The 510249-nt window shown below is 36.8% G+C and overlaps 15 protein-coding genes, 3 long non-coding RNA genes, 1 other non-coding gene and 1 pseudogene across 29 annotated transcripts; 13 read left to right on the top strand and 7 right to left on the bottom strand.

The window, feature by feature from the left end:
* The first annotated feature begins 45214 nt into the window (after window positions 1–45214).
* LOC121426679 (vascular endothelial growth factor receptor 1-like) lies at window positions 45215–87788 on the top strand. The gene is made up of 27 exons (XM_041623053.1): window positions 45215–45230; window positions 45811–46200; window positions 55454–55621; window positions 60774–60911; window positions 62335–62613; window positions 63647–63946; window positions 66849–67175; window positions 69209–69399; window positions 70467–70632; window positions 71380–71667; window positions 71926–72052; window positions 72796–73034; window positions 73579–73881; window positions 74424–74726; window positions 75681–75935; window positions 77597–77694; window positions 78211–78373; window positions 79237–79341; window positions 79979–80089; window positions 80318–80517; window positions 81435–81548; window positions 82820–82942; window positions 83841–83914; window positions 84539–84679; window positions 85803–85908; window positions 86189–86570; window positions 87718–87788. The coding sequence occupies exons 1-27, from the start codon at window positions 45215–45217 to the stop codon at window positions 87750–87752; spliced, it is 5142 nt and encodes a 1713-aa protein (XP_041478987.1). The 3' UTR covers window positions 87753–87788.
* A 10960-nt stretch (window positions 87789–98748) lies between these two features.
* LOC121426801 (probable tRNA N6-adenosine threonylcarbamoyltransferase, mitochondrial) lies at window positions 98749–110126 on the bottom strand. 3 transcript variants are annotated; one of them, XM_041623200.1, is made up of 9 exons: window positions 110019–110126; window positions 107178–107423; window positions 106361–106460; window positions 105379–105539; window positions 104054–104183; window positions 103355–103562; window positions 102491–102645; window positions 101100–101302; window positions 98749–99125 (listed from the first exon to the last, which is right to left on the bottom strand). In XM_041623200.1, the coding sequence occupies exons 2-9, from the start codon at window positions 107402–107404 to the stop codon at window positions 99050–99052; spliced, it is 1260 nt and encodes a 419-aa protein (XP_041479134.1). In that variant the 5' UTR covers window positions 107405–107423; window positions 110019–110126; the 3' UTR covers window positions 98749–99049. The 3 variants fall into 3 exon arrangements, with proteins under 3 accessions (XP_041479134.1, XP_041479133.1, XP_041479135.1); XM_041623199.1 differs by having other exon boundaries at window positions 109897–110123; XM_041623201.1 differs by having other exon boundaries at window positions 110051–110111.
* Window positions 110127–112567: 2441 nt separating this feature from the next.
* LOC121426056 (ankyrin and armadillo repeat-containing protein-like) lies at window positions 112568–147730 on the top strand. The gene is given in 23 exon segments (XM_041622199.1): window positions 112568–112692; window positions 116179–116358; window positions 116876–117052; window positions 118004–118256; window positions 119501–119775; window positions 120226–120385; window positions 121088–121364; window positions 121687–121870; window positions 122359–122581; window positions 129590–129791; window positions 130319–130527; window positions 131014–131118; window positions 131568–131981; window positions 132541–132782; window positions 133597–133747; window positions 134281–134442; window positions 137248–137376; window positions 137379–137476; window positions 137922–138080; window positions 141541–141658; window positions 142291–142597; window positions 143608–143657; window positions 144141–147730. Coding segments are annotated over 23 exon segments (4347 nt in total). The 5' UTR covers window positions 112568–112671; the 3' UTR covers window positions 144392–147730.
* A 1928-nt stretch (window positions 147731–149658) lies between these two features.
* On the bottom strand, window positions 149659–230088 carry LOC121426122 (sushi, von Willebrand factor type A, EGF and pentraxin domain-containing protein 1-like). Its single transcript, XM_041622289.1, is given in 35 exon segments — window positions 149659–150466; window positions 151392–151550; window positions 152677–152838; window positions 154325–154766; window positions 155574–155845; window positions 156330–156533; window positions 158009–158254; window positions 159257–159508; window positions 160219–160428; window positions 160818–161009; window positions 161503–161742; window positions 179951–180151; window positions 180925–181113; window positions 182325–182513; window positions 183281–183399; window positions 184274–184409; window positions 185050–185247; window positions 186115–186303; window positions 186737–186961; window positions 188188–188356; window positions 189891–189994; window positions 191573–191782; window positions 192079–192285; window positions 192684–192878; window positions 193718–193906; window positions 195065–195250; window positions 195576–195830; window positions 196878–197054; window positions 201045–201233; window positions 209002–209120; window positions 210954–211080; window positions 213065–213092; window positions 213095–213126; window positions 226802–226870; window positions 229761–230088. Coding segments are annotated over 35 exon segments (6204 nt in total). The 5' UTR covers window positions 229771–230088; the 3' UTR covers window positions 149659–150353.
* Window positions 168223–169609, top strand: LOC121426125. Its single transcript, XM_041622293.1, has one exon. The coding sequence runs from the start codon at window positions 168960–168962 to the stop codon at window positions 169506–169508; it is 549 nt and encodes a 182-aa protein (XP_041478227.1). The 5' UTR covers window positions 168223–168959; the 3' UTR covers window positions 169509–169609.
* On the top strand, window positions 198342–226870 carry LOC121426123 (cytochrome P450 2U1-like). 3 transcript variants are annotated; one of them, XM_041622291.1, is made up of 7 exons: window positions 198342–198472; window positions 207629–207726; window positions 218724–218898; window positions 220024–220111; window positions 221857–222265; window positions 222655–223117; window positions 223856–226870. In XM_041622291.1, the coding sequence occupies exons 2-7, from the start codon at window positions 207679–207681 to the stop codon at window positions 224038–224040; spliced, it is 1368 nt and encodes a 455-aa protein (XP_041478225.1). In that variant the 5' UTR covers window positions 198342–198472; window positions 207629–207678; the 3' UTR covers window positions 224041–226870. The 3 variants fall into 3 exon arrangements, with proteins under 3 accessions (XP_041478225.1, XP_041478226.1, XP_041478224.1); XM_041622292.1 differs by lacking the exon at window positions 207629–207726 and having other exon boundaries at window positions 198343–198472; XM_041622290.1 differs by lacking the exons at window positions 198342–198472; window positions 207629–207726 and adding an exon at window positions 215766–216224.
* A 445-nt stretch (window positions 230089–230533) lies between the features above and the next one.
* Window positions 230534–264696, top strand: LOC121426678 (P-selectin-like; the record flags this gene model as incomplete). Its single annotated transcript, XM_041623051.1, has 21 exons — window positions 230534–230739; window positions 237495–237551; window positions 240155–240284; window positions 241087–241201; window positions 242629–242823; window positions 245704–245939; window positions 246745–246927; window positions 247840–247930; window positions 248375–248569; window positions 251193–251390; window positions 252107–252313; window positions 252897–253103; window positions 254859–254962; window positions 255450–255615; window positions 256796–257023; window positions 258076–258264; window positions 260096–260296; window positions 262150–262285; window positions 263537–263655; window positions 264108–264299; window positions 264611–264696. Coding segments are annotated over exons 4-21 (2949 nt in total), but the record flags the coding sequence as incomplete, so codon positions are not given.
* LOC121426121 lies at window positions 264665–305024 on the top strand (annotated as a pseudogene).
* A 2142-nt stretch (window positions 305025–307166) lies between these two features.
* On the bottom strand, window positions 307167–333423 carry LOC121426888 (adhesion G-protein coupled receptor G6-like). Its single transcript, XM_041623294.1, has 11 exons — window positions 333246–333423; window positions 331280–331396; window positions 330236–330336; window positions 329573–329698; window positions 312661–313006; window positions 311957–312147; window positions 311326–311502; window positions 310327–310436; window positions 309546–309808; window positions 308834–308900; window positions 307167–308269 (listed from the first exon to the last, which is right to left on the bottom strand). The coding sequence occupies exons 1-11, from the start codon at window positions 333289–333291 to the stop codon at window positions 307705–307707; spliced, it is 2109 nt and encodes a 702-aa protein (XP_041479228.1). The 5' UTR covers window positions 333292–333423; the 3' UTR covers window positions 307167–307704.
* On the top strand, window positions 314574–319538 carry LOC121426890 (echinoidin-like). Its single transcript, XM_041623296.1, has 3 exons — window positions 314574–314866; window positions 318520–318673; window positions 319299–319538. Exons 1-3 carry the CDS (start codon window positions 314727–314729, stop codon window positions 319536–319538), a joined length of 534 nt encoding a protein of 177 aa, XP_041479230.1. The 5' UTR covers window positions 314574–314726.
* On the top strand, window positions 320989–328342 carry LOC121426889 (echinoidin-like). Its single transcript, XM_041623295.1, has 3 exons — window positions 320989–321624; window positions 327027–327201; window positions 328061–328342. Exons 1-3 carry the CDS (start codon window positions 321485–321487, stop codon window positions 328298–328300), a joined length of 555 nt encoding a protein of 184 aa, XP_041479229.1. The 5' UTR covers window positions 320989–321484; the 3' UTR covers window positions 328301–328342.
* Window positions 333424–335063: 1640 nt separating the features above from the next.
* Window positions 335064–337758, bottom strand: LOC121426067. The gene is made up of 3 exons (XR_005971555.1): window positions 337507–337758; window positions 336080–336198; window positions 335064–335242 (listed from the first exon to the last, which is right to left on the bottom strand). It is a non-coding gene; the product is annotated as an uncharacterized LOC121426067 (long non-coding RNA).
* A 10381-nt stretch (window positions 337759–348139) lies between these two features.
* On the bottom strand, window positions 348140–397510 carry LOC121426677 (probable C-mannosyltransferase DPY19L1). The gene is made up of 22 exons (XM_041623050.1): window positions 397504–397510; window positions 395309–395512; window positions 392105–392129; window positions 389328–389415; window positions 387942–388079; window positions 386511–386631; window positions 385356–385507; window positions 384298–384389; window positions 383718–383817; window positions 380123–380200; window positions 379451–379537; window positions 376649–376705; window positions 376029–376109; window positions 374948–375049; window positions 373883–373954; window positions 373450–373562; window positions 371850–371877; window positions 371042–371161; window positions 353579–353753; window positions 352185–352284; window positions 350406–350531; window positions 348140–348838 (listed from the first exon to the last, which is right to left on the bottom strand). Exons 1-22 carry the CDS (start codon window positions 397508–397510, stop codon window positions 348691–348693), a joined length of 2214 nt encoding a protein of 737 aa, XP_041478984.1. The 3' UTR covers window positions 348140–348690.
* LOC121426281 lies at window positions 362741–369857 on the top strand. The gene is made up of 4 exons (XR_005971586.1): window positions 362741–362930; window positions 367224–367600; window positions 368949–369064; window positions 369753–369857. It is a non-coding gene; the product is annotated as an uncharacterized LOC121426281 (long non-coding RNA).
* On the top strand, window positions 379731–379802 carry TRNAL-UAA. Its single transcript has one exon. It is a non-coding gene; the product is annotated as a tRNA-Leu (tRNA).
* A 3641-nt stretch (window positions 397511–401151) lies between the features above and the next one.
* LOC121426102 (ATP-citrate synthase-like) lies at window positions 401152–463909 on the top strand. 5 transcript variants are annotated; one of them, XM_041622256.1, is made up of 29 exons: window positions 401152–401256; window positions 408964–409180; window positions 414684–414806; window positions 415480–415641; window positions 418038–418129; window positions 420108–420187; window positions 420914–421041; window positions 421529–421647; window positions 422170–422368; window positions 423097–423214; window positions 424280–424425; window positions 427533–427562; window positions 429603–429653; window positions 432566–432700; window positions 433589–433695; window positions 434501–434669; window positions 435857–435961; window positions 436845–437041; window positions 437507–437588; window positions 438746–438856; window positions 439695–439822; window positions 441610–441703; window positions 442666–442820; window positions 443631–443781; window positions 444251–444394; window positions 447495–447608; window positions 458786–458868; window positions 460795–460871; window positions 462737–463909. In XM_041622256.1, the coding sequence occupies exons 2-29, from the start codon at window positions 409028–409030 to the stop codon at window positions 462823–462825; spliced, it is 3342 nt and encodes a 1113-aa protein (XP_041478190.1). In that variant the 5' UTR covers window positions 401152–401256; window positions 408964–409027; the 3' UTR covers window positions 462826–463909. The 5 variants fall into 5 exon arrangements, with proteins under 5 accessions (XP_041478190.1, XP_041478192.1, XP_041478194.1 ...); XM_041622257.1 differs by having other exon boundaries at window positions 401154–401252; XM_041622258.1 differs by lacking the exon at window positions 427533–427562.
* Window positions 463910–471953: 8044 nt separating this feature from the next.
* LOC121426957 lies at window positions 471954–477146 on the top strand. The gene is made up of 2 exons (XR_005971647.1): window positions 471954–472108; window positions 476523–477146. It is a non-coding gene; the product is annotated as an uncharacterized LOC121426957 (long non-coding RNA).
* A 141-nt stretch (window positions 477147–477287) lies between these two features.
* On the bottom strand, window positions 477288–479488 carry LOC121426956. Its single transcript, XM_041623374.1, has one exon. It carries the CDS (start codon window positions 479417–479419, stop codon window positions 477767–477769), a length of 1653 nt encoding a protein of 550 aa, XP_041479308.1. The 5' UTR covers window positions 479420–479488; the 3' UTR covers window positions 477288–477766.
* Window positions 479489–487242: 7754 nt separating this feature from the next.
* Window positions 487243–504117, top strand: LOC121426784 (oxidoreductase NAD-binding domain-containing protein 1-like). Of its 3 annotated transcripts, none has more exons than XM_041623185.1 (7): window positions 487243–487396; window positions 489280–489338; window positions 490215–490321; window positions 496076–496217; window positions 496784–497029; window positions 499609–499702; window positions 502619–504117. In XM_041623185.1, exons 2-7 carry the CDS (start codon window positions 489294–489296, stop codon window positions 502783–502785), a joined length of 801 nt encoding a protein of 266 aa, XP_041479119.1. In that variant the 5' UTR covers window positions 487243–487396; window positions 489280–489293; the 3' UTR covers window positions 502786–504117. The 3 variants fall into 3 exon arrangements, with proteins under 3 accessions (XP_041479119.1, XP_041479118.1, XP_041479117.1); XM_041623184.1 differs by having other exon boundaries at window positions 489275–489338; XM_041623183.1 differs by lacking the exon at window positions 496076–496217 and adding an exon at window positions 493576–493717 and having other exon boundaries at window positions 489275–489338.
* A 4190-nt stretch (window positions 504118–508307) lies between these two features.
* Window positions 508308–509939, bottom strand: LOC121426165. The gene is made up of 3 exons (XM_041622356.1): window positions 509591–509939; window positions 508937–508988; window positions 508308–508466 (listed from the first exon to the last, which is right to left on the bottom strand). Exons 1-3 carry the CDS (start codon window positions 509922–509924, stop codon window positions 508313–508315), a joined length of 540 nt encoding a protein of 179 aa, XP_041478290.1. The 5' UTR covers window positions 509925–509939; the 3' UTR covers window positions 508308–508312.
* Window positions 509940–510249: the final 310 nt, after the last annotated feature.

Genomic DNA, 510249 nt, shown 5'->3' with positions numbered 1-510249 from the left:
GAAACGGATTATTTCAAGTACGGTGTTAGTGCGTTTGGTGTTTTGGGAAAACAAACACCTGCCCCAAACTAGCTTTAAATAGGTAGCTGCATGATGTTCATAAATACCATTCAGTGCTTGCTCCAACAGTACAGCCCGATTCACTTTTTCAATAATAACACCAACACCTTAACACCCGACACGTAACGTGCTTGAAATTATCCATTTATTCAAGTATTATAATCTTACACGCACACTACACAACTCAATAAAAATACTAAGGTGTTACCTCCGAGCGGTACAAGGATAAATTATGTTGATAGAGTTGAGACGGCCTAAAAGTGATTTCCTTTTTTCCGTTCAATAATAATTACACGTCTCAGACTTCTCTTTATAAACTTTTTCGCTCATTTATTAATTTTGCTTAAACCCTTTTCCACCCCCTTCTTCTCATTCTTTCTAAACAATAAGCTACAGTTTTATATCAAGTAGCTTTCTATACATCAATTACTAAGTTGATGATGTTACCAAATTGTGTGTCTTTGATTCTATCAAAAGAGCGAGAAAATGGTTTTGCTCTTATTGAAATGTCAAATATAACTATGCTATAAGCACAGATATAAGAATAAATAGAAGCAATATAGTGAATATCATACGACTTGTGCTTTATTTCATTTCATTTGTCGTTTTTTTCTCAAATTTTGTAGTATAGAATTTTTTTGTTGTTTCAAGAGTCATAATGGTGATAGAAATGTCCAGCGAAATTTATGATTATGTTTCTATGTTTTATTCTCACCAATGAAATAATTTGTATTGAACAATAGCATATACTTAAACATTGGGAGGATTTCATAAATCAAATATTTTTCAGTGAAAATTATTGTTACAATCTACTGAAATCTATACGCATCTGATTGGCGAAGAATACATTCATTGTTTCACGACACCATGGCTGTGGGTTGCTTGCTCCGGATTGAGAATGAACAGCGCCATCTTCACGAACTAAACATGTTTACTGGTGTCACGCGCGTAAAACATTCCCCCAAAGACTTGTGTGTTAAAATGGCACTTTTGAAGAATTCATAAAAAATAAATGTGAAATTAGAGGGTGGAATGTTTACTACCATTGGATAGAATATATATCTGACATTCCAGGAAAGGGTACTGTAGCCAGCTCATTTTAAAAATAAATCGCCATTTATGAAGATAACTATGAATGGATCAAATTCATCAAATGAAACAGTAAAATAGCCCTAATTAGTCCGCCAGTCAAAAAAATAGTTCCAAGTCACTTATTTATCTTCCCAATTCGGGCGAAGGAAGTTCAGTAGTTACCATTTCTAGAATCAGTGTTAGATTTTGAATCATATTCATACATTTTTGTCAATCAGCAACATCAAATTGAAAAAATCGAATATCTTTAGCCCTCCTGATGTAATTAGGCTCGTGGCACCTACATACAAATATAGAATTTTATATTTATGTGAGAGCCGAAACCCACGTTCACCCTTTCCACCCCCCTCCATTTGTTTTGTTATCCCCTCTCTTCCTCTCTTTACATCCGCACTTTAGCTTACTATTATTTTCTCTCATCTCTTAATGTAGCATTGGACTCGGGATGGGGATAATAATATACCTCCACCAAGGCCCCCATGAGCATAGTCATTTTAAAAGACCGCTCGATCGGAAAGCAGACGACATGATCACTGTTTTATCGACTCTGTAAATTAATCTACCTCTACATTGCTTCGCATAGAGGTAGAGCTAGAGATGTACAAGTAGATTACCTTTCTCGGTCAGTGCTCCAAGAGACTCATCAATTATTCAAATACCCCGGGATGCAGTGATCATGGTTGGGCTTTAACACCTTAAGCCAAAGTAAAGGATGTTGTCTCCTCGATCGGCAGGTCCTTTGGGAGTATAATGTATGAACAGGGAATACTGTGGTATGAGCAGGGAGTTATTAGTCACCATTATCTTCACGATTTGAGTATATGGTCTGGTGTGCATTTGTTTTACCAACTGAAGTAAAAAGGATTTTTTTTCTTTTTTTTTCTTTTTTTTTATACAATTCCATAAATCATTAGGGACCTAAATTTTCCTTTTTTTCCAAAATGACAAAAATATATTACCATTTATTTCTTTTTTATTGTGTGTGTTCCAAACACATACCGTGATCTTCGCTAAAAAAATATGTATAAAATATATGATAAAGTAATATGAATAGGGGAACTCTTGTTAAACGTAAGATTCCATGCAGTTAAAGCCATAAAGCTGACAAACTCATGCAACACGATTGTATTGGATTTTGCTTTGATTTGGTTTATCACAATATACACACCGTGAAAATGTTATGTTTTTCTTTAAAAGTCGCAAAAAACTCTGGACTATATAAACAATAACATACTCCATGACTTGTGCTAAACTTGATTGTTTCATTATTTTGACTCGTAGTATCACAGTTCGGAGACAATCTGAAATTATATAAGTCTATAACAATAGAACAAATAAAGTATTGCGTTCGCATATTTTTTTCTCGATTCCCTGTCTCGTTCTTTTAATCTTCCACCCTCTCATTCTCTTCTTTTTCGACTACTACTACTACTACTACTACTACTACTACTACTACTACTACTACTACTACTACTACTATTACTACTTCTTCTTCTCCTCCTTTTTCTTCTTATTCTTCTTCTCCTCCTATACCCTCGCTCCTCCTTCTCCTCTTCTTCTTCCGTATGTCTCCCTCTCCCGTTCATCTCCCATCCATCCTCTTCCCCCCTCCCCTCCACACACTCTCTCTCTATCTCGTCTTATTGCATCGATTACCCTTTATCTTGGCGTCATTCTTCTCTCCAATTGGTGTGCTGGGATGGTAACCTCACAGTTCAATCGATTAGACCAGTTTAATATCATCTTGATATATGGATGGGTGTGACTGGCTAATAGATGGAGGGGGGGGGGACTGGGGCACTGGTCCTGAACTGTTTCCGGGCCAAAACAAAATAGAAAAAAGTGGAAAGCGTGTATAAAAGGGTGAAATATGATAACATCTTTTGAATATCGTATCCATTGAATTCTGAATCAGGTTTTATTTTAAGAAGTTGAAAATATGTGTTCGGTCCTATGATTCCACTTTTAGCATTCTTCGTACATGTCGTAAGGCGTTATACCAATTTTAGTGTTAATACCCCCCTCCACCTTCCCAGCGCCTGCTTGGAAAGGTGGCCCGCCCCCATCCTGACAGCATGGAGCTCCCGACAGTAATGATAAAGCAACGCCTCATTATCATCCCATGTCCGACGAGTCCGTTCTCTTGGTCGATTTCCGTTGCAATCTCCTCGGCACCTTCATTCCCCAACGTTCACATCCTAGCTGGCTTCATCAGCAAATTGAGAATGTGGTATTCTGGGGAGCTTGTCATTAAAGGACTTTTCGGAAGTTTTATCCAACAAATCCATCCCCCCAAAGAAAAAAAATATATAAAGTAACCATAGTAAAAAAAAAATGCTAGTCATCCAATCAAATTCAAGTAAAGTTGTGAAATCTATAACATCCTTTCAGACAAAAATGTTGATAAAATGCTCTCCTGGTTTGGGGGGGGGGGGTAAAAGGAACGTCCTTGGCTTACCTCGGCAGGGGCGCCGCCTCAGGGGAAGGGGCGATCACCCCTTGTGATTTTTCATAGTGAATGAAGAAAAATAAATAACAAAATATAAAGAAAAATAAAAAGAAAGGATAGAATAAAATAGAGGGGTGTGGGTCGTGTTGGTTTGACCATGGAGGAGAAAGACGTGGTTTGAAGTGATCATAATAAGCGATAGGCTTCCCAGAATATTTGAAAGGGGCCTCTGCGTCCGTGAATATTTTTATTACGATTGCGACGAGCCGGGCTTGAAGGTGAGCGATTCCTCACTCATCTTTGTGACATTAAAGGTATTGTTTAACTTTGTGAGCAGCCGATTTAAAAAATTCTCAAACCAAGATGAAACATGTGTACAAGTCCATGTATTAGAACTAATAAACCCTGAAACAACCATTATTGAGAATGAAAAGCTAAACTACAAGGCAAACCCTGATTTTGTAAATAGGCGTCTTATAGACACCTGAATAGTACACATAAGTGTACGGGATGAAATTAAGATGGTGTTTCCGGTCACTTTATATTTCAATTTTGAAGCAGTAAATAATAATTTTCGAACGCAATTTTTTCTGGGCTTCATTTTTGTAACATATCACAGACACACGTGACAAGTGTGACCTTCTAGCTCAGATTTTTTAAAGTCAAACCAATGTTAACCAATCACTTTAATGGGTAGTAAAATCAAGGAGACATATCTCCTTGGTAAAATTCCCGGGGGGGGCACTTCCATTGACGAGTGGATACCATGCGCGACCACGGGGTCTCATTGCAGGAAAAGCACCCTAAACGCGTATTTTCCATATTCTGAAAATGCACCCCTTAACAAGTATTGGCGTGTGAAACCCTACCCTTAACAAGTACTGGTACTATTGGTAAGTATTCTCAGAACTGAGCCCCTAAACAAGTACAGCAATGTTTTTTCCATATTCTGAAAATGCACCCCTTCACAATAACAAGTATTGGCGTGTGAAACCCTACCCTTAACAAGTACTGGAAACAAATACTATTGGCAAGTATTCTCAGAACTGAGCCCCTAAACAAGTACAGCGATGTATTTTCCATATTCTGAAAATGCACCCCTTAAACAAGCATTGGAAACAAATCAATAGCAAGTAATCCCTGAAATGAACCCCTAAACAAGTACAGAGATATTTTAATTGTTATGTCACGGGTCAGTCGGTCGTCAGTTTTACCTTTACACATCATTTGGTTTAGCTACGGTCCCACCATGGAGCTAGCTCTATGGTCCCACCTTCCACAACTCGCGAAAATTGGACTCCAAACACGTAGTGTTGGGGCAAAAGGACATCCTTTATAAAACATTTTGATTTTGTTTTATCATCCCCGCATATTTGACCCTAAACACGTGTATTTTTCCTGACGAAATGGATACCATTTTTTCAATATTTTTGTGTTTGACACCCTTATCACGTTACGTACGTAACGTGCCCTATCTTGAAAAAGACATCATTTTACGTTGTTTTTTTGGTCGCGCATGGTATCCACTCGTCAATGTAGGTGCCTCCCCCCCCCCGCGGGGGGTAAAATTAAGCATTATATCCTGACGGTTTATCAAAATTGCGTAAGACTATTATAAGTAGTATCTCACTTGACATGCTTTAGAAATCACGCAAAAAATCTCCAAAACAACTTATAAAGAAAAAAAGAGGTGTTGAAAATATTTTCCTTACCTTGTCCGAATTGAAGCGCACTTGACTGACCTTGCACATGTTGCAGGGATATCAACAACACGCTCTTCAAAGAAAGTGGTCCTTGCTGACATTCTCATTCACCTGTTCAATGAAATATGACAAAGGGGAAACCCCAAACTCAACAGGATTCGGGCAGACAGAATAATTTCACAAAAATAAATCTACAAGAAAATCATGCCCCATCCACCCAACCCTCTCTCTCTCTCTTCCTCACTTTCTCTATCTACCCCCTATACGTGCGTCTTACAATAATAAAACAATATACATGTATATATTTCTGTCTTATAGAAACCCCACCCTCAGAAAACAGTAAAAATGCCTTTGCGCACGTGCGTGGAGGGGGGGGGGGGGCATTTTTGTCAGTAATGTCCGTCGTTTTTAGATCTGAGTGGCAGCAATAATTAGCCTTGGGCAATATCGAATGACCCCAATCCAGTGAATCTACCACCGGGGGAATAATACATCATTTGGATAATGGACGAAGAGCGTCTGATATCGCTGGCGGATATGCCGAAAAGCCGTTATTTAATAGGGAAATCCAAAATCCGTGAATGGATGGATGGATGGATGCGCTTTTCACTTCCATTCCCTGGAGAATAGATATTGGAGTCCTTGTAATGGTCATAGATGTATGTAAGAGCATCGACAGCAAAGGAGGGGGCAGGGGACTTGCCCCCTTGAATTTTTATTTTTTGTCGGAGAGGGCAACGGCGTATGCTATTATGGGGGTATTGGAGGCCCAGCCCCCCGCCCCCCCCCAAAAAAAAAAGGAGAAAAAAATCTAGCCTGCGTTAGTTTAGTCTGCAGGCACAGACCCTGATTGAAACTTTGATCAACAAGTGTGTCTCCACGCAAAGACTAGCACATCCAGAACTTGGAGCGAGAGGGCCTTCAGTACACAAGGCATGAGCAGGCTGCACAGTCACACCCTATAAACTCGAGTGAAGGGTTTGCACAGGAGACTAGCGTCAGTTGGTGTTTGCATGAGTTTTTTTTCTTTTCTTGTTCATCATTACCAAATTAATTTTCATTTCTTGTAATTGTGCCTGTATGAGTATGTTTTTTTAAAGAAAATGAATGATATATAGGCCTACTGATGATTGATTAAAAATAACAAATCCACTCACAGTTCCGCAATACTGCATAAGTGGGGGATCTAAAATAGCGTGAAAATCAAAGTGATAAGTTTTAAGCAGTGATTTAAATGTTTTGTGTTTTTTAAAATATAGTAAAAACTAATTCTTCGAATATTATGCAACCAGGTAATGGTGGATTGAATAAATCATTATAGAAACATAAGATATATATGTTGTTTGTTTTATTTGTTTTTACTCTATTGCTACTTGCCGCATCCATATATTACAATTATTTTAAGAATTTATTTATTTTGGGTGTGTGCGTTTTAACAAGCCTTCTCCTGGCTTTTTAGTACACTCCTGTTTCCATTCATTTATCTTTCTTATTTTTATACTGTTTCAATGATTTGGCAATAATACTTCGATTATCACTTTCGTCTGTATTTATTCATGTTTCAATGATATGTTTTTATTTTTATTGTCTCTTTGTTTGTACATGATCATGCCTTGTATTTTTAATGAATTGGAAATAAATGCTGAATTGAATGTATATATATATTTGGAATTTGAACGCATCAATCTATTGAACCAAATGGATTGACTTGCATTTGAAAAAAAAAAACTTTATGGCGATAAAAAATGACAAATTATATAATGGCTTCTACTCTACACAATTGCCACGAGCGTGAAGATCAAGCTCGTTGAGTATTACCAATAAAAACGAATTCATGTTCTCATCCATCAAATAAGGTATAGTACAGCGTTATGATAGACAGATGGGGCCTGTGTTGAGGTATTTTACCTGTCCAATAAAAGTTGCACATTTTTAATCGCTCGCTACGATCTCTCGCAAATCGCGAAGAAACTATAGTAGCGCATGCAGTGAAAACCAAGCACAATGTTTTGTCGAGTGGAGTAGCCAAATGTGTTGTATTTCCATGAGATATTTCATGGGACTGAGGACAACGCCAACGGGGGGGGGGTGATCGCCCCATATCTTTAGCTAAATAGTAATAATTAAAAGGAGGAGGACATTTTATAAGGCAAGAAAGGAAGAGGAAAAGTATAAAAACGGAGGTTTGGACTGTGAAACTCCATAACCCCCCTATTATTCAATGAAGTATGAAATATATATGACGTCAGAGTTAGGTCCTCTTGCCACCCCCCCCCCCCCTTCCTGAAACATTCTGGTGCCGTCCCTGCATCGCCAGTGTATATGGTGGACTGAAAAAAAAATAATAAATAATCATATTCCGTATGATTTTGATAAAGAAGTGAATTTTTGTACCAGGTATACATAGAGATGAAAGAGAAACTAAGTCAAAGTTGAAAATATTTCAACGCGTACCTGCATTGTAATTAAAAAAATATGTATCTCTCAGCCATAAACTAGAAGGGGATATACCTCGTTACGTGAGTTCTTCGAAAACATTATCGTACTCTTCTCTTCAATGTCCGTAATGATAGTTATGTGATGGTATACTCAAATTTCCAATTTTAGATTAAATTACAACTACTTGTCACGATTTGGAAACAAAAATCCGATTTAAAAAGGGGGGTATGTGATTTCAGTTTTATGTTTTAAGACATATCGTCATTAAACCGTCTGCAACATCCCAACGTTATCGTATATCGCATCCTGCACAGTGCAATTTGTAATTATCAATCTATACTCCGCAAAAATGACGGATGTAGGCTAATTAAAAATGCAATCAGTGTATAATCTAAAGTTCATGGCATTATGTACATGGTTTAACCAGCCAAACATTTAAAAGGGATGTCCATGAAATATGAAGATAATTTCAAATATATATGTCCGTAATAATAAATGAGAAAAGAGTTTGATTCGTCCTGAACTTGTAAAATTGCAATTGTTGTGTCGTTTATTGTGATTAATCTTGATGAAGAGTTTCCAAACAGTCAAATCTCAAAATTATAAATATCTATACATTCATATAATAAAATACAAAAGAAATAGTGGGTGGCTGACACGATCGACTCTCTTATCGCATATCACTGTGAATTGTCAAGAGTGGGTAAAAATCAGCGAAATGCTAAAATTTTATGAAATTGGCTTATTTTGACACCCGACTTTTGCTCATAATAATAATAATAATAATGATAATAATAATAATAATGATAAAATAATAATAATAATGATAATGATAATAATATAATTGTAAGAAAGGTTTTATTGCGCACATAATTATTTACCTTCTTAGGAGCACAAGGCGCTCCTTTATTACCCCCAGCTAGGCTTAGTTATAGATTCAGGTGCAAACAGGTGCAGCGCATTGTGGATCAATTTCTAGCAGATGGAAATTAGCCCATGGCTGAGATTTGAACCCACGACCCTCTGTTTCAGAGTCCGGAGTAATACCCCTGGGTCACAACGCTCCATATCAACGCTTATCTAATTGTTCTATTTATATTAAAATAATTTCTGTTGTGGTGAACTTGACCTTGAACAATTTGAATTGCTTTAGAAAACATAAAATTAAAGAGGGGCGCAGTCGATTTGTAAAGAGCTTTGGTACGATCGTACTAGTAGGTTCATTTCCTTCAATTAAATATTTTATGTTCGGAGGGGTATCACGGGTTCTGATTATTAGAATTCCCCGCGTTTTCGCTTTTCATTTCTCATAATACTTGCTTCAAAAACTCCAGGACCGCTTGACTTGATCCACTTGACTGACGAGCGTGAATGTGAAGATGATGCCATTATTTTGATTAACTAAATGGGGGAGGGGTTAATACTATACGTGGCACGGCTTTGAAATTATCCATAAAGGCTCTGTCACGCTCTAAATCTCATGTATGTGAAATAAACCCAGATCTGCTGCGAATAGTGGCCAGCCGAATGTTATGTTTTTTAATAATGAAAAAATCTTGAGATTAAAAAAGTTAATCTTTGAGATTAATAATGAATCCAAAATTCGTCTGGTCACAAGTCACGGCTAATCTGGATTCAAATCTTTGAAAATTAGAGTACACATAATTCATTGCATGTACTCTTAAAACAAATCCGTCAAATATGAAAGGGGGAGCTGGCTGCAACGAAAATTAGGCCTATTTTACCATGCTAATGGCTCCATGATTTAACTAGGAGACAATTATTTCTAACTGGAATACATCAAGAAATGTGACTAGACAACCTGTTACACGTAGCTTGTCACTGATACAATTTGAATTCTGCACTTCCGTAAGGCGTATAATGCCTATAAATGGCTAAATGCTCTTGAAGCGCACCCAAATCCGGTTCGGGAGACGGCAAGGTCGGACTTCATACGATTAAAGGCGATCGCACACCTTGGTCTGCGACTCTATTTTGGAATAAAACGTAATAGAATTTGATGCTGATATTGAGACTTGGAATATCTTACTGTGTAATGTTCGAAATCATCGTAAAAATACCCATCAAATCTGTGACTATGCTATACCATCCTTCCTATAATAAAAGCAAATTTGATATCTAGTCGTAATGACGTCATAGCAGTCGTACGATTGACTACGATTTGAAATGAATTTGGCATTTACTCCAAAATAAAGGCTTACAATCTATGATTATATTAGTATTCTTTCAATTAATTGTAACCTAAAATAAAATGATATGTTCCATTCAAATTTTCAGAAAATTAGCAAAATGCGATTTGTTCCAAAATCTGATCACGAACAGTCGTAAGGTGTGCGGTGACTTCAAGAAATGAAAGCGGGGCCGCAGAGGGGGGGGGGGGGGGGGGGTGTTAACGTCAAGGTAAAGACGGACAAGGCCAATTTCGAAGTGTGATAGGTACTGTGTTGCCATGGTAAAATCACAAGTTTTTCCCCAATTGCTGACTGGTGTAGGAGTGAAGACGATCATGTAAGACACGTTTTTATGTGTGATGGATACTGCGGGGTCGCGGTGAAGACATATATAAGAAAAACATGTTGAGTTAACGTTTTTATGGAATTAAATTTCGTTCATCATGATCATCACACGACGCTTTCGTTACAAGACATGGGTACTAATCATCACCTGTGATATATTCTGTTGGTGTATAGAATTATATAATGGTTCGATCGATTAGTGATTGCATGGGGGCAGAACCTGTGATCTTTCCATTCCAGTGGTTAACTGGCCACCGAGCAATGATGAAAATGGAAGGAGGCATGCAATATTAATTCAAAGGATGTAAGCATATCTGACGACGGTCGTGGTTTATATTTTGTTTTGTATATATAAAATTTATTTCTCGTTTGTCATATTTTGAGGAGCCCTCAAGCTTTGCTTTGTTAGTTGATTCTCCATTTTCACAAATCGTAAATCACAAATCCTTTACACAGTCATGATTATTTTGTATGAAACTTTTTTATAACATGTTTTTTTCAAGTTGATACAATGAACTTGGTATATGTCTTATGATGTTGACTTGTTATGATTGTATTCATTTGATTTATATTTTTATATCTTTATATTCTCGGCGTTAATGTATATGTGTATTGTATGCTTTCATATTATATACATATACATGTATAATTTGTTATTGCTTTTTTCTTTTTTTAAATCGCAATTAGCCAAAGTACCTGCTCCTGCTACCCGCTTTCTTTCTACGTCATGTGCACTGCACTTCTCTATCCCTCCCCTCTTTTTCCCCTAACCCCCCCTTCCACCTTAATGCTGTTTGTATTTATTTGTAAACAAAAGCTCTACATATCATTACGACCCAGTGTTTTTGGTGTGTAATGAAATTAAGTTTATTTAGGGTCTTGCCTTTTGTACAAGCTTGGCTTTTTTCGGCAAGACCCTCCGTTTTACTTTCAAATACAAATGTCATATCGGTTTTTTTTTATTTGTTAAATCATGTTCCTTAAGTCTAAGATTATGTATATATATTTATTATGTTTTGCAGTATTTTCGACCTATGTTATATTAATCATTCTTATGTTGTGAAACGGAAAATCAATAAAATCAAATCAATTTATATTTTGTTGTAAATGAAATAAATGAATGAAAATGAATATCTATATTTAAAAGAAATAATGCTATACTGTACATATCTTATTTCTAGACATGGTCCTTGTCAATGTATTTATTTCAGCGGTCTTGTGAGCAATCAACATGTCGTGAAAAATGTAAATATGTATTTAGAAATTATTGTTATCAGTCTTGATTGATAATCATTCTCTTGCTTTTCATATTTGGTAATTTCTTTTTAGTTCTAATTTACTGTTAGGTTATTTTATGCTCTACCTTCAAATCTAAATCCACAAATTTGATTAAAATTATCAAAGTTGATTATCAAATTAACATAATTTCAAAGTATACCGATATTGTTTTTTAATAACATGTTAACATATATTTTTCCTGTACATATTATTTATTACTGTATAATATCTTGTTCATTACTTCCCTAACATCATCATTATTAATATTATTTGTTGTTCTTTGTTAAACGGGCCACGTGGAAGACCACCAAATTGGTGATATCGTAACAATAATGTATGAATATAATGAATAAATAAATGAATAAATAAATAAATAGATAAATAAATAAAAATAAATAAATAAAATTCACTGCTCGCGATATATTACGAATCCCCTTTTTCGGGGAGGGGGTAATAAGTATCGATTATAAGTGTCAAGATTTTTTTTTCTCTCTGATCATGTCATATATTTTGTTAATATTTCATTTTGTAATTGCTGAAACGCATTAGTATTAATTTCTAGTATTTTTGAAGTTTGATGTATAAGTTGTATAATTATATTGTAATGGATTTATTGTATAATTTATAATTATGTTTCAAATAGTTTGTACAAATTGTTTATAGAATCTGATTATGTATGTTGATTTGAGAGAATATAATAAAACATCCTTAAAAAAAAAAAGATTACGACGGAATGGGTCACCGTGTTTGCCAGTTAATTCAGATTTACACATTTTATCTGAACTTGACGAGATATTTCATTTAGCGTTGTGGCCCACGGTGGATTAGTCTTCGGACTTTGAAACAGAGGGTCGTGGGTTCGAATCCCAGCCCTGGCGTAATTTCCTTCAGCAAGAAACTGATCCACACTGTGCTGTGCGCCTGGCTATACATGGAAAGTCCGGGGTTCGATCCCGGCCGCGGCACATGCCCGTGAGCAAGGCATTTAATCTACACTGCTCTTTTATCCTGCTTTCAAATAAATGGAAATGCTATATGCATTATTGGTAACTAGGTGTGCACTTTAACATTTCTAGAAATCGAATTGGCAAGATACCTTGATTCGGCATGACGACATGTAACTTTTTAGAAATCGACATTGCAACATACCTTACATACTTGGCAAAATAAAACATCTGAGTCTGAGTAAAATGAATATCCAGCGCGGGAGATTCATCATCCCCCGTAAACCAATGTTGTTTTATCCACTCATAATACTAAAAACAATTGCAACAACCCACACTTTTTGAAATGACAAACTTGACAAATTAATGATAGAATATTGTTCTCGATTATCATTTTGTTCTGTCAATTCTCAAGTTATTGATCTGGAAATGCTATGACGACAGAGGGCGGTATAGCTCTGTAGAGATCATCAGAAATTGTATTACCGTATTACCCACGTTTTAGTTGGGAGTGACTGATCCGATTATCTCACGGATGACAGACCTAGAGAGAGAAGGAGAGAGAGAAGTGTGTCACACTGCTCGCGATCAATACAAGCACCTTTACATCCGCATTTGCACACACAAGGTGCGAGGAACACTAAACAGAAAGCTGCAAAAAGAAAAAAAAGGCGACAAAAGCAAAGAGTCGAATCGAAACATGCCGTGCAGACGACGGCGAAGTCATAAATCATAAAGCGCGAAAATGAGTTCGGAATATGATCGCCCTTACTGCTGCCACAGACACTTAAATAACACATTTCGGATTATAAGGATTAATAATGCAGTACTAGACGTAACTCTTAGGCCATTTCATAAAGTAAACTGTTGCACCCAAGGACACGGGACTTGTAAATCCAGACAAATGCGGAAGAAACGATATAAACACAACACAGAAATAGATAACTCCGGATATGGAGCACGGACTACCAGTGGTACCACTGAGGTACGGGGGGAGTTGCGGGGGATCACTCCGGTGTATCGGTGGTGGAAGTGGATTTACTCTTTCGTGTTCTGGGGAGCAGAGGAATATATCACGTTTATTGGGACGGTCGGGTGTTGCCATGGTGAATTTATTATGGAGTTTGCTACTTCTTGCCAGTTTTGCCTTTGGTAAGTGATTTGTATATTTTCAACTTTATGAAAAAAGTTTTCATTTTAGAGTGAAGTGTACGCGTGTCACAGTGTTTGAATTGCTCTATGGATTGAGTGTTAAAAAAGTTTGGTTGCTGTATAGTCCAAACTATATATTTTTCAATAATACCTGGGCATATACTTTTTCTCTGAGTGATGGGCCTAAGTGAGAATTGGGAAATAACGAACAGATAATTAAGCCGATGATATACATAATTTATTCCATCCACATGAATTTGTACTACATGTAATCCTCGTTTCATGTTCTCAAGAGGTCCTTTCTACATGATTATCAAGGTCGTACGCAGGTTTTTCTCTTCGGAAGGCGGGGGGGGGGGGCAGGACGCGTAAAAATTTCCGAAAGAAAAACCTCGAAAGTGATTTTTCTTTAATTACCAACGTCATACATGTACATGGATATCTATCTCCTAAGCCCCGCCCCCCCAAAAAAAAAGAAAGGGGGGAGGGGGGAGAGAACAACAGCATAGGGTCTAGAAGAAGTGCGCCGGAATTGTTTTATTTTATGGTACAAATTCTTCGTCCACCACATCATGAGACCATGGACCTACTAGTAGGTCCATGATGAGACCATGCAGGGGAGCTGCGTTTCATGAAGGGACGTGTCGGACGTTTTATCTGACAGATACTAACAGTACATGTAACTTTTCAGCCAATCAAAATCAGGGAAAGTTGTCAGATCTGACAACTTGTCGGACGAGAATGCTGATGAAACGCTTCCCTGTGATATAGATTTAACAAAAGATACAGTTCAAGCATAGAGCTATTATGGTTCAAGCAACAAACTTTACATCTTTGGCGCATTGTCATTCGGAGGGTTTTCACGACAATAGCAATAGTGATATCAACATTCAATTGCTCAATTTATTGTTTTTTTTATTTTTTTTCTCGAACTATCAATGATCTCATATTTTGAATTGTGTGTTTTATACAAGTCAACCGGTATTAATGGTTCCATTTTCCTATATCATTCGTCATAAATACATGTGCTATCTTGTAAGTCAGACATTGGTTAACCTTTCATTTTTACATAAATATTTTCATGTATCTTAATTTGTAATAAAGATCACTAACCTACGCGACGTGCACTCTTTCCCCAGGCCCAAAAGGGGGTTTTCGTGACGAAAATTAGAAATGGTTGTTTGAGAGGTGACCGGTTTCCCCGAGTTGTATAAATCCCAGAGGAGTTTAAAGGACATCGATAATTCATGACCAACTCTGCTTAAGTTAATTGGATAACGGGTTCGGAATACATGGACCGTTAAATCATTCATTAAAAAGGCAATGGAATGCAAATGAAGTGTCAGTTATATTATAAATACATCGTGAAGTAGATTTCGTGGGTTTGGCATTGCACTGTACTTGTACCCTGACTCACAAAACAAACAAAAATTATGACTGAACACAAAACAAACTTTAAATCAGGAGAGTATTGTTGTGAGATAGTTTGTTGTAAAAGCAGAAATGTGCATTGGTGTCTGGCCCTATTGCACCTCAACCCACATTGATATTATGTATATACCATCATGTACATGTATGTACCCCTATACTTGTACAGTATACATGTACGTGATCTGAAGAGCTCAGTTGCAAAAGGGGTTTGGTCCATTTTTTATAAAATTTGATTTTTTTTTTGTCTCAATTCCCCTAACCTGTACAGTACGTGATCTGAAGAACTCAGTTGCAAAGGGGGTTTGGTCCATTATCTTATCAAATTTGATTTTTTTTTGTCTCAATGTATAGATTTTTAGTAGCTCATTATGAGATAGTACCAAAGAAAAGTAAAAATTCCCATTAAGAAGTGAACAAAAATGGCAAAGAAAAATCACCCTTTTAAAAAAAAGGGTTAGGTCTGTTTCAGTTTGGTTGCAAATGGGGTTACATGTAGGTTCACAAAGAATTTTTTGGAAAAGAATATTTAAAAAGATATGAAGACAGGTAGATTTTTTTATACCCGATTTCATGTTCACGTGGTACACAAGGGTATCACGGAAATTTAGTTCCGCATAAGAATATTGCAATATGGGAGAATAAAAGTATCCCATTTTGCAACCAAACTCTTCTGAAGAGCTCATTTGTCATAACGGATTAGATCCATTTTTCGTATATTTTATTATTTTCAATCTCAAAACCTATAGATTTTAGTCGCTCTATAATGATATCACAGAAAATTTTTAATTCACAATTAAACGTGAATAAAAGTGGCAAAGAAAAACCACTTTTTATTCAAAAAGATTGGATTCATTACAGTTTGCTTGCATAAGGGGTTAGGTCCACAATGATGATTTTTGAAAAATATATAGAAAAAAAATTCAAGACAGGTAGATTTCTTTTGTACCCAATTTTACATGTATGTTATTGTTCACATGATAGAGTAGTACATCATGACAATTTAGTTTCTCATAAGAATATTGCAATAAGTGAGAATAAACAACATGATTTTTCTCGGAATGGTCCTAAGTGGACCTAAGCCCTGTTGCAACCAAACTCTTCATGTATATGTGATGAATTAGGCTAAAATTGTAAAAAGTGTAAAAATTATAGCAGCTTCTATGATTACATAAAACATACATTTAGCTGTTTATTTCAAATTCGTCTTATATCAATTCGTCCAATTGCCAACTCTTATACTATCATGACTTGTTGTGGTCTACCATCAGTTAGACCACTAGACATTGCATGCAAGTCTAAAAACCATTTCGTCTACATGTACTCACCATTTCGTATAACAACCAGTTGGTCCAATAGCCATTTAGTCCATACATTTCGTCTAGGCCTATATTAATTGGACTACAATGTACATTTAGGTGTTAATTGTGCAAAATGAATGAAATAAAATGGATATTAGACCAACTGGTTATCAGACGAAATAGTCATAGACGAAATGGTGATGGACAGAATGGCATTACGAGTGGACGAATTGGCAATTTACCCATGTACATGTAGCATGTTGATACATGTACATGTATAGAGGGTACGCGGAACGGAAAGACAGAAGCAAAAATAGTAAAATAAGGAGCTGCCTACAATGTAAATGTAAGTCGTGTAACTCTATAGGCCCTATGTGTATATTCAGCTGAGAAAAAATATGACGTCGTACATGTACCGTGTATTTAGGTCGTCTTCATCCCCCCCCCCCCAATCAAAAACAATCTCGCGCCGCCCACGTGTTTCTAAAATTCTGACCTTCGTAAATGCTCATTTGTAAATGTAATTTGACTCCATCGGAACTCGGAAATACGTTAAATGCAAATAAGGTTTCTGGCCGGGTGTTTAGGAATGGGTGGACTTTGATTAATGACATAATGATGTTCATGTACAGTACCATAGCCTCCTCCATCATTGATAAAAAATGGTAATGATGTTTATAATGAAAATGATAAATAATGAAATTCATCATTATTTTATTGTGTTCCAGGTGGTAATTATAGCCTGCAAGCCAGTAATAAATCATTAATGTTCTGAGCATCGAATGAATGATGCAATGTTTACAATACTTTGATTTATGAAGGACTTTCTATTTATATATTTTAAACAAAAGGAAAATAAAAAGTAGGCCTACATCGCATTTTCATGATGTTCATCAAGAGATATTTAATCATGGTTTATTCATGAAACCTTTTGTTTCATGAATATCACAACCACAAAAATCACAATCACAAGTGGATATTTCCAAAGAGTTACTTCTGAAATGCTGTATCTAAGATTGTGATTTATGAGTGCATGTGCATGCACCTTTTTATTAAGAATATGAAAACATTATCAACTCAAAATCACAAATAAATCAAGAAAATTACCACCGTACAAAACGATGTTTACATTATACCCTAAGCTACATCTCTTCCTATACGCGTGCATGTGACCGTTGTCCTGCGTTTAATAATTAGTGTCCTTTTTAAAGTTTTATCCCATGAATCACAGACTTGGGGGTTCTTTCGCTTCGATTATTACTGCATACTGAATATTTTTTTCATTTACATGTTGATTTCAATGAAAAGAGAAAAAATAAATATGGCTGAAATTTTCTCATCAATATCGGACATTATACATGTAAGCTACATCATACACTGTAAAAAAATGAAGTGCTAATTTATACCTTGGTCACATTTGCTCTACGGCGGCCGTACGGCGAGTCGAAAACAGCCGTTTATTACTTTTGATTCAAACCACCTATATGTAGTTGGACAAAAAATGCTAAAACGGCTGTTTTCGACTCGCCGTACGGCCGCCGTAGAACAAATGTGACCATGGCATTAGCATTTACAGTGCTTGTATACATGTAGTGACACTACAAGTGCTGATTTCCTAGTTCATGTAAACTAGAACTTTGGCTTAATGCTCAGATGCCATTTCAGAATGGCTGTTTGATAAGTATATAAAATATAACCAAACAAAACTGACGTTTTTAGAATTAAAATCGTTCGAGCTCAATATAGCTGAATAGGCCGACATGTTTATGGTTTACTACTCCCAGAGAGTGGAATGTGCTATATCCAGTACACTTGGTCATTGGTTAAAGGACAAGTCCACCCCAACACAAACTTGATTTGAATAAAAAGAGAAAAATTCAACAAGCAAAACACTGAAGATTTCATCAAAATCGGATGTAAAATAAGAAAATTACAACAATGTATGGCATTATAAAATTTCGCAACATTTCACAAAACAGTTATATGCACATCTTGGTCGGTATGCAAATGAGGAACTGATGACATCACTCACTCACTATTTCTTTTGTATTTTATAATATGAAATATGAAATATTTTTATTTTCTCGTCATTGTCATGTGAAATGAAGTTTCATTCCTCCCTGAACACACGGAATTCCATTATTTTAACATTTTGTGCTTCAGGCAAGGAGGTCCTAATCGTCAAATTTGTAAAAATTTAAATATTGCATAATTCAAACAATAAAAAACAAAAGAAATAGTGAGTGAGTGACATCATCGACTCTCTCATTTGGATGTAACTGGCTCGTTCATATAACTATTTTGTTAAAAATAAGAGAAATTTTGAAATGTCATAACACTCTTATTTTACATCGGATTTTGATGAAATTTTCAGCATTGTGCTTGTCTGATTTTTCTCTGTTGATTCAAATCAACATTTTTCTGAGGTGGACTTGATCTTTAAGATGATATAGTATTGCTGCTTGCATGCAATAGGGAAAAAAAGTTTCAGGATGCACTGCTAACCTTGATGAAGACACAGTTCAGGAAACATGGCGGCTGGATATTTCATAGTTGATTTTCTTTGTGGTAATGAGTGACAAACGAAAATAATTTAATGCAACATTAACATTAACGTGTTTTATACATGTACGACCTTAAAAGTACATAAAATTCTGATGTAAAATAAGGAAGTTATTTTAGATATCCGCTTGCATTTAATTTCACGAAATAATACATGTAGGTCTTTAAATTCTGATGTCAAGAGCGAGGTCACTTTTCAATAAAACTTATAGGGGATGATCATATGACTATTATTATTCCATTAAACTCCATCGCACCACTTTTATATGTAGAAGTTCGTATGGGGAGGATACATGTATGTACATGCATATATTGTCCCTATTAAATATTTAATGGCAAATAAACTGACCTATGTATACCCATTCACTAACACTTTAGAGTCTATTGTACATCTGCACTTTATACATGTAGTCATTAATTAGATATGCGATGCGATTAACAAGTAAGGACAAAATCCATAGTAAAACTCCGTGTCCATTATTCATGGGTAAAGTATCTCACTGGCACAGTTTATATGGTGGGGTGTTACTGTATCCTCATTATAGATAATCTAGATATCATTACTTTTGAGCGGATTATTTTTATCATTTCGATACATTTTATAATCAAACTCGACTCTTCACCGTGCGCGACGCGCGCATCAACACTCATGGTAGGAGGTCTGCAGGCACAAACCCTTGGTTTTCGCAGTTCGTGTAGTGCACATTGCAGAGTCTGAAAAGTGAGACTAGATTTACTTTGTACTGTGGCTAGCACAGAAAGAGAGTTTGGTGTCTAGTCTTCACTCTAGACGTGGTATTGGTTAAAGTGTCAAATACACTGTAAAAGATGAAGTGCTAATTAAGCACTTACAGTGCTTGTATAGTGACTGCACTACGAGTGCTGATTTTCTAGTTCGAATTTAAACTAGAAAATCAGCACTCGTAGTGCAGTCACTATACAAGCACTGTACATGTAAGTGCTAAATTAGCACTTCAATTTTTACAGTGTCGTAGTCTGTGTTGCAGACCGGGGGGGAGGGGGGGGCAGACATCTCTCAATTTTCCATCCCCCACATCCATTATTTACTAGATGTATTACTAAAACTAGAAGGTACGTTTCCCCCTCTTATTTCCGAATTGCATTATTTCAAGCTAAAATTACATAAAGCTTCACCCCCTGTTCGTTTCCCCCATTTTCAGCACCGATGAAAGCACTTGAAGTGGGCGCAATCATGTGAGACCTTCTTTGTTCTTATGGGGGAGGGGGGGGGGGGGGGTCGAGGCGATCCTCTCCCATGGGGTTCTACACGAAATTCGAAAATATTCCCCTGGGGTCGTCGCCGCACAAAGAAATCCCTGCGACATGATATTACATCATATAGACTTACATGTAAGGCGATCACACGCCTTACGATTGGTCTGCGGCCCGATTCCAGAATAAAATGGGGTAGAATTTGATGCTAATATCGAGACATTGAATATTTTTACTGTGTAATGTTCTAAATAATCGTACGAACACCTATGTTCAAATCTGTGGCTACGTGTACAGTGTATGCTGTCATCCTTCTTTGAATAATAGCGAATTTGATATTGAGTCGTAATGACGTCATACATGTAGCAGTCGTATACAATTGGCCACGATTTGAAACTAATTTGGCCTTTACTCCAGAATAAAGGCTTGCAATCTTTCAAAAATGGTTAAATCGGTATTCTTGCAATTGATTTTAACCTCAAATAAAATAATATGTTCCATTCACATTTTTCAGAAAATGAGTAAAATGCGATTTGTTCCAAACTCGGATCGCGAACAGTCGTATAGGGGTGCGGTGGCCTTTACATTGCAGGGCTCGGGAACGGTTTTCAAAGTGTGTGTGTGAGGGGGGGGGGGGGGGGGGGCTGACAATGCAAAGAATCACAATCATATGGTTATTTGTACGTTTTTTTACACGGTTTTGGAAACATTTTTTTTGGTGGGGGGGGGGGCTGAAGCCCCCATTTCAGCACCCTGCTTCCGCGGCCCCTTCGTTGCAGATGTACTCGGATTATACACTTACATACTGGATATGTAGTATCTCGGGAAGTTTAATCACCTTACATATTAGTATTACATATAAATCCATTAATGATTAATGTATACGTGAAATACAGTAACAGTATAGGGCTGCAGCAATGGCGTAATGGGCCCAAAAATTGAGGAGGGGGGCAGATATGGTGTATCGGGCAAAATCTATAAAAAGTTGCGAGCGAGCGAAGCAAAGATTTTGACAAGATATTCATAAGTAATATCGTATTTTACTCCTGTCTCTTTCACTTTGTTTCTTTTTTTTTCTTTTATATTTTTTTCTTGGTCATCAGTGAATCTGTAACCCTCTGGGCTGCAGAGATTATGTTCAGGGGCCCGTTGCAGAAAGAGTTGCGTTTAAACGCAAGTCAAAAAATCAATCGCAAGTCCCAAATGCGCGCTGTTGATTGGTTGAAAATCAAGTTGCGAATGATTTTTAGAGTTGCGATTGATTGCAACTCTTTCAGCAAAAACACATGTGGGCTGTGTATGATTCCTATTCAATCTCCATGAAATTTATATTCGCATTCAGTTCATGGTCCAGTATTTAGGAGATATTTAATATAACTAAAAATAAGTACTTCTTCTTGTATGATAATTTGGAATAAGACAAACGAACAAACAAAACGAACCAATGAATATATAAGTACATGTAACATAGTGGAATAATTATGCATGTAAATAAAGACGCATAAATTTGACCTACAATATTATGTTTGTAGTGATGTACATCCATCCACATACACTCCCATTTTCACGCCTAGCCTTCGTTGTCATTGGCGTGTAACGTACATAAACAAGCGTCAATGCTTACGTAATGCCTCGCTCTATTATCAAGTACATGTACTTAGTCACCCATTGTCATGGTAGACCGTTATTGATTCAAGGTCCTTTGGTCGCCGGATAAACCTTTATTTAGACAACACACTTAATACTGCATTGTAGTCGCAGACAAAATACAAACACGTGAGGTTGATGCAAAAGTACTGGTAGGACAGGTACGGCTGTATACATGTAGGTGCCTCATAAAGCTGGACGTAAGTTTATACAAATGCCTTTGCGTGCGTACGACTGTGGACTGGTGACCCATTCTTTTGTTATACATGTACCATAGAGCTATTTCTGTAATAGCTCCATGGTTATACGATACATAATAGAGAGATTTCGATTGTCTGCGACTGCAACGTATTCCTAGTTCACCGGAAGTGGTGACACCGCTCGTTCAGTATCACGTTCGTACATTGATGAAAACAGTTTCGATTTAAGTCGACGTACCCGTACCACGCCACAGCATATACCAGCGTGATAGCGAGCGGGCCGTGGGCCGATGCTTGGCCGGAGAATCAGGCGTAGCATCACGCTACGAACCAGTGGGGCGACTGTGGGTGCAACATTTGCACTCTTGCGCAAAAAGCCGAAAAACACGGTTGTTTGGAAATAAAACATCAATTACCTATCGGATATATGTAGTGTCTGAAAACAGGACACGCTAAATGTAATGGAAAAGCTGGTAACAAGCAGTAATTTGCAGTTTACCAGCCCTGCTGAATCAACGAAACTCGAGTGTTGATGCGGCTTCATTCATTTTTGCCAAGCTGGGATGACGTCATCATGTACGAACTAGCGCTCGTTCGAGCACTATGACACCGAACGTCAAAACCCTCAAATACGAGTCACAAATTTGGTCAGTGGACGAGAAGGCTCGTCACAGATTACTTCGCGCATGCGCAGTGCTCCCAAAATTCCTTAATCTCGTACGTCCACATGGCACGTCACAGAAAACGAAAGGTCTCAAATGTGTATCTGACTTAGCACCAAAGAACATGTTCCAGTCATGCGTAACTTTACGGACAGCTTTTTAAAACACCGACCTGGGCCCCGTCTGCATACAAGTTACCATTATGGTAGCTTTGCCACCCACCCAATGGTAACTTGCATAGAATCCTTGATTCTGATTGGTTGTTGATGGCAAGGTTACCATGATAATAACTTTTGTGCAACGGGGCCCAGGTAATTCGTTAGTTTGTCTTTAATATAGAGCGTGATTACTTCTTTGAGCAATCTTATCGTGAAGATCAGGTTTCATTCTATCGAATACACACACGTAAATAAATCATTTATTTAATGTATGTAACAAACAATTATCCAAAGAAATATAAAGGCAAATAAAGAAAATGGAAAAATCATGATACATGTAGGCATACATGTATATCACTACAGACAATAAACATTACATGGCGATTATGCATCTGTTCAATACTTTCCAGACGGACCAGACCTCGCCGCGACGCCACGAGCCTTTGCGGATACTGCATGCATGCACACAATATTGGCGCCACTTGCGATACCAAGTTCGTCTACATTTGGGAGCCATGTGATTTCATGCTAACTTAGTATTATTATAGAGCTACTATGGTATTATTCTTAAAACGTCAAAGAAAACAAGATCATCAAAATCAACTAAGTGTCCAGTGACGCCAGACAGTTTCTTGTGATGAGAGGTACATGTTTATTTCAAAAGTTTTTTTTTTTTTAAATTATAACAGACTCTGCTATAGTGTCCATGATCAAATGAAATCAGTGAAATTCAATTTTACCTGCGTAACTACACTGTATAATACTCATATTTAATATTTACGTGCGGCTTAAACTTTTATAAAAGTATATAAGCTGGTTGTATTTGTATAAAGCTTGGAATCTGGTCAACTTCTTTATTGGTCAAATCGGGGAAAATAGGATTTTCCCTTACAAATTTGCTGGTCAATTACAAGGACTTGGCTGTATGTGTTAGCATGTACTAGTGCAGTGTATGTATTCAATCATTAGTGACAGAGGCCAAGGTTTATCACCTCCCTTATTTAGTTCTCTTTTTCTCGGAAATCATTACATGATCATGATGTCGATAGCTACATGTAGTTCTAAACAGGACCCGTTAAAACCAAACTGATATCAGGACTTATTTTTACGATTATGTCGTCCGTTATACAAAGGTAAAGGAAAGTAGTAGTGGTTGCAAACGATGATTTTATTGTTAGAAAGTCTTTTAAAATCGAGGTTTTTATACATAAGAATGAAATTAAGAAATAGTGGGGGGGGGGGGGAGGGGTAGAGTGTATACATATTCTTAATTTCTTATATTCATTTAGTCTCCAATGGTCTCCATGTATAGAGTATAAGCTGTCGTTACATTTTAAAACCATTTCCAGCTTATAATTCAATTTCCCGAACCTACTTTCACATACGAATTATGTACCCCAATAATATTTTTCAGTCGACATGCAATCGAAATCCTCTTCCGCTTTTGAAGACTCGTCTTGTCCTAGACAAGTGCCATGTCCCAGCAATGCAATCTCTCAAATATCTATCTCTTTCGCATTTAGGCCCAGTGAACATGGTATACTCGTACTGATTTGTACTCAATTGATCAATAAACCCTCCAAATGAAGAGTAATTTGTGTCTCCGGTACGGATATGGCATTTCCATTTATGTCGGCATTTTGATCTAAATGGCTCGCAATATTACGATGCCCTGAGACTCAAATGGCACCAAGAATGATCAAAGTACTCGTGTACCTGTATATTGTATAGAATTGATGTACATGTATATGGTGCAGCCACAATCCTTCATTAGTTTGCAGTCGCAGACCCTGATTGAAAATTGGATCAGCAAGTATGCCTCCACGCAAAGACTAGTACATACAAAACTTGCTGAGCAAGAGGGCCTTCATTACCATGATTACACAAGGCGTGAGCAGGCTGCACATTCAGACCCTTAACTCGAGTGAAGGGTTTGCACAGCAGACTAAACCCCCATTATGGCATGATGTTTATGCACAGTGTGTTTATGTGCTTGTAATTGTGTGGACTGCACACTGTGGACTTGAGATGCTACAGTTCTTGGTTCAATACCCTGGTGGCGATTCCTCCGGAAACGGCCGGGGGCCCCAAAATCCGTGTTGAACTGAAGAGTTTTGTATAGAGCTGCAAATCTTTGATTAAAAAAACCTTTAATATCCCCCCCCAATTTTACACAAGAAAAAAAAATAGCTGCAAATGAAACTTACGTGTTTGATCACAGTGAGTTTCGAACCCACAGCAGCACGGGGACAAGGTGACGAGGTGTTCGATATTTCCAAATGACTTTCCTGTTCCAAGGTGCGAAGTCTTTTGCGGATTTGACAACCTAGCTAGTACGTTAATGTAGATCATATCATAGAGCCGTACACGGACATGTAGGTCAAATTAACAATTTTTTTTTCTTTTATTTACAATTATGTTTATACATGTACTTTATCGCTTATTTGGTAGGGATATTATTTTGTAGGGTCGTTATCGTTTATCACACAATCATAAATTATCAGGTATCACAATCAATATTATCAACACCACCACCGCCACGCCCATTATCATCACCATTATGTCGTCAACGACATCATCATCATCATCGTCATCATCACCATCATCATCATCATCAGTACCATCATTATATTATTTTCATTCATCACAATCATCATTGTCATCACGTCATTACCACCACCCGGGATCACCACCATCTTCAGAAGTTACAGCCAACATCACCATTAACTACCCACACCACCATCACCACTATGGCATCATCACCATGATCGCCATCCTCACCATATTCATCATTAGATTTAGATTTATTCATTTTCCGTTCACAAAGCACAACAAAATCAAAGTCACAATACATACTGTAGTCAAATATAAAGTACAACATCAATCGGAATAATGCATAAGAATTAAAAGGTTTAAACAATAAGAACTAGTGCGAAGTAAAGTAACTTTGACTAATACATGTAACTATATAAAACGGAACGGAGGGGCTTGCCAAGAAAAACAAAGCTTGTATGGGAGGCAAGCCCCTGTAACTTAGTTTCAATACGTATATTACAAAACTATAGTATCAAGGAGAGACGGAAGACAGTTTAAAAGGAGGCTGTACAAAATATCGAAGGTAACAAGGAAATAGTGACACAAATTAGAATAAATGATAATAGTAATAATGATAAATAATAATAATAAAATGGTAACAAAAATGTGATAATGAGGGAGGAACAGAGAGGCAAATGTAGGGAGAGAGGGGGTGCAGGTACAATTTTAGGTGCAAAGAGGAGCATGTCAAGGGCGGGAACAGGTCGGCAGGCAAGTTTTTTAGTAGTCCTTTGTCAGGACTGTTGTGTGTGTGTTTTTTGTACTCTGGCCCCTACTACACCAACGAATCGACCTCTACACGCCCTAAATATAAACAACCCCTCGAATTATCCTTCCCCCACGTGAAAAATAGGTAATATCGCGATCAATGGGGTTTGGTACATGGTGGAGAATGAAGAGAGGGGGAGAGAAATGAACTACCAACGGATAGAATCTAGACTAGTTTTTTAGTAGTTCTTGTAGTTTTGGTTATATGGTAGATTGACTTGTTTGTGTAAAGTATTGGCAAATAAGCATCAATGCCGCCACCATCAGCTTCACCATCATCAAAATCGCTTTCATTAATCAATTTTCATGTATGTTATGATGAAGTGCCCATCAAGCCAGCATTTACATGTATTCCGTATACTCGGTTTCAAATACGAAGCTTAGGACCCACTCCGCAAACCCATTTCGTTCAATCCCGGGATTTCCGTTCGGTTCCCTTGGTATTCGAGTTAAATCAAAGAAAACATGTAGATGACACACGCGCACAAAAGTTTATTAACCTCCTTGTATCATGTTACAGAATATCCGATATTCTCGCGTCATGTCTTATTTTTCTTGATCGATGAGCCACGCGAACGCGTGCATTATATGGGCGGCTCCACGGAGGGGGGGGGGGGGGGGGGATGCAGGGGATGACCACCCCATATGATTTTTCAAGTAGTGAAAAAAAAGTTGGAAAAAAAGAGATAACGGAAGAGAGAATAAATAGAACATTATAAAGAGATGCATGCATAGGCCGTTTAACTATATTATATAACATTGTCACAGAGTTGAGAAAAATGGGTCGTCTTGGTCCCCCTATCACGATGCATTCTGGCACCGCCCCCTACGTGCAGAGACGATCAAAATATGTGCAGGACATATGACATGCACGATCATCATCACAATTGTGTAATTTGTATCTGATAATACTAAATGCTGAATTTGTTCTCAAACACAGGGTCGGCGCCAAAGGGGGCAGGGGCGGTCGTCCATGTGTATGTTTGAAGAAGTAAAAAGTACGAAAAAAGAGAAAACAAAACGAGGGAGGAAAAAGGAAGAAAGAAGAAAAAAATACGAAGAGGAGGGTTTCTCCCGTGTAGCTATATGATACACATGTACAGTGGCTGATCTAAGGGAGGGAGGGGGGGGGCACACCTGGGCCCCTGATTGAGAGCCATAATCCATATTTTTAATGTAAATATGCCGTTGATACACATGTGTGCCCCCTACCGTGACAAATACTTTAATAGGATTATGTCGTTCATACAGAAGTGAGGTTCTTTTTTGGCTTGTCAAATTTTGCGTGGAAAAATGACCTTTTTTCTTTGCTTGTCAAATTTTCCTAGAGAAAATATGCCAATTTTTGGAAAATCTTGGATCCGCCCCTGCCCCTGTACAGTCTTTTGAAAAAAATAATGTGACTTTTTGGTCGACTTGTCCCCACCCCCTTATCAAAATCTCCTGGGGAGCGTTTCATGGACGGACTTTCATCGGAAGTTTTCGGAAGTTTCATCCGACAAGTCCCATTTTATCCGACAGTTACCATAGTAACAGACTAACAGTACCTATCAGCCAATCAACATCAGAGAAAGATGTCAGATCTGACAACTTGTCGGATGAAACTGTTGATGAAACACTCCCCAGGTGTCGCCCCTGTGCAATTATGTTGTTTAGCTGATTCGATATCAACGAGCATGATTATTCAAAAGTAATAGCATATATTTAATTACAAAACATTCTTCTCGTATTCATTTTTGTCTCACCTGCGAAGCAAAGTGAGACTATAGGCGCCGCTTTTCCGACGGCGGCGGCGACGGGCGGCGGCGGCGGCGGCGTCAACATCAAATCTTAACCTGAGGTTAAGTTTTTGAAATGACATCATAACTTAGAAAGTATATGGACCTAGTTCATGAAACTTGGCCATAAGGTTAATCAAGTATTACTGAACATCCTATTAGAGTTTCATGTCACATGACCAAGGTCAAAGGTCATTTAGGGTCAATGAACTTAGACCATGTTGGAGGAATCAACATCGAAATCTTAACCTGTGGTTAAGTTTTTGAAATGTCATCATAACTTAGAAAATATATGGACCTAGTTCATGAAACTTGGACATAAGGTTAATCAAGTATCACTGAACATCCTGCATGAGTTTCACGTCACATGACCAAGGTCAAAGGTCATTTAGGGTCAATGAACTTTGGCCGAATTGGGGATATCTGTTGAATTCCCATCATAACTTTGAAAGTTTATGGATCTGATTCATGAAACTTGGACATAATAGTAATCAAGCATCACTGAAAATTTTGTGCAAGTTTCAGGTCTCATGATTAAGGTCAAAGGTCATTTAGGGTCAATGAACTTTGGCCGAATCAGGGGTATCTGTTGAATTACCATCATAACTTTGATAGTTTATTGGTCTAGTTCATTAAACTTGGACATTAGAGTAATCAAGTATCACTGAACATCCTGTGCACGTTTCAGGTCACATGACCAAGGTCAAAGGTCAATGAACTTTGGCCGAATTGGGTGTATCTGTTGAATTACCATCATAACTTTGAAAGTTTATGGATCTGATTCATGAAACTTGTACATAAGAGAAATCAGGTATCACTGAATATCCTGTTTGAGTTTCAGGTCACATGATCAAGGTCAAAGGTCATGTAAGGTCAATGAACTTTGGCCATGTTGGGTTTTTTTGGTGAATCTCTGTAAGTTTATTGGTCTAGTTCATAAAAAGTGGACATAAGAGTAACCATGTATCACTGAACATCTTGTGCGAGTTAGAGTAGTATTCAAAGTCAGCACTGCTGCTATATTGAACTGCGTGATGCAGGTGAGACGGCCAGAGGCATTCCACTTGTTTGAAATGCTGATCATGAAGTATGTTACATGTCCATTTATACTCCTTGTACATGTTGTTTATACATGTACATGTACATGTAAAGGCAAAATGTCTTCTTGTCGCTACATCGTGTACTCAGAAAGTACATCCTTGCTCAGATGAGTTCCTGTGGTCTAACTGGATATTAATAGGTTTATAATGATGAATGATTCACATTTGTTTCGCCCTGCGTAAAATTTTCCTTTCCATAGGCCTACCCTAGTCTGCAGGCGCAGACCCTCATTGGAACTTTGATCAACAAGTGTGCCTCCACGCGGAGACTAGCACAGAAAGCCTTCAGTACACAAGGCATGAGTACATGGAGGCTGCACATTCAGACGCTTGTTTCGAGTGAAGGGTTTGCCCAGCAGACTAGGCCAACCCCTTCACAAAAAGAGAAGCCATCTTTGGTTCTCGTTAAAAGTAATTACTCCATTCTTAGTGTTACGTAACTCCTGACGTAAAACATAACGAACGACGCCAATTACCAGCAATCATGCTAGTAAAGTAGAGAGACTTACTGCTGCCTATATTTGGATTGGATGGGATGATATGAATTAATGGCATATTGAAAAAAAATGATCTGGATAACTTATGAAAGATAGGAACTTAGGACGGAAGTAGTGTAATCTTTTAATGCTCAGACGTAAGTTTTTTTCACTTCTGGTAAATTATGTAGGCTTTTATAGGCCTGTATTCTGAATGATGACATTCACATGTACGTGTACGACCTGTTCCTTTTCTAGGTTTTGTACAATGTATTATGACTAGGGTCTATGGACGATGTAAATACACACACAGTATTACATTGGTGGTATCGGGGTAATGTCACCCCCCTCCCCCTCTGTCAACTTGATGTAGCGTTGCGCGAATTTGATGGCCTCTGAGTTTTGAACTTCTTCATGTTCTTTCTACTCTCTTCCCTCCTCCTCCTCCGCACTTTCTCATTTCACTCCTTGAAGGCCTTATAGGGGCGGTAGCCCCCTGCCCCCGTACATGTATGACCCTTCATGCTCTGTATGCATTACTGGTACATGTATATATCCGACGGAATCGATTTGAGAGATATCAAGAATTTATTGATAACCAATGGCAATATATTAGTATTGATTATTGCAATATAAAGGTAACGTGTAGAAGGTCTCTGAGGAAGTAGATCGATAAATAATTAAATATATTGCAAGAATGGGGAAGTAATTATATTATACATACATAAATACATACATACATACATACATCCATCCATATATTATAAATATATATATAATATCATTAACAAATGAGTACTTTATCATTCATAATGGTGATGACCGTGGAGCGTGGGTGTATAATTATTTCTTAAAAGTTAAATCTCAGTAAATGGGAGCGTGGGAGTTCAACACCTTCCGTTTCCCAGGTGCATCGCATTCGTTCATAATGCATCGTATTACCTTGATTTATTGAGACGCAAAGACAGAAAGAGTTGTTATTTTTAGATAATTATGATTACCGCACATCACTTTCGTCGAAACAGAAATCGGGGATATTCTGGCAATCGTAGTACAGTTAATAAAGAGATTAGTTGAATGAAACAAACGAACTGGGTTGGTTGGAGTAAAGGTTATACAAACAAATTAAATTACTCTATTGTCAAACTTGTCAAATGAGATACGTGTACAAAATCATAGCACATAGCAAACTACTGTTACCCAAAGTTACATGTATGCATTTCATAAACGTTTACATGTAAAGGGGGAAATTTTGAAGAAAAAAATGAAAGTGAGCTTTTAGTGTATGAATTTGTTCATAAATATTCAGTAGTGATTGTGAAATTGTCATTATTATTAGGGTTGTTGCTGTGTGTCAGGACAGATTTGACCTCGAATAAGCCAACGTTTATTTGTTACATTGTACGTAATGAATTTGTTTAAATTGACCCTTTCACCATGTGCTGCTTGTCAATTCTGATTATGTATAAATATGAATAGATAACTAAAAAATAAAAACCCTTATCAACAATCGATTGAATCCTGCATGCTTGTAAAATTCTTCAAACTTTTGATAAATTATCTGTCTGGACACTCAACGTCTGGGTAGATAATCTACCCAAAGGTTGCCATGTTCCCCATGACTTGACGATGACAATGCTGTACCCAGATGAGAAATGAGGTAGATACCACACATTGTCTTGATGTGAATAGCAGCCAACTACATGTAGGTTGATTTCACACCGCGCGCGATTCTAAAGTAAAACGCATCCAAGAACATAGAAAATGTATTGAAAATGCAAGTCAAATTGCAATGAACAACCGGGAGGTCTTTGTCGAAAATTGGAGAACCAAAACAGCAGTTTCTTCCAAAGTTTCAGAGCTGAGGGGAAAATGCAAATATGTCGTTTTTCCAGAGTCCAGGACGAAAAGTGCCGTTTTGTTCCACCCGTTTCGACAAAGATGATGGCCATTTGACAATACATTTTTCATGTTGATGAAACCGTTCTGCGTCGGAGTGCGAATTGCGAAAACTTTCTGAGATATATATACTTGAGTAAAAACCTCACAAGTACTGTCTCGTTTTCATTCGGTATACGACATCGTATAGGGTGATCTTATAAAGTGATCGTATTCCTTGTGTTGACGATAGTACGTAATCGCTATGGATGTTGACGATGGTATACGATTCTCGTACGGATTCGCGATCTCCGTAGCCTTAAAGATTTTGTTTAGCGTAAAGCGTGTACAAATTTCCACAAATCGTAAGATTGTATACATTCTAAAAACACAGTAAAATTTTACCCAATATTGGGTAGAAAGGGAACATGTATTTTTACGTCATTGTGATTAATGCGCGTAGCTGTACCATAACATAATTATCGTATATTTTAAATGTACTGCGGCACAGCTTTGCAAGACGGCCGGTGGCCGCCCACCGTCTTTCGCTGCTCACATACAAAGAAGACGGAGTCAAGAAATGACAAGTTCGAACGAAGAGATGAAGTAGAGTTGTACATAATGTGTTTATTTCAAATCAATATCAAATCAACAAGCTAGTATAGTATAATACAATCGTATCTCTTGATATCAAGAATATAATTCTTGATATCAAGAAATAAATTCTTGATATCAAGAAATTTAATTCTTGATATAAGAAAATGTGAATAAATGTAAAAACGGCTTGCCATACGTACGATTAATCGCTTACTTTTGTGTTATGTGACTTTGGAATTAGGTCCGATATGAGACGGAAAGTGTCATAATGTATCCCAGAAAATTAATGGTTACACCATGGAGCTTATAGCTCCAGGGTTACACATACACGCACAGCAAAAACTGTGGTGTTAACCGTTGTACATAGAGGACCACACCAGTTATTTTGCACCGGTGTTAAATTGGTGGTGTTAGTTTTACACCTATAGGTGTTATTACAACACCCTTGGTTGTTACATTTACACTCTTTGGTGTTATGTTCAATCTTTAGGGTGTAATTTTAACACATCGGGGTGTGGTCCTCTATTAACACCAGTTGGTGTCAGTTTTAACACCACAGTTTTTACAGTGCGTTGGAACTCATTCCGGCTAACCCTCCCCCCCCCCCCCGGAACGGAGTGTGGGCCAATTACCAGACCCGATTTCCGGATCAACTCTTTAGCGTGCAGATCATGTACGATTAGTTGGTTGGCTGATGAGTGACTTTTATTTTGATCAATGATGGATGGATTGATTTAATGTAAATTACATGTAATTTGATTACTTCTTTGATTGAATTTAAAAGTATATGTAGGGCCTAACCGTATTTTTTTTTTGCGTTTGAATTTGAATATTTCTTGTTGTTATTCTACATGTAGCTTAAGAAATTCAATCAAACGTGTATAAATTTTAGAAACTGCGAAGATGAGTCTTGACTTGATAATTAGAGGAAACACGATATCACATTATTCTTAGGGGCACAAATAAATTGATGCGGCCGAGATGGAGACAGTGCGCCCACTGCTCGTAGAGAAATCACCCCTCAATTTCATATTCAGTGAAATTTAATGACATAGCTAGAGTTTTCCCATCCGTATCTGTGAACAAGCTTCATATATATTTTGATTATAACATGCTATGTTTCCGTTGATATACGGACATCCTACACTGTAAAAACTGTGGTGTTAAAACTGACACCAATTGATGTTAATAGAGGACCACACCCTGAGGTGTTAAAATTACACCCTAAAGATTGAACGTAACACCAAAGAGTGTAAATGTAACAACCAAAGGTGTTGTAATAACACCTATAGGTTTAAAACAACATGTAACACCACCAATTTAACACCGGTGTAAAATAACTGGTGTGGTCGTCTATGTACACTGGTTAACACCACAGTTTTTGCTGTGTAGATGCTTTTAAAATCGTCTTTCGATGTCCAATAACTCAGTTTGGCGTCATTGGCAGAGGAAGCCCTATTTTGAGTCATCCGTTACGTAATCAGTCCATGGAATTCCCTCACCTGCACTGTAATGCGCCGAATTTGCCCTAACCCCATGCAATGTGCACTGTCTGACGCATCAGCAATCTCTTGAATCGCGGATCACATTTCTTTCATCTGAATATATATATATTCTTTCATTTATGTTACTCTTGATTTTATTTTGCTACGAAGTTCGAGCCAATGTTAAAAAACCCAGGACAATGCATTTATTTGCATTTATATCTGCAATACAAGTACATAGACGATTTTCAATAATTCATTTGAATATATTCATTCTGCATGAAATATGATTATAATTATTTATAGATTGTACCTTGATTGATCACTAGGCTTCCGTCCTCCTGTTTGCATGATGGTGTCGATCTTTATAACTGCTTCCCGGGTTGTGTGGCTGTCCAATCCGTAGTAACAATTTATCTCCCAGTTCTGAAATTGATTTACATGTAGCTGTACTTGTAAAGTTGTATGCAAGATGCAGGCCTACTCATTTGAACATTACTGTAGGGCACAACGTTCTATAAAGGGAACCGTTAGTACATCAATCGTTCATTAGATGACCATTTATACTAATTTATACGCAAGCGGCAACCGTAGTTAATGTATACGCGTCAACAGTAATGTATTACTGTTGAAATATATACATTCCTCCTATTTCCTATTAAAATCTATATTGCTATTATTGATACCAAATTCACGTTACATTCTAAATTTTGAAGTGTAATGTGAATTTAATACCATTCGATCTTAATCGGAAACAGGAATGTTACTTTGAAAGCGTTGTAATCCCTATGTTCCTGAAAATGGATTTGCGAATGCTATAAAAGAGTTTAAAAATGATTTAGGAGACAGTACATGGTCCAGGGAGAGGAAAAAGGGGAAGATAGGAAGAAAATGAAAGAAAGAAAACTATGTAGAAAGAGAGGTCTTGGTCTTGTAACTCTTAATTACCTCTGTTATTCTATTAAAACAATACATTTGTTGCTACCTTGAGGTCGCCTTATCCTTATGATCAATGTTATGATCGCTCCCCTGCCATAATAAAATAGATAATACCTCAATATAATAAATAACGGCACCTTTAATATGACGTCACATTGTCAACCTGTCAAAAAACCCTGGCGATGCCCCTTGGGCAATACATATTTCATGAGTTAAAAAATATAAAGTTCATCTTCGAGGGCGAACATTTAAATTAGGGCCTATGAAATCAATACCATTTATTTCAAATTTAATTCGTTGTTGATGTCGGTTGCTCACGTTCGTACCGCCCTCGAATGAGAATAGGCGCGCTTGAGCTTATTCGAGGGGCTTCTTCCGTAAACAGCAATGTAAATACATGTGCAAGTGAGCTTCTGTCTGAAGCTCTTTGAAGTGAGGTAATCGTCAACATGGCAAATAAAGTCAAATTGACCTGGTCAATAATTGGTTAAATGGTCAGCAGTAACTTTGTCAATATGAAAGGGGTCTCTTACGGTAGTTTTTCATGACCTCTTGAAATTCCGTTTTCATTTTTGTATTCCCCCTATAAGCGGCCTACTTTGGTAAACTAAGAAACAAAATCTCAAATCTAGGTTAATCGAAAATATGACCAGAGTTTTCCTTCTTTCTGCACAATTAGAACATTAGAGTGATCATGAAAGTTCATCTGTGTCAGTTGAAAATACCAAATGATAGGGAACACCTTTGATCTCAAGATGAGAAAAAAAATCGCAATCGGGTAACATCGCTGAGGAAGGCTATAATCAGTAGCCGAAAATTTTTGAGGTATCTTTTCGAGATTTTTTTCTTGTATTGAGAACAAAAGTTTGATCATCGGTAATAATACTAGTGATTCTTCCTCCGGATCACCCCCCATCCTCATCGCTATTTCATCCTCCCCCTCCCCCCCTCCTCTGGTCCACTCCTCCCCCCTCTTCCCTCTCCTTCACCCCATTTTTTCCCCTTATCTTCTATCTCTCTACCCCTCCATCCTTCCCCCTCATTCTCCTCCACATCTTCATGCTCATAACCGCAATATCTCCAACCCTTTTACCCCACCTTCATGTCCTTCTTCCTCTCCCTCTACCCCCTCCCTAGTCTGCAGGCACAGACCCTGACTGAAAATTTGTGATCAGCAAGCGTGCCTCCACGCAAAGACTAGCACATACAAAACTTGCTGAGCGAAAGGGCCTTCAGTACATACGAGTCATGGGTAGGCTGCACATTCAGACCCTTACTTTAACTCGAGTGAGGGGTTTGCACAGCAGCACTAACCCCTCCCCATCTCCTACTCCTACCTAGTCTGCTATGCAGACTCTGAATGGCTCGTGAGGTGGGATCTGCTACTGGTTTGAGCAAACCAGCCTGAAAGGGCGAGCGAAGCGAGCCATTTCTGCAGCCTCAGTAGACCTAGTCTGCTATGCAGACTCGTTGAATCAGCTGAGGTACACACACTGCAGATGTGGGTCTACATTTGTAGACTAACTCCTACCATAGGTGCATGGTCCTACCCTCCATCCAATCTCTTTCTTCCTCTAGCCCCCCCCCCCTCTTCCTCTGTTCTGCTCTCCCTCTCTTATTCACTCTCTATCTTCATTCACACATGTACGTAATGTTTATCATTAATTCGCTTATGTAAACCAATAATTGTCAGTAGATCCTTGCATGCGGTTTCTCAATCACGTCACTTTTAGTCATTCAGAAACGCATCGAAATTTCCCAGTGCAGTCCGCATTGTCATTTAATTGCTCATCCCAGGAGAGTATATAGACGTCACAATATATGATGACGGTCATTAACATCATCATTAAATCACATGACATAGGTGCACGATGTGTCGGCTGTCTCATAACCACTATAAAGTCCATTTATCATGATTGCTTGCTGTGATTCATTTCTCTATACGCTTGGAGTGTAAGGTAGATGTCAAGAAACAAACATGAAAATAAAATAAACTTGTCCGCTTTTTAATGAGAAATTCATACTGGGAGGGGAGGCGAGATGGTAGTTAAATTCTCAATTGAAATGATATTTTGTTCAAAAGTTTTGGAGTCGCATTATTTTGTTTGCAACTTTTTTTTGCAGCGGACCTTCAATAGCACTGTGTTTGCATTGACCATTTTGTTCGTCAGGTATGATGGGGAGGTCCTATTCAAGGCTACATGAACAGAACCAATACATTACATGATTATGATATATACAGGTAAAGGGATCAACAATGATGACTTGTGTTTACATTTATAATTAATATTCAAGGGAAATTTCATTGATATTATGAGGCCTATATTCATTTTTATATGATATCAAATACATGTGAGCTCAGCGAACGATATCAATGGACTGCATGCCATAGAGCTATTACAGACAGTACATGCATATCAACCTGTGGTATCAATCAAAAGCCTACATTCTTTTTCTGTCAAACGCCCGAATAGCTCTATGGTATTGGTAAGGAAATCCGACAATATATCGACCTGTTTTCCGGGGCTGTTTTTCCTCCTTTGAGAACGAGACGGGGTATATTTCCCAATCTCAGAGAGTACATGGTGCATGGGGTATTCTAGTAAATCTCTGCATCAATTCAGGTTTACTGTTTTCTCCTCATGCCACAGTTACACCGGCGGGGAACGATCCGATCCGACCAAATCTATATACGGTATTCCCAATTACATATCGGTCGGTTTGGAGGTGATTTCGTTGTTGTGACTGAAACATCGACCGTCTTTGAAAACATCAATCTCAGAGGAGAGTAATACGTGATTATAGGTCGACCATCATTATTCATTTCTGACCTCCTACACGTAAGAAACAAGCTAAACTCATCGGTTTCGTGTTGTCGAAGTCTACGTTCATAATTTTGGCTTTAATAGACCACGTTCGCACATGTATTTCACACATTTCATTTATGGATAAAAGTGATGAATATACGACAGGAAAATTAGGCCTTTGGCATCTGATCTTTGACAATATCGTCCCAAACAGGTCAAAATTCCGGCTGTAAAATTGTGAATTCACACATAATTCACCCAAGGATTCATTCAAATCATCCTGCAATAAACTAATAGGTCTAATAATAAAGTTTAGAAAAAGCTTAAATCAGATTTAAGGTTAGTGGTTATAAGCCTACTACAATTATGACAATAAACTGACCAACTTTTGGTTTTGAAATATCATCATGAAATCTTGTTTTTAATCAACAGTTACATGTAGTTATACGGTGGTTAATGTTTTGATAAATTTTGGTTATGTCGGTCAAGCTCATGGGAATTCTGTGGCTACTCATCATCGGTTAGGGTATGTTTGTAGGTCAGCAATGACTGTCATATTTTATGGGCAACCAAAAGGGCCAAAATTAATAATCTAAAAAAGAAACTCTTAGAAATAAATGTAGTACATGTATCTCAGAAATGCATGTAGTCTTTCAGAAACAAATGCAGTCTCTCAGAAATTAATTGCCGTTTCTTAGAAATGAATTAACCTCCTTAGAAATAAAAGTAGTATCTCACAAATATAACATTCAGAAATGAATACATTACTCTGGACGAAGTCAGAGTTAAATATATTTACAGTAACCAGAAATTGATATAATTGAGAAATAAGGCAGCTCAGAAATAAATCTTGTCAATCATAGATAAAAGATTTTAGAAATATAAGACTCATTCAGAAAAAAACACATCGTAATTGAAATAGCAGTATATTTTTACAAATGAATGCCATCATTCAGAAATAGATAACCTCGCAAATAAAACATTTAAAAAAAATGAGAAAACTATAGAAATAAAGATAACTACAGAAATAAAAGCAACCACAGAAATAAAGACAACCGCAGAATCATAAGTTTATGCGGAATTAAAACAATTCTTGGAAAAAACATAATCACAGATTTGTATTTTATAATTTATTTTCGAGAAAGTCAGAGAGACTGCATTTATTTCTGAAAGACTACATGTATTTCTGAGATACTAGTAATTTCTGAGTTTCTTTATATTTGAGATTGTTAATTTTGTCCCTTTTGGCTGCCCATAATATTTGCATTTATTTCCAAATATAAAGCCTAAAACGATATTAAACAAAAATACCATGTAGCAGGGAATTCGATGCAAAAAGCGTTTATGATGTAATCACAAAGAAGAACAGTTTGGCGAACGATATTTTGAATATTTTTTTATTACTATTCAAAGTGAAAACAATTCGTGGATTAGTTAAGTTCATGTTATGCCCTTGCATGCATTACAGCAACACTCCGATTGCATTTGACTCTTTGGAGTCAGTGATGACGTCATCATAATCAGTCGGGGAAACAGGCCACCATGACCATTTAGGCGTCGACCTGTCGGATTATTTTCATCGGCGGATCCTAATGAGGTCGCCAATAAGGGGGCAGAAAATGTCTTTAATCCCCCCCCCCCCCCGAATATTCCACAAGCAAGAAAAACAGGGCATCACCTTTGAAAAGGTGCAAGGGGGAGGTGCTTTCTCTTGTAAAGTACATGTAAATACATTTACCGGTCTTCAAGACGGGAGGGGGGGGGGGGTTCCGACACTGGATATTATCATAAGATTATCACTTAAACGTAAAGTCCACCTCAGAAAAATGTTCTTTTGAATCAATAGAGAAATTAAAACAAGTATTATGCTGAAAAGTTCGTCAAAATCGGATGTAAATGAAGAAAGTTATGACATTTTAAATTTCCACTTATTTTCACAAAATAGTTATGTGCACAATTTAGTCACATGCAAATGGAGAATCGATGATGTCCCTCACTCACTATTTCTTTTGTTTTTTATTGTTTGAATTATAATACAATATTTCAATTTTACAGCTTCGACAATTAAGGACCAACTTGACTGAACCATGAAATGTTAAACAATGGTAATTCCACATGTTCAGGAGAAATAAAACTTTGTCTCACAGGATAATTTGGAGAAAATTTGAATATTTCATATACTGAAATACAAAAGAAATAGTGAGTGAATGATGTCTTCAGTTCCCTCATTTCCCTCATTAAGCGAAACTTTAAATGTCGTAACTTTCTTATTTTACATCCAATATGGATGAAATTTTGATTGTTATGCTTGTTGGATTTTTCTCTATTCAAATCAACTTTTTTTGTTGGGGTGGACTTGTCCTTTAAGAAGAACCTAGTTTCAAGATCTCTCCTCCCTTCATGCCCTTTGACGCAGAATATGGTGGTATTTCTGCAGCTTGTGCGCTGTAATATGAATACGACAGGCACGCCGGAACACTTTCAGTTTTGGGGGGGCAAAATCCCGAAGGGGCACACAATATTTTTGACAGCTTGAGATACCGAAGCGATCGAGCGGGAGAGGCTATGGGACCCCCCCACGGTAAGGATTTTGTGCAAAAATGGAGTATAAAAGTTGCGTTTCTAAATGCATTTGAAAATAAATTTCTTGAGAATTAAACAATCTTGGAGTTCTTTTTGCTCCTTCTGTTTCCTCCCTTCTGACCAAGCCTGGTGTTTCTTCATGACCAGGGTCGCAGTTCCAGCAAACTTACGAGCCTTATTGCAAAGAAATTGTTTCAAACCAAATAATATAGGCCTTTTAAAGACTTTAAGATGACAAACATGACCGTACGCAGCCGGGGGCCGCCGATCGAGAGGGCAAAATTCACAAAATTCACCAAAAGTGTGCACGAAATCCTTCAATTTTATTCTAGAAAATGCAAAAGCTCCCCCATCACAAATCCCCTCGCTCTTACGTTTCTTCGAAAATTTAGGTCTTGCAGCCCCACCCAATCCCGGGTTGTTTTTTTTTTTTTTTTTTTTGCAAACGTCCATGAATAACGAAAGCTGGGATGAACCAGAGAACATAGCTGCCATCTCGATCTGATTACTAACAGGTAATGGGAAGAAGTTTTGGAACCTAAAATTCATAAGTGCTATCTATATGAGCTGAAATAGTATCAGACAAAACGCCTTCCAATCATGCCAATGAAAAGAAATAGAGGAAAATACGGGGCTGTGAAAATTGAATATTTTTTTTTATAGTAGAGCAATACTGTAACGCTTATTTTTTTTCTTTTACATTCTTTACAGTTTTATTCATATCTCGGATAATATGAGTCCGGTCAAGAAGACACTTTCACAGATGATTTTATTTTTTTCATGTCTAAACATTATCTCTAAGTTTCTTTCGAGTGGGATTCACCATTTTTACAAATTATAAATTATAATCCTCTACACATGATTATTCTGAGTGTAATTTTCTGATAACAAGTCTATACTGAGTTTCTGTTTGTGGTAACTCCCGTAGGAACTCGGCAGGACAGCATTTTGCTGGTAAACGCCAAGCTGGTATATGACCAATTACCAATGAAACATTTTACGTCTAGGTTAATCAGTCATAGTGGCTGACGTTATAGACGACAGAAATTACTCTCGGGCCTTTTTATCAAAGTGGAGACAATGGCAGAGTTGGGATTCGAACTCACAACCTTGCGATTATGAGTCCAATGCTCTAACCACTGGACCACACGACCCGTGTTGAAATGACCTTGGTATTTTCTTTAGGGCACTGAATTATTATTATTTGTTGGCCTCACGTGTGCCTTGGAGGCGAAAAGCGAACTGAATCACTATAGATCCACAGGTCTCTCGTCCCGATATAACTGATTGGGGGATGCAGGTGGACCTCGACACCGGGGTTTCCCCCTACTCTTTACGAATATAGTACAGCGGGTTCTTAACGTGCAAAGGTAGTGACTCTCCTCTACACGGGGCCTCCATTTAACAGCCTATCCGGGGGACGAAGTGTTTTCCATTGTATAGCCTGCATCTATGAAACATGGGAGAGACGTTTACACACAAAGCACTGACTTCAGTCATTCGCCCAGGGTGGACTCGAACCTACGATCTTTGGTTCGACTTCGACGGGCAGACGCGTTACCGACTGAGCCAACACCGCTCTCTTGTTATCACTGTATTAACTCAATTTATATTTAGTTGAAAATGAAATAATTGAAACAAGTTTCTCGAGATATCTTGCTCGAGTAACTAGTGTTCACGCGCTTTAGTGATATCGGGTCCGGTCTGAGCGTTTCTGGGCGATCGACCGCGCGTTTGTTAGACGACACAACCAGCATCATAGAATTATAAACCTATCATTGGTGGACCACTATCAATTTGCCATTCGCTTTTAGTCTGAAATGTATTCATTAAAAGGTTAAACGTTATTACACTGTAATAAGATGGAAAAGGGGCTTATCAAAGCTATGTTTCACAGAGGAACTGTTCATTAAAAGACGCGAGGCTAACTATGATAATGTATTTGCCCCGTCAGGGGCAAAAATTTTTTCATTTATTGACAAGGAAATGACAATTTTCAGGCAGAAAAGTGCCTTCATTTACTTTTGTCCTTAAATAATTTATCATTTTTCATCTTTCAGGGGGGCACGTTGGGGGGCAAAATCTCGTTTTGCCCCCCCAAAATTTTATTTGGGGGGGCAAGTGCCCCCCCCTGCCCCCCCCCCGCTTCCGGCGCCCTTGGAATACGATGGATATGTGTTTGTTTTTGTCTGCTTGCGTCAGATAAATTGAAACAAATGGTACTTTGACACTGTTTAGTCGTAAATCCTGCGTTTTATTTTTTTAGAGGTCATGACCCGGATCGGAGGTCAGAGAATCAGCCGCCATTTCCATAACAACGTTCTCACTAACTCGATATAGTTTCCAAAATAATAGACATGGTAAACATAGTAAAGCGTGTTTCTATAGGTACATGTGCGTCAGGCCTACATTACATGTCACGCATGGCAAATGATAAGCTCCACATTCAAGTTCACGAGTTATCCTTTGAAAGTTTCCACCATTACCCATCCGCGACGTCATGCAAAATGCATTTGCAGAAATCAAGACAACGTGTTCAATAAGATCTAGGAATCGTACAGATAGTTTTTGTCGTTTGATTGTCATTATTATAAGATTCTCGTAATTGAGTTTATAAAATGTAAAACAATTAGAGTAGGAGTCGTTTTTTTATTTTCATTTATTTATTTATTTATGCATGTATGTATTTATTTATTCATTTATGATTATTATTATTATTTATTTTTTTATTTTTTTATTTTATTTTTTTTGTGGGGGGGGGGGCGCTCGCCCGCTCTGCCCACCCCCTTTATCGCCGCCCTTTACACGCATATGATTTTGGTCATGTAGAACGGAACGTCATTCATGTAATAATCAAATTGGACTGAATCCGCATTTTGTGGCAAATATAATCGGAAATGAAGTGATGTTACCGAGGGCAAAGGAGCAGGAAAAGAGCGGGATGACGTCATCATGTCGCACTAAAGGACAAGTCGACCTCATGCAAATAGAATTTAGCTCGAACAAATGAATTACATGTAGATCTACAGTGATCTATGTCAACTCGAACTGTTACAGAAATGTATTGTGTTAGCAAACCATAATTCAATTCTGGATGGCTTACTTGAAATCTATCTAGATCCATAAAAGTGTTAAAAAAATCAAGTAGGCCTACATACTAAAATCCAATCAATCATTTTACTAGTCATCTTGACATTGTTATTAAAAAATATAGATATTGCTAAGCCATATATTTGCAATGTCAGTCGTGCTGGTAGGCTATTAAAGTTAATGAGACTCTGTCTTTAGCGTGGTTATGAATAGGCTTTCTCAGTAGGTTTTACGCATGCACTTGAAATTTAAAAATCATCTTGTTTTTTTTGTTCTTGCTCTGTGTTTTAGATGCTGTATACATTGACCTATTCATTGCATTGCTTTGAAGAACAAGTATGACAAACGATACTTCTTCCTTCAAAAGGATTACATTTAAAAAAAGTTGATTTCTCGGCATAATTAGAATGTGGTTAGTAAGTTTCAATAGCGATTAAGGAGTTCAAAATCTGAATTTTTTAAGCTCTTCATAGTCATGATAGTTACATGTATTCGTGAAATGTTTGCACTGGTAGGACCCTTCTACTTACGTGTCTTCTCCGATTCATTCTCTTGCACATTTCTATTTTGCAGAACTGAATAATTGCATGTAATATTCAGAGCTCAAATTCAAATATATTCGCATAATGAGAACGACTGTGGTTTGGGGAGTTAAAAATCTGTTTAAGAGTCAAGTCCACTTAAGAAAGATTTATGATTTGAATAAACAGAGAGAAGTCAAATAAGCATTATGTTGAAAATTTCATCAAAATTGGATGTAAAATAATGAAGTTATGACATTTTATAAAGTTTCGATCGTTTTTCCACAACACAGTTATATGCACAACTCAGTCGATGATGTCCCTCACGCACAATTTTTTTTAAATTGGAATATATCAATTTTTACAGATTTGAAAATAAGGACCAACTTGACTGAACCGTAAACTTGTAACACAATGGTAATTCCACATGTTCAGTGAGGAGAAAACTCTGTTTCACAGGACAATGAGGAGCAAAAGTTAGAATATTTCATATAATAAAAATACAAAAGAAATAGTGAGTGGGTGATGTCATTAGTCCTCTCATTTGCATACCGACCACAATGTGCAAATAACTGTTGTTTTAATTAAACGAAACTTAAAAATATCATAACTTTCTTATTTTACGTCCGATTTTGATGAAATTTTGAGTTCTATGCTTGTTGGATTTTTCTCTTTTTCAATTTAAAACAACTTTTTGTTGGGTGGACTTGTCGTGCAATGTTTACTTCGGAATCATAACCTCTTCACAGTTTGTACGGTTTGTTCTTATTCTAATAGAATAAAATTATATACAAGGTCCATTTTGCCGAACAGAACCGTATATAGACATGACATATTTTCTTTGATATATTACGTGATATTTGCCGACCAAGATTGAAACTTCGACATGCCCCAGACGATTATTCATTCATGATTGGTCATTATTTCTATAGAAGGGTCGTATAATAAAATTTATAGTCTGATATTCTCTCAGTAAACACAAGGTACTGTTTAGAATTAAAAAAAGTTCCCGAACGTGTAGGCCATATTACTACACTGTATGGCAATATTTAAACTTTACTGATCCAAATGCAATTGTACAAATGTATCTTAAAAAATCCCGATGTAAATCACTGTCATTCATATAGTCGATTTGAATATGAAAATTTTTAATTGAAAAAATACAAATATTTTCGAAACTTTGTAACAGTGAGTAGTTATTTCCAGTTTTTCGATGAAAGGTGCCATATCTTTGAAAATGTTGTTAAAATTTTGAATTTTGATTATTGGTCTCGTTTTTCACATTATAATGAATTTATTGTATGATTGATGTTTGTTTAAATACAATTTTTTTTATTTTTCTCAAGAATCTACATTTAGGCCTATAACTGAGCTTAACATATATATCATGTGTCAAAATTTAAAACTAAACATGGGGTTACGGCAACTCTATGAATACGTGCTTCGCAGTTCATTTCAGCTCTGCTGTTGTCAACTTGGTCATTTACCCTTTAATAATAGAAACGTTGGAATGTAACATTTGTCACGTTTCTCGGCTGGTCATTGATCACCATGGTAACTCGATTCCTCGATCACTGTGATGACTGGTTGTCTCTTGGCGCTTATTTAATTCGCCTTCTGCGAAACCCAAAGGTTTAATCTGTGTTACGTCCATAACCTACTTCGTCTATCTTATTACTGTAGGTGTGCCTTTTCGCTCATCGCCGTGATTTAGTGTTCAGTTGAATTGAATCTTCAGAAAAATGATTGAAAGATGATACACGAAGAAGGTACAGGAGGTCGCGTTTTACTTAGTTTGTATGATAATGAGTTCCATCGGCGAGATAACTCCCCATTTTTTTTTGGGGGGGGGAGGGGGAGGGCAGACAAACGTGTAGCATATTCGGAAAAAATCTTACAATGCTGCAGCGAGCCAGAGAATTGAGCGAACAATTGTTTTGGCCGTTTAAATACAACAATCAGATTTTGTAATATATAGATTTGACTTAATTGCTTTATATCCAGAAAAGAATGTATTATATTTCTCCCTTTTCGTTTCATTTTCTTTACTTATTCTCATTTCTTCTTGGTCGTGGAAATTTTGGAGGTCCGTGGCCACAAAGTCGCCCTCACCTGTACGCTAGTCAGTGTAAAATGTGTTCTGAAACTGTCCTACATTGTACTTACAACCCATGTTCGGCGTACTATTAGGTGAATCATTTATATTTCATCTTAAACTGAAGAAATTTTCAGTGTGTGCTTTTTAGAACTATTATAGAGGCCCTAATACTCGATTTTGCTGTGTTTGCTTTGTTTACTTTTAGTTCCGGCTCTTAATTCTATCACTTATCTTTTATTCCATATGTCCAGTGCCAGTGACATGCCAGAGCATAATGGTGACGGTCTACCCAGAAACTGTCCAGGTAACTGAGGGATCCAGTGCAACTCTCCATTGTAATTATACCATGCCCTCCATTGCCTCAAGCCTAGACCAGGCTCTAAACCAGGACCTAGACCAGGAGCTAGAACCAGAACAGTCTAACCAGGAACAAACGGTCACATGGTTAAAAGATGGCGTCGTCCTTAGGACTTATACCGGTGACCTTGCCATAGTTTCCCAGAGTGGTGGTAGGGTGAGCTTGGTGGCCCCAGCATCGCTGAGGATATCGAGTGTTGTTGATGAGGACAGTGGATCGTACACCTGCATGATTGAGCAACGAGGTCTGATGGGGTCGGCAGCAGCTACTCTTCATGTTCAAGGTAAATACTTCGGAATTCATGTGGTTTTGGATAGTACACTGTGTCACACAGTGTGTTTACAGTGTAGTGGATTATTTGAAGATGTGATTCACACTGTAATAATGTTCAAATTTTAATAGTGTGAAGCTAATTCATGCTGTGTTCCACATGGTGAACACTCTGTGAACACTGTGGGTGACTGGGATTCACAACAGGATTACACTGGGTGACTTGGTTTCACATTGTAAAGTGTAAACACACTGTAGGAGCCTGTTCCACACTGTTGACACACTGTGGGTGACTGGGATTCACAATGGGATCACACCATGGGTGACTGTGTTCCACATTGTGGACACACTGTGGGAGACTGTTCCAAACTTTATGACTGTGTTTTACACTGTGAATACACTGTGGGTCAGTGGGTGTCACAGTGGGATTACATTGAGTGACTGTGTTCCATATTGTAAGCACGCTGTGGTAGCCTGTTCCACACTGTTGATACACTGGAATCACACTACGGAAGACTGTGTTGTACACTGGGTGACTGGGTTCCACATTGTGAACACCCTGTGGGGGACTGTTCCAAACTGGGCAATTTGTTCCACACTGTGAATACACTTTGGGCTAGTGGGTGTCACAGTTGGATTAACACTTAGTGACTGTGTTCCATATTGTAAACACACTGTGGGAGCCTGTTCCACAATGTTGACCCACTGTGGGTGACTGGGATACTGTGTTCCACACTGAACACACTGGGTGACTGTGTTCTACACTGTGAATACACTGTGGGTCAGTGGGTGTCACACTGGGATTACACTGGGCGACTGTGTTCCATATTGTAAGCATGCTGTGGTAGCCTGTTCCACACTGTTGATACACTGGAGTCACACTACGGGAGACTGTGTTTCACACTGTGAACACACTGGGTGACTGTTCCACATTGTGGACACACTGTGGGAGATTGTTTCAAACTGAATGACTGTTCCACACTGTGGACACACTTTGGGTCAGTGGGTTTCACAGTGGAATTACATTGGATGACTGGGACTCACATTGTGGGTTAGTGGGTGTCACAGTGGGATTACACTGGGCGACTGTTCCACATTGTAAACACACTGTGGGAGACTGTTTCAAACTGGACAACTGTGTTCCACACTGTGAACACACTTTTTGTGTCTGTGTTCCACATTGTGAACACCTTGTGTGTCACTGTTCTTTGCAGCAAGGGTAGGGAATGCTAAGCTAAAGGTCCTATTTCATGAGAACTACCAGGGGCATGTGGTATAAACTACTATGGTAACTTTTGATGACTGCATTGTTACCAAAGATACCACAAATAATAATAATAATAATAATAAGGCATTTAGGAACGCTATACATAGTACACTATATCATAGCGTTTACACTGTAGATCAATTTACAAATACTTAAAAAGCTACATCTATCCTGGATACAAGTACGTTTTCAACTGTTTCTTAAATCTATGAAGAGAAGTTTCAGATCTTAATGTCATGGGAAGCTTATTCCATTCTTTTGCCGCAGCAACAGTAAAACTACGTTCACCAGCCTTACTCCGGGTTGTCTGATAGGTTAGTCGAAGATGATCTCCACTAGACCGCAAACCTTCTCGTTTAGGATAATGAACCTGAAGTGCCCCCTTGATATACATTGGTACATGATCATGAAATGATTTATATACATACAAAAGAATCTTAAATAATATTCTTTGTTTAACTGGTAGCCAGTGTAATGCCCTTATTAATGGAATAGCATCATGTCTACGGTCAACTTTGTGAATAATACGTGCTGCCCAGTTTTGCAGACTCTGTAGTCGCCTTACATGAATTTGGGGAACTTCTGCAAGGAGTGCATTACAATAATCGATCCGAGATAGTACATGACTACGTACCGCATGATGACATGCATCTACTGTTATGTACTTTCGTATGCGACATATATTTCTTAATTGAAACCTAACAGATTTACATAAAAAATCAATTTGCTGTGTCATAGACATGTTACTATCCAAATATACACCAAGACTCTTAATTGAAGTGATGGTAAGACTTGGGATGTACCAATATCAATAGAAATATTATCTAACCCACGAAGGTTATATGGTGAACCTACTACCAGAAATTCAGTTTTTGCTTCATTCAGCTTTAGTCTGTTACGATTCATCCATGTGCTGATGTCTGCAACACATACCGAAAGGGTTCTCAATGCAATCTCCAAGCCATGTGCTGCCCTGGGGTCAAAAGATACATAAAGTTGCGTATCATCAGCACATAGATGATAAGACACATTATGAGTTTTGGCAATGTCTGCGATAGGTAGGGTGTATACAGTGTAACCTATCGGTCCAAACACAGAACCTTGGGGAAGGCCGATTGAATTAACAGAAACTAGTGAATGCTTTCCATTTATTTCCACACATGTAGACCAATCATCCAAATAGGTCTGGAACCAGTTTAAAGCTGTGCCCTGGACTCTTATCCGTTTCGAAAGCCGGGTTATCAAAATCTGACGATCTATCGTGTCAAACGCTGCTGATAAGTCTAACGACAGAAGCAAAGTTACTTGACCCTTGTCCATAGCAGACATAATGTCATTCTTCACCTTGATAAGAGCGCTCTCTGTACTATGGTGAGATCTATAGGCAGACTGATGAGGATCCCACAAACTATTTTCCGACATATGATCCGTGAGCCTACGACAAGCAATCTTCTCCAATACCTTCCCAATAAAACTGAGGTTGGATACTGGCCGGTAGTTGGACAGGCAATTCTTGTCATGGCTTGGTTTCTTGAGTAGTGGCCGAATAACTGCTGACCTCAATGAACTTGGAAAGTCGCCAGACTGAAGGGACGAATTTATGATATTCGTCAAAATAGGAAGAAGGTGTGGTAAGTTCTCTTTGAGGAACCATGTGGGTAACGGATCCAGACTGCATGACTTGCTGGTGATCCTAAAATGATCTTCTTCACTTCATCTTCTGTAGCGAGATCAAAGCGTGACAGTGGCTCAAAATCACTTTGACAAATGTCAGTAGCTGGATCCGAATAGGAATGAGGCTGCACATCATCTAGGCTCCTTTGAATCTTTCTTATCTTTTCTTCAAAGAACGAAGAGAATTTATTGGACAGTGCTTCAAGAGAGTCGTAAAAAGGAAGAGCTGGCAACTTCCTGTTCATTAGATAGTCTAAAGTTTTATACAGCTCCTTAACATTACAAGAAGATAAAGCACTCCGATAATAGGCAATTTTCTTTTGACAAATGACATTGGATGACTCACGTTTCATTGCCAGAAAAACTTCACGATCAGCATCAGAACCGGATTTCTTCCACCTTCTCTCAGCTTGTCGTTTTCGTCGGCGTGCTCGATGAATGTCCTCATCATACCATGGCATTCTTCGTCGTACCTGCCGTTCTTTCACAGTAGGCGGAGCAAATGAATCAAGAAGTGACTGAAGAGTGTCCTTATACCATCTGAAACTGGATTCAGCATTCCCATGGTGTGTAAAGTTATATATAGATTCACGCAAGGCTTTTACAAATGATTCCCTGTCAATTATCCTATAGTTCCGCATTGTTTGGAATATCTTCTCTGATTTGGGCATCGGTACGTCAATAAGCAAAGTTATTATAAAATGGTCTGACATTTGTTCATCGGCGACTATACAACTTCGCACAACTGATTCCAACTCAGATGTAAACACTAAATCGAGTGTGTGTCCATGTGAATGAGTTGGACCTGTTACATGTTGTTGAAATCCGGCAGCAGAAGTAGCTCGAAGAAAAGCACTAACATCAGCTTTTGTTGGTAAATCTACATGGAAATTGAAGTCTCCCAACATGAGCACTTTCCCTGGAAGGACAGATATATCAGTTAGGAAACTGTCAAATTCATTCATAAAGTTAGGAAGAGTAAGACCGTTTGAAGCTGAGGGTGGAGGACGATATATCACGATGAGATGTAAGGTTGATGACCCACTGACGATGTGGACATGTTCAAAGGTATCAAACTCAAAAGCTGGTTTTGTGGAGAGTTTCAGTTCCGACCTGGCTATCACTGCGATGCCCCCTCCATTACCAACCTTCCGTGGTGCATTTATGAATATGTACCCAGGTGGAGTACACTCCCCAATTATGACTTGATCATCGTTTTTTAACCACGACTCTGTAATGATAAAAATGTCAATATGATTCTCTAAAATATAGTCGCAAGTATCTTGAGATTTTGATCTCAGTGAACGAGCATTCCACAGACAGACCTTAGCTCCGGAGTTAATGTCAGTGTTTGATCTTGGAACAACAGTAAGATTACTATAATTGATTCCACGCTTCATTCTGTCATTATGGTCTGGTCTATTGGTGATGCGTGTTGGAATGCTTGTAGGTATAAGCTTTTTCCTACCTCCTCTTTTTCCTCTACGAGTTGGTCGCTTATTCCTTATACCTAGAAAACAGACATTCTCCCAAACGTCTAAAGGAAGTTTCTTATATGGAGCCTCAGTGTTCACTCGAAGGAGCTCTTGCCTGCTATAGCTTATCCTATTGTTTGAGGTCTTATCCCGTTCATGACCTTGAATCTTTAAAGAGTTAGATGATTCTTGAGAATTAGGCCCTGGATTGGGGTTAACATCTCCTGCTAATAATATCTCCAGCTGAAGTGTCGCTGTAGTATTCGCATAATATGCAAGACGGATGCCATGGAACTTGGATAGCTTGGGTCTATACTGTATATTATAGATCAAGCCATGTCCAGGCAAAAGCATACAGGGACCAGTGTATGCCTTCAGTCCATTGCCTCCAAGGGTAGACACAATAAGAACAAAAGTGATCAGCCCGGCTGATTCCATTGTCGAGGTGTGGAGTCACTTGCCAAGACAATAAGGATTTGGTCGAGCGCACAAGAATGTCACATACATGCACTATGGTGGATATATGTCCAAGATGTACAAGTTCCTTGCATCCAAGTGCAAAACCTATGTCAGTTCACGATTCCTCAATTCAACATCAAAAACAGTCCAAACTGATCCTAGTTGATCCAGAACCCTTAGTAAGCACAATAGTAACTACCATATAGAACCTTTACTCAAATTAAAATGAATTTGTGACAAAAAGTTACACAGCTAAGGAGAGGGTCTGCCTGCAGAGCGACCACTCGTATTTACAAATGCAGTCATAGGTCCCAGAATGACATCCACATCCCCATTGCATGATTTTTTTTTCTTTTTACATCTACGTAGGCCTACAGTAAAGGCCTACAAATTTCGTAAGGCTCTTTAGTTCATTATACCAATAGAGTATAGAGTTTCAATATTATATGAGACATGCAAACTTTGCTCATCCATAATTGATTCACATCTTTGACTGCCTTACAGGGTATCACTTGTAAGCTGTGCAGGTTTGTACTTGTAATGTCAAATGAATTTACTGAACATTAAATGAATAGGGACTGGGGTACAAACATGACCAATAAGATGGTCTTGACATTTAAAAGGTGTAATTTATAGAAATAGGGGAGTTATTTTTGCTGTGCATATTATATGAGCTGAAGTATCATGCATATCTGCTTTTCATCTGTAGTACCGTTATTATTCAAATAATCTCTTTTGTGTTCATATCCATTATATTCACTTGTCCTTTAGTCAGTGCATTTCATATTTAGGTAGTATTCTGTATGTGTATCTGTCTCTTTTTCATCCACAGAAATTGATAAATGTAAAATCTTTATTTAATTCTTGCATCAAATATATTATTTAACGCTGGGATGGTGCCAGGGCCTTTTACTTTGTATAAGGGGGGAGGGGGGGGGGCAAGATGACAGGAAATTTATGTCTTATTTATTTCTCCATTGAATTATATTAGAGTTTTCTAGAATTACATGTACACTCCCACACCCCTCTCTCTCATATACCCTTCTTCTTGTTTCATTGTTTTTCTACCTTTTCATGTTTCTTCTATTTCAATAGTTGAAAAATCATAGGGAAATGCGAGGTCACCTCCTGCCCCCTTCTCTGGTACTGCCCCTGTACACATGATAATTCTCAAGGGCGTAGGCTGGGGGGTGCACTGGGTGCACGTGCACCCTCCTGCTGGGGCAGAGGAGTTCCGACACTGGCAAGCAAAATGAAATTTGTACCCCTTCTTGTGCTGTCAACGTCTGATTTTCCAAACTTAAGTTCCACCTCCCCAAGATGTGCATCTCCATACCACTTTAGTTTCACCTCCCCATAATGTGCACCTCCCCATGCTCAAACCAGCCTATGCTCCTTGATTCTGTGCATGTAACTCCATGACTATATGGCTATGATGTATAAAATGTAGAAAGGGAAGTCATGCAACATGTATTTAAATGTTCTTAGTAATTCATATATCATATGGCTATTTTTTATATAGAGAGAGTAGAGTCATGCAACATGTATTTAAATGCTTCTTATTAATTCATATCAGACACACTTTATGGAACAGGGAAAGGTAAGATCATCGTTGTCTGTGTTTTCATTTTCCTTATAAGTGTCTGTTATATATGATTTGCAGGAAAAAAATAACCCCATGCTTTCTAGATAAGTTTCTTATCATTTTTTACTGACTTTCACTACATAGTTCTGAAGAATTTTTTTTTGATTGGCTATTTTCAGTGTCCCCATGCATTATCTGTACATTACACGTAATAACACTGTAAACTAAGCTGAAAAACACACACCCAAGTCCCAAAACTAGCCTGGCTGTCATAGAATCTAATTAATTTTATATCATGGGAGAAAGGATTAGCCTTTGATTTCACCTAGTTGCAAAGCAGTCATGCACAAATGATTACGACTCATTAAATGCGATCATTAAAGAATACATGTTACTCGAAGAGTTGTAATACTTGTGATCATAATTTCTTATTTTTATTTTTCCAGAGATGAGATGATATCCCCTTATTTGATGTACAATTGTGATGCTTCTCGATGGGTTTTATCCATTTTGACAGGAAATGTTAGATGAGCCAAGCCATGTCCAAAAGTCAATTAAATTCAATGCAGCGATTAGTCGGGCATTCATTCATCCAAAACATTTGAAGAATAAGTAATAACAATCGTAATACTAAGAATTATATCAAATGACATGATGCCATCTCATCTCCCAAAATAACCCCAAAGAAATAAGTTTTGGGCACGGAAGCATTATGCTTTATAGATTCAATTCATTGGCACATACATTTATATGATATAGATTGTTTATGTTGTAAGGTTTTGGAAAACTTAATTTCTAATTTTCTTATCTAGGGTGACTCTTAGGACTCTTGAATTTAAATTCTTAAAGCAGTTTAGGACGTATACTTTCAATCTAGACACATTTCTAACTGACCAAGGGGTATTTTATGTATATTTCAAATTATCCAGCAATATTTCATTTTATGCTATGCCATTTGATTATTATTTTTTAAATTTCAATCTAAATTATGATTTGGCAAAGATTCTCTTTCTTCGATCCTCTCCCTCTATAATCCATCTTTCTCACCCTTTCTCTCTCCTTTCCTCTTTGTCTATTTTATTCTTTTTTTTCTCTCTCTATCTCCGTCTCCTTAATTCCCCCCTCTCTCTCTCCATATCTCCCTCCATCTCTCTCTCTTCACGACTCGTTATTTTCGTTTACTCATTCACGAAACTGGTGATTTTTTTAAGTCACAAATCATCTTTACTATATCTATTTTGTGTTTTTGTTGCATTTGAAACTTTCTGAATATTTTTTTTTATTTTTATCAATGTTATTTTTTATATATTTCCTTTGTTGCTTGCACACAGGCAAACAATTATAATTTGCATTTTTTAAAATTTTGTATCGTTGCAATTGTTAAGACAAGCTGGGTGTACAGACTTTAATCCGAAGAATGGCCATACAAGCTGTAAAGAAATTCTTCTCCAATAACAAATTGATTTGAATTAACAGAGAAGAATCAAGAGAAGTATGACAATGAAAATATTTTCAAGAAGGGTTGATCATTACTTGATATTTAATTTTTTTTCACTCAATAATAACTTTTATCTAAAACACTTTATTATTGAGATTGGATTTGAGTGGCCTCATATAATTTCAAAAGAAATGATCCATATTATTACATATGAAATGGTATACTAATATTATTCATGATCACAAATTACTATGGGACTTTGACAGATATACATGCACATGGGATCTACATGTACACAGTATGCACTGCTACCTTTTTATGATTAGACATTCGTTGTATTTGAATAAAAGCCTTATTAAAGACAATTAGAATTATGATTTTAGATGAAAGGTGTTATTCTACTTGCATTGTTTATCATTGTTTTTTAATTTTATGTGTACATGTATGTACTTTCAATGAAATTTTTCCTTTGTTTTTGTATTTCTGTTGTCTTTGCCTTAATAATATTTAGTCAACGAAGTTGGTAGCAACAACAAACACTTCACAGCAAATATGTTTAATTTGATATACATTGTGTATATGTATAGGGTGTGTTGTCAACAGTATGTTTTATTTACATATCAGATTTTATTTTCTCATACAATTATGTGATGCTGATTTTGACAGGTGAAATTCAATATAAATGTAAATACTTTTTTTTTTTTGGGGGGGGTTATGTACATTTCCAACATACCAATTATCTATTCATCTTGTGATATTCTGTCAATGATTCGTTATTTTAATCATTAGACTTTAATCGATTTCAGTTTTAGAGAAACTAGGATTGATTGTTGAATCTTGTGGATGACTTGGACAAAATTCAATGGCGCAAATATACTCTTGAATTTTGTTTGTCAAAACACATTCCAGATTAGGCATATTGAATGAAAATACTTTTGATATCATGTATCATGTCCTCAATCCAAAACCTAAGTGAATAAGTCAGGTTCATCAAAGCATTGAAGGTATGCACCAAATATTAATTTGCTTAATAGACCAGACCTGTCCATGTAAGAATGAATAAAGTTTCTAATGTTGATTACATGACAAGCTTACCTTGAATTGAATTTGATATCATACCATGGCAGTGAAAGCATTGTCCATAGCCAAGTCCGACGACTTTGAACAAAATACAGTTTGATTTTAATAAATACTCATGCAAATTCGGCTGGGGAAGCCCCATTACACATGGATTTCTGTTATTCATTGATAATAAGAAAAGGTAAATTCCTGTACGTTTTTAATTTTGTATCTTCTTTGCAATAGACTGACATGTACACTTTGATTTCAGGAAATAATTGGAAGAATTGTCTTATCTTTCCCCTGTAGGGAGACTTCCTGTTCTCTTGGGTCACAAAGGCCGTTCTGAGGCAAGTTTCCTGGCAGGAGAAACACTACGGTTACAGTGTAAAGGGTCATATCCACTTCACTGGACCTATCATACAGGAATTGATCACAGTAAAATCTCCATCAGGTCTAAGCTTACCCCTATACCAGGTACGCCTACACCAGGAAAATTTATTCCTGTACTCAGTAAACTTACTTGATACCAAGTAATCTCACTGTTATCACAAGTCTCCTTTACCAGGTGAGCTTATGTGTAATATTATACCAGGTAAAAGCCAGCTTACCTCGCTCCTTTGCCAGCTTACCTGACACTCTTATGCAGGGTAACAACATCTCCAGACAAGATAGCCTAACCCCCAGCTGTATACTGAGAGATTTTACTCCTGTAACAGGTAATCCTACCTCTATACCAAGTAACCCTACTCCTATACCAGTTAATCCTACCAATATACCAGGTACTCTTACCCCTATACCAATTTATCCTTCCCATATATCCAATATCCTGCCCTATATCACATAACCCTATCTCAATACCAGGTAACCCTACTCCTATAACAGGCAATCCTACCCCTATACCAGGTAATCCTGCTCCTATACCAGGTAACCCTACCCCTATACCAGGTAATCCCATATATCAGATAATCCTGCCCTATACCACATAACCATACCCTTATACCAGGTAATCCTACTCCCTATACTAGGTAACCCAACTCCTGTACCAGGTAATCCTGCCCCTATACCAGGTACTCTTTCCCCTATACCAAGTAATCCTTTCCATATATCAGGTGATCCTGCCTTATACCACATAGCCCTATCTCTTGACCAGGTAACCCTACCCCTATACCAGGTAACCCTACCCCTATACCAGGTAATCCTTCCCATATATCAGATAATCCTGCCCTATACCACATAGCCCTACCCTTATTCCAGGTAATCCTACTCCCTATACTAGGTAACTCTACCCATATATCTGGTAATCCTTCCCCTATACCAGGTAATCTTACCCCTATACCAGGTAATCCTACCCCTATACTTGGTAATGCTTCCCCAATACCAGATAATCCTACCCCTATACCAGGTAATCCTTCCCCTATACCAGATAATGCTTCCCCTATACCAGGTAATCCTACCCCTATACTAGGTAATGCTTCCCAATACCAGATAATCCTACCCTTTACCAGGTAATCCTTCCCCTATATCAGGAAATCCTTCCCCTATGCCACTTAGCCCTAACCCTATATCCGGAACCATACTCCTTTCAGGAAACCCTACTCCTATAACAGGTAATCCTACCCTTATATCAGGTAATCCTTCCCATATATCAAGTAATCCTACCCTTATACCAGGTAATCCTACCCCTATACCAAGTAATCCTACCCCTATACCAGGAATCCCTACTCCTATATCAGGTAATCCTACCCCTATACCAGGTAATCCTACTCCTATATTAGTTAATCCTACCCCTATACCAGGTAATCCTACCCCTATGCTAAGTATTCCTACCCCTATACCAGGAATGCCCACTCCTATACCTCATACCCCTTCTCCTATATCAGGAATCCCTACTCCTTTATCAGGTAATCTTTTTTCTTTGTCTCACATCATGCAATACTTATGTTGATTACATAATACGAGCATCAACATTTTTAAAATCAGCCTTGAAAAATCTTATTAATTGGTCTATATCATTTTTTTTCTTGGTGGCACAGATACCATTGTTTCTTGATATAAGAAAAAGAAAGTTTTGGTTGAATTGGTAATATTTGCATTTTGTCAATATTATTCAAAGTTTATATGAAAGGTTAGGCAAACAGTATTTGAGATACAATCAGTCCAAAGCATGGACACTAGCCCGGGGGGGGGGGCACTCAGTATATAATGCATAGTGGGTATGTGCCGCGGAGGGACCCCCATTTTCACACTCAAATTTCCGTTCCAAGGCATAGCATTTTTGGCTTGTTGAGAAAAAGAACAAAGAAAGCCGCTCCAAGGCATAGCATTTTCTTTTTATCGAGAAAAAAGAAGAGAGAAATCCGCTCCAAAGCTTCGCATATTTTTCGTTACGCCGCTCCGATCGCATTGAATGAGCCGCAATTTTGGTGAAAAGCGGCCGCAGAGCCCCCCCCGGCGGAGGCACTGATCTCTCCCTAGGGGAGAGATCAGTGGGCGGAGGCCGCGCTAGCTGCATCATGCACACATGACCGTATTAACTCTATGATGCATACGCACTCACGCGCTGGCGATCCGTTCCAAGGACCCCCGTTTTCACAAACATTTGTAGTTCCGAAGCCCGTTCCGAGGACCCTCCTTTTTACAATAAGCCCGCTCCAAGGCCCCCGTTTTTTGTCTCGCCTGCGGCACACCCCCACCACTTTTTTGGTCGAGTGCCCCCCCGGGGACACTAGACAGTATTCCAAACCATGGACCTACTAGTAGGTCCATGTCCAAACTCCAAATAACCTTTTCAATACTTGCTGTTATTATGTGACTTTGGGAGGTAGAATGACATTGGTAGCTTCATTTCATTTGGAAAGTGAGTGTCCTTGGAGAATGACAGCAATTCCCAAATGGCCATCTTAATAATCATAAACGCAAGAGAGGTTGGATTTATAGCTAGTTATTGCAACTCGTTTGTCTGTAACCTGACCCCCTGCTAACCCTTATTGGGTTTGACACAGCCGCTCAACAGCTGACGGTAGTACACAGCATGCTGTTAATGAAAGCGATATGTTGGAGCATTTAATGGATGTGACGGCTGTCCCTTCTGTTAAAAGTTCTGATCTTCCCAACTGCCATTTGTACACGTCTTTCTGAGAAATATGATGAGTGGGAGCTAACTAGGTCAAATAGATGAAAACAAGCTTATCCCATGATGAAGTTGTGGAGCCAGGATATTAACAGGAGGGGTAGCGACACAGAAGGGACAGGAGCCCAGGGGTGGGGTAATCAACCCCTGCAATTTTTAAACTAGTGAAATATGGAGACAAAAGGGAAAAAGGAGGGAGGAAGGGAAGAAAGAAGGGATAAGTTTATAAACAGGAGATGTCAGTCTTGGCAATTAATGTACATGCAACTCTATGATACACCTATAAATTCAATTGGGAGGTATATGACATCACCATCAGGCCATTTTCCCCCACCCCATTAAAATATCCTGGCGCCGCCCCTTACTAGGGGACTGATATTAATGTTGTGCATCATTGGTTACAGAATTGGACCTTTGGGATTAGTGGACTTCTTCGATGTGTCATATTTCAATTTCCTCTTTATAGTAATCCCTTTTCTCCATGGTTACTTACTGAACAAATTGAGTGAATACTAAAAAGGGATAGGTTCAGGTGCACATAACTGTTTTCATCAGATGTATGATTTCCGGAATATTCCTTTGGCATCTTACTTCTTCATTTCCAGATACGTATGAAATCACAATACTCCTGATATAATAATAATTATAGCGCTTTATCAATCTACTACTGTTCAAAGCGCTTCACAATTATTATTACCCGGTCACTGGATTCATAGCATTCCAAGCAGCCTGTTAGGCGCAAACTTGCTAAACCAACCACAATGACGGTTGTTTCCTACCGGTACCCAATTAGCACCTGGGTGAGAGTGGGAAAGTGTGGATTGACGCCTTGCCAAAGGGCGCTAGGCCATGGTGGGATTTGAACACACGACCCTCTGATTACAAGGCGAGAGTCAGAAACGCTACACCACGGCGCTTCCACCATGATATGTATATAGGATATGATTTTTTTTTAATTGATTCATTGTTCCAGCTTTTGATGATAATAAAAACATGTGAAACTACATAGTTGAATTGTATATTGAAAAAAGATACATGGAAAACCCAAGATTAATGAAACTTTGAGGAAGAAAATAACAAGTAAGAAATTTATGAGCATTTGAGTAATGAGATCACTTAAGCTGTGGAGATCATACCATTGGCAATGTGACCAAGATGTGCAATGCCATTAAAAAAATCCCATCAGTACTTTTGTACATATTTCACTTAAATGTTATCATGTAATAAATCTTTTGCAATAGGCTTACTATTGTTTTTTTATGGGAGGACGTGTTTAATGAGAGATCACCTCTACACCATTTCACAATGATGTCAATATAACACATGTTTAGAGGACTCAGACCATGTCTTACATCAAGTGAAATAACAATATAGGCCTAATAAGCAGTTTTCTATTTGAGATCACCAACATTCTTGTACACTTGTGTTGTGCAAATTTTTAAGTTATGTGACTTTAGTTTCTACCCATAATTCCGCTAGAAAGAATAAAGTGCCACTCCATGTGTTCACAGTGTAGACTTTGTGAAGGTTGTGGTTCACATTGTTAAAATTGCGTAAGTGTGGGTTTTCACACCACTGTTTGAAGAGTGGACTCATTGATTCAAAACAGTGGACTCATTAATAAAATAGCATATTTAGCCATGGCAACCATGGCTATCTCTACAGTGTGAGATTTCACACTGTGGATGCCTCTACAGTGTGAGTTTTCACACTGGATACCTCTCATGTGTGGGTTTTCACACTGTGGATACGTCTACAGTGTGGATTTGCACACTTTTTCACACCTCTTCAGTGTAAATGTTTGCATTGTAAACACCTGTAAAGTGAGATTTCACAGTGTATTCACATCATAGTGGACTATTTATGTGAAGAGATTCGAAGATGTAATTCTCATTTGTTAAATTCTCTAATTCAACCGTGTGAAGACAATTTTACACTTTGGAAATGCACCTTTGCAGTGTGAGTTTTCACACTTTGGAAACCTCTACAGTGTGAGATTTCACAGTGTATTCACAACATAGTGGATTATGTGTATGTGAAGATATAATCCACATTGTTGAATGCTTCAATTCAACAGTGTGAAGACAATTTTGCACTGTGGACATGCACCTCATGAATGTTTACACTGTGGCCACTTCGTGAGTGTGAATTTTCACACTGTGGATGCCTCTACAGTGCAATTTTCACACTGGATACCTCTCAAGTGTGGGTCTTCACAATGTGGATACCTACACAGTTTGAGTTTTCTCACTGTGGACACCTTTTTAAGTGTAAATGTTTACCTCTACAGTGCGCGATTTCACAGTTTATTAATTTATATCACAGTGGACTATGTGAAGATGCAGTTCACATTGTTAAAATCTCAAATTCAACAGTGTAAATATAATTTTGCACTGTGTTCCACATTGTTCCTTTCATCAGTGCATGCTCGCTTTAAGATTATATCTTGGGTCAAATTTTTCTCTATCTAATCTGGATTTTTCATCACTCGTTTAGAATCATCCTCTTGGAACGAGAGTAGTGTGCTGGTAATCATCAATGCAACAGCCTCGGACTCCGGATATTTCACCTGCTCGCATACCCATGACAGTCAAGACTTTTCCAGGGAAATATATGTATATATTAATGCCACCGGTAAGTTTGAACGTTAAGCCCTTTCATGCATGGACACATTTAACTGAATTGAATGTGTGTCAACTCATTTTATCAGTTATTATTTTATCGTTTACATCAAGCATTCACTTCTATAAAGATTTGCATGTTTTATCAATACAAAATATCTTGAATTCAACTTCTTTATATGAAGATTATGAAGAATATTGTTAAAACAAAATACGATTTTTGATATCATCAGTGATTTAACGAATCGGCATAAACCTCAGCTGGTCTCAAAAACACATGATAATCACGTTCAAAGTTAGGATGTTTTTCAAATGATCATAACTTTGTGCTTTGAAAGAAACCAGAATGTTCAATTATTTGTACCTATTTAGAGCATACAATCTATCCATTTAACCATGTTTTGTGCCAAATCGTGAAATCATTCAATGCATACGCACAACATATAGGTCAGGTTATTGACCTCTGTGCACCATTCTAGAGACTTTATAGTACAGAATGAATAATTTAAGCCATTTTGTAAAATCAAAGTAGAGGCTTGTTCTGGTTTCGTGCAAAAATTAGATATGCTCTTATTCTTTGAACAATAACAAGTTTGATCTTAAATTGTATAACTATATAGAGTTAGTGACAGGCTTTCAGAATATGAAAAAAACTCAATTTTGAAAATTTGACTAAAAGTTAGTTTTCTGCCGGTTCGTAGAATCACTGACGATATAAAGAAATGGGATTACCGGTCAGACAACAGGTTGTTATAGCCTACATATGTAGACATGTGCTTGCGAAACATTTGGATGTGAAGTTCTCCTTAATAAAATCTATTAACTTGCATTAAAGACAAATTTACAATATATGTGATGTTCAAACTATTGCCCATTAGGAGTTTTTAATGAAGAATATGGCACTTAAATCATTCAGAACTTTCTTGGGAATTTGACTCAAACAGTATAAAACCATCATTTAATGAAGAAAGTAAGCATAAGGAGCATACACTTGCAAGCCTTGCGGGAGAGTTATGGGTGATTGCCCGCAAGTCACCCGCAACTAAGTTTTGAGCATGTTCAAACTTTTCTGCATGCAAATCAGACTTGCATGTGCTTCTACAGGCAACTGCGTGTGAGATACTGTCATTGCGGGTGACCTGCGGCAACTTGCAGGTAACAAATATAGTTGCCCGCAACTCACCTGCAAGGCTTGCACGTAACAATGAGACAGACCCTCAAACAGAGACGTGACAATTTTTGTTTGCCATATTTTTTTTTAGCACAGCCAAACCTTTGCCTAAATTAAGCCTGACTTCTGAATATGGGCCTACATGTATGTCACTAAATAAAAATGCAAAGATTTATCTTCAACTCAGACCAGAACAGAAGATCCTCTCTCTGGGATCAAGTCCTCATTTAATCAATTTCTTACTAAAACTTCTCTTTGTTAACAGATGCCAACAGTTTATTCTTGCCAAGTGACATCACCAATATCACCCTGTACGCCCTGGACCCCTTTGTTCTGCCATGTCGCGTCTCAATACCCTCATTTGATGTGAATATTATCCTGGCGAATGGTGATGCGGTACCGCAGGATGAATTACCTCCTTACAGTGATAGGGTGGGGTTTAGCGTGAGTGGCGAGGATGCATACAAGTATGAAGGTAGCGTGGCCTGCGTAGCCGTATTCGATGGATCGCAAGTGGAGCAGACATACCTCGTGCAGATAATAAGTAAGTTGAAACACAAGACACTTCACTGATAGTGGCGTATCTAGGGAGAGGTAGAGGGGCATAGTCCCAGAAGTGAGAAAAAAGCAAAACTTAAAGAAAAGTATTAAAAATGTAAATAAAAATGTTTAACAAAAGACAAGATAAGAACGAAAGAGAGGATTTTTTAAAGTTTTGATTTGATAAACAACTAAAGAACCTACCAACGTCGAATCTTGGAAGGAAGTGCTCAACTGGGCAGAACTTTTCCTGTTTTCAAAGGTTTTATAAGAGTTGTGTTCCATTACATGAAATAATCTGTGACTAACACAGGAAATTTGTTCCAATTTCATTACTAATATCCATATATTTTTTGGCAATAAAGTCTCCATAGTTACATTTATGTTGAAATATAACGAGTGATCCATAAGGCAAGCTTGCATTAGTGGCTCTACTCACAATAATTATTGATCACCAATAAAAATTTTCCTTTAATCTGTTTCAATAAAAGTTTTTATCCTTTGGAATGATCTACCCCATGAATTTAAACAGGGCAAATCACTTAATATCTTTAATTACAAACTTAAATCCCAACTCCCAAAGAACTTTCTGTATTCAGTTTAATCACCTATGGCTTGTTCTAGTTTTTTTTTCTTCTCTATTTTAATTATTCATATCTCATATGTTAATGTATTTTCTACCACTTCAATTTGCTAAGAATAGGGTAAATCTTTTAACTTCTTTTGACCCACCACATTTTTATTTTGTATTCTCTATATTTGTCCTTTGTTTATCTGCTGTACATGTATATAGATTATATTTCGTTTTATGGCAATGTGGAAAATAAACTGTAAACTTTGAACAATAAGCTTTTCCAAAGGCAAATCACAACTTAATGGGATTTACTTTATTTGGTGCCAATTAGTGAGAGTGGGCTGAAAGGTTTAATGGACTCAATTGCATGTTAGCAGTATATTCCTGAGTGAATACTGTCCGAAATGCATTTGTACATGTAATGTGATTATAAATGGAGTTCTTCCCGCCATCCTCCCTTTAGGAAAACCCATCATTGTGAATTCAACTCAAGACGTCACAATCCCAGAATACACTACACTCACCCTGGTGTGTGAGGGCGCCCTCCCACTTATATGGGTCCACGAGCTCCCTGACATGGAAATAGATATCCTCATCTCCACATTAAGGCGACCAAATGGAGACTTGTATTACAGGAGTATCTTGAATATAGAAAGCGCGACGTACGGGAACACAGGGTATTTTTCCTGCTTCTACCTGCGATACATCAATGTAAATGATCTTTCTCTAAGAACATCTGTCTACGTCTTTGTCAGCAGTTATGGTTAGTACTTTTTTTTCTCACCCTTTTCTCAGGGAAGTTAACTCTTACCATGCAAAGGGTGTCTCTTTTCAAGATTGTTATAAATCGTGAGAAAGGCTTGCTTTTTGTAGAACGTTTGGTAAGTGGCTTACTCAGGACCATTATAGGCGGTTTCAAACCGCCTCGATCACAAGAATCCCCGTTAAATTACGAGAACTTTTTAAGGCTAAAAAATACCCGTTAATTATTCCTGCATTCAGACCGCCCCGAAACACATCCTTCGGGATAAGTTCCCGAAGTTACAAGCATGCGCAGTGTGGTCTGATAAGCAGGCAAGGCGGGAGATTCAAAATCACTAGCCCAGCAGCCACCCACGCCGCCGCGCCCAACGACACGCTGGGCTAAAAGTTCCCGTAATTTGCTTTCACATCGCCAAAATACCTACGACCTTGGAAAAATCCCCACGAAAGTTCTCGTAATTTCGCCAAGTACCTACTATTTAGCGGGTATTTTCTTTCGGGGAAATTACGCGTAGTTTGCTTTCACATTACCAAAATACCTGGTATTTTCTGATCGGGGTAAATTTCCCGATCAGAGAATACCTGGAACTGGCGAACTTCGAGGCGGTCTGAAACCACCTAATGTGATTACATTAGGTCAAGGAATTGCAAAACCTCATCCTTTGTGAAAAGAGCCTTGGTGAAACCGGAGTCTGCCTTTTGGGAATTTAGCCCTTTAATCTACCGATGTTCAGGTCAACTTACCAGGCACTTCATGACAAGCGTCCTTCATAAGCCTGAGTCGAATCGATTTTAAAATCGGTGTTCGATCGATGTCATCGAACACCGGTGCAGATTTTGCAAAATCGGTGCATCGAAAAAAAAAAAAAAGGCCGGCCGATTCGTTTGGTTTACACAATCAATCATCAAAATATCAGCAATGTCCAACTTTACTACTACTTACTTGATTTCTATTGCCCCCAAAATGAAACTGATTGAGTAATTATGATGCTATTCACCATTAATTTGAAGTTTATTTCGATCATAGTTCGAGTCTTACTCGTCTGCTCGTGCCGAGATAATTTATGCACGATGAATTCATGAATGGAATTAGTCATGGCCATCGATCGTGCATGCGCAGTACTGTTCTTTAATCAAACCAGAAAATGGCCGGAAATTTACGCGATCAACGTAAAATAAATCTTGCTTTCATGAACAATATTAATATCATGACCATAGAACATTATTTAATCGTAATATTTAACAATAATTTGCATTTATATGATAATCATTAATAGAAATTTAGAGCTTGATGTGAAACGTTTGTATTTCGTTTCAATTTTCAATGGCGGACATCTCATGACGATCGACTTGACTTCTTGAGTCGAGCTAGTGCACTTGTCTAAAAAAATAATCATCACGTCAGGATTGATTCTCGAACACTGTACATGCAAAAACTCTGTTCAAGTTCGTAATATCACCATATAATAACATTTTACATGACAAAACAGAGAAAATTGCGTTTGATTTTTTTTCCCATCAATTTGAAGCTAGTTTGTGCCCAACTTTGGGCTCTGATTTCATGAATGGGAAAATGTCATACGTCATCGAACACGCATGCGTATTGTACTTATTTTCTCGGAGCTTGGAGGAGACATCCAGAAATGGAATCATAGAAATAATCCCAGTATTAATTCTTCCATATGAACATAACATACTTTGCTGACATCGTCAATATTCTTAGTATGACCATAAAATCTTGTTAAATCGTAATAATTTAGATGAATTTAGGGCTCGATTCGAACCATTCATATTTATTTTGATCGCATTGAATAGCAATTCAAATAACCATCCAGAGAAAATTACGTATTTATTCCCATAAATTTATTTGGAGCTCATTTTGGATCCAACTACACAATCTCAGGCAAGTTACAGCGCTCTCCGTTGATTGCACTTGTTTGCTGTCGCTGACGTCATGCACGCCTGTCGTTTCGGGAGCTGAGTAGTGTACGGAGCTGCGGACGGGGCTGGTGAATGGACTGCGAATGCTAGTTGACCGAAAATCATTCGGATCGACTCTGCGTGATTCATGTCTTTATTATTGTTTCATTTTAAACTTATATGTTGTCATCTGCAAATATCATTGTTGAAGATATTTTGGGAAGAATTCTGCTTTGGTCCCCAGCCTTTTTTGTGTGTTTTGTGATCATGGAAAATACAAACGAACTTTGCTCTGTCATCTGCTTGTGCAACGCTCACCCAGCCAACGCCAGCGCATACCGTCAGTGCGTATATAGTGCACATGCAAAGCGCATCGCATCGACGCAAAAAAACAAGACTAAATTTTCCCCGCCTTCAATATTCGATGCATCGATGTTCGATCGAATTAGAGCTGTCGAACACCGGTTTTCAAAATAATCGATATGACTCAGGTTTAGTCCTTAACATTGGGTTATTGCATTGGGTTGGGTTGTAGTGAAAGCAGATTTTTTCCAAGAAAAAGCCCCCCAAAATTTTCGAGAAGGTCAGATGATAAAATCAGACTTGTTGAAATTTACTTGACCTATTTTAAAAAACAGTCAGTTCATGACCAATAGGTAATTGCCTGATTGTTCAGAGTCAGGATTTTAAACATTGTATACCTATACATCTTTGGGGGCAAAATAGACCTCGGCCACAAAGGGGCTAAATTAGTGTACAATATAGGTATCTTATCCCAAGTCCACTTATTCTCATCTGTCCCCAATATACGTGTATTCTGGAAATGGGACCTTAAAACATATATGCTTTTCCCCAAATATTTAGAATCCCTCTCTGCTTCCAGATGACCATCTAAAGGGTTTGGGCATAGCTTTATTGCCACAACTTCATAACGATACTTTATCTTTCTATTCTCTACCTGTATTTTCATCTTCTGTGAACAGATGAAGATCGCATCTTCCTTCCAAAGTATGCTATTGAGTCTATTGATTACAACAAGGCAACTCCGATGACCGTGCCCTGTCGGATATCCAACCCGAATCTGGATGTGACATTTGAAGTATACTTCAAGGACACCGGCGCGGAATTCACAAACTTCTACTGGACGCCTTCTTATGATAAAAAGGTTGGATTCACACTCACACCGACCGGTGAAACCATAGATGGCATAGCTCTCATCTTCACCTGCTATTCAACTGTTGTCAATGGCAATCAATCTGATACCAACGGTGGCATTAACGTGGCATCAATTTCCATGTTCTTGGGTGATTGTAAGTCTTGATGAAAGGGGTCAGGGTCCTGTTTCGTAAATCCTTGTTACAACAACAAATAATGCACAGTTTCTATGACAAGTTGACTATCAGCCAATCAGATTGGAGGATTTCATTCGCTTGTAACTGTTATTCCAAATTTGGTTTAGTAACAAGTCTTTATGAAACGGGTCCCAGGGTGGGTGTTTCATAAAGGTATTTCATAAGTTACGACTGTTGATTTTTTTTCTAAAGTTAAATTACGCGCGCCAAATTTTCAGTAGTGTGGATTCAGCTTATCCAAAAATTAAGATGAAACTTATTAAAGGTCAAGTCCACCTCAGAAAAATGTTGATTTGAATCAATAGAGAAAGAAAAATCAGACAAGCACAATGCTTAAAATTTCATCAAAATCGGATACGAAATAAAAAAGTTATGACATTTCAAAGTTTCGCTTATTTTCAACAAAATAGTTATATGAACGAGCCAGTTACATCCAAATGAGAGAATCAATGATGTCACTCACTCACTATTTCTTTTGTTTTTTATTGTTTGAATTATACAATATTTCAATTTTTACGAATTTGACGATTAGGACCTCCTTGCCTGAAGCACAAAATGTTAAAATAATGGAATTCCACATGTTCAGGGAGGAATGAAACTTCATTTCACATGACAATGACGAGAAAATGAAAATATTTCATATAATAAAATACAAAAGAAATAGTGAGTGAGTGATGTCATTGGTTCCCTCATTTGCATACCGACCAAGATGTGCATATAACTGTTTTGTGAAATGAAGCGAAATTTTAACATGCCATAACTTTCTTATTTTACATCCGATTTTGATGAAATTTTCAGCGTTATGCTTGTTGATTTTTTCTCTTTTTATTCAAATCAAGTTTTTGTTGGGGTGGACTTGTCCTTTAACTAATATTACTTTGTTGTCTCTCCAACCAGAGGTGAAGGCGAGACTTAGGGATCCAAATGTTGTCCGTCCGTCACAAACCTTATGACACATAACTCCACAACCGTACGTCGCTTTTCAACCAAACTTAGATGGTAGATGGATTTGGGGGATTTGCATGTTAGGCTGCAGTCGGAGGTCACATGGTAAGGTCAAAGGTCATTCTCAGGTCAATGTTAAAGTTTACATGCAAGACTCGCTTATGATACCTAACTCCGCAACCGTAAGTGAATTTTCATTAGAACTTTTATGGTAAATGGACTTGGGGGACCAGGATGTTACACTGCAGTCAGAGGTCACATGGTAAGGTTAAAGGTCATTTTCAGGTCAATGTTAACGTTTACATGCAAGACTCTTACGACACCTAACTCCGCAACCGCAAGTCACTTTTTAACCAAACTTGGATGTATATGGTCTAGGGGGCCCTGCATTTTATGCTGCTAACGCCTCGTTGAATAGAGCATCTTTATTTCACCTCATGTGAAATCTTGCACCATTGCACTCATGCCTATTCGCTATTTGTATATAATTTTCCATCCCAGTCATTTCACAGTGAAGTTTCGATACAATTCTGTTGCATGCCCTCACAAATCACAATATTTCTGGTTATTTTTATAAGTGGGCAAGATACAAATCACTTTTGCCTTGCTTTTTCTTATTTCATTTGATGAGGAATGCTACAGATGTAAGGGATATAAAACAAATATATATTCAGAACAAGCTTAAACCATTCACAATGAAGAATATCAATAGTACCCTTAGAGTGAACAGTATTGGGTCTGTGGATAAATCATTGGAAATTTATTTACTGACCATTTGATCACAGTCATAAGCAGGCAATAATGTATTTAAGTTGCCCTACTCAGATGTCTGATACAGTTGATTATCATTAACTTCATCATCATCATATATCTTTGTCCTCATAGTCATCATGATCATCATCCTCCAAATCATCATTATCTTAATTTTTTTAATAGTCATTATTATCATTGTTTTGGTTATTGTTATATATCTGCTTCATTGTTTGATAATATAATTAGAAATATGCAATTTTTTTGTTTATCATTTATTATCTTCCTTACCACAGCTGAAAAACCAATATTAAACTTGGAACTGGGACAAGATAAAGAAGAGGTAATAGCCAACAAGGAGGGTTTTGAACTGACGTGTCGTGCGTTTATACAATTCTCTCTGCTCTTTCTTCCCAACGCTCAGGATTACATACCCAGATTTGCATGGGTGGGACCAGGGGAAACGAGACCAGAGAATGTACTAGAGGTAAAATCTTAATTTTTGCATATTTTCTTGGAAATACCATGTGTTATATTGACGGACACCCATGCGTACAAGCAGGAGGAAGCCAAATAAGCATGACACTTCCTTTTTCCATGCAATAATATTACATTTTCCCACATGTGCCTATCTGTGTTGGCGATTTAGGGTGTGATCTTTTTTCATCTTGGATATCCTGATTGCACACACTTCAGGTTATATACCTGTATCTGTACCAAATCTAAATCTAACATGATATATGGTGACAATTAACCTTGATTTACAGATGTTCTCATGAAATAAGTAGCTATAAGTAGCTGCTTTCACTTATCTTTGAACAGGCAGATTACATATTCAATAATAATAATAACAGTATATTTACCCAGGGTAGCCACTTTAGTTTCAAAAACTGTTCTCTCAGTGGGCCCTGCTATTATTACCCAGCTAAGCTAGGATACCGATTCTGGTGCACACAGCTTTTTGAGGAATTATGTCCTGCCGGTACCCATTCACCTCACCTGGATTGAGTGCAGCACAGTGTGGACAAATTTCTTTTGCTGAGCAAAAAACAAGCCACGGCTAGGATTTAAACCCACGACCCTCTCTTTGAAAGGCGAGTGTCAGAACCACTAGACCGCGACGCGCCCACATATTTAGGATAATACCAGAGAAAACCATACATTTTGCACTAATGAAATCAAATCATTGGCGTTACGGAGAACACAGTTACAGTGAAGACACAACTGTTCTTCGTAATTTTTAGTGCGTTACTCCACATGCTGTGAGTAGAATGTCTATGCTGCGGTTTGGAATTCTTTGCAAAAAACGTCACCTCACTGAGAGCCTTCCCATAGCAACAAGGCCACTTTACATGAAGTTGTTTTGAAAACCACTTTCTGCTGATCAGATGGGAACGCTAGCAAAGCGGTCTTCCGAACTGGTTTCCTTAACCAATTTCCAGTAAACTAGTTTCAGAAAGTATAATGATAACGGTGTCACAGTGTCCTATTGTATTTGATATTTCATGTCAGTAATATCCTTATATAATTTTGATTCCCAACTTCTTTCAACAGCTTGAACCTGACCCTAACAGCTATGTAACAGATTACATAGCTGGATTTACGTACTACAAAAACAAATTTGTTGAGAATGCCTCTGTGGATGACAATGGGATCTACACATGTTATGCAGCAAATATTGGGGCTGAGGCAGAGGAAACCATATCCGTTCAAGTGCATGGTAAGAAGAGATTTAACCCTATCTAGGCCGGGGGGGGGGGGGGGGCTTCAAATTTGTGCATAAAGCTTGCGCTGCAATGTTTCAGGATTTTTTTTTCCTTCAAGTCTCCTGCATCTCTTAATTTTTGACGCCCTGGTTCGCAGTTTCGAAATCATGCAACATTCTGTAAGTGCATGTCAGGCCAAAAATTGCTCCAAAATGTGATTTTGTGTAATAACTTATGTTATCATGCAATATATGATGGGCTGGGACATAAAGCTACACACATTGTTTGCAAACGATGCAAACTATGCCAATTTTGATATTTTCACAAATTATCTTTCACTAACTTGTGATAAATATTCTTGACCAAGAAGAAAATATCACAAGACTCACTAATACGAAAACCCTGCCATGTTTTCCGACCACCTCTTGATTTCTCCGCCCCATGCAAAGAAAAAGTATTTTGTGTGCCTCGATTTCTAAAATATATTCATAATACAATAGGAAAATATGCAACTGAAGTGAACACAATTCCAAAGAGTTGCTGGTTTTCTCTGCATTTAGTGGTTTATTGCAGCCTCTGTAGAAAAATATGAATAGAAATCGTTCGTCACACAGCAGTCACAGCTCCACAGAGTGCACTCTTTGTTTTAATGGAATGAGAGTGTGCATCTTGTTTTAATGGAATGAGAAATATGAAAGCTTTCATGTTATCATTCCATTAAAAAGTTCACCTATTATTTGTATAATGTACTGTTCTTCCAGCGAGAGGATATGCTGACATCAGTCACCGATTCAATGTCTCCGACCCGACCACGAACCTGACGGCCATCGTTAATCACGACAAGTGCATCTGGTTCGATGTACCCGCTTACCCTCCACCCAAATTCAGGGTTTTTCCTCCAAGGAATTGGGTCCTGACGATGGATGAGAGCTCCAAGGTCCTCACCATGTGCAGTTCAAACGTCTCGGAAGCTCACGAAGGAGACTATACTGTGTATGTGTGGAATGACTACCAGAATGCCAGTATTACCTTCTTCTTTACAGTGCAAGGTATGACCAATACCAAGGATTGTTGATTGATGATGATTGATGATGATGATGATGATGGTGATGATGATGACAACGATGACAATGATGATGATGACGATGACGACGACGATGTTGGTGGTGGTATTGGTGATGATGGTGATGATGAAAATGAAGATAGTTTTGTGATGATTATGATGAATGTGATGACGATAATGATGATTGTGATTATTGATACATTGGATTTTAACATATTTTCCTCATGCCTTGTTGTATATGTAGTACCGCCGAGGTCTTCCATTGCAATTAATCCTGCACCGGTCACGCTGTTCAATTCATCAATAAAAGGCTTTGTTATGGGAACGACATATAACTTGGAGTGCAAATCTACAGGAAAGCCAAAACCAATGTAAGTTTGAAGGATTTCAAAGTACATCCCTACATGAATTTGTTCTGAAGAGAGGGGGAGAGAGAGAGAGAGAGAGAGAGAACAATCAAATAAGCATATTCTAAACATTTCATAAAAATCGATGTGAAAATAGAAAAGCTACAACATTTAAAAATGAATTTTTCACAATGCAATATACAAAACACCATAATGTGGAGAGGAGTTGCTAACGTTTAGTCACTCACATTTCTTTGGCTTCATTTCGTGGCAGGTCAGATCAAAGAAGGGTTCATTTAAGGAGAATACTCTAATTATTTCTGTCCCTATGGGCACGTGGGCTGTTGCAGAGATGTCTGACTAATCCGACCATACATGTAGATCCAGAATGTACAGCCATATTTTGTTATTTTTTACTTCATAGTGACTGTTCAAGGCCCCATCTCACACAAAGTTGCAATTGATCCAATCAATCGTACCTCTTTGGAAATCCATAAGTGTCATAATTTCTTCTACAGGGAATTTGCAGAATGTCCATTGTAAACAAAGGTGTCCACACCAAATTGTCAAGAAAACAATTAATTTGTGAATATGCATCATCATATCCAGAAAACAGTTTGAACTATCATACATTTTAGATCTTGATGTTGCTGGCCGTCCATAGGTGTGGTTGATTGGATCGATTGCAACTCTTTGTAAGATGGGGCCCAGATGAATGAAAGGAAGAGTTTACAAAAGCAGAATATTCTTATTAATTTTGTCCCAAGGGTGTATTGGTTGTTTCAAAGATGTCCAACGGACCCAAGTGTAGATCCAGATTGTGTAGCCAGTGATCGCTGGGAGAAAGTACAGGTAACTGCAATGTCAAGTGTGGAGTATTCCAGTGATGACAGCATTGCTACTCTGATCGTTGAGGCTCAGGAGTGGACATTGTACCGCTGCACAGTGTGGTCTCCGTCGGAGTTCTTTCAAGATGTCCACCAAGACGTCGATTTCAAAATCCTTGGTAGGTCTTAAAATCCATGACCTGTGTTGTTAACTTTAATTGCAACCCTGGTTTAAATTAATTATAGAGAGCCGATCTCCTCTGGCGGTTGTACATATTTGTTCACAATGCTTGAAATGTTAATGGAAAGAGAAATGGGAACAGAATGGTACTTACTGAAGTTAAATTTTTATCCCTGTTTTAGTAACTTAGAAGCTGTAAAGCAGCAGTGACACTGACATAATTTCTTAAGATTTTTAAACTGAAGCTCCTCTCCATATTCTTACAGATGTAAATGATATTGGGTATTTATGTTGCAGATAGTTGTCCACCTTGTTAGGTGCTCATGGTGCTTTTAGATCAACTTGGCAGAGCTTGGCTACTGATTCAGGCGCTCACAGCTTTTTTTAGGAATTCCTTCCTTCTGGTGTCCATTCACCTCACCTTGGTCTACCGCAGCATGTTGCGCATGAATTTCTTCCTGAAGAAAATGAATATTGTAGCAGAGATTTGAACCCACAGCTCTATTATTAGCACATGCCATATATCCTCCTCATTTTTGTAGATTCTGAGACAGGTGTGCGCATATCATCAGACTCCGACGTGGCCTTCATCGGTGACGATCTCACTCTGGAGTGCCATGCGACTGCGTTCTTCTTCACCGAGATCAAATGGTTCTTCGTCAACCCCAATGGCACTGATCGTTGGTTGAACAGCTCCACGCCAAAGTACAGCTCCTATTCTCTTGTTTCAACTCTGCGTGTCAGCAACATCACGAGTAATGATGCGGGATCTTACGTGTGTGTTGCAATCAGTGGTGATAATCCAGGTTGGGAGAAAAACACAACGCAGGTCATCGATGTCAGAGGTAGGGTGAGGAGTTTTCCTCAAGTATTCAAAATGAATATTTGGGTTATCAGAACAATTTAGCATTTTAGTTATGTTTGTTTCTTCATTCTGAGGTAAATTATGTTATTATTATTATTATTATTGTTAGAATTATTATTATTGTTATTATTATTATTACTACTATTATTGTTGTTATCATTATCTTAGCTTTTACTGTTTTTATGTATCATTGTTATTATATTTTAGAAATTAAAAAAAAAAAATTTGTTGTTAACCATTATTGTTATAATTACATGCAATATCATTATTTTGATTTTTTTTATTATCATTAGCATTACTATAAATCCATTATTATAATTAATATTCATATCATTATTATTATTATCATTATTATTATTAGTGGTAGTAGTGGTAGTGGTGGTAGTAGTTGTAGTAGTAGTAGTAGTAGTAGTAGTAGTAGTAGTAGTAGTAGTAGTAGTACCATTGTTATTATTATAATAATCATTATCATTACCATTATTATTGATATTATTTCTAATATATTTTTGGTTTTCCTTGTAGAGGTAAGCGAGCCAGAGATAATCAGATCATCTGATGATCCTACAGCTATCAGCCTGGATCGCATGAAAGAGAACCTCCACATCCAATGCCTTGCCAGAGGGCTCCCTCGTCCAAGCCTGAGCTTATACTTCACCCAAGCAGACCCCATTCTGCTTGAGGATGCTGTCGTCGGGGGCAACGCATCTGTGGTGTGGCTGAACTATGAGGTGGTACGGCCGCCCTTAGCCATGGGTGGGAGTTATGAATGCGTTGCAGAGAGCAGAGGTGGAGAGGTCCGACAGACATATCAAGTGTCTATAACAGGTTAGTCTGGCATCAGAGGGGTGGTGGAGTATGCTGTACGGGGAGGGGGAAGGGTGTAATTCAATTCATTTCCATTATGTTATTGTTATTTGACAAAGAAGTGCAAAAATGTGTGGTTTTTTAATGTGTTCAATGTGTTGTGCCCACAATGCTGTGTATGTCCACAGCACTTGTGCGGAGACATTCCTGTGCGGACTCTTATGATATAATTAGAGTTTTTGTAGAGACTTTTGGATCTTTGATCAATTGTAAAGTCATTGCAACTGTTCCCACTGTTTTATATTCACTTACATGTAGTCTAAAAGCATGTGGCCTACTTCTCAAAATAGTCTATATCCACATGGGCTCAACTCATTTGGTGTTGATCCTTCACTTGATCAAATGCTCTATTAGTATATATCTCATTGGCCCGTATTCTGAAGACGGGCTTAACTTAAACTCAGGTTTAAAGTTGTGGTTTAAGTATGGGAAGCCAAAAGTATCAAAATGTTTATTTAGTTGTATGTTTCTTTACTTTGCTCTTTCCTGGTTTAAGTATGGATAGCCCATTGTTAAATAAATCACTAACAGTATAGATCTCATACTTCAGCTCATTTGGCTCTCAAATCATTCATAGTTGTCTAGGAAGAATGAATATATGATTGTATTCAACGTCGATGAATCAAGAAAGAGCACTGTAAACATAAGAAACATACAACTCCATAAAAATTTTGATACTTATGGCTTTCCATACTTAAACTATAACTTTAAACCTGAGTTTAAGTAAAACCTGACTTCAGAATATGGGCCAATGGCAATGAGTCCAAATGGTTAAAGGAGGAACTGATGTAGCCATACTAGGATTAGACCATGTGGGATGATACAGAACAGATAGTAGGCAAAATAGGTGTAGCCTTATCGGCAATTTACCTTACCTTCCCAACTAACTTCAGAATTTATGGTTTATAATTACAGAATCTCCTGAATTAAAGATTGGAATACTGAGCTCTGCAGTCAAAGTAGGAGACAATGTCACTATCAGTTGTTTGGTAGTGAGAGGGTTCCCTATTCCAATGGTTCAGTTGAAGAAAGAGAATGTTCCAGTATCCCTCTCGCAAGGCATCGGTAATATCTCCTACACGCTCACAGCTCAAGCCAGTGATGGAGGAAAATACTATTGTAAAGCACTTGATGCCAACGCTACCTCTGATTCCATTGAGCTAGTAATTGGTAAGTACACTCATAATAATGATAAAAATAAAGGCATGGGCTGCAGAAGCGGGGGGGCTGGGGAGGCTTCAGCCCCCCCCCCCACTTTTTTCCAAAACCATGTACAAAAATGTAAAAATGACCATATGATTGTGATTTTTGACATGGTCAGCCCCCCCCCCACTTTGAAAACCGTTCTGCGACCTCTGAAAGGGTAGATACAGTGTATTGTGCACATGCCCATCTTGTTAGATGCTCAAGACACTCGTAATTACTGCCTAATTTGCTAGACTACCCATCTTGGTGCTTGCAGCTCTTTGAGGAATTACTTCCGGCAGGGTCCCATTTACCTCCCCTGGGTCGAATGCCACAGCAGAGTCTGGATGAACATCTTGATGAAAGGAGTAATGCCATGGTTATATAATACATGCCCAGTCTCTTAAATTTCTTTTCTCTCCTCTTCATTTTCTTCAATTTCTTATCTTCCTCTTCTTCATGGCTTCTTCTTTTTCCTGTTCTTTCTTTGGTTTCATCTTTCTTAGCAGCTTATCATAAACCTAATTTTTGGTCAAATTTTCAAAAATTGCATATGTTCCGTGTGATTCACTCCTTTGATTTGCCAAATTTCAGATCAAAATTTGTATTATTTAAAGAGTAAGAGGAAACCAGCTCAACCCCCTCCTTTGATTTTACAAACTGGCTCAAACCATTCTTTTTGTACGGTAAGATCTCTGGAATGGTGCGCTCAGGTCAAAGACCTGACTTCGATGCTGCGCGTACAGAGCTACCAAGTCTCACGCATTATGCGTGAGACTCAAGCATTTTGGACTCTTGTTCATCCCCTCAAATCTCTGTCTCACGCAACTATCACAGCCTATCCCCATATACATTGTACACAATGTCTGTGATCTCACTCAGATTCACAGAAAATCTCACGCATAGCTGGTCTTTGAACTTGGCATCTCTGCGCGTAGGTGGTGCATATGTGGTTCATGCCTATATAAAACAAGTGTATGGTATGTGTGATTTTACGAACTGGCTTAAACCGCGGTTCGTGCTGCTTAAAAACAGTGCACATGGTATCCATGATGATTTTACGAAGTGACTCAAACCCACTGTTTTTGGTAACAATTAGCAGCTTCTGAAATGCATACATGTGCTTCAGTTCAAACATTGAAAGAATAAATACGAATTGCAGACATATTTTTGTATATTTTAAAAGAAGGTATGTTTTAATTGGTATAAATGATTGATCTGGTTTCTTTCAAAAGTGCAAAGTTATGAGTGTCTAAAAATCATCAAAATTTTGAACGCAATTATCTCAAAGTCATGTTTTGGAGACAAGCCGAGGTGTGAGCCAGTTTGTAAAATCACTGACAGTGTTCTTATTATCTAAATACTGCTTCGTATTATTGCGATTATATTTATTGTTATTGTGGGCAGGACCATTGTTGCCATGATAATTGTATTTATTTGTCAAATTTCTGTGTGAGCTCTATATATCACAATGATGGATGATGCTGTGGGTTCGGGGATACATGTGCTCAGTCGTGCAACCCGCCGAGCCTTTCTAGTTATTATCATTGTTTTTGTTGTTGTTTTTGTTATGATTATCATATTATGTTCATCATAGTAATAAATTTTTTTGTGATTTGCCTCTTTGATATTTGTTGCTACTACAGATAAAGCACCACCAGGCACTTTGCAGAAGATCATGCCTTACCTCCTCTCCTCTTTATGTTTGATAATTCTCATCATATTACTTTACTTCGTATGGAAGGTAAGCAAAACAAAGAATCTAGGGTGGAAATCCTAGGGGGGACAGGGGGATGTGTCCCCCTACCCAAAATAGTAGGGGAACACAATATCAAACGTCCCCCAACTAGTTTTGGTTTTTTATGATGGAAAGAAATACATCATTCAAAATCGAAATATAACATGTATTTTGGTCGAAATGACCTTACATTTGGGGTGATAACCTTTGGGGGGGGGGCTTGCCAAATTTTCCAGCCCCTGGTCCCCCTACCTTTGGGGAGAAATTTCCGCGCTTGGGATTTAAGTTTTGACAAACCTTACATTAGACCTTAGTTCATTCCATAACAATGTGGGAGTAAATAATCATTTTTCCAATTTCATACAATTCCATTTTCCCATAATCTGTAATTTTTCAACCAGTTTACTGTTTTTCTCCAACATTGTATGTTTAATGATTTGTTATATCTATTCAGGTCATTTAATATTTCACTTGTACAATGATGACCTTGTAAGATCAATGCTCTGTTTTGCTGTAACACAGTGTCGGCGGAGACCTAAAGTCCGTCGAGCATCGCGACTACCTCCTATGGAGATGCCACGCCTTGGTAGTAACAGGCGATCGATTTATTCAGTGAGCGATGATCCATATGAGAACATGGCATACAATCAACGATGGGAGTTTCCCAGAGAAAGATTAAAACTTGGTAAGTGTGGGCGAGATGAAGTCACTATTTCCTCCAAATTTTCCCTCAGGCCGGAATGTAGGTGCTTTGTAATGACTTAAGTTAAGAGATTCCTAGTAACTTACCTTTCAATGTGCAGTCTTATGAACTATAAAACTATACATCTAGTTTGTGCAGAATTTTCAATCAGTATATTTCAGAGACAAAGAATGTATTTTCCCGTGGTATGGCATTTGTCTAAATGGTGACACAATTTTGAGGCAGTTTTTGTTGGATCTCTAAGGGTTTTAGGGTGTTAAATAGTATTTTATTAGTGATAATGAAGTGGTAATCAATGCTACATGTAGCAGTAGTAGAAGTTGTAGTAGTAGTAGTAGTAGTAGTAGTAGTAGTAGTAGTAGTAGGAGTAGTAGTAGTATGAGTAGTAGTAGTAGTAGTAGCAGCAGTAGCAGCAGCAGCAGCAGCAGTAGTAGTAGTAGTAGTAGTAGTAGTAGTAGTAGTAGTAGTAGTAGTAGTAGTAGTAGTAGTAGTAGTAGTAGTAGTAGTAGTAGTAGTAGTAGTAGTAGTAGTAGTAGTAGTACCTGCATTAGATACAATGATTCTGAGAAATCGACTATTGTGCTAATAAAATATGGCCCATGATATTGTGTTCATTCTGGCTAGATCAATTAGTAGTAGAAGTTGTAGTAGTAGTAGTGATAGAGGCAGTAGTGGTGATAGTGGTTGTAGAAGGTGGCGATTACAGTGAAGTAGTAGGCCTCAAATAAGCCTTCATACTATCCAAAATTTCAGTCATTATCATCACAAACAACCATTATCATCATCTAAATAGTGTGATTATTTTTCTGTTGATATTGATTTTATTTTGTCCTATTTTTTCACAGGCGGTATCATAGGGAAAGGAGCGTTTGGTCTGGTCATCAAAGCTGTTGCTGTAGGCATCGATGGTACTGAGAAGAACATAACCGTTGCAGTCAAGAGACTCAAAAGTATGTCGAGGGCGAAATGTGAATTATCAGTATCAATCTACTGGCTTAGTCACAGAATTTCAGCTGTTCCATGAGGATGAAATTATGCTTTAGATTAGATTATTATAACAAAACCTGAAATTTCATACAATGAAATACAAACCAAATAATGACAGTAAAACGTTGGCATACTGTCACTGGCGTACCTACGGGGGGGGGGGGGGGGGGGGGGGGCAGACCTGTCAAGTCACAATCCATGCAAGGAATGTATCCCTGCCCCCCCCTGACGAGTCACACACAACTGATAACTGATCCCCGACGAGCCACCAGTGGCCCCCTCCTTTGAAGTTGAAGACCTTTTTTTTTTTTTTGTGGTGCGAAATGTCTTTTATATCCTGCTGAGGACTTTTTTTTGTCAATTTATTTTCTGGTACGAAATCCTTCATTTATGGCGGAATGTCTTCCCCCCCCTGTGGAAATTCCTAGGTACGCTACTGCATACTGTCCATCAATATTTTGTAGACTGTTGCTCATAGTTTTGCTAAAAGGAACTACATGTTTGAATATGCTGATCAATATCAACTGTTTTGCAATAATACCTGTACTCCCTTGATCATCCTCAGATTACCCTTAATCTCTTGATTTCTTTTATTTTCAGGCGGAGCCTCATCCCAGGAGAAGAAAGCTTTGTGGGCGGAACTCAAGATGCTCGGTCACATTGGGAAACATCTCAATGTCGTTAACTTTCTTGGTGCTTGTACTCAAAATGGTGAGAAATTCCACTTATTCTTGACTCTGCTTTCATCTTTACAGTGACACTGTTCTTTCCATAAAATGGCACATTTCATATGCATTTGAAGTTATGATGGAGTGATGTGGATGAATTTTAGTCACCTTGCTTCTACTTGCATTTACTGTTCCAAATTCACGTTGATCATGTGTATCTTTATGAAAGAAGGCGATTCATGAAGGTTTTCCATGATCGTGTTTCTTACAGGCCCTGTCTTGGCAATTGTGGAATACTGTTGTCGTGGAAACCTATTGGACTTTCTTCGTTCTAAGAGGAAATACTTCACAGAGACCCCTGAAGGCACCGGTAGTCAGAGTCACACGGGCCATTCTAGCAGTACCGGGACTAGCAGTAATTTCCAGACCTCGTCAGGAAGTGAGAGGAGGATGAAGGCTGTCTATGATCAGGTGAGGCACCTTACGGCAAGTCAGAGCCTCATCTCTCGCCGCAGGAATCATGCGAACATCTTTTTATCGCTAATGCTCATATTTAGTCATAGACAAAGCAACGAGCCAGCACTGCACGGAAAGGCATGGCGGAAACTTTTTTGCAGGAATCCATTGCAGGAAGCCCCAAGGTTTTGTATATACTAAACAATAGAGATTAGTGTTGAAAAGATGCTTACAGGACTCCTGTGGGAAAGATTGCCAACCGGTGTGTTGGTTCAGTTGGTAGAGCATCTGTCTCACAATCGTGAGGTCGGGGTTCAAACCCCGGCCGCATCAGACCAAAAGACGTTAAAAGATGGGAGTTGCTGCTACCCTGTTTGGCATTCAATGATTAAAGGGATAGAGCCTCGTCGATCTGGGCTGCACAGTGGCTGCCGGGCCCACAATCAATTGGGCAAAGCAAATTTTTGGAGTAATTCATTTCATGTCTATTTCGAACAATAAATGATAGATTTATCTTTTTTTTTATTGTACAGTGCTTCTATTTTAAGTCTACATGATTGTGTTATGTGGACTTAAATTGTAAGCTCATGCTGTTCATCTGCTGATTTCTTGTTGGGTATTGAAATAGAACCCTAATGGATTATGAATTGAACTACCGGTATGAATTAGGACTTTTGCTACCAATGTTGTTATATCCGCCCTTATATGCCAGTATCATTTTTGTGGATGGAAGACCAACTTCACCCTAAGCTGAACTTCGGTTTAATAGGTCAATGCACTTTGGGCTTTGATCCCGATTGACGGCTTCACCTTTTAAAGCCAGAGATACTCAAAAAAGGTTGTCCTTTGCCAATTATCCATACTCCTTAAATACTTCCTATAGCATAATCATTATATAATTGTCAATGGAATTGTTTGTTTTTATATTGCAGGTGATTCCAGAGGAGCTTGTGTCGCCTCTTCAAGATGATCCTATTGATAGCCAAGATCTCCTTTGTTACAGCTTCCAAGTAGCAAGGGGCATGGAGTTCCTAGCTTCTAAAAAAGTAAGATGATTTGGCTGTTAAAAAAAGATTCAATGATAATAATATTGAAAATAATAATAGGCATTTGTATTTTAAAAAATGTCGTTTTCTGAGACACACAAGAAAAAGGAAGGAATAAGAGAGTTTGAAGTGTCTTAGGGCTAGGAACTGATACTGTTAGAAAAGATAAGAATTCAGTTTAGATTTAAAAGTCTCTAATGATGATATAACTCTTAAATTTAGTGGTTAATTATTCCAAAGAAAAGATGCTGCAGCAGAGGAGCTTGCTCACAATAGGCTACTCATGCGTCGGGGGTGTTTAGAAAGAAGCTGGTGTGATGAGCTCACTGGCTACAAGCTGGTGTATGAGACATGGCAAGGTCTTGTAAATATATTGGTGCCATGCAATTTAAAGCTTTTAAGGTGAGAAGAAGTGGTTTGAAATATGTATTACCACACAAAGTAATTGTATCACAAGGTCTCAGTCTCTAGAAAAGTCCCATTTTATAAACCTGAATTTTTATTTATTAATCAATAACAAATTTGGCATTAGAAAGGACCTTGTAAGGAGGGGAACTATTGTCAGCTTGACCATTGCTTGTACAAGTTGAGGCACCATAAAGGTTTTTTTCAATTTCTAGTGAATCATTATGAGTATATGTAATATATTGATTTTATCTGTTCATGCATTTCACACTTTGAATAGTTGTATTAATGTCTAGTTAAGCCAATGATATTGTTTTTCCCCATCATGATGCATAAATGGTGAAACTTGTCATCATTGATATGTTTCCTGGAATTAGTGAATCTTCAAGGGCAAAGTTTGCAACAAAGATTCTGATACAAATTATTGAATTTGTTTTGCAAAGCACTGGAACAATTTTTTATTAAAGTTTATCGCCTAGAGATTATGCATCCATTTCATATCAAAGTTCTGAATTTTCAACCGTCAATCACCCATCATTTCTACATATGAACCCTGCAAGATATCGCACTTTCGGTTTATAGATATTGGAAGTGTTGAAGTTCTTGACCCACAATCGGTGAGCTGTTTTCTTATAAAGGAGAAATATATTTGAAAATTGCATTGGCTTTAAAATTTCATGGGACTTTCTTCCACTGTGCTGATTTTAGAACAAATAATGGCCCAGGACAGGTACGATGAATGGGTTGATCTTATTCTCTTTATCCTGTACATACATGTAGTAATAATACAAGAAGTTTTGTATTCAATAAGTCAAGAAGATTGTAGTATGTATTTATCTTTCACTAAATGTGTTTATTCTTGAAAGGTAATTCATCGTGATCTGGCAGCCAGGAATGTACTAGTGACAGAAAACTACACGGTCAAGATATGTGACTTTGGACTCGCCAAACACCTGTACGATGACCCAGACTATGTTGCTAGTGGAAAGGTATCCAGTAACATTATATCTTTACAGTATTGAGGTTTTTTACCTTAATTATGTTAATTTCCTAACTATAATTCATTTCTGAATCTAGGAGTTGTTGGCTGGAAGTCGATTCTATGTCAAATACTAATTTGACATATCTTTTTATAATTGAATTTGGGTGTAATTCTCTTACAACAGGTGTATTGACCTATACTGAAATGAAAATGCTAAAAATTAATAATTAATTACAAATTGGTGATTGATATTTTCAGTTGATCAATAAGCCAATTTAGTTAGGGTACATGCCAGGAATGCACTTTTCAACTAGCAATAGACATTTCCGTGTTGCAATTACATATTTGAAATATCTAAAAGTGGACAAAAAGAGTAGTAGGATACATAGAGATATATGCACTCATAAATGTATGTAAGCATTTCAAATTCAAGGAGGAGACAATGGTGATTATATCACCTTTGAATAAATGCACTCATAAATGTATATCCGCATTTCAAATTTATAGATGGTAATTATAGTATGTTTGAATAATTCCTCTTGAGAATAAGTTATATATTGTTGTTCGGCTAGTAAAAGGGGAATATGAGACTTTGCACAAAATAATACAATTTTTTAATCGGTAGTCAAGGACATGATCAATATTGCTCTTCCTGTAGCAAAAATTGGCGTTTGAGGCCAATTTACTTGTTCTTTATTATCAAATTTCTGCAAAATGAAGTGATTTTGGTAATTTTGATGAAATAGCCAGAATGGGCTTTCAATACTTTATCAGAAAATGTAAAAATAAAAGGATAAAAGATTTTGATAATATTGGCCAATATTGCCGTTTCATTATCCAAACAACAATATAATGAAAGCCATGTAATTACAAGTTCTGTTTCCATATCCTTCTCTCCATTGCAGCAAGGTCGTCTACCAATCAAATGGATGGCTCCAGAATCGATATTTGATAAAGTATTCACAACATACAGCGATGTGTAAGTCTTCAAATGATAATTTAATGCATATGAAAATAATAATCCTTCCACTTACTGTTGATGCCTGATAGCCAAGTCACTACAGCAATGGTTTTGCAATCTGATCACCTGGGTTTTATGTGTCCTTGTGCCCTTTGGTAAGGCATTTATCATCAAGTCTTCAGTCTTCAAGTTGCTTGCCTAAAACATTTATGGTTTCATTACGATCTGTTTTAAAAAATTGCTATCAAATATTTACAATTTCAAATGAAAGCAATACTTTCCAGCATTTTTGCTCGTAAGTTATACATTTTTAAAAAATTGATTTTTGTTGATTTAACTTTTATGTTATCCTCCTTGTAATTTTGGGAGTTGACATTGATGTTCTTCATGTATACCCACAAAGCTACAACAATGTACAGTTCACATCTGATGGTACATGCAATAATAAAAATATTGACTGGCATTAATTTTTTAGGAGTTAACAATATCTTTAAATACATGTAGACTGACATTGCCCTCATCACTACATGAGCTGACATGGGACTTTTTCTGGATCAATATCTGTAATCCAAGGCCAGTCAATTGTTTTACTTTAATTAAAACTGTCATAAAACTGATTGTTTCCTGTCATTTTTTTATCAGATGGGCATATGCTGTTTTCCTTTGGGAAGTATTTTCTCTTGGTGGTTCGCCCTATCCTGGTATTCAGATCGATGAGCAGTTCTACAACAAGATAAAGAATGGATATCGCATGAACGCACCCGATTACGCGCCGGCAGGAGTGTGAGTTTGTGGGACTAATAGTCATTGAAACAGAATATCCAGTTATATATCCTGCATTAAGTAGTAAATCATGTCTTTGAATGGTTCAAATAGTATCATGTGACCAAACACATTCTGCAGTCTACTGTGAACTATACAGTTACTTTAGTTTTTTTTTGCTGAAATTCCTTCCCTCGTTCTACTTTTTCCTAAGCACTTACAGACGTGTTTTGCTTTACAGCGAAACTGCCCGGGGGGCCACTTCCATTGACGAGTGGATACTATGCGCAACCATGAGGTCTCAAAAAGCACCCTAAACACATATTTTCCATACTCTGAAAATGCACCCCTTAAGAAGTATTGGCGTGTGAAACCCTACCCTTAACAAGTATTAGAAACAAAATGATACTAATGGCAAGTAGCTGAATTGAACCCCTATACAAGTACAATTGTTATGTCATGGTGGTCAGTTTTACCTTTACCTACATCATTGGGTAATTCAGTACAGCCCCACTCTAAACATGTAGTGTTGAGTCTTGGGGCAAAAAGTACCTTTATAAGACATTTTAGTCTCGATTTGTTATACCCTCGCAAAGTTGACCCTAAACATGTATCTTTCCTATCGAAAATAGATACCCTTTTTTCATTATTGAAGTGTTTTGACACCCTTATTACGTAACGTACGTAACATGCCCTATCTTGAAAACGATATCCTTTTTACGTGTTTTTTTGGTCGCGCATGGTATCCACTCGTCAAAGTAAGTGAACGTTGGATGTAAAACATATTTACCAGGCATTTCTTTGCAAAATTTAGAGGAAATAATTCCGTCTCACTCAGATTAGTGATATTACAATTTTTCCCCCTAAAGTATTGTTTTTTTTTTCTTTTATAACTTGTTGTTCTCCTCCTTTTTTTTCTTCATTTTTATCTTCATCTTTTTCTCCTCCTTATTCTCCCCCTTCCTCTTCTTCCCTCTTCCTCTCCTGTTCCTCGTTACTTGATTTACTACTAAAGGTCCTTGCATAATTTATGGGGGTGTGAGATGCAACCTAAGAATCTTTAGGCACGCAAGTGAAATGTATATATTTTCAAAGTGTATATAACACTGATACTTTAACAAAATTTACAAATGTTCAATTTCAGTTATGACACAATGTTGGAATGTTGGACCCCAGATCCTGAAGCAAGACCTTCGTTCAGTATCCTGGCTGTAAGATTAGGGGATATGTTAGAAGCAAATGTAAGATCAGTAAGTATCCAGTTATTAATTAACCCTCAGGCCTTAATACAATGATGTAAAAAGTCTACAAGCCCCTTTATTTTGAGTTGCATTTTCTGTATGTTGATTTTAGCATGTTGCCATTCAAATTGATCATTTCTAATTTTCTTTGCTTTTCTCTTGCAATGAGGGCCATTTGACATTATTTTAGTTCATATTCTAATAAATCTGATTGAAAATTGTTTCATCTAGAACCATGTATTGATGTTTCATTTTTTTTCTCTCTCTCTCTCATTCATTGTCTCTCTAGGAATATATAGAGCTGAATATGCCATATGAACAAGTTAACCACACAGCATCCAATGAGCTTCCGTCTCCACATGAGGACACGACCCTTTTGGGACCCAATCCGCCTCCTGCTTTCAAACCCACACCAGTGAACAGCGCCCCCAATACTCCCCCTCCTCCAACCCGCATGGTACGGAGTGACGCAAGTGACTCCTCGCCAGACGTTTCCCGTCTCCCCGACCTATCGCCTCCTGTCAGAGGACTCGAGGCTCGGCCATTTTTGCCAAAGGACGATGCCCAGAAGAAAACGACTGTTCAGGAGGTTAATGAACTAGAAGAGGGGAGGAATACCCCGGAAGATGATGTCTTTCTCACCACGGAAGTTACAACTAATGGATTAAAAGGTACAAGTACTGAAGCACATCTACCAGTATGATATTGATATTGAATACTGCTTATCTGTTTTAGTGCATAATGATATGCACAAGAAATTTTGTTGGGCATGTCGCATGATTTTGGAAAGGCATTCATGATGGTTCTGAATTAAATTCAGATTGTAATGCTGCATCTCTGATTTATGATTACAGTATGTTTTAAAGTGCCTAATTATTTTAATGTATATTTAGCTGGAAACAAACTTATTTTAATCTTAGTATCATATGATACTAAACCTTTTCTGAAAGTTTTAAAGTTGTCACATGATGTTATGTGAATTTATTCTTTAAAGTACTAACATTTGTCATCGATGATCAATCTTGATGGAGCAAACATAGATTTTTAACTAGTATTGTACTTAAGCTCTGGTCATGAGAAAATGCTGTTTTTATCATTGTAAAATCATACTACATTTATTGATTGTCAAATAATGAAAGTTTGTGATATTTATCTGTTTTCTGTGAGTTTTTATAACTTATTCACTTTTATCACGATTCAATGCAGCCATTCTTGCATTTTACGTTTAGGTTTGCAAGTTTTGACTTTAAAAAAATTCTGGAGCTCATAAAGAATATTTTTGTTTTTTCTTTTATGATTCTTTTTTTCTTCCCAAGTGCCTTGTGTTTAGTTTCATTGATTTCTCTTTCGAACCCAAGTTCTTTCCTTGATATATAAATGCAGTGTACCGTTTCTGGCTCCGATGTATATCAGGTAGAAGAGTACAGACCATTTGTGTTTCATTATTGAATGAACAATTCTAGGTTTTGTTTGATCCTTTTCTTTTGTTCATTGAAATTGCTGTACAAGTTAATTTGACTGAAGATAAAAAAATACAGGGTACAAAACTATTCCACCTATTCTTCCAGGTTTTTGTTAATTTTGAATTTAAGTTTGTAATCATTATTTGTCAGCACAAAAGCCAGGGGAGTGGTATACAAAGAATATATCAATGGTTTTCACAGGCTTACCTGTTCTAAGCCAATCAGATGCAAGGATTTCAGTAGCCTATAAAAGTCGTCAGTGAAAATCACTATTCGTTTCATGAAAGGCTCCCGTTTTTCATTTTTCTATCCTCTCACTCTAATATTTCTAATATTGTTCTCGTTAATAATGCAGGTTTCACTGTAAATGCACAAAACACATGGTTATGACGTATGACCTATCCCCGCTTCGCTTGCACCTCTGTTTTGTTTGCACTCATCACCACGACCTCACATCCTCTCTATCGCTTTCAACGTTCTCTTCAAAACGTGTCATCTTGTTTTGCTTGTGTGGTACTTCAAACCCCATCCGGCATTCTTTTCTTTCCGAAAAGCTCCCGTTTTGCATGTCATATTAATGTTTTGCATCTCATTGTGTTCTGTTGTGCCACTTTTGTAGCTTGTGCTTGCATGTTGAATTCTGTTGTCGATCCCGAAGATAAATTTTCTTTTGATTTTACACTTTGTTTTACAAAAAGAAACTGCTCCCTTTCTATTATTTCAATCAATGTTAGTATATTTCTACTTTTGTATTGTTATTTATTTCTATGTGCAGTCTATACCCACTCTCTTCATCTTATTCTAGTATTCATTTAATTTTATTTATTTATATTTTTCTTTAGATCAGACTCAAATCATGAGGGAACAGTATCACAGAAAAAGTCATATTTATATTCTTTTCATTCAGATTTAATAGAATATATCCCTGATTATTTTTTTTCCTTGATTCAAGAAGCTTATCTTGTTTCTTGTTTTCTTTTTAGCTAGTCCTTGATTTTTTATTACGGAAATGTTTCTTTTAATAAGGCACGATCATTTATGTTTTTAGATTTTCTTACTGAAATTTTACTTTGTTTTTTTAATGTAGCACAATCATGTGTTACATTGTAAGTTCATCATATCCCCAAATTATTTATTAAGTCTTCTTAATGTCGCAATATTCCATGTTTCATTTTTCTGTTTTTATATTATATTTTCTTTACACCTTGTGATATTTCTTTAGAGAAGGAAGAAATCAATGAATGATAATGTTCTGCTCATCGTACTTACACTAAATTGAGTCAAATTTAGTAAAACTTAAACCTGAAAAATGTCAGGTTTTATATTTTTAATATGAATAAGCTTTTAGAAGTTTGTTTCACTTCAGCTATGTAAGAAGAATGTGCAATAGCTTAGGGGTAAATATAGTATACAAATAATTTTTTTGTAGGATTTTTACCAGTACATCTTTGCCACAAGTACGATAGTAGCGTAATATTTCTTTTTGATATTTATGTATACATGTAATATACAATGTACATGTGATGATTCAGGGAATTTATATGTTTTTACCATTTGCCAAAGGGCCATGAAAATAAATTCATGTTCAATGCAAACTTGAAGGATAAGTTTGGTAAAAATACTTTCATCTTAACACATTAATCATTCCTGGATGAAATGGAGTAAGTAAGTATGGGTGCATTTAAGTGTGTGATACACTGGGAAAATCATTGGTGTCAAAACTACACCGCTAGTGCTTAGAGGTCTGAATCATGCATATACACCAGATTTTTACTTAGTGTTACATGTTGTTCAACATGCACCCATTTGTGTTGACACATTCTGGTTGTTCTATTAACCAGGGGTGTGAGTTCTTTTTTTTTTAAGCTGATTTCACTTTTTTTTTGTTAATTTTCAGCTAATTGTTTTCAGCTTTTTGTGTACTTTGTCTGTACAAAAGTATGTGAGCTTGTGCAATTCCAGCTTTTTTCAGTTGTGGTTACTTACACCCCAGATTAAAATTATTTGGTGTTATGTTCAAACTCATTGGTGCAGTTTTAATGAATGCTCGAGGGTGGATTCATCTCAGAACACTGACTAATGTTCTAAATACCAAAGTATTTACAGTGTAGGTATATGTGTATAGGTGTGAATGCACTGTTTGATTGGTGGATTCTGTATCATTTATGAAAAATGTAAGTACTTAGAGGCTGTTGACATTCATACTGCAACAAAAATAAAGGTTTAAATAAAAAAACAGTAATTCTTGCAAGATGACACTAGGCTGCATACCAAATTTTAGTATGCATCATTAAGAGAATATCAACAGATCTTCTGACTGTAACCCCAAATAAGCTTAGAAATGTTTCCAGGGGGGTGTTTCACAAAGATTTAAGTATGACTTAGATCGCACTTAAAGGCCGATGCATACATGATACATGCAACGCGCAATCTTATTGATCAATACGCAGTAATGCGCGTTGTCTTGGCATGATCTGACCAATACTGTCATGCCTTTTGTACATCGCGCAACTAGACATTTAAGTGCGACTCTAAATCATACTTAAATCTTTGTGAAACACCCCCCTGTACATCTCCGAGAAAAATCCTGAAGTATATACATCTGTTTGTAACATACATTTGATTACAACTGATTATTTTTAAATCAATTTATATTCAAAGATGTTTTTATTTCACATGGAAATCTTAATGGGTACTACATGTAGAATTACGAGAGTATTTTTTTAATGTATGAACCCAGTCTCCATTTGTTGCTTTGTGTGGCAAACCTCTTACAAATCATTGATGACATGGGATGAGTTCTTTATTTGCAAGATAGAATTGTCTTAAATGTTCATATATTCAGGAGATTTATTCATCAAGATGCCACTTGGCATTCATTCTTCTTGAACAGTTAAAATAATTTGAAGACTGCTGCATCCATTTTGGGGGATTACATTCTTTTCAATTTCTTTTTCCTGAAAGCTAGCAATCATACATGAAATATGATTTGAAAGAGAAGGGAAATATACTTAATTGTAAGGCACATCTTTTGAATGTGTAGGTTGCTTGTACAGGTAATTTAAGAGAAAAATATATGTATATCTTTGAATTTTGAAGTAGTTTGTAATTTATTAATCAGTATGTATTGTGTAAATAGTAATATTTCAAATTAGTGTAATGCATTCTTGCCTTGACAAAGACTCACTTACAGATTTATTGTATAAATGAGAATGGGACACTTGAAGTTGGCTGAATTATATAAAATAGACAAATCAAAGAATGACATCAAAAGAAAGTTTGAGAATAATTGAATATTACAAAGTTGTGAGCAGTTATTATTAACCCTAAAAGGGGGAGGGATTCTGTCCCCCTCTACATTTTTCATGATAAATTTGTCTTGCAAAATTTTTCAACCACTCCGCTCACTGACTTTACTTTCAAATCTGGTGCAACTTTTGAGACCAAATTTGCGATGCCCGGGTACGCAATTAAGAAATTACGCAGCATTATGTAAGAGTATGTCAGACCCAAAACTGCTTAAAAACATGAATTCATGTACAAATCCAATGCAAAGCGTGTTTAGCCAAAACTCATAAATGTATCATTTCTACTTGTACTTATTGAATTGAATTAATTTTGTCTTGTTTATGATCAAAATCAAGTCTGCAACAACTTCATTTAAAAACAATAAGGGGGCGTCCTTTTCAAGTCTTTGTGCTTATGACTGTCCCCAGTCATGCAATGATTGTTATTTTACCATGAAATATTGTCAATATATTTTCTATTGTATGATTTATTTTTTGCATGGAGATGAAGAATCAATCAATCAAAACAAAGAGATAAATAAGAAATTAAAAAAACAATAAAATACATATGAAAAAAAATTGCGATACCAAATTTTTCTGAAGTACATTTGATAAGGATCCTATAAAGAGTCTGTGAATAAAATATTAGCAGTTTTGAGGCAGTATAATAGTTGATAATTATTATTTATTTATCATAATTACGAAAATTCTTATTAAAAAAAAATTAACCATACAGCCTTATAGATTATATCACACACTACCGCTGTGCAAATTTTCGTGGTACTCGTGCGATCGAAAGGGGGGGGGGGGCAGAATCCGCGTCTCCCCGGCTGTGAGATGGGTCCAAATAACTTGGGGGGGGGGCAGAATCCACGTCTCCCTGGCTGTGAGATACATGTAGGTCCAAATAACCTGGCTCTTTTATGATTAAAATCAGTAATTCTCTGTAGATTCTCCAATTGACAATTCTAACAAGACTACTGATGTCACACCAGAACAAAGTGCCCATATTTTCTGTACATGTTTTACTCTCACGCTTCTAAATATTGGTAGATCATATTTTGATGGGAGGACATTAAATACAGGTTTCACAAAGTATGTAATGGGCGAAGAAGTTGCACCGTCATTATAATGAGCAAAATATGATGGTTCTTTGTATTTTTCTCTGCCCAAGTGGCTAGTTGTTAATGTTTGATAACACACACCATCACATTGCAACACTCCAATGGTCATAACAGGATGTCTTATATTTATCAAACTTTGATTTTATGCCTTGATTTGTCAGATTTCAGAAGCTGACTTTTTACAAGAATTTCATTCTCCTTATAATAAGAAAATACAGTTAGCACATTCAGGTAACAAAAGTGTACAGTACTGGTACTTGTATATGATATTTCTTATATATAGTTTCCGTTGCATTTGTGTAGAAGGATATAATGTAGATAGTTTCAAGGATGGTTATATTTCAGAAATATATTAAGATAGATTATTATGTACTGATCTTTATTATATCCTGAATACAAAATGCATGTCCATATTTGCCTCATTTTTGAAGAGCGGCTGATGTCTGAATTCTTCCATTTTCCCCATCCTACAAATAAAATTAATGCTTAACACATACCGCTCTTTTTACCCATGTTAATTGTTAAATTAAATTTTCATGAATTTCAAAGTCAAATAACAGTAGATGTTCCGTGTACAGGAAATGCACTCTGTATTTTTTTCCCGATTTTCATTAGCTCATGGTTTTAAACTGTTTTTAATAGGCCAATTGTTTACCTTTAACATGTATAGAAACTTTTTAATAGTAGTTTGCATTTGTAAGAAATTATCATGAGGCTTAGCTTGTCAGATCAATCCAATAAGTACATACTAAATTTATGATTATGGGACACTCATTGCATCATGGTGCTTTTAATCTTGAATATCAAATGAGGAAGTGTGTAAAATTAATATTTTATATTTATTTGTAATTGAATTGAGCATTCTTGAAATTTGTATAGCTAGTTTGGTGTATTTGCAAGAACAAAGTGACGGGGGGGGGGGGGGTAGGTAGGGGGTGTTTCATGAGTTCAGTGTGACATTAAGTCATGCAAACGTGCGCACGATACATGTACGTACATCTAATCTTGTTGATTAATATTGATTGATTGGCTAAATTTCACATCCCCTGACCAATGCAGTCATTCATTTCATACTGTACACAATCAGGAATTTAAGTGCGACTTCTATATAGTCACACCTAAATCTTCTTGAAGCATCCCCCAATATTTCAGGGGCTCAGACCGCTCTTCTACACAAGTTAGATGTGTATTCATACATGTATCTTGCTGCAGGGCCAATGCTCACATGACATCCCAACTGCATGCAGTTGGGATTTTGCATGGAGTGCAATTTTAAGACACACTTGAAATCTTTGGGAAACAGTGCCCCTGGAGTCTATTATGTACTTGTGAGGTAAGAGCATCTTCTATGTTTAAATGCAGTACAAATGAGGAAGAATGATATTGTTAAACCCTGGAAAAAATGTATACATTGTACACCAAATAAACCATTTGGTACAATTTATAGGACATTTTCAAACACATGTACATAGATAGAAAGTTTATGGAGTACCCTCCCGACTTCCTTCTTCGAGATCTAGGTCAGTGTAGGTAATTTGTAAAATTTATGAATAACCAAAGTATCTGAAAAAATCTCAATTATTAATGTTGATTGCCACCTCCCATTGTACTTTGTTTACTATCCAATTCTAACTTAGAAAATTGTAATCAGATATTTCATTTTATATAACATTATGAAATGCAATGTTGAATCAGTACATTTGTGAGTTGTTTTAATGTATCAGTACATCGTGCGCAGTTGATAACTTTCTCATAAGATAAAGTGTTAATGATTATTTTGTACAGAAAACTAAGGACTACATTCCAAAACTATATTGTACATGTACATGTATATGTTTGTCTATATTTGAAATCAAAAGGCATAGAATAAAATGAAAAATTTATGCACTCTACATTTGTTTGTCTTGCTATTTTGTTCCAGAAGTCACAAGTACATGTATTTTATATCAATATCAATAAACATCATAGAGTGAAAGCTTTCCAAAATATGGAAGAATGGATTGACTATACAGTGCTACACTTTTTCATCAAATTTTGATTTGTTACCCCAATTCAAAATAGCACACAACTACATGTAGTTGAGATGGTATTGGTAAATACATGTATAGCTGGTTAGTAAATAATATGCTCACTACTGAGCAATTCCATAAACTATGTCCGTCCAGCCCCCTTTAAGTGGGACCTTCAGGACATTGGTCAGTTTAAGAAGTGAAGTCTTGAGAAAAATGGGTGTCAGGACATACAAAGAGGTTGATTATTTTATGGAATAGCCCTACTGTGAGCATTCTGAATAACTGGCAGGAACTGGCAATTAAAGGGAATCCAACCCAAATAAAAACTTGTTTTTATAAGAAAAAGAAAAATCAGACAAGTTGATAGGTGAAAGTTTGAACAATATTGGACAAATAACAAGAAAGTTATGAATTTTTTAAAGTTGTAAATATTGGTAATCTCTATACCTATGGAGACTTCAAATTGGCCGCTTATGTGATGTCATAGTGATGTAAGGCAAGGACTACTCTTCCATGTACTTCAATACATATTATGGCTAAAATGTCATTTTCCCCAAAAGTTTTATTTTAAATTGTATTTTTCTTTCATGAGGACATTAAACAATATACTACCTGGGTTATATTTAGATTACTGCCCCAGGGGAATGGGTAATTAGGAGAAAACCACAAATCCCTGATAATAAAGTACATGGCCTATGGGAAAGTTGTCCTTGCCCCTTGTCATAATTTACTTACCCAGTTGCCAATTTGATATCTACATGGTATTAGTGATCTCAATTTTAAAGCAGCTATAACTTTCTTATTGCTTGTCCGATTTCTTTCAAACTTTCACCATTCTGTTTAATTCATTTTTCTCCTTCCCAACACAACATTCTATGGCCAAGGCTGGATTCCCCTTTAAGGATTTACACATATGTTATGTCTTTTCCCATTCCCGTTTGTCAGGCGAAAGAACGTTAACTCTATATCTTGCATAGTGCGCACTAGGACCGACACCCTTGTGCTTTCCGCACAGAAATTGAAAATCGCCACACATGCGCATCCTTCTTGCACGGTGCATTGCTCGGACTCCGTTTATGCCAGTCATGCAGGAATTGAATTCTCCATTCTCCTTTGCTTCCACTTTTCCTGGATTCCAGGAAATTCAAGGAAGTCTTGCTATTTCCAAGATCATTCCAGGAAGTTACCATTTTCAGGAATGATATTATTTTCTGAATTATTATGTCAAAATCTATCACAAATTTGATCTTTTTAATTAAATGTCAAAAATTTTTGCTGCTTGTTTTGCTCGCAGCTTTTAAAGGTCAAGTCCACCTCAGAAAATGTTGAATTAAATCAATAGAGAAAAATCAGACATGCACAATGCTGAAAATTTCATCAAAATCGGATGTAAAATAAGAAAGTTATGACATTTCAAAGTTTTGCTTATTTTCTACAAAATAGTTATATGAACGAGCCAGTTACATCCAAATGAGAGAGTCCATGACGTCACTCACTCACTATTTCTTTTGTTTTTTATTGTTTGAATTATACAATATTTCAATTTTTACGAATTTGACGATTAGGACCTCCTTGCCTGAAGCACAAAATGTTAAATAATGGAATCACATGTGTTCAGGGAGGAATAAAACTTCATTTCATATGACAATTTATGAGAAAATAAAATATTTTATATTTCATATAATAAAATACAAAAGAAATAGTGAGTGAGTGATGTCATCAGCTCTCCATTTGGATGTAACTGGCTCGTTCACATAACTATTTTGTTGAAAATAAGCGAAACTTTAAATGCCATAACTTTCTTATTTTACATCCGATTTTGATGAAATTTTCAGTGTTATGCTCGTTGAATTTTTTCTCTTTTTATTCAAATCAAGTTATTGTTGGGGTGGACTTGTCCTTTAATAAACTTTGCCTGTTACTTCATGTTTCGCCCTCTCAAAATTTTTGGCTGGCTCAATTACAGCACTGGGGCCTATATTTCATTTGTGTGTGTGTATATAAGAGAATTATAACTTTTCAGAGACTGGAGAACATTCAGAAAATTCCAGGAACTCTCAGATTAAATTCCAGGAAGTTCCGTTTTGAAAAGTGGCAGCACTGAATTTCTCCATGTACACTCATCGTACCATCCTCCTGTCATCCAGGTGACAAACTTCTGAAATATGTTACCTTTTTTTTCTTCTTCATTTCTGGAAAATAGTTTTCACTTTTTTTTTGCTGGATATACATGTCATGCCTGGGATTAAAACTCACAATTCTCTGATAGAAAGACAAGAGCCGGAACCACTAGACCATGACATTCCCATAATGGTATTTGATTTCACGTTGTATACAATTTATGTTCGTAATTTTCTTTGTTGCAATGTACGAAAGTTATTGAAATTTGGCTATTTGCATCAATAAAATTTAAATCCCTCTGCATATTTTTTTTTTTTCTCTCAAAATAAATTTCCCAGTAACAAGCTGTCAAAGTTAGTAATTGCAGCCTATTTTTGATATTTTTAACTGGTAAAGTTTACTTTCTTTGACAACCTACAAATTAAACTTGCTGCATTTGTTTGAAGTATGTGACAAATCAGGACCCCTTTACATAAATGGTAACTTTGTTATTACCATGGTAACAGGGCTCAAAAGCCAATTACAATAAAGGTTTCTATGGTAATACAATAATCACAAATTACCATCGTTGTAAGTCTTTATTACGTGGGGCCAGGCAAGTGTAATTAATGGAAACACACAAAAAGCCATTCAGATTTCATTCTCTTTTTATATTGCAATATAAAAGGATGTTCTCAATAATCAAATACTTTACAAGTCCAATGTCATTTCAAAGACGTATTTTCATAGATCTTGACTTATCAGCATATTCACAACTTTCACAATTTTCCATGGAAATTCAATAAAATATTGAATTATCAAATCCTCTTTTATTTTGACATCATTGTTCAGATGCAATGTCATTGGCCTACATAATATGCAACAAACAGTTCTTGGAATGAGCAACATGAGTAGCTGACTTTGCACTTTTCCCAGTCCTGCTGGAGATTTCCTTAAATAAACTTGATGTTAAAACAAACTTTGGTGATTAGGATAATGGTCAGTTCTCTGCATTACTAAGGGTTATCTTGACTTCGCACCAGTCCAAGTTCTGCAGGAAGATTCCATGTATTTCCACACCTTAACTTGAAATCAAAGCAAGCTTTATCAAGTCAGGCAATGAACAATCCTTAGAATCCGCAACATCAGTAGCATGACTTGGTACAACCCTTCACTCAGCTGTACATTCCACACATACATAAACTTGATCTTAAGGCAGTGGCGGCACCAAGGGGGGGCATGGGGGGGCATTTGCCCCCCCACTCAGAAGCTTTGCCCCCCCAGTTGCCCCCCCAGAAATTTTGAGGACTTAAAAGAAAATTTATACAGTAATTTGTAATAAGTAGATGCTGTCGTACTACATATTCAAGCTCAGCTGTGAAGTGCTCTAAAATTACCATTTTCTGCTCTTCAAAACTTGAAAATTTTCTCACTTAGTCGTGTTGGCTTCCTCGCACACTATTAGTTTGTAATAAGTTTATATCGCTTGTTATATCTTGCATTAAGGCAGACATTTCAATGTGTGATACACAAGCTAATGTAAGTGTTAAACTACAGTACATGGCGTGTATTCTGTCGTCAGCAATGTTTATTCTTTGGGGGGGGGGGGGCGTGGAGGACAAATACTCAAAGTCTGCCCCCTTCCTTGAAATAAATATGCATCTACTCATGTAAAATTTGGATTAAACTCATCGATTTGCTTCATTAACAAATAAGAATGCTTGAACTCTTCGTTCATAATTTGTCACCGTCATGGTTTTTAGTGAAAAAGTAAATAGGCTATGTAAAGATGTGCAATCTGCGATGGGTGTTCTGTCCCTCCCTCTTAAATTTTCGACCTTTCCACGAGGGGAATGTCTGTATCTATTAGGCTATATTCTCATAACAAGACACCCAACTATAGTATATTTGAAAATAAACTTTACCCTGTGTATTAAAAACTTTCGGAAGAAAATTATTAGGCCTATGTATGAAAAAAATAAGATATGAAAAAGAGAACAGAAAATTAAATATTGAAGTCTTTTACAATGCGATCATGCATTTTTTCTGATGTGATACAAAAATGTAAAAGTAGAATAGGTCTACGCCTTAAGATTACATATATGTAAATGTTCAGTCATGATCTAGTTTTGATCAATAACTTTGCTCCATTAAGCATTACCTGATTTTACAAAAATTTCTGTTTATATCAAGTGTAACAAAAAATGTTTATTGGGGGCCACTAAAACTCGCGCTTTCGCGCTCGATTTTTCCACACATGCAAAAATTTTTTTTGACTGCCCTTGCCCCCCAATATTTTCTTTTGCCCCCCCACTTTGAAAATCTGGTGCCGCCACTGCTTAAAGGAAAGTACACCCCAACAAAAACTTGATTTAAATAAAAAGAGAAAAATTCAACAAGCATAACACTGAAAATTTCATCAAAATCGGATGTAAAATAAGAAAGTTATGACATTTTAAAGTTTCGTTTAAATTCACAAAACAGTTACATGCACATCCTGGTCGGTATGCAAATGAAGAAACTGATGACGTCACTCACTATTTCTTTTGTATTTTATTATATGAAATATGAATATTTTGATTTTCTCGACATTGTCATGTGAAACGAAGTTTCATTCCTCCCTGAACACTTGGAATTCCATTATTTTAACATTTTGTGCTTCAGGCAAGGAGGTCCTAATCATCAAATTCGTAAAAATTGAAAAATTGTAATAATTCAAACAATAAAAAACAAAAGAAACAGTGAGTGGGTGACATCATCAACTCTCTCCTTTGGATGTAACTGGCTCGTTCATATAACTATTTTGTTAAAAATAAGCAAAACTTTGAAATGTCATAGCTTTCTTATTTTACATCCGATTTTGATGAAATTTTCAGCATTGTGCTTGTCTGATTTTTCTCTATTGATTCAAATCAACATTTTTCTGAGGGGGACTTGACCTTTTCAGCAAGTTTTCGCATACAGGGCCTTGGACAGTTCTTAGAATTAGCAGCATCGGCAGCCTTAACTTGTCACTATTTCCTGTTCTGCTGGAGATTGCACACATTTTTTCACCTAAACTTGAAACCAAAGCAAGCTTTAGCGAGTAAGGCCGTGACAATTCTTTGAATTAGAAGCCTTGACTTGGCTCTATTCCAGTCTTGATGTAGATCCTTCCATTCTCTTCACCAAAACTTAATTCTTTTTACTTTGATGTTTGCTTCCCTCACCTGGTCTGAAATATCTTCACCAAGGGGCATCCTAGGAGAAGAAATTGATAAAACACAAGAAATTGATAAAACTGTATTTATGGGCATGGGCGGAAATCAGTCCCCAAAGTAAGGGGGGACCAGGGGCTGGAAAATTTGACAGCAAAAAAAAGAGGTTATTGCTCAAAATGTAAGGCCAATTTAACAAAACAAAATTGACAACAACAACAAAAAATGAAAGAAAAAAAAGATTTCACCCAAAATGTAAGGTCAAAATATGTGTATTATTTCGATTGTGAATGATGTTTTTCCCTCCATCATAAAAGACCAAAAATAGTAGGGGGGACATTTGATATTGTGGCCCCCCAACTAATTTGGTAGGGGAGACACGTCCCCCCTGGGATTTCCGCATATGTTTATGGGCTATGCTATGAAATAAAGTATCAAACCTTTTTTTATCTCACTAGAGTATGGCATAATCATTATTTTTAGGAGCTACTTCTTTCAATTCAAGGATAAATATTTTGTGCAACAAGTTGTTATACAGTAAATTTATAATCAGCTATATGCAGAATACTGGTTTTCTAAATTTTGTAGTATTGTTTGTGGCATATCTCAGAGCATCTCTTAAAAAAGTTGGTTACACGACAGCATTCAATTCATATCTAAAATGTAATTTGGGATGGGATGAAGGCAAATGCTTGATTCCCATGTATTTCTTTCCTTGTATCTTTCTAAATACTTCATTTAAAAAAAAACTTTGTGAACCAAAATAATTTTAAAGCAATATAACGTTTTTATATGAAACTTCAAAGCAGAAGTTGAAATACATTTTTACACATGAATAATCAACTTTAAAAATGAATATCAATTGATCCACTTTTTCAGTTTATAACCATGGTAGATTGAAAACGGTATACATTATTAAATGAGACTAGAATTCATAGCAACCACTGTAAATGTGACTAAGGCATTTTTATTAGTTCTATTGCATTTTACTCTGACTTGTAGCTTGGGCCCGGGGCGGGGGGGCCACTTACATTGACTAGTGAATACCATGCGCAACCAAAAAAACACGTAAAAAGGATGTCCTTTTCACGATAGGGCACGTTATGTACGTAACATGATAAGGGTGTCAAAAACACAAAAAATTATGAAAAAAGGGTATCTATTTCGCTCGGAAAATTAAGTGTTTAGGGTCGAATTTGCGGGGATGATAAAACAAAATTAGAATGTTTTATAAAGGATGTCCTTTTTGCCCCAACACTTGGTGTTTAGAGTCCGATTTGCGCGAGGTGTAGAAGGTGGGGTCGTATTAAACAAATAAGGACCCGTAACAATAAATCATTCCTGTACTTGTTTAGGGGTTCATTTCACGGAATATTTGCCAAGAGTATCATTTTGTTTCCAATACTTGTTAAGGGTAGGGTTTCACACGCCAATACTTGTTAAGGGGTGCATTTTCAGAACATGGAAATTACGTATTTAGGGTGCTTTTCGAGACCCCATGGTCGCGCATGGTATCCACTAGTGAATGGAAGTGCCCCCCCCCCCCCCCCCCCGGGAGCTTGGGCAGGGACTTGGTTTTACAATTATGAGGGGAGAAATAGAAAGCTCTCCTAAAACTTTTAAGGGGAGCACTACAAAAGCTCTTGCTGAACATACCAGGGGGAGCTCTTTTGTCCGATTACAACAAAATGGATGGAGGAACGTACACTAAGTTACACCCCACAACCAAAAGAGGCAATTAATCAGATATATGCAATATGTATATCAATGAACTTTTTAGTGTGATTCTTGTAATTTGCATTATTGCTTACAATATAATTGTGTGTTCTTATCTGACTGATAATGAGGTTTTCAAGGTTGGCTCTTAACATTTTGATCATTGACTGACACTTGTTAAGCGATCGCTGAGGCGAGTGATAAATCACTCTACCTGAAATGGATTAAGGCGAGCGGTAAAACGGTAGTCTTAATCCGAGTCCATGCTTGGGTTGGAATGTTTTGTTTTTTTTTCACTTACTTTGGTTGGAATCTGACAGACTGAGGATCATCAGCAAAGCCCATGCCTAGTCTTAGTCTTTCTACCCCAGCCCAAGCAATCATGACTCCATTGTCTGTGCACAGGTGCGGAGGAGGGCAGATCAGTTTGTACTTGAAGTGACTGGCGGTGAAGTCTAGGGCCTTGCGAATGTACTTGTTGCTAGCAACTCCTCCCGAAACAACCTGTGAAGGAAAGGTTGTGGGTTATTTGGTGTAAGCTCTGCATAAAATATCTTAAGCACTGATTTGAAATGAAAAAGAGTTACAGATAAAAAGTATGTATTGGTAAGAAAAATAACTGACTGCCATCCAATTTATTTCATAATAATCAAGAAGAAATACTTCCCCAGTGTTCAGCCAGTGCTCTTAAAAGCTGCCACAGATATTCATCTTGGGGTAAAGACATGCAAGATTCATTTCCTAAATGTGTTGGAAACTGAATTACCAAGGTAATGGCATACAGCAAGATCTGGGTAATCACCTTCAATGTTACTTCTAATCTACTGAAAAGGCAAAGGACCTCTTTTCTTCATATATCAAATATGGTGATAAAAAATGAAGTTGGGCTATCCATCTGTATGTTGTCTGACTTGTCTCATACAGTAATTTCGATGTAATAATTAGGCCTATAATAATCATTTTTTACAGTGCAAATTACAATGAAGTTTATAAGAGCATGTTTACAAGTGGAAAATTATTCAAAGGAAACAAAACTTGTGGCTTTTAGATGGGTGGTGCTTTTACAGAGTGCCAGACATTGATTGAATTCACGCAAAAAAAGCTAACCTGTAATATGCAGATTCCATGTATAATCCTATTTGATTTACTGTCCTTTGGCAAAATATTAGACCTTAAAGATAAATGCCAGTTGTGGTAATGATCTCAAAATGAGTTTGTACAGAATCCAATTAAATGACCACCAAAGTGTCTGTATAAATAAAAAACATGTGCCAAATGATTCTGGAAGAAATTGTGTAATTGCTGAGAAATTAGCAAACAAGCACAGGATTCGTGTTAAGCATCGGGCCGACATTCAAAACAGTAATAATACACTGCCCCATGTGCGCTTATCTGTGTTGGTGATCTTCAGTGTGGACATTTTTTCAGCGTAGATTTCAAGTTTCACAAAGTTCAGTTTATGTAACTGTCCCCGATCTAGATCCTCGATGATATAGTGACAATTAAGCCTGGTTTTACAGACTTTCTGGTGATATCAGTGTTTACTGCAACTACTTCCATTTATCTTTAAGGTCATAAGCAGTGTACACCTTAAGTCTGCATAGTCCATGGTTTAACCCCCCTCCCCCCCCCCCTCCTTCTGGATGATCCTCCTTTGTGAATTCGGAACGGTGAGATTTTTTATGAACCTACCAGTGTCTGGTTCTCTTCTGGGATGAGACCGGTCTGCTGGGAATAGAGCATGGCCCGAGCGATCCGTATGATCAGGTGCTGCGTTAACTTGTGCTGAAAGGATGCCGCTATGTCATGAACGGTGTCGAGATGATCGTCTTCAGAGACGGACAGACCTTGATGCAGGAGAAAAAGGGAGGGATTCAGTATCATCCCTTACCATCTTCATCATCATCCTCCTCATCATCATTGTCAATATCATCATTACAATCTTCTTCAGTATAACCAACATCATTATTTTCACCATTATCATTCTTCATCATCATCATCATCATCATCAATCATGAATTTGTGTGCATTTAAATTCGCACTTGCTGATCTTGCCGTGAAAATGTACCACAAATATTTCAGAATTTATAGTATTTGCTTATTCAATGGTGATTTGGTTATAGCAGCAGCTGCTACATGAGGCAATCGGTGCATTCAAGAAATTAATCCTGCTGGGTACCCATTCACCTCCCTCCCCTGGGTCGGGTAATGCACTTTGTGGATGCATTTCTTGCTGAAGGACATTCAGCCATGGCTGGGATTCATACCAACAGTGCTCAATTTCAAAGGTGAGAGTCAGAACCACACAACCACAATGCTCTACAAGTTATGTAAGACTATTGGGAATTTGCAAGAATTTTTCTTTTCCAATGTACAATCGACATATCAATTGTAAATTAGGTAAAATTGATGTTTCACTGCCTGATGCAAAAAGGAGACCAGTAAATCAAATACAAATTTGCCATCAATTGCCAGAGTTATGATAGATTTGGGGACCTAAATTTGACTTTCAATTTCTTGCAAGTTTCTTGCAATGACCCATTTACATATACCTACCTTGTCTAACCTCATGATGCTGTATAAGCCAGTTTGCCATGTTCTTGAGACCGGCAAAGGAGAAGTTACAATTTCTATGATGGCTCATGGGGACCCCTCGTTCCATCAATAGCCTGATGTTGCCGTTCTCGGCCATCTTCTCTATCGCTTGTCCTCCGCTCAATCCGAGGCAGTCTGGGTGGTGCTGAAGCTTCAGGCGTCTAGCAACCTGACAGAAATAAACAATGAGATAAGCAGAGGCACAAGAGGTGCTTGTCAGTGTAATACAAATATGGAGATCTAAACTTTCAGCTTAATCAGTTTGATGGAATGAAAAAAAAATGAAAATCCATATTTTGTTGTTCGAAATTGACATGAAATGAAATACTCTGAAAATCTGCTTTGCCCAATCGATCGTGGGCCCGGCAGCAGCTGTGCAGCGCCAGATCGACGAGGCTCTATCCCTTTAATCGTTGAACGCCAAACAGGGTAGCAGCAACTCCCATCTTTGAACGTCTTTTGGTCTGACGCTGCCGGGGTTTGAACCCCCGACCTCCCGGTTGTGAGTCCGATGCTCTACCAACTGAGCCAACACACCAGTTCATGGGGAGTTAAAAACAATGAACCTCTTGAATATACTGACAGATTCATTCACATAATGTCTGATTTAGGCACTTGGAAGATTTAGAAAAGTCTCTAAAACTAAAACTCAATCCTTACCTTATCAAATGCCTCTCCTGGAGCGTCATCCAGTGTCACACCAAGAACCTTGAAGTCTCCTACTCCTTGAGCTACAGCCAGGATGCAGTTACCACCAGAAACAAGTAGCACCAAAAAGGGAAAGTCTACTCTGGAAAAAATAATAGTAATAGGCATTTATATAGCGCCATCTATCTAGAAATATTCTATTCCGAGGCGTGTTGTTATAATTATTACCCTGGCTTTAGCTAGAGCTGCCTTTCAGCGCTCATACATTCAAGGAATTCATCCTGCTGGGTACCCATTCACCTCACCTGGGTTGAGTGCAACACAATGTGGATAAATTTCTTGCTGAAGGAAATTACGCCATGGCTGGGATTCGAACCCTTGACCCTCTGTTTCAAAGTCAGAAGACTAATCCACTGGGACACAATGCTCCAGATGAAATGAAAAAAAAAAACATATTGAGTTGGTATATATCTATCATTGTTATCCTCATGATGGACAGCAGGGTTCTACATGTATCTAGAGACTTCACAGTGGCTGTCACAATCTGACATTAGCAAATCTTTGAAAATAAAATAATTCTTATCAACTTATCAAATATATAAATGCTTATTGAAATTTATACAAATATAAGATTAAAGTTCAAAATTAATGCAACAATTCTTCTTTGCAATGAAATTAGTAGCTGTGGGGAGCAGTGCTAGTTCCAACTTCTCTCTCATTCTCGGTTTAAGAGCATGAGCCTCCATATGATAGATGGAAATAAGTATAAGATAAGAGAAAGATAACTATACTTCTCACCTTTCTATAATTCTCACTGTAAGGCAAGGACCTCCAAATGATTAATAGGAATAAGTGTAAGATAAGAGAAAGATATGCATAGATTTTGTCTAATATTCTCACAGTTAAGGGCATGAGCTTCCATTTCGTATTTGGGAATAAGTGTAAGATAAGAGGAAGATAATATGTAGAGGTCTCATCTCTCTATTCTCACTGTGAGGGCATGAACCTCCAAATGATTGATAGTAATAAGTGTAAGATGAAAGAAAGATAAGTAGAGGTCTCACCTTTCTATCATTCTCACTGTAAGGGTAAGGACCTCCACATGATTAATAGGCATAAGTGTCAGATAAGAGAAAGATATGCATAGATTTTGTCTAATATTCTCACTGTTAAATGGCATGAGCGTCCATTTGATAGTTGGGAATAAGTATAGAATACGAGAACAATAAGTAGAGGTCTCACCTCTCTATCATTCTCACTTTGACGGCAGGGGCCATCGGGCCTCCACATTTATTGGAATAAGTGTAAGATAAGAGAAAGATAAGAAGAGGTCTCACCTTTCTATCATTCTCACTGTAAGGGCGTGAGCCTCCATATGATTGATTGGGATAAGTGGAAGATGGGGATGACGAAGCAGCATATCCTTAGTGTACTGTAAACCAACCCACAATGAGAGAGGCATGCCAGGCATGGTACTTAAGGCTACTGCTGATAAGTCCTGGATAGAAAGGTAAATAGATTTAGTCAGCTTGGACGCTTAATAATAAATACTTTATTAAGATGATATTAACAAACCAGGTGGGTGTTTCATAAAGCTGTTCGTAAGATAAGAACGACTTTAAGAACGGCTGGTGATCCTTTCTTGTGGTAAATGGTAAATTCATTGGCGATGGTTTATCACGTAAGAAAGGATCACCAGTCGTTCTTAAAGTCGCTCTTATCTTACGAACAGCTTTATGAAACGGCCCCCAAGTGACTTTCCATACATCTGACTACGAATCAGGGGATTCTATGATCTTGACAGATTGTTCAATGTTAGAGTTCACAGGATAAGATATCTGTCATTAGTTGTGGTGTTCTCTATAACAAGAAGGTAATATGGAAAGCCATCTGTTTCTTAAACATTGAATTGATAATTCATTCAATATTTCTGTGCTGTAGTAGAAAATGACCTGTATTGGTATAATTGTGTACTATGTATTCTAAACAGAAACACAATTCTAAACTTCTGCTGCACTAAAATGTGCTCTTAATATCTCAATATTTCTTCAGAATTAAATACAAGTTTACCATTCTATTGCAAAACATCTAACAATTGAAACCGAGTTCCCTGAACAAGTCTCAATCATTTCAATTTTAGTTTCTACAATTGTGGAATATATACAAGTCATGGACAGCAGCCTGTTATCCATTCTGTGCCCATGTTATTGCAATTCATGATATAATAAAATCAGAAATGATGGTATAATAAATGATCTAGTAATATCTATCATAATATAAAGTAACAGAACTTAAGAAAAAAAAACATTGACCTTTTACCTTAGCCTCTATCCCAGCATCCTTGATAGTACCTTGAACAACGGGGTCAATGAACTGTCGGTGAAGATCCTGAGCCAGAGGAGGGATGATACCCCCATTTCTATAAAAAGATTAACAAATTTAATTTCTGAATAATGAATGACCTCTATGAAAAAAAATAAATAGGAAATAGGAAAATCAAGAAATAGATTCTAATATAATTACGATGATTTGATCATCTGAAGAAAATAGGCATGGTTATCTCAAGGGAATTCTTTCATGAAAGTCAATTGAACTAGAAGTTTTCATTATCCATGAGAATTATTTCATGAAAGTCAACAGTTCATTATCAAATAGTTACTAATGTGTGGCTGATGACAATTTAAAATCAAGGCATAGATTTTTCCTTTGGATAAGAAATTTTTAAAGCATAATCTGTGTATTTTAGCAGACCCGACATGAACACTTTTTTCTGCGACCAGCACCTTTATCTTAAATACTCCGTAGGAAATGTAGCACAAAATTGATGGTTCCTCATATAGAACCATGTGTCATGATTGATTGCAATATCTAACAAAATACATTCAATAATATCAATCAAACTTATGATCGATTGTAAATCTCACACAGAACCCACAAATCAATCAAGATGCCCTACAATTGATTGCAAATTCACGATCGGTTGGCGATCTGCTTCCTGCAATAGGGAGTGTAACCTGATTTTCTCAGTTAACATTGATCTATGAATTGTAAACTTGCAACAGAAATCTGCATTTGATGGCAAATATTTTCTTGAACCCTCACCCCCGAAGCTAGTGTTACAGGCCTCATAGCTTACTTGGCATGAATCCTCTTCTGAGTATGAAGTCTTTCTGCAAGTATCTTTCCCGAATCATCCATGACTGCAGCTCCAGTGTCATCACACGTCGTCTCAATACCGAGCACTAACCTACCATAGAACCGTCGATGGTATCTACACAGTGGAGCGGTCACGATGGATGATGGAGTACGACTTCGAAGCAGGTGCATGATGGGAGCTCGGGATGCCGATATGGGTGGTGCCATTTCATTCAATCTTCCACTTCTAAAAACGATATGACATGAACTTGAAAGTATCATTCATAAACACATGTAAGCCTATAGGCCCGAGTTGCCATATGGCCCTGCCGACTCACACTAGTGCGAGGTATTCATGGTATTGTTTGATACCAGAATATAGTAACCGGTCTGTGTATACAAGGCCGAGTGTAGCCGTGCCCTGGGGGGAGTCAAATATATGATTTTGAGTTTATTCATTTACTTTAATTAAAAAAAATAATATTTTTTGAAAAAATCCAATTATTGGCTGTAAAAATGAAGAATGAAATTAGGTCAATTTTCAGCATTTACCTGCCATAGACTGTATAGTTAAGATGCCGCGATGTTTCATCTAATTTCTAAGTTTGACAATGTTTCACTTTGAAATTATATTCATTTCTAAAACATTTTACATTTTGAAATTTTTTAAATACATTAAAAAAACAACAAATATAATGAATTTCATTAGAGGATTGGATTTTTGTAGTTTGCCTGAATTTTGATCTTTTTCATTTTTCTTTCTTTTCTACCCTATCCTTCCTGCTTGCCGTTTTTTTGTTCCATCTATCTTTATTTCTTATCTTTCTTTCCTGAACATTTTTTTCCACTCTCTCTGTTCATTTTTCTTTCTTTACTTCTTTCTCTTACTTTCCTTCTTTATCAAATTTCCTTTTTTATTTCCTTCATTCTTTCTTTCTTTAAAATCACCTTGGCTTCCTTTTCTCTTCCTCTCCTGTTTCTTTTCGCTTTTTCTTTCCTTCCATTATTTTCTTTTTTTCGTTCTTTCCTCCCTTCATTCTTCCCTCACTCTTTCTTCCTTTCTTTATTTTTTCCTTCTAATTCTTTTCCCTTATTCTTTCTTTCCCTTCATTCCTTCCTCCCTCCCTTCCTGTTTTCTTCTTTCTTTCAAAGAATGAAGGAAACATATTTCTTTCCTCCTCTTTTTCCCTTTAATTCTCTTTTTTGTCTTTCACACATTTATTCATCTTCCCTTCCTTTCTTTCTTTCTATATTCATTTCAAAGAATGACGGAAACCTTTTCTTATCTCTTTTATTCTTTCTTTCATCCTTCTTTTCTTTTTTTTTTTCTAATCTCGCTTTCATCCTTCTTCTTTTCTTTCTCTTCTTCATTCTTTCGTTCACCGGCCTCCCTTCCAAATCTTTATAGGCCTAGGCCTATGTTTTTCACAAGTTTAACACTGTCTGTGTATGGGATTCTTGGCCAAATCGTGGTTTTGGGAACCACTCGTAGATTTGTGTACGCGCACTTGTGTACAAAGTGAATGGAGGTGGAAATAGGCATACATGTTTAATGTTTGGACCTCATTGGTACTAGGAGTGGAAATAGGGAACCGTGTGTGTGACTGAATAAAGCACTGCTGTATGAAGTGAACGGTGGTTCCCTATATCACAATAATGCCAGATTCTTTGTTGATCTTTGTTTGTCAATTGTCCTGTAGGCCTAGGCCTATTTCATTTTGTGAAATCTGTAGAGCGTTTCATGAAAGGACTTGTCGGACGTTTTATCCGACAAGTCCCATTTTATTCGACTGTTACCATAGGTAGGGTGTCTGGAGAAAAAAATTATTTTTCTTATTTCAAGAAAATATCACATTTTCTTTGTGAATTTGAAGAGAAATGACCTTCAGACTTACAGAAATGTAACATTTTTGAAAAAAATCCAATTATTGGCTGCAAAAAAGAAGAATGAAATTAGGTAAATTTTCAGCATTTTTCTGCCATAGACTGTGTAGTTAAGAAATGGACACACACAAATCCAAATTTTTAGCTTCCGAGAGCTGTTATAAATTTAGTATTAATGCCAAAAACTTGTCCATAAAGAGTCAAATAGGATTTTTTATGCTCTTTCTGATGGTATGATTTTTATAAAGATTTGGAAACCAGATCACAATGAAAACTTGCGACAAAGTGAAAAAATTGTGCAAAACAGAAATTTCATTTTCCCATAGAAAACGCATGGGGAAATGGCAATCTCAACACACACAAAAATAAGGGTTTGCAATTTATCTCTAAATCCTTATTTAGAATGATCATATAAACTTGTCCTTACTGTCAAAAGAAGCCCCTGAATTTTCTCTTTCCATACATGCCAAACACAAGTTAATAATCAATTCAGATCACATTTTTCTAGTAGCCTGAACATCCCGAAAAATATGTGCCATATTTTCCCCTAAATCAGCCTGTTTTATGCTGACACTTTTCAGTGTGGCTTCAGACACCCTACCATAGGAACAGTGCCTCTCAGCCAATCAAAATCATGGAAAGATGTCAGATCTGACAACTTGTCGGATGAAAATATTGATGAAACGCTCCCCAGGTCACCCTGCCCCTGCTGGCAATGTACTAGGCCTACGGCCTAGGCCTGGCGCACATGGGCATGGCGCTGCGGCCTGCGGCAGCTGCGGCCTGCGGCAGCTGCGCGCTGCGCTGGCTTACGACTTTCGTTTAGGTTTACTCACAGTTTTCTCTGCAGTCCTGGCTTAAACTCAATTTATGTGACGTTGTTTTTTGGTAAGAAGTCCGTGATCAAGAGTTACTTTAAAAGTCATGGAATAATCTGTTTCATGAACTGCGATTTTACTTGGGGCTGGGTCCCTTCCACTGTCCACATACCTCCCTTTGCAACTTTCTTTAGGTAGCCCTCCCCCGCCACGGCTTTACTTTACATATGGGCGCATCCATTTTGTTTTTCATAGTCTTATTTTTACAGACCAAAGTGGATTATATTCGAAATTAAAGTTAGATTTATATCCTCAAAATGCAAAAATTAGACAAAATGATATAACATTCTTAAAAAATGAAAAGTGTCAATAAACACTGACTTCAGTATATTTTCTAATGTTTTTTTTTTATCTTATTGGCATACATGTAATACCCGCATAATATTTGGAGAAGTCTGGATTGAAATCTAATAATTGATTGCCGAAATTTGACCTTTGACTCTGATGACCTATTTCGCCTTGACGCCGTATCAACAACCTCCATCCGAGTTTAAGCTAGTATTTGGGAGAGAGTTCTAAAATCTAAAATTTATCAGTTGGGCAATCAGTTGTTTGAGTGCTAAGTAGGGCGCTTTTATTGATGTTTCTCACTAATATGGCGAGATGACAGGATTATCAGAGATAACCACAAACATTTGAATGCCGGCAGCAGAGCGCAGAGCCAGAGTCAGAGAGAAGTAACGGCAACGGTAAGCTACGGACGGTTACTTCGGAACAGGCCAGGCCAGGCGAAGTTCGTGCACGGCCAACTCCACTTCACTAGCTACCGCTACACTACGCTCCACCTACCCAAACTTCGTCTTCGAGACCGTGAACTCGATCAGATATTCTAAGTGACAAAGGTGGGATTTTATGGGGGAAAATATAAAATTCATGCAACATCACGATCTTTTGAAAAATAAGTACCGGTACCATGGGTACCGTACAAGTATAACTAATATTCTTTCTGTATGATGGGGTGTCCAAACTTCGCGCACTTTTCAAAAATATTCATCAGGCTTAAATTTGTCCACAAATTATTCATAATTTATACAAAACCAATTCAAGAAATAGTTACCACATTGACGGCAAGATTGTAAACTATAAAATCATGGACGAAAATGTAAAGTAGGTCACGGGGTTTCGCCGGTATCGCGATCTCAAAATTCTATTCCGATCGGCGAATGCGGGCTGTGCTGGAAAACCGTTCAGAAAAAGTGTGACCTAACTTCGCGCACCAAAGCTTTTGTGGAGATTTAAACAAAGACTCAAGCTCAAAAAGTGAAATATTTGTATCAGATTGATGGCAAAATGCTATGGAATCGGTTAGTACCACATTTAACTCACATTTTTTATGATTTCTGCTTGTAAAATGGTGATATCGTGATGCTTGTTGCTTTCTTCAAAACGGGCGCTACGGGTGACAAATTTGCCGATCTTTTGCCAATATTTTCATGACTACTGGACTAATCCTAAAGAAACTTTCAGCGAAGGGTAATTTTAGGTCGCTTTTCACATTGATGATGTCAGATTTTAAGGATATTGGCTAGTTTTGGAGATAATGACCGTCCGCGAAGTTTGGACACGCGCGAAGTTTGGACTCACTGCCATACACAAAGTTTCACTTCTTTTCCATGCTTCTATCACTCTAAAAATTGGTGATTCAGACCAGCTAGCCTAGAGCCAACTTGATTCTTGAAGTTCCTCACACGCATAAATGCGCCGCCGATTTAAAAAAAAAATTGGATGCGGGAGGTACCGGGTCCGGTCCGAGCTCGGAGTCCTCGCGCATGCAATGTTTTGAAATTGGAAACAAATTATTTATACGTGTGAGGAACTTCATGTTGGCTCTAAAATCACCAATTTTGAGACTGATAGAACATTAGAAGCATGGAAAAGAAGTGAAACTTTGTGTAAGGTTACAGGTAAGAATTATTAGTTGTAGGCCTAGACCCTACTTGTTTTTAAAGATAGTGATGTTGCATGAATTTTATATTTTCCCCCCATAAAATCCCATATTTTGTCACTCGGAATATCCGATCGAATTCATGGTCTCGAAGTTCGGGTAGGTGGAGCATAGTCCCGGGGGGGCCACTTCCATTCACGAGTGGATACCATGCGCGACCATGGGGTCTCGAACAGCACCCTAAACACGTAATTTCCATATTCTGAAAATGCACCCCTTAACAAGTCATGAAGTGTGAAATCCTACCCTTAACAAGTGTTGAAAACAACACGATACTCTTGGCAATATTCCCTGAAATGAACCCCTAAACAAGTATAGGAATGTTTTATTGTTACGGGTCCTTCGGTCGTCGGCTTTACCTATTTGGTTTAGTACGACCCCACCTTCTACACTTCGCGCAAATCAGATCAGACTCTAAACACGAAGTCTTGAGGCAAAAAGGACATCCTTTATAAAACATTTTAATTTTGTTATATCATCCTCGCAAATTCGACCCTAAACGCGTAATTTTCCTAGTGAAATGGATACCCTTTTTTTATTTTTTTGTGTTTTTGACACCCTTATCACGTTACGTACGTAACGTGCCCTATCGTGAAAAAGACATCCTTTTTACGTGTTTTTTGGTCGCGCATGGTATCCACTCGTCAATGTAAGTGGCCCCCCCGGGAGCATAGTGTAGCGGAAGTGGAGTGGAGTGGAGCCTGCATGAATTCGCTCGAGGTATGTGGATCCCAGCAATCAGGCTTCCATGCTTCTATCAGTCTCAAAATTGGTGATTTAGAACCAACATGAAGTTCCTCACAAATATGGTATATAAATTCAGACCTTCATTTTTGAGGAGCTGGATCGCGCTGGCGCTCCTACCGTGCTCCTAAAAAAATATAAGGAGAGCAAATAATCGCGCTCCTAAAAAAAAAAAAATGAAAAAAAATTGCTAAAATTTCACATTTCACATCTTTAAATCCATGAAATTGCCTTCTTTTCCATAATTCCTTGAAATTACTTTGATTTAGTGGAAAGATATCAGAAAAATGAAGAATATTCATCTCTTTCCCGACTCTGAATTTGATTTAAACTCGGTCAATATTTCAGTCCCATTGTATTATAAACAGTAAAATGTGAAATTCTAGCAATTCTTTTTTCATTTTTTTTTTTTTTTTTTAGCAGGAGCGCGTACGACATCTTGTAAACTTATGTGACCCAGGCCTAGTTTCACCACAGATTAATTAATAGCTAACACAGCTATTGTATATATACAATGTTAAGAAAAATCTACAATTTATCATACATGCTGGGGCGGATCAAGCTTTTTATAAAGGGGGAGGGGTTGGGGTGGTATGTGAGGGAGCGTAGCTACATGTACCGAGTCCAAGCGAGCGAGTGGGAGGGGGGTGTCCCCCCTCCCACAGTAGGGAAAATTTTTGAAAATCTTTTTGTGAAAAGTTTTAAAAAAAGATAAGATTTAAAAAAATGGTCCCCAGATTTTTTTTGGGGGGTTGCAACCCCCCCTCTAGATCCGCTTCTTTACATGTAATGAATTGATTTGAGCTCCTCATGGACATGGAGAGCGATTCTGAGGAGCTCAATTGAGGTAAAAAAAATAAGGAGAGCGATTTATTGAGCTCCACGAAAGTATAAACGTGAAGGACTGTAAATTCGCTGCCGATTTTCAAAACATCGGATGCGTGAGGTACCAGGTCCGGTCCGAGCTCGGACCCGAGATCGAGTTCATGGTCTCGAAGTTCGGGCCCGAGTTCGGGTAGCTGGAGCGTAGTGTAACTTTAGCGGTAGTGAGGTAGAGTGGAGCTTGCACGAACTTTGCTCGAGGTAGTGTTATATCTGACAAATTAGATTTTTCACATGCATCCTCTCATATTTTCCTTTTTAGTTGATCGTACAATCAGACACATTGATTTTGTTTACTCCATTCGAACCCTATTTTTACCTCAACAAATAGCACACATAATTTGCAAAATTATCATAAATTGGTCTAAGTATTGATAAAAAAAATCAGAATATTGAACCAATCAAGGGATCATTACATGCCGCCTCGCTCAGAAAAATCAAGCCATAGAGGTTGTGTACACCAGAAGTGGGATCGCAGCATGCACGACCCACTAGTTCGAAATCCACTGCCAAACGCGGTTCATGCCATGGTGCGAGCCTGCGAGGTTAGTATACCAATACTAACTTCGAAATATGTGTGAGTGTATTGAACTAATTAATACAATGTCGAAATTACTTAATTCAATTTTTATGTCGGACAAGGGTCTCTTTCATTGAAATATCACTGAAAGGTGTCCCTGTGTTACAGTACATGTAAAAAAGGGAAATAATGAAAATTTTGATTTTTCCAGTTATGTTTCTGAATCTTTAATTCTTTTCTCATCTCACTTCATAAAATAAGCTCCATACATCAATTCTACAATCAGTAATAAATGAAACATTACATGTATTTGATCTCCATTTAATATTGAAATATGATTTTATGAAAAGTCGTCGTTCGAAAATAAAAGGTTCAGGTGACGATGAAGACTAAATATTTTTCTGATACTATCGATATCAAACGATGTCGCGAAATCAGAGGTCACATGGTAAGGTCAAAGGTCATTTTCAGGTCAACGTTAAAGTTTACATGCAAGACTCTCTTATGACACCTAATTCTGCAACCGTAAGTCACTTTTCAACCTGGTACATGTAGATAAACTGGTAGATGGACATCTCACAATGAAGTCACAATGATTTCACAATGAAGTTTTGATACAATTGTATTTTGCTGCCCTCGCAAATCACAATATTTCGGGTTATTTTCAGAAGTGGGCTAGACACAAAATCACTTTTGCCTTGTTTTACATCCAATTTTTATGAAATTTTTAGTGTTATGCTTGTTGGATTTTTTTTTTTTAAATTCAAATCATCTTTTTGTAGGGGTGGACTTGTCCTTTAAAGAACTGAAATGAAGGTATCCGGCAAGGGGATACGCTGCCATACTTTTTCATCACGGAGCCATGAAATGGTTGCCATATGCATCAGCGAGACTTGTCAACAAGGATGGATTTCCCTAGGAAATCCATATTTAGAGGGTGAAATTGATTTGGTTTCATCTACAGTGTAGATCTAATATTGTTCAGGTCCAGCCTTATTATTTGTGTGTACTAGGTCTAATGTTGTTTGTCCTCTCTATATCATGTTTTTCATTTGTTTTTTTTTATTCCATAAATGCAAGCGCTCTCATAACAGTATCTGGTGCCCCCTCCCGAATCATTTTATGTATTGATTAATTAATTCTTTAAATTGTACATTTTACCAGGCTGTTCTCCATAACTGGTACTCAATGTAATCCAATTTTTTACTTTCCATTGTTTTATATTGCACTATTATTGCCATTTAAAAAAATTTCCTCAGTATATGTCTCCTTTTGTGTTCCCGTAATTTCCCTTTTTAGTCATATGGTGCACTGATACATATTAGGAAGAGATTAAAATCATGGAACAATAATCAATAGAAATCAATAACCATTATTGTTACTTCTAGATGAAGTGGAGATAAGACCATCTGCGCATGAGCCTAAATGAGAATTGTTAAAATCAGATGCTTGGTCCATAATGTGATTTTCTAAGTCCATTATCATGGTTTCATCCACTTCAACATGCTTCATGAATCCTATTAAAGATAAATTCCAGTTTTGGTAACGATCTCAAAATGACTTTTTACAGAATATAATAAAATGACCACCCAAGTGTCTGTTTGTATAAATAAAAAATATGTGCCAAAGGATTCTGGGAGAAATTGTGTAATTGCTGAGAAATGAGCAAAATAAGCGCGGATTCGGTCACTTCCGTCGGGTCTTTTATTCCAGCAATAATAATACGCTGTCCCACGTGTGCCTATCTGTACGTACGTGTTAGTGATCTTCAGTGTGAACGTTTTTCAGCGTAGATTTCAAGATTTCACAAAGTTCAGTTTATGTAACTGTACCAGATCTAGATCCTCGATGATATACTGACAATTAAGCCTGGTTTTACAGACCCTCATGAAATCAGTGTTTACTGCAACTACTGGCATTTCTCTTTAATGTGGGTTTTACTCTTAGATCAAGTGTAATGTCGACCAAACAGAAATTAGGCCAAATCAATAGACCAAATGGGTTTTAATAAAGCCCATGTGGTATTAGAAAATCTGGGAAGCAGACAAGCTGCATATTGACTATTGTAAACCACTCACCCTATCGCATGCTATGAAACCACTTACTGTAGCTCCCAATGTTTGATATTTTTGTCTTTTCTGAAACTCAGCTAACTGTTACGATGTCAGGCAAGGGAGCAGACACCAATCTTCATGCTGGGGAAGTCGACCCCACCCTGGTGGCAAACGCTACAGCCAATCGCATGGCAGCTCAGTTCTTTGAAAAGTATGACCGCTTCGAGGTGCAAGAAATGCTGGCTCAGACTTCATATCACTGGTTCTTATCTCAGGTAAATTCTGAAAAAAAAGAACCTCTGCCATCTAACTAAGCCGACCCAAGTACATTCCACAGATGATTTCATTTCTTGTATATGATTTTGAAGAAAAATATGATTAGCCCTGACCTACTCCAATTTTCATTTTATTTACCAAAAAAGTCAGTAGAACTAACAAATCTCAGGGTCTAGATAACCCTTGATCTCTATTATATGTGTACTGTGCGAACAACTCTATGATGTATGCAAGGAGTTCCTCCTGCATGCACAACGGAAGAAAAAATAGCTTCCATAAAGATCCTTTTAATATGTGGAGTTATGCCTAGCTGGTAGCTGCGCAAGGGTTTATGATCTAGTCAACCATAATGGTCGAAACCTGAGATTTGTTGAGAGACATGGTTTGTCCGTAATTAAATAGCCGAAATCATTATTTAAGGATTCAGGGAAAATGCTCTTTTAGTTGTTCCTCAAATGTTTTGTGATAGGGCAGGAAACCAACGTATGATTTTTTTTTTTTCATTATTGTGAACAGGATGAGCACAAGCTACAAGCAGAGCCACCCAATGGTATCATCATGTCGAGTAAACCCTTCCTTAATAATAACTGCTTGATTCTAATGCCCTTTGACCCAACGGTGGAACCTATTGACTTTCGGCTCATTCACCAAATCCTTAGAGAACTTGTGATGGGCATTTACGGCCTTAATCAGGTACGGTATGGTAGACAAATTATTTTACAATTTTTTTGTTTACTTCTTAAAACAGTTTTTTTCAATGTCACTTGCTTTGTCAGGATATTGGCATCTCTTTCACCTTTCTTTTCTCTATAAGATGAGTTTTCCCCCTTTTTGTGAAAAGAAAGCAACAGAGAATGATAATTTTTTTTCTATATTCAAGCTTCCATATAATATCATATATAAGATATGATGTGAGGAAGTATATTAATATTATCTTTATTGGTTTTAGCAAACAATGTTTTTATCAGAAAGTCTTTATCACCATATTATAAATCTATATATCTTGTTTATTTATAAACCTAGCTTTAGGGAGTCATATACTGGTAAGCTGAGCTGAAAAATGATCACACTGTAGATCATTAACACAGCACATGGGAGACAGACACAGTGTATATTAATTGCTCATGAAAAAAAATCTGACACCAGGATGAAATACCATACCTTCAGTGTATTTGTCCACTTCTCAGCGATTACACACTTCTTACCAGAATCATTTGGCACAAGTACATACAGACACTTGGGTGGCCATTTTTTTTTATCATTCTGGTCAAACTTATTTTTAGATGCATTGGGTCATTTCAAGCTTGGTGTTGAACTTTTGATGTAAGTGTTGGATCAATTTTTATGTCAGCATATGTAGCACCAAACCTGAAATGCTGCTGGTCCAGGAATGAATTTCACAAGGTGTTGAGCTGTCAATAATGGGATCTGGATAATTTCTATAAACTCACATTAGTTTTTGGAGCTTACTTAAGCAGTCTCTATTGTGCTTGTACAAGCAACTCATAACCTACTTGAACCGAGTGGTCCCTGTCCAAAGCCTATTGGAATCACACATGTATTCAACTGGTTAACACTCGCACTACACTGAAGTTGAAATTACCCATTGTTACAACTGCCATTTATGTTTTAACCTGAATACAGGTACCGTCAATAACCCTAGAAGCTAACTTTGATCAGAGTACCTCCTGCCAGTTACCGCCGGCCTACAACGATACGTACGTCGGCCAGCTCCTCACCAACGTGGACTACATGATGAAAGCGTTGTGGCACGGGGCCTACTTCCCCAGAGATAAACGCACCAAGTTTTCCGAGCGCTGGCGCTCAAGCCTCGACGTCAACGCGGAAGGGGTACCTGAATCTAAGAAGATCGTCCTTACAGAATTTACATTGGCAGGTAAGTTTGTTGGACCAGGGGAGCGTTTCATGAAAAGATTTTATCCGACAATTACTGTAGTAACAGTACCTCTCAGCCAATCAGAATCAAGGAAAGTTGTCAGATCTGACAACTTATCGGACAAAAATGTTGATGAAATGCTCCCCTGGGCATCGTTACGTAAATGTTATAATTATAGTAACTTTGCCATCCAATAGTAAATTCCTGAAATCCTATATTCTCATGCCAACTAGTACTGATTTTCAGTATTTGGTAACTGGTAAAAGAGAGGAATAATGATGGTTTCATTAAAGGACAAGTCCACCCCAGCAAAAACATGATTTGAATAAAAAGAGGAATATTCAACAAGCATAACACTGAAAATTTCATCAAAATCAGATGTAAAATAAGAAAGTTATGGCATTTTAAAGTTTCAATTATTTTCAACAAAATAGTTACATGAACGAGCCAGTTACATCCAAATGAGAGAGTCGATGACATCGCTCACTCACTATTTCTTTTGTATTCTCATCATTGTCATGTGAAATGAAGTTTCATTCCTCCCTGAACACGTGGAATTCCATTATTTTAACATTTGTGCTTCAGGCAAGGAGGTCCTAATCGTCAAATTCGTAAAAATTGAAATATTCTATAATTCAAACAATAAAAAACAAAAGGAATAGTGAGTGAGTGACATCATCGACTCTCTCATTTGGATGTAACTGTCTCGTTCATATAACTATTTTGTTGAAAATAAGCGAAACTTTGAAATGTCTTAACTTTCTTATTTTACATCCGATTTTGATAAAACTTTCAGCATTGTGCTTGTCTGATTTTTCTCTATTGATTAAAATCATCATTTTTCTGAGGTGGACTTGACCTTTAAATTTCAGTTTTATGTGTCATCCTATGGTAATTGTTTGAAAATACTGATTTGCTCACCAAAATACATGTACTGTTTTTCAGCTTTATTAATATACTGAAATGTTCTTGTTCAAGGTGGTTGCTCTGAGTCATGTGGAACAGATTTCCAATGACTACTGGGAATGTAAAAAGTCTATTAGACTGTGCAATCAAGTATTACCAATTCTTGCAGGCATGCTAGAAAAGTCATATTTTCCAAATTTGTTATGTTTATGAATATGATTTAATACAGTTATGTCCCTTGTTTTGTTTATTGTAAAGCACATATAGTAATGATTTCATCTGAAAGTGCGCATCAGAAATACTTATTATTATCTTATTATCTCTCTCTTTCTCTTCAGGAATGATTGATGTCACCAAAGATCCTGACTACGCGACCATCTATGACAACATGAGGCTCTTCCCAATGAGCAAGCATGATGCTAACATAGACAAACGTCTCTTCATGCAGTACGTCAACGACATGTCGGTGCAGTTGACATGGAGACAGAAGACTGTCCAGCAGCACAATAACTTGTTTGTAATTGACGCAGCTTACGAGGTTTCCGGAGTCTTGAGGCTTCACGAGGATAGGACTGACCGTGACATATACGAGAGACTGCAGACAAGATTACAGGTATATTCACTGGATTTTACTTGGAGGTAGAGATTTTGCTCATCATGGTGGATAGTCTTTTATCAGTGGAAAACTTTTTTTTTCCAGCACCTTCAACATCCGATTTTGACCAAGTTAACATTACATGTATGTAGATGCAGTATAATCTGGTGAAAAAGCATTCCAAATCTGTTGCCTCTTATGAAAAGGAAATTTGCACTCGAGTATTTTTTTTTATTTTCACACTATGACCTCTGGTTCAGCCACCAACATGGATCTAATATATGTAGTGTACTATCTTTATCCAATCAAGTCTCTTGAAAATATATTCAGATTTACATCTCTCCTGGGATCAGTTCATATCTTTGTCTTGTATATGGTAGAGAAGGTAGTCTCAAAGCTTTTAATATTTCAAGATAAGCAGACACCCGATAAAAGCACACTATCATTTTTGCTTCCCTTCATGGTCAGGCCCATGTTGATGTAATCGAGAAACATTTGTGCAACAAGGCCGAGGTACGGCGCCAGATGTCTCTCTTGAGGCTGATCAGTTTCCTCGTTCCATTCTTGATGGGACTAAGGAGAAAGAACAAAGTCCCAGACATGTCCAGACTTCTACCTCAACTTACAGGTGAGTGCTGTACCAACAGAGGGACTTATAAATTATCTTGTCATTTTGTAGAATTTGAGAATCAAAGTCCCTTGCCCCTGCAAACTAAGATAAATGATTCCAAAGAAGTTATTTTAAAGATAGTGTTAAAATGATAATAATGATGATAAATAATGGTAATATTAGTAAGTACTTTGAACTACAAGGTCCAGGATCCAAATTCCATTGCTGCTCTTGCATCCTTCGCAAGGCATTTACCTTCTTTCGCCACTCCCCACCCAGGTGTAGTAAATGGGTGTTCAGTAGGAAGGAATTTATTGCTTACACACCTGATCAGGATATCCATGCTAAATTCAACTCGGAGTTAATGCTATACATTGCTGAGAAACATTATTTTGAGCATTTCATATATGTTTATTGATATTATTACTAATGCTAACACTTTATAGGCCTTTTACCTAAAAAAGCGCAGTACAAAGAAAGAACAAGTGGTCATGAGGAATGGAAATTGAAAAAAAAACGTGAAAACCCACATTGTACATCTGGAGATCATTTTGATGAAAGAAATAGTGATTTTTTAGTGACTCGACTCGTAGCAATATTGTCAATGAAATTCACTCAATAATTGTTTCATGAAATACTCCCCTATTCTGCTTTTTAAGCCTATGCTCGAGTTTGCAGTCTTCTGTTATAAATTCTATTTTTAACCCTTTTTTCTCAAAGCTGATGAATGCAAGACAGAAAGGGAACTCCCACCCTTGATGCTGTCCCCGGAGTTCCGCTGCCCAAACTTTGACTTTGGTAACAAGTATTTCCACCTCCATGGAGGCATCCAGATTGACATCGAAGGCGATGACGTGGTCCTCGACCCCCCTGAGGTCATCCTCAACCACTACAACAAGATCCAGTTGGAGGCCACGGAGAGACTGGCGAAGCTGACGGAACCTGACACGTTCCAGGAGTCTTATCCTATGGTTGTCATTGAGCTTGGAGGAAAGAAGTGAGTGCTGTGTTTTACCATTTTCTATTGCTTGGAAAATCCTTAGAGGATGTACATGTACATGTAGAGGGGGAAGGGAGAAATGACAGTATTTTGGGGGATGGGAATGTTCAAGATGGCTATGAGGATGATGATGATGAGTGTGATAATGGTGATGATGACGTTGAAGACAATTACGCTAAAGACAACGGCTGTGACGATAATAATGACGATTTTGATGATGATCTTGGTGATAATGATAATGGTTGTTATATAACGTAAAAGACATTTTGTTAATAAAGAGATGCTTCAATTTTAATTTACCAATCCATTCTCCCTGTAGATACTACGCATTCTCGATGGACCTTGAGACCTACTACCCTGTGTCTCCGCCACGCCCCCTTTGGTGTCATTCATTCTACGAGAAGATCAAGGATTTGAAGCCAAAGAGATTACCCTTGACGGATATCCACATGCACGAACAATTCAAGCGGAGATACGGATACCACCAAGCCATCAAGTTTAAGGTCTGTAAAGTATTCCTTGCCTAAATTCACAAAAAAAAATTCTACAGAGCTGCCAAAATCACCATTGTTACAAATATATGAGAGGAATACAAAAGTATTTGGAGATGAAAAGTGGAAAAGGAGACACACATAGCAGCATCGTAAGGTCAATTTCAATGAGCGAGTAAGAAATGGAATGCTTGATATTGGTGGTTATTTGATTTAGCAGAGGTTCATACAAAACCTCCCTGGGAGTTTTGAAAAATAAAGATACGGTAAAATGTTGTGCAAAAGCGATTGGAATTTCATGTAGTGCTTCATGCTTGTCCCATGACTGTAAATATCCTTGAATGTAGTTAACTGCCATTAAACACATTAACTTGTGCATTATTTGTTTTATATATTTCTTTTTGACTCTGTATAAACACTTTGCACATTATTGCATGCCCACCTAAGGAAAATGAGTCACTCTTCTAGTTATTTATCTATCATAATTTTGTACATTTCAGTCCTTACAAGCTGGTCTCAGGCAAGCGGCAATCAGAGGCCTAGTCTCCGTATTTCAGACCCTCGCTCGTAAATGTCCCGCATCTCGTCTTGGCAACCAAGACGAGGATGGCTACTCCCTGGTTCACTACGCTGCCCTTCACAACCGCGCTCAGATCCTTCAACTGCTTATGATACAAGGCCAAGATATCAGTGTAAGAAGGCATCATCTCACTACACAAGTCGGTAAGAAAAAAATTGCATTTTGGAACCAAAGGGCAGTACATGGCAATTACTTGATGTTTACTGGCAGTGACACTATATGCTTCTTATTCGAGAAGGGTTGTCAATTATGCATTTCCATTCTCACTTTATATGTGCCACACAACATTGCTTATTCTGTGCCATTTCTATTCATTTCTCAAATCATTTAGTCTCTGCTGGTTCATGATGCATAGCTGCTATCAATTTAATTTTAAGCATCATCTTCCCTTATCTTATTTGACATGGGGTGTTTCACAAGGATTTAAAATCACATTTAAACAGGAAAAAAATATTATTATGGTAATGAAATAAATGTGTGGGAGAAGAAAATTAAGGCAGTCAGAATAGTGCAAGTTTGACGTATTTCAGACACGGAATGAGAAAGTTATGAATGTTTGAAAAATGAGATTTCTAAGATACGACTCTAGCCATTTCCAATGACAATTATAATAATTTTAAAGTTACCATTCTTGTAAGTCTCTTTGAAACAAGGCCCTGGTGTAGTATAATTTGCTGGCACATGACTGACTTCCTCAAGTGATTTTTGTGTAGGCTCCACTCCACTTCACTACCGCTACACTATGCTTCACCTACCCGTACATGAAGGTCCAAAACTCACACTGATATTCCGAGTGACAAAGGTAGGATTTTATGGGGGGGGGAATTAATGAAATTCATGCAACATCATGATCTTAAAAAACAATAAAATCTAATGTTCTTTTACTTTTCACAAAGTTTCACTTTTTTCCATGCTTCTATTAGCCTCAAAGTAGGTGATTTAGAGCCAGCAACATTTTCCACACGTATTATTTCACTGCCGATTCCAAAACATCGCAAACACAAATTGGGCGACAATCGCAGCTCAATTCATGAATATTCATGAGTAGGACTATACATCGAGATCTGATGCAAATGCTAAACGATCAGAATAGGAATCAGGAACTTTGAGACTGATGGAAGCATGGAAGAGAATTGAAACTTTGTGAAAAGGAAGAATATTAGTTTTTATTCTTTTTTAAGAACTGTGTTTTTGCATGAATTTTAATTTCCCCCCATAAAATCTGACCTGTGTCACTCACAGTATCAGAGCGAGTTCACCCCTTGATGTTCGGGTAGGTGAAGCTTATTGTAGCGGTAGTGAAGTGGAGTGGAGCCTACACGAACATCACTTGAGGTAATGACTGACATAAAACTCTCCATTAGTTCAAGCTGTTTCACATATACTGTTGATGCATATTTTACAATTCAGCATTTCACCTGTATTATGTTGTTTTGTACCTGTCATTATCTTCTTTCATCATATTTCATTCTTACATGATATATCTGTTCATTTTAACTATTCAACTGACTTATAGCAAGTATTTGTGGAGGTAAGTCCATTGCGTTGAAGATCCCTGTTACTTGCTAGCTGCTAGCCTTGTAGTATTGAAACCCAATCCTGTTTTCTCCCTCCCAATGACCTCAGTCTGCTTTTGCTACTTAAAATATTTTTGTTGTGGATAGCCGCCTTTAGCTGGTTTGTAGCCCCTTCCCCTTTCCATACCCTTTTGAATGATTTAATTTTTCAAATGACCCCTGCCTTTACCAATTTATATATTTTGATGTGGAAATTTGTTTTTTAGCTTTTTGGTAGCCCTTTTCCATACCCCTTTGAGTGACTTTTTTTCCTTTCCAAATGATGATAACAATTTATGAGTATTTAGATGTAATTTGTAGTTGTTTTTTTTTTCTTCAAATTACTTTTTTAGCAACTGACATATGTTGTTGTCAAGTCATGAAAAGTTGTGTCTGTGTTAAAGTCCCTCCCAACTCCCCAACAATTCAATTGAGTACATCTTCCTCTGAAAGTTGTAGACTTTAGTCAGTTTTCCTAATCCCTCCCTCCAAATTTATTCCTTTGTAGTAAATTTTTTGTCATTGTCTTTACAGAGAGTTGTAATTTCAGTGAAATTCTGATGTAGCTTTAACCCTTAGATATACACAGGAAATTATTAATCTACTTATATTGATCCTCAAATTGACAACAATATTTTAGAAAAATGTAACTTTTCTTTCATAGTTTGAAAAAAAAGTGGAATATGGATTTAGCATTAGTCAAACATATGATAATATTGATTGATAGATTCTAACACTTATCAATTTATTATTTTTAAGGGGGTGCATCCTGTTACCATTTTTGAGTGTATGAGGATTAGCCTATTTTAAATTTATATTTTTAGGTCATTGTCTACATGTATACAGAGCTTAATAATGCTGCATTCAAACCAACAAAACTAACTCCTAACTGACTGATGCTAAGTCATTAGAAATGACATAATCAATGTCGTTGTAATGGGGTTGGTTTTGCTGGTACATGAAATAATAATAATGATGATAATATATACTGTCATATTTTACCCAGGGTAGCCATTTCAGTTCTGAATACTGTTCTCCCAGCGGGCCCTGCTTATTAAACATAATACTGTTATAATTAAACCAGGCTTTAGCATGGCTTCCTTGTGGGGGTTTTATAAAACTGTTCGTAAAGTTATGCACAACTTTACACACGACTGGAACCTGTTCTTAGGTCATAAATCTATTACATAGGGATATCACATAGCACAAGAAAGGATCACCAGTCGTGCTAAACTTAAAGTCATTCGTATCTTACAAACAGCTTTATGGAACACCCACCTGGTTTGACTTTCGCTTTAAAGGAAACCAAAACCCAAGATGAGAAGCAATCTTATTGGAAAGAGTAAAATAAGAAAAGCAATTTAAAACAAGTTTCATCAAAATCGGTTGTAAAATAAGCAAGTTATGGATGTTTAAAAAGTCTTGTACTTTCTATGGGGATCCTCAAATTGGCAAACATGCCTTAAAATGGCTGATTTTGTGGACAACTCTCCAATTGTTTTGTGCACAATTTTTCAGATTTTCCCTATTATCTTTAAAATTGCATATTGCCTCATTCTGAGCATAACATATGTTATGAAAAAATATTATTCACACCACATATCGTCGCACGCACCACGAACCGTCCTCTCTGCACACTTCAGTGCGAAAGTTAGTTTTGCTGAGAACGCATTTAAAAAATACATTTTTTTAACCAGCAATAAGTGCACAGGTACAAGGAGAGCAAATTATTTACCGGTGTCTTTGTTCGATAGCTCAGTTTCCAAAGTTTCATCCCGTATCTTTACATTTTCTTGAAGTGAATTATTTACGCCACAGTGGGCAATGCGACAGAGAGGACGGTTCATGGTGAAATCGCGAGGCGCGATAGCGCACTGTATCTGCGCAGAGAGGACAGTTCGTGGTGCGTACGACGATATGTCAAGGTCAGGAGGAGGTGACGTGAAATATGTAAAATAAAGGGCAAAATCTGAAAATATGTGTACATAACAAATGGAGAGTTGTCCACACAATCAGTCATTTTGAAGCACGTTTGCCAATTTTGAGAATCCCCATAGAAAGTACAACAAGACTTTTCAGACTAAACTCGCTTATTCTTTAACTGATTTTGATGAAACTTGTTTTAAATTGTTCCTCTTATTTTACTCTTTTGAATAATATTGCTTCTCTTCTGGGTTTTGGTTTCCTTTAATAACTCTCTTGTCAAACTTTAATGTAGATTTAACCTGCAATAACCAATCAATCCAGTAGAATATGAAAGCTTATGGAGTATGTTTAACTATTGAGATTTAAAATTCCCAGCCTGTCAGGGGAATCCGCGAAAATTATTTTACTTTTTCCAGTCAGGGAAAAATCAGGGAATTTGATAAAAATACCTCAAATCAGGGTAAAATGCCTCAAATGAAGCATGTTAGTTAGTCAGACTGTTATATTTTGTTGCATATCAAAACAACATCCATTGAATGACTGGTTATTGTGGTACTAATTAGTTTTTCTTTATTGTTAAAATACATGTAATTCACTGCTACAACTTCGAAAACATGCGAAACTGGGATTGGGTTTAAATGATTATTAGGGAAATTTTAAACTTCATCAGGGAAAAATCAGGGAATTCCGTTTTCTTGAAAAGCTTGGAACCCTGTGCATGCTCCTGAGAATGTGAAATTGCATTGTGTGCAGGCAAGTCAGTCTCAGGTGATATCTCGCTTAGAGACATTTTGATGTGTCAAGGTCTGTATAAAAGAGGACTAGATTACTATTAATCACCGTAATCTGTACATGTACATCTACAGTATGTAGCTTTGAAAGATCATTTTCTTTAGTTTTGGGGATTAAAAATGAAGGTAATTCCTTGAATATGTCTGTCTCTATTCACAGAAGCAGATATTTGCCGAAATTGACGTAAAATTATGTAGTCTGTACCGTTAAATGTATTGCCAAAAGTCTGTATAGAAAGAAAACATACCGTTTTCCCAAATGCATTAATGTTGAATATGTGTTTATTTATTGTAACCTCTTTGTATTATGCATGTTAATTAATAATCATCAAGTATAAGTAAATTGTAATTAGAAGACATTTATATAACTTGTTTCCATTCCTTTGAAAATGGCTGTTGCATGATAGGGAGAAGGCGACTCCGTGGGGGTAAACGATTTGCTTTCATTACTTGGTGAAAAGTTTCTTCTTGGTGAAAAGTTTATTCTTCATTTTTATTTCCTTTTTTTTAATGCCAAAGTCCAATATTGTTACACATTGTCTTTTCGGATGTCTCAACTGGAAAGTTTGTTGTTCCCACCATCTATATTGTTTATCCTTTTAATTTGATTTGTGTGCATCCTGTGAATTTTCTTTCTTCTTTGGGATTTTCTCTCTCTTTCATTTGTGAATTTCTTATCAGGCATCTGATATCTAAAAGTGAAACAGACACAAGGGGGGAAAATATTGATTTCAATTTTCAGAAAACACAACTGGAATTAATTACAATATGAAGAGTTCTGGTATATAGAGCTTTTCAATAAAAAGCAACACACTTTGTTTGTAGGCTGTCGATTTGGGGTCTTTTTTGTGTGTCTATTTCTCCTTGGCTTCCTGATCTGTAGCTCCATTGCACCTTGTAGCCCCAATTCACAAAGGTGGTTTTAAATATGTGGTTTGAAACAATGGTTTATTCAGATTTCTTGTATTGATTTTGCCTAATTAGTGAATGTATGTTTTTGGTATAGTATGCTGAATTTAACTTGTTACTAAAGGCTAGTACAGCACAAACGAGCCCACTATTTTGAAGTGATGATCCCAATGTTTATTTGTTCATCATTTACATAAAACATGAGGCTTATTAATGCAGTAACATTTAGTAAAAAGCATCCATTTGTCACCTTATGATATTTATCATTGGATAATTTCTAATTATGTGCATAGAAATAGGTAAATGAAATCTGCATAGATCAGGGTTTCCAGCCCATCGGGGAAATCAGGGAAAATTATTTTACTTTTTTCCAGTCAGGGAAAAATCAGGGAATTTGATAGCAAACTACCTCAAATCAGGGAATTTCAATCACGGTATCAGTCTGACTATGTTATATTTTGTTGCATATCAATCTCTTTCTGTATAAGGTGAGGAAGGGGTGGCTGGGTGGGGAGAAGGGAGGCCATTACATGCCTGTGTAATAGTACTAATTAATTTTACATTATTGCTTTAATAATGAAAATACATGTCATTCACAGCAACAACTTAGAATACATGCGAACCTAGGAATGGGTTTAAATAATTATCAGGGAATTTTTAAACTTAAACTGGAAGAGCCGTGGTGAAATGGTTCTGACTCTCGCCTTGTAAACAGAGGGTCGTGTGTTCGAATCCCACCGCGGTCTAGCGTCCTTTGGCAAGGCGTTAATCCACACTGTGCCACTCTCGACCCAGGTGCTAAATGGGTACCCGGTAGGATGCGAAAGATATTGTATGTTTGATTTTGCCAGCACCATAATGTGGCTGCGATGAATGCAAGGAATGCTCCCCAGGGAGTGGAAATTGTGCACTTTTCGTGCTTGATTGAAATGAATCCAATGACCGGGGTAATAATATGCTGTAACGCGCTTTGGGCCATTCTGGGAAAAGCGCTTTATAAAAATTGGGTATTATTATTACTATTATTATTATTACTTCATCAGGAAAAAATAAGGGAATTTTGTTTTCTCGAAAAACTGGAACCCTGATAGATGGACTGTGGTTTCAAACCACCTAATTTCAGCAGTGGAGTTTGGACTGACTCTACATTTTTTCTTAATTTTAAGTGCACCTTATATGATGATAAAAGAATCCACAATTTGGTGAATGCGAGTTGGTACTGTATCTCCTTTTTTATTTTATTTTGTTATGGTTGATTGATTTGTTGAGGAATTTGAAAGTGTTTGGTTTATTAATAGCTTTCTGGAGGAAGTTTTTAATAGTTGCACAAGGATCTTCCTTTAAACTATTATATGATATTGAGTGTGTTTTTTAAATGATTTCATATTATGAATTTAAGAACAACACATGTACATACAGGGAGACTGTACTAGTCACATACCTCCCTCGACTACATGCAATATTTACAGAAATGTTTCATCAGTAGGCCTATGCACTTTTTGTATTTATTAAAGTGTTGACAATATTTATCTAGTAGGGTGGCCCCATCAGAAATTTTTAAACTGTTTTTTTTTTCGTTGAATCTTGACATTGTGTATTCTTACTTTTCAGGTAAAATTAACAAAACCCAGAATATCTCACTTTCTTAAGAGATAAATTTGAGACAAATACTTTTTTCAAACAATTTTTTGACTTTTATCAATTTTCTGTATCACTTTTCTTTCTAAAAGCACTTTTTTTCAAATACTTTTTACATACGTTTTTTTTCAGATGAAACTATAAACAAATATTTTTTTAAACACTCTTTACAAAAGTATTGTATCAATTTTCTTTCAGCCAATACTTTTTTCAAACACATTTTGTACAAAGGTGCTTTATCAATTTTTTTTTTACCTGTGAACCTCGTTTTAGCAAGTTCATTAGCCATCAAGCACAATATCCAATTTTCCTGCTCTCTCTATTTCCCCAGGCACCACTCCCCTTCATCTTGCAGCCAAGAGTGGAAGCTTGGATGCCGCCCTGTTGATGGTGAGTAACCATGGCGATATGGTGAGTGCTGACAATGCTGGCTGGGCAGCGATACACCATGCATCCTTCTACAACCACGCTCCCATCGTTAGGATGTTCATTAGGAAGTTTGAAGATCAGATGGAACTGGAAACGTGGGATAAGTAAGTGAAATTCAGCTCCTTTATGTAGCTCTGACCTAAATCATTTCCTTTGGTTGCAGCAGACCCAAATATTCCTAGCTGCCAGCAGCGGGGCCCTAGAGAGTCGGTCACGATCCTGAAATTAAAATTACTTTATTCCAAACGATGGATCAACCTAACGCCTTTCTTTGCCAGTTGATGGCAAACCCGCAGCTCCTAGCTGCCTGCAGTGGGAAGTTCAAAGATCCTGAGATAACTGTGCAAAGATCCTGAAATGAAACTAAGTTCTAAGAGAAATAAATCCTTATTCTTAAAGATCAACCTGGTCAAGATCCTGAGATGATGAAACTATAAAAAAAAGCCTTGATATTACCCCAATCTTTCCCCTGTGAAAGGTTTCGGCAGACCCCACTGCTCCTATCAACCACCAGTCAAGACTCGGTCAAGATCGTGATTGAACTTGGTGCAAATGTCCTGAGATTCAAATAAACTCTTAAAGAAAGAAGTTCATATTCTCAAAGATCAACCTACATCTTTCCCCTTGACAGGTTGCGACAGACCCCTCTGCTACTAGCTGCCAGCAGCGGGGCCTTAGAGTCGGTCAAGATCCTGATAGAGCTAGGTGCGAAGATCCTCAAGACGGACATGGAGAAGAACAACATGGTTCACCTGGCTGCTCTAAGGTTCCACACTTATGTCCTAGAGTTCTTCATTGAATGGAATCACAAGGATGCACCAGTCTGGAAGACTCTCGTTGGTAAGTGGTCATTCTTGATTCTGTGGGCGTGCCCTGGGTCTCGTAACACAAAGGTTAGCAATTAATCGTACGCCTGATTTTTACACTTCATTGTAAATTGTAATATGTGCAATCAGTCGTTAAGTTGTACGATGATTGCTAAGCTTTGTACTATGGGCCTGTGGTCTGGCTGTACTGGTTCTTGTCTTCTAATCCGATGGTCAAGGGTTCAAATCTTAGCCATGGCATCTATGTCCAGGGTCTCAAATGAGTCACATTGTCAATTTTCTTGCATAATACATAAATCATTGGATATTGTTACATGAGCATATCTTGTGTGTAATTTATCCCAGAATTTTTCAAAAATGACTAAGAAATGACCGAAATCCTTATTCGATACATGCAAAATCATCCTGTTTCTTGAGTACCTCAATATGGGATAACATAAACTTGGGTTTTCCATGTATTCATGTATGCAATTTTATTTTCTTGTGTCCTATAAAACAGAGATGTTGAATTCAACAGATTTCCGGAAGAAAGACAGTGCTGTTCGATCTCTAGAGGTACTTACAACATCTGGAAAACATCACTGGAAGGCTATATTGGAAGCTAGTAAGTCAGACATTTTTAAAGTTGCCAAGCTAACATTGTGGGAAAAATAATGGAATATTTTACCTCTTTTTTTTAACCCTACACATCAATTTTAATTTGAATTCATTCTCATTCTAAAGAAAAACTTCCTGCAAAAGAGACATTATTTATAAGCATGGGTAGAAACAAAAATGAATTTATAGGAACTTTATAAAGCTGACAGGCCTTGGCAAACACAGTTCTTACAACATTGATTATGTGGTAAGTAAAGGGTAACAGGAAAAATAGTCTTCGTTGGCTAATTGGTCCTCCAGTTGCTATTGTCCATGATTTATTTGTTTGATCAGGAGAGCATTTCATGAAGTATGTTTCTTCTCAATGATTTACCCCTCACCCAATGAAATCCAAGGGTTTTAGTAGCTTATAACAGATGTCGATCTTAAGAAATTTCTTCTTGAAATACTTCCCAGATGGTATCCCAGCCTTGGTGAAGATCCTTCAGATGAAATCCCCCGAGATGCAGTCCCTTGGAGCCGCAGTCCTGTGCAATATGTCCTGCAACGAACCAATCTGCCATGCCATCGCCGAAGCAGGGGGAATCCCCACCCTCATCAAGCTCCTGGCCTCCAACCGAGACGACATCCAGTCCCGGACGGCCATCATCGTAGCCGACATGGGCGCCTACGACGACCACCAGACGGAGTTCAGTCGGGAGGGCGGTGTCCCGCCCCTCATCCATCTCCTGGATTCAGAACTTGAGGATGTCCTCAAGCAAGCAGTCAACGCTGTCCGGGTGCTCTGTCTCGATCATCACGAGAATCAGACACTGGTGTCCAAGCATGGTGGAATTGCACCTTTGGTGGAGTTTCTTACAGTCAATTCTGGTAAGAATCATCTTCGGAAAAAAATCTTCTTTTTTCTGCTACAGCCACACCAACAAAACTGAATAAGGGCATGTCATTGGTAAAGTCTTAATAGCTTTGTTTGTTTGGAGTCAGTATTGCTTGTGTGACTGGAGTATCAAGAGTCATTTTGGACCTTCATTACCCCTACTATTTTTTAATCATAGAGTTAAGAAGGATTTGCAGTATCTATTCAGTGCTTGATAAAATGTTTCTCATCACTGCATATTTAAGTTAGCATATTTACTACACCCAGATAGATAATGAACTCCAGCTGTAGCGGTTTAAAGTCTTTAAAGACTTATCCACTTAGCCAAAATACCCATGAATCTTACTTATGCTTTAAAAAGTATAAAAAAAACATCCAATATGCTTTTACTTTCATATATTATATTCTTGAGTAGTTTCATGCCCATTCATGATCATTCTCATTTACTATCCAGTGTTTATTTCCTTCAATCTGGTGCCCATTCTCTTGTTTATATCTATCCTAACATATTCTGTCCCCCTTTTCAACTTTTACGTTCTTCTGCCATTTCAGATGAACTGAAGGAGGCTTCGGCTGCTGCCCTCGCTGCCCTTACTTACGGTCACCATGACAACCAGAATGCTGTCATCGCGGAGGGAGCAGTTGAGCCGCTGGTCAAGCTCATCAAGTGTCATAACATCAAGGTGCAGGTCAAAGCCGCTGCAGCCTTAGAGTCTCTCGGCGAGAGCAATCCCGATTCTCAGAGGGCCATACTTGATCTACATGCTCCAGGAGCTCTCATCAAACTTCTAACGGTGAGTCAGCTTATTTTATTGCATGGCCCAGAATCTGATATCAAGAATATTCCATGACTTCAGGAATATTGCATGAATCAAGATGGGTGCATTATTGGCTGTAGGGATTAGACTCGTTCTGGTATCCCATGAACAAAAGCCATGATTAAATCATTGTTTTTAAGTGACCATTAAATCCATGTGATATAGCACATTATTACCCGTATCAGACATCATAAGGATCCACGCACCAACAATATACGTCATAATAAAGACATCTGAGCGCTTGCAAGTACGTCATAATGGTAAAGTGCAAAGCCTAAACCGATATTAACATGACACAATAGAACTCTATTGTAAAAGAAATATCCCCATTATCATGATTTTTGCTCTAGATATCTGATTTGGATGATAATAAAAATATTGACTAGCTCTTCTTTCGGGGAACATCAAATATATTGCCATTAAATGACCCATATTGCCCTCATCTAAAGACTCGAGCCAATATGATTCTTTTGCTGGCAATATATTTGATGTTCCCCTCAAGGCCAGTCAATATTATATAAATATTGCATAGCAATTTTTTGCATAAGCCTATAGGAAATAGGGCAGATTTCCGTACATCTTGCAATGCACACTGATATTGCACAGGCAAATGATGAAGAGCAAAATATCTCTATAAGCCCTATGTTGATGATAATTCTATTTGTTCATGCATTTCTTTACAAATTGATGATATTGTTATGTAATAATAATGATATTAAATGATATTATCATGTATATAACGCTTTTATAGTATAAGATCTTCATCAAATTTTTTTTTTTTTTTATGTAGTTCTGGGCTTTAGATGTGAAGGAGCAGGCTGCTTGCTCCTTGTGGGCTTTGGCAGGAAACACAAGGAGACAACAGAAGGAAATAGCTCAATACATTGGTATCAGTGGTATCATCGATCTGATCGTCAAGTCAGAAAGATTACAGTATGTGGGTAAGTGAAATGAAATTGATTGCATATGCGATTTAAAACCAGCTTATTAATCACTACATCTGCTTATTATCTCTTATATTCAACTCAGTTCAATTTATGTATTTATTTTCAGATGTTGCTATATGAATTGTATAGTCGAGCAAGTTGATCCTCACAGAAAATAAACTTATGAGTTTCCATGTTTATTGGATTCCATCTTGCCTGCATAAGTTGCTGGCACATTTTCCAGTCAGTATAGTATATCCTGTAATGAGCAGAGTCAATTTGCTCATGAGGCTAAGGCATTAAAATGTCTGTAGTATGCTACTCGAGCTACATGTACTCAAATGACCTTTGATAATTATCTTGAGATGTCAGTTTAATGGTTCAGTTAAATCTTTCACCCCTGCCATATACATCAGTTAAGTGATTTGTTATAAATTGTATCATTAAAACTTATTTATAGGGTAATGAACCAACAAACCTTACAGAGTGTATTTATATACAGACTTTATTCTTAATTCTCTGCCTATTTCTTTTTCTGTTTCTTTCAGCCTGCAAGGCAATGATTGCATTGACGAGAGAAAGTTTTGACAATCAGAATGAAATCAAGAAGGAGAATGGAATTCTTCCCCTGGTTCGTATCTTACGCTCCACTAAAACGATAGAAAGGGTTCTCATGACGGTAATCAAGGCTCTTGGGACACTCTGTATAGGTAAGACCTAGATGATGTAATTTTCCTGTAATGGGGCCCTTATTTCGTGTTACAGGTTTTTTGCTTTTTGCATTGGTATTTTTATTTCATTTCATTTGATTTCATTTCCATTTTCAACAATTACAGTTTGTTTTGTACATTTTGACATATAAATATCAAAACATATTTCAAGTATCCCTGTACAAAAATTATATTCAAGATTATTACATATTGGGTTGGAAATGGAGGAGGCTGCTAAAAAGCATAGCTTGTAGAGTGCAGCCTCCTAATAAATATTCTTGTAGTTACATTATATTGTGTAAATGCATTACTTGTAGTTGTAGCATAGTATACAAATAAAAATAATGATATTAACTTGAGCATAAACGATTAACCCTATCTAGGCCGGGGGAGGCCTCGGAGGCCCCCCTCAACAAATCCCGCGAAATTTTTCTACCGCGCCGCTCGCTGACTCTTTACTTTCAAGTCTTGCGCAACTTTTGAGACCAATTTTGCGTCACCCGGGTACGTGGTTCCGAAATTACGCAACATTATGTAAGTGCATGTCAGACCAAAAATTGCTCAAAAACGTGATTTCGTGTACAAAGTCAATGCAAATTGTGTTTTCAACCAAAATTCATAGATGCATGATTATTTTTAGTTTTGGTGGTCTGAATGTATTCATTTTATGCTTTTTATGATCACAGAAGAGTCCCCAACAAATTTCATTGAAAAAACAATGAAAAACAAAAGGTCAAAAAAACAAAGAAATACATAAGAAATTGCAAAAAACAATATAATACATAAGAAAATGATTTGATATCGCAATTTTTTTCATGTACACTTGCTAAGAACAACACAAAGAGTTTCTATACCAAGAATTAGTATATTTGGAGCTTTATTTAGGGAGTTAGAGGAAAAGGTATGATGTCGCATACTAAATTACGCATAAATTAGCATATTCACTTATAGCAATTCGCATGAAATAAATGATAATACAATCTTGTACATTATGTCCCAGGCAACCCGCTTGCCAATTTTCGGCGCGATCGCGCAGTCGACAGCCGAGATCTTAGGGGGGGCCTGGGAGACCCAGGAAACAAGAAATATGTAATGGAGTTCTCAAGATAGTAGTCAATGCTCTTAGGACAGTCTGTATAGGTATGAACTAGCTAATCTGAATTTCATGTAGTGGGGATCTCATTTTATGTAATTGGATTTTTTTTCAATTGATATTGCAATATTTTGTGTAATGGGAGTCGCATGATGGTAATCAATGCTATTGGGACACTTTGTATAGGTAAGATGTAGGGATGTAATGGGATTGTCGCTTTTTTGCATTGGGATTTTCATTTTATGGAATGGGGTTTTCTTAACGGTCTTCAATGCTCTTGGGATACTCTGTATAGGTAAGGTCTAGGTGATGTCAGTTTTATGTAATGGGGCTCTCATTTTACATCATGGTTTTTTTGTCTCACCTGCGAAGCAAAGTGAGACTATAGGCGCCGCTTTTCCGACGGCGGCGGCGTCAACATCAAATCTTAACCTGAGGTTAAGTTTTTGAAATGACATCATAACTTAGAAAGTATATGGACCTAGTTCATGAAACTTGGCCATAAGGTTAATCAAGTATTACTGAACATCCTATTAGAGTTTCATGTCACATGACCAAGGTCAAAGGTCATTTAGGGTCAATGAACTTAGACCATGTTGGAGGAATCAACATCGAAATCTTAACCTGTGGTTAAGTTTTTGAAATGTCATCATAACTTAGAAAATATATGGACCTAGTTCATGAAACTTGGACATAAGGTTAATCAAGTATCACTGAACATCCTGCATGAGTTTCACGTCACATGACCAAGGTCAAAGGTCATGTAGGGTCAATGAACTTTGGCCGAATTGGGGATATCTGTTGAATTCCCATCATAACTTTGAAAGTTTATGGATCTGATTCATGAAACTTGGACATAATAGTAATCAAGCATCACTGAAAATTTTGTGCAAGTTTCAGGTCTCATGATTAGGGTCAAAGGTCATTTAGGGTCAATGAACTTTGGCCGAATCGAGGGTATCTGTTGAATTACCATCATAACTTTGAAAGTTTATTGGTCTAGTTCATTAAACTTGGACATTAGAGTAATCAAGTAACACTGAACATCCTGTGCACGTTTCAGGTCACATGACCAAGGTCAAAGGTCAATGAACTTTGGCCGAATTGGGTGTATCTGTTGAATTACCATCATAACTTTGAAAGTTTATGGATCTGATTCATGAAACTTGTACATAAGAGTAATCAAGTATCACTGAATATCCTGTTTGAGTTTCAGGTCACATGATCAAGGTCAAAGGTCATGTAAGGTCAATGAACTTTGGCCATGTTGGGTTTTTTTGTTGAATAACCATCATATCTCTGTAAGTTTATTGGTCTAGTTCATAAAAAGTGGACATAAGAGTAACCATGTATCACTGAACATCTTGTGCGAGTTAGAGTAGTATTCAAAGTCAGCACTGCTGCTATATTGAACCGCGTGATGCAGGTGAGACGGCCAGAGGCATTCCACTTGTTTCTATAAGTAATGGGAATTTCATTTTATGACATGGGGTTTTCCTGGCAGTCGTTATTAGTATTTGAATGACAAGTCTTTGCAACAGGGAACAAAAGAATATCTCTCACCTCTGTAATGTTTTTTTTTTGTAGTTTCGTATCCCATTGACTTTTTAAACAAAATTGTTGGCAATGATACACAGAGCTCTTTCAATCACACAATATTTTAATTGTGTACTTTCTATGAGTGAATGTTGGTTTGGGCTTCCTTCAACCAGGTGTGGCCAACCGGAACAACCCTGTCACCCAGAACAAGATCGCTGAAGAGGGGGCCATCGGTACCCTCGTGGGTCTCCTGCGCTCCTCCTCAAACCCTCACATCAAGGTGGAGATCGCCGTCACCCTCGGGCTATCATCCTTGGTAACCGTAGCAACCAGAAGCTTCTCGAAGAGGAACCGATGTTCAGCATCCATCTGCTGCTCCAGCTGATGAATGAAAAGGATGAGGTGAGAAGCTGGGTAAAGAAAACAGTGGCCTCGTCTTACAAAGAGCTGCAATTGATCCATCAAGCTCAACTCTGGAAATCCATCGTTGTCATAACTCTGCATATATAGCAACTGTATACAATATTCTTTTGGGAACAAGGAGCACACTTGTTGACACAATGATGCATGCAAGATATGTTATGATTGAAAAATTCATTTCTTGAACACTAAATCTATAATTAATGTCATAAAATGATTGTATTTATGTTGTTTAACAAAATTTGTATTTAAATGAAGTACCGGTAAATGGAGAAGAAAACAATAAAATCTGATCAGATCAAGTCCAATCAAATGGTCTTCTCATATACTTAAAAGCCATTTCCCAATAAACGTCACGGCTTCCTTTGAACAGTGTAGCATTTACAGATTTTATTTTTCTTTTTCAATATTTTTCTCACCAACCCAGAGTGTTCGTCTGAAAGCAGGAACAGCCCTGTCCACCTTTGCCTTCAACAACACCAGCCAGCAGTACAACATACGGGAAGCAGGAGGGATCAGGATGTCAAACTTCCAGAGATTCTTGGAGTCTGAGGATGATAGTCATCAAGCCCATGCTGCTTTTCAGGTCAGTGATGTCATAGGTCAAAGAGAGGTCATTAAAGTGTGTGTGTGTGTGTGTGTATGCAATTCTTGCTATTCATAAGCTAAATGTATAGGTCCTAATTAACATATGGGAATCGGGAGGGATCAGGACTTCAAGCTTCCAATGTTTCTTGGAGTCTGAGGATGATAGTCATCAAGCCCATGCTGCTTTTCAGGTCAGTCAGGTCAAAGGTGAAAGTGAGGCCATTGAACCATGTGTATGTGTGTGTGTGTGTGTGTATGCAATAGTTGATATGTATCAGCTATAAATACGAGTCCTAATTAACATACTGATATCGGGAGGGATCAGGACTTCAAGCTTCCAATGTTTCTTGGAGTCTTGAGGATGATGTCATCAAGCTCATGCTGCCTTTCAGGTCGGTCAGGTCATAGGTCAAAGAGAGGTCATTGAATTGTATGTGTGTGGGGTGTGTATGAGTGATGCCATTTATCAGCTCAACTTTGAATCCAATTCACAAAAGAGGTTTAAACTTGCATGGGGTAGAAAATCATGGACTATGCAGATTTCTTTGATAATTCAAGCATGAATTTAGCACCCTTTGCAGGAAGTGCATTCATTATTGACCTTTCTTCATTTTGTCATCTTCTGATTGTCATTATTACCCTGGCTGTAAACAACTACCTTTTTATGAATGAATATCAGAGCTGCCAAGTAGTACGATTTTTCCGTATTTCATACGGAAATCAATTTAAAATACGGCAGTACGCTTTTTCATGATAAAATACGGGAAAAAACAAATTAGAGAAGAAAAGGTATTGTTCACCCCACTATAGCATCTGGGAGCTTTCGGGCGGAGATGAAAAAATGGCAGCCGTGTGTTGCTGCCCTCTACGTTCAATGAGTTGTGCTTTCATCAAGGCTTTCCGATTAGAATTTTCGATATCCTGGCGAATCAATGCGGGTGACAAGTTCCGAGCGCACGCACATAGTTTACAAGCGCAAAGCAGCAGCTCAAATCGCGATATTTTGCGACTGGTAAATACGTCTGTAAGGATGATGACGTCATCCAAGATGGCAACTTACGTTGACCGACGGAAGGATCGAAGATGACGATGTTTCGATCATCATTTGAAAGGAATTAGCGGTAACTGCGGTCTAAGGTACGATATTTCTGAATTTCATACATTTTTCCGTAAATATGGATGCTCTCAATTTCTTTTTCATAATGTGACATTTTATGATTTTATGTGCAAAAAACGATCGGAAAAAAATCAGGGGCGGTATTCTGAAAACGTTCTTATCTTTTGTTCTTATCTTTTCCTTATCTTGCTTTCCATCCTATGCTGAGCACATAAATCTACTACTCGCGCATATAATACAAAAGTGCGCTAAAAAGATAAGAACAAAATGAAGATAGTGGTATTCTAAAAACGTTCTTATATTTTCTCTTTCTTAGCTTTCACGGTATTTAAGATAATATTTAAGATAGCTAGAGGGTTATCACATCTCACGATGTCCGCGTTTTTCTTGCTCAAAATCGATGGCCACTCGTAGTAACAAGTACCAATAAGTATTCCTCCCACCATTTCTTTCATTCACCCTTTATTTTGCCAGTCTCTTTTTCTATCCCTTCTTTCTTTCTTTTTTTCTTTCTTTTATTTATTTTCTTTCTTTCTTCTTTTCTAACTGTCTGTCTTTCTTCTTTTCTTTCATTCTTCATTTATATCTTTTCTTTTGTTCTGTTTCCGTGAATCTTTTAATTTTTTTTTCCTTTGCTTTGTTTCATTTGTACTTCATCTTTCTTCCTTTTTTTTATTTCCCTTTTCGTTTTATCCCTTTCTTTTTTTTCTTTACTGAGTCTTTATTTCTGACTTTTCCCCTTTTCTCTTCCTTTTCTTTCTTTTTCCTTTTTCTTTCTTTCTTTCTTCCTTCCCTTTTTCTAATTTTTTTTCTTCCTTATTTTTCTTCCATTCTTTCGTTTTAATACATGCTTTTCCTTTTTTAATCATTCATTTTATTTTCCCCCCTTTTTCTTCCTTCCCCCGGCCCTTTAATAATTCTTAATTTTTCTTTCTTAATTTTTTTTATTTCTGCTTTCTGACACTTTTGTGTCTTTTTTTACTTTCTTTATTTTCTTTATTTCGCTCATTCTTTTTTCGTTCGTTCTTTTATTTACTCTTTTTCTTTACTTTCTTTCTTCTCTCTGTCTTTCTTCTATTAACTTTTTTCTTTATTCTTTCCATTGATTTTTTGTTTCGTTTTATTTTACCTTTTCGTTTTTCTTTTTTTTTTTCTTTCTTTCTTTGTTTCATTTTCCTTTTTTTCTCCTTCACTTTTTACATTTTTATTCCCTTTTTCTTTCTTTTTTTCTTTCTAACTTTCTTTCATTCATTTTTTCAGACTTTTTTCTTTTTCGGTTCCTTGTTACTTTATTTTATCTTTTTAGTTTGACCTTTTTCTTTTTTGTGTGTGTGTTCCTTTTAGTTCCTTTCTTTTCTTTCTTTTTTTTCTTCATTTTTGTTCCTTCACTTTATCATTGATAATTGTTCTATTTCTTTCTTCCTTTTCCTTTTTTTATTCATTCTATTTTTCTTTTTTTTTTTTAAGTTCTTTTTGCTTGCTTTCTTTCGTTTACTCTTTTTTTTCTTTCATTTTCTGCTTTGTTCCTCTTGTCTTTTTTTTCTGCTTCATTCTTTTCTTTTCTGTCTTCTTACTTTAATACCTACTTACTTTCTTTCTTCAGTTTATTCGTGCCTGCTTTATTTTCTTGTCTTTCTTTATTTTGTGCACGTGGACGTCTCGAAATAATAAAATCAGTCATTGCATATAAAATGCCTATTTCGCGCAATGCGCCAGAAACAGTGTATGCGCAGCGCCCATGATATTTTCTTCACATAAGGAACGCTTCTATTGGTTAAACTGCCATATAAAGCGCATTTTGATTGGTAAAATCTTAAAAATGGGCATGTTTGAGATAAGAAGGGGCAGTCCTTACAGAGATAAGATCGCGTTAAGAAGATTTTCAGAATACCGATTTGCAATGATTTTAGCGTCTTCTTATCTCAATGAGATAAGATAAAAGATAAGAACAAAGATAAGAACGTTTTCAGAATACCACCCCAGGTTTCCGTCGAATGTTAGATCTAACGTTACGTTGTCTGTACGTATGGGCCTCCAAATTCTTCAGTCTATGTATTGGTGAGTGAGCCAACGCAGTTCAGCGGAACAACCAAAATACAGAGACTGAAGCTTTGTTTTGGTCTCGTGTGCGACGGTGTGGGGCGCAAAATAATGTAAGAAGTGATCGAACTTTGCCATTATGCGTGCATATTTATCTCACGGTAAAAATACTGATTTTGGGGGATAAGAATACTGAAAATGCAAAATACAACTTGGCAGCTCTGGAATATGCTTGCTGGGGACCCATGTATCAGAGATTCTTTTTCATGGATTAATGTAAAATTGACTTGAAATCTTTCAGATTGTGGTTCTAGCCCGTGTAATCGTTGACAGGGATCAGGTATCATTGTCAGCGGAAGGAGTAACAAGGCTGGTAGGATTACTCAAGTCTGAGAATCAAAACACTGTTATTCTTGCAGGTAACATTTTCTAGTTCTTTAATTGAAAATCAATATTGTTCACTTTCTTAATGCCAGAGGACCATTTAATTCCTGCTGGTTTGTAAAAACAAAGAAAATCTGACACCTTCAGATCAGTCATGTAATCTTATTTATTCGATGCAAGCCAAGTATTAGAAATTTGTGTTTGAATTTATTTTGATTGATTATTGACCAATTAACTTCAGAACAAAGTTCATGTAATGTATGCATTGGATTGATAACTGGCTTTTAAGGTTATTAAACAGAATTGAAATGTGTGATACAGGTATATTCCTGATCTTCAAAATGATGGAAGCATTAAATTGAAATGTGTAGAATGTAGAGTTGAAAAACCACCAAGTCCTTATATTGCTCAAACATGTAATACAAGTGTAAACCAAGAGATTTTTAAACACTTGAGATACGTTATTTGTTAAACTAATTGGGCAATGCAAAAGTGGTATTTGAATACAAATCAACTACCAGTTTTCACTTGATATTTCTTTACTTTCGCTTCATTTGGAATTGAACAAGTTTCTTGCAACGCCCTATAAGTTTCCACTGTATGGTCGAATATCATCACCAAGCCAAGTCAACATATTTCCTTTCCTACTGGAACTTTCCTCATTCAGGGAGCCTCCTTGCCAGTCTTGCCCACACCAGGGCGGGTATACCCGATGCCATGATCACATCCGGTGCTGTCGACATCCTCATCAACCACCTCAACTCCGACAACATCGAAGTCCGTAGCTCCTCGGCAGTGGCCCTTGGCTATCTGACATTCAACAGGACGGCGACGCGGCTTTTGCTGATCGCCACCAGGAACACACCGGGTCTCTTCCAGAAGCTGATGGACAACCTGGATAAAGATGGCAAGATCTCTGAAGACTTCACTGAGGAGTTCAGAAGACAACAGGTTGTTGGACTACCAGCTCTAAGGTATGGTGGATAAACTTGGAGAGTGATTCTTTGTGCATATTTTATTAATTGGGGTGTGCACAGTTCATTGATACTTGATCTACACCCTCTTCATCTTCTCTCCATGGGGCGACCTTGGACTTCTAATTTTAATTCATCTACAACCAGTCATCAACTACTCATTTGGTCTTCTTGCCGTTCAGACCATTCACCAAACTTTGTCTAGCGTCCACACTGCAAAAACTGTGGTGTTGATTTAACACCAGCCCGGAATCTCTATATGTCCACACCAGAGAAGTGTTAAACAACACCGGTTTTGGTATTAGTCTAACACCAGGTAGGTGTTAATACAACACCAATCTATTGAAACAGCATCGGTTTGATTCAGACTGGTGTTGTTTTAATACTTCTCTGGTGTGGACATATATAGATTCCAAGCTGGTGTAAAATCAACACCGGAATTTTTGCAGTGCAGTTAGGCTAGTTAAGCCATACCCATTTCTAATATCCACTCATTGTAATGCCATTCAGTGTATTTGGTTAGATGAACTTTTTATGAATAAAATTTTTATATGACAAATAAATGCCAGGTCTTAAAGAATCGACCAATGCTCTGGTATATTTGACCGTCTCAGTGATGCTCTCACTAGTGACGTTCCATCTGGGGTCCGTTTCATAAAACTTGTTGCAATACCAAATCTACAGTAATAGTTTAAAGCTACTCAAATCCTTCAATCTGATTGGCTGACAGTAAATTTGTTTAGAAATTGTGCATTTGTTATTATAACAAGTCTCAGTGAAATGGGACCCTGACTTAGGGGTGGTAGGATGTTATATTTTTTATAATTCCCCTGAAAAGATGGTTGTTCCTTTTTAGTAATCTGTCATAATACCCTCTATAAATGTTATTCCAAATTTTTCCTTAAATTACAATTTTTCTGTTCACAAGCATCCCTCACAAGCATCAACTTTCCTCTTTTGTTGATATTTTTCTTTTTCATGCCTGTCTATTAATTCTCTTTTTTTATCAGCTTGGAGAAGCATGGAGGCCCATCAGCTATACCTCCACCAAGACCAAGAGGTAAGAACTACCAAGTGGCTATTACAAACCCAAACATTATTTGAAATACAGCGAAGCCTGCACTATATATAAAGACCACCCAGGAGGCAAATACATCAGTCTTTATGGACAGTATGCTCCCCTAGATGTGTTATTGGGGAAAATTATTCAAGGGATACCTTGGTCTGTAGAGATGGGTGGCCCTCCTACGCAGGTCGTTGCTAGAGGTTTGACTGTTATAATATTCCACTTATAAATGTTCTTGCAGTATTATTGTGAGGTTGATGATCACGTTGAAAGAGAAACACCGATTAGTGGATAGTATTGAGAACACTTTGGCCAACCAATTACTCGAAATTAACACATACATGTGAGTGAATTTACAATAAGAAGGGCTCAACTTGCAGCATGTGTTATGAAATTCACAAATTTATCATGACACTGAACAAGAAAAGCTAATCTCCACCCTTTCTTAATCCTTGTATTTGTGTATTTTCATTAAAGGCTCAAGCAGGCAACAGAGTCGACCAAACACGACCATGGGTTTCAACAGCCGTCCCACCACAGCAGCTTCCTCCAAATCGGGTAAACCGCCCCCAAGGTCAACCTCGGCACCGGTTCGCTCCCGTCAGGTCCGAACTCCAAAGGTCATCACCCCTAAGGTCATCGCCCAGGGCAACGGACGCAGGGTCAAGATAGAGGAGGGTAACGTGTCGTCAGCTAAGTCGACAAATACAAAGGTAGCTTGGGACTGAGCGAGAGAAGAATTCTCCGCTTGTTTTTTGAAGTCATTTGTGTGTCATCACTTCAACCTGTCTCTTAACCTGCCTGTATTTTGAAATCTTGTGCTCAAATAGCACATTTAGTAATACTGGTGGGTGTTTCGTAAAGCTGTTCGTAAGTTAAGAGCCACTTTAAGAACGACTGGTGATCATTTCTTGTGGTAAATGGTATATACCAAAATGTTAATTGGAGATGGTTTTGTGCGTAAGAAAGGATCATCAGTCATTCTTAAAGTCGTTCTTAACTTACGAACAGCTTTATGAAACAGCCCCCTGGTAATAATGTGTTATACTATGCATTGTTTGTGCAGTGTAATGCCTGTTTATATTTGTTTTGCCTTATTGTATTTTTTGTTTTGCAATTGCCTTGTGTGTGAACAATACTTAATTAATGCCATGTGGAAGCATTAAGCTTTTGCTCCACGACACATGACAGGTGAAAGAACATTATACAAATGATGCATGCAGCCGAGTGCGTTAGTGGAAATGCAGAGCACGCAAGGTTTCTTTAGATAGATGCCGCACTTTGCACAAGCCGCTTGCGGCAGTTGCCCAGTATGTATCATCTGAAGAAACAGAGCTTTCTCTGCATTTACTTTTACGCACAACAGAGCGAGTGCATTATTTGTGTTATAAAATAGCAACACAGAAACAAATTTTTAAAAAGTTACAGTAGTTTTGTTGGACTTCTCCCGGGACTTCTACAGCACTGGTTTGCTCGAGCCGGGGCTCGAGCGTGCAATATAAATTTTCGTTGCGCACCTTTTGCACTGCCGTGCAGTGCACCAAAAAAGTTGTGTCATGTGACACGTATTGGCCAATTGCTATGCTTGAAAATATAGAGCTATTTTATAAAATAAAATGTACTGTCAAATGCCCTTCATGACAGTTAAAAACCAAGAAGTCTTTGACGAAAATTTGTGAATCGAACAGCAGTTCTGTCCTGGACTCTGGACAAATACAGTCCGACCTCTCTTATCCGGCCTCCCCTTATCCGGATCTCTCTACTATCCGGATGCACACTTGCCGAGATTTTTTTTTTTTATTCAATCTACTGCATGGAGAAATGAGATTTCAATCTAAATTCAATCCTACGCAAACTCGCTTTCATTATATAGTCTACCAACACCAAAATTATTTTTCATGAAAAAAATCTCACCCAAATCACCGAAAGAACCTAGACAAGGTATTTTCCAGTAAATCAGGGCGCAGCACAAACATTTCATCACTTATCCCGATTGGTGCTGGTCCTAACGTGTCCGGATAAGAGAGGTCGAACTGTATTTACAGATGTTGGTAATCTCTAAGACTGAGGACGAAACTGCTGTTCCGGTTCTCCAATATTTTGACAAAGACCTCCCACAGCTGTTCATTTTCATTTGACACGCATCTTCACTACATTAACCATGTTCTTGAATCCCATCTGCGTCGCGGAGCGAAAACTCCCTATTGAAATGTGATGTCAGAGAGTATTATGAACATTTTTTTTTATCCCGCATAGACTAGTCTTTTAATAAGTATGTGTATTCAGCCATTGGCTAGCACACACATGAAATTCATAAAGAAGAGATCCATCCAATTGTATATTTTATATATCTAGCAGCATCATATTTGTGCAATGGAATTTTAAGTATAGTTTAGAATTGTATTAAAGAGAACATATTAAGTATAAACTACATATTAAGTAAATTTAATAGATGCAAATAAAAGTGTATTTGAGGAAGAGATGAAAAAAGAAAATATGAATTGAAGTTTGATGACTGACTAGTTATCATGTTAATATAACACCAAGATTCTTGTAACATTTGGTTGTCAGGTTATTTTAAGTCATATTTTTTATATTGATTTATTGGATGGAATTCATGTTTATACCGTACTTGTACCTTTATAACATGAACTCAACCCAGCCATGTATTTAGATCATATTATGCATCATTTCTTTAAGTGCACATGTGGGGTCATGCATTTATTGTGCATTCGGGTCATTTGTTTTTTATACACAGAAGTGATTTGTTGCTGTATAGTACTTGCATTGGTTTGTGCCTTACAAATGTTATTTTTGCATGCAGGATTAGGTACATGTATGTATTTTGATCTTGATACGAGTCACATCTTTTACCATTCTTCAACTAGCCACTTTGTCTGAATCGGTGGTTCTGATCTGATCAAGTTATGACTTTCATGTCGTGAACTGTAATATTATGCAATGTTATCAAAATGTAATCCATTCTAGCTATTGAATTACACATGACTTTGAACTATCACACCTTGATAAATTCCAAACTTTGATGGTCCTAATTTTTTATTCGAGTATCCGTCCAATGCTTTTATATAAATGGAAGCAGCATATACAAAATGTACGTATGTATAACATGATGAAATCTTTGATATCATAACTGAATATTTTTATGTTTGATACAATTTGTGCATTCCATAATACACATGCTCCCAAGGTTTGTCTTCAAGAGGTTTTCTTTTCCTTGGGGTTCAACAATAATTCCTACATAGCATGTGCTGTGAGTCAGAATGTGGAGTGTCATGGCCCTGTGGATTAGTCTTTGGACTTTGAAACAAAAGGTTGTGAGTTTGAATCCCAGCGATGGTTGTTTCCTTCAGCAAGGAATTCATCCACAGTGTGCTGCACTCGACCAAGGTGAGGTAAATGGGTTCCGGCAGGAAGTAATTCCTCAAAAAGCTGTGTGCACCTGAATAGGTAGCCTAGCTTTAGCCGGGGTAATACGGTAACAATAGCAGGGCCCGCTGGGAGAACAGTTTTCGGAACTGAACTGGCTACCCTGGGTAAATATACCGTTATTAGAATTGAAAAAAGAGGGATATTTTACTGAACAATGAATCCTAAATTCAGGGAATATTACAAATTAATAAAGTAGAACTACAAGTGACATCCCAGGAAAACTTTAGTGTTTAAAAAAAGGTTTGTAATTAGTTTTAAAGAGACAGACTTTCATTAATACTTGTATACTGTATGGTGTTGAGTACACATAATCTCTTATGATTATTACAAAGGGGCGATGTTACAATATGAATGCAAAATGTGCACAAGTTATCATGAAATGCACAAATTGCAAATGATTGTAATATAATGTATATGCATTAAGATATATTTGCCTTTGCTGCCATTAAATAGATTTTATAATTATTAATGAATGAATATCACCTAATTACTGTCTTGTAATAATGTATCATAGTTCTATCAGAAATTCCCTTCTATACAAAGAAAATGTGTAAATATATATGCCTGCAAAGCAAGTATTTCCTTTTTTTTAAACATTTTGATGGACACAATGTAAGTTTTTTATAAATATATTTGTATATTACAGAATATGGATTTTCTTTTCTATTGCAAATGAAATAAACTTGAATAAGCGACATGAAAGGGGTTTCTGTTTCTTTTATTGATCAATGTCATTGTTGTAGAGTACATTGCAAAATGAATGATACATGTTTATTGCAAATTTTTATTTTTGTTTGAAACATTGAAATATAAAAACAAAAGCCATAAAAAAATTGACCATCTGTTAAAATGGTGCATTCTATTTATTCCTAGCAACTCATACAGCTTCATGTATTTACACTATGACAACAACTACTACATGTACTACTACTACTACTACATGTACTACTACTACTACTACTACTACATGTACTACTGCTACTACCACTGCTGCTGCAGCTAATACTTCAGGGGTTTTTTACAAATAAGATATTTACAGTATACATGACAACAAATTATAAAATTGGATGACAGATAATATGGTTATCAACTATTAATTATGAATAATCATACTTCAAGTGTGGACAATGGCATTCTAGCATTGTACAGCAAAGAAGAGATGCATTGTACATTATTAATAATCATACTTCAAACAAAGTGTGGACAATATCATTTGAACATTGTACAGCAAAGATAGTATGCATTGTACATTATCTACACTGCATGGTGGAGCATGCATTTGCTTTGAAATAAAGGGAAAGTACATGTAATTAACATCCTGGGTACTGTAACACAAAGGTTAGCAATCAATCGTACGCTTGATTTTCACGATTGATTGTACATTGTAGTCAATGCAATCAATTGTAAAAAAAATGTTCTACGATCATTGCTTAACTTTGTGTTAAGGGCTCCAGATAGATGTCTAGTTCATTTAGAATATGAAGAGAAATTATGAGACAAACATGACTAAGATTTATTACCTGTCCACAAATCATTAATTTGACCAAAGTGTGGACAACTTCATTCAAACATTGTACAACAGAGATACAATTTATCTGTGAAATGCACGATAGGGTAATCATTTGCTTGAAACGCTTTTTCAAGAGGAAACTTTATGGATTCTACAAATCACATTGAGAAATCTTTTATTGAAAAATAATACATGTTATGTTTGCCACAAAGGGAAAGTAATATATTATATCCTGATGTCTGATTAATTTTGAGTATGAGCAGAAATGTGACACAAACACAATAGTGAAGATTTGACATAAATCAATCAATTAATACCCGGGGGGCCACTTCCATTCACGAGTGGATACCATCCGCGACCATGGGGTCTCGAAAAGCACCCTAAACACGTAATTTCCATATTCTGAAAATGCACCCCTTAACAAGTATTGGCGTGTGAAACCCTACCCTTAACAAGTATTGGAAACAAAATGGTACTCTTGGCAAATATTCCCTGAAATGAACCCCTAAACAAGTACAGGGGGCCGTTTCATAAAGCTGTTCGTAAGTTAAGAGCGACTTTAAGAACGACTGGTGAACCTTTCATACGCGCTAAACCATCACCAATAATATACTATTCACCACAAGAAGGGATCACCAGTCGTTCTTAAAGTCGCTCTTAACTTACGAACAGCTTTATGAAACACCCACCAGGAATGTTTTATTGTTATGGGTCCTTTGGTCGTCGGCTTACCTCATTTGGTTTAGTACGACCCCAACTTCTACACCTTGCGCAAATTGGACTCTAAACACGAAGTGTTGGGGCAAAAAGGACATCCTTAATAAAATATTTTATTTTTGTTTCATCAACCCCGCAAATTCGTCCCTAAACACGTAATTTTCCTAGTGAAATAGATACCCTTTTTTAATTATTTTTGTGTTTTGACACCCTTATCACGTTACTTACGTAACATGCCCTATTGTGAAAAAGACATCCTTTTTACGTGTTTTTTGGGTCGCGCATGCTATCCACTCGTCAATGTAAGTGGCCCCAGGAATTAATAAGAGTTGTGGATCTGTCAAATACATGTATGTGATACCACCCATCCACATGTCATGTGACAATCATTTTCAAATGCCATTTTCACTAAAAATATGAAAATATTCTACTACATGTAGTGCATCATTCATGAGACACATTCATTCATACATGTACAGTACATGTTTTTTTAAGAGGAAAATTGCTGTATCATACAAGTCACATTGTAATATCTTTAAATGAAAAATAACATGTTAGCCACTGTTAGCTCTTTAGACATGAACTGAACCAGTATCAGTTCCATTCCCATATTGTAAATTGACATTTGTAAGCCAATGGGGGTCCTCTACAACTTTCATAGCTTATCGTTCCCTTGTCATTTCCTGTTCCTTTGTTTGCTCTCATGATTATAAACTTGATTTCTGGTTGATAGATTACTATTTCTTAATTTGTGGAAGCACCCCGCTCGTATGTCAGACTTTAAAACTGTGTCCATTCCAATGCTGATGTGTAGCTCTCCACTTGAGGATAGGCGCAAGCCTTACAAACCAAAGTTCATGTGTTTGCTCCATGACCTCCCCTTTAAAATTTCATTTAAAAAGGAGTGTTTTATTGTAAAACAACAATACAGGTAGATTGCTTCCCCTAATTACTCCTGCATCGTGCATTCTATGGTATACTTTGAACCTTAGGTACCATGTCCGTCTTGTATCTTACAGTCCGACCTTGCAATGTGTCTGTTTTCTGAATGGTTGGTATGAGCCTGGCGGACAAGGTAAGCACGGTTGATATCCTGATGCCGAATAGTGACCCGATGAACACGGCTCTGAAATATGAAATAAAACATTATTAGATGATAAGGGGAAACATTCCACTTCCCTTTATCAGAGGTGCCAATCCTTTGTGGACAAAAATAATTACTTTTCTTTAAAATTTCAATTAAAAAAAAAAAAAAATCTGCATTCTTACAAGTTTCAAAAATCCTATTTCAACTGGAAAATCATATTTACTGTCACTTTTCCCTTAAAAATCCTACTTAATAGGATACAATTATTTGGCAAAGCTGCTTTATAATAAACATGTAGTAAAGGAATCTCTCCATAAAGGCCACCTGCTCATAGAGACTTTTTCTCAACTCCCCGAAGTGGTCTTTATAATACAGGTTTAAGTAGTAGTAGCAGTAATGATAATGATTGATGATGACAATGATAAAATATCAGATATCTATGGACTGCTTTTTAGGCCCCTACAGTTTTGTGGTTAAATCAGGGCACCATTTCAAGGAGCTCATCAGCACCAATAATTTATCATTTCCATATTGTAACAAAAGACCTGTGCTTCTTAGCCCATCAATCCAAGGATTTCCCTGTAATGATCAGAGCTGACAATAAACACTTTTCACATCACTACACAGAACGCTTTAAAGAACATAGAAAGTGTACCGTCAGATATGCCCTTCATGGCAGTGAATAACCAAGAAGTCTTTGTCGAAGAGTCAGGACTCTGGACAAACGACATATTTGGCAATTATTCGTCAGCTCCGAAACTTAGGACGAATGAACTGCTGTTCCGATTCACCAACCTTCAACAAAGTCCCTCAGCTGTTCATTGCCATTTGCCAAGCATTTTCAACACATACATGTTTGCTGCATTCTAGAATTCATTTTGCATGGCTGTGCGAAAACTGGCTAATTTAATCCTTGCTGACAATTTTCATGAAACACCTAGCAAAAACAAAGTATGCATGTTACCTTGACAGTCCTGAAGTGACGTTGATCCACTTGGAGACGACAGTCCGTTCGGGCACTGAAAACATTCGGAGTGACCTCTCAGGGGTAAGAACCAGTCCTCTTCACAAGGGATGCAGGGAGAAAAACCAGATGAGGAATGGTACCCAGGCTGACATTGCACTGTCAATGCAGAAGGAAATTAGAATGAGTTACACTGTGCTGCACTCAACCCAGGTGACTGGGTATCTTGTAGGATAAGTGCCTTGAAAGCATGGTAGTGCACTGAGATTAGTCTAAACACTGTGACATACTCAACTCAGGTGAGATCACTGGGTATCTGATAGGATTAGTGATTTTACTGCACTGAAGACTGCTGATGAAGAGGTAGCGCGAGCTAAAACCGGGCTAACAGTAGTTGCTCTTTGTATCCTCTGGCAAAAAAACCCACCTTTATAACAAATCCAGATATTGTTACTCAGGTTATATCACCGCTACAAGCCTACAAAAGAAATCTGATGAAATCCCAGAATATATTCTCATTACTCAAACACTCATTTTCTATCATTGATATTTCAGAGATTAGGAAATACGGTATTCGCTTATTTATGCTAGAATCAAAGAGGAACGTTCTATTTATTTAGATAGGCATTCTAAATGTGCAGATGGAGCCAATTTAAAAATATGTAGTGATATTGACTTACTGAGCAGATGAAGAAGAAGGTTGTTGAGACATTGCAATGTCAAAATAGGAGAGTCAGATTTTTTTTAAAATATAGAAAGTTACTCTGGAATTTATCATTCATTCTAATAAATGAGAACCACAAGATTTAAAAAAAAATGTCAAGTGGTAAAAATGGAGACTTCAAATTGGCCGCATATGTGATGTGCTAGTGTTGTAAGGCAAGGACTACTCTTCCACATACTCCAATACATAAAATGGCTAAAATGTCTTTTTTTTTAGAAACTTTTACTTCAAATAATAATATACTACTGGTGTTATATTTAGATTACTGCCCTAGGGGAATGGGTACTTAGGAGAAAACAACAAATCCCTGATAATTGAGTACATGGCCTATGGGAAAGTTGTCCTTGCCCCTTGTCATAATATACTTACCAAGTTGCCAATATGAAATCTACATATTCTTAGTTTGAAGCAGCTATAACTTTCTTATTGTTTGTCCGATTTCTTTCAAACTTTCACCATTCTTTTTTTATTTATTTTCTCCTTTCCAACACAACATTTTATGACCAAGGCTGGATTCCTTTTAAACCAAGTTGAAAATAATCCAAGTATTTTTTAACAAACCTTCACAATCGGCAGCACTCCTTGCTCCCGGCTCCCTGGTAAAGGTTCCCTCCGCACATGGCTTGCATTGACTTTGAGCTTGTTCATCTTGATAAAAGCCCCTTTCACATTCAACACAATCTCCAGATGAGTGAAGGAAGTAGTGCCCAGTGGGACAGGCAACTGGTAGAAGATAGAAAAATAGCCTAAATGTATAAGTCATGATTCTATGAAAAAGAACCTGTATGGCAAGTAATAAAGAGGTAAGAGAGTAGATACTAAGGGAAATTATTTCACACAAGTTTTATTGATTCTGTATTATTTTTTTCAGCGCAGCAATCGAGGATGACACTGACATGAAATTCTGCTAAAGGCTGCCATGAAATCAAGCTCTGATTTGTGCTCAGAGGCCTAACAGGTCTTTATACATAACACTCTCCACAAGATATAAATACTGATATAGAGATTCATACAATGAGATTCAACAAAAAGACTAGAACTTTAAATAACTGCTATGGAACATGTAGTGGTTTTCAATCTAGAGTAACTGAGAATTAGTCTGTAGGCACAGAACTTTGGTTTTCGAAGCAACAGCACAAAGAAGTGAGACTAGATACATGTACTATATGTAATGCGGCTGCCTGTACCTAATGCCAATATGTTATAATGTTTGATGTTTGATATTGTGAAATGTCGCCCTCTGCGAGGGATGATGTCTTATCGCCCCTTACGAAATGAGGTTTGCCTTAAAGTTGGTGTAATAAAATTGCTATTACTGTAACTGGTTTCCCATCTCCTTTATTTCCTTAATGTCGTGGTGACAGCTGGGATTCGAACCTTGCCTGCTCCGCACAGTGATGGGATTCATGCTATCCGAGCAACCAGTTGGTCGGCAAGAATGTGTCGTGATAGGTGTAACAATTTTTTACTACCTCAGTGCCGTAGTCCCACATACAGTCCTTTGAATGGCTGTTCCCTCACCGAGGTCAAGACCTCGCCCCCAGGCCCGAGAGCGAGGCCGCCCCAGTCAAGTTGGTTCTTGTACTTTTCTGTCAGACTTTTCCAACTTTTCTAGTGATATAATGGTTAAAGGTACATTATGCCTTTTAATTTGTTTTATGTAGTAACCATGGTAATGGCCAATACTTTGTATTGATACTGATCTGTTAACTTACTTTGATTAATATTTAATATGTGATACCTTCCAGGAATGCAGGTCTACCGGTGTGTTCTCCGGAATCCATTGTTTGACGAGATAACTACATATATAGTTTTGTTGTACCTTTTAAAAGAGTGATTTGATTTTGTTGTTTAGATAGTAATTGTCCCCCAGCCCAATTGGTTAGAGGTTGACTTAATTACAATGGAAAGAAAGAGACAAGTGGTTGCGCCAATATATTATGTTTGATGTGTATTGTGAAATGTCGCCCTCTGCGAGGGATGATGTCTTATCGCCCCTTACGATGGCCGCGCACGTTAAATGAGGTTTGCCTTAAAGTTGGTGTAATAAAATTGCTATTACTGTAACTGGTTTCCCCATCTCCTTTATTTCCTTAATGTCGTAAGACACAGGCAAAGTAAAAATGTCATATATGAGTTCATGCTAGCAGACTAACTGAGAACAGGAAGAATTTGGATTGTTTTTGTTTTGTTTCATCAGCACACTTACTGCAGAAGTGATGACGATGATCTGGAATGTATCCAGGGTCACATTCAGAGGTGATCTCATCAAACCACAGATCAAGGTCTCTGCCTGCAGACACCAGTGAGTTTCTTCTAATCCCACTCCTGACACCATAAATAGGACCAGCTTGAGTATCTTCATCTGAAATCCCACTCCTGACACCATAAATAGGACCAGCTTGAGTCTCTGCATGTGAAATCCCACTCCAGACACCATATGATGGACCAGCTTGAGTATCTTCGTCTGAAATCCCACTCCTGACACCATGCAATGGACCAGCTTGAGTCTCTTCATCTGATATCCCACCGCTGCCACCAAATAAAGCATCTTGGGTGTGGTCATGGATGTGTTGTGCTAACTGGTACATGAACTCTGTCTGGTTTTGCTTATTCTCAGATAGATCATCACCCAACACCATACTCAGAACCTTGGGAATGAAAAAGATGATGGTAACGCTAGGAATGAGTCAACGTGATAATCTTCAGGTCAGCATTGCTGACACTGAAAAATTGATGTGAGAGCCTTATTTGTAAGGGGGTGTGGATACAAATGTCTGGACTTTGAACCATAAGGTTGGGGGTTTGCATCCCAGTGCAACACTAAACTTTCTTTGACAAGCTATTTATCAACATTTACCACTCTTCAACCACATGAAATAAATGGGTGTACTGTATGAAGAAATCTCATTGATCAGGTGACGTTTTACATTAGTTGTGCTACTACAATGGTCAACTTTAAGTAGTAAATATATTCCTTTGTATTAAGGGCTATACAATGTAATCCTACATGTATCAAGAGGATATTTTACATAATACATACATACCACTTTTTTCTTGTAGTTACAATGTACTGCATAAACTACTCTGGAAAAAATGTTGGATGTTATCATCATGATTACCATTATTCATTAAATATTACTATTCATTAACTAATCATTATCCTCATTATCTGCATCGATATTATCATTAATATCATTCTCATTGTCAATATCATTCATATTATTATTATTGTTAATATCTTTTTAAATATTATAATTGCCATCATCATCATTATCATATATCATATTATTATTGTTATCATTATAGTTAATATGTATGTTTCGATGTTGCTATTTTCTCCATTTCATTGAAAGGAAATGACATTTGAACTGGACGATCCGCATATCACATCATACATGGCTTTTAGTGCAGTTACGATAATATCTTGAACAATTCCTCCAAGCAACATGTATTACCATTGATACAGCAGCAATGCCAGACGCCTCTCCCAACCTCTCTGTACTGGCATCACGTTTCTGACGATCGTTCCCTCGTCCGCACGTGACCCTGACATGGTCGACCTTGCAAAGCAGGTTCAGGGTGCAGATCTCAGCAAAGTCTGTCTGGGTGATGATGCTCACAAACTTCTCTGAGATGGCATTCACCGACTGGTTGTCACCACTGCCACATAATCCTTCGAAGTACATCATGCTCAGAGGAAGGTTCATACGCCTTGGGTTACGTCGTCCTGGAAAACAATATTACGGTAATTTCTCTGAAATCTATCATAAGATATCTGTATAGAGGGTTTTAGCGATGGTTTACACATGCATATTTTTGTCTGCATCAATTGCCTGTCACATTCTCTAATCTTAGTTTATCTACAACCAGTTAGTCTAATAACAATTTGGTCTAAGTACCATATAGCCCATTAACCATTTTTTCTAATTTCCAGTTAAGATATACCCATTTTGTCTAATAGCCACTTGGTCTAAGTGATTAGATGACTTGTTAATGAAACAATAAGAAAAAATAGATTAGATAGAATGGACATTGAATCATCTGGAAAATTAACAGAATGACATTAGAAAAAAGGAGTATTAAGAAATGATGTCTGGACTGAATGGAATTTAGACAAAACTGATAAGTGGTTATAGCCACGACCATGCTAGATGATCTGAGAAATGGACATTACACACAAGGGGATACAAACCTTTGTAATGTTAACTTACGTGAGCAATCTGGTACATTGGAGTGAGGGGACCAAACTCCGGAGGAGCCACAAATGAAGAGTGTCTGGGGCGAGTCGGAGGACCTCAGACGAGGGATGTCATAACCCTTGTTACAAACCATTGTACAGTAGCGTCCGTATGCAAAGCCATCATCGCAGGCCAATGCACCGTTTGCAGGGATGTGGAGATTATGACAGGGTACAGCTAGTACAAAGAAATTCATTAATAATAATCTTAACACCATGTTGCATGAGATGAATTTGCGAACTTGACTATTTTTTCTATTTTGCACTCAATATCACATGTAATATGAACAACTAAAATGTGTAATAACAGACTTAAAAATATCTATTTCTACTTATTCTGCTCTTGATCATCAGATATAATGAATGAATGAATGAATGATTGAATGAATGAACAAACAAACGAACGAACGAATGAATGCAGACTTATATGTGGCACACCATTTTAAAAGGGAATGCAGGTCAAGCACCTTGGGGGTAATTGAATCATACTTTATATGCAAAAGGCTTACACTATTTATAATGTTCTGTCCGTTATTTGTCGACGATAAAAAATTTGCACAGTACAAATTCAGCCACACGCAATTTTAATAGCGTCCTTTACCTCAGGTTATTTTTAATATCAATAAGCCTGATTCCCAGACTTTTACCAGGTCTCATGATTCTTGTAACAACACCAACACTCGGCACCATGAGTTTATATTTTGAAGTAACTTCTGGTTCCTTAGTCTATACCGATTTCCCTTTCTTTCTCCTCTCAGACATTCTGGCACTGATTACGTGACACACCCCGGGCCCTGTCTTACAAAGAATTACGATTGATCTGATCAATCACAACTATGGAAAGCCAGTGACATCAACATCTAAAATGCATGTTTGTTAAAAATATATTCTGGATAAGACGTATAATCATGCATCCATTGTTTTCTTGGAAATTCAGTGTGCTTCTCTTTGTTTACAAAGGACATTGTTCAAATTTCCAGGAGAAAAAAATTACGGCATTGTTGGATTTTCATATATTTTAGTTAGTTTGGATCAATCGTAACTCTTCGTGAGACGGGGCCCAGGTCTGCTAGCAGTGCTTGTAAATGTGTTTCCATATGATAAGCTTCTTGACTGATTTCTCATCCTGCAGAGATTAAACAATAAATCATGGCCCTTGGCATGATATTATTCTTGCAGGAAACCCAAACTGAGCAAGTTCAAAATTATGACTACGTACTTTCCCCGATAGCTTTGTCAATAAAGTGCGGCGTTGACATTTAAACACATTTTGCTCTCAGTAAATTATATCAGTCTTGATATCAAAATGAAATATGCAGTTTTTGATATTAATGATTAATTCCTTGATGTCATGAGAACCAACTTTTCGTCACTATTTCTCTTTTCAAAGTGAATATAAACCCTTAATATAAATTTAAACACTACAATCTTCCTACGATCTTACTTTCACTACTACTGCTTGATCCTTATTTCTCCTCTCTTTTTGGATTCATTGTTCAGCTGAATTTTTTTTTTCTTAAATTTTCACTGTTATCTAGGAAACAGTGGTCAACCTAAATGGAAATTAAAGTAAGCCTCGTATAGATGTTGGTTCTTGCAAATGTATCATGAACGCATGAATTGTGCGTGGATATTATCACATCCAATACTTACGTTCAATGTCCACGTTGATACGACATTCTGCCTTCAATCCATTCATGCCGTCACTGGCCTGATACAAGATGGCATGGTGACCCCACGGAAGCAGAGCAGAATTTTGGTTATGGTTACAGTTCTCAATGATGTCAATTCCCGGAGGAGCTAGGAACACAGGATCGTCCCATTTAACCGCTGTCATCTTCGTCAAAGTGGTGATGTTCTGGTCTGGTGGGCAGAATCGCACGACTGGCCGAACATTATCTGAAATGTCCAAATAATACGGTACATGGTCTCATCCTATCAGTCTGATGTACATGTTATATAAACAAAGCAATACAACAGGTTTAAGGATGCAACCAACTGTGAGGGCATATGGAAATCACATACAATGTATAATGCTTTAATTCTATGGAACCATCTTGGCATGCATTTTTGACAGCTTCTGATGCAGAACACAGATGCAATGATATACATGTAGGCAGGGAGTCTGCATATTTGAAAAGAGTACTAAGCAATAGACATGGAAATGTAACGGAAATTGTGAGATGCATATACTAACTCGAGCATGTATTTAGCTGGTTGTGATGTCAGTTCCGAAAGCAGACGTGGCCTCTTCATCTATACAATATGTGGCAATTAGAAGGGCTTTATAATTTCCCACTACAAAGTCACATTGCCAGCCCATTTTATAAAACAAATAATGCATAGGTCTCATTGTGTTGATAAAGGCATCTTGTGTTTTCACTTTGTCATGCAAAAGCACAAAGTACTTGAACTGCATTGCCATGAACACATTCACAACTGAGCATTCTTTGGATATTATTTAAGATTTCCATGGATTCACCATTAGCATTAGTTACAGGGGCGGATCCAGGGTTTTTCGAAAGGGGAGGGGCACATTTTCCCCAAAGTAAAATTTGACAGGCCCCAAAAAAGAAGAAAAGAGCTTCACTTTCAAAGGGGGCACACTTCTGTTCTTTAACAACATTTGTACATTAAAAATTTTCATTGTGCCTCTCAAAAGGGGTGGGGGCATGAGCCGGCTGTGCCTCCTCCCCCCCCCCCTCTATCCACCAGTGATAAGTTATACGCACACACCTACATTTCATTATAATTGCTTCTCAATAGATGACAATTATTAGATATTTGAAGTTATTCGTATCTTAGAATTCAGAAAAATACAATAGATTACAGAGAGATCACCTTGGACAAGTGACCACTAAAGAAGAAATGATTGGTGATATAATTTGTCACTTTACTTACTGGTCACATAAACTTGGAAGACACAAGTAGCTGTATTGTTTGAATGGTCACTAAAGGAGAAACTACACGTGGTGTCGGTCGTGAAGTTGTAGGGCGACGTTAGGTCAATGGGATCTGTTATCATGGTAAGATCACTGTCGATGTTGTCTGCTGCATTAGGGAGGTCAAAGGTCACTTCCACTCCCCAGAATTCAGTGCGCATGGCCGTGATAGGTTCAACTGGACAGGATGTGAGTGTCGGAGCTGTGAGATCTGTAATCCATTACAAAAAAACATTGACTTATGAATAATCTATTACTTACTTAAAGATCATGTTTACCCCAACAAAACAATGATTTGAATAAAAAGCAAAAGATTAATCGTACCTAACATTAAACTCAAATTCATATGAAAAATTAGAGTGTTATTATTTGCTTATTTTAACAAATCAGTGATATGCATATCATCAGTAATTTACAAATGATTACTACAAATACAACAAAAATCACACACAAAAAAGATAATGTAAGGTTTTTAAAGTTTTTAATACACTGTTTTACTCACTATGGTTTTTACATCAGGTTTTTACTTGCCATGGCTTTTATAGAAGGTCTTTTCTCACTATGGTTTTTATGTGAGGTTTTTTATCATTATGGCTGTCACATAATCTTTTTATATAATTTTTTTACTCACTATAGATTTTAAACAAGGTGTTTTTACTCACTATGCCTTTTATTTTGAGTTTTTTTAGTCATTATACATTTTATATAAGGTTTTTACTCACTAAGGCTTTTACATCAGGATTTTAATAACTCTCGCTTTTATATTTTTACTCACTATGGCTTATATACCAGGTTTTTACTCACTACAGCTTTTAAGCAAGGTTTTTACTCAGTATGCCTTTTATATGAGGTTTTTATTCACTATGACTTCTAATACTAAATTTTTACTCACTTATACTTTCATATAAGGATTTTACTCACCAAGGCATCTTAGTTGACCGACAGTACCCAAATCAGAGCTCCAGTGACCAGATTCTAAGCAGGTCACTGATTCAAGTGCCCCATCAAGTGTGAGATCAAGATCACAATGAAGTGTGCAAGTTGTCCCAGAATGCACTTTGTCTGATGATATACATGATGACGGAGAAACAGAAAGGCTGGAATCTACGACCAATGGGTCACAACCAATAACTGAAATAAAAAATAAAAGATACTGTCATTTTAGTTGAATGGAATACATACATATAACAGTGGAGTTTCCTAATGCACTTAACATAGCTACACAATAATGGTGGTAATTTTTTCTTTTTAGATTATAATGAGAGTTTGCTGGAATCACTGGAATCTATAACCAAGGTGTCCCATATCTAACAAGGAAACTTGAATAGACAAGATATTGGATTGTGATACACAAAGCATGTACCGGTAAAACATAGGAGAGGATTTTCCAAGGTAATTTTCGCTTAAGAGTTACATAGTAAAGTTAATTTCTAGTTTATACAAAAATGACATTTTTTAAAGTAATGGGTCACTTTTAGATTTATAAAACAACCACCAGGTGTGCGATTTCCTATAATTACCTTGACAGTATGGATCTTCCTCTGTGTTCCAGTACATGTCTGTTCCATTAAACTCGCAGCTTGCTTCAGATGAACCAACCAATGAATAACCAACCAGACAGGTCAGGTGACACACAGAACCATGTGACCTGTCACATGACCCGACCAGGGTTCCAAACAAAGGAGGCTCATATGGTTCTTGACATTTACGTACTGAAAGAAAGAAATGAAACAGAAAAAGAATAAAAGAAATTAAGTAGAACAGAAAGTTAGAAAGACAAAAGGAAAAAAAAAGAGAAAATAGATAAATGAAAGAATAAAAAAAGTAAGCAATCCTATAAAATCATCAATCTAGACATTTGTACTTTACTGGCAGATCTGGAGAGTTAGGGAAGTTTAAGTGAACTGAATTTGAATTTATTGCATCTATTTCATTCATCATAATAGAAGATAGAATAACCTAGAAAGACTAAAGCCTTGTTAATTATTACTACCACCCTAACAAAACTGGAAACCAATCGATTTAAATAATAAGATAAGGTGCGAATCGCTTTTCCAGTCTTGAACAATGATCATAAAATACATTAATTTAAGCAACAAGAATTAACAATAATGAGGACCTGACAACTTTAAAAAACTGAGGTTGATTTAAAATAAAGTAGTAAACTCAGTTTAGCGGTATGAGTACCAACCCCAAAGTACTCACCAATGACATCTAATGAAAACCTGCAGATGTTTTCATTCCCGGTCTCATCTCTTGCTATACAGGTGACTGCATATGTGCCCGCAGTCATGACCCCAGCGTAGAGGTCACAGGTCACTTGAGGGTCACTGCCACTGTTATCTGATGCTTGGACAGACCACCGGACATTGGTCTCATTCATACCCCTCTCAGTGTAAACTACAATGTCAGCAGGGCATTCATCAAAAGTAGGGGCCTCCACATCTGGATGGAAAGAAAACCAAAAGTGGTCAATTCAAAATAATTTTCTTGACTAATGGATTCTATGATTCACATAGACTTTACATTATACGGGTCACTTACATAAAGCTATTGGGCTAAAGTTAGTCTTATTTGAGTAAAGGAGTGAAAGTTGAGCAGACAGAAGTACATGTACTGAGTCTCTCAAAGACTTAAAGACTAAAGACTAAATTTTAACCCATTAAAAACAAAAGATATTCATTCTGCTCACAAAACTTTGGACTTTGACACTTGGATTATTCTTGTCTTAATGTTTTCTTACCTACATATCCACAAATTCCTAGTTATCATTGGTATATTGTGGCAGCAGTGGGATATAACCCCCAAAACTAATTATTACCATTGATGTTGTGAAAGCAGAGGGATATAACCCCAACTACTTACAACTACTGGTCGCATGTCATAAGGTGGTCCAATTTCGCGAACAGGGTAAAAATGGTCAAAAAATTTATTTTTTGATATGTTATAGCTATTACCATTCTCTAAATAATGAAAAAGTTTTAAGTCTCGAATACCTTTATTTTTCCTTAAAATGACTAATTAACAGCTAATTATTACATAGACGTCAATGTAAATGTGAATTTTGAAATGTGTTTTTCTCAAATTGGACCTGCTGCACATAAAATGGTGTCAAAAGTTAATGCAACGTTGGATCACCTTAGTATTTTGCAGTTATAATCTTTAAACATCAATAATTAAATCTGTACCAAAAATCAAATAATTATCTGTTATTATATGCATATTAATTATACTAATTAATTAACAGTATTAAATTTCACATTTTTGCCCCCAAAATACCTGTCACTGTATTTATATGCTTGGCAAAATGACAATATCATGGGTAGAAATGTTTGTTGCAATGATACACAACATTTGTACTAAAAATTAAGATTACAAATTAGATAATTAACCAAATCTCTCCGGTTTACTAATTTATTAGGTTGCAGATCAGAGCTGACATACACATGTATTCCATTGCTGCATATTTTCAAAATTGTAAAATTTTTATGACATTTAGTTGTTCCCTGCTTTAAAACGCCCAGAAATATGAGGATAACAGTCATATTACATATTATAGTAAGTTGTTAATTAGGTTTAATTAATATTTTATCATTTACCACATCCACCGGCTCCGCCACCCCTGTTACTTCAAACTTAATGTGCTATAGTTTTTGTTCCTGATATTGTATTGATTTAATTCATAGTAATATATTTAGCCTATAGTTCTAGCTTCAAAATGAGATATTACTCAATAAATTTGGTCAAGATGCTGTGATGTAGCAACAATTTATCCATGGCACCGTGTGGAAAATTGTTCATACGCCACCCTTTTTGCATACCCAACTTATGAAATGCGACCTACTAACAATTATTGATACGGTGGCAGCCATGGGACAAAACCCCATACAACTATTTGTTATCAGTGACATTGTGGCAGCAGTGGGATATAACCCCATACAACTATTTATCATCATTGATTTTGTGGCAGCAGTGGAATATAAAACCATACAACTACTTATTACCATTGCTATGGTGGCAGCAGTGGGATATAACCCCATACTACTTATTACCATTGATATGATGGCAGCAGTGGGATATAACCCCATACAACTACTTATTACCATTGATATGGTCATTATGGTGGCAGCAGTGGGATAAACCCCATATTATCATTGATATATTGTGGCAGCAGTGGGATATAACCCCATACAACTTCTTAATATCATTGATATGGTGGTAGCAGTGAGATATAACCACATAAAACTACTTATCTCTACTTATATTATGGTGGCAGCAGTATACAACTACTAAAATATATATCATTGATATTGCAGCAGCAGTTTACAACTACAGTCCGACCTCTCTCATCCGCCTCCCCTTATCCGGATCTCTCTATTATCCAGACGCACACTTGCCGAGATTTTTTTTATTTTTTATCTTGTACCGGTACGTGAGGAAATGAGATTTCAATCTAAACTCAATCCTATTTGTAAACTCTCTTTGATTAAATATATTTCCCAACATTCACCCTACACCAAACATATTTTTCATGAAAATATCTCACCCAAATCACCAAAAGAACTTTAGGAATGATAATTTCCAGTAAATCAGGGTGCAGCACAAACATTTCATCACGTTTCTCTTTTGCTTCGCGGGAAAAACAACACATGTCTTGCTAGCTAACTTTAGGCCTCAATACGGACAGCGCCATCTATCATGTTTGAGCCTACAGTCAGTGTAACAATGGCTGACATTGCGAAGCTGCGATACCGGTCGCGATGATCTTATTTTAAAACTTGGTTTCATCGAGTCATTCTCTTTCTTTTGAGGTATGCTCGATGTATACCTCAGTCATTTTAGCAGGTAAATTATCCAAGAGTTTTGGCCATCGATCGATTTAATTTCCATAAAAACAATGCCTATAATTTGCACTGACTCTGCAGTGAATATTGTCTTTACCGTAGGCCCACTTAGTGTAGCTACCGCCGGTGGCCTGGGGAGGCAGTCGGCAGCGCAGCTGCGTGTATTTAATATTGGGTCTCGCAGATCCGGATAAATCCCTTATCCGGATTGGTGCTGGTCCCAACGTGTCCGGATAAGAGAGGTCGGACTGTACCTATTATCATTTATATAGTGGCAGAGTGGGACATAACCCCATACAACAACTAACTTTTATTATTGTTAGAATGGCAGCAGTGGGATATAACCCCACAAAACTATTTACTACCATTGATATGGTGGCAGCAGTGGAATATAAACCCAAAAAGTACTTATTACGATTGATATGGTGGCGGTAGTGGGACATAACCCCATACAGCTACCTATTATAATTGATTTGGTGGCAGAAGAGTGGGATATAGCTCCATACAACAACAACTACTCATTGATTTGGTGGCAGCAGTGGGATATAACCCCATGTAACTATGGGGCATAACCGCATACAACTACTTATCATCATTGATTTGGTGGCAGCAGAGTGGGATATAGCTCCATACAACAACTACTCATTGATTTGGTGGCAGCAGTGGGATAAACCCCATGTAACTCTTGGGCATAACCACATACAACTAATATCATCATTGATATGGTGGCAGCAGTGGGATATACCCAATACACTAACTACTAATCACAATTGATATGGTGGCAGCATTGCCCAATACTGATTACAATCGATATGGTGGCAGCAGTGGGGCATAACCCCATACAACTACTTAATATCATTGACATAATGGCAGCAGTTTTACAGTTGCAAGTGAAAGGTCACAAACATATTGCTCGCCCCACAAAAAGTACATCAAGGCCTAAAAGAAAACAGAGAGAATTTTTCAAGCATTAAGATGACTTATTTATATCAAATAAACCATTCATTTTTCTATATTTTACCTCACTATCTATTCAACTATCTAGAGTGATGGATATTTGTATCATTAAATTCATTGTATGTAGGTGCAGCATACATATTTACTCCCACAGCCATACTAATATTACAAAAGAGTTGACCCAAGATATGCCAGGGGCGGGGACACCACCCTCAACCTGTGGTGTTTCACAATTTTTTTCTTCTGTTATTACTGCATATTTCCTGATACAAAATTTGCAACATTTAAGTATGTGGTTCTAAATTATGCAACATTTCGTATGTATACAAAAATTGCTCAAAGAATGCGTTTATGGAGGTGCAAACAAAATTATACAGCCAATCAATATATATGCATATTTTTTATTACTTTGAATGATTAAAATCAATCAATTTTATACTGGTTATGATCAAAGTAGTGTTGCTAACAGATTTCTATTGAATAAACAATTTTTGAGTAAGTTGTAAGAAATTATTAAAAAATCATTAAACTCTTAGCTACCATATACCAAATTCTTTTTTGACAAATTCTATTACAATGCCACAATACCTACATGTACTTTATTTAATGATATTAGAGCCACCCCCCCCCCCCTTAATTCATCTGCAAAAATGCAATAGTGAAGGAAGCACATCATTCAAAAGATGAACAATATTTATGATTTCATACATATCAAGCATGAATTTATACTCGTTTTTTTTTTTTTTGGGGGGGCAATCTATTAAAATTTCAAATTAAATAATAGATGATACGGGTGACAATATGGGGACAATGTGATGGATCCCCCAAAGCTGTGGTAAGCCAAGGGTCCAAGAACCCAAGCTATAGCAGAACTAAATAAGAAAGTATTAATACAGATTTCTTTTTTTAATTCTATTTTTGTTGACTTTCAAGAAAATGAAATATAAAAAACAACATTTATAGCCATATTTAACATTTCTAAATACATTAAACAAGGCACAAAGACAACACAAGATTACACAAACCACCGCAATTACATTTGTCAGAGAGAATATGATCTGGGTAAAATGGTGTGTGAAATGGGATAGGAAGATTGAGATGGGAAAAGAGATTAAGATAGGGAGAGCGATGAATATAATTAGTTGAGGTCAAGATAAGATTTTTTTACTTGCAAAACAATACCGCAATACACCCCCAAAAATGATTATACTATATCAAATGGAACTTAGTTATGAAAAGAAATTACAAAGATGGTAAAAGTATGAATTCAATTAAAGGAACAGATATTAAAGAGCACTACATGAATAATTATATCAGAGAATACTTCAACTTTGTACATGTTAAATGCAAAAATAAATTTAGTAAACATAATATACACATATTGTAGAGTGGCCAGAGCTGTAAAGGGCGTGGTTCTAAAAACTTATAAAGATATCAGACAACCACACTCAAGGATTGCCTGTGATGAACTGCCCTGGGCTGAATAACTTTAAACCTCAGGGATTTATTTGGCATAAAATATGAACATGCATGATTTATATATAACAAAGGTAAATAATGAATATTCAAATATCAAAGATAGCAAATAAAAGAAAAACATGAATATACATGGCAAAGAAATACATGAATATACATGGCAAATGAATATTAATGAACCTAAGTCAGAGGGAAAGAACCAATCAGAGAATAAGAACTTAGCAAGAATCAAGTATGAGTGAACATGAGCATGAACAAAAGAAAGGGATGGCAGAGTGAATCTAGTATGTTGAAAGGAATGTAAAGAAGGTTATGGAAGAAAAGACAGAATTTTGATGACTAACAAGAGAAGAGAGGATGATCAAGAATAATGAAGAACACATCTATAAAACCCTGTTCACACTACAGCTATACAAACAATATCTCCTCTTACAAATAAAATGTCCCCATTTCAAAATTGCAGTAATCTTCATGTATGAGGAAAAAAAATATTTGACAACATAAAATGTATGTTTTCAACTATGATATTCATGATATTACGATATCTGAATAAAGTATATCAAGTTTTTATTTCATATCAATCATGGTGACTATGAAGTTTTAAAAAAAAATACATGTATTACAGGCCTATATGTATTCCACCACTGTCACCAATTTGAAGAGTGGCCAGCTCTGCAATATGAACATTTCTAAGGAACCAAATATATAAGCAATGCATTGTATGATAACAGAAAAGCTGATATACATAAAGCATATAAAAAATGTACATAAAAACACAAAATACTGAAATGTGTTCTCCAGAATGGAAATAAAGCAACACAAACAATGATGAAAAAAGAAAAAGTGGAAAAAAGCGAAAAATTTTCATATATATATATATATATACATATACATACATATACATATATATATAGGCATATAGTAGAATAACCATGTCTCAAAAATAAAAGGTAAATTTCCATTCTTTGCAGTGCCCATGATGCAACCCCCCCCCCCTCAAAAAAAAAAAAGAAATAAATAAAATAAAAATCTGTCAAAGTCGTGAAAAATATGTCTATTCAGAATGAATGCATAGTATACGTATATACATTCATTCTGAAAGACATGTTAATAAACTAAAAAATAATATGAAAAGGTCATAAAAAAATAAGAATCCAAAACATTGAAGAAAACTGGCTCAAATATTTCACTTTAATATGTTTTCTTCATTTCTTCAGATATATAAAATCAGGGCACATTGTATTCCAGTCACTTTTTCTAATATCTTTCTTATTTATTCTCCTGTATGCCAAGCTAAAGTCTCCCATATCAATGATATGATACAGTGGCAGCAGCTGGTAAAGCAACATTAGTTGTAGGCTGTAACAGTGAAATCCATTTCAATATATCCTTCCCTTTAACTCTGTCTCCCAATGACCTTTTGTAGTAAGGCCACCTGTCTGTCTAGGGCCATTATTAAACATCTATTCATAGCTACACACTCAAGAACTACTTGTACACCCAATCGGATACAATACCTACCATACCACCCCAGGCCGGCCACACACATATTCATACATCACACACACAAGAAAGAAACAAAACTGATTGAGCACACACACACAACTAATACACGCAAACCACACACAGAGAAGTTAACACACTGCATCCAAACCATACACACAGGCAAGGTCTTTATGCAGAGGGGATTTGTATGCATACAGTGCCTATATACACAATCCCAGTATACAGATCTAATAGAGCATGCCATTCAGTGCACTGGCTGTACATATACTTCAAGCTGTCTGGCAGAGTTTTGTGGTTTTTCTTCCAGCAATATCCATTGAGGCATTTTAGAACTTTTGTTTCATTTTATCTGCCCAAACATTTTGTATACTTTTTAGCTGACATCATTTGACCAGGCAATGATCTTCATGAATGTAATTTACTAAGTTTTGATCAAGGCCAGAGACTGCAGTTCTACAAAATGTTATTGCTTACTCAGACATACATGTAATGAGACACTGTGACAATTAAGCAAGGATATCACTTTGGGATTAGTATATCTCAACCACCAGCAACCAGCGATCATAGCATCCCGGTAACACCTGCAACTTCGCCAACACTACAAGCAACACCTACAACTCTCAGGTTGCTAACGTACAAACTTACAGTCTACCCCTGCAGGCAACAACACAGCATCATCTTGCATCATGTATCATATTAGCATCACTGACAACAGTTAGGTAGCGCTTCAGCAACATTGCCTACCACTTCCGCACTGCAGTTTCATACCACTCCTACAACACGCAAACGGACTTATCATCGGCTGATAAAAAGTCAGACGTGATTCATTCAAGTGGAAATGAGCTATCACAACTCTCTTCCACATCTTTAACGTCAGCAATGGCATCAAAGACCACATCAGCAATACCATCAACCACATCATCTGACCGTGAAGGTAATATTATTCAATCAAAATCAAGCTTTGCGGAGGTATTGAATCTACAAACCACAAGCACACTGACAGCATCATCCTGCAATGAGAAAACAACTAGTTTCGCCACCATGCAACCTACAACCCCAGTTGGCAACACAGACAATGCATTCCCAAAGATTCTTCAATCTCAGGCAGTGGTTAATGCAAAGAGAAGTTGCCCACAGAATGGGCAAACTCCTGAACATGCAACATCTCTCACAACACCAACCACACCGACGGTCAAGCAGCCACACCTACCACTACCAACAGTCAAACAGGAACTTGTTCAGAGCAGAAATGTGCAAGCGGATCGGTGTCAGGTTCAGAACCTTATTCATCAACAATCTCACCTTCAGCAACTGCAACAACAACTCTACCATCAAACCGAATACGACCTGCTTCTTCACCCCATCCCAATGTGTCACAGCCATTTCATCCAGGCAAGCTTTCTCGCAACCAGTTACCCCTCGATATGAAGATTGAAGCTATACGTCTGAGGGAGGAGGAGGGGCTAAGTGCGCGGAGCATCATGGAGATCATGAATATGCATGGGTTTAAATGTGGAAAGACACAAGTGCAAAACATCTTGAAGCGTAAAGATGAATGGATTGACCAATATGCACAAAATGTACCGCTTTCTCGCAAACGGAAGCTGCGTAAGACAGGCAATGAGGAGATCAACCACAAGGTTTACGAGTGGTTTGAAGGCGCTATAGACCGTATGATACCAGTAAATGGACCGATGTTGCAACAAAAAGCAGTGGAGATAGCGAGGGAGCTTGGTATAGCGGAGTTCAAGGGATCAAACGGATGGTTGGAATCGTTCCGAAGGCGGCATAGTATCTCCTTCGGGAAAGCAAAGGGATTGGAAGGAGACAGCCCGGCCAGTGCCTTAATGATTCCAAAGAAATCTTCGCTTTTGGAAAAAGGTTCCCTTGGAAGCAATGGAGAAACTTTGTCAAAAGAGCTCCCACAAATGATAGTTGGGGAATATATGAAGAAGGATACATGTACGTCTGAAAGTTCTCTGCAAGCAGGGGCGATAGACGGAAATGATAGCCCTAAACTTTTGGCGATGTTACTGAAGAAGAAGGGAAATGATTGGTGTAAAATCAAACAGGACGACACTGCCGGGCCAGAGAAAGGTCAGAATGAGAAGAATGAAGAAGAGAAGAAAGACAATGAGGACAAGAAAGACAAGGAGGAAAAGGAGACTTCGAGCAATCTCAAGTTTAAGTCCATCCATCACGTTGCTGAAGCACTGAGGGAAATGAAAATCTTCTTTGCTACCAACAACTATTCTCATCTTCTCGATAGCTGTTTGGATCTTGAGGAGCAGGTTACGCTGGAAAGCATTGCAAGGAAAGAGGCAGAGGAGAAGGCTACGGTCCTTGATCACCTACACCCCTTGGACACCCGCCCCTCGTCCAACATGGATCCCACTTAACATTTGGAGCTACATACAGGGCATGGACCTGGCCATGGAGGACTATCTATTATTACTGGGGATGCTGTGACAATGCTCAGCACCCCAGTAACAATACAATAATCCTCCATGGACTGGTCCCTGATGCAGGGGCTGTGGAATGGTTTTGAAAGTCAGGTGGGGGTGACTATGCAAAGTATTACAATTAGTCATTTTTAGATTTATGTGCATTGATTTTATGAACATTTGGGGGCACCCCCCCCCCCTTCCACGGCCCCTGACTTGTACATGTATGCAGAGGGATATTGACACTCAACCTTCAATTCATTCTTAATTTCAGCTGATTTACAAGTATAATTGTCAAAGGGAAAGTTCACCCTGATGTCGATTGGTTAAAATTTATACAAGTTGAAAATAAAATATATATTGGTGAGATTTGGTGAAAATCTATTAAAGAATATAGCGATTAATTTTTTCATAGGTTTTACCTTGTGATGTCACATTCATTTTCTAAGAATTGAAAATGATTATATCATATCATCAGACCTATCATCTCTTTATCTCCTTAGAAAGATGAACTTGTTGGTTAACAAAATCTATTAAAATGGGAATTCATGGAATTCAGCACCTGCTTGCAGATGGTGTCACTAATTCAAAACTAAGAAAAATCATACATTAACTTTATTTTCTTTTATGGATTTTCCTCACACCTTCACTAGCATTTTTCACAATTTTGTCAACTTTTTGTTAAAACATCTGTATTGGTCAGAGTGAACTTCCCCTTTAAATCCTTGGTTAGCATTTCAAACAATTATCTCTGTGCATATATTTAATATATCTTTCTTATATACATGAGGGGCACTAACGTAAATGTTTTTGACTTATTTTGATAATTCTGATTAATTATCAAAGTAAACAGCTTGGCATACACCATAAAAGAGCTTTAAAGAGTTTAATACATAAAATTTGATGCTAAACACTTAGACCAAATTTCCAGAAGAAGCAAAATGATGGATGTTAACCTTTGCCCTAAAAAAGGGAGTTCACACAAAAAGGTTAATTTGCAAAAATACCATAAAAATAATTAAAAATATTGATGAAGAATTGAGAAAAATTCATCCACTTAGATTAAGAATTTTATTTTTATTCTAGGTTTTTGATTTGTGACGTCATATACGCCCCATATATTATGTAATATATAATATTCCTAAGTTTCAATTTGTAATGGTTCATGATGTCTTTTCTTTCTTTCAAGAGTGGGTGTGAAATAATTTTTTGATATACTGAAGGTAAAATAAATAAAAATATATCTTTTGGAGAAAATTACATCTGGTTGTTCTTTATAATACATGGTATATGGCGAAGCTGCTCGCATATGAAATTGTGAATAAATAAAATAGAATTCTAAAGGCCTTTTACATCTTTGATGGATTTTCTTAACTCTTCAATGAAATTTTAAAATATATTTTTCTGCTAATCGTCTGCTATTTACAATATAGAATTTTTGTCAGGGTAAACTTTCATTTTTTCAATAAACAAAATGCTAAAAAGAAAAGAATGATACCAAGATCTTTAAACTTGAGAGAAAACATTTCATGAAATCCATTCAAATGTGAGCAGCAGCTGAGAATAGAATTGTGTTGAGAATGTTCCATCATACATGCTGTTTGGGCAAAGTCTGTTGATGTGTGCAAATTATGCAAAACAGTGGAAACAGATAGGCTTTTAAAAAATCATTTATGGCCATTTGAAAGGCCAGTTTAGGCAAAATCTGTTTCATTTGTTTGCAAAGCTTGACATTTTTAAATGAATAGACTTTTTAATGCAAAATTCATTGATATTAGTATTACTCTCATTAATCAATGCTTTAAAAAAATACTGCAATAAATCATCAAATTTTGGCAAGTGATTTTATAAAACATCAAAATTTAACCAACGGTTTTGTAAAACACCAAGTTAATATTCATCATTATCCATTTTTAACACCAGTGACATTTTATTGAGCATAAGAAGCCTGGAATTGTATGTTAAATGCAATAATACCACAGCAATTCTTCTAAATTTGTTGGGGGATAATGCTTGTAATTACTACTTCACAACAGTTCTACTGATATATCATTCATGGGATGGGTTTGTTGTTCCAATCCAACTGTTTCATTATGTTGTTTATACAGTAATGCATCTCTCATTCAAGAATACCACATGAGTCTACACTTTTTCCTAAAATTGGAAGTACTAGTTGATGTAGACGTAGATGTACAACAAAATGCACTAAAATGTGAAGACCAACCTTAGGAGTCATTATTAAATAAAAAAAGAAACAATATTATAGAGAATTCATGCCTGGATTTGTTTTAATATACACAGTGGTTTATAAAAACAAAAGCCAAGTCACATTTATGAGAGAGCTAATGATAAGAATACTGAAATAATTCAATTAATGCAGATTAGGCAATAAGGACCCTCTTGGCATAATCACAATAACTTGCAACACTGGCAATTTGAAATGTTTTGGCGGAAGAAACAAACTTGTATTATGAGGAAAAAACAAAATATTTAGTAAGATATCTAGCAAATGCAAAAGAATAGCAAAACTGTGAATTCATCAACTCACTTTTTTTGCATATCATCCCTGTTGTGCATATAAATAATGTTTTATGGAAATACATGAAAGCAAAAACTGTAATGTCACACCTTTTTTATTTAACATCCAATTTTTCATGTAAAATTTTCAGCAATATAAATCATATGGTTTGATTTTTTTCTTTTTATTTCATTCGACTTTTTTATTCTAATTAAAAGTGACTGAGAATACTGGCTAGCACATGCTACATGTATATCCAAGACATTTGTAATGTTGATTGTAACTGTAAGAAGAGGTTTATTAAAAATCTTCTTGAAACTCAAGATGTGCAATAAAGAAAGAGAAAGAAAATTGGGCAAGGGAAAATATGACAAAGTGGACTTGCGGGAGAGGAATAGAAGAAATGGGAGGAAGAGAATAGAGAGTATTGAAAGGTCCAAGGTCCCATCTTACAAAGAGTTATGTTGATCTGATCAACCTCTCTTCTATGGAAATCCACAATGGTCATAATATTTTCTACAACAAATAAAAAATGTCCTTTGCAAACAAAGAGAAACACACTGAATTTCCAAGAAAACAATGCATGATTATACATCATAGTTTAACAAACATGCATAATAGATATTGACGTTGTTGGCTTTCCATAGTTGTGATTGATCTGATCAATCGCAACTCTTTGCACGACGGGGCCCTGATGGAAAGGAGTGATGTGGAAGAAGGGAAAAGGAGTGAAAAAAGTATAATATTAAAGAAAAGGAGGGAGAGGGGTGAATACAGCAGATGAGGGGAAAAGAAGCAAAGGAAGGGAAAGAAATAGAGGACAAAGAAAGGTAGAGATAAAAACAAGTGAATACGAAAAATTGTGCAAAGGAGCATTAATATAAAAGAGAAGGAAGTAGAGAAATGTAGAGGGAAGGTAAAGATATGGATAGCGGAAGAAGTATGATGAGAGAATAGTGAAATAGGATAGACAGAAAACTGGATGGAGAGAATGGAAAAGAAAGGAAGGTATAGAATAGTCTAATAGAGGATAAAGGTAAAGATGGAAATGAGTGCAGAAGTTTCTCCTTCCCACCATCCCCCCCCTCACTGTCTCTCCTTTTCTATCTGTCCCTTCATCTCTGCAATATATTCCACTTCCAATGCTATCTCTCTTTCCTCAATGCTCTAAATTCATATCCTCCCTCTCTCTCCCGCATCTGCCTTGCCCTATAAATCTCATGTCCTTTTCTCTTAACCCTATCTAGGCCGGGCTATTTTGGGAGTTCATATGGCCAGGGGGGCCAAGCCCCCCCTTGAGATCTCAGCCGTCGACCACGTGATCGTGCCAAAATCTGGCACGCGAGTTGCCTAGGACATAATCTACAAGATTGTATAGTAATTTATTTCATGTGAATCGCTATTTAGTGATTATGCTAATTAATGCATAATTAGTATCGAAATCATACTTTTTCCTCTAACTCCCTAAATAAAGCTCCAAATGTACTCATTTTTGGTAGAGAAACTCTTTGTGATGTACTTAGCAAGTGTACATGACAAAAATTGTGATATCAAGTAATTTTCTTATGTATTATATTGTTTTTTGCAATTTCTAATGTATTTCTTTATTTTCTTGACCTTTTGTTTTCATTGTTTTTTTCAATGAAATTTGTTGAGGACTCTTCCTTGATCACAAAATACATAAAATAAATACATTTAGACCAGCAAAACTTGAAATAATCATACACTTATGAATTTTTGTTGAAAACACAATTTGCATTGACTTTGTACATGAAATCACGTTTTAGAGCAATTTTTGGTCTGACATGCACTTACATAATGTTGCGTAATTTCGGAACCACATACCCGGAAGACGCAAAATTTGTCTCAAAAGTTGCGCAAGACTTAAAAGGAAAAAGTCAGCGAGCAACGCCGTCAAAAAAATTCGCACGGCGAAAATATCTGGCGATTCGTTGAGCAGCCTAGAAAGGGTTAAGTATAAAGCTCAAGCTCCTTCAATACCCTGCTTTCTCTCCTTAAAGGACAAGTCCACCCCAACAAAAACTTGATTTGAATAAAAAGAGAAAAATTCAACAAGCATAACACTAAAAATTTCATCAAAATCGGATGTAAAATAAGAAAGTTATGGCATTTTAAAGTTTCGCTTATTTTCAACAAAATAGTTATATGAACGAGCCAGTTACATCCAAATGAGAGAGTTGATGACATCACTCACTCACTATTTCTTTGGTATTTTATTATATAAAATATTAAATATTTTTATTTTCTCGTCATTGTCATGTGAAATGAAAATTCATTCCTCCCTGAACATGTGGAATTCCATTATTTTAACATTTTGTGCTTTAGGCAATGAAGTCTTAATCATCAAATTCGTAAAAATTGAAATATTGTATAATTCAAACAATAAAAAACAAAAGAAATAGTGAGTGAGTGACGTCATCGACTCTCTCATTTGGATGTAACTGGCTCGTTCATATAACTCATCATCATCATCATATCAGCCATGTTCAGCCCACTGCAGGGCGAAGGCCTCCTCAAGTTGGTGCCAAAGGTGCTTGTCTTGTGCTGACGCAATCCAATTTATACCAATGAATTTTGTGAGCTCGTCACTCCATCTCAATTTCTGTCTACCCCGATTTCGTGATCCTAGCCATGGTCTCCATTCTGTGATGCGCTTGGTCCACCTATTATCATGTGATCTTGCAAGGTGGCCAGCCCATCTCCATTTCATTGATTTAATTGCTTTGATTATGTCTATTACTTTAGTCTGGTTCCTAATCCATTGTATGGTTTTCCTATCGCGTTTTGATATCCCTAGCATTATACGTTCCATACTGTGTTGAGTGGTTTTTAATTTCTGTTCCATTTTCTTTGTTACAGACCAGGTTTCGGAACCATAGGTCATTGCCGGTATAACACATTGATTAAAGACTTTTCTTTTAAGGCAAATTGGCATATTGCTCTTCATAATGTCATTGAAATTCCCAAAAGCGATCCATCCAGCTCTTGTCCTCCTTTTAACTTCTTCCAGTTGTTCATGATCCATTCTGACATGTTGCCCAAGGTAGATATAATGATCTACTCTCTCGATTTCAGAATTATCCATTATGATTCTTTGCTCCGTAGCAAATTTGTTGAACATTACTTTTGTCTTTTTCATGTTGATCTTCAGCCCTACTTTGTTACTTTCAGTGTTGAGATCGTTAAGCATATTTTCTAGCTTGAGGCCATCATCAGTGATTAGAATGATATCATCGGCAAACCTTAGGTGATGGAGACACTCGCCATCAATGTTTAGCCCTGTACTTTCCCAGTCTATTTTACGTATTATTTCCTCCAGTTCATATAACTATTTCCTCCAGTTCATATAACTATTTTGTTGAAAATAAGCGAAACTTTGAAATGTCGTAACTTTCTTATTTTACATCCGATTTTGATGAAATTTTCAGCATTGTGCTTGTCTGATTTTTCTCTCTTGATTCAAATCAACATTTTTCTGAGGTGGACTTGACTTTTAACAATATAAAAATGATGCATAGTGCATCGGTAGGTTTTGTGAGCATAAGGTAACTATGGAACTGTTAAACCCACGATGTGCAGCTGAGTGGGTTTAGACTAGTTTTCATAGCTACCGCATTGCTCACTAGTCAAACCGATGCACAAACAAACCTGTGTATCATTTGCTTTATAGAATGGTGGAATTCTTTGGTGAAAAATCAATGTTTTTTACAACCATACATAATTAAGTAATTACCGACGCATGGCTAGCCATGCATTGGTAATTACTTATGCATGGTTGCCATTCTATAACAATCCCTTAACCTTCACCTATCCTGTTGAATGTGATTTAATTTGAATTGCTTGGTTAAGATTTTTTTAAACACATGGCAGCTAAAAAGCTTATATCGATGGAATTTATGTACCCTAATATTATATTAAATGAAGTATAATAAAAAAAATGTAATGATATTGTACAAAGTTTCATCATATACATTGACATAAAACAAAAAAGAGTGATTACAAATAATAATAAAGGAGATCTACATTTTAAAGAAAGAGAATAACTGACAAGAAAAGGCAAGGAGTGAATGGATATAGAGCACTAAGAAAACAGAGAATAAAATATATTGTAGGAAGAACCAAGACTAAGTAGAACAGTAAGACACCGTTCTCAATATACTTTTTGAAACTAATTTACTAGAAATCGGTTCAGGAAACCACTTTGGAACATCGCTTTGCTAGCATTCCCATTTGATCAGGGCAAAGTGATTTTTAAAACCACTTCATGAAAAGTGACCTTTTGCTATAGGAACCAGTTTAACAAGGAAAAGCGAGCGAGGTGGTTTTCAGAACTTGTTTGGAAGATTGCTTCCTAGACCACTTCGACTGTCCTCATTACAAGTTAAACAAGTTCCCACTAAAATAGTTTTAGGGTGTTAATGAGAACGGGGTTCAAAAAAATAACAAAATGATAGGCTAAGACAATGAGAAAATCATGGCATAGGTATAATTAAATATCAAATACATTAAAAGCAATTTCACCTCAAATAAAATAGGATTAATTCAAACATCATTCTTGGACTTGGAATAAAAAGAGCTGGCAAATACAAAGAAAATATCTTACCCTTATTCATGGAAGGAACAAGAGATAAGCAGATCCACTCTTTTCAACTCAATAAGAAACAGTTGGCTTGGGAAATACATGTAGTACATACGTGTCCCACACGCTTTAAAGAAATCTTACACCAGCTCAAACAATCAAATAGGTTATAATAAGGATGCCATACCTACATGTGAATTTTACAATTTGGCATCTACTCCAAAATAAAGGCTTTCAATCATTCATTGTTTTTAGTACTCGTTTAGTAAATTCAAAACTCCAATAAAAAGATACCTACATGTATCAATCACATTTTCAGGAAATTAGCAAAATGCGATTTGCTCCAAATCGGATCACTGATCAATTGTAAGGTGTGCAGTGGCCTTAACAATAAATCTACTTCTCAGACAGTCTAATACCACATGGACTAAACCCATTGCTGCTTGGTCTACACTTCACATGATCTCATATCCACTTAGTCTAATCATCATTGGTCTAATGTCCAGATGGTCTAGTATCATTTTCATATTTCGTATACTTTGTCAAATGAAATCATATAGACTAAGTGGTGTAAGACAAGAGATACTAAACAAAATTGGTATAGCCCAACTGATAACTAGACAAAACGGCAAATGGGATAAATGGTAATTAGACTAAATAGTAAGTAGACAGACTGGCTGTACATGGACAAACTAGGATTACACCAAATAGGAATACCGGTACAAAAATGGTCTGAAGATCAACCAACTGGCAATTCACCCTCTAGATGGGATACTTTCCATGTGCTTGGTCCAAGTGCTTTTTAAATATCTTTGTTGGTTCCTCAAGGTTCTCTACTGCCACCATCTTGTGTATTGATAATGATGTCATGATTTACATTCATTTTGCCTTAATTAGCACAAAATTATGATTAATTAAACTCAAATTCTTCTGATTCAAAACTACACATTTTTGTTTATTTCAACAAGATCCATTTCACAAGGGTTGCATACATAAACAATATCAACTAATATACTTGTACATGTTAATGCCACACATTCCATATTGACAGCAAATATCATAACAAGTGAAATGCCTCTGGCCGTCTCACCTGCATCACGCAGTTCAACATAGTGCTGACTTTGAAAACTACTATAACTCGCACAAGATGTTCAGTGATACTTGGTTACTCTTATTTGCACGTTTTATGAACTAGACCAATACACTTACAGAGATACGATGGTAATTCAACAAATACCCCCAATGTGGCCAAAGTTCATTGACCTCACATGACCTTCGACCTTGATCATGTGACCTGAAACTTGCACAGGACATTCAGTGATACTTGATTACTCTTATGTCCAAGTTTCAAAAGTCAGATCAATAAACTTGCAAAGTTATGATGGTAATTCAACAGATACCCCCATTATGGCCAAAGTTCATTGACCTTTGACCTTGGTCATGTGACCTAAAATGCGCACAGGATGTTCAGTGATACTTGATTACTCTTATGTCCAAGTTTTATGAACTAGACCAACATACTTTCAAAGTTATGATGGTAATTCAACAAATACCCCCAATTCGGCCAAAGTTCATTGACCCTAAATGACCTTTGACCTTGATCATGTGACCTGAAACTTGCACAGGATGTTCAGTGATACTTGATTACTATTATGTCCAAGTTTCATGAATCAGATCCAAAAACTTTTAAAGTTTTGATAGTAATTCAACAGATACACCCAAATCGGCCAAAGTTCATTGACCCTAAATGACCTTTGACCTTGGTCATGTGACGTGAAACTCATGCAGGATGATTGGTGATACTTGATTAAGCTTATGTCCAAGTTTAATGAACCACTCCATATATTTTCTAAGTTATGATGACATTTCAAAAACTTAACCTCAGGTTAAGATTTCGATGTTGATTCCCCTAACATGGTCTAAGTTCATTGACCCTAAATGACCTTTGACCTTGGTCATGTGACATGAAACTCTTATAGGATGTTCAGTAATACTTCATTAACCTTATGGCCAAGTTTCATGAACTAGGTCCATATACTTTCTAAGTTATGATGTCATTTCAAAAACTTAACCTCAGGTTAAGATTTGATGTTGACGCCGCCGCCGTCGGAAAAGCGGCGCCTATAGTCTCACTCTGCTATGCAGGTGAGACAAAAAGCACATCTTCAAGGTACGTTTCTTATCATCATCATTTTTCAAGATCAAAACAGTGGATTGACTAGTAAATTCTACAATTGCATTAGGCTTTTCTGAGGTACCTCATGGTTTCAGTAAGCAATGGATTAAGTGTAAAAAAGCAATGTCTTACCTATACACTGGGCCTCGCCTATGTCTTTAGTCCAGGTTTGGTTCCCAGAGCACATGATCTCTCTAAGACTGGAAGGGCTTATCTCAAACCCTGTAGTCCTGCATGCAAGGTTACATGTATCCTCAAAGCATGGGTCCGATAGACAAGATTCAGGTTCGATCGATATCTTTGACGTCTCCACAAGAGCTGGACAGGATTTACCTTCAATAAACAGGTAACAAGGAAGAGTGAGTGTATATTATTCAGGATTGTAGATATTTAAGTTAGAATGTGCTTGTTTCATTTTTGTAATTCAGCTAATATGCTTTCATAATCAAGAAAATTAACCTCGAACAACAACTTCATCATCATTCACATCATAATCATAGTCAACACCATCATCACTATCATCATTATCACAATCATCATCATCAACAACAGAATCTTCATGATGATTATCGTGATCATCATCATCATTTGAGACGAGAGATAAAAGAACAGATGTAGATGCAGAAGTATAGAGGGAAATAGAGAGATTGAAAGAGGAAGATATGAGGAGAGTTAAACTAGAAAGACAGACAAGGCAGATAGTGGACTTACGACTGTGTGTGAAAGAGAGAAAGATATTAGAGAGACACCGAGGAAGAAACAGGCATAGAGACATATGAAGAGAATCAAAAAGATAGAGAGAGAGATGGAAAGTGAAAGATATGAGCCGAGAAAAAAACAGATAGATAGAGGACTTACAACTGTATGTGAGAGACACGAGGTTTAAGGAGAGAGACTAATATACAAATAAGACATGAAGACAGATGGAGAGAAGTAGAAAACAGCAAGAGATATACAGAGATGGGAATTAAAACTCTGTTTGAGAGCTAGAGGGTCACATACAAAATTGAAGAGAGACTGGGAAAGATTGAAAAAGATATACCAAGAGGAGAAAAGGACAAAGATAGAAAGACAGAGAGAGAGAGAGATAAAGAGAGAAGACTTACGATTGCAGGTAAAATCAGTGCTGCTCCATGTTCTATCGGCCTGACACCTCTTCGCTCTATCCCCTTCCCCATCGTAACCAAATGGACAGTGGAATGTACACACTGACCCGTAAGGAACACTCTCCCCTAGTTGACCACACCCGGTCAGTGTGGCCGGATCATCAACGACCAGCACTGGACATGTCCGTACTTGAAATGGAGAAAATAAAGAAAAAAAAAAATATTTCATTCAAATATTTTTCCACGGATTGGAAGGCAAATCTCTCTGAAACAAAACCCAAAGAACTTGGAAATGTCTTTCATGTGCATAAACTTCATAGTACATGTAACTGAAGTTACTATTGAACTTCAGTTATGACAGAAAATGAAATATTCTGGTGGACCAGTCTGCTACAAGTTGATACCTCAGTTGGTAGAGAAGTAGTTTCACAATCTGGTGACACAAAACCCAAAGAACTTTTAAATTTCTTTCACGTGCATAAACTTTATAGTAACTGAAGTTACTATTGAACTTCAGTTATGACAGAAAATGAAATATTCTGGCAGACCAGTCTGCTACAAATTGATAGCTCAACTGGTAGAGAAGTAGTTTCAAAATCTTGTGACACAAGTCAAATTCCCACTTAGTGAGCTTAATCCATCTGGTAAGGCATTTATCCTCACTGCTAGGTCACTGCCAGACAAAATCTCAAGCCTTTGGTCCTCTAATTGCTTGCTTACAATTATTTTTGCTTTATTAAGGCGACCGCACACCTTACGACTGGTATGCAACTCAATTTTTGAATAAAACGTAATATAAATTGATGCTGATATTGAGACTTGGAATATCTTACTTTGTAATGTTCTTAACCATCGTACAAATACCCATGTTCAAATCTGTGACTATGCTATCATCCTTAGAATAAAAACAAAAAATTAATATCTAGTCATAATGACGTCATAGCAGTTGTACGGTAGGCTACGATTTGAAATCAATTTGGCATTTACTCCACAATAAAGGCTTACAATCTTACAAAAAGGTTATATTAGTATTCTTTGAATTAGTTGTAATCAAATAAAATGATATGTTCCATTCACATTTTCAGAATATGAGCAAAATGTGATTTGTTCCAAAATCGGATCATTAACAGACGCAAGGTGTGCGGTATCCTTTAGCAATCAGGTATACAATAATAAGCACCACCACAAAGAAAAACTTTCAACTCAATTACAAAATATCTTAAATAAGAAATACATGTACCACACTGGAATGAGAAAAAAAGAGGAAAAATAGCCAATTATAACCTCCCTACATCTGTATAAACCTAAATCTCAATTCAATCAGACAGACATGCAAGTTTCTAACTCCTCTATTTTCACTGATCACACAAGATACATGTATGATACTAAATGATACTCACTCTGACAAACTGGTCTGTCATGATTCCATACTGGGACAGTGTCAGGTGACAGATCACATGACAGAGTATCTTGCCCAATCAAGTCATAACCTACGTCGCAAGAGAAATGACATTCAGAGCCATGGAAGGGATCAGGACATCCTGCTACACTCCCATGGAGAGGAGGTTGTTGAGGGGCACATCTGTACACTGAAGGAATGATAAAATTTAGCCTGTACTGTGAAAATTCTAATTTAAGCTAAATACATACATGTATACATGTGGTTAAAGCAACAATGCTTTCATGAGAAATTAAGTCTTCAAATTCAGGGTTAATTGTCAACATATCATTAAAGATCTGTGTCTTGTTCGTCTACATCTACATAAACCTGACCATGTGAAACCATGCCGTCTTAAGCTGAAAAATGACTACACTAAAGATCACGGATACAGATCTGGCACATGTAAGAGATTGTATTTATTGCATTGAAAAAGACATGACACTTGGCCTTAATGCCATGCTTATTTTGTCACATTCCCAGCAATTACACATTTTATACCAGAATTATTTGGCAGATTTTTGTCCATATAGGCAAAAGACGACTTGGGTGGCCATTTCATTGGATTGCGCTTTGAGCTCATTTTCAGATTGTTACCACAGCTGGCATTTATCTTCATATATTCTAAACTTAAATTTTAACTCATACTCATTCTGTATCAACTATCTAGAAGAATAATTTCAGTCATTATACACCACTAAAAACAATGGACATTTAATGAATTTATTTAATCACTGGAACTATGGCACAGCTGTACATATATAACAAAGTCAAATCTTAAAAAAGTACTATTTTTCTTCTTCTTTGATGGATTCTCATCAAATCTTACCATTTACATTTTTTTATTATTATTGAAACACTTATATCAAGAGGGTGAACTTCCCTTTAAAACTTTTGAAAAGTGATAAACTGACTGACCTTGAACTGTTATGACTACATCACATCTGGACGATAATCCACTGGAGTCTGTTGCTAGGTAACCAATAGTTGTATCACCTTCTTCAAAGGTGCTCCCTGGGCCATGATCAGGAACTAGCCTGTCAGGAGAAAGGAATATAAATTCCAAACATTATTTGTATGTCCCTAGAAGGGTGGAATGAGTTCAAGGTGGCAACCGAAGAAGACATGGAAGAAGCAAGTGGTGGAGGAGAGTAGGAGGGTTAATAATAATAATAATAAAAGCTGGATTTATAAAGCGCTTTTTGCCCGAGGATACAAAGCGCTGCTATTATTACCCCAGCTTTACCTCGAGCTACCATCACCGGCACTTGGTGCATTCAAGGAAATAATCCTGCTGGGTACCCATTCACCGTACCTGGGTTGAGTGCAGCACAGTGTGGATAAATTTCTTGCTGAAGGAAAATACGCCATGGCTAGGATTCAACCCACGACCCTCTGTTTGAAAGGCGAGGGTCAGAACCACTAGACCATGGCGCGCCCACACCTCTCTGTGAGGGTGAGGTAGGGTTGAGGGAGGAGGATGCATGGAATAGAGTAAAATGATGGAAGGAGTGGTGAGGGTGATCTCAGTTGATTCCATGACAATTGCTCCAGCGACGAGTGGAAACTCTGCACGATAAGCCGATAAAATCTAACCTACAAAATCAAATAAACCGTTAAAGCCTTATCTTTACATTATTCCAAACCAAGAACTCTAATAGAATCTTAACTCCCATCTTTTATGCCCTCTGAGATATTAAGACCAGAGAAAATGCCGCAGGAGCATATGTCGTGTCACCTCTCTGTGAGGGTAGGGTAAATCCGTAGAAAGTACAGTTTTCTATTGATGTCCTTTTTAATGCCCTCTCATGCACCATTAAATTGCCCTATCAAAAATGGCCTTGCCCTGTTAAAAAATGGCTGTGCCCCTTTGAATTCTTAATACAAGCCCTGTCAGGGTCGTATTATTACCTTGTGAGATTGACTAGGCCAGAATTATCGATTGGAATTGGTTCCTCAAAGTCTACCATAGCCTCCAGAGTCCCTGGTTGAGCAGTTAGTGTGACCTCATGAGGGCAAGGTCCCCTGAATGATGGGGGCTGGATGTCTGATGAATGCACAAAAAACAATATGTTGTAATTTCAAAAATTCAGGAGGTTGTGCATGCATGTGTGTTGGCGATTTAGTCAAACAATTTTTCTATAAAGCTCCCAGGGGGCCGTTTCACAAAGCTGTTCGTAAGTTAGGAGCGACTTGAAGAGCGACTGGTGATCCTTTCTTATGTGCTAACACATCGCCAATGAACATTTTGGTGTATACCATTTACAAATAAAATGATCACCAGTCGTTCTTAAAGTCGCTCTTAACTTACATGTACGAACAGCTTTATGAAATACCCACCTGGTCTCTTTCAAGGCTATGGACCCCTTACCACATAGCAAGGCAAGAAACAGCATTTGCTGATAGGGTGTTCGGTCCTAAGAGTGGTAAATAAATAAATAGATAAATACAATTTAAAAAGATAAGTTAATAAATACATGTACCTGTAAGTAAAACATGGTATTCTGGCTAGCTTGTTGAAGGAATGTTTTACATAAATAAAAAAAAATACATGCTCCCAAATGTGCTTATCTATGTAGAAGACTGTTCATGCTGTAGCTAGAAGAAAAACAAAGAAGAGGAATACATAGACGAAAAAGAAAAAGAGGAAGAAGGAAGAAGAAGAGACTGAGACTACAAGAACTTACCTTTGCAGTATGGTACGACATCATGATTCCACACCCCATCGGTGCTACAGGCAAGAGCACTCGGACCCTGTATCTGGTAACCCGCATCACACGCGAATTCACACCTGGTATTAAATCGTACAGTATCCGATGACTCGCACTCGGGTGGGTTCACACTCCCATGGTCAATATCAAATGATGCAGGACAGGTCTTTGTAACTGCATTTTCAACAAATATGAACGAGGCCTGGAGTTTCTTTAATCACATACATAATCACCATTTAATTTTTTTATTCAGTGATATTGCAGGCCAAATCAGGCAAATAATCATTTTTGTCATTTCGGAGGGAGGGGGAATTTTCACAACATACAGCCTAAATCTGCTTCTTTTGATAAGCTCTAACATTGCAGTAAATGGGGATTTTCCAGGGCTATTTAATATTATTCCCAGGGCTCTCTTATTAAAGCATTTCAGCGACAAAATCACCGCGAGTCCCCACATATCCTTTTTTCCCCTGGGCCTTTATGCAAAAGAGTCTTGACTTCTTTCCTACATGTACATATTCTGAAGTTCTGTTTGACCCAGGCTATGATGAAGCAGTGTGTGAAAATAATGGGAAGCTAAAAGTGTCCGTAATTTTGTTTACAGTATATGTTTCTGATGCTTATTATGCCTCTTTCAACTCTTACCACATGGTCTAACAGGGCATAGAGAACAATGAGCAACATACAAACGGAAGTTGTGTGTTTCAGAGATAATTTCACAAATCTTAATTTGCTTGCTGATGATCTCAGCAAGTACATGAATAAAAGCGATGTATCTATCACGCAGAAATCATAAAAAGGCTTCATTGCAGAGGCTCATATTTATCACATACAATCAAAACAGTGGATGACTGTGAAAGCAGGAAAACTACTACTGACTAAGACACATTGCATGTAGAACTAACTATAAAGGCACTACAAAGCCACTGTGAATCTTGAATGGCGCAATAAAGGCGCTAGCGCATCCTTCACACTGTCTTTCCTTCCTGCAGAATTCTGCTCCGATCAGGAATAGAGTTTGATAAATGTGGCTACACCAACCTGTGCATTGAAGATCTTGTCCACTCCATGTCTCATCAGCCTGGCAGGTCCGAGTGACAGACTCAACTCCAGAGGGCGTGCTATACCCAGGTTGACAGTGAAAATGACAGGTTGTTTGATAAGAGACCTTGGGCCTGGAGCAGTCTTCAGTGAATCCATTGATGACAGCAGGAACTGTGCAGTTTTTCACTGTGAAAATTACCATTCAAATAAAATTGCTATTTTTACATGATGCAGATAATCTAAAGTCTGGTTTACATATCTTACAGGGAAAGCCATCATTTATGTAGCCTATGTGTAACTCAATCAGCAATAGATCGCCAGCAGTGGCCATTTGACAAGAAAGTTGGTATTCAAAGTCTTTGGAACGTAGGATTTGATGGTATGGTAAGAGATATTTTTATAGGCCATGTAATAGAAGTAAAGAACTCTAAACATACTGTAAGGAGTATAAAAAAAATATTATTATTCATGACATGTTTGTTGATGCTTAGTCCAAACCATTTTGAGCCTGACCAAAATGTTTTTCACTCAAGTACTATAAAACCATTTGCAGTTATGTATCAGTAAATGAGTAAAGGTGAAATAAAATAATAATGCTGTACAATAACTATACCCTCACCATTGCATATCTCATTCTGCCCTGTCCAGTAGCCGATTGGTGATGTGTCAGTGAGCCTCTGGCAAACTCTGTCAATATGATCCGTGTCTGATGAGAGTCGGTAACCTGCCTCACATGACACTCGACAGTCTGCTCCAAAGATGGGTCCATCTTCACATCGACCATTCCCGGACAGGAGAGCTACTGAACCATGCTCAGGGAGCGGAACGGGTGCACATCTTGACACTGGTTATTAACAGAGTAGGGAGATAAGGTTTGTACGGTGCATCAAAAAAAAAGGAAACCAAGACTCCAAAGTCTTTTTTCTTCAAAGACAAATGAATTATGAAATTTCATTTACATAATCATTTAATTCAATCATTTCTCTTTATTTTGAGCTAATAGAAGGCAAACACTTCACACATTGATGAGCAAGATGAGATTGAAATTTTATTGTCAAAATCATGTTGAGCAGAAAAATTGGACATGATTGGTTCGTGATACGACGAACGGGCTTATTCGACGGTTGGCTCATTAGCATTTCTTTGTGTATTTTTTGTTAAGATTCTCACACTGATCCCTGAAATGAGAAAGGAGTCAGATTCACATGTGAGTTTCTGATATGCCTCAATATTTATTGTTTGTAATCTGCCATGCGTGAATGATTTGCTAAGCTGTTGATTTCCAATTAGTGATGAGATTCCACTCTCGCAATTAGTATCAAATTTATAATAAACACATATTTAATAACTGTGAAATCTATCTTTGAAAACGGGTTTCCTTTTTTGTGGGATGCACTGTATTTTTTATTTAGAAAACACATCTCTGCAGCAGTATCAAACCCAAGATAGGAAATATTTTATTTTAACCACAAACTTTTCTTCAGGGTGAACATCCCCTTTAATGCTTTTTTATGCATATATAAAACAGATCTGTTGCTCGGATAGCACCAAGAACGTCTTTGGACAATATATGCACTCTAAAAATCTACCATGTTTTCATTTATGAGTAGAAATTTTCATTGGCGCAATTTTAGTTCCCAAAACAAAGGCCACTAGTCGTCGTAGCATCACAAGCAACTTACAAACAGCCTATTGACACACACACACACACCAGTGCTTATTAAACTCGAAACTTGATAATATTGATAATGTAAAAAGCCTTAAATTTCAATATTGAGGGGGGGGCAATTCTTTTTTAGCGCACATTTCTAGAGGAATTACTCCCTGCCAGTAACCAATAAACTCACCTGGGTTGATTTCAGCACATTGTGGATCAATTCCTGTTGGATGAAATGATGCCATGGCTGGAATTCAATCCAACGACCCTCTGTTTCAAAGTCCGGAGACTAATCCACTGAGTCATATCGCTACACTTTGTCAACAACCAGTTTGTCTAGTAAACCATTTTCGTGTAAATGTCATTTAGCCCTCATTCCATGGCCCCACCCCCTCGCCTATTCCATATCTCACCTGCTATTTCAATGTCAAAGGAGCATGTAGCAGAGTGTCCCGCAAGGTCCGTCCCTCTGTATGTAACCCTGTGAGTTCCTTCCACAAGGACGTTTGGTTTGGAAGACCCTACCTCTACCGAGTCTATTGCGTATAGGGTAGCAGGTAAAGGGGCACCTCGATCAGTACCCTGGATAGGATTACAGAAATTACAACCCAGCTTACATGGTGAATTACTCATCGGTATACAACTACCGAGACAAAAAAACAACATTTGGACCAGGTAAATGTGAAATAGCCCCTCTTATACAACTCCAAAGAATGTTCTGTGATCTGATTGGCCCAAATTGGGTCACATGATATTCAGCGAATTGCACTATTGCATCCAAAATGCACTATCCTGCACTCTGACGTCATACCAAAAGTACTATCCTGCACTCTGATGTCAGAGTGCAGGATAGTGCGAGGTATGGAATTATCTATAATTATCTAGAATTTAGATGAAATATAGCATTCGCGGCAACTCAGTAACATGGGGGAGGAGGGGGTTGTATAAAACAAACAATGCACGCATTCTTGTGCATAGAGGACTTAAATAATGAACTCGGTGCTCGACTCGCCAAATGGATATACATGTACCGTACTCGGTCCTGCGGACCTCGGTGCGGTATATATCAATTGGCTCTTCTCGCACATCGTTTATCGTGCTTACGTGCATTATTTGTATATTAAGGGTACATTGCAAGTTAGTCTTCCCCCCTCTTCTTCCACTTTCCGCTAGGTCTTCTCCCACACAGTCTAATCACACATGTACTTCATCTACAAGTAGCTTGTCTACTATCATCATTTAAACCATTTACCATTCAGTCTACTTCCTAATTTAGTATATGTTTTCCAACATCTACTTGGTCAAACACCATATAATTTGTTTTTTCTTCTTGCCGAAATCATATATGTATGTTTGCTAGTGTTTGTTGATACTGTGTCTACATTTTTACTCAATGTTGTTATCATACACTGAATTTTAATTTTATTTATTGGGAACTACTATTCTCAAGTTTTTTTATACACTTTTCTGTAGTTGCCATTTTTCTTTAATATAATTTGCCATTCCTGTACACATTGAATAGACATCATTTTTTATGCTGAGAGAAAATGAATAAAATTAAACTGAACTGTAGTTTATACAATGTATGATTAATTGCAATGTTTATCAACAATATTTTCATTCTAAAAGTGAAAAGTAATAAGTAGACAAAATGGAAACTAGACCAACTGGGCTTTAGACTAAAAGGGTTAGCCTAAGTGGTTACTATACCAAGTGTACAGTACATGTATATCAAGTTGAAATTAGACCAAACTGATATAAGACCAAGTGGGTGTAGCCCAAGTGCTATCATACTATCTGAGGTGGACGCCAACCGTTTGTAGACCAAAAAACTATAAATCTATGGGTGACTGAATAAAAATAACCAGCATTCAAATATGAAAATCATACCAGCAGTCAGAATAATAAAAAAATGCCAATCTAAAACAAATATATGCATTATATATATATGTATTTCATCTTCCATCATAGAACCATTTTTGTACATTTATACATGTAGGAAGATTTATATAGACATCCATATATACATGTATTTTTGTTCATTAATTCACAGTTATTCTCATTGTCACAAAAGTGAGTTATGTTGTTCTGTTTGTAACATTCAACATACTCTTACCATGACTGGTTCCCATTCACTCCACAGTATTGGAGCACTAGAACTGTCTTCCCCGGCAAAAAGACGCTTGTTGAATGGGCACACAAAAACAGGAGGTGTGGTGTCTGAGGATTGGATACACATAATATTATATTGATAGTGTGAGGAGAACTTATGTACATGTAATATCCAATGTTACATAATGAGGAAATATTGATGATGCTGATGATGTTGATGGTGGTGGTGAAAATGTTGGTAGTGGTGATGACTATAGTGATGATGGTCATGAGGATGATGATGATGACGATGATTATGATGATGATGGTCATGGTGATGATGGTGATGATGATGGTGGTTATGATGATGATCATCATCATGATCATGTTGGCGATATTGGTGATGATAGTGTTGGTGACGATGACGACGATGATAATGGTGACAATGATGATGGGTATGATGATAATGATGATGATGATGATTATAATGATGGTCATGATGATGATGGTCATGATGACGACTATGATAACAGTGATGGCGGTGATGACGATGATGATGTCAGTAACGATGATGACAATGATCATGATCATGTTGGTGATAGTGGTGATGATTTTGTTGTGATGATGATGATGATGATAATGGTGATAAGGATGATGATAATGACGACATGAAGCTCATGTAATAATAATGACGATGATGATGAACTATGATTGATGAAGATGCTGTGTCAGTGATGATGAATTGTTTAGAAGGAGTGGAGGTCTCTGTGTGTCATTACAGTCTAAAGATTACCCCCTTTTTCCTTGAAATAATCTACAATGTACACTTACACAGAGAGTTGTTTACAAACTCAACAAAATAATAATCATAATGATATACACCATTCACATCTAGCACTTTCTGTAATGTTTTCACTTCTAGGTGCTGCTTACTTTTACAACAGCTTTAGCAAGGCTACCCTGATCAGGTGATCAAGCATTCAAGGAATTCCTTTCTACTGGGTACCAATTTACTACACCTGGGGCCAATTTTCATAAAGCTATTTGTAAGTTCTTTACGAGAAACTTAAAGAACGACTGGTGATACTTTCTTATGCACTAAACCATTGTCAATGATGTATACCATTAGCGCATAAGAAAGGATCACCAGTCGTTCTAAAAGTCGCTCTTAATTTACGAACAGCATTATGAGACGGCTCCCTGGGTGGTGAGTGGCAATATAGATAAACCTTTCCAAATCAAATGAGTACTGCTGTGGGGTTCGAACCAGTGACCTTACATTTTATTCCCCAAATCACATTTGACAAAGAATCTGTTGGCCATATTATCTGTCGGTCATCTCATTGTTAATATATGGTATTTACAAAAGTAACAAACTGAAGAGAAATAGTGACCATTACAAAGAATATGTTGGCCATTGCCCTGTCTGACTATGGTATTTACAAAAAGAAACAACAGAAAAAGTGACATTGACAAAGAGTCTGTTAGCAATCTGATTGTCCATCTATGGTATTTACAAAACGAATCATACTTAACAGAAACAGTCACTGTGACAAAGATCTGTTGGCAATTGTCTGTCTATGGTATTTACAGACAGAAACAAACTCAAGAGAAATCATCATCTTAACAAAACATCGGTTGACCATTCCACTGTCCACCTATGGTATGTACAGAAGGAACAAAATAAAAAGAAAGAAATACAGTCACCTTGACAAATGATCTGTTGCCCATCCCACTGTCCATCTGCCTGACAGACTGTGGTAGATGACCCTCCGGTCTGACTGAAACCTTGAGAACACACCATGCTACAGGTTGAGCTGTACTTCTGTCTCTCGTCTACTCCCTGCGATGAACCTTGGTACAGGCATCCAGTCACTCGACCGTTGCTGGGTGTGGCAGGGGCGGGGCAGGTCACAACTGAAAGGATAATATGATTTTCGTGATTTTTATTTTATTACTGAGGGGTCTAGGGCATGGTGGGAATATGGTTCATGACACTGCAGGGGCATAGAAATATTGTAATGAGAGGTACGAAGGCAAGACATTAACACTGTCATTGTTACAATTATTGTCGTTACCATCATTATCATAATCATATTTGGTATTATCATGCAAAATTATTATGAATATTGCCCTCATCAATCCTATAGTTTCCGTAATCATCCAACAATTTAATACCAGCCTTATAGTTTTCATCATTATTAATCACTCACTTATGCAGGTGAGATCAGGTCCCGTCCAGACCCCGTCCCCATCACCGTTACCGTCATCTGAACAGGTTCTTTGAACGGGCGTGGCCGGTAGGTACCCCGTACCGCAGGCCAGGGTGCATACTGTTCCATAATTCTCCCGGGAGGAGGAGCATCCGCGCTTCTCACCGTTGACTGGAGGAGACAGATCACTCCCGGCACAGGTAATCACTGGCAAAAATCAGATATCAAAGATGAATAATTTTTTCTCTCACTCTTATTCTAAATCTGCATGATTCAATCCAGTTAATTTGTACCTACTTAGAAACATTTCGATCCAAACAGATTTGTATGTATGCATGCATGCTATATATATATGCCATACAATTATGCCCCACTGTAATATACCATAAGTTTAAGTAATCCACCCCCCCCCCCCATATAAAAGAGAAAAAATGGTCACTGGTCCACATTCTTACTAGATAACATGTATTTCAATGGTTGATCAATTCAAGGTTTTATTTAAACCATCCTCTCTCTTAGTCCATAGGATTGATATTTGAATAAAGATAAAATTAAAGAAAATAAAATGTATTAGGGACAACCGGTCTGATAGTACATGTACGTACAGTGACACGTTGGTGCTGCTTGACTCCAGGTTCGATCATGTTGACAAGTGAGGGCAGCATTTCCTGAGAGATAGTACCCTTCACTGCAGGAGAACCGACACTGATTGCCAGAAGGGACCTGATCACCAGTGGGGCAGGCCTGGCTGGTTATGATCTGAAGAGCGGTGGTAAGCACTGGCTTCCTGCAGTATATCCCTTGATGAACGAATCAAGAAAGTTTGAAATTAGCCATACATTTTAATCAAACTTTAACATTAAAATGCTTATTTCTATTGAATAAGTAGGTTTGCTACAAACATTTAATAAAAATAAATAATAATAACTGGATGTATATAGTGCTTTTTGCCTGAGGATACAAACTGCTTGTTATTATTACCCCCTGCTTTAGCTTGAGCTACCCTTACCGGCATTCAGTGCATGCAAGGAATGAATCTGACCAGGTACCCATTCACCTCACCTGGGTCGAGTGCAGCACAGTGTGCTGACCCTCTGTTTGAAAGGCGAGAGTCAGAACCACTAGACCGAAACTAGACCACGACGCACCCACACATTGCGATACATAAGATGATTGAATTGGGTCATATAATAAACAGATTTTAAATAATGCATATCACATTCCTTATTCATGTAATATTTCTATGATTCATAACACACAAAACCTCTATTAGTGTTTCAATGCCCATCACAGTGTATAACTACATAGAATGTTCAGAATTCATCAGAAGAAGTAAAGGATGCCAACATCTGGTAGGAAAGCAGCAAATATAATACTGATAACAGTATTAATATTTTTATAAAACAAACTGAATTTTTCTAAGGCAGCAAAGGAAAGAAATGCCATTCCATAACAGACACATCTCTCGTCATCAAATGAAGCAGTATCATCAAAGACCATATAACTTATTTGACATGACCATTGGGCTGGAGCATAATTATCCCCCACTCCCTGTTACTTTATGAAAGTAACCTGTTAAATTATTTCATATATAAATCATTACTTACCTCAACGAGGAAAAATAAATCATAGTACTCACTTGTGCAAGTGGGTGTTGAGCCGACCCAGAATGCATCAGTACTTCCTGCTTGGGCACTGCACTGCTGAGCACCGTTGCTTATCTCGTAGCCGATGTCACACGCAACGTTGCACCTGGAGCCATAGTTCCTCGAGCAATCTCCTACAATTCTGCCATGACTAGGTGCAACCAAGGTAGGGCATTGAAGAACTAGGAAGCAAGAAAGAATGAAATGTGTCATAGGGATATTGAATCTTGTGGGCAATATCCTACATTCCTACCATGGCTAGGAGCAACCTAGCCAGGAACATTGAAGGACTACATGTATGAAGTGAAACAGAATCTGGATATTACACTACGTGGGCAATGTCCCGCCATGACTAGGTGCAACCTAGCCAGGGGCATTGAAGAACAAGGAAGCGAGAAAGAATGAAATGTGTATTAGATGTACAACCTTGTGGGCAATCTCCTACGATTCCTACCAAAACTAGGAGCAACCAAGCAAGGGACATTGAAGGACTACAAAGCGAAATAGAATATGGATATTACACTTTGTGGGCAATGTCACGCCATGACTAGGTACAACCAAGCTAGGGCATTGAAGAACTAGGAAGAGAGATAGAATGAAACGTTTCATATAGATGTACAACCTTCTGGGCCACCTCCTACGATTCTACCATGACTATAGGTGCAACCAAGCTAGGTCACTGAAGAGGTCGGAAGGGAGAAAGAATTAAAGGTGTCAAAGGATGTTAATCTTGGTGGGCAATCTCCTACGACCCTACCATGTCTACAAGCAGCAAAGCTAGGAATTGAAGAGCTAGGAAGTGAAATAGAATGGAATGTGTCATATGGATGTTAGACCGAGAGCAATCTCCTACAATTCTACCATGACTAGGTGCAACCAAGCTAGGACATTTTAAGAGCTAGGAAGGGAGAAACAATTAAAGGTGTCAAAGGATGTTAATCCTGGTGGGCAATCTCCTACAACCCTACCATTTCTAGAAGCAGCCAAGCTATAGAAATGAAGAGCTACATGTAGGAAGTGAAATAGAATGAAATGTGTCATATGAATGTTAGACCTGGAGCAATCTCCTACAACCCCTACCATGCACTAAGGTAATGTCAAAACCTAGAATATAACAAATGCGATCCTCGCAGGTATGGTCATGTTTTGGCATACTGACCTATCATGGATTCAAAACTACATAACCTATGTAATATATAAGTATATCACTATATAATGAAATAATATAACAGAGGTGCAAGTGAATTGAACCTCCTACTGAAAACCAAACCCTCCCTATAAAAAGTCTACAGTAAATACAGAATTCAATCCTCAATGGGTTGAGCAAAAATAAGACATACTCTGGCAGGTTGGCGAGGGCTGGTCCCATGACCCCGCTGACCCCGTCTTCTGACATTCCGTGGACCTTTGACCCTGAAGTCTGTATCCCACACTGCAGTCAAAAGTACAGACCGAGCCTCGTATCGCTCCATTCGGACAGGTCACTTGGAGTGGGGCAGATGCAGAGAGACTGCTGCAATGTATGACTAGAAAGTAAAAGAGAATAGGGGAATGTATTACAACATCAGGATTGATTATCAAAGACCCATCTTTTATGATGAATACTGGCACATTACAAATGTCCATATTTTTATTATTATCTAAAGATTTACTAAGGGGTAAATAATGTGACTCATACAAGAATATCATTCCGATTGTTACCAAAATGTAGTCAGCTATTGATTTTTTTAATGTTTGATTGTTTGAGAAGGATTGAAATTGAAGTATTAATCTAGCACCCTCTCTTGATGCTTCTTTATGAATAGTACTCTTTAATTCAAAAAATGACAAAACTTACAGTGTTCTACTGACCTGTAACAGTAACCGAGAACCGGCAAGTGGCTTCGTTTCCAGAACTATCCACAGCACTGTAAGTTACAGAATACGTGCCTGCTGCATGAGAACTTCCAGATCTGATTGAGCTACTTGACGGGCTCGGGGTAATAGATTCCCCGGAGTTGTCGGAAACTGAAGGTGATGCCCAGCTGACCGTAGCGCGGGAGGAGAGCGACGGAGCATAGACGGTCTGAGATGAAGGGCAGCGGGTGAAGGCTGGTGCAGCAGTATCTGAATTCAAATCAACATTAGATTTATTTATTTTTTATCTATTTTTTTCATATTTCTCATTTGACATTTGATTCACATTAATATAAAAGCAGCAACAATAATGCATAACAATGAAATTATAGACAACTGAGAACACATAACATAATGATACAAGTTATAAGGATAAAGCGTCATTAAGTCAAATAAATATGATTAGATACATAAAAGCATCCACATCAACAAACAAACTGTTGCAAATCATCAACTTGCAACTATTGCAACCACCAGTCTACTTACCGTCTCATACTTGCTATATCACTGTATTATGTTGCTCTATGATTAGATATTTTATTACCATATTAAGTTGTATGCTGTTAGTGCTACCCCTTTAATAGTATTTTGTATCATACATTAGTGATAAGTTCTTAGTGTTCTTAATAGTATGCTCTTTTTTACTCTGTTTATTATTATGTTTTCTATACTTACCAGTTAAGTTATAAAGCACTAAGAAATATTATTGCATTAAAGCTATAGAAAATCCTCATTATTATTGGTTACAAAGGCAATCTCAATTAGAGTTGCAAACTTGCAGTTCAAAATTTCTAGTGGTTGAATTTAAACAGTCATTTTTGGTTGGTTTTCAATTTCCATTTGCACCTATGATTATGAGGCTAAGAGGTATTGGGCTCTAAAAATTTGTATTCTGAAGTCAGGTTTATCTTAAACTCAGGGTTTAAGTACGGATAGCCAATGGTTCCATAAATCACTGACAGTAGGGAAATCATAATTCAGCTCAGTTGACTCTCAAATCATTCATAATTGTCTATGAAGTATAAATAGATAATTGGATTCACCATTGAATAATCAAGAAAGAGCACAGTAAATATAACATACTGTACATACAACTTAATAAAAAAAAAAATTGACACTTTTGGCTTCCCATAATTTTAGCACGGAGTTAGACTATGGTCTAATTAAACCTGACTTCAGAATACGGGCCAATAGCTGCGACTCAAGGCTAGATCACAGGCCAGGCTTGGATCAGATCAGATAAGTGTTCCTATATACCTGCACAGGATGGGACTCCAGCTGACCAACTTCCAGACTGTCCACACAAGAGGGAAGAGCTGCCTTGCAATGTATATCCATTGTTGCAAGATATGCTGCATCGACTGCTGTAGAAACTGCCATCAGTACAGGTGAGTTGGCCACTGGATGGACTGGAGAGGGCGCTACACGTTACACCTAATAAATATATCATGAAAAGTTTGATTTACGGTTTATCCCTTACAGACAGAAAAATACAAAAAATTTATAAAAAAACAAATAAAGAACAAGTATAGTTATAAGTACAAAACTTTTAAAACAAAGAACAAGTATAGTTAGGAGTACAAAACTTTAACATCTATTCCAAATCAAACGCAGCCTCATTTTCTTGTTTGTTTTTTCTTAATGGTTCACTTAGTGACCAGCTGGCATGTCGTCAGTGTTTTGGTTTGAAAGAAAGTACTGACGACATGCCCGCCGATCATCGCAATCAAACTCTAATGTTACTGTTGTGGCAACGCATTCCGGTACTCTGTTCTATTTGTAAATCATTTTCTATAATCATCTTATGTTTTATTCTGGTTTCCATTTTTAAAGCCTTCGAGGCTTTTTGGGGATACCTTTTTCTTTCATTATTTTTTTTCTTCAAATCTCATCTTAATGTTTCATGATAATATTTGTATATTTATGTTCAAAATAATGTATGATATTTGTATGTATTTAAAGGTATATGTTATTGAAAGAAATAAATGAGAGTATTTTCACTCTCCCTCAATATACAATATACTAAAAATCTAAATGAAAACAGTAGTTTGAAGTACTCTTTAAAAAGGGTTGTTTGTTGGTTCCAGTAATTTGAATACTGATAACATCGTCCATTCATGTAGTGCAGCTACTATAATTGCATATACTCTACTGCGCTTGAAACTCGTTATCATATTATTACATCGGCTGTAGTTGAGGCAACATTATAGGTGCTAAAGCGTTCAAGGAATAAATCCTACTGGGTACCCATTCACCTCACCCGGGTTGAGTGCAGCACAATGTGGTTAAATCTCTTGCTGAAGGAAAATAAACGACATGACTGGGATTGGAAACCACATCCCTCTGATTGAAGACAAGAGTTGTAACCACTATTACAATTTATCAACATTTTATTAGGATAAATTAGATTCAGTCCCATTATTCTAATGTTGTAAATTGGATTTTCCTTGTATAATTCTTTAAAAATCTAGACAAAAGGATACTACATTTTATTATTTCATTTCAGTAAATATTAGCATTTGAATATGAATCTATATTTCACATTATATCTGCCAACATTATCTTTAGTACTCCTTCTCCCTCTCTGTAGTTATACCAACTTTGCCTTTGCTCTTTCCCTCTCTGCTCATTGGCTAATTCTTTCCAGCCTTTTTAGGAGTAGCAGTAATGCCAATTCATGTACCCCTTTGGGGATTCTTTTGTACTTGGATGTGCATCATCGCACTTTTATTGTTAGCTAGGGAGAGAGTCCAGTGACTCATGACACTGGCAGTAGCAAGGGATTCCTACTGTTTGTTGGTGGATGAGGATACTTGTACCTGCAAAAGAAAGTTTGAGTTTGAAGTATAGAAGTAAGTTGATTTATATATATATATACATATATTATACTCTTATTTAGTAAATTGAATGTTTATTTCATTGATATGTTACACTATTACTGTGATATATATATATTATATGCATGTTATTGTAATAACTCAATTTTGGAATGATATTTCACTGGACAGAAAGCTTACCTGATAGTGATCTGTTATGTGCCTGACTTTACTTTAATTATTATATATTCTATATTTACATTGGATTAGCAATTGCTACAGGTATAATAGTTATGTTGTGAATTTGTGTTGTCTCTTCGGTATCCATCCTCTTTGGGCTGACGGGTCTCACTTACGTGTGCGTGTGCACACGTTTGCACACGCGCGTATTATGTGCGTCCCCTGCAGCCCGTAAGGTGTATCGGCCAAGATCCGCCATTCTCGGATCTGGGCAGCATCGGTGAAGACCTCCATCAACACTTGCTGCTCCGGGTTCGGGGATTCTCAACCACGCGCTCATCCAAGTTCACCCAACTAATCCCGAGTGATACTGATACTGGTACTGATACTTTTACTGACTGTTTTCTGTGATGTTCGCCGGCGATGTCCCGTGTGTCGTCGACGTATTTGTAAGTATATCTAAGTTTCCTCCTTTTCCTGTCCTGACTCTTGCTTTCACTTTGTCTATCTTCTAATTGTGTGTGTGTGACTTTCTTGACTTCAGAAAGTCTACATTTTGCACTCTCCCCCTTTCATGAACAGCCCCAAACTCTTCAGTTATGTATGGGGAACTTGGTCGCGGCACGAAGTGCGCCCATTACATCTATCGCTCTAGTGCGTCAATATACCTTTCGCTCTAGGGCTACGCATGACCGTGCATGCGAACATGCCCCCCAGAAACCCTCTATACGCACAGATCAACCCGCTATGAGATGCCATTCTTCCGTTCAACACTTGTACACTTCACTACTCTCACACCAGTGATTCAGTCAAGTTCACACGAAGACCCGAAGAGACCAAGTTCAAACTCCAAGTACTCCAAGTTCTGTAACTTAGAGCTGAGTTCAACCTATATAGACAGGTAACCTGAGTCTTAAACCCGTTCACTTTAAGGACTGACCCAGGATTAAGGTGAGTATATAATTATCGGTAATCCAGCTAATCCTTACAGTTAGGTTACTACCTATGTATCGCGTAATATGGTTGCGTATATTTGTATAAAGTGACATGCATCAATTTTTTCTGTTATAGGACTTCTGCAAGGACTTCCATTCATGTTAAACATATAGTAGGCTAAAGATGTTGAAGCAAATGCTGAATTAGTGTCCTGACTGCAGTGAGTGCATGGTCTAGGGAAAGGTTTTTAATCTATATCATATGTATATTATTGTGGTTTTTCTGAATACAAAAATATTATCGATACGATTTTATTTCTAACAAGTGGAATGCCTCTGCGGTTCAATATAGCAGCAGTGCTGACTTTGAATACTACTCTAACTCGCACAAGATGTTCAGTGATACACGGTTACTCTTATGTCCACTTTTTATGAACTAGACCAATAAACTTACAGAGATATGATGGTTATTCAACAAAAAAAACCCCAACATGGCCAAAGTTCATTGACCTTACATGACCTTTGACCTTGATCATGTGACCTGAAACTCGAACAGGATGTTCAGTGATACTTGATTACTCTTATGTACAAGTTTCATGAATCAGATCCATAAACTTTCAAAGTTATGATGGTAATTCAACAGATACACCCAATTCGGCCAAAGTTCATTAACCTTTGACCTTGGTCATGTGACCTGAAACGCGCACAGGATGTTCAGTGATACTTGATTACTCTAATGTCCAAGTTTAATGAACTAGACCAATAAACTTTCAAAGTTATGATGGTAATTCAACAGATACCCCCGATTCGGCCAAAGTTCATTGACCCTAAATGACCTTTGACCTTGGTCATGTGACATGAAACTCTAATAGGATGTTCAGTAATACTTGATTAACCTTATGGCCAAGTTTTATTAACTAGGTCCATATACTTTCTAAGTTATGATGTCATTTCAAAAACTTAACCTCAGGTTAAGATTTGATGTTGACGCCGCCGCCGTCGCCGGAAAAGCGGCGCCTATAGTCTCACACTGCTACGCAGGTGAGACAATAATGAAAGAGATATAATTCTTGATTTACTTTGTCTTTGTTAATGAAGAAAATGTAGAATATTGCCTTGATTGATAGTATAAATTTGTTATGTTATGTTTAGATTTAAATTCGTTATTTGTTATGTTTAGAATTGTATTACTTTTGATACCACTATTGTATTATGTAATGTCTGGTAATTATATTAATCATGTGCTTGTTTATATTTTGTTATCATACAGAGGCTGATTTTTCTTTGGTCAATAAAAGAACTCAAGAAACCTCAACCTTTGTGTCTGTGTTGTGTGGTCATCAGCGCAAACCCTTTCATTTAATAAAATGTCAGAGAAAACATTTAGGGCATCTCTATTTATCTCAAGGAAATATTCAAGTCAAACATAACTTTACAAATGTCAGCTCATAAAACAGCTTGAACACCCCCCCCCCCCTCCCCCACCAACTTACGGATGCATTCCGAACCAGATCCAGTCCAGAGGCCTGAATTCCCTGAACGTGAACAAGATCTTGCCACCGATCCGCCTGAAAGCTTATAGCCTGTTGTACAGGAATAGGTACAGATGGATCCAACATTGATGGAGTTCGTACAGGAGATGGCACCGTGGGCAGGGCTACTCAGCGATAAACATCTAATAACTGCATTGGGAAGAAGGAATAATGAAAATAATAACAATAATAGTAGGCATTTATGTAGTGCCATCTATCTAGAAATATTCTACTCCGAGGTGCGTTGTTGTTTTTATTACCCCAGCTTTGGCTCAAGCTGCCTTTCAGTGCTCATGCATTCAAGGAATTAATCCTGGCGGGTACCCATTCACTTCACCTGGGTCGAGTGCAGCACAATGTGGATAAATTTCTTGCTGAAGGAAATTACGCCATGGCTGGGATTCGAACCCACGACCCTCTGTTTCAAAGTCAGAATCCTCTGGGCCACAATGCTCCACAAGGAATGACAGAGATTGTTAAAGGCTTTACCTTGGACATATTGTGTTTGCCTGCATCAAAATTTAAATTCAAGGTTGTTTTCATCATTCCAGGATCTGGGGGGGGGGGGGAGGTACTTAAATTAGAAAACCTATGTGTCACATCAAAGTTGAAAATAGGGAGCTCTGGAACATCTTGGTCTTAAAGGTAAATGCTAGTTTTGGTAACGATATCAAAATGAGTTCGTACAGAATCCAATGAAATGACCATCTAAGTGTCTGCTTTATAAAAACGCATGTGCCAAAGGATTCTGGAAGAAACTGTGTAATTGCTGAGAAATCAGCAAATAAGCACAGGATTCGGGTAGTCCCACGTGCACTTATCTGTGTTGGGGATCTTCGGTGTGAACATTTTTCAGCGTAGATTTCAAGATTTCACAAAGTTCAGTTAATGTAACTGTACCAGATCTAGATCCTCGATGATATACCATGACAATTAAGCCTTGTTTTACAGACTTTCCCACGAAATCAGTGTTTACTGCAACTACTGGAATTTCTCTTTAAAACAGGGGTCTCCACAACGACTCTTCAATCAACAATTGCTAAAAATGCAATGCTCTAGAACTGACCCGGCTATGTAAAAACGTGTGAGCATCTTGCTAGATTCATATCGGACTCGTATCAGGCCAGCGCTTGCTAGCTGCGGGCGGTTTGGAGCTTCGGCGGCTCAGCTTATGGCTCCGCGTTTATCAAGCTTGCCGCTCCGACTGGCTGAGTAATTCATGATGGGCGCACACTGGAACAAGAAACCACAAATTTGAGGGTCTCTAGAATGGGGAAAAATAGGAATTTCTATGGCTTTCTGAATTGGTGATGCTCAACCATGAAACATACCTATCATACACATATTAATATTAAGTGGGGCCAAGTTATTAATAAAAAATGAAAAGCTAAAATGAAAAGCTGTAATGGAAACTGACAGTGTAAAAAAAATCAGGCATTTGTCCAAAAGATAATCATAAAGAGAAAATAATCCAAACATTGTCAACCTTATTTTGCCACACATGATAGAGATGTAACTGAGAATAAGGTTATATCATAACCTTGTTCATTGAATGAGTGGGCCTGGGAGAAAATCATGAAAACCATATAATTTATTAGTGTCGTATCAATACCATGTCCATCATGTCCATAGGCATAATCCCCTTAAAAATTCTAGGATAAAACCCTTTAATGGCAGCCAGTCTAGTATCTAGTCCTATAAAAAGGGCTGTTTGTAATGATTGACCAACAACATTTCGCAATTAATTCTCAAGCTTCAGCTGGAACAACACCTGAGCAAGAATGTACCGCGCCAACTCAGGAAGCTCCGCCGCTGCTGAGGGCCGAGCCCGGCTCTGGAAATCTGTCTAAGTATGATCAGTTGCCAGTGCAGTAGTAGGGAGAGAGAGAGTGCCGCGCGTGCGCGAAGTGACAAGTACTAAGAAGTACCGAAATCAAGACCCAGGAATCAAGATTCATATTGAATGACGGATAATCAAGTTAGCTAGAGACTATACAGTCTAGAGCTATGACAAATACTACGATATTTCTTTCTTAAATCCCTCGGAAACTCTCAATTCCTTACCAAGAAAACACGTAAATAACCCTCAGCTTCTTCATCGAATAGCGGGTGGTGTTAACTTCGCAGATTATAATTTAGTCTTTTTTTCAGTTATATTGTATTAACATTTCTCTTATAAAAACATGTTTTCAAAAAAAATTGTCACGATTCTTGTATTGTCAATCTAACCTTTCGAAAATAATGTGCATGCAAAAACAAGATATTACTTTGGTGATATCTGATGATGAAGTATCGATTTAAATACGATTTTAAATGTTTCATTTTGCTTTTCGTCAAGACTATTAGGGAATTTCCCTAATAAAAGGGCGTGGCATTGGGTGGGAGATGCCCGGAGAGGATGACATCATGGAGGGAGGGTTTTATTGCTAAGATTACGCTCTATTCTCTATGGAAGCTTAAAAGTGCCACCGAGATGTTGAGATAATTATCTCGGGAAGTCGACATCTTGATAGCAAAAGATAAGATGACGAGATCCTGGATCTCATCATGTCGACATCTTTTAGAAGAGATGATGAGATGACAAGATCCTGGATCTCATCATGTCAACATCTTTTAGAAGAGATGATGAGATGACAAGATCCCGGATCTAATCATGTCAACATCTTTTAGAAGAGATGTTGAGATGACAAGATCCCGGATCTCATCATGTTGACATCTTTTAGAAGAGATGATGAGATGACAAGATCCTGGATCTCATCATGTTGACATCTTTTGGAAGAGATGATGAGATGACAAGATCCCGGATCTCATCATGTTGACATCTTGTAGAAGAGATGATGAGATGACAAGATCCTGGATCTCATCATGTCAACATCTTTAGAAGAGATGTTGAGATGACAAGATCATCTCATCATCTCATCATCTCTTCTACAAGATGTCAACATGATGAGATCCAGGATCTTGTCATCTCATCATCTCTTCTACAAGATGTCAACATGATGAGATCCGGGATCTCATCTCATCATCTCTTCCAAAAGATGTCAACATGATGAGATCCAGGATCTTGTCATCTCATCATCTCTTCTAAACGATGTCAACATGATGAGATCCGGGATCTTGTCATCTCAACATCTCTTCTAAAAGATGTTGACATGATGAGATCCGGGATCTTGTCATCTCATCATCTCTTCTAAAAGATGTTGACATGATGAGATCCAGGATCTCGTCATCTCAACATCTCTTCTAAAAGATGTTGACATGATGAGATCCAGGATCTTGTCATCTCATCATCTCTTCTAAAAGATGTCGACATGATGAGATCCAGGATCTCGTCATCTTATCTTTTGCTATCAAGATGTCGACTTCCGAGATAATTATCTCAACATCTCGGTGGCACTTTTAAGCTTCCATAATTCTCTGGTACCTTAGTTTAATACCGATGAGCCATGTGTGAAGTAACATTTCCAACATTTTATCGTTAAATTTACCATTGTTGTTCTCATTCATCTGATAACGCCCTCTCTTATAATCTCCCTGACACTGTCAGGGATCTTGGAGGTGCACACACACTTGCTCTTGTGTGTGTGTCTTTGAGTTTTTTTAGACGCGTATCAATCAGATATGATTATTTACGTCTGGGACTGACCTTATATAAACGTCACTATCCGAAAGACGTGACCGGGGCTCGAACCTCGAATCTCTGCATCAATTTATAACCTCCCCACACAGTTTACAGGCGCACGCCACAACGCCCAGTTGTGAACAATAATTGCTCCGATCTGAGATTAGTCTGCTATGCAGACTCTGAATGGCTCGTAAGGTTAGGATCTCACTGCGCGAAGCGCGCTACTGAAGTGAGCAACAGTAGACCTAGTCTGCTATCCAGACTCCTTGAAATGTAGGTCTACATTTGCTAGTCTTAGAGGGCATAGGGTTAGTGTTAGGATTGTAATTGAGTTTTTGGTTCAGAACAATGTTAATATAAGGATTAGGGTTTGTTGTGGAAGTTAGCTTTATTGTTTGGCTTTATGCAGATTTTCCATCGGAGCAAATATCATGGAACCAGCTTGGAATGACATTAACAATTATATTGGTTTATATGTGCTTACTTTTATCTAGAGTGTGATTAGTCCAAAGGAATACCATTCTTATTCATAGGCAAGAAAAATCAAATTGAAAACTTTCGGTGGATTACATGATCCAAAATAAATAAGAGGTATACAGGCCAGTATAGATGAAGAGGAAAAGGTCATACGCCTTTCATTTCTGTATGAAAACAAACAAGTGAACTTAAAAGATTAAAAAAAAAGGATTTCCAATCCTCCGGTTTCTATTATTTTTCTGTTCAATCACTTTCACTTCATCGGCGACAACAATCGATTTATTCAATTCCTGTTCCTCTTTTTATTGTTCCGATCCTAGGCCTATATACCTCAGTCTATTGGGGCGTCTAGGAGCTCTGTTTGTGTTCCTGAAACTTTAAGCTATATTTCCGGAGCAGAGATTTCCTGAATGCGAATGCTTTTTCCCCAACAATTGCACAATATCAGAACACAATGAAAAGTTAGTGGACAGGTTGTTAGTGTCATTTTACAGTTAATGGAATATAATCGTTGTGGTATCGGATAAATCGGTCAAGGAGAGGCGGAACACACCAACCACCCCCCCCCCCCCTCTCATTGATTTTAAAGCGATGAAGATAACGGGATCGAAGGAAAAGAAATAGGAAGGAATGGTTTAAATAAATTGGAAGAGAGACAGATTGGTTGTGTCTGTATAACCAAGGTCTTTATTACAAATATTATCAGCATCAATTGCGACATCTCACACTCACCACCACCCCCCTCCCCCAAAAAAAAATAATAATAAAAATGGACAAATGTATAATAGCGCAACACTTATTAAGACGGAAAAATATCATTTGCTAACCTTCCCCACTCCTCATTTTGGTAAGGCTGCCACAAAACAAGATTTCACTACACTCTAAAAACAGTTTACCGAATATTCTGTTTAGAGTGAATATTAAACAGATGCAAAGTTACACCCTCATTCAACCGATTTACCAAAATGGATTTGCGCGTCTATCAGCGATGTGATAAAATAATGACATGACATTTTTGCATTCTTTCACATTCTTTACAATCTCTCGTTGCCTTAGCAAATAATAAAAATTTGTTGATATTACAAGCCTCGGCTAACCCATCTGGGGCCTTGTGGCTTCAAGCATGTTAAGTGCTATACTAGAGCTTCTGTGAATGATGTGCTGACCGGGGTTGTCCCTTAAATTGTTGGTGAACGAAGCAGCAAGCAACAGGCCACCAGGGCTCCGTAACACAAAGGTTTGCGATGAATTGCAAATACGAAAGAACCGCACAGATTGGTCCCTGGTCAGTATTTCAAACCTAATGCGCGTGTAACATTGATAGTGATTGGTCAGTTCATTTAGCGATTGATCGCTAATCTTTGTGTTACGGAACCCTGGCCTCATCTGGCGCAGTTGAGAACACCAATTGTTGATGTACTTTAATGTAGGGGAAGGCGGGGTAAGTTGTGACAGTTTTTACTTTTTGCATGTTAGAATTGATATGATTAATAATCTTGTCGAAATAAGTACCTTGCTTCGAAATTTCATTCTTCTGAAATATTTTCCACCTATATATAAATATCTACCCCAACACTGAAAGTCATCGTGACCTTTGAAAAAAACTGATGTCAAATGGCTCAACTTGCCCCATATATGGGGTAAGTTTGAGCCACCTTCTGGGGTAAGTTGAGCCACAAAAACTATGTACAAAATGTATGGGGGAGAACCAGCATGTCAATTTTTTGTTTAAAGTCTTTTCACTTGCTAATTCTCTATAATACTAACATCCTGTAAAAGGAAAAGAGCAGTCATGTAAATTTGCTCCTTTCAGCCTGCATTTCAATCGATTTTTATGGTTTGTTTGTTTTTTAAGATACTTTACCATAGGAATTACCATGGCTCAACTAACCCCATGCTGTTTGGCTCGACTTACCCCAGTCCGAACTTAGTGCGATAATTTTGTATCCACACATTTATTATGCATCCATCATATAAAAGACTATGACAAGAATGAAGATCCATACCTGGACTAATAATGTTGTTATCATGTCTTTATTATATTTAAAGACGTGTGTGTGTTTATAAAGCACTTATCTATTTCACACTCTTTTTTACTTTTTTGGCTGAAATTCACATTTTTCCCTCTAAAAAAACTACTTTTTGTTTCAAAGTTGGAAACAATGTGGTGGGTTAGGGGTTATGCTATGGTCATCAATACATGACACCACCACAATGTCTGACTCATTCATTATTGGCCTGCGGCTGGTGGCTCAACTTGCCCCTATGCTCAACTTACCCCGCCTTCCCCTATACAATTCTATACTTTTTTGTTACTTAAGATTTATATTTTATTTTCGACAATTGTAAGCGCTGTGATACTTTTTGCGTATATAGCGCATATAAATAACCGTTATTATTATTATTATTATTATTATTATCGCTTATTTCCATTTTTCCCCAGATATACTGTAGCAAATACGTGAGGAGTGGGAGATTGAAGGATAGATAGAGATGTGTCGGGGTGTTCAACTTGACAAGATCGAAGACAGATTTGAAAAGGTGAAAATACATGTAGATAATATAGGTCCTAATTGAAGTGGAAAAGGGGGTTATTTCAATAAAATGAAATGATGCCAAAACCCAAATGGATCGGATTTTTTTCTATCGTTTTCTCCCTTTCATTCATTATTCATTTTCTTTTTTTTCTTTCTTTAATTCCTCTTTTTTCTGTTTTTCTTTCTTTTTTTCTTTCTTTTTTTCTTTCTTTTTTTTCTTTCTTGTTTTTCTTTCTTTCCCTCTTTTTTTTTCTTTCTAAATCACATTCATTGCCTCTCTACTTATTTTTCTTTTTTCTTTCTCTATTTATCTTTATACTTTCTCTTTTTTTCTTCCAATATTATTATTTCTTCATTTCCTCATCTTTTCTTTCTTTTTTCTGTTTGTTTGTTTCTTTCTTTCATTCTTCCCTTCTGTCTCTATTTCTTTGTTTCTCTTGCTTGCATTCCTTCGCTGTGCACTGTTAGAAAAAATAGAAGAAGTTCCTGCAGCAGAGTCTCGAGAACACCTGTAATCTTACCGAATTGCGTAATAATCATTCTGTAAATTCATAAAACAAGAATTTTTCTGCAATTTAACAGAACAGGTCTGTTTAAAAAGGGGGAAAAGGGTGTTTTATTCAAGGACATTTGTAAGATTCCATACATCAAATACCAATTTCCTGTAAGATTACGCAATTCGGTAAGATTACAGGTGTTCTCGAGACTCTGCTGCAGGACCTTCTTTTATTTTTTCTAACAGTGTGATCTGCACTTGGGAATTCCCAGGTTATCGAGTCTGTTTTTTTATATAAAAACTTCCTTTTAAAAAAAGAAAATCACCTTGACCTTTTCCTGTAAAATTCCCCTGATCTTTAAGCATCATTAGATCATGAAAGAAAAACGGAAAAATGACACCGAGAAGAAACAGTATTGGATAGAAAATGAAATCAAATAAAATGGAAAAGAATGATGATGATGATCATGATGATAATGATGACGATGGTTGTGGTGGTGGTGATGGTGATGATGGTCTTGATGGTTGTGGTGGTGATGGTTATGACATAACGATAGTGATAATGATGATGATCATTATTGTAATGGTGATGACTATTATTGAGATGATTACGATGAAAATGATTTTGATGATTATGATGACAATGATGATATAGGGAATTCATGTTCACTGACAACAATAATGAAAACAACGTCTATCATTGCAACATCACAATATCCCCATGCCCCCACCTCCCCCCCCCCCTCTCTCTCTCCCTCTGCATACCAATCGATCCATTCTTACCAATGACCGTAAAGCTGACGGTACAAGTTGCTTGATTCCCGGCACTGTCCCTGGCTGTATATCTTATCGAATGAGAACCAGGCGAGAAGGTAGATCCAGGACCAGAACCAGATGTTAGTCTAAGGAAAGACAGCATTTATTTGTTTCGTGAACTTCAAGAAAACTTGGGCGAACAAAACAAAACCACGCAGTTTATAATATTTTGATGACTACACATCCATTGGGATTAACAATGGCGTGATGACCCAAACATTTTTTTTGGGGGGGCAGACATCGGGTTTTTTTAACCCCAAATGTTGATTTTTCAATTAAAAAAAATCATTTTGTGATAGATGTTGACATAATATTCAGAAATTAATACAATATTTTACCCATTTTACTATTCTTTTTATTTCTTTTCCTTTATTTCCCTTGATCGTGTTGTTTTTCTTTTTTTTTGTTAGGGGAGGGTCCATAGCCCCTAAGCGCCCCCATCTGTGTGTCAATGGTGTTCTTCCTTTTAACACTGAACCAATCATTTCCTGATTGACTTGTTTATTGAGTTTGATTTCAAAAGGTTATGAATAATAAAACAAATATCCAATAGATCGAATTGAAAAATGTTTTCTAACAACATTTCTTTTTAATTATTGTATACCAAAACTCTTCTACTCCCGATCGGGAATAGATAGAATTTGATCATTTTCTTCATCATCGTCATCATCATCAGTGTACGGAAGAAGAAGGCAAAAACCTGTCGTGACTTCCAGCCGTTCCTTCTGATAGTACTTGTTCTAACACGACTATTATAAATGTCTTGTAAATTGCATACATGCATGTTGTGTGGAGGGTGGACGGGTATTTTTTAAGGGAGAATTTGATGATGGCAAGACGAATGTTTGTCCAGCCTGTGTTTGAAAGAGTCAGTAGAGAGTGCCGACACAACAGATGGAGGAAGATTATTCCATAGGTCTACAACCCTCTGACTAAAACTGTTCCTCCTTAAAGCAGTATTAGACCTCTGTTTAAACAGTTTCAGATGATGTCCTCTTGTTGTGTCTTGAATGGCGGGGATGAAATATACAGAGGAGTCAACATTGACAACTCTATTCAAAATCTTAAAAACCTCGATCATTTACATATAAGACAAAGAGATAAGGCCCGAGAATATTTCCTTCACTGTAAAACATGTAGTGTTAAAACTTGGTGTTAATAGAGGACCACACCCTGAGGTGTTAAAATTACACCCTAAAGATTGAACATAACACCAAAGAGTGTAAATGTAACAACCAAAGGTGTTGTAATAACACCTATAGATGTAAAACTAACACAACCAATTTAACACCGGTGTAAAATAACTGGTGTGGTCCTCCGTATGTACACCGGTTATTAACACCACAGTTTTTGCTGTGTTGAGGCACGCCACTAATTACAGGGGTCCATTCCTACTAGAAAGGCTTTGATCCACTCAAAAAAATTGTGCTCGATGCCTTATGCTTGTATTTTATTCGCTAATGAGGTACAGTATAAAGGCCTTGTTAACATCAAGATACATTACATCTACAGGTCTCCCTTTATCCAGAAGGTATGTCCAGTCCTCCATTTGCCTCATAAGTTGCGAAATACATGACCTTCCTGAGGTAAATCCATGCTGGGCATTATGTAACAGTTTATTACTGTGAATATGGTCTATTAAAACGTTGCGAATAATGGCCTATTATACTGAAGTTAAACTTATGGGCCTGTAGTTACCAGCAAGCTGTCCAGACCCCTTCTTATGTACTGGAGTTACATTTGCCATCTTGGCTTCCACTCCTCTGGTAAAGACTCCTTCGTTTAGAGATCTTTGAAAGATAATCGCTAATGGGAGACTTATCTCACACGATAACTCCTTCAGAACGCTTGGATGAAAATCATCATTTTCTTTTTAATTCAAAGTAAATATTTTTTTGGAAAACTGGGCATATACTTACGAAACAGAGGCATGACCTCTATTATCAGTCGCCGTAGGCGTTCTCCACGAGACGGTCATCGATGTCGTTGTGGTATACTGATTGCCGAGACCATTCGGACAATATGTGAATGTCGGTGCTGTTCGATCTGTAAACAAATTATTTTAAAAAGGTAGTGTAAATGGCGGTGAAATCATGCTCAAAGTAAGATTACTCATGCATGCATAAAAAGATGTGTCCGTGGTTGTGGTGTGAGGGTGAGGGAGTGTGTGTATGTGTGTGATATTTTTTTGGAAAACTGGCGCATCTATTACGGTTTTTATTCTTCGAAATGAATGCAATATAATACTAGTGTTATTCAGTGATATAGGCTAAAATGAATTCACGTCAACAAGCTCGGGGTAAAATGACACAAGGTTTGTGTAATTCATGGGGGATAATGAAATCATTAGTTATTCTCTGGTAATTAGGACATTTTAGAAATCGCTCCGAACATGCTTTTTATAACGCAGAGAATCTTTTGTAAAACGCGCCCTCCATAACAAAGCAACCTTTATCGAAAATCGGCGGATCAAAACAGCCGTGTCGTTCTGGATTCTGAACAGAACGACATTTGGGTCCGATCCGAATCTTAAGATGATGTGCTTGCCCGGTTCACAAACTTTCGACAATGACCTCTAATCTGTCCATTGTGACTTGACTGGCATTTCCAAAAGATTCTAGAAATTCTGCGAAGTGGATGCTAAAATACGCTATTGAACTAAGAATGAACTACGCTGTCATCAAGAGAGTGTACTTTGGGATTTTATTTGGTTTTTGTTTTACATTTCAGTCATTTCTTGGCACCAATTCAATAAAATCAAGATATCACGTAAGCTTGCCTTACATAGCAGGATGGAGAAATTGAATAGACCAGGTGACTAGAATAGCACACCTGTCCAATGAACACTTTATGAAGGCATTTGTTGCATTCCTACAGCATGTGGCACGTACAATGTACTTGGCAAACTGTGCAATAGACCAGTTCGTAGTTACTTCATGGACAATTTTGGTCAAATGACCATTCATTTCTTTCATTATGATAGGCAGATTTCAAAGCAAGATATTACGTAAGCTTGCCTTACATAGCAGGATGAAGAAATTGGATAGACCAGGTGACTAGAAAGCACACAAATGAACACTTAATGAAGGCATTTGTTGCATCCCTTCTTTGAATGCATATCTTAGCATGTTGCACAATGTACTTTGCAAACTGTGAAATACCAGTCGTTCGTGGAAGTATTGTTGTTTTTGTGGATGTAACTGAAAACGACAATTCAAAAGAAAATATGAATAATCAAGACATCAAAGTTGGTGCTTATCTCATTAGATTTTAAAGCGCCATGTCCCTTTAGTACAAATGACCTTCTTCTGATCATGCGTAGAATCTTTTGATCATGCGCAGAAAGGAACTACGAATTATACCTGTCGTTCGTGGACGCATTGTTGTTGTTTTTTGTGGATGTATAAACATGGTAAATGAATACCGCTATTCAAAAGAATATATCAATAATAAAGACATCACAGTTAGTTTTTATCTCATTATATTTTAAACCACCCTGTCCCTTTATTACAAATGACCTTCCTCTGATCACGCGTAGAATCTTTTGATCATGCGCAGAAAGGAACTACGAACTGGCTTATGTTATTCTGGCACTTTGAGAGTAGACGTGCATTGGCATGGTCTGTTTAAAAATACCAGTGCATTGATTTAATTTCATTTCGCCAAGGAGTTACCAGCACTCACAACACCCTAAAAAGTATTTTGTCATGTTTTTCCTATCCTAAATGATACGTGAAATAGTTAATTTCATGCAACAACATGCATGATAGGCTTGAAAGGGCTTGAAATGCAATTTGATACATTTTGACTGAATATAATACGTGTACATCACCGGATCATGCATAAGACTTTTGTACGTGCGTTTATAAACGAGCACTATAATGTTGTACCATGGGATTGTGCCCCCCCCCCCCGCGCGCTTGCGGCCGTATAAGGGTTATAAACCAAAGGCCTTGAATAAACGATGATTGCTACACATTTCAGTTTAAGAAAATATAGAAAACTACATGAAAATTGACATTCTACTTACCAGGAGGTGGTGGAGGAGGGGGTGGTGGGGAGCACGGCGTCTTCTTCTTCTTCTCCATGCATCTGAAGACAGAAAGAAAGAAAGAAAGAAAGAGAGAGAGAGAGAGAGAGGAGGAAAGACGGAAGGAAGAAAGATATAAGGTAACAAGAAAGAAAAAAGAGAAAGGAAAGCAGGAAGGGTGGAAGCAAGCGAGGTAGTGAGAAAGAAAGAAAGAAAGAAAGAAAAGAAGAGAAAGAAATAACAAACAAAAATAAAGGAATGAGGAATGAAGAAAAAAAGAAAGTAAAGTGTTTATTGTATCTGCCAAAAAGAGTTATATTTAACGTAACGTAACATTTAACGTGACACCGTCCAGTTTCAACATAGGATTACACTATACACTCTGATCATGTTCGAGAGTAATGACCTACACGTACAGGCGCAATTAAGCACTTTTTGGCGTTGATATGACACCGCATCTGTTTGGTAATAAATTGACACTGCATTATGTATATAGACAACGGCCTGGGGCTCGTTTCATAAAGATCAGTTACAACTACTGTAATTCTACCATTAAGGTAACAGGGCACAATGAATCAAAATCAAAGTTACAATGGTAATGATAATAATATAGGTATATTTACCCACACTGCAAAAATTCCGGTGTTGATTTAACACCAGCCCGGAATCTATGTATGTCCACATCAGAGATGCATTAAAACCACACGTACTAGTTTGGAATCAAACCAATGCTGTTTTAGTACTAATTGGTGTTGTATAAACACATATCTGGTGGGCTGGTGTCAGGCCAAAACGAAACCGGTGTTATTTAACACTTCTCTGGTGTGGACATATATAAACCCCTCAAAAAAGGTTTGGAAATCTGTGTTTGGCCATTAATTTCTCCCAACTCCCAATTTTACAAAGTGCATGTTTTATATCATTCAAAGGATAATTTAATTCTCTTTAAAGTAATACCATGCTTGTTATGATCATGGCATCATAAAAGGAGCAGGCTTCAAAAGTGTTGGATGAGGTCTGAATTGAAAAGCTGCAAAATGAGCAAAAAATGTTTAGAAATCTGAGTTTGGCCATTAATTTCTCCCAACTTCCAATTTAACTCAATGCATATTTGATATCATTCAAAAGATCATTTAATTCTCTTTAAAATGATACCATGCTTGTTATAATCATGCCATCATGGAAAAAATCAGGATTCAAGTGTTGGATGAGGTCTGAATTGAAAAGCTGTAAAACGAGCAGAAACAGTCATGAAGGCTCAATACAGAACATGGTTCTTTTGTCTGTGCCAATCATTGTCAATAGAGATGAAAATCCATTCAAATCAAGCCCCCGCTTCTGTCGTGATGGTTCTGTGAGATAACATGGTAACAGATTTCCAAACTTTTCTTGAGGAGTTCAGATTCCAGGCTGGTGTTAAATCAACACCGAGGTTTTTGCAGTGCAGGGAAGCCACTTAAGTTCTGAAAACTGTTCTCCCAGTGGGCCCTGCTGTCAATATTACCCCGGCTTTAGCTGGACTGCCTACGCGCTCAAACATTCAAGAAATGTCTTCCTACCGGGTATCCACTTACATCACCTAGGTTGAGTGCAGCACAATGTCGATAAATTTTTTGCTGAAGAAATTACGCCATGGCTGGGATTCGAACCCACGGCCATCTGTTTCAAAGTAAGAAGACTAATCCACTGGGCCACAACGCTCCATGGTAACTGGCCATGCTGCTATAATGGCTAAATTACAATAGATGTATATAGTAGCGTACCTAGGATTTTCCAGAGGGGGGCAAATTCGTCCGCCCAAAAATTTGAGAAGCCCCCCCCCCCAAAAAAGGGGGTCTTCAACCACATGTAACGGATATTTCGCACCAGAAAAAAAATGACAATAAACAAAATGGTCTTTAGCCGCAGGTAAAGGACATTTCGCACCAGAAAAAAAATTGACAAGCCAAAAAAAAAGTCTTCAAGTTCATAGTACGGGGCCACTTGTGGCTCGTCAGGGATTAGTTATGACTCCTCAGGGGGGCAGTGTGCCCCTGCAGCCCCCCCCCCCGCCATCGGTACGCTAGTGGATGTATATCTTTATAAAACGGGTCCCAAGTTCTTCTTTTGAATAGCACACTGTGGTGTATAGGCCCTATGCAACGGCATTTTTTTCTATCATCAAGTCATTCAAGTGTGCATAGCTAAACAGGTTTTCTTTTTGTTGTTCTCTAACCGAATTTATAATGAACTTTGAATTTACAGTTTCGACCGGCCTTCAGTGTATAGGGGAAATGAAAATGCAAACGAATGCAAAAAGGCACAAATAATTAACGCAAAGTCGTAGTGCTATATACTGTACGGACAAAACCGGATATCATAATCATCTTACCAAAATCATAACAATATTAATTATCATTATTTGTACAGCGCTTATCACAAAATAATACGAAGTAATGGCAGTATAAACTGTAAAGACGAAACCTGATATCAAAATTATCTTCAGATCACCTTATATAGGGAACATGTGAGGTGATCTAAATACGTATACGTATTTTTCTTGGTATACCATGACCCCCCCCCCCCCCTCCATGACGCTACTGGTCGTCTTGCATTCCAACTTTCTGTGTACATGACCAAGCTTTGAAGAGTGACTCTCTTCAGAGACTAAACATTCAGCCCATTAAAGCACGTTTCAGCAAAGTAGAAGGGCGTTTTATGATCGAAGCAATGACTAAAATGACAACTCTGACCGCTGACAATAACTTTATTAACATTCGTGATCAATGCCTCTCAGCGTTTCAAAGTGCTGATAACTTGATTCAAATGGCACGGATGAATAATCTTTGTGAACAATAGTCACAGAAATATCCATGTTGCAAACCAAAAGAAAAATTGGCATCAGTCCAAACTCCAATCGTTTCCCCCGGGTCCCTAGCCTAATTTGCACCATTGAACTTGGCTGTTTAGCGAGGGTATGGCAAAGGAATTATTTTCAAACATGGCAGAATATTTACCTGATAGCGCAATATTCACGGTATTATCTGCCTTTCTTTTGTGTTATTTCATCTACTATATCATCACCAGTCGACGCCAAGTTCGCCACCCACCAGGACCAATCGGGTTACCTTTTCTTGGGAGTGTATTTGCTCTTTCTTTCACGAAGAAGCGACAATATGAGGTACACATAATTTTTACATTACATATTATTTTCGGGAATGTATGGCTACATTTTACCGGTACAATAATGTTATGTCGTGAAATTTGGTAATTGACGCAAACCCCCGGCGCAAACCCAACGCTTGTATATCAAGGGCCTATTAAAGATATATGTTTTTACAGCAAGGAGCGTAAATAGTTGGTATGCCCTGCCACATTAGAAGTCATTAACTCCTACCCTACCCGGCCGACTCCTACCCTGACACATGCGCCGGGTTTGAAGCCCACTCCGATCGGAGCCGGCTTTATTTTTTGGAGCCGGCTTCATATCACGCCCGCAATTTGAAGCCGCATCGAGATCAATATACCTCCTGATGCACAAGGTCATAGGCTACTAGTATACTTAAAGCCCGTACGACCATTTGCGACATTTTGGTCGTGCGACAGGCTGCAACAGGCATCTGTCCCTGGTCATCTCATATGATCGCACAGAGGCTTTCACAAATGCACCAGCCGCTGTCGTACAACAAAACCAACCAGTAAACCCCGTTGCACGAGTAAGTCGCAAATGCTCTTATTGCGCTCGTGCGTTCGCATGCGAGTGTGGCACGAGGGATTGCGAGTGGAACGGTCGCATATATGCGAATGCAACGGTAGTGCAATGTTGCAAGCCGCTGCGATCAGTCTTGCAACAGTCCTATATGATGGCCTATATGTTATCGCATCCAGTCGCAAGACTGGTCTCCGTACCTGTAGGTCGCTAGCACGTGTGCAAGTGCTGTACGACCTCCAGTCGAGTAAACACGGTAAGTGCGACTACTTAGTTGTACCAACTCTCGCACGAAGTTGTACAACGTTAACACTCACACGATGATCGCCCGATCGATGGTACGACCTGATGCGAGTGAATTGATCGTATTTGATCACGTTTGGATTTTGAAAATTTTCAAAGTTCAAATGCGACCAGTCACGAACACCTCTAGTTAGTGCGATCGTGCTCGCAAGACACCAAGAGATCGGTCATGCAACAACAGGAAAAAAGACTAATCTCTATAGGTCGCTAGCACATGTGCAAGTGTTGAACGACCATAAGTCGACATGCGACTAGTTAGTTGTGCCACCTCTCGCATCAAGTCGTACAACGTTGAACAACACTCACACGATCATCTCCAGACCGATGATACAATCTGATGCGAGTGAATCGATCGTATTTGATCACATTTTGATTTTGAACTGAACATCTTCAAAGTTCAGATGAGACTAATCACGACCACCTCGAGTTCGTGCGATCGTCTACAACGACTGCGAGTGCTCGCAAGATATCAAGAGATTGATCGTGCAACAACGAGAAAAAACAGTTGCAGGCGGTCGTAAAGAAGGTCGTAAGTCAATTGTGAAAGGGGCTTAAAACGACTTCACGTCGCCGCGACACGACTCACCTGACTTTTCATGTAACCATTGTTATTGCTAGCTATATAACTTTTGTTCGCTATTTCTAGAGCAGTGGTAAAGCGGGTCTGAGTCCAATTGGGAATGTTACGCGGATATGCCAATTGCAGGACTGTTCAAAGCTGACTTGACGCCTAGTTACTTCAAACTACAGAATCCAAGTGCCCAATGGTGCAATTGGGCACTCGGTCCTAGCAGGTGTAAGTTCCGGTGTTACACACATTAGTCGAGCAGCCTCCGACGCCGGCCTCAGTCCACTTTCGATATGTATCACCACGCTAAGTAATCCGTATGAAAAGTATTGGAGAAAAAAAGTAAATCAAGTTTGACCCTTACTTGATATGGGATTGAACATATACATGGTCCAGAGGGTCAGATAATTATGCTACAATCCAGTCTGTACTTCCAAATATATACCCAAGAAAGATTCATGCATGCGCAAGTCAATATTTCCATCCTAACTTTCCGGTCTGGGAACTGAATGTTATCGGAATGTGTTTTCATTTGCCTACTATGGGAAAGAAATCTTCTTTTCAAAAATTTGAGAATCGGTTGTTTAGTCCTTGTTTCTGAACAAGCGAAAAATTTATTTGCAATTTTTCTTCAGCTCGGAAATTTAGGACGGAACTGTTATTCCGGTTCACCAATTTTCGACAAAGACCTCCCAGCTGTTCCATATCATTTACTGTGTTCTTAGATACTCCGTATATCTGAGCAGATACTCGATATTTCTATTAGGCCTAATTGATATTTGTATCACCATAAAAAATCCGTATCGACAGAAAGTGCTATTCTGTATATATTTGTCTAATTTCACATTCTTTTCATACGCATTTTGTTTTATGTAATATCATTTATCATGTGTTATTTTTGACAAACTTCATGTACTTTTAATGTGTTATTTCTCTAAATACTTGATTTTCATATTATTTGCTTTATGTAAATTTAATATGTTTTTAATGTTTAATTTGTTTATTTTTCGTGTGCTGTATGTCAAATTTGATATTTTCGTATCTTAACTGTCGACAATTTATTTTTTTCATGAATTGTTTGTTTAATTCAATTTCCTCAGGTGATAAATGATTGGACAAAAAAGTATGGTTCTGTGTTTTCCTTCAAGCTTTTGAACACCCGGGTCTACGTCGTTAGTGATTTCCGCATGGCACGGGATATCCTAGCAAGCACCCACGTGACCGCAAAGTTGCCATTTCCAGTGCTAAAGACGCTTCATGGAACGCACAACGCTGGTAAGCCTGACGCCCTGTACAACTACACTGAAAAAAAAATTGCCGGTGTAACCAGTCCGATTTCTATACATATAGGAAAATGCCAGTGAGAGAGGAGTTGAAACATCACCACTTCGGCTTTTTTTAGGCTAACGCAAGATATGCATTGAAACGACACTTATCAATTAATCTATCAGTGTTCAACCAATATCGGTTGGATTCTTAACCGGTGTTGTTCCAACACTTTCCCGGTGGATGTTTCATAAAGCTATTTGTAAGATAAGAACGACAGGCGATGGTTTAGTGCGTAAGAAAGGAACACCAGTCGTTCTTACAGTCGCTCTTAACTTACGAACAGCTTTATGAAACAGCCTCCTGGTGTTTTCGATATAGATGCCGTGCCGGCGTTAAATTAACACCAGTGTTTTGGCACTGAGGTTGAAATTCTGGCCTGTTTTATTTGAAATTGACCGACCCTCTTCATCACCAAGCAATATTGTTCTCTTTTTATATATTATATATGTACCAAAAGATCTTATATATCGCCATGATGAACGTTCCAGTTATGTTTGTGCGCATCATGATCTGCGCATATGCGCATATTTTACGACTTTGAAGACCCGGGTAGAAAAAAAAATAAGCACATGAACCATAATACCTCCATGCATGAACCTATGTTATTTTTTTTTGCATTTTCACAATACATAGATACAAAAGTAACTCTCGGCAAAACTTAGTGAAAATGACAGGGACTTCTTCTTAACTGTGGAACGTCCTAATTGTCATCATTCCGTGCACAAGGCCATTTTTCAACCAAGTGATTGATGATGATGTGGTGATGCAGATGAATAATAATGATGATGATTAGAAGAATTGAAAAAAGTAACAGCAGATGAAGAAGAAAAGTAGATGATGTTGAAGAAGGAAAAGAGGGGGAGGAGGAGAAGATGGTTTTACTTTGGGCCATGTATGACATAAAATAAAACACACTACAAGCACAAATGGGAAACTGCATAAGATAATTTCCAAGGTTTTTTTGGGGGGGCGTCCATATGTTTTATCTGTTTATAACGTACAGAAATTATTCCTAAACTATAACCACCAGCACTTTTTAAACTCTCATAACTTTTATCATTCCTTCAATAGGCATAGCGTTCTGTAGCGGAGAAGTATGGCAGGAACAGCGTCGTTTATTTGTATCTTTCCTCAAGAATGCTACTTTAGGCGGGGTCAGGTATACGATTTTCTTTTCTTAAAAGTCAGGTCCACCCCTCGAAATACTATTTGAGATGAATCTACAGAAGGGAAAAATCAAACTAGCATGATAGCCCCATTTCACATATAGCTACAAGGTAATTTTGGGACGTGCCCACAGTGATACTGTTTTCTCAAACTGTTTATTCCCTTTTTCCACAAAGCCAACATTTTAAAATTAAACAAATTTAATGTAAAATAAGAAATCAATGAAATTTAGAGTTTCACTTATGTGACATGCACATAATTATGCCCAAATGTCCGTTTGTAACGCTCTACTGCAGCAGCCACCCCTACAAAGTCATGGTCTCACCTCTCTTCATCAATCTATGTATATACCAAGGACGGCTCGGATATTGAGTCCACTTCCTGTCAACACATTCCCTTAATAGCTCTCAACATGGACAGATTAAAGAATAGTATTGATTTATATTCAATTAGCATGGTGTAAAACTTTGTACTAGTGCTTTAATTATGGTTTAATATGTGGCAGTCATGGGCCACTTTTCATCATTTTATGATGGCAACATCAGGCCCAAAGAGAGCATTCTATATAAAAAAAAATTTAAAAAAATATGACAGTTTGTGAAATGGGAAGTCGATTTAACGCACCCACTGTGTGTGTGTGTTTTTCACCATTTGATATAGAAAACAATAATTGTAGGCTCCATTAACCTATAGTCTGATTCTTTATAAAAACACAATGAATCTATGAATAAGTTAAGACCCTCATTGTCACCAGAGGTATAGTAATTGGAAATTGAGTATAATAAATACAAAAAAAGAGGATAGTGATTGGATGGCATCATCGGATCACTCGCCTGTATTCTGATTTCAGGCCAGAATGCAAAACTTTCTTCATTGCTTTGTCATGGCCCTTTCCTCCCTGTTCAATGAAGCTGTCAAATGTGGTGGGATATGCAGGGGCAGCGGAATGGTTTTGAAAGTAGGTGAGGACTCTGACCATGGCAAAATTAACACGAATTTGTAATTTATTACTCAATACCAAATGTAATTCTTCTCGATTGTAACGGTATTCATCTATACCTCTAAATCCTCCCAAATATGACGATGTCTGTAAATAGTTTTACTGACCTTGTTTTCACTTCATGTCAATGATGTCAACCTGCATTAATCGCATTGATTTCATTAATTATTTCTTTCACATATCTAAATCTGGTTGAATCATCATTATATTCATGTTTTATTTAACAAAAATCGATAAAAAAGAACAGTGGAGGGTAGTCCGGTTCAGTTAAAAACTGTTTTACAACGGAGCCCTCCACGAATAAAAAGAAAACATAAACATGATAAATCAAAAGCAGAACACACCATCGTAACTCATGGAGGAATTGATCCGATAATTTCCCAGCTGGGTGTTTCTCTGTTCGTAGATTACGAACGTCTTTACGTACGATTTGTGAATCTTTCTTGTACGAGATAAATGTGCTACGGGTGAAATCCGATCTTATACGATTAAAATTGTTATTGTTAGCAATTCTTCGAATGCAAAGTTTGCTTTTTGTTAAGATTTAATAAGAATCATAGAAAGTTTCCCCCCACCTGTGTTAAAACAGAGCAAAATAAGGTCTATGGGGGTCTAGCCTATCAAGGAGCTACTATCTTATTCAGCAAAAGAGCTTGTCATCATCGTGCGTAAAGCCAATTGTAACTCACGAATTGCTTTATGAAATGCCCCCACCCTTGTTTTCTTTATCTTCAAAGGTTTGAAAAACTCGTTGAGGAGCAAGCACAACGCGTTCTTTTGGAAATGGAGAAGATGGACAAGAAGAGCTTTGATCCCAGATACATGATCCATGCTGCGCTAAACAACGTGGTCCTAAGAATCATGACTGGGGTGAATTATGATCATGGAGATCCTGAATTCATCCTATTCATGAAACTCTCATCACGCCTCTTCAGTTTGTTAGGTCCGGGAGGACTGCTAGCAGTGCTCCCGGTACTCGCAGCTGGCACTTCTAAAACGGGACAAGATTTGACAGAAACATGGAAAGACATCCTGATCTTCCTCAAGAAACGAATTGCAGAGCACAAAATAAATTTCGATCCGAATCAGGAGACTACCGATTTTATGCACCTGTATCTCCAGGAAATGGCAAGAAGGGAGTCGCAGGTAGGATGTGGTGAAAATGATTCTTTACCTTTTAAATTGTTTCTACAAAACAAACCCACCTGTCCATAGCTGTTATCCCTGAAGCGAGAAATGCATTTTGCTTAACCTATCTCGAAGAGCAAGATTATGCCGAAGGACCCAGCCCCAATTTCTGATTATTCAGAGGTTTGACCGAACCAAAATAGACGAAGAATGGTAAAATTGTATAATAATGGCACTTATGGCAGGCCTTATTTGTCAATGCTTTGGACTTTTTTTCTGTGTTCTGAGTTGAAAAAAAAATATCATCTAGGTGTGTTCAAAAGTATATTGTAAACCTATTTTAAAGAGATGGCATCATGCCGAATACACATTGTAATGAACCTGTTCAACTTGCTTTTACTATCCAGAATGATCAGCGATCTTTCAATGACACCAACATGCTGGCGAGCACCTTTGATGGGGTTATAGGTGGAACAGACCCAACAGTCCTAAATATCTTATGGATCTTGCATACATTTGCTTGTTATCCCGAGGCCCAACGCCGAGTTCGTCGAGAGATATCCGAGGTTATCGGCAACGACAACTTTCCAAGATTCTCTGATCGACTACGAATGCCTTTGACAATGTCAACGATCACAGAATGTCGCCGTTTCCGACCAGTGGTTGATATTCTTATTCCCCATGTGGCCACAAAGGATTGCAAGATTGGCGAGTATGACGTCACAAAGGGAGGCGTGGTTACGGTCAATTTATTTCATTTTTCCAAAAGTCCTGACCTTTGGGACAAGCCTGAGGAATTCCAGCCAGATCGATTCTTGACAGAAACCGGGGAGTTTGATATGAAGAAAGAGCCTCTCTTCTTTGGAATAGGTAGGTGGAACAGAACTATATGACCGTAAATATTCCAATATAACATACAGACGTTCATTTCTTTTACAGTAACATAAGGAGTTCTCATATATAAAAGCATGATTGCAAGATATTAAGTAATACGTCGAGGTTCGTTAGCGTGTTTTCTAACCTGAATAACCTAAATGCGGTTGTTTATTAATAATTGTTGAATGCCATAGACCCTTGGCCTACTTTATTAGTAAGAATTGTCCAGATCATGATTCTGTCAAGAAAAGACCCCAGTTGCGTAATAAATACCAGCCATTTCAAGGAGTCCCCCGCAACCATAGTGCAAGTGGCATTATTGAGTTTCATCGTATAATTGACATGTACATACTTCTTATTAAAAGTTCTTGCTACAAATGTAATTTTTTCTACAAAAGGGACCATTGGTGTGTAGATTTCATGCCATCGAAACTAATGCCAAAACGACGATTGATATGTCATGGGAAGTAACATAAAAGCTGTATATCGTGGTGCGGTTGCCGAGTGGCCTATAAGGCGCCCAAATAAACGTTTGCAAGTCTAGGGTTCGACTCCCGGCGAAGGCACCTATCATGCCTATGCCCACGAGCAAGACATTTAATCGACAGTCACATTTATCCTGCATTCAAATAAATGGAAATGCCATGTGCATTCTTGGGAACAAAGTGTGACTTTAAACCAGAATGCTGACCGTGAACTTCTTTACATATTGCGTTCTCTTTATGTATATAGGTCGGAGAGTTTGCCCGGGAGAGCAACTGGCGCGAATGAACATCTTTATTTTCATCACTCACATCCTGAAGAGATTTGCCATCAGTCTTCCAGAAGGTGCTCCGATGGACCTACCTGCTCTCCATGGTTTAACTACCAATCCAGATCATTTCGAGATTCATGCTGTAAAGATTGATGACGACTAGATCGAAGGACGGAGGGGTACTCGTCACCTGACACATGGGAAGCGTTTCATGACAGGACTTGTCGGACAAGTCCTTACAAGTCCTGTTCTATCCCACAGTTACCATATAGTATAACATTGCCTCTCAGCTAGCTAAAATCCAGGCGAGTTGGCAGATCTGGCAAATTGTCGACAATGTTGATGAAATGCTCCCCAAGGCGCCCTGGTTCTGTTGTAATAAAATGGACGGCAGGCAACGGTATTCTATCTTGGATGCATGCCATTTAAATCTGGGGTACCTCAGGAATTAGTGATCGGGCCACCTTATTTCTGCTGTATATCTATGGCATCTAACTCAATATGCATCACTTTACCGATAACTGGTGTGATCTATGTAGATATCAACATAAAATATGTTTCATATTACAATACGACCACCAAAACGGCCACCAAACCATTTCTGATCGGTCTAGTGTCCTTTGGTACTTACAGAGTCAAGAAGACTGGGGAAGGTCCTTCCCCATGATGGAAGTGAGCCCCTGTACAACCATGGACCTACAACGAACATGGTATAGCACAGCTTCGCATTTTCAAACGGGCCAATATCCAAGGTCGATGCAAGTATCTCGGATTTACCATATCAAAAGACCTCGGATAAAATACGAACTGTCAACTTGTTGTCAGCATGGCCGGCAACAATCTTCAGTTGCTGAGGAGAACTCGTTCACCTTAGTGTTCTTAAATAGAACTGCACATAAAACCCGGTTTCGACCACAGCTTGAATGGTGCTGATTCAGGAAGCCTAAACTTTTTAAAGAAATCCGTTTGAAGGTTATCTCTCTTTGTGGCCTCCTTGGAAAAAATATGAAAAGATACGATGTCAAATTTCATATACTGATTCCATATAGTGATTTATGTGTTTCGCTGATTTTCAACTTTTGTTTTCTCATTGTTTTCCAATAAAAATTTTGTTGCATCATCATTTTTATTGAGCATTTAGTTAATCGATTTTAGCTGTAGTAAGATTCTTTCCATGGTTAAAAAATTCTTTTTAATCTGCTTCTTTTTATGTGTAATTATCATTTATATCAATTGTAAATATATGAAATTAAATTTGTATAATAATTTGTGCCTTGTTGGAAATTAATCGAATTTTATATTTGTTTATGGGATAATTATTGATTGCATCAATCACACTCATTTGGAAGACGGATACTAGATAAGCGCTTCGCGTAAGGATTTGTTGGATGTTTCATGATGTGAGGTTCGTTGGTCACCATCGACGCTTCTCAGCCAACATGGCCAATCATAATCGAGGAAAGTTTTCATAAAACCCTTCCTGACTTCCGTTTCATGAAGATTTACGAATACACTCTTAAATGTTGGGCAACATATAGTGTCCATACAATAATTGGTTAAATATCCAACCCTGGGTAGTTTTCAACCCATACTGTGTAGTTCTCACCTGAAGCCCACATTATTGGTTTAAAACTACCCAGAATTTGATAAAGATTTGACTAATTGTTGTATGGACAGTATGTTGCCAATCATATTTAAGAGTGTATACATGGCCCTGGAAAGTGGGAACTTTTAATATCTAGGGTTGCAGGAGGGTTGTCCAGAAAAAAATAGATAAAACAAATTGTCAAGCCAAAGTAACAGAGTTATGACTTAAAAATGAAGGAGATTTGGTCGGATGAAATAAACTGAAGAGTTTAATAAAAAGGGGGGGTGGTCAAATCACGACATCTTAGCATACCAACCGGCCCCACGGGGTGCTGCCAATCGTAAATAACATACACACCCCTCTTTCCATGTCCATGCAAATACGGCAACTTTGTCATTATTGTCATAACTACGGCCATGTAAACATTATTTGTATTTGGCCGCGCCGTTGCCATGGTAGTTGCTATAATACATCCTGGTCAACAGTGAAAGGACCTTCCAGGGGTCGTTGACCGTTCCCTGGGGCAGACATGTTGCAGGGCAAATAGTGAACACTTGTACATCAAACCATCATAAATCATCGTATTTATGGCCTGATGCTTACGTTTTTCACATTGCCCTATACTGTGACGTCATCTGAGAACGCTCTACAGTTGTATCTCTTTACGAGATTAATTAAACCTGAAGTTGGTACGAAGGGGCAATCCTACACAGCACTGAAAATTTCATTAAAATCGGATGAACAATAAGAAAGTTATGACATTTTAAAGTTTCGCTTAACAGTTATGCACTTCTTGGTCGGTATGATGCAAATGAGGGACGGATAAGGTCATCCACTCACTATTTCTTATACATTTCTTATGTTTTATTCCTCCTTGAATGTGTGGAATTACCATTAACATTTTTTTTAATTTTTCATGGTTCAGACACTTTGACCCCTGTCAGTTCTGTACAAACAGAAAATTGTATGGTTCGAACAATGAAAATCAAAGGAAATAATGAGCGAGGGACTTCGTTGATTCTCTCATTTGCATATCACTGAGCTGTGCATAATAACTGTTGTGTGAAAAATAAGCCGAAACTCTAAAATGTCACAGCTTTCTTATTATTTTGCATCGATTGTGCTGAAATTCAGTGTAATTCTTGTTATATTTCTTCTCTATTGATTCGAATCAACATGCACTGGGACGGACTTGACCTTTAATAACGTTATGATATTACATCATCTTGCAAATGGCACTTTGCCTTTAAATCATCCCCATTCGACCCCGCATTTATATACAGAAAGTGATCGAATCCGGGAAAGACGGAAGATGTTATCACATAGGTTATCTTACCACTGTTTCCTGCCAGCATAAGGATGATAAAACACGCCAGAAAACAACCAGTAAGAGTTCTTCCAGCCACTGAAAAAATAAATTATAAATTTATGTAGGAAAGAGTCTCGAATGATCTTGGAATGTCTGTCGGGGGGGGGGGGGGTAGAAATCTGCAAGCACAGACTCAGTACCATGTCTACGTTACAGATTTATTTTGATGTAAGGCAGACAAGACATACACACTTTGAAATAATTATAATTTCATGTAATAGCCTATTAAAACACGCCAGAAAACAACCAGTAAGAGTTTTTCCAGCCACTGACAAAATAAATTATAAATATCATGTAGGAAAGAGTCTCGAATGATCTTGGAATTATAATTTCATGTAATAGCCTATTTAAAAAAAGGAAAAGTAGGGGCATGACATATCCCATCCATGGCGTTATATCCTTCGACAAGAAATGTATCCACTTTTTGCTGCACTCAACCCAGGAGAGGTAGATGGGTACCAGGCAGGGTAACCCTGGCTTCTCTCTACAACGCAACAATTCCTTTGAAATTTCAAGTCAAATCACAGTGGAGAGCTGAGAGGCTTTTGTCAAAAGTTGGTGGAACAGGACAGCATCGGAATTTCTCGACTCTGGACAACGACATATTTGCATCTGTTCGTCCGGTACAAATCTTCGACTGATCTGCAGTCCCAGTCAACCAACTTTCGACTAAAGCCTCTCAGCTCTCCATTGTGATTTTAATCGCATTGTCAAAGGAATCGATGCGTTGTAGAGAGTGTCTCCGTAGTAATTGCGAAAACCTCCTATTACTATCCAATCGAGCGCATATAGGGACGCAATTGGCAGTGATATTACACTGTAAAAAATATTGGGCAAAATTTTAACCAGCAAGAGGGTAGTTATGTATCCAACCAATTTTGGGCGGTATTTTACCCAATGCGGGAAGCATGTTGTCCAGTAAGGTTAAAAAATAATCAGAAATTACTTAAGAATGAGCAAAATTTCATCACACTGGATAAATAATAATGCCCAAAAGAATTGCCCAATGTTGGTTGGATACATAATTACCATCATGGAGCATTTTTACCCAATATTTTTAAGAGTGTAGCATGTTGGTATTATTATTATGACATCATCGGTTTGCCCAACGGATATTCATGACGACGTGCATAAACTGTTTTTTTGGAAACAAAGACAACATTACTTTATTATTTGTTTTCAGACTTGGATGAAATCTGATGCATTTTGCTCAGTATATATATTTACATCATTCTCACCCTGGAGTTGCATACTTAACAGCCATGTTTCATATTCTCTACGTATAACGACTACATTTTTCATGTTATCATACATGCACGCCTATCATGCCTATTGCATTCAAGTGCAAAGATATCTTACACATGTATCTGTTCTACTATTTGAGTGTAGAAGTCAAAGCCAATAAATAAAATAAAATGAATAGATTCTTGACCTATCCACTCAACGGTTTGATACATGTTTGGTTTAAATATTGCTATTCTTCGGTATATAAATTCATTGTTTGGTATAAGCTGATTGGATTGCTCAGCTGTGATGTTATGCGCTACAAAAACCTAATATTATTCATTGTTATTATTATCATCATTGTTTTTAGTTAATATTATTAGTAGTATAATAATGGTATAATAGAAGTAGTAGTAGTAGTAGTAGTAGTAGTAGTAGTAGTAGTAGTAGTAGGTTAGTTAGTTTCATCATCATGATGATAATTATTACCATCATTATTGGTTTATTACGATCATCATCACAGTTATTCCCAAATATTTTTTTTAAGATTCCATTCTGTATATGGGAGCTGTCAAAGATTATATTAACACCCGACCATCCAGTGGTGTCATGAGCCAAAGAATTTGAGGGGGCTAAGTATGGAGCATCTGGAAAAAATTACTAAAAAGCTGCGAGCGATCGAAGTGAGCAAGCAAAAAATTCGACATTTCTATTACAAATATCCAATTTTGTGACAGAGTTTGACATTATATTCAGAAAATGATATTTCACCCTTCTCTCTTTCCTTTCCCGTTTTTTCTTGGTCGTTAAAAACTGGGGGCAAGCGCCCCATGCCCCCTCCCTTATCTTTACGCCACTGTCATGAATGTGACAATGTTTAAGTTTTTTCCGGTCATGCTTCTACCTTATAGAGATAATAGCTCTATGCTTCTACTATCACTATAAAGCCTGACAACATGGGGACGAGGTTGCATCTTTTATATTCTGAGCATGTATGCGAAATGATTTTTGTTATCAGTATATGGGGCTATAACAGATAGGCCTAAGCAGTTGTGCTTCCTATCATGCCAATGATGTGTAGGAATATTTTTTAATTGTGGAAATAAAGTTTAATCTGAATTTGACTTTAAATGTACGTGGCCTTTTGGAGATACAAGTAGCAACAGAGCGAGAGTATACCACATCTAATATATGTAAATATCACAACGAAAGGCACGGACCCTGGATATGTAGGCTACTTCTCACTATTATCATGATTATTAGCACTAGTCATATCATGGCCGCATACAGGTTTTCTGGTGGTGGCGCATGGTGGTGGTGGTGTGCTGCTGCTGGTCGGATGCCCGGGTCGGATGTGATGATGATGGTGATGATGATGGTGATGATGATGACGTCGACGACGACGACGATGGTGATGGTAGCGGTGGTGTTGCTGATATGATGATAATGATGATGATGGATGAAGAAGATTGTTATGATGATGATCATGACGACGACAGTGATGGTGATGGTGGTTGATGAGGATGATACACTTGCGCGGTATGTTTGCAAAGTGTGGGCTATAACAATCATGCAATGTAAGTCTGATCACCTACGGACCTCGTTAGCATGTGATTACTAAATATCAGATAATTCTATGAAAAAAACGATACATGTCTTTAAGCATATGCGAAAGAAATGAAAAAATATATATTATTCTTACCAGCAAACATCTCTTAAATTGAAAACGTGAAGCTCGCTGATTTGAAGAAAAATAGGTAGTATATTATACCTCTACTTATTCTGCAGAAGCTTTAGTTTCGAATCTTGGCTTTAAATTTTTGGCGACCAATCCGTACTACTGATTTACATAAACAATCTCCCGCCCACAGTTAGTTCCCTATCCCATAGACATTGCCTGTGAGTACTCCGACTGTTTCAAGCTTGAATGTCCTATTGAACGCTGCTTAATATGGTCGAAAAGTCTGACAGCAATATCCAAAGGGCCAGGTAGAAGATGATGGAAGCAAGAACGGTAATGGATTTTTTTTTTCTCCAGGGAATTCCCAGACTGAGTACGAAAGATGAGACGACCGAAGTCACCGAACATAAACCAGTTAGCCACTCGCGTTTATTTTCTTCTCTTGGATGAGCATGTTGTCGGAAAGCGGAACCATGTATCAAGAAACGACCGACGTGATAGGCTAAACAAGTTCGTGCATACTTTCTTTCAACCAATCAGCGTGAAGTCACCGCCCATCCATCGAGCGACCAGTCTCGCAGGAAAGCCTCGCCGAAGGGTGATTGTATACACTCAGGTTTTAAACAACTGCCTCTTATTTCACTCGTTCGGTGACTTTAATGTAAACATATCTGAAGGATAATACCTGAGCAACGTGATATGAGTAAGAGGTCAACAAAAGCTTTTGCTGGAAATTTTCAGATTTGAGTAGTCCAAAGGAGCTTCACTGTGAACAGGATCCGAACTCCCTGATTGAAACGAGGAGACTAGATCTCTTCTGTGGAGAGTTCTACACGTTGCTATACGTTTGATATTCAAGAAAATCTTCTGGATCAGTTCTCTGTTGATATCTGTTTACTTTGGAATCCTGTCAAAGACTTCAGCACCAGGATGAAACTTCCTCTGGTGAGGGGGTTGTGCATATTGGCGATTACAGCGCTTCTGCATCACCATGGAACAGGTAGTGTAAAATGGAACATTAAATTTTCTGAATATGACTGCATATATTACGGAGCTTCCATTCATATAGCTCCATGGACAAGTCATGATGGCTGTATGTTTGACATTATTTTGAATATTGTGGTTTGTGTTTTCGCATAAATCGTACAGAGGTTTTCGAACATGGTGGTGGTAATGATGATGCATTTGATGATGATGATGATGATGATGATGATGATAATGATGGTCGTTGAAGATGTTGATGACGATGAAGGTAATGAATGTTTTCATTACCGTTATGTAATGATTTTTATTATATATTATTAGTAGTATTTTAATAGTTTGTATTATCATCACATCATCATCATTATCATCATTATTTTCATTATTATTATCATTGCTGCTGTTGTTGTTATCATCATCATCATAGAATTAGTATAATTTTCATGATCATTATCAGTATATAAGCAACGTAAAGATATTTATCACATTTTTTACTGTTTTCATAATTAGGAATAAAGACAATACATAAGAATTGCCCATAAATTTAGAGTTGTTTTGAAGAGGAATATAGTATAGTGGGTTGAAGAAGTAGTAGTAGCTGTTAACATTGTTGTAAAATTTGTTAACAAATTTATCAGCATTACTCCTATTTGTTTATGATCAGTATGCTCGATCTGTAATGAAAATCATAAGGTCAGTATGCTCGATCTGTAATGAAAATCATAAGATCATAAGTCAGAAAAATTAGAAGATATTGCGTATTAATACGTGTAATTACGCTTAGAGTTGTCAATAGGAATTGTGTCGCGCCACATGAGCGCATAATTTGGCAGTCAGTGATCGCCGGGGGGGGGGGGAGTAAACGGGCAGCGGCGCGGCCCTTTGATGGAGGATGCCAAGTCAACCTTGGTTTTTTCCGGGGGTTTTCGAAATTGAAATACGAGGCTAATTAATACACGACCCAGACCTCTCTTTGCATACTCTTTTTCCTTCTTTCAAATTTCTAACTCCCCCTCATTTTTTCGCTACTTATACAGCCATAGGGGCGACTATGCCCCCCCCCCCCCCCGTATGGCAGTCCCTGCCCCCAATCGTCCATAGGCGAGATACAAGCCCGTTGCCTGTGAGTGGTTTCAAAACTTACTAATTGTGAAAGCCAATATGATGTTTTGCCGGAAGAATATGAATGAATTGTATGGTGGATATTTTCACCCAATCCTACATGTTTATTTTTAAGTCAATACCCTATCTTTTGCATATGCGTCATCACGTTGACAATGTATAGATGATGTCACCGATAGATATGATTAACCTCCATAGATAAAACTGTTTAGCAATGACTATTGTCAAGTTTGACTAATTAAGCATTATTATAACATACACCATGGATCTTACTAATTATCTATACAAGGAATAAGCTCTGCATGTAAAACCTATAGCTGTACTGTTTTACGCTCGAGTGAGTTTGACTAGAGTACACCTGCTACTTCTGAATTGACATCTGTCTGATTCTTTAGGATATAATGATATTACACTTGCTTATGGTTTCTAACATTTTGATCAGAAGTTCGTAAGTGTTTTTATAATAACTTCAATGCAACTACCCTGGCTGCTAGTTACGCGGGCTCAGCGTTCCGTGGAATACATCTCTGCCAGGTCCCTACTTTCCTCACCTGGGGTGAGTGCAGCACAATATGGACGAATTTCTTGCTGAAGGAAATAATTCCTAGGGTAGGATTTAGACCCACGACCCTCTCAATGAGATACGGGAGTCAGAACCACTAGGCCTACACCTTGACGTCTCCGCCATTTGTTGCAAATTTTTCACTTTTTGTTTTTCATATGGGGTTCACGATAGCATCCTAAAGGGGTTCTAGTATTGTGGTATTGAGCCGACCGTCTGGAATCTTCCATTATCCCCCCCCCCCCACACACACACCTTTGATTCCTGGTCTTTATCGTTTTATTACGGAAGTCTGACTGATAGTGATCAGATCAATTTCTTCAATCTCTCCCTCTCTCTCTTTCTCTCTGTGTTTTTCTCTTCCATTTCTTTGCAAGTAAACGTCACTACTTCCTGATTGCACTATAGGATTACCCGGTACCGTTTTACCGTTGAGTTTAATGTAAGCCTCTGTAACTCAATTTATACAATCGCTTTAAAGCCAGCAACTGGTAAAGAACCGATAATACAGTTTAAAGTGATGCTTTAGGCTGAAGACATTTATATCGCAATAAATAGAGTAAAAATTCTCAGAGCAAAATGCTGAAACTTTGATCAAAATAGGATAACAAATAACGAAGTTTTTGAATTTTAAAGATTTGCATTATTCCCGTGAAACATCTCTAAGCATGTTTCGAGAGAGGGGCCCCAAGCCCCCATTTGCAAGCCAATGATTGTCGGCTATTTCATTATGCCATTTTGAGGTTACACTTTCATAATACCTTAATCGCATACGGAGTGGGAACACATAACACCGACATAACAGTATAAATATAATATAATATTCATATGGTATAGGTCTACGCCATTATGTTTCTGTACCAAAATAGTTTTACAAAGTCAATAATCACCTTTTTACTCCAGGTGAAGAAATGCATGCTCACGAGATGCAATTCTGGATTGAGCTGGACGGGGGGGGGGCATCCCAAGAGGCTTAACTTTAAAGAGAAAAGGGCCTCTTTGCAAAGATTTCTAGTGACACACATAATTTTCGAGGGGAGGGGTAGAGGGAGATGTGTAATACTTACAAAAAACAATGCTGCAAGGTGATCAAACTTATTTTTCTTTAATTTCGTTGAATTTGGAAATAAAAAAAATCTGCCAAAATGTAAGCTCCACGTTTTGTTCTGTGGAGAGGGGGAGGGATGGTGAGACAACCCTTCCCCTACCTTACAGGGCTAGGCTATGGAGTTGACCATACCTTTGCATAAAGTAGATCTAATGCATAGATCCTAAGTAATTTCTGTTAATAGCATTTTTGTCTCACCTGCATAGCAGAGTGAGACTATAGGCGCCGCTTTTCCGACGGCGGCGGCGGCGTCAACATCAAATCTTAACCTGAGGTTAAGTTTTTGAAATGACATCATAACTTAGAAAGTATATGGACCTAGTTCATGAAACTTGGCCATAAGGTAATCAAGTATTACTGAACATCCTATTAGAGTTTCATGTCACATGACCAAGGTCAAAGGTCATTTAGGGTCAATGAACTTAGACCATGTTGGGGGAATCAACATCAAAATCTTAACCTGAGGTTAAGTTTTTGAAATGTCATCATAACTTAGAAAATATATGGACCTAGTTCATGAAACTTGGACATAAGGTTAATCAAGTATCATCAAACATCCTGCATGAGTGTCACGTCACATGACCAAGGTCAAAGGTCATTTAGGGTCAATGAACTTTGGCCGATTTGGGGGTATCTGTTGAATTACAATCAAAACTTTGAAAGTTTTTGGATCTCATTCATGAAACTTGGACATAATAGTAATCAAGTATCACTGAACATCCTGTGCAAGTTTCAGGTCACATGATCAAGGTCAAAGGTCATTTAGGGTCAATAAACTTTGGCCGAATTGGGGGTATTTGTTGAATTACCATCATAACTTTGAAAGTATGTTGGTCTAGTTCATAAAACTTGGACATAAGTGTAATCAAGTATCACTGAACATCCTGTGCGCATTTTAGGTCACATGACCAAGGTCAAAGGTCAATGAACTTTGGCCATAATGGGGGTATCTGTTGAATTACCATCATAACTTCGCAAGTTTATTGATCTGACTTTTGAAACTTGGACATAAGAGTAATCAAGTATCACTTAAAGGTCAAGTCCACCTCAGAAAAATGTTAATTTGAATCAATAGAGAAAAATCAGATAAGCACAATTCTGAAAATTTCATCAAAATCGGATGTAAACTAAGAAAGTTATGACATTTCAAAGTTTCGCTTATTTTGAACAAAATAGTTATATGAACGAGCCAGTTACATCCAAATGAGAGAGTCGATGATGTCACTCACTCACTATTTCTTTTGTTTTTTATTGTTTGAAATAGGCCTATACAATATTTCAATTTTTACGAATTTGAACGATTAGGACCTCCTTGCCTGAAGCACAAAATGTTAAAATAATGGAATTCCACATGTTCAGGGAGGAATGAAATTTCATTTCACATGACAATGACAAGAAAATAAAAATATTTCATATAATAAAATACAAAAGAAATAGTGAGTGAGAAATTTCATCAGTTCCTCATTTGCATACCGACCGAGATGTGCATATAACTGTTTTGTGAAATGAAGCGAAACTTTAGAATGCCATAACTTTCTTATTTTACATCCGATTTTGATGAAATTTTCAGTGTTATGCTTGTTGAATTTTTCTCTTTTTATTCAAATAAAGTTTTTGTTGGGGTGGACTTGTCCTTTAATATCTTGTGCAAGTTTCAGGTCACATGATCAAGGTCAAAGGTCATGTGAGGTCAATGAACTTTGACCACATTGGGGTATTCGTTGAATTACCATCCTATCTCTGTAAAGTGTATTGGTCTAGTTCATAAAATGTGGAAATAAGAGTAACCAAGAATCACTGAACATCTTGTGCGAGTTATAGTAGTTTTTCAAAGTCAGCACTGCTGCTATGTTGAATCGCGTGATGCAGGTGAGACGGCCAGAGGCATTCCACTTGTATTATTTCTATACCCCCCCCCCCTACACAGTACACACACACAAATACACCTTTCTATGGCAATTACCCCCCCCCCCCCCTTCTTCCCGTATGTTGCTTTGATGTCCGCTCCTGGTTCCTTCCCCATTATTGCCCCCCCCCTTCCGTCATTATCTTGGGTGCATAGTATGTTCACCTTTGTTCATGTGGGTGCAAGATCGAAATCGCCCAAAAGGTGATGTGATTGTGGTATTTAAGATGAGACTTTAGGGCGGTCTTTTTTTTAATCTTCCAACACGTGCAGACCTATATCAAGTCTGCATATACAGTATTGAATTTTATTTTTGCATTCCATCTGAACGCAGGATAAAGAGCACTGTATAGTAAATTCCTGGCTCACGTGCATAGGTGCCGTGGCCGGGAATAGAACCACGGATTTTCAAACGTCTAGTCAGGCACCTTAGACCACACTGCACCAGGGGGGGTGTTGACATCCCCAATTTCGCCCTCACCCCACCTCATGCATCCGACACCACTGATCAGATGTATGATCACTTCCTCGGCGAAATCATTTACAAGTAGATATCATCAGACGTGATAATGTGTTTGCCCCCGGATTTACCGTTGGTACTTACTAAGGACCGCGGAACGGTTTTGAAAGTGGGAGGGGTCTGAGCCAAGAGTGTGTGAGGGGCTGACCGTGCAAAAATATCACAATCAGATGATAATTTATATGTGTTTGTACGAGGTTTTGGAAAGAAAGGGGGCTGAGCCGCTGAAGCCTACCCAATCCATCTCCCCGTTTCCGCGGCCCCTCTTTATTTGACTTTTTTCTACTTTGCTTTAAAATTTTTGTTCTCACAGGGGGTAACTACTGTCAGATCTTCATTTGATTTAGATTCATTTCATTCTTATTGCATTTCATGACGGTTTCGTTTTGTACATGTATCCTTTAATTCGGATCAACTAGCTGCAGAAAGTTCCATCCATCGTCTTGAATGTTGCATGGTTGATGTTCACAATTAGCTGACTTCTTACTTTCTTATAAGTTGAATCCAGCCAAATGTGGAATTCTTCTTTTTTGCTCCAAAGTACAGCTTAGTAAAATCCACATCGACTCCATCTCATTTTCTGGCCTCACTGTAAATTTGTCAAATTCTTGTCGCAATCTCGGTATAGTTTTTGATTCTCACATGACAATGTCGAGTCACATTTCTTTTATTCGTAGATCAGTTCGCTACCAATTGCGAAATATTGGTTTTATTATGAAATACTTGTCTCGACTGGCCACATAAAAATTGGTTCACGCTTTAATTTCGTTACGTCTCGATTTTGGAAACTCCCTTTTGTTCAATCTACCACAGATTCAGTTAGTTAAAGTTCAGAAACTTCAAAATGCTGCCGCTCGCATCGTTTCTCTATCCACCAGGCGCACTCACATTACTCTTATTTTAAGATCCTTACATTGGCTCCCTGTAAAACAGCGTATTATGTTCAAGATTGTGTTGATTTAACTTTCCATTGTGCTCATGGCTCATCTCCCCAGTACCTTATCTCACTGATCAAAAGTTATACCCCTTCAAGATCCTTACGTTCCTACTTTTCCAATTCTCTTGTTACCCCCCAAAGTTCCCAAAACCTGGGGTGAAAGATCATTTGTTTACTCATCGTCTAAGTTATGGAATAGCCTCCCTCAAAACATCAAACAGTGCTTGACTTCTGAAACTTTCAAAAATTACCTTAAAACATTTCTGTTCAATTCTTAATTACTTTCATAATTTCCTAAAATCGCCTTGAGCACTCTACAGATTCGATTTGGCGCGATATAAGTCTAATTATTATTATTATTCATTTGTTTCTTTCTGATTTGGTATCGTAGTTGATTTCGTTTTATTTTTAACTTGTGTAATTTCCTTTTTATTTGTAATTTTCAAAATTATATCTTTGTGTACTGTGTGCGTGCATTGCATGTATCACTAATATACCACAAACATAAACATAATGTTTTCAAATCGTACTGTCATCCTCGCTAAATGTGTTATATAAGCGCTACTTTTTATTAGTATGATATCATAATATAATTTATTGTTTTATTCCATTGTTTTAGATGCATTTTGGAGGAGAAGAAGAAGAAGACGAAGAGCAACGCCTATAGTAGAACAGGGTATGTCACTTTCCTTGTTCATTTTTTAAGTCCCTTTTGGCCCACTATTCTCAACGCTTTCTCACGCTTTCTCTCCTCTAAAATTCTCTCTCTTCTTCTTTTTATTCTTCTTTAACATATATATATATATATATATATATATATATATACATTATGAGAAAGAAAATTCTCAATAAAAATCGCTGTTATCTGATTAGAAATCAGAAAAGGGACAATCTAACGAAAGTGGGGGCTGAAACCTACCCACTCTTAGAGAATTTCTACTGCAAACCCCCCTCCCCCCCGAACAAAAAAAATCCTGCAGCAGAGTCTCGAGAACGCCTGTAATCTTACTGCACTGTCATGACTGTGTAATCTTACATACATTTGTGAAAAAATACAGATAATTGGTTTTTGGTGTATGCAAACTTACAAATTTATTGTAAGAAAACTGCCCCCAGATTTTTTAAACAGACCTGTTCTGTACATTTTTAGAAAAGTTGTATAAAGAAATCTTTCCTGTTATAACAGTTTACAGAATGATTTGGTTACTTTCTGTAAAATCTGTTTTTTTTTTCTTCTGTAAAATCTTTTCTAACAGTGTACTGTATGTTAATGGGAATGATTAACATCAACGAAAACTAACAGATTGCTTGTTTTATCGACCCCGATATACCAACAACATGATCAACCTTTACCAATGGGAAAACATAATTCAAGCCACAGGAGAATTTTCAATGTTGTACCTTGCAATTCGTCCGATTCATCTAATAATAATGATAATGACTTCGAGGAATAATTTTAGAGATAAAAAATAAAAATCTATAGATTATCTTCTCCTATCAATCATCCTTCCATATGGAGGTTGGGATGACACTTTCTATTTTTTTTCTTGGGGGGGGCACACAAAAAGCAAAACAAGAAAACAGTCATCATTTAAACATCGGAAATTATCGCTCTCAATACTCACTTCTAGGAGGGTACAAATTCAAACTGGTTATGTTTATGTATCAGATTTGGCCTGGGAAGGGGGGGGGGGTGGTTGCGTGCTCCCTGTACCCCCATCCTTGGATGTACACATGGATGAAAGCAAACTTTCTATTTTTCCGGTTTCACCAGCTCGTTTTTTATGGCGAAAAAAGTAAAATTGAAAATACCCTAATCCTGACAGACTATTATGGAGACGGATGTGTGAGATGAGCTCCGGAAACCAGTCCAGGTTGTTTAAAGATCAATAAAAAATTTCGTTCTTTGTTGTCGAATGCATCTGATAAATGTGCGATTTGAATATAGTAGCACAATGATAATAATCAGGAAATGATATCAAAATCTAACTGCCACGTAAATCACATTATAACCCTCAACGCTTAAAGTGATGGTCCGGGCCGAAAGTTTTTATGACTTAATATATAGAGTAGAATTCACTTAGCAAAATGCCGAAAATTTCATCAAAATCGGATAAGAAATAACAAAGTTATTGAATTCTAAAGATTAGCAATATTTTGTGAAAACAGTCGTCATGAATATTCATTAGGTTGGCTGATGATGTCACATCCCCACTTTCCGTTTTTTCGTATGTTATTGCATAATTTTTTTTTTCATTATTTCATACTTCTGTGAATAAGTCTCCCTTATAATGAAAAAAATTTCAGCAAGTCATTTCTAATACACTTACTCAGTTGTCAACCCAATTTTTCTAGTTCTTGGAGGAAAAAATTTGAAAAACCTAATTTTATATGATAAAATGCAAAAGAACAAGCGGGGATGTGACATCATCAGCCCACCTACTGAATATTTATGACGACTGTTTTTAAGCTATAAATACTTTCAGCCCGGGCAATCCCTTTAAGTTTGGTTAAAGGGCTGTTTGGTGTATTTTAATCTACTTGATCTCATGATCATTCATGTGACAAAATTACTGACTTTCTGTGAAAAAAGCAAGCAACTCTGTAGATTTTTTTTCTTTGTAAATGAGAAAAACATGTAATGGTTTTATGTGGAAAAAAAGAGTTACTTTAGAAATTCGGGGGGGGGGGGGGGTATGTGACACCGATTCATTTAGCATCATGTAGAGCACAAGGAAATTACCTCAAATTAAGAAGAAATTCAGCTGTCCTCTCCTTCCCCTCCCAAGTAATTCATAACTAGCAAGATAAAAAATAACACATTTTTACTCAGTTCTTAGATGAGAATCATCCTTGAAATTGAATGGCATCATAATAAACAGGTCTAATGGAGGAACCTAAAACATACTCTGAAGAAGGACCAACGACTATGTTTGGTCTCTCATTTAGCGTTATAAATAGGAGGCCTTAAAATAGACTTTTGGGGTGCAGAGACTTGTAATACAGAAAATAAAACATTCTATAATTATATTAAGAGAAAGTAATATGTTCTGATTTTTTAAGTAATCCTTGTGCTAACTTTGTGATACGACTGTGTATTGAGCTCTCAGTGTATTTCATTCAAGTGGGCCTATAATACAAAACTACACTGCTTAGAATATTGCATTATGGGATAGGAACCTGGCTAGATTTATTTAAGGACTAGAGCTGGTGCCATACAAGCAAGGCTATTGGTTCGTATTTGCTTTAAATAATATTTTTTTCTTCTCTCGAAAACAGACACAACGCCACCAGTGTTCAACGTCGCATGCCCGGTATCCCTTGGGACATTTCGCACGGCCTCTGTTCCCTTTCGTGTCACGTGGTCTGAACCTACTGCCCTCGATGGCTCTATAGCAGCAACGGTTGAGTAAGAACTCTCAAATCTAAACTTGTACAAAAACGTACCAATGGGGCTGATAGCGCGATGGGGGGGGGGGCTCATAGCAAGGCATTTTATTTAATTTCGCACACACTTAAAAAATAACTATGCAAATAAACTAAAGAAATAATAATATCGAATAAATCTCGGTTTCCGTTTTATTTCTTTTTAATTACAAAGTGTAACAGGGAGTACTATGGTCAACATATCCGCCACAACGTTTTTAAAATGTGTACCAAAATGTCGAAAATGATTGTCTGCGTTTGTTTTCTGATCTTTTTTATTTCGTCTTTTTTAATGGTAAGAGCATCTTAATTTAGTGGCCGCGGAACCGAGGATTCAGCACACCCAACACTTTTTTTTTCTAAAAAAACAAAAACAGAGAACACACACACATACAAATGACTGTCTGAATTCATTTTGTATGGTCAACCCATTTCATCTCAACAATTACTACATCTTTTTTCTCTTCTCCTCCGGCCCTCTCCCCATTCTCCTCTCTCCTTCTCTGTTTCTCCCTCTCGCTTCCTCTCCCTTTCACTCTCTTTCTTCTACCTTCACTCTCACCCATTTGTCTCCCACTTTCCATATTCCTGGGGTGTGTCTCATGAAAGTTGTCAGCACTGACTGAATTGTCGGTGCTGGCAATTTCAGTGTTATCCTTGGTTTTGATTGGCTGTGAGGCACTTTCCTCTGACTGTTACTATGGTAACTGTCGGAGAAAGCCAACTTGTCAGTGCTGACAACTTTCATGAAACGCTCCCCTGATTTTTTTTCTCCCTGGTTACAGCCGTCTTGGTAGTGCACCGGGACTTCATTTTCAGAAGGTCATCATACGATCACGTACCAGGCACGGGACAATGTACCTAACTATAGCCAGTGTGCAGTCATGTTTGAAGTCACTTGTAAGTTCACATTGTCATAAGTTATTCATTCATTTCTTATACAAATTCAATAGTCTGACGAATAATATTTTGATCATTATTCATATTTCTGTGAGTAAATATTTTGTTTTTACCTCAAATGATCAAAATCAAATAATTTCACGCTTGTTATTATGGAAACATTGTCATAAGCAGGCAAAAGGTAGAAAACAAAGGAATGTAGGCCTAATCAGAATTTAAGAAAACAAATAATTATAATATCGTACTTGTTTTTGTGATATACATTCGACTGGAATATTGCAGTGTAGGCCTATCAACCAATAGCAAGTTGAGTTTGAGGGCCTTTCTTAATTAACGAGATAATATCAATAAATTTATTTTTCGAAATATAATCCTTGATTACTTCTTAGACGTGATGCTATAGGTGGCTTGCGTCCCGATTTTCGTAGAAAACCTGTCGGTCGATGGCCTAGCTAGATCGAGGGAGGGGGTCGTTTGGATGGAATGACATAACCAACTTTCAAATAATAAATGCCGACCCATCCAAACCCTTGTATTGATGTATAATTTATATTCCTAAATCTGTTATCAAAAGGGCTAGCTCATAGAGATATTCTGTTCCATTTTCCTGATCCCATTTGATGTATTCCTGATATGAATTAATCAAAAATATTATAGTTTTTTTATTAGGCCAGCACATATTATTTTATTAAATATTAGCATTACCATATTGACAGAATGTTTATCTGAACATGTTATCCTGTATAATGATATTGTATTGACTATGCATGTATAAAAATATTATATATTCAGGCACTTGATCGTAGAGTTATCTGTGTGTGACTTTTATGTAATCTTTGGTAGATGATAAGTTCCCGATACTGTAGGGCCTACATTATGATCAAAACTCGGAAAAAACAACATTTTCCCTTATTTAAGGCAGTGGGAGAATGACAGGAATTTTGAGTGGGCGATCATGTTGCGTATCGGGCAAAATTTATTTCAAGACAAGTCGCAAGCGAGCAAAAATTTTGACATGTTTATAATACAAAAAAATCAAATATTGTGATAAATTTTGACATGATATTCAGAAAATAATATAACATTTCATTATCAGTTCTTTTTTCTTTTCTTTCCTTAATCTCCTTTTTTCTTGTTCGTGATTTGTATGCCACAAATTTCAGGACTGATATATATATATAAACAATTATATGACCTACATCTCACAAATTACACGGGGACACTGCGAGCGCCATCGCAATGACGTGGCCAGCGGCCAAAGTTAAAGGGCCTACGCCGGATTCTGGGATATTTTCTGCCAAAATGGAGGCCTTCTAATATCTGTCATGTGATGTCACGGTTACGGTCAACAGTCTTTCTTCTTTCATTCTAAACTGAATGATGAATCTACAGTGATAATTTGATACTGATATTTCTTTATTCCGCAGTGATCAAATGTAGCGCCATCGGCCATTTGGACCGCGGGTACGTTTCTTGTACAGAGGGTAATCTGGTTGGATCCACCTGTCGCTATGCGTGTTTTCAAGGGTACACTCGCGTTGATGGTGGGGCCGATAGAGTGTGTTCTGAAAATAGACGATCCCAAACAGCGGACTGGAGCGGGTCCCAACCAAGATGTGTTGGTGAGTTTCATGATGCAGTCTCACCACCATAACTTACGTATGGTCACTCATTCAATGAACAAGGCTTTAACCTTGTTCTCAGTTACATTTCATTGTGGCAAACTAAAGACGTTGACAAAGTCACAATGTTTGACTTTATATTTTTCTTTTTCTATGGGACAAATGCTTGATTTTCTTACACTATCATTTTTCAATACAACTATTCTTCATATAACTTGGCTCTTCTGTAAATTTGATTTCTTTAAATTATTTTTTCTTAATTAAAAATAGAGATTGAAAAAATTAAAATTTTCTTGCCATATTTCCACCAATAGAGGGTGTTGTACACAAAAATATGCCCCAAAATTCAAGTTTTTGAGCGCTCTGGTGAATAAAAAAATTATTCCCAGGTTACTAATGAAAAATAAATTGCAACTGTATGGAAATCAGTAATTTTGGTCACAAAAGTGATATTTTAATGATTTTATGAAGTGTGTGCTCAATACAGCACTGGCATACCATACTATCCATAGTCCTACCCAGGCGCGTACGCAAGGAGGGTTTAGGGGGTTCAAACCCCCCCCCCCTTTTCGTTTCCTTTTTTTTTTTTTTTCTCGCTTGTCTCCCCAGAGGTCGGTCTGGTCAAGGAGTTATCAGGCAAGCGCCTGATAACTCCTTGGTCTGGTTACGGACAGTTCCCCTACCCAATAATGTATATGACAGCAATAATGAACAGAATCTCATGTTTCCGACGAAAAACACAGAAAAAAATTTCCGCTCGCTTCGCTCACTCCATTTTATTATATCTTTTATTTCCGCATGTCGCCGACATGATCACGGTATCGCCATTAACAAGGCCATACATGATTATCATGATGTATACTTATGAATACAAGTGAACCAAGACAAAGACATACGTTTTCTTACAAAATATGTTTTACCAATATGAAAACCAAAATGACGGAAAACGCTAAAATGTCGGTTTGCTCGCTCCGCTCGCTCGTAATAATTTATGAAATTCCATAAGTATCTAGTCTCCTGTTCAAGGCCGTATTATGAGTGTTACGAATAGAAGGACATGTAGCATCGACTAATACTTGATTTACTAACAAAGTATGTTTTGACGGGAAAACGCAAAAATTTCGGCTCGCTCACTCCGCTCGCTCGTAATCATTTATGAAATTTCTTAAGTTTCTAGTCTCTTGATCAAGGCCATATCATGAGACTTACGAGCAGAAGGACATGTATCATCAACTAATATGTAATCATTACCAACAAGCTATTGAGAAGAATTGTATGTTTTGACGGAAAAACGCAAAAGATTTCGGCTCACTCGCTCCGCTCGCTCGTAATTATGACATATCTCAAGTTTCTAGTGTTCTGATCAAGGCCATATCATGAGTGCTACGATCCGAAGGACATGTAGCATCGACTATGATACCAACAAACTATTGACAAAAAGGTTATGTTTTCAACGCAAAAACGAGAACATTTCTGCTTGCTCGCGGGTCATGACCGCACTGTTACATACCCCATCCCCACTTAAATGTTAATGTCTTATTTGCAGCGCTGAAAAAAAAATTTAAAAAATCATCACCTCCCCCCCCCCCCACCCCCCCCCCCCCCCCCCGCTCATCACTTTTTATAGACTGGGCAGATTAAAAAAAAAAAAAATCAGCTCGAAAACCCCCCTTTCAAAAATCCTGCGTACGCGCCTGGTCCTACCTGTAGATTCCCCACAGGTAGGATGGTTGCAGTGAACAAGGATGTATGGTTATAAAAAAGAAGATATTTTAAGAAAACGGGATGTATAAACGTATATCCATAGAGACTAAGTAACCATCTGATAATTACCTTTACTAAAACAAAAGGTGCGTGTGGTAAGAATATAAATACTTGATGATGCAGGAGATGCAGAACAATTTCATAAGTGTTTGTGTGGGGGGGGAATTTTTTTTAAGCCGTTTGAAGACATAGGCACGCACATTTCTCTTTTGTATGTAGAGAAAAAAATCAGAAACTACCTGCAATTTTGTGGTACTTTTTTTCAAACACGGATGTTCAGTAGTGCATATGGTAATACGAGCTGAATCAGACCTGTAACGCTGTAATTTAGTGGTAGTGTTTAATGTCATCACTATTTATTTAATAACTTAATCTAAAATGAATACGATATGATGGATGGATTGATGGGCTTCTTTTTACATTGCTCTTGGAAAAGTCTAAGAAAATATGTAGGGGAAACCAGGGTTAGTTGGAAAATGGGGTAAGTTGACACATCGTAATTTTCTTTAACGCCTGTAAAATATATTTATGCGATACTGCATTCAATTTATTGCAATAATAATTCAACACTGTTGTATTGTTAATAGCAATAAATTGAGGGCAGTATTGCATAAATTCATTTTACAGCTATAGGCGTTAAAGAAAATTACAATGTTTCAACTAACCCATGTTCCAACTAACACCGGTCTCCCCTATTGTTGTTGACCTGATATTTAATTAACCTAACTGGTCTTGGTACCTTCCAAACCTCTGTTCTAAATCTTCAATCTAAAAATATTCTTTGTAAATGCTAATAATTAACAGAATACATAGATAGGCCCGCATCAAACAATGTATGTATGATAATGTACATCAAATGGATTAAAGTGAGTAAGTTGTTGAAAAAGTAAGAAAAGAGGCCATCCCATAACAAAACTAAACACGTAACAAAATATGTGGTCAAATTGTCAGGGGGTCAATGGGAATCTATTACACTCGTTCATATGTGCCTATTTATTTCTTTGTCACCATTCATGCTGGTCTGCTTTTTCATAGGACTTTCATTTTGTCATCTTTCGTAGATGATATTAGCAGCATCTTTTTTATTATTTTCTTTTCTTCTTTTTTATGATTCAGAAATGACTTGCTCTGATGATGTTGTTTCCTCTCCGCCTGAGAAAGGTAGCATCTCCTGTACTCAGAGTAATCTGTTCCAGAGTGTGTGCTCCTATTCCTGTGATGATGGCTATACCATACCACCGGGTCAGACCAGGGACAGAGTCTGTACCTCGTCGGGCTGGACTGGGTCTAAGCCAGAATGTCAAGGTAGTTATGATGAGGACAAAGTGGATGACCACATCGGCCCAAAGTGTGTTCATATTGAGAAGAGGCTGATAATACCACCAGTTTTTTTGTGATATTTGTTTTTTTTATTTTCTTCTCTTGTTAAGATACTTTTTGTCTTTTGTGTACACGATTTACTTATTTTCTTCTCATTGTGGGAACATTTCAATCCACAAGATTTGCTTTTTTAGTTTCCCCTTATCTCATTTACCGTACTGTACCTGAATGAATTCCACAATACATCTATACAATGCATGTATCTATGTGATATCAATTGCATTTATATGTTCTTATATGCTGTAAATTTGTAATATTTTTCAATGATTTGGAAATAAAGACATCAAATTAAATTAAATTGAATTGACGAAGTCTGTACCTTATCAGGCTGGTCTTAGTGGGCGTTCACATTTAGTAATTTTTAGCTACTTTATGAACAGCTGGTGATCCTTTCTAATGAACTAAATCAATGCTAATGAAAATCTAATGCATGTAATTTTTCACAAGAAAGGGTCACCAGTCTCTTGTAAAGTTACTTGTAATTTCTAAACACCCTTATGAAAACCCATCCGGTCTAAACCAAAGTGTTATTGCATGGCATATATTCTAAGAACAAATTTAAGGTCCGAGATTTTAGGTATGTCCCGATGTATGCTGCTATTTCTGTGATAAGGTTTATATAATATATCACAGGGTAAAATAAGAGACAAGGGTTTGTACCTTGTCAGGCTTGTTTAGATATAAACGTTTTGGATTACATAACATAAATATTTTCAGTCTTTCATTTGTCAACGTAGGCTATATTTCTAATTGTATATGCATTTTTGTATTTTGCAGACACAACAGGGCCTAGCTTTGAAGACTGCCCTCTGTCTCAGAACATTTACGCAGAGGACCGGCAGGAGAGTGGGAGAGCATCATGGTCCATTCCCACAGCCATTGATAAACTCTGGTGCGACCATTACAGATCTCACTCATGACGGCCCCACCCCAGGGTCAGACCTCCCCCAAGGTCATTATGTAATCACCTATACAGCACGAGATCAGGATGGAAATGAGGGGACCTGTGTATTTACCGTGACAGTCCAAGGTTAGTAAAAAGAAATTGTGAACCATATTAGAGTAAAATACCACTTGGTCTGCACCCACTTTGTATACTTTCCAATTGGTCTCAACCCCAATGGTCTAATCCTAATTATCTACAACTTCTTTATCTACCTGGTAGAAGTGTTGTGGCTCAGTGGATAAGTCTCCAGACATTGCACCACAAGGTCCGGGGTTCAAATCCCACCACAGTGCTCGCTTCCTTTGGCAAGGCGTCTATCTACATTTGCAACTCTTCACCCAGATGTAGTAAATGGGTACTTGGTTGGAACGAATTCCTTGAATGCTGGAGTGCCCGATCCGGGTAGCCTTGCCAAAGCTGGGTATTAGTATTTAGCACTTAGAAACATTTGTAGCTTTATAAATGTTGCATATTGATTATTTTTACCTTGAATTTGGTCTAATTGCCATTTAGCCCATTCTACCATTTGTCTAATTTCTAGTTAAGCTATACCCATTTTGTCTAATACTGAACTATTATCCAATTTAGTCTAACAACACTAGTCTTTGTGAACTATTTATAAACCAAATTTTTATTTGACAAAATGGAAAGTGATAGATCTAAGTAGAATGAAGTTGAAGTTAAGCCACCTAGGCATTAAATTAAAACTGATACTTACAACAAGTGCAGACCACACTTGTTTTGCAATTCTTGATTTCAATCAATGTTCATTGAAAGTAATTCTTCAACGATAAGCTTTTAAATGATTATTTAATTTCATCTTTTCATAAAGTCATACGTTGCTCCACCATGCCAATCACTCCCGGTCTTATTGTTGATTGTAACCACGGTAATCTCCGAGGCTCAACCTGTCAGTTCACCTGTAGTCATGGTTACAGTCTCCAAGGCCTGGGTCATCATCATGTCAAAAAGATCGTTTCTCAGGAGTGTGGACATCCCAGCCTCCAACGTGTGAAGGTTCGTTTTTAGTTCAAAGCCAACTGTACATCAAATGAACCTCATGAGATGCAGTTTTTTGATGAATCACATTTTGAATTAAATATGAAAGTTGCAAGAAGTAAAATTACTTGATTTAAAGTTCGGCATAATGCTGGGAATTATTAAGTCTGAATTTTGCTTAGAATAAACAACAACCAAAAGTATATTTTCCTTTAGATGAAAAAGTCCTTTGATATAAAACTTCTAAGTATGGTACACATTGAATACCTATTATAGTTTTAGGAGAATCTTTTTAATTGTAATATTTTTTTAATTAAGAAATCATTGTATTCACCTTTTACATTATCCTGATGTCATGCAATTTATTTTGATTTCAAACACCTAGCTAGTCACAGAATAATTATACCCACTGCAAATAATCAAATTTTGGTTTTGATGTGAAATTTTTTCTACATATTCTAGAGCTCCAATGCCCTTCACTGGATCCCCCAGAGAATGGTGTATTTCTCAACGGTAGAGATTGCCTTACATCCTATGGCTCGTCCTGTTACTTTGACTGCCTTCCTGGCTTCAGTATCACTAACAATGTGCTTCGGTGTTCTGCACATGCAGGAAGTGATGAGGCATTCTGGGAAGGAAACATTCCAGTGTGTGAAGGTACATAATGATAATAATAATAACGTTTTATTAGCCACTTCAATCATAAGACTGCTCTTCCAACATAATATGGTATTATTACCCTTCTCCAGTCTAAATGCTGAGCGTCAAGCAAGAAGTCAGAAGGTCCCATTTTATAAGTCTTTGGTATGACTCGGCGGGGATAGAACCCACGACCTCCAGTTCATGAGGCGGCCGCTCTACCAATGAGCCAACATAGATGTTTATTTCTCTGTTTTGTTCAATATCCAACATAGGTAAGAATGTACACTTGAAACCCTCTGAATAATTTTTGTCTCACCTGCATAGCAGAGTGAGACTATAGGCGCCGCTTTTCCGACAGCGGCGGCGGCCGTCATCATCAAATCTTAAAGGGGAATCCAGCCTTGGTCATAGAATGTTGTGTTGGGAAGGAGAAAAATGAATTAAACAGAATGGTGAAAGTTTGAAAGAAATCGGACAAGCAATAAGAAAAATATAGCTGCTTTAAAATTGAGATCACTAATAGCATGTAGATTTCAAATTGGCAACTGGGTAAGTAAATTATGACAAGGGGCAAGGACAACTTTCCCATAGGCCATGTACTTTATTATCAGGGATTTGTGGTTTTCTCCTAAGTACCCATTCCCCTGGGGCAGTAATCTAAATATAACCCAGGTAGTATATTGTTTAATGTCCTCATGAAAGAAAAATATAATTTGAAATAAAACTTTTGGGAAAAATGACATTTTAGCCATAATATGTATTGGAGTACATGGAAGAGTAGTCCTTGCCTTACATCACTATGACATCACATAAGCGGCCAATTTGAAGTCTCCATGGGTATAGTGATTACCAATATTTACAACTTCAAAAAATTCATAACTTTCTTGTTATTTGTCCAATGTTGTTCAAACTTTCACCTATCAACTTGTCTGATTTTTTTTTCTTATCAAAGCAAGGTTTCATTTGGGTTGGATTCCCCTTTAACCTGAGGTTAAGTTTTTGAAATGACATCATAACTTAGAAAGTCTATGGACCTAGTTCATGAAACTTGGCCATAAGGTTAATCAAGTATTACTGAACATCCTATTAGAGTTTCATGTCACATGACCAAGGTCAAAGGTCATTTAGGGTCAATGAACTTAGACCATGTTGGGGGAATCAACATCAAAATCTTAACCTGAGGTTAAGTTTTTGAAATGTCATCATAACTTAGAAAATATATGGACCTAGTTCATTAAACTTGGACATAAGGTTAATCAAGTATCATCAAACATCCTGCATGAGTTTCACGTCACATGACCAAGGTCAAAGGTCATTTAGGGTCAATGAACTTTGGCCGATTTGGGGGTATCTGTTGAATTACAATCAAAACTTTAAAAGTTTTTGGATCTGATTCATGAAACTTGGACATAATAGTAATCAAGTATCACTGAACATCATGTGCAAGTTTCAGGTCACATGACCAAGGTCAAAGGTCATTTAGGGTCAATGAACTTTGGCCGATTTGGGGGTATCTGTTGAATTACAATCAAAACTTTAAAAGTTTTTGGATCTAGTTCATAAAACTTGGACATAATAGTAATCAAGTATCACTGAACATCTTGTGCGCATTTTAGGTCACATGACCAATGTCAAAGGTCAATGAACTTTGGCCATAATGGGGGTATCTGTTGAATTACCATCATAACTTCGCAAGTTTATTGATCTGACTTTTGAAACTTGGACATAAGAGTAATCAAGTATCACTGAATATCCTGTGCAAGATTCAGGTCACATGATCAAGGTCAAAGGTCATGTGAGGTCAATGAACTTTGGCCACATTGGGGGTATTTGTTGAATTACCATCCTATCTCTGTAAAGTGTATCGGTCTAGTTCATAAAACATGGAAATAAGAGTAATCAAGTATCACTGAACATCTTGTGCGAGTTATAGTAGTTTTCAAAGTCAGCACTGCTGCTTTGTTGAATTGCGTGATGCAGGTGAGACGGCCAGAGGCATTCCACTTGTTAGATGTAGCAGCCATGTCCAAAGTCCCTTCGGAAGTGCATTGAGATGTTAATGTAGATAATGATGTGATACCTGCTATTATCATGATTATTCCCAACTTCAACACTTAGTATTTGAAACTTATTGATCATATTTTATCTTTTAATCATCGTGAGCAAGTTGGCTCATTCTGTAATTCATCTGCCTCTTAAAACAGAGATTTTATGCTCAAGTTCATCCTGGAAAAAATGACTGAAGACTCATCAGTGGTGTGTTAGACTGCCTCTTGCTTGTTTCATAGAGACAGGATATGATATGTGATGGGGGAAAAAAACACCATCCCTTGGATGGGATGTGGAAGTGGAGTCCCAGTGCAAAGGAAAGTTCCCATCTTGCCCATCAAGAACCCTCTGAACTATTGGTAGGAGAGTATATTGAGAAAATCCTGAATAAGTGGTCCACCTGCACACTCTCAATGAGTTACCTCAAGCCTATATCAGGAGATACCTGCAGAACATAGTGATTAAGTTCAATTCTCTCCTCCCAGCCATAGATGAGTGCAAACAAATCATAACAATAACAACTTTTCCGTATCGATGTCAGTCATATAAATGTTTAAAATTGGGAGGTTTTTTTTTAATATCATTACAGTTGAAACATGTGACAGGCCAAGCATTGAGGGACCACTGGAAGTGCCTGATAATTCCTCGCTATGTGGAACAGAGGTTCAAATCCCTGCTGGAATGGAATGTGAATTTGAGTGTAGCCAAGGATACTTTATTCAGGGAGAAGCTCTGTCAACGTGTGGCCTCACTGGATCGTGGCAAAACCCTCTCCCAACCTGCAAAGGCAAGTTATTCTTTCGGCGCTTAAACCGCTGTGAACTGAACCCTAATTTTATGTTGGCAGGAGTGTATTGAAAGTATATCTTCACTAGAATGGGTAAATGGGTGTTGTAAGAAAATATATGCAATCAATTTTAAATTTCTGATTCAATTTTATAATGATTGATCAATTCTAGCTGTAGCTAATCACATTGCAATTCTTGTTGCAAGGACCAGATCACCAATCAGTCACAAATTTGAAATTTATTGCAAGATGTGTGTTTGTGGAATCAGGAAAGCCAAATAAACTGGCATACGATCTTAAGTTTTCTTGCAATTAACAAATTAGTTCACTGAGAAATTTTGAACCAAGCTGCAAGCAAAAGTCATTCTTTATAGGATGCCATTCTTCAGATATAAATTTTCTTATATGATTTATCTATGATTGATAATGAATTACCTTTTGCCGTAATTTATGACATAAATTTAATTTCACAATTTTTTACTATTCAAAATATCAATAAATAAATTTTAGGGGTCTATTCATGTAAAAGTAGGCTTTATCTTGGGGTCTTTGTAAGTAATAGTACAATTCATTCAGAAATTGTATCCCAGTGGATTGCAAGATGAAAGGAAGTTTCCTCAATGCCTCAGCTTTGCTTTGCTTTTTTTAAAATAGTCATGACTACTTTTTGGCCTATAGATCTAATCATCTTTATCATTTTGTTTTCCATCTGGCAGCTGTCACTTGCCAATCAAGTAATTTACCGGCTCCTCTGCATGGGGGTAAGAGTGGGTGCCCCCATGATCGAGAGCTGTTCGGTTCTGTATGCTCTCTCTACTGTGATGTTGGCTATGAGGCAAGTGAACCGACACCTGTTAGGAGGGTGTGTGAGGATGATGGCCAAGGAGCTGGGGTCTGGAGTGGAGGTCCTATATCTTGTTCAGGTTAGTTTGTATACTAGTAATTCACAACAGGGTGAACTTGGATTACTCTCTTTGTGGTGATGTTGAGATGATGGGTATGATGATGATGATGATGATGATTGTGATGTGATGATGATTACGGTGATGATGGTGATGTTTTGATGATGATTATGATGATGATAATGATGGTGGTTGTGGTGGTAATGATGATGATGGTGGTGATGATGATAGTGGTGATGATAGTGATGATGATGATTATAATGGTGATAATTATGAGGACAAGGATGGTGATGATAATAATGATGATTTTGGTGTTGTGATGATGATGAAGATGATGATAAAATGGTGGTGTTATGATGACTATCATGTTGATGTTTCTAATAGTAAAGGCAGTGATGATAATGATGACAATGTTTATGATGATGATGATCATGGTGATTATAATGATGATGATGAATACAATGTTAACGTGATTGTAACAAATTACATAAAAGGGGACAGATTTTTCCAATTACACCAGTGAACAAATGCAAATCCTAACAATTTATTAATGGCACTGGTTTAAACATCTCTTACAATTTTTCTTATGACATTCTCCATCTAGTTGTCCAGTGCCTTCCGTTGGACGTCCCATCCCATGGCTACGTGGAGAGCTGCCAGCTCGCAGACCAAGCTGAGGATCCTACCCAGAGACAGTCCTATGGCACTACCTGCGTTACCCTCTGTAGTCCGGGATACACCCCTATCGGAACTACTACAAGACGCTGTATGGCTAATGGACAGTGGGATGGTGTGCCTCAGACTTGTGTTGGTATGTTGGTCCTTTTCAGTTGCTCCGGCGACAATTGCTCTGATGGAAAATCTGCATGGTAACCAAACATAAAACCTAACCCCCAAAACTAAATAAACCCTAATCCTTATCTTTACATTATTCTGAACCGGGGAACTATATTACAATCCTCCATGACCCTATCCCTATTCCCTCTGAGCTATTGAGACAGGAGCAAATGTTGCAGGAGAATAAGTCATGTTACCTGGTTTGTACATCATTTTACGTCATGGCCTGTAACATATGAACATGTAGGATGAATTGCAAATATGGAATAACCACCCTGACTGGTCCCTGACAGGATTTTTGACAGCACTTTTGCAACGATGATCTTGATAGATCATTGACCTTCTGTGATTAGCCACAGACTCTTATGTAATGGACACTAATTAAGCTGGGTCCTGTAACACAAAGTTTAGCGATTAATCATACACTTGATTTTCATAATTGCACATTCTAGTCAATGCAATCAATCGTTGAAAAAAATGTTTTGCAATGATTGCGAAGCTGTGCGTTACGGAACACCAGGGCTCCGTAACACAAAGGTCAGCTATAAATCGCTAATGACCAATGACCAATCAAGATCATTGTTGCATGTGCATTTTGCTCATTAGGCTGACTTGGAACCAATCACAATTTTCCTGCCATATTTGATAGCGATTAATCAAGTTAATGAAACCTGTCTATCAAGACCCCCAAAGAAGTTGTCTTTGTGAACAAGCAGAGTTTTCATCTGTTTAATTCTTTTTTCAGTGGAGACTGCTGTTTATTGACAAGCGGTCTTCCCATACAGTTGATGTACATGTGTAGAAACATCTCCTACAGTACACCCTTCCATAGAAATTAAAAATATACAATGGAAATAAAATTGTAATAAAATACACGTTTGTAATTATGATTGTATTTGCAAACCCGCAACTTTAAGGTATTATGTGTTCCTCGACAAGGGCAATAGATGTTAGTGAATAGTTTTCCATTTAGAAAGTATGAGATTTACATAGGGTTAGAAATTATCACTTCTACTGTATATTTCTTTGCTTGTTTTACTTTTCACCATGCAAAATAGTATTCAAACTGATGGGAAAGAGCGTGGTATATTTGCAGATATTAGGAACAATTTTTTTTAGTGTATAGTCCCCTGAATAGCACGGTTTAAAGGGCCCAGCAACTGACAAATCATGGGGAATTGAATCAATACAAAATATGCAAAGGCCAATTGACTTGCATAGTATAATCCGTCCGTCATGAGCACCCTTCAGACTAATGAGGTAAAAGTTCAGACAACACCAATTTGACCAAAATCATGATGATTATTTACGTCGGATCATGGCAGTTCCAGTTTTTAACAATCCCAATTCCTCGACTCATAGCAGGTCTCTTGATAATGAACCAAAAGAAATAACCTCTGTTAAGTTACATGTTTCAAAGTGAAAATATGCACTTTACTTCTGGTTGGTACTAACTATTGCTCTCCTATAGACCTCCCAGACATGCCGGCATCTATTATATAACATCCCCAGGCATGCAGCCGAGTGAAAGATCTGAATCCCTTCTTTTTTCTGAGATTAGCCTTTATTTCCCCATGATTTGTCAATGAAAGGTCACTTTAAGTAGAACAGGGCTTGAAGTAATGCATTCAAAATTTTGTTTTGAGCACAGAAACAAAACTATATAGCTACCTGTAGATTAGACATAAATACAAATTTACTTATTGATTGATTTTATTACTTGGTATAGATGTGACAGCTCCAAACCTCCTCTGTCCTCCTGATACTGTCATTTATGCTGACCCTGGCCGGACAGTGGGCACAGTCAACTGGGATCAATTTGAACCTATTCAGGTACGTTACAAAGGAGAGTGATTGGTCCAATTGGTATCAAATTTCGATACCCAGTCGCACCATAATGGTATGTCTACAAGCATTTGCACTCATGTCCGTGTACCCTAATCCAATTGAAGGTTTATTGAAACAGGAGTTGAAGTTTACCCAATTGTCAAATTTGTCAAAAGACTAAAAAAATGTATATTTGACGAAACTGAAATACACAAAAGGTCTTTCACATCAAAACCAATGAAGTGTGAAATGAGTTGATGCAAAAACATGGGGCATAATTTATTTGTTCATTATGAAAATGTTTTTATGTAAATAAAACAAATTTTCAGCTTTTCACAATCACTTTTGTTTTTACCTTGTGCGCTTTCACCTACAATTTGACAGTCTCCATCAAAACAAAATTGATTGCGGAAAGATGAAAATTTGTTTTATTTGAGTTCTACCAAACAGATGAATCTCTTTATGGATATTCTTTATGATTTTAACCACACAGGCCACTGATGCTGGGCTAACGATAACAGCCCAGCTGGAGAGCATTGATTCTAATCCTGTTGGATCCAAACCAACCTCTCTCACAGAAGGGGAACATTCCCTTATCTACAGAGCTACGGATGCTGCAGGAAATACAGATACATGCTCTTTTGACCTCCAGGTCAAAGGTAAATATTCATTGACCAATAGTTTTTGCACCAGAGCCCTTGGTCGGCCATTTACTCTCTCTGTACTCATAATAATAATAATAATAGCGGCATATTTACCCAGGGTAGCCACTTCAGTTCCGAAAACTGTTCTCCCATCGGACCCTGCTATTATTACCCCGGCTTTAGCACGGCTACCTTGATCGGGCGCTCGAGCATTCGAGGAATTTCTTCCTACCGGGTACCCATTCACCTCACCTTGGTCAAGTGCAGCTCAAAGTGGGTAAATTTCTTGTTGAAGGAAATTATGCCATGGCTGGGATTCCAACCCATGACCCTCTGTTTCAAAGTCCGAAGACTAATCCACTGGGCCACAACGCTCCACTCATTCATCACACACATTATACTCTTACTGTATCTGCTTCAAAATACTGGAATGATATGCCACTTTCAATTGGGCATTCAATTCTTTATTTCATTTCCATTCAATCATAATACAAAGAACATGCAATATTAATCATATACAAATTAATAGATTGACAGATTAACAGATTTTTAAAATAAAAGCAGTATAAAATAGGGCACATGGAAGTGACTCTATGTTTCCATTAATATCCATTTTTCAGAAAATTACATCAAGTTTGAATTAAAGCTGCAATTCTTTATTGTCTAGCCTGAACAAAGTTTGGCCAAGACCTAGTTGCCACTTTTAGTGCTAGTCTGTGTGAATAAATAAATAATGAATAAATGTTAGTTGACTGATTGATGGTTGATTTCAGCAATTACCAATGTGCATTTTATTTAAAAAGTATGTTCACATCTAATATAGATCAAACAAATATGCATTTTCCGGGGATCTTTTTTTATTTTTCCATGGCTCTTTTGGGCATTTTTGGACAAACGCATCTCAAACCCCTGAATAATTTTTCTCCTGTTCTGAATGCATTCATTATATGAATTAATCATCCAGTGAGATTAATGGGAAATAAATAATGAGATTAGGGGAGCTATGTGGTCCAGTGGTTCTGACTCCCGCTTTTCAATCAGTAGGTTACAGGTTTGAATCCCAGTCATGGGGTTATTTTCTATAAGCAAGCATGATTATAATTACTATTATAAAAATGGTTTATTCACATTTTGATTTTATTTTCTGTAAGCAAGTATAATTAAAATTGTTTTCATGAAAAAAATCATATTTCAGTGGTAAGGTGCCCACCTGTTTATGCTCCATCGAATGGTCAAGTGACCCTCTCCCTTGGACAGGGGTCATGCGAGGGTGGAGCTGTGTTGGGGTCAACATGCCGAGTGACCTGCGACCTTGGTTATGACCTCCCAGATCAAGTGGAGAATGTGGAGATGCTATGTGGGCAGATTGAAGGAGGAAGCAGCACTATCGGAACGTGGAACGAAAGCGTACCAGTTTGTGAAGGTGAGAGTGGACATTGGCTGGTTGTTGGTCTTCAATGGTGGTCATTGAAAAAAAAAATCATACAACAGTCAAGGAATATCTAGGTATTTCTAAGAAACAATCTTTTCTCCTTATTCAAATCATATTATGAAGAATAGTATATGGACATTTGTAATGTGCCGGTATCCATCATGAAAAGATGCTCATGGCACAGGAATGAAAAGAAGAAAAAAAGGAAACATAGTTAAATAGGGGGATGCAATATAATTACTAAAAGCTTGTCTGAATAACCAGTTTTTCTGTGAATTTTTACAAAAAATATTCCAGATTTTGTTTGGAAGTTTATTCCATAGGAATGGACCAGCATATTGAAATGATCGATCCCCCCATGAATTATGAGATTGTGGTACAGCAAGTAAAAATAAGCTAGCAGACATGAGGTTACGAGATATGATAGCTACCAGAAATTACAATAAGTGAAATGGATGTATTATGTATATAAGATTTTTATTACATGAATTTCATGAATTGTTTCTTATTGGGAATCTCTATATAGTACAGGTTTGAAGTTAGTAAGGACTGTTTTTTTTCTCTGATTATCGGTGCAGCCATTCAGATAGGGACTTAGATCAGAAAAGGAACAATGATATTAGGACCCCCTCACATGTCTACCCCAAAATATATGAAGTGGCCCAGTTGTATATTATTAAAGATGAAATCACATTGTACTGCTTTAAAAAATTTTTTTTAAGTTTGCTGGATGTCAATCCAAGGCCACCATTAACATAAGCAGCCTGCTCATGTCTGTCTCATACGCTCACAATTTATGTATTTTTTTATTGATTATAGAAAGTTATTTTCACGTATATTTTATTGTATTTGAATATTATTATTTGATATATGAAATTGTCTGCATGGATTTTTTCTGTAATATTCATGTTTTTGTGTAATATTGTTTTGCATTATTTGTTTCCTCAGAAATTAATTCAAGCTGAAAATAAAAAAATAACCCAGTCCTTTTTTTAGTCAAAGACAAAATCACTTACTTTTATTTCAAACAATTTTTTTTTAAGTTGCCCGATGTGAGATCATGCCATCTGCTAATAGCTCAGTGCGAGGATGTCCCTTTGAGGATGCCTCATATGGTGACCAGTGTGAGTTTGCCTGCGATGATGGATACCTGACTGAGAATGGACTCAAGAGGGCGACACGCACCTGCACTGAAGACGGAACCTTCTCAGGAGATGACTTTGTTTGCAATGGTAAGTTACTTCAAAGCAGATGTAATATGTAACAATGAATTTGTATACATGTAGATCGATTTATATCTTTGAGTGCCCGATCAGGGTAGCTGCACTAAAGCCAGGGTAATAGTATGCAACGCTTAGAGACAAATGTCATTTGTATTAAGCGCTATATATAAATGTCGCATATTATCATCATTATTATATGTTAAGATTAATCTAGAGAGCATTAGAAATTGATCTCTATACCTTAAACAATAACACATGACGAAAATCTCCGTTTGAGAACACGTATACCCCAGTTTTTCCATGGACCTACTCCATGGTTTTTCTCAATCAATTACTGCCCCAAGTAAGTATCAAAACACCTGTTTCTTGACCTCGGTCCGAAGATAACACTATAGCCCGAGCGCGGTCCCTGGCAAAGCATGCCGCCATTTTTTATTCACTTACTTTCCTTATTTCAAGGTCGATTTTCTTCGTTCGAAATTGAAAATGGACTAACATTGAATTTCTGAATACAATATGCCTTTGAAAACGTGATTAAATACCAAATAGAATAATTTCATTCGAAGGTCCTATTACAGGCAGAGAAGTGTTACGTAATAGCACAGCTGTTGTTTATCATTTCGTCCCTGGCCCAACGCTCATAATCTGGCCTGTGGAAACAGCGGGGATTACCTGGCAAAGCGGGGTTGATCAGGCGGGTGTTTCATAAAGCTGTTCGTAAGTTAAGAGCGACTGGTGATCCTGTCTTGCGGTAAATGGTACACACCATTGGGGATGATCACCAGTCTTTTTTAAAGTCGCTCTTAACTTATGAACAGCTTTATGAAACAGCCCCATGATCTCAAACACGATTTGGGGTCTAATACTGCAGTTTGCAGTCTGAACTGCGGTCTTCAAACGGGGGTTTGACGTAATGAGCTGCTTTCTTGAATCACACACCCACGTAAACCTGTTTAGGCATGGCTAATCTGCCCTGAGTGATATTGTGCATACACTTCGGAACTGTGCATCATTTCAGTCTACAGCACATTTTGTGATCTAAAATTGAAAATGCTTTTCACCTAAAGCAAAGCCAGAAACGTATATCAAATAACACTGAAGCAGGCCAACAAAAACAAGCAAACTAGAATTCATGTACAGAAGTGATATCTAAAACAGTCTTTTTCAGTTTTTTTAAGATCAAATTGACCGATCAATGAAAATTGCTCAGTCTTTTTAATGGGATCATTGAAGGGATTTCTCCACCCATGATGTTTGCGAACGGCTTTCCCCCATACCTTCATTTTCCATTGCAATTATTGCTTTTTAATGTTTCACTTTTACAACTGTTATCAGTTAAAGCTTTGGGCATTGCAAGAACATTGTGATCCATTCTAAATAAATTTTGTATTCAAGTTCCAAATCTTTTGTTCCTTATAGATTTTTTTTTCCATTTGTGCTTTAATATGAATAAGCACCTAATGGACTTGCCCTACAAATATTGATAGTTATTGGCTCGTCTGACAAAAAAAGTTTAAACCGATTACTGTAGTTAACATTGATCTGGAAATTGTAAGATTTGCAATTACAAGATTCTCGCAACTCCCCTGGGAATGTGTTAGGGGTGATAGCGCTGATTTTCTTCTTATCTCATTGCTACGAAAGCATGATTGCTTGAAAGCAAGCAACCAGAGGATGAAAGGCTAAATAAGGTCCTCTCGTAGTAATAACCTGATAAATGCCTTTGACACCGAAGGGCACTTGCACACCAAGTTTAAATCTTACCTGGGTTACCAAATTGCTCACCACTACTCTACAGAGTTGTCATGCCTCCTTTTTACATTTAATCTTTGTATTTTAGCTTCTGTAACCTGTCCCTCCGGTTTTAACCTGCGGCATGGTACCGTATCGCCACCAGAGTGTTCCGAAGCGGATTCCAGGATTCCCTATGACACAGCCTGCAGCTTCCTCTGCAACAACGGCTTCCTACAGCATGGTCCTTTTGTGAAAACCTGTACAGCAGATGGCACCTGGAGCGATACCAGGATCACTTACTGTGAAGGTTTGTGTGATGAATCAATAGACTAGGGAGTGTTTCACAAACGTACAGAATGGTTAAGACCCTGTTTAGATCTACCAAAAATTTGGAGTGCCCCCAGAAGTTGCTAGATCTAAACGATCATGGCACGAAAGGACAAAGCACAAATCTGAGGTAATCGCAAGGGAAAATACACCCTGGACAGTCTAGCAAAATTGCGAGATCATGCAGCGTGATCCACTGTTGAACTGTAGATCTAAACGGTCTTGGCATGAACTTGGCATAGAAGGCCTTTGTCTGAGCGCATAGTATCAATCTTTGTGGAGCTTGCGCTTTCCCCTTTGATTGACCTGTTGCCATGACAATGCAATTTGCGAATCTAAGGCGAGGCAATGTACCTTGCAATTACCGCAGATGGTTTAAACGACTTCCCATGTTTTGATAAGGAATTTCAGGATGTGTTCACTCCAGCAGAGATGCCAACCCTCCTGATGAAATTGGGAGGCTCCTGAAAATTCTTCCCAACTCCCGCCCTTACGATTACCATCCTTATCCTCCCGAAATTACGATTTTTTTTGCATTGATCAAATTGGATTGGAAGTACATGTATCGTCTGCTAACTTTAGCATGTATTAACTCCATTACGTTCGCTGCTACTAAATTCTGTGTGAAAGGCAGACAAATAAGGAGCAGCGAAAAGCTGCTGCATGTGCCGGTAGGCCCGACTAGCTTCGTGAGCCGTGTGCGCTTGCGGCCGCTGGATTTGCCGAGTCGTGCGGTGGAATATCAGTGTGTGATTTCGGCGTGTTGATGGGTTGATATTGACCCGAAATGGCGGAAAATCAACAAAAGAAGACCAAGAAATGGTCTCAGAAGTATAAGACTGAATACAGTCTCTAGTACCCGTGTATTCGGAAAGAGGAATTTACCATGCATTTTGCACAATTTGCAGCGTGGACATTTCAGTTGAGCACGGAGGTCGTGATGATATTCGGAAGCACTTTGGGAGCAAACGGCATACGGACATTGCGAAGACAAGATCTTTACAGGTAGACGTTACCCGCGCTGAGCTTTTCTTTACTGGATTTATAGTGGAACATAACCTGCCTATAGCTGATAATTCCTCATCATTATTGTTGAACGGGTACTTTTCTTCTATTGTCCCCTCATTTTTTTTTACATGTAAAAATGCATATTTGATATTTTTTATGTTAAAAAATTGGGAACAATGATTTTTTAAAAACATGTGAAATGCTCCAAAATAAGGGTCAGATTGCACCAGAGAGCATCTAGAAACCCAGAGCTTCCAGGGCCCTAAGGCGGGCCCTGGACCCCGGCTGCAAGGGTCGAGCGCTACGCGCACTTTTGGTGTCGGTTGCAAATCCTCCCTAATTCTGATTTTCAAAAGTTGGCATCTCTGCTCCAGATTATTGTCAAGTTTGGCACCTGAGCGATATAGATTGGATATCAGTGAGAAGTAGACCATGTAGATCTTGGAGACCAAGTGAATATGACCCTTAGCTTCCACCACTTCACACTCGGTTCACTTATTGATCACATCATTTCAAACACTGTGTTCACATCTACTATAGATCTACTAGTTTCAAATCAGTCATTACAAACATTAGTTAGTGTTCATGATTCACTGAATGCATTAAATATGCAAATGAATCCATTTATGGGACTAATCAACCAGTTTAAGTTTCATTCCCTCTAGATTTGTTTTATGTGTGCAGCTAACTGATTCAATCAACATAAGTTTCTTTTAGGAGAGTCTGAATACATGCCATATGCAAATAAATCTCTCAGTGGGATAAATCAACCATTTCAAGGACCGTTCACACTGTATATATATTTTATGTTTGTATCTAATTCAGATCATCAGGAGCCTACGTTTGATGAACCCTGTCCAAGGTATATCAATGTCAATGCAGACAGAGGATCAATTCATACAACAGTCGAGTTTACTATTCCAACTGCTTCAGATAATTCTGGGAATGTTACAGTGAAAAAGTAAGTTAAAAGAACAACTGGACAATGGGAATAACCTCTCATTAAGACAAAAGTATGATCAATCATTGTAATTTTTAAATAAAGACTATATCTTTAATGTCTGTGAATATTATGAATAAGTTCCTTTAAAAAGGATTATTTTACCTGAAACAAGTACTAAGACTGATCTACAATTATTGAGATTTAGTTGTGTTAAACGATGGCAATGACATACTTTTTTTCTTTGGCCAATCTCAATTAGCATGTTGCTATGGTGTTAGCTCCAATTAATACCAGCAACTGTCTTTTATGAGATGTAGATATATTTGGAAGTGAGATTTTGTTTTTGAAAAATCAATTTAAGTCAATTCACTTAAGTTCTTCGAGGTCAGTTACAGTTCTCTTGCAGTTCTGCTGTGAAATTTTATTATTTGTTTAATAAAGTGGCACAACTCCGCTGATAAGAGCACATGGCAGCATTCCTATCCATTAACATCATTTAAATTATATATTTCTAATTATGCAACTTATCTTGTGTTGAAAGTTGAATATAAATGTTAGGTTATAGCTGTAATGATATATGAATCTTCTGCAACAATTATATTTATGTTGACGATCTCTTATTCCTGTAACTTTGGTGTTTTGACAAAATATTTGTATCACTCATTCGAGTAAGAACCTTTGATATTATTATAGAAAGTTTGGTCTAATATGCATATTATTTTTGTATTGGTGTGGTTTATCATAAGCTATCCGATCATTTCTTATCTTCTTATAGTTTGATTTGAAATATCCTTAAATTGATGTTGATATACTATTCTATTTTTTCAAAAACATTTCTTTTATCACAATTATGTTTTGCAGTATGCTTAATTGCCTGTATTCTCAAAAGAGGTTTCAGTTCAATCATGGTACAAAACAATGGTTTACACCTCAGTTACATTTGCTCTACAGTGGTCATATGGCGAGTTGAAAACAGCGGTTTTAACATTTTGTGAATAGTTACAGATAGTTGGCTTGAATAAAATTTCATAAAACAGTACTGTATATAGGTATAATGCAGATTACTCATTTTGTTGGGCTTCCCTTTTAGTGCCTTTTGCCAAACGCATGCAATTTGATTTTCTTAGTGTACACAAAAATCTGCATAGTCCGTGATTTCGTGCCATTGTGCAATTGAAACCTGTTTCAAGAATACAGGTTCATATGTTTGTATGATATTATATTCTTCCATGATGGAAATAAAACAAAGAAGTAAACTCTTTTACCCAGAGTCACAGGTCTACCAGGACCCAATGCTACTTTTTCTGAAGGCGCTTCAATGAGTGCCTACATCGCTACTGATCAAAGCGGAAATGCAGCACGCTGTCAGATAGAAGTCAACGTTAATGGTGAGATTTAAAAAATAAATGTTGATTTTTTTTTGTTCTTCATGACAGTGATATAAAAAAGAGCATTGGGTAAACACCTCAAAATTTTCCGAACTTGCACTTAATATAAAAAAAACACAAGGATGAGCAGACGACAAAACCAAATAAAACAAGATGGAAGCTAAAATGGACAAATCTTGTGAAAAACTGATGAGCTCTTTAAAGATAACTGTTAATCTCACCTTACTGCTATGTATCTGTATTTTAGCATTTTCTCCTTATATAAATAACTGGGACTAAGCCCTCAGTGTTTATTGTTATTGTCTCTTAGCCAATCAGATATCAAATTCTGTCAAATGCACCATTAGTATTCTTTATTTGAATTTATAGTGTAACAGTTGTAGACATTGCACTAAGATTCACTTTTAAATTTTAAGTAAACAACTTTCTGTTTAATTCCCTTTTTCATCAAGTTTTCCGATGCCCTCGACCCCATGCACCTGCCAGAGGTTCGCTTGTCAACTGTACAGATCCTATATATGGCTCAGAATGTTCTTACACATGCAATCAAGGGTACGAGCTTGATGGTCCGCCAACTCGAACCTGTGAACTGACTGAGGGCCAGGCTCCAGCATCTTGGGATGGGGAACAGCCTTCATGTAGACGTAAGATACATGTATACAATTGAGAATGCATGGTGATTTCACGTTTTGTTGATGCTGGTGTCAGAAATATTATTCAGCTTGCCTTCCCTACATGTAGCTCAAACGCCTGGGGAAATTTGTCCCAGGGTCGTCTTCGTTTCATGTTTGTTGCTATTCTGCATTTAACATTGACCCGACCAAATTGTCAACAATGAATCTGAAATCTCCTTATGATTCTGATTGAAAATTTTGTAAAAGACAATGAAAGTGAAAGTAATCGACCATTCCATAGAGTACATCTCATTATTTCTTTGTGTCAATTGCTCTTATAGCGAGGACCTGTGCATCCCTGCCGACCCCAGCACTAGCAGTCAGATCAGGATGTCACCTTCAGCCACCTGAAGAAGAGACCTTTGGAACTCTTTGTACCTTCTACTGTCCTTATGGCTTCCGAGGCATTGGAGATCATCAGAAGCGCTGCCAAGCAGATGGGATGTGGAGTGGTTCTGACTTCAGTTGTGAAGGTTTTTTTAGCCTCATGTTTTTTTTTCCATAAACTTGCATTACATCTTACATTATAACAATACATGTATATCATTAAATAATAACAATGATGATATGGACATTTATATTGCACCAGTATCCACCATGAAAAGATGCTTATGGCGCATTAAGGAAGGCATTAAAGAATAATGGAGCGTGCCCCCAAATTTCCATTACCAAAAAATAAGCCTAGGGAAAATAGAAAATAACTTTAGTAAAGAAACGCAAGGGAAGAGGGTAAACTATGGAATAATTCTTTTAATATTTAAATTTTCTTTTGAGAAAGGTCAACATTTTTGCTTGCTTACTCTTTCAAGACAAGAAGTATGCAATGTTCAACCCCCTCAAAAACTTTTGACTCAAGTAGGCTTAATTTTAAGATAGTATAGTGGTAGAATTCAATGTTAGACTTCATGTTGGCAATTTGAATATGTAAAAAAAAATTGTTTTCCACCCTTGCCATATCCAGAGACTGAGTTCTTAGGGTCTAAGGGCAATTGGGAAAGGGATCTAACGCTCACTTTGATATTTTGTGAGTAAGAAGATAAAGTTTGCAAATCAATTTGGGAACTGAATCTGTTCTTGAAATTAAGTATAAAACATATGGATGGGATATTATAATAAGTAATAATGATGATAAAAGTTATTGTAATATATGTAATAACTTGATGATAATGTTAGCAATAATAATATGTCCAATTCTTTATTAGCAAATTACACCAAGTAAAGCAATTCTCTATGCACTAAGATGAAACGAGAAATAAAAATTAAGAAATGCCATATAAAAGTTAGTATCTGAGAATACAATAAACTTACCAAATGACTGTTCATCATTAAAGACAAGATATATGCCAATTATCAATAAAATACACTGTCTCCCATCTGTGTTGATGACATTCAGTGTGATCATTTACAGCAGTAGATTTCATGATTTCAGATTTAGGTATATGCAAATGGTTTAGATCTAGATCTATGATGATTTGATGGCAATTAACCTTGATTTTAAATACTTCCTTATGAACTCATTGTGTGCTTCAACTGCATGTACAAGGATGAACCATATTTGTGTGTTCAAATCCCACCATGGCCTAGCGCCCTCTGGCAAGGTGTCATTCTACTCATTGATACTCTCACCCAGGTGCTAATTGGGTACCGGTAGGAAGCAACCGTCATTGTGGTTGGTTAAGCAAGTTTGTGCCTAACAGGCTGCTTGAAATGCTAAGAATCCAGTGACCGGGTAATAATAATTGTGAAGTGTTTTGAACAGTCGTAGATTGATAAAGTGCTGTATAAACGCCAGTTATTATTATTTTTTTGAAATTGAAATTTTCTTTTTGTCAGCCATCGCTTGTTCTCCTCTAGAGGTGGTTGATGGAGCAACCATCACACCTCCTGACTGCCAGACAGACCCAAGGTTTGGGGAGACGTGCCTGCTACGATGTAACACACCAGGTTTCCAGATCCAGCCTAGGATCCTGACTGACACTGTCTGCCTGGGTACAGGGTTCTGGTCCAGGAACATCACTAAAGCATCATGTGTAGGTCAGTATTGTTCAATCTTATCCTGATACTGCAGTTATCAATATTGTTATATTTATCATCATTATTACTGTTTATTATTATTATTATGATTGTTATAATTAATAGTGAAATTTTTATCATTATTATTGTCATTATTATTTTCATGACTGTCATCATAATTATCATTGTTTTCATTGATATTCCCGAATTATTATTTGAATTACTATATGTAGAAGCGATAGCATCAGGAGAAGTTGAAGTTCATGTTTGAAAAGACTGTCCGATATCTCTTTAGGAAAATGATGGTAGTATATGGACAAAAGAAATTTAAATGACACTTCTAAGAGTTATAATCATGAAAAATGTTATGAAAGATGTATTCATTCATGAGCTTCCAATTTAATAGTTTTTACATTCAATTGATTCCTTTTCAGATATTGAAGAGCCAGTGTTCACCACCTGCCCCAATGACTTCATTGTGTACGCTCCCCAAGGAGAACTGCTTGCCGATGTCACCTGGAATGTCCAGGCCACTGATAACGATCCCACCGCTGCCGTCGATATTGTGTGTAACATGGAACAAGGATTGAAGCCTGAAGGGGACTATGCCGTGACGTGTACTGCTTCAGACGCCCAAGGAAACACCCAGACCTGCAACTTTGAGGTCTCTGTCAGAGGTTAGTAGATTGAATCAAAGGAATGAATTAAATGAGAAAGTAGGAAAATTTGTGTCTGATCAAATGATATTTATTTATGTTTATTGTGTGTGCTTGCTGGTGTATGTATTGAAACCCGTAGCAACCAATATCACTGTATATCACTGTGTAAACATACTTCCTTATTTTATTATTAATCATACATTTTAGTATGTATTCCCATTGGGCCTCGTCCACAAACTTAAGCTCATATCATTAGGTGCTGGCTCATTACTGTGCAATCTTTGTGATTGTAAATTATTTCGATGTTGTTTTGCCAAATGCCAAAAGTATTGAATTTATTAACTTCAAATTCAATTCAATAGTTATACTGTATCTCTTCTTAATATATAATAACTTAATTCCAAAACTTTTGCATGATGGAATAGTCATTGACTAACTTGACTTATAGTATAGTTGGACATTGAGTAGGGTTTGCCATACTTTGTCTGAAAACACTTAGAGGACCTGAATTGTCTACAAAGAAAGTATTTTTATAGTATTGTGTATCTTCCTGATATTTAATCACTAATAACTGAACTTGTAAGAAGATATCTACACATCCACCAAGCATCTTTGGATATAGAAGCAATTAATTAGCTACAAAGTTGAGCAAGATTTCAGGATTACCATACACTGTTTCTGAAAGCTTTTAGAGGGCTTGATCCTACAAATATATTATCTAGATCATTTCCTTTGGTATCAATTTGACTTGTGAGAAGATATCTAACCCTCCACCAAGCGTCTTTGGCTATAGAAGCCATTAATTATATACTAAGTTCAGCAATGTTTCAGGATTACCATACACTATTTCCAAAAACGTTTAGAGAGCTTGATTCTACATATATATCATTTTTAATAATTCTCTTGTTATTTATTTGACTTCCAGTGAGGAGATGTCAGCCTCTCCATCCACCTGTCTTTGGTAATATCGTTGGATCGTGTGACAATGTTTGGGGAAGTGAGTGTGAGGTAGAATGCGCTCTTGGATACTCCCTCGTAGGACCGAGCCTGACACAGTGCAACTACACAGGACAGCGGATGCACTGGCAGAGAGAAACGGCACCCTATTGTGATAGTAGGTATCCAGCAGCTTGTGCCCGTGCCACAGGCAGGGTGGTGGAGAGGGAAAGAATTTTCAAAGGAGAGAGTTGAAGATGTGTGCTTGGATTTGAACCTGTGCAATGATGGATTAATTTGGCAATTAAGCCCCGCGATTCTCAAATTGGCAAGAACCCTAGCTAGGATATTGCAAAAATACATAGTGAAGAGGAGGCCAGTATGTCTTTAGAACACTCAATTTTGCTGTCATGTATTATTGGTTGAATGGCAAAAGTGACGGGTCAAAGGTCTATGATACACTTAATGCTTGCATGAGTTGGAGTCTCGATCTTGATATGGTAAATATTGATGTTTAGATGAACTGTAAGTCCAAGTGAATTAGCACAATGTTTTATCTGGCAATTTTTTTTTACCTGACAGTTACCATAATAATAATATATCTCAGCAAATTAAAATCTAGGAAATCAAATCTGGCAACTTGTGAGACGAAAATTATTGATGAAGCACTCTACATTTTATTGATGAAATTTTGTTATGATTCCATGGATTTGCTGTTTCCTCCTTTACTTTTATCCTTTTAAATCTTTCTCTCCTGCTATTGTTTCTTTCCTTTTCCAACCAATTTTTTTCTCTCTCTTGGTAGTTGTTGGATGCGATCCCCTGGACCTTCCACTCAACATCAGTGTATACCCTGCTACATGCACGGATATAGAGAAACTCTATTATGGGACGGAGTGTACCTTCTTTTGCCGCAATGGACTTACGTTAGAGGGCGCTGTTCACTCTGTTTCTTGTGGTGCAGATGGAGAGTGGGATGCAAATGTCTCAGAAATTGAAGTCACATGTATTGGTATGGCTGGCAGAATAAGATACATTAAATTTAGATGCTTGATATTTTAAAGAAATATTGTAGTGGACAAGCTAAAGATATTTCAGTCAGTAAAGAAAAGCGTTTTTATAATCCCTTTCTTAAGAAATGTTGGCCTTGTCATCCACTCTGGGTTCAGAATCAAATTGATTCACATTCGCTCTTTTGTCTTATTAGAAGCTCATGTGTGGAATTACATATAGGTATTCTATATAAAAACTTTCGTAGAGGTTGAAAACTATAAAAAAATGGAGGTAAATCTGCTTTCCTCAGTGAATATAAATTTAGCATAAATGTTGCCACAATTACTTAAACCATACAACCATATACTACGGCTAGACAAGGCAGGACAAAAGAGCACTAAATATTAAAATAAATGTTTTCTCTTACTCTCGTTATCATCCAGATAAAGTAGCTCCAACACTCACATTCTGTCCCGGACCGATTTCTGTCATTCGTACTGAAATCTGGGGCGTGGAAATAACCTTCGACCTGCCCAGAGCACAGGACAACACCGATGAAGTTCTTTCAGTGATGACTGTCCCAGAAAATTTGACATCCCCCTATAACTTCACAGAAGATGCTGTGGCTAGCTATACATTTATAGATTCATCGGGAAACTCTGTGGTGTGTTCGTTCTCTGTGTATGTTCAAGGTAATGAATGCATATTCTAATTTTGCCATGTTGAGATTGTAGTATCATTATCTTATGTTACCTGGCTTGAAAGTTGCAATTGCTAGTAAGATAGGCGTGGCCAATTAATTTCCTGATGAAACCTTTACATCAAGTTTGCTCCCCTTAAAGAAGTTTCTATTTCAAATATTTTCAACGTTTTTCATAAATGATAGCTCCCAAGTAAGCTGATACCAGGTGAATCTATTGTCTGTTTCAGATGAGATCCCTCCAGTAGTAGTCTTCTGTCCTGATGATATCCATGTCAACACCAGTGAGGTCTTGACCGAAGTCACCTGGGAAGCACCAATCTTTGAGGAGGTCACCGGCGATGACCTGCTCATCACCAGTAACCATGAAAACCACATGGCAACATTTCCCTGGGGAGAACATGTTGTTAGCTATCTAGCCTCAAACACAGACAATGGAAAAACTGTTGGATGTGAATTTTCTGTTGAAGTGAAACGTAAGTTGCAGATTGAGGTATTTTTCCATCAAACAATCAATATTTAGATCTAGATTCTAATTCAATTTCTGATTAAAAGCAAATCAAACATCACATGAAAAATTGAAATATAGTCCAAAGGTAGGTTAGTATCCTAGTTTATATGATAAATTAAATATTTTGGAAAAAATAAACAAACACAATACAAATAACCTTTGTTGAGTTTTAGAAAAGATTATCAAGATGAATTCATTTATTTAAAAAAAAGTCCTTCAAAAATTAGTTTCTCTGCAGCCTATGCATACCACAGTATAACACCAACTTTGCATTTTCAGCTGTTACGTGCAATGACCTGAGAGCCCCTGGGAACGGAGCAATTTCCTGTGACCAGTGGGCGTATGGAAGGTTCTGCAGCATCTTCTGTAACAATAACTTTGACATCCCAAGACTTCCATCATCCCGCAAGCCCCCTGAACATTACGTCTGCGGAGGCAGTGGGCTCTGGAGTCCTCATGCCTATGTACCAGATTGTTCAGGTGAGTATTAGAAAGTACCTTACCAGAAGTTTGAAGTTTTCCCCTATGAATAACACAAGCATCTTTTCATCACCGATTTTATTTTTTTTTCATAAAGAAAACAATTGGGAAGAAGATTTCTTTCTGGAGTCCAGCTTATAATGCCAATGATGAGATGTTAGGCAAGGCTCCACACTAACTTTTTTCTTGGTGGCCCAATTGGTCCACCAAAATCATCAATTTCACAGTTTTGGTGGCCAGCAAAGCAAATTTGGTGGCCCTTAAACAATAGAAAACATTACAATTTATCCAAACGTTAGTATCCCGTCTGGGCCACCAAGTGTGGGCTTTTATAGAATTTTGGTGGTCCGACTTTCAATTTAGGTTGCCCCGGGCCACCAGGCTGCTGCTAATGTCGAGCCCTGTCAGGAACAGCAATTCAAAGACACTTTGAGGTTTCTGTAGGAGGCACATGATGCTGGTTGTTGCCTATATAATTCAATTTTTTCTTGTTTGGAGGATAATGCCACCATCACCTTTTCTTATTAAATCTATCTTCTGACATTCGCTTACACTGTTGCAGTTATAGTCCATTCCAGTTCTTGAAATTCTCTATCCAGCTGATTCTGGTTCCTACTCTTGGTGTAGTTCTACACTTCCCTCAGACATATTTTCCTACAAGCTGTAGACCCAAATGCTGTTAAATTTAAAATCACCAAATCATTTAATACTTTACATTATCCTTCCTGTCTATTTTGATTTTGCCACATGCTATGCTATGGCTATAATTCTTTATTGCTTTTATTTCACTTTCAAGATATTTGTTGTCATTTTTTGAATTTTTTTTTAGTTGTCCTGTTCTGTGATTTTATTAGTACTCTAGTATCTTGTTATAATCATATGTCATAAACATTTGCTTCCACTCCTTATAGCAATCAAGAGACCGGGCCGATGCAACCTTCCCAATGAACTTCTGTACTTCTCTGGAGATTGTGGCACGCAGGAAACTCTGAATCAAATCGCCGAATCCTTCCTAGCAATCCTCCAGGGAACAGACTTCAGTGATATCTGCACCCAGTCAGACCAGTGCACTGCAGATAATGTCAGGGTTACATGTGGACCAAATATTGAGGCTAGCCGAAGAGGTCGCAGAGAGATTCCTCGACGACGGGCTATCCTTAGAAGCAAAGAGGAAACAGACATGGTCTTGCAAATGGACAGGAGGACTGAACATCGCCTGAAACGACAAGTGGCCAGCCCATTTGTGGTTTCCGTAGAGTGGGACTTTGAGGTTAACATCAATCAAGACCCAAGCCTTGATAACTTCGCTGCTGCCACAGATGCTGAGGACATTATGATATCTATGAATGATATCATCTATGACCAGATCTTGGACGGTACCTTCCCCGACATCACAGATGTTCCTGGAGCAGACATCATCCTGGATGTGGATTCATTGACGTACGACTATGCAGAAGTTATGTGCGATGATGGATTCACTGCCGACAATGAAGATTTGCAATGTGGTATGAAATTTTGAAACTCCAGTATCATTATTCTTCAATTAATACACTGACTATTAAATTCCAGGGTTTTTCAAACCTGTCATTGATGAATCAATATCCTGTCTTTCAGTTTCTTGCATCGTGGGTACATTTATTGATGATGTGAACAGGGTTTGTCAAGCTCTAACTAGATGAATCCTTAACTTGTCTTTCAGTTCCTTGTATTATGATGGCATTCTTTAACACTGTGACCAGGAATTGTCAGGCTTTTCCAAGATTAATTCTTGTCTTTCAGTATCTTGCATTGTGGGGACATTCAATGTGTCCTCTGTCTTTCAGGTTTGACATAGACAAATTCCATATCCTTTTTCTCCAGTTCCTTGCATAGTGGGGACATTCTTTGACAATGTGACCAGGATTTGCCAGGCCTGTCCTAGAGGAACCTATCAAGACTCTGAAGCACAGTCATCATGTATCCCATGCGAAGAGGGACAATGGACAGAGGAGGATGCATCTACTAATCATACTCAGTGCTTGGGTGAGTAGAAAAGTAGATTAAAGTAATGTCAATGCAATTCAATTCAGCATTTATTTCATATTTCACTAAGAAGCAAACTGATAACCGAATCATGTACAGACAAAGAGACAGCAAAAAAATATTGTTACAACATCAACAAAACCAACAAAAGTGAGAAAGTATAGTGGGCACATTATTATGATATATAAGAAATTAAAAGATAAATGATTTCAATACAGGAATACACTAAAAGGCCAGGAGAAGGTTAAATGCACACACCCAAAGTAACTTTGCCCTTAAGGTAATTTTTATGTATAGATGCAGCAAGTGACAAGTAGCAAAGAAACAAAATAAAAGATAAAAAAGAGAATAAAACAACATCAGTTGTACAAAGAACTAATGCACAATTTCCTGTAATAATCAACCTTCTATATGTGCAGACTTCATTGTTTTCTCTATTCTTACTTCAGAAACTGGCCAAGTAATGATAGTTTGAGAGCATTACAACTAATTATATAAACTAGAAAAAAGAGACAAAGTCTTACTTATAGGGAGCCAGACGTACATGTTTTATGGTATTGCCCTGACATGAACAATACTATTGGTACCTATTAGTGTTCAAAGTTCGGTAATGACAATATTTTTATTCTTATAATTATCATTATTATCATCATCATTATAATTTCACATCTGCAGATATATGTGATGCAGGTCACTTCTCACCTACTGGTGTAGCCCCCTGTGAGCTTTGTCCTATTGGAACTTACCAACCTGAAACCCTCAGCACCTCATGCCTTCAGTGCCCTAATGGAACAAACACAATGGCTAGCGGCAGCAATCATATTCAACAATGCATAGGTAAGTCAAAATGTGACAAGCCACCCCAAAACTAACAATAAGTGACAGGGAATAAAACCGACACAAAAATGTGGTATTCAAAATGATAATAATCATCATGATAATGATAATTGATATTTATGAAGCGCTTTACACAAAGGTTTCAAAGTGCTGTGTACATAAAATAAATATTCAAATAAAATTGTATAATACATAAATGAATAATCTACAGAATGACAATTAAGAAAACAAAATTAAAAACATAACTTTTTTGTGCTGGGTCTTGAAAATGTGCATCTTGAGTCTCTTCTTGTAGGTGTCAGTATTGGGTGCATCGTGAAGGGAGAGAGGTCCAAGTAGAGGTGCACGAACAGAAGAAACCCCAGTGCCGTAGCAGTTGTGGGTGCAAGGTCCAAGTGCGAGCTGGGGTCTTATCAGAAAGCAATAATAACCAAATTTGATTATCTGAAAAAATAGTAATTCTTTTTTTATTACACTGTCAAAAGTTCAGTTAGTGTACATTACCTAGTAAAGAAATAGGCATGAGTGTTAATGAGTGTTAATTAATAATCAAATTACCTCATGCTAAACAATTGGCGAAAGTTTTAATGATTAGATAAGGGTATCAATCTTGCTAGTTTGGAGAATTACAGATAATAAAAAAAAAGGTTTTGATGATGCAATTATCTTGAATGGTACTGTATATTTTTCCACTTTCACCTTACAGAGCCATGTCAGCCTGGCTCCTTCTCTCCGTCTGGTTTTGTTCCTTGCGATCTATGTCCGTTGGGTTCGTATCAAAATCACGTGCAACGGACATCCTGTGACCTTTGCCCTGGACATCTTTCAACCCAATAACACTGGAGCACTATCGGTGCAGGAATGCACAGGTAAGAAGTAAAAATAAATCATGATTGTTTGATAAAACTAACTAAATCTGTTTTAAGTGTATATGAAATATGTAACATAAATATGGTTTTGATTTGTTTCTAAATTCGGTCAATATTTCATACTTCTCACACTTATAATACTTTTGTACAGTAGAGTATATTTTTGGTTCTTGCTGGAAATGCACTAGCACGCCACCACTTGCAAATGTTCAGATTCTTATATTTTGTCCAAAATAATTGTTATTTATTAGGTGGTCTGTCTTTGACAGATCACCTCTTAATTTCGTCAGAATTTTCTTATTTTTATTTGTTTATTTATTTTTACGGATTTTCTTGTCGCCAAGTTATCTCAAAATGACTTGGTCAATTTAATTGAATTTCGTGTCATCTATAGGATCTGTCATGGACACGTCAAAATAAGCTTTTCAAGGTCATCAGGTCATGATGACGTCATCTAGGCGCCATTTTGTAAAATCACATTATCAATCATATCTCCATTATCAATTATCAAAAATCAATCAAATTACCATCACATCAACTTCAGGTCAAGGGTCATCAGGTCATGTCATCAAAGGTCACCTGGAGGTCACGACGCACGCGTCAAAATTTCAAAATGCCCAAAATCACTTTTTGACCAAAGTAGAGTATGTTTCAGGTCATTTTAAGCATTTTGAAATTTTGTGCGTAACGCCTTACCGCAACGCAGAAACACCGTTTTTTTTACATCTTTGCATTGATGATAAAATTCTGAACAATTTGATACCTTGATCAACCTTCTACGACCATTTATGACGAAATTAACACCCGCTGAAGTTTGCAGCACGTGTGCGCGCGAGCTCTCACTATAGGCCATATATGGGCAAAAATATGCCTATCGAAAATTCACTGTAGCTCTTTAAATAGTCCATTGACCCCCAATTTTTTTTTCATATATCGATAGAGTATGAGTTGTAGATTTGATTTCATGTCATCAATGTCCCTAAATTATATCATGACGTCATCAAGATGGCGCCTAAACTAAAAATTTCATTTTTTCAAAAATGACATCAAATTTATGCGAATTTGGTTGTAACTTCTCGAACATAGATCGTTTTTCGCCCAGATTTTGATAAGCAGTAGATTAGAATGTACTCTTTCTTGTCAGTTGACATGAATTTTCGTTTTGAGAAATGCATCATTGCGTAAAACAGCGATGAAAAGAGGCATGTCATTTTTCCTTATTTTGTGTGTAATGTCTATGGGAATTGACTTTTTGTCAAAACTAGATTCGACATTCCTCTATTTCATGAGCCATATCTCCAATGTTTCTTGTCAGTTTTCCCCGAGCTGTTAGTAGGTTGTAGCTGAGATTCTGAGCTTTTGGAAGTGTGCTCTTCATTTTTTGATCAGATGCCGGGATCATGCCCGTTTTTCACTTGCAAAATTGGATTTGTAATTCTCAAAATTGCTTACGTGTATTCTCTATGGGGAATATCGTGGCTCAATGGATAACGCATTTGACTTGCTTTCTGAAGGGCGCAGGTTCGAGTCCTGGGGTAAACAAGATTTTTTTTCCATTTTTTTTTCTTTTTTCCTGCTCGTACATGATCCTTCATGATAATTTAATGGTATAAAAGTTAAAATTCAGCAAGATAAAACAGATTTTTATCACTTTCATATCACATGTATTGTCGTACATCAAAGAGACCCTTTTCACAGTGCTTTATCATCTCCCGTCTTTCACAAGTATTCCATCCATAATGAGCATTCCGTTGTCATCATGAAGATCATATTGATATGCATGAACATGGTAATAGTAATCATGATTCCGAGAATAAAGACAGACCACCTAATTCGTCTGCATGACAAATTAAATTCTAGTTATTATTATTGTTGTTTTCCAAAATTTATTTATAATTACAGATTTGGGAATTAATGTATTTACCCTTTGTTTTTATTATTATTGCTTTTCTGTTATTTTTATTATCATTGTGATTTTCATTGTCATTATTACTATTATTATTTTGGGGGTGGGGGTTAATAGCTCCAAAATGCCCCAATTGTAGGTCAGAAAATAAGCTTAGCTTGATAAATATGCATGCTTGTGTGAACACATGATGATGATATTTTTTGCTTGTATACACTAGTACATAATACAATGGTAAGATCAAGTCAGGTTTAAGAAAGGAATGAAGAAATGTTGTTTACAAACTACAAACATGCAATCAGCAACAAAATCATTAGTGTGATTATTCGTGAAGTTACATCACCTTAGTGTGAAAAGTAATTAATGTCATCCTATTGATACTACTGAGATTCAAATGAATTGTATTTCATTCTTAGATATTAATGAGTGTGTATCTGAGCCTTGCCAGAATGGAGCGACCTGTGTGGACTTACGAGGCAACTTTCAATGCATATGCGCTCCAGGCTTCACTGGCAGCAATTGTGAGATTGATGTCGATGAGTGCGCCCTCTATAGACCATGTCTTCACAGTGGGACATGTCTTGATCGTGTCAATGGCTATTCTTGTATTTGTTTACCTGGATATACAGGTTAGTGTTGTACCGGTATAGAGTGGAAAATGTGTTTTTTTTCATTTGATCAAAGTAGTCAATTGTGTACTACTGTGTTCCAATAAATATGAAAATGTCCCAGGATGCACTCTGATACAAGAACCATAAAGACAAATAGTTACAGAGAAATTATTGAGTGAATTAAGGGTTAGGGTTAAGTGAAATTCATAAAAAGCTGTAATATACATGTAGCTTTGCATGATATGATTCTCTCTCATTTGTTAATTCTCCCAGCTTAGATTGACAGATTGATACATATTCTGTTTAAATTGGTAGTGCCATTGCTCACAAGCATTTTGATGCAAGTTGTATTTTTGGTCAAAATAACACTTGAAAGATGCAGTCTTACTTTTGTAAAAATTAAAGAATACTTGTGGTCTCTCGTTTGCCACTTAATATCCTAGTCAAGTATACAATTATGCATACATTTTAAAATCACTGTATGACACATCCCCCATATCATAACAATATGATCATGGGATGTAAATTAAAGAGATAGATTACAATGATCACAAATTTTCTGTATATGCTTTCCAAGTTTACACCTAATCATAAAATGGTTTGCATCTTTTTTGTTACATGACCATAATGAAATAGATATCATCATGCTTTATTTTGTTTTAGGGGTGGAATGTGAAAAACCCTTTGATCTCTGCCAGTCTCTGCCATGTCAGAACAACGCAACATGCTTCAGCTCGCCGACCCACTATGAATGCCTGTGCACCCCGGGGTATCATGGTGATGATTGCCAATGGGTGCAACACCCCTGCTCACCGAACCCTTGCCCCCATGCCGATGTATGCAGGGTGGTGGAGGGAGAGTACGGTCCCGATTACGAGTGTGAATATCGCAGAGTCATCAACGAATGTTACAACCAGCCATGCTTCCATGGTGGTTTGTGTGTGGATACATATGGCGGATTCCTGTGTTTGTGTACATCTGGTTAGTATAATACAATAATTGATGCACGTCATCGAGGGCTTTAGTGAGAATTATACTCACGAGGTACTTTTACAACAGTTCTGTTATGTCTGAGGCATAGCTGTGGGTGTTTTTGTTGTTTTAATTAAAGGTAGCAAGTGTGGAAAATTATTCTAATGCCCATGGAAAATGATGTGTATTATCTGTTTTATGAAATGAAGATGTGGATCCTTGTTATTTGATTAACCATCCCCATCTTAAAAGTATGACCGGTCATAGACCTCGTAATTAGTACCCATCAATGGTAAAATTTTCCTGTTGGCTTGAATAGCTGACAGTCACATGATTTCAGCCATCCATTTCATTAGATCCTTATCGTCATTATATTATCAATCTTTAAGTCCTTCACTAGCTTTGGTAAATCCCATCATATGTGTCTATCACTTTATTATTGTATGCAGTGTATTAGAGTACAGGCTGGGAGATGGAAATTTAAGGAGATGAGCAACAGTCCCTGTCAGACATACGACACATCAGGTCTGTTGTCTGAAGCTTGGTATGTGTGGAACACTTTTGAAGTCACACCTTGCATTTTTCTATTCATTCCCAAAATGTAGGTTATGAGGGTCGTCTGTGTCAAATTGATATTGACCTTTGCTTGAGTGACCCCTGCATGAACAATGGGACCTGCTTTGACCTGGATGACACCTTTGAGTGCCTCTGCAAAGAAGGCTACGCAGGAGAGCTCTGTGAGAGACACAGAAACGCATGTGATGATGCACCCTGTCTTCATGGAGGATCATGTCAACCTATAGAGGGTGCTTCTCATCTCTATACGTGTGAATGCCTTCCAGGGTTCATAGGTCGCAACTGTGAGGTCAATAGAGACGACTGTGCATCCATTCCTTGCTCCAATGGAGCGACCTGCATGGATGATGTTGATGGATTTACCTGCGCTTGTACTGAAGAATTTACAGGTTTGTAAATCTAGTAAAATTCCAAGTAACTCACAGTGCAAGCCATATGGCACACCTTTTCCAGCTTATTTTCAATACCATAATTTTTTTTAATTTGTCTTATACTTCATTAGAACTTTAGTTGATTTTTTTTCATAATAAAATTGGCAATCAACAAGCATGATGATATTAAGAAGGAAAATAAATATTGACAGTAATAATTAAACAAGAGTAAAAATAATTGCACTGATATTACTAATGCTATTTATTATAGCATGATAATATTAATATCAATTCACAAGAATAATGTTGATAATCATAATAATAATAATAATAATGATCAATAACAATGATGACATTAATGATACTAATAAAGTTTGAGAATGATGACCAAAGAAATGATAAAGGTTGTAATATGAGGAGAACAAGGACAATATTGGATGACAAAGAGCACATGTTTACAAAACAAGGGCTAATACTTGAACAGGAAGATTCTTCTATATTTCCAGCAGAGCTTAGCTAGGATTTCTGTTTTCATAATAGGTCCAACATGTGATGTGAGTATCGACCTGTGTACCCAGAAGCCTTGTGGTCCCAATGCTACTTGTTTGGACCAGGTTGGTGGTTACCAATGCCTGTGCCCTCCTGGTAGGACCGGGGAGGTTTGCCAAGATGCTGTAGATTTCTGTCAGGGTGACGATCAGTGTTTGAATGGAGGTAGCTGTATCAGCCATCAGGAGACCTTCTCATGCCTCTGTGTTCCTGGATATCAAGGTAAGCGAGATGAAAGCAGAGTAACGTTTCATCAACATTTTTTCTGGAAGATATGACTTTATACCTTTATATGAATCTATATTACTTGAAGTATAAATAAAATATTTTTTCATAAAAGTAAAGTGATTGAATATGGGGTTGGGAAAATAAAAACATTGAACAGTACTAATCAGGAATACAGGCAATTATTTTCTCGTTTTAATCTTGAAATCTTGGAATTATGAAAAGAATGTGACCTTTCATATCTTAAAAAAATAGCAGTAGGAATGATATTTCCTACAATATTTGATGAATTATATCTGGAGATTCAAAATGCATGCGCTTCATGTGATTTTCCAATCTGTTTATGACTTTTATTTAATTTTTCCATCTGCATTAGAGGACGTGAGTAATATGTTTATATGTCATGCATGTTCATTACTTTGATATGTGTATAAACCAGGGTCCCAGTGTGAAATAGACATTGATGAGTGTGCAAGCGAACCCTGCTTTCACGGATCAGCGTGCCTGGATTTGATAGGGAACTTTTCATGTGTATGTGCATCTGGATTTTCTGGCCCTACTTGTGAAGAAAACATTGATGATTGTTTGTCAAGGTGAGACAGTCTTTTTTTTTGGAAGATAGGACCAAGAATAATTTGCATTTTTGTTCCATAATCTTGTAAAAATTGGAATTTTTCTATATTTCTCCCCAAAGAATTCTTGATTTCATATATTTTTGTGAGTTGCTTTTTTCACCTCAATGAACCCTATTTCATATTTAGTTGCATTGTCCTTTACACAACCATTGTTGTTAAAATCTTGTACAAGTGCTTTAGTTGAATGTACGTTAATTAATGATGATAATGCAATTATTGATATGTAAGAATGTACTTTTTGTTTGATTGCATTTGGCATAATATGTAGCAGTCTTGTGGCATATTTATACCCTCAAATTTCATACCATATTTTGTTCCACAGTCCCTGCATTAATGGAACATGTCATGATGGAATTAACTCTTGGTCATGTGACTGTTTCAATGGATACCATGGTGAGGTGTGTGATGTTCCCATTGATTTCTGCCAGGACGCACCATGTTCGAATAATGGCATCTGCCTTAGTCTCCAAACTGGTTTCAGGTAAGTACAGTTCAAGGGTTGATTACCAAGCTTTAAAGGAAGTAGAATCATCTTTTTGTGCAATGAATGTTAGTTCAAGCATTGTGTTTCATAAAAGTGATGACATGACATTCAATTTTTTTCTTGCTTTGAAATGGAGTACAAAAAGTTTTGCTTGGAATTTGCAAGCAAAATCACGGTTTCAAAATAAACATTTTGAATAAACACTTTTGAAGTTATAAAACAATGTATTTCTATTCTCTCTGTCTCTCTCCAAAAGTTGCACATGTTTATCAGGTTTCACTGGACCCACATGTGAAGTGAACATAGATGAGTGTTCTAGTTTCCCCTGTATCCAAGGATCATGCCTGGATGATGTTGATAGCTACACCTGCCAATGTGATGAAGGCTTCACTGGAATCCGCTGTGAGACAGACCAGGACGAGTGCCGTAGTGCTCCATGTCTGAATAATGGGACTTGTACCGACAGACCAAGGGGATATACCTGTCAGTGTCCTGTAGGGTTTGAAGGAACAAATTGCGAGGTAAATGGATTTTCTGATTATTCATAGGGGTTGTACAAGTATTGTGACGCAGATGATAAGTCTCTGGATTTTGAACCTGTAGGTTCAGGGTTCATCTCCCATGGCAACACATGTGTCCTTTGGCAAGGTAACTATCTACATGTGCCACTCTCTACCCAGGTGTCATAATTGATTAGCCAGTAGGTAGGAATTCATTGAATGATTAGAGGCCTAATCAGAGTAGCCATGCTAAAGTAATGTGTATAGTTCGCAGTGTGTTGAAACATTCTATTGAGTACTATATACAGCTTCCATAGTGATATTATTGTGATTGAGATATTACTATTTGACATTTTAGCATTGTTCTTATGAATTGTCGCAAGATAATTTCAGGGTACAAAACAAAATTTGAGATAGGTACTAAGCACATTCCAAGGTTAGGGTTAAACATAATTATTTAAATATATTTCATACCATAATAGTAACATATCTAACAAATAGAGGCTGCTAAAATTTGTAAAGATTGTACTCATTTATCTGTTTTATTGCCTCCCTCCTTCCTCATGAACAGATCAATGTGGACGATTGTTTTAGCAATGAGTGTGAAAACAATGCCACCTGTGTTGATGAAGTGGCTGGCTTCCGTTGCCGATGTCCCCAGGGTTACACTGGTCTGCTGTGTCAGCTCCCGGTGACCCCTGCCTGCTCATCGTACCCCTGTGCTAATGGAGGCTCCTGTCTGGAGGATGATGTTGGGTTCAGGTGTGAATGTCTGGAAGGCTTTAATGGCACTACATGTGAGATTGATGTCGATGACTGTGTCAACAATGGCTGTGAGAATGGGGCTACTTGTATAGATCAGGTAGATTGAACATGGCCCACAATTAATGAAGATGGTCCTGGCTGTATGGATATTTGTTTTGAAATCAACATTTGTTTAAAAACAAATTCCAGGGACCTTTGTTCCAGGGATTTTTTTTTTGCTGATATTTTTAAGTTCTTTTTAAACATACACTCAATCATTCATATTTGATTTTAATAATGGTATGATTTTTTATATGTATCTCCATTTACCATTTACAACTGTAAGTTCATTTTTTTTTCTCATTAATTTGTATATCTGTATAGTGAAAATTGAAAAAGTGAAATAAACCAATAAATCAAACAAGGAGTAATTAAAGTAAACGAAATTTGGAAATATAGGCGTGCATATTGTTGAGTGCTCATCCAACCATTGTTTGACAAAATAAACAGATATTTTTTAGAATACTACAGAAATATAGGAACACATATAAGATTGCGTAGATGTAAGCCATGAAACTGGATGTTCGAATGTAAAGAAAGATAGAAAGGAATCAACCTAGAAGCAGAATGCCTCCAATCATTAGCGGTGAGCAGAGAAGCAATGTGGTTGTCCTACAGATGAGAATGCACTGTTGTGATTTTGTCCATTTGTTCACCAGGTCCTTGGCTACATCTGCCAGTGCCCACCAGGTTACAACGGGACGTACTGTGAGATGAATATTGATGAGTGTTTGTTGCAACCATGTTTGAACGATGCTACTTGCATTGATCAGGTATCTGGCTTCCAATGTGTGTGCAAAAATGGTAAGTTAATAGTATGTTGCTATTTATTAGTTTACATGTTTAAGATAAGAAAAAATAAAAAAAAACAGGGAATTATATAAAATATAAAGTATTTGTCATCTTTTTTGAGCAGTGCGGTCTAACAAGTTTTAATTTTTGACTTGTGATCATGAGGTTGTTTAATCTGATATTAGCCTTGTGAACTTTGGAAAGACATCAATGTACACTTTTGCACCCTTATTATATAGGTGTTCAATGGGAACAAAATAGGACGTCATTGTTAATATTTCTGGATATGCAATTTGCTGTACTTATAATAGCTGCAATACTCCCTAGGAAGTGGAGATTGTGCATACATTGTGTGCATTCAAGCTAGAATCTGTAGACCCAGGTAATAATGTCAATGCTGTTGAATTTTTGATTAGCTTCACTACTTATCAATATATTATTACTCAGGGAGTGAAGATTGTTCTTGTATCATGTGCATTTGAACCATAATCTGATGACAAGGTTAATGTCAATTTTGTTAGATTCTTGATTTGCTTTACTACTCCTTTATATGATATCCCATAGGGAGTAGAGATTGTACGTACATCGTATACAGTCAAGCAAAAATGTGATAGTCAATGTGAAAATATTTGTGTAAAACACTTAAATATTCTGATGTGGGTGGTAAAAAATCAGGATATTATCATAACTAGTAGTAGTAGTAGTAGTAGTAGTAGTAGTAGTAGCATTATTATTACTAGTATTATTCATTTTCATATATTTTGTTATATGAATTAAATATCTTTTTAATTAATAAATTCATTGGCATTTCTTATTATGCAGGATACACAGGGCATGTTTGTGATACTGACATAGATGAATGCGGCTCAAATCCCTGTATGAATCGTGGTTCTTGTGAAGATGCCATTGGTGGATACATCTGTAACTGCACTGTTGGATTCAGGTAAAAAAAACAAAAACAAATATGTTAGAATACATGTACATAGAAGTGTTGTGGTGCAGCGGATTAGCCTTCAGACCTTGAACTATTTGGTCCAGAATTCAATTCCCATCCAGCACTCACACCCTTTTGCAAAGATTTCATCTACATTTGCCACTCTCCATCGAGGTGAGGTAAATAATGATCAGAATAGCTGTTGTAAAATCGGGATGATATTATGCAGCATGTAGAAACGTAGTATTAAGTACTGTTAATGTTGAATATCATTATTCAAATTATATTTGCTTTTAAGAGTGAAGTAGTCATAAAGCATGTAACCAATGTCAATATATTGATGTGGCAAACTATTACATCTGCAGCAAATTGCTTGTAAGTTCGTACCATATCAAGTCCTTTTACGCCTTTTGGACCCCTTGCGCGCGCCAATGCTCAGCGGCGCGCGCACAGTCGCACAAGCGCAGCCCGGCTGCGAGTCCGGCTAGCGCTAGGGCTGTATGTACGCTAGGGCACGGCGGCCGTGGCCCCTACCTGCTGCGCTGCATGCACTGCGCTGTCTTTTCTACTCTCCGTGGGAATGCTCTATTTAACAGGGGTCAAGAGTGTATTTGTGTTGGGATGTGTGTGTGTTGTGTGCATGTATTTATGCCTATATATGGTTTGTGTATCGAGTGGAACCTGCTTATGAGACACACACAAACACACATCATCTTCATCATTTATTTTTAAACAAGTGCACACATAGTTACCAAGAATTCTTATAGCATTTCCAATTATTTGAATGTAGGATAAAAGAGCACAGTTGATTAAATGCCTTGCATCATGAGGTACCGTGGCCGGCGATCGAACCCCGGACTTTCATATGTGGCCGGCGATCGAACCCCGGACTTTCATATGTGTCCAGTGAGGTGCCCTAGGCTTAGACCACTCGGCCACGGCACCTCCACCTCACAAAATTGCACACACATGACAACCACACACACTCAAAACACTTTTTACTCTTGTTTTCTTTTATTAAACAAGTGCACACATATATAGTTACCAAGAATGCGTATAACATTTCCATTTATTTGAATGTAGGATATAAGAGCACTGATGATTAAATGCCTTGCTCACGTGCATATATACATGCCATGGCCGGGGATCGAACCCCAGACTTTCATGAGTCTAGTCAGTTGCCTTACATCACTCGGCCACGGCACCTCCTCACATAAACATACATACGCAGACCCACATACGCACACAACACAAACGCAAAAAGAGAGAGGCACACACCTAAAATTATTAACATTTAAGCAATGCTTTAATAAGGTACAAAAGCACCTACATCACTTCATTTTAGAGCCTAAATGCAGGCCTAGTAAAATTACAAAATAAGTTCCATTAATGATCATGTAACACATAGAAAAAGTTCCCAAGGGGAAACTATGGGAACAATTTGGCATCTAAATACACAACACTTATTTTTTTCTTCCAGAGGCAAACTGAATTAATCGCAATACATGTCACTTCCTATTCCTGACCTAGCAAAACTGCCAGAACACCTGACTACCATGAATAAACAACGTATTTTCTAAGAATATCACATACACAACACAATAGTATTGCCAAGTGGTATTGCAGATAAATGCTATACTTAAGCAAAAGTAAAAGACATTTTTAAGTATCAGTAGTTCATGTACTCCATGCAATCTATAAGATGAAGCTTAAAAAAATGTATACATATACAGGTGCAGATCGGGGGGGGGGGGGGGGGCGGAAAGATGCAACCTACAAAATGCCTGAATTTGGAAGCGTCACCCCCCCCCCCCCGCCACTTTTTTTTTTGCTTGTCAGCAGTTTCTTGAGGCAATTTTGTTTTCTTTGCTTGTAAACTTTTATGGATAATTCGCACCCCCTTAAAAAAATTGAGGATTCGCAGGTGCATATATGATACGTTTATTGAAAGGTCTGTATGGTATGCATACCTAAAAAGCTTGTGCAGTTTTCAGAGTTCCATGTTAATTTAGATTAAATGGTACTGAATATTTAATTGTCACTATTAATGTTTCCAACTGTACACATTTCTATAAACATTAATATCCTTTAACATAAATGTAAAATTGTAAAACATATAATTCACCCATCCACCCAGAGTTGAAAATTTGCAAGTTCCAAAATTTCTATTTGTATTACTGCACAAATAATACCAAGGTTGTGGGGTAGAAATTCAAATTGTTCCATTCAGTTTTATAGTAACTTTATATAACATTTCAAACACATAACTCTTAAAGGGGAAGTTCACCCTGACAAAAAGTTTATTGTAAAAATACAGCAGAAAAAATAATAAAAAATATTGTCGAAGGTTTGAGAAAAATTCATCAAATAATTAAAAAGTTATTAGAATTTCAATTATTTGATTTGTGACGTCATATGCGAGCAGCATTCCTACATAGCGAATGGTAAAAAATCAATGAAATGTCATTTTCTCAGAAAATTGAAAATGGTTTTCACTGTACCTTTTGTATATCAATAGACAAATCATTTCACACCTGATGATGAATAGAAAACAAAATTAAGTCATCAGGAACCAAGCATAATTTGAAATTCATGCCTTTTATGTTACAGAACACATGGGGCAGCTGCTCGTTTATGACGTCACAAATCCAAAACTTTGAACTCTAATAACTTTCTTACTCTTTAACGGATTTTCCTCAAACCTTCACCAATATTTTTTACTATTTTTTTTGCAATTTTTACAACAAAGTTTTCTTCAGGGTGAACTTCCCCTTTAAAAACATAACCAATGGTGGCTCCTGAAGTAAAAAATTGGGGGGGGAGCAAGAATGGGCAAGTGATAACAAAAATAAAAAAACAATCAAGCATACAATTCTGGCAGGGGGGAGGAGGGGGCAAAGCATCTAACACCCCCCTTCTCCCCCCCCCCCAGTGCTGCTAATACATTATGTTCACACAAAATTTAGCTGCACTTTCGGGGATCACCTAAAGGGATCCATTACCTACCTTTAAGCATCAGACTTCAAGTGACATGAACGCCTATTATGACCTTCTTGCCCACATTCTGAGCAATGTACATGATAAGTAAGGCACTCTTTACATGTTTGGCCTAGGAAAGAAATTCTATTTTGTTTTTGAATGACCTGTACACATGCTTCAGTATTTCTATGGTTGGTACACCTAAAGAAAAGAGAAGTAATTTTATCATTCAATTTTTCCATCGACTGCTGGCTAAAGTTTGTAAGGTTACTATGCAGATACACAGACTCTGAAAGATGATTCATAAAGATGTGCATGTACTGAGTAACATCTTTAGCCTGAAATGTTGTGGCATACTTTGATACCCATGACCTTGTTCTGGATTCTAGTGACAGAATATCAACACAATCTGTCTTAAGGAGCTCCATAATGTCTTTGAACTCTTTCCAAAGCCACTTTATATTATCTAATTTAGGGTGCCATGGAATAAGGCTGTTGAAATCGATATGCGTCTGAATCTTATGGTGTTCAGGGCCTGTAAAATCTCGATATTGCAACTGAACCGATTCTTTGCTGATGTAAAATGCCCATGGAATTGAAAGGTCACTAACAAATTTTTCAAAAGCACACATATTCTGGCACTTGGACAGATCAACATGCTTAGAGTTTTTTCCAATATTGTCCCTGTGCCTCAGTATCTGAATCAGCTGTGCCACTAACTGATCTGAAATCCTTAAAAATAGATGCAATACATCAGGAACAACATTGGTTACTGGAATGAACGGTAAAAGTGGTGGTGCAACGCAGCTCATATTTTTTCCCTTTGGTAAAGAACTGTGTTCAGTAATTTCTTCACAAGTACGAGCTCCGTATTTGTTATCAATCATAGACCACTTTTTATCTGTGATATAACGTTCATCACTTGGACATTTGCACCACAAGCAACTGTATTTACTATTGCATGCTCCAATGCCCCATGACTTCATTTAGGAACTTGAGATCTGCACCCCAAAAATATTGCAATTGAACAAGTTTTCCATTCACTGAAATATAATTTGGAAAATTGACAACAATAGGGTTCAAAAATTTTGCAGAGAAATTTGTATTTTTCAGGCTTTCGAACCATGGCCAGTATATATTCTTCACTTAAATAAAGTCCATAAATAACCCTGAATGTGATATTTACACAATGAATTCTTTTTCCAATCCGTGTACCGTCACCACTAATCTTTACACCAAGTTGATCAGGAACTGGTTCGTCACTGTATGAACAAGACATACGATCGACAACAATTTGTAGTTTTGTTGATAAAGGCTCCCATGCCCCTATCATATCAACATATGTGTGAACAGGGAACATCTGGTCAATTTCCTTTGATCGCTGTTTCACTCTTTCAAACTGGGAAGGTTATTGAGGCATTTCGAAAGTTTTTGATAATTCCTGTCAGAGATACACAGTTCATCTTTAATGTAAAGTGCCTTATCTATAGAGAGTTTTTGCATTGTCTCCGTTTTACATTTTAGTTCTACTCTGTTCCCAAACTTATCACATAATGTCATATTTTTTACATCAATTTCTAAAGATTCAAGTAAGGAAATAGTTGCTTGCCCCGTTTCTCTGAGGTCACGCTTTACCTTCTTCATGTAAGACTTTGTGTATTTTCTCTTTTGCTGTCCACTTTTTTGTGAAATTTTGATGGCCTTTTTGATAAGCTTTTTAACAAGTCTATTTTTATCCCTTTCCAAACCTTTAATCATTTCTTTGCTTTTCTCAATCTCTGACTCACAAATTTTCCTCCTTTTTCTCTCACTGTTCAGTTCATGTTCAAGTTTTCTTTTTTGTGACCCTAATTTAACATTAAAATAAGAATCTTTCCACTTTGATGATAAAAATTTTGGGCAAAATATCCACCTTTTCTTCTGTTTGACTTCATTTTGCTCAACATTACCCTGATGCATTTTTGTAATTCATGAACAAAATAACCAAGGTCTACATCAGTGTCTGAAATATAATGAGACTGTAAAATCTGTCTGGCAATGTGCTCAGAAATAGTAGGATCAAAGAATCCATTTTCATCAGTACATTCTGTCAAAACTGTATTGTAAAAATAATTTCGATTTAATGGAAGAAACCATTCCTCTTGATGAACTGAAGCTACCAAGGAAGAAAAAAGACAAAGAAAAAGAACCGAAACAAAAACTGATGAAAGAATAAGCATAGTTATACCTGCTACAAATGAGTTTACATTTATCAGTTCAAAGGTCTAATATGTTACCATTATCTTTCACAAACCGTATGGTCAATTATACCCTCTGTGAATTTGTCTCCTTCTTAATGTGATATTGTAAGACACAAGTGGCCTTCGCTCCTGGAGCCATACGCTGAAGGTGTCATAGTTCACTTTTGCATGGTCACCTGCTTTGTTACATATACGTGTATGCCAATCCTTTCCAAGCAGTAGTTCAAGTTTGGTGAGCTCGCCAATGTGATAGCGAGATCCACGCGAAGACTTGATAAGCCCACCTTCCTTGATGAATCTATGAAATGAAGCTTTTTGAGTAGGAATGCGCAAAGTGACTTCACTGTCTGAGCCTCGTCTGATGTTTAACTGCTCCTGGATCTAAAAAAAGAATAAGGCAGAAAAGGGAAATAAAGAAATGGAAAGTGAACAGACATCTGGTCAAGGAGTGATCATACTCAAAGGGCATTATTCTTTTTTATAAGTAAAATGATGTTAACTAGTTAAAAAATGGAACAATAACATTTTTTTTTTAAATGCAGCAGTCTATTAATTATTATACACATGTATGATGGTATAGACTACTACTGTCACAGCTTCTTTGATATCAATATTTTTGTTATAGAGCTACTTTTCTTATAGAAGCTAGCTGTCAATTTCTGTAAAATTTGCTGCAGCTCAATTATTCCTGCCACCCCCCTCCCCATTGCTTTTTTCCAGACTCCGACTACATGTTTACACGAGAATTAAATTTTACTTGTAGATAGCTTATACCTTAAGGACATTTATGTTGATAGGTCCAAATAAAATGTTTACCTGTATGTAGGTCTGGTGCAGTAAGTGAAGATAGATGCTGTTTTCCTCTTCACTGTCAACACAGAATGGTATTACTATGTCCACTGCACTTTCTTTTGCAATCCATTGATCATACTTTGTGTGCCACCCTGTCCAGTGTACTTTTATCTGATCTTCCGTCTCTTCAAGGACTTCAAATGGCCACAGCTTAGAAGTTGACCATTTCTCAGCATTCCCCACTCGAATGTTAAGCTGTTTGCCTTCATGAAGACGACGATAATCCGTTCGCGGGACTTTGCGCAGCTTCATTCCTGATTCAAAGAAATAATAAAATAGAATGTAATAACTAGATAACAGATCTACGTCAGTAGGTACTCATATAGACTGCAAAAAATCATACGCTGGAGTCTGGCTCTCTTACTGTGATAACCTGAACCTGCAGCAAACTTCATGTGGACATGGCTAGCCCTTACTGCGGCAGCCCGAACACGTACTGAAGACGTCGAGGTCCCCGGGGCAACCCGGCCCCCATACATGTAGGATGGGGGGTCGGGTGTCCGGACACTTTATCTTTTTAAAGCCTTCTTTTTTGTCTGTGGATTACACTAAAAATATGAATTCATTACTTGTAATCATTATCTATTTTTGTTCTTTATAATATTTCCCAACATTTTGTAGTAAAAATTGATGAAACTTCGCTTAAATTTTTCCAAATGACATTCTAAAATTGATCGTCTGGACACACAATCCGTCCGGATACACAACAACTATACTTAGTAGAGCCGTGAAGTGAAACGTACCGGTACCGTACTGTAATTTAACTTTAAGCGTTTGGGAATCCGGGTTCAATGAATCAGAATTTTGATTTACTTTTTAATAAATACCTGAATAACCTTAAAAACATAACCCTAAATATGTACATATTATCACAGAATACCCATAGCTATACTCACTACTTATTCAGGGGGAAGAACTTACAGTAGAAAAGAAACTTGCTAACAGGCTTCGACAAACAGTCAGCTCAGCTCGACAGACGACAGCAACATACGGTACATAGGCTAGCGCGCCTAGGCATAGTGCACTGCATTTTGCAGCTAGGCGCTAGGCAGGCAAGCGCAGCATAGTGGGCCGGCGCCCGGGCCCGGTCGCCGCGCCATGCAAGTGATGCATAGGGTGATATGTATATTAGGTACAGTACGCGCCCGGACCGAATATGACAACTCTTGCCATTGGCTTGTGGTCTGACACATGTTTATTTAAAGCTAAAACGCGAACGCAAAGTTTGACCAATGAACATCATTCTTACATCATCGTAAAGCTTAGAAAAAACTGCACAATGACTCATGGGAACTAAGCTGTACGATACCATCAAGCGAAATTGGAAGAGTGGGAAATCGCTTGTGGTGACATAAAGTAGGATTTTACGTTGAATTTCATCCTATTTTTGATATGAAAGGGATGTTTTGACCCCAAAACGCGAATGCAGTTAACATCTTTGCAAACATTTCAATTATTTAATGGAAATGATATGATATCATCAGCATTATATCATGGGAACTAAGGATAAAATTGGGAACTTTTTTCAGGAATGACAAAATTGTTAAAAAAACATGACATTTCCAATGGTATTTCCATAGAGTGGTAGACACGCGCGGAAAGCACGCGCAGTTAGTGTCCCATAGGATTCGATATGTGATAGCAGCATGGTCATACCTCCGGTCATCACCACCTCGAAAATAACCCAGTCCTTTGAAATGGATATAATATGTCTTGCCATTGGAATTTCAATTTCATCTGTTTGATTGGCTGTTACAGGGGGATTCACTGTGAAGAAGCCAGCATGGAATGTGAAAGCAACCCCTGTCTAAATCAAGCAACTTGCATGGAAGGATATACTCAGTTTGTTTGTCAGTGTGCCCCTGGTTACACTGGACTTCTTTGTGAAACAGGTAATCTTGAGCATTCAAACCTCTTATAGCAAACACCTGTATAGAAAGACCACCTGACTATTACGACCACATGATTGGTTACCCTTTTATTAGCATGCATTTCTGCAAGAATCGTCAGAAGGAGGCTGGTTATTCTGAAAAAAAGAGGAATAATTTTACCCACTAAAACCTCTACTACAGGAGCCAGTCCAATAAAACTGTTTCCAATTTTCTGTTCTTGCCCCTTCCCCAAAGGTGATTCTTAAAGATATGTCTTGCCTTTACTGTCTTAACCATTTACAGTTTATTTTGTGTATTACCCAGCTGGCATAAAATCAGTGTTCAGTTTCAAGATAAATAAATGCAGTAGTAGGAAACGCTGATTTTTTTTTATCATGAGAAAGTTTGTCATACCAAGGATGTCACTGTCAGCGTAGATCTAGATTTCTTACAGTTAAATAAACTGAGCTTGGTAAGATCATGAAATGTAAGGTGGAAATATTATAGAAATGCATTATTGTTTTGATTTTGCAGCATTACCCTCCGATTTTGATGTCATCTTTTAACTCTGGGTCTGAAGTAGTCCACCTTGCTGATATTCAGTCAGGTCATAGCAGTCATATGACTGTCTCATCCTGGATGCGAGTTTTGGCGGCACCACAAGATTTCCTTATCTTTGGTTACATTGTTAATGATGAGGCGTACTCACTTTTCAATCCCTGCAGTCTCAAAGTCTTTAGTAAAAGGTAAGCTTAATATGCATCATCATTCCTTTTAAAGTACTTAGGGAATTGTAAAAATAAAGATATCAAGGGAAAATATAATATTTAATATAGTGATGTGTATTTTTTTGTGCTCATTGACAATGTTTAATCTCATTATTGTGACACTTATATTTTGATAAGCAGTTTGGGAGCAAAGTGTCTCTGTCCTGAAGAGTATGGTATTACTTAAAATACATAATTAATTTATATCATTTCTTTTATTATTTCATCATACAAAGCTAAATTAGAGAAACACAATACAATGAGCAAGAACAATAAACTTACAGAAGTAAATGTGTTACATTGATACAAACAAAACACAGCGATTCACATTATCACTATTTCATAATTCTTTTTTTTTTAATTCAACTCATTTATTTAAAGAATTTAATGCTAAGAATAAATGTGCATGGGGGTTACATAAACAATTGACAGCTTTGTTATTGATTGATTATTCATTTGTCATTTTCAAGAACTCATACAACAGAGAAATGATATAACAAATAATTAAAATGATTTCGATTGGCCGTTGAGCTGCCTTACCATGGTAGTTGCCATAATGGTAAAGTTACCATAGTTCCAAGTCTATATGAAATGGCCCTATTGGCCCAACCAACCGATGTACTCTGGATGCTGTACAAGATATAACATTATAAGCATAAATGAAATGGGTTAATAAATTAGTTAATCATTAATTTATGTTTCTTTCTAGGGTGAATGCCTATAGCTTTTAGAAATGAATGAACTTGATGATGGGTTAAAATGATTTATTCACTACAAAGTAAAGTCCAAATAACAGCCCAAAAGTAGAAATCAATCCATTTGTAGGTGCACACTAATTCAACTGCAGTGGAGTATTTGTATGTTTTTTGTGGTAAATTGTCTGAGGTAATTGCTAAATATAGAAAAAAAACATACTACATAACATCTGATAATTTTTTGTATAATAAAATCATGTTTTAATGCTAAAATCATTGATTTTTTTCATTGTTTCTCATTCAGTACATCGTTCAGCATAGGTTCGTCATTGTGTGACAATGCCTGGCATCACATTAGCCTTCAATGGTCATTTGAACCTGATATTAGCTGGATCCTCTCCGTCGACCAAGGCCGAACGGTATTCAGGAACAGGACCTTGTCTTCTGCCCGAGGCATTGGACAGGGATCAATAGTAATGGGCTCGGATAGCATGGGGCAGAAAGGTGAGCTTCTGGAAGAGTGATCTTGTTGACTGGTCAGTCTTGGTACAAAGATTTCTGGCCTGCCCCCCCCCCCCCATTTAACCCCCCAAAAATGCCTTGTGCCCCTGATCTTAAGTTAGCCCCCCCCCCAGAAAAAAAAATTTAATTATAGATTATTTTCTCACAGAGATTTGCAAAATTTCCTAATATAAACCTCTTCTTTTTTCCTTGTCATAAAATTGTGTAAAAGAATGTGAATGTAACAGATTTTGGGTTGCTCCAGTACAAACATGTAGTATGCCTTGTACCAAGTTTCTATGCATCAGTTAAAATAGTGCTGCCATGGAAATGACTGAATGTTAAACGATCAGTGTATCAAAACTGAGTTATCGCATAATGAGAAATTAAATTCATGCTATTTGTTTGAACCACATGCTCGACAATCAATATTTTTTCATTCAAGTAGGCTTATACTGACTGTATTTGAGTCAAGTTTTATGTATTTATATCTTACTCTAGATTACGTGGTGATGAGTGGTGTCAATGTATGGGCTTCTCACCTTAACGAGCAAGCATTGGATGAAATATCATCGACTTGTCAGCCCGCCCTCTTTGGTGATGTCGTGTCGTGGACAGATGTCCTGTCTTCAAAAAACATTACTTCTTCTCAAATAGAATCTCCATCAATGTGTGATGGTAAGTTAATTTTCTTGCTATCAGTATTTACAGCATTTTAAAGAGAGTGGAACCCTTGATAGCAGTAAATTATTTTAAAAATATATATATACATATATAAAAACGTGAAAATCAAAGAAAGAAGTGTGTAAAAGTGCATACTTTTATTGCTTCAGATACACACACATTTTGAAGTCCAGGGCTCCGTAACACAAAGGTTTGCGATGAATTGCAAATATGAAAGAACCGCACTGATTGGTCCCTGGTCAGTATTTTAAACAGAATGCACTTGTAACATTGATATTGATTGGTCAGTCGATTTAGCGATTGATCGCTAATCTTTGTGTTACGGAGCACAGATTATATTAACTTCTCTTTCCTTCTTCGACATGATTATGTATAATGCTGATGTTTGCGTTCAAGTTGCAGATTTTTTTTACTTTTATTATTACACTATCACTAATACATGACGAAAACCTCCATTTGAGAACACCATACCCCAATTTTCCTAAATCAATTATCTTCTCCAATTACGACAAACCCACTGCCCCAAGTTTAAGTATCAAAACACCTGTTTCTTGACCTCGGTCCGAAGATAACACAACAGCCCGAGCGCAAAGCTTGCCGCCATTTCATTTACTTACTTTTATGATTTCGAGGTCGATTTTCTTCGTTCGAAATTGAAAATGGACTAACATTGGATTTCTGAATACAAACTTCTCCAAACAGGGTAGACTAATGAATTCATCCCTACAATTTACTAATTCATGTATCTCTTTATTTACCCCAAATTTCTCCAGCTGTGAATGAGTGCGCATCAAACCCATGCATCCGTGGAGCTTGTGAAAACAAACTAGATGGTTTCCATTGCGAGTGTGAAAGTGGTTACAAAGGAGAACTATGTGCAGACACGCAAGACCTGTGCAGCGATGAACTGTGTAAGAACGCTGCATCATGTCAAACAATAGAAGGGGAACCTATTTGCCTCTGCAGGGATGGGTTCTCCGGCAGTTCTGCGAAACGAGGAAAGGTAAATGCATCGAAAAAGCAGGCTGTAATTCACTAAAATACACATTTATTAAATTTTTTTGTTCATGGTTTTGCATTTATTAGAAAATGTCATTATGATTTTTTTTCTCCTGACAGACTGTTTACATATTGGTTTAGGATTGGGTACAATACCCGTTACTTGTTTCCTTCAGTACTCTAAATATATGCATATACAGGCACACATTGCCCGAGTGTGCACCTACATCTAATACATAATGGGATCTTATATTCACAATTAGCTAATTCACAGTTCTTTGTGAGGGGGCTTTCACACATAAGCCTTTTAGTCAGCTGGCTATGATAAGTTATTTTCATCATCATTTTTTTCAATAACAAGAGTTGCCCCAAGTGGTTCATCAATTCAAAAATTGAATTTGTGATATTTGTGTTGTTAACAAAATGTAATTGTTGTTATCAAGTAATGGAATGAAAGGAGAATTTAAAAAAGTGCTGGCGTGTAGCAGGTTGCAAGCACTTTTTCCGGTCTGTATTTATGTGCTTTATTATGTTCTCTGCATTACTTGAATATCAACTTTGAACTATCATTTGAGTATGCTATCAGGATTGAGCCGGATAATTTTCTTTCTAAAACTTATTAACCTTTGCACTATTTTTTATTATACCATAATATCTAGAATTGCAGCTGTTGTTGTAATTTATTGATTCTTTTGTAATATTTTTTGTTAATTTCATGTGTATTTGTTTATTCTGTTCTGTAAAACATTTGTCAATTCAGCTGTCATCAGCTGTGATCATCTTTTAATAAATCTTCAGTCTTGAGTCTTGAAATTGGCTTTCCATAGCGTACATGGCCCCCAGGGGGGGGGTGCGGGCAGTCAAATATATTGCTGTACACACGCCTGACCAAAAAACATGTTTAAAGAGGTTTTTTACAGTTTTGGACATGGTCCACGCGTGAACTCATTAAGGGTATCAAAACAGTGATTTTCAAGAAAAGGGGTGGTTTTGAAAGACTGGTCAATGGTCAATCGCAGGGTCAAATGTATTTAGGGTATGTTTTTTTCCACCAAAATTTTTTTTTTAAAGACTAGCCAAACGTGTTAAGGTTATGTTTTTTTTCCCAAGCTTTTTCCCAGAGGTCATATTTTTGATACATCTTGTTTAGGGGCCAAAATGTGTAAATAAAGCCAGTGAAAAACTTGATTAGGGTTTTTTTTGCACACAGAGAAAAACTTGTTTAGGGGGTGTTTGGAAATTTCTTGGTCACACATGTGTACAGCAGTATATTTAACTGCTTCCCTCCCCCCCATGGGACATTGGCATAGGCTTGTTGAAACTTTCAGGTGTTACAGCCATTTAAACATACCCCTTTGATGGTAGATTCCCATTTTGATTGTCATCCTTGTTATTGCAGTTGATGGAGCCTGGTCCCACTGGTCCTTGTGGTCAGAGTGCAGTACTACCTGCGGAGGTGGTACCAGATCAAGGTCCAGGGCCTGTACCAACCCAGCCCCACAGGGAGGAGGTCTAAACTGCTCAGGGAAGGCCGAGCAAGTTGGAATGTGCAACGAGTTTGAATGCCCAGGTATCAATCATAAGTTGTTTAATTAGGAACAATCAGAGCATAGAATGTCAGATTAACAATTATATTGTATGAATGTTTGGTTGGCTATAAAAGCCTCAATCGTAGCTTACCTGGGCTTTTTTCTGAGCTTAAAGATTTTGGTCGCGGATTGCAAAATCATGAAAAAAATCGGTAAAGAATGACATAATCTATGCTGTTGCATAGTTACATTGCACAGAATTCATATATATTTCTTATGTGAATTAATTTTGCTTATTTATTCATGAAATCATACTTAGTACTCTAATTCACTGAATAAAGCTCCTTAATATCTATTTGTGCTGAAAATATGTCGATCATCATATTTTAACCAATGTTTTTTAATTTGATTTTGAAAGGGCATATGTAATATATGGCCCTATGGAAAGCGATTCACAAAGTGACAAAACCTTGGAATGTTAATTCCTTTAGATGTGACAGTTCAATGCATGATTATTGGTGATTATTTTATCTTCCATTCTAAAGGATGTTTGAGGCTACGAAGACCCCTCCGAGGCTACCTCAATTGTGATGAACAACCGGAGATGACAAACTGTACCATCAGCTGTCGTCATGGTTACGGCTTTGCCGAGAGGGTCATGAACAGCTACTACTGTGGGAAGGATACAAACTATCGATGGAATCACCAAACTTCCAAAAATAGAAGGGCTGTTTTTCCTTCATGTACAGGTAATAATTATAATAACATATATATCAGTACATAAAACACAATGCATATATAATTTAACAAAACGTTCAAGATTTACTCAATATTTGACATGAGATGCAGGATGTAAAAAACTGTGTTATGTTATCCTTAAAGGCATATGATATGAAACAGAATAATAGCTTTATGTGCTACATGGAAAGCATGACAGCATATATATGCTGCACATGTGCACTTTAATTGATGCAAATGTATTCAATTTGTATGAATTCTTCCTTTATCTTGTCACTCATATTGAAGGAAGTAAATTTAATCAATTGGACTAAATTTAATTTTAAAAATTTAAAGTAAGTAGAAAATGTTTACTTTTTGATTGACTTCTTTCCAAGGATGTCATATACGTGTTAATTAATGTTTCATAAAGAAATAGGTGTATTTATTATTAAAGTGGAACAATTAACATTCAAATTTGATTCAAATTTCAGAACTTTCTAAGAGTCATGGATCCACGGGGGTAGTAGAAGTTGGCTTCCCTGGCGCTGTTTGTTCTTCGGCCAGTGATAAGGAGAGTTTAAAGCAAGCTGCGTATCAGTCACTCAATGCACATTCTGACGATATAGATTGCCTCAAAGACAAATCATGCAAGATTCTTCGTATCCAGGTGAGCATTTCATGATGGTTACCATAGTAACAGTGCTTCTCAGCCAATCCAAATCAAGGAAAGTTGTCAGATCTGACAACTTGTCTGTCAGATGAAAAATGATGATGAATTTCTCCCCAGGTAAACTAAGGTTTTGTGAGTTCATGTTGCTACTTGGTCTATGCCTGCTTTGTCTTCATTTGGTTTCAGCTATTATTGTCTAATCCTTCCCTATTGGAAAGGACACAGCGTTCCACAGTGTTTGCCACAGTGTGTTCACATTGCAGAACATGATTTGAAATCACCTTCACACTGTGAAAATTTGAGCATTTCAAAAGTGTGAATCACAATATTCACAAAGCCGACCATGTGAGCAGTCTCACTGTCGAGGTGTCCACAGTGTGAAAAAAATCTCCACACTCTTGAATTTGACAATTTCAACTGTGTGAATAATATTTTCACATAGTCCAGTATGTGAACACACTGTGATCACACTGTGTGATACTTTATTCTTCCAGCATAGGTCACTGCCAACCAGATAGTCTAACAGCCATTTGACCTAGAAGCCATATAGCTATTCACAATTTTGTCTATTTCAAGTTAGTCTACATTGCATCTACATATCATGTAGATATAATATCCACATAGTCTAACTAGATATTGTCTTTGTGGTTGATGAACTGTCCATGAATCAAATTTTCATTTCACAAAGTGTACAAAAATTAGTAGGCAAAGTAGAAATTAGACTAGCTTGCCATTAGCCTAAATTAAATGTGCATTTAATTAAAAACCTAATTCTGTGACAGTGTGGAATATGTATATTGTCCCTTTTGGAAATTGGTTGCCATGTCATTATACACTTTTGCATGTTCATGGAAAATAATAAGAAACAAAAACACCTCTTTTCATTGTATTTTCTCTGGTCTGTTTCTGTGAGTAGGTGTTGAACTGTCAGCTCGAAACCAACAAGCGTAGGTCGATCCATCCACAAGGAGAGGTCAGAATAAGTATCACAGTCTCTGAGAACGATACCTACGAGCAATATTACCCGGAAGCTGGTGAGTAATGTATAAATGTCAGTGTAGTGGGGTGTTTCATAAAGCTGTTCGTGATTTACGAATGACCTTACAAATGACTTGGGATACCTTTTTTGATGCTATAATCTGTTTGTCGTTCATTGCATATAAAGGTATCACCAGTTTTTCATAAGGCCGTTTGTAACTCATCTTGATGAAACACCCACCAGGGGGCCCAAAACACAAAGCTTAGCAATGATCTACGATGGATTCTATTGACTACAATGTACAATCAGTCGTAAAAATGAAGTGTACGATTAATCGCTGACCTTTGTGTCACAGGACCCTGATTCTTTTACATTCATCATAACTGTTTTTTGAATAAACAGTATTCCTTTTTCTTTATTTCATAATGAATTCTAAAAAAAATCAAGAATTCTGTTGTAAAGAATGTGCGCTTCAAATTTTGGCATGATCACGCAAACGATGGCTGATTTCATCAGGAGAGTTATGATGACCAAGTTCTAAATACATCTGAAATAGCCTTCTATCTGTATCTGTATCGTTCAGTCAGGAAAATACCAGGATTGGAACATTATGCTAACTTGAAACTTGAAAAGCATGTTACGTGTGGAGTGGCTCGAAGTATTAATTCTGCATTAGTCCTGCATGTTGCACAAATTTTCAATATTTGTATAATGTTCTTGTCCTGTCATGTCATGTATAACCTGTGCACTAAAGATTTTGTCTTGTATCTGTGTTTAAGTAAAATTTCATTTATAGCATCAGTGAAATTCATTATTATGATTATTAACAGACCATTTTCAAGCAATGATTACAAAATTTGTAAACAATACCTTTGGGCAGAAATGCTGCAGAATAAAAAATAACAATATTTTGAAACTAATAAATGTATTAATATATGTAACAATAATCTTTCTTGCAGATAACATTACAGACTTGGAGATTTCAGAGCCACTGGACCTATTCTATTATGATGTGTCTTCACTACTGACGAATGACTCATTGACGCTTGAGATCAATGATGAAATCTTACACAGTGATCCATCTTCCTTCACAGGAGATGTCTGGGAAAACTGTCCGCCTGGGATACATAGAGGGCAGTCTTGATGGATATTGCGGTGAGAAAATCATGTGCAATTCGTGAAAGAAAATCATCCTCCATCTGTTTTCTTTTTCATATACACTTGTGTGTAAAAATAAAATTCATTTGGTATTTCAAGAATGGTATGCATTTCTATTCCTTTTCAAGAAGATATTTTGAAATATATTGTTATATTGATTTGAGATAATTCTGACATTTATTTATGATGTTATAAATATCGACCTAATATAATTGTGCTCTTAATTGTTTGTTTGTTTTACATTCAGTACTTTCTCAAACATGACTGTATGTCTTCGTATTTGAGACAGTGTTCCTGGAAATAGGAAGAAATAAAGTATATTTTTAGTAGCTAAGCATATAAACTAAAAGTGTTGTTTCATTCTACTTTTCTGCAGTGCCATGTGGGATAGGAACTTACTATGGAATGGAAGGCAATGCCACTGATTACGAGTGCTACTCGTGTCCTTTGAATACATATCAAGATGAGGAAGGTCAAGATGAATGCATTCTTTGCCCCCCAAATACATTCACCGATGATTTCCATACATCTAACATCACTGATTGTAAAGGTAACATCACTGTAATTCATAGACACTCAATTGTGTATCTTACTTATTATGAATGTTAACTATGTCAGTTGAATACTTGCCTTGATGAATGCATTCTTTGTAATCCAGAAAAACTCACGTAATATCACTTATTGTATTGTAAAGAAAATGTCATTGGCTATGAATGTTATCAAAATCCTTAGAATACGTACCGAGGTGAACGCATTATCTGTTTTACAAAGACTCTCCCCTAACATCTCTAGCTATAAATCAAATGTCACTATGAATATTTTGAATGTCCTCTGAATACTTTTAAATATGAAGAAGGACAAGATGGGTGCATTGTCACCTCATTATTGCATTCACCGATTGCATTCTCACCCCTAACAGAACTGATTTTAAATGTTGCCAGTATTTGCTTTGAAGAAGACAGCCAAGATATATGCATTCTATGTATTATTTTGACACAGTCACACGACACTGATTTTTTGTGTAACCCAGAGGCACTTGCATAACATTGCTAATTGTAAAGTAAATATCTGTGATTATGAATATTGTCAAAATCCTTTGAATACCTACCAAAAATGAATGAATTCTCGGTTATCTAGATACATTTACCTAACATCACTAATTATTATACAGCAGATGTCACTTACTATGAATATTATTGATGTCTTTTGAATACTTTCTAAAGATGGAAAAAAAGGAAAGATGAATGCATTCTTTGCCCTCTAAAACATCCACTGATTGCTTTCACACCCTACCAGAATTGATGTTACCCATATCTTTACTTTGATGAAGACAGTCATGATGAATGCATTCATTGTCCTTTCAAACCTTCACTGATGATTTCCATGCATCTCCTATCGCTGATTGAAATTATGAAGATATAGTTCCAAATAACTGCTAATCATGATCAATAATATTGTAATACAAATTCAAAATTAATTGAATAACTTTCACCGGTTTCATTTACATGTTATTTAGGTCTATATTGTGATCACAGATTTGGTATTCGACTTTGTAGCAAGTTAGAAGGAAAATTTGTTCTTGCAATGTCTTCATTTTCTTTGCTATAGCTCCTCCACCTATTCCTGTTATCATCACTCTGCCTCCTACTCAACCACCAGATCATTTCCCCCTTCCTCTCATCTTGTCGGTGACGACAGGGGCCATTGTTCTCCTGGTCCTCGTTCTCCTCCTCGTCGCTTGGTGTAAACGCAGACATCGGTATGTAACTGGCAAGGGCCCAATTAATAAAGACTTAGAATCATTATTGTGTCATTATGGTAGTAACCTGAAAATCCTTGTCTTAATTCTTTACTAAGTTACCATGATATAGCAGCCAACTTATCCTTATCAGTGGCGGATCCAAGAGGGGGAATTTTTGGCCTGTGCCCCCCCCCCCTTTTTTTGAGAGTCAGCAAATATTTTTAATGGGAATATGTCGTTCATACACAAGTCAGGACCTTATTTTTGTCAATTTTTACATGGAACAGAATGATCTGCATTTTTAGTGACCACCTTTTTTTTTGCTTGTCAAATTTCCCTTGGAAAAAGTGCCCCCCCCCTGGATGCGCCCCTGATTCTTATCATTGGTTCTTGATGGATGGGCATGATTCGTATTGATCTTGGTACCTTTGCAATATCATAATTGTATTGACCATGAAAAGTTCGATATTAAATAAATGCTCCTTGCACAATGATATATAGCTTAACAAAGAAGCTACAATATCAATTTGTAAAATTATCAGTATAATTGTCTACAACTAGACATTGTTTTTTTATTTATACGTGTATATAGGGGAATAATTGTTCATGTACCTGGCATAATTTTCAGTGATGGCACAATGGTTGATTGCCCCTCTTGATATATATTTATAGTGTCAGATTCATAGGAAAATAATTTATAAATAAAATTATATGAATCTTAATCAGATATTTGGCCGTGTCATGACCAGCCATATATTCATTTTAGCAGGAAACTTTGCTGACTGTAATAATGATTGGAAATAATAACTTGATCTATTGACCAGTGGTGGCTTTACATGACCTTGCTTTATCAAAAAACAAGAATCCACATCAATATCTTATCAAGTATGGTATATATGGTACACATCATTTGCTTGGGCATTATAATAATTGCACACACGTTTTATCTTTGAAATTGTCCAAACACTCTCGGCTATGCCTTGGGCATGCAAGAGCTACTCTAAAGGTACTTTATAGTTGTAGTTCTTAATGCATAGATGACAGAATTAAGAATCATAACTCATACTGTTTGATTCCTCAAAGAGTGATGGTACGCAAGTTGAAATTTATATCCCACTGTCCATTCCATCTTCCAGAAACAAGACAGGATCATTTCCCACCCAAGATATCCAGATGTTAAACGCAGCTACAGCCGGGAACCAAAGGAACCTATAAATCCTCTGAGGAACAAAGTCCAGGGATAACAAACCATGCATTCGTCTTTGGAGGCGATGATAGCTCCTCTTCTAAGGAGAAGATGTCCACCATGGACAGTGGGAGACACCAACTTTACCTTCAGAGAATCATCTTCAGATTACCCGACGCTTAGAGTTGGCACAACACCGCAAGACGACTTGCAGGTTTACTTACCACCGAAAACGCCAACTACATTTGGAACAAAATAACAACTGGAGCAAGAGATATAAGCGATCAAAATCAATCTCTGTGTTGACTGTGCACCGTGTGTAATCCAAATAGAAAAAGTATTTAATAAGTATAATATTCTGTTTTGCATGGAGCTTAATACATTGGAACATCTCTCTGCACTTTACATGTAGTGACCCCAGTTATCGGATCCTGGTCCGCCTGCATGTATGCTCACTCTCCACTACCTTTGGAGTATTCCAACAAGAGTTTCTGAATTCATCTAGGCATAAAACTTCCAAGTTGACGGGTAGAAAGTAAAAAATGTGGATTTACTATGATTATTATGGCACGAGGCCTACATGTTTAATAGTCGCTGTGTGTTTCAAGAGTTTAAAAGCGTGTGCTTTTCATGATTTAGCCATTTCCAGTTTTCATGCAAGTATTTTTTCTTGAACTCTTCGAAAATGAAGAAGTGCTCATACAAGCTGACACTTTTGTTGCCTGTAATATTGTCATTCGCTTAAAAAGACTTGTATCAATATATAATTTTGCAACAAAGCCTCAGGATAATACAGAAATGTAATTTTACAGGATTTATAAATTTATACCTTTCTGAAAAACTGTATATAATTTTTTTTATATTGATTGTAATTGTATATTTTTCAAAATGAATTAATTTGTAGTAATCACAATATCAAGATTTGTATAAAATAATGATACGAGTCCTGATGAGATGATTGGCTGAAATCTACTATGTGACCAGTAATTTATAGCTTAGCATGATTTTCTAGAGACAGCTACTTATGACTAGTTCTGTTGTCTGGACACGGTTTGAGTTAAAAAATTAAAAATTAAAAAATTAAAAATTACTTGATGTATATTATACAAATATACTAGGCTTTGAGTAAGTGTAGCGGGAATTATTCATCTGAGGTTGGACTGTCATTACTCTTTTTTCCTGAGGGGAAAAATAGTGATTTTCCAGTACAACTGAGGATCAATAATTCAGTCTATACTTTCGAAATAAAGGCCTGGTATATTTGTTTTATATCCTACTTTAATAAGTTAGACCAATAGATTCTGATAATCTAGTTCTTGTACTCTTAGTTCATCCTTTTTTTAATTTGAACTAAACCAGCCACGCTGACTGACCTACTTTTCCTCAAGTGCTTAGCTACACGCTCAGTGCGCGGAACGCGTATTAGTGCTTGCACCGTCATGATCATGGAATAGCACATTTTTTTTCGGTGGGCATTTCATTTTTGACATCATTGCAAAGTAGTGAGAATGTTTGGTCACATGATGCTATTTAAACCAATTAGCATACAGGAATTAATTTATGTAGGATATAATCTGAGTTACACCCTACATCCTGCTTGTTCACTTAATAGGGAAATACCTACGTTCTGGGTCTATATTCCATGAGGCCCGAGGATGGTGGGGTTAAAGGTCATCTAGGTGTCAAAAGGTCAAGTTTTGTTCAAATTGCTCTCATTTTTTAAATTTCTGCATCAATTATGGTCACACTTGATGCAAATGATCCTTGAGTAATACCACATGTGTGTTAATGAGAATGGTGGGGTCAAAGGTCATCTAGGGGTCAATTGATATGAGGTCATGTCCATTTTTTAAGTTTTTGTTCAACTTGCTCTCATTTCTTTATATCTGCATCAGTTGTGTTTATATATATTCAGTACAAGTGATTTTGGGGTATTACCACACGTGTGTTCTTGAGGATGATAAGGTCAAAGGTCATCTAGAGGTCAAAAGATCATATTCCATATTTCATTGATCACAAAATCAGGCGAGACTCATGGTTGGTAAACCACTTTGTTGAAAGGAAATCATTTTACGTCACAATCATCACAGTAAAAATGTGATTTTGTCACTGAAATTGATGGGCAAATAGTAGTGTGGAGTATTATGCATGAATACGCACGTCATACGGCCTCATACATGTATTACATGGTTGAAATCAGCACTGGGCATGTGCATAAGAATAAAAACAACAACAGCTGTTACTTGTTTGATCTTTGTATATATATATATATTGTGAAGAGAAGAAAAAGAATTAACAAAATAGAGAGGAAATGAGTTTTATTAAATTATATAAATACACTAAAATCTTTCAAAAAGCTGATTGTGCTTTCATTTAAACTTTGTTCGTCATTAATTGAAGCTCAATATATCACCAAAAGAGGAGTTTCCTAATATGGCCCTTATAACAACAACAAACATCTAGCATAAGAAAACATTAATAATACAAAAAATAAGAAAATTAAAAAGCTCAATTTAATATTAATATTTGACAGTTTGCACTTATTTTAAAGTGTTACTTTAATTTGACAAATAAAGACTTTATTCAATGTTTCTCTACAAATCGTATATAATCTATTACAAAATGCGCATGTGATACATATCATACAATGTTTTGCATGTATAGGAAAACAAAGTTTAACCCTAAATCTCCCGGGGTATTTTGATTCTTGTCATTCCCGGGGGGGGCCATTATGGCCCCCCCCCTTAAGATCTCGGCCGCCGATCGCGCGAGCGACGCAAAAATTTGCACGCTGGTAGTGTGCGATGTAATCTACAAGGCTGTATGGTAAAATTTTCCAAAATAATGAGATTTTATTTTATATGAATTAATTATGCTAATTTATGCATAAATCATACTTTTTGCTCTAATTCACTAAATAAAGCTCCTAGAATGCTAATTTTTGGTAAAAATTTTCCTTGTAGCATTCTTAACAATCATAATTCAAAAAAACTTTGGTTTGGAAATAAATTTCTTATGTATTTTATTGTTTTATGAATTTCTTATGTATTTCTCTGTTTTTTTACTTTTTGTTTTTTATTGTTTTTTCAATGGAAATTGTTCCAGACATAATTCTGATCATAAACAAGGCAAAATTAATTAAGTTTAATCAGTAAAAGTAGAAATAATGATACATTTATGAATTTTGGCGAAATACGCAATTTGCATTGGATTTGTACATGAAATCACGTTTATGAGCAATTTTGGGTCTGACATGCACTTGCATAATGTTGCGTAATGTCGTAACCACGTACCCGGGCTTCACAACTTTGGTCTCAAAATTTGCGCGAGACTTGAATGTAAAAAGTCAGTGAGCTGCGAGGTGAAAAAATTTTGCGCAGCAGATATATCGCGAAAATTGTTGAGGGGGGGCCATTATGGCCCCCCCCCCGGGAGAATTAGGGTTAAACATTGAGGCAAATTCGATTTGCCTCAATCCATCAAAGCCTACCATAAATGTAATCTTTGCATACTCATAGTGCGTTTTAACTGGTGCTGATATTTAAAAAATTGAAATGATGAAAACGAAAAATGGCCTCTTAAACATCTACTTGAAAATAGATAATATATTCAGCATACAAAATTTCAAAATAAAAAGAATAATTTCCATCCGGTATGCCCAATACAAAGTCGTTAAGTTGATATGACTATCGGGCCTATGCTTTTTTGCTTCTGTTTCAACTTTGACTAGATTCATATCTACTGCAGATAGCTTCTATAAGATGATTTTTTTCAGAAACGGGTCCTGTTTGCTACCTCCTAGCTGAAGATGCAATTATTCTTAGGGACATGGGCCTTGGGAATTCGAAGCGGGGGTTCTGAAGCACCCATAAGATTTTCCTTGGGACTGCTGCGTATATTATTTCCCATAGGAAGCACCCCCTAGAATTCTGGAAGGTGTGGGTTTGATAAATATAGCCAAAATGACCTTCATCTTGTATTGAAACCCTTTTTTAATTGCTTTTCAAAGTTCTCGGAACCTAAAGTACCTCCATTTTGTAGTAAATAAACCCCATTTTTTATCAATTTACATCAGCACCCCCACTAGAAAAAAGTTCGCAGGGCCCTAGACTAGGGGCTCTGCTCCCCTCCCAGGAAGGTTAGAAAATACGGAGGCCCGAGACATGTATTATATATATAAATATTATATATATAAATAAATATATATATATATAGGCATATCCCTAATATTCAAATGGAAAAATGACGTCAGCTTCAGTCAGATCGCCTTGTATCTGCTTTGTTCAGATTTAATCATATTTTGCTGTAGGTAAAGTTACTCTTTAAGGCTAGTCAAATTCTCTTGTTTTTAAGTAATCAATAAACTAATTATTTGTCCTATTGCAATTTTTTCTTGTACTTTATTGTGGACTCTGTGCTGATCGGTCACTTTTTAGTATGGAAAGATGTGTAAGCATTTGGGATCGCAGCACTCTTGGCATCAAAGACGGTATCTTGCGTTCCAGTAGAGTACGAAATGGTGGCATTTGATGGTCGTGAAGACGTGGAGCTTGTGCTCTTTCCACGTGATCCACCCAATCTTCTGCCCGTCAGTAGCCGGATGACACGGGATGATATACGGATCAACTGTTGCCGAACCTCCGGAAGACGAATGCAGAAAAGAATGAAGATGAAAACGCCTTGCAGAGAGGTGAAAATGACGAAGAGAACGGCGAAGAAGAACCGAGCGCCACCGATCGCCATGAATCCACACACCCAGCTCAGACCAACCAACGTCCCGATGGCTACCGCGTTCTGCAGGCTGCGAAGTAGCTCAGCACGCCGACCCGCGGCATTCGAATCTTCCATCGTGTTGGTAAGCGACGCCATTTTCCTTCCACATGTCACTTTGTAGATGACGATGGTGAAGATGATTGTGTTGATGGTGAGGATAAGGGCGATGGGAAGCAACTGAGCAAAATAGAATGACTCCAATGTAATCATGAAGCAGCTGAAAAGACATAACAAAATTATGACTAAATACAATCGCACGGTTTGGATTCGTTTCATCGGTGTGACTAATCATCCTCTTAATTACTAAAATGCTGGTTTTATGCAGATGTTTGTTTTCATTTTTTTTTATGTCTCAGATCACTAGTCTCTGATTTCTTTAAGGCCAAAAATTTATCAACGAGGGAACAATACTGCCTTTTTTACTTACATGGAACGCAAACATTTTTTTGGCGGCAATCGATCGCTAATTCCAATGGACATAATGGAGGTGCCTTATCCGTGTTCGATACCCGACACGGTACATAATCCATTTCTATAACATTGCATAAAAAATGCTATGTGTGTTATTAGTGACGTAAAAGGCTCTTCTTATACGGGGGGGGCATATAATGGGCCAACTGTATGAAGTATACTTTTACGGTGTGTGTGTGTTTTAGTGTAGTGACGTAATAAGCAAAAAAATGTATTACGGGTGCATAACATAATAAGCCTATATTGGGAGCAATATCCTACTTTGAAAAAGGTCGAGTATCGGACTCACATGGTTATCTAATTAACTTACTAGTCTGGATTTCTGTAAGCTTTCAGGTCTACTGCGACGGTAATACAAACAATAACCAGTGGACAACCTAAGAAAAATATTCAAAATGATAGTTAAATGAATTAAAGCACAGGATAACTGGGAGAGGAAGCAGTTAGATATATTTGGCTGAAAAATACTAAGTTCGAGCTTTAAAGAGGTGACCTGTACCCATGAATATCCTACAATCATGATAATGCGGCCTTCCTCTTTTCACGTCATGTCCTCATAGTCGACCAGGTAGACAGGTCTTACTCCTTACTTGATGAATATTTAAGTGTCATTTTTCAGCGATCTATGTATATTCATTCTTTATACATGTTACTAGAGTTCCCTTAACTTTCACTTTATTTCACAATCAATAACAGTCTCGCCTTGAATTTCCTCCATTTGATTCTATTGCATGAGATTCAGAGTTCCATGGGAAGATATATACAGTAGTTCAGATATTTTATACTTTATATTTTATACTTATTTTAGTAAAGTTAGTCTGCTTTAAACGTTCATGACGAGGAAAATATTTATTCACTCATCAAAAAATGTAATGCTTACAAGTGATATCTCGAGAATGTTCACGTGCTGAAACGTAAATAATTCCCTTTTGTCTGTAATCACTGAAATGCCCATCTTCTTCTTTTTTATCCAATGATTACATTTTTACTTGAATTGAATGGTACAAGGAGTTCATTCTTACCCCATGCAAATAAACAGGATTTCAAAAGCATCTTGGGCATGTACGTGTTCACCACTCTAACGAACATGAGATACATGCTAAATGCCTCGACACCCATCCACGCTACTGCTGCTAGACTGAAATAATGCAGCATGATTGCAATCACTGTGCAACCTAGTCCCCAGGACGGCTTGTCCACGCCAACGACGAAGACCAAGTAAAGACCGAGTAATGCGGAGCTGAGGTTGATCATTATCTGTTGAGGAAGCCTTCGACGTAAACTCCTGAGAATTTGAAAGAACTCTCATTAGAATTAATAAGAACGAGAATCAATGGATATAAGTTTCATCAAGCTTCTGCCCCCACCCCCGCGATGTCCAAGTAGTACCAAATAAGACAGAAGAAAAATGATTTTTTTTTTGGAGAGAAAGAGAATTATGCGCAGTGTAGATATAATTTTCACCACTGTCATTTTTAAGGTAGTTTTTTTCTAAAGCATCAATATTAAGTGTATGATCAAGATTATTTATATTGCTTGAACATTGTACCGACGATGAGTTCATAGGCTTTTCGGTTTGCACGTCAACTATTGGACTAGTAATTCTTACGCCACGTAAGCAGACGATATGTATTTACTTGCGCATGCGCTATGTATCGCTGAACTTAGTTCATTCTACCGAGTTCTTATCCATGCAAACAATGTAGACTATTAAGGCTTAACTACGTATTAGTGAAGAAGTAAACGTCTAAGTCGAGAAACTAGACATAGATGCTGGAAAGATTTTAATTTTTTCAATCTCACCTTATGCCAGCAAGGACTCCGATCGTAATGATCAAACAGAAAATAGAAATACTGCATCCTAGTATACTAATGATATCCAGGGTCGTCGAACTGAATCCTCCTTTTGTATCCTTCAATAACAAATTAACAATAACAAATTCCGTTAATTATCACCATTCACATATTTCAATGTACTGCAGTGGCGTACAGATGGGGGGGGGGCTTGGATGCGCTTGCCCTCCCCTAATACTTTCATGACCAAGAAAAAAAGACAGAAATGGAAAGAGAAGGGTGAGTTATATTATTTTCTATATATGAAGTCAAAATCTATTACAAAATTGCATTTTTGTAATTATAATGTCGATATTTTTTTTTATCTATCGCCTCGCTTTCTCTCATTTTTTTTTTTATAAACTTTGCCCGATACGCCACATCTGGTCCCCTGAAGATTTTTTGGCTCATTACACCATTTATGTACTTTGAAACAAAGGTAATTGCCACTTGGTTTACAAAAGCTTCAGAGACTGCACGCGGAACGATTTTGAAAGTGGAGTGGTGGGTTGAGCCAAGGTGTTGAGGGCTGAATATGCTAAAAATCGCAATTCGATGCAATTTCACATTTTTGTGCATGGTTGCTGAAAACGATGGGGGTACCTCCCTCCCCCACCTGGTTCCGCGGCCTCTGAGGTCGTCTTGTTTTCTCTAGGTCACATCCTATATGTTGTTATCTTATTCATTTACAACCAATTCGTCAGAAATTTGGTCTAATTCGCCATTTTGCCAATTTACGAAATCGTCTAGTTTCCTTTTAGGCTTTATCCAATCCGTCTAATATCAACTTGGTCAAACGCCAATTAGTAGATAAGATTACATGGGTTATTTAATGGCATGAAACAAAATTTCATTTATAAAGGTCCAATTTGACAAGAAAATTAAAACAAGACAAAATGGGGGTAATTATTGTAATGTAGACAATCATTCTTCAATAGTTCTTGGTAATACTGAACAAGGGACACAAACCAATAATACGGCAAAACTTGTTAGATGGGTACACTGGCATGATAACGATCCTCTATGAGAAAGTTGGCCAGTTTGGCACCCCTCTTGAGACCACACCCCTCCTGACACACCCCTATAGCTTTTCCAGAAGACACATCGGGGGACAATCTCATCTTTTGTTCTGTCCGGTATAAGATCCTAATTTAAAAAAAATATGAAAAAGGCTTTGTGAGAGGGCCGGTATGTGTATAGATATGTTTGTACAAATACTAAACAAAATTGAGCTAATTGGGCATAGTAATATATTCGGAGATTCATAAAATCATCTTTCTCTACGAGTTTAGAGGGGGTTTTCCCCTTCAAAATCTAGAAATGACACTTCTTTTGATTTGAAGGATGTGTCAAGAAAAATGTAAAATTTACATGCAAAATTCCTGTTTCCATGGTGAAAGAGTTCGTGACAATAGTGAGCGAAAATACGTATCATTTGCACAATATAGATGTTTGAAATAGAATACAATACAAAACAGAATACAGCCGTTCACTGCTCGATTTGTCTCTAATTGTAAATTCTGATCAGTACAAAGATATTCTGCTTCTTATAGCTCTAAAAAATTAATGCCTTAACAAGAATAAAAGCTGAAATTATTACCCTTTTGAGTTTGAAATTCAAAACCACTGGATCAGAGAGATTTTTAACATCAACTCCCTCTACGGTAATAGATAAGACGGATGAGGCTAAGATGGCGTCCTCCTTCAATCCCTCGTTGGTTGACGAGTTCGAATCAAATAATTTGAGAGAATCTAATACAAATACACTGACTGCTACGTGATTATTCTCATCTGAAGTTGAAGAAGAAAACAAATTCATGCACACTACAGCACGAAAAAAATCTCTGGGGGTTTTACAACATATATCATTTAAAAATTTGAATATTATTGTTTCTTCATGGTTTACCATCTAATACACCTACAATTACTTTTCTTTCGATTGATCAATTGATGCAGATCTTAATCAGATATTCTTTCTTAATCGACATTTAATTTTATCTCTAAAACACCGAGTACATATATATCAAACGTTAAGGTGAAAAACATTGCCTCACAGGCCATTTATCCCCAAGGTTGATCTTATTTCGCATTTATATTAAAACTAATCAGCAAATATTGAAACGTAAGGAAAAATTCTCACAATATTACCTGGTGGGTGTTTCATAAAGCTGTTCGTAAAGTTACGTACAACTATACGCACGACTTCAACAAGTTCTTAGGCCATAGGTCACTCAGCACGAGAAAGGAGCACCAGTCGTGCGTAAAGTCATTCGTATCTTACGAACGGCTTTATGAAACACCCACCTGGTAAGAAATCCAGGATCTCTTCTGGCAAGAATACCGATGATAATCCCTCTTCTTTTCCGGTCTCCTCGCTCTCCTCATTGGATGAAAATGTGATGACGTCATCGTCCTCATTGCGACTAGGAGCACTAATACTTGCCGTAAGGGGGAACGATGTTCTCTGTACCTTTACCGCCGCTACAACGACGTTCTCGCCGCGGAAAGTTAAGTTGCTGCTGACATTTGTTGCCTGCAATCGACCAATGAAAGCATTGACGGACGACAAGATCGAGTCCGCCGCTCCTTGGCTGTCTTCAAAGGTATTACTGTCTTTGTCAAGTATCGTATCTACCAGGGCCAAAACTTTCTGGAGGTCAATAAACAAGTTTTAAAAAATGATAATAATGACTCTTTAAAAAATTCAAGCATCGAAACACTGCTAATTACTGTCTATCAATGGCGTAAGGAGTCTAAGATTAAGAGGGAGTAGAACGTTAGTATACGGGGGTACTATCAGTAGGCGTAAGGAGTTCAGCAGTGGGCGTAATGAGTACACCTTTTTGATGGGCAGAACATTCGCATACGATGGTCGATTAGAAATACTACTTAAAACCAATTAAAAATGTAAAATATCGCAAATATTAGTTTTCAGTAGTGTAATGAGTCAAACATGTGAGGAGGGCAGAATTGAATACGTGGGCAGGGGATTTTCTAAATAGTCACTCGCAAAGCGCAAACAAGCGAGAAATAAATTATAATCTTTACATTTTTGTTTCACCTGCATAGCAGAGTGAGACTACAAGCGCCGCTTTTCCGACGGCGGCGTCAACATCAAATCTTAACAGAAGGTTAAGTCTTTGCAATGATAGCATAACTTAGAAAGTATATGGACCTAGTTCATGAAACTTAATCAAGAATCATTAAACATCCTGCCTGAGTTTCAGGTCACATTACTGAGGTCAAAGGTCATTTAGGGTCAATGAACTTAGACCATGTTCGGAGAATCAACATCAAAATCTTAGCCTAAGTTTAAGTTTTGAAGATTTTATCATATCTTCAAAATTATGTAGACCTAGTTCATGAAACGTGGCCATAAGGGTATCAGGTAGTACTTAACATCCTGCCTAACTTTCAAGTCACATTATCAAGGTTAAAGGTATTTAGGGTCAATGAACTTTGACCAAGTTTGGGGTATTTGTTGAATTACCATCATATCCTCCAAAGTTTGTGGATCTGATTCATAAAACTTAGACATAAGAGTAATCATTTAAGTATCACTGAACATCTCGTGCGAGTTTCAGGTCACATGACAAAAGTCAAAGGTCATTTAAGGTCAATGAACTTTGGCCATGTTGGAGGTAATAATTAAATTGCTGTCATAACTTTCAAAGTTTTTGGATATAGTTTATGAAATGTGGACGTAAGGGTAATCAAGTATCACTGACAAGTCTTAGGTCACATGATCAAGGTCAAATATCATTTCGGGTCAACGAACGTAGTATTGTATCATTATGCGAATGGGGTTTTCTTTGAATAATTACTTTATAGTAGTTTTCAAAGGCAGCACTGCTGCTATATTGAATCGAGTAATGCAGATGAGACTGCTAGAGGTGTTCCACTTTTCTTTATAACCGGATCTTGAAAAACAAATTTGTAACCGGATCTTGAAAAACAAAATACTTGAACATGAAAATTAATTGGATCCACTGAAGAAAATCTAATCTCTTAGGAAATGTAAAACTTTATAAACAGAAAGAGTAGCTACTGCCCTCGCCTTGAATTAAAATTTTAGGCCCCCCCCCAAAAAAAAAAGTGTTATTTTGGATATGATATTCATCGCGTCAGCTTAGTTTTCCCTCGGCTCAAACTAATCTGAGCCAATTAGGGATGGTGTTAAATTTCGTTGGTAAAGTGTATTCCTCCCTGGTGTCACAGAGATATTGCGGATGCAATTGATGATAATTTCCATGATATCAAGTATAAATAACACAATCATAACGCCGCGACAATTTTAAATAAGTTTCGCCAACGGCCTTCATCGAGTTATTCCCTCCAATAATCAGATAGTTATCGTCTGCGGTATCATCATGGAAGGACGCGGTAAGTTCGTCTCGGTTTGGGCGTTGATTCTCTTCGTCGGTCCGTCCGTCGTCAGGTTTTCTGGAGTGGATGCAACGATGTGTGGATGCCCACCGCTATGGACTGGCTTTGATAGCAATTGTTACCGGTTAGTTATTTTTCATTTTTCTCGACAGCGTATTTTCGCAATCTCTGCGTAGACGCTTAATTCAATTAACGCACTAAATAATGGACGGCCGAGAGGTTTTTGTCGAAAGTTGGTGGACCGGGACCAGGGGCGTCGATCCATTTTGGATAGGGGGGGGGGGCAAAATCATGAATCAACGTTGCAAAGGCGCTCGAACACACAACACATCCACGCACACACGCACACAGGCCTTATATATATATATATATATATATATATATATATATATATATATAATATGTATATATATATATATATATATATGACTCATGAGAAAGAGACACATATCTCGCCAACAAATTATAATGCGAGCGCGAAGCGCGAGTTTAAATTTGATATTGACCTGAAAACATGAAAAGGAATATACCTGTTTAGGACTGTTTGTGGTAACTCATGAGGAGGATACATATCTCACTACCGTACCCAAATAGTCCGAGTGCGAGCTGAAATTTCTTTATATTCTGACATTAAAGCTTGATATTCTAAGCATTTTTCGTAACAATGATTAAGATGGGCAACTAAGACAACAATAGACGCAAGCGCGCGAGCTGAAAAATTTGATATTTCGATCTGAAGAAAATTGAGTTTGATAAAAAAAACAAGATGTATATCCAACCAAATATCATTGCAAGTCGAAGCGGGAGTTCTTTTGAGGTATACCTAAAAACGAGACATTCTATTCACCAGGGGCGTCGATCCATTTTTCAGATGGGGGGGGGGGCAAAATCACGAACCAACTTTCCAAAGGCACTCGATCACACACACATATCATATATATATATATATATATATATATAATATATAATATATATATTATATATATATATTACATCCTCAGCCAGTCATCATAACAACATCTGTCTGAGGATGCGCTCTCTGATTGATACCACACATTATATTTACTCCTGAAGAAGACGGAGGTCCGTCGAAAATTCGAGGAAATAAAAACTATATTGGCTTTGAAAGCATTACCATTATCTTCAGCATATTTTGTTAATATAGTATTAGAGAAGCCAATACGTGAAACTTTAAGATATATATATATGTATATATATATATATACATATGCCTATATATATATTATATATATATATTTTATGTGTGTGTGTGTATACATATATATGACTCACGAAATAGAGACGCTTATCTCAACAACAAATTAATGCGAGCGCGAAGCGCGAGCTGAAAATTTTTTGTATTCCAATCTGAAAAGCGGACCTTTGGAGCACGATTTTAGATAAAGAACGAGTTGTGTATCTCAATCTCACTTGCTGATTTCTGTGTAACATTACAATCTTATTTTATTTTTTGCACATGCAGAATTATTGGGGGCAAAACGATGTGTTTTGCCCCCAAATATTTTCATTGGTGGGGCGATCGCTCCCCCCCCCAGGATCGACGCCTCTGCTATTCACCTATTTAATCATGAAAAGTACTGGTTTATTGCTAAAGAAGTGATGCGAAGCGCGAGCTGAAAATTTTTATATTTTACTCTGAAAAACGGACATTTTGAGCACGATTTAAATAAAGAACGAGTTGTGCATATCAATTTCGCTTGCGGATTTCTGTGTAACATTACAATCTTATTTTATTTTTACACATCCGGAATTATTGGTGGGGCAAAACGATATGTTTGCCCCACTAAAATTTTCATTGGTGGGGCGATCTAATTTTTTTGACATTCCGACCTTTAAAAAATGGTCATTCTAATTTCTAAGCACTTTTTGTATTAATCAATGTTATAGGTATGTAACTGATGCGAGGTATGTAATCAATGTTATAGGTATGTAATTGATGCGAGCGCGAAGTGCGAGAGGAAGAAAATTTAGATTTTAGACCTAAAAGCGGGACACTCTATTCATATTTTGTAAGTCATAAATATGATATAGACAATTGGGTATCATTAATTATGCAATCGTGAAGCGTGAGCAGACAATTATTGATATTCTGATGTAAAACTGGATAATTTAAGTACATTTTAAATAAAGAACATGCACGCTATCGCGCATGTTAAATATTTAGACCTAAAATCTGGGCATTCTGAATACATTTGTTTAATGGAACATTATGGAATACACGTAGACAATATGAACTTGGCAAACCAAACAATGTGACCACGCAGCGTGAGCTTAAAAAGCTGATATGTAGACCATAAAACGGACATTTTACAGAGCACTTAAATTTGTAAATGAAAAAAAAAATAATGAAAGCTCGATGTCCGAGCTAAAATATGTTTTGCATATTGACTTCAAAACTTGCTCCACATCAGCCTATTGAGCAAGATATGAATCCCATCGAACAGGCAATTATGGCGCGAAGCGCCAGCAAAAAATTTATATAGTAATGAAAAGATGAAAACATGAAAAATTTTTTTTTTGAATTGCAAGTCTTCCCCTCACATTATTTCATTCAGTCGTCTTCCTCCTCTTATTTTCCTCTTCTTTTTTCTTCTGTCTTTCTACTTCTTTTCCTTTTTCTTTCTCCTTTTTTTTCTTTTCTTATTTTGCTCTGCCAATTTTTTCTGGGGGGCACGCCAAATCTCAGGGGGGGCACGTGCCCCCCCAGGCCCCCCGTAGCTACGCCACTGGTGCACATCTAGTTACCAATAATGCGTAAAGCATTTATTCAAAAGCAGGATAAAAGAGCATACATGTAGAGGTGCCGTGGCCGGGAACCCGGAACCCCTGACTTTTCATGTATAGCCAGGCGCCTTCGACCACTCGGTCACGGTTGTTGGTTAATGCACTACTATTCGACATACCCATATTCGACATACGGCATTTTAGTATCGGTATGTGTACGGGAGGGTGTGTGAGAGGATGTGTGTGTGTGTGTCAGAGGCGGCACTATGGGGACAGGGGAGACTTCCCTCTCCCCCATTATTAGTTATGTAGTGGAAAAGAGAGATGTGTTATAAAAAAAATACCCGAGTCACTTTTGATACTATGTGTTGTGCGTTGGTGTGTGAGAGGCGTGTGAATGGAAATATGTAATAATAATGTATGATTTATGTAATAATTATCATGTGTGTAGAAAAATAAATAACATGCCATTTACACAAAAGGGAAAAGTTCGACCCATAGACTATAGCATTTGACAGTTTTACCCCCATAAATGACACAAAAAGTGTTGTTTCTCGTTAAATCAGTGCATTATTGTCCTACTATAGGCCCAGTTCCGGTTGCGTTTATTAGCTTGGAATCACTCCGCTTTATCCTGTTTCATTAGGTTTTTTTTTAGCTTTTAAAGCTTTTTTTCTATTTTGAAGCCATTGCCAGTCCTCTGTAAAAAAAAAATCGAAAGCATAATGACAATTTGAAAACAAATCATTAATTTTCATTCGATTGCTTCACTCGCACGCTTCTGTTTATTTATTCATTTGTTTTAATCATGTAAGCCTATAGAGTCAAGTCCCCGAAAGTATTCGGCTCACTTTTGCCACTATGCTAACAAAAAACTAGGAGTTTACAATTGAAATCTGACATACTTTAATATCCATAATGATCTGTAAAAAAAGGAATACAAAAAAAACAAGACCCTGCAATTATACTCGTTATACGTTAATAATGGGTTGCTATATATTTTCATTATATACCACCGTATCTTATTTTTAGATACTTTTCTTCAGAGAACATGACCCAGTTTGATGCCGAGCAAGCCTGCCAAACTTTCACTTCACCAGGTTTTATTGGTCATCTTGTTTCTATTCATTCCCAAGACGAGATGGACCTTATCTCTGTCATGTACGAGACACTAAGATCCAAAAGGGTATGTATCACTATTCAGCGTTCAGTAGCATAGCGGGTCAGACATGGCGCATGGGGTAAAATTATTTAAAACTGCGAGCGAGCAAAACTTTTGGTCTCTTTGATAAATAAATTACTTTTGTGATAAATTTATACATAATATTGATAAAAGCATATATATTACACCCTTTTCCTATTCTTTTCTCCTTATTTTCTTGGTCACGAACTTTTTGAATGCTACCTATGACCCCAACCCCTTCCCGCCTGCACGCTACATCAAAGAATGCTTCCCAAAATACAGATGACCTTTGGCCTTTGTTCTTCAGGGAAAATGCTTCCAGAAATGACAGTCGTATATATTTTTAGCAGGAAGGCAGCATTCTTTGATTAATGAAACATTTTGCAAAAGTGGGGCATAACAATGTAATTTACATAAGAAAAAAAAAACTTATTGACTTGTGATAATAGAAAGATAAATGGATAAGTGGAGGCTTGCAAGGTGGGGGGGGGGGGCTCAGGCGAACCTTAGCACCCTATACGCCAGTGTCATTAATCGCAGAAAAGAGCCCCAATCTTTATGTTACGTGGCACACTTTTTTTGACAGCAAGATCGAAAAATTTCGTTTCTTTTAATTTCTTTTACACAGCCGGGGCGAGACACATGGGTGTGGATCGGCCTGCACAATCGCGCTCTGGAAGATTCTACCTATTGGACAGATGGAACGCAATTCGATTATTCAAACTGGAAACCTGGCCAGCCTAGCGATCGAGGTGGAGCAAGTAATTGTGTCTTCTTTTCTAAAGATCAACTTTACAAGTGGAATGACATTGGATGCGGCGTTTCTAGCCTTGTCGAAGCTTATATCTGTAAAATTCGACAGTGGTAAATTTGTGTACCAACATACGCGCCGAGGGGGGGGGCATGCTGGATGACAACTAAATTTTGAAAATTTGTACCGAAATATTTCACAAGATTCACAAAAAAAGTGTACAAGGAATCCTTCAATTTCTCTTTAAGAAATGCAAAAGTGCCCCGAAAACAAATGCGGTCACTTTGCTCTCTCGCTTTTGATTTTGTAAAAAATGATGCACGTACGTTCTGCACCCCCCCCCCCCTTGAAAAAGATATGTGTATGACCATTATGTAACTGTATGGTTTATAGGCTTACTGGGGATTATACACTGACTGTTGGTTAAGAATGGCTACATGTATATGAATTTTATCAGCAACTTGTAATTGATATTCTAGTAATTTAGGCCCTATTGTTTTCTAGTCACATCTCACTGGATACAATAATGTAAAATGAACTGATCTAGTCAGTTTGGCATATTATGTTTTAAAGTGTTTTAATGTCATAAGACGTGCAATGTAGATTAAAAGTAGGCGTTTCAATTTTCCGGAATAAGGCATCCGAATGTCCCGAAACCAGTAGGCATACATGATATTTTTATGACATTTCCAAAAGGCTCAGAATCCTTAAAGATGTTCTAATACGTATAGTGATTCATTTCAATTGAGGAGGGCAGAATGGCATAAGGGGACAGCAGAGAGGTTTTCTAAATAGCCGCAAAGCGAAAACGAGCGAAAAAAATTAGTATAACCTTCACAAAGCGGAAATCTATTTTATGTAAGAGATTCTGTCCTCATAATGTCGACTTGCGCATAGTTAAGCCTTTTCCCTTATTTCTTCTTCTTTTTTCATTTATATTCTAGGCGTGTTTATGGGGGGGGTGGAGACTTCCCCAAGCTTGCCAAACCATCTATCTGTGTGCTGGTGTTAGCTATAGTATACTTAGTTGTTCTTGCCTATATAGACCTCACAGTTTATTATCATCATTATCCATAATCATCCTCAAAATAAATAGGATAGTGATAACAGTAACAATGATATTCAACGTCCTCATGTTCTGTGTGTGTGTGAGGGTGTGTGCGTGTGTGTCAATGAATAAAATGAAGCGGTGGGACCTTTATAGCAAACGAGTTCATTCTCACGTGTTGCCAAGCTTTCGACCGTTTACACGCTGTTGCCAAGGTTTGATTATGGCAGGGGGAGGGGGTAATGTGGATTTGGTGGTATATGGTCGTGTCTAGCGTAATGTGTAGCGAGTGTGCTCTTTAATATCGATGTTACCATTAATTCATGGTGGCTTATATCATGTAGTAATTTATATCTTAATCTAAAGTTCGACCGGTCACTATTTGCATTAGTTTAATCCATGAAGTTAGAGTGTTGAATGTCTGTTAACTAAACTGAAATGACAACTATATAGGCCATCTTCCTGGAAATGTTTTCTAAGTGTTCGATTTCAAATAATATTTATGTTTCAAAAAGTGCATTGTCAGAGACTGAAACCGGATCTTGACAAACAAAATACACGAACATGGAAACTAGAATCGGATCCACTGAAGGAAATCTAAAATTTACTTAATAAACAGAAAGGGTAGCTACTGCCCTCGACTTAAATGACAATTTTAGGCAGAAAACTGGTTGGTATTTGGGATATGATTTTCATCACGTCAGCTTAGTTTTCTTTCTTCAATTGAGGACTGTGAACTCGCACAGCCACATTGCAACCCAAATATAGCAACAAGATAACAAAAAAATGACGCAAATTATTCCGAGCCAATTTAAGGCGTTGTTAAATTCCGTTCGGGAAAGTACATTCCTCCCTGGTGTGGCAAAGATCCCGCAGATGCAACGGATGATAATTTCCATGATATCAGTTATAAATAACACAATCACAATAACGCAGTGGCAATTTACGTTTCACTGACGGTCTTCATCGAGTTATTCCCGCAAACAGTCAGTTAACTATCGTCTGAGGTATCATCATGGAAGGACGCGGTAAGTTCGTCTCGGTTTTGGCGTTGATTCTCTTCGTCGGTCCGTCCGTCGTCAGGTTTTCTGGAGTGGATGCAGCGATGTGTGGATGCCCGCCGCTATGGACGGGCTTTAATGACAATTGTTACAGGTTAGTGCTTCTGTCTTCGTGATTAGACCTTTCTCCATGTTGAGTTACTTCTAAGTTAATAATAATTATTTTATACGGCGACGCACAGTGAGCCAGAATGAGTTGAAGGTGCGCCAAAATTATATTCCGTGTTATATTTTTACTTTAACATGTTGATTATGGGTAATTTGGGGCGTAGAAGCGACTGAACATAATTTAAAGCCGATATGACGTCACCTTAATTCCTAATTTTGATTGGCTACTTAAAACCTATCTGTGGAAAGACAAATTACACTAAACCATGTGTAGTATATAACCGTTGTGTTTTGTGTTTCTTTAAGATCGACCTGAGTGAATGTGATCCTGGCATCAGAATGGTCATTATATATTTTTTTTTAAATACTTAAAAATCTGAAAAATATTAACCGTGCTTTATCAAGTGGTGTAGACTTGGGTAAAACGCAGAGTATATAACACCACGAATGTTTTTACTATGAGGAGGGTTTTCGGCTGAAATTATTCTACAAGTAACTTTCATCTCTGGGAGAGGGGCGGGTAGACCTTATATGCGTTATCAACCTTTATTTTGTTTGCATTATGCCCGGAATTCATGTCATTTGTATGGAATGGAAGGGAATTGTACACGGTATGTACACCCCACGCGGTGCGCTGCGATGACTGTGCGGTATAAAAATGACCGTTTTGAATAGGTTTTTGGGGGTGTTGTGTCAAGTAAAATCGGCTCTAACATGAAAACGGGCAGCTAAATTTGGTATTGACTTAGAGCTTTGACATCGGGCAAAATGATGGTGATAGAATTTAAACGGAAATCTAAACGTTTCTAATGTAAATGCAAAAAACATGGATTATCAGCCTATTTCGAGGAATCCTATAAACCTCCTGAAATGTGTCTTGTATCTACTTTGAACTCTTTCACACGAAATAAAAAAGAATATATCCGAATCATGTGGGTGTCATTTCAGATTCCTACATGAAAACCTCCTGTGAAATTGCTTGTTTTACAACTAAGTTGCCATATACGCGGCATTTCGCAAAATGTCACATTTTACGATTTGGGGTAGGAAATTAACAACCTTTATGCAAATTCCCGAATTAAATATTTTGCTGAAGTATTCTTCAAAGTTTTGTCTTTCAGCTGGGCATGACAAAAGCTAAAAATCTGAAATTGCCCAAAATGACTTTTGGCGCACGTTTGTTTCGCCCCGACCCACTGTGCGACGTTTACTACATGTGCTTCTATACAGTGCGTATCAAAAAAAATTTACACTTTGAAAAAACTCTTAATTAAAAAATATACAACATGTGGGTAAGTTTCCCACATATATTCTTGGATTTGGGTCTCGTATCCAATGAAAAATTTTGACAGAATGTTACACTTGAGTGTGCACTTTCCATTATTGTAAAGCTCGCAGAAATGCTCGTTTTCACGCTGTGTCAAAGGGAAATCCTTTAGGGCAAAATCAAACTTGCCTTGCGAAACATTTCTCATACATTTCTCTTGCACTTTAAGTCAATAAAATAAAACGGGTACATGCAAGCATTTTGTAACAATTTGCCACCAAAATTAAAATTTAACATTTAGTGAGCACAACCTTTACCCTTTTTGCGCCAGCTGGATCTGAGGACATAACTAAATCTAAACAAAAGCTTATATCAGACATCTTCAACATTTTTCATGATTTTTCTCTCACTAAAAGTGGATTTTTATTTCATTTTTTCTCTCACTAAAAGTGGATTTTTATTTCATTTTTCATTTAATACTTGTTTCTCCACACTTTTCCCAAGCTTGACAATGAAAATCAAGCCTAAGCCATTTCATGAAATTCACAGCTCAGTGTAAAGCAAATATCGTCACGGTGGCCTAGGTGTGTGTGGGAGTGCGGTGGGGCACAATGGCACTCTTCGAAGTGTTTTGGGCAAGGAAACAAGTTTAGAAAGCTAAAAAAAATATCTTCAAATCAATTTTATTATCTAAATTCCATTTGTTCTTCATGATTAATGTCTATTTTTATTTGCATAACTATTTCAAAGTTCTGCACAAATCATTTTTCACTAACTTTTCAAAAGTAAGTGGTGCTCACCCAAGCGGAATACTTTTCGACAGTTTATATCGTCATTTGCTTTAATGGATCTGTTACAATGTTAAAATGCGGAAATCTTCGGATATTACAAATGTACGATGATTTACAGGACTTTTTCTAAGTGTAAATTTTTGATACGCATTGTATAAGCGCACTGTGTTCTGTTATGGATTAAAGGCCTACTTGGCATGCTTGGAGAAAAATTGTATATAGATTTTTGTCGGCTTGTGCACTAAACACCGCTGTATTTCATTGGGGGTACCCCTTGTTACAACCGATAATGTCGCACCAACGCATAATGTCGCAGCAACGCATAATGTCGCAGTTTGCGACATTATGCCAAGAGCGTCCGACGCATAATGTCGTAGTTTTCTAACGCATAATGTCACATGTCGCAACGCATAATGTCGCAGCAAATTGTCAACGCATAATGTCGCAGCAAATTGTCAACGCATAATGTCGCAACGCATAATGTCACAGCGGTATTTTCTTTAGGACTCGAGCTACAGATAAGATATAAAATATGCTTTCACTTAGTATTTTGAGACACGAGAAAGAGAAAGGAATTATTTGGAAATCAGGATTACTCTTTGTATGGATATTTATCGGTTTATTGCCATTTCGTCTACTGCCTTTTCCCCCACTATCGCATGGACTACTATTAGTTAGTCAACTATCAACATAGTCCAATAACCATTTCGTCTAATTACCATCTCGTCTAATAGCCAGTTGGTCTAATAGCCGTTTTGTTTATTATCATTTAGTCTGATTGTAGTTTTTCAATTGGTCCGATATCCACTTTGTCCATTATCATTACGTCTATTACCTTTTGGTCTAATAACCACTTTGTGTACTCTCATTTTCGTCCATGTTCCATTTGGTCTAACTTCAGTTGGTTCGCTATCACTTCGTCTAAATCCATTTCTGCTAACAATCATTTGGCATCGTTGCCATGGGTCCAATCACCAATAGGTCCGATCACCTGTTCTAGGACAATTACCCCCCCCCCCCCCAGACAATCACCTTCCGACAACTACCCCCTGACAATTAGCCCCCGAGGACAATTACCCCCTGAGAAAAACAATACCCCATCAGACAATTATCCCCGAACATTACCCCCCCCCCCCTAGCAATTGCTCCCGAGGACAATGATTCCCCAGACAGTTACCCCCGGACAATTACCCCCCCCCAAAAAAAAAAATCCCTTAATGTGGGGACAATTTCCCCGGAAAATCCCCCCCACCTTCTCTCCGGCATCGATGTTAGAATCAAGCGTGACCACCCGGGGGGGGGGGGGCACTCGACAAAAAAGTGGTAGGGGTGTGCCGCGGGCGAGACAAAAAAACGGGGTCCTTGGAACGGATCGCCAGCGTGTGAGTGCGTATGCATCCCTATGGAACGGGCATGCGTGCATGATGCAGCTAGCCCGGCGGCACGGCCACCGGGTGCGCTCGCGCAGAATCGATGGTCGGACAGCGCTCTGCGGCCGCATTTCACCAAAATTGCAGCTCATTGTAGCAGATCAATGCGACCGGAACGGCGTAACGAAAAATATGCCAAGTTTTGGAGCGGATTTCTTTTTTCTCGATAAGAAGAAAATGCTTTGCTATGGAGCGGCTTTCTTGGTTCTTTTTCTCAACCAGATAAAGATGCTATGCCTTTGAACTGAAATTTGAGTGTAAAAATGGGGGTACCCTCCGCGGCACATACCCGCCACTATGCATTATATACTGAGTGCCCCCCCCCCCCCGGGCGTGAACCATTCGTGAGTCTTAGTCGGTGGCACAGGTTTCAATATATTTAGAATAGTTGTCCAGGAGGTAATTAATTGTCCGGCGGGTAGTTGTCCGGGGGGTAATTGTTCTAGGGGGTAGTTGTCCGGGGCTAATTGTCCTCAGGGGATAATTGTTCTCGGGGGTAGTTGTCTGGGGAAAATTGTTCTCGATGATAATTTTTCGGGGGTAATTTTCCGGGGTTAATTGTCCTTGGGGGAAATTGTCCTCAGGGGGTAATTGTCCAGGGGGTAATTGTCCTCAGGGGGTAAAATTGTCAGGGGGTAGTTGTCCGGAAGGGTGATCGTCCGGGGGGGTAATTGTCCTAGAACGGGTAATTGGACCTATTGGTGATTGGACCCATGGCAATGATACCAAATGCTTGTTAGCCGAAATGGGTTAAGACAAAGTGATAGCGAACTAACTGAAGTTAGACCAAATGGAACATAGACGAAAATGAGAGTACACCAAGTGGTTATTAGACCAATTGGCTATTAGACCAAAAGGTAATAGTCGTAATGATATTGGACAAGGTGGATATTGGACCAACTGAAAAAATGCAATTAGACGAAATAATAATAAAAAAAACGGCTATTAGACCAACTGGATATTAGACGAGATGGTAATTAGACGAAATGGTTATTGGACTATGTTGATAGTTGACTAACTAATAGTAGTCGAAATGATATCAGACCATGCGATAGTGGGGGAAAAGGCAGTAGACGAAATGGCAATAAACCGATAAATATCCATACAAAGAGTAATCCTGATTTCCAAATAATTCCTTTCTCTTTCTCGTGTCTCAAAATACTAAGTGAAAGCATATTTTATATCTTATCTGTAGCTCGAGTCCTAAAGAAAATACCGCTGTGACATTATGCGTTGCGACATGTGACATTATGCGTTGACAATTTGCTGCGACATTATGCGTTGCGACATGTGACATTATGCGTTAGAAAACTACGACATTATGCGTTGACTGCGACATTATGCGTCGGACGCTCTTGGCATAATGTCGCAAACTGCGACATTATGCGTTGCTGCGACATTATGCGTCGGTGCGACATTATCGGTTGTAACACCCCCTTGCCCTTTATACACAATTCATGGCATATGTAAGTGAGGTTTTATTTACTTGATTTGAGTACACCCTCCCTTTTACACCGAATCAGGTTCAGGCCGCTTTGCAATGATTCGGAACAAAACGTCGCTACAGAGAAAGTTAATTTACAAGAAATACAGTGAATGGGATTATGCGTGGGCATGATTGCACGCGAGGGTGGGTGTCTGTGTCGGAGTGCCGCTTCAGGGGAGGGGGGGGGCAGAGCGACTGTCCCCTTCCCCATGTTTTGGCAAGTAGTGGAAAAATCTGAGGGGTAAGTGGAAAAAAAGAATAAAGAAGAACATTTGCCGACCAAATTAAGTTTATTATTGAAATCGGACAAATTACACTTTTATAGACATTGTGATCTGTAAAAATGTATATACTTGTTGTATATTACACTGGGCTTCTATATATTCGTTATATGCCACCGTATCTTATGTTTAGATACTTTTCTTCAGAGAACATGACCCATTTTGATGCCGAGCTAGCCTGCCAAACTTTCACTACACCATGTGGCGAGGAAACCTCTTCAAGTTCTGTGGGTCACCTTGTTTCTATCCATTCCCAAGACGAGATGGACTTCATCTCTGTCATGTACGAGACACTAAGATCCAAAAGGGTATGTATCGCTAGCGTACCGTGATTTTGTTTTGGTCTATTTTTTTTTAGTTGGGTGAACGGTAAACATGATAAATAGGCAATTGCTTTCGGAGATAGAGATGAGCTTTACCAGTGTCATAATAAGACAAAAAATTAGGGGTCAGACACATTGGCAGCGGAAGCCAAAAATTTTAGGCGGGAACACCAAAAATGTGTTGACAAGCAAAAAAAAGGGAGGCTATCAAGCAAAAAATTTAGGGGGACGCAGGAAACAAAACTGAAACGAAAAAAAAAGGTTTTCAACTAGATATTTAGGGGGGACACGTCCTCCCCGCTTCCGCCGCCTATGGTCAGACATGGCGTATAAGGCAAAAATATCTTAAAGCTGCGAGCGAGCAAAAATTTAAGCCTTTAAATAGCTTTATACATAATATTGATAAAATAATTATATATTTCACCCCATTTCTTTCATTTTCTAATTTTTTTCTTAGTCACGAAACTTTTCGACGTTTACGATCCAAACCCCCCCTCTTTTAGTTGTCAAAAAGTAATGGGAAAGTGCTTCCGGAAATGAAGGTCACCCTTTTTCGTTTTAGTTAGAAGGCATTCTTCGTTTATAAAAACATTTTGCAAGAATTTGGGCACAACAATGTGATTTACATAAAAATGTACAATTTATTTACTTATGATAATAGAAAGATAAATGGATAAGTGGAGGTTTGCAAGGTGGGGGTGTCAGGCGAACCTTGGGCCCCTACACGCCAGTGTGACTAATCGTAGAAAATAGCCCCAATCTTTATGTTACGGGGGCACACATCCACATCTGACAGCAAGATCGAACAATTTTATTTTCTCTTTATTTCATTTCCTTTGCGAAGCCGGGGCTAGGCACACGGGTGTGGATCGGCCTACACGATCGCGCTCTGGAAGATTCTCCGGATTGGACGGATGGAACGCAATACGATTATTCAAACTGGGCACCTGGCCAGCCTAACGATCAAAATGGAGCAAGTGATTGCGTCTTCTTTTCTAAACATCAACTTTACAAGTGGAATGACATTGCATGCGGCGTTTCTAGCCGTATCGAAGCTTATATCTGTAAGATTCGACAGTGGTAATTTGTGTACCACAATGGCAGTAGACAGCGGGGGGGGGGGGGGGCATACGCGGTGACAACTACACTTTGAAAAACTTTGAAAAATTTTTTACAGAATATTTGACAAGATTCACCGAGAGAGTTCACGGAATCATTCAGTTTCTCTTTATAATATTCGAAAGTGCCCCAATAAAAAACGCGGTCGCCTTGCTCCCTCGCTTTTGAGTTTCGTCAATAACATGATACGGGTACATTCTGCCCTCCCCCCCCCCGACCAAAAAAATGTGTGTACGGCCATATGTAGCAGTTTGGTTTATAGCTTTACTGAGGATTATACCCTGACTGTTGGTTAAAAGTGAGAAGGCCTACATGGAGATGAATTCATCACCTAGGTGTAATTGATATTCTAGTCATATTTTAATGTTTTCTTATATCGCATTTCTCAAAGAATACAATACATTAAAAAATGTGATTGATTTGGTCAATGTGACATATTTGTGTTTTAGAGTGTTTTTGTGATGGTGACTGTCATAGGACGTGCTAAATGTGGATTAGAAGTAGACGTAATATTATTCTGGAATCGGGAATCCGAATGTACAGAAACCTAGTAGGACTACATGTTTTATAACCTTTCCAATGGGCTCAGAATTCTTGCAAATGTCATGTAATAATACATTTCATTCCTCATGAAACATTTTTTATATCATGTTTGTTTCTTGATATTTTTGTAAGAAAAGAAATGTTTGATTTTGAATAAAATATTTCTATGGAAGAAAAAAATAACATTTTAAAAGGCATTTTCTTGTTTTAAATGTTTTCAACTCTCAATACAAAACACCCACTTTGACTTTTACAAGATATAGTAAGACGTCCCCCAACAAAAAAACCCATACAAACAACATCTAAAAATATAATTGCTATGTATTATCTTTTAAAAGGCTCTTACAGTATCATCGGGGGAACGCCTGACGAAAGCATGAACATATGAGAGGAGAGCATCATACCTCTTAAATCTGATTTTTGCTCTAAGAAATTATTCAATAGAAATGCTTAAATCTCACTAAACTAATTTGTGCTAATTTATGAAAGAAATCGTTCTTTTTATTTAAGTCCGTAAGTAATGATCAAGGACATCATAACAATTTCACCAAAGCATCATATTATCAATGATTATATTATATTTTTCTCTATCCTCTTTTTCAAGTAAAACAATAGAAAAGAACAATTAAAATATTTTTTTTAAATATTTAGGCCTTTTTCGTGGAAAGGAATTATTCCGTTATTTTTGTTTTACCTTTGGCGTGAGACTGGTATCTTCAAGGAGTGAGGGAACGAAGTCGAGTTGGATGTTGTCGGGGTTCGAAATGAGAGCATCGATGGTAGAAGGCCGAGTTTTGTTGGAGTTGGCGTTAGATCCATTCTGGAATGTGCAAAATATCAACAACATGTCTAATGGAACTACCCTTGTGAAAGAGTTCATGATCGTATGAAACTTAATAGGAAAAATCACTCTGTGTGAATTCACACTAAGAACAAAATCGTTCAAGTTCGCCCCCTGAATGCCACACTACATGGCCGCACAAGTACATGCAATCTTGGATTGCGATACTTCCTGCGATGATCGCGTTACAACATCTACGATGAATGATTCTACGGGATTACAACTTCTTGTTTTTTTTCCAAATTCCACACTAATCAAAATCGTAGGGACTGCGATGCACGTAAAGGGGCTTTCACAATTGCTCGTGCGATCGTTTGCGATCATTTGGTCACAATATATGTTGCACACAATCGCAACGGTTATAAGCGTCGCGCCACCAATTGTGAAAGGGGCTTAAGAGAGCCCGTAAAATCGTACGATTATCGCACGGCAAAAGCTTGTCCCTTGTGAGCTTACGGGGACCGAAGGTCATCGGGATCACCGAAAGGCAAATAAGACCGAATCTAAACTACTTACAGTTGGATTGTTGGTCAAGCATTGCTGATATAAAGGATCCCGCCATGAAGCCCCTGCTGTCTCGTTGTAATAACACAGACGGCTTACAGTGTGAAAGTGATCTGTTTGGAGAGTTTGAAAAGATCTATTGATTAAAAACCATTCACATCACGTTTTTAATGTAGACAAAAAAATAAGGCGGGAAAAATTCAAGACCCCTAACCTTTCGATTGATAATGGACGGCAGGTATCTTTACATTGCCGTGATCGTACAGGGTCTTGTTTCATACTTGCCCCTCCCACTGAAATATTATGGGATGTATCATGAGGAGTACGTGGAGTTAATATCAGTTACGTGGCCTGCCTGCCCCTAAATTAAATAGGCTTTCCTATCTCATTCTTCATGAGGTTTATTGTCATCTTTCATGTGTTTGGACACAGAAGAAAAATACTTCATGATTTATTTTTATTCATTTGGATTATATATGTTATGGCTGTCTTCACAAAATATTTAGACCTGGAGCTAAAAGTGCTGAAGGGCGTTGTATCGTGCTAGGCGCTAGTCCTTTGCCAGGACTGTTCTACTTTTCAGTTATGTTGTTGATCAATAACACAATCTTCGACCTCTACGCCTGAAAAGAAAACAGCCGCACGATTTCCTCCCAAGGGCGTGAAAGAGGGGATAGCGCGATCACAGGGGAAGGCGCGCAGGGGATGGAGAGAAATACAAGTACACCGACGTCTAGAATCTAGACTAGCTAGGCACCTGTATTCAAGGCATCTTTGGGAAGTTGATGCATGTAATTATAGATTCGAGGTTCGAGCACCGGTCAAGTCTTTCCCGCGATGGTGACGTTTTGATAAGGTCGGTCAAGATGCATATCTGACTAATTACACGTCAATCTGTAAAAACTCGACCATACACACACACACACGCACACAGAACTCACCCTCGTACACGTGATCACACACCCTTCTACCCATCCTCTTAAACGAACGCACACGCATCCACATACCCACACACGCATGCACCCTCGCACAAATCTCTTTCATCATCTCACCAACCTGCGTTGCTTGTTGCACAGATGATCGGGGCATTGGCGTGCTTTCCTACTTCCGTTTGGTTGAATATCAGCGTTTGACCGTTCGGGAGAAGCACTTCATCTTTTTCGCATTGTAAACCTAAAGACACCATTATATAAAATTTATAAAAATGATAATGGCAGGGGAAAAAAATACTGATTGCTTGCCTGAAAAAATATTGAAATATGCGTGTATCCCTTTGATCATCTCTCGATCCAAATCTCGAAAAAGGCATAAAAAGTTTTGTCAAGGGTATAGAAGTTTATTGCGAAATACTAAATCTTGCCAAATCATCTTGATTCCTTATTATTATGTAGACTATTTAAGTCGACATGGCAAACCAATATCTCGTCACGTACACTCTCAAAACAAATCAGTCAAAATTACTAGATAGTCGGGTCCGCTGGATGCAACTGTTAGTCTAGTCATATTTGACTAACCTTTAGTCGTATTTTACGAGAAAAAAACTTATTTCTGACGAGAATATACGTCAGAAAAAAGACTAGATTTATCAGTTGCACCAAGCTGACTACAGATCTAATCAATTTGACTGATTGTTTTAAGAGTTTAGATGGCACTTTAAACTTCCTTACATGTCGACTAAAACATGTAATTATGTAGTTATATGGCCAGTGTCGTTTTACTACGTAGGCCCATTTCGAAAGAAAATAAGATCTAATATCTCGTCACGTAAATGGCACTTTAGAGCTTCCGTACATAGAGGATATAAAACACTGTTTAATTTGTTTAAATAAATTTCTGTTTAATGTATGAATCTTATTGTAGTTGTGTGAAGGTTTAAATGGTTTGAAATCTGAAACAAAAAGTTTAAATATGTATTTCTGAATAAAGCATATTTATAACTGTTGAATAACTACTGTTGGGTTCATGTATACTAAACGGTGTTAGTATAGAATTTCAAACAGTGTTTTTACTGCTTACACAATCTTTATTTCTCTAAAGTTGTGTGCAAAGTAACCCGGCTGTATTCCTGTATATACTCTTTTAATTTTGTCCACTTTCTCCCCGTTTTCATCACACCAAATGTCAATGACTAGTAATTGCCCCACCCTGAGGCGAGTTCAGGGTATTTTGATAGGATCAGGGCAAGAATGCCAAATTTATTTGAAATTATTTTATATTTTGTTTGTAATCATTATCATGATCATTGTGTTCTGATTTTTTTATGTACGCTGGATTTCTTCAGTCTTGGGAATGTTTTTCTGGGCGGTTATTTCTCTCGATTCAATAAATACCAAATACTACTAGTACTACGAAACAAAACTACAGCAATGTCAATTTCCAGACCACTCTTTTTTATAATCTTCTATATTTTTCCTTTCTTTATTTCTTCCCCTTTTCTTTTCTCTCTCTTCTCTTCGGAAAAAATGGTCTTTCCCTGCCACCATGAGTTGCCGCCCCATCAAGGCTATCAATTTTATACACCTGGGCCTGATACCTGGAATAATATACCCATAACAATACGTTACGCTTCTACATTGAATAAATTTAAGTTCGATTTCAAACATTTTATTATTAACAGCTATTCGATCTAAGTCATTGTTTTTTTGTTTTTGTTTTTTTTGTTTAATACTTACAAAAAATAAACAAATTACTATCTTTCGATACACGGCTGACATATCATCATTATAATTATGTAATATTATTTATTTTTATATCTTTGTGGCATGCTTGATGTTTCTCATTTTGGCCCTGCTGCGTATATGGAGAATGTAAATGTTATTTTATTTTTATTAAAAAAAAAGACGCATTCAGGGCCGTATAGTCATTTCTTGAGGGGTGTCCTTTTCAAGCCTCTGTGCTTATGACTGTCCCTCCCATGTAATGATTGTTCTGATATTTAAATATTGTTAACTCGTTTTATGTTGTATGTTCAATTGTTGCATGGAAATAAAATAATCAATCAATCAATACTAATTATCAGTACCTATACATGAAGGAACAGGTCCATCCCATGATGCATCTGAATTCATGACAATGCAGAGTGGGGCATTGTGGGTAAGATTGAAACCTTGATCGCACTCAAAATCACATCTAGAATCCTTGAGTCTCGAGCAAGTCCCTTTAATTCTACCGTTGTTAGGAGGAGTTAGAAGTGGGCATCGCAGAACTAGATTAAAAGAAAAAAAAATTATATATATATATATATATATATATATATATATATATATATATAAGAATAAATGCTTGTTAATATGGCTCTTAAATATGACGGGCCCAGTCAAATCTAATAAATTCAGATGAGTAATCCATGATACGTATGGATAATTGGTTAATGGGTCGTATCTCCTTCTGATTCACACTACATCACCTAATTGATGGTTTCACAAATTCCAATGAAACATAATAAAATCTCAACCAAAGTCTTGTAGCCTATAATCCTAGATAATTTTGGTTTTCATCCAAAACGTGAATTCGAAATTGATAAAAGAGAATTACCACTTTCTAGTATCAAATATTACAGATGACGTTTTGAACTTAAAATTTACTATCTCGTAAATTGATTATTCTTTCGATTTCGAAAGGCAGGCAATCAATCGAAACGAAAAAACAACGAGGGTGCCTCACTGGTGGACCAGAAGGTGGGGGGGGTGGTGAAAAACCCAGGATATGCCTTCAAACATTTACCGGATGACCCTTGACCTCGGGTTACCAATTTACTCACCGCTTACCCACCGCAACTGTTATTCTTATTTTTAGTCGTATTTTACCAGAACAAACTTATTTCTGACGAGAATATACGTTAGAAATGTGACTAGATTTATCAGTTACACCCAGCTGACTACAGATCTAATCAATTTGACTGATTGTTTTAAGAGTTTAGATGGCACTTTAAACTTCCTTACATGTCGACTAAAAACATGTAATTATGTAGTTATATGGCCAGTGTCGTTTATACTACGTAGTCGTAGGCCTATTTCGAAAAGAAAATAGCAAGATCAAATATCTCGTCACGTAAATGGCCCTTTAAATCCTCCGTACAAAGAGGATGTAAAACACTATTTTTTTCAATAAATTTATGTTTAATATATGAATCTTATTGTAGTTGTGTGAAGGTTGAAAGGGTTCGAAATCTTAAACAAAAAGTTTTAATATGTATTTCTGAATAAATCAAGCATATTTTATTGTTTATAACTGTTAAACAAATACTGTTGGGTTCATGTATATTAAACGGTGTTGTATAGAATTTCAAACAGTGTTTTTGCTGCTTACAAATATCTTTATTTCTCGAGAGTTGTGTGCAAAGTAACCCAGCTGTATCCCTTTATACACTCTTTTAATTTTGTCCCCATTTTCATCACACTAAATGTCAATGAGTATAGTGATCGCCCCACCCTGAGGTGATGTCAGGGTATTTTAATAAGGGTGAGGGCAAGAATACAAATTTATTTGAATTTATTTTATATTTTGTTTGTAATTATTATAATGATCATTGTGTTCTGATTTTTTTTTTATGTACACTGGATTTCTTCAGTCTTGGGACTGTTTTTCTGGGCGGTTATTTCTCTCGATTCAATAAATACCAAATACTACTGGTACTACGAAACAAAAACTACAGCAATGTCAATTTCCAGACCACTCTTTTTTATACTCTTCTATATTTCCTCTCTATATTTCTTCCCCTTTTCTTTTCTTTTCTCCTATTTCTCTCTCTCTTCTCTTCGAAAAAAAATGGTCTTTCCCTGCCACCATGAGTTGCCGCCCCATCAAGGCTATCAAATTAATACTAATTATCAATACCTATACATGAAGGAACAGGTCCATCCCATGATGCATCTGAATTCATGACAATACAAAGTGGGGCATTGTGGGTAAGATTGAAACCTTGATCGCACTCAAAATCACATCTAGAATCCTTGAGTCTCGAGCAAGTCCCTTTAATTCTACCGTTGTTAGGAGGAGTTAGAAGTGGGCATCGCAGAACTAGATTAAAAGAAAATAAACAAAAAAAACTTATATATATATATATATATATATAATAAGAATAAATGCTTCTTAATATGGCTCTTAAATATGACGGGCCAGTCAAATCTAATAAATTCAGATGAGTAATCCATGATACGTATGTGCAATTGGTTAATGGGTCGTATCTCCTTCTGATTCAGCCACTACATCACTAAATTGATGGTTTCACAAATTCCAATGAAACATAATAAAATCTCAAACAAAGTCTTGTAGCCTATAATCCTAGATAATTTTGGTTTTCATCCAAGATGTGAATTCGAAATTAATAAAAGGGTATTACCACTTCTAGTATCAAATATTACAGATGACATTTTTAACTTTCGCTCTGAAATTTGGAAAATTTACTATCTCGTAAATTGATTAGTCTTCTTTCGATTTCCAAAGGCAGGCAATCAATCGAAACGAAAAAAAAAACTTAAACTTAAGCACTAGGAGATTAGAAATAATAAAATAATATAGGATATCTATATTGCGCACATATCCACCTTGTAAGGTGCTCAAGGCGCTCCTATATTACCCGGCTAAGCTAGGCGTTCATAGCGCACACAGCTTCTTAAGGAATTACTTCCTACCGGTACCCATTTACCTCACCTGGGTTGCGTGCAGCACATTGTGGATCAGTTTCTTGCTGAAGGAAATTACGCCATGGCTGGGATTCGAACCCACGACCCTCTGTTTCAAAGTCCGAAGACTAATCCACTGGGCCACAACGCTCCACGAGGGGGTTGAAAACCCAGGAAATGTTTGCAAACATTTACCCGATGACCCTTGACCTCAGATTTCTAATTTACTCACCGCTTATAGTAAAGGTAACGATACATTCTGCCGTATTTCCCGATTCATCAGTGGCTGTATATACGATAGTGTGATTTCCTTCTGAAAATAGTGATCCGGACGAACCGCCCGATACTCCGCTAATAAAAATTAAATAAAACATATTGTATTCGTTGTAGCAACAGGATAACCGCAATAAAATAGGCCTACATACAGTTCCTTACCAATATTATGCATGATCAGACTCGAGAATCTCCCCCCCCCCCCTCTTCTCTCCCTCCCCCCCCCCCACACACCCCCCCCCCTCTCTCTCTCATCCCCTCTTTATTTCCTCCCTTCTCTATCCATAAAGAGTGAAAAATAAAAATATGGTAGGGACACATCATGGCGTATGTGAGAAAATTTCTGAATAGTCGCGAGCTAGCGAAATTTTTTCTAATAGAATATTACATAAATGTAGCACAAACCAGAAGCGAAGTAACAAAAGGTTCGCCCCTGTGATTTTGAATAATTGAAATATATATTATAGAGGAAGAAAAACATAGTTTTGAAATAAGAAAAGAGGAATAACAGGAAGAAAGAAGAATAGGTGTATAAAAAGAGATGCAGGGCTTGGTTGCATAAAAGTAAATATATGGTAACTTTGCCATCCAATGGTAACTACGATGGTAACGCTAATCAACAGCCAATCAAAATCAAGGATTACATTCAAGTTACCATTGTGTCGCAAATTTACCATATTGGTAACTTTTACGCAACGGGGCCCAGATCTGGTTATCATGTATATATGACCCTTAAGTTTTATTCAATTTAGAAAAAATGTATTGCCACCCATCTACTGCATACACTGCCGTCTCCTAATTCACGTATAAAATATTTGTTAATGTTCCTATTTCCTATTGCCCTATAACGACTTCAGTTTTCTGTAATTTCATTTTTTTAATGTTTCCTTTTGAACTTTTTTCAAGTTGTAGTCTACATAGACCTCAGTTATTACTTGTTGACTCGTTTCTCACACGAATCACGGTAATGCCCCGTTTACATTGGGTTTACGATCATACAGGATGTCTGCCCTTACGATGACCGTATCTTGCTAATTAAAATGGCCCACGATGTTCGTACGATTTTCATAATGTGTTTCATCATCATCGTAGGGTGATTAACGCGGAGATATATGTTTTTTTCAAAATCTTAAAATCGTAGCACTTCAATAAATGTGAGGGACATCGTACGATCTCCATACAGTCTCTGTATGGCTTTGTCTTACAGTCATCTACGGTGCCCAGCACAAAAATCGCACAGTAGCCGTAAAATAAGGTTAAAAGAAAAATCGTAGCCAACTACGATGTCACAAAAATCTTAAACTAATCCCTCGTACGATGATCGTAGCAAATGTAAACGAGGCATTAGGCCTATTATACTGTGCACTAAAACACTTTACTGCTTACACGGTAACCGAAGTATCGAGGTCATCTGTTACCGTCGGAATCTCCCAAGATACAAATCTCGATGTGGTCGAGGTCGGAAAATCACCGATGTCATTCGGACAATAGGTAAAGGTCGGCGCCGTTGTATCTTGAACTAAATAGATGTTCACAATAACATGTCATTATATCATAGCAAAAATGAAATGCCATTGTATCACAAAAACCAAGACAAGATTCTTATTTTGGAAATTGCAATTAAGAATTATTTTCTTTTGACAGCGTAATTCTTTTATTTATGGATGCCCAGCACGTTCTGGCGAAAAATTTTGTTTAATGAAGCACGATTGTCTTCTTGTGAAATTACGTAGCATTATGTTGCTGTCTATGGGAATGTTATACTAAATGGTAAAATGAATAAAAACAAATTAACAAAGTCATACCCTTAAAAATGAAGTGTGGGCTAATATGACTTCAAGAATTAAGATTGAGATAAAATATTAATTACACCTGTGCAAATATCATGGTGTGTTTGTTCTGACTTTCGCATTGAAATCAGAGGTTCGAATCGCACCGGGACACTGCAACTTCCTTGAAGAGCATCCATCTAGACTTGGCCACTCTTTACCGGTATAGGGTGTGATACAAAAGCCAATACAGTAGTTGGTCTATAGCAATTGCAATGTCCCAGGGAGTTGAGAATGTACATAACCTTTTGCGGGCAAGTTGGTGTCTGTAACACGACCTGCCGAAGTTAACAACGTTTGAAAATGTAAACAACGCTGATTATTGTATGAAATTTACACCAATTGTTTAATTGTTCAGCGGTGTAAACACCTATGCTTGAATTATTGAAGATTATGTCCCTTATTCGGAAGTCAGGTTGACTAAATGCTAAAATTATTATTAGCCAAAAATCTCAAGATTTTGTGTGTATTATTTTCACATCACCATGTTGTGTTTTAGGAGTTTTTTTCCTCCATGCTTTAATGACAAAGAAAAATATTTTATTAATTTGATTGCCGTGAATATAGTTGAAGTGCCAAATTCTGTCATAAACCAAACCTGTATCGTTAGAGTTTTGTGTCACAATTGGCTCTCCATAGTTTTACCACAACTTTAGACCAGAGTTTACTCCTGGGTTCAGAACCTGGGTTAAATTTAAACTTTAATTGTGTTTTAAAGATTTTAAACATTTGTTTAAACTGTTAAACAACTACTGTAAAATGCATTTAGTGAACAGCACTAGCTATATAACCATTTTAAACTGACCTTATACGGTGGCGAAATATTAGTATTACTATCATTATTAATTATTCACGAACCTGGTAGCGGGTGACTTGGGACTGGTGCCCGGCGTCTTCTTCTCCTCCAAGCATCTGGAATTATTTAAGAATATGAAAAATACATGAATTTATCTGTTGGGGTTGCATGCAGCCCCAGTATGTAAAAAAAAAAATATGATTTCTATGAAATGAAAATCACATATTCAGAAATTAATGTGATCTTAATAATACTTTTGATTTATTTTATATGAAATAAATCTTATTTTCCCTGACGACCCTCGCAACCATCCTATTTATTGTGTAATAGAGAATACCACTTATATATTTTTTTTTCATTTATGTAAGATATATTTGATGATTTATATACAAAACTATTGTCCATTATGTTGATGTCAAATTTCAGATATATATTTTCTTGTCCAGAATTTTGTTGTGAAAAATGTTGCAAAAACCAAGAAATGAAATGAAAATGAAAAATTTCAACGATGGGTGTTGAATATCTATTTCACATGGTTAATTAAAAAGAATGAAAAATGTAAAAACTTATACATAGTTATGTTAGGTCATTTCTAATTCAAATAAATGTATGGTCATGTGGTCGAGTAACCTAAGGTATAGGCCGACCTGATCAGGGTCAGATGTTCGATACCAAGCACGGCGCTTATGCCATCGAGCGTGATGGTTTTCGGTTTTGTTTATCAACTATAGTGAAATGCTGAAGATGCATAATAAAACTTGTGCATTCGTTATGTTAACCAGTCTTAATGAAAAGAAACCCTGGTATATTACAGCTGATCAAAGATAAATCAAAAGCCCTCTCTCATCAGGGGGTGTTTCGTCACGATTATTTTTCGCCGACAAATTTTGTGTTATGTTGTTTTTTGCTCTGAACTATCATTACCGGGCACTCACTTCCGAAATATGATGAGTTTCTTGTGACTCAGTTTCGTTCAAAGTTTTTATAACCCAATAAGCATTTCCTCATGATATAAAACTAACTTGTATAAAGGATTATGATATATTGTTACAACAGAATATAATACACCATTATAATTTATCATGCTCATCAATCTCAATGTGTAAACAATCAATTAAAGTGAGAGTAATGACAAGATTAAAGAAAAAAGTAGGAGGGAGTTGAGAATGTACATAACCTTTTGCGGGCAAGTTGGTGTCTGTAACACGACCTGCCGAAGTTAACAACGTTTGAAAATGTAAACAACGCTGATTATTGATTAAAGAATGTGAAGATGAAGAGGAGGACTGAGAAAGAAGAAGAAAAACATGAAGTAGAAGAACATATTTCCGAGGTTTACTATATATTTAATTATAAAGATAAAATGATATTTTGCAAGCTGGAACCTCGTACTGTTTTATTGAATTTCCCCATATCAGCCGTAACTCGCCTTGTTTCTCATTCAATACGTGTCTGTCTGTACGAGAATGATTCAGAATTCATGATGATATGTCACCTTTAAACCACGGGACTCTTCATTACAAAACGAAAAGGACATAACCAACTTTCATTTTGATTCTGGAAAACAGGAAAGTAATCGCATATGATAGTTAATTTAGTTACGGATGCCCTAAATGAAAAACAAGCCCGCCCAATGTTTTGTCTCGCCTGCTTTGCATAGCATAGCGAGACTTTAAGCGCCGCTTTTCTGAGGGTGACGGCGGCGTCGTCGAAATTGAAATCTTTACCGAAGTTAAGTTGTTTTTTAAATGCCGTCATAAGTATATAGATTTAGTTAATGAAAATTTGACATAAGGATAGTCATTTATCACTGATCATTCTGCTTGGGTTTTTAGGTTACATGATTAAGGTCAAAGGTCATTAAGGGTCAATGAAGTTTGACCATGTTGGGGGTATCTCTGAAAATGTCATCATAACTTTGAAAGTTTATGGATCTAATTCATGGCACTTGGACATTAAGGGTAAGCAAGTATGATTGATCATTTTGCATGAGTTTCAGGACATAATCAAGGTCAAAGATCATAAGGGGTCAATGAACGTTGACGGTGTTGTGGTATCAACACTGAAATCTGAACCATTTTAAAAAAAGGGTTTTCACAGGGGTAATCAAGTTTAAAAGGGTAACTTCAATCTTACCCATTTAATTGGCTATAATGTATCTCAGAAATAGGTTCGAATAGGCATCTTTCTATATATATAGTAAAGTAAGTAAAAGAATATATGGATGATTGCTTTATATAGTTGTGAAATAATTTCTTAAAGGATTATTAATTATTTTTCTTACCAGTATCTCCGCAGAAGAGAAAGAAACACACAGTGAGCAAAACAAAGTTATCAAAGATCAACATCTCCAGGGTTATCGCTGAAGGAAAAAAAAGAAGAAGTTTGTGAATTTTAATCTAAATAGGGTTAAGGTCGTCTAAATTTATTGAAAATTAAAGAAAACACACGTTTATACAATAACTGCATTTCCAGTCATCTCCGACGAGAACTTGAATATTATAACTAATAGGCCTATAATGCAAATAGGTAGATCCCTGAGGGGACACTCATCAGCACAGCCTATCGAACATTAAAACGATTATAACTGGTATACATCTCATCACATTTAAAATATTGAATAACATAATAATGTAGAAATTGATGTTCCTTTGACCTTAATCTATTTACCTTCATCATTCCGGATGAGCTCTGTACCGCATAATTTGATGGTCGATAGTGATCACTCCAGCACAGCACTCTTAAAGCCTGAAAGCTATAGCTAAGGAACAAGTCTGGTCATGCTATATAGTAGCAAAAATTCAAGCGACCATTAAGCTAGACAACCCCACCCCGACTAAGTTCAGGAAGTTATGCGAAATAAAAACTGGTGAAAGTGCGAACTCAATAGCGGAAACGATACATTTATTTTGGTTAACATAACGAGTTTGTTTTGTATATTAATACAAGAAATGACTTGCCAAATTTACCGCAAGTATCATAAGTTTTTGTTTTTGCTTATTTGAACGATAACTTGCTAACATACCGTGGTTGTTGTTTGATTTTTTAAACTGACTTCTCTTTCAAGCAAATGTCATGAACACTTGAAAATAATAGTGATACTGTTCACTCCTGCACCCAATCTTGAATTCTATTTTCTGAGTTCTGCTTCTCTTTGGGGTATAGCAAACAGCGAGTAACCATTATCTTCTTTGACCACCCCCCCCCCAAAAAAAAAAATGAGAGGGCGGGGTGTGTGGATACTGAAAGTTCTGAATTATGATGAATTTTAAACGTAAAATAATCTAGATCATTATGTGTAATTGAAAAACAAATATTAATCAATTTAAAAAATTATATTTCTTTTTATATAGATGGCAGTGTCAAATTAATTTTCTTTTACAAGTGGACTCATCATCACTGGTGTAACAGGCGGGGGCATAGGGCGGAATCCCCCCCCCCCTGGAAGATTTGCAGGGACTGAATTAAAAATGAAAAGCGAAAGAAATATATAGAGAAAGGGAAGAAAGAAAGAAAGAAAAGACGAAAAAGGAAAGGGGAATGAAAAGAAAGGGAAAGAAATAATACATAGCGAAGAAATCCCAAAGAATATGAAGATTTCAAATTGGCAAATCTTTAAAGGGATGCTCCAGGCTGAAAATTCTAAATTGATAAATTCACAGAGCAAAATGCTGAAAATTTCATCAAATAGTGAAGTTATTGAATTTTAAAGTTTAGCAATATATTGTGAAAACAGTTGTATGCACGTTGTCATGAATATTCATGAGATGGGCTGATGTCACATCCCCACCTTCCCTTTTTGTTATTACATAAAATCATAGTTGTTTCATTTTTTCATACATGTGTGAATCCCGGGTGTGAATAATGTCTCCCTTGTAATGAAATAAGTTGCAGCAATGAAGATCTGATGCACTTAATCAGTCTTTATTCCAATATTTGTTTTTCTTGAAGGAATAACTTGAATAAACCTAATTTCATATACGCTAATACAATACAAAAGAACAAGTGATCTTATGATATCATCAGCTTGCTCATTGAATATTCATGAACACATTCCTAGAACTGTTCCACCGAAATGATGCAAATCTTCAAATATGCTATAACTTTGTTATTCCTTGTCCGATTTTGATCAAATTTTCAGTGTTTTGTTTGTCTGATTTTTCTGAATCTGTGCAAATCATATTATGTTTAGCCTAGAGTACCCCTATACGTAAATTATGACAAGGGTTAAGGACAACTTTCCCATAGACCATAATTATCAGGGATTTGTGGTTTTCTCCTAGGTACCACCAATTCCCCTGGGGCAGTAATCTAAATATGAAGTAGTATATTGTTTTGTCCTCATGAAAAAAATATAATTTGAAGTAAAACTTTTGAAAAAGGACATTTTATCCACTTTATGTATCGGAATACATGGAAGAGGAGTCCTTGCCTTTAATACATCACTATAGCATCACATATGCGCCCAATTTGAAGTCTCCAAAGGTACAGTGATTACCAATATTTACAACTTTTTAAAATTTATAACGTTTTTTTATTGTTTGTCCGGTATTGTTCGAACTTTCATCTATCAACTTGTCTGATTTTCTTTTTCTTTTAAAAACAATTTTTATTTGGTAGGATTCACCTTAAAAGGCATATGACAAGACATTAACTCTGTTCTTAAATAATCAATTTCGCTGAACGAGGTGTCCCTCATGGCGATTGTGAATGGGGTACTAAAATAATAATTAGACAAAAATTCAAAATGAAACATGAGAAATAAAAAAAAAGAGTATAGAATGAGCATAGTTAATCTATCACCGTCAATATTTTATTGAGTAATGAATACATGTATAACAAAAATACAACCAACCTCTTTCCTTCAGGCTAAGGCTTTAAAAGAAAGATTCAGCCATTTGGGAAAATTATCAAGTCAAAGAGTGGTATTCTAACAGCAGTGGGTTATTCAAACCCGAGTTAACTCAGACAACACTTTTATGGAGTGCCAGTTGTCAAATTCATTCACAAATTAAAAGTTTTTTTTTTTAAATAACCGAGTCGTGAAAGGGGAAGAAAAGGAATACACAAAATATAATGGAAACATTGAAATTGCCATGGAAATGGAAGAAATATTATGATGCCCAGCATTCCATAGAAATGTGGTTTAAAAATTCTTGTTTGGATCAGGATTAAACCTAGGTTTACTTAACAAAATACCGCAAAAAGGGTTTGGAGCAGGACGGGAAGGCAAAGAAAATGGCATATCTTAATATGAATATGAATGTGCATGCTTACTCCATATAGAGTAGCATGGACGAAATGAAAAATGCCTGATCAAAATGGCGTGTATCACACGTATTATAAGACATTGATGTGGATCCTTGGGATTTCATAACCCACCCTCATTTAAAAACTATGACCAGTCAAAAGAACTAGTCAGTCGTACCTGTCGTTGGTAAATTTTCTATAAGCCCCTATCAGCACACATCAATAGTAAAAAAAAGAGCAAAAAGAAACACTATACATTTCATATTCTTTTGTTACCATCTTGCCCACTTAATCCCAAAATGCCTCAACAGATTAAGAACTTTACATCTTATGTTCCACCTACCAAACAAATAGCTATCAAGAATAACAAACATTAGTCCATAGGCGCATGGATGGGATTAATCATAAAGTTAAAGTCCCCCCCCCCCACAAACCCCACAAAAAGTTCATTTAAATAAAAAGAGAAAACATCAAAATTTATTTCATCAAAGTAGAATGTCAGATAAAAAAAATTGCAGATATAGATTTTGGGACAGAGAATGTTCTTGAGAAAAAAGCATTAATCTTGAATGATCTTCATTTTTTTTTACTTCACTTTTTGACCCCCCCCCCCAAAGTCTGATCAAATCATTACCCTTCTCACCTGCATAAGTGAACCAAGGTTGAAGTTAATCTGTTTTAAGTTATCACGAGAACAAAAATATGACTGACGGACAATGGGATAGGTGACCCATAAAAATTTTATGCTTTTTGCAACAAGCTTTGGTAGGCTGAGGCAATCAAGCTCAAGGTGAATTACGCAAGGTAAAAGTAAATACAATAGTCAACCAGGGGCCCGTTGCAGAAAGAGTTGCAATCAACCGCAACTCTAAAAATCATGTGTAACTTTTATTTCAGCCAATCAACAGCCCACTTGGAACTTGCGATTTGAGTTTTTGACTTGCGTTTAAACAAAACTCTTTTTGCAACAGACCCCTGATAGTACACAAATCATACACATCATCACCAAGAACATTAGTAAGAATAAAACACACCTGGGGCCTGTTGCATAAAACTTTTTACCGGAGAAAACTCTGGTAAAAAATGAAAAGTAAGGTTAGTCTGATTTCTGCCATTGACTAATTAACACAGGGCAAAAACTCTCAGGTATGAAGTTTTATGCAACGGGCCCCAGGGGTCATTTCATAAAGCTGTTCGTAAGTTAAGAGCGACTTTAAGAACGACCGGTGATCCTTTCTTACTTGAATAAATATACCATTTACCATGAGAACGGATCACAAGTCGTTCTTAAAGTCACTCTTAACTTGCGAACGGCTTTATGAAACACCCACCAGGGCCAGGTAACAAATGCAGGTATTTCTTCTCATGTCTGATCAAAACACTGATGTGGATCCTTTGTTTGATATACCATCCTCAACTATGAATGGTCAAGAGAACTAGTCAGTCATACCTGTCATTGCTAAATTTTTTGTAAGCTCCAAATCACATACAGACACTGGACCATCCCATCCCTGGGGAGAGATGGATGTAGATGCCTTGGGCATTTGGGGAAAAACTATCCTGGGCCTCCCCGGATCATGCCGGCATGATCCGTTGATTGCCGTGTAAGTAGATCCTTGAGGATCCATGTTACTGTGACAGGGGCGTCGGCTAAAATGAATGACTGTTTACAGGATAGCTTTCAGCCAATCATTGATGAGGATATATATCACCATTTAATAAATGAAAATAACATTAATAACAAAATTTCTAACATTTACCCAGGGAAACCACTTCTCCCAGCAAGCCCTGCATATATATTCACATAATGTAATCATATTGTTACAAGATTTAATTACACAGTGCTATCACAATATGTACATAACGTTTCATGAAAGTGAATGCGAATTAAATACTTTCAGCCTCTTTTTAAGTAGCACAATTTTTTCAAAGATGTAAACTATTCATAGCAATGAACTACCCTGTGTCATACAATAGTTATAAAAGGAACCTTTAAGATTAACACATTAAACATAATTAGCTCCTACTTGAAAATATGGCCCGAATTCATAAAGGTGGTTTTGAAAACCCACGGTTGATTCCATGGTTTATGTAGATTTCCTGTGTAAATTACGCTTATTTTAGCGCATATATTAAAATATGTCCAATGATGATGGGCGCTTTGTCACAGTGTGCCAAATTGACAACTGTTGCCGGGGTTATCCACACTATTTTATTCATAAGTCCACTCTCTAAACAGTGGACTCATGAATAAAATAGCATAACCATGGTAATAGGGTTCAATTTGGCGCACTTTGACAAAAGCATGCATCAGCATTGGAATTTTTCATACACCTAATATACACTAAAGTAATCGTAATTTATACAGGAAATCTGCATAAACCATGGATTCAACCGTGGGTTTTCATAACTACCTTTGTGAATTTGGGCCATTGTGTCTGCATCGTGTAAATAATAATAACAGTTTCATTTAAACAGCGCTTTAAAATACAATTTAAGCGCTTTACATGTAAATGTTATTATCCTGATCATCGGATCCTGGCATGCCTGCACACAAAGTATGCACTTTCACCACTCCCTGTGGAGCATACCAACAACTCAATTACTATGCATACAACAAAGGCTTTCGCATACTACCGGGTTAACACCTGCGCCCTGTCTTACAAATAGTTATGACTGATTCAATCTGTCTCAAGTATGTGGAAATCCATAAATGTCATAATATTTTCTTCCAGAAATTTGCTGAATGTCCTTTGAAAACACAGAGAGAAGCATATTGAACTTTATTTTTATTTTTATATAATTTCTATCGGTCATATTTTTTACACATGTAGGACATCATAAATGGGGGGGCACACAAAATGTTCCAAGTTCTATGGAAGGGGCATTGAAACCACAGCATTGGAACCCTTGGGTAAGTTTTAACCTAAATGTCAAGAGAACCATCAAAAAGATTACTACATGTACGGCTAAACGTTGAAGAGATTGTTACTGAATAAGGTAATACCCTGTAGTAGATGTTAGCACACCTCAATATGATTCTTAGGCCCAAATGTCAATTGCTTTATCGAATAAATCATTGAAACAATAGAACATTGATTGAATGGTGAATATTCACTTGTTCTACAGGTGTTACTTTTCATATAGCCAAGTATCACATGGGCTAAACCCACTGGCCCGAATTCTGAAGTCAGGTTTAACTTAATAGACCACAGTCTAACTCTGTACTAAAATTATGGGAAGCCAAGAAATCAAAAATTAAGTTTACATTTTATGTTTTGTATGTGTAGTATTTCTTTTCCTATTGCTTTCACAATAAAGAAAATACATCAGTTATCAATCCCCGACAATTATGAACAATTTGAGTGTCATATGGGTTAATAAACTGAATGTTTACTGTTAGGGATTTATGCTCCAATTGGCTTTCCATATTTAGACCACAACTTTAAACCAGGGTTCAATTTAAACCCGACTTCAAAATACGGGCCAGTTGGTCTAACTGCTGTTTGGTCTTTGTCTAATGTTTTTTTGCTTCACAACCTGTCCATTTAGTTTATTTTCAATTGGTCTAATGCCAATTCGTCCAATTGCCAACTCGTCTAATATCGTTTGGTCTACCTTCAATTCGTCCACTATCCACATGGTCTAATTGCCATTTCGGCCATTTTGAGTAATAAGCAGTTGGTCTAATAAGAATAAGTGTTAGTTGGGCAAAATGAATGAAAATAAAATAGGTATTAGACCAAATGATTATGAGAAATGGTCATAGACGAACTGGTAAGTAGACGAAGTGATGATTGGACCAAATGGTTGATAGATGTTGATGGACAGAATGGAATTAGACTAAATGAAGCTAGACCATATGATGAGTGGACGAGTTGGAAATAGATGAACTGGCAATTTACCGTCCATTCAACCATATAGACTAAGTGGTGTTAGTCCAAGTGAAAATTGGAAATTAAATAAAATTGAAATGGCAGCAATGAGACCAACTAGTTGGAGACAAGGTAGGATTAGACCATGTGAAATAAGACAATATGGAAAGCAGAAGCTGTTGGGTGTTTCATTAAGCTATTCGTAAGTTAAGAGTGACATTAAGAACGACTGGTGATCCTTTCTTCTGGACAATGGTATATTCATTGGCGATTCGGTTAAACGTGTAAGAAAGGTTCACCAGTCGTTAGTTGCTCTTAACTTACGAACAGCTTTATGAAACGGCCACCTGGTGTTAGTAGACCAAATCAATTAGCAGTTTGAATGAATGGTCAAGAAACACTGTAATGCCATTACTTGGTTGAACAGAACATGATAATTACGGCAAAAACCTAATACAAGTAGTTGGTAGCACTGGAAGCAGCATCAAGAATGTTGGTCGAAAACTTTGGTGTGAATACCATTTGAATTCTTGAGCAAAATGGTCGTGCATCTCATCACTTCCTTAAACCAGGCAAAGGGGGGGGGTGGGGTTTCACTTAAACATCAGTAGCGTACAATATACATGTATAACGCGTCACCGCATTTGTCAGATCATGCGCACTACTGCATTATCCTTCAATCAGATTACGTGTTAAATAACATGTGAGCATCGGTGTTTAAGCACGACTAAGTCTCTCTTAACTTCTTGTGAAATACCCCCCCAAGTTCTTTAGGTTTATCAGTACAAACTATCCAACAGTCCATAGGAGTACCCCTTCATCAGACTCTAAGAACTGTATACACTCCATTGTTAAATACTGGTGAAAAATATGGTGTGGATCTTTCTGAGATCTTCAAGCACAAAGGTTTCTTGTTAGCGTTGGCTGGATCCTCTACGTCCCATATCTCTGGCATACTGCATCCCAACCTGCAAATTGGACGATAGTAAATGTTATTTCACATTAATACAGGCAATATTCAATGTTATTCAACCTTGATAAAGGCAATAGTCAATATTATCCCATCTTAATACAGGATTCTATCTGAAGAAATAAATCAGTTTTTATTCTTCAAATTAGAAATATTAGTACAATAGATAAGATTTTATTTACTCAATTGACCCCCTCTAGTGGTTTGAGAGCACGTGTTTTATTTTCAATTTCTATTAAATCCATAACTCGTTTTTTTTTGGAGTACACAAGGGATCAATGGCTAATTGCTGATACCCCCCCCCCCGCGAACCCCCATTTCAAAACATTTGAGGAAATAGATACTGGCCCAAAATCACTAATTTTGAGGATAACGGAGACACGGAGTGAGATACGGGTGAAGAGTAAGAAATTAAGCTATTTTTCTTTCTCGTTATATGTTTATCTATAATTTTTACAATAAATAACATTTCCATCCCACTTTTGTCACTCGGAATATCTGATCGAGTTCACCATCCCGAAGTTCGGGTAGGTGGAGCGTAGTGTAGCGGTAGTGAAGTGGAGCCTGCACGAACTTCGCCCGAGGTAATGGGAACCATTCAATTCATGGTTTAATTGGAATCCTGAAGGCTTGTTTTCAAATAGCAAAGCAGGATTGTATGGGGGGGGGCAGCGTACTCACAAAATAAGGCATACGGGGATGTGCCGGTGAAATGGGCTGCTTTTTGGGAAGAAATCCCTAAACATGGGGTATGGTTTTATGCAGGAAAATCCCTAAACATGCCCCCAAATTTTAGATACTGGCCTTTATAAACATGAGTCCATATTCTCCTACATAATTTGGGGTGATAACTTTTTTTTTTGCTTGTCAAATTTTAATAGATCCTTAATAATGGGTACCTTTTTAGCCAAAATGACCCCTAAATATGGGTATGGGTTTGAACCTTCCGCAACATACCCTTGTCCAAACCAAATCTAACTACCCCCCCATTGTAATCAAGTCATGATTCAAATCACCAACCAGTTACTCAAGCAGTATTCAATGACTCGTTCCCATTGATATTTGTACAGTGACACAACTGACTCGACTAGATTTAAACCATAAAATGATTCAACCCTAAATTTTGTGACTTGTTACGACCCTGTCAGGATTTGAAGCTAAATCCATAATGCATATCTATTCATTTTTTATACTCATTATGTTTTTTTTTCTTTAAAGTGCCCCTCCCCCTCCTTCTTGGTAAATCTTGGATCCACCCCTGCCTATAGGTGTAATCAATGAAAAGCTGACAATAGATTGCAGGCCAAAAAAATTATTATTTCTATTTTCGGGGACTATTTTAAACAATTTATAGCCTAAATTTGCAACATTGGATAAGCTATAACAATGCAGTATAAAATGGGATTTTTTTTTTGTGTGTTTGATTAAATGAAAAGCCGAGACTAGATTGCAGAATTTTTTTTTTTCATTTTGAGGGCTCTTTTGAACATTTGGGGCGAAATTGCCCCTAGCCTCTCCCCGGTAATTTTTTGTTTTTGTTTGAGGACGACGTATAAAGAACTCACTTGGATCTGCGTGTGCACCAGGATAGTTCCAAGACAGCATACTGAACTCCTAGAGACTTGTAACCCTGATAAACCTCCTTGGCTGGTTTACGACTGTACATGGCATATACTAACTTGGTCCTTGCTCTGGATATGAAAGACAGAGAGGGAGAGATAGTAAGAGAGAGAGAGAGAGAGGGGGAGGAGAAATAAGAAGTAGAGAGGAAGAGCAAGGGTGAGAGCAGGGTCCTGTCTAACAAAGAGTTGCGATTAATCCGATCAACCACAATTACAGAAAGCCAGCAACATCAACATCTAAAATACATGTTTGTTCAAAAATATTTTCTAGATATGATGTATATTCAATGTTTTCTTGAATACTATTATATTCAAGGATTTCCATACAGTTGATGTTGATTGGCTCAATCTTAACTCTTTGTAAGACGGGACCCTCGGCCCCATATTGCCAAGTCTTACGATTGATCCAATCAATCGTAACTCTATGGATATCCATCCGTGTCATAATTTTTTTCAACAGAAAATTTGCAAAATGTTCTTTGCTATCAAAGGAGAACACATGACATTATTTAGCCAATCAAAATCAAGGATTCAATGCAAGTTACCAATGAACGACAAAGTTACCATAATGGTAACTTTAATGCAAGAGGGTCCAGGTACATAAAATGAGAACTTTTAGAAATCAAGAAATCTTACCTAAAAACCAACACTGATGATCATAAACACAGAAAAGCAAATATGGGACAAAGTATTAATATTGTTAGGAAAAATATCTGACATTTTAATGGAGTTCCGTGCTTATTTTGCTCATTTCTCAGCAATTACGCATTTTATTCCAGAGTCAATTGGCATATATTTTTCAAATTCATACATACAGTGCGTCCCAGAATAAACAAAACCGAGGTTTAGCGGTCATTTATCATAACTTAATCATAAATAAAATAGACAAATGACCTACCAATTTAAAGCATAGAATCTCCTCTTTCATCTGATATTACGTACGTTATTTCTTATTCACGCATGAGTGAGCAAAAACAATTTGAAGAAAGGATACCAAAAACTCATTTGGCGGGGGGTATCTGGGTTTCAAAAAGAAAACCACATTTCTGAAAAGTTCAATATCTGCTCTTTAATCTGATACCTAAATTACAGAAAATGGTCAAGAAATAAAGTTCTGGTCATTTGAAATAAGGCTTGTATTTCCATAATTTCATGAGACAAACGTGTTTTCACCGGTTTCCCACAGAAGCTTTCGCATGGTGAACAAAAGATTTAATGCATGGCTGATCATCAACAAAACAGAGTGTCGAGTGAGTTTGAACGCCAGCCTGGAGAAGCTCTTCATTTTATGAAATTATTGAAATTCAAGCCTTATTTCTAATGACCATTACTTTGTTATTTCTTGACCATTTTCTGTAATTTAGGTATCAAATTAAAGAGGAGATATTGAACTTTTCGAAAATGTGGTTTTGTTTTTTAAACCCAGATACCCCCCGAAAAATGAGTTTTTGATATCCTTTATTCAAATTGTATTTGTTCACTCATGCATTAATGAGAAATAATCTAAGTAATATCAGATGAAAGAGGAGATTCTAAGCTTTAAATTGGTAGGTCATTTGTCTATTTTATTTATGATTAAGTAATGATAAATGATCGCTAAATCTCGGTTTCGTTTTTTCTGGGACGCACTGTACATTTGGGTGGCAATTTGATTGGATTCTGTTTGAACTCATTTTTCTATCGTTACCACAACTGGCATTTATCTTTAACCCTGCTACATACCTCAATCCAGCATCTTCATAATGTGGATGATTAACGATTCTTCTCTCTGTGGATAATTTGATAGACGCCATGGTTGGCATTGGTCCAGCAAATACAGCATCTGAAAAAACAACAGTAAGTAAAACAAACTAGTAACATACACACCAAATTATATGAGCCTAGGTTAAGTTAAACTGAAGTTATCGCATTTAAAAGTACTGCAGAAGGATAAGATAAAAACATGTCACTGTGACTTTGACCTTTTGACCTCCAAATCAATAGGCTTCCTGGGATTCATGCTAGTATCATACACACCAAATTATATGAACCCAGGTTAGGTTAAACTGAAGTTATCCGCATTTACAAGGAAAGGTTAACGGACGGACAGACAGACAGATGGGCGGACACCGAGCGTGATACCATAATATGTCCCGTCTAGACAGGCGTATAAAAAATCTTATATTCTGTGCTCCAATGATTTATTTGTACATTATAAAGGAAAATATGAACTAAGCTGGAAATTTTAATGATCCCAAACCAAATTAATTGATTTGTTATATAAGTAGTAGCCTTCTTTCATGCAGAAAGAGTTATCCACAGGAACTAGGAGACTTTTTTTCAGAAGACAATATCTAAGAGGTTGCTGCCATTGCCATGTTTCTAAAATGTTTTTTCTGAGCTCCTTTCAAAATGTTCACAATTTTGTTCATATTACATTCAAGTTACGATATGCAACAATATTTATTTTCAGCCCTTTCTATGAACATTGAAGCATATTCACAATGCTTCAATGATCATAAATTATTGCTTGCTCATTCAGATATACTGAATATGGTTAGAAAGAGAAAAAAAGGAACTGAAAATAGATACCCTACCTAGTGTAGTATGTGGTGCTATTCCTGAATGAGAGTTGAACTTGGGCAAATCATTACACTAAATTGGCAATGACATGAAAACAACAGAATCACTGCTTAAAAAGGCAAATTTGCAATTTTCAGTAAAGTACCCCTTCATCATCAATTTTTTTATCACCTGTTATATCCATAATGCATTTTTCTCAAATATGGAAATGAATATAAGATTAATGACAGTTGACAATTTAAGGATCAGAATAAGATTGATTTTGACCATGTAAAAGCAGACAACCTCCATAGGTTAACAATCAGTAGCGGATCAAGGGGTGCATTTCTCACCCATGGCGCCCCCCCCCACTATTTAAGAGTCATAGTCAATATTTTTAATGTAAATATGTCGTTCATACACAAGTATTCCTATACCTCCCCCCCCCGCCGCCTTTTGAGAGTCATAGCAATTAAATTTTTTAAAAGGGAAATATGTTGTCTTGCCAAAGTGTTTGTGGGACAAAATGACCTTCTATTGGGAAATCCAGGATCCGCCCCTTTTAACAATGGTACCTTTTGCTGTGTTTTGCATGATCCATTCCAGCATTTCTTCCTGAGGTTGATTTGAGAAGTCACCCTGTATACTCCATTGATGTTGTAGGTTCATGAAGCCCTGGATGGACATCATCGCTAGTAATACGAACACGGCTGCCTGGTGATGCATCTCAGAATTCACAAATTTAAATACCTGATCAGAAAAGGAAAGCAGAACAAGGTTCATAAATGTTCTATAACTGACTAAAGACTACCTAACACTATGCAGCTGACTTTGACTGGGTGCTTAACAAGAATTGTAATAAGATTGGATTTGGATTGCAAGTTTATCTGACCAAGGTCCCTAATGGACATAAATATAAAAATTGCTTCCAATTAAAGACTTCAAGCCAGAGAGGCTCGAAATGGTGTCCAGATGCAGATCAGCTCCAATCAGTAAGACCTCATTGCAATTCTGTCATTTTGTCATTGACTAAAACAAGATGGACATTACATTCTGCAATATTCCTATTCATAAAGCAAATCCTAATATGAATTTTAATACTCTCACGTGTGCTGCATTGCTAGGAAATACCAGTGCAATGTTTTGCTTTTTCTTGTGTCTTATCTGTCTTGAAGCCAGCACACGAGATTAGGCACACATGAGTTGAATAGAAAAGAAGACCGAGTCTCATAACCAGGGCCTGATTCATAAAACTTTTGACTTGCAACTGTAACATCTCCCATATCTATGGCAAATCTTGTTATTGCAATGGCAACTTGTCATAGTTGCAAATATCCGTTTCATAAAAGCAATGACAAATTGTTATCGTAAATAAAAATAATTAAATGAAAAATAGTTCGTGAACGAGCCTGATATGCAGCTAACAGCCGGTTTTTTTCTTCACACACGTCGTCTGCGATGAAATTTTGATGGTGACAGAATTTACGGAAAATTTGAATCGGAGATGTAAGTACTTTCTAATTATCGTATTTATTCAATTATTACATCATTTGATAAAGTAATAAATAAATCACTTCCGAAAGAATGACATTGATAATACATATCATATTTCCACCGTTTTCTACGAGGTAAACATGCATTTTGCCCGGGGATATCGTGGAGGCATCATCGAGATGCCGAGTGGTCGCTATCCCTGAGCTTCCGCGTAGTAGTGTTGGTGTGTGTGGGGTGGAGCTCGAATGAGCGGCGTTGCGACTGTACTGTCTTGACTCTGAGAGTTGCATCTGTCTTTCTTTCTGACTTTAGTCTTTAATTACCTAATTCAGTGCGATATGTGAAAAGCTGTGTGAGAGTGAGCCTTTATTTTTTGTGGCTTGGGTTGTTGTGGGCGACAAAAATACAGTCAAGTCTCGAGAATCATGAATGGGTTTCGATTGGTGTTCACGCTCAAGTTTGGCCTCGGCTTGTTTTTTTTTTTTGGGGGGGGGGTAACTAACACAAACATTTACTCTGTAACTGTGAGGGATTGTTTTTCTTATAGTTTTCAGAGGGGGGGGGGGGGCTTGCGAGTATAAAAAAGTTTGGTGGCCAGACAGTAATCAAAAAAGGCAAAATTATTTTTTTTTAAAGCTGTGACTGTGAGTTAGCAAAAATTTGACCGGCAGGAAGTTGGTTGGATATTCGATATTCAAACTGTGAAGTTGGTTTGACATTCAGGTTCGATATTCAAACGCGTTTGAAGTTGGACGGATATTCAATATTCTAAAATTAGGGGTTTTGAAAGCTAGCTAGGGGGTTTAAAAGGTGCAGCACGTCTCGGGCAACCATAAAATCACTGGCTTGCCCTAATACGAGGACTTTCAGGGGACAAAAGTCAGTGAAAAAAAGGGTATGAATTTTTTTTTTGTTGTTGAGAGGCCTGAAGGGTATTCCGACGGCCTAGCCGGGGTAATCACATGTCCTAACTTGCAGTACTTGACTCGGGCAACAAGATAAGCCCTAACTTGACCCAGCGCATGCACATTTAGGGGGCTCAAATTAACAAAATTAAAGGGAATAAAGGGCTATATAGAGCATTTTTTTTAATTTAAAAAAAGTATTTTTTTCAAGGGGCCCCAAGGGATATCCCAACGGCCTAGCCAGGGTAACCACCTATCTTAACTTGTAGAACTCGACTGGGGCAACAAGATAAGCACTAGCTTGACCCGGCGCATGCACATTTAGGGGGCTCAAATAACAAAATTTAAAGGGAATAAAGGGCTATTTAGAGCACTTTTTAATTAAAAAAAAGTATTTTTTTCAAGGGGCCCCCAGGGATATCCCGACGGTCTAGCCAGGGTAACCACCTATCCGAACTTGTAGAATTCGACTCGGGCAACAAGATAAGCACTAGCTCGACCCGGCGGATGCACATTTAGCGGGCTGAAATTAACAAAAATGAAGGGAATAAAGGGCTATTTAGAGCATTATTTGCATGTTTTTTGTTGAATTCAATTGACCCCCCCCCCCCTCAAGAAAAAAATAAATGAATAAATGAAATAAAAATATTGAAAATAGAATAAATAAAAAAAAAACAGGCAAAATATATTACCGTATATATAATCTATAGAGGGGGGGAATCTAGATCTAATAATGTGTGCATTAGAAATTGCACATTATGTTGATGATGGACACAATTTATGTGCTGGAAATGACCGCATTTGTCAAGCCTCATAGCTGAAATATCAAGACAGAGCGACCGAGGCCGAGACATCAGGCTTCGAGGATGCAAATTCTGGTCCCGAGGCCAGCCTCGGTATACAACACTGATAACTATAGCATCAGCATGCATTCTATACCCTACAAGATTGATAACAAAGACATGTGTTTCAACAAGAAATAATTGGTCAACATATATCTAAATGGGGTATTATACAGTGCGTCCCAGAAAAACGAAACCGAGATTTAGCGATCATTTATCATAACTTAATCATAAATAGAATATACAAATGACCTACCAATTTAAAGCTTAGAATCTCCTCTTTCATCTAATATTACTTAGATTATTTCTTATTCACGCATGAGTGAGCAAAAACAATTTGAAGAAAGGATACCATAAACTCATTTGGCGGGGGTATCTGGGTTTCAAAAAGAAAACCACATTTCCGAAAAGTTCAATATCTGCTCTTTAATTTGGTACTAAAATACAGAAAATGGTGAAGAAATAACAAAGTTCTGGTCATTTGAAATAAGGCTTTAATTTCAATTATTTCATAAAATGAAGAGGTTCTCCAGGCTGGCTTTCTAACTCACTCGACACTCCGTTTTGTTGACGATCAGCCATGCATTAAATCTTTTGTTCACCATGCGAAAGCTTCTGTGGGAAACCGGTGAAAACATGTTTATCTCATGAAATTATGGAAATACAAGCCTTATTTCAAATGACCAGAACTTTTTATTTCTTGACCAAATTCTGTAATTGAGGTACCAAATTAAAGAGCAGATATTGAACTTTTCAGAAATGTGGTTTTCTTTTTGAAACCCAGATACCCCGCAAAATGAGTTTTTGGTATCCTTTCTTCAAATTGTTTTTGCTCACTCATGCGTGAATAAGAAATAACCTAAGTAATATTAGATGAAAGAGGAGATTCTAAGCTTTAAATTGGTAGGTCATTTGTATATTCTATTTATGATTAAGTTATGATAAATGATCGCTAAATCTCGGTTTCGTTTATTCTGGGACGCACTGTACAGTATGATTGATCAACCAATGATACCAGTTCTTGTATTCTGACATTTAAATCCATGTTCCTCTGACCAATGTTGTCAAATAAAAACCTTGCTTTGAGCATAACATCCTCAAGGTGGTCTGAAATTCTATTAGAGGAAGGTGCAAGTACTCTTCTGTGGAAGTTCATTTTATGCTTTGACTGCTATATCTACAAGTTTTATTATCAATATGCTAGTGTTCTGAAGTTGATGTGTTAATAATCAAATGTTTATTCTACTTAAAACATAATAGATGGAGACCAGCAGCGTGGCAGCAGGAGCTAATGTTGGTTGTGATAAGGCATATACCACCATCAACAATGCTGCAATTGCAGTCACCACCACCACTGCTGCCACCACCATCAGTGCTGCTAATGCCACCACCACCAAGTCTGCTTCTGCCACTGCCATCACCATTGCCACCGCCACTACCAAGACCACTCTGACACAAAGCCCCCAAGTCCTCAACTGACCAGATATTGCAGCTGGAGAAGGATAGATCAGGAACTTCAAAGCCAGGGCTTGCCGGTCTCCTACAATAAGTAAATTGCCAAGGGCCCATCTAAAGAACTTCTAGCAGAATATTTGGCCACAGTTGTAGAAATGCAGAGACTAACAAACTACCACAGGTAATAGGCTTTGAAATATGGGTTGCAGAATGAATATCAGTAAAACCCATCATGATTTGCAATCTGATTTAACCCTATAAAGGTGGTGGGGGCCCAAAATTTTCATGATTAATCAACAACGTGAAAGATGGTGCCGCGTGATTATATGCCTTTTTTTAAAGATTCAGGAGTTTTCAGACAAAATTTTTGACACATGGGTACCCGGTCCTGAAATTACGCAACGTTGTGTAAGCACATGTCAGAATTGCTTTGAAATGTGATTTCATGAACAAATCCAATGGAAATTCGGTTTCTAGCCAAAATTCATAATTGCATCATACCGGTTAATAATTATTTTTACTGATTAAAATCAATTAATTTCATGGTGATTATTATGATAAGAAAATTTTGTCAACAATATAAAAAAAAGTAAAAAAAAAAAGAAATACTTCAGAAAGGAAAAAAAAATCGATTTTTTGTGTTTCTAAACAAAAAAAACTTCAAGGGGTTTGTTTATAAATTTCCAGCCAAATTCTAATTTCATGGATGATTTAGTAAAATATATTAATTGAAAATAATTTTAAATAATTTTAGAATGATCAAATATATAATTTTTTCATCTGTGGCTGGCATTTTGCATTCCTTCACAATTGCGCAATTAACTGTCAATCTTGAGGGCCCCACCCCCCTTCCACCCATCTTTCCTGCCTCCAAAATACCCTGGCAGTCTTATTAGGGTTAGATAAGCAAACAAAATTCTTACAATGGAGTGGCGTTATGAGCCAAATATTTTGAGAGGGCTAAATATGGCGGATGGAACAAAAGTTCTCCAAAGATGCGAGAGGGCGAAGGGAGTGAGCAAAATTTTTGAACTTTTTGATACAGAAATAAAATATTTGGAAAGATTTTGATGTAATAATGTTCAGTAAATACTTCTCTATTTCACCCTTTCCTGTTCTCTTTCTTTCTTTTCTTTTTTTTCTTGGCCCCCCATCTATATGCCAGTGATGGATTTAATACTTTTTGCATGTACAATGACAATGCTCGCTCTCTCCATCACCCATCCTCACTATGTGTATATGTGTGTGCAAGATAAATTATGAGGAATAATTGCATGAAGTGACGTTTCTCAACCAGAGATTCCTTATATATTATTTACTGTTGCATTTTTGTTCATCATATTAAACCATCTTGACCCCTTTACCCCCCCCCCCCCCCCCTGACAAAAACCTAGTAGTCACATGAAGTTTCCTTTTATTTTCTTTGATATACATGCAATGTATCCATGTGAGAAAATAAATTATAGTGCCAAACATTTTTTGAAAATTTCAGTTTAATTTATTCCTTCAGGTGAGGTTTTGTCCACAGTTCCAGAAAGACACAAGATGGTATCAGAAAGCCATGCCAAAATCAATGACTGAAGGGTTTGGAGAGCCAGATAAAGAGCCTAGAAATGTGATTTAACAGTAAGTTAAACTTATTTATAATTCTGATTCATTTTGGCATAGGAAGTAAGTCACATGATAACAATTTGAATGATTTTTGTCTTCTTGATTTGCTCTTTGTCAAGAATCCAAATTTTAGAATTAAACTCTAAGTTTGAGGTGTTGATGAATTTTTTTTCAGCTGCAAAAGTAACAAACCAATATCAATCATTGGTAGATAATGTGACTTGCTTTCTCTTGCCAAATTGGTACATGTACACAACCTGCATGTACATGAATATTCTGCATTTCTATAATGATTGACCCACACCACTACCACCTAACATGTGGGCAATTCCACAGGTTGGTGGACATGAGCTTAAAAATTCAAATTCAATATTTTCTTGAATTTTTTAATACTTTAAGTCCTTCATGCATGATAGTTTCAGGAACAAGAAATAAAAAGTTTATTTTCATATGTATACTTTGGAAAAAAATGGTCAAAAGTTGTGTCTTCCATTCTGTACCAAAATACAAGAAAAATAGTGAAAAATGAAATATGCCTTATTACCATTTTGTTATTGCAACAACATACGACTTTATATATTTCTGAAGTTTAGAAGAGTCAAATTACCTAAAATACACAACAGCTTTTCAAGTAAATTTGAAGTACTCATTCAAAGATGAATATTGCAACCTGCTAAGGTGATGTAACGTGAGTAACCGAAAAAAATGACTTTGTTTTCTGAGAGAAAAATTCTTTACAGTTAGTTGGTGGGATTTTAAATTCTCTTCCTTCAAACAATCTTTGACACAGTGATGACTATCAAAATCATTAAAAAGTACAATTTTTTTATAAAAATGATAAAGAAAAACTGTAACGTGAGTAACTTTGTAACGTGAGTAACCATCATGTAATGTGAGTAACCAGTAAAAATTATTCAGTTAGGTAACATTTTCTGTGGGATGTCAAGTTTAAAGTCTCATGGTGAGTTGTGAAGTTATTTTTGATTAATTAAAAGCAAAATGAGGGTACACCTCTTTGATGTGACTCTTTGTTCATCAAAATATCAGTGGTCATACAATCACACAAAAATTGAATATTAGTAGAAGTATTCACAATGCGAGAGTGCATTAGTAAGACTTGGTTTTGATTAACCAAACTTTAAAGAGTGTTTGAACAACACATTGAATGTCCTTACCTGTAACCCTATCTAGGCTGGGGTATTTTGGGATTTAATATGGCCCAGGGGGGGGGGGGTGGGTGGGGCCTCCCAGGCCCCCCTTAAGATCTCGGCCATTGGCCACACGATCACGCCGAAAATTTGCACGCAGGTGTCTTGGACATAATCTACAATACTGAACAGAAATTTATTTCATGCAAATTGGTATTAAGCGATTATGCTAATTTATGCATAATTAGTAAGCAAAATCATACTTTTCCCTCTTACTCCCTAATAAAGCTCAAATTGTTCCAATTTTTTGAATAAAATCTCTTTTTAATGTTCCTAGCAATGAATTTTACACACATTATTGGATTTTTAATGACATTTGTGTTGTTAACCATACATGGACAAAATGTAACGTGAGTAACCGTAACGTGAGTAACCATATTATCTGCACCCCAAGTAAAAACCATGTGTTCTTTATTTTTTTAATTATGTCCAAAGTTTGTCTCCTTAATATACTTCTTTGAAATGGATATAATCAACTTTCATAAAAGCCTTGTATGAGGAGACTTTTCACCTATGCCGACAATTCATTTTATGCATGTCCAAATCATGTAACGTGAGTAACTGACACATTCCAAAGATTTGCCAGGAGCATAATAAAATTTCCCAAGTTTTGTTTTTATACAAAGGATAGTCAGACTGTGTACTTTGTTGTGATAAGGAGATGTTTAGTTCCTATCAATAATAATGGAGTTACAGCTCCAAGTATGAGTCAAGGTGTCTCCAAATGTAACGTGAGTAACCGTGGAATAGCCCATCGTCAAATTACTGTCAAAACTCACTTCATCATGTTTTTTAATTACCGGTATTAATTTTTCAGTAAAGGAGTAAAAGGACTCAGAAAGATTACCCGAAGAAGCTCACAATTTTTTTTTTACTGGTAGACCCTTTACATTCATTTGAAGAATTGAGTTCATGCAAAATCAACTGAATGTAATGAGTACAAAATCCTGTTAATACACCTTACTAGGTGAGGCTATTCTGGTAGGTCATCCCGGGGTGCCTGAGGATCTTGTCCATTTGGATAAATCTTGCAAAGTATCAAAGGTATCTATTAAGGGTTAACAATGAAAGTGAAATTAGAAATAACTTTAGTATCTTGCTTTATTGCATTATAAATTAATTACTATTTCAGGTACTTCAATCACATGATTAGTAGCAGGAGCAAAAACAGCAGCAAACACACAGGAGATGTAACGACTACATTGACCAACAACTACAGCAGCTTCCCACAATTTCTGCAGGAGATGCAAAAAACACACTGGCAATCTCAACAACATCAAGATGTCCAACAACCCCTCCGGGAGCGTTAACAGCAACCACATTCCCTACTCGAGTTTCAACAAACACATCAGCAAAAACAGCACTTATGAAATGAATCTAATTGAAACTCAAAAGCCAATCTTTTACAAAATGAGACATCATTTATTCATTCTTTTACAGGATAAAGAAAAGGGTTTTTTGAAAGTGTAAATTTTGCAGGAACACAATGGATGTTCCTATATGTGTCTATTTATTGAAATAAATGTGACTTTAATAGGAATGAATGATGATTCAATAAATATCTACTTTTTATTTGTCAATTAGTAAAAATACCTGTATTTTCTATTTAGAATGACAAAAGCAATTTATCAAATCAAAATCATCAAAAAATTTAGCAATATGGCTGTTAGGCCCTCAAAATTGTTGATATTTTGATAAAAAGCTGTTTCTGCTGCAATATTTGACGCAACTCAAATAGCTGCGTCAAATATTTCCGCAGAAATTGTCATTTGCTGCTGAAAGTATCTGCGGCAAACATTTGACGTAGCTCAAGTAGCTGCGTCAAATATTGCCGCAGAAATTGTCATTTGCCGCTGAAAGTATCTGCGGCAAAGTTTTATGAAACGGAAACTTGCCGCTGTTTTGATATTTGCCGCGCAGAAACACAGATTTGCCGCTGAAAATGGGAGTTGCCGCTGCGGCAAATGTTTTATGAAACGGGCCCCAGGAGTGCAAATTACGAGAAAAGCCATTAGCTGCAATAAATGGTGGGTGACAAACCAGTGCATTGTTTGTTTTATACTGACTTACCTGTCTCAAAGCCAGCATACATGAGATAAGACAAAGGTGAGGTGAAAAGAAGACTTTGAGTCTCATGACCAGGGGCCCGTTTCATAAAACTTTTGACTTGCAACTGTAACATCTCCCATATCTATGGCAAATCTTGTTATTGCAATGGCAACTTGTCATAGCTGCAAATATCCGTTTCATAAAAGCAATGACAAATTGTTATCGTAAATAAAAATAATTAAATGAAAAATAGTTCGTGAACGAGCCTGATATGCAGCTAACAGCCGGTTTTTTTCTTCACACACGTCGTCTGCGATGAAATTTTGATGGTGACAGAATTTACGGAAAATTTGAATCGGAGATGTAAGTACTTTCTAATTATCGTATTTATTCAATTATTACATCATTTGATAAAGTAATAAATAAATCACTTCCGAAAGAATGACATTGATAATACATATCATATTTCCACCGTTTCTACGAGGTAAACATGCATTTTGCCCGGGGATATCGTGGAGGCATCATCGAGATGCCGAGTGGTCGCTATCCCTGAGCTTCCGCGTAGTAGTGTTGGTGTGTGTGGGGTGGAGCTCGAATGAGCGGCGTTGCGACTGTACTGTCTTGACTCTGAGAGTTGCATCTGTCTTTCTTTCTGACTTTAGTCTTTAATTACCTAATTCAGTGCGATATGTGAAAAGCTGTGTGAGAGTGAGCCTTTATTTTTTGTGGCTTGGGTTGTTGTGGGCGACAAAAATACAGTCAAGTCTCGAGAATCATGAATGGGTTTCGATTATATTGGTGTTCACGCTCAAGTTTGGCCTCGGCTTGTTTTTTTTTTTTTTGGGGGGGGTAACTAACACAAACATTTACTCTGTAACTGTGAGGGATTGTTTTTCTTATAGTTTTCAGGAGGGGGGGGGGGGCTTGCGAGTATAAAAAAGTTTGGTGGCCAGACAGTAATCAAAAAAGGCAAAATTATTTTTTTTTTAAAGCTGTGACTGTGAGTTAGCAAAAATTTGACCGGCAGGAAGTTGGTTGGATATTCGATATTCAAACTGTGAAGTTGGTTTGACATTCAGGTTCGATATTCAAACGCGTGTGAAGTTGGACGGATATTCAATATTCTAAAATTAGGGGTTTTTGAAAGCTAGCTAGGGGGTTTAAAAGGTGCAGCACGTCTCGGGCAACCATAAAATCACTGGCTTGCCCTAATACGAGGACTTTCAGGGGACAAAAGTCAGTGAATAAAAGGGTATGAATTTTTTTTGTTGTTGAGAGGCCTGAAGGGTATTCCGACGGCTAGCCGGGGTAATCACACGTCCTAACTTGCAGTACTTGACTCGGGCAACAAGATAAGCCCTAACTTGACCCAGCGCATGCACATTAGGGGGCTCAAATTAACAAAATTAAAGGGAATAAAGGGCTATATAGAGCATTTTTTTTAATTTAAAAAAGTATTTTTTTCAAGGGGCCCCAAGGGATATCCCAACGGCCTAGCCAGGGTAACCACCTATCTTAACTTGTAGAACTCGACTGGGGCAACAAGATAAGCACTAGCTTGACCCGGCGCATGCACATTTAGGGGGCTCAAATAACAAAATTTAAAGGGAATAAAGGGCTATTTAGAGCACTTTTTAATTAAAAAAAGTATTTTTTTCAAGGGGCCCCCAGGGATATCCCGACGGTCTAGCCAGGGTAACCACCTATCCGAACTTGTAGAATTCGACTCGGGCAACAAGATAAGCACTAGCTCGACCCGGCGGATGCACATTTAGCGGGCTGAAATTAACAACAAGTGGAATGCCTCTGGCCGTCTCACCTGCATCACGCGGTTCAATATAGCAGCAGTGCTGACTTTGAATACTACTCTAACTCGCACAAGATGTTCAGTGATACATGGTTACTCTTATGTCCACTTTTTATGAACTAGACCAATAAACTTACAGAGATTCACCAAAAAACCCCAATTGGCCAAAGTTCATTGACCTTACATGACCTTGGTCATGTGACCTGAAACGTGCACAGGATGTTCAGTGATACTTGATTACTCTAATGTCCAAGTTTAATGAACTAGACCAATAAACTTTCAAAGTTATGATGGTAATTCAACAGATACACCCAATTCGGCCAAAGTTCATTGACCTTTGACCTTGGCCATGTGACCTGAAACGTGCACAGGATGTTCAGTGATACTTGATTACTCTAATGTCCCAGTTTAATGAACTAGACCAATAAACTATCAAAGTTATGATGGTAATTCAACAGTACCCCTGATTCGGCCAAAGTTCATTGACCCTTAATGACCTTTGACCTTAATCATGAGACCTGAAACTTGCACAAAATTTTCAGTGATGCTTGATTACTATTATGTCCAAGTTTCATGAATCAGATCCATAAACTTTCAAAGTTATGATGGGAATTCAACAGATATCCCCAATTCGGCCAAAGTTCATTGACCCTAAATGACCTTTGACCTTGGTCATGTGACGTGAAACTCATGCAGGATGTTTAGTGATACTTGATTAACCTTATGTCCAAGTTTCATGAACTAGGTCCATATATTTTCTAAGTTATGATGACATTACAAAAACTTAACCACAGGTTAAGATTTCGATGTTGATTCCTCCAACATGGTCTAAGTTCATTGACCCTAAATGACCTTTGACCTTGGTCATGTGACATGAAACTCTAATAGGATGTTCAGTAATACTTGATTAACCTTATGTCCAAGTTTCATGAACTAGGTCCATATATTTTCTAAGTTATGATGACATTACAAAAACTTAACCACAGGTTAAGATTTCGATGTTGATTCCTCCAACATGGTCTAAGTTCATTGACCCTAAATGACCTTTGACCTTGGTCATGTGACATGAAACTCTAATAGGATGTTCAGTAATACTTGATTAACCTTATGGCCAAGTTTCATGAACTAGGTCCATATACTTTCTAAGTTATGATGTCATTTCAAAAACTTAACCTCAGGTTAAGATTTGATGTTGACGCCGCCGCCGCCGTCGCCGCCGCCGCCGCCGTCGGAAAAGCGGCGCCTATAGTCTCACTTTGCTTCGCAGGTGAGACAAAAATGAAGGGAATAAAGGGCTATTTAGAGCATTATTTGCATGTTTTTTGTTGAATTCAATTGACCATTGACCCCCCCCTCTCAAGAAAAAAATAAATGAATAAATGAAATAAAAATATTGAAAATAGAATAAATAAAAAAAAAACAGGCAAAATATATTACCGTATATATAATCTATAGAGGGGGGGAATCTAGATCTAATAATGTGTGCATAAAATTGCACATTATGTTGATGATGGACACAATTTATGTGCTGGAAATGACCGCATTTGTCAAGCCTCATAGCTGAAATATCAAGACAGAGCGACCGAGGCCGAGACATCAGGCTTCGAGGATGCAAATTCTGGTCCCGAGGCCAGCCTCGGTATACAACACTGATAACTATAGCATCAGCATGCATTCTATACCCTACAAGATTGATAACAAAGACATGTGTTTCAACAAGAAATAATTGGTCAACATATATCTAAATGGGGTATTTACAGTGCGTCCCAGAAAAAACGAAACCGAGATTTAGCGATCATTTTCATAACTTAATCATAAATAGAATATACAAATGACCTACCAATTTAAAGCTTAGAATCTCCTCTTTCATCTAATATTACTTAGGTTATTTCTTATTCACGCATGAGTGAGCAAAAACAATTTGAAGAAAGGATACCAAAAACTCATTTGGCGGGGGGTATCTGGGTTTCAAAAAGAAAACCACATTTCCGAAAAGTTCAATATCTGCTCTTTAATTTGGTACCTAAATTACAGAAAATGGTGAAGAAATAACAAAGTTCTGGTCATTTGAAATAAGGCTTTAATTTCAATTATTTCATAAAATGAAGAGGTTCTCCAGGCTGGCTTTCTAACTCACTCGACACTCCGTTTTGTTGACGATCAGCCATGCATTAAATCTTTTGTTCACCATGCGAAAGCTTCTGTGGGAAACCGGTGAAAACATGTTTATCTCATGAAATTATGGAAATACAAGCCTTATTTCAAATGACCAGAACTTTTTTATTTCTTGACCAAATTCTGTAATTGAGGTACCAAATTAAAGAGCAGATATTGAACTTTTCAGAAATGTGGTTTTCTTTTTGAAACCCAGATACCCCCCGCAAAATGAGTTTTTGGTATCCTTTCTTCAAATTGTTTTTGCTCACTCATGCGTGAATAAGAAATAACCTAAGTAATATTAGATGAAAGAGGAGATTCTAAGCTTTAAATTGGTAGGTCATTTGTATATTCTATTTATGATTAAGTTATGATAAATGATCGCTAAATCTCGGTTTCGTTTATTCTGGGACGCACTGTACAGTATGATTGATCAACCAATGATACCAGTTCTTGTATTCTGACATTTAAATCCATGTTCCTCTGACCAATGTTGTCAAATAAAAACCTTGCTTTGAGCATAACATCCTCAAGGTGGTCTGAAATTCTATTAGAGGAAGGTGCAAGTACTCTTCTGTGGAAGTTCATTTTATGCTTTGACTGCTATATCTACAAGTTTTATTATCAATATGCTAGTGTTCTGAAGTTGATGTGTTAATAATCAAATGTTTATTCTACTTAAAACATAATAGATGGAGACCAGCAGCGTGGCAGCAGGAGCTAATGTTGGTTGTGATAAGGCATATACCACCATCAACAATGCTGCAATTGCAGTCACCACCACCACTGCTGCCACCACCATCAGTGCTGCTAATGCCACCACCACCAAGTCTGCTTCTGCCACTGCCATCACCATTGCCACCGCCACTACCAAGACCACTCCTGACACAAAGCCCCCAAGTCCTCAACTGACCAGATATTGCAGCTGGAGAAGGATAGATCAGGAACTTCAAAGCCAGGGCTTGCCGGTCTCCTACAATAAGTAAATTGCCAAGGGCCCATCTAAAGAACTTCTAGCAGAATATTTGGCCACAGTTGTAGAAATGCAGAGACTAACAAACTACCACAGGTAATAGGCTTTGAAATATGGGTTGCAGAATGAATATCAGTAAAACCCATCATGATTTGCAATCTGATTTAACCCTATAAAGGTGGTGGGGGCCCAAAAATTTTCATGATTAATCAACAACGTGAAAGATGGTGCCGCGTGATTATATGCCTTTTTTAAAGATTCAGGAGTTTTCAGACAAAATTTTTGACACATGGGTACCCGGTCCTGAAATTACGCAACGTTGTGTAAGCACATGTCAGAATTGCTTTGAAATGTGATTTCATGAACAAATCCAATGGAAATTCGGTTTCTAGCCAAAATTCATAATTGCATCATACCGGTTAATAATTATTTTTACTGATTAAAATCAATTAATTTCATGGTGATTATTATGATAAGAAAATTTTGTCAACAATATAAAATCAGGCCCAGTGGAAAAGTAAAAAAAAAAGAAAGAAATACTTCAGAAAGGAAAAAAAAAATCGATTTTTGTGTTTCTAACCAAAAAAAACTTCAAGGGGTTGTTTATAAATTTCCAGCCAAATTCTAATTTCATGGATGATTTAGTAAAATATATTAATTGAAAATAATTTTAAATAATTTTAGAATGATCAAATATACAATTTTTTCATCTGTGGCTGGCATTTTGCATTCCTTCACAATTGCGCAATTAACTGTCAATCTTGAGGGCCCCACCCCCCTTCCACCCATCTTTCCTGCCTCCAAAATACCCTGGCAGTCTTATTAGGGTTAGATAAGCAAACAAAATTCTTACAATGGAGTGGCATTATGAGCCAAATATTTTGAGAGGGCTAAATATGGCGGATGGAACAAAAGTTCTCCAAAGATGCGAGAGGGCGAAGGGAGTGAGCAAAATTTTTGAACTTTTTGATACAGAAATAAAATATTTGGAAAGATTTTGATGTAATAATGTTCAGTAAATACTTCTCTATTTCACCCTTTCCTGTTCTCTTTCTTTCTTTTCTTTTTTTTCTTGGCCCCCCATCTATATGCCAGTGATGGATTTAATACTTTTTGCATGTACAATGACAATGCTCGCTCTCTCTCTCCATCACCCATCCTCACTATGTGTATATGTGTGTGCAAGATAAATTATGAGGAATAATTGCATGAAGTGACATTTCTCAACCAGAGATTCCTTATATATTATTTACTGTTGCATTTTTGTTCATCATATTAAACTATCTTGACCCCTTTACCCCCCCCCCCCCCCCCTGTCAAAAACCTAGTAGTCACATGAAGTTTCCTTTTATTTTCTTTGATATACATGCAATGTATCCATGTGAGAAAATAAATTATAGTGCCAAACATTTTTTGAAAATTTCAGTTTAATTTATTCCTTCAGGTGAGGCTTTGTCCACAGTTCCAGAAAGACACAAGATGGTATCAGAAAGCCATGCCAAAATCAATGACTGAAGGGTTTGGAGAGCCAGATAAAGAGCCTAGAAATGTGATTTAACAGTAAGTTAAACTTATTTATAATTCTGATTCATTTTGGCATAGGAAGTAAGTCACATGATAACAATTTGAATGATTTTTGTCTTCTTGATTTGCTCTTTGTCAAGAATCCAAATTTTAGAATTAAACTCTAAGTTTGAGGTGTTGATGAATTTTTTTTCAGCTGCAAAAGTAACAAACCAACATCAGTCATTGGTAGATAATGTGACTTGCTTTCTCTTGCCAAATTGGTACATGTACACAACCTGCATGTACATGAATATTCTGCATTTCTATAATGATTGACCCACACCACTACCACCTAAGATGTAACATGTCAAATTACTGTCAAACTCACTTCATCATGTTTTTAATTACCAGTATTAATTTTTCAGTAAAGGAGTAAAAGGACTCAGAAAGATTACCCGAAGAAGCTCACAATTTTTTTTTTACTGGTAGACCCTTTACATTCATTTGAAGAATTGAGTTCATGCAAAATCAACTGAATGTAATGAGTACAAAATCCTGTTAATACACCTTACTAGGTGAGGCTATTCTGGTAGGTCATCCCGGGGGTGCCTGAGGATCTTGTCCATTTGGATAAATCTTGCAAAGTATCAAAAGGTATCTATTAAGGGTTAACAATGAAAGTGAAATTAGAAATAACTTTAGTATCTTGCTTATATGCATTATAAATTAATTACTATTTCAGGTACTTCAATCACATGATCAGTAGCAGGAGCAAAAACAGCAGCAAACACACGGGAGATGTAACGACTACATTGACCAACAACTACAGCAGCTTCCCACAATTTCTGCAGGAGATGCAAAAACCACACTGGCAATCTCAACAACATCAAGATGTCCAACAACCCCTCCGGGAGCGTTAACAGCAACCACATCTTCTACTCGAGTTTCAACAAACACATCAGCAAAAACAGCACTTATGAAATGAATCTAATTGAAACTCAAAAGCCAATTTTTTTACAAAATGAGACATCATTTATTCATTCTTTTACAGGATAAAGAAAAGGTTTTTTTGAAAGTGTAAATTTTGCAGGAACACAATGGATGTTCCTATATGTATCTATTTATTGAAATAAATGTGACTTTAATAGGAATGAATGATGATTCAATAAATATCTACTTTTTATTTGTCAATTAGTAAAAATACCTGTATTTTCTATTTAGAATGACAAAAGCAATTTATCAAATCAAAATCATCAAAAAATTTAGCAATATGGCTGTTAGGCCCTCAAAATTGTTGATATTTTGATAAAAAAGCTGTTTCTGCTGCAATATTTGACGCAACTCAAATAGCTGCGTCAAATATTTCCGCAGAAATTGTCATTTGCTGCTGAAAGTATCTGCGGCAAACATTTGACGTAGCTCAAGTAGCTGCGTCAAATATTGCCGCAGAAATTGTCATTTGCCGCTGAAAGTATCTGCGGCAAAGTTTTATGAAACGGAAACTTGCCGCTGTTTTGAGATTTGCCGCAGAAACACAGATTTGCCGCTGAAAATGGGAGTTGCCGCTGCGGCAAATGTTTTATGAAACGGGCCCCAGAACTACATTACTATTAATAAGAAAACCATCAGATGCAATTGTTGGTGCACCAACTCAAATTCCAAGGGTGCTACTCTGCCATGACACACCTGTGCATTACTTGTTTTATACTACCTGTCTTGAAGCCAGCATTCATGAGATACATGTACGACAAAGGTGAAGTGAAAAGAAGACTTTGAGTCTCATGACAAGGGGAGCATTTCATCAACATTTTTGTCTGACAAGTTGTCAGATCTGACAACTTTTCTGGATTTTGATTGGCTGATAGTCACTGTTACAATGGTAACTTTCGGATGAAATAGGACTTGTCGGATAAAACGTCTGACAAGTCCTTTCATGAAACGCTCCCCAGGACTGCCATTAGTAGGATAGCTATAAGATGCAATAAATGGTGGGTGACAAACCTGTGCATCATTTGTTTTATGTTGACTTACCTGTCTCGAAGCCAGCATACATGAGAAGAGACAAAGGTGAGGTGAAAAGAAGACTTTGAGTCTCATGACAAGGACTGCCATTACTAGGAAAGCCATTAGCTGCAATACATGGTACACTAACTATACAAATACAGAAGAAAGAGATAAAGCATATGAGAGTAAGGTAACTCAAACAAGTACAAAGTATGTCCGTCCTAAGAGGAATCTATCTACAAGTATGTCTACACGTAACTTTTCTAGTTCATATGAAATTCATTATACTCAACATATTATCATGCATTGGAGGCTTAGTAAGAATGAAGTCAAATGGGGTTCAGACTAAAAGGTTGATTATTTTGATATGGAATTGTCCATATGACAATTATGATTTGTCTGTGGGGTATGTAAATCAAAAGTTCTCCTCCATTGCTCCTAGGTTAAAGTCATGTAAGTTTAAATGTGCAGTTTAAGCATTGTGAGCATGTCTTTACTCAGCACCTTTTTTTTCTTTGAGGTCCCACAACAGCTTTTCATTATTTTACATGATTTTCCTACATACATGTACATACTAATATTGTTGTATTTCAGATAAACATCAAACAGTCAATCAAAGAGAACATATTATTTTGTCTTGCTGAAAACCTTTTCTTTTATTTGTAATGAATTTTTTAGAAATCTATACATCATACAAAAATCATTAGAAGCAGATACAAGTAATACACGTAGCCCACAAATAGATCTACAACCATAGGATGATCATTGAATAGAAAGCAGAATATATTACAGCATTAATATTTATAAATTGTTGAAAATTCATTTATTATCTCACCTCTGCATTAGGAAGCTGTCTGGAATCTCTGAAAAACAAGAGGGAAAATCATCATTATCATCACTTTTTTTTTATTCAAAACGTTATACCAGAAAAGGTGCAATTAAGCAGAGGTCCACATCAACAATATATTAAATATTCAAAAGTAAAATAAAATGAAGCATAATGGAAATGAAATTGAAATGATTTATCATATAACTAGTAGTGAATAGAGAAGCACCATATTTGACAGAGCTGCATTGTCAATCATGTTTTAGTGCAAGCTTAACATTAATACAAAAGAAGAGGCATCGTTTTCGCATGGGTTAAATCTGGAGAAGATACAGGATTAATATACATGTACCAAGTATAGCAGGAATTATTTGTCCGAGGTCAGACTGGCATTACTAACTTTTTTAAGGGTGAAGCCCCTTGGGAAAAATAGTAATTTTTGCCAGTACAACCGAGGGTGAATAAATAATAATAATTACGTTTTATTTACCCAGGGTAGCCACTTTAGTTGATAAACTGCTCTACCATGGGTCCTGCATAACATAATGATGTTATTATTTCCCTACTCTGATCTAAATGCTGAGCGCCTAGCAGGAAGGCAGATGGTCCCATTTTTATACATGTAAGTCTTCGGTATGACTCGGCCAAGATTCGAACCCACAACCTCCCGTTCATGAGGCAAACGCTCTACCGGTGAGCCACCATGCCCATTCCCTCTATACTTTTTCAATAAAGGCCTGGCATATTTGTTTCATAAGTTCTTGTACAGGTACTTCATCTTTTTAATCTGAACGAAAATATAGATAACGCGCTGCGCTGACTGACCTACTTTTCCTGAAGCTACATCTAGGTGCTCAGCGGATCGCGCATTTGACCCTGTGCCCGAGAGATTGCGCGATCTGTGTAAATGATCTGTGACGTCAATGATGGTATAGTGCACTATTCCATCATTGACATCACGGAATAGTAATTTTTCTTCAGTGGGCGTTTCATTTTCAACATCATTGCAAAATAGTGAGATTATGTTTGGTCACATGATGCTATTTAAACCAATCAGTATACATGATTTAATTCATGCAGGATATAAAAGGTACGATGATGGTAACTTTGCCATTCAACAGTAACTACCATGGTACAATGCTCATCAGCCAATCAAAATCAAGGATTCCATGAAAGATACCATTGGATTGCATGCAACACGCACCCTTTTTTCATACTTCTACCATAATATACATGTAGGATTTTGAAAGAGCAGCTAAAAATAAAAGGCCATGTTGCTGTGCTCCATCACTCACTGTTTTGCAGCTCACAATTGTTGTGTTTCTGCATCAGACCCTATTCTAGACAAAATCTTAAACACAAATTAAACAGCAGATGGCCTTGACAAAAGGCAAAGATTTACATACCAAGTGAAAAGTATGTGCCATCTTTTTTGAAAGAATTCCACTATAAAGGCACTTTGCATCTTTTCACATTGACTTTCCTGCATGCTCCATTATTTTTGTCCATGATGAATTTTGAGAATCTGAAATGAAAGGCTGCTAGCGGGATTCCAGTGGAGTAGACGCGTACCTTAAGCCACATGGAAATCAAGCAAAGTGTAACTTACAAGGTATCTTTGGGATGACTAACATCCTTCCCTTCCGAGGGCCTTTGGTTACTGCTCCCATTTTGATGTTTATGGTCTTCTTCTTTCTTTGGCTCTACGATTACCCTGAATAACTATAAAAAAATAGACAAAGATAATTTAAGATTCTAAGCCAAGTAATGGCACTGGTTGATGCTGATTTGACAGCTAAAATCTGAGCTGGTAGGTCAATAACATTACCTGGGTCTCTGATATACATGTATTTTAAAAAATAGACCCAGAAAATTACACCTGAAAATCACTTAGTATGTCAAAAATGTGCAAATGTCTTTAATAATGATTGGAAATACCAATTCACATTTATTTCATACACCAATTGTGTTGTAATTAGTTAATAGAAAAAACATATTACAGCAAATTGTGATGGTTTGCAGCTCATACAGAAGATACTCACATGAACTACTGTAAAAAGTATTGCAATTGCTGAACTAGGTAGGAGTAAAGTCTTCAGGAATTTTATGACTGTCTGCAAAACAAAGAACACAAAGAGAGGCACGATAACATTGAGAGTGTTTACAAAGTTTGGACCAAAACTACTATAACTTGTTGATCACTCCCTTTAATCATCTCTCAGAATTGATTTCCTTGAACATACAACCTCAAAATAATCCTAGGAAGTTCAAGAAGTAGATTCCATCTGAGATATCATATAATAATAAACATCAATTGTAAGACACGCCCCATGACCTATGGGAATAGTGAATCATTTGTCAAACGTGAGTCGGAATTTTATATACCATGATGCACCTTTGTGTCTCAACTAAGACAGACTTTTACTTACAATGACTGTGCCTCGACAAAAATATGTGATGCCCCAGTTCACAGTTACGATTGATCCAATCAATTGTAACTCTATGGAAATCCATCAGTGTCATAATTTTTTCTGCAGGAAATTTGCAAAATGTGCTTTGTAAACAAAGGAGAACACACAAAATTGTCAAGAAATCAATGAATTTATGGATATACATTCATATCTAGAAAATTTTTGGAACAAACATGCATTTTATATGTTGACTTTGTTGGCTTTCCATAGTTGCGATTGATCTGATCAATCGCAACTCTTTGTAAGACGGGGCCCTGGATTTTGAGGAACTGTGACTGTGTCCCTGATGCACCTTCGTCATTGTTGGATACAATTGAATAGCAGTGTTTTTAATAAAGAACAACAATACATATTTTGACTTTTTAAACTTTGACATTCCATGATCATTACAAACTCTAAATAGGCAGTGCAATGAGGAAATAAAAGAGCACTGTCTGAAATTTGCAAATTGGCAACCCTATGTTAAAATTTTGCCATTCACACGATTTAACTCATGTTTATCAATGTTCAATTTCTGTCAAGGTACATAAATGAATACAAAAAATTTAAAATGTTGCCAATTTGAGGAGCCAAAAATAGCTTAATCTTTTACTTTACGAAATATGTGCACTAGTATTTGATTGATTGCTAAATTACCTCTGTTGGCATAAAGTCAAACTCTGCTGCACATGTGTAGAGCATAGTGTGGAAGTCTTTGTAGCCTGAAAACTTGGATCTAAATAAGTTAGCAATGTGAGCCTGAACAGGAGAAAGAGAAATAAAAAAATAATGTAAATAAAATTATACAAGAAAAATACAAAACAAAATGGAGGAGACTACTACAGGTGTTTTTTAAAAGGATGTTGCTTTATGTGGACAAACTATCACAAATTATCAAATATCGGCCAAGCAATGAAAAAATGTAGATTTGAACCTAAGTAATGAAAACCATGAATACTGGAAAGCAATTCTGGCATGCACCTCTGCACCAACCCATCTCTGGGTCATTCCCGAGTCATACATTGAAAAGCTAGTGTAAGCGAATGCATAATAAACCATATAATTATGTTAGAAACATAAAAACAAAAGTTCAGCATTTAATAAAAGATAATGTATTCTTCCTTCCAAAAATGGCAGAATACAAAAGATGAAATAAACAGACCAACAAGTTGGTAATATAAATCCATGGGTTGTGGTGGTGATTTCTTAATAGCTGATTGCATGAAAGCATATCAATAGTATTGTCATGATGTGGTTTTGTGTGAAACTCTCTATTCTGAATTTAAAATTATGGGAAGCCAAACATGTCATTTTTTTATGAAGTTGTACATTTCTTATGTTTACTGTGCTCTTTCCTGATTCATCGATGGTGAAGACAATTATCTATTTATACTTCCTAGTAAATTATGAATGATTAGAGAGCCATATGAGATGAAATATGATATCTCTACTGTTAGTGAATTATGTAACAAATGGCAATCCATACTTAAATCACAACTTTAAACCCGAGTTCAGTATACGGGCCTCATTCAGGTAGCAATTACACTAGACATACTTCCTAGTAAATTATGAATGATTAGAGAGCCATATGAGATGAAATATGATATCTCTACTGTTAGTGAATTATGTAACAAATGGCAATCCATACTTAAATCACAACTTTAAACCCGAGTTCAGTATACGGGCCTAATTCAGGTAGCAATTTCACTAGACATTAAAAAACGGAGATAACACTTACATCATCTTCCACTTGTAGAAGAGTTGAGATGACGAGTTTAACAACTAATGTCCCGCCACACAAAAGGTTTAGCTGACATATCTGAAAGAAAGAAATAATGATGTTGTGGTTTTATGGGTTGTAGGTTCATATCCTACTTCATTCAAGCAATTTTTTCAGGGAACAAAAGCTTGAAATATGAAAATTCATAGAAATCAAAGCAAAATCCAATAACAGACAATACATGCATGAACAATCTGATGATTATGGTAGCATACAATGTATCAATTATTTATATAGCGCTCTTCACAATGATTGTATCACAGCGCTTAGATCTGCAAAGTTACTACTCATAACTCATCTTTACATTTATTATATATATCATTTATATTATGACTGTGACTGATAAAGCAACACACTAAAAATTGCCTATAAATTTTCTCTGTATATCTGCTATCACGCCTTAAACTTACATATCTTTAGAGCAAGGCCTCTTATTTATAGGGCACATTCATATACACAAATACATTCATATCATGCACAATATAGGAAAGGTTAAACAGAGCATAAAGCCCTGTGCCACAACACCAGAAAAATATCTTTTATACTGTAAATATGCATCTACAAAACTTAATACTCACCCAAATAATTATCCTAAAAGGTAGTTTCTCCAATAACGGTTCCATAAAAAGAATGATCTATTTTCCAAAAATAGACAAAGGAATAATCAACTACTTCGTTATCATGAAACATTTTAAAACATATTTGTATACATGATGCTTTTGTACTGACTTACTTTGTGTAAGAAATGACACTATATGACTGTTGGGAACTCTTTGTAAGACAGGCCCCTGGAAATAAAATTTCAGGCAATGTTACACTGGTAATTCAAGTGATGTAAAAAAAAGTCTGATGCACTTGGTATAATCATGATTGCTTCATCTTTTTAACTTTCAATTTATTGGTAGGTACAGTAGCCCAATAATTCAGATTTCACTTGTTGGCCCTTAAACTGTGGTTAATTATATTAAGTAATTTTCATTGGTCTAAGTACCAAATGTGCTGATTAATTGAAACTAAAACCATTAAATATTATTGTCAGACTTGGCTACCGATATTAAAGATGGAATACTGATTTTCAACCATGTTGTAGGTAAATCCGGAGTATAGAATAGGGACCTGAGTTTTCCTACATGGAGAGGATTCATAAGTCGATGGTGGCCACCCACGAGAAACACAAAATGTGGCCTTTACAGAAAGGTAGTTGCTATAGACAGGTTCTTATAAACATAATTTACCTTCTTCAGAGCTGCCAAGTTGTATTTTGCATTTTCAGTATTCTTATCCCCCAAATCAGTATTTTGACAAAACAAGTGGAATGCCTCTGGCCGTCTCACCTGCATCACGCGGTTCAATATAGCAGCAGTGCTCACTTTGAATACTACTCTAACTCGCACAAGATGTTCAGTGATACATGGTTACTCTTATTTCCCTTTTTTATGAACTAGACCAATAAACTTACAGAGATATGATGGTTATTCAACAAAAAACCCCAACATGGCCAAAGTTCATTGACCGTACATGACCTTTGACCTTGATCATGTGACCTGAAACTCGAACAGGATGTTCAGTGATACTTGATTACTCTTATGTACAAGTTTCATGAATCAGATCCATAAACTTTCAAAGTTATGATGGTAATTCAACAGATACACCCAATTCGGCAAAGTTCATTGACCTTTGACCTTGGTCATGTGACCTGAAACGCGCACAGGATGTTCAGTGATACTTGATTACTCTAATGTCCAAGTTTAATGAACTAGACCAATAAACTTTCAAAGTTATGATGGTAATTCAACAGATACCCCCGATTCAGCCAAAGTTCATTGACCCTAAATGACCTTTGACCTTAATCATGAGACCTGAAACTTGCACAAAATTTTCAGTGATGCTTGATTACTATTATGTCCAAGTTTCATGAATCAGATCCATAAACTTTCAAAGTTATGATGGGAATTCAACAGATATCCCCAATTCGGCCAAAGTTCTTTGACCTTGGTCATGTGACGTGAAACTCATGCAGGATGTTCAGTGATACTTGATTAACCTTATGTCCAAGTTTCATGAACTAGGTCCATATATTTTCTAAGTTATGATGACATTTCAAAAACTTAACCTCAGGTTAAGATTTCGATGTTGATTCCTCCAACATGGTCTAAGTTCATTGACCCTAAATGACCTTTGACCTTGGTCATGTGACATGAAACTCTACTAGGATGTTCAGTAATACTTGATTAACCTTATGGCCAAGTTTTATTAACTAGGTCCATATACTTTCTAAGTTATGACATCATTTCAAAAACTTAACCTCAGGTTAAGATTTGATGTTGACGCCGCCGCCGTCGGAAAAGCGGCGCCTATAGTCTCACTTTGCTTCGCAGGTGAGACAAAAATCTGTATTTTTACCGTGTGAGATAAATTTGCATGCATAATGGCAAAGTTCGATCACTTCTTACATTTGCGCCCCACACCCGACTGGGCCCACACGGTCGCACACGAGACCAAAATTGAAAATTCTAAACGGAAAGCCTTGATGAAAGCACAACTCACTGAATGTAGAGGGCAGCAACACACGGCTGCAATCTTTTTCATCTCCGCCCGTAAGCTCCTGGATGCTTAGCGGGGCGAGCAGTACCTTTTCTTCTCCAATTTGTTTTTTCCTGTATTTTATCATGAAAAAGCGTACTGCCGAATTTTAAACTGATTTCCGTATGAAATACAGAAAAATCGTACTACTTGGCAGCTCTGCTTCTTGTGAGTCAGTTTTAGTGGTCACTATAAGCAGGTGGTTGTTGTAGAGAGGTTGCCACATAGGGGGGTTTGCAAGAAAATATTTGCAATCAAATGCACACTTCAGTTGCACATTCATAAGTAATAGATTGATTTCAAAAGCAAATAAATAGATAGAATGATTTTAAAAGCAAATAAATTTCTTATTGGTGTCAGAAGCAGACCAGGGATCAATTAAAAGTTGGAATTTGAGTATCTGATTATAAAAATGGCCCAAGTCCAATTTTTGGCGAAATTTGGTTAAATATATGGGGAATTTTTCCATATACAATGACTTATCTTAAGTCCATATTGGCCCAAGTCCACCACACAAAAGGCTCCACCGACAAGTAACATGAATATTAATGCTCGTAAAAATGTACACTTAAATTTGTTTTATGATGTTTTTTGGCTAAATATACTTTAATTGCCCAAATTAAAATAATATCCATTTTCATTCGATTTTTTCACAAAATGACCTTCGGTGAACTTGTGCCTTTTTTATATTCATATACTCAATTGTGATTTATTTCCAGACCTTAAATTGACTTGCAATCGATTGCAAATTTCTTGCAACACCCAAAAAAAATAAGACTGGTTTTGACTGTACTTACCCAGACAGTCAGAAGACATGCAGCAAAGAATGAAGTCAACAGCATCTCATTTCCAAAGAGCATGATGTAACTCACAAACAGACCAATCTACAGCAGAAATTAGAAATGGGTGATGATCACTTTTATGTGACCCTCCATACAATGGATGATTGGTTGTTTTTCATGGCTTGTCATTGTTCTAAACCCACCTTCACCCGACAAAGGAAATTATAATTGGTATAATGTCGAAAATCTGTCTATCTGACGTCAATCGGATTGGGTTTGCCCTAGCCATTAACCCGTCTCTGTAGTCTAGTGGTTAAGGCACTGGCATTAAAAGCAGGGGGCCCGGGTTCGATTCCCGGCAGAGACATTCTTTTTCGGCATCACCAATTTTTCCAAAGGATAGATAGCTCTGGGGAACCTTGATTTAAGCTACGCCTACCATTTCTTCAACCATATCTTTACAATATATATATATATATATATATATATACATATTTACTAGCATTAATTACAATACCTTATCAAAACAAGGTGGTCTGAGGTTACAGAATTTGGTAGTCAACAGGCTAACCCACTGTCAACTGGAAACAGGTGGTCCTGCACAAAAGCTTATGTGAATTACAGAATTCAATAATCAAAAGGTTAATATTTATCAATCACACACCATACTGCTCAGATTTGACTTACACTTTGCCCCTGGAGAATGCACCTGACCTTTGAAGAGCCAGCGAAACCCAGCATGTAGGTAGCGAACACAGCCAGGGTCTGGGCAGGAGAAAACAAAGCAAAGGTTATAAACAAAACATAGAAAGGCATGAGGTGGGACTACAAATTAGATTAGCCTCACAGTGGGGGTTGCCATTAAGGTGCCAACACCAGCTAAAGTCATGCTTGATCATTTGCAAATCAATAGGCCTGTACTCTGAGCTCGGGTTTGAATCAAACCCTGGTCTAAAATTGGTGACACAGCATTTGCTCTGGCGACAATTGCTCCGGCTTTAAACAATTATTTTGTCTAAGATATGGGGATTGGGTTAGGGTTACAATAGGATTTTCTGTTAGCTTTAGGGTTAGGTTTAGGATAGGGTGTGTAGACAGTGTATAATTATTTGTCAAACAATGAATCAAAAGATGACTATCGGCTATCATTATTATATGAAATACCTTTTGAAACTCATATCATTTTCCATTTCATACAGCTCTTTCCAATAAAAAAAATCAAGGGAAAATCAAAATCTTTAAAAAACAAGAGATCACGAAAAGACAAAGAGGGCGTGGGGGACAGGAAAGGTACATGTGCACAAATTTTTTTTAAATGCAATATTCTTACATGTATTGGCCTACATGTAAGAATGAGGAACATTTGAAATCCTGTTCTGAAAGAGCAAATAAAAATATTTAAAAAAACTTGTCTGCTAGCATGAGAATAGGGGATTGGGTAAAAGAAAGGACATAAAGAGCAAGAAAGAACAAGGCCAATTTGAAAACTCTTGTTTAATATAAAAAAAAAAATGCACTAACAGTTACTGAAATCATTCAATTTGATTGGCTGATAGAAAACTTGTAATAAATGTAGATATTGTTCACTTGTAATTATAAAAAGTCTTTTATTTTTTTGAAACAGGAACCAGTAGAGATGGAAAAAAAAGGGAGAGAGGTTAAGAGAGATATGGAAGGGACAGATAGAGGAAATTAAACATGAGAGAGGGGTTAAAGATAGTCAAAAGCAACACACGTGAATCTCTAATCATCATTGTATTTGTAATAATGACTGCTATTGTAATCGTGACTGTGATTAGCGTTCATGATTCTAATCATGTTCTAGTTTGGTTTCACACGTGCTAAATATTTGTCAATAGCCTTATTTTCACTGGAATCATCATTCAAACAATTTTCTTTTACCGTGTGAAAGGGCGGTATATATATATATAGCGCTAGAGCTAGAGTGTGAGTTTGTGTGTGAGAGCATGGACCTATCTCGTAATAGGTCCATGGTGAGAGGAAGATTGTATTGTAAGAGGAAGTGGGACCTAGGTACATGTACATGGACATAATAAACAGCCAAACAAAACAAAGAGAAGATCCAGTACAGTTACAATTGCATTTACAGTTACATTCCTAATACACAGTCTAGACGTTCAACTAATGTTGTCAGTTGTGGCAGTTCATTGAATACAGAAGACTACATGTATCACATACTGCCACACGACTAAATTCCAAGGTCATCTTCAGTCCAATTCAATGAACATTAGAGAAAACAGGTGCTTCTATTAGCACAGTAATCTGAGCGATACTGGCATGACAACTTTAAAGGCCAAGTCCACCCCAACAAAAATTTGTTATAAACAGAGACAAATCTAACAAGCACAACAATCGGGTACATCATCAACTTTCTAATTGGCATGTCACTGAGGTGTGTATTTGCATGTACATGTAACTTGAAAATATTGCTGAAATTGAAAATGTCACAATTTTCTTAATTCACAACCGAGTTTAATGAAATTTTCAGCGTATGCTTGTTTCATTAGTCCTAATCGATTAAAATAAACATTTTCCTGGGGTGGACTTGACCTTTGAGGCAATTGCCATTCACTTTTTAATAGTCTGCATACACAGACCCTGATTTAAACTTTGATCAACACGTGGGTCTTGACATAAACTAGCACAAACATAACTTCATGTTTTAAATGAGATGCACCAAGGAATTACTGCACCATCTGTGGCTGCATATTCAGACCACTTTCTGCAAGTGTAGGGTTTGCACAGCAAACTATACAAGAAGCAGGTGCTTCTATTAGCTCAGTAAACTGAGCGATACTGGCATGACAGCCTTGAGGCAATCATTACCATCCACTGACATGAACAAAAAGACTCACAGGGGGTGAAAGGTCAAATGTCATTCAGAGAGCAATCCAGAGAACACTCAATATACAGGGATGACAGTGAGTTTCATCATGGAGGTAGACGTTTTTATTTCTGCTATCTTATTCACTGGGCCTGAATAGATACACATCCAAGTCTTTTCTGGGGATTTTTAATTTATGAATATCTGACATCAGAGATTGAAAGTTTCCATTGCGAGTGCCATTGACCTAAGCAAATGGTCAAATAAAGGCTGACTATATGAACTTTTTTTTTGACAAAGTACAAAAATAACTACCGGTAGATGAAGTGGAAATGACCAACTGAGCACTACACTAAATGCAAATTAAAGGTAAATGCTAGTTTTGGTAACGATATCAAAATGAGTTCGTACAGAATCTAATGAAATGACCTCCAAAGTGTCTGTTTGTATAAATAAAACGCATGTGCCAAAGGATTCTGGAAAAAATTATGTAATTGCTGAGAAATCAGCAAATAAGCACAGGATTCGGGTAGAACATCGGGCCCGACGCTCTAAGCAATGATTATAAATTGTCCCACGTGCGCTTATCTGTGTTGGTGATCTTCAGTGTGAATATTTTTCAGCGTAGATTTCAAGATTTCACAAAGTTCAGTTTATGTGACTGTACCAGATCTAGATCCTCGATGATATACTGACAATTAAGCCTGGTTTTACAGACTTTCTCATGAAATCAGTGTTTACTGCAACTACTGGCATTTCTCTTTAAACTCAGGTTTAAAGTTGTGGTTTAAGTATGGATAGCCAATTTTTACATAAATCACTAACGGTAGAGATATCATACTTCAGCTCATTTGGCTCTCAAATCATTCATAATTGTCTAGGAAGTATAAATAGATGATTGTCTTCACCATCGATGAATCAGGAAAGAGCACAGTAAACAAATGAAACATAAAACTTGATAAAAATTTTGACACTTTTGGCTTCCCATAATTTTAGCAGAGTTAGACCATGGTCTAAGTTAACCCGACTTCAGAATTGGAGCGTTGTGGCCCAGTGGATTAGTCTCCGGACTCTGAAACAGAGGGTCGTGGGTTCGAATCCCAACCATGGCGTAATTTCCTTCAGCAAGAAATTGATCCACAATGTGCTGCACTCAACCCAGGTGAGGTAAATGGGTACCTGGCAGGAATTTATTCCTTGAAACGCAGCGCGCGTAACAGCTGCACTGCTAAAGCCAGGGTAATTATGCTGCATATACTGTACATGTAGAGTGCTTAGAGACTTCTGACAAAGTAAGTGTTAGGCGCTATATAAGCAAGTATAATTATTATTATTATTATTCAGAATACAAGCCAATAAGACCAAATGGGTTTAGCCCATGTGGTATACATGTAGTTGACTGAAGACCAAATGAATATACAAGTCATGTAAACCTACCTGAGTTAGTAATGCAAACTGAGCAAACTGCCAAGGTAACATGAAGGCTACTACCCCTGCACCAATAGCTAAACTGTGATACCACATCGGTCTTGAAATCCTGCAAGGTGAAATAAGATTAAGTCTGAGTTAAATCTAAGTACCTGTATTTGCTGGAATTAAGCTGAATTGAATTGTATTAGAACATTTAAAAACAAACAAAAAAAATATCGTTAAGGGGGAAATTGAGCACACAAACCAAATCAGATACAACAAAACAGATACAATAATTATCATCATCCTCATCATCATCATTATCACCATTATCACCATCATCATCACCATCATCACCATCACCATCATCAACATCATCACCATCATTATCATCACGATCATCATCATCATGACCATCAACATCATCATCATCATCACCACCATCATCATCAGTCATTAACATCACATAGTTCAATTTGTTCAGTTCCCTCTTTAAGTATCGCTGACTCACATGCCACAATCACATTACAACGTTAATATACGAAAAAAGTGATAATAATGAAAACAGGGTTGTTTATCAAATGATTTTTATCTTCAAGTGACTGACCTGAGAACATGTGTAACAAGGAACATTTGAAGTACAAAGATAGGGTAGGCAAAGCTCTCACGAAGTGGAGGTGTCCATTGCACTCTTGTACACTATTGTAATAAAATAAGAAAGTATGATTATTAAAGGGTTAGACTATCACTGTCTTCAGACTATCTCCTGGATTGTTGGAAGAATAGGCAAAATTCCATCAAACTACATTCTGAAGGGGCACAGCTGTTTTGTCATATGTGCACACGCGCGAACTGCAGGGACAATAAAGAGACAATTATGACATCAAAATTAACATGGAATCAAACACACCTCTGCACAAGCAAACACCTAACAAACAAACAAACATGCATGGTTATTTCAAACCATGACTCAACCATGATCTCACGGATCCATCTCAATGTTGATGTTAAGGTACATGAAAACAAAAGAAACCGCTGAGAAACTCACTCATCACCACAGAAAAAGTGAACAGTGACTTTCAATATTGTGTCATTTTTCAACTTTTGAATTTTAACCTTGCCCCACATATCAAGGCACCGCACCTCCATGAGAAACATAATCGTATCATGTAGGGTATAATTTTAAAGAGAATTAGATGATCTATTCATTGGTATCAATCACACATTAATATTCACTAAATCCGAGAAGGGATTATTGATCAAAGTCAGATTTCCAAACTTTTTTTGAGTTTGTAATAATTTACAGGTTTTTTATGGTAAATCGTCTGAGGTCTTAGAACTAAATATAGAAAAAAACATACTACATGACATCTGATAGAATTTTTCTTATAAGATAATTTTTTAATTCTAAAATTATTGATTTTTCTACATTGTTTCTCATTCAGTGCATCATTCAGTATACATGTAGGTTCATTATTATCGATCAAAGTCAGATTTCCAAACTTTTTTGAGGGGTTTACACAGTCCTACGATACAGCTAACCTTATGGCAGTCACACCAGCGAAACTGACTCCAAACTGACCAGATCAAGAAACTTATTCCAATGACATACCATCGGTCAGTTAGAAATTGGTTTTATTGGTGTGACTGTATCACTACCCATACCTCTCCATGGTTAAAGAAGAAAGTAGCGACGGTAATCAGACCACCGAGGATGCTTTCGCTGAGGTACGTCGCAAAGACAAACAGGAGCGACATCAAGAAACCGTTTTCTATGAAGATCCAATTCACATAGAAATAGGCTGGATCTCCCATTCCTAAGGGGATGAAAAAATGAGGGGGAAAAACATTTGAAAAATGGGGAGGGGGCGGTCACAAAGAGTATATGTCTGACTGAAAGTCATGCACAAATGTTAAAGTGCAAGTGATATAATAATAACAACAACAACAACAATAATACTAATATTGATTTTTTGTACAGCGCATGTTATGTCCCAAAGGAATTAAGAAATTCCTGCCAGGTACCCATTTACTTAACCTGGGTTGAGTGCAGCACAATGTGGATCAATTTTTAAAGCAAGATTTTATTGCTGATTACACTGCAGCGGGAATCCTCTGAACAACACCAGGGAAGTGGGAATTCCCATTTCCCTGCTCTGACCAATACTTTGATGTACATATTATATATCAATGTATTGGTCAGAGCAGGGAAATGGGAATTCCCACTTCCCTGCGCTGACCAATACATTGATGTACATATTATATATATCACATGCATCTTGGAATTCAAATGCAAATTGGTTCAGACTTAAATTTTTAGTGAATCATTCCCCAGATATGTTTAGCACATCGGCATTTGCAGATCCTGGTTCCTGAATACATGCTTAGAATTTCACAAATATAAATATTTGTAATAATGAAGTATTTTTCATGACAAAAACAAGTTGAAAGCTTAAAATGAGACTGAAATTAGAGCTTGAGTCATTAGCCCTTCATGCACGGACTGCATCACAGTATTTCAATGGGGGAAGTGGGGGGGCAAAAGACCTACATTTTTTTCTCAATTAAATTACAGGGGTAACATCTTTTTCATTTCCCTTCTTTCTTTTCTGTTCCATTTGCTTTCAGTTTCTTTTTTTCTCCTCTTTGTTTCTTCACTACTCGAAAAATCTAGGGAGGCAGTCAGCTCCTGCCCCCCCCCCCCCCCCCGTTCCTGCCTTCATATATACCCAAGATAAATATAATTCTAGTTAGAGTCTAAGAAAATACAGTGATTTTCTGAAATCAAATTGTATTCACAAGGATTTAAAGACCTCTTACCTTCACAATTAAGTACAGGACTGAGACCTCTTCCCCTGTTCACAGTGAAACACTCCTTAGTCTTGATATCCAGGAGTTTTGTCACCCCATCATAAAATCTAAAACCTGCAGCCAAAACAACCTGCCAAAAAAAGGAAACCAAGGTTCTGTAATACATGTACGAAGCTTTACTATAGCGATGATTTGTTATTGTACAACTTGTGTTACTCTTTCCCTGAATTTGGTAATTCGTAAGAACTTTATTTATTTTACATATTCTTAATTACTTGTAAACTTTGTGTCAATATCTAGACTGTTCATAATGATGTCTTTCATATACATGTAATAAACTGAATTGGATAGCAATTGCCGGCAGGCTGATTTTCTATGATCAATTTCATTGACTAATATTGTGTATGGTCAATAACATCACTCCCATGATCAATTATTGCACTTTGTGTTAATATATGTAGGAGACTCAATCAAGCAACTGGATGCCACAGGCATATACAGTTGAGGCCAACAGTTTACACACATGTACACCAATGGAATTCAGTGAAATTTGTAAATCATAAAATCTTCAGAAACATAAATACTACCATGACAAATCTGGTGCCAAATGAAAGAATTTATCAAGCTCTTTCACATGATTGGGATGCTGTTGGGATTTACGCATATTTCAGGTGGAATTTTCTTTGAAGAAAAAAATATTTGTGCCAAATGTACAATATTCTATTGTTTATTATTATATTTTCAAACATCGTTTCATATACATGTAACAGTCAAATCCATGATTTATTATTATATTTTCTATCATTCATGATATGTCACCACTGAATAAAAAAGTGTGATCTGAAATGTTTGTGTTGAGATTTTTGTCAAGTCCAAATTTTTTATTTGTCTAAAATATGAAGATTTTTTTGAAAAATGACAGCTGAAATTTTTTTCAGCACCTGATGACGAAGCAATGTGATGAAGGGGCATGACATACTCACTTGTTTGACATCAAATTTCTCATGATAGCACAGATATTTTATAAATAACAGTTAATTTTATGATATTTGGCAAGTGTCAACTTTTCCTTGAATTTCCTGGGTGTACATGTATGTAAACTTCTGTCCTCAACTATATATTTAATTGGAAGCAAGAGTATGAAAGATATGTAAATGATATCTTAAGTTGTCTTTTACATGTATATGCCCCCCCCCAAAGAAAAATATATAAACATTAAAATAAATAATTTGATGAATAATATGAATACATGAATGAATAAACAAATTTCATAAATAGATAATATTAAAAAATATATAAATAAGTAAATAAATAAATAATTTAGTATTAAAAGCTAAACAAAGAAAATAAAAGTAAACAAATGAAAAAATAATAATATAATAAAATGAAAAAAAATAAAAACCTGACACTGACCCTAATCTATCATAATTTATCACAAACCTCTGGGTACAGATTGAATCTCTTCAAAGTGTTGATAGTACTAGGATACTCTGTTACATTATCATGCATGATAGAGTGAAGACCATCTCCAATGCTTGGGGCCTTTACCATCGTCTTGTAGTATGAATAATACAATCCCTGGTACAAATGATGAAATTATGATTTATCATATTCATTTGGCACTTCAAAGCACATTCATAATGTATACTCTTGTATACTCTAAGTTTAAAAAAATCAATCTCAATAGAAATAACTGAGATCATATTACATACAAATGCACTTTTTGTAGTGCTCATCCATGTACATGTAGCATGAGAAGAATACAAATAGCAATTATAAATAATGACAAAGATATAAAAGGCAAATATATACATAATTATACACTGTATAAACATGTGTGAAATATAAATCTTCATAGAGAAATATATTCTAAAATCTGAAGATCAATGTCAAAGACAAAATGTGATATTGTCTAGGAAACAGTAATACTGTAGTACTTTAATAGTTTCAGGGTTCCTGATTATACAGAAGAAATTATAGGCCTGTACATATCAATGGATTACTCATCATTCCATCTACCTGTAAAGTTTGTGCTTGAATTTTTTTTGAAGAATTTTTTTTCTAAAGAAATTGTCAGAATTTTCTTTTTACAGGAAACGTCGTCTTTTCACTGTATACATAAACCTACATGGATAGAGAGAGAGATTGATGGTAACTTCCGTGCACATGTTTTGAAGGATGTGGAGACATTTTCTACTTCCCCCACATTCCCAAAAGACCTCCTGCTCTAATTCAAAGTTATGCTTAAGTTATGCAACTCAAATTAGGCTTCTGACGTTGTCATCTTCTTTAATAATTGAGATAATGGCAAAATGGAATCAGCAGGCTTCCTGGTTTTTTTTTTACCATTGTCTCTTCCTCTGTGCCTTTCCATCTTTCTGTCTGCCTGTCTGTTTTTTTTTCTCTCTCTCCTCCCTTCTTTTTACTGTCCACATTAAATCTTTCTTTCTTCTCTCTATCCCCTTTACAAAATCTCTCATTCTCTTGTCCTTTTCTTCTGCCTGATTCCTTCTTTCTGCCTTAATTTCTTTTAGTTCCAACATGTGTTTGAATGAAAGCCATCTCTCCCTCTCTTTATCACTTATCACCCCCACCCCCCCCCCTCCCCTCTTCTAAAAGTGCCCTTCATATTTTTTTTACCCAAGTAGAAATGGCGTTGTAAGAATATCCTGTATCGTTCATAATTTGCATATTGCCCTTAAGGCTTATTATGCTCTGTATTCATATTATGATATCGTTCTAAATTCATCAAAATTTTTAGTTCTCTTTTATTTTGACATTCAAATCAATTTGGGTGGACTTGGCCTTTAAATATTAAAATCTCACCATTTCTGTTCTGAATGTCATCTCTCTTTCCAGGTCTGATAAATGTGAGAAGAATCGATCATTCTCAAACATACTAGAGATGTGCCACCTGTTACAACAACAACAAAAATTTTTGATTAAATCTACATAGGGTGTTTCAAAAAAAAAGGGTAACTGAAGTTTAAAGGCCAGCTATATCAAGAATACATGATTTATTCTTGTGATTTCTATTCTACATACATATAATATCTGAGTTAACTCGTCAACTTTAAGTCGACACCTTGTTTGCATCACAATTGTCACTGGTCACAGTGTAATATGGTCCTTCGAAGGCGAAGGAACATATCAAAACCTACTTTTTTCAAGAACTTTTTGGGTTTTTCAACAAACATGCAAGAAACCCCCTTTGTTGTAAGGGTTTGATTTTCATCAGAATTTTTTCCATGCAAATTTCAGTTATCCCTTTAGCTATTTTCTTTTGGCAAGTGAATGTTACATAGCTGGTGTCTAGCTTCAATTTGGTTGCGCACATCCTTGGTGACTTGCAGGCTCATGTTTGGCATGAGATATATATTCTTCATCACAGGAGCTATTAAATTCTTGCCCTGTTTTTCAATAGTTAGGCTACAGTGTACATGTATAGGGGGAGGTAACATACAAGTTTCCCATACATATCCACTGTTATTTCATTTTGATAGGGCTATCGCTATGGTTTAACCCACAGATAGCAATCAATTTGAATAATTTCAATTTCCATGGATTAGCTCCTTTTTGGAATTATGAAAGCTCTTTGTGGTGGAAGATGATATGGTGACATAAAAATGAATATTCAAAACAGTCTTTGAACTGGAATTTTCAATTTGTTTCAAAATACATATATGTGTAAATTGATTATTAAACATAGATATTAAAATCAAAACTTGTGTACAGAATTTCACACTACAGTGCGAATCAAAAAAAGTTTAGAAAAAAATCCTGTAAAATGATATATTTGCAGTATCCTGAAGATTTTTCCACATTTTAACATTGGTACAGATCCATTTTTAAGCAAATGACGATATAACTGTCGAATTTCCGCTTGAGTGAGCAACACTTACGGTACTTTTGAAAAGTTAGTGAAAATTGATTTGCGCAGAACTTTGAAATAGTTATGCGAATAAAAGTAAACCTTAATCATGAAGAACACATGGAATTTAGCTAGTAAAATTGCTTGGATGATATCTTTTACCTTTTTTTAATTTGTTTCCTTGCCCAAAACACGTCGAAGAGTGCATTGCGCCCCACCCCACTCCCCAACACACCGAGGCCATCGAGACGATATTTGCTTTACAATGAGCTGTGATTTACATGAAATGGCTTAGACTTCATTTTCATTTTGTTAATCATTGTCAAGCTTGGGAAAAGTGTGGAGAAACAAGTATTAAATTAAAAATGAAATGTAAACCCACTTTAAATGACACAATCTTAGTGAAAAAATGCCGGAGATGTCTGATATAAAGTTTTGTTCAGATTCAGCTATGTCCTCAGATCCAGCTGGCACAAAAAAAGGGTAAAGGTTGTGCTTACATGTACTAAGTGTTGAAATTTCAATTTGGGTGGCAAATTTGTTACAAAATGCTCAAATTTATTCGTTTTATTTCAATAGACTAAAAATGCAAGGGAAATGTATGAAAAATGTTTCACAGGGTAAGTTTAATTTCGTTCTTTCCCCTTGACACAGCGTGAAAACAAGCATTTCTGCGCAAACAGATTTCTGCGAGATTTACAAAAATGGAAAGTGCTCACTCAAGTGTAACATTCTGTCAAAACTTTTGCTTTCATTAGATAAGATGAGACCCAAACCCAAAATTATATGTAAAAAAATTACCCACATGTTGTATATTTATCAATTCCCAGGGCTTTTTCAAAATGTAAACTTTTTTTGTTACGCACTGTATAATGGATTAATATGGTTAGCAATAGCATGCCGTTTGAACAATTTTGTCAGATCACATTTAAACTTTGCACCAAATCCAATATTTATTTACATAAGATAGCAACACATTGAGCCATTGTGTACTGAATGCTGCAATCAAGTGAGCTGTGGTTAATTGCTCAATATTTTGCCAACATCTGTTGCAAGTCCTTGAGAATTACAATAACTACTATGAGCATTAATCAAACTTTCAAATTCCAGGGCTACATTAATATCAATGTTTGTAATAACTTCACCATGCCATAGTAACTTTCATTGAATTCTTGATTTTGATTGGATGTTGTTGAGCAATTATTACCATGGTAGTTATACTGGATGGTAAAGTTACTGTAACTTTAATATTCATTTATACATCAGGGCACAGATAAAATAAGAAATGGAACTATATTTATCTGCATGTGTATGTACTTTAGTGAAAATCACTAAAACCAACATATAATATTTATAAAAGAAATGCATGAGCACTTTTCTTTTACCACATGAAAAATGAAATATGGAATAGTAACACTAACACAACACTTTCAACAGCATTTTAAATGACCATATATTCAAGAGAAAATGTGGATCAGACAATCTATAGCAGGGGGAAAAATCACACAGGGACCAGGGGCGACATAGCCCCTGAAATGCTCAAAAGAGCCCTGGAAACCCCCATTCATCACAGTGTTAAAGCTTATCCAAACAGTAAGTTATATATTAAAAGTAGTCCCTAAAAATAGAAAAATAATATTTTGCCTGATCTATGACTGAATTTATGTTGCGATTCATGTAAAAGCATGACTACCAATAAACATAATGTTACAAAAATAATGGCAGAGCTTACCCATGTAACACCCCGAACATCAGAGCTGGAGATAACACAAAAAGGGAAGAAAAGGGGGAAAGTTAATTTGTATACAAGTGGAATGCCTCTGGCCGTCTCACCTGCATCACGCAGTTCAATATAGCAGCAGTGCTGACTTTGAATACTACTCTAACTCGCACAAGATGTTCAGTGATACATGGTTACTCTTATGTCCACTTTTTATGAACTAGACCAATAAACTAACAGAGATATGATGGTTATTCAACAGATACACCCAATTCGGCCACAGTTCATTGACCTTTGACCTTGGTCATGTGACCTGAAACGGGCACAGGATGTTCAGTGATACTTGATTACTCTAATGTCCAAGTTTAACGAACTAGACCAATAAACTTTCAAAGTTATGATGGTAATTCAACAGATACCCCCGATTCGGCCAAAGTTCATTGACCCTAAATGACCTTTGACCTTGATCATGTGACCTGAAACTCGAACAGGATGTTCAGTGATACTTGATTACTCTTATGTACAAGTTTCATGAATCAGATCCATAAACTTTCAAAGTTATGATGGTAATTCAACAGATACACCCAATTCGGCCAAAGTTCATTGACCTTTGACCTTGGTCATGTGACCTGAAACGCGCACAGGATGTTCAGTGATACTTGATTACTCTAATGTCCAAGTTTAACGAACTAGACCAATAAACTTTCAAAGTTATGATGGTAATTCAACAGATACCCCCGATTCGGCCAAAGTTCATTGACCCTAAATGACCTTTGACCTTAATCACGAGACCTGAAACTTGCACAAAATTTTCAGTGATGCTTGATTACTATTATGTCCAAGTTTCATGAATCAGATCCATAAACTTTCAAAGTTATGATGGGAATTCAACAGATATCCCCAATTCGGCCAAAGTTCATTGACCCTAAATGACCTTTGACCTTGGTCATGTGACGTGAAACTCTAATAGGATGTTCAGTAATACTTGATTAACCTTATGGCCAAGTTTTATTAACTAGGTCCATATACTTTCTAAGTTATGACATCATTTCAAAAACTTAACCTCAGGTTAAGATTTGATGTTGACGCCGCTGCCGCCGCCGTCGCCGTCGGAAAAGCGGCGCCTATAGTCTCACTTTGCTTCGCAGGTGAGACAAAAATGAATCGATGGAAATTCACTAACAAGTAACTGTGATGTTCGTCTGAACAACACTACTCTACTTTCATTTCGCATAGTATGATCGCCACCATGAATAAGATCTAAGTTAGACTAGCAGTTCATGAAAAGAAAATGTGCAGAAGTAAATCAATAACTTTTAAACGTTAGTTAAATTCTGGAAAATCACTGTGTAAATCTTGTTTAGCCTACCTTTGACTTTGTTCATCTTTTTCCATGTGTTAAACTTTTATTTCCGTAAATATAGACCAGGCAGGGGAGCATTTCATGAAAGGACTTGTCGGATAAAACATCTGTTTTAACTTTTATCTGACAGTTACTATTCAGGATTCTTAAGGCGACCGCACATCTTACGATTGATCTGCGACTCAATTTTGGAATAAAACGTAGTAGAATTTGATGCTAATATTGAGACTATGAATCTCTTACTGTGTAATGTTCGAAATCATCTTACGAATACCTATGTTCAAATCTTTGACTATACTATCATCCTTCTTAAAATAAAAGCTAATTTAATATCAAGTCGTAATGACATCATAGCAGTCGTGCGATTGGCTACGGTTTGAAATTTATTTGGCCTTTACTCCGAAATAAAGGCTTACGATCGTACAAAATGGTTATATCAGTATACTTTCAATCAATTTTAACCTTAAATACAATGATACACTGTATCTTCCATTCACATTTTCAGAAAATGAGCAAAATGCGATTTGTTCCAAAATCAGATTGCGAACCGTCGTAAGGTGTGCAGCAGTGGCCTTAGCTTTAGACCTAACTTCGTAACAATGCTCCTCAGCCAATCAAAATCAATGAAAGTTATCACTTGTCGGATGAAAATTTTGATGAAATGCTCCTCTGGCTATGCACATTTAGAGATAAAGCCTTTGTTACAGCCTAGCCCTAATAAATGTTGGGCTAGCCTAAGTTAGGCCATTTAAATCCCATTATTTAGTATTTTGGAGAGCCTCCAAGGCTCCATTTTTTCAAAGTTTCTCCCTGGACCCTGAGTGATAAGTATACTTAGATCTAGATCAAGTAATATTCTGGATATTAATGGCATAGCACTCACACATATTGTGAGGTTAGTATAAGAAATTCAGAATACGGCCAAATCAAGGTTTTGGGAACCACTCGTCGATTTGTATATGCGCACTGTGTAAAAAAGTGAATGGAGGTGGAAATAGGGCACTTGTTCACTGCTACCAGTACCACCCTGCCTGTGGGGAATCTACAGGTAGGACTATGGTATGCCAATGTTGTACAGAGCACACACTTTAAAAAATCATTAAAATATCACTTTTGTCACCAAAATTACTAATTTCCATACAGTTACAATTTATTTTTCATTAGTAACTTGTGAATAATTTTTGTATTCACCAGAGCGCTCAAAAACTTGAATTTTGGGCATATTTTAGTGAACGCCCTCTATTGGTGGAAAGTAATATGGCAAGAAAATTTTCATTTTTTATCTCTATTTTTAATTTAGGGGAATTTTAGAAAAAAATGATTTAAAGAATCAAATTTGAATAAGAGCCAAGTTGTATTAATAATAGGTGTAATGGAAACTGTCAGTGTAAAAAAATCAAGCATTTGCCTCAAAGAAAAAGAGAAAATAAGCCAAACATTGCCACCCTTATTTTGCCACACATGGAGATACAAGTGAGAACATGGTTATATCATAACCTTGTTCATTGATAATGAGTGAAATAGGGAACCGTGCGTGTGACTGACACTGAATAAAATAAAGGCGCTGCGTACGAAGGTGGTTCCCAATAATAAAAATATCACGATAATGCCCAGTATACTGGCATAGTCTCTAGGCCTATACATGTAGAGATCGTGTATCTCTCAATGTTATGAAGTCCTTTAATATTGATGTTGATACTCAGTATTCGCCGCTGGATACGAAAGTGAAATTGCGCCAATTCGCGCTGCAGCAACGTATCGTTTAGTTAGACGGTGGATCTGGACTGGACCTTCAGCCCGACAGCTTCGGCACAGCCGTCTATTGAAAACCCCTTTAAATTGCGGCTACTTACCTAATAAAACCATGGCCAAATTCCAAGATGAAAACAACCATTTCATACCCGATGGTTCCTTAGTACCTCCATTTTCCTTCCTTGGTCGATATTTTTTACTTGTCGTCGTTTTCTTCGTATCAAATCGTCCATTTTTCGTACCCATGCTTGTCGTCTGCTCAGGGAGTCTCCTCCGCCATTTGCTTGAATTCCTATTCGATCGCGCTTTATATCGATTTCAAAGATATATATGGGGGGAGGGTGGGGGCGCCGGGCCGGCCGGATCGGGTCGGACGCGACGGGAGGTTGAATTGATTTTAAATCTCACTGCTGCCTGTATCAAGTGAAATAGTTAAAATGATATTCGAGCAATAATGTCACTATATAAAGAATATTCCATGAGTAGGTCTAATATCCCCAGAAATATACCGGCGAATATCGAACATCCAACCAACTTCCTACCCGTTAATCCAACATCTCTAACTTTGCTTTTTGTATCCTACTTCATTTGTCTTCCATTCTCACTCTTTTTCTCTTCTTTTTTTTTTCACTATTAAAAAAAATCATTGGTGGATGCTAGTCCCTCCCCCCCCGTGAGTCAATCCGTGATAATTATGAGGACCTGACCATGCGTGTATCCAGGGGGACTGTGGGGGTGGGGGCGGTCACCCCCCCCCCCCCCCCCAAAAAAAAAAAGGGGGGAGGGAGAGGAGAAAAAGAAAAGGGAAGGGGGAAGGGAAGAAAGGTGGCTGTTTTTTTTTTATTATTCTTTTTTTCTCACAAGAGAATCTCCTTCACTCTTGCTCTAAATTTATATTTGCTCCGCGCTGCGCGCGGTTAAATGACAATATTGAAGTTCTCCATTGTTTCCCCCACCCTTTCTCTTACCCTGTTTTTCCACCTCAGCTGTATGTGTTTCTTGCCAGTTAAAGTTCAAATGTATACATCCCGGGTATACATTAGGCCGAAGTATATAAAATTATTTTTCTTTTTTTTAATTGATCGCGCAACTGCTGGTCGGGTCGGCTCCGGGCGGGAAAAATCTTTATATCAATTTCTGTCGTCACCTCCATAAAGTCAACTCCTCCAACTTTTCAGCTCATTATTAAACAACCATAATTTTGGAGCAAACTGCAAACAGGTTCCTAATTCAAAAAGAAAAAAGGTATAAAATTCGTGTCGTATATAAAAAAAAGTACAATGTTTTTATCGAATTCTATTAAACTTCATGTCATTTCCTTGCACATTCATCTCCTGTCCTGTTTTGCGCCTCAGTTTGAAATTTTGAATGACACTTAATATGATTAAAAATGATTATAAATTCATTTATAATTCAAAATGAAGCGCTTCAGGATAAGTCAAAGAAATTAGGCATCCTTTTTTATCTAATTTCAATAAATCACAGAAGTTTCAACTTTTTGCGCCCTATTTTCCTTGTAATGAAGTTCAATAATCTTAGAAAATCAATTGAATTAGAGCCGATGGGGTATTAGAGATATCTGCATTTGACGAAACGTCCGCCCTTTGAACATTTGAAATTTCAGAGTTTCATTGCTCTGCGCGGTGAGGAATATCTTCCTCCCCGGCATTTAAAGTTTTTCTCCTAAAGCGGAGGGGGAAACTCCCCCTCCTGCAGCCGCCCCTAGGGAGGACGCTTCGCGCTCTCTGTAAATACACGCTTCGCATGTATTTACCGCCACCTCCAAAATGAAATCCTGGCTACGCGGTTGGACCTGACTGAAATTAATTATCAGCAACTAATTTATTTTAGGTGAATGAGCCTTCTGAGGCAGATTTAAAAACCAGCCATGCAATGGAGGTGATTAGTGGATCATTGATGAAGAGCGCCATCACACATCTTGGTAATTATAATGCGTGCAATTTGTTTTTCAAAGCTCCTTGTAAATTTGATTGATTGAGTTTATTTGGCAAGTCACAAGGGCGCAGGCGCGTAGCCGGGGGGGGCGATGGGGGGCGGTCGCCCCCCCCCCAAAAAAAAAAAAAAAAAAAAAAAAACGTCCCCAAAAAAAAAAAAAAATAAAGAAGGGAAAAAGAGGAAAGGGAATTTTTCCCCTTTTTATTCTTTATTTTTTCTCAAAAGAGAAACTCCTTCACTCTTCTTGCTCTAAATTTATATATGAATTTTGCTTCCGCGCTGCTCGCAGTTAAATGACAATATTTAAGTTCTCCATTGTTTTGCCCACCTTTTCTCTAACCCTGCATGTTTTTGCACCTCAGCTATGTGCTTCTTGCCATTTAAACTTAAAATTGTATACATTAGGGCATGAATTTGAGTAAGGTTAGGCCGAAGTAAATATATGAAGTTATCTTTTTTTATCAATTGATCGCGCAACTTCTGGTCTGGTCAACTCCGAGCGGGTAAAATCTTTATATCAGTTTCTGTCGTCACCTCCATAAAGTCAACTTCTGCCGCTTTTCAGCTCATTACTAAAAAACCATAATTTGGGGGCAAACAGGTTCCTAATTTAAAAAGAGGAAGGTATGAAATTCGTGTCGTATTAAATAAAAAAGTACAATATTTTTTATCAAATTGTATTAAACTTCATGTCATTTCCCTCTATACATTCATCTCCTGTCCTAGCTGTTTTGCGCCCTCAGTTTGAAATTTTGAATGACACTTAAGTTTCTTTATATTAAAAATGAAGCGCCTCAGGATAAGTCAAAAAATTAGGCATCCTTTTTTATATAGATAGATAATTTCAATAAATCACAGAAGTTTCAACTTTTTGCGCACTATTTTCCTTGTAATTAAGTTAAATAATCTTAGAAAATCAATTGAATTTAAGCCTATAGGCATTAGAGATATCTACATACTACATTAATTTTTGATGAAACGTCCGCCCTTTGAAAATTCAGAGTTTCATTGCTCTGCGCGGGGAGGAATATCTTCCACTACCAATCTTCTCCTCTGTTTTGCGAGTTACAAATATGCACTGTTGCTAAATTGTTTGTAATCAAATCTGATCTTTCCAAAGAAAGTATTTAATATATCTTTGAGAATACCCTTTTCTCGGGACCCTTTTTATGGCAAAAGAAATTGATAAAACGCATTAGCTTCCGCGCTTCGCACGCAGTTATTATTTTAATTTCCTCCATTATACCTCTTTTGTGCGTTCACAATCACTTTTGAAAACAAGCAAAATCGCAATATAGTCAACCGAATTGGAGGTACTAGAGACAAGAGAAACGGCTCCTTTTCATTTTAATTTATGAACTTTGCTTTTGGTTGAAATAGCTGAAACTCCCCTTCCTGCACCCACACCTTAGGGAGCGCGCTTCGCGTGCATTTACCGCCCCTCCAAAATGAAATCCTGGCTATACGCCAGTGCCAGGGCAAGGGACGGCGGACCGAAGTTGAAAGTGTGGGGGGGGGGGGCACAGAGAAAAAATGAAGCCTTTTCTTTCAAAAAGAGCACTACACTAAAATAAAGAAAAGTTACCTATCTACAGTCACAGTGGCGTAATGGGTCAAAATTTTGAGAGGACTATAATGACACAAAAATCTATTAAAAACTGCGATAAAGCGAAGCTCATGAGCAAAAATTTTGACATATTTATAAAGAAAATCAAATTTTGTGATAAATTTTGACAAGTAATATTCAGAAAATAATATCATATTTTATCCTTCTCTCTTTCCTATTCTCTTTTGTATTCAAAATTATTATGGGCAGGGGGCAAGAGCCGCCCAAATCCCCCATCTTTACGCCTCTGCTATTTACCCCACTCACGTGACTCATGAAGCTTATGGAACCGAGGATTATCCTTACAAGTTTAGTAACATAAACCAATGAGAATATAAAAGGGGCACTCGATCGTTAACTCGTAAAATGAGTCCTTCTCAGGTCAAAGACGTACAGAACACGTTCGTTTGGGGCACTTTTCTAGGGTAAAAAGGGGACTGATACGAGATAGGTCATTTACAAGAAGGGAAGGGGGCACTTGCGTACACCTAAAACGGGTCCTCCTCAGGTGAAAGGGGCAAGGTACAATGAGGGGGCATTTTTCTTGCGTGACTATAAATGACACCTTTTCAATGCTCAAAAAGTGGGGGCAACTGTGCCCCCGGGGCGGCCCACAGGATCGCCGCCCCTGCAAGTCACCATAAAAACAATTGCGTTAAAGAAACTACACAACAGGCTTGCACTAGATTGACCCACAAAAAACTTTCCAGATCATGACTGTAGTCGCTAAGGATTTGTATGTTGATGATTTATTCAAAACATGAATAAAAAGGATTCACTATTTGGCCGTTCAGTTTTATCCTACCAATTTTAGCAATTTATATTGTCAATTTAGATGCTCAACTTCTCCAAAATATGAATTTCATTATATTCAAGCCCGTCTCACACAAAATTAATGTTCGGTAAGGGAAATGGGTAATAGGCCCCATGATTAATGATGTGTTATGTGTTCGCGATACTGGCCATAAAATAAAGATTTGTGTTTTTCAATCGTTGATTCTTCGTGAATATTTGAATTGTGATTTTTTTTTAGATATGATTATCTTTCCAACAGCTATGTTCATTATATACTTTTATAATTTTCTTTCTAATAATTATTGATTAAATATGAAATTTTCGCCGCGCATATAAAGGCGGCAGTTAGGGTGGAGTGGGTCGGTGCATTGATTTTTTTGACATACCAAGTCGAGACTTGGAAAACTGTAGAAACTTATTGGTTTTGCGGTACATACATTTTCTCTATGGTCCTCCCTTGCCCTATTATGATAACAGCTAAATTTTGCCCTCTAATTAAAAAACAAACAAGAAAACGGTGTCGCCACTCTGCCAATTCAGTGTTTGGGATGAGGATGATGAGGATTGATGAACAGAAAAAAAATACTCCTTTATTTTGATTAGACAAACGATCAAAGTAAAAGGAAGCGGCAGGGATGTGGTAAAAAAATTATTGCCAGTCCGGTGCCATATAATAAAGTCCGTCCCCGACAAAAAAAGTTGATTTCAGATTGAGTGCATACCGTCTGAGTCGGTGCCATCCATTACCTTTTCATCTTCAATAATCAAATATTTAAATGTAAAATCAAACTGTCTCAATTCCTCATGGGACATGTTTTAATTAATAGGGGATGGTGAATATGTGACATTTTGCTTATCAGCATCACCATAGTCATATTATTATGCCTACACATAATTATGCTCCTCTGTAAGCCAGAACTGAGCAATGGACGAGTGTATTTAGGCTATTTGCTATAAAAAAAACCCCACACAATTCCCTTTCCTGAATATCGTTACTTCAATTTTATTAATATTTATCATTATTGTAATTGTTTTTAATTTCTATATTCTATTTATTTATTTATTCATTTATTAATTTATTTGTTCATTCATTTATTTATATTTATTTATTTATTTTCATTTTATTTACTTATCTATTTATTATTATTTTTCTATTGTTGGGGGGGGGGAGTGGGTGAGTTAAATTCGCCCAGTCATCTTCGTGATGGTGATTCAACTGTGGAAATTACCTTTTCATGACATGTGGCCGGGCGGGGACATGTGGGCTTTTACTGCTCCTTTCCGAGGGACAAACGTCACACCCCTGGTTGAGCTGATATGGCCACCTTGATTTTATAGTCTGTATAAACATACATCTTTGAATGTTGTGAAGTAATTGAGATCGTAATGTGATAGCATTTTAAGTAAAACTCATTATATATCATAACATGAAATTACATAGAGGTGATAAAAATCTAATTAGGTCCCTTTTCCCATTTCATGCAAGTTTGCTCAACTTTGCTAGAGGATCTCCCCTTTGAGGACCATTTGAGGTCTGTATTACAGACTACATGAGGTCACCGATCATTCGATGAATTGAGAATTCAACACATGCACACGTCGCGTGATACACGCTACATGTCTTCTGCTAGTTCGCTGAATGCCACTGGGATACTACCTTGTTTTCTGCAAATCTGCGAGTTTTGTCGATAGGTAAATAGATGAAATGTGTTATATGATATTTAGCAATGTGTGTGCATGAGCATGTATTTCAATGTGAAGTTTGAGATGATATTTGATAGTTATTTTGTCTTTTCTTTTGTTGAATGAATTTGTTCGTAACTTCAACAGATCGTCAACCCAGAGCTCAAGCGTGATCGGAGACTCGAGTCTCGGTGTACTAGCTACCCGCTGCTAGCTGCTCGCGCTCAACCGGCCTCCTCCCCCTCCCGTCCTCATTCACAGTTTGCGAAATTAATGTGAACTTTATTAAACGAGATTTTATTAGCCGGAAAGTTTATTAATTTCATATTGTTCCATAAATTTATCCCTAGCAAATAGTAGGCTAATAACGTTAAACGAAAAATCAGATTAAAAAAAAAAAATGAGTGAGGTCAATTTGTCACATTTGACAAAAAGCCTTGGCTTGACGTTGTCATCGACAGACTAGTAGTACTAACTTAGACTAGAGGTCTAGCGGTTTACTGACGGTAGGCTTAGGCCTATTTTGATATCTAAATGACTGTTGGACATTTTGGAGTGTTTCTACAGACAATCATTAAAATTAATGGTTTATCTTTTCCGCAATCAAAAAATTTTATCGCCCAAGTTAAACCAAACTGTTTCTACATAACGGTATACAGAGCGAATAATCAAACTCACAGTCACATTCCATGTTGCAAATACGTTGTCAACAGGGCAATATAACCACCTCCCAGAGCCAGAGGTAGCCTGGAGGCGTCTGGGGAGTAAAACTAATATTTATGATGGGGTGTCCAAACTTCGCGCACTTTTCAAAAATTGTCATCAGGCGAATTTTTTTTCACAAAATATTCATAATTTATACAAAACCAATTCAAGAAATAGTTACCACATTGACGGCAAGATCGTAAACTATAAAATCATGGACGAAAATGTAAGTAGGTCAAGGGGTTTCGCCGGTATCGCGATCTCAAAATTCTATTCTGATCGGTGAATGCGGGCTGTGCTGGAAAACCTTTCAGAAAAAGTGTGACCTAACTTCGCGCACCAAAGCTTTTGTGGAGATTTAAACAAAAACTCAATCTCAAAAAGTGAAATATTTACATCAGATTGATGGCAAAATGCTATAGAATCGGTTAGTACTACATTTAGTTCACATTTTTGATGATTTCTGCTTGCAAAAGGGTGATATCGTGATGCATGTTGATTTCTTCAAAACGGGCGCTAGCGGTGACAAATTTGCTGATCTTTTGCCAATATTTTCATAAATACTGAACTCATCCTAAAGAAACTTTCACCAAAGGGTAATGTTAGGTCGCTTTTCACGTTGATGATGTCAGATTTTAAGGATATTGGCTAGTTTTTGAGATAATGACCGTCCGCAAAGTATGGACACGCGCGAAGTTTGGACTCACTGCCATACTACTAGTATGCTTACTCCCCAATGACGCCTGGTAATGGATCCCATCATCCCATTTATTTTCTGTGTAGGGACGAGATTCCCATGGTCAAAGTAAGGCTAAATCAACAGTTGTCCGTTACGTTTGGAGCCCAAACTAATAACGTAAATAGGCCCAAACCATATTAACCCCCCCCGTTTATAATAAAGGTCCTTACAGTATATTTAGTAAATAAATAGTACTAAATTTGAAAAAAACATAAGAGCACGAGCGTTGACTTACCCAATCTGTTTACGTCGCCATTTGAATCTTTTGTTATCGATACCAAGATACCACACGCGTGTAGAGCTGCCAACTTAGATTTTAAAAAATACTTGAATCGGCCGATAATTATCATGAATCGTAAAATACTATACTTGTTTCGGTCAATAAATATCATAACAAGTGCTAAATTATATTTTTTGATTGAAACAAATATTTTACAATTCGTAACATTTATAAGCCGATGCAAGTATTTTTTAAATCTTAGACTGCAGCTCTACACACGTGCACTGTGGTATCTTGGTATCGATAACAAAAGATTAAAAGATGGCGACGTAAACAGACTGGGTAAGTTAACGCTCATGCTCTTATGTTTTTTCAAATTTAGTACTATTTATGAGGACCTTTATTATAAACGGGGGGGGGGGGGTTAATATGGTTTGGGCCCATTTACGTTAGTTTGGGCTCCCAACCTAACGGACAACTATTGATTTAGCCTTACTTTGACCGTGGGAATCTCATCCCTACACAGAAATAAATGGGATCCACCACCAGGCGTCATTGGGGAGTAAGCCTACGTAGTAAATATTTGTTACTCCCCAGACGCCTTCAGGCTACTCAGAGGTGAGTGTTAATGTAATACCTGAGGTGGTTATGAGAAACAATATTTTGTCTGTTTCTACAGGAAGTTCTGGATACATTGCGGGTACATGTTATAAAGCAGTACAGTGTAACAAACCCGGGGGGGACTCATATTATGCATGGCAGGTATGTGCCACGGAGGGGACCCCATTTTTACATGCAAATTTCTGTTCCCAGGCATAGTATTTTCATGGTATTGAGAAAAAGAACCAAGAAACCTGCTCCAAAGCTTAGCATTTTCTTCTTTAGTTATAAATCGATAAAAAGAAAAAAGAAATCCCCTCCAAAGCTTTGCATATTTTTCATTACGCCGTTCCGTCCGCATTGATCTGCTACAATAAGCTGCAATTTTGGTGAAAAGTGATCACGAAGCGCTGTTCGAAGATCGCCTCTGCGCGAGCGCATCCCCCGCCCTTGCCGCCGCGCCAGCTGCATACACGTACATGTATGCACGTTCCATAGGGATGCATACTCACTCACATGCAGGCGACCCGTTCCAAGGACCCCCGTTTTCACAAACATTTGTAGCACCGAAGCCCGTTCCGCGGACCCTCCTTTTTACAAGCCCGCTCAAGAGCCCCCTTTTTTTTCTCGCCCGTGGCATATACCTACATGTACAGTACCAATTTATTTTTGGTCGAGTACCCCCCCTTTCCCTCCCCTGCCGTGATCTGGCAAAACTACGTATCTCCTTTTTTGCCATTCCGAGATATTCGAGCTTGAATATTTTACATTGCTTCTTTTGCTTTTCTTGGAAAAGTGGAAAATGGTATATCGATTTTTTGTCTCACCTGCGAAGCAAAGTGAGACTATAGGCGCCGCTTTTCCGACGGCGACGGCGGCGGCGGCGTCAACATCAAATCTTAACCTGAGGTTAAGTTTTTGAAATGACGTCATAACTTAGAAAGTATATGGACCTAGTTAATAAAACTTGGTCATAAGGTTAATCAAGTATTACTGAACATCCTATTAGAGTTTCATGTCACATGACCAAGGTCAAAGGTCATTTAGGGTCAATGAACTTAGACCATGTTGGAGGAATCAACATCGAAATGTTAACCTGAGGTTAAGTTTTTGAAATGTCATCATAACTTAGAAAATATATGGACCTAGTTCATGAAACTTGGACATTAGGTTAATCAAGTATCACTGAACATCCTACATGAGTTTCATGTCACATGACCAAGGTCAAAGGTCATTTAGGGTCAATGAACTTTGGCCGAATTGGGGATATCTGTTGAATTCCCATCATAACTTTGAAAGTTTATGGATCTGATTCATGAAACTTGGACACAATAGTAATCAAGCATCACTGAAAATTTTGTGCAAGTTTCAGGTCTCATGATAAAGGTCAAAGGTCATTTAGGGTCAATGAACTTTTGCCGAATCGGGGGTATCTGTTGAATTACCATCATAACTTTGAAAGTTTATTGGTCTAGTTCATTTAACTTGGACATTAGAGTAATCAAGTATCACTGAACATCCTGTGCGCGTTTCAGGTCACATGACCAAGGTCAAAGGTCAATGAACTTTGGCCGAATTGGGTGTATCTGTTGAATTACCATCATAACTTTGAAAGTTTATGGATCTGATTCATGAAACTTGTACATAAGAGTAACCATGTATCACTGAACATCTTGTGCGAGTTAGAGTAGTATTCAAAGTCAGCACTGCTGCTATATTGAACCGCGTGATGCAGGTGAGACGGCCAGAGGCATTCCACTTTTGTTTTCCTTTGATCTGCGGAACTTATATAAGCTATTGGCACCAAAAACTAGTTGATTTACTCATTTAATCTTCTAATTTTCCACTTTTTTAAAACATACGCACTTTTGCCTGATAAAATCGATGACACACTCCGAGCTTTTTATCAGGCAAAACTACGTATGTTCTAACTTATCAGGCAAAACTACGTATGTCACAAGGTACGCGGCCGCGTGGCAAATGTTTATCAGGCAAAACTACGTATGTCACAAGGTACGCGGCCGCGTGGCAAATGTTTATCAGGCCTACGTATGTCCTCCGCATGGCAAAGTTAGAGATACGTAGTTTTGCCTGATAAAACTTTGCCATGCGGAGGACATACGTAGTTTTGCCTGATAAACATTTGCCACGCGGCCGCGTACCTTGTGACATACGTAGTTTTGCCTGATAAGTTAGAACATACGTAGTTTTGCCTGATAAAAAGCTCGGAGTGTGTCATCGATTTTATCAGGCAAAAGTGCGTATGTTTTAAAAAAGCGACCGGTAAAATGCAGAATTTTGGAGATACGTAGTTTTGCCTGATAAATCATCTTCTTTTGCGGCTATTGTTCTGGCAAAACTACGTAAGTAGACTTACATAGTTTTGCCTTTTAATTCTCGTCAAAGCTTGAAAAACTACTTTTGTAAGTCGACTTACGTAGTTCTGCCTTTTAAATTTAGTGATTTTTTAGAGAATTTTACAAAAACTGGGTTTCGAATCTCCCAAAATAATTGGAGTTAGAATTTGAAATTTTGACAGATGAAAGAGCGTATTCAATATTATAAGAAACACTAAAAAACTGAAAAACGCCAAAAAATGACTTACGTAGTTTTGCCAGATCACGGCCATCCCCAGGATAGAAACATGCCGTATAGCAATTTCTCATGAGCCATTCATGACTCATGTCAAGAATGTTGAGATTAAGCCTGGCCAGCCCATGTTGAACCGAGACTAAGTGATAGACTTGTCTTTATTTTCATCACAATTAGCATCTGTCATGCGGGGGCACTGGTCACGTAAAGGATCACAGCCACAGGATTTAAAAGGGGCAAGTGCAAAACTGACTCTCGAGAAGCCATCTAGCCCCATATGCATGTATGTTTTGTGTAGTGTCACTCAAAATTCAGGGGTTTTTTTGTATAAAGCCAAATTTCTTCGATTTAAAAATTGTTTTTGATACCTTTTAATAATCTATAGAGCAGTATCATGATTGCACAGTAAACTTATGAACTGAAAGAGAATGCTCAAATATATAGCTTTTTTTATAACTGAACTTGAGCAGTTTTTGTAGGAAAAGCGAGAATCTCTCGTCATCTTCAGTCGACCCCCAGCACTATGAAAAGGACATGTCAGCAAGGAAAACCTTATTTTCCCAATAAAGCCTTTTGATAAGTAAAGTCATGGGGATACCATGATACATTGTTCGTAGCTAATGAATTAGTGACAGAAGTTACATGTATGTTATTTGGGGTGAGAAACAAAGAGAATGAAGTACATGTACATGTAGTGTGCTGATACCCAATAGAGAAGGAAAGTGAAATTAAAATAAATTTGACAAGATGTTTACAAGATGTAAAGGAAAAAGTTGAGTTCATGCAAGGATTGTTTTTCAAAATACTGTATTAATCGTACACGATATCATAGCGTTTGCATGGTCACATCCGGACAATAGCAGCGATATTCCCCCCTTTTCAATTCCATAATCCTTTGTGTGAAGCTAATTGTGATATATACATCATACTGTCCATGTAAAGGTCTGTCAAAGTTAGGCCCCCAATATTATTGTTTGTCGCAATGGGAAAAACATGGTCACGTGGTTTGATGACCAGTAGTCCAGTACCAGCTGCCTTAAAAGGACAAGTCCACCCCAACGAAAACTTGATTTGAATAAAAAGAGAAAAATTCAACAAGCATAACACTGAAAATTTCATCAAAATCGGATGTAAAATAAGAAAGTTATGGCATTCTCAAGTTTCGCTTCATTTCACAAAACAGTTATATGCACATCTCGGTCGGTATGCAAATGAGGAACTGATGACATCACTCACTCACTATTTCTTTTGTATTTTATTATATAAAATATGAAATATTTTTAGTTTCTCGTCATTGTCATACGAAATTAAGTTTCATTCCTCCCTCAACACGTGGAATTCCATTATTGTAACATTTTGTGCTTCAGGCAAGGAGGTCCTAATCGTCAAATTCGTAAAAATTGAAATATTGTATAATTCAAACAATAAAAACAAAAGAAATAGTGAGTGACATCATCGACTCTCTCATTTGGATGTAACTGGCTCGTTCAAATAACTATTTTGTTAAGAATAAGCAAAACTTTGAAATATCATAACTTTAATACTTTACATCAGATTTTAGTGAAATTTTCAGCATTGTGCTTGTCTGATTTTGCTCAATTGATTCCATTCAACATTTTTCTGAGGTGGACTTGACTTTTAAAGTTCAAATCTGCCTGGCTAGGTCCATGGCCAGACCAAGTGAATATTTAGTCCATTTTCTTGTTTTCTTGGAAATTATGGTCTGTTGGCACAATAATAAACAATGTTTTAGTTTAGTAGTGTCATTCGGGTTAATGTAACTTGATTAATAGGCTTTGTCACTTTTTAGTGCCATTGGCAATGAGGGAGGAAGAGAAAAAAACCCTTTTTTTATTTTTGTAGTGTGGAAAACGTGTAGACAATGTCTTCTAGACTCACATTGAGATGATTGACATTTACATATAATTTTAGTTATTTTTATTACAAAAAGAAAACCAAGGCTCAAGTTTGTCACCAAAGTTTCCTCAACTGGATGGAAATAAAACAAACTCAATTATTGCTGGTATTTTTGGCAGCATATACATGTACATGTAGCCAGTGGTATTTACATACATGTACACGTACATGTACCTGTAGGCCTATACCACTATGCATTTTTTATACAAAAAACAGGAAATACCTTGAAATGCTTCACTATAAAGTTATTTCTTGAATAGATATTATTATTAAGTGTGATTGAATGAAAGCACAGTAGTACATGTAGGTATAATCTTTTATACAATTTTTTTCACCTGATAAAAAGAAATAGAAAATTATTGCTCACAGATGGGTATAAAGTGTTTTTTTTATACAGTCATTAGTAGGCATAAATTTCAATTCAATATCAAGCTGTTCTGAATTCCAGACTAATAATGCATACCCCTCAAACTCAAATGGAAAGCAGACAAAGTGGATGTAAATGTAAAACTATGTAGTTTGTAGACCATGTGGCAATTTAACCCATGAAGGTACACTGTAGCCAGAGGCTTGTTGAACTGTAATTTGTTGATTTCTTTGCCCCCAATGACCAGATACATGTTCATGTTCTGCACTGAAAGCATAAACTTTGCTTTGCCTTGTGAATAGAGATCATGAATTGCAATTTCAGTTTCTTTTCATTTCTCTTATTTTGAGTATTCTCTTCATGTAATATGCAATATGCAGGTACCCACTATTACAGTGTCATCTCAAGAAGGATAAAAATACCTGTAACTTCTATTTGATGTGCCTGTAATCTTTTAAATGCATGCACACTGTTGGGTGTGTTGTAGTAATCTCATTCAAACTACATACATGTACAAAGTCTTTACATGAAACTGCATGTGAGCTTCTTTCTCCATTTCGTCTTTTTATTTTCCAGATACAGTCATATCTCTTTCCCCTCCTTTTGAAATCCACTTGTGAGAAACTTGATCCAACTCAGGATGTCAGCGAAAGCAATCCGCGAGGCCGGAGGCAAAGCCCTTCTTGGAAGGCATCTCAAATCAGCATCGGTAGCACCATTCCGTGGCGCCACGGTAACGGAGGATGTCAACTGGGATCAACTCACTGCTGAAAACCCTTGGCTTCTAACTGAGGTAAATCTACATTTAACACTGTTTTGTATGATGTGTTGAAGTTTAATCAAGTACATATGGCTTTGAACGTGATGGTTTTGGTGAGTTTTGTGTTGTTACTGGTGTTGTCGAATGCAAACAAAGTTTGGATTATTAGGATGAGTCTTAAAATTGTCACAATTTCTGCCTAAACTTTTTGACTGATCTTGTGAGAGAGCTGTTGTGTTTGAGGGATTATAAAACAAGGGCATTTGGCCGTATGGAAAATTTATTTTGAAACAAACGTAATAGAGGAGAATAACAGCATAAATTTTAAGTTGAAATGTAAAAAAAATACATAGATGTACACTGTACATTGATGCCCATGAAATCCATATATGTTGTGAGTGTGACATGTGTGTGTGTGGGGGGATGGGAGGGCTCTGTTAGGAAAGGACCCATTTCTCCTGGCCATTTTGACAGAAACTAGTCATTTTAGACTTTATTAGGATAAAAATTGACTCCTTTTTGCCCCCCATAGAAAATGGTAAAATTTCAAATTTCATAGATCTATCATTTTGTTTAAGTCACCCAAATTTTAGGGGGCAATGGAACAATCCTCCCCCCACTGTCTATCTGCTGATCTTACAATGTGCTACATTTTTGCTCAAGAAAAGATACATGTAGCACAACATTTCAATCCCACATTTTGATTTTGCTCACCGGGCTCCCTTTCCTCACAGCAAATGGCTTAATTTCTATTTCAAAAGAATATCCAGTGTTTAGAGTAAGATACAATGGAAGGAACTTCACTTTATGTATTTCTTAAAGGATTTCCCCAAGGTATGTACATGTACATGTAGGCCTGTGGCTGTTGGCATAGTCAAATTGACTGATGAAGTGTTACAGCCAATTAAGGATATTACCTGCTTGAAAGAATTTATGAGAGTAGAGTCATCTTGGGGACGTCTCAAGACAACGTGTCATTTCTAAAAATAAGATTCATCAGCTCATAGCGTCCGATATTATGTCTGTTCCTGTGTTCTCTTGATCAGCATGTTAGATTTTTTTATTTTTTTATTCAATACCAATATTTTAAAAATAGGAATATAGTTTGAATGGTCCTAAGGTAAATTGTAAATTATAGCAACAGTAATTTGAGAGTGTGTTTTCTTAATTCTATCTTTTTCTATGCATACTTGTATAGGTATATAAAATTTGTACAATTTTAAAACCTAACATACATGTTCATATACTGTACATGTAGCTCTAACATACATGCAGTAAAATTCATTATTCAAAATTTGCAAGAAAGAAATAACAAGATTCGGAGTGTCAGAGCCTGCTCTCAACGTTGAGTTTATATCATGATAGAAAATGAAGTGTATATAAAAGCAGCCATGTACTTTTCTGAAAAACCTCCCTCAGTGCACCCATCTCATGGTGCTTGGGTATGCGCATACAACCCTCCCAAATTGTATTGATGAATTCAATTCCCCAGCAAGTCACGTTAGTATCAGAGCCGCAGTGGCAATCTCGTTAGAAAACCTAATTGATTTTGCCAAGTACTGGTTGACATTTTGGATGTTTATATTGGGAATGCGATGAGAGGAGAGCCGGTGCAGCGAGGATAAGGTATCTCACTGCATCTGAAAGTCTGAGTGCTTTGAGTTTCTGAATCCTGAACCAAACAGGTTGTTTGCTTGACGGTGATTATGAAAATGCTTTTTAGAGTACACAAAGACAGACTTTCTTTATAAATGGTAATGAAGAATGCATTATGAACACAAGTGCGGTTTACAATCAGGTACTCTTTAATGCTGCTAATACATCTACGTATACTGGTAATATTGGTGAAATTGTTTTAAAAAGGCTTAAAAAATTATTTTGATAAATTGAAATTACATCTATTCCATCTTCACAATTAATGAAAAAATTTCAGAGGTTTTGTTTATTGCTTTCTGTTAAATTGTTATCGGTATAGCAAACAAAAAAGCATATGATTATAAAATTTATCATTGATATTTTTAAATAACACCTCATTACTGTCCATGTTATGATACCCTTCAAATAATTTGCAGACTTTGTAATTACTGGACCAAACCACAAAATGTGCTCAATTTGTTGGTCATGAATAATATATCATGTAGAAATCTGTAAAATAACTGAAGAAAGATGGACTTGTCTGAATGCTAGATTTCCTGGAGAATAAAAAGGAAAGTGTACTGTACTGTACAGTATACAAGCAAGTTTCAGAACACTCAAAAAGGCGAATATGATGTAACGATATCCATGGAATCGCTGTGGGGTTATTTAGATTTCGAGGATTTTGAGGGGGACCTGCAAATATGGCAGGCCCTTCAGAGACAGGATGTGTGAATGCCACCAGTTATAGAAGTGCTGGTATCATAGGGTGCAATGGAATACATGAAGATTTCTTTCTTCCTGCCTGATAAAAGTCTGGATATTATCTGCTGGTATTTGACCAAGTCAAGAGAAAACCTCTAGACATTATATTGCATGTAGTCATATCCATACAGTATATAGGAATGCCAATAAAGGTATTCCTCCATACCTGTACATATCTTTGATTGATAAAGCTTTTATAGTTTTGGTACAGTAAACCCCACCCCTCTCTGAAGTTAATGTCACTGTTCCAAAAAATAGAGTATCATACATGTATATTACTGTATACCAGTAGTATTGTATGAATGTATGCCCCGAAATAGTATTGAATATTTATTCTTCAAATTAATAAATTTTGTGTTCAGTCTTTACGTGTATTTAGAATTATTTAGAATTATGTTGGATTACATGTAGTTGCCAGATCAAAATAACATGTTTATTTACAGTGGTGTTTGCTTTCTGATATAAACCCAATTCTCAAGCATGGAAGGGTTAATAATATTTCAGGATATGATATTAAACTGTGATTCAACCTATTGTAAAGCCTCAAACAGGTTTACATATTTTTGACCATTTACTATCATATTAAAAATAATGTGAACTAAAAAGAGTGTGAAAACTTGGCGATTTGCAATGTGATAATTCCCCTGGATACTATTAAATGCTCATATAAACCCCTCAAAAAAAGTTCTGCAACTCAAGTTTGAGTGCTAATAAATTTCTTAGTGTGCCATCATCATATGTAAAAGTGGTATCATTGGAAAGTATGATTATTCCTCTTTACGATCATGTGTCATTTGTAATGCTAGTGTTATCATGAAATACACAAACATGATAAATATGCAGCAATGTAAAAAATGAAATGTTGCAAAATTCGTTGCCATGTCATGTTTGAGTTCTGCAACTCAAACTGCAAGTTTGAGTGCTAATAAATTTCTTAATGTGCCATCATCATTTGTAAAAGTGATATCTTTAGAAAGCATGATTATTCTTCTTTACAATCATGTGTCATTTGTAATGCTAGTGTTATCATGAAATACACAGACATGATAATACGCAGCAATGTTAGAAATGAAATGTTGCAAAATGCGTCGTTTCCAATAGCGAATTTCCAATTGTTTCGACGATGGACCGAGTGCATTCACTGTCACCTGCATGACTTGCATGGTGGAAATTCTATAGAAATGGAGACTCTTCTTAGAAATCAATGCATTTTGCAACATTTCACTTCTGACTTTTCTCAATGTTTAGGGTGACTGCATATTCCATGATTACATAATCACACCAAATGGCATGTCATTGTAAAGAGGAATAATTCAGCTTTTTAATGATACTAGTTTCATCTTTTATACTTCATTAACCAAAAAGATATCATCCCCAAAACTGAGTTGCAAAACTTTTTGAGGGGTTTAGATGGGAGAGAGTTTGAGATACATGTACATGTACATATTGTTCAAAGCACTTTTCATGTCTCCAAATATAACCTTGCCAGCTTAACCTTGATTGTCATCAGTAAATAAAAAAAATACATCAAAACTCCAAATTTAGTTTTGATTTACAGTGTAATTGAAATATCAATTGACATATTGACTACTGAATTAGCACTTTGTATTACCGGTAATCTGCATTGTACTTTACTGTATGAGATGAAATATTTGAATTGAGTATTTTTATTGTATGTATGTAGACCACTGCTTGGGCAGCATAAATTTGTTTAGAATTAAAAAACAAACAAACATGGCAGCCACAACACAATCCCAAATTCTGCTCTCTTTATATGGTAGTGGTTTTATTCTTTTTCAAGCTACATGTAGAGAGATGGAATTCAGACAGCATCACATTGATATGGTAGTCATTGAAATAAAATAAAATGTCCCTGACGGTCCGAGCCCATTAATTTGAGAATGTGAACAAGGTCTTGATAATACATAAAATAATCACTATCTCCAATGAATCATATGCTGATCTGCTGTCTAGGGTAGATGTGAAATAATTGAAAAGTTTCATTATCAAAATGTTTTTCTTAGTACTTTTTGTGGATAAAAATGCTAGTTTTGATTAATTACCGGTATTTATTGCTATATGCATTCCTTTCCTCCCTCCTGCGTTCTCTTTTTATTTAATTTTGCTGTATTTCTACTCATAAATAATGCACATGAGCATGTAACCATACCAAGTAGGAAAAATTGGTGCACATTTTGTTCATGTAGACTTTGTTTGAACTCATTCATAACTGCTGCAAGATCTGCTTTATGAAACACCTACATGTAGGACTTTTACCAACTGATGCAAAATACATGATAGAAAAATGTATTCAGAAGTCCAGACATATACATGTACATGAACATGTATCTATTCATGTCTGATAATACTGTACATGGGTACAGTCTGCAACCTGTATGCACAGAGCAAGGTCCCACTGATAAAGGTATTGATTGGTGATGATTGATTTATCATTGATAATCTAATTTAGAAGCTGTCACTCCCCGTAGGAATGGCAATTTACAGCCAGGGTGGAAGGATGCAGTCCCTTGGAACATGAGAGGATGAATTGAAATGAGGGAGGGAGGGAGAGTGAAGGGATAGGAGAGAAAGTCAGATGCAAAGAGAAAGTGGGAAGAGAGCAATATTGAAACAGCTAGCTAACGGCCACAAAGTTTGTCTTTTGTAACTTTTATTTTGGTGTTTTTTTTATGTTCTGTTTTGTCCTTCCCTTCTTTTGTTTTGTGTTTCAAGTTGCTTTAACTCATACAGTACTCAAATTAAATATATACATGTATGTATATTTTTTTTCTGGTTATCTTTGCGAGGTTGGATGGAGTTTGCCTTTGACAGTAGATGTATACTGATTAATCATATTTTTTGTATACTGTTCCGTCAAATTTAGATGTGAATCTTTTGACCTTGTACAAACATTTGTAATTTAGCCTATGGCTGTCGAGAATATTTGATACTCTATAAAAAGACGATTATTTTTACTATGACCTATTTAGAAAATTTGAATAGCAGATACGCGTGTGCGCAAACAAGGGCTCTGCACCGACTTGGGGGACCTTTATACCATACCATTATTTCTTTTCCATCTGATGTACATTACTGAATGTACATGTCATGTCTTTATCTGAATTAATTATTACAGCGTCTGGTTGTGAAACCTGATCAGCTTATCAAGCGTCGTGGTAAACTTGGTCTCATCAAAGTCAACGCCGACCTGCAAGGTGTCAAAGACTGGCTTTCTACAAGACTGGGACACAACATTGAGGTAGCATTCCATTTGAATTATCTTATAGACAAGATTTGTTCCCAACTTCCTACATGTATGTATGGAGATAATAAAATACATGTAGTTCTGATAATTATGATACTGACGTGATATTGATTATGATTATGTTGACGGTTATAATGATGATGATATTAGTTGTAATAATAATAGGAATATTAAGGATGATGATGATAATGATGGTATTAAAAGGATGATGATAATAACAATGATAATGATAATGACACTAATAATAGATATAATAATGATATTAATGATTGTAATAATGACACAAATGAAAATGATAATAATATAATAATATAGCAGTGATAATGACAATAAAACAGTAATAATCATGATAATAGTTATGAGGATGATCATAACAACATATCTTTTTTCAATTGAAACTTCTCCTCGGAAGTGTAAAAGTAGTTTTGTGCATGCAAGAGCATGGGGAAAATACAAAATGTGTGATATTTTCAGAGAGAATAAACAGGAGAGTGCTTCATGAAGCATCTTGTACAGTGATTTTCACTGACAACTTTGCTCTCAGCCAATCAGATGCAAGGATTTCAATAGCTTATTACAAAAACTCATCAAACATCACTGACCATTCTTTCCATGAAATGCTACCTATATTACGACCTACTTTTCTTTCCATCGATTTTACACATAGGTTGGAGCTGCAACGGGCAAACTGAAGAACTTCTTGATTGAGCCCTTCGTTGCTCATAAACCAGAGGATGAGTTTTACGTGTGTATCTACTGCCAACGAGCTAGTGATGTCATCCTCTTCCATCACGAGGGCGGGGTCGATGTTGGTGATGTCGATGCTAAGGTAACGTAAATGTACATTATAATGCACATCATCAATAGCATTTTAAGAGTCACACCGGTACCTTGGGAACAGTTTCAACACGCACAAGGCATTCATGTACACATGTAGCCAAAGGATTTTGAACTGTTTTTTAATGAAGGTAACAAACTGTATGTGTGATTATTTTCTATGCCCGAGAAAAATTATGTGTTTGTGTGTTTTATAAGACAGTGATTTAACTCTTGTTATTGTTTGATAGACAATCCTGGGCTCTGTAATAGCGATCAATCGCTAAATGTACTGACCAATCAAGATCAACATTTCACGCGCACTTGGCGCAAAATACTGATCAGGTCCCGTAACGCAAATGTTAGCGATTGGTCGTATGGTATGCTTGATTTTGATGATTGATCGTACATGTACATTGTAGTCAATGGAATCAATCGTAGAAAAATGTTGTACGATCATTGCTAAGTTTTGTGTTATGGCCCCCAGGAACCAATCAGAAGTGTTCTCTCATATTTGCTATTCATCACTAATCTGTGTGTTACGGGCCCCTGGGCTCCATGACACAAAGCTTAGCAATGACCGTAGAACAAATATTCGCGATTGATTGCATTTACTACAATGTACAATCAAACGTATAAATCAAGCATACAATCAATCGTTATGGCATGCTTTGTGTTTGGAGCCCAGGTGGGTGTTTCATCAATATTTTCATTCGACAAGTTGTCAGATCTGACATCTTTCCATGATTTTGATTGGCTGAGAGGCACTGTTCCTATGGTAACTGTCGGATAAAACAGGACTTGTCGGATAAAACGTCCGACAAGTCCTTTCATGAAACGCTCCCCTGATCTCCAAACCATGATTGGTCAATAGATCTACACTTTTTCTAAGGCTCAACACTAATTTATTTTTCTTGGTAGCCCAATTGGTTCACCAAAATAAAAATTTCACATTCATGGTAGCTCGCAAGGCAAATTTGATGGCCCTAAAGCAATAAAGCATTAGACTGTGTGGGCTTATGCAGAATTTTTGTGGCCCTAATCTCATTTTTTTTTGCCCCAGGCCACAGCTAATGTCAATTTGTGCTTTTTCTATTGGGATTATGTTAGAAATGGGTGAAAATTGTATTACTAGATGATTATTGATTTAGTAGCTTTTTCAATTTTTTTCATTCCTGATCTTAAACAAATATGGAATCTGCTAACATACTTCAGGGGCAATTTTTTAATTATTTCACAAATCTAAATAGAAAGATTGATTATCTTGAATGCCTCAAAATAGAAGAATATGATCCATTTATAGGTACATGTAGACAATTAACTCTATTTTTATGTGTACATGTATACATGTGCTTTTGTATGATAAAATTTTTTAGTTGATTTTGTTTGCCAAACGATATTAATACTCACTTTATCAGTGTACAATGTTTATTTAACTATGTTTGTACAGAATTAAGTAAACTTTTGTTGAGCTTAATAGCTGTTTGCAATATCCTCCCAAGGGAATTTGGAAAGAAAGATATTTAAAACAAAAAGGGCAATTTACACTTTTTCTAATGGCATGGAATAGAAAGGGTGAAAATGGTATTACTAGATGATTATTGATTTAGCACAATAGCTCTTTCAATTTTTCTTGTTTCTAATCTTATAACAAATGTGAAACTGCAAACATACATGTACATGTATTTCAGGGCTATTGTTTGGACTGTTTCACAAATCTAATCTTTAAATGATTATCTTTTATGCCTCAAAATAGAATAATATGATCCCTTTATAGGTACATTTCTATTTTTATGTGTAAGTGCTTTAAAGTGTTTGATAATTTTTTTTAGTACATTTTGTTTGCCAAACGATATTAATACTCAATTATCAGCGTACAATGTTTATTTAACTACATGTAATGTATGTTTGTACAGAATGAACAGCAAGTAAATTTTACATACACTGTACATGTAGCCTTTGAGGTTTTTACGATACTTAATGTACATGTATTCACAGATAATTTTATTTACTTTGATACATGTACATGTATTTTCCTTTTATCATTTGTTCATATTTTGCTAGTAAGCATTAGATTTCTAATTCTAAATCCTATTTATACTTATAGAGTTAGATAATTGATAAATATTAAATTTAGGAATCATGATCAGTGTCATTTCCAAAGATCAAGAATGAATGTCTTTGCTTTCCATGTACATGTACAAAAAGGACATAAAGGAAATAAATATTAAAGATGATCTTTCACATTTCATTAGTTGCATTCCATATTTAAGTTTTTAAAAACAAACTCTGACACATTTTTGAATTTCATTCATTTAAAATGCAAAATCAATGAAATCAATGAAATCAAGAATATGCCAACTCTTTCCAAGCAAAATTTTGATACAAAGATTGTGAATTTTTTTTCAGGCTGTCAAGATGGAGGTTGGACTCCAAGAAGAGGTTACAACTGAGGGTATCAGGGTTGCACTCCTCTCCAATGTAGCCGATGGGAAAAAGGAGTAAGTATTTCTTTATCCAACATATTTAGATGAGCACTACCTTTTTTATCATGGGTTGATATTATACCCGGGGGGAGGAGTTTTTGTATGACCTAAATTCATAATGCTGACACGCACATGATATGTAATGCGCAATCTTATACTCAGCATGAAGGGATGCCTTTTATACACACACAAGCTATGCAAAATTTAAGTGTGACTGTATTAAAGTCATACAGCACTTAACTCTTTGTGTGAAAGACCCCCCCCCCCCCCCCGATATCTGATTGAAACACTTGTGGAAAAACTCATTCAGACTCATGCACCTCATCACATACAGTTAATCTGATGAACATTATCATATTTCTTATAATATATGGTATATTGCGCACATTTCCACCTTGTAAGGTGCTCAAGGCGCTCCTATTTACCCGGCTAAGCTAGGCGTTCATAGCGCACACAGCTTCTTGAGGAATAACTTCCTACCGGTACCCATTTACCTCACCTGGGTTGAGTGCAGCACATCATGGATCAGTTTCTTGCTGAAGGAAATTACGCCATTGCTGGGATTCAAACCCACGACCCTCTGTTTCAAAGTCGGAACACTAATCCACTGGGACACAATGCTCCACATGGCCATGTACGTTAGGTTAAGTAAATTGTATAAACTTGAGAGAGATTAGGTGGAAATGTATAAGATATTGTCCTGAAATAGCCCTTAAAATGACCTTTGTCCTCTTGCTGCAGTAGGAGAATATTAGCAATAGGTGTGATCCGATGCTCAAGCCACGTCCAATGTGCCATTGCCTCAGACATCAAACATCCACTACCACTGTGTAAATTTACTCTTCCAGATATGTATTTTTGCTTAGGAGTGCAGATGGAATTTGGTTAGGAACACGTGTAGTGCTGAGCAAATACATCTTGCTCCCACAGGAATACTGATAGTGCATTGGATCTAGAATTATCAGAAATGCATTAGAACTATAGGACTCTATTATACATATCTGTATATGTACACTACATGTATATAACATATAAAATGAGCATTTATTTCCATGTATTCTCATACCACAGTATATAAATGTTATTTTGTGAACTCATTGTTTGGACGAGTATTTCATGAGACAACCTGTCACTGATTTTCACTGTCTATTTGGTATAAATTGCTAAAATCCTTCTGATTTATGGAGAACAAAAAATTGTCAATGAAAGTCACTTACTATTTTATTCCATACTATGTTCCCTTGGTCTGAATCATTGCTTTAAAAATCCCAGAAACTTTTGTTGCCTATATTTGCCTATATTTATTTTATACTCAAGGGTGCATGTTTAATAATTTGTCCATGACATCATGACCAGTAAAATAGGTGTACATGTATAATACATGGATAGTCCTAGGAAAGACAAAAACACTGGCTAATGGACGACAGTCTGACAAAAAGAAGGACAGATGGACTCACAATCAGACAGAATTGCCGACAGACAGACAGATAAAAATACATGTACTTACAGACCTACATGTACATGTTGATGTCAAAAGGACTTTTGAGAACTGGCTAAACGTGTGGATGTTTTTACTAGTTATACGTGTACGTAATTCATTTTATTGATGGAAAGTTACATGTACATGCCAATATTAATCATGCAAAGGCATCTGTAACTTGTAATATTCATATTTGTATTAAATTTCATTTCTTCCTCAAAAGACGCATAATCATCTGTATGTACATGTAGATTAGTCAATATTGAAATTCCATTGGAAGCTGTTTAATTTGGACCCAGCTGTGCTAATATTTTGATTCCTAAAACAAAAATGAAAAGTGTGTGATTTCTGTTCATGGTAGTAATTTTTCTTTGAATCTTTTCTTGAAATTGCTTGGTATGCTCTTTCATACTGTGAAAAACCCCTCAAAGTAAAAAATTATTATTATACCATACATAAAAATTTGAAAAAAAAATTATGTTTTGAATGTATGCTTTGATTTTTCTTTTTCAGGATGGTTGCTGGATTCGTCAAGGATCTTTATCAACAGTTCCGTGATCTCTACTTCACTTACCTTGAGATAAATCCACTTGGTGAGTTGATTATTATATCAAGAATTATTAATTTCCCCATACATTGGATGGTTTAAAAAGTTCAGTGTTCATGGGTAGTGTTGGTGTTGGGCTATTTTTTACACCAGCATTAGCACCACATTTGAAATGAGGCTGGTGTTTGGACTGATAGCACTGGTGTTCATATTGACATTGGGTGATTTCAAGTCCGGGTGTTGGCCTTAGTGTTGGTGTTGGAATTTGGATTGCTCCCCTTAGCTCCAAATCTTATTCTGAGTTTGTATTAACTGATCCAGATCACATTATTGACATCCCAACTAGTGAGTGACTTTTCATGACCATCTTCATTTTATGTTTAGTTTTATAAATGTGTAAAAATTGACCTAACACCAACACCAAAGGGTCAATGCTGAACTTGAAATCATTCATCGATATTATTATCATATAGGTGTCAAAGTAAAGTATATGCACTTCCTTTTAAAGTCATTTGGCATATATATATATACATATACAGTGAACATGTATTTTTTGTCCAATTTTATTTCATTTGTTTCTATTTGAACTCATTTTGAGATCGTTATATCAACCAGCATTAATGTTATTACATGCAGATACAATGAGAAGGCTCTTGCAAGTGCTTGGCTTCTTTATTTTATATATTCTTTCTCTCTCATTTAGTTCTGACTGATAAAGTCTGTGAGATAGATCTTGCTGCTAATTTTGTATTTACTATATTCTCTCATCCAGTTGTAACTGATAAAGTCTATGTATTGGATCTTGCTGCTAAGATCGATGCCACTGCGGAGTACCTGTGTAAGCTACAGTGGGGAGACCTGGAGTTCCCTCCTCCATTCGGAAGGGAGGCATTCCCTGAGGTAAATAATTCTTCTTAAAGAGCAAGTTCACCCTGATGGTAAATTGGTTTGAGTAAAAGCAGAAAAAATATAAAAACTTTTTTGATGAAAATTTGGAGAAGGATCATTAAGCTATGTAATGAGGTTATGTATTTTCACAATTTTGATTTTGCAATGTCACAGATGACCAACAGTTTTGTGATATATAATCCCCCACCTCTCCCAGCTGGACCACAATCCTTTGAAGAAAAGTCCTCCACAGAGAAGGGGAGTTTTCCTGGGCAATTGATTGCTACTGACCAATCAAGATCATTGTTGCATGTGTACTTAATTTAAAACACTGACCAGGAACCAATCATAAGGGTTCTTTCATATTTGCAATTCATTGCAAACTTTTAGTGTATTTCTTCCTAAGTCAAACAGATTTTTGTCATTTGAATAGTTTCAGCTTTGACTTTGGCAAGTTATATTTCATTTTTGTATGTTTTTGTGTGTTTACTCTCTGTAGGAAGCATATATTGCAGACCTAGACGCTAAGAGTGGTGCTTCGTTGAAACTGACGATCTTGAATCCTGCCGGTCGTATCTGGACCATGGTAGCAGGAGGTGGTGCTTCAGTCATCTACAGGTTGGTTTGGTTTGATTTGATGGGGCTTATACCGGATTAATTTACCTTTGACCAGTGTGAATTACGGTACAAGGACCTCAAATTCACAAAGGTGGTTTTGAAGCTGTAATTTGAAATCATGGTCTATGGAGATTTCAGCCTTAATTGTGCTTATTTCAGCGCTTGATCCATGCATTTACAAAATTTCCAGTGATGAATGCATGTTTTATATCAGAGTGTGCTAAATTGAGTCTTGTTAGTACTTAGTACATGTAGTTGTATAATGAGCCCATTGTTTTTGTAGATTAATCAAGACAAACAATGGACAAACAAAATTGACTTTATTCTTTGTTCCAGATTTTGGCTGTAATCTATCTTTCCTCCCAACTTCTTTTGAATTGAAATTGGAATTGGAATTCAAATTGAAATTAGAACTGGAATTCAAGTTTAAATTTGTACTAAAATCGAGTAAATTAAATTGAATTTAAAAGAAAGATTGAATATAAACACATTTGATAGCAATTAATCTCTGTCTACCTCTAGTGACACCATCTGTGACCTCGGTGGAGCATCGGAGTTGGCTAACTACGGTGAGTACTCGGGAGCCCCCAGCGAGGGCCAGACCTACGAGTACGCCAAGACCATCCTTGGTCTGATGACAAGGGAACAGCATCCTAATGGCAAGGTTCTCATCATTGGAGGAGGGATCGCTAACTTCACCAATGTTGCATCTACATTTAAGGTGAGTATAGTGGTTCATTTATAGGATATCGAACTATTGTTCAAACATGTATTATATGTAAGTTGTTTTTGTTGTAGTTCTTCTCTGAAGTGCCCTGAGCATCTAATCAAGGTGGAGAGTGGTGCTATCCAAATCGTATGTATTATTATTATTATCATATCAGTGCAAATGTGACAATTTCACCCAAACCTAAAATAAGTTGCCCAAACTGTCTTTTGAGTTTTTGCAATGCTATTGCTGCATATACATTCAAGGTCAGTGTAGTGGATTAGCTGCAGGACATCAAAGCAAATATGCTCCTCCACCCTAAACCTAAAATTAGCTGCCCTGACTGAATTTTAATATTTCTTCTACAGTCAATAATTGACTTGATAATGCAGATTCTCATAAGGTTTAAATGATATCAAAGCATCATCACCATTACATCATCATCGTCACCATCATCATCACCATGATCATCATCATCACCATGATCATCATCACACCATGATCATGATCATGATCATCATCATCATCTCCATCATCATCATCATCTCCATCATCATCATCATCACCATCATCCTCATTATCACCATCATCATCATCATCATCATCATCACCACCACCATCATCATCATCATCATTATCATCATCATCATAATCATCATCACCATCATCATCAACTTCATATTCCTTTAATATGATTGCATCATTCTCAATTATATATGTTTTATAAATTGAATTTTTAGGGTATTGTGAGAGCTTTGAAGCAGTTTCGTGAGAAGCTGATTGAGTTCAAGGTATCTATCTATGTCAGACGAGGAGGTCCTAACTACCAGGAAGGTTTGCGTGTCATGAGGGAACTTGGTAAGACTTCTATTGATCTATAAAAGGCAGTCAGTCTCCTCATCAGAAGGTCTAATCCACATGGACTAAACCCATTGGTCTATTGTCATTTTAAATTATTTGTCATTAGGTATATATATATATATGTATATATATATATATAAAACCCTTGATCTATTCTTATTTTCATTTATTTTAATGCCCTGATCGTCCAATATCTACTTCCTTGAAAACTTCCTAATACCTTGAACTCTGGCGCTGCACAGTGGCTGCCGTGCCCACGAGAAATTGGGCAAATGACTTTTCAGATTATTTCTGTTTCAGATTTAAATTTTGAAGAATGAAATATGGATTTGGGACTTTTTATTTCATCTACAGTATTTATCGTTCTTTACGTTGTTCAAAGACACTTCAGCTGATCATATAGACTATTGTGCTGTTTAATAGATGATAACAGATGAAATGGATATACATGTACATGTACTTAACTGGAAATAAGACAAAATACTTTGGCCTAAAATGGCAGTTTGGACAAAACGGTTAGTAGAGGAACTAGGTTAGAATGAACCTAATGGAAATTAGACAGAGGTAGTAGACCAAATGGCAATAAATATTGTTGTGTCTTTGAACTTTTGTTACAGGTTGAAACCTTGGTGTTCCTTTGTATGGTGTAATGTGTCTTATGGTGATGTATGCTTTCATGACAGGTGGAAACCTTGGTGTCCCTATGTAAAGTGTTTGGTGCTTTATGATGATGTATTCTTTCATTACAGGTTGAATCCTTGATATTCCTATGTATGGTGTTTTATGATGTTGTATTTTTTCATTACAGGTGGAAACCTTGGTGTCCCTTTGTATGTGTTTGGTGTTTTATGATGATGTATTCTTTCATTACTGGTTGAAACCTTGACATTCCTATGTATGGTGTTTTATGATGTTGTATTCTCTCATTACAGGTGGAAACCTTGGTGTCCCTGTGTATGTGTTTGGTGTTTTATGATGATGTATTCTTTCCTTACAGGTTGAAACCTTGACATTCCTACATGTATGTATGGTGTTTAATGATGTTGTATTCTCTCATTACAGGTGGAAACCTTGGTGTCCCTATGTATGTGTTTGGTACTGAGACTCACATGACCGCCATTGTTGGTATGGCCCTCGGTAAAAGAGAAGTACCGGAAACCCCTCCCACCGATTCTACCACGGCCAGTTTCTTGCTTTCGGGAAGTGCGGTAAGAAAAATCATCAAGATTTTAGAATACACTAAATCTACATTTAGAGCAGAGTCACATTCAAATACATTAAAACAAACAAGAAGTTGAGTCAAAATCACTATATGTTATATCTAAGAGTAATTTCCTTGGTATGGAAAAAGTTTAGTTTAGTGGTCCACAGATGATTATTAGGAATGAGGATTAGTTCTGACATTCACATTAAAGGCTGGTTATCTCCTAAAGAGAGTCCCTTTGGGGGCTGAAAATTGCATCTTAATAATCCTCACCATTTTTTCCAAGATTATGATGAATTGTAATTCCTGGGCATATTTCAAAGAGTTGCAATAAATTTCATATCAAACCCAAACTGTGATGGATCTAAAATTTATGTCTCTCAACTACACAATTTACACATATTTCAATTGATCAATCGCAACTCTTTGAGTTTGATTTGAATGTATCACAAATCTTTGAAAGACGGGGCCCTGTTATGCTCTAGCAGTAGTAGGCTTTATTTATTTGCATGACAGTTGATCGATTTATTTTTCATGATTTTTTTTTTTAAAGTCATTTTTAACCAAATATTATTTGCAGGTGTAGTATTGTTCGATATCAAGATTAGATTAGATAATAGCATATTTTTTAGGGTAGATGCTCTAGTCTTAATAATAGAAGCTGGCTGGCAGCAAGCTAGTAAATAGCTTGTGGGTTGCTGGTGATAAGCTAGTGGACAGCTTAATAAGTTTGTAATAGGCATGTAAAGATATACTCGCGCAATCTTAGCAGCAAACATGTACTGTTTGCTAGCTTGCAATTGCTTTTCTATTTTAATAAGTGGGCCATGGCTAGTTGTCGCTAGTTACTTGCTTGCAGCACACTTCAATTTCTGCATGGGATAACAATAAGATTAATGACTCACGGGGCTCTTCATAACAATTTCCAGTCTGCTTGGCGTTCATGCTTGTTACATTATACACGTCAGGCTCTACGTAATGAATGCACATGAATGCTTGTTTGTTAGCAGCCAGAGGATCAAAGGCTGAAGGTCCTATCTGAGGGACCTAGTAATGAGGATTAATGCCTTATAACCAAGGGGCACAAGTGAACTTACTGTAGATGGGATCAAACCTGGGTCACTGAATCATGAAACCACTGCTCTTCAGATTGAGTCATGACTTATACCAGGTGGATGTGTCATAAATCTGTTCGTGAGTTAGGAGTGACTGGTGAAACTTTTTTACACGCTAAAACCTTTGCCATTAACATTTTGGTGTATACCATTTACCACAAGAAAGGATCACCAGTCATTCTTAAGAACAGCTTTATGAAAGACCCACCTGTTTGGCAAGTGTCAATCAGAAGTGTTTGCCCAGAACAAATTTTTATTCAATTTTTTTTTCTTGAAAAAATGAATGAACTTGCTCATTTACTAGCAATATGCATTTTTAATCAAATTTAGCAGCAATGATGTTTATACCTAAGTATTACCCAGTGCTGAAGATTCAAAAGGGCATCTTGTCCTTTCATTGCCCGTCAAGGAGTTGAGTAAAATGTTTGGCGATTAAAATATACTGTATATGTCATGAATATATACATGAGTTCATTCTCTTTTTAATAAAGTCACACAAAAAATGTTTTTATCATTGTGACGAACAAAGTATAGATGAATTTAGAAACCATTCTCCATACCTTTTTGTTCAGCAAAATTTGCAGTTCATGACACAGCATCTTCATTGTCAAATGAAGCATATTATTTGCAATTTCATTTTGAATAAAACTTGATCATCATTAATATCTGCTGTGACTCATTACATGATAAATTTTGTGAAAATTTCAAAACATTGCCCTTCATTAATGTGCAATTGTAAATTAATAAATTGTATATTCATGAATTTTTCCTTAACATTAATTAAAACATAAGAATTTTCTTTCTAATGCAAATGTTTAACTAATTAATTAAAGGTCAAAATAAAGGCCAGTTGAAAAAACTACCACAAAAAAAGAATGTGTAGACGTAATTAATAATATCCCCAATATTTTCTTATGCAGGTGTTTCCAAAGGTGAGCTTCATGAGTGCTAATGTTAAGTTGCCTATCATTGGTGAATATATTGCACAAGCTGATGATGCTCATTGCACGAAACAAAGATGAGTGCAATGTTTCATAGCAAGTGCAATGTATTCCTGTACCACACCATAATGTTTCAATACATCTACCATATTCATTATTTATAATCAGTCCCCTCATTCTCTTGTATACAAACATTGTGACCACCAATCACACATGCAATTCACATACAATACCTTCCACATGGAAACAAAAATTCACTTTAAGGACATGTCAGTCCTTGATTTTGTACCCTTCAATATATTGTACATGACATCACTAGTAAATTTGAACATTATGTACATGTATTGTACAGATTGTACGTGAGTGAGTATTAACAAGCATACTGTATTCAATACATGTTTGGTCACACTGTATCATAGCCATGGTGGTGGTATCAAGCGAAAATGGGGGGATGGGGAAAAAATAGGCTTTAAATTTGGATACTTTTAGGGGCAGGAGTCGTTCCTTGAAACGCTGAGCATGTGCTCTTTAATGTCCAACAGCTCTGCTATAGGCAGGGTAATTATCCAGCATTTACAGGCCTGCCGATATTTGAAAATGAAAAAAAGGAGTTGAATAGTGTGACGCAAATTTTTCTGCTCAATGTCAGGTGTATTTCTCTCACTATTTTTAAAATTAATATCATGTTTAGCATTCTTAATAAACATTAACAAGTGTTGAAAAACTATAGTTATTCTTACACCCATACACACACCCATACCCCACCACAGAAATATATACATGTATATATATGGGCTGATTTATTTTTTATCTTAACAAAATTGAAAAACTGAGTGCTCCTCTTTTTGGTGGATAAAAAATCCTAAAAACGGGGTAACTCCTGGAAAAAAGTAGTAGTTGGCAGGCCTGCATTTATTGGACAGTAAAGAGCTAAAAAGGAATTTTTGTACATGTAGGTAGTGCTATACAGATACATGTACACAAATGATATTTTTCACAAATATGTCTTGCCTTGTTTTGATTTAATGTTTGTAAGTCCGCATTTTTTCCTACAGTTTTTACCCAAACCTGCCGATGCTCGAGGTGTAAGTAGATAGAACGCACAAATATAGCTAGCTTGCATTTTGGTGTACTGATTTCTAAGCAATTTACGTGTATATTCCTTTTTCTCAAAATCTCAGTTAACTTCTTGAATTAACGTACATTTAGAGGCTATTGTGTCACTATTTTCTTGCCAAAATTATGTATATTTTTACTCTCCTCTGACTCTAATACTAGAACCCTTACCTCCTATAAAATCAATGCATTAATATACAGTGTGGTACTTCTGATATTGACTGACTATAGCTAGAACTTACGATTGAAGTGTTTAAAATGCAATTAATCGATATTTAATTACAGTTTATGACTGTTAAAAGCATTTTAAAATGTCTGTTTTGTCCTAACATTATGGGGTCCATTGTAAAAAGTATGCCTTTTTTTGTGAAATACATGTACATGTACAGTCGCATTTACATATACATGTATCACCAAATATACTGAAATACATGTATTCATTCCGATATTCAAAGTAAAACGTATTTTCAAAGTGTGAAAAGTTAATGCAAATGAGTCTGCTTTAATATATGTGTTGGCTGTAGACTGAAATTAATATTGCAGCATGAAATATTTGCTGATGTACATGTACAGTAGATGAAACATGCTATTTTGTCATTTGAGTTATACATGTATTGTTATACATAGTAGCCCTTGAGTAAGGGTCAGTTGCCAGTCGTACGTAAAGTTGTTCGGAACTTACAGTTTTTTGAAACGCCCCTTGGACCGGAGTCCTAGTGCTTTATTGTATAGATATGTTATCAATCTCACTGAGTTTGATTTCTATCCATCGTAACTCTTTGTCCAAAACACCCACTGATTAGATCTGCTATTGGATCATCCCATGCTTGTTATGTACGTGTAGTTATCGTACTGGTATCTGTACACCATTTTCATCTTAAAAATACATTCTATATTACATGTACCTGTACAATCACTAGTTCTGTACTATTTTTCTACTTTTTGATACCATTAGCCTTCTGTTTTTTTATGTACATGTACATCCATTTCTTTACAGAATCACCAAGATTTCCATGCATTTTTTTATTTAAAACATTATACATGTAGGCATGGCGTTGTAGCTGGGCTACTTTTTTTCATATTTCCTTATTTCACAAAATCTTTAGATTTTGTTTACTTTGCTCAAAATATATCGGTAGCAATTTATTTTTTAACTAAGTAGTTAAATGATCATGATAAGAAATATATTTATGCATTTGTCAATCACAATATATATGCTGTGAAACTTTTCTTTATGTACACATGGGATGACTTGTTTTGATTCAGAATACAAACTACACATTCCAGGTAAAATTTGTTTAATATGGGTTTGCACTGTGTAGAGTATATGTTCTCATATTTATCACTATTTTTACAAATCACTGTATAATGCTTTGTATGTACAAAGTGTATTTGAAAATTAATGTAGCTAATCACTTTAATGAAGCTGGGGAAGACTATATGTATATTATAAGTCTTTTTAAAATGGTTATTGAATATGGGTCAGCTTCCTGTATCTATAAATTGGATGTCTGTGTGACAGTGAGCTAGGGTCTGTTAAAGATACATGTACATGTAGAGCTAAACCGTATGTGACATGCATGACTGGTGAACTTTTCTTGTTGTAAATTATGTACACCACATTTTCATTCAACTCTCAAGAAAGGATCACCAGTCATTTTTTAAAGTTGTGTTACAATTTATATGTACATGTACATACATGTACATGTGTAATGTAGCTGTATGAAATGGACAAATCTGTACCATGCTCAAGTGAATGGCCAGTGTGGGATTTTATTGCCCCAAACTTTATCAGCAAGCATACCCTTTTGTGATTGTTATAATATTGTCACCACAAAATTTAGCCTAATTCATTATTTGCCATCAGTTAGAGCCTTATATGACTACCTTCATTTCTTGTGATAATTTTGATACTGGCTCATTATTCGTAATGTTTTTTTTTATTATTATTATTTTTTTTGCCATACAATGAGTACATGTACATAGAATGGTTTATTATTTCCTGACAGGTCCCCGCAGGTGCCAGCAAGAGTGCGCCAGAGCTCGGAGCTACTGCCAAAGTCAGTATTCTACTCTAGAGCCTACAGTAAAATATAGTTCAAATTTGACATGTAAAGCATTTTGATAGAGCTGCCTGCACAATCACCTTCCCCCTTGGCTGTAATACTGGTAGAATGAGCCCCAACCGCTTCCCTGCTCCCTTCCTTTACCCTTATTTTCTCCTTAAAGAATTTTGCAGTCTCACCTTTCCCCCTTCTTCCCTAATTGCCAATACAATTTATTGATGCACCAACTACCATCATATTTTTGGAAAATAAATATATCCCATACAAATATGGGAGCTGTCTCACGACCGGACGTTCTTAGCTAGCATGTGACCAGCCGCTTCCTCCTTTTAATCCCTTTTGTTGCAATGGATTCAAATTCGCAATCAACTCCCTGTTGGATCTGTGCTTTTAAAATCACTATAAATCCATCTGTCAGATGAAATAAGAAATACCCTAGTGCTATTCAGATGATATGTTTTCTAGATTTCTTTTGAAAATGCCCATGGGAAAGGAGATCTTGAATTTGAGGGGGATGAAAATTATTAAGGAAGGGAAGGTTCTCATTCTACCCTCAGCACTCCTGTTCAAACGTTTGAATGGCATTTAGTTTCTTTTGTGAAATACATGTAGTTGCATTGTTTTCCCCCTTGTATTAGAAAATGTGTTACTCACTTTTATTTTACATGTACATGTAGCTTAGATCTTTATTTTTATATGTTCTTGTAACCTACTTCAATGTGAAAGTACACATTCAAAATGCATTATGTGATTTGATTTGGAATATTTTGATATTAGTCAGTGCTGTTGTGTCATTAAAAATGGAATAGAAAATAGATAGATAAAATATATAAATTAGAAAAATATCCCTTCTTCTCTTCAAATGCATTGTAAAAATATGTACGTACAATGTACATGTACTTTTCCCCCTGGTACCCTGTACTAAATTTGCCTATATTGATTTTATAAAACTTCTTGAACATTATTAAAAAAGAACATTGATGATTTCTGGTCACTTTAGTTTCTAAACTTTTATGCCTACTATGATTTCCAAGGCAAAAACGAATTAACAAAAAGTCTAATGGAAAGTTTTTGATTATTGTACATTGTAATTCCAAAACAAACAAACACAAAAATATATCACATATTGAAACTGAATTTACAAGGCATAAAATTTTTTTCCTGCAATTTAATCAAAGGAAAATGCATGTATTTTTATCTGTCTTTCGGCCCCAAAGTGCTTCATTAGAGCATGTAGAGATGCGTATGTTAACATGAGTAATTTTACTGGAAAAATTTGATAATTAGACTTTTTGTCCATACATAATAGGTGTATGTGATCTCAAAATTAAAATTGTTCCTAAAATCTTTCTAGATTAGTAGTTTTCAATAAACTTTTAACATTTTCTTTTCATTAAGGAACAGGCATATTGCTAATTGGACAAAGAAAAACTGTTCTCTTCAAAAATCATGAAATCTATTGTTTTAGATGTCAAACATATACATAGTTTTTTTATTGATTCAAATTTACTTAATTAATTTTGAATTAGTTTGAAATTCTTGAATACAGTTTCCATGATTTTTTTTCTATTACTTCTTTTGTTTGATTTTAAATATTACTGCATCTTCCTTTATATTTTAATTGTACATTTATTTTTCAAAAAATGTATTTTTATAAATAGTCAATACAGAAATTAGATCTGTTTTCACAAATCATGACAGACAGAAAGAGCATGATATCTGTCATGGTTTGTAAAAAGAAATCTAATTTCTGTATTGATTATCTATGAAAATACATTTTTTTTTTAAATGTTTTTTAATATTGATTATATATCATGCTGTTCTACACATCCATGTACCTGCAGATACAAACAAAATTCTAGATTTTCTCGTGTTTTATGTTTATATTGTATATTTTAAAATATTTCTTTTTTACTTCTTTTGCCTAAAAATGAGTGTACCTGCATACTTTTTTCAAACAATTGTTTATATTTTATCTATAAACTTCTGTTTTGTTGATTTCCGGTAATATCATTTTAATCCACATTTTGTGTGTAATTTTGCATTTTGCTCCTACCTTGCTTCTATTGTAGATGTACATATATACTTTGTATATAGTTTTCTTCTTTGCGTATATCTGGCAACATTTAATCCACCTTTTGTGTGTATTTTGCATTTAACACTATATTCCTTGCTTCACTCTTATTAACATTTGCCTCTGCATTATTTACTCTAGACTTGATTTCATTAACCCTAACATTTATTAAACAATTTCTCTCCTTATTACTATTTGCATGAACTTAATTTGTTTCTATTTAATTCATATCAGCTTGATTTCTATTGTGTGTAATATGTTAACATTTTCTTGATATTTCATTACTCATGTTATTTGAAAATAACAAAATTTTGTGCATTAGCCTTTACGATGTGCATGTATAAAATATCATTCAAGATTTTATTTGTCATATATGCATACGGTTCTTACCCTCGACTTCACGTAGGAAAAGATATACATGTATGTGGAATCTTGTCAAGTGTACGTTTCTGTCCATATCAGAAAAAAATTAGACACAAATTGATAGACTCCCTTTGAAATTTCATAAGTTCCTTTTTTACCCATATGCTTTCTCAATTTGAATGGGAAAAATGGTGATTTAAAAATCTTGCTAAAATTTAAAAAACACTATTTCAATAGTATGATTCTTTTGAAATCGCAAGCTTCAGATGCTTTTCTTGAGAGTGATACATGTGCCAGTACTTGGTGAGCCAAACAGGTTCAGGTAAAGGGGTCAACGTGAAGAAATCAAATTGAATCATTTATGATGAAAGACCCAGTAATGATTGTTTCCTGAACAAGCTAAATATATATATATTATTTTGGAACTACATGTAGTCAAATCTGAAAATGTATTTCTTCTATCTTGCAGGTCTCACCAGTGGCCAACCGGAAGGAGAAGTCTGCCTCTGATGCAGATACTGTCAAGATCAGCCAGGCAGTCACAGGAGTAGATGGTTCCGGAGCTGCCTCAGGTTCCAGGACACTCTTCACCAAATCAACCAAGGTAAAAGCCCTGTCACACCTTTCCAAACAATTACCCCCCACCTCCCCACTACCCATGTGAAATGCCCTACAGAGGCCGCAAAATTACCATAGGATCCAATGTAAACTGTAATACAATGCAGCAAAATTGGGCTGTTGAGCTAAAAAAAAAATATCTTTTTGGGAAAAAAAAGGATTCTAATATTTTCCTGCTTTCCAATGAAGCCTTGCGTGGAACTAGCATGATGCAAATGTTGCAAACTGTAGCCTAGGTCCCCACAGATGGCATGCACTTGACACTTTGACAGGTATCTTGTACCTAGTTTGCTAGCAGGGGCACACACAAGACCGATTTTTGTGCAGCCAAATTTTGACCATGATCAAAACTTGTCGAGGATGAGTTGTGGCTGATTTTCTTTGGAGGTCTGTGCAGAACACCATGCAGAACGCCTGTTGAATTGTTCAAGAACATTATCTTCAGCTCTAAAGGGGAGAGGATTGTAATTCACTGACTGATAATAAAAAATGAAAAGAACTATATATCAATGGAGTATTAAAGCTGAACTTGCTGTACCAGCAAACACACTTCTGCCTCAGGCCATGGGCAGTTTTATGAGAGAATATGTGTGATAAGGTTCATTATATATTTGTTTGTTGCTGTCACACATAGAAATGATGAGGATCAGAATAATATCAAATTTCTATGAATGCTGATGAAAACATTTCTTTGAATTGACAGGGTAGTACAATGAGAACGCTGAAAGGCAACTCAAGCTAAAGCCGGGGTAATAATGATAACAATGCGCCTCGTAATAGATTGTTTCTAGATAAATGCCCATTATTATTATTAGCATTGAACTTCATTATTGGTAACATTATTTTTGTTTTCTTCTTTTGTATATTTCTTTAGTCATTCATCTTTGGAATGCAGCCCAGAGCTGTCCAGGGTATGTTGGACTTTGATCACTCCTGCAGACGGGATGAACCATCGGTCGTTGGCATGATCTACCCATTCAGGTGAGATATTGAACTTAAACTGCACTGACCCATGGTTAGGTGTCAAGTGTGAGGTGTAAGTGTAGAGCAATAAACTCGACACTGGGCAAGCAGGAGCTGTCCAGTGTATGTTGGACTTTGATCACTCTTGCAGAAGATATTAACCTCCAGTTGCATGATCTACCCATTCAGATGACATATTGAACGTAACTACACTACAACTAAGGTGTCAAGTGAGTGGTGTAGGTCTGTTAACTAAGTTTTGATCAGTGATCTTTACTCTGGGTAAGCAAGACCTGTCCCGGCTATGTTGGACTTTGATCACTCCAAGTAGAAGGGATGAACCATCGGTGGTTGGTATGATCTACCCGTTCAGGTGAGGTATTGAACTTAAACTACACTGAACCCGTGATAGGTGTGAAGTCTTAGGTGTTAGTGTGTTAGGTGCCAAGGTGTCAATTAATTATCTCTATTCTGGGCAAGCAAGAGCTGCCCTGGGTATGTTGCACTCTGATCACTCCTGCAGAAGGAATGAACCATCGGTCATTGGCATGATCACCCCATTCAGGTGAGATATTGAACTTAAACTACACTGAACCTTTGTTAGGTGTCAAGTGTGGGTGAAATAAAGTTTGTTACTTGTAGTTGCCGAGGTGTAAGTGAGTGATTGCCATAGAACTTGAATGCAACCAAGATCTGTCCATTGTCCATGGTATGTTGGAAAGAATTGAAGCCATTCATGTAGTCATTCATAACTTAAATCAGCTTTGGGACACAACAGTCTGATAATATCTTTTTTGTCTGTGCATTCTATTTCACTTTTCAGTGGTGACCACAAGCAGAAGTTTTACTGGGGTCATAAGGAGATCTTGATCCCTGTCTATAAATCCATGGCCAAAGCCATGAAGGCACATCCGGAAGTAGATGTTGTCATCAACTTCGCTTCTCTCCGATCTGCTTATGATAGCACTGTTGAAGTCATGACATATCCTCAGGTTTGCTAATCCTCACTAATTTTCTGTGTCATACATACATGTAGGTATTCATAAATTTATAATTTCTCAAGTTCCTGATCATTTTACGTATGAGATATAATTCTTGAGAAGCATTGTAGACCTGTGAATGCACATTTTATGGTTCCTTTGGCAACATTAGTCATGAACTGCCTACATGTACATGTATGTGCGATATCTGATGGTTGAAAATTACAGCTTCCTAACAAATCGTTTACACTGAAGCATTCATTACAGTCAAATATTGCAGTCACAAAGCTAGTTTAGAAATGATACCAAAGATACTACAAGAAGATCGGACACTTCAGCGATTTTTTGAAACGCTCCCAAATGCCCGAAAAATGCCCCTTGGAAGGGCGCATAACAGCGTTGAGTAAGTAAACCATGGCACATCGGCACGCAGCTGTGTATAAAACATATGAGGGAAATGAGAGAGGGGACTTTGGAGAGGGCTCAAGGATGGTGCATGGGAATAATTCCACCTTTTATTACCCAGAAACCTCTGAAATATATCCATCTTTAATTGAAAAAAAAAATTGAATGAAAAAAAATTAAACTGTAAAAATCGTCTATTCCTTCAACCCTTCACCATTTCTCTCATATGTTTTGTACACAACCATCTTGCGATACGCAAAGGTAAACAATGGTCGTTACTTACTCAATGCTGTGGGGCGCTCTTCCTGAGCGTTTCATTACACGGTCTATGTACTATCCGATCTTCCCCTTGTAGTATCTTTGATGATACTTCATGCAGTTGACACATTTATGTGCAAAGAGTTCATTACAATGGCTATGTGCTTCATGTGCACTGAGGTGTATGGGACTTACATGTAGTACATGTACACAAAAAACAATCAGAAATTCTTGGTATATCCCTGTATGTATTGTAATGGCCTGTTGAGCATATCCATATACAGATTTTGCAATATAAATTCATTATTATTATTATTAATCCTAAATGCAATTTATTAGGCGCCATATCCATCTTGTAAGAGATGCTCAAGGCGCACATGTGAAGGGGGGAGCAAAACAAAATAACAAAAAAAAAAATCATCATTGATATTTCGTTATAGAGGTAAGTTTTTAGCTTAATCTTAAATGTTTTGACACACTATTGAAGAAGAGTAAGAAAACCGTGTAATGATTTTTGTCTTTTGTCTTATAAACAGATCCGTACCATTGCCATCATTGCAGAAGGCATTCCAGAAAACAAGACAAGGACCCTGATTGACATGGCTAATAAGAAGAACGTCACAATCATCGGTCCAGCTACGGTAAGGTTGTTATACCAAAGATGGCAGTAATCTATATCTACAGTTATTTAGAATAGTGAATGACGAAAAATATAGTATCATGAAATCAAAGCAAAATCCAATAAAACAAAACCATGTATGAGTAAAAGCAAAATTGCCTTCCAAATCATGTTTGCAGTGTTTAGCAAGCCCTGTCTACTTGGAAAATCATGTTTTTGTTAAAGATTCTCACTACAGTATTACTTTATTTTATGTTTGTACATATTATTGAAGAACTAGGAATGTGATGTTTCTTAAGAACACGGAATTGGAATTTTAGAAAATGGAAAACTGCCTGGGATTTGAGCCAGGACCTGGGCTTGCATGATGCTTTACTGACCCCTAGGGCCCATTGCATAAAGCTGTTCGTAAGTTAGGAATGACTTTATGAACGACTGGTGACCATTTCTTATGCTAAATAAACTCCCAATGTAACTGATTTGGTGCCCAGTTGTGCGTAAAATTGTGCGTATTTTTACGAACAGCTTTATGAAACACCACCCTGGTCCAACTTCATTTCATATTTGGTGGTCTACTGATTTAAAACACGGTTACCAAAATGTCAGTGCCGACTTGAAATCAACCATTGTTAGATTGTAGTGTGTATGTTTTACACCTTCCAACGTTTTCCCAATACCGGGTTGGAGATATCAAACCAAGATGTGTTAAGATCGGTAATACTGGTAGAATGTTAGATAATATCTTCTCCTCCAAGCTCTGTAGTCTGAATTATGTCATAATGATACATGCCTGAAATATAACTTAGGTGGTGAATGAAATTTTATATTCCACCTCTAGGTAGGCAATATCTGTGTGATAGCCCATCTCTAGTGTTCTATATTTCAAACATCCCTATCTATCCCAGGTTGGAGGTATCAAACCAGGATGCTTTAAGATTGGTAACACCGGTGGAATGTTGGATAACATCCTCTCCTCCAGGCTGTACCGTCCAGGCAGCGTGTCTTACGTCTCAAGATCAGGAGGAATGTCCAACGAGCTCAACAACATCATCTCCAGGAATGCCGATGGTGTTTATGAAGGTGTAGCAATCGGAGGAGACAGGTAAGAAGAAGAACTCTTTCATTTCATAATAATAAAATAACTATTGATTTATGAAAGGCATGTAGTAGACAAGAATTGGAAACTTAATTCGTTATATTACTGTACAAACAGGGCTCGACATTAGCAGTGGCCCGGGGCAACCAAAAATGAGAGTAGGGCCACCAAAATTCTGCAAAAGCCCACACTTGTTGGTCCACTTGGGCTACCAAATTTTTGATAAATTGTAATGTTTTCTATTGTTTTAGGACCACCAAATGTGCCTTGCGGGCCACCAAGAAGGTGAAATTGATAATTTTGGTGGATCATTCGGGCCATCAAGAAAAAAATTAGTGTGGAGCCTTGGTGTAAATGTATTAAATATATTTTGTTGGTTTTCTTGCCTTGACATAATTGGAGCCTTAAGACTTGAAGTAGCAATCATCATTGGATGAATCTGATAGATCTTGATTACTTATTTTACTCCAGGTACCCAGGGACAACCTTCCTTGATCACATCCTTCGTTACCATGACGACCCAGAGGTTAAGATGCTGGTCATGCTTGGAGAGGTCAGTATTCTCATTAGGCGAAAGAGTCCAACATCTTTTAGTTTCTTTTTTATCTTTTTTTATTTTGCCCTTTGTAGTGATGCAAACTGAAGTATCCTTGCAAAAGTCAAAGTAACAGGTTTTATGGAAGATACTCTTTTTCATATGATTATTTGAATTTGCATGTTTATTTGGAAAAGCTGGAAATGCTGTTTTGTCACCTGTAGAGCCCCCCCCCATCCTCCCCCACATCACCACTCAAACAAGAACCATTTCACAGTATAAGGTTACCATTTGACACCAAATTTGTTGGTTAAATCGTTAGCTCGGGGGGGGGGGTGTTTCACAAACATTTAAGTATGACTTAGAGTCGCACTTAAATGCTTCCTCGCATGCGTTATAAAAGGCATGACCACTTTGGTCAGATCATGCCAAGAGGGCGTGCACTACTGCGTATTAATCAGTGAGATTGCGCGTTGCATATCATGTATGCATCGGCATTTAAGTGCAACTTAAGTCATACTTAAATCTTTGTGAAACACCCCCTGATAATATAGTCACTAAAATCCTAGGCTTTAATTGGCTGATAAGCTCTGGCCTATGACTGTTGCTATCACTTTTTTTCAGAGAATAAAAATGTGTCAGTGCTGACAAACTTCATAAAATGGGGCAATGGCTTACTCAGGATTGTTGAAGGGGGGGGGTTTCAAGCTGAATGAAATATTGACACCCCCCAAAAAAAAAGCTCTTCACCACCAATTGTAGGCCGTTTCATACCCCCAACAAATTTGACAAGCAAAAAAAAAGGGGGAAAGAAGGTCTTCAAAACAATTTTTTTTTGGGGGGGTTAAAAATGAAGGGGGGCTGAACATCTGAACACCCCCCTGCTTCCTCGCATGCATTATAAAAGGCATGACCGCTTTTGTCAGATCATGCCAAGAGGGCGTGCACTACTGCGTATTAATCAGTAAGATTGCTTGTTGCATATCATGTACACATCGGCATTTAAGTGCAACTTAAGTCATACTTAAATCTTTGTGAAACATCCCCCTGCATACGCCATTGAAATGGGGTCCTGTTCCTCTTGTATTAATCCATTAGCAGCTATAGATATCTTCCATGTACAGCCATAGGCTTGAATTCCTATTTGATTTCATTTGTACTGTTTTTCTCCACAGGTTGGCGGTACAGAGGAGTATGAAGTATGCTCGGCCATCGAGTCAGGACGCATTGCAAAGCCCATGGTAGCATGGTGTATAGGTACATGTTCTACAATGTTCTCGTCGGAGGTAAGCAATCCCTTGATATTAATTCTTGTGATTCACAAACACTCAAGTTGAATCAGGATGCATAGCAAAGCATATGGGGGAGGGCCTTGTGGTCTAGTGGTTAAGACTCTCGTCTTTCAATCAATCTGAAGGACGTGGGTTCGATTCCAAGCCATGGGGTGTTTTCCTTCAGCAAGAAATGTTCCCACATTGTGCCGCACTCAACCCAGGTGAGGTAAATGGGTTCCGGCAGGAAGTAATTCCTCAAAAAGCTGTGCGCACCGGAATCGGTAGACTAGCTTATTCGGGGTAATATAGGAGTGCCTTGAGCACCTAGCATGGTGGATTCGTGTGCTAAACAAATCCTATATTATTGTTATTTATTAAAGCGTACATTACCATTGTGTATCAGTACATGTTCTATAATGTTTTCATCAGGAGTAAGCAATCCCTTGACAGAAGCCCTTTGATTAACCAAATCTCAAGTTGAGTCTCAACACATTGATGAGCATATGGTACCATTGGTTTATAATGCTCTTCAATGTTTTCATAAGGAGTAAGCAATCCCTTAACAGAAGCCCTTTGGTTTATAAAAACTCAAGCTGTGACAATTAAGAAAAAAATAACCATCTGATATGAATGGAATATCAATGATAATGTGCATGGAGAATTTTATGGAATTAGACAGTATGAAATCATTTTTTAATACTTTTATACACATTATTTTTGTAGCTACCAGTACTCAAAATTTTCTTTGATATGGGCTCATCAATTCATGAAAAAAGTAGAAGGACATGCCACTTTTTTGAGATAATTACTAAAGTATATTTTCTTGACTTTGTATTTTCATCTTGTCCAGGTTCAGTTTGGTCATGCTGGGGCATGTGCGAATGGTGAGAGGGAGACATCTAGTGCTAAGAACCAAGCCCTCAGGGTAGCGGGAGCCTATGTACCCAACAGCTTCGATGATCTTGGAGATAAGATTGCGTAAGTAGAGTATATTTAAAGCACAAGTCCACCCCAACAAAAAGTTGATTTGATTAAAAAGAGAAAAATCCAACGAGCATAACACTGAAAATTTCATCAAAATCGGATGTAAAAAAAGAAAGTTATGATATTTTAAAGTTTCGCTTAATTTCACATAATAGTTATATGCACATCCTGGTCGGTATGCAAATGAGGGAACTGATGACATCACTCACTCACTTTTTCTTTTGTATTTCATTATTTGAAATATGAAATATTCTAATTTTCTCCTCATAGTCCTGTGAAATAAAGTTTTATTTCTCACTGAACAGGTGGAGTTACCATGGCTTAACATTGTATGGTTCAGTCAAGTTGGTCCTTATTTTCAAATTCAAACAATAAAAAACAGAAGAAATAGTGAGTGTGGGACATCATCGATTTTCTCATATGCATGTGGGTAAATTGTGCATATAACTATTTTGTGAAAAATAAGCGAAATTTCAAAATGTCAGAACTTTCTTATTTTACATCCGATTTTGATGAAATTTTCAGTATTATGCTTGTCTGATTTTTCTCTTTGAATTCCACACAACTTTTTCCTGTGGTGGACTTGACCTTTAAGAAATCACAGAGAAAAGGATGTACAGTACATGTCTAGTGAAAGACCGTGATTTATTATGCCGTTTGTAGAGTTGTGGTGCTATTAATCACCCAGCTCTTAGGGTAATTGGAGTTTATTTATGTAACAGCTCGGATAATCTGGGAGACAAGATTGTGTAAGAACAGTATTTCTAAGAAATCACAGAGAAAAGGTCATAGGGTGCACTAGGTAAAGAAAATGGATAGGTTTGTAGTGCTGAGAACAAAGCTCTTAGGGTAACTATGTTCCTAACAGCTCTGATGATCTAGGATGTAAGATTGCAGAAGCATGGAGAAAGAATGGGTACCCAGTAGAAAAAATAAGTTTCTAATGCTTTTAGCGCTTCAATAAGCAGCCCAGCCAAAGCCGGGTTAATGTTAGTCCAGATTGGACCATGGTATATGGAAGTTCCCTTTCCCAAAGCTAACATAGAGGGCACATCTCTCCCGATCTCTAATCCAGTACCAATCCACTCATCCTCCTGTTGACTTTGGGAAAGGGAACTTCCATATACCAAGGTCCAATCTGGTCTAAGGTAATGTTAATGAGGGCCTACTGGGAGAACAGTTTTCGGAACTGGAGTGGCTACCCTGGAAAGCCAGCCACACCAACATCTGAAATTCATATTTGTTCAAAATGGTTTATAGCTATGATGATACATTCATCATTCCGTGGAAAACTCAGTCTGTTCCTCTTTGTTTACAAGGACCATTGCACAAATTTTCTGTAGGAAACATTATGACAATGATGGAATTCTCAGGCATGATATTCTCTGAACTAAAATCGAAATTTCGATTTTAGTCTAGAGAATTATTTTTATCATTTTTTTTTACGTACATGTAAAATCCTTTGCCCAAGAACATTCACATGCTGTTTTTTACTGCTGTTTAGAGTCAAATGATAAAACTATCATGCAGACTCACCTTGAAAATTAATTTTCAAAGTTCTTTACTATGCAAGAGCTTGTAACCCCGACCGAATGCCTCAGACTTCATCGGTGACTTAGCGATCCTTGGCTATTTTCAGATTTTTTTGCAGAGGGGAATATTATGCCTGTTTGCTATACAGTTGTGATTAATCAGATCGAACACAAATCTTTCTAGTGTCAGAGGACAATGCTTGGGTACTTTCATCCTCTTATGCTTGGATGTTTTTATATCCTTTGCAGGGAGGTGTATCAACGTCTAGTATCTCAGGGTGTCATCACACCTAAAGAAGAACAACCACCACCAACTGTTCCTATGGATTATAACTGGGCAAGGGTAAGTGGATAAGAAATGTTATTAACTCTTTGACCACCATAGGCATAATCCCTCCTTCGCCACATATATTTTAGGATGCTACCTGAAGAGGGGTTTTGCATGGACTTTTGATTGGTTGGTTGTAAAGAAAAGTGTTGTGTTTACACTACAATGCGATGCATACTTCACTATGCGTGTTCATACAATAGACTAAATATACTACATCAGTACATGTATGTGTGTATTGAGAATGAAACGTGACTTGAGTCAAAGTTAGCAGTCGGCTGGCAAAGGGTTAAGAGCAGAAAGGAAAATATGATAAAATGTGATTAACATGAATTGTAATTCGGTAAAAATATGGCCACCGTTATTTAGTGCGTGCACAATGGTAAAAAAGAAAGAGATTAAAAGTTAAGGTAATGAAGTATAGAGAATTTGATTTGAAAAATCAATTTTTCAATCATTCAAATATTTTTCAATCATCAGTCATTTGAATTTGTTTGTTTTTGTAATTTATAGTTGTCAATATTTTTCACGATACATCGTTTAGTTTTCTATATTTTTATTATGAATTGTATTTTCAATCTTTGTGTATATGTATATAAAAGCCATTGGAAACTAAATTTCTTTGTATGCCTATGCATTCATGGACCTACAGGTATTAAATAATTTTGAATCTTGGAAAGTATAGTGGTGCTCAAAAGTTAGTGACCCCACAAGAAAAGGAAAATATCTAAAGGCGTTCCAGTTTTGCCAGTTTTTATATTTAATTGCAAAGCCAGGTGATAGTATATTACATTCAACAAAGTTTGTTTCTCTGGGCTCACCGAGCATTGTAGTCTTGTTGTCTACATTCAACACTCAGCATGAAGAAGTGCATTTTGTAGTGGGGTTCACAAACTTGATCACAGCTGTAAATGTGAAGAGCCATATCTAGTTAAAAAGCAGTAGTACAAATGCAGAATTTAATCTTTGTTCCTTAGGAGCTTGGTTTGATCCGTAAGCCTGCATCGTTCATGACCAGCATCGTCGACGAGAGAGGACAGGAGCTCATCTATGCTGGTATGCCCATCTCGGAGATCTTCGAGCAGAACATCGGCATCGGTGGAGTCCTTTCACTTCTATGGTTCCAAAGAAGGTTTGTCCACAACGCTGAATATTTTCCTTCAAACTTTTTTTTGAAAAAAAAGCAAGAACGGGCATACTGAAGATTTTCGACATGCAATCATTGGAGTAAAACCGCATGAATGAAGAAATTGCTAGAACGAAACATATAAAGAACTGAAAAGATTCAGTTTGTCTGTTTTTTAATGCTTTTTTCTGATTTCACACGCGATCTTTCTTCTTGGGTGTCGTGATAAGATTTATTCCATCAGACTGCACGTGTCATGAATATTCATAAACATGAACGGTAAAACTGTAGAATAATTTGCAATGTGGAGCGTTTTGTGGCCCAGTGGATAAGTCTTCTGACTTTGAAACAGAGGGTCGTGGGTTTGAATCCCAGCCATGGCGTAATTTCCTTCAGCAAGAAATTTATCCACATTGTGCTTCACTCGACCCAGGTGAGGTGAATGGGTACCCGGCAGGATTAATTCCTTGAATGCATGAGCGCTGAGAGGCAGCTCGAGCTAAAGCCGGGGTAATAATAATAATAACAACGTGCCTCGGAATAGAATATTTCTAGATAGATGGCGCTATATGAATGCCTATTGTTATCATTATTATTAATGGTTCATTTAACTTGGTCTTGTGGTGCAGTGAGATAATTCTGGTGCTTATATTGACAAGCTTGCAGGTTCAAATTCCCTGTTTGCACAAAAATTCAATTTGTAGTTTTACTCTATTTTTCTGTTTGAAATTGAAGCTAGACTTTTTAAATTAACGTGTTCAAGACTTGTATCCTTGTAAGAAATGAGTGAATCTTTGTGTATATGTTTTTGTGCAGATTACCACCATACGCAACCAAGTTCATTGAGATGTGCTTGATTGTAACTGCCGATCACGGTCCTGCGGTATCAGGAGCTCATAATACCATTGTCACTGCTAGGGCAGGCAAGGATCTCATCTCATCTCTGACATCAGGACTTCTTACAATTGTAAGTGATCCCCATTTCTTATCAAAGTTATACATAAACTGGTCAATTTTAACTGATCTATGACATTTGCTCTGGTGAAAATTGCTCTGCTATAAATTTCACATACTGATTGAATTTGAAGAACTAACTTTAATCCTGGATTAAACACTGTACCCTTCCCTTAAACTAATCCTAAACCAACCATAAAACCCTATTCCAGTCCTAACCTCAACCCTACAACTTAGACGAAATAAAGCCCGGAGCAATTGTTGCAGGAGCAAATGTTGATCCATATTGTGCTGCACTCACTTCAATTGAGGTATATGTAAGAAGTTGCAGGGCTAAAGCCAGGGTAATAATATCCAAGTCCTTTGGAAGTGCATAGGGATGTCATAATCATAATGAGATTTGTGTTATACAAGAACTGTGATACATGTAGTGTGCATCACTTAGAAACATTGCTATATAAATTTATATTCTTCTTCTTCAGGGAGATCGTTTTGGAGGTGCATTGGACGCTGCTGCCAAACAGTTCAGTGAGGCGTACGACTCCTCTCTCATCCCGATGGAGTTTGTCAACAAGATGAGAACGGAGCACAAGCTCATCATGGGAATCGGTCATCGTGTCAAATCGGTAGGTGTTCACCTCCATCCCCTTCATGCTTTATATTCTGGGCTGAAGATATTTACCGTAAGTAACGGTGTATTAACCGCACCTTTTTCTCGGCGGGATAGAAGCAAAAGTCGGGGGTGCGGTTTATACACGGTGACAGGTTTGAGCTGGCCCGCCGTAACCCCTCCCGTACATGTACATGTACGATGTCTGCCAGTTCACAACACATCGAGTGGCCGGGCGTAGCCGCCCAGGCAATGTCGTTTACAGGGGTATGAGCCGCGGGTAATGGGAAGCAATTATTACGATCTTAATTAGATATTGTCAAAAACAAACGCACCCACCTTCATGACACTAATTTTGACTTTATTCTCAATTCAAAGTAGTGAAGTTCCCTGGCTAAGTTAAAAGGGACGCCAAGCATACTCGGTAAAATTTTGTCACCGCTGAGCGGGAGTTGAGTGAGCTTAGAGATTGCGTTGTAATATGGTTAGTGCGACTTAAGCTGGCGCTATTAAAAGTTCCGTTTCGCGCCAGCTCGTTTTTTTCCTTCCTGTTTGCTCTTCATAAGATACCATGTAAACCACGCACGAGAGAGACGGCACGAAGCCGTAAAAAACAACTGGAAAAAATGTCAATTTCTTTGTTTCTTGAACTTTCCTGTAATCCCGTATCCAAAATTCATGCTAAAACATCAAATTTCTGAAAGTGATTGTGAGGTTGTGATGCAAGAAATGTGAATGTTTCTTCCTCCTACGCTGGGAAAGACACAGATCATAATTTGATAAGATGTATTGGCATGACTGCTACTGTATGTAGTTTGCAATGAAATGGCAGTTCTGTGTGTGTGTACACTGTGACTGTGAGTGAGTGAGTAAGTGGCCAATATTGGCGGGACCGTTCTTTCTTTCTAACATTTGTAGATGAATTGATCAAGAACAGCAGATTTCCGCATACCGGTAATCTCTTTGGATACTTAACTTTGAAATCTTAAACTTAGTTTTTGTTTCTTCGTACCTCAAATATGCATGTAAATGTGAAAGTATTTTTTTTTTTTTTTAGTCCAAAGGCAAAGTTGGGGGTGCGGTTAATACACGGGTGCGGTTAATACACCGTTACTTACGGTATATCTCTATAAATAGAGTAAAATTCAAAGAAGAAAATGCTGAAAAATTGATCAAACTCAGATAACAAATAAAGTTATTCTATAGATTTGCGTTATTCTTGGCATGTCTTCATAAATATTCATTAGGTGGGCTGATGATGTCATATCACCACTTGTTCTTTTGTATTTTATTATATGAATTTAGGTTCATTCAACAAAATTCTACTAAGAACTTAAACAATTAGATTGAAAACTGATTAAGTGCATTAGTTATTTCTTGCTGCAACTTATTTCATAATATTGGAGACACATTATTAAATACACATTTATGAAAACATGAAACAATTATGATTTCATGTAATAACATGAGAAAAAGGAAAGTGGTGATGTGACATCATCAGCCCTCCTATTGAATATTCATTAAGACAAAGACTTCCCAAGAACTGTTTCACTGGAATAATGCAAATCTTTAAAATTCAATAAATTCATTCTTTGTTATCTGATTTTGATCAAATTGATCATGTTAAACCACATTGATGACCTCATATTTGCGCACATCCTCTGACAGTGATCTAACCAACGGAGTGATGGGAAAAAACACACACATGAAGTTTAGTAATATAAACATGTTTATTGATCAGACTTTAATCTTTGTGAAACAACCCCCCCCCCCCCCCAACTCCTTTTTGCAAGGAGAATCTGCAGAATCAAAATAATTGAAAGAAAAATTGATGCCATTACATGTACCTGGAGCAGCATTTTGGGATTGATATAAAGTATGCATCATTTATTGAATGTTGGCTCAAGATATGATGTTTCATTTAAAATTTCAGATAATGAACCTGGGGATAGTATAATTACATCTAGGAAATACAAAAAATATGTGTTATTATATAGGACTTTGGATATTCCGGGTTTCATTTTGAGAGAGATTTCTTTTTACTTGGTCTTTCTGTGAATTTTCTTTTTCACATGGCACATGATAACTGAGGCTTTTCTACATAATTATACATGTGTATGCACTTAAAGGTAAATGCTAGTTTTGGTAACGATATCAAAATGAGTTCGTACAGAATCCAATGAAATGACTACCAAAGTGTCTCATTGTATAAATAAAACGTATGTGCCAAAGGATTCTGGAAGAAATTGTGTAATTGCTGAGAAATCAGCAAATAAGCACAGGATTCGGGTAGAGCGTGGGTCCCGACATTCAAAGCAATAATTATACACTGTCCCACGTGCTCTTATCTGTGTTGGGGATCTTCAGTCTGAACATTTTTCAGCGTAGATTTCAAGATTTCACAAAGTTCAGTTTATGTAACTGTACCAGATCTAGATCCTCGATGATATACTGACAATTAAGCCTTGTTTTACAGACTTTCTCGTGAAATCAGTGTTTACTGCAACTACTGGAATTTCTCTTTAAGTTAGAGATCAATATGGTAGAATGAATCATGGGCAAATATGTGACCAGCCAAGCCGGAACCAACAATAATTTGCCAGAGAAGGTTTTCTGTAAATAACAAACATACTAATTTGATCTTAAAAAAGCAAAAATAAAAAAAAATGGCTTATCTGACAGGTTAATTCTTCTATTCCTTCTATCAAATTTCAAGTAGTAAAGTTGAATAGAAAACAAGGTGCAAGAGTTTCTTTGACACACGCTTTTGTGGGCTGCTTGAAAATTTCACTGAGATTGCATAGTGTGCATATCTCGTCCTTTAGTGAACCAAGAACTTCAAACATTGTTTTCTGCTTATCTTTTAAGCTCTCGCTTAGTTGCTCTTGCATTCAACGAAGGACTAGTTAGATGAGTTGTTGTAGATCAATTATGATATTTATGACTAGTCAAATATCATTCTAAAATTTAGGATGTACTTCAAAATTAAATGAAAATCTCAAAATTCATTTTGGGCGACTTATTGTTGGTTTTGATTGCCGGTCCCATATGTATTTTTTTTTTCATGTGACAACTATAGATATTCAATATGCATTTTTTTCTATGTTTTTTTTCAGCTGAACAATCCTGACCAAAGAGTAGAAATCTTGAAGGACTTTGTAAAGAAGAACTTCCCGGTTTGTCCGCTTCTTACCTACGCACTAGAAGTCGAGAAGATCACTACAGCTAAGGTAAAGGAAATTCACAATTTAACATAATACCTTTGTATTTGTCATTTACATTTAGTTCTTTACAGTGAAACCAACCATTATTGATGTTAGGTAGTTGAATATTTACCCTTCTTTGCACATCTTGCAAATATTTTTATCAAGAGTAAAAAAAATGAATGACATTATTTGTGCATGTGTTGGAACAATTTACGTTGCAATTACATCGTCAGGATTACATGTACTTCATCGAGTTCATGAATAACCTGAAACCAGAAGTACCTACAGGCATATAAATGGTTAAAACATAGAGCTATTAACAGAAGGAGATCTGACTCTCTCAAACGCTTTGCCCCATTCGCGGCACCGCTAATCCCCTCTCAGCAGGGTCCCTCACGGCGCATTACACAGGTCGCTCGTAAATCAGATAAGGAAAGTTGATCGACGCAGTCGACAGGTCGGATTTGCGCTTGCGCAGTAGCGTTTTCACCCACAATGCATTTCACATCCGCTACACAAATTTATGCAAACATGGCGGCACACGATTTGTAGATGAAAATCTGGTTTTGGAACCAACTGAATGGGAAACGGACAATTCCAGCAAAGAGTTCTGTATATGTGGGACTCCGTCAACGGATGAGATGATCTCATGCTCAAGTCGCCGCATCGCATGCTTTCACAGAAAATGTGTTGGATTGGTCTGGATCTGTGAATTCTGCGATAGCGACTCGGCCTCGGTCTCCGCGCTTGGCTCTGGTCTCTGTTAATAGCTCCATAGTTAAAATGATTATTTGAATTACACATTACACAGCTGTACCCAGGTAATAATGATGATATTGAATGTTGATTTTTGGGAGATACCACACATTCATGTATTTTTCCCTCAATAGACCCATATTACCCTTATAATGAGACCACTTTGGGAAGTATGTATGGTATCTCCCTCCTCAAAGCCAGTCAGAATATAAATATCTATTTTCTGATCATATTACTACTTTCTACATGTAGACGTGAAAAGAAATAAGAGGGAATCTCAACGATATCATAGTACTCTCCAATTAGTTTTGATGAATGTGTGTCAGGTGCATTCTAGTAGCGTGATTTTATAACAAGTGAAACTAAACTACTCTTCAACAGGAAAACATTAAAAAAGCACCCTTCTAGGATATCATGAAAACAATAAAGGGGAAATGGGAAGAGAAGGGGAAAAAAAAGAGCAGTTTGAAAGTCTTTTTATTTATTAAAGAATACTGTTTCTTTTCTCTGTATCATGAATGTTAGAAAGTGTCCATTCAAGATCCGGTGGCATGAATTGATTTATACACACAGTTATAAAGAAAGGGTAATACAAAAGAGAAACAGATCATCAGGCAATCAGGATCATTTACATTGGAACCAGTTATAATAAAAAACCTTGATGAGGTGCCCCAGGATCTTCCCATTACATGCATGCCCTATAACCTTCCCCCCCACCACCCTTTTAACAATTACATGTACATTTACATTGTGGAGCGTTGTGGCCCAGTGGATTAGTCTTCGGACTTTGAAACAGGGGGTCGTGGGTTCGAATCCCAGCCATGGCGTAAATTCCTTCAGCAAGAAACTGATCCACGATGTGCTGCACTCGACCCAGGTGAGGTAAATGGGTACCGGTAGGAAGTAATTCCTTGAGAAGCTGTGTGCGCTATGAACGCCTAGCTTAGCCGGGTAATATAGGAGCGCCTTGAGCACCTAACAAGGTGGAAATGTGCGCAATATAAATATCCTATATTATTACACGAAGTTTGACAATAACTTCATTATTACATTGGATATTGCCTGGCAAGGAAATGAATACACCTATGCCATGGTCATGATTGATTCATCAGCGGCTAATTTGCAACAAACATTTGCAATTGATCACAAAATGTTGGTTGCAACACACCCCATGTGCCATCATAATAAGTTGGACAAAAAGGCCCGTTTTCTTAATTCAGGTTTAACTTAGACCATGGTCTTACTCTGTGCTAAAATTATGGGAAGCCAAAAGTGTCAAATTTTTTTTAATTAAGTTGTATGTTGCTTATGTTTACTGTGCTCTTTTCTGACTCATCGATGGTGAAGACAATCCTCTATTTATACTTCCTAGACAATTATGAATGATTTGAGAGCCAAATGAGCTGAAATATATTTCTACTGTTAGTGATTTATGCAACTATTGCCTATCCATAGTAGACCGGCCAAAACAATATTTTTATACTTTGGACGGCAAAATTTGTTAATGCTTGCTAATGCTTGGCATCCCAGCTAAAAGTTTTGCAAAAATACCCAGGAATAGCGTATGGGCAGATGCCAAGCGCAATTTCTCGTGAAGGTGTCATTTTTAGCGTAAAATCTGAAAGACTGTCGAAAATAACGCATTTTGATATTTTGACGGATTATCATCATATTTTTGATTATCTTTGATATGAAATAATTTTTATTCAGACTTTCATATTATAAGTCTACTAAATATGCATTTCAAATTTGAATATTACACACACACATATGGCACAGGGAAACATAAAACCGTGATTTCCTCGAAATAAAAGTTTGTGAAAACTATCAATAGTTTAAGTTTTTTTACTCAACATAAATTCTTCGATTTAAATGCGTTTATCCATCGAATGTATAGTAAATGTCCTAGTGCCACAAATATTAAAAGAATTTTCAAGTAAGATGGTAGATATCTCATTTTATGTTATCCGAAAGGAGACAATGTGCATTTTACCAGGTGCGCATTTTGAAAGAAAAAATGAAAATACCGTACATTATGTACATAATTACATGTATAAGTACATACTTAAGCGAGTTTTTATTTACATGTATAAGTCCATAATAAAGCGAGTTCATAATTGGATAGCACAATTTGTCATTTCCTTGCATCCCAGCTAAAAGTCTTGCAGAAATACTGAGTAATAGCGTACGGGCGGATGCCAAGTGCACTTTTGCGTGAAAGTATCATTTTTAGCGTAAAATCTGAAAGACTGTCGAAAATCACGCTTTTCGATATTTTGACGGATTATCATCATATTTTTGATTATCTTTGATATGGAATTGTTTTTATTCAGAGTTTCAAATTATAAGTCTACTAAATATGCATTTCAAATTTGAATATTACACACACATATATGGCAATATGAAATATAAAATCGTGATTTACTCAAAATAAAGGTTTGTAAAAATTATTAATGGTATAATGTTTGTGTTCCGCATCTCAATTTCGTCAAGATTTAGTGCTAACTGAATAAATACTTAACAATTGTTGTCATGTCACATATTGTGAAAACAAATACTGAAATAAGATGCAAGATATATATCATTTTATGCTATGTATGCGAAATATAACAATGCACATTATTTTATCAGATGCGCATTTCTGATAAAAAAATAAACAGCGCACAATATTACATCGATATTGCACATATCTTATATCAGTGCGATACTCGTCATGATATTATATAGGATTATGTTTGCTTTTGTAGAGTTCGATCTTCTTGCTATTTCCACGAATGAATTGGTGCTGAACTTAAATCTACCTGTGGCGATATTCAGAAATAGGTCTGATATTTAATTTGCCGTTACCACGGTAGCATTAATTTTACAGGAATATCTATATCCAAAATCATAGAAAACATACATGTATGAATAAAGCGATTCATTTTCCTTATAATTTGAAATTCTGAATAAAAATTATTTCATATCAAAGATAATCGAAAATATGATGATAATCCGTCAAAATATCAAAATGCGTGATTTTCGACAGTCTTTCAGATTTTACGCTCAAAATGACACTTTCACGCAAAATTGCGCTTGGCATCCGCCCGTACGCTATTCCTGGGTATTTTTGCAAGACTATTAGCTGGGATGCCAAGCATTAACAAATTTTGCCGTCGAATCCTTATCTAGAGCACTTTTTGAGGTTTGGCCGGTCTACTATCCATACTTACACCACAACTAACTGAGTTTAAGTTAAACCCGACTTCAGAATACGGGCCAAGGGTTGAATCCTTCTGACAAATATGATAAAATTTAAAATGGACTGTTCACACATATTTAGTAGTTGGCAAAAAGGATTAGACCATGTGGGACAAAACGGGGGGGGGGGGGGGGGGGCACTTACCACATCTTGCTACCCAAGCACACACTTAAACAATGGACCCTAAATGTCAAAATCCCAGTGCAAACCTGGTTGAAAAAACGTACCCTTAATGGCGTCAATGGGGTATATATACCCTAAATACCCTAAATGGCATAAATCCCGTGCGAAAATGGTAAAAAAAAAACCTAAATGGCATTATAAACCTAAGATATTCATAAATGGTGAAAACATCATGCCCGGGACGCATGCCTACAACATTATACTATAGTTGACTGCTGCCCCCCCCCCTGGCCCATGGCTACATGAGACAGAGACAAGGTGAGTGGAGAAGGCTCAATAGTTGAACTTCAAGGACGGTCATAAATTGATACCCTAAGTGTCGAAAATAGATTCTGTAATTTAGTACTAATTTCGAAAACAGCTCTTGAAGCTGAAAAATACCCCCCCCCTGTTGAAACTTTTGCGGATGTGTGCACGTCGTCCATGATGGTGAGTGACCGCACCCTCCCCCCCCCCCCCCCCCGCCTCGGAGGAGACCAAGTGGTATTAGACCAAATGGTACTTCACCCTCACACAGCACCACTTGATGATCCACACGTAGGTGAAAGTGGATATGAGGAAACGGCTTTGATTACCAAGAATTCACTTGAGAGAGCTACTTAAACTCCCATCCATTGGCAATTGGCCTGTCACATTGTGGAGGCAGGAAATGTACCTATTCTTGGCAAGATTCCAGTTATTATTAATGTTTTTGCACATTGTACTCTTAATTAAGACATTTTATACACATTGACATATATATAGGCATTGACGTACATGTATGCTCTTTGCGTTGAAGGTATTCTATCGGGGTTTTTTTCCTTTTTCCTTTATCTTTTATATGGTTGAAGATGGCAGTGTTATTGAAGCATTATCAGTTCATCTTGTTCAAAAGTGGGGATTTCCCCACAAGGTTTTTATTCTATTTTTAGGGAATATATTTTTATTTTCTGAACCAGCTGCGTGGTACTTTGGTACCATTAAACTACAATTGGTATCAGATTTTTAATTAAGTACTAAATATTAAGTTTTGATAATGAGTAATAGAATTGTTTTTTGTGGGATTTTTTTATTCCTCCTGTTAATTATTAGCAAGTAATGTTAACGCTTGAAGATGAGTGTGACTATGATGATTTATTAGTTTATTTTCCTCGCAAATAGGGCTTCCCTAAAGTTTTTAATCAATTTAAGGGATACATGGTTTTGATGTTATAATTTTACATGTTTAAACTATCAACTCTTCATCTGAGCTCTTCCCCGTCTCACAGGAATGCTTTGTCATGTTGCGCTTGAGGACGCTTGCACAACAAAAATGCAAATTGCCACTTTAGGTTATTGAATATCTATATCTACAGTGCATCCCACAAAAAAGGAAACCTGTTTTCAGATAGAGGTTTCACATTTATAAACATATTTTTACTATGAATTTGATATTTAGTGGTAGAGTGGAATCCCATCTTTAGTTTAATACCAACAGCTTAGCAAATCATTCATGCATAGCAGATTACAAGCAATGAATATTGAGGCATATCAGAAATGATTTGTGCAGAAACTCACATGTGATTCTGAATCCACTCTCATTTCAGGGATAAGTGAGAAAAACTTAACAAAGAATAAAAGAAGATGTTAAGGAGCCAATCGTCGAATGAAGACTTCAAACTTGTCTTGCTCATTACTGCGTGAAGTGTTCTTCATATATTATGTATCAAAATGTAGAGGAATAATTGAATTGTATGATGATTTAAACGAAATATCAATTAATTTGCATTTGAAGAAAAAAGATGTGGGAATCCCTGTTTCCTTTTTCTGGGACGCACTGTATTCCCATTAAAGGACAAGTCCACCCCAACAAAAACTTGATTTGAATAAAAAGAGAAAAATTCAACAAGCATAATACTCAAAATTTCATCAAAATCGGATGTAAAACAAGAAAGTTATGACATTTTAAAGTTTCGCTTATTTTTAACAAAACAGTGATATGAACGAGCCAGTTGCATCCAAATGAGAGAGTTGATGATGTCACTCACTATTTCTTTTGTTTTTTATTGTTTGAAATATGAAATATTTTGATTTTCTCGTCATTGTCATGTGAAATGAAGTTTCATTCCTCCCTGAACTCGTGGAATTCCATTATTTGAACATTTTGTGCTTCAGGCAAGGAGGTCCTAATCGTCAAATTGGTAAAAATTGAAATATTGTATAATTCAAACAATAAAAAACAAAAGAAATAGTGAGTGAGTGACATCATCAACTCTCTCATTTGGATGTAACTGGCTCGTTCATATAACTATTTTGTTAAAAATAAGCGAAACTTTGAAAAGTCATAACTTTCTTATTTTACATCCGATTTTGATGAAATCTTCAGCATTGAGCTTGTCTGATTTTTCTCTATTGATTCAAATCAACATTTTTCTGAGGTGGACTTGACCTTTAAGTTTAATAGAATGCTCAAAATAGCTTAAGTAAGATAATGCTTACAAAGGAAACATAATATTTTTTCCTTGCTGTGGTTTAGCTTGCATGAGAAGAGATCTGATCAGGATGAGCTATGTTATTAATGTGCCCGTGGTTAAAAAAAAGAAAGATAACAAAAAATGTGTTGGTAATGTAGAAGGAACAGTTGGCAAGGGGAATGAAAGGGAAATTCTCAAAGCAAAATGCTTCTTCAAAATCATGATAGCAATGTAAGGAGCGATAGGCTATGGAGGGGGTAAGAAATGGATATTTCAGAATCAATTTTCATTTGAAGCAGAATGTCCTGATTGATATAACACCATTTTAAAGAAACACGGTTGAAAAATGGGCCAGTGTACCCCCCCAAAAAAAAAAAAATTGAGGGGAAGTGGCCTAAAAGTGCCGAGTCATAATTTCTTGAGAATGGAAAAAGTCGTCATTTTCTTATTTGAAGGCCCTTTGATCTGATTTTTGTGTCTATTTATGTTTCCTAGCCTGATATATCTATCAATAAGCATTGTCAAAAAATTGCTTAAAATATTCTAAAAGGTATTGAAACAAGGCCATACTGATTTTAACCCTTTAAAGCATTAGGGTCATTCCATAAAGGTCGGACGTACATTCGGACACATTTAAGAGCTGTATCTCCTTTTATTTGATAGCAGTGTTTTATTTTTTCTTAGTATATCATAACATGTAACCTAGGTTATCATTGCACCATGACAGGACCAGGCTGCAACATGAAGAATAGAAAATATGGGCAAAAATGTGAGGGGTCGGACGTACATCAGACGAAAGCAGGTTGCATTTAGAGATCATGTCAAAATCTCTGTGATTTTTGTGATGCAAGTACTAAAATTCTAATATGAGCTGTTAGCTAAAGGATGAATCTTAAAAGAAATGAATCAAAGAAATTGATAGGCATTGCCTTGTTTTAGTTACAGGCTGATCTATTTGGGGTCGGACGTACACTTTGAAGGGGTCGGACTTACATTGTGCAAAATATTTGCACACTGTACGTCCGACCCCCTTTGAAGATCGGTTACACAAAACATAGACATTCTGAACTGGATCTTTTTAATATACATATTGTTTGGTTAGTTGTCTTTAACATAAGATGGAATTAACAAATGAATCTGATGCTGGTGAAGAGTTATGCTTGATTAAAGTTGACATGCATTCAGACAGTGTACGTCCGACCCCCATACTGATTTTCTTACAGTCAAGCAAAATGCTCCTCATATCTATTACAAATGAGTCAGTGGGGTTAAACTCTTTCCATTTTGATATCTACATTTTTAGATCACATCAACAATGAAACAACACAACTATTTACACAATGCAGGATATTTTTTTACTGTTAAACTTCAAGTAAAATGTATCTTTTTTAATGGTTTGCAAAAGATATGACAAAGAATTTCTTCAACATTAAAAAAGTTGTCCTGTTACAAACTTTGTTTAAACAAGGTGGGTTACGAACCATGAGTCTTCCCTGATGTTGCAATCGATAAAACATGCAATATGACCTTTTGACCCCTAGATGACTTTTGATCTCTCCATCCTCAATAACTTTTTCCACTAGGTGGTTTCAGACCGCCTCGAAGTTCGCCAGTTCCAGGTATTCTCTGATCGGGAAATTTACCCCGATCAGAAAATACCAGGTATTTTGGTAATGTGAAAGCAAACTACGCGTAATTTCCCCGAATGAAAATACCCGCTAAATAGTAGGTACTTGGCGAAATTATGAGAACTTTCGTGGGGATTTTTCCAAGGTCGCAGGTATTTTGGCAATGTGAAAGCAAATTATGGGAACTTTTATCCCAGCGTGTCGTTGGGCGCAGCGGCGTGGGTGGCTGCTGGGCTTGTGATTTTGAATCTCCCTCCTTGCCTGCTTATCAGACCACACTGCGCATGCTCGTAACTTCGGGTACTTATCCTGAAGGATGTGTTTCGGGGCGGTGTGAATGCAGGAATAATTAACGGGTATTTTTTAGCCTTAAAAAGTTCTCGTAATTTAACAGGGATTCTTGTGATCGAGGCGGTTTGAAACCACCTACTGATCATTTTGTTCCATGATTTGGCAAAGTTAATGCAGAAATATGTCATTTGACATTTTTACCCCTAGATGACATTTGACCTCTCAATCCTCTTTAACAAATATGTGATACTACCCACTGATAATTTGTTCCAAGTTTTAATACATTTGAATACAATACACATAAAGTATCGAAAGTTAACTTTTGACCCCTAGAAAGCTTGAACAATTGACCTTGAAATAACAAAATGAGCAAAAGTGACCTTTGACCCCTAAATAACCTTAGAAATTATCATCTTCTTCAACAAAAAAATTGTATTACCCACTGATTTTGTGTTTGAAGTTTGAACAATATTGATGCAAACAAAAAAAATAATTGAAACAAAATGTGTCAAAAAATGACTGAATGGCCTCTTATCTATTGACGTTTTGACCCTTAGATGACCTTTGACCTCATCAACACACACATGGTATCAACCAAGGATCATTTGTACCAAGTTTGAACAAGGTTGATGCAGAAATAAAGAAATGAGAACAAGTCAAAATTAAATGAATAACCCTTCACATTTTCATAACTTACACCCCTATAGGCAAAAGTAGAATAGTCTAGACATCCATGTATCATTATAGCAAATGGGCAGATCTATTTCCCATAGAGGGGCAATCGCTGTACCTGAGATTGAGGGGAAGAGGCAATTTCTTCTTTTATATAGAACTTCTTTGTTTATTAAATTTCTCATGTATTTGTAGGTTTTTAATTTTGATTTTCTTTTTTAATTTCGATTTTCTTTTTTAATTTCCTGCAGGCTATTATTCAGTCATAATTACCACTAAATTCATTAAGTTATGTGATAATTTGAGATGAAGGAAGGTAGTTTCTATTGAATATGCACACAAAACACAAATAAATCACCATTTCTTGAAGATGATATCATCATATAAAAATCTACATATTGCCAAAAATGTGTGGTATTCTTTGTGAAATTGTCTCAAAACTTGTGCAAGACTTCAAAGAAAAAACCAATAAAACTATACAGCGATATCAAGGTGTATTAAAGAACTATCATGCAAAATGTTAAAGATGGAAGGTGAATTTTGCCCCCGGTATTTGTTGGGTAAAGAAAATACAAAAAAGGTCATTTTAAACTAGGTTGAAATTGAAATTTGTATTCAATTTTGAAAGATTGATATGAGTAAAAGATGTTATGATATTAAACTTTTGCAAAAAACATCTAAGCAGTGCAAGATAAGAACATTAAAAAAGTTTCAAAGGGGTCGGACATACAAAAAAGTTGTACGTCCGACCCCCACTTAACTTGAAATCCCAGACTAGTGGTGAGCTACCTTCTGGTGTATATATTAAACAAAGCTTGCTTTGCATCTGACTTTGGGAAAATTTACCTGCTTTTGTTTTGCTTGTAAGAAAAAAAGTGTATGTGAAAAGGGGTCGGACGTACATTTGAAAGTGCCTGCTTTTAATATATTTGGTTTAAAAATATAACAAAAATAGAAAAAACCTAACTTGTTTTTTAGAAACCTGACATAATAACAACTTGGGCAACATCCAACTTTGATTATTTCAAAGCTTGTAAAAGATCTAAAATTTGTTGGAAACATGACCTTTTAAAATCAGTAAAATTCTATTTTGTTGCTATGGTGACTTCAATGCCTTGCCAAAATGAAACGATACATTGTTTGAAATTATTTCTTTCAGATTTATACATTTCAGTGTCTTAGCTTTCAAGTGATACCTAATTTGTTCTGTTTGTAGGATTTTGAAATTTTGACCAAAAGGTTTACTATTTTATGGAACAGCCCATTAGAGGACGGGGCATTGTGGCCCCCACCTCATCAAGTTCTGCGGTTGAATTGAAACCACTGCGTTATATGCCGGGCCCATTCCTGAATTTTGTTTTATACAGACTTTCGCATCTTTTGACACCAAATATATGATTTATAGCCCACCTCTAATGTACACTATAAGGATCGAGAGAAAAAGAGCATCGTTTAGGGTATCTTCAAAATGTCACCAGGGTTTAATTGCATGCATGATTTAAAAACAGCTTTCCCAATCTTCATCTGTTTGTTGTCCTGATAGGAATCAGAAGATTGTGATGGAAAAGATGCTGAGTGGAATTCCGCCTAAACCATACATGTATGTAGCTAATTCTGGCTCGGAATTTAGTAAAGGTTCATTTTTTTAGCAGGAAAAAAAAGGAAAAGATGCTGAGTGGAATTCCGTCTAAAACGTGTGGCTGATTCTGGCTCAGAATTTTGTCAGCATTGGACATTTTTTATACACGCGCCGATACGCGCTAAATTTGGCGTAATTTATATCGGAAATCTGCATAAATCATGGACTCAACCGTAGGTTTTCAAAACCACCTTTGTGAATGAGTGTGAGAATTATAATATGTAAAGGCCCTTGCCAGATTCCTGTTGAGGACACAACTCTTGACTTTTGATTTGGAATTCTCAATGTGACTGTCTCAACCTGCAATTTATTGGTCCTTTACATTATTTCCTTATTCATTTTTTGTTTTATTTTGCTAGAAACCCAACCTCATCTTGAATGTTGATGGTGTTATTGGTGTTGCTATGGTTGACCTCTTCAGGAACTGCGGAGCTTTCACAGCGTAAGTAATCATATTACACAATCAGTGTCCGTAATGTGTGTTATAAAATTGGCAACAACTTTTGATATTTATTTGACTTGATAAAAATTGATACTACATAATATTAGTAATATAACACAATAAATCTGGAAGCATTTTCTGTACCATTTTTTTGCTACAACTACTTGCAAATACAGTTTTCCCTTCTAAGAATGAGTAATCCTAAAAAGTATGCTAATTAGGAGATGTCTTCTGTACCAATTATTTTCTACAAGGAACTGCAAATACAGTTTTTCCCTTTAAAAATTATTGGTAATCTGTAAAATTATACTAATTTGAAAGCATTTTCTATAACAGTTATTTTCTACAAGAACCTGCAATAGTTTTTTCCCTCTTTAATTGATGAGTAATTTGAATAATGTATACATGCTATTAAGAAACCTTTTGCTACCAGTCATTTTCTATAAGGACCTGCAAATAGGGTATTCCTTTCTTGAAGTGATTGCTACAGAGTTTCATTTCCAATGCACCATGACTTGCTCATTTTGAAAAATTAGCATGAATGTACATGTAGAGAATGGTATCTATTATCTGTTTTTATCAACCAAAGGCTTCCACGAATACAACATGCATCATATGGACAAATTTGATAGAAAGTGATTCATCTATTTCATGATATGAGGTTGTGTGAACAAGGACCTTCACCTATGATACTATATCAAGTGTTTTAAGTCTATAAAGTAAACGTCTGTATCGGTTGTATGATTTACTGATACATGCGACCTGCCAACCTCAAACCAATAAAAGCTTGCTCAAAATGATTCTTTGATTTTTATTGAGCATGAAAAATACACCTCCTCAGCTTAATGGCACTTAAATTGTCCAAAATTTACCAACAATAAATGATACAAGTACATGTACTTGATTGAATGTATAAGAAATTCAGAGAGGGCTTAATAGAGGAGAGAAGAAAATATTTAAAAGTGCAAATTACATCTACTAAACCTAAACCTGCCAACTGTCCTGATTTTCATTTTTTTCAAAATGGCAAAAATTAGGATGTTCTGATTTCTGAAATTTAATGTGTGAAAAAAAAGATATGTGGGGAAAAATTGCCAGACACTTTCAAGCCCCCCCCCCCCCGGCCTGTCCTCGATACATCTCAAATAGCCCAGTCCTTTAACGGTTAAAGTTGCTAAAATCCAGGAGTTTCTGGGGGCACTGCCTTCTTGACCCCTGCATGGGGCTCTGCACCTGGACCCCCACTTGGGGCTTCGTCGCCCCCTGGACATTGTCTGTCCAGATTTTGTATTTCTAAATGTTGGCATATGATCTGTAAACTCATGTTTATTTTACGTCATCACACCAAAATAGGCTTTGGTCATACAAACTGGGATCATCTATATGTAGCAATGAAACTGAGATAGTGACAGATACTTTTAGAGGAATTAAACCAAAACTTTAGAGGGCTTTAAGATCAGATGTGCAATTACATCTTCAAGCCTAGAAGGTTATTCTTCCCATTTGGCTACTCTCACTTCTTGTAAATGAAAAAAAAAATGCAATGTCATTTCAATATGAAAAGAAAAAGATACAACTGGATCAAGGCTAATTTAACTTCAAATCAAATATTCACATGTTTAATAAAGAGATTTTCTTTAGTTGCTAGTGCAATGCTAATTGTGTACATTATTACTTGTATTATCGTACGCTAGAGTCCCCAGTTTTCTGCGATACAGGAAACAGAAAAAAAATCATGGATATATGAATATCATGGAAAACGCTTTTCTCCTGACCGAAATATATTATTTTTGCTAAAATATGTTTCATTAAAGAAAATGTAGTATTTGAAATAAAATAGGGAACCTTTTTGTTGTGTTTAGTTCATATTTTGCAAAGTTAACAAAAACTAGAATTGATTGTTGATATTAAATTGATTTTTTGCAGTGAGGAAGCTAACGAGTATGTTGAAATTGGAGTCTTGAATGGTCTATTTGTTCTCGGCCGTAGCATGGGCTTCATCGGTGAGTCATACTTTTATGATCATTTAAAAGAATTCCCAAGAACATTTTATCACGCTCATTTATCATACAATTGTCTTATTTCCTGGTCCATCCCTGTAACATTGCATTGTTTAAGAAATAATGAATGAAGATTAAGATGCATATTTCATTGTCCGATATTTAATTAGTCATTGTTTCATGAAATATATTGCATGGAGATTGTGTAAGTTGAAATAGAAAGAGAAATTATTAGATATAAATATGAAAATTACAAGTGCAGTCAACCGTTAACTACATGTACTTAACAAAGCATATGGCCTTTTTCTTTTGATCCGGTGAATTAGATTAATCATATAAGGGAGGTTATATCTGGGTTTATGACCTTACCTCATCGATTTGGCTCCAATTTCTTGTCTGAAACCTGTGGAAACCTTTTATTTGATATTGTCCATCCATTTGAAGATTCAAACTTCACAGTATTTTGATATTGTCATCATATATAATTATGTAGAGGCCTATCGATTTATACACAGTGGTATGTGTACATGAATCACAGCCAAACCTTGTTTAGTGATAAAAGGACGGCTTCTCAATAATGGCTTTTCGTTTGATTTCCCGCGAATACTAATCCCCATGGAAACATGTACATGTAAAGAATTTTGTTGCTGTAGATATTGTGCATTTGTTATTATAACATGTCTTCGTGATACGGGACCCTGATGACCATTTCTTGTGCTGTGAGATATATCCTCTCCCCGGGGGGGGGCCACTTACATTGACGAGTGGATACCATGCGCGACCAAAAAAACACGTAAAAAGGATGTCCTTTTCACGATAGGGCACGTTACGTACGTAACGTGATAAGGGTGTCAAAAACACAAAAATAAGGAAAAAAGGGTATCTATTTCGCTAGGAAAATTACGTGTTTAGGGTCTAATTTGTGGGGATGATAAAACAAAATTAAAATGTTTTATAAAGGATGTCCTTTTTGACCCAACACTTCGTGTTTAGAGTCCGATTTGCGCGAGGTGTAGAAGGTGGGGTCGCCGTATACTAAACCAAATAAGGTAAAGCCGATGACCGAAGGACCCGTAACAATAAAACATTCCTGTACTTGTTTAGGGGTTCATTTCAGGGAATATTTGCCAAGAGTATCGTTTTGTTTCTAATACTTGTTAAGGGTAGGGTTTCACACGCCAATACTTGTTAAGGGGTGCATTTTCAGAATATGGTAATTACGTGTTTAGGGTGCTTTTCGAGACCCCATGGTCGCGCATGGTATCCACTCGTGAATGGAAGTGGCCCCCCCCCCCCCCCCCGGATCCTCCTGTAGCTGATCACCTAAGAACATGTTCTAGTTAAATACGTATAGTCGTGTTAATCTTAACGTGCAGTTTTCCGAAACACCAACCTGTCCTTAACTCTTTGTCCGCTTTGTTCGACTAGAGTCACATACCGCAGGCTGCCAAGTTCGACTCAAGTCACATATCACCCACATTAGACTCTGAGCGCATGATCTGGACATCACATTGTATTGTTTACACACAAAGCTTTTCTTTACAATAAACCAATCAAAAGCTGTTGTAAGCTGAATTAGCATAGTCAATGCAAAACTCCTCTTAAGGTTGCACCTTGAGATTAATGTGGCAAAGGAGTGATCCTCTCCGAGGCGGGCAAGGAGTTAAAGACATCTTGATTATTATAAAGACTATTTTACCTCTTTCCCTTGGCCTTGAGTGGTTTTAAATTTGTATACTATATTCAAGCAGCAAGTTTAATCATTGAACTAGCAGAACACGTAAAGATACATCTGATTATTGACATAATTAAGTTTCAGTGTATGCATGGGTCTAATATGTAATTTATTATGTTTTATCCAACATTAGGTCATTATCTGGATCAGAAGCGACTGAGGCAAGGGCTGTACCGCCATCCATGGGACGATATCTCTTACGTTCTCCCTGAGGCTCACTGAGTCCACAGCATCCAGGGGACGGTTTCACAAATGGCTAAGTCTGATTAAAAAGTCATGTTTAATTGCCATATGTTCGCATTATATGCATCACATGATGTCACTGATTGATAGCATTAGCGCATGTCCCTTGAACATACCTGTATAACGTGGTGATGTAACATATATCAATGGAAAAGGGGAAATTAGGTGTGACTCTGAATCAAACTTAGATGTTTGTGAAACATCCCCTGATGTCATCTGAAGACCAAAGTATCATGTGCATCTCCTCCATCATACATGTCAATGTTCCAGATTGTGGATTATTATTTCATGTGTTTTAACTTGCATTGCAGGATATTGTGAGCCTGTCGTGCAAGAATATTTGCAATCAATTGCAAATACATGTATCTGATACACATTTACAATTGAAAGATTAATTTTATTTGTCGCAAATCATTTCACACTTCTTGTTGCAAGAATGCAGATCAGCAATCAAATAGAAATTTGTAATTAATTGCAAGGTATGTGATTGTATTGGGAATCCCAAATAGATTTGCAATCGATCGCAAGGTTTATAATTTGCCATTCCTCTTTCCTGAGTTTGTGAATTATGTTGTGAAACTTGGATTATATTTACATGTATATCAGTACACATCATGTCCGTAATGAATTAGATGATTACAAGATGTGGTTGAAGATGTTTTAAAAGGTATGGGAAATTAAGTTTTTGTTTAGTAATATGTATTGTAATTGTTTGCCATGTGACATAGCTATCTTGAGATAAATAGGAATATTGTCTCCTCTGAAGTGTTAAAATGTCAATTTTAAGACTTTAAATTGTATTCTGTGAACCTGCTGATTGAGATATGAAAATATGATTTACCTTGTCGCTCATTCTTACCAAACTTTGCTAATGATAATAATAATAACATATCACTTAATACAATAATATTTCTAAGCACTGCATATTATTACCCCGTCCATAGCAGAGCTACCAGCAATGCGTTTCAGCATTTCACGGAATGAATTCCTGGGCCCCGTCTTTCAAAGAATTGCGATTGATCCAATCAATCGTAACTCTACGGAAATCCATCAGTGTCATAATTTTTTGTACGAAAAACTTGCACAATGTCATCTGTATGCAAAGAGAAGTGCAGTGCATTTTCAAGAAAACAATGAATGCATGAATATACATCATAGCTAGAAAATACTTTGAACAAACATGCATATTAGATGTTGACATTGCTGGCCATCAATAGTAACGTAACTATGGAAATCCATCAGTGTCATCATTTTTTTGTACGAAAAACTTGCACAATGTCATCTGTATGCAAAGAGAAGTGCAGTGCATTTTCAAGAAAACAATGAATGCATGAATATACATCATAGCTAGAAAATACTTTGAACAAACATGCATATTAGATGTTGACATTGCTGGCCATCAATAGTAACGTAACTATGGAAATCCATCAGTGTCATAATTTTTTTGTACGAAAAACTTGCACAATGTCATCTGTATGCAAAGAGAAGTGCAGTGCATTTTCAAGAAAACAATGAATGCATGAATATACATCATAGCTAGAAAATACTTTGAACAAACATGCATATTAGATGTTGACATTGCTGGCCATCAATAGTAACGTAACTATGGAAATCCATCAGTGTCATAATTTTTTGTACGAAAAACTTGCACAATGTCATCTGTATGCAAAGAGAAGTGCAGTGCATTTTCAAGAAAACAATGAATGCATGAATATACATCATAGCTAGAAAATACTTTGAACAAACATGCATATTAGATGTTGACGTTGCTGGCCGTCCATAGTTACGATTGATCGGATCAATCGTAACTCTTTGTACAACAGGACCCTGCTGTTTAGCCATTCATTTCACCCAGGTAGAGTGCAGTGATTATAGATCAAAGAGTCCCCTGAACTATCCTACATTGAGCTTAATGTATATGGCAATGAAATAAATTGTGTAAACATAAAAAGGGTTTAGATTCTTAAGATTCATAGTTTTAAGTGGTAATTAAAACAATATTTATTATCACTTTCTGTGCTTAAAAGCTTTCATTAGTATGTAGTATGTATTGAATCATATGAATGTATAATTTTCATGATTTGATGTTGGAAGGGTATCTAACTGTAAGCTTTTTGTTTCTTTATGTTGAATAATTACTTTGTTACTTTTTTAGTTCTTGTATGGATATTGCTACAGAATGTCAATGTTGGAATAGCCATTTGTTGTTTTGGTGTATGAAAGCATTGTTAGTTTTCCAGATTGTTTTGCCATTTTTGTTCTTCATCAATGTATGATGAAAGATAGATCAGGATAGTGATGTATAACTCTGGTTATGTGTAAAGATCGATATTGGAAACTCAACTCTAACTTATTTGAATTATTATATTTACATTATGTGAGAAGTTTTCATATTGATAGGGAATTAATCAAATAAACTAACTTTTGAACTTATTGTCTTGGGGGAATCATATTTACAATTGAATGTGTCATAATACTCTGCATTTGGTATCATATTTCTTTGGTGTCATAATGGTAAATTAATGTTAATATAAAATTCAAAGGTCAAAGGCTCGCATTGACACCTAGATTCAAAGTAAAAAGAAAGAAAATCATTTTCAATGGTAGGATGAAAGATGTACATTCTAGAAGCATTCTGCTAGTGTTAGATTTATACATTTACCGATGATAATGAGGCCTCAAAATTTGTAATGTCCCATAGATTTTAAACGGGAGTACTGTGTGTTATTTAGTATAAATTTTAGCTGAATCTTCCTTCATGTGCAATGGAAACAATGAATCAATGTTTAGATACACGTACATTCATGCTTTTAGATATGTTTATTACTTCTGTTCTAAACTTGATTATACAGCTCAAAGCTTTGAATGGTCCTCTTTATTTATTTTGCATTTGATTAGCATATGGAAGAATGTTCACTCTCATTGCAACCATTGAAGTTTCAAATAGAGTGGATGTTACTTGGAGGAGGTTTAGGATTCACCATAAAAGGACTGTAAACCAGATGAGATGAGCTGAATATGGCTTGAGCACTGATGGTTTGATCGATAGGAGCAGGATGAATCTGGTTTACTGTCCTTTTCAGGACTTCACTCACTTTCAAGAAAAGAATACTTCTAATATCCTCTTTTCATCCTTTCTCATCTTTCCATTTTGATCTTTCTGCCTGTATTTCCTTTCTTCATATTAAGGCCACCGCACACTTCACGACCCGATTGGTCTCCGACTGGCTTGCAACTGGGTGAGGGGAGATGTGACGTCACAGCTCTTGTTAGCTTGAGAGTCCCAGACCGGTCAGAGACAATTCGCAAGGAAAATTGTAAGGAATTGACATGTCGAATTCTTATGACTGGATTGCAAGCTCAATCCAACTTCCAGCCAATCAGAGTTGCACAACGCATATATGATAAACAATGTGCATACGCAGTAGTAAGTGCTCTTTCTCAGTTGCTATGACAAAAAGCAAAAAGCGCATGCATGAGTCGGAGAGAGCATTCTAGTCGGATCGCAAGGTGTGCGATGTTGAGGCTTATGACTACCTTTCAAATTCATCTCAGTCGCAAGCCAGTCGCAGACCAGTTAGGTGGTAGGTGTGCGGTGGCCTTCACACACGGTGAACCGTAAACATCCACTTTATAAACTTCACCTTGCAAACCTACAAAGATCAGAGTGGGTGTTGTTACAAAGGAGCCCCCAAGTTTGCCATGTAGAATAAATTATTAGTGGTTATCCCAATACTTTCTTCATCACAGACAGTTACTTGAGAATTTGCTGATATCTTTGTAAAAATATAAATGCTTTATTATGGTAGGAAAATGACATGTATATGTATACAATGATTGCCAAAGCAATGTATTTGAACAGCGGCTCTGAGGATGGCAAAAACGTACTTGTCTAAACGTGAAGTTTGGGTTGTCCAGTTAAGGACCTATCATTCACCTGCAGAAGAATACGTGGTGTACTGCAAAAACTCAGCATTGGAACAGCAGTGCTGTTAAAGTAAAAAAATGAATAAATTCTCAGGCAAAGCAATACTGTACAAGACAATGCCATGCTACTAAAGTTGGAAGTGGGGAGGGGGTGACATATACAGACTCCCCCCCCCCCTTGAATAATAAGCTGCTCGAAACTACGCCAGTTAATAGTGTTTTATTAGGTATTTTGATTGGAAATTTGACATTTTTGGCAAAGCCAGGTTTTGGTCAAACATGTATTCATTCTTGCTATTGGTATATTTGTCATGTAAGTGAAAATGATGCACAAAATCATTGTGGTATATTTAATGACTATCCCACCTCATCCATTCTTAAAGGGGAAGTTCACCCTGAAGAAAACTTTGTTGTAAAAATAGCAGAAAAAAAATATTGGTGGAGGTTTGAGGAAAATCCGTTAAAGAGTAAGAAAGTTATTAGAGTTCAAAGTTTCGGATTTGTGACGTCATAAATGAGCAGCTGCCCCATGTGTTATGTAATATAAAATGCATGAATTTCAAATTTTGTATGGTTCCTGATGACTTAATTTTGTTTTCTATTCATGATCGGGTGTGAAATGATTTAGATTGTCTATTGATATAAAAACCAGTGAAAACCATTTAATTTTCGAAAATGACATTTCATTGATTTTTTACCATTCGCTATGTAGGAATGCTGCTCACTTATGACGTCGCAAATCAATTAATTGAAATTCTAATAACTTTTTATTTATTATTGATTTTTTTTTTTCTTCAAATATTCGACAATATATTTTAATTATTTTTTTGCTTTTTTTCAATTTTTTGTCAGTGAACTTTTTGAAGGGTGAACTTCCCTTTTAATGAAGAATTGATTTATTAAAATGCAGTCAAATATGCAGTCAAAATACATGTAGGCTACAATATGGAGACACCAAGTCGCAGGATATGATAAAATGTAGCTTAAAGCTTCTCCAGTTTTCTTTGAAAAGTTTGATTATATATGTCACCAAATCATAAATACATGTACATGTATGTAGATGCATTTTATGTACTTCATACATTTGATTATCCTTTGCCTATCCTTGGTACTTATGAACCATAATCAGGTTTTGAAGTCAAATTAATTACAGCTTGGCATTTTTTTTTGCATATTTTTTATCGCAAAATCAGGCGAGACTTGTGGTTCACGAACCACCTTGTTCATTGTAGCAGCCGTACATATATCATGTACTGCACAAATTTTATTTTTATTCTTTTTATTTTTATTCTGATGGATATTTTATTTGGTGCAAGGTGTACTTGTGGACAAATTGTAATAAAGCAATAACATTCCCTTGTTATTATGTATTAAGCATATCAGCAGTGGCTTTTGATTTGATTTTGTATGTGTGTTTTGACTCTAATAAAAGAGCTATGAAATTGGTCTCTCGTAATGAGCAAATGAGCTTGATTAAATTTCATGGTAAGATAATCTGAGATTGTATCTCGTCTTGATAAAGACTAATTATGTATTTATCTGGTTGTAGTTTCACCATGGGTTTGTTCAAGTTCAAGACATTGATAATGTCAAACAAATATGTACATAAAGAGACCAAGTCTAGCATTTCATACAAAATGAATGGCAGGTCAAAGTATTTACGTTGGTTACAAAACGAAAAAAATACAAACTGAATTAACACATACTGATATCTAATTATTTGGAGTAATATGAATTCAGAAGATTAAAATGATGTGACATTGGGTTCTCCAATAACAGCTAATAATATTTTAACATCAATGACAGGTATGAACACAGATTCACAAACCAAAACAATGATTACAATGATGGTGGACGCGGTTAAATCTGGAATTGGGGCAAACATTTGCAGCGCTGAAAAACCTTTCCGAGATTGCTGTTGTGCCCTCACTTATTTTAGTAGAATTTGTTTATGAATATTCAAGTAGTGGAGTTGATTGATAATATCACTTGACTCAATTTCTTAAATATTCATACATGTTTGTGGGATTCATATTAATAAATTTTGATCTTTACCTCCACACTTCAATGCACATCAGAAAAGGGGCTCAGTGATGCTGATGATGGTGGTGGTAGTGGTGATGATGATGGTGGTGGTATTGGTGATAGTGATAATGGTGGTGGTGGTGATAGGTATGATGATGGTGGTGCTGGCGGTGATGGTGATGATGGTGGTGGTGGTAGTGGTGATAGTGATGATGGTGGTGATGGTGGTGGTTGGGATGATGATGATTGGGGTAATGATGGCGGTGGTGATGATGCAGATGCTGAAAATAGTGGTCACATGTTTTTGATGATGAGATAAAGAAAGAGAAGAGGAGGGGAGGAGAAGAATAAAAATGAAAAAGGAGGGGAACAGGGAGGGGAGGAATAACATAAGAAGAACGAAGACGGGAAGGTGCGGAGAATAAGAATTTAATGTTATTCATACATTCATATTGCCAATTACTGCTATCATTACAATTCTTATCTCATCGGTAGATATCTTTTATACGATAATACTCAATAGATATTTTATCATTTCGTCACCACCATTTAAACTTGCTTTTTAAAATTACAAGTCAAAGATATAAAGCAAAGATCTAATATCTATTATGGAATATATTATACAAATATACCAGGCTTTGAGTAAGTATACCGGGAATTATTTGTCCGAGGTTGGACAGGTATTACTAATTTTCCCCGAGTAATCAGAATCAATGCACTTTAGATTTAACACTTAAATTTGTAGTTAAAAATAATCGTCAATTGTCACTATGTATACCATTTTTAGGCTTCTGTTAATTTAGTATGATTTCGAAAATGAAAGTGAGGAAATAATACCGGTGATATAAAAAACCTCTTGACATGATATTTGAGAGCGGTGGGTTTTTTTTTTCATTATAAAGGGCAGAACTCTATTACACTCTGTAATTCTACTTTGTCTTTTTGACATTAAAAAATACGAGTACAGGAAGCAACCGTCCTCAAGCTAATGTAGCCGGGCAAACCAACGAAACCGACTCCATGTACGTGTGTATGCCTACAGTGAAAATGGTGTCAAATTAAAGATTTACTTTTCACCCTTTTCATGAAAATAGAATATATAAGGCATTATTTAGGGTAAGAAACCATGACAAATACTTCTTGTTTAGGGTACTCTGAGATCATGGAGATCGGTGGATGCTTTTTTTTTTTTTGGGGGGGGGTCCATTTTGGAAGTCCAAGCATGCAGGCCACCTTACAGTGCCCCCGGAATAAATGCACCACATCACTATCAACGTATAGAGTTATACAAAGGAAAGAGCGTCTTAGTAATATTGATAGTCAGAATATGTAATAAATAGAAACAATATTCATTTTCTAATAAAATCCAAACGAAAACAATTTGCTATTATGTTATGAAGATATTACCAATGCTATTACATTTCTACTCAAGAGGAAAAGAAAATCCCCGAGAATTTTCGAATCTATATTTAATTACTCTCACCATGCAGGAAAGGTATACAAGTATACAACTTAAGTAATAATATACATATTGAATTTTAAAAACGTTGTGAATATATCCTTTCATCAAAATGAAGTTCCATATTTTTTTAATGATTCATTTAGCATTAAACATTTTTTTAGATTATCAATTATACAGACACACATCGAAGGAACATTTTGTTATCTTCATTGCCACTCTGTAAAAAATGCATAAAATTCCGCTGCAAATAAATGTGTGTGTGTGTATATATATATATATAATATATATATATATATATATATATTATATAAACACACACACACTCCAAAATATCCAAAGGAACTTATCGAAGTTGGCATACAGAAAGCACGTTCTATAGAACAAAAAAATCTAAGACAAACAAGGAAGAAGACTGATCAATTGAATAATATTGTTTTCGTATCTACATATAATCCGAATAATGGAGACTTTTCAAATTCTATAAAACTGTCAATGTCCCTTTTTAATAATGATGCTCACCTTAAAAGGGTATTTGATAAAACTAATTATGTTGCAAGCAAAAGACAAGCTCCTAATTTGAAGAAAATTTTGACAAAAGCATTGTTAGACAAATCACGAGGGACGAAAAAAATGTGATAATAAACGATGTAAAACGTGCACATATATGCCTACTACGGATAGGTTAGAATTTAAAAACAATGATAATAAAAAATGTTCAAATTGAAAGATTCTTTTTCATGCATATCTCGGAATTTGATTTATTGCATGACCTGCAACGGATGTGGAAAACAATATATTGGAGAAACAGGAGGTATTTTGAGGAATAGAATGAGCCTCCACCGTCAACACATAAGAGAGAAAACTTTTATCAAATTCTAAATGTAAGTTAACACATATCAATATGTGCAAAAGGAATAATTCCAGAATTTCATGTTATACATATATTTTTACAAATTAAAAACAGACAATGAAAACGAACGTAAAATAAAAGAGAAACATTTCATTGACATATTTCAGCCAGAGTTAAATAGACCTTAACATCATATTATTCATAAAGAATAAAAATGGAAATGGACTAACCATTGATTCTTTTAATGGGTGTAAATAATAATGAAATATCTTTTGATCATAGCGCTTCACATTATGATGTAAATTATGTCTTTTGATCATAGCGTTTTAGATTATAACGTAAATTACGTAATGATGATAACATAATGATTCCGTTGCTACGCAACGCATCTCATCAGCGAATACATACTTGATATATGGCGCTAGAGCGCAATTTTTGTATGAATTTGTTGTTAATCAATATTTCACTTTCTGAAGAATTAAAGACGAAACTAGTTAAAGTGAAATAATTGAGCATTCTTTGACTATTCTTCATTTAGGTTTGATTATTATTTTCTTTCCGTGACGGGTGACATACTTCGTTATTTTATCGTTTTTATATATATATATATATATATATACACATATGTTCATCTCAAAAATAAGTTCTCATTATCGTGATAATCATGTAATATCTTTCATAAAAATATTAGAGAATTTAGATCTAATGTATTTTGAGGGAAAAAATAGATATCTATACATGCACAATATAATTTATACATACAAAATTGCTTCGACTTACTAAGAACTGGTAGCATTTATGAAAACCGTATTATTTCATATTATTATAATTCTGATAACTCGAGTTAGGTTAAATCCGCTCTCCATGCCACAATGGCACCACATTTTGGTGTGATATCGTGCAACCACTTGAAAAGAAAATTGAAAATATGCATCCTTTTTTTTTGTATTGTTTGCACTCTAAATGCTGCAACTCTGCAGAGTTTAATGCAGCAGATGGTTAGTAGACTTGTTAAGAGGTTGAACGCTGCATTTTTGAGTACAAATGTCCCACTTGGCACAAATGTTCCTTGAGTCAAAAGAAAAAGATTCATCCAAAGAGACACGCTGTATCTATGCAAATAAGCAAGTAATTTGCATAAATTTGCATATTATGTCAATATAGGAAAAACAAGTAATTCAGAATAAATATTTCAACAGAACTGCCCTAAAATTGGAAATAAAGACTTAGGGTAAGACAGGGAAGAAAACTGTCATAAAATAATTGGGCTATCCTTGTTTATTATTACCTAATTTACATAAATTATGCAAATTATAATTTACAAAAGAGTATTTTTTCAAGAATCCTGAACTGTTTTAGAAATAACGGCAATTAATACGAAATGTCAATATTCTACATGAAAGAGAATATATTAGCGAAAACATCGATATGTTTCATGACAGTATTAGTGTCTTAATTTGCTTAGAAAGAGGGCAAATATGTCAAAATGTATGACGTGATATTGCGCTAAAACGAGACCAAAACATCCTCTATGTCACAGTCACACTCAAGAATCGGACAATAAAGCGATCAATGGTATGTCATTCGAGATAACACAATCTCAACACAATAGCTTCCATCGGCTTCTCGTATCGCTTTTGTTGGTGTGTCTGCCACATCGTAATCTGTGATACACACGGGCAAAATGCATTTCGGTATCGGTAAAACACTATTAATTTTGTTTTATTTGTTTCTCTTGGAAAATTTACAGGAGACATTGCTTTGCAGGTTACTGCTTAAATGAAGCTCTGGCACATGAATCCTGACGAATGTAACCTACCTCAATCCATATTTTAACTTTGTTAAAATATATATCTTTTGGAGACCCCAAAGTGGCAAAACTGCATCTCCCCGGCATTCCCGCTACTTTACAAAACCAGTTTGACTTGTATTATCTACTTGGAAATCACAGATGTATGAGACATCAGACAACATGATTCCTGAAAAAAAAAATATTTTGTTTATTTAAGCCAACGGGAGCCTTTCGAATTTACCCCATCCCCTCTCCGTATTTCGACTTTAAATACAAAAAAATATCTTGTTTTAAAGCCATCGGCAAGGCAAATTGCGTTTTTTTGTTATAATAAAGCAACTTTTATATCTATATCTTTATATTTACATTCATCATTATTGATATTATTATAATTATTATTAATATTATTATTGTTATTATAATTATTATTAATATTATTATTGTTATAATTATTATTACTATTATTGTTCGGCCGTTTGTAATAGTGCTCTAGCACAGTAAAGGCTATAACCCAACAGGAGCATGCCTAGGATACCCTTTCCCTTTTTGGTTTTATGTATTAAAAATAGTTTATTGTCTTTAGAACTCTTAAAAGATTACTTTTGTTTGTATTGATACCTTGGAATAGATTGAGGAGAAAATACTCTTCAATTGACATGTAGAGGAGCTGTGGTAAATTGAAGAACAGCCACACGGCCCTTTATTGATTTTTGATATTCAGACCTAAAAAGGGACATTATAAGCAATTTTTTTTGTAATCATGATATGTACCTGCCTCGCTATACAATGCGAAGCGCGAGCTGAAATTTTTGTATATATTGACCCAAAATGGGGAATATATTTTAGGAATCCATTAAGATTATACATATCTCAGCAAAGTCATCTAATGCTAGTACCAACCTTTGTTGATTTTTTTACAATTACATATAAACACATTAAGCATTTTTGGAGACATGGGAATCATGATTATCATACGCATCTCACTAATCAAATACTGCGAGTGCGAAGCGCGAGCTGAAAATTTCGGAAATTCAGACCTAAAGAGGGGCATTCTAAGTCTTGTTTGTTTGCAGGAATTCACTAAGACTGTACGTATTTCATTAACCAAATGATGCGAGCGCGAAGCGCGAGCTGAACATTTTTGATATTGAGATCAGAAAACTAGACATTTTAAGGACTGATTTTAGAAATTCATTGAAGAGTAGACATCTCACCAAATAACTAATGCGAACGTTAGCACGGACAGGAAATGATTTATATTAGACCTTAAATAGGGCAATCAATTTAAGTAGTCATAAAAAATAGCAAATGTCACTACATGAAAAAATTATGACTCGAATTGCGAGGTAATGTATTTGGTGTACAGTATTGATTTGAAAACAGGAGGTTTTAGTACATCAGGATTATTTATCTCTTTAAAAGGTATATGCCAGCACCAGGAACAATAAAGTTATAGGCCCTGTGAGCAAATAATGTTTCATAAAGTTTGAAAAAAAATGCTTTTTCATGTAATATAACATAATTATAATATAACATAACATTTATAATGAACATAATTTCTTCTTACCCCACTACGTTTCTCTTCCTTTCTCCCGCTTTTTCTTCCTTTCCCCCCTTTTTTGGCCAGCCGATTGGGGGGCACGTGCCCTCCCATGCCCCCGTAGTTACGCCACTGTTTCTACTACACACAGTAAAGCCTCTTTGCGTTCTCCTCTTGAAAAAAAAACATAGAAGGCATTGTTTTATTTCTCATGATATAAGTTCGTGTACGTGACGGTGGCCTGTCGAAGTTGCCAAAAAACCGTTTATTTTGTTTTGACAATATATATTTAGAATATCGTCTAAATGAAGCCCTCATCTGGAAAAGGGCACTTATTAAAGGCAGCATCTACATTATATAGAGGAGGCCTTGGCACTTGGAAGAGGCTGAAGCTTGTTTGATTTCTTGGGACCAAAATTTTACATTGAACCTTTTTCGTTTTTCAAATTTACATCAATACATTTTACAGGAAATAAAAAGGATTGCACTACAAAATGATTTTTTGGGGTAACGTTTCTTTTTCGTTTTGTCACATCTGCCGGAATTCCAGGGGGTGCTATCTATCGAGAATAACACACGCAGCACATTTTGCTTGTCAAATATATTTTCGTCAAAATGACCTTTAATTTTTAGGTAATAGCGTTTCATTTTTTTGCTTGTCAAATTTTCCAGACCGTTGTCCCCCTACCTTTTGGGAGAAATTTCCGCCCCTGATACAAAGAGAAGTAATCTTTTAAGAGTTCTAAAGACAAACTATTTTTGAATACATAAAACCAAAAGGGAAAAGGGTATCCTAGGCATGCTCCTGTTGGGTAATAGCCTTTACTGTGCTAGAACATTATTACAAACTGCAGAACAATAATAATAATAACATTAATAATATTATTAATATAGATAAATATGAAATATAGATATAAAAGTTGCTTTATTATACCAAAAACGCAACTTGCCTTGCCGGTGGTTTTTAAACACGATATTTTTTTTATTTAGTGTCGAAATACAGAGAGAGGATGGAGTAAATTCGGAGGGCTCCCGTGGACGTATAGGCTTAAATAATAAAAAAAAACTCTCTTCAGGAAACATGTTCACTGATGTTTCATACATCTGTCTTTTCCAAGTCGATAATACAAGTCAAACTAGTTTTGTAAAGTAGCGAGAATGCTGCGGGGGAATGCAGTTTTGCCACTTCGGGGTCTCCAAAAGACATAAATTTTAACAAAGTTAAAATATGGATTGATGTGGGGTACATTCGTCATGATTCATGTGCCAGAGCTTCATTTAAGCAGTAACCTGCAAAGCAATATCTCCTGTAAATTTTCCAAGAGAAACCAATTAGAAACAAATAAAACAAAATTAATAGTGTTTTACCGATACCGAAGTGCATTTTGCCCGTATGTATCACAGATTACGGTGTGGCAGACACACCAACAAAAGCGATACGAGAAGCCGATGGAAGCTACTGTGTTGAGATTGTGTTATCTCGAATGACATACCATTGATCGCTTTATTGTCCGATTCGTGAGTGTGACTGTGACATAGAGGATGTTTTGGTCTCGTTTTAGCGCAATATCACGTCATACATTTTGACATATTTGCCCTCTTTCTAAGCAAATTAAGACACTAATACTGTCATGAAGCATATCGATGTTTTCGCTAATATATTCTCTATCATGTAGAATGTTGACATTTTGTATTAATTGCTGTTATTTATAAAAACAGTTCAGGATTCTTGAAAGAATACTCTGTTTTAAATTATAATTTGCATAATTTATGTAAATTAGGTAATAATAAACAAGGATATCCCAATTATTTTATGACAGTTTTCTTCCCTGTCTTACCCTAAGTCTTTATTTCAAATTTTAGGGCAGTTCTGTTGAAATATTTATTCTGAATTACTTGTTTTTACTATATCGACATAATATGCAAATTTATGCAAATTACTTGCTTATTTGCATAGATACAGCGTGTCTCTTTGGATGAATCTTTTTCTTTTGACTCAAGGAACATTCGTGCCAAGTGGGACATTTGTACTCAAAAATGCAGCCGTAAGCCCTTTTTTTGCAGTTAACAAGTCTACTAGGTGCAGATTTTGTCTTTTTGTAGACGGTTCAACTCTTTTTGAACCCTTCATGGTGTAGCCGCCTACACAACTCATGAAGGTGGAAAAGGCCTATTTTGAGTGAGAAGTTTATCCTTCGAAAGAGCTTCCAGTGTGACAGTTAAAGGGTGAATTATTCAACCCATTTGTGTGATTAATTACGGATTTTTCGCACCCTCGACACAGAGCGCTGTTAAGAACATAGAGAATCTATTATCAAATATCATTCATGACAATAAAATGATATTTTGTCGAGGGTTGGTGAAGTCTTTGTCGAGGGTTGGTGGATCGAAACAGCAGATTCGTCCTGGACTGTGCACAAACTACATTATGTGCAATTTTTCGTCAGCTCCCAAACGTAGAGCGAAACTGTTCTTCCGATTCACCATTTTTCGACAAAGACCTCCCAGTTTGTCATTGTGATTCGAATTGCATTTTCAATGCAATTGCTGTGTTCTAGGATTCGTTATGAGTAGCGACGTGAATTAAAACTCCATATTAATAGATGGAATGCTTACTGTTAATGCCAATTAGAGCTAACGGACCGTTCTGCCTATATCACGTACACATTGTAGGTCTACCCTTTACTGCTTTATGCAATCAATGGTGTATCCGGAAAAGCAACTCGGATAGGGGCTATCAGAGTCAAATATAATTATGAAGGGGGGAGGGGGTTAAGCTGATTAAGCTCCTTGCAAATTTCGGAAAGTCAAAATGAAAAGAAATCCTCTCAGAATTCAAATTTCTAAGTACCTCCATTCATACAGGGTGTGTGTTTTTTCGAATTTACATTATACGAGTCGAATAAAGATTGATTTTGAATTTTGAATTTGATTGGGAGGTGGGGTCGGGCAAAATGATTTCACGACTTGGATGAACATGCTAAAAGTAGTGGCAAAGTAAAGTGACGCTTCATTGACTGGTGGATTGAAAACTATATTTATTTTGTGTGTTGCCTATATTTGTGAACTGGTAAGCGATTCTTGCGCATACGCAGTCAAAATATGGGAAAATGGCTTATTATTTTTTGTCATGGTTATCTGATTACAAGGATGCTATATTTTTCTAATTATTGTTCTTTAACCTATTCGACAAAGAAATTGAGAAAGTTACCAACGTTATTGCATAACATATTTGCGCAACGTCCTTTTCAATTTGACAGGAATTCGTTTAAAACCAGATTGTATTTCTGATCCCATCTCAGTATGAGATGTTGGTACAGATAGTCAACTGTCAAAGTTCATCTTGGTCTTCTTCTCGTCTTGTCGAAGAGTTTCTCGAAGCCGATACCAGTCCTCCAATGCAAACTGGCCCCGGTTACACTTGATGTGCGTGAGATTCTCCACTTCTCGGGGGAGTTTGCACGTCCGCAACAGTACAGGTACGATGCATCTTCTCTTCAGGGTTTCGATGTGCGCTCTCTGAAGCTCATAACGGCACCAGTGATCCCTGAGCGAATCGGGACTCAAGATCAAAATTATCCGATATGATTCGTCGATGTTCTCAGCGATGTTTTCTGCGATGGTCGCACCGTACGCGTAATCACGGTAGCGAATGCAACCTCGGACGTCGAAATCCTTTTCCAGTCTCTTCACGAACGAGACTGTCCATTTGTGGTCGATGTGGGTGAAGCTGACGAAGAAATCAAACTTGTACGAGCTGGGTTGACGGTGCAGAAGAGGTGAAAGAGGATTGATGTAAGCACATTGATTCTCGGATAAAATGTTCACGAATCCTTGTCGCTCGGAAGAGCAGTAGTCAAATCGTGATAAGTCGCATTCAAAACCACAACAGTTGATTCCGTGATTGTGCGTAAAGATATTTTGTAAGATCTCAACCTGCTTTTGCAGTCTCTTCTGGGCTTTCTGAACTTCTGAAAGCTGCAGAAGTGCGCCCTCTTCTTCGCCCATTTTCTTGAGGCACCGTGCCCACCTTGAGTGTGTTTCGGCGATGTCGAAATTGTCGTCATGGCTAGACCGCACTGCAAGACTGAATTCTTGAACGGCTGTGTCGTAATCACCTCTGAGAAAGGCTATGTAACCTAGATCAGAATGATCTGCGTGGACCTGCTTGAATTGCAGTGCTGTCTGAAATTGCTCTTGAGCCTTCGCTAGTAGACTGAGTTGTTGTTCCGATGTTACTTTCGAATCCTTACCATAATCATCCTCGTACATAGCTAGGTACAGCAAACCTAAGTGGCGATGTCCGAACCACGAAGCTTCCTTTTCAATTGACTTTTGGAACATTTTCTCTGCACGGTCGAACTGCTTCATCAAGGTTAGTTCAGAGGCAACTCGCCGTAGCACAATGTGATGATCAGGCTGCAGTGACAATGCCTGCTCATAACAGTCCATAGACGTATATGAATGGAGGTGAGTAGTATCGAGTAAGGCCTGTCCAAGGGATCTTGATGTCTTGGTCCGTAAGAGAATTCCCATAAACACCCAAGACAGGGCGCGATAGGCCGGCGGAGCATCCACCATTTCTGTGACCGAGGCAAAGCACACGATGGCTTCCTTGAAGCTGGGTTCTGTCACTGCCATTGCTGCTTGTCCTGCAACTAGCTGACTGTCTCTGCGGTAAAGAGCGAGGCCGTAGTCGAAAATCCATTCAGCCTTTTCTGGGACGTCGGTCTCAGCTCCGATCTCGACTGCCTTCTTGATGAAGGCCGTGTAACTGAAAGGACGAACGTCCTGTTCAAAGTGGCGAATCGCATGGGCGCGATCAGCATACGCCCGAGCGAGATAAACAGGGTCTCGGTCAGACAGTAGCTTCTGCAACTTCTGTATGAATTCATGGAAAAGTTTCAATTTGGACTGGCGCCTATAGAGAACTGCCAGGTTTCCAGTTGCAATGATGTTGTTAGGGTCCAACTCCATGACTTCATCAAACTTTTCTTCAGCTGTTTTCTGATCATTCAGTGAATACAAGATGAATCCCTGAAGGTTTTTGATAGAGCAATAATATGTCGGCAGCTCAGAAAACTCTACTTTCCGCGTTTCAAGTGAGTTCCAGGACCGTTCGAGCTGTTCCTGGGTTATTTTAAGAAGTTCTGGCCATGTTAGATGACACCCAACTTCTCCTATCGCATCGTTTTCTATTTCCATATTGATAATTCGTGGGATTTCCAAAGAGTCAAGTTTACACAAGATCCAAAAAGATGAAGGTTGTACAAAGGAAGCTTCAGACGAAAAAAAGTGTTTCAACGCCCACACCCTTCCTCCATTACCTGTAAAGCAGAACCAAAGGAAACTTGGTAAATTCGATCTGGATCCCCACAAGAAATATTAATTTACATTCTGTCAAATAGCGTTAAAGGCAATTTCTCTATCGTAAGTAAACTGGTCTTAACTTACCTTAAACATGCTAAAAATAGGGGGTTTGTCGCTAGGATATGTATCAATAAATAATTACTAAACATCCTATTCCAGAAAACATTTACCTTATACTCTTTTTTTTTTTGCAGTTTAAGAGGAGTGAGTTAGTTTTAAAATTTCAGGAGACCAGACATGGCATAAAGGGTTTTGGCATGATTTTCATATTCAGTCCTTTCTTTTCTTTCTTGGTCGTAAAGATTTTGGCGGTCATGCCATGGCCCCAAGCCCTATGTCTGGGCGGGGGGGGGGGGGTGGAGGAAGCATATCAAGACCGAAACTTTTAAGTATGTTAGCTTTATTTCTACAAGACTAGGTACTTCGTAAGACCTGAATAAGTAAAGCTAGCGCGAAGCGCAAGCTGAAATTTCTTTTAAATTTTCCTTAAAATCGCGAGGAATATTGAGGACTTTAATCAGTTTTCATAACTATTTTCCCCTTATAATACACTTTAATTTCAATTCTCATCTCTTTGGTCTGTTCTTAACTACATTCATGAAGCTGCGTGAATAAAGGAAATTAGTTACAGAAACTGATATAAGTGATATTCACTAGGGTAATAGAATAAATGGGACACATAATAATTTGAATTCATGTGCATCAGACAATTAAGGAGGCTATCATTGATGCATATGTCGTGTGATTAAATTTAAGTACGTTCTATCTCATCGTAAGAAGCGGACTTAATACCAGAAATTCTATGTATATCGTTCAATCTATGAAATCTATGGTTCATACAACAATGTTATGAAATGAAAAATAATAGTAATTGCACCTTTATATACTTACTATTCGGATGTTACAGGTTCAATTCCAAAATATTCCGATTTTGAAGGGAGAACGTGTCAAGTAAATCCAGGGTAGATACGGAGATATGAATCACCCACCAAGTCTGATCTGACTGATAGTAAAATGAGGTTGTCAAAATTCCGCTCGAGAAATAAAAGAAAATTGTCCGAATACTGTGATGAGGATCGATGAAGATCATTCCTTGTTCAAAGTCCACGGAGAGTGGTGGCTGTACTTTGGGTCGATTGATTCCGCCAAACATACACGGGCAGTCCTGAAATGGTGGTAGACATGCTTGTCTAGGGGTCTCGCTTGGTTGGGTTATGATAGAATCTGGGATAATTTCTCGCCATTAATATTGGCGTTCACTTCCTTCTAGAACCCCATTGTGTATGTGAGAGATTCTAAAAATAAACCAAAGCGAACTGGGCTTGCTATACGACAGGCATCCGAGAAGGGACTTTCCAGAACTACCTCATATAATACTTGAGCAATTATAATTGCAAAGGCTTCCCCAAGTGGATGTGAGCGGGGATGTTTTGATTATTTTAACATGAGGAAATGGATTCTAAACAAATCACAGAAATATGTGACAGTGAGAAGGTAAATGAATGTAGTCATTAAAGCAGGAGATAAAAAAAAAATGACCGAGTCATACCGGGATGTGATGAGGAAATGTATCGGTCATCGAATGGTGGGCGGGGGGGGGTGTTTTGATGATTGATCCTGAATCGAGGTCCGTGCGCCCCGCCCCTCGAATCACAATTTTGTTGGAATATGAAGGAGTGGGGTAAATGATGAATACAAGGATTGTGATTGTTGGATAAAGGAAGGAATAGAATGGAGATGGGTAGGGAGTCTGAACTATGGCAGCAGGAGAATAAGGATGGCAGCAGCAGTAGTAGTAGTAGTAGTAGTAGTAGTAGAAGTAGTAGAAGTAGTAGTAGTATAGTAGTACAACATGTAGTAGTAGTAGTAGTAGTAGTAGTAGTAGTAGTAGTAGTACAACATGTAGTAGTAGTAGTATAGTAGTAGTAATAGTAGTAGTAGTAGTAGTAGTAGTACAACATGTAGTAGTATTAGTAGTAGTGGTAGCAGTAGAAGTAGTAGGAATAGTAGTAGAAGTAGTAGTAGTAGTAGTAGTAGTACAACATGTAGTAGTAATAGTAGTAGTAGTAGTAGTAGTAGTAGTGGTGGTGGTGGTATAGTAGTAGTAGTAGTAGTAGTAGTAGTAGTAGTAGTAGTAGTAGTAGTGGTGGTGGTAGTAGTAGTAGTAGTAGTAGTAGTAGTAGTAGTAGTAGTAGTAGTAGTAGTAGTAGTAGTAGTAGAAGAAGTATATAGTAGTACAACATGTAGTAGTAGTAGTACAACATGTAGTAGTAGTAGTAGTAGTAGTAGTAGTAGTAGTAGTAGTAGTAGTAGTAGTAGTAGTAGTAGTAGTAGTAGTAGTATACCCAGTTGTTGTGTGTCCGGACAGGTTGTGTGTCCTGACTATCAATTTTAGGAAGTCATTTGAAAAAAATTTACAGGCAAAGTTTCATCAATTTTTAGTACAAAATGTAGGAAATATTATAGAGAACAAAATAGAAGATGATTACAACTATTGAATTCATATTTTTAGGGTATTCCAAAGACAAAAAAGAAGGCTTTAAAAATATAAAGTGTCCGGACACCCGACCCCTCCCCCATCCTGTAAGTAGTAGTAGTAATAGTAGTTAGTAGCAGTAGCAGTAATAGTTACATCACTTATGTAGTGATTTGTGAAGTACTTAAATTTCTTTTAAAAATAATGGCCGTGTCTGCCTATAGGGTATGGAAATGTTTTTTTATAATTTATATTTTTATAGGGTATGGAAATGTTAGCTTTCGGGGAGGGGGAGGGCGTTCTGTTACACTAGAAAATGTGTTACTGCGTGCTTTTAGAACTAATTTGCACATTTTACGGTTTTTAGTTAAAATTGCCGAAACATTTTTTTAAATGTTTCTTTTCTTTTTACATGTTTGATTTTTTTATCATGCCAATCTATTGTAACGTTAAATATCTTATTTTTTTATGTTTTCTAATAGAAATATAAACATGACGGAAATAAATACCTCCTCCGAATTCGGTAGCCTTGGATTATTTGTATTCTGGCAATAATGTCAATAGAATCATAAGTACCTCAAAGACCTGTGTTTGTAATCCTATTTCTGAATAGTCGAAGGAATCGATGTTGCTGACGTTCTAAGATAAGTTTCGTAAAGGAGGGATTCTTTATGAGAATGATATATGATGTAAAATTAAACAAAGAGGGCGGTGTGAACACGCACTCTCACCATTCCCTTGGTTACTGCACCCCGATTGGATAAAAGTTGTTACTCCCAATAGAAATCATTGTGACGTCACATCAAAAGTTCGTAAAGGTCAGAGACGTAGACTGAAGGTTCTCCACAAGCAACCGGCCATGGCATTGATAGCAGATTTTATGTTCTTCTGTTGGCATTATTATGTTTTTTTTGGGGGGGGGTAGAGGGTGGGGAGTGCTGCTTAATTAATATGGTACTGTTGTATTTTCCTCCTTCCCTGTTCATTCTTTTCATCCTGTATGGCTTGCAATCCCGAATGAATGGTAAGTCGCCAAAAATGAACTTTGATAATTTCAATGAGTTTGAAACAAATGAAAAGCTTTAATGATTATTACGACCCACACTTATACGTGATTGAATATAGAAAAAAAGTGATTTTCGAGTTAAAGGTGAATCCAACCAAAAAAAAATTGTTTTTAGAGGAAAACGAAAAAAAAATCAGACTTTTCAAACAATAAGAAGTTATGATTATTTACAAGTTGTAAATACTGGTAATAGGTATAGCCATGGATACTTCAAATTTGCCACATTATGTGATGTCATAGTGATGTAAGACAGGACTACTCTTCCAAGTACTCCAATTTTTTTTTCAAAAGTTTTACTATAAATACATGGTCTATGGAAAAGTTGTCCTTGTCACTTGTCATAATCATGGAGATATATTCCCAGTTTTATTAGTAAATATCTCTATATTCATAATTTAATCACCCAGTCATGCCAGTTGCCAATTTGAAATCTACATAGTCTTAGGGATCTCAATTTTAAAGCAGCCTAACTTTCTTATTGCTTCTCCGATTTCTTTCAAACTTTCACCATTCCGTTTTTTTATTTTTCTCCTTTCAAACACAACGTTTTATGACCAAGGCTGGATTTTTCCTTTAAGACAACCAAGGGGGGGGGGGGGTCATTGGTTCCGAGTGGTGCACAGGCTATATATAAAGTTGATCATATTCGTTCTGACCCAACCACTGAGCTGATCAGTGGACACAGCACTAGTTCGTTTGTAGAGCGCCATCTATAAATAAGATCGTTATATTCAAACAGGTTAATCTCGGATTCCATTATGCATGCCAACTTTTTGCCCCCCCCCCCAAAAAAAATGTGTTTTCAGATGGAAAAGTTAAAAACGTGAATTTGAAAGTGAAGTGCGGGCAGAGGGGAAATAAGGCATTTTTTCTTCCAAAAAGGACACTATCTTAAAAAAACAAGAAGACTTATTTACAGTGGTGTAATGAGCCAAAAATTTGGGGGCTAAATATGTTGTATCACGTAAAATTTATTAGACATTTTTGAAAACGAAAATCCAATTTTGTGATATATTTTGACATAATATTCAGATGATAAGATAATATTTTATCTTTCGCTTTTTTTTTCTCTCTCTCGTTTTTTCTTGGTCGTGAAAAATGGGGGGGGGGGGATAGAGACCCCAAACCCCCATCTGTACGACTCTTATCTACCACACTAGTCTTATATGCATGGAACTTAAGGCACGTAAGATTATTCTTACAAGTTTTTCCTTCATAAATAGTAACATCTAAAAATGATAATATTGTTTTTTGTTCCAAAGGGGCACTTGTTAACACATAAAACGAATCTTTTGCACATAAACGTTCGTGAGGGGCACTTTTCTTGGGTAAGAAGGGGCACTGATACGAGAAAGGGCACTTACAAGAAGGCAAGGGGGCACTTGCTCAAACATATCGGGCCCTTCTCAGGTAAAAGGGGCACATAACACAATCGAGAGAGGGGGGGTGGCTTTGTTTTAAAAAATGGCACTTATATGAGAAAGGACACTAACAACTTTGGTAACACCTAAAACGGTTCCTCCTCAGGTGAAAAGGGCACAGTTTATACGTTCGTGTGGGGGAGGGGCATTTTTCGTGAGTAAAAAGGGCACTTTTTAAGTGCTTAAAAAAGTGGGGGCCCTATGCCCCCCGCCCCCGGCCCCCAGAATCGCCGCCCCTGCATTTTTATTTTGACGTTTCATAATAATAGTTCTATAATTTATGCTTGTTGTTCTTGGTGAGCGAGAATCTACCCTTGACTATACAAGCAAACTCAATTTGGTTTCGTTTGCATGAAGTACCCATGAAATAAAACGGGAACTATCTTCTTTCAAGATATCAAATATCAGCCTCCATGCACTACATGGATAGAAGAAGAAAAGGAAATATAAAATGTAATATGATTTATGTATTTAATATTTTCTATGACAATGAATGGACCGTTTGACAGATTTGCACTCAATGATTGCAATCTTTGTATCGCCGATTTCGGATCTGTAATCAAGTTGATCATTTCGATCCATTCTTGATAAAAATAAATTTCACCGTGGTTTCACGTTCTTTATTTTTGAAAGGCTGAACTAAAGAGTAATTCGGGCTGAAAATGTGCGGTTTTTATTAAAAATAATCTAACTTTTCAGATTCGAGGAAATCTACCCGGAGTTTCAAATCTAAAGTGCGTATCAATGACAAGTTAACACTTTGAAAAAGTCTTGGGAGTTGAATAGAATACAAATGGTGATATATTTTTCACATATGGATTAGGTCTCAGCTATCAAATGAAAGTAAATGTTTTGACAGAATGTTACACTTGAGTGAATGATTAAGAAACCTAAAAGAGTCAAGCCTAAGCCATGTCATGTGAATCACAGTTCCGTGCAGATATCATCATGATGGCCTCAGTGTGTGGGGAGGAGGGTGGGGCGCAATAGTACTCTATGAAGTGTTTTGGGCAGGGAACCGGTATAAGATATCTTCAAATCAATCTTCCTAGCTTAAGTCCATGTGCTCTTCGTGGTTAACGTCCACTTGTATTCACATAACTATTTCCAAGTTCTGCGCAAATCATTTGTCACGAACTTTTCAAAAGTGGGTGGTGCTCACTCTAGCGGAAAGATTTTTTCGACAGTTATATCGTCATTTGCTTAAAGAAATCTGTGCCTATGTTTAAATGTGGAAAAATCTTCAGGATATTGCAAATACCGAATTTTACAGCATTATTTGTAAGTGTAAACTATTACTTTTGAGCTCTTAGCTCCATGGATAGGCCCTATTTGAAATTGCACAAGCAGCATATTACCTTTTGCTCGCACTAGTATGATTGAAAAAAGTCGGCTCCTCACTGCCTAGCGCTATAACTTTTTTATTTTAATCTTATTTCATCTGGAAATAATTTTTAATGACTGTAAAAACCCTCTTCCGAATCGACGGATGAATCAAAGTTTCCTAGTGGAGTAATTTAGGACCTTTGTCTGTGCATGGAGCTCTATGCGTGGTCTGTGTTTACGAAGGAATAGGGGGGGGGGGGTTCGTTGAATGACTATCATGCATGTACATTTATGATGCAAAAATTGTTCCATGACATTTGCTCCGGCGCCAATTGCTCCGATGGAGCACGTTGAGCCAAACATAAAATGTAACCTCGAAAACTAAATAAACCCTACTAATTTTTACACTTTTCTGACCTAAAAAATTGCCCTGATTGAGATCGTAAGACCTTGCAAACGTCGCAGGTTTATGTGTCCCGCATCGCAAAGGTTTCTTAATATAATTTAAACAGCTGCGTAGATTATATAAAGCTTACTTTATCATTCACATTATTTCTATGGCTGCATTATACATGCGGACGGTCAGTGTGCTTTCAGCATTGGTTTACCGCGCGCTGATTGGATAAAAGTTTTTACTCTGCTCAGCTGTTATTGTGATGTCACATCCAAAAGTTCGTAGACTCAGGATTAGCCCAGTTTTTGGCATTACCTTTCTATTTTCCTTAAATCTTTATTTAGTTTATTGGGCATATTGTTTTCCTTTAATTATATCGAGTTTACCAACGAGATACACTGGAATAGTATACCAAAAATCAATTTTAAAGTAGAAGTGGCCCTCGTCACGAAAAGAAAAGGCTTGTTTTGTGGTAGGCCCTATTTATTTTCCCCGGGTATTTTCCCTTTATTTTACGATATGTCATTGATCAAAACGCGCTAAGAACGAAAATTAATCTTAAATTTTGACCAAGTTAATAATTCTAACCTCACTTAAAGAGTGAAATGCGTAGACTTAATTAAAAAAAGAAAGAAATTCAGCTATGTCGGCAAAATCAAACATTAGATGAATTATAATGCCTAGCTACCGTATTATCTTTTGTTATGGCGTGTCTGAATTGAGACTACCGTTACTTGCGTAATTTTCTCTGACTCGACTGTGGCTACTGCTGGATTGGTTTAAATGACGTCCTCTTTCTCCCGACAGACAAATAGGAAATGATACTAAGCACAACCTTTCGATGTATGCAGTCAGCTGCTCCTTTGCATAACTTCACAATCGGGACATTTTCTGGTCTTTGGTAAGTATTGAATCAATGTTTTTTTTCTGTACCGTACTGTTCGGGGATGTTGTTAATTTGTGCGGGAGCTCTCGTTTCGCGTCCCCGGAGATGCGGCTGTAAAGACGAGTAGCAGCCGCTAACTAAGCGGTGCTCAAGCGAAGCAGCTGCCGCTCTAACTAAAGTTAGTCTAACTCTAAGTAAGTTAGTCTGATAATTCCGCTGTTTGGGAAGAGTTTTTCAACAATTTCAGATTTTTTTGGTCATCCTCCTACACAGACAGATGACGGGCATTATATTAGGCTCATAATGATGGTGCATGGCCAGGGGAGTGCAAACAAAATTAACCGCCGCCTAGCTAAACTGACGATTCTAACTTTAACTACTTACAGCGCGCAGCACTAAACTAAGTCTAGACTATCTATGTCTATGGAAAATGGGTGCAAACTACACAGGGATAACCATCGTTTCTGAGGATTTATTTAACAATTTCTGACATTTTACCATAATTCTCATTCACTGAGTTGAGTTGAGATACATAAAGGCAAGAAAGTCTTCATCATTTTTATCTTCCCTTTTCCGACTTCTTTCTTGTCTAAACTAATCTAATGTCTTTCTTCTTATCTGGTTCATCTCATACTGGCCATCTTTTTCTTTTTTTGGCTTTTAGTTTTACTTCGGTTTCTTTTAGTTTTACTTCTCCTCGGTTTTATGCATGGAAGTACAGATGATGGGGGGGGGGCTTTCCCCCCCAAATAATTTTCATGCCTAAGGAAAAAAAAAAAGAGAAAATGAAAGGGATAAGGGTGGAGTTTGACATTTTTTCTGAATCTTATGGTTATGTGAAAATCTGTCACAAACTTGGAGTTGGAGTTTTTTGAGTACATGTTCAAACAATATGAAAAAAAAATCTTTTTTAAGCGGAATGTCTGTGCCATAGATATTTTGCTTAAAAAGATTTTCTATGGCAAAATGCTAATCCAGAAATACTGTATTTATAAAAGCACTATTCCTTGACATACCAGTACCGGACAGTATACAAATAATGCATGCAGCCGAGCGCGTTAGTGGAAATGCAGAACATGTGAGGTTTCTTTAGATAGATGCCGCACTTCGCACTAGCGGCGAGTGCCCAGTGTGCACCATCTTAAGAAATCAAGCTTTCTCTGCATTTACTTTTACGCACGGCAGAGCAAGTGTATTATTTGTTTTATAAAATAGCAACACAGAAAAAAATTCTTGAAAAGTTACAGTATAGTTTTGTTAGACTTCTCCCAGGACATCTAATGCACTGGTTTGCTTGAGCGTGCAATGTCAATTTTCATTGCACACCTTTTGCACTGCCGTGCAGTACACCAAAAAAGTTGGATGTCACGTGACACGTATTGGCCAATCACGATGCTTGAAATAATACACCTACATGTATTTTATAAAAGATGTACATAAATGAATAAATTTATTGAATTTCCAAAATCAAAATAGAAGTGTACAAAGTAAGCATATTATACATGTAATGCAGTGCATGATCATGTGTGCAATAAAACAACTTGTTTTCATCTTGAGGGAAATGTAATCTCATGGATCAGTCAGTAATGCTCCATTTTTAGCAAAATCCTAAATTCTACAAAGTACTGACCTACATGTATATTAAAGCATTGGATTTGATGTTTTTATGATCATTAAAATCCCTGATAAATATAGTGCAGGCAATCTTTAATACATGTACATGTACCTGCATTTTATTTTCTATTCTACACATTATTTTGAAATAGTATGACCATAATTTGCAAACATTTTAAAAATCATCATGAAGTTGATATTCAATAAAAAAAGATAGGGTAACATGCAGATTAAGGTCACACCAGCATACTATTTTTGCCACTTTTCACCTTTTTTCAGTTCAGTTGCTGTGAGAACAATGAGTGACCATATGGACAAAACTGCCCAAAGCTTCAGAGAACCGGTGAGTTTGTGAGTAAATGTGTATGAGATGTTCACCTGTAAATGTTTGAAAACAGGGCAGGCAGAGAACAAACTATTCCAAACAATGTGCCAGATGACCAGATATAATTTGGACTCCTGCCATTTACAAGCTTTATTAAAAGCTTTCTTCAGGTGTTTCATTTTCCATTTATTTCTATCACTTACAATATTAATTTACTATGTATTTGATCTATTTTTTTTGTATATATACATGTGTATTTCAAATGTACATATTTTGTTGTTTTTTAATGAAAGAGAATAATTGAATTGAATTGAATGTTGCTTTACTGGCCTTAAATGTCTAGATCTCACATCATGATACAACATTTTAAAGAAAATGAGGATTTGATTGCTAGAAAATGAATTGGACGTCATAAACCTTGCTGGGTCCTCTTCATGAGTCACTACACAAGTCCTGTCCGGTGGAGAATAATCTCGATTTGGTGTTTAAAGTTGAAATGGAGGTGTCATAGCGTAGTGAGTTGTATGTGGAAGATTTCGGATTGACTCTAGAATAGAATAATCACCCTGATTTCTTCCACAAACAATATAGGAAGAATGAAAATAATATTTAGAAAATCACTATTCTCCAAACATAACACAGAAGAATGACACATACCACATAATTGCTTGTCACGCAAAAAAAAGGAAAGAAAAATAGCCTTTGAAATGAAAGAAATAACCCCCAAAATTTAACAATTTCTATAATTAATGTGAAAAAAAAGATTCCTTAAAAATCAAAATTATTGCCTACCATGCTGTACTGTAAACTGAAAATGTATCTACATGCACAATGTTTGTAATTACTGTATTGTTGATATTGATACTTATATGGCTTCTCTTTTTCCTATTTTAGGGCATAAGTGAAGCAGAAGTAGTGTCCATTGATCAGGCATCAGAGACGGTCAAAGTACTAAAACTTAAGGTCGTTGACCCCTCGTTCACGTTCAAGGCCGGCCAATGGTGAGATTCTACTTTATTAAAATCTACCAGAGAAACTGCCTAAAGTTGGAATTTGTGTATTGGGGTTAGGTAAAAAAAATTCCAACAAATTTCCATGTTGAAAAAAGACATTTTGATATATATACCCGTATATGAAATAATTTAGTAGTTCCAGATCTCCAGTTCTTGATGGAAAATCTCCTACTGAGAGGGCATTTTTGCAAAATCTTCCACTCCTCAGCTCCAGTCATCGATTTGTGTCTCTAAAATGTTTCTCCTGTCAAACACCCTTTTTTTTTAAACTGGAAATTAATTTTCATATCCATTGACCTGTATTCTGAAGTCGGGTTTAACTTAAACTTGGGTATTTAACTTAAACTTGGGTATAAAGTTGTGGTTTAAGTATGGATAGCCAATTGTTACATAAATCACTAACATTAGAGATATTATATCTAAGCTTGTTTGGCTCTCAAATCATTCATAACTGTCTAGGAAGTATGAATAGATGATTGTCTTTACCATCAATATCAGGAAAGAGCACAGTAAACATAAACATACAACTTTATAAAAATTTTGACACTTTTGGCTTCCCATAATTTTAGCACAGAGTTAGACCATGGTCTAATTAAGTTAAGCCTGACTTCAGAATAAGGGCCATAGTGTCTAGATAACCTAACCAAGTGTGCTCTGGTGATAGTCTCGTGCAAAACTTCAAATGTGGCCTCCCTCCCTCTGAACCTCCCCCCCACGTGCAGATGTATTGGGCAGCTTTTTCCACTTTGCTAGGGCCTTCACCTCCTCGGCAAGAATCTCCTGCTTAAGAGGTGCTGGTGTTAAAGGATGGTCCAGGCTGAAAGTATGAAGCTTAATAATTAGAATACAATTCACTGAGCAAAATGCCGAAAATTTCATCAAAATCGGATAACAAATAACAAAGTTATTGAATTTTAAATTTTAGCAATATTTTGTGAAAACAGTCGTCAGAATATTCATTAGGTGCGCTGATGATGTCACATCTCCACTTCTTCTTTTGTATTTTATTATCTGAAATTAAGTTTATTCAAATTTTTTCCTCCAAGAACTAGAAAAATTGGACTGCCAACTGATTTAGTGCATTAGATATTTATTGCTCCAACTTGTTTCATTATAAGGGAGACATATTATTCACACAAGTATTACATAATGAAAAAAAATGATTTTATGTAATAACACAAGAAAAAGGAAAGTGGAGATATGACATCATCAGCCTACCTAATGAATATAAATGACGACTGTTTTCACAAAATATTGCTAAATTTTAAACTTTAATATAAACTTTACCATTTGTTATCCGATTTTGATGAAATTTTTGGCAATTTGCTCAGGGAATTCTACTCCATGTATTAAGATATAAATATTTTCGGCCTGGACCATCCCCTTAAAGAGTATACAAATAGCGAATAGGCATGAGTGCGATGGTGCGAGATTTCGCATGAGGTGAAAGAAAGATGCTCTATTCAACGAGGCGTTAGCCGAGCCGAGTTGAATAGAGCTTTCTTTCTTTCACCGAATGCGAAATCTCGCACCATTGCACGAATAAGAATATTCGCTATTTGTGTTGTACAACGCATTGGAATCTAGCGAAAATATGAAAAAACAAGAGTTTTTCCCTCCAGTAATCTATGAAAAGGGAAAAAATATTGAAAGCGAAAAGCAAAATCCCACAAGCCGGGCCCACAAGCGCACATGACCTTGGACAGCGTTGCGCATTTAGCCAGCGAGCTGTACGCGCATTGTCACCTTATTCAATTAAATCGCATTGTGACGTCACCTCCTAAAGCGGCCGTGCAATGGTACATTTTGGATGGTACGTCTTGTGTGCAACGGTAGGAATGTGTGACGTTCAGCCTCCCATTTGATCGCGTACAACTAGCTAAGTAGGCGTTGTACAATCTCTGATAACATGCACATCTCTGAGATTAATCCATTGGTACATTGTAGAAGTAGTATGTCTGGAAACATGTGTACACATGGGCCCAAATTCACAAAGATGGTTTTAAAAAACCCACAATTGAGTCCATGGTTTATGCAGATCTCCTGTATAAATTACATGTATGCTTAATTTAGCACGTAGCAGGCGCGTGTATAAAAAATTCCAATGCTAATGCACGCTTTTGTCACAGAGCGCCAAATTGATGCATGGTTCGATACGCTTTTTTATTGATGAGTCCACTGTTTGAAGAGTAGACTCATGAATAAAAACAGTGGACTCATGAATAAAGTAGCGTGGATAACCATGACAACAGGCGTCAATTTTGTGCACTGTGACAAAAGCGCGCATCAGCATTGGACATTTTCTTATGCATGCGCCCGATACGCACTAAATAAAGCGTAATTTATACAGGAAATCGACATAAACCATGGATTCAACCGTGGGTTTTCAAAACCATTTTTGTGAATTTGGGCCATGATGTTTCCAGACATGATTGAGTTAACAAAGTAGGCTCTGAAAGTTCCACAGATGGATCTTTCAGAGCCAAGAAAGAAGAGAATATTTCTCTTTCCTTGAAATTATACAACAAGACAAAACTAATTTCCAGCCTAATATGAATTATTTGATGCCATACAAAATGAGACCTACATGTATTGTACATCTATAGTTTTAGGCTAGCTTCCCACTTTAAGAAAAAAGGAAGATCATACTGTAATCAAGAATTCATGCTTTGTCTTGTACTCTGTGAGTTTGTGATATTGCTTTATAGGGACATGTATTTCTATTTCCTTGAAAGATCAAAATAATTTTCAGCCTAATATTCATAAATTATCTGGTGCCATTTGAAATTATACCTACATTAGGAGTGGGCTATAAGGCTACATACTGAATTGTTTTAGGCTAGCTTCCCATTTTAAGAAAATAGTAAGATCATAGTCAAGAATTCAATATGTTTTGTCTTGTACTTTGTGAGTTTGTGGCATTGCTTCATATTCGAGGTGTGATTATTAAACTACATGTACTTCAGTAGTCAAAATTACCTGTAGATATAGTTGTAATGTACTGTAACCATCTTGCAGTGTTGTTTGATACCCTTTTGTATTATTACATTGTCTACTATTTTGTTTGTTGCAGTGTTTGTACATGTACCCTCTTTTAATACCTCTTGATACAAGACAAAGGCCTTTGATGGCCTTTAGTTAAGCCATGACTCGGTGATACATGTAACTTCAGCAACTGGTCTTATTCAAGAATTCAGAAAACTTTGAAAGCGGTTTTTCTCTTTGAAATTCTTGCATTGTAGGGTTGACTTTTTCGTAGAGGGGTTAGATATCTTCACTGGGTATTCCATGTACTCTGGTCCTACTCAGCTCAAAGAAGATTCCACAATAGACTTGGCTGTTAAATTCAGCGACTACCCTCCCACTGTATGGGTGCATAATCAGGTAAATCATATCATATGATTTAAAACTCTTTTAAGGGGGGGGGGGTAGGAAATGATGGAGAGAGATTATGCTTGGCTGATTTCTTCAAACACAATTCGTTTATACATGTACTTTTGAAAATAAGTCCTTAAGATGACTGAAGTCTAATTTTTGGAGTACAGACTACAGACACTTGTTTGTTATTAATATCTTGCTACTTTCCTGGGGGGGGGGGGGAATTTACCCTGTGCTGTACCCAAAATTCAATCAACTATAAATTGTTTTTGTTTTTAATGCTCATGATTTAAGGTAGTCATTACACAATTTACATTAAAGAAATATGTGGCACACACCAGGAATGCTCAAAAGACCCTGCCCCCAAAAGCCCAAAATAAAATAGAACCCCCCAAATTCCCCATTCACTGCGATGTGGATGTTAATGCTTATATCTTGCTGGATTGTGAAAAGTAGTGTCTGAAAATAAAGTGAAAATATTTGATTTTGCCTTTTTTGTGTTTAAAACCCATCAGAGTTACACTGGTCAGTATTAAAGCAAAATGATGTGAATGTACATGTACATGACAAAAAATAACATGAACGAAACAATCCCTCTATTGAAGATAGGGAAATTAAGTGTAACATTATGCATTACCCCTGTCCCATGGTGTCTTGGATGCTTACATAAGCAGACAAATTAGCATGCTCAACCCTGCTCATTACACACTCACAACTTACATGTATGTATAAGAATTGCAAAATTGCTTTGTTTGTCTTTGTACTAACTGCTAAAAACACCCTGTGTGTTTCACCCTGTTGCTTTGTGACCTTTATTTAGTATGCAAATGTGTCTTGCCATCATTTTATCTTGGCATCGTATGAAATTTGTCAGCACAAACTAAAATTGTAAATTGTCAGTTTTGCCAAGGTTTCTGATTAAACTGGTCTTTATACAATTAAACACTGATATTCCACAATTACCTTTTTATTGATATTGTACTTTCTGAGAATGACAACATGTCTGTGCTGGCAAGCTTTATAATGAAGTGGTCAAAATATTCATTATGTGCATGTAAGATCATATCACAATGAAAATACCGGTACTTAAAATCATCACTAACATCAAAGAGTAAATAACTTTGACAGGAGAACCCCTACCCTGTCAGTTTTCATAAAATTCATTACACACAAATACCTGTACAGTATGTGTATTTGCAGATCAAGGGGGGGGGGGGGCCTTCCTCCTGTTAATGAGTTTTCCTTTTCGCCTGTCAATTTTATTTATACAGGGAAATCCCCCCTTCCTCCCATGAGTGCTTGTAACTTTTTTTTTGTTTAACATTTTAAATTGGGCCCCCTTTTGTAAAAACCTGGATAAGCCCCATCTTGTCTCCAAGGTCATGAATTATACCATGATATTCCTGGATACATATCCATTCCTGTTTTAGTTGAACATGATCTGGGGATCTCTGTAAATGTCTGTTCTTAAAGTTCTTTTCTCTTGTCCTTACTAAATGTATATTATAAAGCCTAGTACGCCCAATGGCAATGAATATTTGCTAGGTCTATTTATATGTTCTTTGTCTGGATTTTTGTTTCTATCTCATATGGTGAAAAGGCCAACATTCAGAGCTTTTTAATTATTATTTAAGAACTTTAAAATGTCCACTGTGTTATATGCAGATGCTGTCACATTCAAATTTGAGGCCTGGGAAACAAAGTTGATATTAGGGCTGAGCATTTTTTTTTGGTGCTTGTTCTTTTAATGCATTTCTATTCTGCACATGCAAAATGTATTCTGGTCTTTCATTTTTATGATTTTTTAATATTGATCTTGTATTTTTTAATGAAATTTGGTTATATGCTAATTCCCACATCTGCCATCAACAGTTGTGTGTGTGTGTGGGGGGGGGGGGGGGGTACAGTTGAAAGTGGGACTGAACATTTGAGTGTAGTATGTGCAGTGCATAACTTATGGGTGATCAATGGTTCAATTACTTATATGTCATCTTTTCATCTTTTAAATTTGGTAATTCTAGCATGACACTAATTATATTTTGTGTAATTTGCAGCATTTCATACATTTCCCAATAAATAAAATGATTAATTCCATGATTCTTTCTCATTGAACTAAAAAAAGATTTTAATGAGAACACTCATGTCATTTTTATCCATTGATTTTCTGCTTTAGACTATTTGATAATTTTATGACATATTGGCAGCATATGTCTTCATGCAATAAAAGTGCATCAATTAATTTTTGCCTCATGAAAACTTTCTTCATTTAGTCAAAACTAACTTTATATCAGAATTAACTCTAGTCTTTACGCACTAACTCATTTTATTTTTATGTTTATGCATCTTTTCAAACTGTTACATCAGGGTTGATATGTTCATCCCAGGGGTACCAACAGTGGGTGGGTTTTCTATGAGTTCGTCACCAAAGCCCTTGCGTGAAAACAAGCATGTGGGACTAGCAGTGAAATTCAGCACACACCCCCCTGCATATTGGGTCCACAAACAGGTACGGTAAATATTTGTTTACATTTAGAATTTAGATGCACATGTCAACCCCTGAAGAAATTCTTCCTGCCGATCTTCTTATCTCTTTTATATATTCATCAAAAAGTTTTAACACATTTTTTTTTCTGCAAATGCACTCACTCAACTATAAAACGCAGGAAACCTATTGCTTGTGGCGTTTCATAAAAGCTGTTTTGTTCATGATAATACTGTATGCTCACAAATTTCAGTTTTATTTCCACTCATTCACCTTGATCACAATCACATTCTTTCAAAATTAATGCAAACCTCATTAAAATACAATACAGTTTTCCTTATAAAGATATCATTTTATAGTTCATCTGATTAATCCTTATTCTTCCATTTGCTTGGGATTCACATTTCATAAAAATATTCTTTGATCTTTCAACTCTCATTCATTGTCTTGTTACATGTATCTTGTATGTCTTAATAATAAAAGAAAGGTTGCCATGACTCTCATAATAAATGCTGGTGGCTCATGTAATAATTGTGTTTCAGAAACTGTTGGCCGTGATTAAAGTTGCCTTTGTCATTTCTATCCTTCAGTGTGCTGTCGGGTCAAAGGTCAAAGTGAGAACAGGAGGGGACAAGCTGGTCTTTGACCCCAAACCTGGTGACCCATCCTGGAATGTTCTACTAATCGGAGGGGGGATCGGTATCAACCCCCTCATTTCATTGATGCACCATGCAGCAGATCTCCATGATCAGAAGAAAGCTAATCCCCAGGGATACACCCCTGGAAAAATGGAACTGCTCTTCAGTGCTTCAACCAAGAATGAACTTATATTCAAGGTATGTAGAAAAGTCTGTAAACCTTATTTAAAGGGAAGTTCACCCTGACAAAAAGTTTATTGTAAAAATAGCAGAAAAATAATTAAAAAATATTGCCGAAGGTTTGAGAAAAATTCATCAAATAATTAAAAAGTAATTAGAATTTCAATTATTTGATTTGTGACGTCATATGCGAGCAGCATTCCTACATAGCGAATGGTAAAAAATCAATGAAATGTCATTTTCTCAGAAAATTGAAAATGGTTTTCACTGTACCTTTTATATATCAATAGACAAATTACTTCACACCCGATCACGAATAGAAAACAAAATTAAGTCATCAGGAACCATACAGAATTTGAAATTCATGCATTTTATATTACATAACACATGGGGCAGCTGCTCGTTTATGACGTCACAAATCCAAAACTTTGAACTCTAATAACTTTCTTACTCTTTAACGGATTTTCCTCAAACCTTCACCAATATTTTTCAATATTTTTTCTGCTATTTTTACAACAAAGTTTTCTTCTGGGTGAACTTCCCCATTAAGATGATTATTGATATTGCTTCGTCATCCACAAGGTGATGAAAATGATCATTTAATAAGAAAGCATAATAAAAAACAGGGAACCAATGGCTTAAGGTCCTCTCCGAGGACTTGGTAGTGAGGATTAATGCCTCACCAAATGTGCGCCCCTATCATGAATGCACGCTCAAATAGTCAGTAAAGATTGCATTCCTGACTTCCTGACTAACAGTCTGCATTATTTTTTACAAGTACAGCGAGGAAAGAGTGGCCAATTATTGTCAAAGGTCAGTGCAGAATAAAAGCTGAAGTATTTAAGAAATCCTGTTCATGAATTCAAAGATAAAATTGGATGTGGATTGAAAGCATATTAAAGTTGAGTCCTACAAGCAGTACTCAAATATTCCTGGTGGGTGTTTCATGAAGCTGTTTGAAGTTAAGAGCGACTTAAAGCTCGATTGGTGAACCTTTCTTACGCGCTAAATAATAACCAATGAACATTGAATGGTGATTATCATTTACCACAAGAAAAGAGTACCAGTCGTTCTGAAAGTCGCTCTTAACTTACGAACAGCTTTATGAAACGGCCCCCGGATTATGCAACTTTTACAAATAGAAATAAGGGGCATTCATGTAAGGGATACCAGTGGGAATTGAACGTGGGTTTATACTGGATTGCGAGACCACCACTCTACCAAGCTATGATGCCTCCTTGTTCTATTCCAGTCTTTAGTGGTCAAAGCTTTCCGTCTCTATCTGTCTTCTGTCAAGTCAAACAGATGGGAGAACACAAACTAGGATTCCCACCGAGACAGAAGACAGATCACTTGTCAGTATTCAAACAGGAAGAAATGAATCAACTTGTACAGTATCAGAATGTGTGGGAAATATAGGGTGGAACAACCAGTCTGAATTCAAAGAAACGTTTGGGCATTGATTGCTTTTAAATTAGGATTATTTTAAATCCAAGATAAAGGAGATTATTGCATCAAAGTTTATGTGACAATTCAAAATATTGTAAGAAAAATATCAATATGCAGTCAATTTTAATACCTTGTTTAACAATGATATGCTTGAGTTTGCTTTTAGTTTATTTGAAAAAAATTAAAGATGTTTTTTTTATTAATAATTTTCTGTACATTTGGCTTAATTGGGTTATTCCACATGTGTGATATGGTTGTGAACAGTGTACTATTGTTATTGTTTATATTCTGACAGTTTATAACAAAATGTGTATTATGCGGGCTTAGCCGAAACAGCTTTGTTAATTATCAGTCATAAGAATGAGCCTTAATACTATCAAGCATGAAGTTTTGTATTATGGTAATGACTTTAGTACGGCTAAAATAAAGGGAGGGAAATAAAGATTTTTGGAAGCACCAGCATTGTTATAGGACAAGTCCACCCCAACAAATAGTTTATTTGAATTAAAAGAGAAAAATCCAACAAACATAACACTGAAAATTCCATCAAAATTGGATGTAAAATAACAAAGTTACGACATTTTAAAATTTCGTTTAATTTCACAAAACAGTACTACACATGTATGCACATCCCGATCAGTATGCAAATGAGGGAACTGATGACATCACTCACTCACTATTTCTTTTGTATTTTATTATATGAAATAGGAAATATTCTTATTTTCTCCTCATTGTCCTGTGAAAAAAAGTTTTATTTCTCGCCGAACTTGTAGAATTACCATTGTTTAACATTTTATGGTTCAGTCAAGTTGGTCCTTACTGTCAAATCTGTAAAAATAGAATTAGTGTATAATTCAAACAATAAAAAACAAAAGAAATAGTGAGCGAGGGATATCATCGATTCTCTCATTTGCATGTGACTGAATTGTGCATATAACTACTTTGTGAAAAATAAGTGAAACTTTAAAATGTCATAACTTATTTTACATCCGATTTTCAGCATTATGCTGGTTTGATTTTTCTCTATTCAAATCAACATTTTTCTGGGGTGAACTTGACCTTTAAATGTGGTTATCTCTTCATATTTTCTTCCCATTAAAATTGCGATGAAAAAACTTACTTAGTTAGTCATTTGTCTGTATTTTAAGGACACCATTGATGAGTTGATCTCAAAGCATTCCCCAGATATTGCTGCTAGGTTTTATGTGACCAAAGACTCGGACGTCGATTCACCAATATCAAGTAAGTCTTATTGGGCATCTTAAGAAACTTGTGATATCGATTGCAAATCCATTTGGGGTCCTCAATTCAATTAATTATTGATGTATATGTATGTCTTGCAGTGGATTACTGATCTGTTTCCTGCTGCAAGGAGTGTAAAACTGGGCCCCGTCTTACAAAGTGTTACGATTGATCCAATCAATTGTAACTCTATGGAAATCCACCAGGGTCATAATTTTTTCTACAGGATATTTGTACAATGTCCTTTGTAACCAAAGAGAAGCACAGTGAAATTTCAAGAAAACGATGAATGCATGAATATTACATCATAGCTAGAAAATATTTTGAACCAACATGTATAATAAATGATGACGTTGCTGGCCATTCGTACATGTAGTTGCCATTAATCAGATCAATCGCAATTCTTTGTAAGATGGGGCCCAGATCTGCTAACCTGCTGAAATTGATCTATTGATTTTATAATTGCACATTGAGTACATAATCAATGTGGATTTGGCACTTTAGAAATAAGCTAAATTATCATTATTATTCAAATGAATTTGCAATCGCTTATAATTCTGTGCCCCCCAAAATAAAAAAAAAAAAAACAGCATAAAGTTATAAAGCGAATTTTGAGATGTTTACTGAGCTTGAAAAAAAACAGACTGAGCTATGGAATGAATAACTCATTAAAGGGTTGAGCATGTACATGTATGAGCCATAGGGGTACAGTGGCTCTACGGTTGAGCACATCAGAATACCCATCACCATATTTTTTTTTCCCTATTTTTTTTTATCACTTGGAAAAAGGGAATCTATACCCTACCATTTAAAGTGGATTCCCTCTCATTTATAGCCCATCTTATCATGAGATCCATGTCATATATTTTCCAGGATTCACTTTAAATCCTGGAATGAGACTTTATCCCAGAATAATTGATTGGGATTGGAGCAAATTGGATGGCGTATCTCTACAATCCCCTAAAATTGGCATTTTGGATCCTTTACCTGTATTTCATCTGTTCAATCACCTCCCCTCCATTCTCCCCTTCTCTCTATCTATCTCCCCTTCTCTCCATCTATCTCCCCTTCTCTCCATCTATCTCCCCTTCTCTCTATCTATCTCCCCTTCTCTCCATCTATCTCCCTTCTCTCTATCTATCTCCCCTTCTCTCTACCTATCTCCCCTTTTCTTTTTTTTCATTTAAGGTGAATACATGTACATGTATATGTACTGTAGGGTCCAGCCAATACCATATGCCAATGGTTCAAAAAGGCAGTTCCTTTTTTCAAGTTCTTTGTGAAAAAAAATTTATAAAAAATCATTAGTGAGGAGAAATTTGGTTGAAATTTGCTGATTAGCATAGTCAAAATTTATATTAAAACCAAATCAGAGTGACTTGATTTACAAGTATTTTACCATCATAAATGTGATTGTAGTAAATGTTTCAATGGGGAATCCAATGTGACCTTTAATAGATGAATGATCCTTCTATTCAGTTTTTAGCTCATCCGGCCCGAAGGGCAAGATGAGCTTAATATGCCGTGGCGTGGCATCCGTCGTCTGTCCACAATTTCAAAATGCTACTACTTCGCCATTTCAAGTACGATTTCAATTCTGTTTGCTTTATGTGATAGCACTAGGTGGGGCATTCAATACTTCTACACAGAATTGTGAAATTCATTAAATATGCTAATTTATGCACATTTTTCAAAATTCACAAAAAATGCTACTTCTTTATTTGTTGACCGATTTTGATTTTTTGCTTCCATCTGGTAGAGCTTCATGAGGTTCACCAAACTTCTACACAGAACTTTGAAATTTCGACCAGAACAATTTTTATGCTAATTTATGCAAAATTAATTCATGCATATTTTTGAAAATTCACATAAAATGCTTCTTTTTTGTTGACCGATTTTGAATTTTTTGCTTCCATCTGGTAGAGTTTCATGAGGTTTACCAATCTTCTACACAGAATTTTGAAATTTTCAGTAGAAAATTACTTATGCTAATTTATGCAAAATTTATTCATAAATCACAGAAAATGCCTCTTCTTCTTTATTTGTTGACAGATTTTGATATTTTTTCTTCCATCCGGTAGAACTTCATGAGGCCCACCAAACTTCTACACAGAATTTTGAAAATTTTCAGTAGAAAATTATCTATGCTAATTTATGCAAAATGTATTCATAGATCACAGAAAATTCCTCTTCTTCTTTGTTGACAGATTTTGATTTTTGGTTTCTTCCATCTGGTAGAGCTGCATGAGTTTCACCAAACTTGTACACAAAATTTTGTCTGGAAAATTATTTATAAATCACAAAAAATGTTTTTTCTTCTTCATTTGTTGATCAATTTCAGTTTTGTTTGCCTTATATGATAGCTCGAGGTGGTGATACAAAATCTAAACATTGAATTTTGAAACTCATTGAATCTGCTATTTATTCATATATTTTCAAAACTCACAAAAATTGCTTATTTGTTGATTGATTTTGATTATTTTTGTTCCATCTGAGAGCTACATTAGGTTCACCAAGGTTCTACACAGAGTTAAGAAACTTTGACTAGATAATAATTGATACTTAATTCATATGAAATTTATTCATAGATCACCAAAAATGCTTCTTAGTCATTTCTTCATTAATTTCAATTCTATATCCTCAATTTATGTCACCAATATAATTCACTACAGTGTTAACTGGGCTGAAATTAAAATTGTGTTGAATTGTGTTGCGAGGTGCCGGATGAGCTCCACATAATTGATGTGCTAGTTTTTAATGTTATACCATTTATTGTGCATTGTATGAAGATTTTTTTTAAATTTTTTATATTGACCAAAGCAGGTTTGACATTGTACTGACTATTTAATGTTCCCTTTTTTAGCCATGAGAAAGAAATCAAAACCTCATTATCAGTTTATGTCGTCCTTTATGCAGATCGTAGGATAGATGCGAGTGACATCAAGTCATCTGTGGAGAGGTTGAGAGACGGTCCTCTAAGATGCTTTGTATGCGGTCCTCCTACCATGATAGCGGATATGGAAGGGTTGCTTGGCAACGAGGGTATCCCTGCATCAGATATTTTCTGTGAGAAGTGGTGGTAATGTTGGGAGATTATTGATGCAATAATTGGATAGGTGAAAACCTTGGGTGTGATCAGGTGCTGTTGTAAGCAAATCATTCCATTATAAATCATGTCATAATGTGTCATTGAAGGAAAAATCTATTAAAAGTGAACCCTGCCAAACCACTGTCGTTTACCACCTAGACTGCAATAATCTGCAAAGCGCTTTACAGACATCGTTCTGATGTAATAAGTGCTATGTTAAAGTGAAATACTATTATTAATGCCCCAAATTAGGTGCAAACCTTGGGCATAAACTGCTTGCTTAATTTCAACTAATTCTCATGAAATTTGCATCACCCAAAGGTTTTGATGTATAGATGTGCAAAACACATTTTTTTTGTACCTGTCGGAAATCATGTTGCCATGGTAACAACATATGTGCCCCAAATTTGTTAAAAATCTTTTGGTTCAAACTACTTCCACCAGTTCTCATATTTTGCTCACACATGGGTATTAAAAAATGGGCAAGACATATTTTTTCCCTGTGTTGCAAACTGTTGCCATGATGACAGCTTTAATAGGGCGGGGGTATTAATCACCTTCAGTGATAGTTCTAGTTAGTTTCGGTAGAGGGGGGGGGGGGGAGGAGACCTTGTTTCATGTGGTGCTGTTCAAAATCCTAGGGGGTACATGCCCTTGCTCAAGTGCTCTTCAAAATAAACTAGTGTAGTGAACTAGAGCGGAGTCATTTCAGACATTCCAATTGCATCTTACCGTTCTGAAACGGGTATTCTGCTAGATGAATGTCACAAATATAATATATATTTTTCAAACATCAAACCACGTGCAGACATGATGCAAACATCCCTGTTCTTCATTGAAATTAATTATATGTACAGTATAAGCAAGATTTTTTTAAAAGGCTGTAGAAAGGTGTTGCTTTGTTTTGTATCGGAGTATAAACCACGCTCTTGCCAAATGATTTTGATAGTTCTCTTGTTGTCGGGGGCGGATCTAGCTTTTTGCCATTGAGGAGGTTTGATGGAGAAATTTGACCAGAAAAGAAGAAAAAAAAAAGGTTTTCACTACCAAATGAAGGTCATTTTACTTCCGAAAAACTTAAATGCAAAGGGGTCCACTATAAAATGTAGGTAATTTGGGTTTGGCTCCAAATTCTAAAATTGTAGGTCATTACTTTTGTTTAACTTGGCAGCCCAGTGGGGGGGGGGTGGATAGACCCCCTTCCCCCCCCTGGTAGATCCGCCACCGATTGTAATAATTATCATATATCATTAAAATACTGTTGAGGAAAGATATACTCAAAATATTTTATTTTGAATAGATTCTTAACGAGCATTAGCCATTTTAAGCGGGATGAAACCTGGCCAGAACTTTTTTTTTCATTTTTTTATTTTTGAAAACTGCTTATTCACTGTTGTGGGAACCTATGCAGATAATATTTCAGGTATTGAATACGTATGTGCGGTCAGTTATCTGTATTATACTACATGTGTGTAAAGTCGTGTGTGTGAATGTTCTATAATAATTCTGATCTAGATACACGTATGGTATATTTTAGTTTATACAAGGGGCTGACGCATGCTGATGCGGGTATGGCAAGCTCTTTTATCATTTAGTGCAACTTTCAAAAATTATTTCCTTGATATCAAGAAATATTTGGGGGTGTCAGCATTGATCATTCTTTCTATGAAAGAATATGATATAGAAAAATCAGGAAAGGTTTATGTTAAAATGGCTTTCTCTTATGTTGGTTTATGCTGGCCTGGGCCCCATCTTACAAAGAGCTATGATTGATCCAATCAACCGTAACTCTATGGAAATCCATCAGTGTCCAAATTTTTCTGTGCACAGGAAATTTGCAAAATGTCTTTGTAAACAAAGGAGAACACACCATATTTTCAATAAATCAATGAATTTATGGATAAACATTCATATCTAGAATTTTTTTGAACAAACATGCATTTTATATGTTGACTTTGCTGGCTTTCCATATTTGCGATTGATCGGATCAATCGCAACTCTTTGTAAGACGGGTCCCCAGGTGTGACAATAGTTATATACATGTATTATTCTTCTTACTTTCTCTTTCTGTCCCTCGCTCAATCTCTTTCTTTCTCTCTGCATCTTTCCCTCACCCCCCCCTCCCCTCCGTCTCTTGCTATCAATCTTATTTCCCCCTTTCCTGCATATTATCTTTATTTACACAAATATATTATGATTGGATTTCATGTAAAGAAGAGATATAAAATATTAAATATCAAATGTGCTGAAATTATTACAGTAATTTAGACAATAAATCTGATATCTTAATTGTGATCATCCAACTTGTGTGAAAATTTTCATCATTGAGTTTCACACCTGACCTAGACTAAACAACTACATTACATATGTTTGCATAAATTCTTAAAGTGCTCTGTTGATTTCAATATAGGTGTAGGCCTACTCAAGCATCGAGGATTGAAATATATTATCTGGACAAGTTGTTTTTTAGATACCTGAAATATATGTTGATTTAAAACAAATTCTTCACCATTGTAGAAGAGATTTGGATGCATCTTGTCTGCTTAATAATTATATATGAAAGAAATACTGTAATAGGATGCTAATGAACAAGCAATTGTCTTTATTTTCTTTTTAAATCCAGCTCAGCATTTTAATATGTTAAGGCAAGGGTCAGACTTTTTATCATGCAAATTTTACTTACATTGCAAATTCTTTTGGAGAGCTGCAGAAAAAGAGGAAGATATTTCACAAGAACTATCCCCTCAAAGACACTTTTAGAACTATTTCCTATTGTCTCATGACTATTAAACTCATTTTTGAAATCACATTTCACACCACAAATAGTGAATAACTAGTATAACATCAAATTACAATTTACAAATTACACAAGCAAAGTACAATGATTTAAAAAAAAAATCATTGCATCATCAGATTACAAAACCCCAATTGTATAATGCAAATTTGATGAGGTTTTAAGTGAAGTAATTGAATTTGGTAAGGTATCTGGTTTAGGCGACACAGGAAGCATTAAGAGATAGTTGAGCATTAAACAAGGAAATGAACAGGAAACAGCTGTGATAGTACGGCCAATTAATATAGATTATGCTGCAGATGATGAAGGGACGTATTAGGGAGAGAAAAGGAAAAAGGAAAAACAGAAAAGGGGAGAAAGAGAGAGAAGAGATTGAGATGCAAGAAGGGAAGCTTAAGTAAGAGATTGTGTACTGAGCAATCAAATTGGTTTGTAATGGAAAATCATTAAATATATGATTGAACTATTCAAGAAAATTTGAAAACTTCAATAAAAACAAGCAAAATACAATGTTGGAAAAGTCAGGGATCTTATCTTGGTGTATTTTCCTTCAGCAAGAAATTTACCATCACTATGCTGCACTCAACCCAGGTGAGGTACATGTACATGGATACTTGAATGCACTGAGCACCGGTGACAGTAGCTTGAGCTAAAGCTGGGGTTATAGTAGCAGCGCTTTGTATCTTTAGGCAAAAACACTAAATAAATCCAGCTATTATTGTTATCTCTACTTGCTTTGAAAGTCAATGAGTGTACTAAGAGAGAGATTGGATATCTAGTTCTGAAAAGCATTTCATCAACATTTTCACCTGACAATCTCTAAGATATGACAAATTCTTTTTATTTCAATGACCAATTTAACCAAAAAAATAGGATTATGCCGGTTTATAAAATCACTGAACTAGTTTACAAATGCAGAGACATGTTTTAAAAATGCAAAAAGAATCGATGCCAGCATTTTGACTTACTATATGAAATGACCCGTCGTGTTTTCAAACCAACGCTACTTCAGTGGAAAGAAGCAGAAATATGTTTTCACTATTGAGTACCATATTGTCTAATTGTGCAACCTTTGATTTATCTGGGAAATATTACACAATTGCTATCAGTAAGTCACACTTATCATTCAACTACATTTATTACTGGATTCATTAAATCAGGGTTTGATGTATAACATTCTGAACTTTCAAAGGTCAGTATATTTATAGTCAATGGTGTGATGAGCCAAATATTTTGAGGGGGCAAAATATGGTGTATGGGGTAGTCTTTCTAAACAACAACCAAAAAAAAATATAGAGCAAAGTGATGAAGCAAAAATGTGGGTCTTTTGTAATGAAAGTCTGATTTTGAAAAAGATTTGACATGATATTCAAAAACATGTATCATATTCCACCCTTTTTGCAAGAACACATAATGGAAGAAGCATCCTTTCAATATATATTGTGTGAGTAAATAAAAAAAAAAATTGACACCTCACAAATCCCCATTTTAAGGATAAAATATGCCATGAACACACGATGATTTTATATATATGGCCTGAAAGAGTTTCTTCTCCAAAATAGTATTCCCAAATACCATATTTACGTGGTATGTCATCACGCTTGGATAATACTTGGACGTATTGTTTTTTTACTGTGATGTTAGGTTTAATTTGTAAGGCATGGCTGTTATGATTAAACCTAGAAGCCAATAATGCAATAATTCTACATGATTTTACATATTTGTGTTTCTGATGAATCTGATGACAGTACGGAGGGTTTGGATTTGTAAAGATTTATTTCTTGTCTATTTTGCATATTATGTACTGTATATATTTACCATTATAATTTGTATTTTGATAAACGGTCTGATTGCAAACAAGCATTTTATCTCTTTTTTTAATCTTTTTATCTTTACCCTGTATAAAGATGTCAAATATAAATGATAAATAAAAATGAATAAATAGAAAAAAAACATAGTTGCAAATCCCTTTAGAATGAAATTAAAGGAGAATTGATACTAAAAAGTTTCTATTGAACAATTTCGCAATGGATTTTAATGCAACCCTTGTAGGATATGACATCATTGGCATATGGGTTCATTCATTGCAGCCATGCCTTTATTCTTTGGTGCAAATCAAAATTTACATCACTGCAAACAATACCTACTGATTATCCAAGCATGAGGACATACCACATAAATATGGTATCACATCATTTGGGAGAAGATACACTTCGGTCATGATTATGTGTTTACGACAAATTTTTTCTTTAAATTTGGTATTTGTCAAAAGCAAAAAGAAGCTGCTGAAAACTGCTTATCTAAAAAAAAAAGAGCCAATGGAGTAAATTAGAGAGTCAAAAGGGGCCTAAGCTTTCGATCCTAGCAGAATCTTCTTCGGAGGCATATTTCCTAGGATCGAAAGCTTAGGCCCCTTTTGACTCTCAAATTTGGTATTTGTGAGGTCACTGACTCAGAGGTATCTTCTTTTTTTAGACTCACATGGGTATAAATGTTGATGCCATTATTGGATACACAAATACATTTAGACCTTGGTTAATAATTTCTGCATTTAAACATACATGTCATTACAAAAAGTTCAGATACACACTACATGTACATTATAAACCTTGGTTAATCATACGTACATGTGAATCAATGCCAAAAACCTATATGAGAACATTTACAAACCCAACTGCAGATGAAGGTTAAAACACGAAGCCATTAGGTCGAAAGCAATTTTGTGTGGTTATGGTACGTTCAGTTTGAGGGTCTGGGATAGAAGCTTCAGATGGGATAACAATCTTTCTTTCTGCTCGATCAGATTCTCTTCCAAGGCGTGCGCATCCCGAAGCAGCTTGTCAACGTGATTAGAGCTTAGGAGCTCAAACTGCTCACTTTCCCTGGGAAGAAAGAGGGAAGTGGAAAAGCGAAACATACTCAATCTTAGAAGTCCAAATTGAAAAAAGTAGATAAAAGTAAAATCTGTCAATTAATGGGCTCCTAGTAAACGATTGAATGATAAATCTTCCAGTTCTAGGAGGAAGTAGCCAATTGAAACCTTCAGAAACCAATGTAAAGATCACCTTTATCAGTGGCATAATGAGCCAAAATATTTTAGGAGCCACAACGTGGCATATAGGGCAAAATCAATTTTAAAAAGATGAATCAAACAGAGGGAATGAGAAAAATGTTGGCCTTTTCAAAATGAAAATTCAATTTTGACCTCAATAAAAAATAGTACCATATTTCAGTCTTTTCTTTTCTCTCTCTTTCTCCTTGTTAATTTTTGATGTTTTAGGAAACCAAGACCCCTGACCCCCTCCCCCCCCAAAAAAAATATATTCACCAGTGATCTGTACCCTCAACTTACACAAAAATAGGAGTCCATTGCATGCATTCCATCTTGACTTCTCTTTCAATTTCTATTAAAAAAAAGAAGAAAAGAATCATGATGAATAATTTTTTAATTAAATTTGATAATAAATGAATAATATGAACATTTGTAATGCATCAGTACCCATCATGTGGAGATACTCATGGTGCAGAAAAGATCAAAAGTAGAAAACATATTAAAGAGAGGCAAGAGTTACATTTAAAAGGAAGCATTGTTAGTGAATTAGTTAAGATGCTAATATATGTGGAAGTTCCTTCCATAGTGGAAATGAAATATATAGACCTCCCCCCTTCTTGTGCTCTTTAATACCATACCCTCATATTAGGAGAATGTTGTATACTTTAATCACTATAAATCTCATGATATTTTGAAAATCTCAAATTTTATTCTGTTTCCTCCTGCAGCAATAACTATGATTTCTCCATAATTATTCCTTGTCCAAGGTGTTATTCGAATGTGTTCTCATTTTAGATATGAAAAGTAATGAGACTAAGCGTAAAATCAAACAAACACTGAAAATTTCTACAAAATTGGACAAGAAATAACAAAACTATTGAATAATTCAAAGTTTTGCCCCCCCCCCAAAAAAAATGAAAAGAATTGAAAAAAGTTATTCAAGAGTAGCAGTACCTGTCATCACAGCATCAATGCCAATGGGTTCATGACTGGAATCCATCTTGCTTTCTGTGCACTCTGATGTATCACCACCTGGACCAGGACCTGCTCCAAGTTCTTCTTTCTGGGAAATCTCATCAAGATGTGAACTTGTTTCTCTTGGCCCAACATCAGTCTTCATAACATTGTCTGCGAAAGGAACTGGGTCTTCAGGACTTGTTGACGCACCTTCAAACCCGTCTTTAAATCCACCTTTGGTTTCAGGGGCTAAGCATTCATTGGGTTTGTTGAAGTTTGACCCGTCATTTGCAATAGCACCACTTCGAGTAGGAAAGGCTGCTTGGTCCATTATTGCCTATAGTAATAATTGGGCTTGGGTTTTCTACTGCCTGGCTCTCCTAAGGGTCCCAACATCTAAATTTGGCCTGTGGACTGGTTCACTCTTCTGGTTCTGAAGTAACCTTAGGCACCATAAAAACTTTAACGCAGTGTTAATCTGTTCCAAAATGAAATTCGGATAGTTTTAATTTCAGACATTGATTAGAGATCTAGATAGAAAATAGAAAAAAAATCTAAACCTAACTTAATGTTTTTATGTTAGATCTAATTTAGACAGCTGGCAGCCATCTGTTTTGAGGAGTTTTTAAACAGTTTTTATTTTTAAATTTCTCCTC

Source organism: Lytechinus variegatus, chromosome 13, assembly GCF_018143015.1.
Source record: "Lytechinus variegatus isolate NC3 chromosome 13, Lvar_3.0, whole genome shotgun sequence".
Lineage (NCBI taxonomy): Eukaryota > Metazoa > Echinodermata > Echinoidea > Temnopleuroida > Toxopneustidae > Lytechinus > Lytechinus variegatus.
This window is presented reverse-complemented; position numbering and strand designations above follow the sequence as displayed.

Excerpts from the sequence above, each read along its gene's own strand:
- LOC121426679 (XM_041623053.1), top strand. Across the intron at positions 62,614-63,646 it reads ATACCTCGTGCAGATAATAA|GAAAACCCATCATTGTGAAT; the intron begins GTAAGTTGAAAC and ends TCCTCCCTTTAG. Across the intron at positions 82,943-83,840 it reads ACTATGTTGCTAGTGGAAAG|CAAGGTCGTCTACCAATCAA; the intron begins GTATCCAGTAAC and ends TCTCCATTGCAG.
- LOC121426801 (XM_041623200.1), bottom strand. The coding sequence starts at position 107,404 with ATGGCACCACCCATATCGGCATCCCGAGCTCCCATCATGCACCTGCTT. Across the intron at positions 103,563-104,053 it reads CAGGAGAGGCATTTGATAAG|GTTGCTAGACGCCTGAAGCT; the intron begins GTAAGGATTGAG and ends TATTTCTGTCAG. Across the intron at positions 102,646-103,354 it reads GCATCATGAGGTTAGACAAG|GTCTGTCCGTCTCTGAAGAC; the intron begins GTAGGTATATGT and ends TCCTGCATCAAG.
- LOC121426125 (XM_041622293.1), top strand. The coding sequence starts at position 168,960 with ATGGCATCAAAGACCACATCAGCAATACCATCAACCACATCATCTGAC.
- LOC121426123 (XM_041622290.1), top strand. The coding sequence starts at position 216,021 with ATGGCAAAGGAATTATTTTCAAACATGGCAGAATATTTACCTGATAGC. Across the intron at positions 218,899-220,023 it reads TCATGGAACGCACAACGCTG|GCATAGCGTTCTGTAGCGGA; the intron begins GTAAGCCTGACG and ends TTCCTTCAATAG. Across the intron at positions 222,266-222,654 it reads TGGCAAGAAGGGAGTCGCAG|AATGATCAGCGATCTTTCAA; the intron begins GTAGGATGTGGT and ends TTTACTATCCAG.
- LOC121426890 (XM_041623296.1), top strand. The coding sequence starts at position 314,727 with ATGGAAGGACGCGGTAAGTTCGTCTCGGTTTGGGCGTTGATTCTCTTC. Across the intron at positions 314,867-318,519 it reads TTTGATAGCAATTGTTACCG|ATACTTTTCTTCAGAGAACA; the intron begins GTTAGTTATTTT and ends TCTTATTTTTAG. Across the intron at positions 318,674-319,298 it reads AGACACTAAGATCCAAAAGG|CCGGGGCGAGACACATGGGT; the intron begins GTATGTATCACT and ends TCTTTTACACAG.
- LOC121426889 (XM_041623295.1), top strand. The coding sequence starts at position 321,485 with ATGGAAGGACGCGGTAAGTTCGTCTCGGTTTTGGCGTTGATTCTCTTC. Across the intron at positions 321,625-327,026 it reads TTTAATGACAATTGTTACAG|ATACTTTTCTTCAGAGAACA; the intron begins GTTAGTGCTTCT and ends TCTTATGTTTAG. Across the intron at positions 327,202-328,060 it reads AGACACTAAGATCCAAAAGG|CCGGGGCTAGGCACACGGGT; the intron begins GTATGTATCGCT and ends TCCTTTGCGAAG.
- LOC121426888 (XM_041623294.1), bottom strand. The coding sequence starts at position 333,291 with ATGAATTCAGATGCATCATGGGATGGACCTGTTCCTTCATGTATAG. Across the intron at positions 313,007-329,572 it reads ATACCAGTCTCACGCCAAAG|AAAGTTTTGGCCCTGGTAGA; the intron begins GTAAAACAAAAA and ends ATTGACCTCCAG. Across the intron at positions 308,270-308,833 it reads GCTTACAGAAATCCAGACTA|CTGCTTCATGATTACATTGG; the intron begins GTAAGTTAATTA and ends ATGTCTTTTCAG.
- LOC121426677 (XM_041623050.1), bottom strand. Across the intron at positions 376,110-376,648 it reads CTTTTAGGATAATTATTTGG|ATATGTCAGCTAAACCTTTT; the intron begins GTGAGTATTAAG and ends TCTTTCTTTCAG. Across the intron at positions 353,754-371,041 it reads GTATGCTGGCTTCGAGACAG|GTATTTAAATTTGTGAATTC; the intron begins GTAAGTCAACAT and ends TTTTCTGATCAG.
- LOC121426102 (XM_041622256.1), top strand. The coding sequence starts at position 409,028 with ATGTCAGCGAAAGCAATCCGCGAGGCCGGAGGCAAAGCCCTTCTTGGA. Across the intron at positions 422,369-423,096 it reads ATGTTGCATCTACATTTAAG|GGTATTGTGAGAGCTTTGAA; the intron begins GTGAGTATAGTG and ends TTGAATTTTTAG. Across the intron at positions 460,872-462,736 it reads CCGTAGCATGGGCTTCATCG|GTCATTATCTGGATCAGAAG; the intron begins GTGAGTCATACT and ends ATCCAACATTAG.
- LOC121426956 (XM_041623374.1), bottom strand. The coding sequence starts at position 479,419 with ATGGAGTTGGACCCTAACAACATCATTGCAACTGGAAACCTGGCAGTT.
- LOC121426784 (XM_041623184.1), top strand. The coding sequence starts at position 487,314 with ATGATACTAAGCACAACCTTTCGATGTATGCAGTCAGCTGCTCCTTTG. Across the intron at positions 489,339-490,214 it reads CCCAAAGCTTCAGAGAACCG|GGCATAAGTGAAGCAGAAGT; the intron begins GTGAGTTTGTGA and ends TTCCTATTTTAG. Across the intron at positions 499,703-502,618 it reads CGTCGATTCACCAATATCAA|ATCGTAGGATAGATGCGAGT; the intron begins GTAAGTCTTATT and ends TCCTTTATGCAG.
- LOC121426165 (XM_041622356.1), bottom strand. The coding sequence starts at position 509,924 with ATGGACCAAGCAGCCTTTCCTACTCGAAGTGGTGCTATTGCAAATGAC. Across the intron at positions 508,989-509,590 it reads CATTGATGCTGTGATGACAG|AAATTGAAAGAGAAGTCAAG; the intron begins GTACTGCTACTC and ends TTTTTTTAATAG. Across the intron at positions 508,467-508,936 it reads CAATGGACTCCTATTTTTGT|GGAAAGTGAGCAGTTTGAGC; the intron begins GTAAGTTGAGGG and ends CTTTCTTCCCAG.